The 576,716-nt window shown below is 33.8% G+C and overlaps 5 protein-coding genes and 1 long non-coding RNA gene across 7 annotated transcripts in view; 5 read left to right on the top strand and 1 right to left on the bottom strand.

The window, feature by feature from the left end:
* The first annotated feature begins 138,869 nt into the window (after positions 1-138,869).
* On the top strand, positions 138,870-140,468 carry LOC129235134 (fez family zinc finger protein 1-like). The gene is made up of 2 exons (XM_054868825.1): positions 138,870-139,745; positions 139,800-140,468. Exons 1-2 carry the CDS (start codon positions 138,870-138,872, stop codon positions 140,466-140,468), a joined length of 1,545 nt encoding a protein of 514 aa, XP_054724800.1.
* A 79,547-nt stretch (positions 140,469-220,015) lies between these two features.
* On the top strand, positions 220,016-240,037 carry LOC129216916 (GDP-fucose protein O-fucosyltransferase 2-like). Its single transcript, XM_054851134.1, has 7 exons — positions 220,016-220,227; positions 223,509-223,771; positions 227,446-227,695; positions 230,031-230,097; positions 230,221-230,518; positions 234,660-234,783; positions 239,875-240,037. Exons 1-7 carry the CDS (start codon positions 220,085-220,087, stop codon positions 240,029-240,031), a joined length of 1,302 nt encoding a protein of 433 aa, XP_054707109.1. The 5' UTR covers positions 220,016-220,084; the 3' UTR covers positions 240,032-240,037.
* Positions 240,038-262,363: 22,326 nt separating this feature from the next.
* On the top strand, positions 262,364-343,715 carry LOC129235131 (rapamycin-insensitive companion of mTOR-like). The gene is made up of 30 exons (XM_054868820.1): positions 262,364-262,368; positions 263,445-263,764; positions 264,654-264,823; positions 270,017-270,081; positions 272,790-272,857; positions 275,474-275,556; positions 276,043-276,130; positions 276,242-276,332; positions 280,061-280,127; positions 280,651-280,731; positions 283,193-283,290; positions 290,317-290,458; positions 291,441-291,539; positions 298,659-298,841; positions 300,726-300,785; positions 302,056-302,204; positions 302,973-303,099; positions 303,962-304,126; positions 307,673-307,828; positions 310,865-310,974; positions 313,137-313,317; positions 317,670-317,776; positions 320,635-321,630; positions 324,119-324,257; positions 327,911-327,968; positions 328,802-328,909; positions 334,216-334,308; positions 336,502-336,613; positions 336,768-336,906; positions 343,560-343,715. The coding sequence occupies exons 1-30, from the start codon at positions 262,364-262,366 to the stop codon at positions 343,626-343,628; spliced, it is 4,329 nt and encodes a 1,442-aa protein (XP_054724795.1). The 3' UTR covers positions 343,629-343,715.
* A 4,769-nt stretch (positions 343,716-348,484) lies between these two features.
* Positions 348,485-375,496, bottom strand: LOC129217787 (uncharacterized). Of its 2 annotated transcripts, XR_008580254.1 has the most exons (4): positions 375,235-375,496; positions 357,256-357,481; positions 351,788-351,880; positions 348,485-348,636 (listed from the first exon to the last, which is right to left on the bottom strand). It is a non-coding gene; the product is annotated as an uncharacterized LOC129217787 (long non-coding RNA). The 2 variants fall into 2 exon arrangements; XR_008580255.1 differs by lacking the exon at positions 351,788-351,880.
* Positions 375,497-375,608: 112 nt separating this feature from the next.
* Positions 375,609-549,192, top strand: LOC129217786 (leucine-rich repeat protein soc-2 homolog). The gene is made up of 15 exons (XM_054852127.1): positions 375,609-376,922; positions 457,140-457,262; positions 514,716-514,847; positions 515,552-515,620; positions 520,719-520,934; positions 523,999-524,094; positions 525,084-525,204; positions 531,487-531,595; positions 535,081-535,174; positions 537,759-537,863; positions 539,006-539,120; positions 540,859-541,071; positions 541,875-542,012; positions 543,530-543,699; positions 549,024-549,192. The coding sequence occupies exons 1-15, from the start codon at positions 376,824-376,826 to the stop codon at positions 549,069-549,071; spliced, it is 1,848 nt and encodes a 615-aa protein (XP_054708102.1). The 5' UTR covers positions 375,609-376,823; the 3' UTR covers positions 549,072-549,192.
* Positions 549,193-574,657: 25,465 nt separating this feature from the next.
* Positions 574,658-576,716, top strand: part of LOC129217164 (alpha-ketoglutarate dehydrogenase component 4-like) — a 14,712-nt gene continuing 12,653 nt past the window's right edge. Inside the window, exon 1 of the mRNA XM_054851427.1 lies at positions 574,658-574,790. Within this exon, the coding sequence (XP_054707402.1) occupies positions 574,761-574,790 (30 nt within the window). The 5' untranslated portion in view covers positions 574,658-574,760. The remainder of the gene's footprint in view (positions 574,791-576,716) is intronic.

Here is a 576,716-nt window from a genome sequence, read left to right as displayed (position 1 = left end):
CAATCGTGATTGCTCAAAAAAAGTAAAATTTCCCATTAATGGGTAGAGAAGAGCAGTTCATGGATCAAAATTTAAATTGAGACCTCTTTGTATTTTTTTTTTTTTTTTAAATCCCAAAACTTCAGTCATCTTTATAGTACATTAACCAGCATTTACAGTGAAAGAAATAGTATTTAAAGAATTTCTACATTATAGATAGTTTTTAACGAATGTTGTCAAAAGACTAAAAACAAACAAAAAACTTTTCACTTCTAAAATTTTTAAATGATGCATTTTTTGGCATAACAGTTCATTTGATAACTATTTATGCAGATAGTGATGTATTATTTATATATTCTCCGTATACACTCATTTTTTATTTTTATGCTGAAAACATTTCATAATCAATTCTGAATAGGTAGGGGAATGTGGGGCAAAGTGAAATGGTTAAGATGACTGAGTTTTTCCCAAAATGAACAAATCGGAAATTTGTTTTGAAAATTACAGTCCATAAAGAAAGAACATTGTATTTTATAATAAAACTTGCGATGAAACAGTATTTTTTATTTTTGGCAATAAATTTGAGTCTTTGAGTCTTCAAAAAAAAAAAAAAAAAAAAAAAAGTGGAAAATTTTCTCTTTTTTTTGCATATAGCAAAGTGAAAAATAAAATATTTTTCTAATGAAATATTTTCTATTTGAGTATAAAACATATTTTTGATCAAAAGAATCAGTAAATAAAATGTTGAATGAATGAATGCAAAGCTAATAAAACAATAAACGAATAATTAATTGAATAAATCAATTAATACACGAAGAAAAATAAATGAACGAGTAAAAAAATGAATCAATAATAAAATTAGTGAATGAATGAATAAGCAAGTGAATTACTAAATGAAGGAATGCAAATGAATTAATTAATAAATGAAAACGCAACTGATTTATATTGAATGAGTAAATGAAACGAACTATTTCACTTTGCCCCATCCAATTTGTCCCGTATGCACTCGACTAATTATAAAAAAATTTTCAAATACAGAAAAGCATAATATTAACTAAATTATTGCTGCATCGAATATTAGGAGGCCTCAATTAGCATTTAAAATGTTAATAACAATAACTTTATCATTTTATAGTTACAAAAATAATTTTAGACTTGCAACAAAATACAGTAGCCCCTCATTATATCGCGCCTCGTTATATCGCTCATTCGGATATATCGCTCTTTTCTTCTGTCTCCCGAAATATTAAAACCTAAAATAAGGAAAAAAACTTTGCTTTAAGTTTGAAACCATTTCTTAAAACATACGGTATTGCTCAGAGAAGGTCTCTTTCTTCTTTATTTTCTCAATGAACAAAACGAAACTATTCTTCTGAATTCGCTGGAAAAGCAGCAGCCATTCCTGTCATCCAAATGTACATACCCGCGCAGTATATTTCCGTTTAAGATAGTCTAGAAACTACTTGACATCTTCTTTTGAATTGATGCAGGCCCTTTACAATGAGTGAGAGACATCAAGGAAGTGTGATACTAGTACATTCGTGAACTACATCGAAGCCATTAGAAAATCATGTCAAGAAGAACGAATTCTAATTTACTTGTATACTGGAATTATAACTATTTTTAATGACCTGCAATATATCGCGCTTTCGGATATATCGCTCTTTTTCTTTGTCCCCCGAAAAGCGCGATATAACGAGGAGTTACTAGTACAATATGAGTATTTTCTAAAAATTGCCTGTATTACCAATCTCTTTCATTTTCGGCGGTATTTTTTTCCTGTCTGGACTGTAATAGACTACAAATGGTACTATATAGCTAAAATAATGCCAGATATGTTGAGCTAAAAGCAGAGAAAAAAATATTCCACAATTTCACTTTGCACCACTATTTCACTTTGCCATATGTTCCCCTACTCTAGAACCCTTTTTTATAGCCATTGCATAACAAAGCTTCTACGATAGTGAATGGGAAAATTTAACGGATGTATTTAACGCAGGCTTTCCGTTTTTAAATATGGGTCACTATAGATAGATAAAATTTAAATTTATCATTTATTTTTACTTCGTTTTAATATTAATAGTTCAAACATATCAATTTTATCGTATAAACTAGTAAATTGCTGAATGCAAATAGTAGATGTTTACTTGATTATGTGTGTAATATAAAACATATTTTAAAATTTTTGAACGCTTTTTTTTTCTGAAAAGAGGCTTTTAAAACCAAGTGGATATGATACAACGTATTGTAAACTTTGGTTAATGTCATTTTATCAGTTTATACTTTTTTTTCTTATGTATTTGCTCTACTTGAATAGAATATTCTTACTGCTTTAGATAATTTCATCATGTTTTTTGGACCTAACTTGCGTTAATTGTTTACCTAAAGATAAAAATAAATTCAAATAATCATAGATGAAAGAAACAAATGTTAGCGAACGCTTTCTAATATAATATAAAAAAGCAAAAAAAAAAAAAAAAATTCCCCATATATCAGTGTCTGTGTTCTTTTGAAAAGTAGAAAACAGAATGTAAAATTTGTTACTATCAACAAATCTTACATTTCTTTCTTAAAATCAGTTTACGTTATTTGACAACATAATATTTCGCCAAAAAGTATGTGTATCTTTCTGGGGGGAAAAAAGAAAAAGCCTTAACTTGAAAATAAACTATTGATTTCACTCTTGATCTGTGTTAATATGTTTGGTGAACTACTGTTCTCAAAATGATAACTTTAGTCTTTTAAGAGGTATAAGTCGAAACGATTTCCATCGCAAAATTTCCTCTCCGGCAGCCTCTTGCTGTTACGTATACAAATATTTTCTTCGGGTAAAAAATCTAAAAACACCTGAAAATGACTGTAACGGAAAAAAATTATTAAAGCCATTTTTATGAATTTAAATGTTACTAAATCTCCCCCCCCCTATAAAAAAAAGAAAAAATATGTAATTGCATTTGCACTTATGTGGCTGTATATATCCGGGCTCTAATTGTAACCCCTTTTTTACATCAAATAAAGTATTCTTATCTTCTTTTTTTTTTTTTTCAAAGCTGGGGTTCACTGTTTATTTTAAGTTGAAGTTTTAGTCCGAGTTCCTTTAGTTTTGTCCGAGTGATAATTCGAAACTGAAAATTTGACTTCCTTTGTTTCAGTGACAGTATGTACCCCCAAAATTAATTTCTGGATACGCCACTGCGCCTGAAGAACAGAAATTAGAAATACAAATACAATAAATGTTACAATTGAAAAGTGTAACATTTATAATATAAATATATAGGGGAGGGGTCCCAAAGCGGATAGGTCACCCAAAGCGGGTAGACCTTCGTATGCTGCCGCATGGTGTTCAAGCTGCGACGTATGCGTATGTTATATCTTTACCCGAAAACCGAGCTTCAATCAGTCACAGCGAAGCAACAGTGAAGCGACATGGCGTACCAGGCTTAAAAATAAGAAAAATGATACATTTCTTAAAAAAACTAAAGGTTTGTAACTTGTGATTAGACGAAGATAAGCTTATACTTTTAATTGTCAATAATTTTAAGTTATGCTGACACCATCCACCTATAAACTGCGATGGTCATTCGTTTTTTTTTTTTTTTTTAATTTAGGTTCTAATTGTTGAAATAAAAAACATGCTTTTGGGCAAAGCGGATAGGGCAAAGTGGGTATAAGATTTAATGATATATTTATTTGTAATTTCTTGACATATGTGCTGACTTAATTTTTTTATTTAAATAGGATAAGTATGATTTTAAAAACTTATTTTTTTATCATGGCAATTAGTTAGTCTACTAATTTAATCAGTTATTTCTTTATGTTTTATAAACAAATGTGTTGACTGAGATATCCAATTTAAATTGGATAAGTTTAACTTTTTTATAATGGTAGTTAGGTAGTCTATTAATTTTATCATTTACAACTTCATATTTGAATGGCAACTGTACCAAATCAAAATTAGTTAATCTTACCCGCTTTACCCTAAAGGCTTACCCGCTTTAGGCCCCCTGATAGGGCAAAGCGGTTTTTTCAAGTGTTTGGAATGTTTGATAATAAATAAATATTGGGTTTGAAATAATGCAAAAATCACTACTTATTTTGAAGTTCAAGAACCCTACTGGGATATAAAACCTAAATTGTTGCGACAAAAATCCAAAAACTACAGCTTTCGAGCATTCTTCGTAAACCTGCCTTCGTAAGCTTTGGGCCACCCTCCCCCTATCCTATGCGTAAAAATCACAAACCCGTGCAAAATGAGCTAAGTAGATAACTCTGCAGATATACGCAGGGCCGCATTTGGAAGTGTGGAGGCCCCGGGAGAACGAAGGAGTGGATACCCCTAATCAGGGTTCGAAAAGATCATCATATTTTCGAAAATATCCGATACTTTGATATATATCCGAACATTTTGATATATATGTATGTATCCGATATTTTCGACCCGTGAAAGTTAGGATATTTTGTAAACATTTTATTGTGGGGGCCCCTTTGTTGTGGAGGCCCCGGGGCAGTAGCCCCCCCCCCTGCCCTCTCTTAAATCCGGCCCTGTATATACGTACTTATATACTATATCCAGATATGACAAAACCCCTTGACTTCCCTGAGATACCGGGTTGATAATGAAAATATTAATTTCTGAGGTGAACCTTTTGCTAAATTATTCGAATGCAGCCAGACCAAGCAAATGACGCGCTAGTGAGAGTGAACAATCTATAAATCGGGCATCGAAACTAAAAGTTAAACAAATGTTACGAAAAGAAGGATAGTGGGTAAACCTGGTTCAAATAACACTCCCGCGCGCGCAAAAAAAAAAAAAAAAAAAAAAAAAAAAAAAAAAAAAAAAATTAAAAAAAAAAAAAAAAAGGAAAAAAGCTGGATTTTTTCCCTTCTTTCTCTCTCTTTCTCCCACCCCCTCCTCCTGTGTGAGCCGTTGTTTTAGTCGGGCCGCGTTGACCCACTTAAAGCCTCCCCTGAACTCGGTGTCTAAATTTGCTGCACCTCGAAATAGTGCTTTAAAGCGAGGGGAGCGAGCGAAAAGGGTTTCTTTTTCCCTTCCGCCATCTTGGGTAACGGGGGAACGGTTTTTACCTGGCGCGCTCAGTCGCGAACCGAAGATAAGAGGGATAGGGTGCAGTCCATGCTGCGGTTACTCAGGGAGTGGAAGGGATGGTGCCCAGCAAAGGAGTGCCGACAGGTAATTCCTTTGTTCTGTTTTTGTTTGTGCCACGTGATCCTTACATCTTGCGCATGCAGGGCTTGTTACCGCACAGGCCAGTTCCTGGGGAACCATTATTAGGGAGGGTCAAAAACACTTTTTTTCTGCTAGAGTCAAAGACACCCCCCCCCCTTTTTATAGACTTGCTAATAGTATTCTGCCGTGTGCAGGTAAACGGCAGTATCTGCAGAAATGAGTTTTGAAATATTTGAAGAAACGCGTTTTGGATTCAATATCAATAATAGGGAAATGTTGGAATTAGACGTCTTTTTCGTGCCTTTTTTTCAGCGGAAACCAAGCAAGCGAGCTTGTCCAATAAAGATAACGTACAATAGATGACAAAAATGCCAAAAATATTAAAAATGAAAGATTTGCAGTTACTGCCCTTTACCTGCACACGGCAGTATTATGCGTTAAAATTTTAGCTTCTTACTCAACTTTTAAGACCCTTCAATTCAATGACCCTACAATTTAACATTAGCCGTAGCGTAGAAAATGTCACAAATTTAGAAACATTTAATTTTCCCAGCTGTTTTTTTTTTTTTTTTTTTGTATTTTTTTTTTTTTTTTGCAGTGTATATTCATATTACTAGGGTATATTATAATATGTAGCATTGTTTTTTCAGTTCAATGTATTTTTTAACCCCCCCCCCATACTTATGAAGTTTGGGGGAGGGGGTTGAGCACCCCTTTTCAGATGAAATAGGAAGCTAAAATTTTTGAACCAACCTAGGCAAAAGGACCCCAATTTTTTTTAAAAACTTATTCGTATATAGCATAAACTCATGCATTTTTTTCAAATAAAAAAGTTATGATTCATTAATTGAAAAAAGAAATCTCTTTCGATTCCTTAATCGTATTTCTCTTACTTAGTTGGTTTATTTGAATACTAGTGGTACCCGCACGGCTTTGCCCGTAATAGAAAAATTAAAAGGTCTTTCGGTTCGCCTGTATATTCACAAATAATGTATGGTGAATTTTCTCGCCAATTGGCTTCTGCGGACCATGTTACGGTTCCATGTTATGATAATTTCGTAATTTACTCGTCCATCTTATGATATTTTTGTTCTTAAAATTGGAATAGAAAAAGAACCGCATCGAATTTTTGAAAAATCGCTTCAAGGTGCACACCCCCATGGTACAAACTAACTTTGCCAAATTTCATGAAAATCGACTGAACGGTCTAAGTGCTATGCGCGTCTCAGAGATCCAGACATCCTCCGGACAGAGAGACACTTTCAACTTTATTATTAGTAAAGATAAAGACAAAAAGCTTTATTTCTTGAGAATTTCAGGAAAATTAAGCAATTGTAACTTTTTCATACACAAATAAATGGAGAACGAGAACGGCATTAAGTGGTGGTAATTATTAAAATCGGGTAACAAAATTCAAAAGTGCCGGATGTGATTTGTCATAGCTGCCAGCTCTTACGATTCGTTTGGGAGATTCCCGAATTTTTATGCCTTCTTCCGGAGCTCCTAAGTGGAGTAACTATCCCAAATTTATAATGACTTAATTCTCCAAGAAATGAATTTTTCAGTGATTTGAAATTCAGGAAAAACCCTTGCGTTAAAATAATTGGATGTCGAAAACAAAACTTTTCCTTGCAAAAGTGTAAAAGCTGTATATATGGTCGATCATTTTTGAAACATGTTTATTTCTTTTTCCTTCTATTTAATACTTTTATTTCCAAAACGAAGCGGTAAAACGCTCGCGATTTTCTTTGATCTTCCTAAATTTTGACCTGCTGCAAAGAATTTTTAACATATCTTATAAGAAAAAAGAAACTTATGCTTCTTTTAGAACATTTTCTTTTTCAAACTTAAGAGTAAAAATAATAATTTTAGTTTCCGAATTTCGTGTTCAGCCGGATTTTCAAACGCCGAATTTCGGTTAATATACCGGTGCAATTCAAGAAAATCTTAATTATATATTTAAAATCATATTAACACTGTAACTTTTGTATTCAAACTTATTAATGAGAAGTCTCCCCAGTTTTACCCGTAAATCTCCTTAATTTTCATTTTTTTTTTTTTTTTTTTTGGCATGTGTGAGAATGACTCTCAAGCAAAATTTCTCAAACCTCACACAATATGTTTGATCTTTAAGTAAATGTATTGGTATTTAATGTGTTGTGCTGCGTAAAAGGATTTCTTTTAAATATTCTTAGAAGATCCGTAATATTCTGAAGAAATTACAGTAAGTGAATCATCAACGTTATAAAACTTTTTTTTATTTTTTGAATATTGCAGACATATGTTTCGAATTCAGCAAGGATCTGTTTTATCAAACCATACTTACAGTTGTTAGCTTCAAAACTTTCGAAATCTGAAGAGAACATTGAAGTTCACAGCATTATTTGCCGATAATATCCCTTTCTTGTAACGTCGAAACACGTGTCTGTATTAGTTCTGATATCTTTGTTTTAATAATGTTGATTATTTTTTTATTAGTTTTTTCTTGGTAATCCTTGCCATTCTTATTTAAGAAGATTTCCACTGGGAAAAAGGGGGGGGGGATATTTTTAGCTTTTTCTGAAAAAACTAACTTTGTTTCAAACTTTCTTTTTGCTAGCGAAATATCGTTTCGGAGTTCGATGAGGCGTATCTTAAAATGAGGCTTGTTTGAATTTTTAGGTAAAGAAATAGTTTTTAATTTTAAGTAGAAATTCAGTGTTTAGAATTTGTTAAAATAAATCCTAGTTGATTCAATTTATTTTAATTCTAGTTTGAGCTTTAACTCTTTTGTACGATTTTTTTTCTCTGGTCGCAGTGCTTGGTTCGGTTGAACCCCCCTTCCTTTCATTTCATTTCATGATTTTTTTCTACTTTCCTTTAAAAAAAAAAAAAAAAAAATCTGCCTTCGCACGTGCCACGCTTTCTTTTACATAGTTGCCAAAAAGGGGGGAAGAAGAAGAAGAAGAAATGCGACCTAACTTCCGAATGTACCCTTTTAATTGAACACATCTTGACTCGGAGTGCTTTTGAATAACTCTACCTTGTACGTTGGGGTAGTGTAAAGTGATAATAAGAATATGTACTTTTGCACACCCAAATGACTTTTTCCTTTGTTGATAAAAACCACAAGACCTGTTGTGAAACTAATGAAAACCTTTCGTGAGCAGTAAGTTAATACAACAGAACAGACTGAAAGGGTTGGGAAGTACTTGAAGATAAAAAGAGCCAACGCGCTGGTAGATACTGATGGGAAGGTCGTAACTCACGTCCCTGACCGCAACTGTACTATACCTGCACCCTCGTTCTTCAATTGGTAACAATAGATATCAGCCCAAAGGTATCAAAGAGTTATGACACTAAACAACTCCATTCTTGCAGAGAACATCAAAACCGAACAAACAATGAATCTGAGTATCAAAAGTTTTGTAAATTATTTGAGTGCATCAGCAAGTTTAATAACTTGCTGATGTAAGCAAAAGCTGATGTGAAGTAGGAAATGGAAATTGCTGACACTTGTCCGCAAACTTTTCCTGTTCTCCATGATAAGAATCGCTGATGCGGCTAACATGAAAAGTTTTCCTTTGTTGATCCAAATAGATTTGGAATTTTGAAATACTACGGATATGGAGATATGAAATACCGCTATATCTATACATATAATAAAATAAGATGTTTGTGTGTGTGTGTGTGGCGCGCATCCCGGGAAAACGGTAAGGCCTAGAAAGATGAAATTTGGTATACAGGTGCAGTTTTTGCTGAAGTTGTGCACCTCGGGCTTCGATTTTTGATATTTTTAATAGAAAAAAAGTTATTTAATGTTTTATGCGTTTTTTTGCACTTTTTAGTGCTTTTTACCTCACAGACCCCGAACCAATCGCACCACACAAATATTTTTTGTACTATAGTGTAGGAAATTTAATTTTAAATATGATGAATAAAAAAATTTTGAAGATAGAGCAATTTTTGTATTTTTTATAAATTTTTGAAGAAACCTTTATTTCGCATTTTTTTCTGGGTTTAGTTTTTTTCGAAACCCATCCTCCAAAAAGTATTGAGCCCTCATTTCCAAAATTTTAGTTGGTAATAGTAAAAACATTTCGCCCCCTTCAGAAGAAAAAAGTTTTTAAAAATACCCAAAAGTTTTTTTTTTTTTACAATTTTTTAAATCCAGAACACGACGCGACCTGTAAGCATTGCCGGCTGAGTTCCGCACTTCCTCATCACGTGACCTAACTGAAATCGTTTGCTTTCTCTTCACTTTTTTTTTTTTTAACGTTCAGAGAAATTTTATATCTTTATTTTTCCAACTTTTTTTTTTTTCTGGACTGTTTGCTATATTTATTTTTGGTCAAATATTTTTGCGCATTTTAATTCAATAAAAGCGGTGATTTTTTTTTTATGTTTTGCAAGCGCTGCTTTTTGCACACTACAGGGAACATAGAGCCTTTTTTTTGCGTGTAATTTTAAGTAAATAAATAAAGCCCACGGTTTTTTGCATGATTTTTGTAGGGATTGGTGGTTATGTTTGATAGATAGAGAGATGATATTAAGTGGGCAATTTTTTTTTTTTTTTACATAGAAAGGATTGTTAATTACTATCAGAGGTAGATATGCATGGATCGTATAGATAGATAGTTAGAGAGAACGAAAGGTGGACATATATAGAGGTGGATACAGTAGATGGACAGTAAGAAATAGAGGAACTTCAACGGGGAATCAATAGCCCCCCACCCACACACAAACACACACCATGACTTTGAAAAAACAATGCTTTCACATAAAAGTGGAAATGCTTTTTGTTATTTTCCGACAAAATTTGCATGAAGAGTATGATGCCCTTTGTGCCTCCCCTCCCTCCCCCCCCCTTAAAAATATGCCAAAGGACATAACGGGAGGTAGATCTAGAAAATACTTTATTCAACACAAAATTTATTTAAGCAGCCGCCGATCAATCTTGGCGTAAAACGGCGAATGATAATATTGATGTATAGAGAAAAAGATTGATTAATACCATCGACAATTTTTTTTTTTTTAAGTAACCGCCGAAAAAGTCAACATTGGCGTAAAAAGGCGAATGATAATATTGATATATAGTGAAAAACATTGATTAATACCGTCGCTGCGGCAACCCTGGCGCAAAAGGCGAATTGCGTAAAAAGGCGGACCAGCTGGTCGCCGAAGGCGTCTAGTACATATAATAAAATAAGATGTTTGTGTGTGTGTGGCGCGCATCCCGGGAAAACGGTAAGGCCTAGAAAGATGAAATTCGGTATACAGGTGTAGTTTTTGCTGAAGTTGTGCACCTCGGGCTTCGATTTTTGATATTTTAATTAGAAAAAAAGTTATTTAATGTTTTATGTGATTTTTAGCATTTTTTAGTACTTTTAACCTCACAGACCCCGAACCAATCGCGCCAGACAAATATTTTTGATACTATAGTGTCGGAAATTTAATTTTAAATATGATGAACAAAAAAATTTTTGAAGATAGAGCAATTTTTGTATTTTTTATGAATTTTTGAAAAAACCTTTAATTTGCATGTTTTCCTGGGTTTTATTTTTTTCTAATATCATCCTGCGAGAAGTATTAAAGCCTCATTTCTGAAATTTAAGTTGGTAATAGTAAAACCATTTCGCCCTCTTCAGAAGAAAAAAGTTCTTAAAAATACGCAATAGTTTTTTTTTACAATATTTTTAATGCTGAACACATCATGTCCTTTCACGCATCAGTCGAAAAAAGCGTTCTTCAATCTTTTATGCCTGTGACGTCACTACTTGGGTTTCGATTCGATATTTACGATGGCATCTTAATCGCAAGCAATGTTAATCTTTTTTTTACTATATAGCTTACTTCATTTTCTGACGTGATGACCACGCGTTTTTTCGGCAGCGCTTGCTTTTTTTTTTCCTTTTTTTTTGTTTTATTTAGGGATTGCATTTATTTCTTTTTTCATCCCCCCCCCTCAAGCTGGACCTTTCGCTGTATCTATATTACGTTACATTTCATAGTTGTGCGCATTAATTCAATAAAAACAGCGAGATTTTTTTTTATCTTTATCAAACGCTACCTTTTGCACACTACGGGGAATTTCAGCTTTTTTTTTTTTTTTTGCTCTACTTAAATGAAAAAAAGCGGTTTTATGAGTGTTCTTTGTTTTTATTAGGAAATGGGTGAGGAGGTCAAAAAAATAGAGATGGATAAGAAAATGTAGAGAGATTGTAAAGGTAGATAGCCGCCTAAGGCGGCAATCTTGGCGTAAAAAGGTAAATGACAAGTTAGCCAAACAGCCGCCGTAGGTGGCTGCTTGCACATTTGGTGTCAATGCCCCCCTCCCTCCCCCACATACACCATGACTTTGAAAAAACAATGCTTCCACATAAAAATGGAAGTGCTTTTTGTTTTATTATTCGACAAAATTTGCATGAAGAGTACGTCGTTTGTGTCTCCCCTCCCCCTCCTTTAAAAATATTCCAAACGACGAAACTGGAGACAGATCTAGAAAATATTTTATTAAAATTATTAATGATATAGATAGATATAGATTGATTGACACCGCCACGAAATTAATTTAAGCAGCCGCCGATGGCGGCAACATTGGCGTAAAAAAACGAATGATAATACTGATTTATAGAGAAAAACATTGATTAATGTCGTCGCTAAATTGTTTAAGCAGCCGCCGAAGGCGGCACCCCTGGCGTAAAAAGGTGGACCAGCTGGTCGCCGCAGGCGGCTAGTCTATATATATAAAAATGGAGTTTGGTAAATTTGTTCCCTAAGATCTCAGAAACTACCCGGCAGATTTGGCTGAAACTTTCACCGTTTGTTCAGTTTGGTACTGGAAAGGTTTATAGATCAGTTCGAAAAACATCCGATTGATCCCTTTTTATTCTAATTTTTGTCCCAATATTCGCATAAATGCCCCAATATGGGAGTGGAAAAAAACGTGCACATACTAACATTATATGTCCATCGAAAGCGTCAACTTTTCTGCTGAAGATAGCATTTGTTCGAAGTTTCTAAATTGTATAAAAAACGAGTTATGAGCTTTTTTGTTCCCTGTTCGAAGGCTTTCATCAACCCAAGTTATTATTTAGTGTGTCATCTCAACTCCCAAGAACTGTTGTATTGTTGAATATTTTTGCGTTTCGTCTGACTTTTTGAGGCTTTTCTCAAGTCAAATCTTAAAGTAACGTTTTTCCACAAATTTATCTAAAAATAAATGGATTTGGCTGATCATTTTACTTTTAAACGGAACTTATGTAATTAATGGTTTATTATTATTATTTATGCTGATTGGACACTTGCTCGCCAGTATTTTTTTCAGAAAGATTTCAGTAGTTGATGCATTTGGCAGTTTTTTCCACTGTCGCTGTTTTTGAGCCCAAAGACTATGTAATAATGTTTCTCAGCTTTCACCATATAAACAAAATATCGCCAATCAAAGATACTTAAAAAAAAAAACACTGTGTAAAATAATTCAACAACTAAATTAGGCAAATCCATAAACCGCACAAAAACTTCCATTAATTTTTCTTTTTGCACGATTTCAAACAATCGCCAAATTTTACTACTTATTTTGGAAACATTTCGGATAAAACCGCTTAGCGCCATTTTTTTTTTCTTTTTTGACCAAAAGTATCTCAGCATCTGGCAACAATACTTCTATAATAAAAATTAGTAAGAAGGGGGAGTATTATCGAAAGTGTCCCAAAATGATTCTCGCAAATTTGGTAAGATTTTAAACCGCACCAAGTGTTCACAAAAATTGAAATTTCCCAAAATAACTAAAGCAAGTGTAAGGGGAACACGGGCGGCTACATTTTTTAAAACAGTTCGTACATCAATAGCCATACAGAGAAGGTTTTAGATTTAAAAAAAAAAAGTACTAACAGATAAATCTTTTTAAACATGTAAAGTTTAATTTCATATTTCGGAAATTCTTCAAATTTGTACATGCTTAAATGTCGTGCTTTCGTTTCTAATTGAATACTATTTTGTTCTTTATACTTATTGCTATTTTAGTTTAATGAGTAAGGAAGAAGCTCGATTTTTAATCACGTCAAAAAGGTTTGTTTTAAATTCTTTCGCTTAAAACAGAAAACAAGGGCAAGTAACGATTGTTTCTCATAATTATTACTGACCCAGGCAACGCCGGGTATTTTTGCTAGTTAATTATAAATGTTCAGGAGAGAGAGATCCCCTATTATAAGTTTAAAATGAATCATAATTCTGCTAAATAAGACGTCATAGCAATTTTCGGCTATATTGATGATTTAAAAAGAAAAGAAAAAAAAAGCACAATGCTCTGAAGATTTATTAAACATTTTAAGTTCAATGCATGTGTATCTGTTATAAGAAGCTTTTACCGAAAGCTTCATTAAAAATTTAGCAGAAATCTTTAAAATTCCAGAAAATAAGGACATTTCTCTTTTTGAAAAAACAAAAATGTATTTTTCTGTAGGTGACCGACAACGACAGCGGCACATAAAAGTTGAAAGACAACAAAACAATAATTGGTTTAAAATCTGATTAAAATGACATTTTTTTTGTTACAATACAGGCTCAAAGCCAGGGGCGGACTGGCCCGCCGGCCCATCGACCCGCGGGCCGATGCGCCCTCCTGCCTATGCACCCTTGCGCCCTCAAGCCTGAACAACTTTATTTATTTATTTTTAAATTTTATTTTATTTTTTTATTTTTTGGTGTAACATTCCTTATTTTTTAAATTAAAAAAAAAAACTATCTTTTTTTTTTTTTACTTTTTGCTGTTACTTCTTTAATTTTTTTTTTTTTTTGCTCTCACAAAACCTGTGCGACTTCACTCCGCTTTTTTTTTCTTTTCTTTTAACTCATCATCACGTATAATCCCCCCCCCTTTTTTTGCACCTTTTTTTTGCGCCCTTTGGGGGTGTCAAGGTTGGCACCCTCTTGCGGGATCCAGTCCGCCCCTGCTCAAAGCTAGTTTATACAACTGGTGTGTGGTGTCGCCCAAACGACATAATCAATAGTAGCGCATCCTTATTAATGCTTCACAACTTAGAATAAAAATATTAATTTTTAACTGAACACTATTAATTTTGATATGCCACTATTACCGCTTTGCTTACCATAAGCTGATAAGAAACAGGGTCGCCGAGAGCCGGCCCTTGTCAGTTTGATCACCAGGTCCCCTCTCCACCCCCATGAAGCTAAAAATATTTATACCACTCTGATTCCGATCCCCCCCCCCCCAAAAAAAAAGGATTGGGCTCCTAGTTTCCGACTAGGCTGGCAAGGCCTCTTGCCGGCCCTGATTCGAAAAATTTAAAAATTTAACGGTATTGAAAGTTTTATTTAGAAACTCAAAACAAATATTTTATTTCACAAATTTCAAAATTCGGAATGTGTGGTTTAAATTTTTGTTTCCAATTAAATTTTCTGTTTTCAAGTTTTAGACATAAATTCTTGCTGATATTATTCATAGAGATTTTCTTTTAACCAATCAACAATCTGGAAAATGTACTTTTGCTGTATTTTTTCTTCCATGCACTTCTGACAGGAAAGTGAGATTTCGTCTCTAGTAATCTGCAATATGTTTCATTTCTCAAGTGTTCAACGTTCCTTGAGATTCTTATAAAAAATTTTTGTTGTTATTTATACTGGTCGGCAGTTGAAAGTTTAGAAACGGTTAAATTTATTTCACCTTCAGAATTGTAATCTGTTTGTAATTGATGTATTAATTTTCAAAACTTTTATCTATTCGAAACATTTAAAGATTATTTGGTTTGAAAGGAAAAGAATTAATTAATTAAAGAAAAAAAGGTGTTAAAAAAGATTACCGCATTTAAAATTTTAAAGCAGGATTTAAGAAACTATAACACATTTTTCCTTAGGATGCAAAAAGTCACTTAGTTAATGAGAGGTGTAAAATACGGGTATATAACGAGGATCATTCCATTATGTCATTTTACTTAACCTCCTTTTCCACTTTAGTCTATCGCTAAAACTGTTTCAGCCAACGGCTAAAGTTTTAAAGTTAGAAAACAGGAGGCTCCAAAATATTTATAACCTTTATAATAATTATAACTTTTACAATAATTATAATATGTTTATAAATATTTCTAACTTTTATAACCAGAGGTGCCCATCCCCCCCCCCAAGTTCAATGGCGCAAATCCCCCCCCCCCCCGTTTTTCTCAACCCTCTTTCCCTTTTTTATTTTTAATTCTCTCTCTTTTTTTTTTTTTTGAGCAATCACGATTGCTTATTGTTCTCACTTGACTGTTTTGAATTCCTATCATTTTATTTTCCCACCAGCACCCTCTGCCAGCACCACCGTCGCGTCGACCGGCCTCACGATGCTGCTCCTCTTGCGAAAACCGTCTCCCGCATACACACACATACACACACTCATGCCTGCGCACAGACACAAACACACACTCCTACACACACACACACACTCAAGCCTGCACACAGACACAAACGCATATGCCTACATACACACACACGAACGCCTACACAAACACATACACACACTCATGCCTGCGCACAGACACAAACACACACTCCTACACACATACATATACACACACACTCAAGCCTGCACACAGACACAAACACATATGCCTACATACACACACACGAACGCCTACACAAACACATACACACACTCCTACACACACACACACATACATACACACACTCATGCATGCACACAGACACAAACACATATGCCTACATACACACACACGAACGCCTACACAAACACATACACACACTCATGCCTGCGCACAGACACAAACACACACTCCTACACACACACACACATACATACACACACTCATGCATGCACACAGACACAAACACATATGCCTACATACACACACACGAACGCCTACACAAACACATACACACACTCATGCCTGCGCACAGACACAAACACACACTCCTACACACACACACACACACATACATACACACACTCATGCATGCACACAGACACAAACACATATGCCTACATACACACACACGAACGCCTATACAAACACGCGCGTACACACACAGCACTTCATACACAACATGCACACACATGCATACATACACACACACCCACCCACACACATGCACACATACACACACGCACCTACACATATGCGCCTACACAAACACACACACATGCGCCTACACAAACACACACGCGCATTCATACACACACACGCTCGTGATTGCGAAAAACATAATTTGAATTCAAGACGCCAAAAATTCAAATTAATATAATTTTATATATATATTTTTATTTATTTTCTTTCATATTATTTTTATTTATATTTTATATATTATTTATTTATTTATTTATCTTTTATTTATTATTATTATTTTATAAGAAAAGTTCTGTACTACACAATAACATACACACACACACCAACTAAATAAATAAATGAAACAAAATGTAAACGGAATGAAATAAAATAAAATAAAGAATTTGATTTAAAAATAAATCAATAAATAAATTTAAATAAATAAATTAAAAAAATTAATCCCTCCCCCCTTTCAAATTATGTTGGCGAAACTTGCGCCATATGAGCACCCCTACCCCCTGTGGGCACCCCTGTTTATAACCTTCCTTTTAAAATCCCTTACAACTTCTTTCGCTAGAAGGTAAAAAAAAAAAAAAAAAGAAGAGAAAAAGAAACTTATATAATGTACTAGCTGTACCCGACGCGCGTTGCTACGCCAACAAAAACATACATCATTATACTGATTTTCATGACAATCGGTTGAACGGGGCAGAAGTTGCTACTCTGCAGTGCCACCTGGTGGCGAGTGGCTTCAATGAGCATATTATACCTCTTCTCTGTGGAAAAATACATATATATATAGCAATTTTCATAATAATCGGTCCAGGTATCAAGTAAAGCCGTGACTATACTCAAATTTTGTACTCACGCAGTTTGCAAGATCAATCAATCGCTAAAAATATCAAATAGAAAAAGTTTTAAATCCCCCCGTTGCATGAAAAGCCATAAAACAATAAAGAAAGAATTTATTTCTTCAAACTCAAGAAAAATGGCAACAGCTAACTTCTTATCAATGAGATCTTTCACGCGAATTAATTTCTGCAGCCGATCATTTTATTCGTATTTATCCAATGGATTGTGACTTAAATTGGAATAAAAAAGGAACTATCGATCGGATTTTTTTTCGAACTGGTCTATAAACATTCCCAGTACCAAAAATAACAAACGGTGAAAGTTTCAGCCAAATCTGCCGGGTAGTTTTTGAGTTCATGGATGACATACAGACAAACATTCATTTATATATATATATATAGATAAGAGGTTTAAAACGAGTGTATGGAGTAAACGTGGAAAAGAGCTTAATTTACTGGGACATTTTAATTTTCTTTTTTATGTTTGCAACAAACGTTGTCAATTTGGATTTGATGCCAAACATAAAATTGTAATAAACAAAGTAACAAAAAGAAAAAGTGATAAATAAATGTAATAAATTAATTTTTAAAACATTGGAAGAGAAAATTTGAAATTTCAAAGGAGGAGATGCGTTGATATGTAACTATTAAAATCCTTAAAACGTGCATTTGAAACAGGCAGAATGAAAAAAAAAATAATAAAATGTTTACGTTATCTTTGTGTGTGGAAAAACAATAGGGATATAATTAATGATTGACGCAAATCAAATTATTAAAAAAAAAAAGAAAACTTACTGCACTCATTTTATCCGTCTCATTAAACATGACATAAATCAAAACCCTACTCAGAATGGTTTTACTACTCGTGTTGTTTACATCCGACTAATACAAATCATTTTTCTTTCTCCCCCCCCCCCCCCCCCCCCCCCATCCGTAAGCACAGGTGAATAACGTTCGCCTCTTTTCTGATCTTGATCACGGCAGTGAAAAAAAACTTCTGCCTGCAGTAGCTATAGCTTTTCGTCCAAAGCAGCACGCACGAGAGAATTTAAAAGTGGAAAGAAAAGCAGAAAGAAACAAAGGAAGAGCTTTCGTGACTGTAGTATGTAGCATTAATAGGAATACTTTTGCACAGGTGGTCCTACGTTCTATTAATGGATGTAAAAATGGCCACTAGATTTAGAATTCAAAGTGTTTAAGTGAAATTGAAACCACCACAATACTACACACAATGAAACCACCAAGTAATCAGCTTTTTCATATTTGAGTTTTCAAGATTTGAGTAATTTCCTCTTAGGCTCTGCGTTCGATGGGGTTGTTTCCTTCAGTCAAAAGTACTACTTTTAGTCACTGAAATTGATAGAATAAGCAATAATAATAATAATAATAATAATAATAATAATAAATTAATTTGAATTTTGTCATTTTGAATTCAAAATATGTTTTTCGCAATCACGAGTGTGTGCGTGTATGTAGGCGTGTGTGCTTGTGTGTAGAGGGTATGTGTATGTGTGTGTAGGCATGTGTGTTTGTGTCTGTGTGCAGGCATGAGTGTTGGTAGTTGTGTGTATGAGTGTTTGTGTGCGTGGGGGCGGGGTATGTGTATGTGTGTAGGCATATGTGTTTGTGTCTGTGTGCAGGCATGAATGTGTGGGTAGTTATATGTGTGTGTGTTTGTGTATGTGTATGTAGGTGTATGTGTGTGTGTAGTTGTGTATGTGTGTGTGTGTAGTTGTGTACGTATGCGCGTGTGTGTAGCATATGGATGCAACCTGGAGACGCTTTCGCTATAAGAGCAGCATCGTAAGGAGCCGGTCGACGGTGATGGTGCGGAGGATGGTGGTGGGAAAATAAAATGATAGCACGGCCAAAAACAGTCAAATGAAAGCAATAAGCAATCGTGATTGCTCAAAAAAAAAAAAAAAAAAAAAAACTTTTATTTTCCCAACAGTTATTTTTTATTTATTTTAAATGTCCGATTTTGGAAATAAGGCATGGTCTTCATGATGTCACAAGTGATGATCTTTGGTGCGCTACTTCATTGCTACGCTAAATGTTTACGCTTTGCTGTCAACCACGCTGCCAGATTATGATAATTTGCGCTGTGCGCTAATGGCATCAGTGAATGCCATTTCATCACTTGTGATGTCATGTGCAGAAGCGTAAAAAATGAATTTCAATCTGCGTACCAATTAAAATAATTGTTAAAAAATATTAAACTGTGTCAAATTATTTAAAAAAGGGTTAAATTCTATGTTTTTGAGCATGCTCTTTCAGGAAAAAAAAACACACTTTTAAAATTTCGGAAACAACCTCCCATTACGCGGATTTCCTACAACTCCTGACTTTTTTGTGCAAATTCATTTGTAATTGGATCCCCTCCCCCTCAACAACCCTACATTTTTGCTTTTGAAACTACCAAATTTTTGAATTACATACTTTAAAGTCTTCTTTATTCTCTGTTGTTCTTCAGTTTCTAATTTAGCATTTTTCTTGTGTTCAGAATCACTTGCCTGTTTTCTTCGGGCACTCTTTTTCAATGGCTTCCAAAGACTTAATAATAACAAAGAATCAAGTTTTAAATATAATAAGAATAGAGGTGGAAACATACGGGTTAATTATTCAACGGAAACCGCAATTAAATAAACTTTAGTATGCTGAAGGTAAATAAACTTTAGTATGCTGAAGGAATTTTAGTCCAATCTCGTTGCGACTAGTCGTCATACGCAATGACGCCATTTGTTATTACCCTATCAATACCCGGTAAGAGATTTTAATTTTTATTTTCAATGTAGATAGATTTCTTTACCTAATTTATTTCCATACTTGAAAAAATCTATTTTTCTTGAGACGTGCGAAAGGGAATTAATTCCATTTAATAATAAGAAAAAGATGTTTTTTGAGAAAGTAAAAAATACTGATATTATACTTTCAAGGGCTGTAAAAAGAATGTGATTAAAGTAAAATTTGGCAACTTACTTGGTTTTTAAAGGTTTAATATGCTCTAAAAATTTGAGTAATTTATAAAATGTTTATCCAATGCACAGTTTTGTCAAATATGTTATCCCAATTGCAAAAAGTATTACTTTAAAGCTGTATCTTTAATAGAAAAAAAAAAATCCTTACGGATTCTAATGACATGAAAACACAAAAAAACCATCATCGAGAAAAAGCAATTTAAAGTTTTTCTTTTGCATAACTTTTTAAATATTTGAACTTAAGCAATGAAACTTTTCCCCTGTGTTCAGAATAGTTTTTAGTTTTGAAATAAGCAATAAATGTTTTTTTTTGATCGTTTCATCATTTTTGAAGTACTGTAACCCCTTGAAATAAAACCAATGGCTCTGGGGGTGTTTTCGACCCCCCCCCTTCCTTCGCTGCGGTACTGTATCAGTTTGAGTATACTCATTCATCCACACCGATTCTAAAAATAAATTGATACCGTCAGAACCTGATAGTGCCTAAAGGGTTCGAAACTGCCTACTTCTAATTTTCGCATTCGAGGGGTACTTCTCGAAGAATAGAAGCAGATTACCACACACGATTTTTGTTCTGCGCGTCTCCCCTTTACCTCCAGCGTAATTCCTTGATGGCAGTTTTGCAACAAAACCTTCTAAGTGCTCGTTTAAGTCTTTGTGGCGGCACGTCTTTGGAGTACCTGGAATGGCTTCTTCTCCGGGGCGAGTGGTTTGGTCGAGAGCTATTCTTCAAGTTGACGACCATGGCGCGTAATTTACGGTTAGTGACCGATTTCTTGGCGTCAGCCTTTACAATGCCCTCACAACACCTGAGCTATTGGTTCTCTGGCATCAACTTTGCTGTAAATCGTATTCGTTTTACCCTTTTAAAGTGACGCTAACGAGTTTTTTTTTTTTTTTTTTTTAAAGTAGCGGCAGGTAGCACAAGCACTGATGGTGGTGGGGGTTGTGCAACCGCATTGTCCCTCCACTCCTCATGAAAAAATGAGTTGTTATTGAATAGCAGGTCTAAAATATTTAATTGCATGCTAGCTTAGTTTATATCATTAAATATGAATCGTCCTGCCTACAGGGATGTTCTGAACTAAAATGTTTGGGAGAGGGAAAATTGCTGAATAAAATTTATACAAATACAAATACAAAAGTGACGACCAGCAACAGGCTCTGGGCCCAGCTAGACTGGTCCTAGTCAATTTACAATCCCCAGTGAAGATCAATGGCCCTCTTAAAACTATCTACTCCCTTGCTCATTACCACCTCTTCCGGTAAACTGTTCCAAGGTTCCGCTACCCTGCTAAAATAATTTTTTTTTTTTTCTAACATCCATGCTAGCCTGAGATTTAAATAGCTTAAAACAATGACCCCTTGTCCTGTTTTCAGTGCTAAACTTCAGCCCCGTAACATCTTTCATTTTAATAAATTTAAACAACTGAATCATGTCCCCTCGGTCTCTTCTTTGCTCGAGACTGTACATTTTTAGCCTTCTAAGCCTTGAATCATAGTCTAAGCGAGAAAGTCCATTTATTAGCCTTGTAGCCCGCCTTTGAACCCTTTCCAATACATTAATGTCTTTCTTAAGATAAGGAGACCAAAACTGAACAGCATACTCCAAATGAGGTCTTACCAAACTTCTATATAAGGGCAGAAGAACTGTACCGAACGATAAAATACAAGGATGTACGACATGCATCATACATACATAACATCTAATGAGAAGGAGCATCAGGTATCGTTAAAAACCAATTTGAAGATTTAAAAAAAAAGAAACTAGTATGTTGTGGCTATCACGAAACTTTCTTTTATATCTTTTCTTATAATTCTGTTCCCTCTCCATGCTTGTCAAGGCAGCAATATTCCCAATAAAAACAAAATTACACACGCCAAAACTTGACGACCATCCCAATTCCCGATTTATCTCAAAAGTAAAGCAAAGAATGAAAATTAAAAATTATTTTAAAAGCCTTGCTTAAAATAATTACAAACATTTATTTGTTAATAAACACAAGATGACAACAGTTAAAAATTACAAATCATCGCGATTACCTGGTTATTTTCCAACAATTAAAATCACGCGAAATACGCAGACGACAGTCTATTACGATTTATCTTTCTTATTGTTGGAATTATAAAGCTATTTTAATTCACACAAATGTAAACCCCCCGCCCCCCCACGGAACGATTGGTGCCAAAATCGAACCAACGCCTGTTTACAAATGGATTCACATTTATTCCAAATTTCATCCAGAACGTAGCATTACTTCTTTAGACATGGCACTCACAATGATAAAAAAAGAACGTTCAATTGCTCCACACCCTTTTCAGCTATTGACACCAAAATAGAATCAGCTCTCATACCCTCTAAGAGCTACTTGTCGATAAATTTTTGTTTGATTCCGTTCATTATTTCTTGAGATACGGCAGTCACAATTGACAACAAAAAATGTTTTATAGTTCAACCCCCGTTTGAGGTATTACATCAAAATTGAATTAGCACCTGTACCTGTTAGGGGCAACATATGGACCAAATTTTGTTTGATTCCGCCGGTTACTTCCTGGGGAATAGCAGGCACTTATAACTCAAAAAACGTCCCATTGCTCCACCTCCCTTGGAGGAATTCGCGCCAAAAAACAATGGGCACAAGTTCACATAGGGGCACATACCTGTACCAAATTTCGTTTAATTTCATGCGTTTTATTTTCCAAAAATGGTCGAAATGTACTCAGCACACCTCAAAACGTTCGAATCCTGTCAATATTCGGAAATTCGAAAATTTGCACTAATCCAATACTTTCTTCTATATATTAAATATAGAAGGAAGTAAAAAAGTATCTGTTTTTTTTTTTTTTTTTTTTTTTTTTTGTCCACTAACTTTGCCAAATCGTCAGTAAAATTTACCGGATAACGAAATTTTTCGGAAGGTCAGTGACCTCCTATCCTTTCTGAGTGCAACTTACTGCATTGGAAGTCGAAAATACGACTCAAAAATTTAGTTCATCTTATTTTTGCGCTTTGTATCTTGAATAAAAATTTAATCGTGGAAAATGGAGAAAAAGGCAATTCGAAATTTAAACACATCGCGTTTGATTGTTGTTCTTTTCTTTTTAATTCAAAATTTTAAAAATTCTTGAAGAGGTTAAAAAATAAAGATAATGCTGATATTTTCTTTCCCTCCTATGTTCCATCTCATCCTCAGAAAGTTAGTTTTCATAGTTTCTAGTGTTTTCGTTGTAATTCATTACTCAAAAATTAATTTCATTCGCCTAGAAAATGTCAAGGAGTATTTTAAAATGGATAATAAAAAAATAATAAAAATTGGGAAAATAAAATAAAATAAATAAATAAATAAATAAAAATAAAACCTCCAGAAATTTCTGTTTCTGTAGCACACACTTATGTTGATTATAAGCCCTCTTATTTTTTTTTTAAAGAGACATTCGAAATATGAATATTCGAAAGCATTTTACATTAAAGATCTTGCCTGAAGTAACGCATTTATTTTACATTAATTATGAATGCTCATCGAAGAATTGATTAGATATTTGGATGAATTCAGTCTATCTGAATTGGACGCATTGTGCATTCTGATATTGCTACATAATGCATGAATGAATCGCTGTTTTTCAAAAGACTTATGGTGCTAATGCCAGTATCAATCGGTCAGCATAAAATATAATTTGGAAAGATAAATATAAGTTTGTATTTTCACAAAACGTTGTTATATTTAGTTCGTTACATGCAATATATCGACATCCCGGTTATGACATCCAGATACTGCCGTTTCATCCTCATTATGAACTCATCAGTAAGGAGTAATCAATAGCCGAGCTGGAGGCAGATGTTCTCTTATTGAAACACAGCTTATCCACAAACTGGTAGCTAAAGTTAATTTTAATCACAAATTTTGCTGTGTCTGGATGTCATAACCGGGCTGTCGGTATCTTGCATGTAAGTTCTATCCCAGCCCTGGCTTATGGGTGGTAACGAACTGTTTTTTAGCTAAGCTTTTACTTTCATTTTCGAGTTGAACGACGTTATTGCTTGCGAACCCTCGCTGTTCTGCTAACTTAACTCTTGCTACCAGTTTGATGGTAATCTCAACTTTAATGAGAGAACATCTGCCTCCTGCTCGGTTATTGATTATTTCAGACTGATGATTCTACATCAAGAACGAAACTGTAGTCTTTGGATATCATAACTGGGCTGACGGTGTTTAATGCATTATTTTACTTCTGTAAAACGACGTTGAAACAAGTTATGATTTGAAGGATGAAATCCTTGGAAAAATTTAAATTCGGAGATTTTTACCATAAAAATAGTTGTTATATATATATTTAAAAAAAAAGCAAAATTTTGCTTTAATTTTGTCATTCCAAGTAAGTCATAATAAAAATAATGCAATTAACATAACAGTTCTTTAATGATGTACAACAGTTTATTCGTGTAAAAAGATCCACAACAACTTGCGTAATTTTTTCTCAAATTTTTATTGGCCTGCTGGTCGGAGAAACGCTGTTGTCGGCTCCTGTGGGAAAATCTTATCTAAAAGAAACACCGCCAAAAAGCATTGCTGGTTTCTCGCAAAAGGCTAGAAGGGGCAAACTAATATAGCAGGTATCTATTGTGTGAGGATAAAATTTAGAAGAGAAAAAAAAAAGGTTCACCAAAACAAGCAAACAAAAGCTGATTACTGCCATTGCGATTGTCATCACATGCGTCCCATTATTCCCAACTTTGCAGAGTCAGTTCCTAATGTTCCTAATCGGCTGTTTACAAAGAACTGGTCGGTAAAGGCTATCCAAGAAATTTACAATTTACAGAAAGAGGGAGGGAGTTTTTTCTTAACTCTTCTTGATCCTTCCAGCGGTCATGGCGGTTTCAGACAAAAGCAAGGATTTTCCTGAGGGGGTGGGGAACGCGTTTGCAAGGGGATGTGCCATCTCCTCTAGCCACCCTACCTTTTGAAATTATGTGGGTTGAAGACCTACCTGGTCGAGTGTTTTTTAGTTTGTCACGTAAGAAGTCGCAACAGGTTCTGCGTGTGTGTGTTCCTCTCAGCGGTGGTGGTGTACCATAACGATTGCATAAGATTTGGATTTACTTTTTGGTTCTCTGTTGGAAAGTTCTGGGAAAGAGGTTGACATTGAAGGACATCTGGTGAGTGAGGTTTTTCTGAATTTTTCTATAAGTCAGATGGTTTCTAGGGTGATTCAAAAATACATGTAAAAAAAAAGTTTCTACTAGATAATGGGACACCCCTCAATATTTTTAGACTTGTGGATGGTAATACACTGGAAGAATTTTAGCTACCTATTTCAACTGAAAGAGGTTGCTCAATCCTCGCTCCCAAACTTCATAAGTACAGGAGGGGGGCTAAAAAATAACTTTGAACTGAAAAAACAATGCTGCATATTATAATATACACGAGTAAAATGCATATACATTGCAATAAAATAATTATTTACAAAAAAAAAAAAAAACAGCTTAGGAAATTAAATGTTTCTAAATTTATATCATTTTCTATGCTACGGTTAACGTTAAATTAAAGGGTCATTGAGCACCCTCTTAAACTTTGTGTAAGAAGCTAAAACTTTTACAGCATAATACCACAGTTGGCTCTCTGTTTAACGACACTCTATTTAACGACATTCTCTATTTAACGACGACTTTTCACGGTCCCAGATGGTTCACTATAGTGTTAAGAGAATTCTATTTAAGGACGATTTCTACTTAAAGCCTATTTTTTGTGGTCCCTTGAAAGTCGTTAAACGGAGAGCCAACTGTAATAGTAAGTCTACGAAAAATAGGGGCTGTTCTGGAATCTAGCTGTAAAAAGTTTTTTTAAACCACCCTAATGATCCCTCACCTCCTCCGAAAAATGTTTTGCTCTCAAGCACTTCAAAACTCACATTCAAATAAAATGCAGTCAGTTTGAACTTCCCCTAAATTGAAACTTGCATTTTGATTTAAAAAAAAATAAGCTTAGAGAATGGAAAATGATAAGTTTTAAAATAACCTGGAAAGCATCCTTCCTCAAAAATCACGTAAAATCAAATGCACTTACTTGCATAAAATTGGATAAATGTTCAAAAAGGATGTTTTATTGGTTCCATACATCATGTTGGATTAAGCTTTGTTCAATGTCATTTTAAAATACATTAACCAGTTTTAGAACGGCCAAAAGTGAATGTACTGTTTGAATTTTCTTTAAAGGCGGTTGAATTTGAATAGACCCGTCTTTTAAGTTGTAGAAAATTAAACTGCACCCACTCCCTGACTTAGAGAAATGTAATGAATTAAGGGGAGAGTCGGGAGAAATTGAACACCTGCATTCATATGCCGGAATCAAATGAGAAAAATTATTTCTAGTCTGTCCAGTGGATGCAATCGATTTGATTATGAAGCTGTTATGTCTACTAGAGAAACTAGAAATAATTTTTAACATGTCATTTCGGCACATAAATGCAGCTGTCCGATTACTCCCAAAGTCCCATTCCTCTCGACTCCCCGTGCACAAATGTGAACGTATTTTATTTTTTTTAAATAGAATTTATAAACTGTCCGAAACATTGTTTGCAGTTATTACGGATTTTAGTTCTGCATACCAGAGAACAATTTGTGCCTTCTTTTGCGCTGACGCCATTTCCCCCTTTGTCCGCTTATAAAAAGCGCAGGTGCGTCATACGGAAGGGGAAAAAATAAAAGAAATAAAAATGTTGTCAAACTAAAAACGAGGACAATATTGACCAAACTGCCTAATTTGGTCGATATTGCCCTCGTAGCAGTTGATCTTTTGTTTAAATCGACTGTTTTAAATTGGTTATTTGATTCGGACACCTTATACACAAGGGCGCCCATATGCAAAATTTTAAGGGGGGGGGGGGGCTCAAAAATTTTCCCCATGGTTTAGCAGAATATTTCCCCCATGGAAACCAATTTCAGTACAGATTAGAAATATTAAAGTTTGACATTTTTAATATCTTATTCATTAATGTCTGGAACAGAAATTTTTATACATTTTACAAAGAAAAAAAGCACCAAAAGCAAGGAAGTTCTTATTTCTAGGGGGGGCTTGAGACTCCCTTGCCCCCCCCCCATATGGGCGCCCTTGCTTATACGTGATATTTTAGTGACAGAAAGAAGAAATTAAAAAGCAATGCATTATATACTGTTAACTGCACATTCAATACTATTTTAACTGTAAGAAAAGAAATAAAATGTATAAATTTAAGAGAAGACTTAAAGCATTTTTGAGAAAAGTAGTTATCAAAAATTCTGTTAACGAAAAAAACGGCATTATCTCTTTATAGTAAATATAAAAAAATTTTGAAAAAAAAAAATAGAACCGACTTCAAAATTGCTCTAAAAAGTGAAAAATAATTTTATTCTTTAAACACCATCGATAATACTTTTAAACATAATTTTTGAAGTTGGCGCAAAAACGATAAATAAGATCATTCACAGCCATAACTCAACTACAAGTATAAATTTAACCACGTCTAGTTTCTTCACTACCACATGCATTACGCATTGATGACAGCATATTTGAGTAACGATATAAATGTTTCGTTCCTAAGTTTGGATGATATTTTGATAAAAATATGAACGAAGCATGGTTACAATGGATTTTACTTTTTGTTTTTGCGCCAACTTCAAAAATTATGTTTAAAAGTATTATCGATGGTGTTTAAAGAATAAAATTATTTTTCACTTTTTAGAGCAATTTTGAAGTCGGTTCTATTTTTTTTTCAAAATTTTTTTATTTCATTCTTTTCATTCTTTTTAGTGTAAATGTAGATATTTCTGTAAAAGTAAGAAGTTACCTAGTAAGAAGTGCGGCTCTATATCACTGTATTGCTTTAGAAAAGCCTTTATTCAAAATTATCATTACAATTACTATTAATGTTACAGTTATATGGCACCAAACTTTTATAACAATGAGTTTTATATTGTCGCGTAGATGAAGATAGCAAAGACAATGTGAAAGCCAAATGAAGCGAATACTCGTTAGTCTCAACTCGAGATCTTTATTCAGAACCACGAATGAACGTTACATCTCCTTATATACAACTTGAGAAAGTGCTGGAACTTTCCAGACTTGGAAAGATACAGAAATTAATAGAACATTCGAGAAAATACGGAAAACAGTAGAAACGAAATTTTAGTAAAATTCACTTTGTCCTAGTCGGGATTTGAACCCAGGTTGCTCCTGTGGGAGACGAGAATTCTACCACTGAGCCACCGTTATCCACGGATGACAAGTGCGAACTTTGCTACAATATCATTTTAATCATTTAATAGGGAAATTTACTGTTTTTTGCCCATAACTATTATTCTAAAGAACAAATATGGTCAAACAAAGTAATGGGACCTAAGTTGAGCCATCCTCTATCCATTAAAAAAAGAATCATCAAAATCGGTTCACTAGGTGAGACGTTATGAGTGGACAAACAAAAAAAAAAACATACATACGGTATGAACTGATAACCGCCTCCTTTTTGAAGTCGGTTAAAAAGTAAGGTTTCAAAGAAATTCTGGAAGAAAGTCTGTGGCGGACGTTCGTCCAGGAGACCCCATAGCACCTACAGAGTTGAAATTTTATACAAAATTACTTCGAGCCCCGGGGATGTGCACCCGGGGTTTTATTTTTTTAAATTCGAATTAGTTTTTTTTTTAAATTATTTTTTAAGCTCAAATTTCGCGTAAATTGCCTATTATTGCCTATTAAAGGGGTGAAAAATTACTTGCACATCATATTAATATTGCATATCTTTAGAAAGGGTGGAATTTTCCGCGTTCTACGCAATTTGTTTCAATGCTCTAACTTAAATACAGCGGGAGTTATTTGCATTTTTAGCTCGACCTTCTTTTAGGCTTAACTAAAATTTAGGCACTACTTTCTTCATTAAATCTATCAGTAAAAAGCGAAGGAATTGTCCTACAGTTTTCTTTTTAACACCACTGAGAAGAGCGGTTTTTTTTTACTCCAGATCTAACTCGACCCGTGGTCAAAAAACTAAACTTCTATCTCCAAAGGAAAAAAAGTTACAAGCTGTTAAAAATCAATTTAGAATAATCTCATTGCCATTAAAATTATTGACGTTTTATTTGGCGCTGCCATAGTTACGTCTTTTCGATTCGCATGTTTCTTCTTTCTGATTCACAAACTTTAAGGGTTTCGATTTTAACGGAAAATCTTAGGCTCAACTCAATTCAAGCCCCAAGCTAAAGAGCAAATTATATTACTAGAGACCACGAATATGAAAGCGACTTTTCAAACGTACAAAACTGCAGTATTTCAATGGTCATGAGCCCCTGAGCCCTTACGGCTCTGCAAGTTGGTACAAGTTATTTTGAAACCCGGGGAAAGGATGCTTTTTGATCTAAAGGGAGCTCATAATGCGTTTTCAATCTGTTTCTTTCTAACTGACGATTTATATCTTTGCGAATCAAATATGATTGCGAAGCAATCTTCGGAGGTTGGTGAGCGTCAGCGAGCAAGGGGCAGAGCCCCCTAGTCTATAAAAGAAAGACTTCTGTTACAAATTTATTAACCTTTCATTGTATTCTTCTGTCAGAATTTAAAATAATACTGAACCAAGTCTTAGGAATACAGTAGAACTCCGATTTTACGTAGTCTGTCGGACTAGTGATAAATATCGCACTAAGTGGAAAAATGTAAAATCGAGGGGGGTTGGGAATGGGGATAAAATATAAAAGTATCGTTTAAGTTTGATACTTTCTCAATGGAAGAAATTCCGTCTCTTGTTCTGTATTTTTGGATACATCTTCATTCATAGCACGTCTTGTAACTAACTTTTTTTTTTGCAAACTTGCTTCTTAGATTGAAAACGAAAATAAAATTTGTTTTAAAGTTTTATGCTTTGACAATAAAAACAATAAATCGGAGCAGAAACAATGACAGAATGGCTTCAAACAGCTAAGAGACATATTTATCGTGAAAATAAAGACCCAGCCCAGGGAAAAGTTTATATGAGTCCTGCAGAGGAAATTCGATTTGATCTGATTTTAGAATAACGTATTGAGTGGACTTTTTAAAAGTGTGACGTAAATTCCGGAATATTTTAACACTACTGGTACAGCAATTTTCATGGACCAGCAGAATATGACTCTGAAAGTGGTATAACGTATGAAACGGACAATAAAATCGGAGTTCCACCGCAATAATGTTTCTCAAATTTAAATTTGGGAGAAGATAGAACTGAATTTAGAGAGAATGATTGCTCCATATAGCAGATTGTGTAAATAGATCAACTATGGAATGCAGAGCCTGATTACCGCAGGGGCATGCGGGGCACAGGCCCCTCCTCTTAGATGTCAGGGGACCCAAAATCCCCTTTACTTATCATGCTAATCAAAAATAAATAATGATTTCACTCAGAATCTAGAGTACAATAATATCATCGATATTTTTGCAAATGCCAAGACAAGGAAAAATTCTCTTATTTGTTGATAAAAATTCCCCTTAAAAATTTGATCTTTTTTCTCAAATCTCAATACCACTCCAAGTTTAGTCTGTATTTACTATTGAAAGTTATATCATAAATAACTTTGGTATTTACGTTAAACTGGCAAACTTTAATCACATCTTATATAATTATCGTATACTACATCTCTTCTACTTTTTACATGTTGTGATATTAGGCACCACCAAATTGAGCATTGTTGTGTTAATACACAAGTATCGAAATATTTTATAGCTACAGAATAAGCGGGAATAGGGGGGAGGGTGGCGGCAACAAAATAAATTTCTTGCCCAGTGTCTTCAAAAATCTTAGGGAGCCCAGAAACAAAAATGTGCCCCATGTCCAATATCAGAATGATCGGGCTCTGATGGAATGTGCATTGACAAAATACTGTAGAAAGAGAAGCTTTTTATCGGCAAATTACTGTGCAAGAGTAATCCTATCCAAAGAGATCAATAACTAAATAGCGCACCTCGGAAACAGAAGTAACGCAATTCTAAAATTTAAAAATTGTACTAATTATTGCATTAAAAATCTTAGTTTAATCCACTCTCTTTTGCGACACAACTCGTAAAGTTAGTTGACCCCCCCTCCCTAGCCCACGGTTGCTGTGGAACTGAAAAACATCCAGAAGACGAGTTAACCTGAGTGCGGAGGAAAAGTAAAAATTTGATGAGAGCGTGTTTCGTTCATTTCAATGTGACTCGGCTTAATTTAGAGGTTTATTACACTCATTTGCGAGAGCTGGTGCCCATGAAAACTAATAGTCCAAGAGCCCATGATAGCCAGACATACGTCATAGTATAAAGGCCCAAAATTTTCCTGCGTAGGCGCACTGGAGCAGGTATGAAGGGTTCGCTATTAGTTAAGCTGACTCGCACTGACTTTCGTGGGCAAGAGGTAGCAAAGAAGCGAAAAAATGGTGAACAAAAACATCATAGTATAAAGCGTGATTTTTTAATATTTTATTAGGGGTACTATTACGAGTTAAACCTTACAAAGCCAGACACTTAGCACGCTGGCTTTGCGCAGCCAGACACTTCAAAGCAGGGAAAAAATGGTGCACAAAAACATCATAGTATAAAGCGAGGTTTTTTTATATTTTGTAAGGGGTGCTACTAGGAGTTATGCCTTACAATGCCAGACACTTCGCACGCTGGCCTTGCGCAGCCAGACACTTCAAAGTTGGGAAAAATCGTGTCCAAAAACATCATAGTATAAAGCGCGATTTTTTTATATTTTGTAAGGGGTGCTATTGGGAGTTACGCCTTACAATGCCAGGCACTTCGCACGCTGGCCTTGCGCAGCCAGACACTTAAAATAAATGGTGTCTAAAAACATCATAATATAAAGCGTGATTTTTTTTTATAAAGCGTGATTTTTTTAAGCGTGATATTTTGTAAGGCGTAACTCCTAGTAGCACCCCTTACAAAATATAAAAAAATCACGCTTTATACTATGATGGTTTTGTGCACCATTTTTTCCCTGCTTTGAAGTGTCTGGCTGCGCAAGGCCAGCGTGCGAAGTGTCTGGCATTGTAAGGCGTAACTCCTAGTAGCACCCCTTACAATATATAAAAAAATCGCGCTTTATACTATGATGTTTTTGTGCACCATTTTTTCCCTGCTTTGAAGTGTCTGGCTGCGCAAAGCCAGCGTGCTAAGTGTCTGGCTTTGTAAGGGTTAACTCGTAATAGTACCCCTAATAAAATATTAAAAAATCACGCGTTATACTATGATGTTTTGTTCACCATTTTTTCGCGCCTTTGCTACCTCTTGCCCGCCAAAGCCAGCGCGAGTCAGCTTAACTAATAGCGAACCCTTCATACCTGCTCCAGTGCGCTTACGCAGTAAAATTTTGGGCCTTTATACTATGACGTATGTCTGGCACCCATGGGCTCTTACTCTATAACAGATACGTCTATTTCAGCCGGTAAACCGGATATTCATCTTTCCGTCTCAGGGGTCCCCCCCCCCCCAAGCTCAATGGCGCAAAATCCTCCCCAAAAATTTTCCTGACTCTCTTGTTTTTAAATTAGGTTAAACATAACACTTTTTAGAGTCACAAATTTCCATTCAAATTCACATAATTTTCTGAAATAATTAAAATAATGTCTGAAAGAAATTCAAGAATTAAGAGTTGCTTGAGGAAAATAAAGTTACAACAAATGCGAAAACAAACTGCTTACATTTACAACTACAAGTACAAGCAATCAATAAATTTAGGATCTCACGAAGTTTTGCTGTTTGCTTGGAACTTTTTTTGAGTGTTGCAGCTACCAGATTCGTTGTATTTGCTGATGCTTGTGTCAGTGAAATTTTTGAGTTAGGTAAAAATCCCAGTAAAGATAATGATAATATTGAATTTCTCAGGGTTGTCGTGAGAGCAAAAAACTAAGAGGGAAGGTATGTGTTTTAGCAAGTGCTCATCCTACCTTCTCCCCTAATATATTTTAAAATAGAGAGATAGAGTGGATTCAACTTTTGCTTTGAGAGAGAGTCTTTACAAGATCTAAGCGATAAGAACCCTGTCAATAAGTTTTATATCAAGTCAGAAACAAAAGTTTATTGGGGGTTTTGCCCCCGAATTTTTTTTCGAAATTGTAGTTCCAAACGATCTGTGATAATATTCAGTAAGTTACCGCCCTATAGCCAGGGCTAAGGCAGAAATACATGAAATACACCGCCAGCTCAGTCAATTCCAGCCGAGGACTGCAGTTTCGTGCTTATTAGCACTCATCAGCCCGGCCAGGTATATTCAGTACTGAATATACCTGCCTTGCCTGCAATATTCGAGTTGTACCGAACCATTGTTTCGGTCACTCGTCTGGTCAGTTCTAATTCTATATTAGCTACCAGTTTGTTTGGCACTCTTGGCTTCCTTTAGAGGTTTTCTGCCTCCAGCTCGGTCACTTTCCTAAGCCGGGCTGATGAGTGCTAATAAGCACGAAATTGCAGTCCTCGGCTGGAATTGACTGAGCTGGCGGTGTATTTCATGGATCTGTGATAATGTTTAGGGTGAGGACAGGCTTGGTGGCTCTCCCGCGGAAATATTTTGAAATTGAAGTTCTAGAAATACACTTGCAGATTGTTTTGTTTATGTCAGAAAAAAGGAGTTCAGTGGCTGTGGCCTTGAATTTTTTAAAAATTGTAGTTCTAAAAACGCAGTTTTAGGCCATCTTTCGTAATGTTAGAGAGAGGAAAGTTTTCGTGTCCTTCTCGCGGCAACTTTTCGAAATTGAAACACCAAAAACGCTGTTTTAGACTATGTTTGGTAATATTAGCGAGGGGAGGGGACAGAACTTTTTTGAAATTGTACTTCTAAAAACGCTGTATTAGACGATGTTTGGCAGAGGGGCTTGAAGCTCTCCCACGGCAATTTTTCGAAATTGATGCATTTAAAAAACGCAACTGTGGATTGTCTTCGGTTATGTTTGAAACTTTTTTGAAATGAAATTATTAAAAACGTGATTGTAGGCAGTCATTGGCAACGTTAGATGGCAGCCACAGTCAATGTTTCAAAACTGAAGCTCCTAAAACGCAAGTTTCGCTGACCTTCAATGATGTTAGGGGGGGGGGGAGCTTTCGGAAGCTCTCCCACGGAACTTGGTTCTAACACGTAGTTTTTGATGGTCATCTGCAATGTTCGGTTTCAAGAGCCCTTTGCTGCAATTTTTGGAAATAAAAATCCAATAGCACTGTTTTAGACAATCTTCAGTAAGGATAGGGAGAAGGGACTTCACGGACGTTTTTTCCCTTGGAAGTTTTGTCCCTCGGATGCTTTGGACCTGGTTGTTTTGTCCATGAATGTTTTCGATTTGGACGTTATGTCCGGCATTCCACTGCCTCATTTGACGGGTGCAAAACTTTCTTGGCCATTTCCATTCCATTCCATTTGTCGAAACAAGAAGCTCAACGAGTATAGGATCCTATCTCAATTCGTGATTGTGAAAAACATAATTTGAATTCAAGGCATCAAAATTCAAACAATTTTCGTATTCAAGGATCTAATCTTTTAATTCCGAAAAGCAGATACTAAAGAAAAGATGTTCTGCATGTATTTTTTCCCCAACCACTTTCCTCCGCGCCGTATCGCAATCGCACAACGCCAGCAGCTACTTGTGGAAGATTTATGACACAGTATTACGTTTTGTGCGTATCGAAACCTTTTCGTTCGGAGCGGGTTAAAAAAGCATTTGGGCTCGTCCTCTCCCTTTCAGAACAAGACAAACTGCGTTTCCGCGTTTTGTCCGTTGTGGAGTGACTTCTGTCCGCGGACCTAATTGGCGGGGAGTTAACGGCCGCCCCTCGGACAGCGCGTTGCGCCATTGTGCCGCGCAAGATGGATGCGGTGTTATGTGACCGCGCGACGCCCCCTGTCCCAACACATAATACGCCCAGGGGTCGGAAGAGGTAACCAAAAGGCCACAAAGGGGTCACGATTAGGAGCCTTTCACGGGATCCTAAATAGATCGTGTCGCCATTGTCCCGGAACACGCTGTTGACTCGCCAGAGAGGGTTAGGAGCCGTGTTGCACAAACATTTCGGTATTCGCCAATTGTCGTCGCCAAATAAATCTCTTCTGCCGCCGGTCGTAAATTTCGAGGACCACTCTACGGAGTCCGGCACTGAGGCATAGACACCAGTGGCGCAGCCAGAAAATTTTCCTAGGGGGGGTTTTCAAAATCAAAAATTGTTGCTTTCTTTCCCATTTATTTACAATGCGTAATTATTCAACATTAAATAGTTTCTATAGATTAGTAGTTATCCACTTAATGTACTTGCTTAAAAACAATTAATAATTCGTATTGACATCACTATGAAATGAAGAAAGTGAGAAAAAGCACAGAATATTTATCATTAGTTTTACTTTAATCTTATATTAATTTTTTGCTTGTTTTTCACGAGATTATTTAAAACCTCCTCCTCAAATTCATTCATGTCTTTATGAATGTCAAATGCTAGCTAATAACGGTTTCGATCTTTCGATGAGAATTGGTATAGAGCCTCAGATAATCCGGTGCGGTAGGCTGTAGGCTTCCTCTCTCTAGATTTATACCAGTGGGAACGTGGCGTGCTCATCATGCATGCATAACTTTTATATTTAAGAATTAAAAAGTAATTTCTGACTGCTCCCCGATCATTAGAAGCAGTAATATATTTTGTTGAAACCTATTCCGCTTGGAAAAGCTCAAATACTCTGCTTTTTTCCCTTGATTTTAACGGAGGAAATGAATATGCTTGTGTTCTGGGAGGGGTTTTAACCCCCAAACCCCTCCCGTGGCTGCGCCACTGATGACACCTAAGAAATCTGACTGGCCTGGAAGTCACGTCAGTTTTTGTATGCCTGCGAACCCTTTGAGGGCCATGAGACATATATGTCAACTAATTTCAAAAAAAAAAAAAAAAAAAATAATAATAATAAAAAAATTAATTATCGAATATATGGATATTTTATCAATTAGATTTTTGCTCTTGTTATTGAGACATCAAAACCTAAATATTATCGAAACTAAATAAATAAATGAATTGTTCAAATGATGTATTCTTTTTTTATTTTTTAAACATCGCAAATGAAATACATCGGCATTTATACTGTCCTGCTTCTACTTTTCTTCTAAATTACTTGTTAACTGATGGCAACTTGTTATTTGACCAACAAGTATGAACCAAATATTTATGCTTTAGCAATAAACGAATCAGATTCTGGAAAATAATTGTAGTTTAGGAACTGTAATGGATCCAAATCTGTTACGGTCCCATCAATTTAAACAAAATCTACTGGACCAATTTTCCCAAAATTTGATAGTATACGTTATTACGTCGCCATTTGATAAAAAATTTCATGCTCTGCCTCAAAGCTTATGCTCCTTAACTAGTTAAATGATGTCAGAATTTTTAATAACTAAAAAATGACTTTCATTGAAGTCTGAAAATATTTTACTCTCATAAAGCAACTTTAATTGCGTGAAATAAAGTGACAAAAGGTATACAGAGGTCTGTGTCGCCATTATAGACCAAGTGGTGCAAAATATTAGCTTGACTACTATAGGCACACTGACTAACTGACTGAAAATATATTGATATGAAAAACGGCTTGAAATAAACGTTGAACAAAGGAAAAAAAAATAAAGAAAGAAGTAAATTAACCTACTTGCAGTATGCCAGGCAGCCCGGTTATCACACACAGAGTCATCTCTGGCTTATGGGCGGTAACTTACTGTGGACCTCTTAGGACATCCGATAGCAACTAAAGAAAAACTGCATTTTGCATTAATTCTGGACTGCACGACTGCGCCGACGCATAAAAAATTTCACTTAAATAATATAAGAAATTATAACTGAAAAAATATATAGCACTTTTTAGGAACGTAAGAAATAAAATTATGCCTTTGAAAAATAGAAAGGCTAAAAAGAACGTTAATAAAGCACAAAATTTGTACATAATTTCATTCACGTCTTTCGGGGATCAGAGGGAAAAGGACCGACTCCAGCTCTGACTCCGACTTTGCAATTTCAGAGCTTTCGATTCCAATCCCTTTACCCCAAAACCAATCCGATTCCGACTCTGACTCTGTAGCACTGCCAATGTAGCGAATTCGAAGGGAAAACGACCGACTCCGACTCTGGAAATTTAAGTCTTCGACTCCGACTCCTTTACCCCAAAATCAGTCCGACTCTGACTCTGTAGCCCATCCCTAGTTACCATTACTTTACTGCAGAAGACGTGAACCTATAAATGAAAGTATTTGTCAAAGTACTTTCTTCCATATCATAATTATTTTTACTTAACTTTCGATTTAAAACAAAAAACGGTAAATTAATATCGATTATGAGAATCAAGCAAGTTTTAAAACTATTTGCCATGTTTTGAATTTTTTTAGTTGTTAATATATCATTCAGTTACTTAAACTTTGAAAATAATTTAAATATTTTTTTCGTATAATCATCATATCGTGATAAAACGAATGCAATAAAACTGCAATACCTTCGCCAAGATTCAAACCGTCGCCAAGTTAGTCTCCATCCCACCCTTTCACAACCTTCCTCTATCTCTCACCGTTCTCTTTCTTCTCCCAACTTTTGCAGATGTCATCACATTTCTCCCCGTCTTCCCGCTCCGACTAACCTGCTCTATGGACGAATCCGTTCCTTTTGGGGTTACGTCCACCCACTCTGTTCGAAAAAGCGCGCACAAAGGATTGCGGGGAGGCCTTAAAAAAACAGGATGCAAAAAAGTATCAATCTGATGAGAGCGGACCAACAATAAATAACAAGTCGGATCGGTGGTGGCGGGAAGAAGGGGGTGACGTGGTTTGTGTGTTTACGTCGTCCGGGCTAATTCACTCTGCCGTAAATGATTCCAGATGTCGGGTTGGTTAGTTAGGGACGGTTTTTTTTTTTTTTTTGGTAATGCCAATTGTCGGGGGGCCGCCGGGCGGAAGCGAAATCTGTTTTTAGTGTATGACACAGCTTTGACTAACAGATGGAATTATATCTATTAATAGTTAAGACTATTATCCACGGAAGAAGTCTAGAGGAAGAAAGATGAATTTGAGGAACGAAAGATGAGAATTATTCTAGGACTAGAGAAAGTCGCCCGTCAAGGTATGTGACGGATGAAAATTGCTTCTACTCTTCTACATTTGAACGAAGCAATTGCCTGTTTGGTGATATTTTGATAGTTGAAATTCTAACCCTAACTCCAGTGGATTAACCCTAAACTCCAGTGGATAGCGTTAATTTTCAACAATTCTTTCGTTTCTTCATTCTCTTAAAATGACAGTCTTACAAGTAAAACAGTTAAGTTACCGGATCGAATTCAGTCTTGACACAATAAAGCCTTTCCCACCATGTTAAACATTAAAAGAACATATTATCAAATGATCATGCCGTGGCGCGAGTTCATCTCGCGGGTTACTCGATCATTCGATCATTGGGCATTGGCTATTATATATATATATATATATATATATATATATATATATATATATATATATATATATATATATATATATATATATATATGAGGATTGTGTCGACTTGGGTTATGTCAAATATTTTGGGGCAGATTTTTGCCACGAACTCAGATGGAGACAGAGAACGGGATCTAAAATTTATGCTTATATACTAGTTAGACATTATTATTACAAAATGTTTTGCTGGAAAATAGTTCAACTTTCTCCAAACTTTTTACATGTGAGCAGTTAAAGAATTTAAAATCCTGAAATTTTATTGTAAAAAGTGCTCTCGTCCATGTTTCCAGTATTTTTTTTTTTTTACCGTAAAAGCCTATTACATGATAAAATTTTACGGTAAAAAAGTAAAATATCAGTCACTTAGCATCCAGATCGTTAACTTTCCGAGTGTAATTTGCTGTAAAACTTTATCTCCGAACTGTAAGCATTCTAGTTTACGGTTACTTTGCAGGAACCGGAAAGTAAGGTCGGTTTTTTTTTCCAAACAAATAATTTTCTAAGAAGTTTTACCATCTACTATGCAAATTTTAAATTCCTGATGGATAAAAATCAGTTGATTTTGAAGCAAAATATCTGGAAATGACATCTTGGACACAAACTAAATAAATATTCAAGATTTTGTCTCATTGGAAATGTTTTAGCAATCGCAATCAAGAAAATAAGATGTTGCAATTTGTGGCGAGAAATCACAACCACCTGAACACATCATGGACTGCTTGGGTCTTACCAAAGAAGACTTATATGCAAGGGCACCCATATAGGGGGGCAAGGGGGGATCAAGCCCCCCCCCCTTTGAAAAGAGAAATTCCTTGCTTTTAGTGCTTTTTTCTCTGCAAAAATGCATGAAAATTTCTTTTTCAGTCATTAATGAATAAGTTATTAAAAATGTCAAATTTTAATATGTCTAATCTGTACTGATATCGGTTTCCACGGGGGAAAATATTTTGCTAAACTATGGGAAAAATTTTTGAGCCCCCTTAAAATTTTGCATGTGGGCGCCCTTGCTTATATGCCTCCTCTCTTCTTGTCCTTGATTTCTTAAGGGTCAATGATTTACTGGATCTTGTTTGAACTCCATCAGACAACCAGAGGATTAGAAACAACAAAAACAACAGGAGTGACCCTGAAACATGGTAATGCAAGACCACACTTCTCAAAACAAAACACTTAAAAAATTACTGAGCTGCGGTGAGCTGCTTCACCCACAATACTCACCTGACATCGCACCATCTGATTTTCCTTTATTCCAATCCCTACTTGAAAATTTGTCCGGTATCCAAAATACCATCGGCAGATATTTTTCTATGTATCCGGGATTGAAAGTGTGGACCGTACACGGCAAAAGGTTGTTGATAACAAGGGTAAATTACAACGTTGATTAAAAGTAAAAACTTTATAAAAAAAATATTAAAAAAAAAAAACAACACTACTTTCCGGTCCCCCTAATCCTTTATTTTGAAAGTTTAACTCAATTTTTGACAGCATATGCAGGATCCGTCTGCAGGCTGAATATTAACGGCATGTTGCTGCCCCCCTCCCGTAATCAAAGGAAAATACTCATGTTTTTTCTTCCAATTTCATCCTTTTTAATTAAAAAAAAATTCATAATCTGGGTAGAGAAGTTTAAAATAATTTTTATGTGCTGTTTAAATATCATAAGTATTAAGAAATTAATTTCATGTGTAATAAACATAAAAAAGGTCGAAGCTTCTGTGATTATCTCCACTTACCTTCTAAGCAAGAAAGGCTGAACGGGCGTATTTAAAAATTAACTTTTGGCAATAATTTTGTTTCTAAATATTTGTTTCGCATTCCTTTGATAATTATATTCTTTTGATCCTATTAATTGATGGTTTAATTATTCATTCATATTTAACCGAACGCAGATTGTTCTCAATTATGTTGTTAATAACATGCACATAAGTAATAATTCTCAATTATGTAGCAGATGATTATACCAAAGAAATAAATATTTCGAGCAAAAATAAAATGTCCTCTTCTTTTGCTAACGAGAGTAGAATGGGGTGGTTTCCTTTAGTCAAAAGTGCTACTTTTAGTCATTGAAATGGATGAGCAAAAAAAATTACATGGACCCAGAAAATACTTTCATTTTCCCAACAGTTTTTTTTAATTAATTTTTTAAAATGTCCGATTTTTCAAACAAGGCATGGTGTTTATGACGTCACAAATGATGCAATTTGGCGCATCTTTCTACTACGTTTCCACGTTATGATAATCAAGCAGCGAATTAAAATTGCGCTCTACGCTTGCTATCAACCATATCGTTACCAATACACGTGAGTAAAGATGCGAATTAAATATTTTGTTCTGCAAATGGCAACATTGAATGGCATTTCATCATTTGTGATGTCACACGACAGAAGTGTAAAAAATAAAAGCGCACCAATTTAAGTAATTTTTTTAAAATATCAAACTTAAATAAATTATTTAAAAAATGGTCAGATCCTATGTTTTTAAGCATGCTCTTTCAGAAAAAAATTCTTTTAAAATTTTGGAAACGATCCCATTGTTTGCTTTTGGTGTACAGTTAAAATTGTTACCCAATATATTTTTTAAAAGTTTGTATGATCAGTATAATTTATTCAAAAACGGCTATTTCGGATGGGGAAAGGCACTATGATAATGAGACATTGTTAGTTTGAAAATTGCCCCCTTTCGTTACTATTTTAGGATTGGTTTACAGATTTTTTTTTGAGCAATCACGATTGCTTATTGCTTTCATTTGACTGTCTTTGGCGTTGTGGTTCCTCTTTCAGCTTGGACCAGGGCTGCAGCACCACCGTCCACCGGCGGTGGCGCGGCTGGTCCTAACCACTGTCCCCCGAAATCTACTTTTGCTGGGCGGTGGCGTCCATGTCCCACACACACGAACGCCTACACACACACACACACACACGAACGCCTACACACACACACACACACACGAACGCCTACACACACACACACGAACGCCTACACACACACACGAACGCCTACACACACACACGAACGCCTACACAGACACACACACGAACGCCTGCACAGACACACACACGAACGCCTACACAGACACACACACGAACGCCTGCACAGACACACACACGAACGCCTACACACACACGAACACCTACACGCACACGCACGTACACAACACTCACTCACACACATGCATACATACACTTACGCACCCACACACATGCGCCTACACAAACACACACGCTCGTGATTGCGAAAAACATAATTTGAATTCAAGATGCCAAAAATTCAAATTATTTTTTTTTTTAATGTGTCAATAATCACCGGTAAACCAAGCAATTAGTAGGTGCTGGGGGTCATAGATGGTGTCAAATGTTAAATATTATGTGTTAAGTAATAGCCCTTTTGATACGCAATTAAAAGGCATCACAAATAAAAGCGCTTCTTTGGTCCCGTGTGGTACCCCTCCAAGAATGTCGAAATGTGGAAATTAAGCTGGATGCGGGGCTCTGCTAAGAGACTCGGGTCTTGTTTTTTACTTCCTTTTACAAAAAAGGAAGTATTGCATTCGCGAAAAAAATTTCACTCAAAATTCGGCCTTAATTTCCATTTTGCTCTCCCCCCGAATTAATGTTGAGTTTTTTTTTTTTTTTCCAACCCGATCACACGCGGATAAGTGCCTAAGAACGTATAAACATTCGAAATATCCGTTTTGACATTCCCCGAGTTAATTACAACGACTTTTCTCGTGACGTCCGTATGTACGTATGTATGTATGTGCGTATGTATGTCGCATAACTCAAGAACGGTATGTCCTAGAAAGTTGAAGGTGTGTAGACTCCTAGTGGGGTCTAGTTATGCACCTCCCCTTTTGGTTGCTTTCGAGTGTTTTTAAGGGGGTCTTTTGTAGGGCTTGGATGGTCCGATGCCGATTGTTGGCCGATTGTTCAAGGATGGCCGATGGCCGATGGCCGATAGTTTTCCTCCAAATGGCCGATTGCCGATGGCCGATGGCCGATGCCGTTGGCCGATGGCAAAAAAAATAAAAAAAATAAAACAGAAATGAATTGATAAAATTATCAGGGATTTAAAGGATCTTTGATTCATTTCACTTTACTTCCTTTCTACGAATAAGGAATTGTAATCACAAAAAAAAGTCAGATTTTGACCTAAATTTCTATTTTACGATCACCCAATTTAAACTTCACAAGATTTTTCGGCACATTTGTACATGCATATGTACCTAAGAACATATAGATGATCGAAATATCCATTTTGAACGTCTCCTCAGTTAATTATCGCAAATTCTCTTGTGATCTCTTAATGCGCGTAAACTTGCGTCACTCAAAAATGTTATGAAATAGTAAGTTGAAAACTCATACGTACGTAGTATGATCTAAAAGTTCGAGCACAAGTTGTATAAAACCTTACCCTGAATAGTTCACATTACCGAAGCACATCTATCTACAAAATAGTCACCTCGAACGACTATGCACTTCTGCCAACGTTCGTATAGCTTTTAGAAGCACTCCTGAAAGACATTTTTCGCAACCTCCTGTAAGGCCCCTTGTGCTGCTGCTTTAACTTCATCTTGGGGAAGAAGGCGACTTTGCACGGTTCGACTGGTCAATACTCTGATATGTCAAACAAATAACATAACGTTTCGTCGGACTTAGCTCCGTGTGACTTTTACCTGTTCCCAGCAAAAAAACATTTGCATGGACGCCGCTTTCTTCCGTCAGGAGAAGATAAAGCTGCATTATAGAAGGCTCATAGAAAAATGGCTTCCAGGAGTGTTTCCAAAAGTTATATGAACACTGGCAGAAGTACATAGTCCCTCAAGGTAACCCTTTGAAGGTGGATGTGTTTCGGTAATGTGAACTATTCTGGGTAAGGTTTTATACAGCTTGTCCCCGAGCTTTTAGATCGTACTACGTACAATCTTTATAGGGTGTAACTATGCTTCTCCTTTTTTGACTGCTGTATGATGAAAGAGAAAGAACAACAGCCAAAAAAAAAAGAAAGAAAGGAAGAAAAACAAAGAGATTGTTTAATAACCAATTGATTTGTTTGTTTTTTAATTGAATATTTACTAAGATTTCAGTAATATTGTACTACTGTACGGATTTAGGTACATTAAACATAGTTGAAAAACATTAAATTATGTTGCTTAATCATTAAAAAAAACAATAAAACTATGAAACCGTCAACAAATTACGCAATTAAAGTGGAAAGATTGCGCGTAGACATTTTTTACTCATCAAATTAACAAAAAATGTAACAGATAAATTGCAATATTAAATCATAATGGGAATATTTTTATACTTATTTAAAATTTATGAATAGAAAAGTTCGCATTTTTCATAAAAGCTATAACAGTGACATAAATTTTGCTGACAAAAATAGCCATGAAGAGAGCGATGTTTTTAAAACGCAGCTACAATAAACAAACTCAATATTTACATCAAGTTAATAACTGAATACATATACTACTTGATCTGATGTTTGCACACATAATATTGAACAATTCGATTGTTTAATCTTTTATGAAGCTTTACAAATAAGTTCAAATTAAACTTTTCAATTTAACAATAATTTTCTGAAATTTAAAAAATTGCATAATAGAAAATCCTTGAAACTTTTCTATAAAAAACGAAAATAACTTATTCATTGATTTTATATAAATACAAAAAAATAGTTACTGACAACAAAAAAAATCGATCGCTATTAATGATGAAAAGATGGCGCGTTACGAAATATAGGTGAAACAAGTATGAGAAATACGCGAAATGACATTTCTTGACCAAAATAAATAATTGCTAAATATTAAGAAATGCTTGAAACCTCGAGAGAGGATTAGGGGGGGGGGGGGGTCACTCTCTGATTTTGGAGTAATTCACACTTCGGCCCCAACCTCGACTTAAATTTTTTAGTAAAGAACTGATAAAACCAACGCCTTTGAAGAGTTTCTGAATCTATTTCAGCACTTCCGAAGAAAAAATTCAAAAGTCCCTTTGATTTCCGAATTATGTCACCATTCAAAACGTCTTTAATCAATTTCTTACATTAATGCTCTAAATTCTTTCTAAACAATAGATAAAGTTTGAAAAAAAAAAAAAAACTCTAATTTTATGTATGGTGTTACTTTTAAACAACTCAGAAGTACAACTAGAGTTGATTTCAGAAATTGAGGGAGTAGGAGGAGGAGCCCGCAAGTGTTCTCCGAAATTCAAAAAATAGTCGTAAAAAATAGAGTTCAAAATAATCATAAACATTGAGCGGAAAAACCCTTTCAAAACTTGCACCCGAGTTTGTTTTGACGTGCAGTGGCGGATTTAAAATATAGCAAATGTTGCAATTGCGCGAGAGGCACCATAACCATAGCGGCACCGTAGGATTTACAAAACTGCGTATGATAAAGGTTTTACAACTTGTGTGATAGAGAAATAGGGCCCCATAATGTATTTCAACGGGCCTCAAACTTGTAACTCCGCCGAAGCGATACAGAAAAGACTGCATTACTGTGATTTATATTACAAATATCGAAAAATTAAAAATTACCGTCGGCTCAACGGGAATGTAAAAAAATGACACAAAAACCGGTTTCACCATCTCATATTTGTTTCCATAGTCTCCAATTCGGCAATATACCACCAAATTATCGTCAGAATACCCGATCGAAAACAAAAAGGAAAGTGCACAACTAGAACGTACGCACAACCCACATGCGAAAATTTATCCTTCTACAGCTTAGCGTTTTTGAGTTATGACTTATGAGAGATACATACATACATCCAGCTGCAAGAAACAAAGCATTAATTAACTTGTTTGGTACCTGAATGCAGTATTAAAAACTCTTTCAAAGAGGACTAAAATAGAAATTCATACTGAAATTTAAGTAACCAATTTTATATGAAAAAAATAACTCCCTTTACTTTGTAATAAAGAGTAAAACATCAAAGGTCCTTTTTTTTCCGAAAACATCGGCCAATTCCATCGGCTTTTCGATGTTTTTTAAGGCCGATGGGCCGATGTTTCCTGCAAGTTAGCATCGGCCGCCGATGCCGATGCCGATGGCTAAATTGTTGAACCATCGGCGCCGATGCATCGGCCAGGCCGATGCATCGGTCGAGTCCTAGTCTTTTGCCCCTTTTTGCGGGGAAATCATTGTTAATTTCCATGTATACTCAAGTAGTGTTATAATTTGGCGGACACTTGGCAATATATCGCCAGTCTTTTGGTCGCCAAGTTCGTCGCCAACTTGGCGACAAATTTTTGCGATTTTTTTTTTAAATCTGGTTTCAATTTGGCCACTGGTGGTGATATTTAGAGAGTTTTAAACTATTGAATTATATTGAAATTGCCACTAATGGGAAAATGACATTAAAATTGGAGTAAAAGGAAGTCATGTGATGCACACATCGGCTCGTTCTTTCTTTAAATCAGGCCTTTTGTGCATAAATGCATTACTTTCTGCGTGCTTAACAAAAAAATGTTACCATTCATCTTTGTTTCTCTTTTCTAAAACAAGTTCTTAAAGTTAAGCAAGGAAGCATTTCCTATATAGTAAATTTGCATCCCTCAGTTAGCAGCGGGGGGAGGGTTTCCAGGGCAACCTGAGCCCCAAACTCTTACCGGAACCACGCGAAGCAGTCATGACCGGACTCACGATAGATTCGGCCGGAGTTCGATTTGTTTGCGAGCTAATTCGGTCACGGACCCCAGAACGGGGTTCTGGCATTTTTTTTTTTTTTTTACACTTGTGACTATAAATGAAGTTGTGGCTTAGAATTGACTTTTCTCAATATTTTTCGTTTAGAATACATGATGTTTGTAAGCTAATATGTAATGTCCGTGCACTACAGGAAACATTATTATCATGATAATCTTATTTATTTATTCCTTTTATCTTTTATATTTCTTCCTTCCTTTTTTATTTCCTTTTTCAAAAAAGGAAGTAATATGTATTCGCAAAAAAATTTTCACTCAAAAATCGGCCTTAATTTCCATTTTTCTCATCCTCGAGTGAATGTTGAGTTTTTTTTTTCGACCCGATCACACGTGGATATATGCCTAGGAACGTACAGAAACCCGAAATATCCATTTTGACGACCCCTGAGTTAATTACAACGAATTTTCTCGTGACGTCCGTATGTACGTACGTATGTGTGTATGTGCGTATGTATCTCGCATAACTCAAAAACGGTATGTTCTAGAAGGTTGAAATTTAGTACGTAGACTCCTAGTGGGGTCTAGTTGTGCCTCTTCCCTTTTGGTTGCATTCGGATGTTTTTAAGGGGGTCTTTTGTCCTTTTTTGGGTGGAAATCATTGTTAAATTCGATGTAAACTCAAATTGTGTTATAATTTGTCAGACACTGTTTTGTCGCCAACTTGGCGACAAATGTGGCGATTTTTTCTTTTTTAAAATTTGGTTTTAATTTGTCCATTGTTGGTTACATTTTTTAGAGTAAACAATTGAATCACATTAAAAATTGCCAATAATGGGGAAATGACACTAAATTGGAGTAAAAAGAAGTCATGTGATGCACACATCAGCTCGCGTTTTTCGTAAAAATACTAACAGCCGAAATTAGAACTAAAAGTTTTAAATTAATAACTGAAAAAGAAAAAAGTATCTAACGTTCAACGAAATGTACCGAATGTAGAAGCGATTATATCTATCGTTCAACTGGACCGAAGTAATAACCGACGACATTAATGAAAAGTTTGCAGTTTGAATTGTCCGGTACTTTTATGTGGGGAAAAAAGAGTTGGAAAAATGTCGTTTATTTTCTATTTTTGGTCACTACTGCACACAGTACGTGCACACATGTGCTGCATATGCAGCACAGGATCATATCCTCCACGTCCTAAAAGTTGAAACCTGGCCTCATTGGGCTACAATTTACTTTTCTAGGTTTTCAAATCGCAGCAGAAACGACGACGATACTCAGCGACATTTTTCTTTTTGAATTCGTCAACTACATAAATTAGGCTTCAAGAACAATAAAAAATTTGGGGGATATCTTTTTTTTTAGTACACCCACGTTATTGTAGTTGATTACTCTATTTTTCTAAAATTATAATTTTCCGTTTGACATGAACTTCAGCACCCTGACTCAATGTCATATGGAAAGAACACTCATAAACCGAAACATTCAATAAAAGCTATTCCATAGTACATCTCTGCACAACACAGTATAAAATGAAGAAGTCTCCAAAAAGCGTCTGTGTGTTTGAACGCGCAAAGCTCGAGATTTACGCAACGGATTTCGCTGAAATTTTTAATGTTTGTTTCTTTAAGCTCGGAAAAGATTTGCAGGCCAGTTCGAAAAAAATTCTGATTTTTTTTTTTTTTTTTTATAATTCTAATTCAGGTTCAATTTTACATGTATTCCCGAACATGCGGGGGGGGGGGGGGGGAGAGATTACCTGCACATATTAATATTATATATCGTCGGACTTTGGGCACTACTATCTTCATTGAAACTAATAATAAAAAGTGAACAAATTGTCTCACAATTTTCTTTTTGACAGTATTGGAAAGTGACTTTTTTTTTAAAAATCCAGATCTAACTCCATAGAGTCGAAGATTCAACCTTTTATCTCAATGAAAAAAAAAAGAAAAAAAAAAAGTTAGCGAATTAAGTGAAGTTCGAAAATATCTTCTCCATTTAAGTTATAACCGTCCCATGGTTACGCTTTTCGAATCCTTCGTTTCTTCTTAATTTAATTTCTTAAAAGTGTTTTATTTTGTAGCGATCTACAACCCTGCTACGTTAATTATAATAGGGTGTATAATTAACGTAGCAGGGTTGTAGATCGCTACAAAATAAAACACTTATTGTGTTAATTATAATAGGGGCCCTTAGAGGGAATGGGGGGGGGGGGGTGCTAATAGGGGGAAAAAGAACTTTCCTTTATGTCAGAGTTTGAAGGGAAATTTAAATTGCTCTAAGACCTTTTTATTTATGTTTATAGCACGAGCAGAGCCGTGCGGGTACAGCTAGTAAAGTAATAATCATAAATTAAATTATATGTGTAGGATTCCACGTCTATGTAGAGATAATTCATTTTTATTTATCTGGGAGAAATGTGCTATCAATTAATACTCTGGTTACTCCGTAGCTAGCAAATAAATAAAATTCTAGTTGGAAAATTATAATTATAAATAAACTAAGGAAGCAAACATTCCTAGTAAACGCTGTTTTATAATTTTGTAAATTTTGTACATTTTTTTGGAGTAATCACGATTGCTTATTGTTCTCATTTGACTGTTTTGATGTCCTATCATTTTATTTTCCCACCGCCACCCTCGGCAGCATCACCGTCGACCGGGTCCTCACGATGCTGCTCCTATAGCGAAAACCGTCTCCAGGTTGCGTCCATGTCCTACACACACGCGCATACATACACAACTACACACACACATGCACACACACAAACACATACACACACATACACATACACACACGCATACATACAGACACCTACACATACACACACACAACTACCCACACATTCATGCCTGCACACAGACACAAACACATATGCCTACACACACATACACTTACCCCCCACACACACATTCATACACACAACTACCCACACACTTATGCCAGCACACAGACACAAACACACAAATACCCCTACACACAACACACATACCCCTACACACAGCACACATACCCCTACACACAACACACATACCCCTACACACAACACACATACCCCTCCACACAACACACATACCCCCACACACAAACACACACGCCTACATACACACACTAGTGATTGCGAAAAACATAATTTAAATTCAAGATGTCAAAATTCAAATTAATTTTTTTTTGTTATTATTATTTTTTTTATATATAAATGTCAACTAATAGTGCAGTGTCACCTGCTGGTGGTTTTGCCTTCTTTACTAATAATAAAGCTGAAAGTTTGGATGTCTGTCTCTCTGTCTGTGACGCGCATATAGCGCCTTCACCGTTCGGCAGATTTTCATGAAGTTTGGCACAAAATTAGTTTGTAGCATAGGGATGTGCAGTGCACCTCGGAGCGATTTTTCGAAAATTTGATTTTGTTCTTTTTCTATTCCAATTTAAGGTCCATTTTTCACATAAATTTGATAAGGTGGGAAGGGGGGGGGAGGGAAATATTTCATTCACATTTTAAAGTTTTAGGTCATTTGAAAGCTCGGAATTTTCTGCTAAAGATGAAGTTGGTTTGAAGTTTCTACGAGCATTAGGGGAGCTGCTGGAATCGTTTAGAGAAAACCAGAATCCGGGGCTTATCCTAAGCAAGCCAAACTATTCCAAATGATTAGCTAGAGAAAAAAAATAATAAAGATATATGGAAATTATTTTCGAAGTAAAATTAAAATTTGTATGTTACAATGGTTTTGTCTTTTACTCCCTTTGAATGTATCGTTACCTTTTTTTAAAAACATTTTTAAAAGCGTGCTTATTTTGGCGATCAATCCTTTTCTTTTATTGAAAACTAGTGGTACCCGCACGGCTTTGCCCGTAATAGAAAAATTAAAAGATCTTTTGGTTCGCCTGTATATTTTCAAATAATGTATGGTGAATGTTCTCGCCAATTGGCTTGTACACATGTTACAGTTCCACGTTATAATATTTTCGTATCTCGCCAATTGGCTTGTGTCCATGTTACGGTTCCACGTTATGATAATTTCGTAATTTACTCGTCCATCTTATGATGATTTTGTTCTTAAAATTGGAATAGAAAAAGAACCACATCGAATTTTCGAAAAATCGCTTCAAGGTGCACACCCCTATGTTACAAACTAACTTTGTGCCAAATTTCATGAAAACCGGCCGAACGGTCTAGGCGCTATGTGCGTCACAAAGATCCTGACAGACAGACCGAGATTCTGACAGACAGAGAGACTTTCAGCTTTATTATTAGTAAAGATAAAGATTAAAGATAAAGATGATTTAAATTAAAATATTTTTACTGTTAAGAAAAAGTCGTCTGCTTTTATTTTCTTAGTTTTTATGGAAATACGGTCAGCAAATTATTAAAATATTGAATTACAACCTTTGTCCTACAGTGTTTAGTTTTGAAAAAATGTCTTATTTTGCGTTTTAAGCAAGAAAGGGAAGCTTCCTTCTCCCTTTGAAAATATTTCTAAGGCTTCTGCTGGTTTCTTTAAGCTACATGCTAAGTTTTCAAATCTACCAAAAACATGAAGAGATCTCGAAAAAAAAAAAAAAAATCTAACGCGTAGTAGACCTTAAAGCTGTAAATATACAGGCGAACCAAATGACCTTTTAATATTCTTACGGGCAAAGCCGTGCGAGTATCGCTAGTCTTTACTAATAATAAAGCTCTTTCTGTCTGGATGTCAGGAGGATGTCTGGATGTCAGGAGGATGTCTGGATATCCGGAGGATGTTTGGATGTCTGGATTTCTGTAACGCGCATAGCGCCTAGACCGTTCCGCCGATTTTCATGAAATTTGGCACAAAGTTAGTTTGTAGCATAGGGGTGTGCTCCTCGAACCGATTTTTCGAAAATTCAGTTTTGTTCCAATTTTAAGAACAAAACTGTCATAAGATGGACGAGTAAATTACGAAATTATCATAACGTGGAACCGTAACATGGGCACAAGCCAATTGGTGAGAAAATTCACCATACATTATTTGTAAATATACAGGCGAACCAAAAGACGATTTAATTTTTCTATCACGGGCAAAGCCGTGCGGGTATCGCTAGTATGTAATAAAATTAACCGCAGCGTATTGTCAAATCTTGGTATCGTATCGTTCGCATCACCTCTTCAATCACAGATTTTCTTTTTCACCGACAGTTTCACAAGTCTGCATCTTCATCTCTCCGAATCATTAATTTCATCCGAAAAGTCCGTCGTACGAAAACAAATCCATCAATCCCAAAACAATGAGCGAGGCCAATTCTGTCACGTGACCCAGCATATTTTGGGGGGAATGGTGGAAAAAAGCGCATACTGTGCACGTCACTCAGTCAATAAGTGGATAGGTAGCCGTGGTCATGGCAACGCATTGGCGTGCTACCCTGAGGTAAAGAGGCCCCCGATTAGGGAAAGACCCTCGTTAAATATTCATACAGGGAAATCCTATCTACCGTAGGTGTTCTACCCCAGAGGGCGCCTTAAAAGGGTTCCGAGTGCTTTGCTCCTATCCCCGACCTCTTGCAGTCAAATAATTTATCCGAATTATGGTAAAATTTATTGACTGGAGGAGTGTTTCTTACTTGGCTATCTTTCTATACCTGCAACCGAAGAAAATCATTTGTTTTGGAAGTTGGAAACTTTAATTTAAGTTAGCCGTAACCCTCAATTGCTGAGGTGGGATGTATGTGTAACTCCAACATTATATCTGTACCCCAGAGCCAGGTGGACCTAAGTCACATGATCGCTACTTTACAGGAGAGAGAGCGGAAAAATATTTGTAAATGGGACTTGCGCCTTTTAACACCGGCGAATAACAACATTTTTTTTTTTTAGAATTACGTTCACATGGCTCGATACGACAATACGGAATAGGATTCTCTTCTATACAATGCACTAATAAACGGAAAAATCGCTATTTTTGGATTTACGTCAGTTTGGCTCTGAGCCTGAAGTACAGATATTTCTTGCGCGCTCCACAAAATTTAACAAATTAAGATAGAAAAATTCCCACTGAGTTTAGTGTTATTTAATTAGTCGCTCCCGTTTATAACGAAGTCAAAAGGACCAAACAGAAATATCGTTACAGCCGTGAGTTTGTAGTCAAAAGTTAAATAATGCATAGTAAAACGTTCTGCGGCATTGAAACTATTACGTTTTTGCCGTGAATGTGCTACGTACAACTTTGCCGTTAACCGGCACGACTATATATACTGTCTGACCACGGATTGTATGGAACGACAAACATCCGTTTTACAGCCGGAAATGGACGAATCTATTATTTTTTAGCGATGCCAGCTTTTTCAGAAGCAGAGTGTCATTCAAATGAGCGGAATACAAGCATCAAATTTTTACTTTTCCCCCTTATTCACATAGATTCGTCAGATCTGGACGTTTGAAAATTTCATGCAATCCGTGGTTGGACAGTAACTATAACTAAACTGCGAGTGATGTACATATGAAGCAATATATGTAAACTTTACAAAACTTTTGAATGAAAAAGTCCCAATTCTTCTGGGGCACGAGTCTAGAAACCTTCCTCCAATGGTGGAAACCCCGCTGACCATCATCCCTTGTAAAGAACTCTGTAGTCATATCTATACCTACCACATAGTCAGACTAGCTAAGTCCAAAAATTACGATTTTCCGTTTTTAGTGCATGTATGTATAATCCAACTTCGCATCAAGCCATATGAACGTAATTCTTAAAAAAGAAATCTTTTGCAATTATTTACAAGTGTTAAAAAAGCGCAAGGCCCATCCTTTGTATTCTCTAGGCAGACGTTTTCCTCTCTCTCCTGTAAAGTAGTGATTATGTGACTTACGTTTGTCTGGCTCTGAGGTACAGTACAGATATATATCGTCACATTCTCCTGTATTTTGAAGATCCATCAGCAATATTTCTATCGTGTTTAAAGATCTGAAAAAAAGAAAAAGTTTCTTTTTGTAAGACGACAACGACACTATCCACTTAAGTCTTTTAACCTCTGTACTAAGGTCGACGAGGGACCATGTCAGCCTAGTTGGAAACTAGGTGCCCGGCTCTTGAGGGGGCCAGGTTCAAAATCGGAGTATTATAAGTTTTATATGTTTTAAAGGGGTAGGGGGGGTGCTTTACTCAGTTTTTATTGGACCGTCCAGCCTTTATTTTACTTTATGTAACTAGCATAGGTTACTGTTTCTACTCTATTAACGTTGCGAAAGATGAAAGTGAAAAATGTGAAAAATTTGTTTTTGTATTTTTAAAATAGCCATTATGTTACACCAACCAGAAATTTACACCCTAATATATATATTTTTTTGTAAAAGTTTCAAATTTCTTCCATCGTGGACTGTTCTTAATACAATTTATCTCCTTTTTCAGGCTAATAACTGTCGGATGTAGAATCAAAGGCTGTAATACTGGGTTGAAGGTGAGCAAAACTAATTTGTTTTATTCAACTATGAAATTTCTCTGGAATTACTTGAAAATCGAATTTAATAGATCACAGTGTTTGGAAAAGTTGGAGAACACTTTAATTTAACAATAAATCGATAACAGTTGATTATTATTACGATATGTTATTTAATTTTGATTCTCAAACCCTAACTCATATCCAGGAGAAAATCCAACATCCAGCATTTCGCATCCAGACCCTGGAAGTCATTTGAATGTTTATGGAATTTTTCGAAGTTTAAGGCCGAAGAACCTAATTTTAGGCCTTGCATATGTGCTCATGCAAATAATTTTGCTGCTTAATAGGGGGGGGGGGGTATGACCCCCTATCCTCCCTTGGCTACGCCACTGATTGGAGCTCTACTGTAGTTTAATTCCTGAGAGCCTGAGCCTTTTTATGATATAAAAAACCAGGCACTTCCGTTGCACAGACTGATGGTGACTCCTCAATGGGCATTTTTGAGCGCGCCAAATGAGAGGGGTGGGGTGCATGCAGACGACTATTTTCGAAGCAGGTGATGGAGACTTAGCAGGTGAGGCGGAAAGGAAACCTCCTCGGGGGTCGACCTTGGTCCCCGACACACCTCGCCCACTGTAAAACAGCGACAAACCAGCATTTGAGCTTCTAGCAATTTACTTGTCACGTTCGATGCTCCGTTCGTGTATTTATAAGGACAGCTCTTGTCTGGTGGGCGCATCAAGTGCAAATAGAGATACGAGAGATTGACGGAGATCCCTCCTTCGTTTGTGCAGGAGTCGTTCGAGGGGTTGTAATGCCTGCATCTTCACGTGGTCATGCTCCCGTAGGAGACTGTACAGAGATTGTAATGATGAGGAGGATAGGAACAATGAACAAAAATTCAGAGAACTGGGTTATAATTTTAATTTGAAGATCCCTCCTTCGTTTGTGTAGGAGTCATTCGAGGGGTTGTAACGCCTGCATGTTCACGTGGTCATGCTCCTGTAGGAGACTGTACAGAGATTGTAATGATGAGGAGGATAAGAACAATTAGCAAAAATTCAGAGAACTGGGTTGTGATTTTAGTTTGAACATCCCTCCTTCGTTTGTGCAGGAGTAGTTCGAGGGGTTGAAACGCCTACATGTTCACGTGGTCATGCTCCTGTAGGAGACTGTACAGAGATTGTAATGATGAGGAGGATAAGAACAATTAGCGAAAACTCAGGGAACTGGCTTATGCAGGAGTTGTTCGAGGGATTGTAACGCCTGCATGATCACGTGGTCATGCTCCTGTAGGAGACTGTACGGAAAGTGTAATGATGAGGAGGATAAGGCCAATTAGTAAAAATTCTGAGAACTGGGTTATGGTTTTAGTTTGAAATTAGCATATCTTTATCTTTACTAATAATAAAGTTGAATGTCCCTCTGTCTGTCAGGATCTCTGTGACGCGCATAGCGCCTAGACCGTTCGGCCGATTTTCATGAAATTTGGCACAAAGTTAGTTTGTACCATGGGGGTGTGCACCTTGAAGCGATATTTCGAAAATTCGATGTGGTTCTTTTTCCAATCCAATTTTAAGAACAAAAATATCATAAGATGGACGAGTAAATTACGAAATTATCATAACGTGGAACCGTAACATGGGCACAAGCCAACTGGCGAGAAAATTCACCATACATTATTTGTAAATATACAGGCGAACCAAAAGACCTTTTAATTTTCTATTACGGGCAAAGCCGTGCGGGTACCACTAGTTTGAAGTAAAGTTGTCCCCTGACGCACACACAAAAATGGGCACATGTGAACATTTTTTTCATTTCTCTATTTTTCCGAAAATGTTATAGATTTCTCAGAGAAAATGTGTCTTCATGATTGAGTAGTCTTCTCTTGATATTGTAGAATTGTTTGACATTAAAAAAAAAAAAAAAAAAAAAAGTTTCTTTTTTTCTGTGGAATTTTTTTAAGAATGTCCTCAGTTGTTCACATAGGCTTTTATGGGTGGGGGGAGGGGGAAGAGAACAAGATTAAAAACACAGAACAATCATCATACTTCGAAGGAAAATTCTTGAATGAAACATTTACATAAATGGCAACTACTTTGAAGGATTTTTAATTGATACTGTGTCAGTTTAAATTGTTCAATAAAGTGTCAATGAGCAAATATATATTTTTTTTTTAGGGACAATAACCTTGCCAACCTTTCTCACAGTCAAATTTTAAAGTTTCTTAACATGTTCTGATCACTGAATAGACAAGAAAGAAACCGGCAAGACTACATTGTAAAAGAAATGTTTTATCATATAAAGATTGTTTTTATCGAAATTCATTGCTTTCAAGCATTATACAGATCATGATAATGTATTTAAAATGATTTTAAACGTAAGTTATTAATTGAATTAAAATATTTAGCATTTTTTTCTGTCCTTTTTACTGTTCTATGACCCTAAATTGTTTACCAATTGTTAAAGACAAAAATATATGAATAAAGAAATAAAAGTAATAATTTTTCAAACTAATTAATCTTAAATTTGAAAATTGAGAATAGAAAAATGGGGTCGTTTCCAAAATTTTAATAAATATTTTTTCTGAAAGAGAATGCTTAAAAACATAGGATCTGTAATATTTATTTTTGAAATAATTTGACTAAGTTCAATATTTAAAAAAAATATTTTTATCGGTGCGCTTTCATTGTTTACGATTCTGCCGATTACATCACAAGTGATGAAATGCCATTCACTGGTGCCATTCACGGAGCGAAATATTTAAATCGCTTCTGTACTCCATGTGTTGGTAACGACATGGTTGATAGCAAGCGTAGAGCGCAATATCTAATTAGCTTCTTGATTATCATAACGTGGAAACGCGGTAGACAGATGCGCCAAAGTGCATCATTTGCGACATCATTAAGACCGTGCTATATTTTCAAAATCGGACTTTAAAAAAAAATTAATTGAAAATTAAACGTTGGAAAATGCAAGTTTTCTCTCGCTCTATGTTTTTTTTTTTTTTTTTTGCTTATTCAATCAATTTCAGCGACTAAAAGTAGTACTTTTGACTGAAGAAAACAACCCCATTATGAATGTTTACACATTTTTAAAAAGCTTATAACGTCCTACACTAATATTAATAGCATGGAGAGGATATGGGAACTGTTCATATCTGACCCAGACGTTGTGCACACAAATGCCCCATCATCTATCTTGTGTCGAAAGTAACGAATGTATGCAAAAGTAACGAATTCTTAATTCAATAAAAAAAAAATTAACAACGCCGTAAATTTACATGAATATTCGTACAATGGTTCGCGATAATGGGGTCGTTTAAAAATTTTAAGAGTATTCTTTTCTGAAAGAGCATGTTTAAAAATACAGGATCTGACCATTTTTTTAGTAATTTGTTCAAGTTTAATATTTTTAAAAAATTACTTAAAACGGTGCGCTTTCATTGTTTACACTTCTGTCGTGTGACATCACAAATGATGAAATGCCATTCAATGTCGGAAATGTTGCTATTCACGGAGAAAAATATTTAATTCGCATCTTTACTCACGTGTATTGGCAACGATAGGGTTGATAGCAAGCGTAGAGCGCAATTTAATTCGCTTCTTGATTATCATAACGTGGAAATGCGGTAGAAATATGCGCCAAATTGCATCATTTGTGCCGTCATAAAGACCACACCTTGTTTTCAAAATCGGACATTTTAAAAAATTAATTAAAAAATAACTGTTGGGAAAATGAAAGTATATTCTGGGTCCATGTTACTTTTTTTTCACTCATTCTATCAATTTCAATAGCTGAAAGTAATACTTTTGACTGAAGGAAGCAACCCCATTAAGTTCAACTTATTAGTTAATTCAAACTGTGCTTTCCCGTGAAGAAAGAAGTGATAAAATTACATACTACAGCAGCTGTTAAAACAAAAAAGTTGTCACCATAGAAACACAAAGTCGCTCATTGCTCTATAAGTTTTGTGAAATGTGAGGACTAGTACTGCCACCCAAGAGCGGATCCAGAAAATGTTCAAGGAGGGGGCGATTGTTTTTTACTGTTCACACTTTGGAACTTTAAAACTTTCGAAGGAGTGTACTGAACCCCATCGCTCACCCTTATGTAAACAAAGGCGTCCTATAGTGGTGTTTTTTTCAAAACATATCCAGGGTGAGCGTTTGAACCTATCCCTAATTATCATCTAAGATCGTCTAAAATTGAGATTTTAGAACTTCAATTAAAAAAAATCCTATTGAAAGTTCTAGTCCCTATCCCCAGAGTAACAAGAGATGGGCTACGATTGCGTTTTCAAAACTTCAATTCCGGAATAGCTCCCTTTCTTCTAAGACCATCGAAAATTACGTAAAATTGCGTTTTTGGAACTTTAATGTCGAAAATATACTTGAAGAAAGTACTATAGTTCCTCGGCTCAAGGAGGGGGCGATCGCCCCCATCGCCCCTCCCTTGTATCCGCCCTTGCTGCCACCATTTGAGTTCATTTAAGTTCACATGTGCCACCCTTTTCCTACCTAGATTTCAGGGGAAAAAATTTATCAAAAAAAGCTAAAAACCATTATTAGCATAAAACCGAAAGATACCATGTACGATATTCAAAAATTCAAATAAACAAATCGCATTTTTATCCATGGGACAGTTAACTATAATCAAATTACAGCCCAACTAAATATCACTTTATTTATTTGAAATTATTTTTATTTTAATTATTATAAATGAAAAAAGCTCTTTTACTAAGGTATTTGAACTTAAGGAGAGCAAAGTACCATAAAATGGATTGTGGTCAAAATTCAAAAATAAAACTTGTATGAAACTCTATCGCAATTATGGCAGATATTTGCATTTTATGTAAATGAATATGCAGTTAAAAGATTTTCGGAATAGTATTCATAACTTACACGGTGTTTCTTGAAAACATGACACGTGACAAAAAAAAAAGGGTTAGATCCTGAACATTGAAATCTGATTTAAAGGTAAAAAATCGAATAAAATAAAATAAAGAAAACGAAAAGAAAAAGAAAAAGAAAAAAAGCTCTTTCCATTCGTCGCGATCTTTAAAGTCGCTGTTAATTCGGCTGTACTGAAAGGGTTGAGCTGCCGCAGTAAAAACTCTTTTACAGAAAAAGACTTCGAGCGCCGGTGTCTTCCTTCTTCTGAAGGGCGTGACTTTTTTAAGGAAGAAATTTTCCCCATCCATGTCATGATGCTTATCATGTTAGACACCATGACAAAGTGGGGTTGTTGAGTTATAAGTTTTTAAAAGAAATGACATAAAACTCGTTCTAAAAGTTCTAGCTGAAAACCGAATTGCTTTTGAAATAAAAGAAACGAAGGTTTTATACCAGTTATTTCCTCTAGCTCTTTCTTCTTTCAATAATTATTTTCATAACAACAGCAATATTAATAATAATAATGATGATGATAATAATAATAATAATCATAATCATAATCATAATCATAATTATTACAATTACTGAATTAGCCATTATTTTATCTGCCTTCCAGCAGATTTTTTTTTTTTTTTTTGCATTAAAAAAATAAGTACTAAAGAAGGTTTAACATGAAATACACCGCCAACTCAGTCATTTCCAGCCGAGGACTGCAGTTTCGTGCTTATTAGCACTCATCAGTCCGGGATAGGAAAGTGACTGAGCTGGAGATGGAAAAGCTCTTATGGAAGCCAAGAGGGCCAAACAAACTGGTAGCTAATGTAGAATTAGCACAGACCAGCCGAGTGACCGAAGCAATGGTACGGTTCAACTCGAAAATTGATGGCAAGTCATGGTATATTCAGTAAATTACCGCCCATTAGCCAGGGCTAAAGCAGAAATACATGAAATATACCGTGTATTTGACGTATTTCTGCTTTAGCCCTGGCTAATGGGTGGTAATTTACTAAGGTTTAACATGTCTGAAAAATTTGCTAACATATTTTAAAATAAATGAAATGTGGATACTGCTTTTTGTAAATTTATCGTCTACCGTGTTTGCATTTAATTTTGCTATTTATTAATAATGTATATAATTCTTAGTATTGTTTTATTTATTTATCGTCTGCGCTACCTATTGTTTTTTTGTAATGGCAACCGCAAAAGAAATACAGTTGAATTATTATGATGGAATGTTAGTGTCTTTTCTCGCCCTTTGTTGGCGGAGAGTATAATTTATATGTAATTATGTAAATTAAAAGAGTTTTCTTTTATTAAAAAAGTGAAAAATTTGATTTACCTATTGAAATGCAGAAATACATTTATTTATCAAATTTCCTAAGAAGTGAAAAGAAGAAACTTTTTTTGTGGCACCGGCAAGATAAGTGATTCATTTTGTTAATTTATAAGATCTTTTAAAAGATAATTGAACGTTCTGAGAAGTTTTACAACTGATATTTTATTTACTTGTATTTTGCTGCATAAGGACATTTTCTCATGTTTCATGAAAATATTATTTGCGAGTATTTAATTTGCTTAATAGAATATTTTCCTGGAAATATTTTGATGAGTACTTATTGGTGATTACATTTTAATTTTTGAATTGATTTGCTGATTTTGATATTGGTTTATGCAATATCTATCATTTTGTTTGAATTAAGAATTTATTATTTAATTCGCTTACTATTGATTATATTGATAGAAGAGGCTGATAGCCTCAGCGTCTAGGGGAAGAATTAAAGTTTCTTTAACTAGGTTTGAAAATACATTTAATATTATGGATACGAAAAATGAAATTTTAAGACGTATTCAAAGGTCAGACACTTTATTTACAGAAGTTGAAAAACAGGATGCATTTTTAGATGACAAAGATTGTGAAATCACAGAACTTGAGGAAAATGGGGAAAATAGTTTAAGTTAAGAGCTCAGTATCAAATTAAAAGTGAAAGTTTTCATGTTTCGTCTTAGGTAGGAGAAGCACAAAATAATAATCGTGTTTCTTTTTCTGTAATTGCAGAATGCTGAAAAAAAAAAAGTATAAATCAGTGGTTCCCAACCTTTTTGGGCTCATCGTCATCGTCCCCCTCCCCCCTGTTTAGAGGTTGGCTGGCGTTTATTTCGCTCCCCCCTCCCCCTCCTTCTTCCTTGAAAAAAAAATGGGTACAAGTGAACATCGATGTTATTAAAAATAAAAATGCCTATTTTTCATTTGAAGTACTAATATATTTCTTTTTTTTTTACGTTTTTTTTTTTTTTTTTTTTTTTTTTTGAGCAATCACGATTGCTTATTGCTTTTATTTGACTGTTTTGATGTCCTATCATTTTATTTTCCCGCCAGCACCCTTTGCAGCACCACCGTCGTCGCCTCACGATGCTGCTCCTCTAGCGAAAACCGTCTCCAGGTTGCGTCAATATCCTACACTTACACGCATACATACACGCACGTACACACACACACACATATACACACAACACACACACATACATACACAAACACATACACACACTTAAACACATACACACGCTTAAACACATACATACCCACGCATACATACAGACACCTACACACAACTACCCACACACTCATGCCTGCACACAGACACAAACACATATGCCTACACGCACATACACCTACCCCTACACACAAACACACATACCTCCCCACACACATAAACACACACGCCTATACACACACACACACACTCGTGATTGCGAAAAACATAATTTGAATTCAAAAGGTCAAAATTCAAATTAATTTTTTTTTCTTTCTTGTCCAAAACTAACTTATATGTATTTGAAAGAAATACTTAACTAAGAACATTAGCGTACTTTTCAAAAACAGGAATATATATTTTAAGAACCTTTATTTTTTTCAAATTAGAATCTGATTGAACTAAAAACATTGACACTTAAAATTCAAAAACATATATATTGAATAATGTTGGTACAAAAAAAAAATAGCTCAAATGTCAGAATCCCTAAAAAAATGCACTAAATGCCATGGAATGCATCTTTTGTTTAAATGTGTGAAAATTAAAAGCACGGATGCAACTGGGAGAAAGAGTTTTTTGTTTTCCATTAATGCTATTTAAATTTGCACAAAGTAAAAGACTGCCCGAATTCACATTTAAAATGTATGCTATGTCAAGCAACACACAATACATTATGAAAATACATTATGATGCATGAAAATATTAAGAGAAATACTGCTAATGTTTCTGATTTTTCTATTGAGAACTGGGTATTTAAAGCTTCCGTGGAAGAAAATGGCATGAAAGTTATCGGTTGATGGATTGAATCAAAATGAAGTGAATTCTAAACGCTTTGTTTTTCATACAATATATGCAAACAATTTTATTTTTAGCATGAATTATTACTAAGATGAAGGTTATTATTTTCATCCTAAAGTTTTTTATAGTAAAAATACTTTTGTTTGGAAACTAAATTACTCAAACTAAATTTAAACTGACTTAACGTTGCCAAAGTCCGGGCGGTTTTGATGCAATATATTTAAAGCTCTCTACTTTTCACGCAAAAGAAAGGCGATTTTTTAAAAAGAGATTATTGAGATGTAAATACTTTGTCATGTAAGTGTTGATGTAAGTACTTTTCACACAAAAGAAAGACAATTTTTTCATAAAGAGGTTATTGGGATGTAAGTACTTTGTCCAATTTAAGTTTTTGATATTGTTTTTTAATTTTATTTTAATATTTATTTATTTATTTATTTTGAATTTGGAGCAAAGAATGTAGTTTTTTGATTGAAGGGATGTATTAAATATTTTATATAATCCCTAAAATTAATTTTTTTCGTAGCATAGCTGAACACTTTTTACTTTCTTTGTTCGCATTTTACCTCATGAAATATCAAGCTTTACACCAGGAGAAGTTTTTGATGAGGTTCGGCGATAAATTTTAATACATTTCTAAAAATAAAAGTGCTTGTGATTTTAAAAAAAACTAAAAAATGTATATAACAATTTTTGATTATTGATTCTCGTAACTGATTTAAAATCGAAATTAAAGCACCACTTGTTTTACTAATAATGTTAAATTTGCACGGATAATAATTTTTATCCGTGGGGGGGGGGGAGTATATTTAATTTTCATAGGATCTTCACTGTTTTCAGACGAGAATCATCGAGTTATTTTTTTAAATGCTTCCACAAATCGTATTTACTGCAAAAAAAAAAAAAAAAAAAAATGTTGTGAAACTTTCTGCTGATTAAAAATAGCAGAATCAAGATCTTGATCGCCTTCTCATCAGATTTCACTCAGTAGCACAATTGCTGTGTGAGGTACTTATTCAAAAGAACCTGTGAATTTTAAAATTTCGCCAAACTCGCCATTTATCTTTTATGTTCACTTTAATCGAACTGACTTCAGAATGCTTCAACATGAAGAAAGTAACAGCAAAGAAAAATTAAAAACGCTTCCAATCAACAAGTTTATCAGGCAACCTGTTGCCATGGTGACGGCAACGGAGGGAAATTTCAGGGCTGATAAGAAGGTATTTTAGGAAATTTCCGACATCATTCCCTACTCCCAACTCTCTTAGAATTGTCTCCTCTCAACTCATCTCTATCGAGGCCGAAATTTCTCCAGGGTTGCGCTTCTTTCGGATTGGACACGCGGGTTCGAAGAGAATGACGGACTAGCGTTTCATTCGAGTCAGGTAATTGTGCTTGTTATTGGTCAAAGAACATTATCAATACTTTTTGAATGCATGACTCATGATTGTCCACAAAAATAATTTACTATTCTGGGTCATACTAATTTAAATTAAATCATTTTTTTAATTTTATTTTATTACTTTTACAGAATTTGAGCTTTTGAAGAAAATTAACTTATAATGAAATGCTCATTTATTTTCATCAACAATAGTATCCAAAGACTAGCATTCACTGATAATTTTTCATTGTTCACCAATGAAACCTTTTATAAATGTATGCAATTATATGTCTTTTGTTCATCAAAAAAATATTTACCTTTCTTGATCATATTAGTTTTAACGGAATCAGTTTGTACAGTTAGTTCTATATTTTTTTCAGAATTTGAATCAACAATGAAAATTAATTTACTATAAAATACTTACATGTTCATTTTACTCGAACATACTGTTAAAAAAAAAAAAAAACACTCATCGACTTCTGGTTTTCCCATCAAAAGAAACTCTTACGATTATCTTTATTCATCCAAAAATAATTTACTATTCTTGATATCATTATAACCATGATATCGTTTTCTTTATAACCTTTTCAGAATTGGAAGCAATAAAGGAAATTCATTTACTATTAAATGCCCATTTATTTTAAATGAAAATATGAGTATTATTTAGAGTACAGCATTCACTGAAAATTCTTGATTGCCTATCAAAGAGAACTTCTTTGATCATTTGACTTATTATTCATCTAAAATAACTTTATTATTCTTGATCATATTAATTTTAATTAATCATTTTTTAAATTTCGTTTATTACTTTTCCAGAATTTGATCTATGAAGAAAATTAATTTATTATAAAATGCACATTTATTTTGATAAAAAAATATTATAGCATTCATTGAGAATTCTTGACTGTCTTTCAAAAAGAACCCTTATGATAATTTATCTTATTATTCAGCTAAAACTTTTTCCTATTCTTGATCATACTAATTTTAATTAAATCATTTTTTAATATACATTTTTAGAGTTTTTATTAGTGAAAAAAATGTCCATCAATTAGAATTCCTATAAAATATGCGCCTTTATGCCTTTTATTAACCTAAAAATTCATTTCACCATTCTTGATAACGTTCAGAATAATTAAATCATTTTCCAAATTTTGCTTTATAACTTCGTTAGACTTAAAATATTGATTAAAATTCAATTATAATTAAATATTCATTAATTTCAATAAAAAAATGTTGTTCTAATATTTACATTCACTGTGGGTTCTTGAGTGTCCATCAAAGAGAACTCTTATAATTATCAAAAAATCTCTATTAAACAACTTATTTCGATCAAAGCAGTAATTTGATTGCTTTCTGTCTTTTTTTTTTTTACTATTTGAAGTTCGCAGCAAAAAATATTAGTAAGCCGTTCGAAGACGGGTTAAGCAAAGAATGGAATGCCTCCTAGAAACTCTTTAATTGTTACTTAAAAGCTTTAGTTATTTTGCCTGAAATGTAAGAATTTGTAATCAAATTACATGAAATGGCTATGATAATAATCTTGGAAGGGTTAATGATAATAAAAATTGACTAACAAACTCAAACTCAAAAAAAAAAAAAAAATTTCTTCGATACAGGAAAGAATGTACCTATTTCGATAATTTTTCAAGCATTTAAAATTACAAAATTCATAAATCACGATGTTTTTAATTCGAAAACTCTTTTTGAAGAATTAATCACATCATCTTTGATTCAATCAGTATTCAGTCCATAGTCCATACGACCCAGTGAAAATATGCCCTCCGTTATGGATGGACTGGAAAATAACGTTTTGTATATTTTTTTCAAATTGTAAAATGCGAAAATATGCCCCTCGGTTATGGATGTATTAGAAAACGATATTAAATATATTTCTTACTAAGCTTAATTGCGTGTGTAAAATATGCTCTCTCTCTCTCTCTCGTATGGCTGTTCTGGAAAATAATATAAAAAGTGCCTTTTTTCCCCAAATTGTACTTTTATGAACACAGATCTGCTATGAAGTTTCTGGAAAATAACGTTTAGTATTCTTTTTTTCAAAACTGCACCTTGTAAAAATATGAACTCAGTTAAGCATTGTCTCGTATAGTAATATTTAGTATATTTCTTACATAACTCGTGAAAAATAAGATTTCTCTTATAGATGTCCTTAAAAGTTAGAATTAGGATATTTTTCCGAGAGTGCATTTTGATAAAGATGCCATTTTATGGATTTTATGGAAAGTAATATGTAGTATATTTTTTCCAAACTATACCATGTGAAAATATGCTCAGTTATGAATGTCCTGTAAAATAATATTTGATATATTTTTTACAAAACTGCACTTTGTATTAATTTGCCTTTTGTTATGGATGTTATAATAGAAAAGAATATTTTGTACATTTTTTTTTCAAAACCACCTCATGCAAAATATATCCTCTCTTATAAATGTCCAGGAAAATAATACTTGGTACTTTTTTTTTCAAAACTACTTCGTAAAAAATGCCTTCTCTTACGAATGTCCTAAAAAATAATATTTAGTAAAATATTTTTTGAAAACTGCACTCTGTACATTTTTTTTAAACGCGATTTTCTCAATATTAAAAACTCATGTTCCTTTTTCTATAAAACTACTATACAGACTACTTTTAAATTTTCACCACATTTTATTTACATGTTTTTAGTTATACTAAAGTGAAATTTTAACTTTAAGACTCATACGTTTTCTTAACAGCTGTTTTTATAGTCAAAAAGGTTGTATTTTTCATTTAAAACCGAGTATTGGTTAAAATTGAATAAATTATGAAACAAACAGAACTACCGTAAAATTTTGCTCTAGTAGACTCTTAGATAGCTCTTGAAAACACTGAAAATTGAAAATCACTATCAATAAAATTTTTTGAGGAAAAAAAAAAAGTTTCTCAGTTTACATTATACGTATACAAGGTACCAACTCCCCTCAAGCAAATATCTGGTCCAAAAATTAACTCACTGAAAATTCTTGATTGTCCTACAAAATTAACTCTTAAAAATGCAATTTTGGGTGGTATACATTTTGATTGGCTTTGGTATACTTTTCCAAAGATTTAAATTACGCTATGAAAAAAAAACCCTATAAAATAATATTTGTTTCTAAAACTACCTTAGGATATTTTTGCAGTGGATGTTCTGGAGAAAAATAATATTTGTTTTTTTTATTCACTATTGAAAAACCCGTTATTAGTGCAGGATCGACCGTTGAAAACTCGGAAGTCCTCGCTGACACGAGGCCCTTAGAGGCGGCCCCTAACGAGGCCCTCCCGCCGACAGATATCACCGTAAACACAGCCACTCACCCAGATTAACAAGAGATACCGAATCGGGGTGACAAACTCTCGCATCCACAGCCCAGAGGAAGTTTGTGTTATCGTCGAGCATTATCTTTATTTGTAAGCTGTGAAGGGGAAGGGGTTCTAACGTTCTCCAGAAGATTTTAAAAAAATTAACCCGTCAATGGATTGAAGCAAGATATTCCCCCATGTTTCCCCCAGATAAGCAGTACACATCCATAAACATCTCCTTCTTTCGGATGACCTCTCAAAATGTATACCCCATTAGGATCCATTTCCGATTATACGACGCGACGTAAGATGTTGCATTTGGATTATCAATATAAATGTCTCGTTAACAGATATGTGGGGTGTTTCTAAATACACTGCAGGAATAGATTCTCTGTACAGTAAAAAGGGCCAGAAATGGTGAAATGGGTATTGAGGCGTTAGAGCGCAAGTAAAAATCTAACTTAAGTTTACTTGAGGGTGCATTATAAGAACGAAGAAAACACCATCAATAAAGTTATTTAATTGCACATTAAATGTCCAAAAAATGTAATGCTATTGGGAAATAAATTAAACAAATTACTCGTAATTTCCACTAACATGGATAGGGAATGATTAGTATTTTACTTTAAAAGTCAAAACACTTTTTTCCTCCTGGAAACAATGCTTGTTTATATGTATTTTGTTTTTCAGAAAGTACTGAGATAAAAAAAATGCACCCTCTCCCTTCTCACCAAAAAAAAAAAAAATAAATAAATAAATAAATTCATATATATATATATATATATATATATATATATATATATATATATATATATATATATATATATATATATATATGATGTATTATAGGTTTACGTACTCACAACTTCTGAACATCACAGCAGCATTTATGAACGTTGTTAAAATTCCTATCATTGCTTTTATTTAAATTCTTATATAATTATCAAAAAATGTTCTTCCGCCTTAGATCCTGGCTATTGAGATTTGTCTGATTTCTCAGAATGTGGATTCAGTTTGCATTCTGTACTTTGCCCAATTTCAGCATGACTTTTACTAATTGTTTGGTTTATACCTTGATATTTTCTTGATTGTTACAGGTTTATTTTTTGTATGAACGATATTTTTTAATTTATTTTTTTTTAAACTTGTAATTTTTAACTGTTTTTCCCATTTTCAAAAGAGTTTTATGATGCTTATGATTGGTCAATCCGTCTTCATAAGTTCTCTACCGTAGACTGACGGTTTAAAAGGGGTATTTTGTATGAATTACTTTCAGCTTCCCCTTTGTCTCACTTCATTGTGACTGCTTCATGTGAAATCCATAACAATTTCAACTTCAAAAGGTATTTTTACAACCCGAAGCACGTGTATGCAGTGATTTTTGCAATTTGCTTCACAACGCTGCTGCAATTTGAACAGAATCAACAGAAAAATTTGGGAGATAAGCATGATACTGATATAAAATTTAAAAATGTTTTTTTAAACTCAGGAATATTGCTATAATATAGGTCCACACTAAAAAGTATGAAATTAAATAAGTAATGGAAAGTGGGGCAACGTAAGTTAGTTAAGATGACTAAGCTTTTTCAAAATGAACAAACTGTAAACTTGTTTTGAAAATTACAGTACACAAAGAAAAACCATTGTATTTTATAATAAAACTTTCATTGAAACAATATTTTTTATTTCGGCAGTAAATTTGTGCCTTCAAAAAAAGGTGGAAAATTATTTGTCCTTTTTTTTTTTCTTTCATGGAGCAAAGTGAAAAATGAAGTATAATTCTAATGAAATTTTTTTCATTTGATAATAAAAAATATTTTTGATCGAATGAATCAATAAATAAAAGGTTTAATGAATAAATGAAAAGATACTGAAACTATAAAAGAAAAATTAAATAAATTAATAAATTGATTAATGAAGAAAAACAAATAAGTGAGTAAACGAGTGTATGAATAAGAAAATAAGTGAATGAATAAATAAATAAGTGAATTACTAAACGAAAGAAGATAAATGAATTAATTAACAAATGAATACGTAAGGGATTTAGTAAATGATTGAGTGAATAAACGAAATGAACTATTTCACTTTGTTGAACACCCGCATGTAGTTGACGAATTGCACAAAATATTTAAAATACAAATTATTTTTAAAATAACGAAATAAATTCTTCACCGAATATTAGAAGGTCTCAATAAAAATTAAAAATGTTAATAACAAATACCTTATTATTTTATGATACAAAATTTTTTTTTTTACTTACAACAAAATATTACAATATGAGCACCTATCAATTTTTAAAAATTGACTGTAGTATCATATGCTTTAATCTTTTGCGGTGTTTTTTTCCTGACTGGAATATGCTATTTGTGTTACCATATAGTTGAAGTATTGCCAAATAGGTGGCTCTAAAAGCAGGGTAAATATTTCACCCTTTCACTTGCCCCATATTCCCCTATATGGTTTCGAGATCCCAAAACTCAAGAATTGCAGTTAATTTTAATATCTTTATATTTCGGTTGATTCTAAAGCAGCCTGTGAAATTTAAGTTAACAATTCAGAGAAGAAGAAATATAGGCGGTATAGTAAAAGCTAATAGTACAAAGTTGTGTCTATTTCTTCTCCCAAACGTTTGATTTAAAATTTATTGGCAGCTTCAGAACTAACCGAAGAGAAATATATTAAGATTAACTGTGCAATGTTTCAGTGCTGTAATCTAGAAACCAAATGCTTATTTTAATGCATACTTTTGGGTGCAAACCAAGCTTGTGGAACTACTTTTTTAAATTAAAAGAAAATGTATGTTTTATTTTTAGGTTTTTTTCGTTTTGATATTTATTTGAACTGAAACTCTTTGAAGATTAAAACATATTCACTTGTTATCCATTCCTATTTAAAAAAGAAAAGGCTGAACAAAGTATTCATTTTCGTTGTGATTCAAATATACTGTGTGTAAGGAGAGAATAGCTTATGATTCACTTTATCCCACTATTTCACTTTATCCTACATTCTCCTAATATTCTACAACATTTATTTGCAGCTTTACTCAATGTTAAATGGAAAAAAAAAGTTACAAAAATGTATAAAGCTATTATTTCATTCCCCTTTTTATCCTGCTTGAAGCCAATAAATAAATCGTGCGTCACATTTTTTTTTCTTTTTTTTTTCAATTCTTGAGTAAATAGTTGGATACTCTGCGATCACTGGTATAGATTTCAGCGTAGGGAATTTTCCACGAGGCTACCGCTCCGGCGAGACAAAGAAAGTTGTTTTTTCCGTCGCGAATCTTACCTGTTGAAGCGTGGGAAGAGGAAAAGGAGAAAAAATTGGGGCGGGAAGCAAAAGAAAAGGAGATTTCGAAGGAAAGACGCAACATCTGGCCCACTTCCCCACATCTTGGATCTGGCGGCCAAAAACTTTCACTGGCCAAAGGATCTCCCCTGCTGGCAAAAAAAATGTGTTTGCGTCGACGATTTCTTTTTTATTTATCAGTGAAAGCTCCGGAGAGGACCACAGGTGGGAGGGTATCAATGGGTGACCTTGGAAGGGGTTTTTACCTGGTTTTACCCCACGAGACAATGGCCGGGATGACTGCTCGGCGTTGCCAACTTGGCCTTGAACCTATAAGTTGTTTTTCGGCGAGATGGCCGGAAATCTTGCTCTCGGGCTTCGGCTGCAAATGGATGATGCCCACTTCACGAAATCTCGCCCTATATAATCTTCACCCTTGTCCTAATCCATAAATAAGTCACCCGCAGCCATTCCTTTGCTTTCTGCGTGTGAAGGAAAACGGAAATAATATTGATATAGCGAACATTGGTACCGATCTTGATTCTTTTTAATGTTTATAAGTGGGGTCAAACTATTTCTTTGAGAGAGTAATTTTTTTTCCTTAAAACTTTTGCAGCTTGTTGAGCTTCAAATGATTAATGACGTACCACGAAGTGATGACTTCTTTAAGAAATAAATAAATCCATTTATGCTGAAACGTAAGAGTTTTAACCAACACTAAAAAAAAAAAAAACACATTTATTTTGCAAAATTGTATGCTATTTTGAACCTGTTCTTTATCTTTTTAAACTGTTTTCTTAAGTTTTCTTTTTTCCTTTCTCAATGAAAACAATGACTGCCATAGCTAGAACTGCCAAATGTAAGGAATTTAAAAAACTCAATCACTTCTGACCTCATGAAAGATTAAAATACGAGCATAAATGTTCTTCAAATCGAATGTGCAAAAGTTATTGATAAATTAAGTAAAAAGTGCTAACACGTTCCCTTTTAAAACTTGTGTCCAAATCACTCTTTAGCATTATCCGTTAGAAATATTGTTTTAGTGTGTTTTGATAGAATTATATTTTGATGGAAATATTTTTAATAACTGAAGACTTAAAACTTTTGTGGGTATAACTATTTTTTTCACTTTTAAGTTTTTATCAATTTAAAATTATTTGTTTCAAAAGGTCCACCCAGTGAAACATTTCGTGATAATTCATTTCTTATACCTACTCTATTATTAAATAATGTGGATGACGTCAGAGACTATTGAATAATGGGAAATAAATTAGAGAATATATACGGAAGAAGAAAAGGAGTACAGAAAAATACGAAGGAAATTGAGGGTACTGGATAAAACAGAAGAAATTGGAGAATACTGAATAATATGGAAAATGTTAGAGATTATTGAACAATACGGAAGAATTAAGAGATGATTGAGTGATATCTTTTAGAAGAAGCAATGTCTCAATTTCGTGTAACGAATTTGCGAGTTCATTGCGTATGTCGTGCACTTATCGCCCAAAGTAACCTGCAATTGTCGTGTATCTGCAACTGCGATAGGAAGAGCGATTCGGGAATGTTTGTTGAACTAAAGGTGAGCAGGCATGGAAAGGAGGTCAGTAAGAGAGACTCGCAAACATCGGATAAGAAACATGGGAGACTTTGACCTTTATTATGGTAACTAGATTTCGAGCTGGTTACTAACGAGGGGTGAAGAAGTTTATGGTTTTGAGGGGGATTGAATGTTTGTGTAGTGTCGAAATGGTGCTGTTTCTGCTGGAACTGCTTGGGTTAGAAAACTGGAGAGAAGTATCATTTCAGACCCGAAAATTTCCGATTTGGAGATGATTTGCTGTTGCTTAAAGTTGTAAAAAAAATGTTAATAATCTGAAGGAGAGAGTGGGAGGGAGAGAGATCAGAAAGAGTCATTTTTGGACTGATCTAAATCCTTTCAGAAACACATGCTCAAACCTCAAGACATTTTTGTCGTATTTGACGAAAATTTCATGCTTCACGAGTGATGGCTACGTGAAATATTATCTGAGTAAACTTTTCCTCAAATTGACGAAAATTTTGTGAGGTTTTAGCATCTGATCCAGTTAGCAAAGTATTGTCGTAAATGGCGAAATATGTCCTAAGATGGAAGAAGTTTCAAACATGAGCGATTAATTTCTGAGAGGGAGAGAATAATGATGTTTGGAGGAAGCAGTAAAACCGTGAAAATCAAAATCTGAAGAAAAGGGCAAGATAAACTATACAAAACCAAAAATAATTCAATGGTTAGGTTGCATGGAGAATGGATCATAATCGGTTTTCTTAAAAGATTTTTAAAGATCATTGCCAAGGTCAACGAAAACAAAGACCTAGGAAGAAATGGTAAGACAAGGTTGAAAGGAACCCAAAAGCAATAAAATAACAATTTGGAGAATTACTTTACGAGATAGATTACTTTGCAGTGGAATCTTTATGGAGGTTCCACATGAATAGTGTTGCCAAAGAATAAGTTAGTTATGAAATGCTTGAATTATAAGTTAGAGAAATTGAACGCGTAGTTATAATTGACGTAGGTTATCAAGTGCTTTCTCATACCTTCATGAAATACTTTTTTAGGTTGAAGCAACTCAAGAAAACTACCTTAAGTTTTTTGTGAAAACTATACCAAATCTGACATTTTTTTATTTACGGTGACATGTATTCTTACTTACGGTAACTTTTCATTTATTATTAAATTCAACAAGAAAAGAGCATATTAAAACTACATCTTTGCTCAGAATTCTAAAGTTCCGTGTACAGTTAGTTTTGCTTTAAAGTTTGGAGATGATCAGTTAATATAGAATTCAGATGATATAGAATTTGTTGTAGGACTCAAAGAAGCCGAAAAACACGCATTCAACTTCAGTTTGAGAACGGAACAGCACCACTTTCACTTTTCTTGCTCATGTATATTCTGTGTGCACAGAACCTCTCACAATCTCCTCCTCTTTATCTTTTGACTTATCTTTTAAGACGGAAAATTATGTTTATGACAGTACTTTTCTTTTAAAATATAAAAGAATTTTGTTAGTCGGGAGCAAACTATAGTCATTCTTTAGACCTAAAATAAAGTACGAGAAGAAAATAGAATGCCTAAGTTTGTGGAAAACAACATGCGTAACCGCATAAGACATGAATGCTTACCTCTGAGGCAGCCGGTTTTGATTCATTTAAAAAAAAAAAAAAAAAAAACCACCGTAAAACCAATTTGAAATGAAAATTTCTGTTCGAAACTGTATCTTGACGTTTTCGTAACTATTTGCCAACGTACGGAATTCGAAGCTTACATTTGCAATTAAGATTCTACAAACGTGACCCTCAAAATTTTTCATTTCAAAGGATCATAATGCAATTATCTTTCCACATTGCTTTAGTCAATTGATTTCATCAGTTATTCTTTATCCAAACCCAGCAAAAAAAAAAAATCTGATTTTAATCTATGCTTAAAATTTTTGTTATAACTCCACCTTTCGGTAATTTCCTTGCATGTCGACATAAAACAGTTTCTCCATGTTCCATAATCTAGTGCATTTGGTTCTTTTAAATATTTTGTGACTGGGTAGTTAGTCTAGATCAGTTTTTTTTTTTGCAGTTTCGGTACATATAGGGCTAGGAAAACAGTTTCTACTTCTCTGCGCGATGGATTTTTGTTCTTGAATCAGCAAGCACAACACAGCTTGCAACAGCAGCAGCACATTGAAGTACTTCCGTTATCGCTCTAGTAATAATATTTATTTCACACAAAGGAATTCTCACGTGATTTCATTTGTCTTGTGTGCATCTATTGAAAAGGTATTTGAATATTTACAGATTGGCTCAGTCTCCGTGCCAGGAATAAGGTCGCAAACTTATCACGATGGCTCTTTGACCCACTTGATAGCCGGAGAAAGTTCGATGCTCTTATATTTGTACATGGGAAATGACGGAGAACCTGCCTGTTATTGTCGTTCTCGCAAAAAAACAGAAAAGAAGGGGTACTTATTCGTCGGAAGAATGTTTACAGATAAGGTCACAAATCCCTGATTTATGAAAAACACTTTATGTGCACATGTACCGAACATATGAAAGAGGTGTATTTTTAGCTTAAACAAACTGCAAAGTTCTTGAACCATTTTTTGAGTCTGTTTAAAGTTTCGACCTTTAACCAGTTGTAATTGATAAATCTTCTTTACTAATAATAAAGCTGAAAGTCTGTCTGGAGGATGTCCGGACCTCTGTGACGCGCATAGCGCCTAGACCGTTTGGCCGATTTTCATGAAATTTGGCACAAAGTTAGTTTGTAGCATGGGGGTGTGCACCTCGAAGCGATTTTTTTGAAAATTCGATTTTGTTCTTTTTCAATTTCAATTTTAAGAACACTTTCCGGAGAAAAATTATCATAAGATGGACGAGTAAATTACAAAATTATCATGACGCGGAATGGGAGAGCGAATGAACATAGCCAATTGGCGAGAAATTCATCATGTATTATTTGTAAATATACAGGTGAACCAAATGACCTCATAATTTTCTACTACGGGCAAAGCCGTGCGGGTACCACTAGTACAGTATAAAAAAAGCTGTCTTTCCGTTGCTCAAGAAAGGTTCATATTCAATTATGACCTAAAGATAAGGAAGTAGTCTAAAAACTTTTAAATTGAATTAGTTTTTTTTTTCTTTATGAATTTTTTGGAAAAGTCAGTGTGAAAGGAGGTTTGATACAAAAGTATTCCATATTTACAAATCGTAAATTTTTGTTACACTCTGCTTAAAGAAAAAAACTATCACATTCTACTTCTCCGCAAAAGATAAAGTTAAATGATAATTGTTTTTAAAATTAGTTTTTCTCCACCTATGACGACACCTGTATTACGATAAAAGCTAATTTACCTAGAGCCCATATTTTATAATTTTCTCGCCAAAAAAATGGAACAATTTTTCGTAAGAGTGCGACATATTAAATTTTGCAAAACATTTAAAACGAATTTTTCTTAGTTAATTTAAGTTATCCTCGAAAACGATGTAAAAAGATAAATACCTTTTTTATTATTAATATTACTTAATACTTGAATTTGTAAAATATTTATAAAATATTACGAAAACATTTTGAAGGAACTATAATAATTCTTAGTTTCAGATCGCATAAAGAATTTAAAACTTGTGGTAAGGAATCTTTCAAACTGATTATGAAATTTTTTTAAAGCTATTTGGCGTGTATTAAAGTTTTGATCAAAAAAAAAAAAAAAAAAAAACTTGACTACCTATCTTTTAGTTTTAAAAGAAATAAAAACTATTGTTAGTTTTTAAAATTGTGAATTGAATCCAAGTGAAATTTGGATGATGATTTTGTTTCAATAGAGCTGTGAAAGATAGCAGTCGGATATTCTCCAACAAAACAGAAATTGTGGGACTTAAGAAGTGATATAACTTTTCAAACATTGTTCCTATAATTTTGATCTCTTCAAATTTAAATCCAAGTAAATTTCAAAAAAAAAAAAAAAATCTTCAAACTATTCAAATTTTAAATTATTCACTTGCGAACATTGAAAAAAAGGTTCAAATATAAATTTCAAAATAAAATATTTTTAAAAAAGATAAAAATTAAACATTAAAACAACAACAACAACAACAATAATAATGATAAAAATAATAATAATGTATTTCAAATGATATTAATTATTATTATTATAACATCATTAGTGATTAATATTATTTGAAACATATTATTGTTATAAAAAATGAAATTTAATTGCTTCAAATCGAAAAAAAAATCTTATAGAAAGAATCTAATAAAATTTCAAATTCAAGTTATTCAAGTTTAATTGCTTAAAATTGCTCAAATTTAAAAAATGCAAAATGATTGCGTAAAAAACTGTCTTGAAAACATTTTGCCTAAGACTTTTTTTTTTTAAATCAACTGAAGCATACGAGCAGCTCCGGTGAGCCTGTAGATGTTGTTTTTCCGCCAATGGATAACCCTTCAGGCACAGTCAACTTTACGCTCATGCGTTGGGTGCGACCACTGGATGCGATTCGCGGATCACGTTTTCGACCACAGGAAAGATTGCCTTTTTAAAACGTCTCTTGATGGTTTTGGTGGTTAGTGATTATCAGTCATCTTCTTTACTAATAATAAAGCTGAAACTCTCTGTCCGGATCTCTCTGTCTGTCTGTCAGGATCTCTCTGTCCGGAGGATGTCTGGATGTCTGGATGTCTAGATCTCCGTGACGCGCATAGCGCATAGACCGTTCGGCCGATTTTCATGAAATTTGGCACAAAGTTAGTTCGTAACATGAGGGTGTGCACCTCGAAGCGATTTTTCGAAAATTCGATGTGGTTCTTTTTCTATTCCAATTTTAAGAACAAAACTATCATAGGATGGACGAGTAAATTACGAAATTATCATAGCGCGGAACCGTAACATGGGCACAAGCCAATTGGCGAGATACGAAATTATCATAACGTGGAACCGTAACAGGGGTACAAGCCAACTGGCGAGAAAATTCACCATACATTATTTGTAAATATACAGGCGAACCAAAAGACCTTTTAATTTCAATTACGGGCAAAGCCGTGCGGGTACCACTAGTATTTTGATAAAGCCTTTAGAGAAAATAGACTTTATTGAAAATTGAAGACCTCGGATCAAGAAGGGAATAACTCCCCTTTTTCCCGTTTTACGTTTTACATTGAAATATATGAAGAGTTATATTGTTTCTCATTCTATACAAATACGAGGCATCTTCAACCATTATTTGTAAAGCATATTGAAGGAAAACAGCTGTAGCAGGAAAACCTTGGAGGAGAAAATGAAGAAAAACATTACTTATTTCGATGTATTATTTTAAAACTAATGTGCTCTTTATCACTAAATTCGCGTTGTTTCACTATTAGAACCAAATATTATTTATGTCTTTAAAAAAGAAATTTTAAAGTATTTTGTGATTCCCAAGAGTTTATTTTAACAAAGTGGAGCTCTCACCTTCTTGCACTGTCCTGTTACAAGACAGATATTGTTCCGGTTACTTTAATTGCTTCAAATAAACAAATATTTTGCAAATATTTTGCTTAAAACATTTCCAAAAATACACATATTACAAAAAAAAAATCAACTGTAGTTATGCTCAATCTACTCATACTGGTGGGACATTTTAGGCATATATTTGCAGTTTATTGCCTGAATTCATGTTTTAAAGTATTTCTGATTTTTAATTCGTGAAGGACGCTTGAAGAGGTGTGTAAAATATAGGTAGAATCCATGTCAATTCAACAAGGACTGTAACATGATTGTCCCCATTTTTTTTTTTGAATTTAACATATGTTAAAATTCATAAAAAAAAATAAATACTTTTTTTTTGTTTTTCCCAAAAAAATTCCTAGACCGAGTACAGGTCGCCAAAGATGGCGGTCCTGTCATGATTTCTCACTTGGTATTTTCGCCAAAATCCTTAAAATACATTATCTCAGGAACGGTAGAACATATTTTGTTGCGGTTTGTTTTATTTAAAAGGATTTTTTTTTTCGTTTAAAAAAATGCAACATTTTAAAATATGTGCTTTAGTTTTTTTCCCATGGACTTTTGAAAAAAAAAAAATTTTAAATAATGTTTTTGATATTTCTCAAATGTGTCAATTTTGAAAAATTTCATTTTTTTACAGTTTATTAGTACCATTGAGCACTACGTTCCCTGAAAAGGAGAGCTTCCATTTTTTTTGTTTAACAGATTTTAGAGGCATTTGAAAAAATGAGGGTTTTTATTACGTAATTGCAGACCTGTAAATACAAAAAAAAAAAAAATTTCGCAATAAGTGGCCAGAAAGCACTTTTAATTAAGTTATGTAGAGAAATTTTCATTTTGATTCGCCATTTTATTCAGGATATGAAATTTAGTGAGAACATTTGGCTTAACGACTCTTTCGGCGCTATGCTGAAAGGTTGCGTGGGGAAATGCAGCGAATCGGCGGGAGACCGCGTTCTAGTTTTCATCTTATAATAAAGCTCTAAGTCTCTCTGTCTGGATGTCTGGATATCCGTAGGATGTCTGGATGTCTAGATCTCTGTGACGCGCATAGTACCTAGACCATTCGGCCGATTTTCATGGAATTTGGCACAAAGTTAGTTTGTAGCATGGGGCTGTGCACCTCGAAGCGATTTTTCGAAAATTCGATTTTGTTCCTTTTCTATTTCAATTTTAAGAACATTTTCCGGAGCAAAATTATCATAAGATGAACGAGTAAACTACGAAATTATCATGACGTGAAATGGGAGAGTGAATTAACATAGTCAATTGGCGAGAAATTCGTCATCCATTATTTGTAAATATACAGTCGAACCGAATGGCCTTTTAATTTTCAACTACGGGTAAAGCCGTGCGAGTACCACTAGAAAAAAATAAAACTACTGGATAAGGTAGAGACTCAAAATGAAAATTTCGCTATATAAACTAATTGAAAGTGTTTTCTTGCCACTTGCTGTGAAATTTTTTTTTGAATTTTCAGTTCTGCAATTATGTAAAGAGTTCCTTAAAAACCCTCATTTTTTCAAATTTCTCTACAATCTGTTAAACAAAAAAGTGGAAGCTCTCCTTTTCAGGGAACGTAGTGCTCAATGGTACTAATAAACTGTAAAAAAAATGAAAATTTTTGAAATTGACATATATGAGAAAAATTAAAAACACTATTTTAAACTTTTTTTTTTTTCAAAAGACTGGAAAAAAATAAAGCACATATTTCAAAATGTAGCATATGTTTTTAAACAAGAAAAAATACCCTTTTAAATAAAACAAACCGCAACAAAATGTATTCCACCGTTCCTGAGATAATGTACTTTAAAGATTTTGACACAAATCCCAAGTGAGAAATTATGACAGGACCGTCATCTTTAGCGGCCTGTATCTCGGCCCAGAAATATTTTTGGGCAAAACAAAAAAAAAAAAAAAAAAAAAGGAAAATTAATTTGAATTTTGACATCTTGAATTCAAATTATGTTTTTCGCAATCACTAGTGTGTGTATGTAGGCGTGTGTGTTTGTGTGTGGGGGTATGTGTGTTTGTGTGTAGGGGTATGTGTATGTGTGTGTAGGCATGTGTGTTTGTCTGTGTGCTGGCATAGGTGTGTGGGTAGTTGTGTATATGAATGTGTGTATGTGTGGGTGGGGGGGGGGTATGTGTATGTGTGTGTAGGCATATGTGTTTGTGTCAGTGTGCAGGCATGAATGTGTGGGTAGTTGTGTGTATGTGTGTGTATGTGTTTGTGTGTGTAATGTATGCGCGTGTGTGCAGGACATGGATGCAACCTGGAGACGGCTTTCGCTATAGGAGCAGCATCGTGAGGAGCCGGTCGACGGTGATGGTGCGGAGGGTGGCGGTGGGAAAATAAAAAGATAGGACATCAAAACAGTCAAATGAGAACAATAAGCAATCGTGATTGCTCAAAAAAAAACGTATTTCTTAATTTTTTTTATAAATTTTAACATTATGTTAAATTCAAAAAAGAAATCCGAGACCATCATGTTACAGCCCTTGTTGAATTGACATGGATTCTACCCATATCTACTTTCAAGAATATTGTATCTTAAACAGGTGGAGCATTTATGAATGTCTTCTCTCTCGCCTCGAAATAATTGCACATTTATAAAATATTTCATTCCCGTTACGAATGAAAATTGTTGTGAAGATATATGTTGCGGGAGTTATAACTGTGCCTACCTGCACGCGTCGCCCATCAAATAATGATTAGAAGCTATCACATCGAAGAAGCTCTTCAGGGTTAACGATTTCAAATCAAAAATATTCTTCCGATGATAATGAAAGACCGGAAAATAGTAGCATCCCGGTTCATTACCATTTCGTAAGATGCGTTTCAGTTTTGCAAAACAAGTTCGAATTCCGTTTAATTCGGTGGAAGACAGGAAATGGGAGCCATTTCCTGGCGCATGAAAGATGGTTGGTGACAAGCCTTGTATATGTGATGAGGGAACTACTTCGCAGTAGCAGACTTCATTACAGCCGAAAAGGGGCCCCTTTCCTCAGGTGGGCAAAGGACTTGACATTCGATAGCAATTTGATGCATTAGATGTCAAACTTTGCGACGGGGGGTGGTCGTATACACTCGGGAAAAGAGTGTGGTGACAGACGAGAGTGAAAGTCTTACATCAGTTGTCTGTTTAAAATGCGCGAGAGGGGGGTCGGGTGGGAGAATTAAACGGTGTTACCTTTTGCGAGCATATTGGAAAGTTTTTGAAATCGTACTTTTAAAATTGGAGCACATTGAAGCAGCCTAAATGTTTGTGGTAAGAGATACAAATACAAATACAAAAGTGACGACCAGCAACAGGCTCTGGGTCCAGCTAGACTGGTCCTAGTCAATTTACAATCCCTAGTGAAGATCAATGGTCCTCTTAAAACTATCTACTCCCTTACTCATTACCACCTCTTCCGGTAAGCTGTTCCAAGGTTCCACTACCCTGCTAAAATAATAATTTTTCCGAATATCCAAGTTAGCCTGAGATTTAAATAGCTTAAAACAATGACCCCTTGTCGTGTTTTCAGTGCTAAACTTCAGCCCCGTAACATCTTTCATTTTAATAAATTTAAACAACTGAATCATGTCCCCTCGGTCTCTTCTTTGCTCAAGACTATACATTTTTAGCCTTCTAAACCTGGAATCATAGTCTAAATGAGAAAGTTCATTTATTATCCTTGTAGCCCTCCTTTGAACCCTTTCCAACACATTAATATCTTTCTTAAGAAAAGGAGACCAAAACTGAACAGCATACTCCAAATGAGGTCTTACCAAACTTCTGTATAAGGGCAGATTGATATCCCTGGTAGGTGCTGTTATACAGCATGATTAAGAAAAACAATGGTGACAGGGAACACTAAAAAAAATCCGTAAAATTTACAGAAAAAAACTGTCAGCCAGGACGCCAGTTTTCTTCCGTTTATTTTACAGAAATCTTCCGTATTTTTATTATTTATTCAAGCTGATTTATTATTTTATGAAGATTAAAAAATGATACTATACTTTCATAAATCCATTTCAATATTTACTATACTACTACGAAATACATGTATACAAAGGTACATTTCCGAATATGCCTTTGTAACAGATGACAAAAAAACATAATAATAAAATATTGATTAGGATGCAATGAAATGGAAGTTGCAAACGATTTAAGACTTACTCGCTTTAAATAAATATAAGATCAAAAACTCGAGCACGAGAACCAAAATCCAAACACGCGCTCGAAATTTCGAAGATTCGAAGAAAAACAAAGTATAACCGGTTACAGATTCAAAAAAACAGAGAAATCCTGTATTTTATTACGAACAGTTTTTTTCCGTAAAAAATACGGATAACTTCTTCAAAATTTACAGTTTTTTTTTTACAGTGAACAATCAACGATGAAAGTTATTTTAAAAAGGGAATGTTTGTGAAGTATTTACAGATGATTCAATTCTAACGAGCTGCATGGATGCCTCTCATACAGCTGCAACAACGTGTCGCTTAAAAGGGGAAAAAAAGCTTCTCCATCTCTGCCTGCCATAAAATGCACAGGTGATGCCCTAGACGAAATTATCCTTTTCTTTCAAGGCCTGGTCCGACACGATAGAGTTGGCCTTCGAGCGCGTCTTATTTCTTCCTCGCTCCCAATGAATATGCGATGGGGCACAAATATTTCACCACCTGTCTGGATATGTGGGGCAGTACGTCACTCCTCTGCTGCAGAATTTGCATTTTTAACCTCGCCGTGCACTCCTTTTAACTCTAGCAGCTGTTTGCATACGATGCGAGGCAATATTTTCCTCCGGTCTATCCTTAGGAACAGATATGAATCGTTGTAAATGCCAATCGATTGATTTTAAGACAAGGGTTTGCTTTGTCCGCAGATGTGCGGCAAAAGAGCTGCTTCTAAATACAACATGTCTCTTTTTATGCAGGGGTAGAAATTGAGAAAAATAAATTAGTGGTCTGATGGAACAGTAAATACGGAATTTCACTGGTCCGTACACGCTTTTAGTGGATCATTTTTGCTTCCTGGTTTTAAATAATGAAAAATTAAAGAAAAAAGTCAAAAATATGTAAAACAAAGTTAACATGACAAATTGAGTCAGTTAGCAATTCTCAAAGACATAGACATGTCTGAGCGACTAAGGGAGAGAAGGAAAGAACAGACATTTTTTTTTTTTTTTTGGCTCACCAAAATACTGGTGGTAAAGCAATTAAGCCAATAAACTATTATCTGTGTTGTTGGGAGGAAGTCTATATGGAGACACAAACAATATGTCAAATGCTGTTGTTCCTTATTCTATTTTGTCTTGCAAAGAAACCTTTAATATTGTAACTTAAGGTGCAAACCTTATCTTAACAGTTTCATAAAGTAATGATGCTTAAGATTTTTTAAAGAAAAACAGGAATAATATTTCACTGGTCCCATTGACCACTAAAATTTATATTCTGTTAGTCCAATGGATACTTTTGTAATCTCGGATCAGCAGAGACTGTTGATTTCGAGCAGTATATTTTTCTGGATATATCCTAGTTCATTGTAAATTAACCATGTAATTTTTCAAATGCTGTAACCAGGGCTTTATTACTGAAAAGACTCAGAAAGATTGAGCTTCCGGTCAGAATTTTCAAGGGGCACAAAAATGACTGAAAACTACTTAAAAATTCGTTTGCTTTCAAATGGTTTTCAATGGTAGCTTAAACTACAGAAGTGGTTCAATAAAACATTTTGAGAGAGTTTTTAAAAGTGAGAACAAATAAGATCAATTTTGATAAAATGTCATCCATACGAGCTATTTTTAGATAGGGATTCGGCCCAACTTTGTTACAATGTACTTCAATCACATTAAAATAACTCTTCGAAGCAATAAACTATTCAAGAACTAATCATAGAACTTCAGGAAAACCATATAATAATGAAAAAGAATTCTGTATGTTAATGGGCAAGAGTCACTTTTGAAAAAAGCAGTTAGGCATGAAGCATTAGTAAGTGTGTTTAGAATTTCGGAAGTTTTTATCATAAAATTTTCAATGATACCTTGAGGATAAGGGGCAAGGTGCGGGGGGGGGGGGGGATTAATTAATAGTATTTTTCTAATTCATGTGGTGTTTTCTTTTCTTATTATTTTTTTAGCATCAAAAACTTAGGTTTTATTCAATCTCTTCAGAATTAAAATCATATACATTAAAATCCCGATTTTAGGTTTCTCAAGAGACTGGGTTGATAAAAAATAAAAAAAAATAAAATAAAATAAAAAAAACCGTAAAATGTAGGAAATAACATACAAAGCAAAAATCAAATAGAAAACAAACTGAAGGTAGGAAAAAGACTCTTTCAAAAGTTATATTATCTACTAGCTGCGTGCCCGGCGTTGCACGGGCTACTTAAAAAATGAAAGAGATGTCCAATTGATGTTTTTGTATTACTTTATCAGTTTCTAAAGCGCTAAGGAGTAAATAAATACGCGTAATGCAAGGTTTGCAAAACACCAGTAGAGCATATTTTTGGCAAAAATCTCTTTAACGTTAATCATAGTTATCAATGATACAAGTTATGAGGATTTTCAATTAGCACAAAAGATGAAAATATATGCATTATCAACTATAATCTGTGCTCACGTTAAATTGAATTATATCTGATAGAATATATCTGAAATATTTATGTACAATTACAATCAGCTTTTTACATAAAATGACACACACTTTTTGGTTGATTACGTGAAACTAAAGCACCAAGACTTACTAAATACCAATAAGCATTAATTTAATATCAAGTCATCAGATTCCAATTAAGCTTTAGTTAAAATCCTTAAAAACAATATTTTTTGTTCAACTCTGTTTCACTTAAAGAAATCAAAACAGTCTTAATTTAACGTGTTCTTTTAACGATACAAACTGCATTTCAAAAATAGAAACAGGAAGGAAAAAGAGAGTTATTACAATTCGAAAACTCACCCATGTGACGGGGAAAAGTCCAACAAAATAAACATAATTAATCGCACATCCTAAATGTACCAAAATATGAGGCCGGTGAATGATAAACTTACACTACAATCAATAAACATTACTAAAGAAACATTTTTCATATTCTGAAAAGAATTAAGAACTTGAATGTAAAAATTTAAAAAAAAAACACAGACGATAAAATAAATGCTATGTGCGAATAGAGCAACCAGTTTTAAACTAATTTAAAATGAAATTCTAGATGGAAACATTATTTTAAGATTTGGACAGCAGCCAAAAAAATCCCTTTTAAAACTTTTTTAGAATTTTATTTGCTCACCCATATGAAAAATGGCAACAGGAAAGAAATAAAAATTCCCGAATAACGTTATGTTAATTAACGTTTTATATAATATATCCGCTAATTAAAGTCGTACAATTACGAGATTTGTCCTATTGTTTTCTTTGGAAAATTTCGAATTGATAGGTATCTCGTTCGACTTTCGATTCGCAGCGGTTCTCGAGAAGATCGATCTTCAGACAGACAGACAGACGGACGCGAACAGATTTTAATATTATAGTGGATACTTTAACAAACGAACATTATCATGCATTTCATTTTAAGATAATTTAAACACATTTAGTTGCGAAACCTGGCGTTTAGGGTGAAAATAGCCCATAATGGTGGATTGGTTTTTAGTCATTGAGTTCAAAATGAAGGCAACATCTTCCAGAATTGAAATACTTAGCAAGTTTTTGCCTGGCTTTAATGAGTTTCACTATCTGTAACCCCGAAATAACAGAATGGCCACTTACTTGCCTATTGCTTGGAAAATCAAAAAAAAAGTATGGTTTGATAACTTTGCTTTTTCTGGCGACTAGCAACCAGAAAAAGTTTCAAATCTCGATCTTTACCACTTGGTACAAAATAAATCTTTTCCTTCGTTTTCTCTCCTTTTCCCTCGGAACGAGGTATGCAAATACCGAACCCTTTTTTGTGTACGAACTCACGGTAGTGAAGCAGGCTGACAGGTGGACAAACATCGTGACGGAAAATAAGATCGCACTTTAAGATGTGCATCCGGTGATCCAGATTCGACTCGGATTTTTTCGACGGTGCGTGTCTCCGATTTCTCGATCTGTTTGTGTCAAATGCGATTTATGAGGGAAAGGTTTTGAAAAAAATGAAACAGGTGGTGATAAATTGGTAAAATTGATCAAAAAGTTAAATGAATGGTCAAAAACAAGTTAAGTTAAATGTTGGTATCTTTTGAAGATTTCTTGTACTTGAATTTAAGGAAGTGGTGAGTAACATTTCCCTTACGAGCAGAAATCTTCTGGATTTTTGCAATCTACAAACGAAGTGAAGAACAGTCAATTGAGGTATATATTTCTGGGTTTGGAAAAGCTCCACCTTTTTGCATTCAAATTATACTTTAAATAAGTATAATCCAAAAAATTATAGAAAGCTTCGTTGAAAAATACTACCTGCAGATGTAGTTGTGCAAGATATCTACAGTCGGGGCAAAGGTAATTAATTTTTTGAAGTTCAAAATATTCCACGACATTTTGCTTATATTTCATTAAAAAATATTTTATTGCGGTTTGCCTCTCCAAAATGCAAGAATACCTCTCAAAAATGTATAGAAATATTTATTTTTAAGGGGTTACAGTATCTCAAAAATTATGAAACGATCAAAAAAAATTTTATTTGCTTATTTCAAAACTAATAACTATTCTGAACACAATGGAAAAGTTTCATTGTTTTCGTTCAAATATTTAAAAAGTTATGAGTGGTTTTAGGCCATGCTCGCTATGTTTTCCTATGCAAAAGAAAAACTTTAAATTGCTTTTTCTCAATGATGTTTTTTTTTTGTGTGTGCGTGTGTGTGTGTGTGTGTGTGTGTGTGTGTGTGTTTTCATGTCATTAGAATCCCTAAGGATTTTTTTCTGTTAAAGATAGACATAAGGCTGCTCACACACACACAAAAAAAAAAAAAAAAGAATTCCCGTCACAAATTCATTAGTTTCAATTTTTTTCAAGCTATAACATGTTTTTCATGTAATTGTTTTTTGCTGTATTATGAGAGGTTTAATCCCTCTCACAAATGCATAGAAACGTTTCTTTTTTAAGAGACGTAGTTTTGTTGCAAAGGTTTTTCACTATATTGTGCGAGGTTAAATGCCTCTCACAAAAGTAAGAATACCTCTTACAAAGATTAGAATGCCTCTCACAAACGCATGAATATTTTATTTTTTAAACTATAACACTTTTTCTGTGTGAGTGCTTTTGCTATACAGTAAATGGTCAAATGTCTTTCACAAAGGTAAGAATGCCCCTCACAAATGCATGAAAATATTTCAAAAGTTATTCTATTTTTGCGACATATTGTTTTTGCATGATAACCTGAATGAATATATACAATTCAATGTACAATAATATTAAAGGCTTTTCTATGTGCAAGAAATATTAAACATTCTCCTATTATTAGCTTTATTGAAAGACACTAAGTATTAAAATGATTATTTATTTTGCTTCAGTCTGTCGCCCGTTCCCCCGCCCTGATTCCTTTTAAGTTGCGTAACGTTAATTTGTATGCGCATTTACATATTGTAATTACTATTATTATTACAACTTGTAGTGTTTCTACTTATGTGAAAAGTATGGAAATATATTTAAAATTGTACTTCGCTGTCATTATTGGTTGGCTAAGCTACGGCGATGACTAGATTTCTTGAAATAAAGTGGTCAATGGTTGAATTACCTTTGGAGGTTTTCTACTGGTGTCTTACATCGAATACTTGTCATTTCGGAAAGCTGACTAAACGTCTAGAATCTCCGGAGTGAATACTTAATACTTGATCTCCCAACAATACACGTACTAATTCAAAGCTCTTGCTGAGGAAACTCATATTTAACATTTCGTATTCTGAACTAGATTAAAATGCGAGAAAACTCACCCTCAGTCACTGAGCTGTAGAGAAATCTGGAACGAGGACTGGGAGAACGAACCGCGTCACTCCCTTTTAAGCCATCAAGGCAAAAACTCGAACTTTCAACTGCGCGAAACAGTAAAAAGAACGAAACTTAAATAGCTGTGGAACTCTTGATTTTCAACCGCAAAATGTACGAATATCTTTTAATACCTCTGAAAACTATATTGTTTCTCATCGGCAGTACTGACAGCGATTTTTTACCTTGGTGGTTCGAGTCATCAAGGCTTCATACGCCCTCGTTTTGAGAGATTCCTTGTTAAAGCATGACAAATCCTCAGTGCCATTTTTCTTTATTTTGTCATTGCACCATCTGAATTAACAGCAAATACAAAATCGTTGGAAAAATTTAATTGTAAAAACGAAAACAAAATCAATATAATAAGGATTGTCTCGTGTTTATGATTTTCTTTCTTCATTGGTATCTTCACTAAAAGACTCTCGATGATTGTGAAAGAATGAAAGTTTTTGGCACTCCACGTGATGTGACAGTGCCAGAGCAACCTTTGTACTTGCTTTTGACCGATATTCGTTTAGGAAACACCAAGATAACGCAGCGAGCGGAGGGGTATGATATCGATGTTCTCGAACTTGTACCTTGGCTGCATCGAGTTCAAGACCACAAAACGAAAAGCATGACCCAGTTCATATAATATTTAAAGGGTGGTGCATTGTAAGATCTTCCTTTGTCATTTAATGACTTAGGACCAATATTTTCCGACGTGGTGCTTCTGCGCCACCACCAGCATTTTGATTCCTTCATAGAGCAATCCAAGAATGAGGAATTGTTTTGACTCTCAGTGATTTGGCACTGAGTGATTTTCTTTCCTTCTTTCATTTGAGTCAGCGAGAAACAGAGGGGTGTAAGTAGACATCTTCAAGTTTTGAGTAAAACGCGTTTAAAGATAAGGTCCTAGGAAAGCTTTTTTTTTAAAAAGTTTTTCTAAATCATGCTGCATAACAGCACCTACCAGGGTACCAGGGCTACTAATACCCTCTTTTGCCCGAAGACAGGAGAGGTTCACCTACCATTTGCATTTGTTCCTTCCAAATTTTTAATTTTGCCACTTACATCTCTTTGCTTCTCACTGCCTCATTTAATCTTCACATGTTGTTTAAAATCTTTTTTGAACCAAGTTTATTGTCTTTTCGGATTAGGTCATGATGTCACGTCGAAAAGCATTTTTGTTTTGAGTAGGTACTAACAAATATTTCAACAGGAGTCACCAGACCCTAAGAATCGGGAACTTGATTCATAAAAAGTCAGGAAACACGTGAACATGAAAAAGACTATTATTTAAATTAAATCAAGGATACAAAATTAAAATGCATTAAGTTTACACAGTGAAAACTTTATGAACCAAAATTAATACTCGACGTTAAATCCCGGTTATCACAAATTTGCCATTTCAACTGCGCTTGCGCACGGACTTAGCTGATTTCAAAAATCTTGCTAAAATTAATTACAAACATTTTAAGTTTGGTAATAAATATGAGATGGCAACAGATAAAAATTAGAAATCACAAAGTTTTCTTTGATTTAGTTTTTAGGCCTCGGTAAAGATTGAATTTTGCGTCTTAATTATTAATGGATTCGGTGTCTGATTTGTCTGTCCCTTTTCAAGACCAAATTTTTAACCTCAGAAGAGCGTACTAGAATTGCAGCATCACTTCTAATACAAAGCCGAACCCTCAACCTAAATAAAAATGTATAATAATAAGTTATTTACGCCTAACGAAAAATATCCGCAAAAGACGGATTTCTGTACTCATATTCCAATCATTTTTGAAGTACGCAACGTATTTTACATTTATGGTAAATAAATATTTCCAAACTAATACATATTGAAGTGTCACTTTTCTATTAAGATTATCAGTTATTCATATCCGTAGTTTCATATAATATATCACGAAATCGCTTATAATATATCACGAAAATATTCTAACGCATTCATTAATTTGGTTGGACTCTCACTCAGCCTAAATATAAACAAGCAACACGAAATCTTAAAACAGAAAGCCCAAAAAGCTAAGTCCGTGCACAAGCGCAGTTGAAATGGCAAATTTGTGATAACCGGGACTTAACGTCGAGTAAATTAATGCAACCAAAATTAAATGAAAGAAGCAAAACTCAAAAATAGGAAGCTTATAGCAAAATCACTGTTTCCAAACGCTTAACTATAGTTAAAATAGATGTCCCTGAACTTCAATTTAAACCACTTTTTATGCGGCAGCATTTTCGAATACAAAACGCTGTAAGAGGTCGTATATAAGCTTATTTTTTTGTTATCTATATTTCTTTTTGAGCTTGTTCAAAAATTTTACTCAAAGAAAAAATATGCAATAAAAATGTCAGGGAAGTGAGAGAAGACAAAGTTAATTCAGAAAAACGAGAGTCCACACCGTGCACAAATTGAGTACTACTTCAGAGTGAACTATCTGATTAGGTTGTGCACTCCAACTTCAATTTTCAACTTTATTATTCAGGAAAAGGGGTTAACGAGTTGAATTTGGATTAAAATGTACAAAATTTTGTACCTACATGAAGGCAAAAACGAATAAAAGTTATATTTTGGTAAATTTATTTTCCCCCCATTATTTTAATTCACTTTTGAGGCACTTATTTGAGTCACTTGACAATTGTACAGACTGTTCATTTTGAAGGCAAAAGAGCAGCGGAAACAAAATAACATCATTAATCTTAGAAATGGACCTTTACTCCCCCCAACATTACTAAGTCATAGTCGTTGTATACTTTCCTCAGCATCTGTTCGGCAATATCCCATAAAAGTGTGAAGTTTTACCCCGATCATTTTATCCATAACCATAACCAACAACTCTGACCTAGTTCCGCGGAAATATATTTCATACCTCGTCATTTCCAATCCATTCCTATTATCTCCCATGCCCTTATTTTGCTCCTCAGTACAATGGGCAAGAACCTGGCGGAGATCGGAACTGCAGGTAAACAACTGGCCCTCCTCAAGTCTCACCCGAAAAAAAAAAAAAAAAAAATCCCACCCCCTTAACGTAAGCCTTCCGTAAGGTTATGGCCAGCCTGCTGCTGTGCTGCTAAAATGTAAACAAGTCGATAACAACTGGTAATAAGCGATGTTTTCGAGGGTTCTAGTGACCCACTTAGAATTTCGGTTATGAGAAAAAGAGGGTTCCCGTCTTCCTTTCATTTATTTACTTTTTAACCCTAAAAAGGGTACACAAAAAGGTTTCATCCCATTTCTCAGTGTTTTTTTTCCTTTGGGAAAGCAGCGAACTTCTTGTAGTTTTTGGAACTTATGTAAACAAATTTTTAGCCTTGAAGGAAACGTCAGTTTTTGTGTAATTTTTGTCAAGCTTTACATTTGGCGGTTTTCTGAGCTTCAACAGAATTCTGGCGAAGGTAGATTACAATCTTCGCAAGGAACACAATGTTTAAAAGCCAAATTTCTGACGGTATGGCTGGAATAATTACGGAATGACTAGGGAATAATTGGAATGATTGAAATCATTGTGGAGTATTTTGAATGATTATGGATTGATTTTAATAATTAATTGAATGACTAAACTAATTACAGAATGACTGGGATCATTATGGAACGAATGAATTGATTATAGAGTGATTGGAATGATTATGGTGCGATTATATTACGGTTACGAATGATTGTAATGATTTTGGAAACGTTCAATGAATTAGGGAATATGAATGGTAGTAAAGTATAGGTTACAATACTCACATTTAGATATATTCCTATATTGATATCATTTGATATCGATACTTTTAATTATATGCTATTGGTTTCGATATTGTTATTGAACGGTATGTAGATGGTAAAGGAGAAAAATCGGAAAAAAATAACGCTCTTAAAAAGCTTCTCCTCAACACGTCTTTGAGAGTTAAAACAAAAATAAACTACATTCTAATACGTCTTAAAATGTTAATTAGTTTGGTTAAACATTAGAGGTGACAGGAATTTGTGATTGCTCCATCTTATGCCTGGACATTGTTCACTATTTGTTGTTATTTGTATCATATTTGTCTCGTCTCTATATTTCTAATGTCACTACTGCACTAGTCTCGGTATTTCTTGATATAACTATTTTATTTATTATTTATATATTTTACGGTAATTCGCCGTGATTCTAATTAAATATATATGCGTCTGTGAGAAACTAAGGGATGTAAGTAGACGTTTTAAGTTTTGAGTAAAACGCACTTAAAGCTCTGATCCTAGGTAGGCTTTAATAGATTTTTTTTTTCTAAACCATGCTGTATAACCGTATCTATACCTGGACTATTTGTACTATCTCTTGTAGCAAAATAGAAGATAGGTCCTCCTACAATTTGCTCGGGTTATCTCCAAATTTTTAATTTTGACATTTACATCCTTTTGCTTTTCACTGCCTCATATGAGTTATTTTTAAAAAAGGATAAAAGTACGGATAAAAAAATGGTAATAGTTGCTAATTTTAACTCTTTCGATCACTTTTATTTGTATTCCCATTTACGTTGAAAAATTTTGTTAGTGTTCAATTTAAAGATTTCATCTTGTTTCACGATTGAATACTAGATGTATAAAACAAACTCTTTCAAATTTAAAAGAATGGAACAGTTATCAAGTAAGCAAACTTGCGCTATTTTGATTGGATACTTTTCTCCTTTGATGTGATTCAATCTAAATTTATTTCTTACTTACTCGCAATGATGGTTTTGGGGGATGGAACACATCCCCCCCCCCCACCAAAAAAAAAAAAAAGCTGGAAGTGTCTTTTTTAACCGCAGAAAAGAGATAAAACTAACTATTCGGTTTTTTTTTCGAGGTTACGACAATTTTAATAATTGCGAAAAAGTTGATCAAAAATACTTTTAATGAATCGAATAGAAAATTTTTATTCGACCTTTTTTTTTCACATCGACCCATAAAAAATAAAAGGGAAAATTTTCAACTTTTTTTTTAAAGTACAAATTTACTGTTAAAATAAAAAATAAGTTTTCAATGCAAATTTCATTACAAAATGCATTGTTCTTTTTCTATGTTTCCAAGCAAATTTCCAATTTGTTCATTTTGATAAGGGTAAGTTATTTTTATTTCACTTTTGCCCCACATTTCCCTATTTAACAACTTAGTTAATTATAACAAAATAGCAAATGTATACAGCTTCTTACTCCGTTCTATTAATGAATTCAAGGCAAGCTGTTTTAACTTTTCAATGATAAAATATTTTAATTCTTGACTTTTAATTCTTTTCTTATTTAATTGTCTCGCCACTATAATCTCTGTACATGCAATATTCGTTAACAAATCTTCTTTACTAATAATAAAGCTGTAAGTCTTTCTGTCCGGAGGATGTCTGTAGGATCGTCTGTGACGCGCATAGCGCCTAGACCGTTCGGCCGATTTTCATGAAATTTGGCACAAAGTTAGTATGTAGCATGGGGGTGTGCACCTCGAAGCGATTTTTCGAAAATTCGATTTTGTTCTTTTTCTATTCCAATTTTAAGCCCATTTTTCACAGAAATTTAATAAAATGGGAAAGAATCTTTATCTTTATCTTCTTCTTTACTAATAATAAAGCTGAAAGTCTCTCTGTCCGGAGGATGTCTGGATGTCTGTAGGATGTCTGTGACGCGCATAGCGCCTAAACCGTTCGGCCGATTTTCATGAAATTTGGCACAAAGTTAGTATGTAGCATGGGGATGTGCACCTCAAAGCGATTTTTCGAAAATTCGATTTGGTTCTTTTTCTATTCCAATTTTAAGGAAAAAAATATCATAAGATGGACGAGTAAATTACGAAATTATCATAACGTGGAACCGTAACATGGGCACAAGCCAATTGGCGAGATACGAAATTATCATAACGTGGAACCGTAAGATGGGCACAAGCCAACTGGTGAGAAAATTCACCATACATTATTTGTAAATATACAGGCGAACCAAAAGACCTTTTGATTTTTCTATTACGGGCAAAGCCGTGCGGGTATCACTAGTAAATAAATAAAACTCTAAAATCTGTAACCTCTCTGGTCTCCATGAGCAATACAGATTTGATCGAATAGATACTATAGAGTCCTTTCCCTCTAATGGTAACCCTTGGCTGGCTGAGCCTTGATGACAGAGTAGAGGGGGTTGCGCTCCACCGAGTGTGTTGATCGGGCGTCTTGAATGTTGACAAAAGGGGAGAGCCGGGGCAGAAAGCAGCTCGGGGGAAAACAGGGAGGATGATATACGAATATGAAAAGACATACAACCCATTCTCGCGATATTTACCGCAAAGTAGGAGCTTGTTTGTCGGTTTTTTGCTGCGTAAAAGATGAATGAATATTGCCCTTCTCGAAATCGAATAACATCTCCGACAGAAGCCGCTGCCGCTTGTTCGAAACGTTTTGGAGTGTCCCTAATATATATAAGAAATACATTACTCAAACTCAGGCTATCAATCTGTTTTCTTTTTATTGCATCCATCTGCAAAATGTTAATCTTTATCTTTACTAATAATAAAGCTGAAAGTCTCTCTGTCCGGAGGATGTCTGGATGTCTGGATGTCTGTAGGATATCTGTAGGATGTCTGTAGGATGTCTGTGACGCGCATAGCGCCTAGACCGTTCGGCCGATTTTCATGAAATTTGGCACAAAGTTAGTATGTAGCATGGGGGTGTGCACCTCGAAGCGATTTTTCGAAAATTCGATTTTGTTCTTTTTCTATTCCAATTTTAAGAAAAAAAAATATCATAAGATGGACGAATAAATTACGAAATTATCATAACGTGGAACCGTAACGTGGGCACAAGCCAATTGGCGAGAAAATTCACTACACATCATTTGTAAATATACAGGCGAACCAAAAGACCTTTTAATTTGCTATTACGGGCGAAGCCGTGCGGGTACCACTAGTTAATAATAAGGCTGAAAGTCTCTCTGTCTGGATATCTCTCTCTGTCTGTCAGGACCTCTGTGACGCGCATAGCGCCTAGACCGTTCGGCTGATTTTCATGAAATTTGGCACAGAATTAGTTTGTAGCATGGGAGTGTGCACCTCGAAGTGATTTTTCGAAAATTCGATTTTGTTCTTTTTCTATTTCAATTTTAAGAACATTTTCCCGAGCAAAATTATCATGAGATGTACGAGTAAATTATCAAGTTATCATAACGTGGAACCTTAATATGGGCAAGCGAATTGGCGAGAAATTCATCATAAGTTATTTGTAAATATACAGGCGAACCAAAAGACCTTTTAATTTTCTACTACGGGCAAAGCCACGCGGGTGCCACTAGTAATATATAACGCAAATGAATCTCTAATCAAGAAAGTATCGAGTTCTTGGCAGCTATCTTATTTTGCAAAAAATTTGTCATTATTAGTATTATTATTTTTAATATTTATACCAAGACTCATAACAATCTGATGGGTCATGAAGAAAAGCTAGCACTATGATTTGTTAAAAAAGAGCTTTGACTTTGTTAAAAAAGGCTGGATCTATTATTTGTTAAGAAAAAGCTGGAACTATGATTTGCTAAGGAAAAGCTGGAAGATTTGTTTAAAAAACACTGAAACTGTATGACTTTAAGATTCGACGAAAAACAAATTGCTTGTTTTTTAGTGAAACAAGTAGTTTGGTAACTGAAGGACTTACACATCTCTTTCAACTCAGTTAAAAGGAAAATGGAGAATAAGTCAAATATGTGTAGAGGTGAAGTATAAATCCAGGCGGAGTTAGGTACAGAGGATTTTCAAAGCAAGAGTAAGCGTAATGCATAGATTTATGAAATTCACGGAATTAAATATGAATAGTGATTCCGGCATTAGATACATTGTTAAAGGATTATCGGCAATGGGAAAAGGGCCAGGCGTCGGCCTCAGTGGAAGGGAGAAATTGGATTCTGGCGTTAGGCAGAAGGGGTGGGAGATGCAGAGTTCCAATTTGGTTCCCCTCTTATTAAGCGCGGCACGAATTTGTGTCAGTGGTGCAAATCAACTGCGGAGGAACTTCAAATTCATACTAGGGCGTACCAAAGCTTTTTAATTCCCGATACCAAAGACTTTTCTCGTATTGTGTGCGTTCACATTTAAACAGTGGCGCTCAGCCTACGGGCCGAGGACCAAACGTGATGGGCAGTGAAGATGGTCCGCGTGGCCCTTGTTGTGTTAATTAGTGCGAATCGAAAACTATATTCTGGAACCCTCCAAAAAAACAAGCGGTCATTTTCATTTGGCATTAAAAACGACTGTTGCAAATCTAGAGCCAAATAATCATAGATTAGGTTACTAAAAAAAAGGTAACTTCGTAATAATAAAAATAACAAATCATTTATCATCAAATGTCCCAAAACAATGGCAAAAATTGTAAAAATACCATACTATTTAAGTAGCAGTAAAATTTATTCGTGACAGAAATTAAAGGAAGTACGCATTTTCAAGTGTACAAAGCGCGTTCAAGCGTACAAAGTTTCAAGCGCGTAAAAATATAAAATAAATAAAAAAGTCAAACATTTGTGAAATCCAAAAGCAGAAATCTATTTTTGTTTTCCATCATATTGGTGCATTTACAAGTTTAAAATTGATTTAACAGCATCTTCAGTGAGTATTTTCTTGGTTACTGGCCACTACAGAATTTCAAAATGTTCTTGTACTATTTTAGAAGATTAAATTAGGCACATTGCCAAATAGCAGCACGATTCTTTTGAGGGTTAAGAAGGGTAATTTGAATGAGGGGATGATTTCAATTTGTGAACAACGCTGGAGGCATAAAAGTTCAGGACTTTGAAGCTAATTGTTTAGAGGTTAAAGAGTTTTTAAAGCATTTAGCAGGAGGAAAACCAAATTCAGGATTTAAAAAAAATAGTGTGAAAAGTTTTAAAAGCACTTAAGTTTAAAAGCGGTCAGGATGCCGATTTTCCAGGACGTCAGATTACCAAAAGCACCTTATTCAAGGTTTTTAAAGGGGAAACAATTGATGTCCTAGGATGTCTGATTAACTAAAAGCACTTAACGAACATGCCGGTGTTGTAAGGGGAAAAAAAGGAATTTTAAAATTTCAAAAAGCATTTTTTCTTAGAATGTCCGGCAACCTAAAGCACCTTACGAATGTTCCGGGGTTTTAAAAGGGGGAAAATGTGATTAAAATTCCTGAAAACACTTTTTTTTTCAGTATCTCTGATTAACTAAAAGCACCTTAAGAATGTTCCGGTGTTTTAAGGAGAAGAAAAAAGTGTTTCAAGCTCCTGAAAGCACTTTTTCCTAGGATGTCTGATTAACTAAAAGCACTTAACGAACATGCCGGTGTTGTAAGGGGAAAAAAAGGAATTTTAAAATTTCAAAAAGCATTTTTTCTTAGAATGTCCGGCAACCTAAAGCACCTTACGAATGTTCAGGGGTTTTAAAAGGGGGAAAATGTGATTAAAATTCCTGAAAACACTTTTTTTTTTTCAGTATCTCTGATTAACTAAAAGCACCTTAAGAGTGTTCCGGTGTTTTAAGGAGAAAAAAAAGTGTTTCAAGCTCCTGAAAGCACTTTTTCCCTTGATGTCTGATTACCAAAAGCACCTCACGAATCCCGTGTTCATTATTTCCACCAAACGAGTCTCCCCTTTCGCTCAGCTTCATCTTCACACACCCTACCTCGACAGCCAGCAACCCTACCGTGTTAAAAAAGGCCCGAAGGGGTAATACATCAGATGAGGTAGGCGGATAATCGCTCATGGGGTTAATTTGTAACTTCCTGGCGTCAGGAAAAAACCCTTTACCGCTAAACATATAATGGGAGCTTCAATTTCAAGCGTCACTGAGCATCTCACCCCTACCGCCTCTGAACCCAGAGGTGGGTTCCAAAGGATTAATCCCGAACCCCTTCATCACTTTGCTTTCATCCTCCCTTGCCTGTTATCACACGGATCACTTGTTGCTTTGCTTTTGTCAACCCCTTCCCCCTTACTTTTTTTAGGATCTCTTTTTATTAGAGCATGGGTTTTTTCCCCCACTCTAGGTATGTCTGACAATTTAATTATGTCATTGTGTCAATAAAAGTGTCGGAACCCTCAGCTGTTTAATTTGCAGTCCTGCACTTGTGCTTCTGGCTGATGTCTGGTGGAATTTTATTTTCGAGCCATGTTTCCCACCCATTGAGATTTGGAAAGCGTAACGGAATGATTAAAGCTTTTTATTAAACTGCTTTAAGAGTTTAGCGTTATCTTCTTCTTTCAAATCGAAACAAATTGTTAAAATGTTTTTGTTTGATACTTGTAAATTTTACGGAGCATTATTCATGTCAATTGCAAATCTTTTGTACAGATGAAAAATAATTCTACTACAGTTTTTTTCTCTCTTTTTTTTTTTTCTTTCTTTTTTGTTTTTAAGTTATAAAAACTACAATGCTAACAAAGAGTCAAATTTGTATTTTTCGCTTGTAATTCTTAAAATTTTATGCTTCATTCACAGAAAATTTATTAATCATGAAAGTGAAAAATTACTTTTTTTTTAACCTGTTTTTCTTTCATAAATGCTCCGTTTCTAAATTTCCAGGCAGGAGTAATAAGCGATTAAAAGTAATCCTTGTGAGTCTTAATAATACAGATTAAACTCATGATAATAAAAATGATGAACTCACATCCCTTTCATATCCTATTCTTTTTGAAAGAGTAAGACGTACTTGGAACTCATAAAAATTTGAATTATGTTGTAAAATATAGTTTTAAATTCAAAAAAATATTCTTGTTCTTCTTACGAGAGTGACAGTTGACTTCATCCATTAGAAATTAAAAATTGAATTCTGAAGAAAACGAAAAAAGTTTTAAATTCAAAAGAAAAATAATAATATCATAAATCTTCTAAGAAAAAGTTAGAAATACAATTTTGTTATGAACTGCAGGGACTAAATATGTGTCATTTGTGGAACACGGACAAGACAAATAGCACAAGCTGTCAAATACAAACAAAAAACGTATTTTCTGCTAGTGATTTAATGCGCGCATCGACCATCATGAGGAAAAAGTACTTTCGTCTATTGAAACTTTTGATCATCACGTTGTCCTCCATTATTTGTTAAAATTCTCATAACCGAATTCATTGATTTCCCATTTATTTACAACGCAATCTACTCTCAGTTTTTTTTCGGACGAGGCCCTAATTTCCCACTTGGCTCATTTGACTCTTGATGTCGTTGAAAGGAGGGAAAAAAAATGAACAAAAAGCTGGCCAGCAGCTCTTTGTGTCTTGTGGTTTAACCACCATCAGAGTTGGAACGCGCATTCTGCAAATGAGTTATGTGGGGTGTTTTTTCCTCTCTCTCTCTCTCTTTATTTTTTATTTTTTATCAGGGGTGGGGTGAGGCTGGATAAATCCAGGATCTCCCCTACACCCACGATTTTTCTATATCGTACCCCCCTGGCCTGATTGATGAGAAGGCCAGCAGTGCGTCATGCCAGACTAAAAAAGGAGAACCGAGCCCTGAGTTTGGATGGGGGAATGGAGGAAAAAAAAGGCAGACCCTCGCTGATTATCGTTTAAGGAGACTTCGAGAAACAAACATTAAATGGTTCGACTAGAAGGGAGGGAGGAAGAATAATTGGGGTGGTGTCTAGGATGGCTGAAACACGACCATTGCTTCCTTGAACAATTTTCCAATGTGATTTTAGTAGCTACTTTGAATTACACTTTCAGTTTTCCTAAAACTTTAAATTGTGTTCGTTTCATGCTCGTAGTGGCTTTTCAAGGTGTTTTACATTGTGTTTACCATCTACAGAGCATTGATCCATCACTTCCTTGAACAAGTTTCCAATCTGATGACACTAGCTGGTTTGGATTATACCATCAGTTTTCCTAAAACTTTAAACTGTGTTTGTTTGTTTCATGCTCGTAGTGGTTTTTCACGGTGTTTTACATTGTGTTTACCATCTACAGAGCATTGATCCATCACTTCCTTGAACAAGTTTCCAATATGATGACACTAGCCGGTTTGGATTCCACCATCAGTTTTCCTAAAACTTTAAACTGTGTTTGTTTGTTTCATGCTCGTAGTGGTTTTTCACGGTGTTTTACATTGTGTTTACCATCTACAGAGCATTGATCCATCACTTCCTTGAACAAGTTCCCAATCTGATGACACTAGCTGGTTTGGATTATACCATCAGTTTTCCTAAAACTTTAAACTGTGTTTGTTTGTTTCATGCTCGTAGTGGTTTTTCATGGTGTTTTACATTGTGTTTACCATCTACAGAGCATTGATCCATCACTTCCTTGAACAAGTTCCCAATCTGATGACACTAGCCGGTTTGGATTCCATCATCAGTTTTCCTAAAACTTTTCAACTGTTTTTGTTCAATGCAAGTATATAGTGAGGTTTCACTGCTTTTATTATCTACTAGTGGTACCCTCACGGCTTTGTCCGTAGTTAGAAAATTAAAAGGTCTTATGGTTCACCTGTAGATTTACAAATAATGGATGGTGAATTTTTCGCCAATTGGCTTGCCCATGTTACGGTTCCATTTTATGATAACTTGGTAATTTACTCGTCCATCTTATGATAATTTTGCTCGGGGAAATGTTCTTAAAATTGGAATAGAAAAGGAACAAAATCGAATTTTTGAAAACTTGCTTCGAGGTACACACCCCCGTGCTACAAACTAACTTTGTGCCAAATTTCATGAAAATCGGCCGATCGATCTAGGCGCTATGCGCGTCACAAAAATCCAGACATCCAGACAGAGAGACTTTCAGCTTTATTATTAGAAACCAGTGGTACCCGCACGACTTTGCCCGTAGTAGAAAATTAAAAGGTCATTTGTTTCGCCTGTATATTTACAAATAATGGATGACGATTTTCTCGCCAATTGGCTATGTTCATTCGCTCTCCCATTCCACGTCATGATAATTTCGTAATTTACTCGTCCATCTTATGATAATTTTGTTCCGGAAAATGTTCTTAAAATTGAAATAGAAAAGGAATAAAATCGAATTTTCAAAAAATCGCTTCGAGGTGCACATCCCCATGCTACAAACTAACTTTGCAAAATTTCATGAAAATCGGCTGAAAGGTCTAGGCGCTATGCGCGTCACAGACATCCTACAGACATCCAGACAGAGAGACTTCCCGCTTTATTATTAGTAAAAGATAAAGAAGACTAGTGGTATACCCGCAGGGCTTTGCCCGTAATAGAAAATTAAAAGGTCTTTTGGTTCACCTGTATATTTACAAATAATGTATGGTGAATGTTCTCACCAATTGGCTTGTGCCCATCTTACGGTTCCACGTTATGATAATTTCGTAATTTACTCGACCATCTTATGATATTTTTGTTCTTAAAATTGGAGTAGAAAAAGAACCACATCGAATTTTCGAAAAATCGCTTCGAGATGCACACCCCCATGCTACAAACTAACTTTGTGCCAAATTTCATGAAAATCGCTTGAACGGTTTAGGCGTTATGCGCGTCACAGACATCCAGACAGACATACTTTCAGCTTTATTATTAGTAAAGATAAAGATAAAGACAACTATATATAAATATATAATAATGGTGTTTACTATATACAAATCCTTGGCACTTCAATGAACAATTTTTTAATGTGATTCTGGTAACTAATTTGAATTCCACCATCGTTTTTTCTAAAAATTTTAAACTGTTTTTGTTAAAAGCGAGTTGAGATTTTTCATAGTATTTATCATTGCCACGTATACGGTGTTTATCTTCTACAAAGTACTGATCCATTGCTTTCTTGAACAATTTTACAATGCGATCGTGGCAGCTTTCCTAAATCTTTTCAACTGTTTTTGTTTAAAGCTGGTAGTATTTTATCATTGTGTTTATCCTCTATAAACAGCTACATGGTGAACAATGTTGCAGCATGATTGTAGTATTTGTGGTCTGAATTACACTTGAAGTTTTCTTTAAAAAAATTTATTTATCTATTTTTTAATGCTAGGGTTTTTTATGGTGTTTATCATACCAGTTACGGGGAGTTTACCATAAATAAAGCACTAGTATATTGGTCCTGTAATAGTTTTCCAATGTGATTGTAGTAGCTAGTTTGAATTCCACTTTCATTTTCCTAAAACTTTAAAATTGTTTTTGTTTAACATTAATGAGTTTTTACGATGCTGGTGCTTATCGTCTACGAATACATGGTGTTAATAAATCACTGATTAATTGCTTCTCTGACCAATAAGTCCATGGAAGCTAGTTTGAATTTCACTTTCTGCTTTCCTAAAAGTTTTCAACTTAAAAAAAAAAAAAAAAGTGTTTTTTTTTTTTTTTTTAATGATGTTTTACCATTTTAAGCGAGATTTTAATAAGAAACATTAAAGTTAGTATACTTTTTTTTTGTCGTTCAAAATATTTCTCGTTTCTTCTCCCACTCCGAAAAAAGATATAACTTATTGGGTTTTTTTTTATTTACTCATTTAATTAGTTTCTTTACCTCCTCAGAAAAGTAAAGCAGTTAAAATGTCGAATTGTAAGGTTGTTTTAGTTTGGGATTTTTTTTGTGTGTGTGATTCGTGTAATTTTAACTTCGTTCGGTTAAATATATGTTTTATTTATTTTTTTTATCTTACTTTTTTTAATCTTTAATTTAGTATGTTATGTATGACATAAAGTTTTCGTTATTCATTGATGTTAGGAAGAAAGTTTGACTGTTGAGATAAGGCAGTTATTGGCATCATTAAGATAATTTTGTTATTTTCATTTCAACCACATTAAAAGTCTTTTTTTCACCTGTCTCACGTTTAACTAAAATCGAGTTTGTGAAAACAGCATGTATTCTGTAAAAATCCGAAACCTTGAAAATGTCGACATCAACCGGTGAATGTCAACACTCCCGCAGCAAAGGTATCGGCGAAAGACCGAATATTTTTGGTGACTCACCGGCTAAGTCGACATTTTCCGATTTCGGTCTTTTATGGAGAAATACATACATATTATTAGCAATATTTAACCAAGTAGATAAGGAAAATTTGAATCAAAATCCCCAAACCCAATTCTATATTGCTAATAATTTACCGTCTACCAGTATCAAAGTGCTGCCTAAGGTGCTTATTGAGCTGAGTTTAGAAGTTGAATTCAATTTAATTTGTTTGAATTGTCTAGGTTAAAAGTACTGTTTATGTAAATGTTTCTTTATATATATATATATATATATATATATATATATATATATATATATATATATATATATATATATATATATATATATTTATTTATTTATATTTATATATATATATGTGTGTGTGTGTGTGTATGTATAAATGTATGTGCACATTTTGTCTTTGGTTGTATTGTAAGTAAGAATAAGAATATAAGTCCTTTATTTTCGGTTTTCAATGCTTTCAGTTATGTACTTTTCCTGTGAAAAAGATTGTTTTACAATAATGTATATCGAGAGTAAAGTTAAGTTCAGTAACTAAACATCTGAAATATTTTTTCAAAATTATATCAGTATATTTTTGTTATTTACTTAAGCTTGTTTTTTTTATTTTTTTATTCTATAAATACCGCCACCCCTTTTCAAGACGAATCCCTTAATCTTCCCCAATGCTAATTAAAAGTTATGATAAATGTTTGGTGTATGATCAGAACGGGTAAATTTTGGTTTTAATCTTGGAGTAACTTCTCTTGGATCTTTTGATGCAGGAGTGCTTCACCTAGTTCACCAAAGATGCAAAGAATGAGGGGAGAGAGGGGGGAGCTATACACCGTGCTACTGGTCTATCGATTTTTCAGATGAGGGTTTTACAGTTGTCCAGTGTAGCAGGGGAATGTGTCACCTTTCGAATCTTCCATGCATAAATAGAAGAAAAAGGGGGACAACCGATAAATCAAAACCGGTAGGTGGGGAGTATGAGGGAATCTCGACAACCCGACCACCCCTATTGGTCCGAAACGCCGGCTCAAGAAGGAAAGCCATTGGAGGAGAGAGCCTGCGAGCGGGCTTCTGATTGGCTGCGAGGGGGTCGTGGATAGGTGGCCTCTATTTTTTTTTTGCCTTTCTGTGGCTCTCGGGTTTTTAGTTTTCGATTTTTTTTTCCTCCTCACCGCGTAGATCGGAGAACGTGGAGCTTTAAACAGTAGAGAACGCACAGAGCTGGAAGGAGGGGGTGATCCTAGTTAGTGCAAGGAAAGGCGAGAGACGCGACGCGCGAGAAGCCTGAAGGAGAAACAGAAAGGAGAAACTAAAACGAATAGAGAAAGCAACAACGGAGAGAGAGCTTTTGCATTACGAAACTGGACACGGAAAGTGATTTAATAAGTGTTGGCCGCGCGTCGCCGAAGTGCAAGGAGTGAGTGGGTTTGTAGTTTGTTTCGTTTCTTGAGATACCTGCTGTTGAAGAGAGAGAGAGACACGAGGAAAGATGCAGGGCAGTGGTGCACGTGTCGATTCGGAATGGGGAAGTGATGACGGACTGGATTGATATGGCGTCCGAGCGAGCAGCTGAGTTAGGAGTGGAGAAGAAGGTAGGTGGGATTTGTTGACGTTTGTTTGTTTACCCTAAGATGTTTCACCTAGTCGGCCGCAATAGTCAACTAGGTAATGGATGACAAGGTTGACAATGAGGTTAATTGAACCGTTTATTTTAGAAAAAAGTTCCAGACAGGCATGTGGTTTTTCAATATTTTTACTGAATTCAGGAGTTTTAAGAGAGCAAATTATTGCATGCAGAAAAATGAAGGAGCGTTGCAGGCTAAATATATAATCTGCTGTCTGACCAAGGATTGTATGGAAAGACAAACATCCATTTTACAGCTGGAAATGGACGAATCTATTATTTTTAAGCGATGTCAGCTTTTGGAGAAGCAGAGTCTTATTCAAATGAGATGAATACGTGCATCAAACTTTTAATTTTCCCCCTCATTCAGATGGATTCGTCTTATCTGGACGTTAAAAAATTCCATACAATCCGTGGTTAGACAGTACCAGTTCATTTCATGCATCGAATGAAAATATCAGCTATATACGGACAAAAACCCATCGGTGAACTTACAGGTAGTAATACAACATACTAATTGACGCTCTGTTTGTTCACACGCATGCAATTTTAGTATTTTTAATCCTATTTTGGTCACATGCCTGCAGTCAAGTGCCGAAATTTAAAGCTTCAGAAAAGCATTTTTACCATTGTATTAAAATATTTTGGTATGAATAGTAAGATTTTAGACTGAAAGGGATACATGTGAAGGCATATCTCTTTCAGTTAAAATACTTGTAATTCCCAATTGAGTAATTTAACATGATGATATAAATGTTTTCCTGATCTTTGAAATTTTGGTGTTTAACTGATTTCTGAAATAAACGATTTAATTATAATCATTTAGGGAAACTTTTAGCCATGTGGGTTGAATTTGCACCCCGTCCTGTTTTGAGTAATTTGACTTCAAAAGAAACAGTACAGTGTTAAAAAGACCTGGTAATACTGCACCAAAAGATGATGCCAATTTCCTGGCTCCCTTAGTTTTACCGTATTTTGGAGCAATATACGCAAGTTTTGGTGCTTCCTTTTTTGTGTCGCACCAAAATACATATATACATAGTAAAATTTGAAACCATTGTTTGTAGCCAGCCAATTGGCACCATCTTTTAGGGCAGCACACCACAGAGTTTTTAAAAGTGAATTGAAAATCTGGAGAAGATTCAATGCTGCGCTCTGTTGGCATGTTGACAAGGTTATAATATCAGTTTTCTACTTTTTATCTTTTCAAAATTCGGTGACATCATTGCAACACAGCTCATTGTTTGCATACAATAATTCGAAACTAATTGGATGGTCTTATGCCAGAATGAACTATGTGAATTTCTTAAAGTTTCTACTTTTAATATGTCAATTTGTTGCAAATGTTGCTTTCTGTCCTAAATTAATTAAATATAAACAGGTCAAGTATTACTTAGTATTGCTTTCCTAGTTTATAAAATACAAATATGTTTTATGTGCATTTTTCTATACTAATTTTTTGAACCTTCTCATCGAAAAATACGAGTATACATTATGGATGGTGGTTCACTCTGACATAAGAATATCCAACCGTTTGGATTCTACTCTTAAATGCTGATTTGAAGTTGTTGAAATCTCTCGTAACCTACATTCTAATAAATAATGTGAATTGATTTTTTGAAGGGAAAAGAAGGGGGAGGAAGCAGTTTTTAAACATTTAGGAGTCTTGTTTTTCTGATTCAAAGGTGGACAACTTTTGTTGAAATAATTTCTTTTTCAGCACGTTTTTCATATGGTTCAAAGTTACGATCAGTAGCACGATCACTATAAGCCAGGTTACTAATTGCGGTAAAACATCTATTTAACTTTGTTTAGCTATGAAATTCTTTAGAAGTTTTCCTTCAGTTTTACGCCATCAGATGTACTAACAGAAGTTCAAATATGAGTGGAAAAATTAAATATAATGGAGCTGTGTGTGTGTGTGTGTGTGTGAATTAAAGTTGCTCTTAATGACTGTATCAGTGAGCCTTTTATGTATAATTTTGAAATTTAGGGCGTAATGCTTGTATGAATGTGAGAAATACATGAGCTTAATTCTCTCCGAATGTTTGTAGTTCATTGATGAACAAACTTTTTTTTTTAAATAAGGGGGGGGGGCATCTCCTTTTCTCTAAAAGGCAGTCACAACATTTAACCTTTAAGAATCGTTTTTTTTAAAATAATTATTAATTTAAAAGATTTTTTTTCTTACAGTAAGAGTACCTGTTAGAGTACGTAAACAAGCCACACGTTGGCTAGCATTCAAAACATTTTGCAACTTAAAATTTTGCACAACTTTTAGCATCTCCTTTAAATTTAATCAGGAAACAACTAGCTTTAATTTGAAAAACATTGCGTAATTAATTTTGTTACTGTACCAAAAAACTTTCCTTTTTCTTTTAATATAAATGAAAGATTAGAAAATAACTACAAAACAAGAAGTTAAAGTTGCTGTTTCAAAGTTTTATTAATAAACAAATGAATTATTTCGTAGAAGGAAATTCGTGCTAGTAAATATTTTTTGGCGATGATTAATACACTGTAAAAAAAATTCGGAAACGTTTCTGAGTATATCGTGCAGCTGCGGTTCATGAAATTTTCGAAAACGTTTCTGAGTATTTCGGAATTCTCTTTCTGAAATGTCCGGAAACGTGTCTGAGTATTTCGGAATCCTCTTTCCGTAATTTTCAGAAACGTTTCTGAGTATTTCGGAATCCTCTTTCCGTAATTTCCAGAAATGTTTCTGAGTATTCTGTGCAGCTGTGGTTCATGAAAGTTTCGAAAACGTTTCCGAGTATTTCGGAATTCTCCAAACAATTTTCAAAAACGTTTCCGAGAATTTCGGAATCCTTTTTCCGTGATTTTTTCTAAAATATAATTCTTTATTATAGTATTGCATACCATATCAGTTTCAATTCTTTCATATCTAAGAGCAATAATACAAGCAATTTTAGAATCATTCGTGGATTTTTTTTTTTTTTTTTTTGGAATTTCTAATGACAAATAGCATGGTTAACAGCATAACATATGCACAGTTATAAATTTTTGAAAAATTATGAAATAATCTACTAGTTTCATTCCTAATCACAAAATCGTCGGGGAATTGGAGTGGGGGTACCTTCTGAAAAGTGGGGATTGTTTGTTAAACAATCTTAAACTTCAGTTTTTCTCTCAATATTTTCAAGACAAAACTATCAACATATTGTATTTTTAATGCAGAATTTAAAAACATATCTTGTATCAAACTTGATAGTTTTTATCTTTGGATAAAATTTGACAGGACTTACCTACCCTTCGCGTTCCGGAATTCGTTCACCTCAAGTCAATTTCTCTGACGAACAAAGTGTACCGAAAAGTACCAACAGAGAAATTGATGAATTTAAATATGACACCAAGTCCCTCTGCTGGAACCATTCGGGTTGATTCTTCTGTTCTTGCCCTTTTCCAGCTCATCACAAATATAAATACTTACTCAAAATAGGTTACTGATTTTATTTTTATAGTGTGCGCAAAATGCATTATATATTTTATTTATTAAAACATTGAACTCTATTACATGATTTTTCCATTTCATATATACGAGAATACCCCCCCCCCCCCCCACCATAAGGGTGATGGTGCACCCATAAAATGCTATGAAGCGCCCCCCCCCCTTGAAAAAGCAACATCATATACATTATAAATCAAAGTATCATATACATTATAAATCAAAGTATCATATAAATTATAAGTCAAATACTTTAATATGGTGTAAAAATACAAAATTATTTTATTGAGTCTTTTTTTTTTTTTGCTTTTGGTAAAATTGAGGCTCGTAAAACGAAAAAAATGAAGACACTTTTAAATACATATATGTATTTATTTGTTAAATAAATTAATACACATTTAACTAATTTAAAGCGTTTCGCTAATGCAAATATTTAAAGAGATATCGTCATTTAGATAATACTGAAGCACTATGTTCCTAATTACAAGAGATGGTTTTTTTTTTTTTTACTTCATACAATCTAGCTACACTGTTTACAGGAGAATGAAAACATGCAACCTTAAAGACGAACTATCAAACCTGACAATTTGCATATTATAACATTTAATTCATAATGCTTGATACTTAAATGTTCAGCCAAATATTAACTGAGATTTCCACATAAAAACAAAGTACACAATAACACTTATTTAAATTTTTTTATAATCTTCAATTCATAAATTTTATAGAATAAAACTAGACACACTTGCACTTTAAATATGTGTTCTATGTAATGTAAAATATTTTCAAATTGCAATAGTTCACAACGAAAAAATTATACTGAAGAAAATAGTTTTTTTTAACGAGATTTATATGAACTAAATCTCTTTAAAGTAATAGAGTTGCAAAGCGACTTACCTATTCGTCGGTGGTGGTCTTTTGCAGGCTTTGGTCACCAAAAAGGTGATTTTTATGACAGAATAAAATTCTGCCAACAAAAATTACCCATTTGGTAGAAAGAAGAAAAGTATCCAAGAAAAATTACCAACACAAGTTATGCGACGCAATGAAGTTACATGGCGTCCTCTCGGCAATTATTTGGTTTTTAATTTCAGTTTGTATTCCTTCCGCGAGCATGCGTCGAGAATTTGCACTTCGTACTTAAAAATAAGTGACATAGCTTCAAATTCAATCTCATGACGATACATAAGCAAGAAAATATAAGACTTTAACATTATCTTCAGTGAATTCATGCGAGGAACAAAACTTCTACTAATCCCCTTGATGAGTGTTACTTCGCATACATGAGTCAGCAGTTGTTTTCATTGCGTGCTTTCGAAAGTTTCAGTTTAGATTTGCTGCTGAACTATAAAATTGCCGTGTCACCTGCGCATGCGTCGACTCTTACTTTCTTGCTAAACGGGAAACGTTTTTGATTATAGCAGAAAACTGCGGAGGGCGTACGAATCTGTGTATTACGGAAAACTTTTTTGTATATTCAGAGAGTTTTCCGAGATTTTTTACAGTGTACTTTCGCATAATACTCTGCTCCATCTTACTTAAATTTTACCAGTTCTTTCTTTTCATTCTGTTCTTATAATAACACCTCATTTAGTTTATCAGCTTGATGACTTCAGATTTTTTTTTTTTTTTTTTTTTTTTCAGTTTTCTTGAATTTTAAATAGTAATAAATCTTACACTTTTACTCACTTGCACATTTAAGAGGGCAAAGCATTCCTTTTCCAGATATATTTTGCCTAGACACATGAAATGAGTCAATTTGTTTGTAACATTGCACTCCAGGAAACGCCATTTAAAAAATTTCGTTACAACAATTTCTTCAAATTAAAATGAACTAGTTTAAAATTTGAATGGCAATCAGGATTTTTTAAAATCCTTGTATAATATCAGTTTTTACGTACTTTGGTTGAGCCGTTGCTTTATAAATGAGTTTACTTCCTTTAAAGACATTTTGTTTCATTGTTTTCTTGCTTTGTACACCTTAAGGGGGGGGGGGGATGTTATCTGAAATATTTTTTTTGAATATCGCTCAGAATGTAATTACATTTCGTTTTAATGCTAATAAATGCACATTAAATTCAATTTATATTGTAAAAGAGCATTCATTCAGAATTTTGAAAGTAGTTTTACTGTTTATAAAATCTCGTATCAAGATTATTTCAATTATTTCAAACAAGCCTTAAATTGGTGTCGATTAGTACGTTACTTGTATTTGTTGCATGTGTGGTAAATTAAATGTACAGTTAAGAACATTTTAGCTCACTTCTATGCCAGCATTGTTTCGTTGAAATGATTAGATAGCATAATTTTGGGATGATATTACAGCTATTTAGGGTAACTTTGAACTACACGTTAGAGTATCAGTTTTTTATTATTTTTATTTTATAAAATGTAGGCAACACAGCTCAAAGAATAACCCAATCATTTTGAAGGGAATGTTTGGCAACTAGTCTGAAATGCTCATCTGATGCAATGTGATAAAAGATGGAAATCTTGTGATGCTGTGAAATAGAAATGTGAAGTTTTTAAACATTTAGAAATTAGATTTTCTGGTTCAAAATTGTATTACTTTTATTGAAATAATTTATTTTGCATCACATTTTTGACTCGTTTTTTAAACATTCAGGAATTTCGATTTTAAGATTCAAGGTTGCATTGCTTTTATCAAAATATAATTTATTTTACAGGAAATTTTTGAATCGGTTTAAAATTGCCTTAAGAAACAGAATAATTTTGAACCAAGTTTATTACTCCTTTGAAAAATATTCAAAAATGTTTGTTAACTATAAATGTAATATAGTTCTTTCATTTGTACAATTGTCTATTTTTTTCAATAGATACAGTACTGTTAAAATATGGTAAGGTTGCAGTTAAAAATAGAGAAAGTTTTAGTTGCCTGAAGAGCCATATTCACAATGATTTAATGAAATTGTTAATACTCTAACTACCAAAGCTGTATAAGAAAAGGAGCGGAAATCTACTAACTGTTTTAATAGAAATAGTTATCTGCTGCAATTGTTACTTTATCGTACAAATTATTTGATGATTGAGAGATGTTTTCTACAGAATTGCTAGGATTATTTGAATTAGCTTTATCAAATTGCGTTCAATGTTTAAGAGGAGTATGAATGTTACTTCGGAGAAACGTGTGCATTAATACAAGGACGCTGCGAGGGTTTATTTTTCCAGATCTTTCAGTTTTAAACCAAATTGTCAGTCCCGAAAGGTCTTTATTTTTTCCTTAAATTGCAATCGGAGTAATTATTTTTCCAGTCAAAGATTTTCCATATTCAAAGCAACTGAGTCTCCAACTAATAACATTAAAAACATAACGAAGTCTATTGTTAAATAATGAGGCTATTTCGCAATGAAGGTGTCTTAAATTACTAATCATAGATTTATTCAAAACAACTAGAAGTCTCCAACTAGCGGCATTAAAAATATAACAAAGTATAAACAGGCAAAAAAATTAGGTTATTTAGTAATGAATTTGTTTAAAATGGCTAGTCATAGATTTTTTATGTTCAAAAACTGACACTGAGTCTACACCTAACAACATTAAATACATAACGAAGTATATTGCTAAGTAACAAGTTTATTTAGCGATGAAATTGCCTAAACTTGCTAGTGATGGTCTAAGCAACTGAGCCATCAAATAAAACGTTAAAAACTTAATGAAGTACGTCGGAAAAAAAATGGTTACTTAGCAATGAAATTGCCTAAATTTTCTAATCAAAGTCATCATATTCAAAACAACTAAGTCTCCAACAAACATCGTCAAAATGTAACGAAATACATTGGTAAAAACCTAGCTTATTTAGCAATGAAATTGCCTAAATTTTCTAATCAAAGTCATCATATTCAAAACAACTAAGTCTCCAACAAACATTGTCAAAATGTAACGAAATACATTGGTAAAAACCTAATTTATTTAGCAATGAAACCGTCTAAAGTTGCTAATCATATCCAATACTCACAACATCTGTGTCTACTGATGACAAAATTACATACAAAATGAAATATTTTGTTAAATAATGAGGTTATTTAGCATTGAAATTGCTAAAATTTTTAGTCATAAATTTTCCTCATTCAAAGCAACTGAATCCTCAACAATGTTAAAAAAAATTACAAAATACCTTGCTAAATAATGAGATTATTTAGCTATGAAATTGTCTGAAATTTCTAGTAATAAATTTCCCATATGCAAAACAGCTGAGTTTTTAGCTAAAAACATCAAATACGCATAACAAAAAACTTATTTAGCATTACAATTTCATAAAGTTATGTTTTAAGTACACAGCACTAATGGCCTAATTTTTAAATCTAAAAGCTTTGGTTTTGAAGTAGCAGTCCTTTCAAAAGAATCAAAAAAATTGTATGGGATAAAGATGCCAAAATAGCGAACCTTGTTTGACTTAAGAAGTTTTTCTTTTTCCAGTTATTGATAACTAGTGGTACCCGCACGGCTTTGCCCGTAATAGAAAATTTAAAAGGTCTTTTGGTTCGCCTGTATATTTACAAATGTATGGTGAATTTTCTCGCCAATTGGCTTGTACCCATGTTACGGTTCCACGTTGTGATAATTTCGTATCTCGCCAACTGGCTTGTGCCCATGTTACGGGTTCCACGTTATGATAATTTCTTAAATTATTCGCGCATCTTATAATATTTTTGTTCTTAAAATTGTAAAAGAAGAAGAACCACATCGAATTTTCGAAAAATCGCTTTGAGGTGCACACCCCCATGCTACAAACTAACTTTGTGCCAAATTTCATGAAAATCGGCCAAACGGTCTAGGCGCTATGCTCGTCACAGACATCCTACAGACATCCAGACATCCTCCGGACAGAGAGACTTTCAGCTTTATTATTAATAGTGGAACCCGCACGGCTTTGCCCGTAATAGAAAAATTAAAAAGTCTTTTGGTTCGCCTGTATATTTACAAATAATGTATGGTGAATTTTCTCGCCAATTGGCTTGTACCCGCGTTACAGTTCCACGTTATGATAATTTCGTATTTTATCATAGTTTTTTTCTTAAAATTGGAATAGAAAAAGAACCACATCGAATTTTCGAAAAATCGCTTCGAGGTGCACACCCCCATGCTACAAACTAACTTTGTGCCAAATTTCATGAAAATCGGTCCAACGGTCTAGGCGCTATGCGCGTCACAGACATCCTACAGACATCCTCCAGACATCCAGACATCCTCCGGACAGAGAGACTTTCAGCTTTATTATTAGTAAAGAAGAAGATAAAGAATAATGTATGGTGAATTTTCTCGCCAATTGGCTTGTACCGACGTTACAGTTCCACGTTATGATAATTTCGTATCTCGCCAATTGGCTTGTGCCCATGTTACGGTTCCACGTTACGATAATTTCGTAATTTATGATAGTTTTTTTTTCTTAAAATTGGAATAAAAAAAGAACCACATCGAATTTTCGAAAAATCGCTTCGAGGTGCACACCCCCATGCTACATACTAACTTTGTGCCAAATTTCATGAAAATCGGCCGAACGGTTTAGGCGCTATGCGCGTCACAGACATCCTACAGACATCCAGAGAGACATCCAGAGAGACATCCTACAGACATCCTCCGGACAGAGAGACTTTCTGCTTTATTATTAGTAAAGATTACTCGTGACTGCAGACTAAGAATTATTTGTAATTCTTTCTAAAAGATGTTTTCCGAGAAAAATAACTTCATTCACTGCTTGAGTTTGAAACTTTCTTTTATACCAGTTTTACATTTTAAGGAATCATTGCTAAGCCCTACTTTGCGATTTTTTTTTTAAACATATTGCCTCAAAAACCTTCTGCTCATGAAAGTTATAGCTCTCTGCTCAGAAATGGAAGGAAACAAAAATCTTTCAGAAACTTTTATATTCCGAAAATTTTAATTGTCTTTATTGCTCTGAGCATCAATGTGCATTGTTAACTTTTCAGGTTATGTTTAACTACCTTTTGAACCTCATTTAAAACCGTTACAATTTGGAGGAAGTTGGTGCTAGTATTTAAGGAGCCATAAGAATTATGCGTATTTGTTAAAAAACAGTTTCGTGAAATACTGATGTAGACACAATTCTGGATACGAAGATTAACTACGCAGAAATTTTTTCTCTTTTTGCTTGCTTCAAAATCAACTTCAGTACATTAAAAAAAAAAAAGAAAAGAAAAAAGAAAAAAAAAAAACTTTCAATTGAGTTTAACAAATAAATAAGCATTTTTGGAAGAAACCATACAAAACATACATAATTACTATTTAAAAAAGGCACAATAATTTATGCACAGTGTAAGAACTGGAAATTCTTTCTTTTTTTCTGTGATAAAGAAATATTACTAACAACTGAAGAAAAAAAATATAAGCGTATGAATAAAAGCAACATATTTGTATTTAAATTAGGTTCTGTAGAGAAGTTCTATTACATACGAGTGAAGAACAAAAAATATTCAGGGGAAAAAACATGAACCCTCCTTCCTTCCAAGACACACTTGAATGAATAGGAAATCTATGTTAAGGAGGAACAATAAGAGACGGAAATTTTGAAGCATAAATTCGTAACACATCTTAAGCGATCAAATCTCGTTGTGCTTTCAATTAGCTGTATTTTTATGATCAGGTTAATATGTTTTAGAGATCCTTAATGCATTGAATTCTAGTAAAATGTTGGGGAAGAGTGGGTATGGTTAGACATGACAATTTAATTGCATTATTTATCATTAAAAAGCACAGAAATTAAATTCTTTCAAATGATACAATATTCGTCTCTGTAATGGGTATTGTAAAAGTGGATCTAGAAAAAACTACAAATTCATAGAAACGAGAAAAAAAAAAAAAAAAAACACGAAATGCAACTTTATTTCACTATTCCCCTATGGTAAATGGGAACAATGAGACACTTTTTTTTTTTTTTTTGAATTAGCGAATTTTGAAACAATCAAAATTTACCTAGAAAATATGCATAATTGTTGCCGTTTGGTTTTGGTATGAACTATTACCCTTGGCAAGGTAAATTTCATGTCGTCTTGACACATAGTAGTGACATTTATCACGTATTTTTTTTTTTTGGATAAATTGATTTAGATGATTCTGGATTAGAAAATTGACTCAAAGCGTCATCTCGTGATGTAGCATTAAATAAGGACCGAATGCTTTTACTGCTGCCTTTGTCTAATCCTAGTACAGCAGCTTCTTTCCTATTTGTTTCAGAATATCTCCAAAATACTTATCGGACTTCCTTTTTTCCTAGGTATGTTGAACTTTTAAAATATGGGAAAATATTACCGCATCTAGCATATTGCAATGAAGCAATGAAAAAATATATATATATATAAATATATATAATAGAATGAGTACGAAGTGGAAATTTTATGTGATATTATCTTTACTAATAATAAAGCTGAAAGTCTCTCTGTCTGTCAGGATCTCTGTGACGCGCATAGCGCCTAGACCGTTCGGCCGATTTTCATGAAATTTGGCACAAAGTTAATTTGTAGCATGGGGGTGTGCACCTGGAAGCTATTTTTTGAAAATTCGACGTGGTTCTTTTTCTATTCCAATTTTAAGAACAAAATTATCATAAGATGGACGAGTAAATCACGAAATTGTTATAACGTGGAACCGTAACATGGACACAAGCCAATTGGCGAGATACGAAATTATCATAACGTGGAACCGTAACATGGGTACAAGCCAGTTGGCGAGAAAATTCACCATAAATCATTTGTAAATATACAGGCGAACCAAAAGACCTTTTAATTTTTCTATTATGGGCAAAGCCGTGCGGATATCACTAGTATAGCAATAAAAGTCATAATTTCAATCAAGAGTCCTTATTTTGTTGATGCAGGACTTTCAAAGTTATTCAACCATTATTTGCATCAACTAGGCTAGGGGTAATTAAATTTAATTCAACGTATAATTTCTCTACTCTTAATATAAAAGTGCGGTGTGAGCAGTGAGCAACGAATTAATAGTGTCTCACTATACCTTTCGTTGCAAAATATAAACTCAATAGATGCCATTCTCAGACAAAGAAAATTAACAATATCATTCTACTGATAAAACGAGCTTTAGTTAATTGGCTGATGCAAGATTAATAACACCAGTATGTAAAGTTTATTTATAAGTTATTGTTTAAACTGTGCAGCAAACAATGGAGATATTTTACTTAAATGGATTGAAACTTTGATGACATAGTTATTTTTCTTTCATGATACTTGAAAGCAAACGTTTTTCTATAATAATATCGTTCACAGTATGTTGACCTGACTTTTCAAAAGTTTTAACTGGCTGGAAATGTCCAAAGAGAAAATATATTGCAGTTGTTGCACATTGTACCCATTCCTCCACAACTATTTGTGAATAGTTTTGCTTTAATCTCCTTTTTTCCCATTTTTTTTTTATTGTATGCATATGTGTAAAATTTTTCACTGAAAAACTATTTTGTGGAAATACAGCCCTGATACACATAAAAGTAATAAAATGTTACAGTTGCAGGTTTGTTCGTTTATTGTTTACCTATTTTTTCTCCATTCATTAGGCTTTGAAGGGATAATCTGAAATCATAACAGTTATTTTAATGCATTTATTTCAGAAAGTATATGGTTCTCATCTTAGGGGCATGCACAATTTATGCCAATAATATTTGTCAACTAGAAATTCCTAATATAATGTTAGTTAACTGTATTTGTCTAACTGATACACAATGTTTTATTACTTACTTCGAACACTTCAGCTAATCACTTTAAATTGTTGACATTAATTCATTACGATGTTAAAATTAATCCTTTTGTTTCGCTACGAACTTCATTTTATTAAATTGTCACCTGTTTGCAGCTATGTTTTGCAGTTCTTCATGCTTCCTTTTTCTTTAGTTTTATCGTAATACGATACTATCTCTTTGTTAATATTAGTCAAGTATTTCAAATTAATGTAATTTATTCCAAAAAAACTCTATGCTATAAAAAAATTAATTGAAGTTTCACCTTGACCAAAAAAAAAAAAAAAAAAATTTTTAGTACTAACTAAATCAATGAACAACATCAAAACTTCATTTTTAAGAACACTTCCAGTTTTTTCTTTTGTATTAATTACACCACTTTAATGATTTTCGAAACATTGACTGAGACTTCCTCTCATTAAAGTTTGTAGCACATAGTAAACAGTTTGTAATGGGGTTGTTTCCTTCAGTCAAAAGTACTACTTTTACTCATTGAAATTGATAGAATAAGCAAAAAAGAAAAAAAAAATAAATAAATAAAATAATAATAATAATAACAACAATAATAACATAGACCCAGAAAATATTTTTATTTTCCCAACAGTTGTTTTTTAATTAATTTTTTTAAATATCCGATTTTTCAAACAAGGCGTGGTCTTGATGACTTTACAAATGATGCATTTTGGCGTATTTTTCTACCACGGTTCCATGTTATGATAATCATCAAGCGAATTCAAAATTATGCTCTACGCTTGCTATCAACCATGTCGTTCCCAATACACGTGAGTAAAGATGCGAATTAAATATTTTGGTCTGTGAATGGCAACATTGAATGGCATTTCATCATTTGTGATGTTATCGGGCAGAAACATAAACAACGAAAACGCACCGATTTAAGTAATTTTTTTTTTAATATAAAACTTAAACAAATTATTTAAAAATGGGCATATCCCATGTTTTTAAGCATACTCTTTCAGAAAAAAATACTTTTAAAATTTCGGAAACAACCCCATTGCTACTTCTCAATATTTTGTTGTTGCATTATAACATTTAAACACATTTTTTAAACCCATTTTAACACATTATGTAAAACCAATGAAAAACAAACACGTGTCAAGTGATTTTTAAGTTATTTTCAGAAGACTTTTTTATATTTACTTCACTTTTATGAAAGTTAGCCAGCTGCGATGCATCGACATTCGTATGTATATTTTTCTCGAAGCTAAAAATGAACAAAACCAGAGCTCATAGCCTATTTTACAAAGCATGGGGAAGTGTTTGATATTTTTTATATCAAATTTCAAACATCCAAACCGAACATATTTCAATGCAAACAATATGTGAATGTTGATACGCTTTAAAACTCTTTAAATGAAATGGATTTTGAAAAAAAAAAAGGAAAGAATTAGTATCCTAAATTTTTGGTAACATGGTTGCTAACTCTAAGTAGCTCATTTGTTTCTAATTTAAATGAACATGTTCTCTGCTTTCTGAAAGATTCATCCTTTCTTTTCAATGCATCATTTTTCAAAGCTTCATATTTTACTTGAATGTTATGATCAAGCTCTGTGCCTATTTTGCTCGTGCCTAAAATTCAGTAGAAGTGTCTATTTGTAACGGAAGAAATTGAATCATTTTAAATTTTCTGTTGTACACCAGGGTGGCGACAGATCAGGGAAATCAGGGAAAATTCAGGGAACTTTATTAATCAGGGAAAAGTCAGGGAAATATCAGGGAATTTTGAAAAAATAACAAAAAATCAGGGAAAATTGATTTTATGAAGGAAAAAATTTTTTTTTTGCTTTACAAAATTAAGTATTTTAATTCCCTACGCATTTTCCGCAAATTATCTGCTCAAAAAAAAGTAAAATTAATGAGGTGTGATTATGCACTGCCGCATATTTGTGCATTTTTTTTTCTTCAACGTCAAAGTATTGAATCTTACTTATTCCTCACAGGATGAACTTCCTAAGATTGTTTCTGTGTCTGTTAGGTTGTTTATTTTACTTAGCTTAAAATTTCCTTTTACGCTTTCAATGCTACGTAAAATAAACAACCATACAGGCAAAGAGGAAGCCTTCATTAATGCCTTAGCTCCTTTGCCTTTATTCCATTGACTCGAAGTAATTAGCATACTGTAATCAGAATTTCAAGAAGAAATCTTTGGTTTTTGAATTAATACTATAAAAGCTTAAAAATTATTACTTCTTCCTGTTTTTAGTTTGATTGATAAAATTGAACTTTCAATAAAAAAAACTTTGTTTTTTGCCGTTATATTATTTGTTATCACCGCAGATTATAAAGGTTTTCTTTTCTTCGGACTTAAGTGATTATTTTATTTTATAACCAAGTTGTATTCTTCTTTTATATATTTTGAAATTAACTAATTGCTTTTTTATTTCTTTTTTTCCCCCTTGCATTTCAAAGTTTGTTACAAAAGCGATGTAAGATTTTTTTTTTCATTACATACTGAAATCATTTGAAATAGAGTTAACTAAGTAACTTAAGTAAATATCTTTATTTTTTATTGTTAAAATGCTGTATTCATTCATTAAAATCTATGTTCTTGGTTAGTGAAAAGCTCCATATGAATGGATGTCAAATGGTTTCATCTGTTTTGCATAAATATGTCAATTAGTTATATAAGAATAACTACATTACTTCTATTATTTCACTTTTGCTTGTTACTCTTGCAACAATTATTATACTGTTTGAAAATTTAGTTCAAAATAATTTCAATTACTTTTTAGTTCTATCATAAATACACATATGTTTTTAAGAGTGATTTTAATAGTTTCTTAAAATTCTTATGCTAAGTGGTTTCTGGAAGTAAAGTTTTTTTTTTTAATTCTCTATAATCTTTCCATTGTAAAAAAATTTAATATACTATTTTGTAGGGTTTTTTTTCCCCAAAAAAATGACTTGATATGTTTTTTTTAACCATTTTATTAAAAAAGTAGCATTTTTTAAAAATATACCTTTAGTTCAACAACTTTACACAACTTAAAACGTTTAAAATACTGCATTTTATACAAACATACTATGGATTTCAAGTAGGGCAAAGAAAGAAAACCATTATCATTGGTAACGTAAATCAGGGAAATTTGGTGAACTTAATCAGGGAAATCAGGGAAAAGTCAGGGAACTTTTTTTCACAGTTCCTGTCGCCACCCTAACACACTAAGTATAATTTCTAGTGCAAAATTTCAGCTAAACGTTGTTCATTTCTAGTGTCTTAGCATTAAAAAGTTTTAATTTGAACCGCTTTAATGACTTTAAATATATGCAGTAATTCTTGCATGCTGAAAAATAATTTAATTTTTTCATCGTATATTTAAAAAAAAAGCGTTTTGACTTACGTCAGAAATTCAGATTTAATATCTTGATTAAGAGATAAACTGATAACATGCATTCGTTTCAAATGTGGATTTAATTTTAAATTACTGTTATGTAATATTTAGTTGTGCAATAAGTGAGAGGGAACACTGGTATTCGTTTTTATTTAGAACGAGCTTAATTGTAAGTATTTTTCCCATCAATGAATTTTCAATGATTAAACTCTAAAGCACATGAAAAACTCCAAGCTTGCTTGGTAATTTTGCTCGAGTATAGTTAGATTCTGTTAAAAAAAAATACTTTCTTTAAAAAAAATCAATAACTGAAAATGTTTTGTGTGCTTTCATTAAAAATATTACACAAGATAAGAATGTATGATTATTCTTTTCAAAAATCCTCAAAATTCGGTACTACTTTTGCAATATTGAAAAAAAAAAAAAAAAAAAAAAAAAACTAAAGGGCCATTCTACGAAAAAGTCAACCTTTTTTCCCGCACGTGATAGTTCACATCTTTCAGCTTTATCTTTACTAATAATAAAGCTCAAAGTTTTGTCCTGATATCTGGATCTCTGTCGGGATCTCTGTGACTCGCATAGCGCCTAAACCGTTCGGCCGATTTTTAAAAAACTTGGTACAAAATTAGTTTGTAGCATGAGGGTGTGCACTTCGAAGCGATTTTTCGAAAATTCGATTTTGTTCTTTTTCTATTCCAATTTTAAGAACATTTTACCGAGCATATTATCATGACATGGACGAGTAAATTATCATATTGTCATAACGTGGAACCGTAACATGAATAAATAAACATAGCAAATTGGCGAGAAATTCATCATCCATTATTTGAAAATATATAGTCGAGCCAAATGACCTTTTAATTTTCTACTGCGGGCAAAGCTGTGCGGGTACCGCTAGTTAAAAACTATAAAGTAAATTTTAAAGGGCAATGACGAATTTTTTTTTTTTCGAAATAAATCCCACATAAGTTTGTAATTTGTTAATCAGAAAAAAAATGTTCATTAATATTTTAAACTATTACTTTTGATAAATTTTATGAGGCGTCACGTGTGGGAAAAAATAACCGTTTTCAGTGGAATGACCCTAAATGATTGATGACCTTACAAACTATTTGACACTTTTTGGAATGGAATATTCCATGTACCCTGTAATGCAATAAGATATTAATCAGTTACATGAGGCTATTAAAATCATGTGTTGTACTGGAAATAACATTCATTTTTCAATAGCAGTGATTTTGTCGTCATTTTGATCTTTCCCTGCTTTTGAAGTAGAAGTAGAAAAGTGGAGCGAAGTGGCGTAGTGAAATGGTAAAATATTTTACTGTTTGCAGCGCCACCTCTCCGGCAATATTTCAACAATGTTATTAAAAAAAGTTGTTAATTCCATACAGAAAATAATCACCTCTGAAGGTCAAGGAACATGATAACGCAAATGTGTTACTGATTTTGTAATATTTTGTAGCATATTTAAAAAAAATAATAAAATAATAAATAAATAAATAAAAAATAAATAAAAAATAAATTTAAAAAAAACGTTTTTTGAAATGATAGAGTTCGTGTCATTAGAGAATTCTAAGTATTAACTGAGACCTAGTAATTTTTAGTGCAGTATTTATTTACTCAATATTATGCAGGTTTGATTTTTAGTGTGTAGCACAGAGCTTTTGAAGTACATAAGGGGCAAAGAGAAATAGATAATTATTTTATTTATTCATTCGTTTTTTAATTCTTTTGTATATTCATAGATTTATTCACTCACTAATTTATTCATAATTCATTAATTTATCCGTACATTTATTTAGTCATTCATTCATTTATTAATTACCTCATGCATTTATTCCTTCATTATTTAATTCATTTATTTCTCTATTCGTTCAACAAAAATATTTTTCATAATTAAATAGAAAAAAAATCATCAGAGAAATATTTTAACTATCACTTCACTCCGTGTATGGGGCGAAGTGATCATATTCCACTTTTATTTGCAATTACGAATTGACTGCCGAAAAGGAAAAATAATCTTTCAATAAAAACTCTTCGATAAAATATATTATTATTCGTTCTTTATGTAGGTACTTTAATTTTCAAAACAAATTAAGAATGTAATTTATCTTAACTATTTCACTTTGTTCCGTATTCCACTGTATTTGTTCTGATGATGTCTACTGAAACAAGGTACAAAGAAATACCGTAAAAATTAAAGAATTAAAAGAAATGGCACAAATGCACACATTTGCAAAAAAAAAAAAAAAATGTAGACACGTGTTTCCGGGTTGGGGCTTCAGCGTAGCCGTTCTTCAATGCAAAAAGATCTTATGGATTTTATCTGATGTCTTTGCCTCCATAAACTTTTGGAATTGAAGAAGAGGTACCTAAAAGCCTTGAAACACGTGTGTGCAATGTTTTGCAAATACGTGCATTTTGAACATTAATGATATTTTTTTCATCCACTGCAATATTTTAGTGAATAATTTCACTCTAACAATTGCATAAAATTTCGAAGCTCTTTGCTTCTCTAATAACATTAGTAAATCGAAAAGCATTTATCATAACACTGCTTCGTTTTGTGTTTGATAGTCAAAGCATAAAGTTCCAGTAAACCTGTCTACATTCTATAAAAACCTGTTTAATTTTTTTCCTTAAAAAAAAGTCTCTTTCCCCCCCCTAAAAACTCGTCCAGTTCCATTCCTGTCTAATTAATCACATTCATTGTATAAAAAAAAGCGTAGAAGCAACATAATAATTTTTCATTAAAAAAATATTGCTTGTTAAAATTGATCAGAAGAATAATTGATTGTTTAGCAAACAATTTACAAACGAAATTCGATGCGTTATTGTTATGTTATAGTGTGAAAGACAATTACTGCTGAATATTGTACCACATTCGAGTTTTTACTATTGTTTTAACATTGTTATAACATTTTTTCATGTAAGTTGTTCATTTAAATACGTATCTGAAAATTTATTTTCAATTTTAACAGTACGCGTAAAACTGTTTAATAAAAACGTAGTCATGGGCATTGAGCAGAGCAGAGCACCTTTGTTTTTGCAGAGCAGTATTTTTCTAATAAACATGGCAAAGTAAGAAGAAACCCAGTAATTTTGTTTTCTCAAACACCTTAGTACGAAGGCAATTTAAAAAAAAAACATATATATAACTCCCACCCCCTAGATGTAAATTTTGCTTATAAAGCAAAATGAAACGAGTAAAGATCGGCATAAAGGCTCAGACTTCTTTTGAGAAAAATACGAAGTCTAAAATCTATGAGATTTAAACATAAAAATGGCAAAAACCATTTAACTACAAGTGTGTATTTTTATTTTTACATTAATATAGGCGGCGAATAACATTTGGACAAAAACTACTGAATGAGATTTTAGCATAAATTAGTGCACAGTTATTTTCTTTTATATTTTCTGCTCGGCAAAAAAAAAAAAAAAACAGCAAAAGAATGATAAGAATTTCAAATACTTGCATTCAACTAACTGATAAGGATTTCAAATACTTGCATACCCATTTCGATGGAGGCGTTTTAGTAAACAATTACTTGACAGTAATATAAATGTCCCCCCCCCCCTTTTCGTTGAAACATTTTTCACGCATTTAATCAAAAGCTTTCATACATCCAAAAAAAAAAAAAAAAATCCGATGAAATTTTGCGGTGTAATTTTTTCAAGTGCTGATCCACTTTTCATTTTGGAATCTAAATGTGTTGTAAAGGTCCCCCCCCCCCTTCCCCTCTCTGTATCGGAAGTTTTGTAAAAGTTTCTCTCTTTTTATGTATGGCTGGATTTTTAACATAAACGCGAGTAGCATGGAGAGGGGGGAATGAAGACTTCATTTAAAGGCAGAAGAATAGTGAGATGGGGAAAGAAAAAAAAATGGTGTGGCTTTTACCGTTAACTATCGGCCAACACTTATCGACGCCTATAGAACAGCTGTAGTGAAGTAGAATCGCCATACTTATATATCATGGCAGCCGTCAACTTGCACGCGTTCGATTTGGTTTTATTTCTAATACGAGCGCAATACAATGATTTCTATTTTTTGGCGACTACAATTACCTCATTTTTTATTGGCTTCTGACGTGACCTTACAATCCAGAAAAATATTTAAAATAATGCTTCTTCGCACATTGTAAATGCTGCGACTGTGACAGCAAAACGCCCCGATTCAGTGGCCTAAATTTAGAAGGCCGACTTTTCCACTTTCAGAAGAGTATTGGAGTTAGAGGGAGCGCTTAGCTTACTCTTTCTTATACATTCATTTGAAAAGGAAATAAATAAATAAATAAAACTGAAATTCGTTTCTGACATTTTAAAAAATCTTGCGGTCGAGAATATCAGTGTTCACTTCATGTTTCTAAAAGTTGCAATGCTACATAGTTTACTTTTTCATACTTTTTATTCGTTTTAGTTTGTTAATACACTCAAACCTGTTTTTTTTCCAGTCTTTTTTTATGCGATTTTTGTATATGTGTGTGTGCGTGTGTGTGTGTGGTTTTTTTTTTTTTTTTGAGCAATCACGATTGCTTATTGCTTTTATTTGACTGTTTTTGACGTCCTCTATCATTTTATTTTCCCACCGCCACCCTCCGCACCATCACCGTCAACCGGCTCCTCACGATGCTGCTCCTATAGCGAAAGCCGTCTCCAGGTTGCATCCATGTCCTACACACAAGCATAATACAGACTCCTACACATACACACACGCATACATACAGACACCTACACATACACACACACACAAAAACATACACACAACTACCCACACATTCATGCCTGCACACAGACACAAACACATATGCGTACACACACATACACATACCCCCCCACACACACATTCATACACACAACTACCCACACACTTATGCCAGCACACAGACTCAAACACACATGCCTACACACACAGACACATACCCCCTACACACACATACACATACCCCCTACACACACATACACATACCCCCTACACACATACACATACCCTCTACACACAATCACACATAGCCCCCACACACAAACACACACGCCTACATACACACACTCGTGATTGCGAAAAACATAATTTGAATTCAAGATGTCAAAATTCAAATTAATTTTTCTCTTTTTTTTTTTTTTTTTTGTGTGTGTGTGGTACATGAAAATTTCAATCAGATTGGGACTCAATTGACGAAATTATTAAAAAACGAGTGCAAGGTAGTATCTTCAAGTGACGACAGGGGCATCTTGATGGGAGGTATCTGTGACCTCCCAAAAATGTCGTTATTCAGGAAATTTTGTCTGACTTTTTGCCAAAATTGTCATCACTTGGTTTGTTTCGATTTCGTTTAAAGAAGCAATTCCTAGTTGTTTCGTAATTTTTGGGTAATTTTCTATGTGAGATTTTTTTATGCGGTCCCTTTCCACCGCATAAAAAAATATTTTTAACTGCGTTGCGAAAACAACTTTTTATATCTACTAGTGAAGTTTCGAACAATTTTTTTTTATGCGGTCCCTATCTACCGCATAAAAGCAGGTTTGGGTGTAAACATAATTTTATCCATTTTGAAGATTTCGTAGGAATCAACTAATGTTTATCGTCTGTAGCATTCAGTGTTTAAAATTAATTTGTTTTTCTTATTTCAATTGTAATTTCTTTAGTTTTTTTTATTATCGTTTATAAACATTATTAGTTGATTCTATTCTCAGAAATATGAACGTATGCGAAACTGATTGGAAACAAATGTTCTCAAGGCAAGTTGAATTGAATGAATTTTTTCTTGATACCTAATTTACTTTTTGGCGGTTTTTGTACACTTAAAAGAACCTTTTGGGGGAATCGTCACAACTCGGAACATGCCAAATTAGTGATACATTTCCCATCCAGCATTCATTTAGAGTTTTTTACAGTGTGATTGAACTTTTGGGTTTCATTCGCCGACAAATTTCTATCAACTATAAAAGAAATGAGGGGGGGGGGGAGCCATCCAACATCCAGCCCCTGGTATTCATTTGAGTTTTAAAGGCTTGAATTCAAATTATGTTTCTTGCAATCACTAATTCCGATAGGATCCCACTCGTTGGATTTCTCAATTATACAAATGGAATGGATTGGAAATGGAGAAGAAATTCGCATCCGTTATATTATGACTGGAGATTTTCTAGATTAAGTTTTACGAGGCATATCTACAAAAAAAAAAAGGCAATTAGGATGCGAGCATAAAGATATAGATATTATGGCCAATTTGCACTAGCACACTTATCATAAAGATTATATTTACAGCATATACCGTTATTGTATTTTTATTTCTTATCAATCCTAATTGATAGGAATTAGTAATCTAGAAATTTTATGTTTTGATGAAGATTTGCGAAAAGTTCATTTAGGTGTTTTCTTGAAAAAAAAGCTATTTTACATTTTTTTTTCAAAAAATCAGTTTTTTAATGTAAAATCTGCTTGAGTTAAGCCTTGAATGAACGCAGATGATTTACAACTATAGTGACGAAAATAAATCTCTCAAATTAGTATTAGAAACATTGATAGACTTCTCGTCTTCATTGTAATCTGAAAAATCAAAGGAACATCAAAAACGGCGAATTAGGGACAAAAAGCAATTTGTCAATGCTCCAAAAATTTAACGAATGGACTACTGTCAAGTAAGAACAATAACCGATTCCTGATTGCTCTGAAATTGACATACTAGTTTGAATTAATTGAATTGAATGAATATGTTTTTTATCAGAGCAATTTTTCTAACTGCGCTAGAGATGACTCCTCCCTCCTTTTTTTTTCTTTTCCTATTTTCAAATGCCTTTAGATTGCTAAGCTATTCTCGAATGTCGGTCTCAAGTTGTCGAAATTCTCGTCCTACATTGTAATATTATATGCACTATATAATAAATTACAGAACTATTTTGATTCTGTTAAATACAAATGTGTAGATTTTAAACAGTTAGAAATTTTATTTTCACGGTTTGAAGTTGCACTACTGCTATTAAATAATTAAATTTCACTTTGTTCAAAATAAACCAAAGTGACAGGATAGCCTAACCCCAGGTTCATAATTCATCTTAAATGGTTTTATATTTGTTATTTAATTTTAGCTAATAGGGAAGTTGCAACCTATTAAATGTTCATATTTTGGCTATTGGACATTGTTCATTGACCCTCAAAACTAAAAAATTCACCATCGCCGAATTTTGAAACACCGTGGTTGATTTTTAATGAATTTTTAAAAATCCACGCGCAAAAGTGCGCTCTTCTGAAACGTCACTAGCCTACGTCACAGGGCGCGAATGGGCAGCCTTCCGCCGAAGATCCCTTGTTTTCGCTAGGGGCATTTTGATCGCGTTGATATTTTTATTTTTTAGAAATTCAATAATCCTTTTGAACACACTATGGAGACCGGATTCGTTAAAACACAATCTGAATAATCTTCCTCATGTAAATCAATGATGATATTTGAATATTTTCGAGAGGATGAGAGGTTTAATGTTCCAGAAACGCGAGGAGATAAGCCTTTTACGTTTCGTCTTCGAAGTCGAATGCGTGACCTTCGGCTTCTCCCCTATCGGAAGAGGGCATGACGTCACTTCCTATGCCATTTGACGTCACAAGCGCTTGAACTTTAAAAATTAATTTAAAAAAAACTACTTATCGTATAGCAAAAATGTTTTCACCAATGATGTTCATACACGTTACTCTATCATATAAAAATAAAATTGAAAAATCGAAAACTTCCCTATTGTGCTTCAGAAGTTATTATACTAATAGCTATACAACAGCACTACTAAAAATACCACATTTTTTTCAAAATTTTTTGAACTTATTACGAAAATCAGTGTGAAAATGTGCATAGATTCTTATAAAAAAAATCAGTGTGAAAATGCGCACCGATACTTATTCAGGCAGTTGAACATAAAAGATCAACTCTATTCCACACGAATTTTGTCTCAACTTATTATTATTATCATTTTAAGCCTCAAAATGTCTTCCTTGTAGCTCTTACTCTTCGTTTGAAAATGTGCTCTCATTTTTTAGACTTAAGGGGTTACAGTACCTTTCAAACATTTTTTTTTGAGCAATCACGATTGCTTATTGTTCTCACTTGACTGTTTTGAATTCCTATCATTTTATTTTCCCGGCAGCACCCTCTGCCAGCCGTCGCTTCAACCGGCCTCACGATGCTGCTCCTCTTGCGAAAACCATCTTCAGGTAGCGTCCATATCCTACACACACGCATACACACACTCTTACACACACACATACACACACTCATGCCTGCACGCAGACACAAACACATATGCTTACATACACACACACACACGAACGCCTACACACACACGCTCGCGTACACACACAACACTGCATACACAACACGCACACACATGCATACATACACACATATACACGCACCCACATACATGCGCCTACACAAACACACGCGCATTCATACACACACACACGCTCGTGATTGCGAAAAACATAATTTGAATTCAAGATGCCAAAAATTCAAATTAATACATTTTTTTTCAATTTAAGTTAATTCTATTTTTTCTTGCAACCATAACATGCTTACTTATTTGGTTGTCAATAATTTATTTTAAAAATTTTAAAATATTGCCTAGTTTTTTTAAAAATTCAAAAAATTTCGGAAAATTTCATTTTTTTTAAATCCCTAAGGCTTTTTTGTTTTTAGACTAACATAAAAAAATTCTTTTTGCTAAGCGATCACAATCATCATCTCTAAAAATCTGTGCATTCATTTGCTTTTGTGTGTATTAGAAAATTTTCTGTGATTAATTATGTAAAAAATCGTAATTTTTTTCAAAAAAATTTGGTCTTTAAACATGTTCTAAACATTGTGGAGTAATTTATAAAATGCTTATCCAATGCACAGTTTTGTTAAATATATTACCCTAATTGCAAAAAGTATTACTTTAAAGCTGTATTTTTAATAGAAAAAAATCCTTCGGGATTCTTATGATATGAAAACACACACACACACAAAAAAAAAAAAAAAAAAAGATCATCGAGAAAAATCAATTTAAAGTTTTTCTTTTGCATAAGAACACATAGCGAGCATGGCCTAAAACCACTCATAACTTTTTAAATATTTGAACTAAAGCAATGAAACTTTTCCCCTGCGTTTGTACTAGTGTTTAGTTTTGAAATAAGTAATAAAATTTTTTTTTGATCGTTTGATCATTTTTGAGGTACTGTAACCCCTTTATACAATATTTACTACTGCAGTCGAATTCGTTCAAAACGAGCATGAAGGGACTGCGATATTCACTCGTTATAACGGAGTGCTCGTAGAAAACGGTTTTCCGCAAACATCTTTCGCATTTATTTGTTTTGGTTGTTTTTTATTTCGGGAAAGTCCCAAAGAAGTTGATTAATTTGCTTTGAACTAGTCTTAGTGTCTCATTCTTGTGTTATTGTTTTTTTTTTTTTTTTTTTTGAGCAATCACGATTGCTTATTGCTTTTATTTGACTGTTTTGATGTGCTATGATTTTATTTTCCCACCAGCATCCTCTGCAGCACCATCGTCGACCGGCCGCCTCAGGATGCTGCTCCTTTAGCGAGCAAAGTCTCCAGGTTGCGTCAATATCCAACACTTACACGCATACATACACGCACGTACACACACACACGCATACATACGCCTACACACACATACACAAACACATACACACATACATACGCCTACACACATACATAAACACATACACACACACACACCTACACGCAACTACCCACTCACTCATGCCTGCACACAGACACAAACACATATGCCTACACACATACACAAACACATACACAAACACATACACACACACCTACACACAACTACCCACACACTCATGCCTGCACACAGACACAAACACATATGCCTACACACACATACACATTCCCCCCCCCCCACACACAAACACTCATACACGCAACTACCCACACTCATACCTGCACGCAGACACAAACACACATGCCTACACACATACACATACCCCCTACACATAAACACACATACCCCCACACACACGCCTACATACACACACACACACACTCGTGATTACGAAAGACATAATTTGAATTCAAGATGTCAAAATTCAAATTATTATTTTTTCTTTTTTTTTTTTATTTGAGGAACATTCATAGCAAAAGTAACATCATCATTTACACTCCTGGTTTAGAGAATAGTTTTTCTGCAGATCTAAAGCTATAAAATTTATAGAGAATAGTAGAGCTTCAAATTTTTCCATCCGTCATTATCATCGCCCCCCCCCCCCCTGCATTTTTTATTTTTTTCCTGCATTGTCTTAAATGTGAGTTTTAGTATCCTCGGAAGTAATAACATTGGTGTCAATAAGTATAGATCTCAAATGCTTCTCGGCGTCACAAATTTTGAAAAATGGTCCGTCATCACTTGTTTCAGAATCTCTGATCCATCCTTAACTTTCGGTTAATTTTGGAATGTTTAAAGAATTTTTCCAAGAAATGATAAGCTGAGCTGAAAGCGAATAGAAATTTAGGAATTTCAAAAATATTGCTCGCTTTAAACAGGGTTTGTTCGTTAAAAGCGAGTTATGCTCCCTTAGATGTAACATTGTATCAACCAAATATTTCTGACTTCCTCCTTAAATCCGAGTTCTCGTTAAATCAGGGCTCGTTATAAGCAAGTTAGACTAAAATGTTCAATTTTTCAACTTGAGTTTGAAACAGATGTTATTCTTAACACATAGTTGTTAATCATCACTTCAATATCTAACACTCACAAAAAAAAGAGAACAACTCTGTGATCTGGTTGCTTTTTATCATCAAAAGTAGACGAGCAAAAATTGAAGCAATTGATTCAATTGATTGCTTGCTGACATCATTGTCTTCTTATTTCTCGGAATTGTTGAAATATTTGACGCATTCATTTTTGGAATTCGGAAGAAAAAGAATTTTATCCGCAAATTCTTCGTTTATCTAGAAAACATCAACTTCAAGATAAAATAAAATTGTTTTATCGTGAAGATCACATGTGGTGAAGGGATCGGTTTTTCTAAGTGTGTTGTGTGTGCAGTAACTGAATCCGTTGTATTTTCAAAGTTAATTCCATATTGCTGAATTGAACCGGCACCTAAATCAAAATTCTGCTGTTTTGAATTATAATATAATCTATGTTTGCGAAATATATTACTAGGGTGAAAACACCGATGAAGGTGGGGCGATACTTTTTGTTTTTGCAGTTCCAGTTATCATGATTAAGAAAAAATATTGTAATATTGAGAGTAAAATGAAATTCAGGTTTCTGGGATCAGAATCATTTGGGGGGTGGGAGCGTTTCAAAGCTTAAACTAAACTTTTTGGCTATATTGAGCATTCACGATTGTTTATTGCTTTCATTTGACCGTTTTTGCCGTCCTTTGATTTTATTTTCCCACCGCCACCCTCTGCACCATCACCGTCGACCGGCTCCTCACGATGCTGCTCCTCTAGCGAAAGCCGACTCCAGGTTGCATCCATGTCCTACACACACGTGCATACATACACAACTACACACATACACACACGCATACATACAGACACCTACACATACACACACAAAAAAACATACACACACACCTACCCACACATTCATGCCTGCACACAGACACAAACACATATGCCTACACACATACACATACCCCCCCCCACACACATATTCATACACCCTTATGCCAGCACACAGACACAAACACACATGCCTACACACACATACACATACTCCCTACACACAAACACACATACCCCCCACACACAAACACACATGCCTACATGTACACACTCGTGATTGCGAAATACATAATTTGTATTCAAGATGTCAAAATTCAAATTAATTTTTCTTTTTTTTTTTGTAATTTTTTTCAAAAATCGGGAAAATGTTTGCATACACGGAATGGCTCCTATTATGAAACTAGAAAATCGCCCGTCAAGGTATGACGGGTGAAAATTGCTTCCACATTTCAAGGAAGGACTGTTTGGTGATATTGAGACAGATAAAATTTCAACTCTTAACTCCAGTGGATGAATCCTAAACTCCAGTAGATAGCATTCATTGTTGACCACTTTTTTTGGTGTCTTCACTCTCCTAAAATTCGTCTTATCAGTAAAGCAGTTAATTTACCGGATCCAGTTCAGCCTTGTCAAAATAAAGCATTCCCCTGCATGCCAAACATTGATGGAAAATATTATCAAATTATAATGCTACTAGTGGTACCCGCACGGCTTTGCCTAGAAAAATTAATAGATCATTTGGTTCGCCTGTATATTTACAAATAATGTGTGGTGAATTTTCTCGCCAGTTGGCTTGTACCTATGTTACGGTTCCACGTTATGATAATTTCGTATCTCGCCAATTGGCTTGCGCCCATGTTACGGTTACACGTTATGATAATTTCGTAATTTACTCGTCCATCTTACGATAATTTTGTTCTTAAAATTGGAATAGAAAAAGAACCACATCGAATTTTCGAAAAATCGCTTCGAGGTGCACACCCCCATGCTACAAACTAACTTTGTGCCAAATTTCATGAAAATCGGCCGAACGGTCTAGGCGCTAAGCGCGTCACAGAGATCCTGACAGACAGAGATCCGGACAGAGAGAAAGATCCTGACAGACATCGAGAGAGAATGCGGACAGAGAGACTTTCAGCTTTATTATTAGTAAAGATGATGCGAATTTCGTTGTTGGTGACGCCAGTATTAATTGATCAGTCATTTTAGCTGTTATATATATGAGGATATCACAAAAATAAGCTTAGGCTCTGAAACAGAGCTGAACTTGGATTTCCAAAAAAAAAGTTTTTTGCCATTTATATTTGTTATTGAGCTGAAATGTAAAAAAACCACGATTACAATTGCGAACGAAATTCACGAAATTCTGCAGCATATGTCTTTAAATAGAAATGGGGGCGTAAGAAATTCCCTGCACAGCATTTCTCTACCTTTGACGTGAATGTTTTCAATATTTGTTTTGCTCACATTTCCTCGAACCACTTCAAAACTGTGTCAGAAGACAAAAGAGAAAATGAATGAAACAAAAAAAATAAGAACGAAGATCAAAAAAAGAAGGAAAAAAAGAACTGTTAGAGAGGCCCAAAAAAAAAAAAAAAATCATCCCCTCTCTCGAAGTCAGTGGTTGATTCGTTACACTCGTCCAACTGTTTGATCAGCAGATTCTCTGCAGACACGTGCGTCACAATCGGGCACGTTAACCCCAAACCTCTAACCACCTGTTCCTAAACTTGGCCCCTTATCGCTCGATTGGCATTCCCGGAAGTAACGGTATTGGCTGACTTTCTGCGGGTGATATTGAAAAATTTTTTGAAGGTTATGTAAGGAGCAAGAGAGAACGTAAAGCAGTCGAACGCTAGAAAAGCTTTCATTTTTGGAGAATTCCCCCTGTCCAAGGGCCTTACTTAGAAAATTTAGGAGTGTGAACACAACAAACCTGTGGGCCCCCCTTAAATTGCATAATCGAAGAGCGTGTTGAATCGCACATCTTTTTGTCCCCATTGCAGATCTTTCCCATCTCCCCAGGAGCAAAGGCGTACCCTCCCCCCCCCACCCCCCTAGGGACAAAAATACTGTGGCGCAGTCTGCACCACTATTTTTTTTTTTTTTTTTTTTGAGGCTGACCATATTGCCCCCCCCCCCTCCGTTGTGACTCCCTTGACATTTGCATGGCTGCCCCGCATAGTCATCTAATCTTAAAAGGAGGTTTTGAAGTTCCTTACTTTTATTATCAATGTATTTGAAATTTACATGAATAAAGTTACAAAAGATTTTAACATTAAATTAGCAGAAATAAAATAAACGCTGTACTAACATGGAGTGACATGTGAGCGGTCTCATTTTACGCTACATAATTGTCTCGCGATGGGGTTAGTTTTTCACTGAACTCATAAACCTTGTTGTAACAGAGCCAGCAATAACAATTAAATTTTTAAACATCCACTTGAATAAAAATTCCATAGAAAAATTTTAAAGTTCAAAACAGTTGAAAACATTTATATGTGTAAAAAAAAAAGTTTGTAATTTTTGGGGGCACCTCCAGTTCTAAGCCGGGTTTCATCGACTTACACTTAAAACAGGCCCACGCCCGTCCCCATCCACGCACCAGGTTTTGAATCAAAATGGAACTTAAAAAAAAAAAAAAAATGTTGGAATACAGTAGAGTATTAGAAATTCGAGCTAGTTGGGACCATAGGTGAATCGGAATTTTGAAAATATACGAGAAAATACCGTTTAAGAAAATATTACGCCATTTGATCAAATAGAATGGTTACACAATATGTACGTTGGAGCATGTGGGACAAGTGAAATACTTTAGGCAATTGGAAATTTGTTTCGATAATTATGGAACATAAAGGATGAACAATGTATTTACGATGAATCTCGAATCGAAACATTATTTTTTACTTTTGGCAGTAAATTTGTACCTTAAGAAAAAAGTGAAATTTTTTCACCATTTTATTCCACTTTTCTAATGAAATATCTTCTACGTATTTGATTACTATTTTTTTTGTGGGGGGGGGGGGGGTAAATGAATGAGTAAATAAATGAATAATTGAATAGAAAGAGGAAGCGAATAAATAACTAAATTAATTAACGTGTGCGAAAAAATAAATGAGTGAATAAAATAGTGAAGGAGTAAAAAAATAAGTGAATAAATTAATTAATAAATGAATACTTAAATGATTTAATAAATAATTGAATAATAAAACGAAATTAACTACTTCGCTTGCCCCAAACACTTCGCCCCGCATGCACTTGACTAAATGAACAAAACATTTAAAATAAAACTAAACTTAATATTAAGTAAATAAGTACTGCACCAAACATTAGTAAGTCTCAATGAAGGGGTGATTGTGAGTTCATCAAAAAATACCTGAAAGTTTCAAAGCGAGAACGGGGGGGGGGGGTAATCTTTGGCCCCTATTACTTAAGTGCACCTTTGCCATAGTATTAAATAGTTCTGAGTCAAAATATTGTGTGTACATTTGATTACATTTTTAATGGGTTACAAAGTTACTTTTGAGCTGGTGTTATAAAAATTATCTTGACATTTGTCCATCTTAAGGCTCTTGCAGGTATATTTGATGAGTATTATATAATTTTAACAAAATTGCGGAGGTAGGGAGGTAAAAGCATAACAAAAAAAAAAACAATTCCGGTATTTTCAGACATAAAAATACCGGAAATACGTCAGAAAATACCGGAAATTCGGTAAAATACCTTAACACAATCACCCCTGATATCAATAACAAGATATTTATTATTTTCTAATAACAAAAATAAGTTTGGACTTGCAGCAAAACTTTTCAATATGAGTATCGATTTTTGAAAATTTCTTGTATTATTATCATATGCTCTCACTTTCAGAGGTTAATTTTTCTCGACTAGCATCGACTGCATGTGCTATTACATAGTTAAAATATTACCGGTTAAGTAGCACAAAAACAAAAAACAAAAAAAATAATAATAATAAAAAATAATTTGAATTTTGACATCTTGAATTTAAATTATGTTTTTCGCAATCACGAGTGTGTGTATGTAGGCGTGTGTGTTTGTGTGTAGGGATATGTGTATGTGTGTAGGCATGTGTGTTTGTGTCTGTGTGCTGGCATAAGTGTGTGGGTAGTTGTGTGTATGAATGTGTGTGTAGGGGGGGTATGTGTACTTGTGTAGGTATATGTGTTTGTGTCTGTGTGCTGGCATAAGTGTGTGGGTAGTTGTGTGTATGAATGTGTGTGTAGTTGGGGGGGTATGTGTACTTGTGTAGGTATATGTGTTTCTGTCTGTGTGCTGGCATGAATGTGTGTGTGTCTGTGTTTTTTTGTGTGTGTATGTATGTTTTTTTGTGTGTGTGTTTGTGTAGGTGTCTATGTTTGTGTTTGTGTATGTGTGTAAGTATAGGTGTTATGTGTGTGTAGGTGCGTGTGTGAGTGTAGTTGTGTATGTGTGCGCGTGTGTGTAGGACATGGATGCAACCTGGAGACTGCTTTCGCTGTAGGTGCAGCATCGTGAGGAGCCCGCCTGTCCACGGTGATGGTGCAGAGGGTGGCGGTGGGAAAATGAAATGATAGGACATCAAAACAGTCAAATGAAAGCAATAAGCAATCGTGATTGCTCAAAAAAAAAAACAAGGTAGGGGAATATGGGTCAAAGTGAAATGGTTAAGATAACTTACTTTTTTCAAAATTAACGGTACATAAAGAAGTACCAATAACATTACTATTTATTTTTGACAGTAAATTCGTACCTACAAAAAAAGGTGGAAATTTTTCACTTTTTTTCATGGGGCAAAGTGAAAAATAAAATATATTTCTAAAGAAATTTTCTCTATTTGATTAGTAAAGATATTTTTGACCAAATGAAGGAGCACATAAAAGAAAGAATGAATAATTGAAAAGGAAATGAAGGAATAAATGAATAAATAAATTAGTAAGTTAATAAGTGAGAAAAAATAAATCAGTTGGTAAAATAGTGAATGAACAAGAAAATAAGTGAATGAATGAACAAATAAGAAAATTATTAAATGAAGGAATGTAAATGAAAGAATTAATAAATGAATACATAAGTGAATTGATAAAAAATTGAATACGCAAATGAAAGGAATTATTTCACATTGCCCTATCCATTTTGCCTCGCATGCACAAAGCAGATAAAATATAAATGAGCTTAAATATTAAAGAAATAAACACTACACCGAATATTAGTAGGTCTCAATTAATATTTAAATTATTAATAACAAGAACTTTATGATTTAATAATAACAAAAATAGTTTTTGACTTAAAATATTACAATACGAGTATCAATTTGTGAAAATTACTTGTATCATCATATTTTTTTATTTCCAGAGGTAATTTTTTTCTTGACTGGAATAGACTACATGCGTTATTACATGGTTAGAAAATTACCAGATAGGTGGCGCTAAAAGCAGAGTAAATATTTCACCATTTCACTTTGCTCTATATTCCCTAACATAACCTATGCATAAAGTTACAATACATAATTAATTACATTTTACATCGTAAAACTGCATTGAAACTTTCATGTGTGCTAAAAAAAATAATAATAATAATAATTTGAATTCTGAAATTTTGAATTCAAATTATGTTTTTCGCAATCACGTTGCGACACGACCCTACTCATTGGAGTTATTGTTTCTAGAAACGGCTCCTGTCCCCCAAGCCTACCCCTTCTCCTGGGCAGTTACGTGTGTATATTGGTGTGTGAAGGCGTGTGTGAGTAGACCTGTGTATATGCACGTAGGCGTGTGTGTGAGTTTGTATGTGTGAGAGTGTGCATATGTATGAGCGTGCGTGTTTGTAGGACATGGACACCACCGACCAGGAGCAGCGGATTCCGGGGGACAGTGCTCAGGACCAGAGGCCGGTGGGTGGTGGTGCTGCAAAGGCCCCTGGTCCATGCTGAAAAAGGAACCAAACGCCAAGGACGGTGAAATGAGAACAATAAGCAATCGTGATTACTCAAAAAAACTTCATGCAAAAACGTTTAAAACAAAATGAAAGTTTTTTTTTGTATAGTAATTTTTTTTAGTTACATTGCAATGAATTATTAGTGATTTTTAAATATTTTCATAAATTATTTATTACTATCACTTAAAAATTTATTTTAAGGGTCAGCTACGTACATTGTCGCTCTTCTAACTTTGTGGGAAAAAAAAACATTAAAAAAAATGTGGATTTAGGTACAGAACTAGATCATTTCGTATAAATTACCTTCTACTAAAGAATGGAAGGAAGGTTTATTAAACATCTCATCCCCTCATTTATCCCCTAATGTGTTAAACAAAACCATACAAGGTGTTCTAGAGCTATATTCTTCTATGAAGTAGAATGCCAAATTGTCATTATTTATTCTTCTTTTCGATTTTATTTCTTTTTTCCTTCTTTTTTGCTGCAAAATTTGAATATTTTAATGTATTATGCATTGTCTAAATTAAAAAATAGCATCATTCGTGAAATATATAAATTGAATTTTTCATACTTGCTATTAGCAAAATTTCAATCGCTGAGAAAATCTCTCGTTTATGAGTAAAACGCAAGGTGAAAATAAGATACTGTCTCAAAGTTCCCCAGACGAGTTTTGTATTTTATTATTATTATTATTTTTTTTTTTTGAAGAAGAAGAATAAGATAATTAGCAGACGATGTGTTTTAATTTAAAAAAAGAGAACATTTTAACATACGGTTATCAACAAGGACACTATATTTCACTCGTGAATTTTCCTTAGAACGTTTATACGAATAAAAAATTTTCCACAAATTATTCAATTTTTAAAATGAATAAAAGTTGTCAAGAAAAAGCAAGAACAAACATGTTCAATTTTCTATGACATATTTTTTTTATACAATTCCGATAAAAAAAAGCACTTTAAAATAAAAATTTCCACAAACCTATGAGAAGTTATAATTCCGCGACATTTTGACCATAAAAAGGAATTCGAAATGGACATTCTTCAAAAGAATGACGCTGCTTCTTTTCGTAACTTTAATAACGTCAACTTTTTTTTTAACCTTTTTATCACCCAAAAATAATTATCAAGATGGAATTTGCTCAGCAAGAAAGCCTTTTACAGCCTTCCTTTTTCCAATTTAATGAGTCATGCATACATGCTCCATCTCTCAGTAAACGTCAAGAATTATTTACACACCTAGACAAGAAAATCTCGCTCAAAAATGCTATAAAATACTACTCGCTCTCGCTGGGATAATCTTGGTTTGACTTGCGTTACATTAAAATAAACCAGCATAAACAGAAACTAAATTGGAACCTTGTGTAGAAAGGCTGAAATGATGGCCACTTTAGTGGTTTAAGACTCGAACAATTTCTAGTGTTCCGATTTTAGTGTCTCTAAAGCTGAATAAGACTATTTAATGAAAACTGTATTCTTTCAACAATTTATTTCGCATTCAACTAAAGTGGTTCAATGCGGTAAGATCATGCATTTTGTTCTCCATGGCTTACGTTATTTTTTTATTAATTATTTATTTATTTTTAAATTTCATTTCTACCTTTTACAAACAATTTCGTGTTTTCCAACCCTTAAAAACGTTAACACTTTCTGGTATTTTTCTTTATACATGAGGTTTACTTAAAAATTAAATGAAGCATCTTCTAGTTCAATAAACTTTTTCGTGAGTTTCAATTCTCTAATTATTTAGTCCCTCGTCAAAGACTTTTTCACTGTAACCTATTATTTCGTCGCAAAACCACCTCATTATATTTAAAATTAGCAGAAAGGAAAGACCTGCAGCAAATACCGTGTGTGTCAGGCAATCGCTCGTTCCTGCTATAAATTTAATTATCCTGTTTGGGGGGGGGGGCATGACGGGCATTAAAATTCCATTTGTGTTCATTGATTGATTTTATTTGAAAATATCAATTCAGAGAAATGTACACAATATAAACTATACATAGATTTTTAGAATTTTATAGGAAATAGCTTTCCCACGTGCACTAAAAGGTAACACAAATCATAGATAAGCTCATTATTCATTTTATTATAACGAAACAGTGACTAAAATTATGCAGTTATGAAATCACACTTCTATACAAGACTGAGTAATTATGATATATTCTGTGAAACAATTTTTTGTTGTCGTGAAACAAAGACGGACAATGGTTCATGATCTGGCAGGGCATTTTCTTATCTTTTTGCCTAAACCTTTCCTTTTCCGTAATTAGGCATCCTCCATTCTATATATTTTGACATTCTGAATTTTAAAAATGCAAATAAGTTTATGATTGAACACGACTGTCATCGTTTTTAAAATAGGGAAAAAAGTTTCTCATAGGCGTAAAAGGGTTAAATATCATCAGAATTAATAAAACAGGAAGAAACGAAAAGCCGGGAAACAACAAGTAAGAAGTGAAAATTAATTGTTTGTCTCAATGTAATTCATATTACATTCCACGAGTTAACAGAAACAAATCATCCATGATATCAAGCTATTATCTTCGGAAATGAATCATTTCTTAAAAAATAACATTTTCTGTTCCAGCTTTAACGTAATTTATTTCCCATTCTCTTAATATATGAAGCACAAAAACTAATGGTTTTTCTTTTTTCCACAGGTGAGTTGTGAGCGGCTGGCTGGAAAGTGACGATGAGCGAAGGATCGGAGGGGGATGGAGGTTGTGACAACATCCCTACCTCCAGAGATGCCGACAGCACAGTGTCCAACGGGATGGTGGAGAGCCAGCCGCGCAGGATTCTGTCGGACAGGTGTCCTGCGATGGGAGTTGCATTGGCCCCATCTGGGGTGGAAGTGGCGAGCAGCGCCCTCTCGATGACGGAACACAGTGGACTGCCCATGGGAGGTACGACCCTTGCCAACGCATTGCTTGGAATAACACCGGAAATTAACCAAAGGACTTCGAACGGCAGTTCTGGCAGCAATGGTGATTCGATGTTGGGAAGCATTCATTCCACCAACTTAAACAACGGAAAAGGAGTAAAACTGGAAAACAATCAGAACAGAGGAAAGGACTTCGTGTGCAACATTTGTAATCGGAAATTCGGGTATAAACATGTTCTACAGAACCACGAGCGCACTCATACGGGAGAAAAACCGTTCGAATGCAAAGAATGTCACAAACGATTCACGAGGGACCATCATTTAAAGACGCACATGCGTCTTCATACTGGGGAGAAGCCTTACCACTGTAGCCACTGTGAAAGGCAATTTGTTCAGGTCGCAAATCTCAGACGACATTTGAGAGTTCACACGGGGGAGCGACCTTATGCATGCAAGCAATGCAGTTCCCGGTTCTCTGACAGTAATCAGTTGAAGGCTCACCTTCTCATTCACGAAGGCGTGAAGCCGTTCATATGCGAAAAGTGCCACGGCAGATTCCGTCGGCGGCATCACTTGGTGCATCACAAGTGCCCGAAAGACGAGGCCAACATCGGCAAGCCTCGAAGAGGTCGCCGTCCTAAGGCGTACGACCAGCTCTCCCCCAATCTGCCCCTTCTCGCGCCCGTCAAACAGGAACTGCTGTCCCCTAATCTACCTCTTCTGGCTCCTGTGAAGCAGGAACGGATACCCCTTCTCGCTCCAATCAAACAGGAAAGGTTGTCCACATCCATGAACGATCTCCGGCTCGGCCACAACCACACAAGGTCTCCGCCCCCGTCGGTGGCCATGACTTCGGTCATCACCAAGAACACTTCTCCACCCCTACCTCTGCTCTCTCCTCCTGCAGCCCACATGCAGCAACAGGCGAGGAGGAACCACATCCACGCGTTGCAGCAACTCGGCTTGGCAGCGCAGAGCACGAACGGCCATTTCCATGATTCGGTTCAGACGGGTCCCTTGGACATGACCGTGTCCGCTGTGCCCAGTAACTCTGTGTCAGTCATAGTGCCTCGCATACCTCAGCAGCAGCGTCCTTCCTATCACAACAGCCACTCCCTGATGGACGGGGTGCTAGACCTGTCCAACTCTCGGAGTGACTCGGAAGCTGAACCCATCGAAGAGGAGGTGGACGAAGAAGACGACTGCATCGACGAAGGGATGGATTCGGACAGCGAGGAGGACGAGCGCCACCGCCAGCACCTCCGCCTCCTCGCTTATCCGTGGAAGGACGACGATCTTCGTCGTCATCACCACCATCATCCAGATGACTTGCGAAGGGGGAACGGTGAAAGGTTCGACAGTGACGGGGAAAACGGCAATCTGGCACTGCAGCTCACCACTTCCTAGAAGTATTCTTTTTTTCCGAGTTCATTTCCTCGAAATCAGGGATTTTTAGTTTTATTTTAGATCATCATTGTGTATTTTTAACAAGAAGCTACCTCACAAAGGTGGTGGGTCTATCTGAATGACTGCTGTCGGCCCCATCATTTTTTTTCCGTTTGCCAAGATATCTTGGGTTTGATATTGTTGGGTGTAACGCTGCGGCCCCAACGCACAAAAAATTATTCCCATATTTTATACATTTGTCCAAATGTTTGTTCAAAGAGCTTTAAATGCCTCAAAGGCGGAACACCAGAAAAGTTGACAGGATTCCAGGTAAGATTTTATAATGCTTTTACAAGAAAAGAGAGGACTTTTTTCAACTAAATGTATACACACATTTAAACAGGAGGGTTTTCATTGACATTTATTGAAAGATGATAGAACGAATAAAAAGGTAAACATATCTTGGCACAACGGAAAAGTTAAAATTCTCCATGAGCTCTAAAACTCTTTACCTCAAGCATATGCTCACGTTATGAAATAGATGTGAAGATATATTTTGTAATTATGGACGTATTGAATGCTCAGGTATGCGACGTTTGTTCTAATCAAGCTCAAAGGCTTTAGTTTAGTGGTGATAGAGGAATCAAAAATCGCATGTCAAAACAAGCACCAATGTGTGCATCAGTCAGTTATGTTCCTATGAAATAATCAAAATCTAATGTAATGTATAAATATTAGTGGGTAATTTGACTTCCGGAAATGGTTGGAAGCATAAAGCCTGGGCGAGTTAGAAAAACGTCGAAAATGCTTTTGGTGGGGCAGGCAGTCAGCGATTTCTGGACATGTTGTTTAGACCACCCAAGGAGAGAATCATTTATATATAAAAATGCAAATATAGATATATATATATACAAATATTTATTTTGTGCTTCATTGCTTTACAGTGATGAGCTCGTCCATAAGACAGAAATTGATATTCTCTCAGGTGGTTGACGGTGAAGGAAAAAGGTGATTCCAACAGATTTCTGAGATGACAAATTCGCTTTAAGCATGCTGCAATAGACTAGGGTAACATGTCGAGTGGAAATCTGAAAGATGACATTGATTTAGTACAAACAAGAATGTTTAATGCAGCACGCTATCAATATAATTGCACCAGCATTTTGGATTCCGCACATAATCTATAATATTTCTAAGAATCTAAGAATAATCCTTTTCCATGATGTACAAAACATAAGAAAAACTCAGAATGCGTAAAATCTTCTTTTTCTTTTTCAATTAACATCTTTAGAAAATAATTTTATAAACTTAAGAAATAGATAATAAGCATTGAATGGAATAATATTTTTAATATCTAATTATATATTAAGGTATATTATGAAAATTGTTCAATAAAAAAGTGATATAAATCGGAAAATCTTTAAGTGTTCGAGATTTTACACCGTCGCGATTTTAAAATTTGAAAAATTGCCAAACTTAAATTTTTTCCGTTTTAAATTATATACTTATATGAAAATCAGAAATCCTAATCTATTCAATCTTGACAACAAATTGAAATAAATATTCCAAATTCATTTCAAAATGTAAAGCGTTACTTTAAATAATGCTAAGTATGGTGACTTTATAAACAAAGTTAAAGTTGCTGCAGAAACAGGAATCCTTTCTTTACAACAGAACGATTTTTCGGAGATTGCAATTGATTAGTTGAGCTATCACCTGAGAAATATGGGTAAATTATTTAAGTCTTAAATTATTAACAGAGCATTTAAACTAGTTCCTGAATTTTTTTCGTCTCAAAGCGGGTCATCTCAAATCTGAAACTTCTCGAAGAAGCTCCCTGGAGTCCAGAAAGCTTCCAGAGAGGATTTAGTTTTGATGCTTAAGGCCCGATTTTGTTGTTGTTGTACATATGATATAGTTTTCTCATTTGATATTACGTCTGTGACAAAGATGGCAACTGAATTCTGTTTCGTTTGTAACATAAAAGTATTATATAACCAGCTCAGGAGTTATGCTGGTTCAGCTTTCAGTTTCCATCTTTCGACTAAACGTTCAATAGAAATTTTCTGGTTAAAATTTCATGCACGATTTAGTAGCCAAGATTGATCAGAAAGAATGACATCTTTAACTTCCTTTCAAACTTCTGACTCGTTCCGCTGGCTTTGAAGTCTCTGGCCCTTATTCCGTCACCCTCACGGAATCATTCCGTTTCGGAATGACGTCATATAACTCCTCCCTCAAACTGTCACCGAATAGAAATTCTACAAATGGAGACGGGTAGAGGGGGGAATTCTGACGTCAATCCGAAGCGGAATGCTACCGATTTTATCTGGCATTGGGCCCTCTGTTCTAAATTTCTAACTAAAACTCGTTCCATAATCAGTTTGCCATAATGCTCTCTATATAACTAAAAATATTCAACTCTCTTAGCACCGAATATCTATCGTGAGACTAGTTTTATCATGAATTTCGTCGCATAATTAAAGTTGCTTTCATAACAATGTTTTTCAATCTACTAATTATTATTAATTAATTCTTTGGGCGGTGTCTACTTAAAAAAATCTTATAATCATTTTTGTACCGATGGGACTTGAAAGTTCCATAAAGGAATGTTTCGAATAGCAGGTGAATTTACAATAAGAAACCAATGGAAGTCTTAAAGCCTTTTAATTTATTTCGTTTTTTATCAAGAACTAGATAGCAGCAGGAATTTGGCAAAGACTCACAAATTAATTTAGCTTTAAGACATTGTTTGAATAACTAACGAACTAATTTGCTGCTAAAGGGTTGAACTAGAAACGGTCATACTCACCAATCTAATTGAACCTCTGTCAGATACCATAACCGTCGGCCGAAGCCTTCCTCAACCAATCAGAAAGCTGCAATCGCGGTTCGGGTGTCTGACTGAGCTTCAACGCGGCCATTAGACGCTACAGAATTTTGTCATTAAATAAGGACTGCAAATAATCGCATCGATGTAATGAAGCAAATCGAATACAGCAAAGGCCCAAATTTACAATGAGTCGTATCGGATTGGTTTACTATAGTGCATTCAGGGAGAAGAGATAGCGAAAGTGAACAAAGAGAGTTGTTGTTTGGCTCCATCATTTGCCACTTTCATGAATTACTCGTTGAATTTCTGTCCATGAACATTTCGCTTGACTGATTGGCACTGTTTTCAATCATCGCAGCGCCAAGCAGACAACGATATAGCCAAGTGCCACGTTGCTGTGTTGACTTCCCCCATCACTTCTCGCTGAATGCGCTACAGTACAGTCAATGGAAAAGGAAATATCAACTGCAAAAATGCACAATTTAGAACAGAGGATTTTTTTAATGCAGAATACTACTTCCATTTTTACAATCTTGGCTACTAAGTCAAGACTTATATGTCAATATTTTGTGAAAGTGACTGACATGTTCATGTTAACCACTAACGTTTGTTCACCAAATACGAATCTTCTATTTGGGCTTTTTGAACTTTTTGTGTTGTGAATGTTGATATATTTAAAGTCAATATTTTCTAGTTCCTAAATAAGCTATATAAACTAAAATGTGCTTATTTTTTCAGAGCGCAACATAGCTATATTATACTGAGGTTGTAGGACAACGTAGTTTAGTGTGGGGAAATATATTTCTTTATTATATTTAAAGCGTTTTATATTGTTTATTTATTTTTTCTTTAAATATTTACATTTTTTTTATTGATGTTACCCCCATTTTCCAATAGCTTTAAGGGTGTTAATCGAAGTATGGTGGACATCACTTATCCATAAATTGGGGCTTATTTCACTTAATTCATACTGTAGCTAAAACAGCACATCTGATACCATGTACAAGACCAACTGATTGGGAAAATAATATTTAAGACCAACATAAAGGCATTGCGCATATAATAGGGAGAGTAAAAGATATAAAAGGCAGCGTAAGAGTTTTTTAAAAAAAAGTAAGCTTTAAGGAAACCATGGTTTAGTAAGGATAAATATATTTTATTAAATGCATACCTTTATAACTTTGATATTGTATAACGCTTATGAATTACAAACAGTATTGAATCCTACATTTTGAACTTTACACTTTCAATGTATGCCGATGATTTTTTTTGCTTTCCCTAATATATGTTATGTTTTCCCATTCCCTATCCTATATCTCTGGGCTTTTTTTTGCTGTTCTGGGAGCAGGTCCGTCCTCATGACCAACAGTGCCCATGAGAAAATATAATTTAGTTACAGATTAGTGCAGTAAAAATTGTAAGAGAGTGCTGAAAACAATAAAACTTGGCAAAGATTGAAAGCGATTTTTTTTTCGATTGATTTATACAATAGATATTTTCTGTCGTATGCATTTCATTTTCATTAAGATAGCAATAAAAAAGAAGGGGGGAAAACAATTTTAGAACTTCTCTTTTTTTTTCCGCATACGATGTACAGTTACAGTTTATAGTTTTCTAAATAGTCTAATTTAGTTCTTTTAAGTTTTTTTATAATCTTATCAAAAAAAAAAGAGTACGTAGGGTTTTTTTTTTTTTTTCAAGTACTTTGTGGTTGGGTATTTACCACACTTTATGATGAATGGTTGTATTTATTTGAATCACAAACTCAATTTAAATTTTAATTCCAACCAAATTGGGTTTATTTCATCTTTAATATTTTTCTCTTAAAATTATAAATGACATTTAATGACAGATTTCTCAAGCAGTTGGTCTTGTACTATATAACAGCTAATGCATACCTTCGGTAACATCAATACCGTTTTTAAGTTGATGTTCATTAATTTTTATCATCATCATGAACAGCTTTTCTCGAGGTTTCACTAATACTAACTTGTAGTGTTTTGATGAAGTAACTTTCTAAAATTGTGATTTTATCTTGTACCTGATTAGCTAGTCGCCAAAAGAGTGTCATGTATCCCTATTCTGGTCACCATCGATATACATAAACCTCTGAACTGATGTCACTTTCTACCGAAAATTACGTCATTGTAGGAAACATTCATACTGAGGTTTTCTTTAATCGTGGCGTCATTTTTTTTATCGCACTTTGGCGCAGTAATTCGGAATAAAACTTCCAGGTTTCTATTTTCGATTTTGCAATGAGTGAATTATTTCATAAATGAGTTCCTTTCAATACCTTAATACATTTGAAATAGCATTATTGGGTCACCTCAAGCATGCGTAAATATTGAGGACTAGAGTGTTATCCAGAAACATGTCATAAAATAAAAATAATCAATAAATGAACCAAATAAATAAATAAATATTCTACATACATTTAAATAATTGATATATACGATACATGGAACATATATGTGGTACAAACATTTTAAAAGTTTGTCTTGAGCATTCGGAAGTTTTTCGAGGTTAGGATAAATATGTTACAATAATAAATAGTCAAAACTCTAAAGTAATCAATTGACAATGACATGTTGCTCAAATTCTAAACGAAAATCTTAACAGTTCAAAGTAGAATTCAAATACGTATGTTCCAGAACATGATAGAAAACTGTACAAGAATTTTTAAGGTTTTTCTTCTTGGAACAATAGAACAACATATTTTCACGAGCTTACTTTTCTGAATTAAATAGACATTAAATTTGTTCAAAAATGTAGCTCTACTTCCCTCTTTCCCTCAAAAAAAAAAAAAAAAAAAAAAAGAAGAAGAAGAAGAAGAAGAAAGAAGGGGGAAAAAAAACTTTATTGCTTTTACTTTTAGATTATTTTTGCATTTAGCTTCAAAACTAAAGCTTATGTCAAAAAAGCAATATTACAGCAATTTTTGAAATGATTTCATGTAAATTAAAGTTCTGACATTAAGAATAAATCTAAATACATCTCCCGACAAATTTATTATTTATCTGTTACTATTAGTGCCCCTTTTTTTCGACATAAAAATAAGTTACTTGAAAAAAAAAAAAAAGAGAGAAATTATTTGGTTCTGATTTTTTACAAGTTCTATTTAAGGGCTTCTAAAAAACCCGTCATACCTTTTGAGAAGAAATATTTTTTAAATTCCAAAATAAATAAATAAATAAAATTGTGGAAAAAGTAAGCTCAGAGATTTTAAAATCATGTTAGGCTACTATACAACGTTACTTTGATATTTATAAAACTAGAAAATCTTCCGTCAAGGTAGACGAGTGAAATTGCTTCTACATTTGAACGAAGCAATTGCCTGTTTGGTGAACCTGGTTCTATAGTTGACATTTTAACCCTACTTCAATGGCTTAACCCTAAACTCCAGTAGATAGCGTTCATTGTTGACCACTTTTTCGTTTATCTCCTAAAGTGACAGTTAGTTACTGGATCCAGTTCAGCCTCGCCAAAATAAAGCATTTCCCTGCATGTCAAACATTGCCAAAAATATTATCAAATTATAAATAACTTACGGAATTTTTGGTGCTTCAACAACGAAATAATGCCGTCACACACGCTATGGCACGAGTTTCCGTGTTGGTGACGTCAGAGCGTTACTCGATCAATGATTTTGGCTATTACATATATGAGGATACATTTTATTATTGAATTCTTTGCCAAAGGTTCTCATTTCTGCAAATGATGGTTGCAAAATCGGACGATCCCCGTCAGATGAAATCACTTCGGGCGATTAAAATCATAAGAAATGCTGGAAGAAATTTTGCTCAAGCGTTTTTGCCACAATTTAAGCCAGGGTAACTGCATATATACTCAGCGTTTTAAATCCCATGGAAAGGTTAAGGAATTGCAATCGACAGTTTTTTTCATTATTTAATAAATCAGAGTTGGTTTCAAGTGTGGTATGTGGATGAAGTTTATTTCCAACAAAAAGAAGTTTCTAAATAGAATAAATGCTTATAACATTTGAATTAGAGTGTTAAGTTCCGTAAGATTTTAACTCGCATTAAACTGAGATCATTTCTTTCAAAAATAAACAAAAATCAAAAATTTTGTATTTGGAAAAAAAAAGCAACGAAAAAAAACTTTTTCTTTTCAGGTCTGAAAAAAAAAAGACAAAGTAAACTGAAATAGATCACAAACAGTATAAAAGTCTTTTGAAGCAAATAGCATTCACAACATGTATACCTGCTGATAATTGTTGAACTGTTGGTGACTAGTGGTGAATCAATGAATCGTTCTTCATTTTATGTCTCGTCGATAGTTCTTGGTGAAGGCTTAGAAAAGAGTGAACAATTGGCGCTTACTCTTCAACCAGGCTTCTGTATCGGTGGGCACTAGGCAAAAAATTTCCGTAAAAACGTATTTTGATTTCTTATAAAAGTATTTAGGAAAATATATCATTAATTTAAGTACTTACTAATTAGTTGTAATATAAAAATTCGCTTTAACAAACCTTGCGAAACCGGACGTCGTTTATAACGGACAAAGACAGTCTTCAATTTTTTATTTACCCTTGTTGAAGAAGGAATGTTTATTCGGTACTTTATGTCAGATACATGTCTTTATTCCCCGACCTTTTTTTTTTACTGCGTGACAACTGCTTCTGTTTTCTAAGTTTAGAACTGCCTGTTATGTCTGTTGTTGGCAATAATTAGTCTGCTCTTTCCACCTGACTACAGTTCTTTTCAAATCACGCTAAATTTATAGAAGGCATCCATATAAAAGCACTAAAAAGCGGCAACAGGTATAAAACATCGCTTAAGATAGTTCAATAAAACCTGTCTCGAAAATTGTTTTTGCCGTCAATTCCCTTCTCATTGACTTCCTCCAGCCATGTCTCTAACGGATTCAGAGTCTTTATAACTATCATTAAGAAAAATGCAATAAAATTTTCTCGTCGAATTAACACCAACTTCCGATTTGAAGACCGGAAACTAAATCTCGAGTTTTTTTTCCCTTCTAGACAAAAAAAAAAAAAGGAACGGTACAAAAAAGAAAAAAAAGTGCGTGATTACCTTCTTCATGCTCATTTCCCCTCTGGCGCTATCCCCAAAAACAGTCGGTCCAGGGTGACTGAATTAGTAATAAGGTGGTCCCTGTCGGTGTGCGGAATGTGTTTTACATCCGTTGTCATGGTTACGGGGCACAAAAGAACACAGGGATGGGAGAGAGTCCTGCTCTATTTTTTAAAATGATCCTCAGCAGAAAAGGGGGATTTTTGTGTCCGAGGGAAGGATGGTCATTTTTTTTACCCACGTACCTTAAGACATCATTTAAAAATATATCGATTTTTTACAACAAAAATGCAGATTTTAAAGCAAAGAACGCAAGCGGGATTGAAATAACTTACATACCCGAACGATTTTTCGGGACATTGTTACTTTATTTTACTGTTACAACAACAAATTTAAAGCAAAGAACGCAAGCGGGATTGAAATAACTTACATACCCGAACGATTTTTCGGGACATTGTTACTTTATTTTACTGTTCTGAACAGGTTGGGGATGGGGGTTTGGCAAACGATATATTTTATTATATGTCTCACTATTAATAGCTTTCTAATAGGAGTATTTTTCATCAGATTTTTTATTCTAAAACTAAAATATAGTTTATACACATCAGGAAAATATTTTACTTACTCTATTAATGGAAGAAAGTTCTTCCCGTTTATCAAAATTAATTACTGATGTTTCTTCTAATTTAAGATCGGTTTTCGAGATTTCGTGTGGTTTAATTTGTATTTTATCTTACAAGTGCAAACATCCTCCTCTATAAAGGCACTCTCAATATTACTTTCTTTCCTCTCCTTTCCTTTCTTTTTTTCTCCCTTTAATAACTTGGTACTGAAAAAACATTTGAAAACATGGAAGTATTAATAACAGGGTGCTTTTAGCATTAATTCAGAAAATTTCCTTAATTCAGTTCAGAATATTTTATTCCTAAGTAAGTTATACAGGGTTTTCAGAAAAAAGAAAACTGACGGATTAAACTCATTCTTCAGATATTCAAATGAGCTAAATACACTCGTTTCAACGTCAAGAATAGATAGTTACCGAATTTTATTTTAAATCTTATGCCACTAAAATTTTAGCCAGTTTCGTAAAAACAAAATATGCAACTAAAACGTAAAACTAAAATGCATGGAGAGAGAAAGAGAAGCATTTGTTTTGCATGGTTCTGTGGTAAAAAGCAGAAAGTATGTAATAATAGGGTCCACACTCATAATTTGTTTAGGGAAATATGGCCATTTTAAAGCTCTTAAAATACAGGAATGGTGCCATTCTCTTTTGGTATTTTTTATTGTATAAACTATTTGAAACTAGTTGTGATTTGATGAATAACAATCACTTTTTCTTTCGTTAACAAATATTTGAAAGCGTGGGCACTTTGTGGTACTCTTCGAGCCACAAACCTCCGTTCTCTCCCTGCAGAACCTATTTTGGGAACCCCTGCCGTAAGGAATGTAAAGTTTTGTTTTAACCCTTTCATGGGTAACTGATTTCTCGTATGGGAAGTAATCTTCTTAAGGCTTAAAGGGGGTTAAAGGATTAAATGAGGTTTCAAAGGATTTTTTTAAAGGTGAATTAACAACACAACAACTTTCTTCCATATAATTAAAAAAAAAGGAATAGTTGGAAAATTTTTATGTTTATCCAGTAATTGAACGTTTTTACCCCACCCACTAAAAAAAAAAAAAAGTCTGAAACAGAACCAAAAAAGTTCACCCAGTTTTTCTTCGTTTATTTTTCAATAATAGCAAACATGTATAAAAAGTGTTTTTAGTGTCGTGCACCAAAATTCACAGCTTTTAACAATATTAAGAATATTTCTCATCATAAAATTGTTCATTTACGGGTCAAACAACGCATAACAAAGTCACAGAAATTGCACTGTAAAGCCACATTTTAATTATTAATCGATAACGAAACACGTTTCAAATCACAATTAAAACTAACAGCTCATCAATCGTATACAGTGCTAATGCTTCAAGTGCCTGATGGTTCATTGCAGCCCTAGTTTCAGGACATCACTTTTTGGAAGAAGCCATCTTCGGTTCATTCAATTACCACGTTCTCCCCAGTCCGAAAATCTCTTAATAGCGTTTGTTTTGAAAAACTCTTATCGATCAATAAACCCCACTCAGAGGGAGAAAGCATTTCACTTCTTTTCCCTCCCGAACGCAAGTGGGGTAAAATGTACAAATTCCCAATACTCTTTTTCGTGGAAGTGATGGGGAGGACTTTTGGAATATGATGGTGGGAGGAGGGGATGGGGATGAAAAATATGGACAGCATCCACTGGGAGATTTCGAAGAAGCAGCAGCTTAGAAACGTACATCCAAAAAGCTAGCAACTCCCTTATGCTCGAAGGTGAAATGGTCTGAGCCGCTGGACATGCATGTACAATGACTTCTAAAACTGTCACCGCTTCTCTGGGATATTACTTATCTTCTCCCAAGTGTTCTGGAGCAGGTTTCGGCCATTAGCTTTGCTCATATTTTTTTAAAAATATCGCTGATTACCAAGAAAAAAAAATGAATTCTCTCTGGAATCCCATCATGATGTTAGGAAGAACCCAGAGTTGGAGCGAAACAAATGGCTTAATCATAGGTCCAGCTTGTTTAAATTATTTCACTTTTAGAACCTTTGGGATATTTCTTTCCATTCATTTTCTCGGAGGCTATTTTACATTATTCAATTGAAAGTACTCGTACCTCGAAGCAGTGGCGTAGGAAAGGGAATGATCCCTGAGTGCTGATTCCCCCCCCCCCACCAACCTCTTGAAGTTCAAAAATTAAAATCCGATGATGAAAATTCAAGTTAATTCTCACATGTTTAAAAGACGTGTCTCGTCATCTGATCAATTAATGATTGTCTATGTAAAATTAAAACCACATTCTGACTGTTTCTATTTGTATGTGTTTAAGTCAGAGATTGTATTTAAAGTCTGTTCGCCCCAGAATTTCTTGCTGCTCCTCTGCCTCAAAGAATTTGCAGCAGGGTATAGGATATTTCTACTTTTTTGTTCGAAAATTTAAAAACCAAAAGAATTTTTTTTAAAGACGATAATGAATTTTATTCTACCGAAAAGTAGAGGTCACCATCCACTACGTCAGTTTTTCAAGTTTGGGAGAACGCGAATGTCACATTTGAACGGAAACGAAACAAGGGCCCACCTGCTCCCGAAATTTGAAGTTTTGTCAGTTCGTTCTTTTGTTTCCAAGCATTGTATCCTTCTTGATTATTGCAAATTAGCAATTTAGTGCAAACGAAAGCTTTAAATTCCAATTTAGTTATTTTGACAATAAAAAAAAATACACATTTGACACACATGTCCAAATTTTCTCGACAAGCTTTCTTTTCCACCATTGAACTTTTAAGAGCTTGCATTTGTTTCTGTTTTCTTTCAAATTCCACTTTATTCTTTCACTTTTTCCATGCAGAACTATTCTTCGTGCCACAAAACATTTTATCCGTCCCCCCTCCCTCCCGCTCTTTAAACGCAAACCGAAGAAGAAAAAAAGGCAATCCTCTTTAGACTCAACAAATGCAGAAACGCTACAAGAACAAGAACAAGCAAACAAAACAAAATAATATCTTATTTTGTTGCAAAGAGCTCCAAAATAATTTATTTCATAGAACTGTCTAGACGTTCTCTTTCCCCTACCCTGAATCATCACCCCAAAAAGGTAAGGGTTAGAAACTTGAACCATAAATTGCGTTGCCTCCAATTAGCAGAAACGCACTCCCCACTGAACGCAAAGATTCTAGACGCATTTTTAGGATTTAGACGTATGCCCTTTACGTCTGCAGGTTGCCCTCCTTAACACGATTTACGAAACCTTTTTTTTTTTTTTAATCTCGTGTACGTTTAAGACTAATTTATTATTCCTATATGAATAAAAATTCAGAACGTTGACTTGTAACAACTAATAGCGCTAGAATTTTTTTTTACGTCAAGAAGAATCTAATTCGAAATATTGCAGAAATAGTTCAATTATCAGAGAAAAAAGAGAAAGGGAAGGGTGTAGATAAATATTGCATATTTGTGAGATCTGATAATAGATTACAGCGAGTAATTTTGATTTACTTACCACTCATTTTCCTTTCGAGACATTTTGCTCAATGCATTAAATATTTCTGTGTCATGTGACATTTCATACATGAAACAAAACATTTTTCAAATCGATTTTTAGTAAACATGATGGTGTTATCATCTCGCCACTTGTTTATTTATTCCGAATTTTCTAAATGCCAAACTAAAATAAATATGAATTTAGACCCAAAAAATCACTAATTACCATGTTTTAAAAAAGCTCTTCTGAAAAAAAAAATGCATTATTCATTTCTTCATATGGCATGAATAAAATTCGAAAATTCAAGTTTTTCAAAAAAAAAAGGGGGGGGGAGAAAAAGATCACGGAATGAAAACAAAATAACGAATCGAAGTAAAATCCTTTAATTAATAACTAAAATTATCAAGCATCTTATAAGCATAGTAAACTCAAGAAATTATAAACATTTAATTCAAAACAGCTAACATCGCACTGAACAACTTTTTTCAGTTAAGGCACAGATAAAAGCTTGACCTAGATTCTTGTTGCGATTAAGTAGACATTAGTTATTGTATGGCTACAAAGAGCTGGATTTAGCTTATTTTTGGCGAAAGTCTGATAGAACACGTGCCCACATTCCACATCCTATCAACCTGTTAAAAAATATATAGATTTTTTTTAAACAACCTCAAATTTAGACTATTAAAAACCATCTTATGTCAGAAAAAAAAAAGGACAGTTAAAGTTTAAGTACTAATCCATTTATTTCACAAAGTAAAATTGAAACTGCGATGTGTCATGCGCTCCTATTCACTTGACAGACGACCAGAATGCAGCCAATTACCAGGAATTCCAAAAAGTAGGAAATATTTTTCCTTTAAATCTCCGTCGCTACCCTACCAACTTCAAATCTTCAAAATGTATAGGATAAACAACAACACCCGTCGTTTGAACTTCTGGCCCCCTTTTCCTCGATCTTCCCCCCCCCCTTTACAGCAACCCCTCTGCGTCAGGGAGTTTTTTTAACCTCCTTTTTTTTCACCGAAAAGGGCCTCTTGCACCCCCTTTTCTTTTCTTTTTTTTATTTTTTAGCCAACTGAACTCAGGTAAACAACTGCATAAGTTTAGTCAACCTGTTATTGTCGAAGAAGCCAGTAACAGACAGATAGGGAAGGAAAGAAAAAAAATGAAGGGGCACTAAAAAGGGAAAAATAATAACAATAAAAAAATCTTTAATTTTTTTATGCCTCCTTTTTTCGGTGGGGGATATTTCGGCATACCTGGAGGGGCTGTTTACGCCCGGTTGAGGTCACGGGTTGTTGTTCGCTGACCTTGCCGAGTTCCGGACCGGGCTGGTTGATGCGATATTCATGCTTCTCTCTCTCTCTGCCCTGTTTGTCTACTCATTCGGGCGATGCCCGTTGTTTGCGGCACGTGAATTAGGCAGGAGGGTAAAATAGGGGAATTCTTTCTCTCTAAAATCTTTGCTCCCAAAGTTGGTCAAGGATAGATGATGATGGACTATAAGAAGGATTTAGGAGGAAAGTTTTATGCCGGGGGGATTGCTTTGAACTTACAACATCGTCGATGGTGCTTAACCAAGTTCTTCGGCATTCAATTTAAGTGCGTTAATCTAATTATCCTTATTAAGGGAATAATTTACGACTAGGAGAAAAAAAAAGTCCACACAGTACGTAATAATGACCATCATTAAAGCAAGCAGTTGCGGAAAACTCATTGAAAGTTAACAAAAATATCACGACAAGGAGTAAAATTTGACAAGTGTAATCCAACTCTTTTAATACTCCATATTAAGCAGCATTAATACTACATGTCAAAGAATTATTATATAACTAGTGGTACCCGCACGGCTTTGCCCGTAATAGAAAAATTAAAAGGTCTTTTGGTTCGCCTGTATATTTACAAATAATGTATGGTAAATTTTCTCGCCAATTGGCTTGTGCCCATGTTACGGTTCCACGTTATGATAATTTCGTATCTCGCCAATTGGCTTGTGCCCATGTTACGGTTCCGCGCTATGATAATTTCGTAATTTACTCGTCCATCCTTTGATAGTTTTGATCTTAAAATTGGAATAGAAAAAGAACCACATCGAATTTTCGAAAAATCGATTCGAGGTGCACACCCTCATGCTACAAACTAACTTTGTGCCAAATTTCATGAAAATCGGCCGAAAGGTCTAGGCGCTATGCGCTTCACAGAGATCCAGACAGAGAGACTTTCAGCTTTATTATTAGTAAAGAAGAATATGCTTAATACGACTCGCGGTTGAATGTCGCAAAATTTAAAATGTCACGGATAATAAAAAAAATATCTCATTTTAAAACATTTCAGATTTTTTACGCTGCTTAATTTTATGTCTTCTTAAAATCATTGATGGCTATATGAACAAGCTCTTCTCGGGTTTTTTTTCTTCACTTTCCTTCATTTTTTAAAAAATAATTCAACCTAACATAGATAAAACGTACAAAGCAAGAATGTACTTTTACTTTCAAAATTTAAAGGATTGAATTCGTTTATTTTGATACCAAGAAATAAAATCAAAACAAATGTCTAAAATTCATTCTTCACAATTAAATGTTTTCTTTCATTCGCGTTTTTTAAAAAAGTTATCTATTTTTTATTATCAGGTAATATACTGAGCTTCTTAGTATTACATGTATCATAAATTCTCCCCGAGTTACTAACAGGGCGCGGTTCAATTTTAATTTTTAAAAAAAATGTTTTAAGACATTTTTATTCTTGTCCAAACATCTTAAATGTAAATTAAAATGAATGAGAAATGAATTCAGAACTAAATGAGCTTACTTTCCCATATGCCAGCATCGGTTTTTTAATCTTAATCTCTGTCTCTCTCCTTGCGGTAACAGACACACACTTCCCTTTCCCCCATCTCATACGTCTGCGGTCAGACTTAAAACAATTTTTTAAAATATATCAAATTCATTTATTGTGGCTTCTTTCTGCGTTTAGAGATATTTTGTCTTAATTCATAATATTATTTTCGTTTATCTTTCCTTAAAACTTTTGCATGAAAGTAGGTTAACGACTAATCAATTGTATTGTTGGTTCAGCTGGAATTCTATTCAAGCTTCGTTCAAAAAATTAACTTCATGCGGCATATGGGCACGAGTGTTTTTTGAGCAATCACGATTGCTTATTGCTTTCATTTGACTGTTTTTGGCGTCCTATCATTTTATTTTCCCACCGCCACCCTCCGCACCATCACCGTCGACCGGCTCCTCACGCTACTGCTCCTATAGCGAAAGCCGTCTCCAGGTTGCATTCATGTCCTACACACACGCGCATACATACACAACCACACACACACACATACACACACACAAACACATACACACAACTACCCACACATTCATGCCTGCACACAGACACAAACACATATGCCTACACACACATACACATACCCCCTACTTACAAACACACATACCCCCACATACAAACACACACGCCAACATACACACACTCGTGATTGCGAAAAACATAATTTGAATTCAAAATGTCAAAATTCAATTTTTTTTTTTTCCATTAAGGACGAAAGTAGTTCAAGTTTGAGAGTTGACTCCGTTCGCTTATTGCTTCAAAAAGAAAAATCTCGGTGTCTGGTCATCGTGGCATTTTGTTGCATGACTCTATCAAACGGACGGAGATTTGCTTAATTCTGAGGTCGCACCGCAGCCCGAGGGCAAAAAGAATAAAAGAAACGGTGGGTCTTATCTTATGGCCGAGACAGGTTTCACTTTGGGCAACCTCCGAAACTATTCGAAGCGTGCACTGTCTAAACAAACAACAAGTGCCTCGGGGGGTACTTCTTGGTTATATCACTCAGGGGGTTGCATAACGACCGAAAGGGGGGTGCGAGAGCTGACCCTAATCTTGGCCACCTGAGGTCGATGCCCTGACACCTGGCTCCATCCAGGGATCGGATAGGGGTCTGTCTCAAGTGGGTTCGGTTCGAAACGGGGGTCGCCAGAGATAAGTCTGTCAGAAATGTCTACGAGGAAGAGTAACTGTAACCCCCTGCTTGTTTATTATGACGCAGTTACATAATCGGGGTTGCATTCGAAAACTGCCTCCTATAACCGACGAAAAACTCTCTCTCGTATTTTGGCCGTTGGCAGATGTTTAGCTAAATGGTAATCCGTTTATAATGAGTTTAAAATTGAAGAGTAAAAAGCAGCGACACATGCTCGCACTAATGCTCCCTTAGATTTGCCCTGCCTTTAAAGTTCACATTGTGGAGAGAAACAAACCGATGAAACATTGAATACAAGATCAGTATTTTTATTGATTGATTTTACAGATTTTTTTTTTCTAAGTTACTCGAGAACGAGAGAGAAAGAGCAAATCATATCGCATTATTGAACATAATTTCAAAAAACAAAAAAGTAACCAATCAAATTGAGATCCATCGATTGAAGGAACATAATATTCCGTTTAATCTTCGTCCAAGCCCCTTCGTCCACTCCTTGATTTTCACACAAAAAAAAAAAAAAAAAAAAAAAAAAAAAAAAAAACTGCTATAAAATAGTTGGCTATTCAGAAAATTGCGAAAACACATGTAACTTGTATCTTTACGCATAAAATCCATAAAGATTTTAAAAACATTTTAGTCACAATAAAATACACAGCAACACAACAGTAACTTCAAAAAAGTACAAATGGGGCGGGGGGGGGGGGGGTCTGCTACAGATCGATTCAGTTTCAACAAGAAAGCTAGAAGATTTTTTTTTTAGCTTGTTATTTAACTCTGTTCTTTCTGGAGCTCCCCACCCCTCCCCCTTTTTTTTCCACCATAGTATTACGCAACTTTGCTATTCACACCTGATATACCAAAGTAGATAACCCCTTCGGTTAATCCCCCGTTACTAATCAATAGTAGTACGTGAAAATATTAAAAATGGCATGAAAATATAAATGGCTATTAAAAAATCATCCGTTAATCGCCAGCCGATCGTCACCTCAAAATATTAAAGATCTTAAAATTCATAAGAGGCATTAATTGGTAAAATCCTTTCCACCAAATCAAAATAAATAAATAATAAATAAAAATACATTGCTCACATTATTAAATGTATTTAATCTGTTATTTAAAAAATATTTGAAAAAAGTGTCTACAAAAGAATTTCTGTAATATTACTCGCCAGATAAAAGCTGCAAAACCAAACAAACGCTAAAATGTAATTCTTGCATCACTACATGCCGATTGACACAGTATGTTTCACAGTTCATGGTAAACCAATCTCGTACAACATTGATACAAAAAATCAGTCAACTAACAGTTATCAAATTAAAAAGTGATTTATCCACAAAACAAAAGAAGCATCAAATAAAACGTTCCCGAAGCAAAATAACAGCATTAGCAGGAAATCGTTTTCGACGCCTTGTACCATCAAGCAACCATATCCTCTTTCCAGAAACGTGTTTCACTTAATAGCCTGTACATAATCGCGTTAATTAAGATAGATACATAAAACTCGAGCAATTCCGTGCAGAGCCGCACTTTTCCTTCAAAGATGGCAGTAACAACCCTTGCAAAGTGCCCATTGTGCAACCTTAACACGTGAAGCGCTGCGAAGTCACGCACCACCCTGAGACACGATACTTTTTTACCCCGATAGCTACAATTTAACTCTCTTAATTGACACGGCGCACGCGATAAATCCTTCTTCCACAAAAAAGTGCGATTGCTGTTTGATTATTTGCATTACGTCTCGCCCCTTTGCGCACGACACCGTTTCTTGACTTCTGGGAAAGTGGCATTTAATACCCACACGGATGTGACCAAACCCTGGGGGAATTATCGATTAGGCTTTTTACTTAAAAGCGAGTAAATCGCTTTTCTAGTATTATACAACACATTGTAAGGGGCAAAATTAGTGGTTTTCACTGGTCACAGGGCTACTAAAATAGCGATAAAAAATCTGTCCATCGTTATTCAAGCAATAAATCAATAACTCAAAAGTGTGCAAATAGCATTAACTAATTGTTAAAATATTTTTCATGAAAACCAAGAGGTAAATCTTGTGAACTAATTTATTAAAAATATAAATTACTTACACTAATTAATGTATTGAAGATAGTTAATTTGAACAAATTAAAAATATATATTTCGCCAAGCCTTTTGACTTAAAAAAAAAACCACTATTCCAAAAAAGTGGCTATATTGAAATTGTTACTACCGGTCATTAGCAACTAGAGAATTTTTCTAGTCATTCTGCTCAAAACATCGCACTAATTAACACATAGGCGTCTGATTATTATTATTTTTTTTTTTTTTTGGCTTTTATTTCTCTAATTACGAGGAAAATGCTTTAAAAAATCCCATTTTAATTGAAGTAGAACTATGGTTAAAAACCCATTTGACAACATTGGGATTTTACTGAAAAAACAGCAAATAACTTAGACAAATACACCGAAACAATTATAATATAAATTTGTCTCGGGGGTCAGGGTGCCCCTTTGCATTTCACTCTTACAACAAGAGTTTGAGAATCAGGTTCTTTCCGAGGCCGCCACTGCTTTTCAATTCAGATTGGCTTCCGGAAATTAAAATTTTCTTTCCGTTTGGAAGTGAGTGTATTAAATATCTGACACAGATAACAATAACAGGCGTTTGTTTTCCTTTCTGACACAGCTAAAGAGTTCATCTAGTTCATTTTCGCAATGGAATGGTCAGGGGGGGGGGTAACTCTCCCTCCTTCGAAGCACCCCCTAAATGAGGATGACCGACAACGCATCCGCAGAAGCACGTGGCCCCACCACGCGGCAAGGAGTTCCTGATTGGCGGAAATTTGAGAGGGAGACGCAATCGATTTTCGATGTTGGAGGATTCACCCCACCCCTTCCTCTCTGTCGAGTAAAATAAAATTTCAGCATCCATCGATTTTGAGCCGATTTTTCATTAAAAACATTGTTTGATTGAAAAATGTAACTATGTAATGAAATAAGGTCTCTTTTTTTTGGGGGGGGGGGGGGGGTTACACGATTATTCATTGCTTTTACTCGTGCATCATTGACAGCAGGATGAAATATTTTCCTATGGTGCATTTAAATCGAAATAACTCACGTCTGAAACGAATCAATGTGCAACAAAATAACAGTAAGGAAGCGATGACGAAAATACTCAAATTAGCTATTAATTACAGACACGTGTTTCGAGCTGGCAGGGAACCCCTTTTTAATGCAGGAAAATGATCTTCTGAACATAAAGTCATTTGATAAATGTAACGAGGTGGAGCAGTAGACAGTTTAAATAGTAAATAAAAGGGTGGAATTAGCAAAAACAACCGAAAGAAAATGAAACCAAGGGCCGAAACTTATTATATAATTCCTGAGCTGTGGTTGGGGGGAGGGTGGAGGGGCGCCGTTTCTCGAAATATTTTATGTATCATTTTGAAACTAATGCCAATTTAAGGTAAATTGATTCCAAACATCCTTTTTTAAAAAAAGTCTGCTTTTTAAATCAAAACTAAGCTAAGTAATCTAAGCTGATATTTTTGATCGTACAAAAATGCATCATCTATAACCTCTATCTTATAAAAAGACGTTCCCATAGCTAGTTTTTCCAAACTACATCACTGCATAATTCCCGCAAAGAAAAAACCCTTACGAAATTAATTTCTGAAAACATCCTATAAACAGTCAATTTCATCCCTGTAAATGAAACCACAAATTGATTTTTAAAAAAATCAAAAAAAAAAAAAAAAAAAAATCAATGAAATCCGAAACAATAATCTTAATTTGTGCTTTGTCGATTTTGTTTCCCAATTGTTATTTCACGTCTGATTTAGCAGTCATACTTTCCGTACATGTCGTTTCACTGCCGAAGCCCAACTCGTTAGGCACAGCCAACTAACAGAAAATATGCGACAGACATGCGACGCAGTTCATTTTTGGGCAAAACAAAGTTGATCAATTAATGGCTTTTGCTATCTATCTGAAAACAAAATTGGTTTTAATTTTCCCGATAAATTGCCATTAGCAATGACAAAAGCAAATGCAGGTACAATTACACTAAGAAGGAGTATGACATGCAATAAGGAGTACTTAACTATGACTAAGGAACAAATTGCTTACTTGTTAATAAACTCCCGATCGCCTAAAGATAATAAATGATTTCACAGAGTTTAAATAACACGAAGGCATTAAATGTTTTTCATTTGGAAAACAAGAATAATTTTCAAAATTGAGTCTACATATTTTAACTTTGCTTTTGTTCATACGAAATAAAAAATAAGTTATTGTTTTACTACTCCAAAATCTGAAAACTAGATTAGCTTCGACATTTAGAAACTTTCGCAAAATAAAAATAAATACCTCCACCACTCTAACATAATGATAATAATTTTTAAAAAATAATTAAAAAATAATTAAAAAAATATGTAAAAGATGAACCTAAATAGGTATTAATTCCAATTATTAGCTCAAAAGTTCTGATGTTAATAATTAATTGCATTGCTTTATCTCATATTTTTTATTATTAGCCATTGGTCTTGGTCGAAAATACAGGTAAAATAGCTAATTCATGCCAAATAATGAGATAAGCTCGTAGAATAATCACATTTTCTAACTGCTAGTTCAAAAACGTTCTCGTTTTTGTAAAAGTAAAACTATAGTGTAAGGAAAACGCTGGATTCGAAAAACATCTTGTTCAATTGGACAATAACAGCACATCAATATTAATGGTTCCTGAGGGTTTCCGTGTCCATTTTTCTCATTTCCTTTCTTCGCGAAGAATTATTCTTTAACATTGGACAGTGGAAAAGTCCCACGGGTAACCTAGCAACGCGATATAAACTAACGCCCACACACACACCCGCTCGTTAAAATGAATGATACAAGCAAAAATGTTAAAAAGCGACTAAAAATTGAATTACCCAAATGACAGAGTAATACAAACATATAAACATTATTTTAAGGTTAATTTATATAAATGATGCAGATCAGAAAACTTATTGCCTTTTTTCCTCACCATAGTGACAATAAAGGATGTATTGGTCATTCTTAAAAAGTTTTTCATTTTCACGTATTCAATCTAATTGAAATATGGGTAAAATTATGTGTTTGCTCTTAGTGCGAATATTTTATTTTCATGTAAAAAAGTTTTCAATCGACTAATTTTTTAAATAAATTGCTATGTTTTTCTCGATTTGATCTGCAAGTAGGTACAGAGAAAGATTAATAAAATGATTGAAACGTATCTCGATCTTTAGCACTTTACTATAAAAACTATCTAGTTTCTTTTGATAAATATACCGAAAATAAGATCACAAAATTATTACTAATTATGAGGAAAAAATAAAGTATCGCTATTAGTTCGAATGCATATCTTCAAGAGCTTACATCTTTAAAAAAATCGGATTTTATTTTTTCTATCATTTTTTATTTTCTCTTCACTATTCCTAATGGTTTTGCAAATTTTTAAATCGATTTCAAAACGGAAAAAGGTATTCAAACGGCTTTTTTTTTTTTTTTTTCGGTCCACCCGAAATTCCCCATAGATAAATCGATTTTCGATTTTTTTTTTAAACTGATGAGGGATGGAAAACTCACTTTCGAAAGAATTTATAAACGACAATGGGGTCGTTTCCAAAAGTTTTAAAATATTTTTTTCTGAAAGAGCATGCTTAAAAACATAGGACCATTTTTAAAATAATTTATTTAAGTTTAATATTTCTAAAAAATTACTTAAATCGTTGCGCTTTCATTGTTTACACTTCTGTCGTGTGACATCACAAATGATGAAATGCCATTCAATGTTGCCATTCACAGAACAAAATATTTAATTCGCATCTTTACTCACGTGTATTGGCAACGATATGGTTGATAGCAAGAGTAGAGCGCAATTTTAATTCGCTGCTTGATTATCATAAAGTGGAAACGTAATAGGAAGATGCGGCAAAGTGCATCATTTGTGACGTCATAAAGACCACGCCTTGTTTAAAAAATCGGACATTTTAAAAAATTAATTTAAAAAAAACTGTTGGGAAAATAAAAGTATTTTCTGGGTCCATGTAATTTTTTTTGCTCATTCTATACATTTCAATAACTAAAAGTAGTACTTTTGACTGAAGGAAACCACCCCATTATATTTTGGTCAGTTTTGTTTAAAGTTTTTTATTATTTTTTTTATCATTTATATATTATACATATATATATTATGCATAGTTTCAAGTCTGAACTTATACAAGTATAGATTTGTGAATTTTGGGCTTTGGAAATTGTTCAAATGACAAGAGTTTTTGGGACTTTCTAACAGTTTTAAGGATTCATTGATTCACCCAAGATCACTTTCTATAGTCAAACACATCCACATTCATGAGTTACTGGAAAAGGTTAATCGGTGCAGTCAGATACGTTGTGAGCTAACTGGCAGAAAGCGGGATTCCGAGCTAACTGATAACTTGCTCATGTGTTCAATTGTGATGTCATATTTTTAATTTTTTTAAATCACCACACTGTCCTTTTCATCATGCACAATCATCTCACCTGCAAACTCTCGATTTCATAAGAGTCGCCCAAGTTTGATCTGCTTATTGGAGTAGCTATGGAAATGTTCTAACTTTTTGATAGTTTTAAAACTTGAATTAAATATGCGTACTACGGACAAAAATTTCGAAATTATTATAAACATATTCAAGATAACTTACTTAAATGAAAAAAAAAGCATGTTTAGAAGGAAAAAAAAAAAGAATGGAAGTATAGAGTTTTAAATTTTAAGGGGTCACTGGAAAAATGGCCAAAGTTCAATCAGATAATAAAAAAAAATGCAAGTTTACTTGCTAATAAAATGATAATTTCAAAAAGAAAACAATTAAAGAAAAATAATTTTCTGATAAGAGTGTTCAATTACAAATATTAAAATTAACATTTGTGTTGTAAAATGAATAAATACAAAAATTTCTTCAAAAGGTGGAATCAGGTCATTTTCCCAGTAAACCCTTCATTTAGTTTTTTTTTTTTTTTTTTTTTTTCAGCTGTATTATTTATTGAAATTATTGAAGTTTCATTTAAAGAAGCATATTCCTTTTTCTTTTATTAGTAAATGTTTTATATTTACTCGATAAATTGGATAAAGAATTTCAATAACATTTACACTTTAATTCAGTGAGAGACAAGATTTAATCAATTTTGTCGCTATTGTGTTAAGATGAAAAAAAAAAACCCCTCATATTTCACGTATCTGTATGTACGATTTTATAATTTGTCATAACTATCAACATATGTCATGTGTGCAAATCTAACTCTGCTTTGAAAGAGTAGATATATGATACTGATATATCATTCATAATTGTGCCATTTTCATGTCAGATGTTATAAAACAAGGTTAATGTTTCACAATATCAAGATCTTAATAATGAACTTTTATACGATTCATACTGTGAAATGATTCATTAAATGTTGTGTCAAACTATCAGGGCAAAATCTCAGGCTTCTAGAAAGGACTCAGGAATAAATTTGCATCGGCCATTTTCAAAATTTCCACGAGTAAAAAGTGGATAAAATATGTCATAAAGTTTTTAAAATAAATATATATTAACACATTTTGAAAACTTTCACAGAAGAAACAAAGCTAGCATTGTATTTTAATTTCACATCTTCAGTAAAAATATTTCAAATTTAGTATACATTACTTTAACGTATGAAACAAATTGCTAAAGTAATCATGAAATATTTTAAGTGTTTAAAAGCGAAGTTGAGAGAGCAAAAATTGCAAATTGGTTGTTAAATTCAATAAGGCAAGTTAAGGCATCAATAATAATTTATTGTTGAAATGAGTCAAATGGTAAACATTAAAAATCTATGATGATCTAAAATGAAGGAGAAAAATGCTGCAATATTAAAAAAATAATAATAACAAAAATTTATAACTCTTTGATTGAATCTACAAAGATTGGTTGCTGGAAAACTCAATTTTTCAAAATGAAAAACAGTTTAAGATAACGAATAAGCAAATAACCATTGTAAAATTCAAAACCATTGTATGTTGAAAAATTAATTAAAAAAAGCCTTAAATAACAGCAATATATTTAAAATAATTAAAGCAGGAGTACATATGTTTACTCCTTTAAAAAAAAGGCCTTTTTAACTAAAGCCACAAACAAACATTTGAATATGCATAGTGCAAAGCTTCATTAATTATGCCCGTCATAATACTTTTTTCACTTTTGCCAAAACAAAATATAATTTGTTGTTTGATATTTCAACCAGCTCGAGCCATATGAAGTCAAATTAATACTATGTACAATGTCATATCGCTGTAATACTGACTAATCTTATGTGGATGGTCCTAATTGTTTTGGACCGGTCCTAATTGTTTTGGACCTTTCCAACAATAACAATTTTGTTCAATCTAAATGCAAAATTTTATCACAAATTTCAACTAAACTTATGTGGATGGTTTTATTTCTTTTAGACCTTTCTATCAATAACAATTTCGTTCTATCTAAATGAAAAATTTTACAATAAATTTCAACATTAAAAATATTGCGCAATATGCATATGCAGTATTTTTATAATGTATTACCTTCCAGTATTTTCAATGTAAATGTTTGATAAAATGTAACATTTTCTAAATTTTAAGAAAACTTTTAATGTTTACTACAACTGAATGGTATATACTCATAGGTGTAATAAATAGTATACCAAATTTCATTAGAAACGTCACATATTGCATTTAAGTGTTCAGGGAGGAGCCTAATGATATGCATGCTACCGCGTAAGCAAACATGTTTCATAAATTAATAAACGAGGCATTTAACATTTCTGTTAAAAATTCTAATTTTGAGCAAAAGGTTAAATCAAATTATGAAATTTTCTTGATTTTTAATTATGGCAGCAACGATTATTACTAAGCAAGCAACTAAAAAGTACAAACGCAAAACATGTGCAGTTAAAGAATTTGATAGAAACAAACGTCCTATTAGTAAAAATTGCTCCTCTTTGGAAAATTAAGCAGCAATATGATTTTTAAACAATTCTTAGCTACATTCCTCTTTTTAAGACAACATTATATGTTTATGATGTTTTTAAATTCGTGTGTCTTATGTACCTTGCAGTTATTTGTTAGCTTTCTGATACAGCTCTACAATACATAGTTTTGTACCTGCATTAATTTGTGCTCTTTTTTTTTTTGTGACAAAAACTGTTGTTCAGTTTCAACTATGTTTAATTGAATTCACTAACGTTTTGTAGGTGAAACACACCTCCTAACTTTTCGTTGTTGTTGTTTTTTAGAAGAAATTTTGCTCTTTGAGCAAAATAAATATTTGTTGTAAAATAGCCAATTGAAATACAGTTCAACACATATTTAGTTATTCCTTAGTTTGTCTTGTGTGTTTACAAACAAAAGACAAACCTTTATCTCCCCAATTCATCACTCCTATTTCTTTCAAAAATACAGTAGAAGACCGTTATAACGCCGACCTGTATAACGCAATTCTCTATAAACCGCACTACTTTTCAGAAGTAAACAATAGGTTTTGAAGTTTAAAAAATCCCTCTGTTTTGCTTTGCAAACATAAAAACTGTTAGGCAAATTAAATTTTGAAAGTTTTTCATCTTTCCATCTTATTTCAAAGCTTTTAAATTGAAAATTAGTAATAGTAAACAGAAAATACCAGATGGCTCTTGAAAATGCAGCTGTGATGCAAACCATGAAACTAGCAGAAGTGCAGGATTTTGATTGTGAAACATATTTATTTGTGAATAACTGATTGCAGATAAAACTCATTCTGAAGTGCTAATACATAGATATATTCTGAATATTAGTTTCAAAATTTGTGAAATGATCTATATGACGCCAAAACCTGTATAACGCAAAAGCTCTGGTCCCAAGGTGTGCGTTATAACGGTCTTCTACTGTATATAAAACTGACACACACATAACCATTGTATGCATTTAATTTAAATTAATGTTCATATGAATGTGATTTAAATTGGTCTTTATTTGAGGACATACAAACATAGTGGACCAAGTCTATTTTTCATTTTAAATGAGTTGAACACAAAAGGTGTAGCAATGCCACTGCCATTGTAAGCCAAGTCTGAGTAAGTAAGCCAATTTAAATTAATGTTCATATGAATGTGATTTAAATTGGTCTTTATTTGAGGACACACAAACATAGTAGACCAAGTCTATTTTGCATTTTAAATGAGTTGAACACAAAAGGTGTAGCAATGCCACTGCCATTGTAAGCCAAGTCTGTAGTTCTCATACTATACATAACTGCCTATGTCACAGAAGCAGGAGACTTTGCTGCACATAACTGAGAATGTGCAATTTCTATCTTTTAAAATCAAAAATAGGCTTAGTCAACTACAATTGTCAGCCTCTCATTTAATGGTTAGTGCTTTGTTCTTACCCTACCACAGGCTTTACCAAATATGACATTATTTATACCTGTTTCTTTCTATGAATGACATTAAATCGGGGTTCTACAGTAAAACAACTTACAAGTGACAAGTGGTTAGCAAATTTCAACAGTATGTTGATATAAATGTAAAAGTAATACAGTAGAAGACCGTTATAACGCCGACCTATATAATGCAATTCTCTATAAACCGCACAACTTTTCAGAAGTAAACAATAGGTTTTGAAGTTTAAGAAATCCCTCTGTTTTGCCTTGCAAACATAAAAATTATTAGGCAAATTAAATTTTGAGACAGTTTTTCATCTTTCCATCTTAATTCAAAGCTTTTAAATTGAAAATGAGTACTCATAGTAAACAGAAAATACCAGATTGCTCTTGAAAATGCAGCTGTTATGCAAACCCTGAAGCTAGCAGAAGTGCAGGATAATGCACTTTCTTTTAATTGAAACATATTTATTTGTGAATGATTAATTGTAATATTAGTGCTTTAATACTCATTGCAGATAAAACTCATTCTGAAGAGCTAATATATAGATTTATTCTGAATATTGGTTTCAAAATTTGTGAAATGATCTGTATAACGCAAAAACCTGTATAACGCAAAAGTTCTGGTCCCAAGGTGTGCGTCATAACGGTCTTCTACTGTAATCACTCAAGGTATATCTTTCTCTGTAAAATGTTTTCTTGATTAGTAACCTTGTGAAAAAGCGTTTTTGTCGTCTTTTAATTTATTTTTCCATGTTGTGACACAGTGTTGAAAGATATTACTTCAATGCAAATGAATTGTAACAAAACTCATTATTTTATAATGAAAAGAATCACTCACCAATCATATATCTTCCCAATTTGATGAAGTCGAAACATGGTAATTTGAGTAATAAGTTTATTTTAAAAGTCTTCATTTTCAGAAATTATTAGAAAATTTCAGAGATTTTTAACATTAAAGTCACAAAGAAGGGGGGAGCGGGGCACAGAATCACTTATGAAAATCACAATATTAACTTTTGCAAGGGAGAATTATTAACATCCATCCTAAATTCAAATAAAGCAAATTCAGAATAAAGTAGCTGGCAGATTGGTTTATATTTTATGTTTTAGTGCAATTTAAAAATCGTGCTTCATAAATTTGCAACAGCATCTAAGTTTAATTTAACAACCAATTGAGATACAATTATGCAATGTTTTGAATCAAAATGTATCTCAAGATCTTTAGCAAGAAGCTAAGAATCTTGGGACACATTGGTGCAACTGTGGGTGATGCCGATAGTTTCTGAAAATACACCATTACTTCATCGGATAAATACTTAAGAGGAGCGATTGTCTTTTGATAACTCTAAGTTATGTGAAATACACCACCAGCTCAGTCATTTCCAGCCGAGGACTGCAGTTTCGTGCTTATTAGCACTCATCAGCCCGGCATAGGAAAGTGACTGAGCTGGAGATGGAAAACCTCTTAAGGAAGCCAAGAGTGCGAAACAAACTGGTAGCTAATATAGAATTAGCAGACCAGACGAGTGACCGAAGCAATGGTTAATGAGCACGAAACTGCAGTCCTCGGCTGGAAATGACTGAGCTGGTGGTGTATTTCACGTATTTCTGCTTTAGCCCTGGTTAATGGGCGGTAATTTACTGAATATGAACTCTAAGTTAGCTTAACAGCAAAAAGGAAAAATTTCATGATACATTAGCTTTACTAGTGCCGCTGGAAAAAAAGTTTTTAAAAAAATCAAGTAAGAGACCAAATATCAACCGTCATTTAAAATTTTGTAAAGTGTATTATTTAAAAAGACATCAGATTTCTCACCAAATAATTCAATGTTGAAATTCCCAATACATGACATCAATTTTTGCATTAGACAATTTATATGAACTGTGATGGAAATATTTTCTTAGTATTAAAATTTAACATTATAATACCTAATGATGCATACGTGTGCTCAAAGTGCCTTTTAGCACATAGCCATCAGAAATACAGCATTTGTATAGATAAATAAAACCTAAACTAAAGCACCTTGTTATAGATGTATTAGAAAAAAAGAGCAAATGTATTATTTTTAAGTATATAACGTAGAAATATAGTAATAAAAGAAATATTTACTATGAAATGCATCAACAATAAAAATTTCAGAGTTTGATAATTTTAATTTCTAACATTTAAACAAAAATAGTTATCAGCAAAGGAGGAATAAATAAATTAAAAAAAAAAAAATACTTTCAAGAGATGATATTAATCAAAAAGTAAATAATTCATAGTAAAATATAAATAAATAAGTAAAATTTGAACAAAACAATTCTTAAAGTGTATGACACAAAATTGAAAATAACAAATATTTTTATAGATTGACTGCATGAAACTGCAATATAGTTTAACTGTGTGGGTATAATCACAGAGTAATCAATTTATTAAGTATAAAAATATATATTATTGATAAGAAAATATTCTGCTTTATTTTAAGAACTCAGAAATACTTTAATAATTCAGTTATAAATTGATTCAAAAAACAGAAGGAAAAAAATCTCCATTCTTGGAAGAAAAAAAAACTTATTCAAACATAAAATTAATAAAACAAATTTTTAAACAATACACCTAAAAAAATATGATCTTTGATTTTGAAAACGTATTAGCAATAATAATAGTTATTGTAAAATTTAATTCCGATTGAATATTCAATTTTCTCTAATATTTTTATTATGGTTATTATGAAAAGGAAGAAGCCAACACCTCACTGTTTTTTAATTTCATTATTTAGCAAAAGAACATAAAAATTTTACAGTACAAAAATACAAGAACAGAAATGCAATATCAATACAAAAAAAATCTTACCTATTTCCTAGATGTGTTACAGATGTGTACTTGAAACTAATTTCTATTGTACAATGTACAATATTTTGTTTTTGTTGTTGTTGTTAGAGTATATTGATTAATAAGAATTGAGATGAATTGTAAAACAACTTTCTTTCCGTATGAATGGAAAATAGTAGCATCATTAGCTGTACATTTCTTGTGTTAAGAAAATACTGAAAGATCTAAGATGAACTTCAATCCAAATGTTATTTTTAATCAAATTTTGTACAAATATATGTGTCTTGTAAAAAAACTTTGTGGATTTGAAACATATTAAAATATTACTTAAATAAAAAATCTTCAGTGCATTCAAAAGCAGTCTTTGTGTGTGTTTACTGTTGATGTTCATGAACACTATTTTTTCCCTCTGAAATGTTTTTATACAATACACAATAGTCTTTCAAAATAATTTAAAATATTGAATAAAAGTTTTAATTTAAAAATGAACTTTTAAAATAAAAGAAACTTCAAATTCTTAGCAATAATGATATTAAACTACACAATAGCAAGCCGCTATTAATATCTAATGCATGTTTCTTTTTTAACTTTCAGAGAGGTTTCTTTTAAAAAATTTTACATTAGAAACAAATTAAACCAAGCAATTATGTGCTTTTTATTTTAAATGCTAGCAGTTTTCCAAAAAAAGTAACCTACCAATAATTTATTATTATCTCATCTCTATTCATGGAAAAGATAGACAAGATGTAAATAAAGAAATATGCCATTGGGGGCGTCAACTATGTATTTGGCATGGACAAATAGAACTTAATTGGCGTGAAGAAGATGGGGAATATTGGTTCACATTTTGCAGATAATTTACAAACTAGATGCTCAAAAAATAGGTTTCTACCAAAACAAGCAAACAACGCTTGAGACGTTCTACAAATTTTAAAGAACATTTGCTAACTTTTTTAATATCAAAATTTGTAAAATAAAAACAGTTAAATATTAGCCAATTCGAAATTTCCCAAAAACTATGCTGAATTCCTCAAAAATGTACTTCAAAGACATTAAAAGACCTTTTTCACAATTATTCTATTATGGGATTGATCAAAATTTTGTATGAAAAACTGAAATAAAAAGGTGTAAAGGTCCTTTTATTTACTGGATTTGTTGCCAGTTTTACAGAATAAGTTAAAAGACAATTTTAGGAGATGCAAATTTTAGAAGGTAATGAATAATGAAAACAACCCAAATTTAAATAACTTGCAGCAGGTCCGGGCTTTCTAAACATTTTACCATGAACATTCCTTGATTTTAATACTCTATTGCCATTCTAAACATCCTTAGTCAACTTTTTAGATCAGTTGGATAGACAAATGAAAAGCACAGGGAAGAAAAGAAATGTCAAGCTTTAAAATGTTTGAGAAAATCAGGTTTGAAAGTAATCCCTTGTTTTTCTTTATTGAACTGTAAACTTTTGGATGATTTTTTGCCTTGATCTTTCTCCTTTTTTTTATGTTTAAGTAGAGCAACAACTTCTATTCTACTAACACTCAGTGCTACCATACTGAATTACACTTACACAAGGGGGAAAAAATAATTTAAATGTTGCCTTTCTTTCCATGCAAACACAAATTTGGTTTCAGTTATCATGATTTTGATTTTAAGCCTTACTAAAGCATTGTAACAAAGGGAAAGCAGTTACTTGAATTGTGAATATGTAAAATGAAATTGCACAGTAAAACTGGGAAATTACAAAACTTTTTAATTGTTCTCAAAGTATGATCTACAGAAACTGGTTTTGTGATTTACGCAAAAATTTATTGCACAGTACCACTAAAAAATTCATATTAGTAAAACATCACAATGGGTGCATAACCATATGTCATACAGTGATAAATGAGTGCCCACTACTTTTCAGTGATGTAAAAAAAATATTAAAATAAAATGATGACTATGGTGGGGAGGTGGGGATACATATAAATATAATGAATTCATGAAAAGAGCCCCAAGAGCTATTTGATTAGGCAAAGTTATGGACAGCTTTTCGTTTCACTAGTCAAGTGGGTTTAGCTTTTCAAGGTGGCAGAGAATTCATAAAAAATACATATAAATACTGGAAAATAATCTCATTCTATTTGTAGACAACACAGGGGGATTGATTTAGATGTCTCAACAAGGGTCTGATTAAGGCACAGCATGGTCCTATGTGCAGGGGCGCCAACTTGCAAAAATTATGGAGGGGGAGGGGGGGGGGTAAACATCACCAGGGTCTAAGGGCTCTCCCACGTAAAAGTTTTGGAATTCTGAACCTTGAAAATGTCATTTTACATATTTTCTAGCGCATATAATTTATACAAACCACTAACACATGATATGGCGTTTTAAGGGTAAAAGAATCTAAAAACTAGAATATACATTTTCTGGTTCATTTCGACCATGTCACATGTTTTAAGGAACTTTTTACAGTTTTATTTTGTGATGAGCCGTGCAGTGGACATGCATTGCTTGTGGCTGAAAATCTGAAACCAACTTTTGAAGACCACCAAACTTCCCCTTCATATATGTCACACCATCATAGCAGACCTCTTGAATACCGAAAAGGTAAGTCTAAGCAAGCTCATTTTCAGCCCTTCCTTAACCCCCACCCCTAACTAGCCGACTATGAATAAAGACCTTCAAAGCATACCTCCAATGTCACAAAATATTGTTCAAGCATGAAAAATGTCACAGCATTCAACATGAATCCTAGTGGGGAAACAAGATGGTACACAGTGGTCTAACTTAAGGGTGGCAAAATTGTTATCAACAAAAGCTGGAAAAATAAAAGTGGGAACAAAATGCGACTAAAACTTAAGAGCAAACAATACTCTAACCCCTAACTAGCCATCTAGCAGAGAAGAGTAAGCTGGAAAAATAAAAGTGGGAACAAAATGCGACTAAAACTTAAGAGCAAACAATACTCTAACCCCTAACTAGCCATCTAGCAGAGAAGAGTAAGCTGGAAAAATAAAAGTGGGAACAAAATGCGACTAAAACTTAAGAGTAAACAATACTCTAACCCCTAACTAGCCATCTAGCACAGAAGAGTAAGCTGGAAAAATAAAAGTGGGAACAAAATGCGACTAAAACTGAAGAGCAAACAATACTCTAACCCCTAACTAGCCATCTAGCACAGAAGAGTAAGCTGGAAAAATAAAAGTGGGAACAAAATGCGACTAAAACTTAAGAGCAAACAATACTCTAACCCCAACTAGCCATCTAGCACAGAAGAGTTGGGTTTGGAACTAGCAGTTGCTAGTCACTTAAAAATTCCATTTCGACAACAGCACATTTTAACCCAACCGTCACTTTTGATGTTTAACTTTTTATGAAATAATAGCTATAATTTTAATGATTAAGCCGATTGTCCTGTACCTCTTTTTTTTTTTGCTGAGGGGTAAGAAAACATTCATTTGTAGAGTACACACGCATACATCTAAATTAAACTGTCAATTTCTCAAACTGTTTTTTGTAGAAATTGATTTTCAAAAATTGTTTTATATTCGTTTATTTATTCATAATTTATCAGCTGTGATGCTCAGAATAACATCTAAATAACTATCATAACATTTAGCAGATGATTGCTCGGCATAAGCATAATGAACTATTTAAAATTAAAAAACTAATAATATTCTGGAAACTAAAACTAAAAAAGGAATGTGCCATTGATTCCCAATGAATTCCACCGACTTCGAATTAATGCACAGGAAGCTTAACCACCAACTACTCCAATATCATCAGCGCTGTCCATCGGCAAAGAAACACTGCCATCCCAAGGGGATAAATCAGGATTTTTTTTAATTTTAAAATTTACATTATACTTTATTTTGAATAAAAATAAATACTTCCAGTAACACTGGGCATAGTCAAGAGATTTGTTGAACATTTGGAACTTCTCAAGAGTTTTTAATAACTAGAATCTTGATGATGCAATTTGCAAACATATTAAATGGCAAAGCAGCTATTTATTTCCGAGTACCTTTGTAGAATTTAATATTGAGGACATTACTGCCCTGCTATAAGCGCAAAAGTCGTATCTGCAGCTGAGTTCAAAATGAGAAATTGCCGTTTAAAGTTTGGTGCCTCCATGTATTTGATTTGGATGCAATTGTTTGATTTTTTTAGAAAAATATTTCCCATTGACAAATGACCATAAAAAATTGTATTTGGGTGAAATATGTGACAAAGAAGCACCTGGTGACCATAACTCAAATTTGATGAAAAGTGCAGATACTACTTTTGTGCTTAGAATGGCAGATTACAGGACACAGCTCATTCAATTTTTTATAATAGTATGTATTTTTCAGCTTAAAATATGGATGCCTGCATATAGAGAGACTTTTAAAACATTATTTAAGGACTAGCTGCGTCGCCCGGCTTTGCACGATGTATCTCGAAAATAATAGTTATGTAAAGTGACGCATGCTCAAATATAAGGCTTGAACAAAAAAAATCAGTAAAATTTTGCGGCAGATTGCGGGAAAATAAACAAAAAGTAAACATTTTGAATCCTCTGATTGCAGGAAAAGCCTCAAAACAAAAAGCAAAATTTTATTTGCTTATATTCGAGAAAAAAATGGCAACAGATCTTTCAATTAATGATTTTCTTCACGCTACAACTACAAATTTTACTAAAAGCATTATTACGGAAAGTTGAGATGAAGCACTGAATAATAATTTGAATGGAGGAAAGCCTTTGAAAAAAGGGAATTTTATTTTGAAACCTAAGAGTCATAATTAATAGTTTTTAATTGATATCTCCACTAATTATTATCAGAGGATTTATCTTAAATAGCCAAACATGAAGACGGGAAGATTACGAATCCATCGATACCTGGCCCGGTGGTCAGTTCATTGGCATTCGGGAGAAGTTACTTGGACATACATACATAGATACATACACTCAGTTTTAATTATATAAGATAATACTGTTATTTTGCAATTTCAGCATGCAAATAGGACATTCTAACTAAAATTTCAAAAGATTTCCTTAAAGCCCTCAAGCAATACTCACCGGGACAGTCCAATAAATGCATTGCAAGCAGATCTAAAAAATTTATTCATTGCACTGAGAGTGTCGAGTTCCCAGCATATTTGTGTGAACACAACAGCAATGTAATGTACAAAAATACTGTATAAAAATATTGAAGATGCATGAATATCATTATGTCAGATCATTATAGTTTTCATACAAAATATCACAGTAACTGATGAACTATTTCTAAAATGTTTTCATTCCAAAGACACAAAACATCTTTTTGAACTTATTGAATGACTTCTTTTCAGAAGGTGACAGATTTGAAACCTGAAAAGAAAAAAAGGTTAATAATACTTACAAAACAAAGAACATTGTACACTTATATAAATATAATTAAACACTGCTGCATAACTGTATACTTTAAATAAAGATTATAAAATATATTTCACCAAGCTATCATCCTACAAAAGACAGTCTATATAAAACTTTTGACTAATTATGTTCAGAGTGGAGAAAAAAATCATACATTTATGTGTTAAAGAGTAGAACCCTGATTAACATTTTTTTGTGGGACTGACGAGAAAAAAAATGTAACAGGCGGGAAAACGTTATGCACGGGTTGACCAAATTTTCCTCAAATGCTACAGAATAGATTTTAAGAAATTTGATTAATATAGTACAACTATTTTACAATATTAAGTAACTTACCACCCTATAGCCAGGGGCTAAGGCAGAAGGTGGTGTATTTCATGTAGTTTACAATATATTTATATTACTAAAATTAATTTTATAAATGATCAGGCAAAATAGAATTCTTACAAATTACCGGGATTTAAAATTTGTGATAACATTCGATGCCACTTATTTTTTATTTTAGCCTTCGGTGATTGAGAGGACTCAACCACTGAGATGCTTTATAAATGTTGTTCCCAAAAATCATATTTGGTTCAGTAGGTCGTTTTTTAGCCGTTTCGTCCTTTCGCAGCAAAATATAGTGAAAGTTTTTAATATGTCTTCCATATCTTTACTTTCGCTGCTTGATGACTCCATTAAGTCTACTACTTCTGGAGCAGCTGAGGTGTTGAGATATGAACCACAACACGTCAAAATAGAAATCAAAATCAGAAAAATCACCAATATTCACCTCCTATTTAGAAGTTCCATCCAATGTTAATGAGAATTCACATTTCATGAAACAATGAACGATGCAGTTGTGTTACAGTTTTTACTAGAGGATGCAAAATGCAGTACCTCTAACATATTAATCTTTCTTCCCAAAGTGTTTTTAATGGTTGAATGGAAAGAAGTTACGAGAAATGGTTTAAATCATGTTTCTGATTTCAAACGAAACATAATGTGGACTTTGTCATAAACAAATGAACAAAACGAAGCTGGTATTATTTAGGTAAGACATTAAAAGCGGGATAACGGTGAATAGAGAAACATAAATATGCAGGAAGAATCGACACTAACAGCGTTGAATAAATTCGGGACCAACAAATGAACAAAATGAAATTGGCATTATTTGGGTAAAACATTAAAAGTGGGAATACGATGAATAGAGAAACATAATATGCAGGAAGAATTGACACTAACAGCATTGAATAAATTCGGGACCAACAAATGAACAAAATGAAGTTGGCATTATTTGGGTAAAACATTAAAAGTGGGAATACGATGAATAGAGAAACGAAATATACAGGAAGAATCGACACTAACAACATTGAAGAAACTCGGGACCAACAAATGAACAAAATGAAGTCGGTGTTATTTGGGTAAAACCTTAAAAGTGGGAATACGATGAATAGAGAAAGGTTATATGCAGGAAGAATTGACACTAACAGCGTTGAATAAATTCGGGACCAACAAATGAACAAAATGAAGTTGGCAGTATTTGGGTAAAACATTAAAAGTGGGAATACGATGAATAGAGAAACGAAATATACAGGAAGAATTGACACTAACAACATTGAAGAAACTCGGGACCAACAAATGAACAAAATGAAGTCGGTATTATTTGGGTAAAACCTTAAAAGTGGGGATACGATGAATAGAGAAACGTAAAAATGCAGGAAGAATTGACACTAACAGCGTTGAATAAATTCGGGACCAACAAATGAACAAATGAAGCTCGCATTATTTGGGTAAAACCTTAAAAGTGGGAATACGATGAATAGAGAAATGTAATATACAGGAAGAATCGACACTAACAACATTGAAGAAACTCGGGACCAACAAATGAACAAAATGAAGTCGGTATTATTTGGGTAAAACCTTAAAAGTGGGGATACGATGAATAGAGAAACGTAAAAATGCAGGAAGAATTGACACTAACAGCGTTGAATAAATTCGGGTCCAACAAATGAACAAAATGAAGTTGGCATTATTTGGGTAAAACATTAAAAGTGGGAATACGATGAATAGAGAAACGTAATATACAGGAAGAATCGACACTAACAACATTGAAGAAACTCGGGACCAACAAATGAACAAAATGAAGTTGGTATTATTTGCGTAAAACATTAAAAGCAGGATAACGGTGAATAGAGAATCGTAAATATGCAGGAAGAATCGACACTAACAGCATTGAAGAAATTCGGGACCAACAAATGAACAAATGAAGCTCGCATTATTTGGGTAAAACCTTAAAAGTGGGAATACGATGAATAGAGAAACGTAATATACAGGAAGAATCGACACTAACAACATTGAAGAAACTCGATACCAACAAATGAACAAAATGAAGTTGGTATTATTTGGGTAAAACCTTAAAAGTGGGAATACGATGAGTAGAGAAACGTAAAATGCAGGAAGAATTGACACTAACAGCATTGAAGAAATTCGGGACCAACAAATGAACAAAATGAAGCTCGCATTATTTGGGTAAAACCTTAAAAGTAGGAATACAGTGAATAGAGAAACGTAATATACAGGAAGAATCAACACTAACAACATTGAAGAAACTCGGGACCAACAAATGAACAAAATGAAGTTTGTATTATTTGGGTAAAACCTTAAAAGCAGGATAACGGTGAATAGAGAATCGTAAAATGCAGGAAGAATTGACACTAACAGCGTTGAATAAATTCGGGACCAACAAATGAACAAAATGAAGCTCGCATTATTTGGGTAAAACCTTAAAAGTGGGAATACGATGAATAGAGAAACGTAATATACAGGAAGAATTGACACTAACAGCATTGAAGAAACTCGGGATCAACAAATGAACAAAATGAAGTCGGTATTATTTGGGTAAAACCTTAAAAGTGGGAATACGATGAATAGAGAAACGTAAAAATGCAGGAAGAATTGACACTAACAGCGTTGAATAAATTCGGGACCAATCAATGAACAAAATGAAGTTGGTATTATTTGGGTAAAACATTAAAAGTGGGAATACGATGAATAGAGAAATGTGATATGCAGGAAGAATTGATACTAACAGCATTGAAGAATGTAAGAAAGGAGGCTTTCATGGCTGGTGTCAATAATGTTGTAAGATTTCGGGCTGTTGTGCCGTGGTCTGAGTGTTGTTACTCCAAACGTTTTGGCCGCATCTGCGGTGGCCATCTTCAGTGTTACTGTGGTCGAAGCTTCCAGGGAAGCGACTTCCAAGCAACTGATGCAGATATCGAAGTGTTGTCACTATTTATGTGGGAAAAGCTAGCTCTCCCTTTGTTCTAGGCGAGGATTGGGTGTGAGCATTCGTCCTTGTTTCTGGTTGGCTGAAACTTGAGCTCTCTTCATTTTGGTTGGGGATGGGCTGCTGGGCGTCCATTTCCAATTCTGGTTGGCTAGAACTATAGTAAAACCCCTTCTAACGGGCACCCCTCAAAGGCAGACACCCCTCTTATGCGGACAATTTTTAATACCCCAGTTCCAATGCAAATAACATTATTAAACCCCTGTCCTGCGGACCCCCCTCTATTGTGGACGAAAACAATTGTCCCGTTAGTGTCCGCATTAGAGGGATTTTACTGTATATCTAGGCATAATCCGTCTAAGTGTTGCATGCCAGGGATTGTTGATCTTAATTTCTTCTTCCTTTTTGTTAAACTTGTTGGAATGTTTGAAAATTTCGATCGCTTTTCTGTTTAATCTGGTGTAAGAGTGGGAAGTCCTTGAAAGTACTTTTGTTTCTTTGAATTTAAGGACTTCCCACTATTACGCCAGATTAAACAGAGAAGTGATCAAAATTTTCAAACATCCCAACAATGATGAAAATGAAGTTGGCATTATTTGTGTAAATAAAGTGGGAATACAATTAATAGAGAAACGTAATATACAGTTGGCGCCGCTTAATGTGATCACGGTTAATGTTATCATTCGCTTAATGTTATCAGAATCACCAAGTCCCGGAACACTTGTATATTAACATGTGTTAACAAAATCTGATATTGTGATCAGTGTCTTCATTTATTGTTATCACTTTTTCATAAACTTTGACTTTATTCCCTTATTTTGTTCCTCAATCAACAGAAATGCAAAGGCAAACGCTGACAAGTAGCTTCCAGGAAAATAAGTTCCCTTTTTACCAGTAAAGCAGAAGAATTTTTAAAAACTTCACTCTAAACGGTCAAACATTTTATCCATGGAGAAAAAGTGCAATGATTTAACACTTTTTTTTATGGAAAACATTTAAAACACTTTGACAAATTAACCATGACAGGGTTCATACACTTCTGGTTAAAAAAAGTTCCCTGACTTTTCCAGGTTTTCCAGGTTGTTTTTTAGAAAATTCCAGGTTATTCGCTTCATTCAAAATTTAAGTTTAAACAGTAATATTTTCAAAATAATTAAAATTGTTTAAAGTAGCAATGTAGAAGAACTGAAACTTCTCCCCTTAGATTATAAAGAAAAAAACTTGGATTTTTTTTTCCTCTGTTTTCTCTGTCAAAATTATAAGCTTTTTAAAAATATTTTGTTCAAAATTGTTTTAATATGTTTACTATTTGTTGAAAACAGAGTACTTTCAACTTATTTTAGGGTTTCTTTCATGTCACGTGTAATATTATAGCGTTTTGCTGTAGTCCTGCAGCAACCTTTTAGCATCCGCTTTTGGTTTACAATACTTTTTATTTTCTTATTAGTAGGTTACACAAAACATATTGAGCAAAATGCAAAGCTAAATTTCAGTATAAATATGATTAACTTGTTGCGTCGATCGGCATACCATGTAATGCATAGTAACAAAAATCAACATCCGCCGATCATAGGCCAATGCCAATAATCTTTTTTTTTTTTTTTCACACATTAAAGGACGCTTACCTTAAAATTTCAAGTTTTCTTTTCCAGAAAGTAATAGTTAATTTTCAAAAATTCATAACATTTTGAACATTTTAATGTTATTTTCAATAGTTCACATTGGTATAAACATCCAATTCTGTTTCTGGAAGTTTAAGTCTACTTCCATAGTGCAAACGATCAAATATGGCGACAAAGTGAAAAATTTAAAATAATAAGTAGATTTTTGGATTTGTAGTATAAAAGTAGTAATAAAAAATTAATAATCCTTAAAAAACTACAATAAAAGCAAAATAGTCAGTATTTAGCACATAAGAGTCTAAATCAATTAAAACAAAAAAATGTTAAAAAGAGAGAAGTTTTTTCTAGAAGATAATTACAAATTATCCAGAAAAAAAGGCACAATTTGTGTTGTTTTCAATAGTTTGCATTGCAATTAACATCCAATGCCGTTTTCGGGAACTTAGGCACTTAAAAAGTCTTGTGAAATTCCATCTTGATAATGACCAAATATGGCGGCTATGCCCAAAAATAAGAAATAACTTTTTTAATTTGTCGCACGAAGACAATTAAAAAATAATTAAATCTTCATGAAACTACAATTCATTGAAAAGTTTTTATCACATTTGCGTCCAAGGCAGTGAGGATAAGATTAAGTTTTAAGAACAAAATTTTCCATTTCTCAAGAAAATTATTTTAAATAATAATAATAATAGAAAAACAATTTGCAGATCATTTTTGTTATTTTCATCAGTTTTCAATTAAAGAAAACATCCAATTCTGCTTTGTTTTTAGAAACTTAGGCATTTTAGGATCGTATCTACTTCTATCTTGTGAATGACCAAAGATGGCGACTACGTTTCACACGTAGCTAAAATGATTTTCCGATCAAAAAAAAAAAAAAAAACGATTTTCCTCGATCGACCCTCCCATCTACAGGTTGTGCTTCCGAAGCAGTAAATTGTCTTCTCTCCTGTTGAGTTTGTGCATAATTCTTGTTCACCTGATTTTTTTTCCTTAGGAACTACTGAGAGCCAAAAATGGCGGCTGCTGAAGATTTTTTGGGTCGCCACTTTTTTCATTGCTTTAAAATTGTTGCAATTTTTTAAAAATACATCGATAAAAATTAAGATCAGATCTCATAAAACAAAATTCCCTGGGAAAAAATTGGGAAAAGAAAAATTTTGGGGACACATTTGGAAAATTCCCTGACATTTTTGACTATGTCATTTTCAATGATAATTCCAGGTTTTCCCAGAGCGTACGAACCCTGAAACGAGCAGAATGTTGTGGCAACCCATCTAAAACTTTAGGCAGTAGAAAGAAATGCGTTCCCCTCACTGACTCCATGTAAGAAAATCTTCACTCTTTTGGCGCATTTTTCGTTGTGAAAAAAAAACGTTCCTTTTTCGATTGCAGTTTTTAAGTGCCAGCGTCGGTTCAGATAAAAATTTACAATTTTTTTCGTGAAATCACAATAAAAACGAAGACTAGATCTCATGGTACTTAATTCCTTGGGGAAAAAAATGGAAAAAAAAATTTTGGAGGACAAAATTTGAAAACTCCCTGACTTTTCCCTGACATTTTTGACAGTGTCATTTTCCCTGACAATTCCCGGTTTTCCCGGAATTCCCGGAGCGTACGAACCCTGCATGATGAGTCACAACAGTAGAACCAAACATTATTACTTTGTAAGTTACAAAAACCGAAAAAAAAAAAAAAAAAAACGTGACAGTATTGAAAACAAAGTGAATCTAAATGAAAATTTAAACAACAAGTAAAACCGTGACGGAAAAGAACTTGAATATGCTTTGAAACTGTGGCTTACAAATTTCAGAGAAAAGAATGCGTCCTTCGTGCTTCCTGGATTCTTTTTGGTTATTGTTATCAGTTGGTTATTGTTATCAAATTATATTTGTCCCAAAGTGATCACATTAAGCAGCGCCTACTGTACATGAAGAATTGACACTAACAGCATTGAAGAAATTCAGGACCAACGCGAAAAACTTTAAATGCAGGAGATGTTAAATCGAGATTCTACTGCATTAGAAATTTAAATTATGTATACATACAGAACTGAAGTATCAAATCATGATCCCAATTTTTAAAACTTCTACAGCAATTAAAAAATATTTTTACCCTTCAAAACAGAAAAGTTCATTACACATTAAATTTTTAGAGAATTAAAATATTTCATTGAGAAAATTTAGCACAAATAACACATAATTTATCTTATTTATATTTTTAATGGCTTTTATTTATTTTTATTTTCTTAAAACATAGATAAAGTTGCCTTCCAGTCATTTGATGATATGAAAAATTCTCCTGATCTGAATTCCGTTTCTTGATGTTTGAATTAAAAAATTTTGTTAAGAGACCAAATTTTTTCCCTTAACAATAACTGAATAATAAGATAGTAACAGATAGTAAGAAACTCTTGGCCAAAGTTCCTCTTGGTGCTTTAAGACGCGTTTCCCTTAGTTACTAAGGCCTAGAAAAAAGTTAATTACTAACAAAGAATTTATTTAATATCAAAGACACACAGCAGTATATAAATTAAAGTTTATGTTACAAAAGAGTACTGAAATAGGGCAGATAAAAATCACAGGAAGCAAAGTATTTGGCCTTTAAAACAAGGAAAGCATTATAATTAAATAATCATAAAATGAATAAATTATGCTTAATTCCTGCAAATAAATATTTTCACAACAATTAAAATTTTGCACTTCCTTAATCAAATTATTCTCACAAAGAAAAACTAGAATATTCTCTTTGTATTGTAATTTGTCGACAAAGCTGCTTTTTTTGTTCAACTGAAATAATTTTGCAATTCTCACAAATATATATATTCACAATTAAAATTTTTAAAGGGGAAAAATAAGTGCTTCTACTGGCTTCACATTCATACTATTTCTTTTTAGGAGTTTACTTAAACCTCTAATACTAAATATAACTTTACCATGAGCAGAAGAACCATGGCAGAAGAACTAAAGAAGTTCTTCTGCCCTTATATAGAAGTTTGGTAAGACCTCATTTGGAGTATGCTGTTCAGGTTTTGTCTCCTTATCTTAAGAAAGACATTAACGTATTGGAAAGGGTTCAAAGGCGGACTACAAGGCTAATAAATGGACTTTCTCACTTAGACTATGATTCCAGGCTTAGAAGGCTAAAAATGTACAGTCTTTAGCAAAGAAGAGACCGAGGGGACATGATTCAGTTGTTTAAATTTATTAAAATGAAAGATGTTACGGGGCTGAAGTTTAGCACTGAAAACAGGACAAGGGGTCATTGTTTTAAGCTATTTAAATCTCAGGCTAACATGGTTGTTAGGAAAAATTATTTTAGCAGGGTAGTGGGACCTTGGAACAGCTTACTGGAAGAGGTGGTAATGAGCAAAGGAGTGGACAGTTTTAAGAGGGCCATTGATCTTCACTGGGGATTGTAAATTGACTAGGACCAGTCTAGCTGGGCCCAGAGCCTGTTGCTGGTCGTCACTTTTGTATTTGTATTTGATTACTGTGTGAATAATATTTATGGCAAACAGTAGTTCTAACAAGGTATATTAGAATTGTTCATTAAGAGGCAGATGCATGTTTCTAAACTACCCTCTGTATCAACATAATGGTAGAAAAAATATATGCATATCTTAACCAGTTCATGTATTGATAATTTTTAACGTACATTACACAAGAGTAATAATAAAACTACAATGCATTAAAAGATGTTTTACTCACATTTGGGCTCTTTAGAACCGACATGTTAACGTTTGAAGAAGAATGTTGCGATGTTCTTAAAAAAGGCGATTGTGCTTGCTTCATAACCGGTTTTCTCTTAATATTCAGCTTGGACTTATTCTGGGTTGACAGTTGACACATTCTGAAAAAATATTTTACTTGAAAAAGGACTTTTTTTAAAAAAAAATGCTATAAGCACATCCCAAACATATTAATGTATTGAGAAAACATATTGTAACAATTACTGGTTGCTAGAGGCTTTCAATCCATTGTTGTAGGCGTGACCTTTTTTACGCATATATAGGGGAATGTGGGGCAAAATCGAAGTGGTTTGGGGTTTTATTTTAAGAATCTCTAATTTTCATCCCCTGAATATCAATAAGTAAATGGAAAATTTTTTAAAAATTCAAATCAAATATTATTTTTTAAACAATTATACTCTATTTTTTTGTTTCATATAACACGATTTCCATACAATACGGTACATATTGCCCTCATCTATGTTATGTACATTCATAATTAGTTTTTTTAAAAAATGAAGTAATAATTTAATTAAATAAAGGAAAAAGTCTTTTATAACATAGTTTCGATATAGCACAGTCGGAATTAATCGTGTAATACGAGCTACACCTATACATTGACACATAAAATAAAACTCACTTGACAGCATTTTGAACGGTTTTTACCCAGCATTGAGCATTTTCTGGAGTATCAGTCAAAAACAAATAAGATATATCACCAGAAGTTACCTATTTGAAAAAAAACAGTAAAGTCTTATAACCTTTAAATGCCTAGTTTTTAAAAAATAATTTCTGGCTTTTACTTATTGTTTAGTTTATATTTTAATCTCATTTACATAACTAAAAACCATATTTGAATCGATTATTTCAGAAAGGGTGTAAGTCTTACAGGAATCCATTGGACTTACGCCCTTTCTGAAATAATCAGTTCATTTATGTAAAAAGTATTTTGTGAAAAAAGAAAGAACAAAGAAAACAATAAACGCATAGTCCAATATCTTTAAATACTGATAAATAATTTTAAAATATCTTACTGCTCAAGTAGTAAATTTTTTATTACTCACAGAAGAGCTAGAAGTAGACATTCTAACGACAAAACTTAACAAAGTGCACATGCAGCAAAAGGTAAAAACAAAACTCTCTTCATTTTTCATCAACACTAAACCTGTTATCCACGAGTTCAAAAATGCATTTTAAAGTGATAAAACAAAAAAATGTTAAATACCCAAGACAGAGTAAATTTATCAGGCAGACAGTGTAGCCAATTTAGCATTTTCAATGCTAGATTTAGCATTAATACCTGAGATTAAGCATTTCTAGCATTTGGCAGGAAAATTAGCAGTGAAACAAAACTTTCAAGCATTTTTAAAAATATTTATTTCAATCTGATCCAACAAATTCATAAAATATACAGAACTACACAAAAAACTGCTCCGGTAGAATCAAAATTATCACTTTTTCCAAGAGTGGGAACAATATGAAATGCATTGCAATGCTCAGAATGAGCAATTTATCTTATAAACTTGAGAAAGGCTCGGGGAATTGATGGCTAGCAGTCAAATTCAAACATATTTTGTTACTTATATCTGAAGAAAGGCATGAAACTTTTCAGTTGGCATATACAAAGAGCTGCTTAATTGCCCCACATTGATAAGGTAAGCTAAATAAAACATAAGGTATTACAAATTACATTATCATAACAAGAAAACTGTGCATAAGTATAAAAAAAATACATGTTAAAAAAATTATAACTCCCCTGCTAGACGTTTTCATTTAGGTATTCAAAGAAAATTATCAACTAAGAGTCAATGCAATGCCATACATTTTGTTAAACAGACTAATATTGCAACTATGGAGAGATTTCTGTCTGAGGTACGTAATGAAAGATTGTTGGGGAGGTGGACCTACAAAGAAATTGAAACTTTTGGCCCAAATTTGAATGCATAAGTAAGACTATTCAGTAGCGTGAATATCATGAAGCACAAATGCACATGAAGATGAGCACTAAATGCACATCTTCATGCTTACAGGGTTTGTACTCAATTTCAGAAATAAAATGAAGGAGTTTTGGAGGAGTAAAACAAGATTTCGAAGGAGTACTAATGGGCTGGCATTAAATGATGCTGCACTTTTTTTATTTGATCCCCTTCCCTCTTTATGACAAAGTGTCACACTTCGCCTAACTCCTCTTCTTGTCACATGTCATATTTTTTATAAACATGATTTTACATTAACTGTGTGATGCCACTTTTCTTCACCCTCTCTCTTCTTCCTTGTTACAATTTCAGAACCAGTCTCCCCCGCAAGGCTTGACATCAGTAGTGGATGACATTTTTTTCCAATATCATAACTGAGATTTACTAAACAATTGTTTTTTTTTAACACAATCACCTAATGTAGTACATCTACTTATTTTAAATATTTAAATAATAATTAGATAACCTGACTTCTGCTGCTAAGAGTGTGGTGGAGGGAAAAACAATTATCATATGTGTTGAAAAAATAACCAAGCACAATTTAAGCATGTTTTACTTCACTTATTAAATGTCTTAGTCATCTAATAATAGTTTTACCTTCAACTTTTATGACATAACTATGATCAGTTTGTAAAATACATCTTTAAGAAAAAAATAAATGTATGAAATTACTACATTAAAATCGCCCTCGTGGTGACGAAGAAAGTTGTCGATCGAAGTATTTTATGTTACTGTCATAGAGGAAGATTATGTAGTCTTGAACTAAGAAAGAAGGAGTTTTGAAGGAGTTCAAACCAAAATGAAGGAGTTTGAAGGGCCCTTCAAAAAAATTTCCTAAATGAAGGAGTATTGGAGGAGTTTCGAAGGAGCGTACGAACCCTGCGCTTTCAGAAATTTCTGCAGTGCGATACAACTAAATAATGCAAAACAAATGCAGAAAAAACTCAATTATCAAAGAGATCTTCAACGAAATTGTAGCATTGCACTCATTATGACCGACAGCGCTGCAGTCTGGGATTTACTGCAGTCTGGGAGCAGTCTTCAAGGATGTGTGCAGTCTGATATCTTAAGTTATGGTTATGATACAATACTGATTTGTAGTAAATAAGAACTAATATTAATTTTTGTTTCAAAAATCCCGACTTTGATTGCAGACCTCATATTAAGATGAACTTTGCTGGCCAGAACACACATAAAATTCAAATATATTATTTTTCCCCAGATGAGATGGGAAACATGGGAAAGGAAAAATAATCACAACTACTAAATTTTGTAAGGGACAAAAACAGAATAAAGAGAGAAAATTGAAACCATAGACTAATAATAAGAGTAGACCGAGCTTTCTTAGACTTGCTGATGAAAAAATTGGTTAATGGATACATCATGTGACTAGTGGAAGGCTTGGCGAAAACTTTGGTAACATGGTTGCCAGATGGCAACATTATCTATAGTTTGGCACTCGACGTATTTTAAGACTTAATGTGTTTTCGTTATAATTTTTTTCCAGATGCAGAGATTGAACTGTTTTTCTTTTAGTTATGCATTACTTTGACATTAGTAATTAGTTTTTGATCACAGTTTTCAGTAACTTTTATTTCATTTGGAACTGCTACGTCAGCATTGGAGTGAACGTAATGGCGTAAACGTTTTGCGTTAACGCGAAAATGTACTAATCGATATCTGAAATTGAAATTGTAGGTAAAAATAGTACTATCTAAACGAAAAACTCACTATATTAACAAAATATTTACAATTTAGAATAACAAGTTTACAAATCGGACTCCATAAAAGATCATTCTTCCGTGTTCCATCAAGTCGATTCATTTTATTTCTCTCGGGCGTTGATCGTCTGCTACGATAAACGCGCGCTGTTGCTAGGATATCCACCAGTCACATGGTTTGGTTTAAGAGCAGCAAAAGGGTTGCCATAGCTCGGTCTATTCTTATTATTAGTCTATGATTGAAACTCTTTTAAAAGCCTTTCTAATGTATTAAAACAAATTAAAGGTATTTTATTTGCAATATAGAAACTGGCAACAAATAAAAGTCACAAATTAATGAGCTTTTTCCCTTGTGGATTAACAACAGCATTGTTACCAAGTGTGTTAATTCTGTATCTCAGAGCCAGACTGACGAAAGTCCAAAAACTCCGATTGTTCGTTTATCAGTGCGCTGTATGTAGAAATCTGTTCTGCATCAAGCCATGTGAATGTAATTCTGTTTAAAAAAATCCTTTTAAATTTTTTACCAGGATTAAAAGAGCATGCACCACAAAAAAGTTTTTCCCTTCTCTTGTAAAATTACTATAATGTGACTTATGTCCTTCTGGCTCTGAGGTACAGAATTAAGGATTGTATAAAATACCTTCTGCCTATCAACAGAAGTCCAACCTTCTTAGGCAATGGCAACAATCTTCTTTGGATAGTGCATATATTGCCTGCTACCCAAATGATGTTACCATTAGGCACTCAATCCAGGACATCAAAATCTTTGAAAAAACTCTTAATATGACTCTGAAAGGCATTGTTGTTACGGCCAGGGCTTTGAAACTAACAGGGGTAGAAGTGATCAACTTGTAATATATAGGACATTTTCCACGAAAAATCTAGGACAAATGTAGGACACATTTTGTGAATAACTTTGCTGTGATAAAATAAACAATACATAGTTTATTATCAAATTATTCTTGCATTAATTATTATCATTTCAGTTAATCATACTGCTTACAGTTAAAAAACTCAAATTAAAAATTATAACTTATATCTAGAATTATATCTACATTAACTTATTTCTAGTGATTTTCCCATCAATTTTTCTGAGGTATACTCTCAGTAATACATTACGCACAATTTGTGTATGTGATCATATACATAGTATGTCATTAATATGAAAATTTATGAAGCTTGAGGGTATACGCTATGTGTCTAAAAAATGTTTGACCCTATGGGAACACCACTGCTTATATTTAGAGTTTCATGTTCTTGAAAAAAACTGTTTACTTATGTATGAAAAATATTTAAATATTTTTAAAAAAAATTTAAATAATGTGATATCTATTTACTTTCAGTTACAATTGTTTATTATTTATATTTTTGAATAGCAATTTTTGAATAGTTAAATAATTAACATTTATGTAGATTCAAATGTCAGTTTGCTTAGAAAATTTTCTGTTAGTACTACTTAGGGCAAAATACAGACAAGATACTTTTCAGATGGTGACATAGTTTTGGAAGATTCCTTTCCAATTAAAGCACGCCATTTTTTTTTTTAATTTTCAGAAAAGCCTGCTTTTTAATAACAAATTCTGCTAAAAATATAGTGTTACAATAATTTAAAACTAACTTCTGCAAGAAATTCAAATTTTGAATCCACAGAGAGTTAACTCATCTTTCTTTTTTTTACATAGCTACCTATATTTAAGTATTTCAAAAAGATACTTTTTTTTTTGTACATACATGTTGGAGACTTTTTTTTTTTGTACATTTTGTTGTTAGCGCCAATTTATTAACAAAATGCTTCATCAATAGCTTGGAAAGCTTGTCACAATATGAATCACTGAAGCTTTCTCTTAATAGCTTTTAAACATTTTCAAAAATACTCTGCACTTATACCAACATTTTAACAGACAGGTGTTGGCAGAAATTTACAATTTTTTTTTGTATACAATTATCTTGTTTTTAAGCATTCTTGAATTATCTTTTGTCAGGCCTTTAAAAAAAAAAAAAAAGTGCGAATCAAGTGACCCTTTTTCAACGGTCATTTTCTAAAAATATATGCAAAAAACTAGGAGAATGTAGGAAATATAGGACACTTTTTATGACTTTTTTTTAATGATATAGAAAATATAGGATATATAGGCCTACTTCTACCCCTGAACTAACTAAAAACACCAGAAAATCTAATTTTTGTATATTCTCAACCGACAGAAAGCGTCGTGCAACCTTTGACCCAGTAATTAAACTAAACGATTTTGCCATTGAACGGGTCAACCATCCAAAATATCTGGAAGTCATACTTGATCCTTTTAATATCAGTGCTAGAAAGGGGGAAAATGCTTTTCCTGACATCACCAAGCCTTAAAAATCTGATCAGAGCAAGAAATAAATTGAACACTTGATTTTGAGCATTATCCTTTATATTATTGAGGAAATTTTAATAAATTTGTCAAATCATCTTATATTCAGGGCCGGATTTGGAAGTGTGGAGGCCCCGGGGTAACAAAGGAGTGGAGGCTCCTAATCAGGGTTTGAAAAGATCATCATATTTTCAAAAATATCCAATACTTGGATATATATCCAAATATTTTGATATATATATGTATATACAGTCGACTCCTGCTACAACGCGATTCGACTTACGCGAAATGGCTATAACGCGAGTTTTTCACGAGCAGTGAATTTTAGAGCAAAAGCGAATTTCTCGCTCACAACACGAAAATATTTAAAGGTAATTGTGGTGCTGTCTACTTCATTATTGACTACTAAATATTGACTTCGTGAATGCACTTTCATCCTTTTAGTGCCACTGACTGCTCAAGTTCCCACACACCGCACGGTAAAGATTCTTGATACGCCTGAACAACTAAAAAGTGAATCGAAAGTAGCTCAACAACTAGGTATGAGTGAACCTTCTATACGTGCAGTAGTGTCTAAGCAAAATGCAAACAGTATGAAATGGGAAGCTGCTCTTATATTGTAGATTATAGAGACCCTGAAAGAGGGGTGCAACCATAGAACGGAAACGTTATAAAAGTAAATGCGAAGCTACTCTATTTGAAAATACATTAGAATAACGATCTGATTGTGCAGCATAAAAAAATCATCTTCAATTTTTAAGTTATAAATGTAACTATAATTGTATCTACTGTACAGTACTACTATAGTGCAGCACTTTATTATTGCTACATACTGTACGAATCGTATCGATTTGGTTTATGTCGCCCCATTGATCATAGAATGTTGGTGCGATGCACAAAATCAATGTCGAATAACGCAGCTTTTTTAAAAAATACAGTAAAAATTCAGCTTTTTAAGTAAAAAACGGTAATATATAATTAATAAATGGTATAAAACAGTTTGAAAGGTGCTTAAAAATGTCTAAAATAACCAGGGTTGGCAAAAACCCGGGGGTTTTTAAAAAAGCCCATGGACCCAGGGTTTTTTGGGTTTTTTTTAAGAAAACCCAAAAAAAAAACCCAACTAAAGCTGGGTTTTTTAAAAGAAATGTGGGTTTTTTTGTCTTTTTTTAGGGAAAATGTGGGGGTACTTGTAGCATATTGTAGCGTAATGTATAGACAAAGTGCAAAAATTGTCTTCGGGTAAAAAAAGCTGGAAAACTAGTTAAAATTCAGCGTTTTCTGAAGAAAAGTATAAAAGACGAAGAAACCCAAGAGTGGTGAAGTTTCAGTTTTTAGTTTCCATCATTACCAACTGTTAAGGCAAAGTTATTTCTTGAGTGATAAAATCTACTATTCGTTTTTTTTTTTTTTTTGCATTTTACTTTATTTATACCTGCCAACTCTACTGGTTTTTCCGGGAGGTTCCTTAGTTTTGAGAATTTCTCTCGATTGTGCCTGTCATAAAAGGAAGTTACATTTAATTGTACTTTGATGGATAGTAAAAAAGTTCGTCTTTCCCTAAAATAACACTGAAAAATGTGATATTGCAGTGTGTCTTTATCATCTACTGGATTTTTTCCCAGTAAATGTTGGCAGGTATGCTTTATTGTATTTCATTTTGTTATGCAAAACTACTGTAGAACCTCAAGTAGTTTAAATCCTTTCTTACTGAATTCTAGCTTGATCCAAACATTTCTTTGAATTTTATAATGCCTGTTTTTCTATTTCTGTGTACAGAGTAACAACTTTTTCGTAAGATAATGAAAATACACATTACATCCAGATATACATGTACAGAATAGGATGTACATATTTATGTACATCCTATTCTATTTTCTGTCTGACCGTTAGTAAACCTGTTAATTTCTAAAAATATACTTTGTTTATTGGAGATTAGTGATGTGTTGGTTTGCAGAAAATAATTCACATGAAAGCCTTTTAGCTAGAGCAGTTTCCTCTGTACAATCTACAAATATTGAGAAAATTACACGTGACAGGACAGTCAAGATAATTTGAGTTATTTAATGACCAGTTAAAGAATGAAGTTAAATATATTTATTTAAAATCTTTAAAGTATTTTTTAATGTCGTTAAAGTTCAAAATTCATTTTTATGTCCATTGTCTGTGGTGAAGACCAAATAAAAAAAAGTTTAAATTGTAAAAGTATTTAAATAATTTAATTTATTTAAAAATTCTCAGAAAATTAAAAAAACCCCAAAAGTGGGCTAAATAATGGGTTTTTTTAAATGGTTTTTTTCAAAAAAACCCATTGGGTCTAACCCAATTGGGTCCAATCCGGCCAACCCTGAAAATAACTGGGTATGATGTTAATAAAAAATCATATACAATGACTTTTTCCACAACGTGAAATTTCGACTTATGCGAAGAGTCTTGGAACACATCCTCGCCTAAATCGGGATCCGAGTGTATCCGGTATTTTCGACCCGTGAAAGTTAGGATATTTCGTAAAAATACTATTGCGGGGGCCCCTTTGTTGTAGAGGCCCCGGGGCAATAGCCCCGCCTGCCCTCCCCTAAATCTGGCCCTGCTTATATTTTCATATAATACAAATAAATGACTTGTTTCATTTGCAGGAAAATATACATTGGAACACTACTGACCAGAAACACAGAAACACTTCTATATTTATAACATGTACATATAATGTAAATTAATTTGACACTAATTTTTATGATACTTTTAAAAGAAATCAAAATATACTTTAAATAAAAACATACCCTGAATAGTACTTTTCCCAACACAAACTCGACTGAACATGTACAAAGAGGCAGCACTGAGCAACATTTGAGTGAATTTTTAGCATCCCAATCAAATGATTTTGAAATCAAACGACAGCAAAGGAGCACATCAGAAAATAAGAACACCACCCTGTTCTTTAACTTACTTCCATGAGATTTTACCTGAAAGAACATGCAAGAAAAATTGTTGAGAAATGTTTATTTTAAAAATATCTTTTCTCTTTTTTTGATATCATACAATAAAACAGACATAATATTCAGTTTTTAGCATATTTTTTGAAAAATTTATATAGTCAATCAAATTTGATCTTATTTGCATATTCTATGGATTTTCGTTACAATAGGTTATCTAAATGGAGGAGGAAACGTTCTTATAAAACAAAAAGCCATGTTATTACATAATCAACGAATTTCTCAAAAAGTACCATAAGAACCGAGTTTATACACTTTTTCAGCAATACTAATTTCAATATTTAAATAAAACAGAAATAATAATTTGTGTAACAATATTATTTTTGTTGCCAATAAATAAATGCAAAGTTTTTCTTTGAATGAAATTTTGGAGTTGGTTTGAATCCTATAAACCACCTTCTTGCATAGAGTCTTGGCTTCTAGTGTTGATACAAGAATCTTGTACAACTTTTTCAAGAACCATATGGAATAAAATGCAAGACAAAGAGTCACCTTGTCTAAGCCCTCTCCCTGCAAAAAAATCGCTACTTCAATGGAATCAAAATAAAAAGCGAAAATATGCAAGATAGAAAATCAATTTCTTAAACTATATGATTCAATTTTGCCAACAAAACAAGTCCTTCCCTCCTAAAAAAGAAAGTTTCCAAGGCCAAAACAAATCTGAGGCAACCTGCAGCAGCGCCATACTAATTCTACTAATGAACCTGACAGAATCTAATTGGAGCAGAAAAATAGAAGTATTGGATATAAAAAAAAGTATGAACACTTTTCTATGCTAAGCAAATACCTAATGCTATATTTATAAATATTAATAGGGGAACAAAAAGTTTTCCCAAGTTTAATTTTTCTCCAAAACATAAATTTTTTTCAGACTGTATTTGAGTCATATTTGAAGGAATATTGCATGAGGGCAACTTAGCAATCTGATATGTTATTCAGAAAAAATGTGTTTGATATGCTTAATCAAACTCACTTGCTGATTTATTTTACATAAAAAGCTTAACTGGTTATAACAAAACCAAAATCAATTTTATAGTTCCCAGTTTTTAAAACCCAGTGAAAAATTCTTGCGCAACATCAAAATTTCATGAAAAAGCAATTAAAAAAAAAAAAAATATTTCGAGAATTCTCTCCTAAACCTACTTGAGACAAATTCTGCACCCTTGAATTTTAACTGCAAAACTACACTGGTCTCAAAAAGTTAAGGTACAACCGGTTTTTTGCATCTAATTTGCAAATGAATGAATATGGAAACAAAAATTTAGGAGGATATGAGTATTAAATGTTTTTTTTATTGAATGTATATTAGAAATTTGTATAAGTGTATTGCAAAAATGATTTTTAACAAAAAAAAAGCAATCTTTGCGGGAAAAGTCCATTTTTGAAGAAAATAACCTTTACAGTGTTATGTAGTAAAGTGTCATAGAAACAATACAGAAATGGGGTCTACTAAGGAATGTGTCCCCCTAACTTGAATTCTTTGGCGGCATAGATTTTCCATTCTGTTTATTAAGTTTTCGGACACTGGAATAGGAAGCAAAGACCCGACACAGAGTAAGCCTTGCTCCAGCTCATGTAACGACCTTGGAGGAGGATTTAAAGCATTAACCTGTCCACCAAGTTAGTTCCAAAGATGTTCTATGGGATTTAGGTCTGAAGATCCAGCTGGTCATTCCATTTGTTCTAAACAGTGATCCTCGAGATACTCTTCAACAATCCGAGCTCGGTGAGGTCATGCATTATAATTCATCAGAATGAAGTCATTACCAATAGCACCAGCATATGGGCGGAGGTATGGATCAAGGATATCATCGCGATATCTCAGACCAGTCAGACTTCCTCAATGGAACATACGCAGGTCGTCAGTGTAACCGCCGAGCGAGATCCCTGCCCAAACCCTGATTCCACCATCTCTATAACAGCAGTCTTTCAATAGTTTTGGATTGATCGTATCTAGTGCACTGTTCCATCGAGATCAGTAGAAGCCCTGAATCACTCTCCAATGTAAATCTGGACTTGTCTGTGAACAACACAGAAGTCCATTGCTGCTGGGTCCTGGAAACATGTTCTCTTGCCGAGCATAAGAGGGTCCTTTGCTATGATCCATTCAGGGGATCACAAACAACTGTACATCTTACATAGAGATCTGCATTGTGAAGACGATCTCACACCAGCAGTTCTTCTCCCTGATGCTACAAAGTGGTCTACAACGAGCTATGGCACAGTAATGGTTCTTCTCCTTCGAGTCGAAAGAACTAGAAAACGGTCTTCTGCAGGTGTTGTAGCTTGTGGTCGGCCTGGAACAGGTCTTCTGGACACACAATCTTTGGATTGGTATCAATCTCAAAGTCGTTAAACAACACTACGAGACACATCATGACGTCTAGCAGCATCAGCCTGCGACAATCCCCTTTCCATCCAACTGCCCTCCACACTGACAAAATGGGTAAACGACGTCTCTGAGACATTTTCTAAACTATCAGGGTTGTTTGGTTTAAACCATTTTTTTTTTTTTAAACCATGCGGTTTTTTTTTTTTTAAAAGACAAAAAAAAATCCATTTTACAGGTTTACATTGATTTTCCCACACATATTGAAAAATGTAAAATTCCATTCATGCTAAGTTGCAGAGATAAATACTAAAATTGCAAAGTTGCTTCTTCAAAATGTATTACAAGCTTTAATCAAAAAAAAATATTAATATATTTTTTATTTCATATATGTGCCATAAAGCAGATTTCAGTCAACTTCCATCATTATGCTTAATTTGCATGATAAGTTAATATTTACTAAGGATTGAATCTTTTATTGTAGATGCAATCTATTATATTGCTCACTCCTGTTGCAGGGGTGTGACATTTTTGCCCATTTATATGCACTTTCCTGGAATTTTAACTTTGACTTGTAAGGTAATCAACAGTCTAACTTAATTGTTTGCACCTAAAAATTAAGATTTGTTCTGCAGGTGAACACAAATAATATTTTTTGAATCAAATTTAAAAAAAAAATTTATACTTCATATTAAAAGACAAATTTTTAAATTCCCAGAACAAAATGCAAATGTATGTGTAAAAATTGATTGAGAAATATATAAATCTTCACATATAAACTACTCTCCATTGGTGGTTTTTTTTTTTTTTTTTTGGATTCTGTGTGCTCAAAAGATTTTGATTGGCTATACACCTATGCTGCTTTATGACTATTGGGTGCAGATAATTCTTAGTTTTTTCCCCCCCTTTTATTCATTGGAATTGGGATTTTGGTATTTGCTTTGCCTTAGCTAACCTGTGCAGTTTACAAAAGTTACTTACTCATATTGTTTTAAAAAGAATGTCTATGCATACTAATATGTTAATCAAGTCAAACATTTCAATCAATATTTCCCCGCAGAAAGTTATTTTAGTTATTTAATTTAGTTACAAGATTTTGTTCTAATCTCTTTAATTAATCAAGAAATTAGGTATAATGTGACTATTGAATAACTGTTAATTACATGGAACCTTAATTACCTTCCAAAAATTAATTGTTTTTCTCGCAAATAGTATTTAAACCAAAAAAAAAACCGGTTTAAAAAAAAAAAAACCTGGTTTAAACCAAAAAACCATTTTTTTTTGGTTTTTTTTGAAAAAAAAAAACGTTTTTTTTACCAACCCTGAACTCTATTCACTATTGTCACCGAAACTGCCAACAAGAGTTGAAAATCCACACAACTTACACACAAAAGTATGAGAGCTTGGTATTTGCATTATTTTTTCTCACTTATAAAAACATGTTCTTTTCTATAAAATAAAAGTTTTCTATTAAAAAAAGTATAAATAAAAGGCAACCTTTTTTTTTTTATAAATGGTTTTAAAGTTCGTTATTAGCATTCATGCAAACTATGCATTTTATTGTTACTGCCATTTTTTTTACTGTGAGCTTCAAAAAACATGTTGTACCTTAACTTTTTGAGGCCAGTTTATTACAAATAACTGCTTAGTAGTTCACTACCTCAAAACTTTACATCAAACACTTTTTTCGGAAATAATAAAAAAAATTAGACATTAAAGAAACAATTTTTGAAAGCTTGCGGTATTTTATAGTTAGATTAAAATTAAACATATTATTTATTTTGACAAAACTTACCTCAAACAAAATACCTTCTTTCAATAGAGTTCTTTGAAGATTAAGAATCTTTGGTTGGCGTTTAACCAAAAGTCTTTGGATCTGAAGCGATTTCAACATATTCTGCTTCAAAGATATTTCAGAACCAATAGTCTCAGAGAGCTTGTTTATGTCAAATAAAATACCTGAAAAAAAATCTTCATCAGGATTTTTAAAAAATCTTAAAGATAAAAACAATTAAGTACTTTTCCGTAAAGGTACGTCACTTGGTTTGCCGACTTGTTCACTTTCTACCTTGGCGACAACAGAAAAATTGCTTAAAGGGATTAACAATCCTAGAATTTAGAAATTAAAGTTGTTGAAGGTCGCCAACTACGAAATTTAAAGTTTGCAATAGCGATAAATAACTGAAAATTGCCAGAAATAAGCTAGTATGTTGTGGCCATCACGAAACTTTCTTCTATATCTTTCTTGTGAATTCTGATCCCTCCCTATGCTTGAAGAGAATGCAATATTCCCAGCAACAGCAAAAAAAAAATATGCACACAAAAACTTGACGACCGTCCGAATTCCTGAATTCTCGCAAAAGCAAAGCAAAGAACGACTTGAAAGTTATTTTCAAAGCCTTAAATCAGATGTTTTATTTGTTAACAAACATAAGATGGCAACAGTTAAAAATTTTAAATCTTTGCGATAACATTTCCGATTATTTCCCAAAAATTAAAATCATGTGAAATAAGCAGACGACAGTATTACAATTTATCTTTCTTATTGTTGCGTTTATAAAGCTATTTTTATTTACAAAAAAAAAAAAAAATCAGCCCCCCAAGGAGCGATTGGCGCCAAAATTGAAACAACGCCTATTTACAAATAGATTCACATTTATTCCAAATTTCATCCAGAATGTGATATTACTTCTTGAGATAGGGCACTCACAATGAAAAAAAAAACATTCGATTGCTCCACCCCCTTTACAGCTTTTGACACCAAAATAAAATCAGCTATTATACCCTCTGGGGGCTACTTGTCGATAAATTTTTCTTTCATTCCGTTCATTATTTCTTGAGATACAGCAGTCACAATTGACAACAAAAATGTTCTACAGCTCAACCCCCATTTGAGCTATTGACACCAAAATTGAATCAGCACCTGTACCTGTTAGGGGCAACATATGGACCAAATTTTGTTTGATTCCGCCAGTTACTTGCTGGGGAATAGTGTGCACTTATAACTCAAAAAACGTCCCATTGCTCCACACCCCTTGTAGGAATTCGCGCCAAAAACCAATGGGCACAAGTTCACATAGCGGCACATATGTGTACCACATTTCGTTCGATTTCATGTGGTAGTTTTTGATGTAGAGCGGCCACAAAAAACTGGTCACACACAGACGTGACATACACAGGGACACACACACACAGACAGACATTTTCCAAAAATGGTCGAAATGGACTCAGGACACCTCAAAACGTTCGAATCCGTCAAAATTCGAAATTCGAAAATTTGCACGAATCCAATACTTTCTTCTATATATTAGATATAGAAGAAAGTAAAAACATGCCACATGACGAGATTTAACGGGAAAGTACCAACAATTATAAACAATTTTTATTCCAAAAATTCACTTATGCGTAGGAATAAGAACAGCAATATTTCTTTGCATACCTTCATAAATATTTTCCCTTGGCATAGCATCAGATAGATCTATCATCAAAGATTTATATCTGTTAAAAATACAATTATGACAAAGATTACTTCAATTTACGTACAATAATGCCACCTAATTCAAAGAATATGAGCAATGAAAAACTACAATACAGTGAAGCACCGTTGATACGTTTTTGAAGGGAATGCATGAAAAAACGTACAAATGAAAAAACGTATAATAGGTATAGGTAAATGTGTATTAGACTTTGCAGGGACAAATTTTAAAAACGTATAATTGATAAAAACGTATAAAAGAGAAACGTACAAACGGTGCTTCACTGTATCTCAAAAACTGAAAATGATTTCAATATTATTCTAAAAATAAATGAATGAATGAAATGATAGAAACGGGGGCTCAACCAAACCAAGCACTGCGATAAAAGGTCTGTTGTATTAGTTCCCAAAGAGGTCTTAAAGCAGACGAGTAGCTGAAGCAAAATTCTTCAAACAGCTAAAAGGAATACATGAAATAGACCGCCAGCTCAGTCATTTCCAGCCGAGGACTGCATTTTGTGCTTATTAGCACTCATCAGCCCGGCATAGGAAAGTGACCGAGCTGGAGATGGAAAACCTCTTAAGGAAGCCAAGAGTGCGAAACAAACTGATAGTTTGAGTTGAACCAAACCATTGCTTCGGTCACTCGGCTGGTCTGTACTAATTCTACATTAGCTACCAGTTTGTTTGGCCCTCTTGGCTTCCATAAGAGGTTTTCCATCTCCAGCTCAGTCACTTTCCTATGCCGAGCTGATGAGTGCTAATAAGCATGAAACGGCAGTCCTCGGCTGGAAATGATTGAGCTGGCGGTGTATTTCATGCATGTCTGCTTTAACCCTGGCTAATGGGCGGTAGTTTACTGAACTAAAAGGAATGTTATGAATATCCCAAGGTTTGATCAAATGACGACTAAGGTGTTCAAACCTAGGCAAAAAACATTTTGTAATCCCGTGAAAATAATTGCAATCCAAAGTTTCCTTGTGAAAGAATCAACCCCTGGAAGTTGGATCATTACTGACAACCATTAACAAAAAAGGGGGGGGGGGAACCTAGCAAGGGCGCCCATACAAGGAGGCAAGGGAGGGCTCGAGGCCCCCCCCCCCCTTTGAAATTAGAACTTTCTTGCTTTTAGTACTTTTTTCTTTGCAAAAATGTAAAAACATTTCTTCTCCAGTCATTAATGAATAAGTTATTAATGATAGTTATTAATGACTCTAATCTGTCCTGACATCAGTTTCTATGAGGAAAACATCCAGCTGAACCATGGAGAAAATATTTGAGCCCCCCCTTGCAACTTTGCATATGGGTGCCCATGAAACCTAGCAAAAAGTCAAAATGTATAAAAGAAAAATATACCTTTGCACATAATCCAATTGAGACTTAAATCAAAGTGGATAATAGAGACTCAATTAAATTTTTCATTAATATTTACCTGATAATTAAAAATATTTAAAATAATGCTCAAACAAAACATGAAAAAGTTTAGTAATAGATAACATCAAAAACCATAGAATGTGTTCTGGTGTAAAGAGTTCACCTGAATATGAATCAAGTTGAACTATTTTATGTAACGATTTTCATCAACAAAGTTCTAGTTTAATATGAGTTTTAACAATTTACTTTTTTCACATTTTTTTTTTTTCAAATTTCTATTATTATGATAGCATAGCTATATCGATAGTACTCATAAGTTAAAAATTTAAAAAATAAGAATTTGTTAGTCAATAGTTATGACTGCTGTTTGATAGTTCAAAACAATGCATTAATTCAAAACAGCATTTTACTAAAACTACAAACTTAAGGGAAATTCCACGGAAAAGGGTAATTTTTTTCGCACATGTGACGCTTATATGTTTCATTTAAAATAATAATTTAAAAGGGTAATGATAAAAATTTCATTGCTTAACAAATTAGAAACAAATGCGTAATTCCTTACGCAAAAGACAGACCATCAAAGTTCCACCAAACAATTACTTCATTCAAATATTGAAGCAATTTTCACCCGTCATACCTTGATGGGCGATTTTCTAGTATATATATAAACTAGCTGTACCCGACGCGCGTTGCTACGCCAACAAAAAAATACATCATTATACTGATTTTCATGACAATCGGTTGAACGGGGCAGAAGTTGCTACTCTGCAGTGCCACCTGGTGGCGAGTGGCTTCAATGAGCATATTATGCGCCTTCTCCGTGGAAAAATACATATATATAGCAATTTTCATAATAATCGGTCCAGGTATCAAGTGAAGCCGTGACTATACTCAAATTTTGTACTCACGCAGTTTGCAAGATCAATCAATCGCTAAAAATATCAAATAGAAAAAGTTTTAAATCCCCCCGTTGCATGAAAAGCCATAAAACAATAAAGAAAGAATTTATTTGTTCAAACTCAAGAAAAATGGCAACAGCTAACTTCTTATCAATGAGATCTTTCACGCGAATTAATTTCTGCAGCCGACAATTTTATTCGTATTTATCCAATGGATTGTGACTTACATTGGAATAAAAAAGGAACTATCGATCGGATTTTTTCGAACTGGTCTATAAACATTCCCAGTATCAAAAATAACAAACGGTGAAAGTTTCAGCCAAATCTGCCGGGTAGTTTTCGAGTTCATGGATGACATACAGACAAACATTCATTTTTATATATATAGATGTGTAACAAGAGAGAGAGTAATTTTTCACTTTGCTTACCTATTGATTTGAAAAATTGGTTCATGTATAAGATCATAAAATGATATTTTTATCTCTTCATAAATGTAAGAGAATTCCTAAAGTGAATATCAAAAGAGAACAGTTTTAACAATGTAGTTCAAACACAAACTATAAAGAACATGAGTAATAGATCTCATAAATCAAACCAGCGTAATATTCTTTTTTGATGAAGGATTAAATAAAAAACAGCATAGGGTAGCGACACCAGTAACACACAAGGGTCCAGTAAAAGAGTCATAAGTTTGGATTTAAATAATAAGAATTTCAGGCGGGTACAACAGATGTTGCTGGGACCAGTGGCGTAGCTAGACCCGACTTTCGGGGGGGGTTACTTCTTTTATATATATATATATATATATATATATATGTATGTATAATCGCTTGGAATTTTTTCCTTTTCTTCCTTTTTTTTCTTTCTCTTCTCTCTTCTTTCTCTTTTTTTTTTGAGACTAACTTTTCGGGGGGGGGGGGGGGTTTGTCCCCAAACCCCCCCCCCCCCCCCTTAGCTACGCCCCTGGCTGGGACCCATGAATACGGCCATATTCATGATAGTGATCATCAGGGTAAGTTTTATGAGTCAGTTGGTTCACTCATTGCCAGAAGTTAAGCATGGGGAGGAAAAGTACTGTTTTGATTGACATGAAATGCGACATTAAAGTAGCAAATATGTTTATGCAATGAGCAAAACGAAGACTTACATACAGAGGTGAAAATAATAGTACATTTTCACAAATTAAAAGATGACGTCATAATAGGGTCATTTACAAAATAATGTTTGAATTAAAACAAACAACAAAAACTGACTTTAATAGAGCATGTGAGCAACCCTCATCTGCATACAAAGTTTACAGCTTGGAACCGTAAAAAATATATAATAATTGTATAAAATGATAAATCGCAATAGAGTCGAGTAATTGCCATTCCATCTGTAAAGCAGTTTCCAACTCCATGAGAGTTACTACAAGTGAAAAATGTGTACACACAGCACGGCCGAGGGCATCTCAAAGATTTTCAGTGGGATAACGGTCAGGAAAGTACCTCAGCCAGTCCAAATAGAGGCTCACAAAAGTGTTTGTACACCTCGAAATTTTGTAGTAAAACCAAAATAACGCAAAACTGAATTCGAATATGAAGTCCAATTTTTTTCACACCATTCCTATGCCATTCTGAATAAAACCCAGCAGTTTTTTTCAAAATATTGCCAGATTCTATTTTTGAAGTTTGTCAAAAAACGAAGAGACAGAGAAAGAATACGCCACAAAAGTCATCGCACACTGAAATATTTTCAAATAAATTCATGATTAAAATTATCATATGTGGTTTTTTTTTATTGTTTTTGCATTGTAATGACACCGTAAAGTCATCTGCCTTTAATTTTTTGTTTATTTATTCCCTAATATTCTGCTTATTATTTTTAAATGGCAGGTACGCGTAGAAAACAACAAACATGATTCGAAATTTGATTTTTTTCCCTCACAGTAGCCATAAATTGGTTTGAAATGTCTCTAAATTAGTTAGTTTGTACCATTCCATAGTGAAGTGCTTGATAAAATGCTTTAAAGACAAGAATCGGATCGAAAAGAAGGTAAGAAAAGGTCAACTGGCAAAGTTAACAAAGTGTGATCGGAGGTTTACAGTTAAAGAAAATATAAAAAATACACATTTGAGTGCTGAAAAAGTTTCTGCAGAATTGAATGAAACATTTTACGTTTAGTTTTCACGTAAAATTGTTCGCCAAGTTCTCTGATTAGCTGGAATAAAGGGGACCTCTTCCTGCAGAAATTCTCTTGTTCCTGCGAAAAACAGTAAGCTTACGCTTTCCGTCGTAAGATCAATGATAAATAAGCTCAAAATGTTTTGGAACAACGTCTTACTTATAGATGAAAATAAATTTAATATTTTGGGTTAATTTGTTGCATAATTGTCAAGAGAAGAGAAAATGAGGAATTTAATATTAAGAACTTAGTTGGATCAGTTAATCAGGACGGTGAAGGTGTCCTTGTGTGAGGGTGCATAACAGCATCAGGACTTGGAAATTTGGAATTTTTTGATGCAATAATAAACCATACTGTTCATTTAAATATCTTAAAAAATAATTTAAAACTATTATCCCAAAATTTGGTAATCGGAAACAACTTTGTTTTTTATCAAGATAACGATAAGAAGCACATGTTTGCGTTTGGCGCCTCAAAAATTGTCCTTAAGCTTGGAAATATCTCCTCAATCGCCAGATTTAAATTTAATGGAACATATTTGGAGATATCTGGTAGCTAGATTACGAAAATACACCATTGAAATGAAAAGCGAACTAGAAGCAGTAAGACTTGAAGTGCAGCTGTACAATTACTTAGAAATTGCTCAAAAAAAGAAAGAAAAAACAATGAAATCTATTCTCAGACGTTTAAAAGCTGTTGTTGATACTGCATGATATTCTACTAAATAATAACTTTGTAAAAAGTTAGATTTTTTACCAATTTTTTGACATTTTTTCAAAGTGTACAAAGACTTTTGTGAAATAAAATTTCCGGCAATTTTTGGTTTTTGATTTTTTAAAAATTATGTTTTAATGTTTTATTAAAAATTTTCATGTAGTTTTGTGAAACATAGATCATTGATCTTATAATAAAATTCCTATTCCGAAATATTAATTCTAACCAATGGATAATGGCCAATTTCATTGAAAGTCGTAGGTGTACGAACACTTTTGGGAGCCACAGTATGTGCAATAGCCACAGTATGTGCCCTCACTCTCCAGGTAGTCAGCGATGGCAGTTCTATGGGGATGCTCCTTATTGTTAATTCAAACGAAAGCAGGACCCACTGCTACAACGTACAATCTCACAGTGGGGTCTAGGACTTCATTCCGATACTGTATAGCAGTCATAGAACCCCATCTGTAGTTATGTTGGTCGTTTCGATAACCCAACGAAATCACTGCCCAGACCATGATACTTCCACCTCGGAATGTGTGATATTCTGCGATGTTTTGGAGCCGATAACAATAACCTTGTTCTCTTTAGACTATTACACTCCTGTCATCAGGTTGCAGAGCAAATCTTGACTCATCTGTGAACATAACATTGCCCCAATCAGAAACAGTCAAACTGACACGTTGGCGGCACCACTTTAATCACGCCTCTCTGGATTGGACGGAGAGTGGAACACAAACTTGTGGTACGTAGGTATACAGCCTTAATCATATGTAGCCTTCAGCGCACAGTAGTGGCAGATATCGTCTTACTGATGGCCACTGCAACCGTATATTTCACAAGCATGGAGGTCGCTCTTCGGTTCTGCTTGGCTACAACAGCAATGTATCGATCTACTGTGGGGTTCGTAACCCTTGGGCTGCCGGTCACAGGTCTTCGGACAATTTTTTGGCACGTTAGAAGTTATTTCCATAATCATGAAATGATGGAGTTATGGATGCCAAAGAAACAAGCAACATTTTGATTGATTGTATTCAGGGTTCGTACAGAATTTCAGAAATAAAATGAAGGAGTTTTGAAGGAGTAAAACGGGGTTTTGAAGGAGTACTAATGGGCTGTCTCTCATTATAGATAATGTCACACTTTTTTCAGCATATTTGACCCCCTTCCCCCTTTATCACTTAGTGTCACACTTCACCTTAACTCCTCCTCTTGTCACACACTTGTCACGCATCATATTTCCTACAAACAATAAAACAATAACTGTTTGATGTCACATTTTGTCACCCTCTCTCTTCCTCTTGTCACAATTTAATGCACCTGTCTTCTCCTCAAGGCATGACATCACTTGTGAAAGACCCTTTTTACAATATCATAATTGCTGTTTACTAAACAATTATTTTTTTGACACAGTCACTTAATATGGTACATCTGCTTATGTAGTTTTAAAGATTGAAATAATAATTAAACAACCTGACTTCTGCTGCTGAGAGTGTGGTGGAGAGAAAAGCACAGCCAAGCACCATTTAAGCATGTTTTACTTCATTTATGAAACACCTTCATCATCTAATACTATTTTCACCTTCAACTTTTATGACTGAACTATGATCAGTTAGTAAATGACATCTATATAAAAAATAAATAAATGCACGAAATGACTACATTAAAATCGCCCTTGTGACGAAGTTAGTTGTCGATCAAAGTATTATAAGTTACTGTCATAGTGGAAGATTATGCAGTCTTGAACTAAAAAAGAAGGAGTTTTGAAGGAGTTAAAACCAAAATGAAGGAGTTTGAAGGGCCCTTCAGGAAAATTTCCTAAATGAAGGAGCATTGGAGGAGTTTTGAAGGAGCGTACGAACCCTGGTATTGCTCCAATGTCTCCAACAGCACGACATTGATCAGAATCTTCCGTTTGTCTTCTGAATGTCATATAAACACATCTGTCTTGAAAACAAACTGTTCGAAAGTTCTAAACACCTTTTATCGGCACTTTCAAGCAACTCATGTGACCCTTCACAATGATACCTCCTTATACGAATGCCTTTTTTTGCATATTTCTCGGCCCGAAACCGTGATTGGCTGTTCTCTAACTTATTTGCATATTTCTATCTACCTCTGCAGCAAGTTGCAGCCTCTTCAATTTGGATTGGTTTCCAGAAATTTACATTTTCCTCTCCCTGCTTAACTTTTGGCAGTGAGTGTATTTAAAAGGCAGTAGGGGAAGGTAATGGACAGTCACCATAAGGTCTGCTTGTGTTTTATGCTCATTTGAATTTAGTAAGGTTTTAAATCTAAAATTAAAGAACTTTTGCACATTTTGAAAAAAAAGAGGGCAGGGGGAATTCTGTCTGTTACTCATCCTCTCCTCATTCTACCTGTTACTGGGTATCACCAGAATTGTCGGTGTCTGTTACTGGGCGTCACCCCTTTTGTCGAAATTCAGCAAATAAAAATAGAGTAAACTAATTCAAAGGATCTAGAAGCATCCAAACGTTAGATGAGATGAAGTTGCATGGGAGAAAAATAATTTTAAAAGTCTAACTACATTAAAAGGCTAAGAAAACTGAATTAACCCGTGAGCGATGTTTTTTAAGCATGTCTGTTACTAGTGCCGTTACCCTATAATTACTAACAATTTGTGAAATCTTTACTAATAATAAAGCAGAACGTCTCTCTGTCCGGAGGATGTCTGGATGTCTGTAGGATGTCTGTGACGCGCATAGCGCCTAAACCGTTCGGCCGATTTTCATGAAATTTGGCACAAAGTTAGTATGTAGCATGGGGGTGTGCACCTCGAAGCGATTTTTCGAAAATTCGATGTGGTTCTTTTTTTATTCCAATTTTAATAAAAAAAACTATCATAAATTACGAAATTATCATAACGTGGAACCGTAACATGGGCACAAGCCAATTGGCGAGATACGAAATTATCATAACGTGGAATCGTAACATGGGTACAAGCCAATTGGCGAGAAATTTCACCATACATTATTTGTAAATATACAGGCGAACCAAAAGACCTTTAATTCTTCTATTACGGGCGAAGCCGTGCGGGTGCCACTAGTTATAAATAAATGTTGTTAGCTCAAACTAAATACACTGGTACAGTAAAGGAGGATTTTAGGGTAAAAGCGCCCCCCTCCCTCCAGGCTATATTTTCACCACATTTCTTGGTGAACTAGGAGGGTGGCGATTTTTCGGGGTGGTTTAACGAGGTTGAACTTGTTTGAATGACTTTTTGGCAGTGCTAAGGGAATCAGAGAAAAAGTGACCCAATTTTGGAATTTTAAAGCACTCCACTCCAACTCTTTTATGGCAAATTTCCTCTGATTCCCCCTTTATAGCTGTGGCAGAGCTTTAGACTCTGAAAGAAAATGAGATTGAAATTCCTGGAATTGTAAAGCTCCTAATTCCTGATTTCATTCCCCAAAAATCAGTCCAACTCCGACTGAACAACTCTGTGTTTTATTAATTAAAATTAAAACTGAAAATTCATTAAACTAGTTATGAGTTGTTATTCACTCGAGGCACTTATAAAAGCTCAGCAGTAACTTTATTTTTTTTTTTTTTGGCAGGGTTTTTCCATGTATGACTATGTATATTCTTCAGAATATATGATACCAGCACTTTTTTGGTACAAATAAAGCGTCATTGCTTTCTACAGCTGTTGGATGCTCTAGAGCTGAATCCAAGAGTTGTTTGAATGCAATTCTAGATTACTAACTTTTGAAAAAGAAATGGCATGCGACAACAGTTAAATTTTTCAAATTATTTTTTTCATTATTCAATAATATTTGCAAAAGCGGAAAGAATGTTTTCAGCTTCAGATACTAAAGGACAAAAGGCAAGTCTAACTGGATAAAACATTGAACATTTTCAATATATTGAAATATTATTAGTGCAGAACTTAGATATTTTTTAGAACACATTTTGTTAGGGCATGCAGTGAGAAGAAAAGGGATGGAAGTGAACCTTTTAAAATTTTGAGAAACACACGTTTAAAGTTCAAATCCTAGTAAGACTTTCAATGAAATTTTTTTCTAAATCCTGCTGTATAGCAACACCAACCAGAGTTACTAGCACCATATCGTGCCCTAAAACAAAGAAGAGGTTTACCTACCATTTGCACTGATTATCTTCAAATTTTAAATTTTGACACTTACACCCCTTTGCTTCTCACTGCCTTATATAATCCGAGATCACACGTAAAAACATAGATGCAGTGATGTACTATTTATACGTTTTTTGAAGGGACTGTATAAAAAAGCGTACAAACGAAAAAACGTATACTAGGTATAGGTTAATGTGTACAGTAGAGAACCAATTATCCGGGAAGTTCGGGACCATCGCTATCCCGGATATCTGAATTTTCCGATTTTCTGAATCGCTAAAAACCTCTGTTTGCCGATTGTTTATAAAACTTAAATTACTATACTAAATAGTAATACATATTAAAATAAGAAGAAAACAGTTCAGAAATGCTTGTAAATACTATCAAAATATTAAAAACTACTAGTGAAAGAATAATTTAAACACCAAAAAACTTCAAGTTATTCATAAGACCGAAGACCCTCACATTCAACCTGAAAAAGAAAAAAACCCACCGCTTTTCGATGTTTTAAAAGGAAAAAAAATGAAGGGAAGGGCTAGAAACAAGTTTTTGAACGGAAATATGCGAGTTTCCTGCTATTCAGCATGAAAAAATTCGTTTTCATGAACGCATTTTTTTTAAAAATTTTTTATAAAGATGATTACGGTGGTTATTGATAACTATTGCTTTTTGCAATATCAGTAGGAGTTTGATTTATGAGTTCTTACAGCCTTATTACAGTCATGTGTTTAACGATTTCTGATTCCACGATTAACTATTCGGAAAATTCGCGAATCTGGTTTTCGGCGTTTCCCGAAATTTCGCTACATCACCGACGCTCTAAACGGCTATAATTTTAAAGGCCATTCAATAAAATATTGCATTAGAATTCGACAATATTCATTCCTTCATTTCTTTAATTTTCAGTTAGAATAAAACACAAAAATTTCCTTCTTAAGAGTGTACTTCTTAATTTAAGAGAATATTTCGGAAATTTTGCCCCGCGCAAGGTTAACCCTTTGAAGGTCGTTTTCGTAAACATTTCCCCCAATTCTACGTAAGTAATATGGTATTGATTAAGAAGCAGTTCATATTCCTTTAGGTATTTCAAAAAAAAAAAAAAAAAAAAAAAAAACTTAGCATTTCAAAAATTGCCGTAAATGAGTATTTTTAAAAAATGGCGGAAAAACCTGCAAACAGTTGCTGGTTTTCTGGTTTCCCGGTTTTTCGGTTCCCGGATAAAAGGTTCCGCACTGTATTAGATTTTGCAGGGACCAATTTTAAAAATGTATAATTGATAAAAACGTATAAAAGAGAAACGTATAAATGGTGCTTCACTGTATATACATTCAAAAAAGAAAAAAAAAAAACATTTTTATTAGAATCTGAAAAGTAGAATATTATTGGGAATAAAAATTTTAAACAAAACTCTAAACAGAGCAAAATATGACTAAAAACCAAACTTTATACCTGCAATGTACTTAAGTGGAGTTCCACTAATGCTGAATATCTTCTGTATATTTTCAACAGGGGTCGTAAAGGAGACAAACTTTCTGCAACTGTACGCTTGCCATCACATAAATCTTGGTGCATGATTTCATGAGCATGCAACAGTTCAGTCACCACATTATTCATGTCATCAATACAAGCCAGAGCTTCCCCCAGGGTAGGATGCGCAAATAACTAAAAATGTAAAGCCTATTTTAGAATATGAAGTGGTGCTGGCCGACGTAAGAATTTCTACATTGTGATGCATCGCCAGCCAACCTTACATCTCGATGTTATGATGCATTGTGCTTTTTTTTTTTTAAGGAACTTTAGTTATAACTGCTTGTTTAAATTTTACAAAATGTATTCAAAAGGAAAATATATAAATACTACAAACAGATTCTAGTATCAGCAAGAAATCATCAAACGAAGAAGAAAAAGAAAACAACAACTTGCGTTGAAAGTTCAAGATTGCGGTAAATATTACAGATATGTGTTTCGAGATTACAATGAACCTAATTTTTCAATGCAAAAGCTGTGAACTTTTGGAAGCAATCTCATCTTCTTGCATTTAAAAAGCCTTGCCAAGCATTATGTTCAATCTTAATCTATCAGAGAATATATAGTGGGTTTTAAGAATACCTCAAGAATTAACCGAGTTCAAAGGAAGCTATTCATAAGACTTTTACATTTTAGAACATTGTACACTAACATAAAAAAAAACAATCCACTCTGGAGCAAATAATCGTTTACAGCATTTTAAAATTCATATTGTATTGAAAAGTGCTTTGTCTCATTTCTTCAAAAATCGAATTTTCCGATTATTTGTTTGTTTTGCGATTGTAAAAGAACTATTGCATCTACAGACTTTGTTTTTGGCTTAAATGAAAGCGAATTAAATGCACCATAACAGTATATACATGTTTTTTCGATTTAAGTGGGAATTCATGTCCATATTTGGCATGAAATGTGATCGAAGCATTTTTTTTTCATTTTTCGCCAAAAATGGCCTGTTTTTGAAGTATGTACGATATCTTGAAAATATTTGTCGTACAGATGACCCTTATTTATAACCGATTTCAAAAAGGTGGCAGTAATCAGTTCATACCGAATGTATGGGTTTTTTTCCTTTGGTTTGCTTGTTTGTTAGCTCATAGAGCCTCACCTAGTGAACCTTTAGTTGATGATTCTTTTTTAATCGATAGGGAGTGGTCTAACTTAGGTTACTTACATGTAGTGATGGCAATACTGAGATAACGGTATACCAAATACCAGTATTTCAAGCTAATTTGCAATTTCGTAATACCGATATTTGCTGAAGTAAAATACCGGTATTTTCTGTATTAGCTGAAAATAATAAATATTTTTTTAATAAAAGAGTTTTCAGTTTATTTATTAGATATCTACTGTTGATTTAGATGAGCATTTTTTTATTTTTTTTTTGGCCAAAATTAACCAGCACCAAATTCAATCTATTGATGTAAAAATTAGGCTTCAAAAGCACGAATTCATAGACTACCTGTAAACAAAAGTACGTTTTTGTGCACCAGGTTTTTATTTTTACTACTTCCTCGATCATTCACTTGCCCTTTATCCAATTTAAAGTATAACTACTAATGTATTTGTGCTGTGAGGAATTTAAACAAATTGATAAGAGCTTGCAGCAATACTTTATGATACATTTTTTTAAATATTTGTCAAAACTGTACTGAATTTCAAGAAAAACCTTTTCTCTTAAGTAAAACAAATGGTAATTTGTCGTCCCCAGTATTGGTGTGCTGCAGTGTCTCGCTATATAGCTGTATAAAAACTTGGCAGGATAATATTTAGCATTTATAAATTGCTTAAAAATTTGCATGGAGTAATGGCATAGTGAGCTGGAAAATATTTCCAGAGAGTTACATATTTATAAAGAAATTTTAAAAGAAAACAAAAATGAAAAAGTAACTATTAAAAGAATCAGGTTTCGTTAAATTCATCGTAAATTTCCTACTAAATTGCAAACATACTACTCTAATTAAGGGGAACTCGTTGAAAATAATACAGTGAAGCACCCTTTATATGTTTCTCTTTTATACGTTTTTATCAATTATACGTTTTTTAAATTGGTCCCTGTAGAGTCTAATACACATTAACCTATACCTATTATATATTTTTTCATCTGTATGCTTTTTCATACAGTCCCTTAAAAAACATATAAACGGTGCTCCACTGTATTAATATTTGAAAAGAACCATCTCTCGAAGAGAAATTACAAATAGATATTAAAAAGTAATAACATAATAATAATGATATACACTCAGTACAAAAGAAAAAAACATGTATCCAAAAACAGCACACAAGAGGCTGAATTTTTTTGGAAATGAAAGACTTTGAGGCGATTACAGGAGCTGTATCGAACATTATTAACAGTAAACCACTGGCAAGCTTGAATCCAGGAAAAATATTTTTAGCAGCTGGAAATTTTTTCACAAAGTGAGTTTCTGGCTTAGTGACAATTCAAAAAGATGCATTGTTCCTTAATAATATTGAATTTTTATTATAATAATAGATGTTCCTGCATTTTATAATTATTTGTACACAATAGGTTTTCGTAATAAATGCACTTTTTGTACAAAATCATGAAACACAGCAACAAAACAAGATGTTTTTGATTCTTTTTTGAGGAATTTCTAATATTGGTATTAATACCAGTATTCCGGTATTCAATTTTTAAAATACCGACTACCGGTATTGCATTTTTGGTCCGGTAATTGCATTCAATACTCACATTATTTCCCTATAAAGTGGTTAAATATGAAACTCATTATTTAAGGAGAGGAAAAAGAACCAAGGTTCTTCAATAGCATTCAAATACATAATAACAACATTATAATGGCATAAGCCCAAGTAGCATCAACTCATCGTATTTTGTTCGGTCGATCATCGACTCCCCCTAAACTCATCGCGTAACGCACGCCGATATCATTGCAATCAGAATCCAAGAACCGGTTTTCGATGACCTGTTTTTCCATCGAAAAACAAAATCGTAACGATCAAAATTTCATCGGAAAAAGAGATCGTAACGATCAAATTTTCCGAGCGAAATTTTATCGAGAAACAAAATCATAACGATCAAATTTTCTGATGAAAATTTGCTGAGCTACATTTCATCTGAAAAAGAGATCTTAACAATCAAATTTTCTGATGAAAATTTGCCGAGTTACATTTCATCGAAAAAAAAGCAGGTTGTTTAAATTTTCCGATAAAAATTTTCCCAATCTAAAATTTTTGAAAACCTCCCAACTGTCAAAGTAGGATAAGTTTTATTATTCGAATATCCGACTATTGTTCAAACGTAAGGCTATACGGATCAACATTCAGGGTTGAGAACCAGAAGAAAAATGACTTAGACTTCGACTCCGACTCCTGGATTTTGGAAGGGTATTTACTCCGAGTTGCTGCAAAATCAATTCAACTTCAATTCCACGATTCCAACCCGGATTACCTCACTGGAATTGCGAACAAAATGAGACTCCGACTCTTGAATGCTTTCTCTCTATTTCCAAAACAATTCCACTCCGTTCAATTTGACTCCCAAAATTACCGACTCCGACTCGGTTTGCGGGCAAAATGATCGACTCTGACTCTTAACTAGCTGGTGCCACAAGCATATTCATTGAATAAAATTCTCACTTTCCGTTCAGATATCTGTCGTGGCCTTGGTCCCCGATAGATGGCGCCACGAATGATTTTCCATTTAACACATTATTTTCTACTTGGAAAGAAGATTACTTGTCTAGTGGTTAGCATATGAAGCTCGTATTCCAGAGGCCTAGGGTTCGATTCCCGGCCAAAGCAACTTAGGTTAAACTCATGAATCACGTTCATCAAAATTAAGAAATTAGAAATTAAATAAACAAGTTATTAAAAACATATTAAATACTTGTCCCAAATGACGTCATCCGAAAATGCCATACCCTTAAACTTTTCAAGATGGCGGAAGGGTCACATAATCATCCAAGATGGCGTACGCCCTTCCCACTGTTAAATTGTTTTCCTCCTGCTTGTCCCTTTATCGCGGCTGTTACTACTTCTCATCGTATTTTCATCCTAAATTCATCGCCTCGGAACAGCACTGCTCGTATATTGCTCCAAATCTCATCAGTATAAGGAGCAAAACTCATCGGATTTCGATGATCAGATTCTACTATTGCCGATGAGACATATTGGAGCAATTTCCGATGAAAACTCATCGGAATCTGATCGTCGTCTGATAAAAGTTTGATCGAATTTCGATGAATAGTCGATGAGTTGATGCTACTCGGGAGTGTTTCGTCTTTAATTTTGACTGGTTTTCCTGACAAATGCGTACAAAAAACAGTTGCACATCATTTTATCTATTGTTTTTGCGTTGACTTCAAAAATTATGTTTAAAAGTAGTATCGATGTTGTTCAAGGAATGAATTATTATTTACAACTTAGTGCAATTTCCAGCTGCAGTTTTAAAGTCTTTTTTTTTCTTCTTTTGTCAAAAATATTTTTTGATATGATTAAAAACAAAATAAACGTAATACATACTTGTTGAAGTTCTTTTAAGTTTTCAATACTTAGTTGTATGCTCTGAAGTAAATTAAGAACTGTCTGGCCATGTTTTGTCACATCACATGAACTATCAGGCATATCATTTTCCTTCAGATTTTCAAGGTTTGCATGCACCGCTGTTAGCACTAAAAATTGAGAAAGATATAACTATAGAAAAACAAATTTGAAGTAACTTAAATAGATTCTTTATTATGGATAAAAGAAATTTTCATGAAACACTTTGAAAATCTTAAGGACTTCCTTCAAAATTTTCGACTTTTTGGAAAAAATATATGTTATACATAATTTAATGCTAAACAATTTGATACCTTATTTATTACCATATGCAAAAAACTTTTCAAGTTATCGTAAAAATGCGTAACCATTCCCCATAGAGATTTATGTTAACAGTAGCTGTTTAAGCCTCTTTTTCAAAGGTGCTGGTTTGGCTGTTTTTTTTTTTTTTTTTTTTTTTGCGTGCATGATATCTCAAAAAGTTTCTTATATATTTCCGTAAAACTTTTAATGCATGTTTTTCTGGATTATTTTTATGATCTGAACCTAAATTTTCATTATTTTTTTTTTAAATATTTATTTTTTTCCCTTCATTTTATAAGTTAATATCACAATTTTCCAAAATTTTGGCCGAAGACATTTTTTTTAGATATTAACTTTCTCATTTTTAGTTAAAATTTAGGTTCAGATCATAAAAATAAACCAGACAAACATGCATGAAAAGTTTTACGGAGATACATAAGAAACTTTCTGAGACATAACGCAAGCAAAACAAGAAACCAGCACCTGATAAAAATAGGCTTAAACAGCTGCTGTTAACATAAATCACTATGGGGAAAGTTTATGCATTTTTACGATAAATTGAACAGTTCTTTGCATATGGTAATAAATTAGGTATCAAATTGTTCAGAATTAAATTATGCATAGCATATATTTTTCCATAAAGTCAAAAATTTTGCAGGTTAAGGGTCCTTAGACCCCTTAATTGTCAGAAAAGCATTTCTATATAAAAGGTTAAATATGCAAGAAAAAAAAAAAAACAAGGAAATTAAATTCAATTAAATGAATAATAATCAACCAGCAACAGGACCTTGGCACAAATTAGGTTATTGTACATGAATGAACACAAGAAATTTAATAGTAAAAGCAAGGTATAAAGGTGAGAAGGTTGACTTACACGCAAGATTAAGCAGCTAAATAGATTTTTCAAATGGAATGACATTTTAATGTTTTTGCAATTTCAGTTCAACACTTTTAATTAAAAACCAAAGAAATATATTTCTGCCTGAACTAGTGATGTAACATGTATAGATGTGTTTAACATGTATAGCCTGGAGCAAAGGAGAGTCAGAGGGGACATGATTCAGTTATTTAAATTTATCAAAATGAAAGATGTAAATGGATTAAATTTTTGCGGGGAAAGCAGGACAAGGGGTCATTGTTTTAAGCTATTTAAATCTCAGGCTAACTTGGAAATCAGGAAAAACTACTACTTTAGCAGGGTCGTGGGCACTTGGAATAGCTTACCGGAAGAGGCGGTAATGAGCAAGGGAGTGGATAGCTTTAAGAGGGCCATTGATCTTCATTGGGGACTAATTAATTGGCTAGGACCAGCCTAGCTGGGCCCAGAGCCTGTTGCTGGTCGTCACATTTGTATTTGTATTTGTATTTGTAAAATACCCAGGTATTTATTTTTAGGGTAATATACCCAAAATGGGTACATTTACCTGGATATTTATTTCAAAAATTTATATTCAACTAAAATACTTTCCTGTATGTATTCCACTATGTATATATATAACCAACCATATACAAAGCAATATAAATTTTTCCTCCAAATTTGTATTTTGATCACATATTTAAAGAATTATTGTGTGAAACAACTTAGCAATATAATACAATATTTACATTAAATGTGTTGGATATGCCTAATCAATGTTGATAACCAAATTTTAGCTATAAAGAGCCATTCTACAAAATGTAAAAAGCTTCAACTGGTTACAAAAAAAAAAAAAAAAGCAAACATTTTTTAAGGTCCTAGTCTTTTATAACCCACTTGCTTGGGTCACTGGAGACATTTTATATGATTGGTTCCAGAGCTATTTCCAGAAATAAAGTTATTAAACTCACACAGTTCAGAACTCACTGGAAGAAGAGTTTTCAGGAGTGACAAAGGAGGCCAAAACCAGCAGGATACCAACCTCGGTGATGCACAAAAACGTCCACATTGAAAATTTTGAGCCATTTCTAGACAATAGAAATGATCTTTCTGATTTGTTAGTGAAGGAAGATTCTATCATGGAAATGACGTAAGTGATCATGGATGCGTTAATGCTTTGCAAATAATTACAGAGAAAAATCTTTAATGACTGCCAAAAGACTATCATAGCCAGCTCCTCTTTATAAACAGAACACGAAATTAATTTATGTTTTCTGTATGCATGTTGTGCATAAAAGTCGATATAAGTACACATAAAAATTACTATACAACCAGTCACCACTAACTAGAATGAAGTATTTTGCTATCTACGGAACCAAACCCCTATTTTAACACTATTATTTGGTCCTAATTTATGCAGCATTTCCGTGAAACGTAACCCCGCATAAAATGAAGGTCTACTGTACATATATATACACTGCACAAAACAATTGAGGGAGCACATGGTTTTAACAAAATTACGCAAAGATGTTGTTTGGTACAGCGAGAACAAAACAAAAAAGGAAGAGGAAAAGAAAATGCGCTGTTCGGCTTCACGGCTGATTATCATTTTTTCTCTATATAATTACCGTGAAATTTATTCTTTATATGGGGCTAAAACTTTTCCCTCCATGGTTTTTGTCCCTAATTTAATTTACATAATTTACTTTATAAGGTTGTGGCAACAGTCTAAAAAATACTTCGACTTTGATTGATTTTCGAATTGATGTGTTGTGTTCTGTGTGCGAGTTGTGGTGCTTTGTTCTTGTCCGAGTGTGAAACTTCTTGAGTTGTGTTTTGAGTTTCTTTGTGCGAATTCTTCTGAATTCATTCATTACAGTCCACTATTAAAACGAATTTTTGTGAACCTTGAACAAAGTCATATTTTTGTGTGAATTCTTTGCTTCATTTATGACTCGTATTCATCAGATGTATACAGGTGTGATTGTGGGTTCATCAAAAAATACCTGAAAGTTTCAAAGCTAGAACGGGGGGGGGGGGGGGTAATCTTTGGCCCCTATTACTTAAGTGCACCTATGCCATAGCATTTAATAGTTCAATAATCGGTGTCAAAATAGTGTGTGTACATTTGATTAAAATTTTAATGGGTTACAAAGTTACTTTTGAGCTGGTGTTATACAAAATTATCTTGATATTTGTCCATCTTAAGAGATAGGTGTCCATCTTGAGGCTCTTGCAAGTATATTTGATGAGTATTATATAATTTTTAAAAAATTGCGCAGGTAGGGAGATAAAAGCATAACAAAAAAACATAATTCTGGTATTTTCGGACATAAAAATACCGGAAATACGTCTGTAAATACCGGAAATTCGGTAAAATACCGGAACACAATCACCCCTGGATGTATACTAATAAGTAACATAAAATGAATAATACATAAATTAAAGCCTACCAGGAAACGGAAGAAGAAAACTTTAGATGTAAATCAGTATTCATGACAAGAAAAACCAGAAAAAGGAGATAAGGGCAAAAATCGGGATGCTGCTGAAACGTCTCTTTTATTGCCATAACTGTGAAGTTCGATAGTGCAGTATTTTTTCTTGAGACAAGGTTACTTGAGAATGTCTCAACAACATGATTTACCCGAATCCATGACATGGCGTGTTATAGGCAGAATGGAATCCGGGCAAATATAATGTAGTGTCTTGGACGCAGTTGGAATCTCCAGAAGCGTTGTTGCAAGGCTGTGGAATTGATTCCAAGAGACAGGAAATGTTAGACGTCAACCAGGGCAAGGTCGGCCACATGCCACTAAAGCAACTGATGACCGGTATACATGGTGCAATCCAAAAGTAATGAGGCTTACTTTATACTGACGCATGCACACCCTGCAGCTCAGGGGTGCAGAAAATGTTTTTAACACCAACATTTCCCCCAATCTGTATGAACATTTCCCCAAAATTTTACAATATGCTATATGTTTCAGATAAAAATTAATTCCTATTACTATAGGTAGAGATAGTTTTGGGGGGAAAAAAAAGCAATTGCATTGTTAAAACTAATAGAATGAACTAGTAGCCTTAGAACTCGGTATCTAAAAAGCAAATTAAGTAAAAGCATGTAAGTTTTAGTTAAAATATCATATCTACATTTATTTTAAATGTAAATTATTATCCAACAAATAGTTGATGAAAATATAAAGAGTGGTGATGCAAAAGAAAATGCATTCAAAAGACACTTGCAGAAAAAAAAATTGGATTTTTCTTTTTTTTAAAAAATTGAATCTGCAAAATTTCCCCCAGATGGTTCAAATTTCCCCCGATCCTAGATCGCCGGATCGGACATATTCTACACCCGTGCTGCAGCTCACTCCGCTTTACAGCAACGGTGGTGGGGGTTGTTGGTTTTACAGCGAATCGCAGGTCAGTTGCCTCCCAGCTTTCGAAACAGCACCATCAGCCTTAACAGTAACCCCTATATGGTGAGTGGAATGGAAAGTTCATCAGAACAATGCAAAGGCATCAAATTATGCATCCGGTTTCCTTCCCAAACATTCTCAACACTTCAACAGGCACTTGGCACTGAGTGTCTGTCCTATTTACAAGAAGAAAAATCGCGCAAGGCTTTTCGAAAGGCCGGGAAGTGGTGACTGACGAAACCATGTCTGGACGCTCGTTCTCCTTTATGCACGATTCTTTGGATTCTGCCTTTTTATCTCTGGCAGAGCTGCAGACTCTGAAAGAAAATGAGATTCTGATACCTGGAATTGTAAAGCTTCCAATTTCTGACTTCATTTACCCAAATTCAGTCCAACTCTGACTGCACAACTCGGTTTTTCATTAATTAAAATTAAAACTAAAAAAGGAGACAAATCCTAAAATGCATGTATTAATTAAATTCATATACTTTTCATCAAGCTAGTTATGAGTTGTTACTCAGTCGAGGCACCAATAGAAACTCAGCACCAACTTCGTTTTTTTTCCTTTTTTTTGGGGGGGTGGGGGGCAGAGTTTTTTTATGTATGACTATGTATATTCTTCAGAATATATGATACAAGCACTTTTTTGTTGCAAATAAAGCGTAATTGCTTCCTAGAGCTCTTGGATGCTCTAGAGTTGTATCCGAAAGTTGTTTGGATGCAACTATAGAGTACTTTACCTTCAATTATAAAATTCAAAATGGGCCTGCATTAGAAGTATGCCCCAAAATTTCTAAATCGAGCTCGGGGAACTACTTTGATATACCCTCCCCCCCCAAATCGGAAATTTGGCGACTTCCAAAAATTGTTGCCATAAAACTTTTTTAAAAAACTCAAAAAATGGTACAAAATACAAGAAAATACTAAATTTGGCAACAACAAAAACCTAAAAGCTGAAAAAACCTAAATTGGCAACACCAAAATTAGAAACAGCAACCCTAAAAAGTACGTAGGGAGGGCCAGATTTGGCGTATAATTTTTGGGGGGGATATATCAAAGTTATACCGAGCTCGGAAGCCACAAGAAAAAAAAAAGTCTTTCTGGCACACCTTTTAGTCTCCTTCGAGTTGACAAAAAGTTCTTCTTCAGTTTGGACTTAGGATTAGACGAGCGTTCAGTTTCCTCCATTTTATAGTTGCTCTTCATCCCTTTATATTATTAAAAATTAAGCATGTGACTATCATAAAACGAAAATTACAAATGTGGAAGAAGTATTAATAGTAATTCCTAAGTAAAATAAGAACTAATGTTGCAAAAAGTAATCAACTTCGAAGTTTATAATAAAACACAACACTGTTTACCGAAAACTTGTCAATTTGAATTTTGTGTCAAATTTTAAGATACGGTCATGGTTTTAAACCACGAAGGCATATCTGAACAAAAAAAAAAAAAGCTAAACACGCAAATCAGAGTTTTACGCCATTACTTTCATAAGGTATTTATTACTATATTAATGTTTTTATTCAGCAACCCATTTAATATTTCCTCAATGCATTGCCGCTTTAGGAAACAAGGGACTGTCTTGCAGGTACACTAGCGTCACCTAACAGTCAGGCTGAATAGCTAATGGTGGGTTAGTATTCCGGTCGGCTGAATAGCTACAGCCCTTAAAATCCGGAAGTTCAGTTCGGCCAAATTATTGATATGTTTATATTTTTCTTTCGCATCAAATGTGTTGATTCAATCCTGTTCAATGCACCGTACACTTGTGTTCCTTTTTTTACTGGCTTTCAAAGGTATTCTATCTCAAAGCGACAGCTGTTCTGCGAATGGCAAGAAGAGCAAACTTTGTGACAGTTCTTCACAAAATGAATGGAGCCCGCAAAAAACTAACAAGTAAATTGCTGGTTCTGTCTGAATTCTTTTTATTCTTTTTTATTTAAATGAAGTATGCATAACTTATATATGAAGAAAATTTCGAAACCATTTTCATTAAAAGTTTACGACGTATTCTATTCATCAAAAAAAAAAAAAGTCTATAATAAATAGGAGAAGAAAGTTGATTAGAAAGCTGGTAACCTTTATTTTTCATAAGACAAGCAGTCTAAAATGGAAAAAAACCTACGAATGTCTCGAAATTTTTTTCGATATATAGAGACTTTTTCGATATATAGAAACAATTTTTCTATGTAATGAACATAGAAGTTTGCTGGGATTTCGATATATAGAAAATTTTAATATGTGGAAGTTAGATATATGGAGGTCCGACTGTACGTTCAGACGCTGTGAAAAAAAAGTCGGAATTCGTTTAGAGGTGATTAAAAGCAAAATTTATGTTTATATTTCAGTGATTAATTTTTTGTGTAGACAATACTTCTTTTTCTTTGAACAAGGAAGTAAAAAATACTCCTCCTCATGTCTATTGAAAACTAAAATTTTAATCAGGTAGAATTTTCTGAATAATCTGAGTTTTCAGTAATCCGAGGTGGCATGAGCCCCAATTACCTCGGATTTTCGAGACTCTACTGTAATTTGTTTTAATTCCAACTTGAATAATCATTCCTTTTATTTATTTTTTTAATTTTAAAAAATCCTTTTTTTTTTTTGTAAAATATTTGACACAAAGTCTTTTGAATTATGTGTAATTAAACTTCTGCTGAAATTTTGTTTAAAAAAACTATTCTATGGACATGGAGGTCTATACTACTATTCCAATGAGCTAAAAACTCATCATGTGTGTATGGGTGGTTCTTCTTAAAACATAACTGGTACTTGGTAATCGACCCAGTAGTGAAAGGCTGAGTACTCGGCCAAAGTGCTACTCGGTACATCTCTAATACGGTGCCTAAAAAAATGTTTGAGAGTGTATGGGGAAATCCCATGGGAAACCCCTGCTCTTGAATGCTAGACAGTAGGAGTGAATAACTTGCCACCAGTAGATCAACTAGGCTATTTTAAGGCTGTGTGTAGCCTTTGTTAATCAATATGTACAGTCGAATCCTGTTTTGATGCAGTTGATAGAACCAGAAAAACCGTTTTGATGTACCAAAATATTTATCACCCTTTGGCCTTTGCTAATATAATATATATATCCAATTTTTATTTTAAAAATATCATGATATTTTGATATTTTCAATATTTATTTTTTCAACTATGGTATTTTCAATATAAAAAGTATATTAATCATAATAATATTGTTGATTTATTATTAAAAATAACTAAAAAGTTATGTAGTATATTTTTATGATGTAGAATACATCATTAATATAACAAAGTATTATAATATTCCTTTTCCCCTTGTATTTTATGTTCATAAAATTATAAGTAATGTAACAATTTTAATTCATATTAAAAGTGCCTAATTAAATATTAAACATTGCTCAAAAATAAAGAAAATGTCTTATGACTGTGCACCCATTAATGCATATTACAAGGGCGCCCATAAAGGGGAGCAAGTGGGGGCTCGAGGCCCCCCCCCCCTTAGAAACTAGAACTTCCTTGCTTTTAATACTTTTTTCTTTGCAAAAATGTAAAAACATTTCTTCTCCAACACATTAATGAATAAGTTATTAAAAATGTCACATATTAATGACTCTAATCTGTCCTGAAATCGGTTTCCATGGGGAAAATATCCTGCTATACCACGGTTAAAATATCTAAGCCCCCCCCCTCCCCCTGCAATTTTGTATATGTGCGCCCATGGCATATTATTTATTTCTGAATCCATATAAAGTAGCTAACAGAAGAAAAATGAGTAAAACAGCTAAATTAGCTCCATTGAAATTGATAGAAATGTAAAATGAAATATTAGATATAAATAATGAAAAAAGCATTATGTAATTTTAAGTCTACATATTGTAATTATAATGTAAAAATATAGAATAGGAAAATAAAGAATGATTTGAGGATGTACAGTGAAGCACCGTTTATACGTTTCTCTTTCATACGTTTTTAAAATGGGTCCCTGCAGAGTCTAATACACATTAACCTATACCTATTATACGTTTTTTCATTTGTACGCTTTTTTCATACAGTCCCTTCAAAAACGTATAAACGGTGCTTCACTGTATTTACTATTTTGAAGACTTTAGTTTGTGCTGATTGAAAATATCGGATGTATATCAAAATATCCGATACATCTATTGTTTTTGAAAATATCATGATATTTTCAAACCCTAGGTCTAAGACTCTTGGCTACTTTGGATTTTTTGCTGAAACGGGAGTTGGCTGTGTATTAGTACTTGAATTATAATTTTAAACCTGTAAAATGTGGATTAAGACTGTCCAAACTTAAAATGTTTAAATTGTTATTATTGAAACAATTTCTTAAAGTTCAAAATAACATATAGACTAAGGGTTTTATTTGAAAATCGTGAATTAAAAAACAATTTATAAGGAAGACATTTATTTAAAATAAGAATCTGTTGCTTTTCTTAAATTTATTGCAAATATAATACAATCTTTTCAAAATAAAATGTCGGTTCAATGTACGTCATAAAATCATGTAATATTTTTATTTTTTTAAATACTGTATGAATTCCTGCACATGCTATTATTTTTTACAGTACAGTAAAACCTGTAAAGTTGACCACCTGTTTAAGTTGACAACTAAATTATGGCACCGCAGGTGGTCAACTTACACATGTTTCACTGTAATTCCTAGATTAAGAATCACTTTATTTAGTTACTGACATTAAAATAATGCATCTTTGTGGAGTGACCCTCAAAAGCCTTCTAATATACAGTGAAATCTCATTACAGCAAATACGAAAATACAATGAAATATCCATTTCAGCAAAATAAGTGTTCAGTCTTATTTTTATTGCCATCACATTGTTTGAATTCGCTTACAGCAAGCAAATTTTGTGGTCACTTGAAGTTCTTATGATTTAACTGAATTTTTTCGGGTTGGTCAAAATGATTAGCGATATCTTTAAGTATATAGCAACTCTAGAATTTAGAAATTGAAGTTGTTGAATGTTCTCAAGAAAGAAATTTTCGTTTTAAATAGCAATAAATTACTCAAAATCACCCAAAATAAAAAAATGTCAAAAGATGTATTGACTTTTAATAAAAAAGCCCCAAAGCCGCATTATTAAAAATATATTGTTTCCATTATCTTATTGCTTAAAATTGGTTTGAATTCTTGTTTTTATTACTATTGTTCTTTTTTTTAGATACTTATTGTATGATGTAAATCCTGGAGAAGGTTTTAATTTAAGGAGAGATGTGTATATGCGAGTTGCTACCGTTGTAAAGATATTGAATCAACAAGACAAGCTAAATCATTGGACATTAGTTTTGCCACCTTGGGGACCTTTATATCATTGGAAAACAAAGAATATTGGTTTTCAAGCTCAGTTACAGTGGTCAAGATTTTTTGATGTTCCTAGTCTTGCAAAATATGTTCCAGTTGTAGAATTAGAAGACTTCTTAAATGGTAAGTGTTTGGAAAAGAGCTGGTTATTTTATAGTTGGGCTTTGTTGATGATTTAAATTTCATTAAACCAATGCTATACATTTCTGGTACCATGTCAATGCATTTTAGCATTGAGCAGAAAATCAGCCATTTTGAGTTGCATTGAATAAGAAGAACAAAAGAAAAAAGAAAACCAGTGAAACCTTTATATATTTTGAAAAACTTGTGTAAACAAAAATCTTTCTATTTCTCTCCCCCCCTCCCCCCCTTTAAAAAAAAAGAAATTCAAAGGCGTGTCAGATTTCTGAAGTGATCAATCGAGATGCCGGAATTATCTCGCCTCCCCCCTCCCCCATCATTGCAGGCATTAAAAAAGGTAGTGTTACAAATTCTGTAAATAGTAATTATTTTTATGATTAATTTGTTGTAATCTGGCTAAATTTGGCGTTTATTCCATTATTCTTCATCTAAAAATTATTGTAGTAACTTAACCTGTAAATAGTTTCTTGTAATGAATATACAACCCCCTTACATTCGAATGAAGTATAGGGTTCCTCCATTTCTGCATGCTAAGATTTGTGAATGGAATAAAAAGAAGATATGAGAAATTTGTAGAACTTTGTAGGATTTTCTAGATATTTCTTCGCTCTGCATAAAACAGCGGGCATCTTGTGAATGGGGGAGTTGGTTCGCTTTCTAACTATAGAGTTTCGTTTCTTGTTGAGCCGCGCTGTGTTATTGCGCATTTGGATGCAAATACTTGTTTTGCCGTTGAGTTTCTGGTGTTATTTGATATTTGCTTAATTGCTGATGATTGATTTAGCAGTTGTAACTACATTTCCTGTACATAGCTGTAAATAAATCTCCTGTGCTTTTCTCAAGAACTGTGTCATCATTTAAAGAAAGTTTGAAGTTGCACCGGACTTGTAACAGAAGGTGCACACTCTTGGCTGGTTTTTAGATAGTAGTCCATTCTCCATACTATGAACAGATGGTTATTAATTATGGACCTAAATCATGGTAATAATGAATGACACAAGCAGATAAATTTAAACACATGTATTTCTTACATGTTAATATTTATCAGTTACTTAAGTAAGAACTAAGAAGTAACACTTTGAATGAGGAATAAAAATTTGAACAATATTTACATGTACTTTTTGTTGGCTAGGACTTTTTAAAAGTATTTTTTGGCTTTAATCTTGTTGTAAAAATCTTCACAACCTAAACCGATCTTTATTTTACAGGTCAGTATTACAAATAAAAAAGAAATTGCCCAAAATATCCTTCACAGTTCATTATTTTTCGACTATTTTGGCCATCTATAATCAAATTTGTCTTTTACCTGGACATGAAGTAAATTGGCCGGGACACTGGGTTTTTGTCTAAAAACCAGTGCTAGTAGTCCCAGTCTATCAGAGACGTGTGGCATATTAACTCATTTATAGACACAAACATTTTTGAAACATCTAACAGTAATAATGCCAATGTAACTAAAGCTTATCATATGAGAAACGCATGCAATGCTTCCCTTTTTTATCTGGAATTAATACACAACTACTACTTTTCATATCCATTTTGGCATGTTCAAGAAAGAAAAAAAAAACTAAAACTTATCATATAAGAAATGCATGCAATGCTTCCCTTTTTTATCTGGAATTAATACATAACTACTACTTTTCATATCCATTTTGACATGTTCAAAAAAAAAAAAAAAATACGTTATATGTGGGACTTTGTTAAGCAGATATCTCAGGTAGGAATTTTTACCCTCTTCCACTGATACAGCTGCTGCAAAAGCCCTTTTTCCACATCAGTGAACTTTCCTCTTTGAGGGGTTTTTATTTATTTAATTAATTAATTATTTTTTTTTTTATTATTATTATTTGATGCAGTAGAGCACTATTTTGGTAATTTTTTCAATGATTTTGCACTTATAAGTTACCATGTGTGAAGTTTAAAGTGGTCTGTTAAGTTTTTTCTCAGTATTAGGTTTTTTAGTTTCAATTTCTTGCAGCTATACTTAGCATTTGAAACCATGGAACACTAAGAAATAGAAGTACCTGCCATACTACAAGCAGTATAATGCCAGTATTTCTTTATTTTTAAAACTGAAATTATTGCTGATGTTAGCAATTCTTATTTAAGCTCTGGAATGATTAAAATCAACTAAACTTATTGTTAATAGCAATGTTTTATTTATTTTATTTGTGTGTGTGTTACATTTGAAGGGTATTCAATGCTTTTCAATTAAAGATCAGTTTTTATTTGAATATCTGGCAAAAAAATCTAGGTGAAATTAACATTTTCTGATCTGTAGTCGTGTTCAGTTTTTTTTACACCTCAAACAGAGTTAAATTTGTATTTGATTTTAGGTATTTTGGTTGAATTATGATCATTAGCACAACCTGAATTCACCTTCTGGGAAGAGAAGTTAAAACAGCTCTTATACATGTGTATAAAAATACTGTAATTGTGTTAGGCTTGGCAAAAATGTGTGAAAATGAAAGACTAGAATTTACCTCCCCTTGCTGCGCTTCAAGTTGTGTGTCTTGTTAAATAGTTAAAACCTTAAAAGCAAAACCAGTGTGAGTTTTTTTCCCTTAATTTTTATTTGTACACCAATTTGTTCAGCATTTGTAGTATTAGCTAAAAAAGCGTTTCATTCAAAGAATATTGACTTAACATTTAGATCTTAGGCTTTTACTGGGTGTCTTTACATCTAGAAGCTCACACCTTTGAATTGAAAAAGGGGTTCCTTGAAACCTCGAAACACGTGTATTCTGAAATCTGTTTATTTGTGCTAAACAACGTTGGATATTTCCTGTTATTTCTCGGCACAAAGGTATTTATTTATTGCTTAATTTAGATCCCTGTTTCAATGATGCAGTAAATATTCCTATATATATATATATAGATATAGATATATAGTTAAAATATAAGTTAGTATATATATATAGTTCAAAATAAAAAATAATAATTAAAAAAAAGCATTTTAAAGGTATGTGTATTGTTAAATTTTAGTAAAGATTTATTTGCATTTACATGAACTAAGCTCACTATTTTAGTCACTTTAGGCAAAAAGATATTTTTACCAAAATGATTTTAACTTTTTCTATCTTCAGCAAAATGCACCAACACTAATTGGCGCTATTATTTAGAGATTAAAAGCAAGAAACTGCCCAACAAGAGAGCTATGTGAGATGGATGTCAAATTTTCTCTTCATTGCCTCTGGGCTGACATAGTGACAAGATTTACAGACATATATTGGAAAATTAATTTTCTTGAGGAGTATTCACATAGAGTTGCATTGTTTTTGCAAGAAATATGTTAAAGGACACACATTTATATTTCGTAAAAAATCAAGTGCACTTTCATTTCAACCAAATATCTTCATCATGGTAATCTTTCAAGACACGCCGCTTTTTATAAAAATTCTCAGTGTCTATCATTAGTTTTGTTCAAGTCAAAAATATGTATATTTCCAGCATATGCAAAAGTTTTTTCATTTTCTGTGAAGAACTTATTTGATTGCAATCTTACAACACATCCTGACTCTTTGTTTACCTTTTCTTAAATCGTTGACAGACAGGAATCATGAATAATGTCTCTTTAAAACATGTAATAACTAATTTTCAAAACATAATTAGAAAATAATAAGTAAAAATTAGAGTTGGTATGTTTTTTAATCTAGATTATGGTTCTAGTGTGGATGCTCTGTACTATTTGCAAAATTATGCCGAAGGCTGGACTGATGTTGGCTGGGAAGAAAAATACCATTTTCGAGATTGCGTGGAGTCTCCCCCTTACAAGCACACTGTAGAGGGTAATTTTATTGGATGGTTTTGGGGTTATGATGATATTTCTGCAAAGAAGTTTCACTGCTTATCCATTCAAGGTTACAGCAGTACTTTAGCAAAGTTCTTGATGTCCAGGAATGAAAGGTAAGTGGCAAATGTCATTTCCTTTAGTTTATTATATTATTTATTATTATTTTTATATTAAAATCAAATTACTGTTAAAATTACATTTTATGATAAATAACTGTCTTCCAATATATTTATTTCTATTGTTATTATGTACAGTAAATCCCTCTAATGTGGACACAATTTTTTGTCCACAATAAAGGGGGGTGTCCATTAGGAGGGGTAGAAATGATGCTAATAAGCCATGTAGTTTTTGTTTGTTTGCATGACTTTTTTGTTTTATTCCTTTTAAATTGATTTTCAAAGTGATGTGGACATTCTGACCCACTTAGAAAGAAATGAGAATTCAAGAATCATTACTAAATGGTAGGAATTAATGCAAATTTCGTAGTTCGTAGTTGTAAGCAGCGGTTTCCTCGATGTTGAATTCGATACTTATCAATTCATGATGGAACTACATTTTCATTGTGGCCATAAGAACACTATAAATATTTCATGTAACAAAACCTTTGTTTTCCATTGTTATCAAAAGAGAAAAATGATACTTCTTTGTCTTGTTTGGCTAGCGCTAATTGTTTTACATTTGTAGCTGAGTTATTTCTTAAATTGCCGAACCGGTTAATTTTAATTTTTTCTGTTTTGTATGTTTCTAATTTCTGAATTATGATTTAATTCTGTCATGCATCATCAATAAAATTCTCAATTATACATGGTGATAGTTTTCTTTATAATTGATCTTTCATTATTTCTTTAAACTTATTAAATTCTGTAATCTTTCTACAATTGATAAATAATAAAAATGGTTTACAACTGACATGCGAAATCTTACCAAGGGTTCTTTGCTATCCCAATACTAAAACTATAACCCTAAACTATAATCGCACTATTTTGGTGATGAAAATTCTCAGCATTAAACATTTTTCTCATTTCGTTCTATGATAATATATTCAAGAAAATATTTTGCATATTGTCCATTCCAACTAAATGTTGCAGTAAAATAAGGTTAGTTAAATTAATTATTTTTTAACTAGGCAGAGATGAAAGCTCTGATTCTTCTGCTGATATCATCAAATCCTTTTTTCGAGCTTAAGATGAAAAAAAAACCATAGTCTTACAAATTTACACAAAACAATAAAAAAAGTTAACTTGTATAATGTTATCCTCTTTCAAAAAAAAAAAAAAAAACATCGAATAGAGGAGCATATTTATTGCTAATTTCATGCAATGCATTAATAAATACTCATAACAAACTGCCTATGTTTACCAACAGACACACGTGGAATGCAATGTTTTACCTTTTTCCGTAATTTTGTAAATCACCGCAAGGTAGCGTATTTGAGTGCTGGTGTTGCGAATAAGAATACAGTAAAAGAAGCAAAATTTTAATGTTCTTGTTTCAAAATAAAAGCAAAAATCACAATCACGACCCTAAATTTGTTACAAAAATCGTAATTTCGAAAACTGTGCATTAAAAAATTTGCGAACTAAAAACATACAAATCTCTTACTCGATTTTGTAAAATATACATTTCTGATGATCGTTAACTCGTTCAACTACTTTATTTCTCCTTTAAAAAAGGTTATTTTAAAGTTTTGCACTACTTTTTAAGCAACTAGTTTCCAAAAACATTGTTTATTTTCACAAGTCAAAACAAAAATGATTCTTCCAAAATGAATAAAAAGCAGTGCAATTGCATAAATTTCTTTTGTAATACATATGAACAAAAAAAAACCAAAAAAAAACTGCCCTTGCATCAAAAGGAGTCTAGACATTTTCAAACAAATACACCATGGAGACCTTTTTTTAAAATCATTGTGTTTTATTATCTTTCTTTTTTTTTTAGATAAGAAAACCTGTGCATGGAGGGGGAAACTAAACATCTGTAAAGGCTTTCTAAGTGAAGCAGAAAATGTTATCTTTTTTTTTTTTTTTTTTGGTGGGAGTGACAAATGAAGATGATCCGGGTGAGGGGGGGGGGGGGTAAATTCAGGGGGGTTATAAAATGATTTCACTTTCCACAAAAAAACGTGGGGGGGGGCTATAATTGATAGGAGGGTTACTTTTGGGATTTTAGGGTATGTTACAAAATTCACCTGATTTAAATCAATGATTTATTTTTTTTTAAATCACTTTATTTAAATCATGATTTAAATCAAGGAACTCTGCAGCAAAATGATAGCATAAATGATCAAACTGTCTATAGCAATATTTTTTTAGGTCCCAACAGTATCGATTTAGACAGGTTTTACTGCACTGTGGGAGCAAGAGACCCAGTAGAAATTTAGATTTAGCTAAGAAGCCTCTCATATCAAATATTTTTGAAATCAATAGTTATCTTTTTGAAATCTTTTAGTGCCATTATGATTGATCGTGCTGAAGTTATTCTACATGATACATTTGGTGATGCCGAATACTGGTTGGTGAGTAGTTGAGTTATCCACATAATCATATTTACTGAGATGATGAATGAATGACTAAATATTTTTGTTTATATTGAAAAGTATTCATTTTATGATTCATTAAGGCTTCTTTTTACTTTAAAGGTTAGGAGGAGCATGGTTTTTTCTAAAAAACTTACAGAATTAGGTGATGTGTTCAGAAAATTCTACTTAAATTCATCTGACAAAGTAGACAAAACTGAAAAAAAATCTGTTTCTAATCGTGCCCATCGCACTGCTGTTGGTGGTCCGTATGTTGCTGTGCATTTACGAAGGCGAGATTTTGTGTCTGCTAGACCAAAAGAAGTTCCATCAATGAAATGGGCATCTGAGCAAATTTTGAAGTATCTGAAAATGTACAAATTGCAGAAGGTTTTTGTGGCTTCCGATGCATCTGAATCTGGTTAGTATTTAGAATGTATGCAGTAATTATTGTAATAAATACCGGCATATCTAATTGTGGAAGGGAGATGGGAATAATTTTTAGTGTCTAGTCATCTGCTGTTTCCGAAATATTTTAGTTATATAAAGTTAGTGATGTGAGTCAAGAATATTCTCTGAGAAAGAAATTATTCTTAGAATATTCTCCTGCTGTTGAAATTAGGAGAATAATCAAGAACATTTTTCTTATTTTTTAAAGTAACCGAAAAGCGTTATATATGCAATTAGCAGTACCCGCACTGCGATGCCCGCGCTAAGAACTTGAAGAAAGTCCGTTGAATAAAAAAAAACCATGACCCCCCCCCTCCCCCACTGAAGTGAAATGATCATTTTTCTTTGACTAAAATGCATACACACCTTTTTAAAAAAATCTATTAAGGTTTGTTTGGAATTTAAAACTACTCAATAAAATATTAAATTAGATTTACTGTTGCTTTAAAACTTAAAATAATCCTCGTGTTAACTTTCATTTATATGTGCTAATGGGGGTACCACAGTACCCTTGGTGACCCCCAAGCGTACGCCTATGCATCTGTCTAACTGAAAAAGAAAAGAACTTCCCCGATAGTGACATTCAAAAATTGTGGTCAGAAAAAAGAGAAGGTAGTATATTTCATTTGGTTAAAAACAAATCAAACGCTACTTAGGATTTCAAAGCAATTCTTTAAAACGTTAAATTACACATACATTTAAAACTTCAAATAATCCTCCAACTTCTGCTATCGCCTAACTCCCCAAGCACCATGCTACTGGAACCCAACATTTTCGCAAGTGAAGCAGATGTTTTTTTTTCCTATTAAAAAATTTTCGCCAAAAAATCAAAAAATAAATAAATTATCAAGTTACATTAACAGCACTTTTCAAAAGTAAATAGTTCCGCAAATCTATTGTGTATCGCCAAACTTGCCGTTTGACCCTGCTATGTTAACCCAGCCGATTAGCAAGTGAAAAGAACTATGATCAATTAGCGATCCGAACAAAGAAAGAAAAAATCCCTTGATTAGAAGGAATCCCCCCCTTTCCCCTCTGACATACAAAAATCATTTTCTTTTTCTAAAATGCTTAAACACCCTTTAAAATCCTAAAAACATTTACTTGCAATTCAAATATTTTGCCAAATAGACTAAAATGACACTAACAGTAGCTTTCAAATTGTAAAATAATCTCGCAACTCTTATTATTTATCGCCAAGCGACCGCGCTACAGTAACCCACCCAATTAGCAAGCGAAGCGAACTCCGACCGATTAGCGATCCAATCTTTCTAACGAAAACGTTTAAACGAAATTTCCCTAGCAGAAAAACTGTTAACATTTTAGTCAAGTTTTCTTTTAGATAAGTAAAATAAAAAAAAAAGAAATAACCCACCCACTTATTTCTTCAAAATACATTTTTGCCCCATGCAGATCAGGTTCGGACAAATTGCTTTGATGTAAACAAACGAACAACATTGAATCGGTAGTGACGTCATTTGGGCGATTCACTCATTTGAACTGGATTGGGTTTTGATTAGTTCCTGCAGGTGATAACCGTGAAATGTTTTCTAAAGTTTTCGTGTATGGCAACTGCTTGTTATTTTGCATAAGCGATTAAAATTTTGAATGTTGGTTGTTTCACCATGTGTTTTCACGTCTATGTAATGCTGCAGGTTTCGGAGCTCTCTCTCTCCCTTAGTTTTTTTTGTGTGTGATGTCTGCACGTTAATGTCATCCAGTCCAGTTCAACAAAAATGGGGTAATTATATTGAATGTCCTATCCCGTGAAGATGCATCTTTTCTAAAGTAATTCGAAATAAGTAGTTAGCCATTTTTGATGAGATGTTGTTCCTGTTAGTATAATGCTATATTTTTAATGTTCCTGTTGAAATGGATTCAATGTAAGTTAAATACAGTGTCTAAGTTTTTGCTCATTCAATATCTTTACTAATAATAAAGCAGAAAGTCTCTCTGTCCGGAGGATGTCTGGATGTCTGTAGGATGTCCGTAGGATGTCTGTGACGCGCATAGCGCCTAAACCGTTCGGCCGATTCTCATGAAATTTGGCACAAAGTTAGTATGTAGCATGGGGGTGTGCACCTCGAAGCGATTTTTCGAAAATTCGATGTGGTTCTTTTTTTATTCCAATTTTAAGAAAAAAAACTATCATAAATTACGAAATTATCATAACGTGGAACCGTAACATGGGCACAAGCCAATTGGCGAGATACGAAATTATCATCTTCTTTATCTTTACTAATAATAAAGCAGAAAGTCTCTCTGTCCGGAGGATGTCTAGATGTCTGGATGTCTGTAGGATGTCTGTAGGATATCTGTAGGATGTCTGTGACGCGCATAGCGCCTAAACCGTTTGGCCGATTTTCATGAAATTTGGCACAAAGTTAGTATGTAGCATGGGGGTGTGCACCTCGAAGCGATTTTTCGAAAATTCGATGTGGTTCTTTTTTTATTCCAATTTTAAGAAAAAAACTATCATAAATTACGAAATCATCATAACTTGGAACCGTAACATGGGCACAAGCCAATTGGCGAGATACGAAATTATCATAGCGTGGAACTGTAACGTCGGTACAAGCCAATTGGCGAGAAAATTCACCACACATTATTTGTAAATATACAAGCGAACCAAAAGACCTTTAATTTTTCTATTACGGGCAAAGCCGTGCAGGTGCCACTAGTGCTAAAATAAAAAGGATATTTTTTTTCTTCCTTTACTTTGTTCGTCATGTGCTTATTTCAACTGCTACTCTGCTAAATATTTCCGAGGTCTGCATGCTTCCTTCAGGCCTATAAAAACAACATAATTAAAAACCAAGTTACATCTAGGAAAAAAAGGAAATCCCGTACCCTGTAAAATGTTAGACATGAAAGACTTTTTTTAAAATATGCTTACATTGTCATGATGTTTGCTCCGTCTTTTCTAATTTCTATTTTAATCGAACGTTTGCATTTATTTATGACTCGATATATTCATTTAGCAAATAATTTTAATCGCGTTAAAGGATCATCAAAAGTCTGTGGCAAATTAGTTTAATTGGGTCTTTTATTTGACAGATTTTTTTACTTTAAATCGCTTGGTTTAATTATTTGAAAAGTAACTAATTAGTCTTGTTTCTAAGCTTGTTTCTTGTTCAAAGAAGAAAAAAAAAGAAGTACATTGACAAAATAATGCATGGTTTTGCCAAATAAGTAGTTTCTATGGTTTTAAAAGTTTTTTTTCTGAAAGACCATGCTTAAAACCATAGGATCTAACCATTTTAAAATATTTTGACAAAGTTAAATATTCTTTAACAATTATTTCAAACAATGCAATTCCATTTTTTATGCTTCTGCACATAACATCACGAGTGATGCAATACCGATCACTGATGCCATTAGCGCAGAATGCAATATTTAATTTGCTCCTTTACTCACATGTACTAGCAACGATATGGTTGATAGCAAGTGTAAAGCGCACTATTTATTTCACTACTGAAATATCATATGCTGGAAACACGGTAGACAGCAATCTCAAATATTCAGCGCCAGTGGAGATGCAACAAAGTACATCAGTTGTGATTCACAAGGACTACGCCTTGGAAATTTAAAAAAAAATAATGAAAAGTTAAGTGTTGGGAAAATTAAGGTTTTATCTCGCTCCATGTTGTTTTTTGCTTATTCCAACAATGTGACTAAAGTACAGTGATTAAAAGTAATACTTTTGACTGAAGGAAACAACCCCATTGATCAGAAGAGGGACAGACCCAGCGCCCTCCTGAAAAGTTCTGGGGGGAAACACTAGAATGCTACTTTTCATTTATGAGAATTTTATATAAATGTTGCACTTAGACTTGTATGGTCCTAGGATTTGGAGTTGAACCATTCCAAATACCCACCAAGTACTTGAGTATGCTTGTTTAATGTTTAAAAGTCTTGTAGTCATTCTCCAGCAAGCATAGGTGCTGAGTTTTTGGATGCTTTCCCACCTCTTCAGTACAAAACCTAAGTTGTGGAAGTGACCTTGAGTTGTTCCTCTTTTTTTGTCGATATTTTTCTTTTATTAAAGTTTATTATTCATATATAATTTTATCATAAAGACAGCATTTTGTTTCCTCTTTCTTTCTTCTTAGAATTTCTCGAGTTGAAAAGTTACATTCCCGATGCTATACAATTTGTTCCTACCCTAAATGTACATAGGGACATTTTAGATGGTGGTGTTGCTATTGTGGATCAATGGATTTGTGCTCATGGAAGGTTTGTCCTTTTCATAAATATTAAATGTAGTTTTTTGTATTTAAACTTGTTTTAGCAAAAATGTTCTAAACTCAAAGTTCTTCTTTTAGGATGCCAAGGATTAAAAAGTTCAGAATCAGATTGCATGCAATCTTTAAAAAAAACTTGCTGTGTGTTTTCCACTATAGTATTCTATCCCATGAATGTAAATAATTTGTTGGTTAGAAAGTTCAGAATTGGATTGCAGCCGAGCTTAAATAACTTGCTGTGTATTTTCCACTATCGTATTCTGTCCCATAAATGTAAATAATTTGTTGGTTAGCAATATTTTAATTCTTTTTGGGTTGTGAATAAATGGAAATTGGCTACTTGAATAAAAAATATCCATTCATTTCTCAGTCTGTCATGACTTGAATATTATTGTTGTTAGCTTATTTTTTTTATTAAATTCTTGTTCTAATTATTCCTCTAAACATAAAAGACAAGTCAAAAGGTAATATAGGAGCAATTTTCTAGACAGTTGTTATTTTGCACTCCTGACTTTTCAATTTCGCAACTTTTCACAAAGGGTGAAGTTTGTTGGCAATTTTGGGAAAAGCAAGATACGTATTTTTTTAAACTGTAAAAATACACAAAATGTCTTCAGTTATTTTGGAGGTTGTGAGAGTTTAAATTTGTAAATTTGACAAATTTTATGAATACAAATTATTTTCTTAGTCTTCCTTGATTTTGGTTCATGAATCAATTTGTCTAAAATGCAAACAAATGTACTAAAAATGATTAAGTACTGAAACATTTTGAAACTGCTAATCAACTATTTTTTTAAATGCATTTCAATTTAAACTTACCGATGCACCATTTGAAAGATTAACTTCCAACAAATCGGGCATCTAAATATTTGTATGATTTTATTCTTAGTATATCTTTATTCTCCACATGTCTATAACTTTTACACTGGGTGGTAGTGACATTTTAACATTTCACCTGACAAGACATAAAATGTGACTACCTTTAGTAGAGTAAAAATAGGAGTCGGACACAAACATCCAAAAAAAAAAGTTTAAACCAGTTGCAAATTGTTTATTACCCTCCCAATAAGAGCAGGTAAAAAGTCCCACCCAATTGTACATCGGGTTTCAGAAAATGGGGGGCATCTAAAAATTGCTGTTTTGGGTATTTTTTCAGAATTTTTAGAGTGCATTTCAAGTTTAAATATTATGTTATACTAAATTTAAAGCATAAAATTAAATGTTTTTACCACCCAAAAGGGATGACACAACCCACTAATAACCCCTCCCCGTAAAACGAAGCATTACCCCCCTACATACATTTCAAGTGGAAATATTTTTTCATGCAAATTTAAAGTTAGAAATCAAATGTGTCCATCCTCCGAGAGCAACAGCACACCTCCTTACAAAGCTGCCCCCCCCCAAATAAAATGACACCTCAATTCCCACCCCTCCCCTCCTTTCAAGTAGAAGTATTATGCAAATAATTAATAATTTCATGCAAATTTAAAATGCATTAAATCAGGACTGTCCACCCCCAAGAACAGTGACTTACCTCCCAAAAAGGAAATAATATACTTTATAATAATATAAAGGAATAATATAAAAGGAAATAAGATTACCCCCCCCCCACCCCTCCGCCTCCCCCTCTCCCTCTCTGGTGGCACATTTGATTAAATGGTCAGAAAAATTATGCCAAACTGTTTTTTCCCATAAACTTTGCTTTTTTCGCTATATTTAAAATTGAAGTTTTTAGCTTACGTGATGTATACATGCGTGCCTCAAATATGTCATCAGATTAAGGCTATAACTCTTCATCAGAACTGGAGTTTTTAAATGATTTCTCCCCTAAGCTTTTAACAAAACTCTTTGTTATCAAGATCTTTTATGGTATCTAGATCATTATTGTTGCAACTATGTCTTACACAGTTTGTGCATATACTTCAGTCCACTTTCACACTTTTCAAACATTCACTATATCTAATGAATCTCTCAAAGCAAGTACAAGATATGAGTCACAGAAAGTCTTCTAGTGCAGAAGGCATGGCTGTTATGATAGGACGCAGATGATATATCTGTAGTTGTTTCTCCTTCTTTGAATCTATCTTCTATCCATCAAAAATGACAGTAGCTTTCCCTTACAAGTGGCATATACACTGCATTGCTGGCACATTTCCTTGAAGCTTGCAGATCATTACCAAAAAAAAAAAAAAAAACATGATGGAGAAGGTATCTTCCATCTGTTACATATATGACACCAGCTGTTTGTTTTGTGATGGTGAATGGGTGGATGGATCTTTTACTTCAAGTACAGTAAAATCCCTCTAATGCGGACACTAACGGGACAAATTTTTTTGTCCGCAGTAGAGAGGTGTCCGCAGGGCAGGGGTTTAATAATGTTATTTGCATTGGAACTGGGGAATTAAAAATTGTCCGCATAAGAGGGGTGTCCGTTAGGAGGGGTTTTACTGTAATAACACTATAACGATACAGGATTTCTTTCCTTATGAATCCAGATTCATCGAATACTGATTGAGGATCAGCTGATAACTTGTACTGGAAGTTTTTAGCAATTTGTTATTGCATTTTTACTGTACATACCATTCGGTGTAAAAGATGGTTTGAGTTGACACATTTTTACAGATAGTTACTACTCTCATATCAGAAGCTTGAGGCTTAACTGCATATTTCCTTTACAAAGAAATGCCACTAAATTTTTTGCCTTCAATATCCTTTTATGTTACTACCGCAATGTTAAAGGCATCATCACAACTCACCTTATTATCAGTGACCGACCAGTATCAGCGAGCAATACCACTGCAATACTTCTGGTGACTTTAGAAACGGATTGTGATCTCTAAACTGAGAGACAAAAAAGTGTAAATATTTAGCATTCTACTGTTGTATTGCTCACTGCTCTCATCAAGACTTGTTCGATTGTTCAGTTTATACAGGTTCTGGACCACTAAAATTTGTCACTGCGTTGGATTGTTGGGTAGCCTGAGGTAACACCTTTATCAAATTTTTTTATGGCATAATGAACTCAAAAGTTTCAGACATTGTTGCTAGTATATGTGCGCATATTTAGCATAATTCACATAATGGGCTACTGCGTAAAAGAGACACAGCTTGGTGTTTGCAAACGAGAACTCTCACAGACTTAGAGGGCGCAGAATTGCAGCACTGTCCGTCTCACTACTGGCGATTTCGGTTTATCCCCCTTTACGGAGATGGCAAAAGATCGTAAAAAAGTTGAAGTAAATTAATTAAGAAGAAGGAGGGAAACCTCAGCCAATTTGTACTTTTTTTTTTTTGGGCTGCACAGCAATTTAGTTTTAGATATCACTCCAGCACTCTAAACAGTTAAATAACTCCAGTCACAACTAAATTGGTTACTGAGATCGCTTAGATCATTTTAGGTTTAGTCGTCTGATATTACTGTATTATTGTGTGGCATTTTGTACTTAAGAAAAGTTAAAAACCAGTGAAATTTTTCCGTTAACTTCTCTGCAATTGTCGATTTAAGAATGAAAATTACACTCCCCCCCCCCCCCCAAAGTGATGGCACACCCCTCAAGTATTAACTATTACCCATCTTAAATAAAAAATCTCAAAAAAGATAGAAATACCACTTGAAAAAACTACCTTAAAAATTCCAATGACGGCAATCTTTGCGATGGACCCCAGCCCCCTAGGGGGAGACTCCAGTTAATTAGCCTTTTTGTCTATTACAGTTTATTATTTTACTGTTATAGAATGGTTTCTGCGATTTTTGAGTAATTTTGTTAAAGAAATTATTTTTTTAAAGAGGATTATTTTGCCCCCCCCCCCCCTTTCCCCCCAAACCCGACCCTCAGAATGCTGGAACTTTTTACCTTTTCTTGCTGGAAGGGTTAGAAGTAATTTGCAAAAGGTTTAAACTTTTTTTTTTAATGTTTGGGTTGGGCCATTTTTTACCCTAATTTTACTGTACTACTTTTTACATGTTTTGTGCAAAGGTTCACCTTTTATAAGCATTAAAAGAAATTGCACAATAATGTTAAAAGTAACTCATTATAAGTAATAAGGATAGTTATGACAGACATATCTTTTTCTCAACTTGATATTAATACACCTAATGAAAAAACTTTAAAATTTCCACTCCCTAAATTCTTATTTTACTAACAAAGATGCCAGTTGCACCTAGTGAGCATGAAAGCCTGTAAAAACTGTGGGATGGCAATGACACAAAATGCTGGGGACAAGTTTCAAGGGACGTATTAATGTATGCAATCAAGCAGAAAAGAAAGTTGTTTTCAAATTTTTAGATACTTGAAGCATTGTAAAAATCTATTTTAGACACCTTTTAGTTTTTTGTACTTTCTTGGTAGACCATTAGAGACAGAAAATCTGATTAGGGCCTAGGAGTTGGTAATTTACCTTTTAGTACTTATATTAAGCCTCCACATGAATAAGTGTTATGTAGCCCTGTTAAATGCCTGTTATATTGTTCTTTAGAAGGTGACAAATTAATAATAAAAATGTAAGAAGTAGAAAGACTTTTCTAAGGTTTCTGTGAGCCTGGGATAATTGAACTTAAGGTTATATATTTCCTGAATGGACATTACCATATCCCGCTTAGGAAATTTTTCAAAATTAACAGTTTAAATATTTTTGTTTGGATCCTCAAACGAAATTCAGATTCCTTAAAATTCCTTTTGACTTTGAAAAATGAGAATGCATTCTGCAATGAGAAATTAACTAAAATTAAAGAGTTTTAATAGCTTGTAAAAAAGAGTGAACTTCTAGATGGTTAAAAGGAGCTTTTAAAGAAAGATAGAAGAAAGAAAAGAAAAAGAAAGAAAGTAAGAAGACTAGAAGTAAAGAAAGCTCTAAGCCTTTTTGTTCATTTTTCTGATTTTTTTTTTTTTAATTTTTTTCATTTGCTGCTTTTCTTTTCTCCATTACCGCAGTTACCTTAATTTTGCATTCCTACTGGTTCTTAAGTTTCAGGCTTTTAAACTACTTTAATTCTTTTTTACAAAAAGTGAACATTTTTATTGTAAAATTTGTTTATCCAAGAAAAAAAGTACTTACATTCTTCTGTCTTCCCACTTATTTCCAGGTTTTTCATTGGCACGTTTGAGTCTACTTTTTCTTTTCGTATTCAAGAGGAGCGTGAATTATTAGGTTTTAAAGCTGAAACAACCTTTAACAGATTATGTGGAGACAATCAAACCTCATGCCAACAACCTTCAAAATGGACGATTGTATATAAATAAAGTTATTGTTTTTATTTAAATCACTTATGTGAATGTTGAGTTTCTTTTAATAATTCATTCTAAGCATTTTTCATGTGCAGAGACCAACAACTTTCGGGCGCCAGGTCGCTCAGGTAATTTGAAAAAATACCTCTAGTTCCTTCAAAAGGGCGGAAAAAGAGTAAAAACTTAGATTTTTCAATGATTAATATTTTTTATTTGAGTCATTCTACGTCAGCTGACCTGGTTTTTCAAATTGTCCCCATTTGACCATACCTCCGAATTGGATGAAATTTTATAGAGGTGTAAAATGCCTTTGAAACTAACCTATAAAATTTTCTGATTCCAAGATCCAAATTCTGAAGATCTAGGATCTCCCAATAAAGTGATCCAAAATGGCAGATAAGCTTTTTGTGACAAATTGTCATGTTTACTCTAAGGTTGCAAAACCTTTAATCACACTGGAAGTCTGAAATGCGGGGAGCTTTAAGTACGTATAGCTGTTGAAACATATAAGTATTTTTGTATGTTTGATCTCATTAGATTTTGGGTAGGAAGCAAGTGAACTTGTAGAAAAGAGCGGTGGGGAAATGTTTTCCTGCATTTTAAGTTGTCATAAAATCTGAACAAAAATAGTTCAAAGTCTTGTACTTCGTGAGTCTACCATCAAACAATTTGTTTTCCAGGGCCCCACCCCCTTAAATATTGTGAAGCCCCCAAAAAATAAGAAAAATACCCCTCAACCCCCCCCCCTCAAAATGTCAATGGCAATGTCTGTACCATGACCCCCTTTAGGTGGGCACTAGGGTGGGTCAAAAAAAAATTTTTTGAAATGTTAAGAGGCAGGCGATTAAAAAGGTGCTCAATGGTCTCAAACTAACATGTGCGAAATTTTATTCCATTCTGATAAGTCTTTTTGCCTCCGGGTTGAGTTGGAAGTTTGGATTTCCTTACCCAAATAGGATTTGTTCTATGGAAGATTGCAATACTAATAAATGTTACTTTGTTTAAAGAAATAAGTGATGAAAAATTCAATTTGCACCTGGTTTAAATTCACACTTGCCATTTTAGGTGTTAGAATTGGCTGAAATGTGTGAATTACAGTGGTGTGAAAATTATTAGAATAATTATGATTTTTTTCAGTTTTTCTTGAATAGTTTTGTATATACTTGCAATAATTCATGAAGGAATTTTTTTTTTTTTTTTTTTTTTGCTTTTCAAACATTTTTTCACTCCTTTAGAGTAAGTAGTTTTAGAGACATTACTTTGTTAAATGTTGGCATTTTTAAAGTAGAAAAACATTTGATCTAAAGTAATGAAATTGTTTGCATTGCATAAAGAATGTATTTGATTAACAATTAAATTTGAAAACTGTCTGCTTTGATAGTATTTTATATTCTTCCCTTGGGTTGGCATCAGTATTATTTTATTTTTAAAGCAATTATTTCGTAGGTTTAATTAGTTTATAATCAGCAGCTTTTTTTTTTTTTTTTTGCTAAGAACTATTGCGTGATCATGAATGCACGAGTAAAGCAGGCAGGAGTAAAGCAAGTGATATTTTTCCTAGAAAACTAGCTGCTATAAAGTGTATCAGCCAAGAAAATCACCATACACAACAAGAAATTGCTAGAAAACTAAAAATTTTGCACGCATCTGTGTGTAGAATAAAATGATCTTCAAAATTCAAACGTAAATATATAAATTCCAGAGTAGGAAAACGCAGTAGGAAAGTTAATTTATTGCAAAAAAAAAAAAAAAGAAATTAATTCATATTGCCAAAACAAACAGAAAAACAACTGATCATGAAGTAAAAATCTCTCTATAAGCATATGGAGTAAATCTATGTGATTCTTCTATTCGTAGAAAGCTCATCTCAATTGAACTCTGTGCTGGTTGTTCTCGTAAAGAGGGCAAAAATCACATTTGATATGATGTGGCAAAAAGACTTGCTTTGCCAAAATATTGTGCATAAACAATTTGTAAGTAATTGGAGCAAAGTGAGAAACATTAACTTTCCTTTAATTTATCAGTTAAGTTCAAGCTGGTCAGTTTTTTTTCCTTAAATTAAATTTATTGCATACTGCCTAAAGATTTATAACTGTTTATAAATATGGTGATAACTTTCTCTATGAGAATATTCCCCAAAAATTACACGAATTAAGGTACTTTTTACCTTTTAGGTATAGTTTTTTGATAATTCAATGCTTAAAATACCAAAAGAAAGTCAGTATGATAGGAGAAGCACTGGAAAAGTATTTTCTCCGAGTCACATTACACAAACGGTTAAAACCCCCACCCAATGCATGGATTGGAGCGTAATTTCCGTTGCTGGTGCTGGATGTTAAAGCATCGCAGAAGGCATGAGGACCCAATAGCAGCATGAAAAAGTGCTTCAACAAAGGTTTTATGGTTAAAAGTTTGGTTTTTACATGGAGACTTAATGCATGATAGAGTTCTGTGTTATAAAGATTTATCTGTAAAAAATTTTGAATGAAAAAAAAATGTAAAAACACTTCGACGGCATGGGAACATTCCAGATATGAGCCCAATAGAGAATATTTGAATCATTGTACAGAAAAAATTAAAGAAATAGAACTTCACAAATGAACATTGTCTGACAGAAGGGCTCATTCAAATTTGGCACCATGACGAGAAAATACAAATTAATTGCCAAAAACTTATAAAAGGATGCCCCCTCAATATTAAATGTATCAATATTTTTAAAATAAAGTATTATTTCTTTGATATAACAAGGTTTTACACTATAAATTTCACAATTATTTTAATAATTTTCACACCTCTGTAGATCCTATATGCTCCCTATCTATTGTGCAAAGTAAATGAGTAAGATATGCTAAAAATCTACCTCTTGAAATGCAGCAGCAATTTTTTGAAATCTTACCCGAAAATAACTGAGAAAATAATCAATCATTTTATCAAGCTGGTAAGTTGCTATTTGACACTTCATCTTGTAAATGCAAAGATATTAACGACTACATCTGTATGGGGAAAAAAACTTGAGAGAGGGAGAGAAATTGCAGCTTCTCAGCCTCAAGAAGAAAATGAAGACAGTTTTATTAGTATCATTACTTCATCGCATCTTTTTTAGCGGATACGGACAGTGAGGATCAATTCAAGGGACCTTTACAAGCTTCAAACTACAAATACAAAAGTGACGACCAGCAACCGGCTCTGTGCCCCGCTAGACTGGTCCTAGTCAATTTACAATCCCCAGTGAAGATCAATGGCCCTCTTAAAACTATCTTGCTCATTACCACCTCTTCCGGCAAACTGTTCCAAGGTTCCACTACCCTGCTAAAATAATAATTTTTTCTAACATCCATGTTAGCCTGAGATTTAAATAGCTTAAAACATTGACCCCTTGTCCTGTTTTCAGTGCTAAACTTCAGATACCACAGATCAACCGATAAATTTACTAGTTGTATGTACGTATATGCGCATGTCATCCTTAAACCTCATGAACGACAGAGAACTGACCATCGAACCAGGTATCGCTAGATTCGTAATTTTTTGGACATCATCATGTTTCGTCATTTTTCTTTTCTACGACTTTACTTACAACTGTTGTACCAATAAAAAATTTCTTTTATTGCTATGCTAATTGTGTAAGTAGAGTATTCAGGCTAATTTATTTCTTCAGCAGGATAGACTGCACATGGTAATATAAATTTTGTTTTTTTAGAATAATGCGGGTGAAATCGGGATGACATCCCCAAAACTTGGAAATGTATTGAAAATTCACAAATCATTGAAATTTTTGGAAACAACGGGGAATTACTTCTCATTACTTTCATTTATTATAGGGTGAAACTGGCACCAGTTGCGTAAAAAATTTATTTATTCGTCAAAAATGCACTTTTGGGCCGTGGTAGCCTGATCGGTAAGGCATTGGACTCGGGGCCGGAGGGTCTCGGGTTCGATCCCCGCTGGTCGAAGACCCACCGTCGTCATTAAAGGGGACTGGGCGACGTTAAATATGCTCGTGGTCTCAATGTCCTCCAAGTGAAACGATACCTCTGGGGGTGCTAGCACCAGGTAGCTATTAGCTCTTGGACTAGTTCTAAATTCTCATTAACTGTTCGATCCGGTGATGGTGCTGCCATCTATCGGTAGATAAAATAATGGAGGCAAGGCACTTAGTATGCAGTCCTCGACATAAATACAGTTGTAGTCAGTTGTGACTCTGAATAGGAATAGAATAGGAAAAATGCACTTGGGGCTGTGGATCGGATTCGGGGCCGGAGCGTTCTGAGTTCGAACCTCGATGGTCGAAGATCCACCGTCGTCATTAAAGAGGACTGGGCGACGTTAAATATGCTCGTGGTCTCAATGTCCTCCAAGTGAAACGATACATCGGGGGGGGGGGGGGGAGTGCTAGCATGATGGTGCTGCCATCTATCGGTATAAAAAAATAATAGAGGCAAGGCACTTAGTATGCAGTCCGTGACATAAATACAGTTGTAGTCAGTTGGGACTCGGAATCGGAAAATGCACTTTTTTTCCCCTCGATTGCCTGTACACCTGCTCGACTTGGAGCCAGTTTAATTTTTGGAGCCAGAAAAGAATTTCGGAGGGGGATATAGTTAGTGTTATTCCTTTTTCTATGGTCTTTTAGACCGTAGAAGATTTCTGAGTTTCGATACGCCTTTGGGTGCTGCGGTCTATTTAAATTTTCCTCTGCTAGGTACTTTGATTTCCAGTTAATATTCACGATTGCTTTGCCCCGTTAAAAGAAATACTATTCAATTACTGGAACTGGACTTCTCTGATCATTCCGACTTAAAATGAGGAAAATAAAAAGAAATAACTTTGTACCAAATGAATGGTTTGCCTTTCGCGTGCAGAATTTTTAAGATGAAAACTTTCAAAAAACGTCTTTTAGAAATTGAATCGGCTTTGAAGTCAGCGAACAGCCCTGACGTCACGTAAAAAAGGCTTTTGATGAGAGCAGCGAAGCCAGTAGCACTCCAGCTACACGAGGGAGGGGAGGGGGGAAGTAGGTCAGTGAAGAAAGTTGAAGTTGCTTCTTGCAACTAATCTTTGTCTGTACTATGATAGTAAATAAATCATGGTGTAGATCGTTTGAGAAAATGAAATGTGTTTTCTGTTGTGGGATGTCTGCTTTTGAATAATGGCTGTTCCCCATGGCATAAAACAACAAAATAGAATTGGCAGTAGATTTCCAAGAAGTAATTAACACTCTTTTATATTTAAATGCACCTGTGTTTAGATTGCCAAAAATCTGAAGTGAAAGATATTAAGTGACTTTTGCTTTTTTATTTCTACCCATACCCCCCTCCTTCCCCTTTACTTCATTATATTCAACCTTAAAACACATAAACCTCATCTTTTATCATCAAAGTCATGACCTATTTGTTTTCATATTGTTTATTTTTATGCATATTATTTTAAAAGGGAATCTCTTTCGCAACCACATGAGTTTATGATGCAATAATATTAGAGGTAATATATTAAAACGTGAGTCGGATTATGAGGTTTTTTGAGGAGGATATAGTTAATTGTTTAAAAGTATGATCTTTCTGGATGTAGTAGCTTGTCGTTAAATATTTTGTTCGAGAGGAAAAAGGGAGTATCTAGAGGCAACATTTTGCTCTAAAATGCCTTATTTCAATGATAATTTTTAGCAAAATTTGCACTTGCGATTTTCGATGTGGTCAGGGATAGAACTGCCATGTAGTCTTTAAGAAAACTGCCAGAAGCTCCAAAAACTCAATTTAAGAATTCTCATGTACTTTTAACTTTTTAAAATTAAACATCTGTTACAATTTATGATGATACTATAGTCAAAAATAGGGTCTTTATCCGAAATTTTTATGGGCAAACATTTTTATAAAATGTCACTCAAAAAATCCGTACGATCTCATGTAGTCTTGGGGAATTTGAGTCCTCTAAAACCAATTGTCTAAGATGGTCGACAGCAAAATCTTTTGTATTGAAAGAAATATGAGATTATAATGAAAAATTCTTGGCAGACCCTCAGAGGGATTTGAGCTGCATTTCAGAGGATGGGGCTTCACATCACTGAAAGAAATTCTAGTTTTCAACATCATGACTAAAAGGGCAAAATTTTTAAAATCTTTGGTGTTTTTTTAATCATGCAAATGCATTTAAGTTCTACTGTGCTATCCATAGCAAGAGTGCTGTAACATTTAACAAGAATAGCTTTTCTTCAGAGTTGTAAGTTGACCCAAAAAAACATTTCTGAAGCATCTGCCTTTTTACCCTGTAATAATGTAGGAACCGCGTAATTGCACTCACTCCAATTTCAGACCTAATTTAAAGCTTTCTCTCCTGTTCTAGTCTTTTGAGGTACTCTGCGTCGGCAATGTGTGGGAATTCAAATTCTAAAAATTCAACTGTAAGCCTTTCTGTATCTTGGTTTGGAATTCCTTGGCAAATATTTTTCGAACTTGAAGTGTAAAAAAGGCAATTTTAGGTGATCATGGGTGATTAGAGAAGGAGAGATTCGGGCCCCGTGAGATTTTTCACATTTATAGTCGTAAAGATACAAGATTTTAAATCACCACAGCTAAATGGAAAAGCAAAAGTTGCAAATTGCAGTTCTTAAACGGAATTGTGAAAGTAAACTGTATGAAATCTTACCAAGAATTTCATTGTTGTTTAAAACCTGCCTCAAATGTGCTTGAGCAAATTTGTGCATTAAAAATTTATACAATATCATTTTTTCTTTTTTAAATGTTCATTTCTCTTGTAAAGCATGAGCTGTGAAACAGAAACGACATTTTTTCAATACACATGCAGAAACACATGCAAATTGTTAAATGTCCCGTTTTGAGGAAAAAAGAAATGATCACCTTATCCATACCCAACCCTCATTAGAGCTGCTTTAAGGTGACTAGACTTGGGCTACACAGGGAAAGGGTTAAAAATTAGTTTTAGAAAAAAGTGGTTACTAAACATATTTGGCAATCAACTAAATTTCATTTTGATGTCGAAATTTCAAAAACCTATGTTTCAAATATGAATTTTATCCTATATCAAATCTTTTCTCATTGTGAGTGTTTTTTAAACTGACTTGACGAATTGGAAACAAAAACATTTCTTTACTTTTGACCTTTTTTTTTTTTTTTTTTTTGTAGCTTCTGAGATATAATATATATATATATATATATTAAATATCTAGATTTTTCATTTTGATTTCTGATCTAATGTGTCATTGTGCTTCTAAATTTTTGTTCTTATTTACAACATTAGTTAAAATTCCAAAATTACTACATTCTAAGTTAAATAGAAAGTTGGATGCATGTGTGCATTATGCAATCTATATTAACCATTCGACTACGGTTATGTACAATGCGTATTGTAGTTCATACTAGGTGCCTAACGACAGTGAAATATGCACTGTACGTAGTGTCCTTTCTTCACTGACACAAAAAAAAGTCATATCATTACAAGAGCGTTAAAGTTTTTTAGGTCTTCTATTGGAGATATGTTCTTCCCCACATGCAATCCCATGGACATTTTGAACCAATATCATATCAGAATTGTTCACTGCAAGTAGAAACAGCGAGAGAACTAGTTCTCATGGAAATGAACCAGGGTTGGCAAGTTTCTGCCAAGGTGGTTAAAACCACTGGTAAAAACCAGTTAAAAACGGCATGGCAAAAACCACTTTCTGCCACATTTGCGGCAGAAACTGGCAAAAACTCACAAAATGAAAAAAAAAATTAAATTATTGACATGCAATAGGAAGTGCATGGGAAAAATAATTATTAACCAAAGCACAATTTAATTACAATATTACCACAATTTAAAATCAAATATTACATTGTTTGGACCCTGCTGTTGTTTCTTAGAAAAGGTAGTTTCTAAAATCTAAACAGTTTCTCAATCTAATATGTACAAATGAGAAACTTTAGAATATTCCTGAAAAAGAAGAGCTAGCAGGCAATGCATGAAGGAACAAGCAATGTTTGTGAAACTTTCATCTATTGTTTTTTTTTTAAACTGGTCCCCCATGTAGTAACTGGGGTAGTGGGAGAAGTTCGACTGGAAAAATAAGTTTCGAGCAATAGGGCCAATTTGTTTTGCAAAGCTGTGACATTAGGTACAAAATCAATGTTAATATTGGCAAGTAAAATTCTGGCACTTTCTTCTTGAAGCACGCGATAATTTCGATCACAAACAATTTAGATGAAGCATATAAGTGAGCAAATTAAAATCAGAAATGCCTTTTAATTCTGTACGTCACTCCTCTTTCCTGAGCACCTATATGATTTTTTGTCCTTTGTTAGATTAATCCAATCATTACGAGCATCTGCAGTTCTCGAACTAAATCAAGGGCATTAGCATAAGATTTTATTTTTTTAAATGATGAAATGAAGTTTAATTTTTTAGTTTACCTAAACGAATATCATTTAGCAATCACTTAAGTAATTAAAGATGCTTTTAAGTTTTTGCCAGGTTCTGCCGGTTTTTACCGGTTATAACCAGTTTCTGCCACTGGCACGGCAAAAACTAGTTTCTGCCGGCAGAAAGCCAACCCTGAAATGAACCAATAGCGTACCAGAAACATTCATTCCAAGTAAGAAGGGCGATAGAACTAATTATCAAGGAGGATAGTTATTGTATACAGTAGTTGTGCTTTCGCTAGTAAGTTTAAAATTTTTAGACCATGTGAGTGTTTTTGTTTTGAGTTTTTATAAGACTGAATGAAATGTTAATGACAAAAATTAAAGTTGAGTAACATAGAGTGCTGCGACCATCAGTTTATCATTTTGGACTTAGTATCTTTGTCACTCCCTTACTTTCTTTTGCTTTCCTGCAAAACCCGCTTGTAGGAATCTGTCCACTTCTTTCACTAACATATTCAAGTAATTAATTTAAATTATATGTATTACTTTTGATTTTAACATTTTTAAAAATATTTTTCAGGAGGAAGAAGGGACAGTGAAGAAGAGAATGTTTTTTTGGATCTTAATAGAGGTATTTTGATTGTTTATTGTTAAGAGAAAATTCTTTAAAAATGACTTTTTTTTCAGCATCTTAATAAACTAAAAATTTGCTCAACTAAAACATTACGCTTACATGTATGAATTAGAATGAACTAGTGTATATGTAGTTAGTAATACAAAACCTCTATAACTCCACACCTCAAGAAAAACAAGCCATCGACTTACATGAATGTGGATTAACTGGTTTTATTTTTCAGCCAGTTTCTTTTCAATTTATTGGCACCAGGATATAGTGCCACTAATAAAAGCTCGAGCAAAGCTGTTTTGCAATTTCTGCATCTTTTTCTCTCTCTCTCTCTTCCTGTCCCCCCCCCCCCCTTTTAAAAAATACATGTACAAAAAGATGAATTGAAAAACAAATTGAATTATTTTTCTCAAGAGATGCACTTAACGACAGAATTTCTCCCACATGAAAAAATATTGTCAGGTTTAGGAGAGGGAGTCAAACCCCCATACCCCCTCCCCTTTTTTTCCACTCCTGATTAAGGGTGCTCTTAGTACAAATCTGAGCCAAATTTCTATAATAATCACATTTAGTTAAAGTTATTGTCTATAGACAAGCTGCTTGATCCAATTATTTTGTTACTTGTACTTTATTTAAATTGTTTTTAATGTAGAAAGCTGTATTTTATTGTTTTCTTTTATAGATGTCGGAGAAATCACTCAAGAAATCTTGTATAATATTGTTAGCCGAGATGTCAACAGCAGTAAAAAGCTTGGTTACCTCAATGGTTTTGTAAAGCTCTGTTTAAAGCAGAACAACATTCCTGATTATGGCATCTCTTACAGAGACATTTTTTGCTGGTAAATGTTTCAACTTGTGTTGTAATTAAAGATGAAAACAGTCAGAAAAAAACCGGAAAATTTCCGAAAAAAAAGGAAAAAAAACGTTTTTTTTTTCTGAAAAGGTTTATTTCCACTCCGGAAAAATTAAAAAAATGAAATTTTTCAACTTTTCAGACTGAAGTTTTCAGCAAAAAGTGATTAGAAATTGCTCACTCTTAAATTCTGATGCAATTTTCTCCCCCCCCCCCCACCTCCTCCTTGTATGTTAAAATCTCATCAAAAACAATCCTGTTGTAAAAATTTCCCTGCCAAGAAAACCTTAAACTTTTCTGCACAAAAAAGAACCCCTTCATCCTAAACCCCAAAACCCTCAGCCTTGAAAAGTTATATCTAGTTTGCCCGCCAAGTATCTGCCAAACCATCATCCTCCGTGGTCTCCTCTTTCATCACACCTACTTCCGTTAGAACCTCTTCCCACCTTCAACTCCTCAGAAATATGGATAGATCCTTTAAATTGTTTATCCTGTTTGACGGGAAGCTTTTCAAAGTGGTTGCTTGGTGAGCAAAAAGCTTCCCGCCAAACTGGATCAACAATTTAAAGGATCTATCCATATTTCTGAGGAGTTGAAGGTGGGAAGAGGTTCTAACGGAAGTAGGTGTGATGAAAGAGGAGAACACGGAGGATGATAGTTTGGCAGATACTTGGCGGGCAAACTAGATATCAAAACTTTTCAAGGCTGAGGGTTTTGGGGTTTAGGATGAAGGGGTTCTTTTTTGTGCAGAAAAGTTCAAGGTTTTCTTGGCGGGGAAATTTTTACAACAAGGTTGTTTTTGATGAGATGTCACATCTTTTTGCAGTGATATTATTACTTTGTCTGTATTGTTATAATTGAGAACTTCAAGTCAAAAAGAGTTCAATTGAAACAACGCTGTTTTGTGTTTTTAAGGAACAATAATTTTAAGCCGAATTTTACATCAAGTTATTTTCTGACCATTTAGATTCTATGTTCGTTTTGCGAGAATTGGGTGGTTTAAATTTTATTGCAATCCTTGTATCCTCTCTGTTGCAAAAAAACTTCTTGGATAATAAAATACTATATTTTAAATTATATTGTTTTAGAGTATTTCACGACTACGCAGAAAATTCTATTAGTTTCTTTATTTCACGGATTATTCAACATTTTTATGAAGGTTTTTTAAATGTTTTACAGCATGCGGGCTATTTTAATCTAGCTTTTCACTTTTTGTTTGATTACATTTTTTCTTAAATTGTGGATTATTTTACATTTTATGGGATAATTTTAATTGTTTGGAGATTGATCTTTCTTTTGATGGAAGTCTTTGTCTTGTTTAATGCCTAGTCTTATTTAATAGTTCATTAAAAAGACAAAACAACGCATGTTATTACCAAGCAAAAAAAAAAAAAAAAAAAACTAAGCCATTAAATATTTTAAATTTGAATGTGTCAGAAGATCTATTCAACTGTACTGGACGTCAAATGGCGGATATACTAAATTTGCCACAGCAACTGCGTATGATGCACGTGGACTTAGCTCATTAAAAGTCTTGCGAAAATTAATTGCAAAAATTTTGTCTGTTAACAAATATCCACACACGTATTTCATATATTTTCAATTCGTAATCTGTTGTTTGTGAAAAATGCATTAATTTAGAAAATAAGCAAACCAATAAAAAAAAGGGCTATTTTTTGCTTTTAGTTATAAAGTTAGATGTATCATATTCATATGCGTTATTGTTTCATATAATATGTTACGCAAAATATTCTAATGGTTTAACCCCAGTTTCGAACCGACATTTAAAATTCCTCCCCCCTAAATATATCAAAACTGAAAAACAGGGGGAAGGAAATTTCGTATCGGCAAAACTTGGGGATGGGGGATGGCATTCTAATTTCATTCATTAATTTGTTTCTCTACTAAAATATAAACAAACAACATGGAATCTTATGAGCAAAGTCCGCGCGCATGCACAATTGCTGTGGCAAATTTGTGATATCCACGATTTAACGTCTAGTTGCAACTGTTAGATCTGTTTTAGTCTTAGATCTGTTCTAACCTTGCAATTGCAGTCACAGCTTAACAAACCCTACGAGCTGAGAGTAAGTACATAAAAATTTAGGGGAAATTAGTGATTTTCAAACTTTCATTACTCCAGCCCATTATGTCCCTGGGGGTTGAATTTTTGTATATGTACTCAATGGCCCCCCCAAGAATATGTATAAAAAAATCATTACTATAGCCCCCCCCCCCCCCGGGGGGCTGTAACAGAACCTTGGAAAGGTACAGTTTGGGGCGTAAAAGACGAGGGGGAGGGGCAGGGGGTCAAATGGTACAAAAGGCACATCAGTAGGGCACAAGGAATGTGTGTGCGAAATTTCAGCTTGATTCATCTTTTCGTATGGGCTGTAGCCCTGTCAAAGAAAGCGAAAACTTTTTTGAACAGCGATTTTCTAACTTGAATTCCTCCTCCCCCTGATGGTCCTGGAGATTGTATTTCGGTTTATGTCGTCAGTGGCCACTAGAGATTGAGTATACCAAAAATCAACTCCGGGGGTCTTTATGGGGCTGAGATACAGTGGGGTGAAAAACCTGAAAACCCCAACTTGTTCTGTCGTGTAAACTGTTCCTTAGTCGCGTTTATTTTCTTTCATCTTTCTTGGTGGCGGATTTGCTTTCGTTGGCTGCCGACGTTTGATTTCCTTGGCGGCCGGGACGCTCCCGCGTCCCGTGATACTATCTAACTTTGATAATGCAAGTTGTTGTATGATAATATAATTTCCATATAGATCAAAAAAGATTTAATACTTTTTGCAAAAAAAAATTAAAAAGGCAAGCAATTTTCCATGTAACTTTATTAAAAATAAATAAATTAACAAAACACAAAAAATAATAATATGAAAAAACCTTTAGCAATCAATAAATTAAATTGGTTTCAAACTGGTCGCTTTTTGAAGTAATACAGAGGGGCAACTGCTTATTGAAATTTTCATTCAAGGGCCGCAAATCCTTCAATCAATCCTATTCCCTATAAAGCAATTGGTTTAGACTCCAAACTTATGTTAATTTTAGGGTAGATCTTTGACTCTAAAAGAGGCCATACAGTGTAATAAATGGGATTGAGGTCTAGCACCCGCACTAAAGTTGATGTCATGTCAAAAACAATGCGCCTTTTTTTGCACCATTCTTGTCTTTTTTGCCGTATAAACTAGTATGGAGTCAAATTGAAATGTCCAGTCTACATTGCTGTGCTGAAGTGTTCTTTGGTCCACAGAAGCATAACAGCTTCTAGAATGTCTTTCTGGTACACTTTTTGATTCATTTATGGCCCTCATCCATAAAAAATAGAGATTTTTTTGTCGCTTCTGCTGATTTTATAACAGACAAAACCCAACTTTGGATTTTGGTGATGTTCAACATCTAAGGTGCTTGGAGTGTCTACAAACCAAATCCTAATTAATGTGGGTGTTATGAGCTGGTTGAACGGTAAATTAGTGAAAGGCATCTCTTCTATCACGGACTTGCGGCACGTCTCAAACGTTTCTAGCATCTTTGGAGTCATACAAATGCTTGAACTTTTTGGAACTCCTAAAACTTCTGTTTGAGCTGTTTTTGCCCTTAGTCACACTTATCGGTCACAAATTTCCCATCTTACAAATGACGTCTCCCGTGGAAACCCAAGGATTTCATTGAACTCATTTTTGGATGACCTGAAATGTTCACTGTTCGTTTTTGTAAACTTTTTGAACATCGACTATCATTTCCAAGCCACTTGATGCAGCATACCGCATCAAATACTGTTTGCTGAGGCACAGCAAGGAAACAAACTGTTGTTCTACTTGGTTAAACAACTTTCAAATAGCAGGTCTTTTGCTTAAAATTAAAAAAAAAAACTAAAAACAATACATAAACTAGGAGATATATTGCAAATTATTTTCTAAAAAGTGAGATACAAAAATAAGACACTCATTAAAATGAAATTACTTTACTTCCATTCAATGGCGCAATCTTTGTTTGAGGGTTTTTTTTTTTTTTTTTTTTTTTGACGCATCCTCTGTATGCTGCCGTGCTAAGCACAAAAGTGGAATCTGTAGTTGAGCTCAAGCTGAGATATTGTGTTTTAAAGTTTGGCTCTTCCATATAGTTCATTCAGATGGTTTTTTTTTTCAGTAGTATTAAAAAATTATAAAAAAAAGTTCTTGATCAAATGACTCAAAAAACATTTTATTTATTAAGTAAAATACAAAACAGAGGAAAAAATAATAACTCAGTTTTATTCAAAAGTGCAGGTGTGACTACTTTTACTACTATGCTACTGTGCTTAGCACGGCCGGATGAATGAACTGAAACTCCAGTTTAAGTTTTGGTTCAGCTTTAGAAACCATTATGCAATTTTGGTTTGCGGTTTTTGTTGGAAAGACAAAGAAAAACCCATTTCGTTTTGATTTGAACTTAGACTGGATTGGAAAAAATCAAAACTCAATAGCTTTCATTTTCAGACAGTAATTATGTTTCAAAGTCAAAAATTACAATTATTATTCCAAGTTTCAAAGACAATCTAAAATAGAAAATGTCATTGTTATGATTAGGTGCACCTTACCCAATATTATTGGTTGAACAACCACATGACTTATTTCTGGTGTTTTACCACCAAGAGAGTCTCTCAGTTATAAAACAAAAAGTTTTTTTTTCTTATTAAACCTTCCTTTATGTCTATTTCTATCAAGCAGAAAAAGGTGTATGGGTTGTATATTTTTTTAAATGCTTAACCCTTTATAAGTTCCAAGAAACACAGAGCTATTAAGAACAGGGTTCGTACGCTCCGGGAAAACCTGGAATTGTCAGGGAAAATGAAACAGTTAAAAATGTCAGGGAATTTTCCAAATTTGCCCCCCAAATTTTTTTTCCAATTTTTTTCCCAGGGAATTTTGTTTCATGAGATCTAATCTTCCTTTTTATCTATTTTTCCTAAATTTTAAAAATTTTGAGGCAAAATGAAACTGGCAATTAAAAGTAAATTAAATTCAACTTTCGCAGCCACCATTTTTGACCCTCAATAGTTCTCAAGAAAATAATTCCTCGGGTGAATAAGAATTATGCGCAAACTCAACAGGGAAGAGGGCAATTTACTGCTTCCGAAGCACAAGCCTGAAAATGGCTTTGGGGGTGGGGGGTGGGGGGTGGATCTGGGAAAATCGTTTTTTTTTAATCGGAAAATCTTTTAAGCTACATGTGAAACGTAGTCGACATGTTTGGTCACTCACAAGATAGACGTAGACACGATCCTTAAATGCCAAAGTTTCCAAAAGAAAAGCATAATTGGATGTTTTCTTTAACTGCAAATTAATGAAGGTATCACAAAATGTGCTGAAAATTGTTTTATTATTATTATTTTAAATAATTTTCTTGAGAAATGAAAAATGTTATTCTTAAAACTTAATTTTATCTTCATTTCATTGGATGCAATTTGTGCTAAAAACTTTTCAACTGAATTGTAGTTTCATGAAGATTTATTATTTTTAAATTGTTTTCATGCTATAAATTCAAAAAATTACTTCTTATTTTTGGGCGCAGCCGCCATATTTGGCATGAATTGTTTTGCTGACGATGTAAAAGTTATGGGGATTGTCGAAAATGAAGAACAAGTAAAACAGCTGCAAGAGGATTTAGATCATATTACTAAGTGGGCAGATAAATGGGGTATGGCAGTTAATGTAGGGAAATGTCAAGTGCTACACTTAGGTCATGGAAATAAGCGTATGAGATATCGTTTACAGGGTTCAGTCATAAATCAGGCAGAAAATGTAATGGATCTGGGTGTCTTTATAAATCAGGACTTCAAGTTTAGTCAACAGTGCAGTATTGCTAGTAACAAAGCCAACAAAATGCTTGGGTTCATCAATAGATCTATTTCAAACAAATCTAAGAAAGTTCTTCTGCCTTTATATAGGAGTTTAGTAAGACCTCATTTGGAGTATGCTGTGCAATTCTGGTCGCCTTATCTGAAGAAAGATATTTTTGTATTGGAAAGGGTTCAAAGAAGGGTAACTAAATTAGTAAGGGGACTCTCAGATTTAGATTATGATACCAGACTTAATAGGCTTAACATGTATAGCCTGGAGCAAAGGAGAGTCAGTTATTTAAATTTATCAAAATGAAAGATGTAAATGGATTAAATTTTTGCGGGGAAAGCAGGACGAGGGGTCATTGTTTTAAGCTATTTAAATCTCAGGCTAACTTGGAAATCAGGAAAAACTACTACTTTAGCTGGGTCGTGGGCACTTGGAATAGCTTACCGGAAGAGGCGGTAATGAGCAAGGGAGTGGATAGCTTTAAGAGGGCCATTGATCTTCATTGGGGACTAATTAATTGACTAGGACCAGCCTAGCTGGGCCCAGTGCCTGTTGCTGGTCGTCACATTTGTATTTGTATTTGTATTCCCAAGGTGGAAATACACAAGACTTTTTAAGTGCTGAAGTTCCCGAAAAAGGCATTGGATGCTTATTGCTATGCAAACTATTGAAAATAATGCAAAATGTGCCTTTTTTTCGGATAATTCATAATTATTTTCTTGAAAAATGCGAAAATTTATCTTCAGAACATTTTTTAAAAATTCTAATTGCTTTAGATCCTTATGGGCTAAAAACTGACTATTTTGACTTAACTGTAGTTTTTTAAGGATTATTAATTATTTATAACTACTTTTATGGTACAAATTCAAAAATCTACTTATTATCTTAAGTTTTTCACTTAGTCGCCATATTTGGTTGTTTGCATGATGGAAGTAGACGTAAACTTCCAAAAACAGAATTGGATGTTTATCTCTATGTAAACTATTGAAAGTAACATAAAATGTGCAACAAATTATGAATTTTTAAAAACTAATTATTTTTAGAAAAGAAAAATTTTAATGGAAGCATTCTTTAATAAGCAAAAGAGAAAAAAAAAGATTATTGGCATTGGCCTATAATCGGCGGATTTTTGTTATTATGCATTTTCTGGTATGGTGATCGATGCAACAAGTTAATTATATTTATACTGAAAAATAGTTTTGTATTTTGCTCAATATGTTTTGTGTTTCATACTAATAAGAAAATAAAAAGGAGTATTGTGAACCAAAAGACCAAAAGCGAGTGCTAAAAGATTGCTGCTCCACTACAGCAAAACGCTAATATTACTCATGACACAGGACATCGAGAAAACGCTAAAATAAGTTGGAAGCACTTTGTTTTCAACAATTAGTAAATCAATTAAAACAATTTTGAACAAAGTGTTTAAAAAAACTTAAAATTTAGGAAAGAAAAAAAAAGATTTTTTTTTAAATCTAAGGAGAAAAGTTTCAGTTCTTCCGCATTGCTACTTTAAACAATTTTAATTATTTTTAAAATATTGCTATTTAAACTTAATTTTGAATGGAGCGAGTAACCTGGAATTTTTTAAAAAACAACCTGGAAAAGTCAGGGAATTTTTTTTAACCACAAATGTATGAACCCTGTAAGAAACCCTATTTTTATTCATAAAAAAAATCAAACTTTCCAATTTTTTCCGAAAAAAACGTTTTTTTTTTTTTTTTTTGCCACCACCTCAACATTTCCGGAAATTTTACATCTCTTGTTGTAATGCAAGGGTTTTAGAAGTAAACCTTTAAGAAGTTAACCTTTTTGCAGGGGCAAATTGAAAACTCAATGTTATATAGCACAAATTGCAAAACATATTTTATGAACATGTTTCATGGGTGGTGTGCAAAAAATGTATTTCTTTCAATTCCAAAGCATGAGTTTGCAATATGTTTTGTAATTTGGGTTGTACAGCTTTTGTTTCTCGTAAAATACATTTGCAACAAGGTTTGTATGCATCCTGAAATTCCCGAAAAATTGCTGAAATTCATTTTATTCTTCAAAAAACCCTTAACATCCGTTTTGCCTGTTCGAATTTTTTCAGGGGGAGAGGCAGAGTTTATACTGAATGCAAATTCTATCGAAAAACAACTACCCTTATATTAGTCCTGGATCTGACAGCACTTCTGTAGGAAAGTTTGAGTAGGGAGAATTTTTTTCCAAAAATGCTTAGTAGATGTCCTAGAAAGTATTTTGGACTCGGGTGGACATCCGCCACCTGGTCACTTCTCCTGCTATGACGTCAGCAAAGATGGCGGCATCTCGATCACATAAATGCTCATATTTATTTTAATACTTGACTTTTTTGCGTAATTCTTGCACATTTTTATACTAATTTATATTAACTAGTTTACTTTTCAGTTACAGTGCTAAAGTTTTCCCGAAAACGTAGTTTAAAAAAAATTTATTTTATTGTTTTTTATTTATTTTCCTTTTTAAAATTCATTCTTTAAAATTTTTTTTTCAACTGTCAATCTTTGAATAACCGTATAAAATTACACTCAGAAACTATTTATGTAAAAAAATGTTTTTTTTGCCATTTTCACCTGGTGTGACTAATCAATCAGAATGTTCATTAGTCGCTCCACTTAAGCGTGCCACTATAGGCGACGCAGAGATAACATTCGAGCGCGTTGTCATTCTTCGAAGTAGTAAGTTGGCAGCCATTGAATTATATGATGTGTTATGAGTGAAACTGAGAGTAGTGTTTGAGATGATGAAACGCTGTTAATCTAAATGATTCTTTTGTTCGAGATTTATCGAAATAAAATTGAGATATGGATATTATTAAATTGTCGAGAGTGTCAAAAGACAGCATAGGAGATCTTAAACCAGTTGGAAAGACTTGCATTATATGTAATAAAAGCAACAATAGTGTGAAAAGTACAGAAAATGGTCGTGAAAAAATAAGAGCCATTGCGAAATGACGTAGTTACTAAGCGTTTGAACGCGTTAAGTGAGGAAGAGTTGTTGTACTACCATATGAATAATGCATGCTATAAGCAATACTGTCATAAGAAACCTCTTTTACAGCTTCAAAATGAGAAGGAAAATCAAAAGGTGAAGATGGCAAGTTACTGATAAATTATTTACCAGTAACCTGTGACAAAGGTGTCTACGCTATTGCACGCGAAGTGCAACTTAGCAATCCAGATAAATTTTCAAATATTGTACTGGTGTTGGGTGCATTCCATATGGCTAAAATTGTGCTATGTTGTTTAGGTAAATATCTTCGAGGAAGTGGAATATCCAATGTGTTTATTGAATGTTCAGTCTTTGGAGTAAATGGGCTACAATCGGTTTTACATGGAAAGAATTATGTGAGAGGTGTCAAGGGGATGTTTATGTTGGGAGAAACCATGTTCAGATTGTAGGTGAAATCTTTTTTGAAGAACGTTCCATTGAGTCCTGCGCTACAGAGTTTGAAAACTTACAGAACATTCAGCAGAATATTTCTTTGACTTGGGGGAAAAAATCAGATCATATAGATGTAGATGGTAATGTGGAAAAACTCTTCTCGGACTTAGAGAGATTTGTCAGCCGAGGAAGGAAAATGTCAGAGCAATTTTTGTACTGGGACAATTTTCTGAAACTTGTCCAACTTCTCAGAAATTTGATTCGTTCAGATAGACAAGGTCTTTGGGAATTACATTTAAATACAGTGCAGAAACTTCAACCAGTATTTGCCGTATTCGACTGTGTCAACTATCAGCAATGGTTTTCTCTGTATTTAGAAGACATGAGGAGACTAACCAAGACAGCCCCAGAGGTGCATGACATGTTCATGAAGAGGAACAAAGGTAATCCGTTTTATATGCATATGCTTCCTAACCCATTGCACAATCTGTTAACAAAAGCACTGGTTTCCCAAGATACAAATAAAAAAATATTAAAATTATTTAAGACCGGCGAAGAGATGTATTGTACATTGCAGAAAACACGATACGAGGACAAAACAGTAAGAATATCAAGCACCTTCCATAAAGTCATGTTGCCACCATTTCATTGCACCAAAGCGCAAATTTTAGGTGCTACAAGGAAAGTTATTAAAAAGAAATCGAACAAGTCATCTCACCGAATGATACAAATAGTTCAGGCTCGTTCGTATGACATGCAAGAGCTCTTTCGTAATGAGCTATCTGAAAAATGTTCATTGTTCAATAACCAAGGGCTAATGGTAAAATAACAAAAACGTGCGTTGTTAAAAGAGCTGGAAACATGGTAGCACCAGTGATGATACCTGGTTCAAGTCTGACGATAAAACCTGTTTTATAGTTGACGTCATGAACTCTGTATGAAAGTTTGGAGCTATTTCAGCTTTTTCGTCATACATCGGGAGCATCACCAAGAACTGTGGAAGAGTACATTACATTTTTGACAGTTATCGCAAATTTTCTCCTAAAAAATCTGAAAGGGTGCAAAGACAAGGTAGCAGCATCGTTATAGATGTGGTCAAAATCTCAGAAGATATATTCCATTGCCTGTCCGACTCAGCAGCTTTTGGGGATCTTTAAGAAACAAACTGATGTTGCAAAAGTTCATTGCCGATACAGTGACAGCTTCTTTGACTCAAACACCACATAATACCAACCACACTTTTAGAGCCTTTCGTGGTGATGAAGAGGATGATGTAATATTTAACTGTACATCTGTGCAAAATGGAAAACAGATAAATAACCCAGAATTAAATTGTCTGACAGTAGAGGAAGCTGAATTCAGAATGTCGATTCCTTCAAAACATGCATCCCTGTGTGTGTTCACTAAAATCATTATTGCTAGCGCCAACACTGATATAATGGTGTTAACTTTGTTTCACTATCTTACTCTTCAACGATTTGGTGTTCAGGAACTTTAGGTGCGTACTGGAGTTGGTGATTTTACACGATTCTTATCTCTTAATGATATTCACTGAAAAAAGGTGAAAACTTATGTTCGTTGTTTCCTGCCATCCACGCACTATCTGGATCAGATTATACAAGTAAATTTCGTACCAAAAAATCTGCTCTTCATTGTGCAGCTGTAGAGTATTTGGAGAGTTTTGGTGCATCATCTGACTGGATTTATATAGAGCAAAGCCTTAAATCTGCAGAAAAATACTTAGTGCAAGTACTGCAGAAAGGGTCATTCTGTAAATCTTTAGATGAACTTAGGTTATGGCTGTATCATCATGCGAAAAATATTGACACTGATAACTTGCCGCCTACTAGCAGAAGTGCTAAGAGCCACTTATTAAAATCATATTTTTACACATACCTACAACGACATTGTATTGACGATGTTGCTGTTGACTTAGATCCTTGTGAATTTGGTTTTGCAGTGGTAGATGATGATTTGATGCCAGAAAAGAACTCACAGAGATTTCCAACCGATTTTATTGGAGCATGTAATTGCTTGAAATGTGCCAAATCTTCCTATACTTGTAGAGCAAATGAAATAACCTGTTGCTCTTTCTGTAAGTGTAATAGTACGGGTTTGCAACAAGGGCGTCCATATAGGGGGCAAGGGGGTTTGCCCCCCCTTTAAAATTAGAACTTCCTTGCTTTTGGCACTTTTTGCTTTGCAAAAATGTAAAAACATTTATTCTCCAGCCATTAATGAATAAGTTATTAAAAATGAAATATTTTAATGACTCTAATCTGTCCTAAAATCGGTTTCCATGGAGAAAATACCCTCCTAACCCATGGGGAAAATATCTGAGTCCCCCCCCCTACTATTTTGTATATGGGCGCCCTTGGTTTGCAACCAACTTGTAACAACCCCTTTTAAATATAATTTTATTAAGTGCAACAAAAAAATACAAAAAATAGTTATTAATAGCAGCAGTAAAAATACATTGCTATTCGCCTTAAAAACACTAATAGTAACTTACTGGCCAAATTTTCATTTTTGTTGGTTAAGTATTAACATAAATTTGGGCTTATATGGGGACGAAAGCGCAGGCCCGCCATCTTTGATGACGTCATAGCTAAAAAATGTACGAAATGGCAGATATCCACATAAGCTCTAAATACTTTTTAGGACACCTAATAAACATTTTTGAAGCAAAATTCTCCGTATTCAATCTTCCATCGAAGTACTAAGCATTTATGAGAGCGAGCGGCCGCCATCTTTGCTGACGTCATAGCAGGAGAAGTGACCAGGTGGCGGATGTCCACCCGAGTCCAAAATACTTTCTAGGACACCTACTAAACATTTTTGAAAAGAAACTCTCCCTACTCGAACTTTCCTACAGAAGTGCTGTCAGATCCTGGACTATATGATAGAACAACTTATATGTTAGAAACATTATTTCCTCCAAGTTTGGGGACAGGGGCAGTAGTGCACTGATCTCCCCAAATGACAGGCCTGCGTAACTCCTCCTGATTTTTTGCTTATAATTCTTTACTTTCTCACTTGACGCCTGCATTTTTTAAAATTAGCAATAAAAAATATTTAGCAAAAGTTTCAAGAATATACAGTTTTTATGACAAAGTATTTTTATTTCTGTGTCTTTTTTCTCAAATATTTTAAATAAATCTGCATTAAAATTATTCAACAATGATCCAAATGTCTCTCAGTCTTAACATAACAACTAGTAAGAGACGAACACTTTTATCTTTGCAAGGAGTCTGGTATTCCAAAGTTAACTTTAGCTTGATGAAGTTCTGCAGAAATATGACTTCCCTTTTTTGTTGCAAAATTTTATTATCGTCTATGTGGACTATATTTGATTTTCTTGTTTTTCACGTAAATATGAGTATTTATTAGAGTGGATAATCAGGAGCTCAATCTATCAGCATTTGTTGTCATAAAATTATTTGATTTTGAATGTTTAAATTCTTTTGTAATTTCTTCATATGGGGCTATCTTTATACTACACTAATATTTCCTCTATGTTGCCAATTTCATGTTAATCTGTCTCTTAGTTTCATTCACCAAAATCTAACCTCGCAAAACTGTTAAACAGATCATTGCATATGTAATTTTCTGTAAGTCTTTTAAAATATCACTGTTAACCTTACCATATATTTATTTTTTAATGAAAAAAGAAATTCTCTATAGTAATTTGTTCATAAATGTATATTTCTATGTTCCTATGTTTAACACTAGAACGACTGACATTTTCTGTATACCTAGAAAGACTGAAGGGGCCATTGTGGCCCCTACCCATTTTTGGAGTGAATTCTTTTACAAATTCTTCCTGAGGGAGTCCACATGCCTGATACACCTTCTTTCATGACTAAATAAAAACTTAGTACTTAATTATTTTTAGTTTTTCTCTCTATACTGGGCAAAAGGCTGAATTAGTTTTCCTTTCTAAGAGCAATGGCCACCGTTAGGATGGTAAGCAGTCGGTACTGTTTATAGCATTTGGATATCCAATCGGCTGCATAAAGAGGAAGTTGCAGGTTAAACTAGAGTGAATGGCATTTTTTTAATGCTACAACAATTAGGAGAAAGGAAAAAAAAAATTTTTAACTGTCAAAATGCTTAGGGGCCACTGTGGCCCCTCCCGTCTTTCTAGGTATAAAGATCAATATTAACAGTACTATGAGGCGAATGATTAAATGATTAAACAAGCATTCAAATAGTGTCATATAATGAAAAGTCAGAAAATTCCATTAAGTTCCGTTAGATATTATCCGAGTTATTAAACAACAAACTACACGAGGGGCCACACAGGCCCCTCCGTCTTTCTAGTGTTAAATAACCACTCATAGGCTAATATTGTTTTCAGCCTTCGCGTATCTTTCTTCCACGAAACTTGTGAGGTACGAGCCAGTGGCCTGAGGGTTTGTCGTTACCTCCTCCAAAACAAGGAAGCCCTAGAAGCCTTCTTAAATGGACAAATGCATTATCTCGTCTCTCGCTCCCTCGATATTTTGCTTGACAATCGAATAGAGAGGATCCAAGCTCTACGATTGATGCGAAAAGTGATGAGTTTGGATCCATGCAAATTTCCTCGTGCCTTTACGAACTGTCTTGTAGCTGTCGCCAATGAGGGATCTCAAGAGCGGGACATGTTGCGACCTTGCCTAGCAACTTTAGCCCAACTTAGTGAGTATTTTCTGTTGGATTTTTCTAGTATAGAACTTTGAGGGGTTCATGAGCAATTTTCATAGGAATTGAAAGTAAATTAGAAATACATAGATAATTTAAGTTAATAGCAATAAAGTATGTATGTATATATATATATTTTTTTTCAAAAGAAGTTGTGTTTCTTCACCTGTTATTGCTTCAACTTCTATTTCAATTTAATTAAAGTTATTCTCAAAATATTGTCCTGATTTCGATTGATTAAAGATTTTGTACAGATGTCAAATTGTATTGCCTATATTCAGTGAATTACCGCCCAATAGCCAGGACTAAAGCAGAAATACATGAAATGCACCACGAGCTCAGTCATTTCCAGCCGAGGACTGCAGTTTCTGCTGGAAATGACTGAGCTGGCGGTGTATTTCATGTGTATTGCCTATGTTTCAAAAATTATCCCAGATAATAAAGAATTTAAAAGGGGTACCAATCCCCTCTTGAGCTAGTGATTTTTAACACATATTGTAAATCCACATTTGGTTGTTTATCTATAGTTTAGGACTTTTATGACCCCATACCTCAGAGGTAGATTCTGGCTACACTATGGCTGCCTTTTGTTTACCTTGACTATTAGCTTGGAAAGTATCTTTTTCAAAGTTGAAGTTAAGTTAAATACAATTTAATGTTCGGAATGGAGAAAAACAGACATTGGCTTGCAAAGTTCTATGAAAACAACAATACCTTTTATAACTCGGCTCATTTGGTAGTTTTGGGCAATCAGTTTTTTAATTGCTATAAATTTGGAGTGTAGGCTTTTTTGGAATGAAATTGCTTTTGTAATACATGTGATATTTTCAATGGATTTATACTGTAGTGTTTTGTAACATATGTTTTCTGTGTTTGTCACCATTAGCAATACTAAACCCATCTGCAAGCATTGAAGCAAGGGGTGTGAATGCCTTGCTGCAGAATGTAGCGGAAAATTCTCATGCTCAAACTGCTGAAGCTGTGCTTGGTGCCATATTTTTCTTAATAAATCATCCTTCGACTCGAAGTTTGTTGAGAGATGACTTTAGTTTGCAGGTAAATTACTCTACATTTGCTGTATTTTCGTAATATTTATTTTTTTCGTAAAAATTGTGATAATTTAATATTTTATTTGCTATTTTTAAGCATAGAAATGTGAGATCTATCATCCCTGTTTTACTTGGAAAAAATAAATAAATAAAAATAAAAACTAAAATAGTGAAAGAAAGGTATCAAATGTATGCATGAGGCAAGGGCAATGCTGTAGGGGGCGGGGTATATCTCAAGCAATCATTATCATTCTTTCGGATGTTTATTTATATTTTCTATTTTGAAACACTTTTCATGGACAATAAGCAGGGTTTAAGCTGAGCGAAAAAGCTAAAACTAGGGGAAATGCTTTAGCAAAATGCTAAAACAACGAACGTTAATGAATAAGTAATTCTCACTGCTTCAATGTGCTTCATCTCTGGTTGAAAGCTAAATTCAAAATTCAGCCACGACATTTTTAAAGAAATAAATTCAGTGTAAAGGAATAAATACACAGTAGGTTTCTTTTTAATTTGAAATAAAAAAAAAATAGGAGTGTTATACTTAGCAATAAGACAAAGTATTGTTGAACTTAATAGTAGTTCAAACAGTTTAATTAAGATTTATAGTATGATTGTGCTAAATATCACCATGCTCTCAGATCATTTTTTTTTCTCCTTTTTGAGCAAAAAGGGGAGAAACTGCTTCACTTTATTTTCGTAATTTAGATAATATTTTCGCATTTTGCGAAAAATGCGATTGTAGCGGAAACCCCGACAATAATTTTTTTAGTATGAAGTTCCATGTTTAATCCCTTTATTTATTTAAAAACTTACCCTTAATTCTTTTATTTATTTAATACTGAAACCCATTCCATTTAAATTTTCAGTCGTGAGAATTTTTACAGCTTTCACACCTGACATAAGGGTCATAAATTGGCTCTGAAAATTTATTTGTAAAATAATTAAAATGAAAGGTTTGAATTTCTAATTCTGATTAACAGTCTTTCTTAGCTCAAAGTTTGAAATTTTTTTCTGTAAAATAGTAAATGTTCAAATTCAAAAGGTCAATTAATAATTGTTGAAGGTTAATATGCAATCTGGGGCCAACACAGTTGATCCCATAGCTTGTTTGTGGTTGATTATTTTGTATTTATGCTTATATTTATTCATGTCATTTCTTTAATATTCCAAAGTAAAATTATTTACTTGTTAATCTTAATGTATAAAAATCTTTTGTGCGGACGTTTGTCACAATAAGGCTTTTAAACGGCTGGACCGATTTTGATCAAATTTTTTGTGTGTAATTAAGGGTTGGCAAGCATGGTTTTGAAGCGCGATGGATCGAATCAGAAACGTTTTTGTTAATTAAATAATTAATTTAAACATTGGATGTTTATATCTCCCAAATGATTAATATTTATTTTAACCTATTGTTGAGCGAGTATTGAAATAAATATTTAATCCGTTGCCAAACAACAATAAGAAAGCCAGATCTGCTTTTTGTAATGAAATTACCTACTGTGATATGTCAATTGAGAACAGATAAAACGTCAAGAGAGAGAGAGTAAAGCCTTCATTTCTTGAAAGCAACTATTTTAGGTCCTGTGATATATTTTAAAGTAAAGTACTGGAAGGTTCACGCAAAACGTGTGTTCTGACGTCGTAGTTGTACCATGTGACCGGATCGGTGCTTCAGGTTTTCCTAACCAAATGATCAGAAAGTACCGTACCCAGCAACATTTGTTTCTTGGCTCAAATCCATCTGAATTTTGGCACCAATGTCAAGAATACTTTAAGGATTATCAAACTAATCAGTACATTATTAAAGGAAAAGATGATCTAATTTAAAGACGAAACAAATTTTATTTTCGTCCAGATAAATTACGACAGGGTAGTTCTGTACACAAAAGATACGTGCAGTGGAAGATCTATATCTTTGCTGGAAAGAACATAATAGGCAAGAAATGAAGTTTTTAAAAGTTTTCGTTCAAAAGATCGGACCGCTAATCGGTCGGAGTGAGCTTCGCTCACTGATCGGCTGGATCACAGTAACGTGGTGGCTTGGCGACTTTGGCTATAAACAATAGAGTTGCGTGATCATTTCTTTACATTTTAAAACTACTGTTAATGTAATTTATTGTATTTTTTCCGCGAAATATTTCAAACTTCAAAGAATTGTTTTTTGTTTTTAAAGAGTGTTTAGTCATAGTTGAAGAATTTGTGCATTTTACATCGGGAGGCAGGGGGGGGGGCGGAGGGATGAGTAATCTTTGCTCATTCAGAGAACTGTTTTTACCTTTATCATTTTTTTAAACGATACCCTTTCGATTGTTTTATTCTTTTTCATATGGGCGAATGTTGCAGCGGGATTTTCCGTTTGTTCTAGATGTGTAGTTAGTTTTTTACATTTAATATCTGAGGACGCTTTTTATGCTTTGAGTATGGCTGAAGGAACAAATCATCAAGTATGGGAGAAAGAATATAGTTAATAAAACAACTGCTCAGTATGCATTAGATAAATCAAGTTGTAATAAATATACGCATTCTGACATCAAGCAGCTTAAAACATATTCTTTTTACTTATTTTTTTCAACAAAACGGTTCAAACACTAGACAGTTTATTGAATTTTTTTAACTTTTCAATTTACAAAGTTTGAACAGAACAACGTCTGTCGGGTCCTCTAGCTATTTTATAAATACCTTATTTGAATTACATTAGACTCCCACTACAACACGATTCGACTTAGGTGAAATGGCTATAACGCGAGTTTTTCAAGAGCAACGAATTTTTAGAGCTGACGTGAATACCTCTCCCACAACGCTAAAGTTTTTGGCTGAATAATTTCGACAGAAAGCAGAAGATTAATTCACCACTTTTTCTTGTTCTTTCTCTTCTCCTGACGAGTTTCCTGAAGTCTATGCAGTGTCAGAGGGAGACTGATAACAAGCTGATTGCGCAGCATAAATCCTTATCATCTTCATATTTTAAGTTATAAATTTACTTACTGTATCTACAGTACCGTACAATTATAGTGCTGCATTTATTATTTTGCTACGTACTTGACGTGCCGTGCAGTTATATTTTTTTCTCTTCCTCCCATTGATCATTGGTTTTGTGCATCGTAATTACAATTTTTGTTGAATGATACAGTTTTTTTAAGAAATACAGTAAAACTTCACTTGTTTATTTAAGAAATGATAATACATAGCTTAGAAATGGTAAACTTGTATAACAGTTTGAGAGAGTTTTACAAATGCCTTAAATAACCAGGCATGTTTACAAAAAGTTCATATGCATACAGTTTTCCACTACGCGGAATTTCGACTTACTAGAGGGGTCTCGGAACGCATTCCTCGCGTAAGTCGAGACTTGACTGTATACATTTTTTTTTTGTCTGTGATGACTAGAATTTGGAAAAAATAGCTTCTGTTGGAACTGCTCCTAAGTAACCAATAATAGTCTTCTGCTTCAGATAAGATTTCCCCTTCACAGATTACAAGGCAGTTAAATCTACACCATCCTTCCTTTACACTTCATCCATTCTGTGTAGTCATTTTAGTTTTCTGTCGCTCACTTGCCATTCTCAATATCGCAGACAAAATTGGAATGTTTTGTTTAGTTAAATTTCTTAATACTATTTTAAAAATTTTGCTAACAATTGACAATATCTTTTTTGTTTTTCCTTGTATGAGTAAGGACAATATAATATGTAAATCTATGTTATGCATTTACAAATTGTTTTGTGCTGGTATACTTTAAATTGAAAAACGGTATCGACAGAAAGCTAGCAGTATATGAAAGTTTGATAGAACACAGTCTTTTCTCCTGTATTTTAATTATCAAGTTACAATATAAATTTCAATTTGTTTCATAAAAAATGTAAGGAAAAATATTACTTTTGTAGTTATACCGTAATTTTGGGTAGATAAGCTGCGACTTATATGTGTTTTAAAATTGAAATTTAACATCTGCAGCATATCTGCCAGGGCGGCGTATCTGAAGATATTTTCTCCCATACTTCTATCTTAGTGCTTTTCATGTTCGCCCAATCGAGCGGCAATGTTAAAATTCATTAAAAAACGCTAGTAGAGCTCTCAAATTGCACCATGAAACAGGTTTTACATTACATTTAATTTCTCACACCCTTAAACCTCCGTTAGTTTGCACCGATTTTACCGCTGTTGGCTGTTGTTGTTCTTTCCAGTGTTGCCAGATTCGTGATTGTAACATACGTTTCACAAGGCTGAAAAATGGAGGAATAGCTAGTTTGTCTGAGTTAGAGTCACTACAGTCTGAGTAATGTTTTAAAATGTCTCAATGATGATAAATTTAAAAAAAAAGAGAATCAATTCATAAAGGGTAAACAATTTGCTGCTAAGTATAATACAATGATTTGAAAACTTCTCATCCAACCAAATGTAGATGTCATCTGGCAAACTAGTTTTTTGTGTAACCGTAGCATTTTCTGACCCTTTTTTTTTACACGAAGTTTATTCCTTTTATATCTGTCAACAAATGCAGTTGCTTGTTACAGTTTTGTTCTAACTATAATAAATAATCGCATCCATACATATGTATATATAGAGATATATATAGAGGGGTGGGGCGCCATGTTTCGATACATTCTTCTGCGGCGTATACGATGGGGCGACTTATCCGATGAACTTTCGTTTTTAGTTTGTAAATTATTGCATGTTCGGCGTATATGATAGGGCGGCTTATCTACCAGAAATTAGGGTACTTCCTTTCTCAGGCTAGGCTTGCACCAAGAATTCAGAGTTGCTTGTGTTTAGGAAAAATATATGCATTTTTTATAGAAAAATGAGACAAAATGTATGCTATTTTGTAATTGTTTTACTCATTCATGATTGTTTTTATTTTGTTTACTGAATGATTTCTAAAATTTGTATGGAACTGAATTTGCCTTCTTTGCAATTTATTTTTGCTGAAAGAAATCGGTTTAGAAACAATTCCCTTATCTCTTAATATTAAATTTCAGCAAATGGTAATGTTTCAGGGACTGCAAGAGGAAGGCCGATTCTTAAGACGGATTAAAAAATATAATTTTGCTGAATGGTTATTATAACTAGGATAAAAGCATTTACTCAAAAAGAAATGATGACAGCATGTTTAGTTATGTATTAAATACAGGAATTAATTTAATACAGCTGTGTTTTACATATATTTAAGTTAAATATTAATTTATTTTTCTTTTAGAATTTGTTAGCTCCTTTTACTGACTGCCATTATCGTTTTCCTTGTGGCAAAGAAGGTTCTGCAAGGTAATATTTCTTTTAATTCTTAGTTGTTTTTTGAGATCCTTATTTATTTCAATTTGGGGAAAGGAAAGAGCTTTTGTATGAAAATTTTAAATAGTACTGATATCACTGCTCTAAATTTTCACATTAGTGAAGTAAATTTGGTTAAAATATTTTATTTATGTTCATTTTGTAGTTGTTTTGATACTTAAAAAATACATATTTTTGTAAAATGTAGTCAAATAGTTTTACAAATAACACTCATTGGAAAATGTCCATTTAAACATGCATTTAGTGAACTGTAACGTTAATATAGTGTTGACTTTTTTGATAAGTTTCATATTTGTGAATACATCTTGTGCTTTATTAGCTTACAGATTCTAAATACAGTCAAACCCTGATTTAACAAATTCATCAGGACCGAAACTTTTATATGTTAAATCGGGGTTATTTGTAATACCGAGGTGAAGAAAAAAAAGGCACTTACCTTATCTAGAAGCCCTAATAAGTAACTGCACAAAAGTATCCATAGTTAGAATCTGTACACTTTTTATTCAGGACTCTGCGATTTATTACAAACTAATTAATTTGAAATTTTAAAGTACAGAAAAATAGATGTTTTACAATTTCCTTGATACTTGACTTGAAATAGTCCTCTTTCGACTTTATGGAGAAAAGAAAATGCTGTGTCATTTACAGCCTGCTGTATGAGGTATGATTTTTCAGTTTCCAGGCCATGTAAAGCATTAGAAGAAGTAACAGTTTTAATGGGAGTTGCATTATCGCTTTCAGCATCAGAATCGCTATTCATTGGTTGCTCTTTCGCCCGTCAAAAATTGTTGATTCCAAGAGAAGTCTTTTTCTGCTTCAGACAAGATGGGCATATAATTTGTCAAACAATCCAATTTTTCCTAACTCAAATTAACAGAAAAATAAATAAATAAATAAAATGAATGAATAAATAAAATCCAGCTGTTGAAATAATTCGTATATTCGGGGTTTATTGTTCGGTAAATAGAAGTTTTTGCCTTCATTTTAGTCGGGGGAAAAAGAAAAATTTGCTATCTGCGAAATTTGTTAAATAGAGGTTAAATTAAGCCGAGGTCTGACTGTAGTTCAAAAAATATTTTAAAAATATTGCCTAAAATGCATCTTGAAAAAGGTAAAAACTGCTTTTTATAAAAACCAAGCTTTTTGCTTTTTACTGTCATCTCTGGCAACAACGCGTAATTTTATGACTTTTAGCAAAGTTTGAGCAATTCTATATAAGTTATTATTAATCATTCTAATGCATGTCAAATATACATGAACTAGTCAGGAATATGTATATATATATATATATATATATATATATATATATATATATATATATATATAATGATCAAAATTGATGTAAAAAATTCTACATTTAAACAGCGCAATGTTGCAGCTAAAGTAGTTAAATGTTTTGAAAATATAGTAAAGTATGTAGTTTCACATGCACGGGTAGCACAGAAATAAGTGTATGTAACAACGAAGATAAACAACAATAACAACAATGAAAATGAACATGGAACGTTAAAAAATAAACTAGGAACATTGAAAACAAGAATTAATGAAATCATGGGTATTAAATTGCTGCTACGTTTACGAAGAGCTGGAGCAGCTGGCATATTAAATATTCTGCAAGGTTTCTGTGCGGGTCAGTATTATACATGCAGCAAAATTAATTAGAAGTAAAAGTATATGTATTTGAATTAACGAACTTATATGTGTAGCAACTTATAAGGCTTAATAAAGTAAGCAGGAAAATTATAAAACGTTATATATGCTTATTGTTTGGATAAAATGCTATAAATTTTACATATATAAATAGTATGCTTATTAGTAATATGCTGTCATGTATTACCAACCCCCCAGCTCTGACCTGCAAAATAAAAGAGAAAAATTACATACCACATGATTTCAAATATTTCGTCGACAACAATGTCTATGTCTAGGTATCCATTTTCCAGAGACGAAAATCCGATGCCACGCCAATCGAACAGGTCACTGGGGCAGGGCATCCAAAAAGCACCTTCCTGTCGAAAGGATTTCAGCGCTCTTTATCATTGATGATAAAGACATTGTTGTCGACGAAATATTTGAAATCATGTGGTATGTAATTTTTCTCTTTTATTTTGCAGGTCAGAGCTGGGGGGTTGGTAATACATGACAGCATATTACTAATAAGCATACTATTTATATATGTAAAATTTATAGCATTTTATCCAAACAATAAGCATATATAACGTTTTATAATTTTCCTGCTTACTTTATTAAGCCTTATAAGTTGCTACACATATAAGTTCGTTAATTCAAATACATATACTTTTACTTCTAATTAATTTTGCTGCATGTATAATACTGACCCGCACAGAAACCTTGCAGAATATTTAATATGCCAGCTGCTCCAGCTCTTCGTAAACGTAGCAGCAATTTAATACCCATGATTTCATTAATTCTTGTTTTCAATGTTCCTAATTTATTTTTTAACGTTCCATGTTCATTTTCGTTGTTGTTATTGTTGTTTATCTTCGTTGTTACATACACTTATTTCTGTGCTACCCGTGCATGTGAAACTACATACTTTACTATATATATATATATATATATATATATATATATATATATATATATATATATATATATATATATATTTTAAATAAATGCAGTCACATATTTAATTTAATCATATAGTTTTTATTTTTCAGTGAAGACAAAGATCCTAATTTAACTGCAAGTAAAACAGCAATAGTCTGCACTTTGTTGTCTTGGCCAGGTATTGTGTTTTTCTTGTTAAATATTGAGTAACTATGATTTTTTTTTTTTAAATTTGACATATTTAACTTTCTGAAAAGCATAAACTGTAAAATAAACTTTGTATTTAAGTTTTATGAAATACTGACTCAAATATTTCGAATTGATTTCCATTTATCTTTTGAAATGAGTTATGGAGTATTTAATTGCATTTCTGATGCATTATAATAGTTATATTTCCACATGCTTGAAGAAATTTTATAGAAAGTATTAATTTATGTGCCTTAGCATGACTGTTTCAGTTTTTTTTATTCTATAGTAATTTAAGGGAATAGTGAAATCAGAATATTTCAAAAATGCATTTGAGTATGGTTTTCAATATCTATATTGTCAGACTCCGAGCTTGAAATTCGCAGTTGTTAGTTCTATGCCACACTTATACATTTCATTGGAAATCATAGTTTTGCATGCAGGAGCCATTTTTAACACTTAAGTTTTTATAAAAATACAGTAGAAGACCGTTATTACGCTGACTTATATAACGCAATTCTCTATAAACCGCTTATCTTTTTAGAAACAATAAGTTTTGAAGTTTAAAAAATCCTTCTGTTTTGTTGCAAACAAAAAAATTGTTAGGCAAATTAAATTTTGAAAGATTTTTATCTTTCCATGTTAATTCAAAGATTTTAAATTGACAATTAGTACTCATACTAAACAGAAAATACCAGATGGCTCTTGAAAATGCAGCTGTTATGCAAACCATGAAGCTAGCAGAAGTGAAGGATAATGCACTTTCTTTTGATTGTGGAACATATTTATTTGTGAATAACTAATGAGTATATGGTGCTTTAATACTCATTGCAGATAAAACTCATTCTGAAGTGCTAATATATAGATATATTCTGAATATTAGTTTCAAAATTTGTGAAATGATCTATATTACGCAAAAACCTGTATAATGCAAAAGCTCTAGTCCCAAGGTGTGCGTTATAATGGTCTTCTACAGTAAACAGTTGTGATTAAAATTTTGAATAGTTAAGCCAATTTCTTGTAATTTACTTCACTAAGTACTAATGAAAATGGGCATGTGCATAATTGCCAATTTTGCGAAAGAAAATGGGTTTTTATTAACTTAGAAATAGATTTTCATTCACTTCATTTAATTATTCATAATTTTGTCAGTAAAGCTCGGATGTTTTAGACACTTGTACAAAATGCATTACTATCATAGCTATTTAACAATTGGTTTCTCTGCTTAAACAGTATGCATAATTTCAAAATGATACTTATGCAGAATTTTTTGGCAACAAAAACAAAAAAGCTTTAATTGAAGTAAACCCAACCTGACAGCGTCGTAATGCTGTGATTAGGATCTGTGTAACCTTCACAATGTTGCTATGTTAGGTTTGCCCCATCTATAGGTACCAATGACACCTAACTTTCATACCTAACTTCAAACCCTGATCAGGCTTTTTGATAAAGAGCACCTTTTTGATAAAAAAACAAAGCTCTCATAAGATTACTAAAAAAACTACTGAGAAATAAAATTGATGCTAATGCTCATGTAACAGGTTACATAGGCTGATCTAATTATAGTAGAATACCTTTATAACGCCAACCTGTATAACGCAATTCTCTATAAATAATAAACCTGGGATAAATCCTTTTTATCCCAGGTTTCAAAAGGAAAGGATTCACTGTCAAATCTTTGCAGTAAAATACAACACAATTACAAAATAAACACCAGCAGCAGATACAAGATAAGCTGGTCCTAGTAAATGTCTCAGTCTACCACCAAAGGTTAAAGGACTCTTAAATTATTCAACCCATCAAGAAACAGACTGTTTTTAGTAAAGTATGCCAAATGGTCACAATTCGATTGAAATACAGTAGAATACCTTTATAACGCCGACCTGTATAACGCAATTCTCTATAAACCGCACAACTTTCCAGAAGTAAACAATAAGTTTTGAAGTTAAAAAAAATAGCCCTGTTTTGCCTTGCAAACATAAAAATTGTTAGGAAAATTATATTTTGAATCTGTTTTTCATCTTTTCATCTCAATTCAAAGCTTTTAAATGAAAATTAGCATTCACAGTAAAATGAAAATACCAGATGGTTCTTGAAAATGCAGCTGTTATGCAAACCATGAAGCTAGCAGATTTCACTTTCTTGTAATAAAGAAGCATATTTATTTGTGAATGACTCATTGTATAATTAGTGCTTTAATACTCCCTACAGATAAAACTCATTCTGAAATGCTAATATATAGATATAATTTGAATATTAAATTAAAAATTTGTGAAATGGCCTATATAACGCCAAAACCTGTATAACGCAAAAGCTCTGGTCCCAAGGTGTAGGTTATAATGTTCTTCTACTATATTTCAAAGAAATAATATTCCCCATAAAAGCAGAGGTTCCACCTGAAGTTACTGAAATTTTTTTGTACATAATATTTTTATACACACTCTGTGTATGACAGGAGGAGGGCATAAAATAGTTACCCCTAGCCAACTGTAACAATTATTCTGCCCGTGAGCAAATAACTTTGTGAAAAGCATTCTCTTGTTTGCCTCAAATTTTGTAGTTCCCTGTTTTGTGCGAATGCATTTATTTTATTCATTTGTAATTTTAGGTTTGATGTACTTATGCAGAGCTGATAGCATTCATTTGCAGTCTTTAATAGAAATGTTGTACTTGCCTTATCCAGATTTACGAGTGAGAATTCCGTTTTTTTAAATCGTTTTAGTATCTCATTAAAACTTGTTTAGTAGCATTTGGAATATTGTAGCTTTTCTTAGGTAAAAATGTACTCCATGTATTTGTTTGTTTATTAATTCTTATTATTCATTTATTTTTTTCATTATTTCTCTTTGAATTACTTTTATTTCCTGAGACTCAAATATTGCTGAAAGAATATTTTTTTTTTTAAACAATTTATTCAGGAAATGAATAAGTAAGGCTTTTGATAGAACCAAACATTTGTTTTATTTATTTCTTTCATCTATGATTTAAAATTAAAACTGATTGTTTTGATATTCATAACTATTTCTAATAATCTTGCTACATATTAAAGCTACTAATCATTTTTTGTGTGTGCGATGTTTTTTGTTTTGGCACTTTCCCTTTGTATTAGAAATAACTGATAATTTTTCTTTCAGTTTTTATTCTGCTACTTAAAAACTTGCTCTTATGTATTTCCAGAGACACATTTTGGACCTCCTTTACCAATTATTTGATATATCAGTACCTGAATGGACAGATGACTTTAATATTGCAATTGCTTCTGCAGGTATGTTACAACCTTTAGGGTTTTATTTGTTTTAATGTGCACTAAACATTTTTAAAAATATTTTTTATATTTAGAATGACTATCTTTACATAGGTTAATTGAATATTTTAGATCCTTCAGCAGTAAAATCTTCTTGGCAACTTTATGAAGGTTATGTTGTGGCTGAGGGAATAGATGTGCTTCCTTATTCATCAAAAGATAGGTGGTTATATTTTATGTATATTCAGAAGAAAAAAATTATTATTATTTATGTATACAAGAGACTCCTGACTATCCACAGAATAGGGTGGCACGCTAATCGCGGATAAGCAGTTCCACTGATAATTTGCGAATTAGATAAAAGTGATGCTGGTGTATGCAATAGCTTAAAAAGATCAATAACACTCGCATACATATAAACTACAACTAAAACAATAACTGCCTACATAAAATGCATGCAAAAGCTAAAAAATGATCACTCATTATTGCGACACACATACGTGAGCAAATTATGCAAGAAGATTAATTAAAACAGATCAAGCTAGGTTACACCAAAATTACATAGAGCAGAAGCAATTTTCAAGACTGATCCGGTCGCTTGGTTACGCACCTTAGTATAGATCTAAAAATCAGTAAGTTGAGCAGATCTAAAGATCAGTAAGTAGTGTAGATTTAAAGCATATAGATTAAAAAATCGGGTTTCAACCGGTCAAGTTTTGGTGACCTCAAAAGGTTTGATATCTTTGGAAGAGAGGGGGAGAAAAGAAATAAGAATGTCTAAAATTAGATTTTGCACTTGTTAAGTTAGGAACACAACTTCCGTATATGTGACTAATTTCATTGGTTATTTGTTTATTAACCAAGGAAATAACTTTTTTTCAACTTGTTGTACAATGAGGACTTTTTCTTCATAGTATGATTAAGTACTTGAACTAGTGCGCCCAATGGGAGGTTACAGGAGGTCGCTGTGACCTCCCAAAAATGTCCTTATTTGGCAAATTTTGTCTGAAGATTCGGCAAATTTGGAAACAGCATAGCAAAATTACGCTTTGATTTTTTAAAAAATATAATGTTGCTTTGTTTCTGTTAAGCAAATATCTGCGTTGGCAAGTTCAGGGTGTCCCTGTGCTCTTATATCATCATAACCATTGCAATATTTCATGACACCCAGTTAATAGGTTATATTAATTCTAAGCAAAGGCTAGCAAAACTTTGCGCAGATTGTTAAGTTTTTTTAATTTTTTTAAAAACATTTTTTAGTTTATTATTTAGTTTTATAGTTTTGGCATGACATAAGCTATTTAAACTGCAAAATAAATTCAGAACAAATTGTGGAAGAAAGAGTAAAATAACTTTGTTGCTTCTGAGTTCCAAGTTGAAAAGTTTATGCCTGTAAACAACCTAATGAGCAACAACTGTGGTAAAAGGGGGTCTCCAACATTTTGTTACACAAAATTACAGATTACTGCAGACAGATGTTTCGGGGTTTCAAGGAACCCTCTTTTCAATGCAAAATCGTAAGCTTTTGGATGTAAAGACATCCAGTTGCAAAACTTTGTTCAGATCCAAGTTAACACTTTCAGAAAAATATAGGATTTTTGAACAGCAAAACTAATTTAGAAACAAATTTATTAGGGGGAAAAAATTAAGAGGATTCATTCATTTAAATTACATACCTCATTTCAAATTAAGATTCTTTCACATGTTTCAGAGCTTCTTGTAAATTAGTGAGTACTGAGTATTGCTAAAGGTTTTATTTGAGCTGAAAGAATTAAATTAATTATGAATCTATAAAAGAAGTTAATTTACTCATAATAGCTTAAAATAAGGGTGAAATGTTTGAATTATTGCTTCAAAAAATCCCAAAACTATAACAAAACTGCAATTTTAATTTACAATGGCAATCTATTGTGAATGCCATTAAAGATGAGGAAGTACAGTAGAACACTGCTAATGAGCTCCCTTTGGAACAAAAAAACACCCTTTTCCCGGGTTTCAAAATAACTTGTATCAACTTGCGGAGTCGTAAGGGGCTAGGGGGCTCCTGAGCATTGCTAAACTGCAGTTTTCTACATTGTAAAAGTTGCTTACATATTCGTGGTCTCTAGTAGTATATTTCGCTCTTTAGCTTGGGGCTTGAATTGAGTTGAGTGATTTTCTGTTAAAATCGAAAACCTTAAAGTTTGTGAATAAGAACGAAAAAAAATGCGAATCGAAAAGACGTAACTTAGGCAACGCCAAATAAAACATCAATAATTTTAAGGGAGATGAGATTATTCAAAAATGATTTTTAACGGTTTGTAACTTATTTTCCTTTGAAGATAGAATCTTATTTTTTCGACTTTAGGTCAAGTTAGATCTGGAGTAAAAAAAGCCCCTCTTTCTAGTGGTGTTAAAAAGAGAACTGTGGGACGAATCCTTCACTTTTCACTGATAGGTTTAATAAAGAAAGTGGTGCCTAAATTTTGGCTAAGCCTAAAAAAATTCAAGTTAAAAACGCAAATAACTCCTGCCGTATTTAAGTTAGAGCATTGAAACAAATTGTGTAGAACGCGGAAAATTCTACACTTTCTAATGTTATATAATATTAATATGTGCAAGTAATTTTTCACCCCTTTAATCTGCAATAATAGACAATTTACACGAAATTTGAGCTTAAAAAATTAATTACAAAAAAACTAATTCGAATTTTAAAAAACAAAACCCTCCTACCGTATTTAAGTTAGAGCATTGAAACAAATTGCGTAGAACGCGGAAAATTCTACACTTTCTAACGATGTATAAAATAAGTTTCAGAGAATTTTTAAGAAATGGCGTCACTGGTATTAAATTTAAACGGACAATGTTGCAACTAACTTCATTTTATAACCTCATGGTTAGGCTTTTATTTTCATTATGTGACATTTTGCAGAAGTGGAAAGGACATAGTTTTTGTGTGCTCTGAATATGTCAACTTCTGTGCCAACAAAACACAATTTGCGGGAAAGTTTACTTTTCTGCTTCCACTTGAAGAAAAGTGCAACTGAAGGCAATCGAATGCTGCAAACAGCTTACGGGAAACATGCTTCATCGATTTCCACATGTGAGTTTTGGTATTGACATTTTAGAAGTGGTGATTTTGATATTAATGACAAAGAGCACGATAGACAGCCACAAGCGTTTGAAGATGCTGAATCGGATGCTATATTGGACAAAGACTGGTGCCAAACAACTTTACTGAACTCAATTTTTGAATTTCAGCCGAGCCTGTGGGAAAACTGGCCACAATATAAGGAGAGACACGACAAGGTAATTTTGCAACATGATAACGCTCGACCACATATTACGCAGCCAGTCAAAATATACCTCAATAACCTAAAATGGGCAATTCTACCCCACCTGCTATGTAGCCCAGACATTGTCCCTTCAGACTGCTATTTGTTTTCATCAATGACACATGATCTTGAGGATCAGCAAATCTGCTCTTTTGAAGAAGTCCAAAATTAGATCGATTCATGGATTGCATCAAAAGACTCATCCTTTTTTTGAGTAGGCATCTGAAAATTGCCAGAATGCAAATAATGGACAATGCTTAGAAAACTGAACATGAAACCATTTTTTTCCCTATAAAGCGTCAAACTTGAAAAAAAAAAAGTTTAGAACTTATTTGTACATCAGATATATTTTGAATATAGATGTGATTGGTTGAACTATTGCATTAGTTTTTTCAATGTGCCCAAAAATACATGCTGAAAAAGTTTTTTTTTCCACTAAATTGTTTCAGGTAACATTTTCAATCAAAATTTTTTGAAAATAAAATTAGTTCATATTAACTGAAATATTGATTAAGCAGGGTTCTACTGTACTTCATCATTCTTATATTTTGTTTTCAACTGCTCCTATTGCCTTTTTTTTTAAATTTCAGATGCATATACTTTTTTGTGCAATATTAATTAAAGATTTAATTTTTAGGATGAATTTAGTGTATAATTACCATTCACTGCTTGTGCTTGTCCTGGTTCATTGTGGAATTATAGAAGTAAGTTTCAACTTGATATTAAAAGTAATACATTATTTATTTCAATGAGGGAAGAAGAAATTTTGCTTAAGTCAAAATTGTTGATGCAAAATTTTGTTTTCTGTTATTATAATTGGAACTAGAACAGTAATTTAAGAGATGTTTTATAGTGTATAATTTATAAAATTAAGTCAAACTATATTCAATGTGTTCCTTGCTCACATCATCAATTTCGCTACCTTTTTTTTTTTTTTTTGACCCATAGATTGGTTTAGGTTAAAAGAAAAAAAAAAAGAAAGAAATCGTTGACTAGTCCTTTTTTTGTGTGAAGCAAACTTAAATAGATGTCAAAAAACTTCTACGTATGTTAATTTTTACGCTAACTTGCAACATTATCTAAATGCAAATGACTTTAGTATGTATATCACTAAACTTTATATCACTAAAATAGAAAATGTTTTTCACTTCTACATTTTATGTTCTATGTTGAAAATTTTATTTTAATCCTTAAGATGATTGTTATATTCAATGATCTCTTTTTCAGGCACTTTCTAAAGTTATTGTTACCAGTGAAATTAATTTAGCTGTGAGAGCAACAGTATTCCTTGGTGAATTTATTTATATGGTAATGGTTTTTTTTTTTAAATTGTCTGTGCTGATATATTTTTTAATGTGCATGTTTTATGGATAAAATGACTGTTTAACTTCTAAACTGCGACATTAAATTTTGCACTGAAATGTATTTATGAACCTTAATTTTTTATGCTAACTGCAATTTTATATCAATTTAAAATCTCCTTTTATAATTAGCTAAATGTTTAAATTTGATCCATGTTCATTGTTTCTGGTGTCTAATCCTATATTTCTTAGTAACATTCAGGTACTACTTAAGTTCTGTTGTTTTAATATTTTTGTATGTTGTATTTGCCGTTTGTAAAACTCATAGTTAAAAAGTGCTGCAAACATTTGTGCCTCTTACAAAGTAAAACTTTAAGATCATTATTTAGAATCTATGTATGTTCTGAATAAATTATGAAAATAAGAGAGAAATCATAACTTAGTTTTGAAATTAATTGTTATTATTATTTGTACGATAGAATTTTTTCAGTAACTGTGAAGTAGCTCAATTTTAGAAGTCCATTGCAAATTTATTTTTACAAAATGGCATGCTTTTGTTGTTTTTAAACTTTAATGTTAATGCAGATTCATCAAGGTTTTAGATACTATATTCTTATCAACTATACAAATCCAATATGCTTATATAGTATAAATATGTGTAATACCGTATATGTATTTTATGACAATTGCTTTTTCTCTGCAGTTATTATCTGCATTCAGTTTTGCTAAATTCGATTGTTGAATTCAAAATCATCACTGCAATGATATTTTTTTAAAATTTAATTACAAAATTAGCTTATTTTATATTGTTTCTTTCATATCTAAGTCTGAAATTTTATTCCTTTTTTAGGAATAATGATAATAAACATAAAAATGTTGAATAGTTAAAGAAAAAGAAGAATTTTCATGTATTAGACTCCAAACTCTCGACATTTTACAAGAGAAAGATGACGTGATGCCTTATCAAAATATAGCAGATATTTTGCAGATTTCTGCAAAATTTTCCCTTTTAGTTTGAAGATACCTGCAGAAATTCTACAGAATTACTCAAGTATTGGAATCAAAAATTATGCCAACCCTGTAATCTGCACACTTTTGCTTAGACAACCCTGTATTACAGTCTGCCCACGCATTATATGAAATCGGCAAACGTCCAGTTAAGACGAGTCTATCCGAATGAGGGAGGAAAAGTAAAAACTTGATGCACATGCTCTGTTGATTTCAATGTGACTCTGCTTAATTTTGAGGCTAATATACATCTGTAAAAGCTGACATCCTGAAAAGTACTAGATGCGTCCATTTCCACCTGCAAACTGGATGTTTGCCTTTCCATCTAATTGATGGTCAGACTGTAGTATTTTAATCTACACTTTAAAAGTATAACTTATTGGGGAACTCGATGGCAGTTGGTGTACCTAGGTCAAGTTTTAGACCATATGGTGAACTCTCAATAGAAGGAGACCCTTCCCCTAAAAAAGGAGAAGCAGTTCTCCTAAACATTTCAGTGCGCAGACCCTGTCACACCCGACCCCCCACCCCTCCTATGAAGCACAAAAACTTTGTCTAAATACAGTCGAGTCCCGACTTACGCGAGAGATGCGTTCCAAGACTCCTCGCGTAAGTCAAAATTTGACGTTGTAGAAAAATATATGTATACAAATTTTTTAGAAGCATACAAAATTCTCTTAGACACTTATAAACACCCCTCAACCCCATCTTTAAGACATTCCTCTACCATACTTATAATTAAATCTTTTCTTATTATTAAAAACTGTACTTTTACTGTACTTAAAAAAATAAAAAAGCTGCTTCATTCAACGTAAAAAAACTGTTAAGATGCACAATGATCAATGGCAGGGAAAGACATAAAATAAAACTACGTACGTAAGGTACGTACATCACTTATACTTATTGTCGTGCTACCGTCGACGTGCTTTTTAGTTGTTCAAGCATATCGATTATCTTGAACTTCTTTTTTTTTTGCCAGAAACTTTCTTTTTCTTCACATCTTTACAAACTTTAGATGAAACAGTTCACTAAGGTGCCATTTTATTTCATCAGCCTTAATATTTAGAAAGAAAAAAGAAAGAAAGACGCCGAGTGGTTATTTGATGCACTAACAAAGCAATGCATGGACTAGTATGGTGAAGGGGTGGGGGGCGCTATCAGTGGCAATACGAGGAAAAAATACATTCATGAAATCAATATTTAGGACCCAATAACGAAACAGATACTTCCTTCCAAAAAAAATTCGTATTGCGGACGAGGAATTCGCGTTCGCAATAAAATTCGTTACCCTGGAAAAACTCGCGTTATAGTCATTTCGCGCAAGTCGAATCGCGTTGTAGCAGGAGTCGACTGTATATATCTGTGTAATTATATATGTATGTAAGTGTGTTTGTAAGTATTATCCTCTCTCTTCACAAAACATTTCTCACTACTCCACTGATGGAGACATCTTTTTATAGGCCAATCAGTCCCTTCCAATTGATTGTGGTCATTTGTCTAACTGTCTACCAACTTTAATTGCTTCTGCATCTTGTTTTTCTTCATCAGCCGAGCAAAAGTAAGTCTCATTTTTACTCTTGTGTTTTCAACTATTCTTGAAACAACTTGAATCTTTTCAATGAGTCATATATTTTCTTAATAAGTTAATTTTGATGTTTCAACTGTTAAAATGTTACCTAAATTGAAATTAATTATGAAATTTCGTATTCTTATTGCTTTGTGTTACATTCTTTTGGTGTAAAAAAATATCATACTCTTACGGATAATGATAGAAAGAATGGTCAATGCAAAATATATCATTTCTAAAAGAGATGAAAATTATTTGAGTTATCAAATATTTAAGATCTTGAGTTAATTTGCAAGATTAAATTTAAAATGTATATTTCTACTAGTAATTGAAAAAGCCAATGTTATTAAAGTATACAATTAACAAAATGTTGCTTGCATCTGATGATGCAGAAGGGTCATTCTTCAAAAAGTGTAACTTTTCAGCCACACGCCTTTTACAGTAAAAACTTTAATGAACAATTAATTTAACAATGTTTTTTAATTTCATCAAAAATATAACTATTTAAACCTGCCAACAATTTTTAATAATAACTTTTATTTTAGTATATTTTTGGTTCACAACATGTGAATTCTCACCTCCGTGGTATGTCACACACCTTGTGTGACTGTTCATGTTGCCTAACTTCTTTAATTAAAAGATATACTTATTTATTTGTTATTCTTATCACAACAAATAAAATGTCTCAAATACACAAGTGTCTCAAAAACTAATACTACTTCACAAATGTCTCAAATACTAATTGTTTAAGTATATTTAATTTTTTTTATATTGTGTTTTAGTTCGTTTTAGTAAAACAAGGAGTCATGTCACACAATAAATTCTCACCTCCGTTACCTAAACACAAAATGCCATTCCTCATTAACACGTAGCAGTAATGACATCAAATTTTATTTTCCATGATACAAGGGAAACCCTTGTTTATTTTCAGTCACAGTTGAAGTTGTGAGATTTTTGTCGAAAAGCAAGAAGATGTGGATTTTGCTTTAAAAATTTAGTGTGGTTATTCTGACTTCTCACCTCCGTGAACTTGAATTTCAGGGATGTAAATCAATGTAAAAAAATGAGTGAAAATGTTTTCATATACTTAAGATGTGCAAATTGTAACAACGAAGAAAAAAAATTCCCTCAAAAATGTATCTATTACTAGTGTTCACTCTAGAGGAAAAAAGGGCAGGGTGCTGGTCTTTGAAAAGGGCAGTTTTTTAATAAAAAGGGCACTATTTCAATGTGGTGACCCCCCTCCCTCCACCAAAGAGCAATGATGCGCCCTCTCAAAAAGTACTGAACCCCCCGTCCTCGTCGTACCCCCCCCCCCCCCCCCCGAAAAAAAGAAGAGAAATAACAATTTAAAACATCTTGCAAAAATTCAAAGTGTAGTCTGCACCATGATTCCCCCTCCAACCCCCGAATATCCAGCCCTGACTTCATAATTTAATGTCGTAATTTTGTCCAGAAAATGCACTTGTCTTTAGAACAGGGTTCGCTTGACCCCCCAAATGCCAACTAAGCACATTTTCCCCACTCCTAAGGATTACTTAGCTAACGCTGAAATTTGGCTTTAGGGGCTTAGTTTTACAACCTCCTTTTGGGTCACAGTTTTGACTACCTATTCCATAAGAGGCATTTTTAAGATATTAAGAGGCCACTCTAGGCATTCAAAATCCTTTGAATTTCAGTGTAAGAGCAGTTTAATTATCTCCCTTCCTACCTAGAAAACTTCTTTGTATTTTGCATTATGCGATGAAGTATTTTAGTCAAGATGATGTAAATTAATCAAGATGATGTTTTAAAAAATATTAAACATAAACATTAAATCAAAATGCTATGTGCTCATTTGTTTGAATTTAATACTTTTGCAAAAAAATCGATGATAATCAATAAGCAAATAATGATTAAAATTATTTTTGCTGTAATTAATAGACAAGAATAAAAGCAAAAATAAATAATTTTTAGTATTTAAAATGAAAAATAAAAAATGCTAATTTCCGGTCGCACATGTTAAAACACATCTCAGTTGTTAAAATAATTTAAATATTTACAAGATGCAACGGACTGAAATCTCAAACACTGGAAGTAATTGAAGCACGTGTTTTATGTTCGCATTTTTCCAAAAATAATTTTATAATTTAGTGAAATAAAACATAATATAAGCAAATCTTGGGTAGCATGTGTCAAAACAACTTCCGGTTGGCAAATATATTAAAAATATTTACAAGATGCAAAAGGATTGAAATTTTAAAGATGAGAAGCGAGTTTCTGTGAAATGCAAGTTTAATGTTGGCATGGTTTCAAAAATAAAGTATTTTTTCAAAATAAAACCTAAAATAAGCAAATGTATGTGAGCATGTGTTGAAATAATTTCCGACTGTCAAAAATATTAAAATATTCACAAGATGCAAATGGATTAACATGTCAAACGCGGTGTACGATTTTCCGCGATGCACATGTTAAATATATCGACACATGTAAAGAAAATAGAAAATAGCATTGAAGAAATGTTTTTTTTTTAATGTGCACAACTCAACGAATGCCAAAAGGGATTCGTGCACTAGATCAGCTTTCAAATTTTTTTCAATCACTTGAAAATGAACTTTTTCTTTAGTCCCTTTTCAAGGTTTATCAAGAGCATACAAACCCTGCTTCTGCTCTAGTTTGCAGGAAAAAAAGAAAAAAAAACGGACTGAAACATCACTAATCTTCATATTTTTTCTGCTGGCATCTCATTCTCCCCCCCCCCCCACAACTCTTTTAATTTCCTTTTAACAGAAGGCACGCCTCGCGTCGTTTGTGTTCACACTCTTTCCAACAAGTACGCCTTCTACTTTTCCTGGAACAGGCACCCCTGATCCTACAGTAGGAAATACTATGAAGTCAGGGGTGATTGTGGTCCGGTATTTTACCGAATTTCCGGTATTTTCGGACGTATTTCCGGTATTTTCATGTCTGAAAATACCGGAATTATGTTCTTTTTTCTTTATGCTTTTATCTCCCTACCTCCGCAATTTATTTTAAATTATATAATACTCATCAAATATACCTGCAAGAGCCTTAAGATGGACAACTATCCCTAAAGATGGACAAATGTCAAGATAATTTGTATAACACCAGTTCAAAAGTAATTTTGTAATCCATCAAAAATTTAATTAAATGTGCACGCAATATTTTGACCCAGAACTATTTAAAACTATGGCAAAGGTGCACTTAAGTAATAGGGGCCAAAGATTACCTCCCCCCCCCCCCCCCCCCCGTTCTCGCTTTGAAACTTTCAGGTATTTTTTGATAAACTCATAATCACCCCTGTATGAAGTATTCAAAACCCTCCATCTCTCATTGTTGATGATTCTCAGAAGAAACAAGGCTTGAATGAAATAACCTCTCCCTCCCCCTTCTCGGATCACCAGACTGCTTCTCCACCCCCTTTTAATTCCTCCTTGGAAGAACATTGTTTTGTACCCAACTGATAATTGTGTCTGAATTCTGAGAATCTTATCCACTCTCTTTGCCTAGGTGTTTACTTCTATATTAATTTATGTATCCATTTTCAGGGTGAAATTCTGGGAACAATGACAATACATGGACATTTTTATGGCCAATCGCTGGACAAATAAAATTGCCCCAATATTGTGGGGTCCTATAGGATGCTTGAGGTATCTTTTTAAAATCACACGGAGAATTGCTATTTTTGAAAAGGGCAGGGCATATTTTGCGGATTAAAAGATGGGCGGGGCGCATTCTGAAGATATAAATAAGGGCAGGGAGCTGTGCCCTTCAAAAACAGCCTAGCGGGAACACTATCTATTACGCCTATATTGATGGAAAATTCCTCACCTCCGTGACAGACTTTATCAATGTCATTATGTCTGATGTGAAAATAAATGATGGAGGGGAAATGCATAATAGGTATTCTACCAAAATTACAAATTGCCAGTATATCCTTAAATTTACTAATTACTATTTTTTAACATTTGAAACTACTAACTAAGCCATACTTTAATTAAGAGAGCTTAATATTACATTCCCCCTAATCATTAAAATAGTTGATTGTTTGCGCAATTAACAAAATTACTAGTTTGATATTAAATTGGCCTTGATTTTTAAATATTAAAAGTTTTTCTTTTTTTTTATTTCCATGAACAAGGCATCTTTTTATTTTTTTTATTTATGAGTAAAATAATTGGAACTTAGCTGGGCCATTGTTTATGGTTACTTCTAGTAGGTAACACTTTCATGTATGAATGAAACGAGCTGATGTGTGCATCACATGACTTCCTTTTACTCCAATTTAATGTCATTTCCTCATCGTTGGCAGTTTTAATGTGATTCAATAGTTTACTCTCTAAATATCACCAACAGTGAGCAAATTGAAACCAGATTAAAAAAAAAAAATTTAAATCGCCAAGTTGGCGACAAAACTTGGCAACCAAAAGACTGGCCAAGTGTCCTACAAATTATAACACCACTTGAGTTTACATCGAAATTAACAATGATTTCCCCCAAAAAGGGGCAAAAGACCCCCTTAGGAGCATCTGAATGAAACCAAAAAGGGAGGTGCACAACTAGACCCCACTAGGAGTCTTTGTACGAAATTTCAACTTTCTAGGACATTCCGTTCTTGAGTTATGCGACATACATACACACATACATACGTACATATAGACGTCACGAGAAAACTCGTAATTAACTCGGGGATCGTCAAAATGGATATTTCGGGTGTCTGTACGTTCTTAGGCATATATCCACGTGTGGTCGGGTTGAAAAATAAACTCGAAATTCATTCGGGGGTGAGCAAAATGGATATTAAGACCGATTTTTGGGTGAAATTTTTTTTCGCGAATACAATACTTCCTTTTTACTTTCTTCTATATCTAATGTATAGAAGAAAGTATTGGATTCGTGCAAATTTTCGAATTTCGAATTTTGACGGATTCGAACGTTTTGAGGTGTGCTGAGTCCATTTCGCCTATTTTTGGAAAATGTCTGTCTGTCTGTGTGTGTGTATGTGTGTGTGTCACGTCTGTGTGTGACCAGTTTTTTGTGACCGCTCTACAGCAAAAACTAACGCATGAAATCGAACAAAATTTGGTACACATATGTGCCGCTATGTGAACTTGTGCCCATTGGTTTTTGGCGCGTATCCCTCCAAAGGGGTTGGAGCAATGGGACGTTTTTTGAGTTACGCGTGCTTGCTATTCCTCAGGAAATAACTGGCGGAATCAAACAAAATTTGGTCCATATGTTGCCATTAACAGGAACAGGTGCTGATTAAATTTTGGTGTCAATAACTCAAACGGAGGTTGAGCTAAAGAACGTTTTTTGTCGTCAATTGTGACTGCTGTATCTCAAGAAATAATGAATGGAATGAAAGAAAAATTTATCGGCAAGTAGCCCTTAGTGGGTATAAGAGCTGATTTTATTTTGGTGTCAACAGCTAAAAAGGGGGTAGCGCAATCGCTCGTTCTTCTTTTCCATTGTGAGTGCCCTATCTCAAGAAGTAATGCTGCGTCCTGGTTGAAATTTGGAATATATGTGAATCCATACGTAAACAGGCATTGGTTCAATTTTGACGCCAATCGCTCCAAAAGGTGTTGATTTTTTTTTTTTTTTGCGAATAAAAATAGCTTTATTAATGCTATATAAGAAAGATAAATCGTAACAGATTGTCGTCTGCGTATTTCTCGTGATTTTAATTGTATGGAAATGATCGGAAATATTATCTCAATGATTTAAAATTTTTAACTGTTGCCATCTTATGTTTGTTAATAAATAAAATATTTGTAATTAATTGAAGCAAGGCTTTTAAAATAACTTTCATTTTTCGCTTTTTGCTTTGCTTTTGCAATAATTCAGACATTGGGATGGTCGTCAAGTTTTTTCATGTGAAATTTTGTTTTTGTTGGGAATATTGCTTCCTCATCAAGCATGGGGAGGGATCAGAAAAAGGAAAAATATAGAAGAAAGTTTCGTGATGGCCACAACATACTAGTTTGTAAAAGGAAGTAAAAAAAGGAAAAAAGGTTTCAAAACTGAAAAATTTTTGTGTTCAAAAGTTACGTTTTCTGGAGAATGACCCAGAAAGTTTTAAATTTGCATTGTTGCAATAATAAAAAAAAAAAACCTTTTGTGACCCCCTTTGTGTAGAAAGATCATAACTTTTACTATGTCAAAAATGAAGCTTTTGTTTGCTACATCTTTAAAACACATGCAAGCATTATTTTTGCAATATTGTGTTTCTGTAACATATTTTTTTTTCCTTCACAAAGATGAATACGTTTTCTTCAAATCTCTTAAGTTGTTTGAAATTTAAGTGCAGGACAATAATAACAGTCAGATGTTTGTAGTTAGTGGATTTTATTTAGAAAAATGACTTCTTATCTCTACTGTGAAGGAACTGTATAGAGTCAATACTTCATATTTTTCACCTCTGCAAACCTGAAAATTTGTTTAAGGTTTAAATGTGTAGTTTTAACGTTTAATCAGGGGTGATTGTGTTCCGGTATTTTACCGAATTTCCGGTATTTTCAGACGTATTTCCGGTATTTTTATGTCCGAAAATACCGGAATTATGTGTTTTTTTTAATGCTTTTATCTCCCTACCTCCGCAATCTTTTAAAATTATATAATACTCATCAAATATACCTGCAAGAGCCTTAAGATGGACACCTATCCCTTAAGATGAACAAATGTAAAGATAATTTGTATAACACCAGCTCAAAAGTAACTTTGTAACCCATTAAAAATTTAACCAAATGTACACACAACATTTTGACTCAGAACTATTTAATACATTTAATACTATGGCAAAGGTGCTCTTAAGTAATAGGGGCCAAAGATTACATCCCCCCTCCCCCCGTTCTCGCTTTAAAACTTTCAGGTATTTTTTGATGAACTCACAATCACCCCTGGTTTAATTTAAATAATCATTATTCATTCATTTAAAGTTTAATTTTTAGCTGTTTTAGAGCTTTGGTTTTTTTACTTTAATAAACATTTAAAAACTACTTATTACGATTTCAGCCAAGCAGCTGCTGCCCTTACTTGTCTGTGTCGGATTCACGAGCTGAAAAAAAGAGGTGCTGTACCCAACAGCCTAGTTTTAAGTAACATCCTGCATGTTTGTGATCCTGACAGGGAGAAAAAAGGCTTCTTTTCCAGCACTGTTAGTCGAATAAAGCTATGGAAGTATCTGAAACAAGTACGAAGCAAGTTTGAATCATATCTTTTTTTTTTTTTAATTTCCATTGTTGTTTGGTGCAATCAGATAAACCAAATAGTATGGCCCTACCTGAAAAGTAACTTCAAATGCCTACAATTTTATCAGTAGAAACAATGTAATGCAATGCTACATTGGGAATATAAAGCTATATTTTGTGAAATTATAAAAATTTTCCAAATGAAAATAAGGTCAACTAATTTTGTATAATGTTCAGATGATATTGAAACATTGTAATTCACAAACAAATGATCAAACCTTTCTTACATCCTCCAACATGGGAAAAATAACTACTCCTGTGTCATGAGGCAATGCATAATAATCCCAGCCTGTTTCACTAAAGTATTAGGTTCATTAAATGACAGTTTAAAAAAAAAGTAAGTTTTGTGTGATAGTGCCAGAATGAGATTTAATTTCATTAAGACACATGTAGAAAAAGAAATCCCACATCCTTTGCAAATAAATAAATAAATAATTGAATTAAATTAATACCTTAGGTAGAAATTTGTTTCTTGTAGCAATACTTTAGCATTATGTTAATACAGTTAATACTATACAATGTTTAAAATATTTTGCCTTGATATATCTTCCCTGTTGGAAATAATAGTTATAGTCATATGTTTCAAGAGTTTGCATTACTTAAAGTAAAAGGCTAAATACTTCATTTTAATGAAGATAGCTTGAACACAGAAATTGCTTCAAGGTATGTAAACTGTTTTTGCCAAGTTGATATGTGCTGATCTAAGTTTGACTATATTTATGTAATTGGGCAATGATTTAAATTCAAACAAACTAAATAATGTGCAGATTAATTATTATTATTATTATTATTATTTTGAAATCAATTAATATCAGCTATTTGGTTTAAGGCAAAAACCAAAAAAGTCTTCTTGCTGATTGCATTCATTTTTTTTTTTCCTTTTTACAGGAAATGATTGACAGTATTGATCAAGCCTTAAAAGATACTCAAGTGCTCACCAAAGATTACAACAGTTGGGATTGGGATCTCATTGACTGCATTCTTAAAGTAATTTATTTTTTGATGTCTTTTTTTTTTTTTTTATATAAGTCGGTTAAAAAATGTAAGGTGTATTCAAAATGTAAAAATGTCTAACAAAAGTATTATTTCTTAGAATCCTATAAATATCTCTCTACATTTATGTATTTTATGTGTTTTGAGAAAAAGGACATTTATGCTTGAATTTTAATTTTTGAGAAATTTTGAATGATGTTCTTTGAAAATGATGAAAAGAAAAAAGGAAAAAAAATCATTTGTTGCGAAATGCTTTACAAAAAAAAAAAAAATCTTGTACAAGGGCATTTGAACCAAATGGATCATTATCACATTGTACTTATTAGGTACTTAATCTTATATTATTCCAAACCTTTTTTCAAGGCTCAATTTTTGTGGATATCTTATGGTTTTTTGATTTATTCAGTTAAATCTATAAGGTCTATTTATCTACATCATACACTCTAGAACAGGGGCGGACTGGGAAGGAAATTCGGCCCTGGCAACTGTCAAATCAACTGGCCCTTGGGGAGGGGGGGAGAGTACTACAGGGAATCTGAAAAACGTGCATTCTTATGCGAGTAAACACCGTAAATACGCAATGCAATCTAATTTTGTAGTTTTGCGATTACAATTTACAAATTTTTATTAATTATATCATTATATGACTAACATTAAATGCCTGATAAAAAGAAAATTAATTCATTTGATGTTATGTCCCTTTCAATTGATTAAACATGAGAGGGAAAACGTATTTCAAGAAAAGCAATGTTTTCTCTCCCTCCTTTTTTTTAATTTTTTTTGGAACCGTTTTATAGTTTGCAACTAAATTTAAAACAAATGATTAAAAAGCGTTTTGAACAAAATGAAGAAAAAAATGTTAAAGGCATAGGTATCGAAGAATATAAAATTATCATTTTTTTCCTTTCTTCTCATTCAATAGATCAAGTCCGCCTCTGTTAAGACTTTTTGACCATTTAACTTTCAATGCAAACCCCCTAAATGACCGGCTAAGGTGCAATGATGTCCCATATTACTTACCCTCTGTCCACAACCCGGAAAAAGGGTCCTACATACATGGTATTATTACTTATATATTCAAAATAAATTGATATAACATGAAAAAAAAAGTTGAATTAGCATGCTTTTTAAGTTCTAATTTGCAATGAACTAGTGGCAAAAGCAGAAGTTTACAATATACATGCTCACGATACGAACCGTAACTAGTATCAGTGGGTAACAAGAGAATTTTTGCATCACATATTTTCCAAAATAAGTAATTTTTCACCGGAAGTAAAATAAAACAAACTGAAGATTAAATCTATTTTTTTTTTTAATTTATGCTACAACACTCTCCAATTCGAATAACCCAGCAAATGACATGTTTTAAATAGTATTAAGAACAAATCTCGATAATTTCTGCTGATCTGCAAGGAATCTGTTGAACGTCGAATATAAAATGACTTCGACTTTTAATTATAAACTTAAATAGATAGATTATTTTTTGTAAGTCTTCAGCTCTATATCAGAATTCCTCCTTTTTATAATAATGAGAAAAAAGCTTTTTATATTCAGTATATAAGGACTACAAGCTACAAAGCAGCTTTTTCAGAACTAAAAAGTAAGCTTATAATGAGCTTAATTCAATAAAAAAAGTTAAACATTGTAATAATCTTACTTGAATGTTCATGGAATGGTTTACAACAATTCAAGTTAGCATTTTATTCAGTTTTTAATGAGTTTTCACGTGAAGAAGACAGTGATGCAATTTGAAATTATGTATAACACTCCGCTAAAACAAAGAATTTATCACCGCAAAATACAAAATGGCTCATTGCTCATTGCTCTAAGTTTGGCTGAGAGGTATTACCAGTGAGTATTAGTGAGACCATTACTTGAGAGTTTTTCGAGATTTTAAGCTTCAAGTTATCCTAGTAATAAAACATACTAGTTACTCATGTGACGTTCTTTCCCTGATATATGCTGTGCCCGCAAGTCTTTTTTTTTTCTTCAAATTTTGTGCTTCGCTAATATTGTTTAATCTATTATATTTCTTATTACAAATTGCTCAATTTGTTCCAACTATTAGTAGTTTTGTTTCTTTTTTCCTGTATATATTTTTTTATTAGAATAAAATTAAATAAAACGCTAGATATGAGATGACAGAGTTTGAAAGGGTGCTATTGGACAAGTAAAACCAATTTTTTATGCAGGGACGCTCCGAACTTAAATTTTTGGAAGAGGGAAAATTCTGAATTTGCCGAATGGAATTTCTAATTTTGCCGATTGATAAAATACAGGTATGCACCAATGGGTACGTACATCTAATGAAAAGGGACATTCGGACATTTTAAAATTGCAATTTTGCAATTATGTGTCGAAATTTCCGAATCATCGGACAAAATTTGCAGAAAAATTATTTTTTCGGGAGGTCACAGCGACCTTCCGTGACCTCTCATCGGGGCGCCCTTGATTTAATAGCGTTCTTTTTTGCATTATTTTATTATAGTATGCATCTGGAAAACACTTAATAATGCGGTTGATATCAGAATTCTTGTTATTAAACTTTTTTGTTTACTTTAAAAATTGCTCTTCTTTCCAGGTCATTTGCATTTAATAAAATACTAGAAAATCGCCCGTCAAGGTATGACGGGTAAAAACTGCTTCTACATTTGAACAAAGCCATTGCCTGTTTTTGATATGTTTTGATAGTTGAAATTTTGATCTTAACTCCAGTGGATGAACCCTAAACTCCAATAGATAGTTGACGGCTTTTTCGTTTCTTCATTCCTCTGAAATGACAGTCTTACCCGTAAAACAGTTAAGTGACCGGACCGAGTTCACCCTTGTCACGATAAAGCCTTTCCCTGCATGTAAAACATTACCAAAACATATTATTAAATTATCGCGCGTTACTCGATCATCGGCTAGTATATATATGAGGACATACATCAAAAATACCAAGACAAAAATCAAGTTTGAGAGTTGTAATAAAATGTAAAAAATATTTTCAATTCTAATGACTATTTCTAAAAGCTTGGTTCGCACTAAAACAAAATAAGTATATGGTTTCTTGATTGCAACACTCAAATTATTAATGTTAATTTAAGCAGCCAATGCAATTTAAACTAAAAATTGAGAGGGGAAGTAAAATATAGGAGTAGTATAGTAAAAGTTATTCGTACAGAGCTGTAGTACACCACCTATTTCTTCTCTCAAATTTTTAATTTTAATTTTATTGACTGCTTTAGAATTAACATGAACATAAAGATATTAAAATAAACTTAATTTTTGAGTGTTGGGGGGGGGGGGCAATCAAGAAGGCATATACTTGTTTTATTTATACTTTTTAGTGCGAACCAAGGTTTTAAAATTGTCTTTAGAATTCAAATTTTTTTTTTTAATTTTATTTTAAGATTTTTTCGTTTTGCAATTTAATTGAGGTGTGACGTTTTGAAATTTAAAAATACTTACTTGTTACCTATCCTTCCTTGAAAAAAAAATATTGACTTCTGTTTTAATTTAAATGTACACATAAAGAGATAAGTTTTTTTTACTATTTTTCTTTTTTTCAACATTGCTGATTTGTTTGCTATGTTTTTGGCAACAAAATAAGAACCAGAAGCAAAACGCAGGGAGAAAGTAAACTGAAAAATAGTCTTTAAAAAATAGCAGATTTTTAACACATTGATTGACTTTGATGTTTTAAGCGTATTTAAAATATTGTATAGGAGGCAAAAATATTTTGAAACTAAGTCGAAAGTTTCTCATTTGATTTTGCTCACTTTATTTCTAAAAAACCCTAATATTTTCTAAAGAAAAATTCGGCAGCCTTTGGACCTACAAATTGAATTTGCTTCTTTTTTCTTCAAGAATGAGAAAATTTGTAATATTCAACAAATTTGTAATACATCGTTAAAATTGTAAAAACAAATGCCTTACCTGCCTGTTCTGCTAATGTCTTTAGCATCAGTCTTCGGCTCTCTTTCTAAATACAGCTCTTAATGTTTTTTTTATAGCATATCTTAAAATTGATTTAAAACCGTAACATGATGAATTAAAAAATATCCTGGGAATCAAATGAAAAAAGTCAAAACTAGCGGAACAAAGTTAGTGTTGTGAGCTAAAGAAGATATTCTTTACAGAATGATTCACAACATTCAAAAAAGACTTCGCCAAATTTATCGGCAGTTGACGAGGGCATGTAGTGGCTCCAATTCCATTGGAGCAGTGTAACCAGAGCTGCAGTGCAACACCCCTAGGCTGGTGGGGTGCACAAGCTCTGAGAGAGAAAGACGTTGACAGTTTTATGACGTTTAATTGTAGAAAAAGAATATTTTAGCATTTCTGCTGTTTTGTATTCGTGTGTACTTCTCACAGCTCTGAGAGAGGGAGATTCTTAGATAAGATACAACAAGTACGGGTCACTGGTCACTTTAAAATGAGTCTTTTTACAAAAAAACATTGTAATAAAAGTAATCTATCTTGTGTTTCAGATGAATGGGAGGTAATTGGAATAAGGCGATTTTTATTGCTTTAATGATTCAAGTGAACGTCAAGTTGAAAATGTAAGTTACGAGACGATAGGATCACCCAACCCCACTCCATTTTAGTTGTTTCTTATTTACTGCTTTCTTTCTTGTTAAGAGGAGGGTCTCTTCGATTAACACCGTTACTGAAAGAGAAAGTTTTTAAGTGTTCGATTGTACTTAAAAACTATTCATGAAAAGCGGCAGGGAAACAGCCCTGAAGCGAAGCACTGGAGGCCACACACAGATGTGAAAGACTTTAAATATTGAATCAGAGATTTTCTCATTTCTGACACTAAAAAGAGGTTCTAGTTTTATTAAAATAGTAAGCTGCACTTACTTTGTAAAAATAAAACAAGTGTCAGTGGGAAATTCTCGACCAGCTCTTTGCCGTACAGGAAGGACCAGGAACAAGCCACCGTGAGCTTAGCCAAGACCCAGAGGAAATGACATGCAAACTCCTCCCCCCCCCCCCACACACACACAACCTTTACTTAAATAGCAGCAAAGAGAGCGATAGGGGATAAAAACACTCTTTTAAAAAAAACATTAAACTCTCTCTCTCTCTCTATGCATACAAACACACACACATATATGTATGAAGATGTGTTATAAGGAGACCCCAGCCACAGAATTTTTCCTTCACTAAACTTTCTCTTCGTGAAACTTTACTCTAAACCTTGTTTCGCAGGACCGACGAGAGACCATGTCAGCCTATACGTAAACTAGGGACCCGGCCCTTAGAAAGGGTCCGGATCAAAATTGGAGTAGTACAAGCAAGGCCCGCGTAAGATACCAGGGGGTCCGAGGCCATATGCTTTTCCGGGGCCCCTGTGCAGTCAACCCTTTTAATTTTAGCCATTGGCGAAAACAGGTTTAACTATTGTTTTTAAAAACATCAGCCATTTGGGGGCCCCTAAAAAATGGGGGCCCTAGGCCACGGTCTAGTCGGCTTATTCAGTAATCAGGCCCTGAGTTCAAGTTTGATAAGTTTTCTGCGGGAGGGGGGCCCATCAGTGACTAAACGGACAAAGGCCCGCTTTGGCCCTCGGCAGCCCTGTGTTTCCGACAAGGCTGACATGTCCTCTAGTCGATCCCAATTTTCATGGAAAGTTTTTCGTCATACCACAATGCTCTAAAACCTTTTCCCGAGCTATCGGTATCCCTCTGTGGGGCCATGGCACAAAAATTTCGCACTTGCAACCTGATCTTTTCGGTGGCCCTAGGAGGAACCGGCTCTTCTGGCATTTGCCCAAATGCCCACATAGCCAGTCCGCCCCTGCTCTAGAATTAGGCTTTTTGATGGTTTTTTTTTTGTTTTGTGATTCATGATCAATGTCACACATAGTCCACCAGAAGTAATTTTTGTCTTTTCTTCTCTCATTGCACTACCCCCCCCCCTCTAAATGTTGCCAAATGTACCTCTAAGCTCAGGAAGGAGTGCAAACAGCAGGGGGGGGGGGTACAATATGTCATCATTCTTAGCAGCCAATTGGAGATATCTTTGTTTAGTGGCATGCTGGATAGCCCCAGAGATCAATGTGAATGAATCTGTAATTACTGTGAATTTCAGAAATTAACTTTAAAATAATGGGAAATAATTGCTTCTAATTCAGTTAGCAATGCTTCAGTAGTAAGGAATAACATCATAGCAAATATGTAAAACATTTCCAAAAAAAAAAAAAAAAAAAACCATTGGAATGAAAATACATGTTTCATTAAATTTGTTGCTCTTTAAATTTATTCAATAAACTAGAGGGCTCCATCCCTGCTTGCTGATGCTCACCAACCAACAAATATTGCTTCAAAGTCTTACCTGGCTCACGAAAATTTAAATTTTCTGCTAGGAAGAATCAGATTAAAATACATTTTATGATTAAAACAAAGTAAAACTCTTGCTCCTTCTTACAAAGTAAATATAATTTAATTTTGAACAATAATCCACCTCCCACCCGAAGAAAAAAGAACTTGATGAAAATATGCATAGCAAAGTTATTATAAAATGCTTCAAGAGCACTCCTCCCTCGAATCTCAACTATACAAATTTCACACCTACAGGTGCTAAAGAACTCTTGAGCATAGCAAAGAGGCCTTTTTGTCCATTTGATAAGGCATTTTCAAATCTGTAGTCTCCAGTAATATTTTGTTATTTAACTCCTTGCTTATGTGGATTTAAGCTTAGGGTTTTAACTAAATTAGAACCACTTATAAAACCTGTTCTAAATATTAAAGAAAATTAGAACAAATTCCATATTCTGCTGAAAAAGCTCTTTTGAGCAACATAAAATGTTAAGGGGTGTGCAAAACCTTTCATGCCCTTAATAGCATATCATGTGAAAGTGTAGCTTTAAAAAAAATGAATTTAAAAAAAAACTAATTTAAAATTTGAAAAAAAAATGCTCCAAGGTTAAAAAACTTTTGTTCTAAATTTCAAGGCTGTAAGTTCTATGATGTTTCTTAGACACTGGCTCGCACACGCATTGTTTCAAAATTTATATAGAGAAGTTGATAATTTCTTTGGGAAAGAAAATCCCGCAAAGGCATGTTATACTTCTACATAATATCATTTTCTTAATTTGTAAACCCCTCCTCTTTCTTTTTTCAGAACCCTAATGATTCTTTGAAGAAATTAGATGACACTATATATCGGATTTTTCTGAAAAAGTTGTTGCATTTCTTTAAACCCAGTAGTAAAGAATTTTCAGAAATGGAATTGGATAAAGAAAATGGTCGTCAAATCTGTATAACTGGGTGTCATTTCTTAGAATTACTTTTAGATCTTGATGAGGTATGTTTTTTTTTTCTCTGTATATATGACTTTAAAAAAAACCTTATTCTAAATATGATATATTTTGGTCTTGTTCAAATAGGGCGTTTGGTTAACTCCAGCTCACAAGGCGATCTTATATGAAAGCACTCTAAGGACACTAACCTTTGATGCCATCAGAGGTCATGAGATCAACCATCCTAATTAACCGGTCACACAGTAACTCTACTCAAACACAACTTAGTACATACTTCGAATAAAAAATTCATTTTTGATTTGTAACTTTTTTATTTCCCTTTTACATAGCTTATTTTAAATGATTTCGAGCTTGAATGTACAGTAGCTTCAAGAAAATTTGCATAACTATATACAGTGAAGCACTGTTTACACGTTTTTGAAGGGACTGTATGAAAAAGCATATAAAGGCAAAAATGTATTATAGTTATACATTAATACGTATTGGACTCTGCAGGGACCAATTTAAAAAATGTATAATTGATAAAAACGTTTAAAAAAGAAACGAAACGATGCTTCACTGTATATACAGAGTAGATTCTCAATCCTCCAGAACAGATGAGGAGTTTCACGTAACAGAAATCCCAAGTAAACCATCACTTATATGATAGAGTAGAATACCTTTATAACGCCGACCTATATAATGCAATTCTCTATAAACCGCACAACTTTTCAGAAGTAAACAGTTGGTTTTTAAGTTTAAAAACCAATTGTTTGTGTCGCCTTGCTAACGTAAAAATTGTTAGGAAAATTAAATTTTGAAACAGTTTTTCATCTTTCCAGCTTAATTAAAAGCTTTTAAATGAAAATCAATATTCAAGTAAAGAGAAAATATCAGATAGCTCTTTAAAATGCAGCTGTTATGCAAACTATGAAGCTGGCAGAAGTGCAGGATAATTCACTTTCTTTTAATTGTAAAGCATATTTATTTGTGAATGATTAATTGTATAATTAGTGTTTTAATACTCATTGCAGATAGAACTAATTCTGAAGTGCCAATATATATATATATATATATATATATATATATATATATATATATATATATATATTTTCTGAATATTAGTTTCAAAATTTGTGAAATGACCTATATAACGCCAAAACCTATATAACACAAAAGCTCTGGTCCCAAGGTGTGCGTTATAACGGTCTTCTACTGTATTGATAAAAAAAGGACAAAAGGTAAGCATTTAGCTAGTTAATTTCTGCTTAAAATACCACAGGAAATTAATATATTTATTTATTTCTTTCAATATCAAAACACAAATAGTTCTGTATAGATTTCTTTTCTATACACTTAACGCCTTGGTGTATAAAATAAAAAACGAAGTGCTGCTTCAATGTGAAATTCTCATCTTTAGAACTTTCAGTTCTGGAAATACGTGACATGATTCATCATTATTCAGTGCTATTGATTCAATTTGATCAATGGTCAACAAATCAAACTTTCATTGTGAATGATAGGTATTTTTTCCACTGTTGAAACTGCTTTCCACTGTTAGTGCAGTTTGACCCATTGACAGAGCAATTTGTCTTATTGTGCTTTATGCAGAGCAATGGGTGCCCTTGTCATTAATTTCTACTCCTCTCATTTTATCGTAGTTGCAAAAAATTGAATTATAAACTAGAAAGGTAAAAGCTCTAATGTAGAAGGAACTTTACTGATACCTTCATTCAGAAACTAAACGAAAATCATTGTTGTCATACAAACAGATTTTGAAATTGTTATTGTGTGTTTGCATAGTATAGTGATGAAGTGAAGAAATGACAATATATTGAAAAGACTTGCTACGTTTGATTAATGAGGGGTTGGAGTGGGTGTGAACCTCTGAAAGAATTCTTTGTTAATAACAAAACATGGAGTATTTCTGATCATTTATTTATTTCTAGACAAAGACACAAGAATACCTGGATGATTTTTTGAACGATCTCAACACATGCTTTGTTCAGGTAAAAACCATTTTTATTTACTAAAATAAGCATCAAAATATTTTTGTGTAAGGCGCTGTCCAAATTTGACCCTCCTCTTCCCATTTATCATAAAGTATCACAGTTCACCTTACCCCACCCCCATCTTGTCACATGTAACATATTTATTGCGCATATTGTTATAAAAAATGTGCCATGTCTCACTTCTTACTCTCTTCCTTCTCTATATCATAAACTATTCCCAATTTCCAGAACTCCTCCCTCCTCCTCACATATTTTTTATTGCAAAACTTTCAGTTGAAATTTTTTTAAAACAGTTATTGGTGGGAGTCAAATATGGCTCACCATTGTGGCTAATGTTTTATTTGTTAAATAATAAATCCTGATGACTAATAATTAATATAAAATTAAGATTAATAATTGAAAGAAACAAAAATATGCAATATAAGGAGTGGGACAAATTTTTTCCATGTAAAGCTATAAATTTAAATAAATGTCCTTGCTTTTGTTTTATCCAAAATTAACTTAGCTGTTGTGAGAGATTTATATTCCAGTCAGGCAGGTCACAAAAAATTGAATAGTAGCAATTTTATAGCAAGCCCAGAATATTAGCTAGATCTGTGAATGCAAATGTTCAATCATTCCCATTGTGGGAGTTTTTAAAAAGTAATTATTCATTTTTTTTTTAAAGTTATATATTACTTATTTTTCTGATTCTTTTGAATTTATGAAACTGAAGTGATTGCTTATAGGGATATTATAAATCATGTATATTAAGAGTGAAATGGTTCCTTGTGTGTTTAATTTACCGTTTCAATTTTTCCGGAAGTTATATTTATTTTGCAAAAAACAGGTTCTGATACTTTTAATTTATTTGTTTATTTATTAAAGTTTGTCCGAGCCTTGTGCATTTAAGCTATAAATGTAGAGCTTTTTTAGTCATTAAATACATTAAGAATTTGGTTTTATTGTATGATGTTCTTTTTAAATTTTTTGGCTGCTCATAGTATATCATGTATCAAATTAAAGACTGCAGCATGGAAACTAACATTTTTGGTTGTTTTCTAAAACAGCGATAAAAGTGATTGAGTTTCTTACATGAATGAAATCAAGTAATGAATTACAATAAAAAGCAAAAGAAAGGAAAGCAAAAATAAATGTAGTGTATATATTGACAATGCATATTTTATTTATGTTGTATATATTTCAATTATATTTTTGCTGCTATTAGTATTAATCTTTATTATTTTATGTTTTATTCTTTTCTAATCCATCTTATTTTAATTTACAGTTAACCAAAGACAATGATAGATCAAATTCTATTTTAAGTCCTATTAAAGTTCTGAATACTTATAGCCAAATGTATTTCCTATTTATTGGAAAGCTGTCTAGTACTCATAAAGGCTGTAAATTTTTGAACAGGTGCAACACTTTTCAAAAGTGAGTTCTTGAATATTAATTTTTGAAAATTTTTAAAGCTATTTATACTTTATTATTGTAGTTTTAAAGCATATTTCATCTAGCTCAAATGACATTGCATTGATTAGGTTGGAAGAAAAGTTCTGTCGTATTTTAAAGAAAGGAAAATTCTGTCGTATTTTAAAGAAAATATTTGAGGTGGCACTACCAATTGCTGAAACAGGGAAAAACCATCAACTCGGATCTGTACTGCAATCTGCTGAATAAAATGAATGCAGCTATCAAAGAAAAAAGGCTAGCATTGGTGTCCAGAAAAGGAATAGTGTTCCACCACGATAATGCTCGACCACATACTACAATGTTGACACAACAAAAACTCAATGCGTTAAGATGGGAAGTCCTTAGTCGCCCATTACTTGACATTGCACCATCTGATTATTACCTGTTCAGATCTCTGCAAAATTATCTAATGGGGAAAAAAAATTGAGTCTTTTGAAAGTGTTTCTAAGGCAGTTGTTGACTATTTTACTCCAAGGATGAGAACTTTTACAAAATGGGAATTCACAGGTTACCTGAAAGATGGCAACGAGTTGTAACAACCAACCAAGCATATATAATTAATATTAAACACATATTTTATAAATTAATTCAAATATTTTCTTTAAAATACGATAGAACTTTCCTTTCTTTAAAATACGACAGAACTTTCCCTCCAACCCAATAGTTGTGTAAATTTAAATATTGCTCATCATTTATTTACTTGAATGTTCTTTTTTTTTTTTGCCACAGCCTCTTTCATCTTGTGAGTAAAACTACGCAAGACATCTACATAAAATTAACTGTGTCAGCTCTTGATTACACAAAGGAAGGTTTCTCCAGGGCCATTCTTACTCAAGTATTAGCAAAGACAGAAGAAGTATGTTAGTTTCACTCAATTTACATTTGAATTGCGTGAGTTTGGGCAATCTTTTATTTAATTTCATAAATTCAACCTGAGAGCATCCTATTGTCTAGAAACAACTGAGATAGTTGTTCCTTGAAAGAATGTAGTGTCATCCTAAGTATAAATCATTTTGCTATAATAAGACAGCTAAAAAACTTAAGTTGTATGATTTTAATTTCATCATAATTCTTCTTTAAGCTATTTTTGTTGATTACTGAACTTTATAGTGGCATATTGAAAACTTAATATCTAAAAAAGTAAGTTTAGTTAATTTCCATATATGTAGCAGTGAGAAGCAAAGGGATGTAAGTGGACTTTTTAAAGTTTTGAGAAAAATGCATATGGTGTTCAAATCCTTGGTAGGTTTTAATTAAAAAAATTTTTCTACATCCTGCTACACAGCAGCACTCATTATGGATACTAGTTCTATCTCCTAGTTCTTTGCCCCCCAAACAGAGGAGAGGTTCTCCTACCATTTGTACAGGTTATCTTGAAATTTCTAATTTTGGCACTTACATCTCTTTGCCTCACATGCGCCTCTTGATTGTTTTTCTATCATTGGGAGAGAAATCACTTTTCTTTTCTAGCTTTTCACATGTATGCGTACCATTTGACAGGGTACCCACAAGGTAAGAGAGGTTGGTTACGATGCAGACTGAACCATTTAAATTTTTTGAGAGTATTTTTGGGTGTGTTGTGTATTGTTCATGGGGTGGAGCTCCATAGCTTTTGGCACTGCTCCCTGTAGGGAAGGAGATGAGTTCCTATGCATTTTTGATGCTAAATAATAAGTGTCAATGCATTATGGCATTACAGCTTGAATTTTATTTTTTAGGCTACTCGTTTATACGCTACAAACTTCCTTCTCATCCTTCTCCGAGCCAAGTTAGCTGATTACCGTAAGTGGGCCATCGAAGTATTAGTGACCCAGTTGTACGATGTCAGCAAAATTGTCTCATCTGCTGCAATAGATATTCTAGATGAAGCATGCCAAATTAAGGTAGGAGTTTTGATTTACTCAACAGTCATTAAAAATGCTTTTATTTGTTTATTTCTCTTTGGTTATTGTATGTTGTACTCCCTTATTTTCCCTCAGATTTTTGAGCAATCACGATTGCTTATTGCTTTCATTTGACTGTTTTTGGCGTCCTATCATTTTACAGTGACTTTTCACTTGTACGCGACCAAAAGGGACAACGAAATTTTCGCGCACAAGTGAGATTCGCGCATAAGTGAAAAACCCCAAAAATAAGCTTAAATACAGTAAGTTATCAACAGTTATAGTAATACTAATAATGCACTACTGATACTAATGAATAAATACGCACATAGTTTCCATTTATGCATTGTAATTTAATAAAAATGTAAAATTTGAAGTTGCCCGTTTTGTCATTTTTTATACACTGTACAGTATGTAAGCGAATTCCACAAAACCTAAAAACTGTTGCGTGATCAGTGTCATAGTCTGTGAGGATACAAAAGATCCTCGATAGGCTATGTCAATGCTTTCCGCTTCACCACGACTTTTAGGAAGGTCAACATTTTCGCATGTAACCCATTCTCCCCTCTCGATATCAATCACAAGACTAACTGCACCCCCAATCGCACACTTGCGCAAAAAAAACGCGTTCTTGGAAACATTTTGAACATTGGAATAAAGGTGTGTGAAAGCATTCCAAGAGACATCAAGAAGGGTACAAATCTTCCCATAAGCAAAGCGTGAATAGGCGATTTAACTAAAACTTGAAAAATTTAAATCTCGCATAAGTGAAAGGTGCATTTTAGGTTTCGCGTATAAATGTAATGAGCAAGAGAATGCTCAAGACTAATAACCTCCAAATGCAATAACCTAATTAAATGTATGACTAGAAATGCATGATTAAAAAATAGTTGAAGACAACTTAAAAATAAAAACCAAATTTATTTGGTAAATTTAGTAAAGTTAGTTAAATAAAATTAAAAACATTTGAAACAACGCGAACTAGAGCTGAGCTATATCAATCTATTATCTATCTATTAAAGAAATAACCCCGCATCGTTGCTTAAAAGCAAACGGGCGCTCGAGTCAACTAGCCAGAGAGAAAGCACCGAAGAAGTCTATTTTCTACTCGAAACATTTCCTTTTATCCTAAGTGAACTCATTTGCATGCGGACGCCAAATCACCTTCTGATACACGCCAGCATAGCACCTGGCCAATGAGCATCGGGCACGTGCCGATCTGTTACGATGCATCGCCGATTACGTAAAGGTTGTGACGTCATAGATCGGCGACTGCACGTGCGAGATACGTCTTCAGGCGTCCGCATTAGAAGAAAGAAAAACATCGTTGAAAATTTCTCAATGATTAGGCAAGTGACTGATATTATGGTGAGATAAGTGGAGAGATGAATTAATTAAGACTTGTTAATTATTATATAAGGGGCGCTAGGCCAACAAAATGAACAAGAGTTAACATTGTTTTCCTATATCGCTGGCCAGGCCCGTGAGAAAAACACGCATAAGTGAAAAACGCGTATAACATAGGTCGCGTATAAGCGAGAGATCACTGTATTTTCCCACCATCACCGTCAACCGGCTCCTCACGATGCTGCTCCTCTAGCGAAAGCTGTCTCCAGGTTGCATCCATGTCCTACACACGCGCATACATACCCAACTACACACGCACACATACACACATACACCTATACACGCATACATACAGACACATACACACAGGCATACCCACACATTCACGCCTGCACACAGACACAAACACATATGCCTATACACACATACACATACCCCCTTCCCCACACACATTCATACACACAACTACCCACACACTTATGCCAGCACACAGACACAAACACACATGCCTACACACACATACACATACCCCCTGCACACAAACACACATACCCCCCACACAAACACACAAGCCTACATACACACACTTGTGATTGCGAAAAACATAATTTGAATTCAAGATGTCAAAATTCATATTAATTTTTCTTTTTTTTTCTTTTACTTCATTTTCAATTTTTTTTTAAATCAGAATGCTGATTTACTTCTACTTATATTTTAGTGTCATATTAAATAGAGTTAATAAACAAGGAAATGAAAGCTATTGTTGTAGCAGCATGGACAGTTGATGTGATCCTTTGAAAAATTTGTTACTAAATAATTGCGTTAAGATGATTATAATTGTGACTGAATAAAAAAAAAGAAAAAAAAAGAGAAAATATTGTTGGCAATATGCTTTACCCAGGACAATCAGTGGAGACCCACTTCGTCCATGTACTGTAAGCTTAAAATTTTTAAAGAATCAACTTATTTTGAAATGAACCCAAACTTTATGGGAACATTCCTATGGCCCTTGCTCTCCCCCTCTTGCTTGAGTGGGGGGCAAAGTCAAAACGTTCTGTGCAGGTATTTTGTTCTGCTCAATCTTCACTTTGAATAATGCTTTCTCCTGAATGCTACTGAGCACTTAAGAACTACTGCACTTTCACCATGCTTGATTATCACCAATTAGAAATTTTTGAAATTTCTACTATTGCTGGCTCTTATGTCATCTGGTGTGTTAAGATATTTGTAACAGTGCTTCATTATTTTATACACTTGAATAATGCTTTCTCCTGAATGCTACTGAGCACTTAAGAACTACTGCACTTTCACCATGCTTGATTATCACCAATTAGAAATTTTTGAAATTTCTACTATTGCTGGCGCTTATGTCATCTGGTGTGTTAAGATATTTGTAACAGTGCTTCATTATTTTATTCAAACAATCCAAAAATTTCGATACATGATGCGCAGCTTCCACTGAATTTCCCTTTCTTTGCGTATTTAAGTAATAAGAATTTGGTTTAATGCTTTATTAAGTGTCTCAGTATTTTATTGAAAAGTTGTACTTCAAGCTATGTAGATTAATGCTTTTTGCTATTTCAAAAGAATCATTAAGTGAGTGATTATATATTGATGTATTAGTTCAAATATAACTTTTGATATTAAAATGTTTACTCAGTAGGAAAGTGACTAAAATTAATGTAAGTCATATACACTTTCAAATCAGTGTATGAAATTGAAATAATTTTAAATACTCTACAATTCACCTTCATTTAAGTTCTCTATTAATTAAGATTAATTGGTCAAATTCAACTAGAGTTATGTGTACTATAGATGTGATAATTGAAAGTTATTAGTTCCCCAGAGTAAGATAAAGGTGACATTGTGAAGCTAAAAACTCTCTTAGTTGGTTTAACTCATGCATATTTGTTTACACAATTAAATTGGTGATTCCGTACGTACAGTTAGTTTAAACTTACAATGTAGTTTAAGGTGAACTGTTTTGGAATTTGAGTTTTTCATTATTTTTTGAAGCATTTGGTACTTTAGTTTAAAATTTTCTTTAATGGTATTGTTATAGATTTGTAGATTTCAATTTATTTTACAATAATTTTGTTGCATTAAATTTTGCATAAAATGAATGACATAATGCAGCTGTTGATTTATAACTTTTCCCCCCAATTTTAATTTTAAAATTTTGCTCCATTTCTAATTTAGGAAAACTTAGAAGCCCTTATATCTTTACGACCTTCTCTGCTACATATGGGAGATAAAGGCTTGCTGTTGTTGATAAGGTTTTTATCTATTCCAACAGGGTTCAAGTTTTTACAGGAATCGAATTTTCTTCAAAATGAACTGGAACGTTGGGCTCAGGTATTTTCTTATTTGAAATAGTGTTTATGTTAGTTTTGCTTCATTTCCAGTATAAATTTTAAGCATATTTTAATTCAACTTTAAATATAATGACTTTAAAATTTAACGACACTTCCACATGGCATGCTCCAATCCTTGCGGGGTTTCTCTGCATCAATCGCAGGAAAAAATGTATTATTATGTAAAACATGCAAGGTAAAATATAAAAGGTAATTTGATTCTACAAAATCTTAGCTACTTGATTTTAAAAGGATTTGGGCTTTTACCATATAAATTTTTGTTGTCACAATTTCACTGTAGCTTCTGTAAGCATAGGTTAACAGTATAAAATTTTTTCTCTGCAAACTTTTCACCATAGAAACTGTGATAGTTAAAATTTAGGAAACTTAAAGTAGTACTACTAAATACAGTGTACTTTTAATTCAATGATACCCGATTTAACAATTTCTTCAATTTAATGAAACATTACACTGGTCCAGATTTAACTGCATCAAATGTATATTTTCCTCAATTTTCCGATATCATTGATTTAAGGAAAACTTTTTTCAATCCCGTGACTATCGTTAACTCGGGGACATATCGTAATTGATAACAGTTTAACATTTTTTAATAAAATAATAAACAAAATGTTGGAAAGGAACAAATTCCTTTTTTTTTTTTTTTTGGCAAATTTAATACTTTTTCAACTCTATTGTTTATTTTTATATTTCAGCCTCATAATATTCGTACATTTATTTTTAGTAAAAAAATATTTTTTTATGTTTCTCACAATATAACTTAGTACTGCTTTCCTGACCTAGTTTGAGGAAATATGGCCAGGGATATCTGTAAACATTTAATTTTCCCTACAAGTATTATAAACATTTCACAGAGCTACACTAAACTTTCAAGTAGCGCATCTATTTTATACTGAAATATAATGAAAACAAAATGTCGAAATTGTTGTGGAAAAAAAAGTCATCAGCTCTAAATTTAGAAACAATTGAATATTTACATTAAATACTGTAAAAAGTTCTTTCTTCTAAATGTTGCAGTGTAAGGAGTAAACATTTACCTCTGTTCAGAAGCCAGTTGTGTGACTAACACTTTGAAAAAAGTTTTCCTTGTAATCATAAAATACATCATGTACTATGTTTTTTGTAATTTGTTTTTTCCAATGTTATTCTCTGAATTTTTAACTAAATTTTAAGAAGGGAGTTGCATAAATAATAGACATGTACAATATGAAATTTTTTTTAATTTATTGGCTCAAGAACTAGTGAATAGAATTGGAACAGTAATAAAATAATATTTTTCAAGTCATATGTAAAAAATATTCAAGTATGGTTGCAATTTAAGAAATCATGCAGTTATCTCAAAAGTTGGTTATTTTTGCCTACTTTCATCTAACTATTGTATTATTATTATTATTTTATTTAATTTATATATTTATTTTTTTAGTTGGCAGCTTGCATTAAGCTGCAATTAAAAAAGAGCTTCCAATGATAGTTTGCCAAAGGATATTTTTCACTACAATGCATGGAAAAAAAAAACACTTTGGAATTGTTTGAAATAATTATTTTCTGTTTTGTTTTCCCAAGTATTTCCTTTTTTTAATTAGTAATGAAATCCATATAAAATTTTGTTGTTTAGTGCTTATAACAATAATAAAATAAAATAAATCTTCCATTTTATTCCAACTTTACCCACAAATAGCTTTAATAAATGCCCACATAAAAGAGCTCGATTGTCCAAAAAGGAAGATGGATGTTTAAGGTGATGGTAATGACAAATATTATACTTATTATATTTATTTATTTTTTTGAATTAAATATTTTCAATGTGCAGTAAATTTTGAAAAAAATCCTCTTAGCGAAGATAGTCGGGTTTTTGAATGAACCCAGTTTGGCGAATCCTGGTTGAAAGAAAATGCACAAAAGTTCATTTTATAGCAATTTAAATTAAGCTTTGTGAAGCTCTAATCCAAATTAGATACACTACGCATAGACCAAATACCAACTTAGAAAGATTAATTTTAAAATTATTTGTATTAATCAGATTGAAACACATAGAAAATTACAGAAACGTTGAATTTTTTTTTTTTTTTTTGAGAATTTTGTCTCTTGGAATAGCAGCCCTAAAATAATAGTTCAAAATCAGGAGAAGGAAGATTTGAGTGCAAAATTAATAATCTCTGAAAAAAAGTTAAAAGAATTCATCAGAATGTTTAATATTTTTGCCTATAAATATAATTAAAATAGGAACATTTCCTGATGTGTATGCAATTTTCCTTTCTTTTTTTACTTCTAGAAAACACTATTTTTATTTGACTCCAAACAAGCTATGAATAAAAATTTATAAATGAATTACTTTTTTTTCCAGTGCTTTCATGTACTAACAGGAAAACTAATTAATATTGTGCAGCATTGGCCCATTAATTAACCTTTGCAGCATTTTTTTTCTTAGTGTTGCCTACAAGTAACTGCAGGACTTGTAGAGGTTGTAAATAATTTACTATTTTGTAAAAACATAACTTGGAAAATAGCATTCCTAAACTTGCTAAGGAAGTCGGTGGATTTTTTATTTATTTTTATTTTTAGATTTCAATTTTGTAACTCCTGGTTTGCCCACTGGATAACATAATTTTTTCTCCAGTACTAAAGAAGTAAAATTTTCACAGCTCTGGCATTTTTACATGTATACATGTTTTTATGTGAATATATGTTTTTGTTGATGAAATACTAAATTCAAAAAGAAATGTCATAATATTATGAAATTGTGCAAAGAATAATGAGTGGGGGTGTTAGCAAAGTACAAACAAATGCATACAAAGGAATGAAGGTCATTTGAAGATTGCAAAAAAAAAGTACTCTTCCATCTTCATATACTTTACTCTTGTGAGTTTTAGTGAATGAATCTAGTGATTGGTTTGAATGGTATTGATTGATGGATTTATTGACTGCTGCATTCTATACATTATAAATGTTTAAAACACGTATTTTTGAAAAAATATTTTAGTGTTTGATATTATGATAGTTATTAAAAAATTATTTGCAGGTATATAATTTAAAATACGTAAAAGTTGTTGAAGATTTATTGAATGAGGCGTTTACTCATCACAGAAGAAGTGAGAGTGGAACGTATGGAAGACGAAGTTCTGACATTTGGTACATAATTTTGTGAAATATTTTTAGCATATTTTACAGCAAGAAAAATTCAAAGGTTGTTATCTTCAATAACTAAAGAAAATTGATTTGTTTGAAATCTGAAAATCAAAATCTTTCATGCGGTTGCAAAACTTCCAGCTTCTTTTCTAGAAAGCTATGAAAGGATAATGTGAGGTTTGTGTCACGAGTAGGGGAATATGGGGCAAAGTGGAATGGTAAAACATTTGCTCTGAGCACCACATAACTAGTAATATTTTTACTATGAAGTAACACATGTAGTCTATTTTTGTCAGGAATAAAAATTTCCTCTGAAAATCAAAGAATATGATAATGCAAGCATTTTTCAAAAATTGATACTCATGTTGTAATATTTTGTTGTAAGTCGAAAGTTATTTTTGTTATTAAACAACAAAGTTCTTTTTAAAGTAAGACAAACAACTTTTGTCGGATGTCTTTTCATCCAAGGGCTCATTATTTTTTGCATTGAAAAAGGCGTTCCCTGTAACGCCGAAAAACGTGTCTACTGTAATTGGCAAATTTGTGCTTTTTCTAACGTTGTTTGTCTTACTTTACTGTTCAGCACAAAGGTATTTATTTATCTTAAAGTTCTTTTTATTAACATTTTAAATATTAATTGAGACCTACTAATATTCAACACTGCATTTATTTATTTTTTAATATTAAGCTTATTTGTATTTTAAATGCTTTTACAGTATGCCAAGTGCTTGCGAGGCAAAGTGAAATAGGTCATTTCATTTACTTATTCAATCTTTTATCAAATTACTCTTAAGTATTCATTTATTATTTATTTCATTCATTCATTCCTTCATTCTATGGTTCCCCCTTTTTTTTCATTCATTTTACCTATTTTCTTTTTCATTCACACTTTTGTTAACTGTTTTTTTCCCCTCATTTATTAACTTATTATATTTTTTATTGTTTCATTTATTCATTTTTTCTTTTATTCACGCATTTATTTGATCAAAAATATCTAATAATGGAAGAAAAAAAAACTATTTCTTCAAATAATATTTTATTTTTCACTTTGCCCTATGAAAAAAAGAAGTGAAAATTTTCCACCTTTTTTCGGAGGTACAAATTTACTGCCAAAAATAAAAAATTAAGGTTTCAATACATTTTTTATGAAATATATTGTTCTTTCTTTTGTGTACCGTAATTTTCAGAAAAAAAATTCCAACTTGTTTAGTTCAAAAAAATGAAGTTATCTAAACTATTTCACTTTGCCCCACATTCCCCGACTTGTCAAGTGGCACCTAGTGTTTATTTGCACGCAAGAGATAACTTGATGGGAAGAGCAACACAAACTTTATTTTTATACAAAGTATACAAGGTTTTATAGTAAAGTGCCATTTTAGAATTTTCAATTGAAATAACCCATAGCATGCTTATTACATGACACTTGCGTTGAAATTTCTTTCAATGATGCACTTAACCTGCGGTTGAAAGGTAAAGGGCAGAGTTTTCAAATATTTCATTTTTGAATATTTTGCATTTTTGTCATCTGTTTTACTTTAGCTTTATTACACAAGCTTGCTTATTTGGTTTCTGCTGAAACTAAAGCGCGAAAAAAACTTCAAATCAAAACGTTTCCCTATCATTAATATGGAATCCAAAGCGAGTCCCTTTCCAACATCTCAGAAACACATTTCTGCTGATACTTCACACTCCAGGGTCCCCTATACCTACTTTGTGGTTTAAGCAGTTGGATGGGACCCTGAAGACAGCTCTGATTTTCTGATCCAGACCAGAAGCCGAGCAATCTCGGGTCCAGCACCCCCAAAGGTATCGTGTCACTTGGAGGACTTTGTGAACACAAACATATTTAACATCCCCCAGTCACCATTAACGAAGAGGGTGGATCTTCCACCGGCTAGGATCGGACCCGGGACCCTGCATTCACTTAGTCCGCTACCTTACCGATCAGGCCACAATAACCTTTTTCTGCAGATACTACGCTTTACCTTGCCACACCAGTGTTACTCAATCATGTTTCAAGGTGAAATAAATATTCATAAAAGACCCATTAACTATTGTCAATTACAAGTTTTTTATTGGTTTCAGTTGCATTTATAATATTAGGATGTATATAAATTTAATATGCATTAAGAATGAAACTTCATTTTGAAATTTCTTATTTACAGCCACGCAGTTAGAAATGTTTATTTACCACCCCACATTTATGGAGAACTTGTGCAGCATCCAGAGGGTTTTGAAGTACTAGAAAAGCAAGATGTTTTATCTAACTTGTACCAGACTGTTCAGAATCCTGATTTCTCATCTGATTTGTCTATTTTGAAATTAAAAGCTTCTTTATGGGCTCTGGTAAGGTGTTTTGTATTTTAATTTTTTTCATTTCTCTTTGCTTATTTTGCACACTCTTAAATTTCAAAAGTTTTGGTTACTTGGTTCTTAGACTGACACATAAGAAAAAACTGACTCTGGAACGAGATTAAAATAGATGTCAAATCGCACAGCTAGTGCAACGCTGCCATATTTGCAAAAAATGCTTTTTGAGATTAATCAATTTAAATGTAATGCTCCTTAGCTTAAATTCTTTTAGTAACAGGCTGACTCATCTCAAAAACGAGGTTAAAAATTCTTTTTTGTTTGTGGTTGTCTTGCATTTTAATAGAACTAATAAAAATGCACTAGACATGTATATTAGGGTGGGCCGAAATAAGCCGAAAATTTTTTTTTTTTCGAAATCAATTTTTGGATAGCGCGCAAAAGTTGCGTAGTGAGCTAGTTAGCACTCACAAAAAATTTCTTGGTTATTAAAAAATATCTAGCCGGCGCTATTTGACACTGAAAAATTGAAAAAAAAGAAAAAAATGAATTTTTGTCGAAATTTAAAAAAAAACTAAATTCCAAATATTTTGCTGGAATGCACCGAAAATGTTATATAATGAGCCAGTTCGAGCCCATAAAATGTTTCATTGATTTTAATGAGCATTTAACCGCTCCCTTCCGACATCAAAAATTGAAGAAAAATGAAAAAATATTGAATTTCATTAAAAACCAATGTGAAAATTATTTTTCAAAATTAAATCATAGACTAATTAATTAAATAGCACTATTAATCATAGTAATTATTTTCACACAATAGTACCATAAATTTTCTAGAATTACATATAGAGATAATAAAATTTTGAAAAAGAAATCTTTAAATTTGATTCAATAATACCTCATGCATAATGAATATTATTTTTTTTAATAATATTGTCCCTTGTTATCAAATGATGGAAGTTCTTTCCTAGCTTGAAGTTTGGCACGAATATATCCATCTCGTGCAGTTTCACCACGAACTTTTATTGCAGCTTCGGTTATTAGTTTCACACAACGTTGCACAGCTTGCGTGTGACAGGGAAATTTCTAGAAAGTGAACTCTGTAGGCTGTTCTTTGCACATTTCTTTCAATTGTTGGTCTTTTAGATGCATTGTAAGAGGTGGTTCTGTTACAACACAGTTTTCCCAATCAACAAAATCAACAAAATCAACGGCTTCAAAATTGAGTTTAGGACGCTTAAAAAATCGTACACCATCCGAGCTCTTCGTCTTCTTATTTCCAGAGTTCAGAATGCACCTAACAGATATTCCCGAATGTATTTTCTTGAGTCAAACAACATTGTCAACAGTAGCTGTTCAGGATGAGCAAAATATGCATTATTTGAGAGAACTTTGAAAATTATCTCCTTAACGTTGTCTGGAAATTGCCTTGCAAGAGAAATCATTTCCCAAAAATGTTGGGCACCATACTGGCAGTTCAGTTTCATTTTTATTTCAAACCACGTTGGAGCATAAACTAACATTACATACTTTACAAGCATTGTAAGATTTTCTGATGGAGTTGGAGTGCCTATATACAAGCATAACAAAAGGTTTGCAGTTGTCAGCCATCGCGCATGACTAAGTTTGCCTGGGCTACTGTCAGCCACTCTAGAAGGACAACTACCATCTTTTACTGCAAGACAGATTCTATACAAATATTGTTGATCAGTACTTTAATTTTTTATATCTTCCATGTCCAAAATCAGAAGTTGCAGTCAATTTTATCAAATTTGACCACCGAATTTTTTTTACAATCTCTAAGAAGTTGTCCGATAGCTCCAGAATATGAATGTGGCCCCTTTGTGCAACCGTCCTATTCCGTAATAAGATGTCTCAGTGGCAACTCATTAGTATGCAGCAGACATATGTTCCAATGTAAAGGACTTTTGAGATATGTCTCAAGTAAACGAATTACTCCACCTTTCCATCCCGTATTTACATTTGTTCCGTCGCATATAATAACCGATAGTTAAGCAAGCTCATATTATACTTTTTTGCAAAGCCTATTATACCTTGCGAAATTTCTTTTGCACTTTCACCAACTGTTAGTGATAAATGACCGATATACTTGCTACCTGGTTCTTCTATCATTGCTACATGTGCTTCAGATGCTAATTTTCGATGGCCAGATGTCTTTTGAAGGGTGTCATCTTTGAGGCCGTCAAAATACAAACTCTTTATAGCTGCCCCTTTAACTGCTCTTAAATCCCTTTCTCTTAGCTCGCTCCTTTTTTTATCAACTTCCCTCCTTACTTTGTTTTTATCGACTAAATACTTTTTTTTTTGTTAAGGAGAAACTAGTAGAAATCAGCGAGAACTGCTGTAGCATTTTTAGCCACTGCTCTATTTGAAGTGCCAGTTAGAGCTGCTAAAGCTGTATGAGGCATAGAAAGTATCATTTCACTTGTCGTTGTTGATGGCGCATCAGTTCGCTTGCGTTTTCTTCAAAGCGGATAATTCAATTTAAAATCCACTTGTGCTGGGTAATGATATGTCTTTCTCATCCAAAGCAACACTTGTTTCAATTTTCTGGCATCTTTTTTCTCTTTTCGTAAAATAGTTATAAAATAATCTTAGGAGTAATAGAAGCAGTTGAGTGCCGTTTATTTTCCAGGAGAAACAATTGGAACCGAAGATTTAAAAATTAGCATCTTATGTAACTATTTTTTATTTGAGTGTGTGCATTTTTTTAAATTGGCGTACAAATGTCGCATAAAATTGATTGAATTTTCATTGTTTTTTCTAAGTAACGTACTGCGTAACATTTCAGTATTTACTTATTTCAAAACTACTTTATTATTTTTTTTTTTTCATTTTCCCCATGTTTTAGTCTTAAAGGAGCGTTGCTAAATATTCTACGAAATGTATAAAACTCTTTGAGGATTTCAATTAATACACTGACAGATACTTCTGTTTGCTGAAACTAGCTTCCAACTTTTTTTTTTGCCTCCCCCCCCCCCCCCACTTTTTTTTCGAAAAAAGTGCATTTTTGGCCTTTTTTTCAGTTTTTCAAGGTCAAATAGCGCCGGCTAAATATTAAACAAATTTAGCGAAATTTTTAGTGGGTAATAACAGGCCCATATAGCAACTTTTCCGCACTATCCAAAAACAGATTTCCAAAAAAAGTTTTTTCGGCCCACCCTAATGTATATATGACATGTATGTAACTCAAAGTCAACAATTTTTGACTTGTGGCAGTGTTGTATTAGGTGTGCAAAATTGTCATTATTTTGAAGGAGTCATCATGACTCAGATATTTTAAGAACGTCAACAAAGAAGATATGAATATAAAAAGCACATGCAAGAATATTTCAGATTTGTCGTCAAGAAGAAATTTATATTGTAGAAATGGTATATTCAAACAAAAATAATTTAATAATGTGTTATTTTTATTCTTATGCTATTAAGATTGCATGAGAAGGGGGGGGGGGGCGCATAAAAATATTCTTTCCACCTACTACCACTCATTTCCATTTGCAAATAAGTATGTATTATGAGTCAGCGCTTTTCAATGTAGGAAACCCTTTTTCTTCCCTTTTTGCCTAAAAATAGGTTTTTATGTAAAAACTTTTAAATTGCAAAAAGAAAAATCTATTCGTTTCTATTTCAAGCAAGTTATACTGTACCTTCTTGATGCTTTACATCAATAGAATGGATGATTAGGATGCTGTTACAAATGCTTTGGAGGAAAAAAAATCCCCTCAAGCACTTGCCTACTAAAGTTCAGTCTAAGTTACAATAAATATAATGTGTTTGATAAAATGTATTTGTTAAATGAAAAAACTATAGCAAAAACGTAAATTGATTATAAAAAAAGAAATGTCTATTTATATGCTGCCTTTTGTATTTTTTAGAAACTGTAAATGTATTAATGACAGAAATCAATAATGTATTAAATTCAACTGGTTATTTGTAATTTAAAATTGTTTACTTTAAATGCTTACTTTTAAAAACAAATTATGATGATGATTAGGATGCTGTTACAAATGCTTTGGGAAAAAAAAATCCCCTCAAGCACTTGCCTACTAAAGTTCAGTCTAAGTTACAATAAATATAATGTATTTGATAAAATGTATTTGTTAAATGAAAAAACTCTAGCAAAAACGTAAATTGATTATTAAAAAAAATGTCTATTTATATGCTGCCTTTTGTATTTTTTAGAAACTGTAAATGTATTAATGACAGAAATCAGTAATGTATTAAATTCAACTTTTTATTTATAATTTCAAATTGTTTACTTTAAATGCTTACTTTTAAAAACAAATGTGGTAATATAATATTCTTAATTATAGTTTTAAATCATGCAGAAATAACATATTAATTATGCTTATTTTCTTAATATACAGGGTCATGTGGGCTCTCATAACATTGGATTGTCTTCACTTTTAAAAGAAAACACATTATATTACATAATATATTTAGCAGCAAATGCTCCTGTTCTTTCTGTTAGAGGGTATGTTGTTTCATTTCATTTAATATGGCTTCTTATTTTACATAACTATATCATATTTTGCTTAAATATGTCAGTTAATAATGTCAGATTAAATTAATGTATGGTACAATTTCAAAAAGCTTAGCTTTAACTAACATAAATTTAAATATAAAACCGAAAAAAGTACAGTATTTCTCTTTTTATATTTACATTCAGGGCTCAAAAATAAGTGATCGACTGGTCTCAGACCATAAAAACATCCATTGGACCAGTATACTTTAAATTTTAGTGATCCACAGGACAGCATATTTTTGTTCTTATTTTCCTTTCAAAAATGTTAAGCGTAAAAATTTTTTTTAAAAACTATCCCGAGAAAGTTTGCATTTTTATTAACAAGTACCTGGACAACCGTGCCCCGCTCAGCTTTAAAAGAATTTTTTTTGTCAACTGATGTTTTTCTAAAGTTTGATACTTTTTCAAATATACTTGAAAAGCCTCAGGTTAACGAAAAATTAAGATTCTCGCCAGCCGTAGGATATGCTTCCGAGAAACAAGAAATATACATGTAAACGCTTCATCAGCGTTATAATCATTACAGCTATAAAAAGCCTACTACTGAATATAGGCCTTCTCTTCCCCACAGACATATACCTAGGGAAGCTCTGAGCTGGTTGCATATAAATATATAACGCACGGTATTGCCAAAAAAGTAGTTTTTTTAGACCAAACATGGCGAATATAAATATGAAAAAATGGATTGAAAATGCGCCGCAACCTTCTTATAACTCTAAAGTACCAAACAAAGAAGATTCTGATTGCAATTAAGTCAACATTTTGCTTTAAATTATCTGTTACCTTTTTGTTCCCACTATACAATTTTCCTGTCATTAATTAAAAGATTTTGAACTTGGAGCCAATTTGACTATGGTGAAATCGGTTTTTAACCCAAAACTTCCTTCCATACTAAGTTGCGATTCACGGTTTTATAGCAATCAAGATTTTCATTTGGAATAAGTACTTTTAGTGTAGTTGGTCACTTTATGCCAGAAAATGCTACATACAGCATGCTATTCATAAAAACTGATGATACACAAACCACTCCCACAAATTATAAGAACAAAATATAAACATTCTTAATAAAATATAAACAGCCTCAAGACATATGTTTTTTTGAAACAAAATTTAGATGTGTGATTTAAAAAAAAAAAACATATAAAACTATTTGAAATGTAAAAAAGAAAATAAGTAAAAAAAAAGAAAAGAAAAAACCTTACATTGACTTATACAGTGCTTTTGAATTTGTTTTTAGCCAAGTGTGATTGAAATTAGCCGAAGTGGCCAATATCAGCCAAGCCTGGCAACCCTAAGCAAATTTAAAATTTTAAAGCGAGAGGAGACAAATTTTTATTGTTATGGTTGCAAATCATCTGTCTGATGAACTTAGAATGCAAAACTACAATTGAATCCAAAATTTCATCCAAATTGTTAGAGCCGTTTCTGAGATAAGAAATATATATATATGTGTGTGTGTGTGTGTGTGTATATATATATATATATATATATATATATATATATATATATATATATAACCTGCGTATAACAATGATTTTTTTCTAACAAAATCTGTCTACAACGATATTTTTTTCTCTCTAGTAAGCTCATTTGAACAACCTGATTTTTTTTCTTGTGCCTCAAAAAACGACTCCATAATGTCTGGAATATGAGATAAGAAAAGAACGGATTATTTCTAATGTTTGTCTACCATTTTGTAGCTGAGGGATCATAGGAAGGGGAAAAAAGCAAGGATTGAAATATGTACAGCTGTTTATTTCTTTTCGAAATGGCGCCAGGAACAAGGGAGCTTCCTACTAAAGAGGAAAAAAAATCTCCCTCAGTGTTGAATCATTATCATTTTATTATTTATTTTATTCTTAGAAGATAGATTGTATGTGATTTGGAATGTTTTTAGCAAAATTTGTTTTTGACATTATTTGCATAAAAAAGCATTAAAAAAAGTAATCAACACGTTTTTTCGTAAAAAAGAAAAAAAAATCTATTAATTTCTTACATAATAAACTGATGTTCATAATATCTTTGATACATAGTTTTATACCTTTTACTTTGCAAAACTTTCATTTTAAATTCTATCTAAGACTAAAACTATAGTTTTTGAATTTGAAATTTTTTTATTCAAACTATCTACAACGATAATCTGTCTATAACGATATTTTTTCTCGGTCCCCAGAATGTAAGCATAGACAGGTTTATATATATATATATATATATATATATATATATATATATATATATATATATATATATATTTAGTCACAAGAATTGCTCGTTTAAAGATATAAGATGTTTAACTCTCCTTTGTACAGAAAAGTATGTTGAGAATTTTTTGCAGTATTACAAGACATTGTATTGGCCACCCTATTTGCCTTCTCCCAAAGCAACGACAGAGATACAATTTCATAAACTCAATTTCCTGGCCAGTACTGATGTAAATATGCCCTTGTTGCTTCTTGCTATTGTACAATCACTCAGACATGTCAACAAACAAAATTTTGATTCAGTTTATGTTTTATGTTATTTAATAAATATGTTTCATATATTTTTGTTATTTTTCTTAAGTTTGTGACCAAAAATAATTTTGTAGTTACTGGTCCCTTTTACCAGTATTTATTTTTCTAAATTTCTAACTTTGTTTGAATTTATCTTTTAATATTTAGTCGGTAAAATTTAATAATTTAACTTTTCAAAGAGACTGAAAAACTTGTTCACATAATTTTAGGTAGCCTTGAAGTATATATTAAAAATATGTTCAAAATATTTATGTATTTATTTCGCATTATTTATTTCTTTGTTTTTTATTTTAGAACGTGTTTTTTTGTTCTTGGTTTGTTGTGTTCTTCATCTGAAGGAGCTACTGCTGTGGAAGAATATGGATGGGAAGCAGTTAAGAGAAATCACGAAGAAAAATGGCCTCTGATTAGAGAAGAATTTTTGATTGACAATAATCAGTTTTCTAGAAAATACACCTGGTCTTTCAGCAGCATGAGTGGCGATTGGCTTTTCAACGGTTTTCCCAGCAGCTTGTCGTTCGCCGCTCGCAACTCCCCGCGTGACTTTTCTCCGAGTGGCAGTCAGAGCTCTTGCAACTCCTGCTTAGAAGTCATGCAGAATCCCTACCGTAACCAAAGTTTTGCGGAACTTCCATCCGGATACAACAGTGAATTCTCGCCAGGGTTTGATGATTCCCGCCCCCGCTCTTCCTCGGATTGCCAACCTGAGAGAAATGATGGGGGACTCTTCCAAATCGCAGAATCATCAAGTTGGGATGTCTTGAGCTCTGAATCCTTCTCACCTCCTAGCAATTTCAACCCGCGTGGAAAACGCAGAAGCATCAGCACCTCTGAGGTTGATACCAATTTATCAAACTTTCAATCTCTTGTGGGTGAAGGGAACCCTGAGGGTGATGATCGTGGACGAAATACCATCAGTGTTCCCAGCACATCACGTGATTCCGCTTCACATTCCGTGACTCGACCAACCACCTTACGACCCGTTTCTAGTAACTCTTCTATCAACAGCTCATGCAGATCCTCAGACTGTGATGCTCGACCATCTCTGTTGAAGCAACTTTCATGTGGACAGAGCTCACGCCTGCAGAGTCCCACAACTCCTGATAATTCATCATCTTTGTTGGTTACTAGCGCTAGAGACGCTCTTGGATATGCTACATTTAAGCATATTCAAAGGCGTCGTGTGAACTCATTAAGTTTTCATGAGTCATCATCAAGCAATGTAGATTCATCGTTACGCCACATTAAATCACAGAGCTTGGATGCTGATGCTGCCAAACCATTCAATGTGTAATGCTCAAATGATATATTTTTTTAATATATGAGATACAGCAAAACCCCTCCTAACGGACACCCCTCAAAGCGGACACGTTTTTATTCCCCAGTTCCAATGCAAATAGCATTATTAAACCCCTGTCCTGCGGACACCTCTCTGTTGCGGACAAAAAAATTTGTTCTGTTAGTCTCCGCTTTAGAGGGATTTTACTGTATTTAGTTTAACATCAGCTCTATTAATTTTAAAAAATTGGTATATTTCTGTTACAGGTGGGAAGACTTGTTTACTTTCTACCTTGGTAAAAATAGAAAGATAATGTTTGCCACTGCCATGCTTATTATACATTTTAATGGAATTTTGGATGTCTATTAACGACTCTGTAATTTGTCAAAATTATTTTGTATTTTAATGGCTTGGCTTAAATATTTGGTGGATTATTTTTGCTCATAGCGTGATCTGTTTAAAAGTTCATTAATAGGCCAAAATAACATACAGTATCACCAAATAAGTAGTTTCTGTATAGGTTTAACCAAACATGGCAGCTAAGAAAAATGAAAAATAATTGCTATGATTTGAAATACGCCAAGCAATGGGGCCAAGTACCCATAATGGAAAAATACCTAAAAGTTTTACTGAAGAGACTTAAAAACATTTCATGCTCTGCCTACTTGATTTTTCGAAAGAAGTTCATTTCAATGACCTTTGGTGTATGACTTTGTTTTCTTTTTAAAAATAATCGTATTGACCATTTATCTAGATAATAATTTGGCTCAAGCTGGTTTTGAAATGAATGAGTCTTTTTTCATTGCATTGTGAATTTAACTTAATTTGTTTTTGTGCTAAACTTAATTTCAATGTTTCGATTTTCTTTTTTTCCTTTACATCATGTTCAATACAGCTTTTTGAATTTTGTGATAAGTAAGAGAGAGAGAGGAAGTAGATTTTTTAGTTATAAAACTAATATATTTGTAGAACTGCTTTCGTAATTATGAAAACCTACATATTTCTATCAATTATGTTCTTTTCTAAAATAAAGCATAAATGAACAAAAAATATCAGTTTAATTCAATATTGAAATTTAAACTTAAGGCTTTGGAATTAGCGGAAGGTATTTAAAAAAAAATGTTGTGACCTAAGCTATGCCATTTACCATTAGTGATCTTGTAAATACGACTAATATAACTTCTAGTTTTTCAAGTTGTAGTCTTAAAAGGTAAATATCATTTAACTTGTTAAGTATGTAAGTTCTAGTAATACCACTCTCCAGTTTAATAAAAAATATGTCACAAATTTAAATAATGGATTCTCTAAAGATTGTTTTTATTTAAAAACAAACAGAATCTCCAATAAAATGTTGTTTTATATTCCCCTTGTTTTAAAAAATACAATGAAGTTCTACAAGACAAAGAGGTTTCTCAACTTAACTGAACAAATTTGTTTGATTAATTTGCTACTTATTATTGTAAAGAGACTTATTTGACCTAACTTGATAACTAATTACTTTTTGAATTTCTCTTTGCAAATAAGCTAGTTTGAAGTGTTATTAAAAACTGCTCTTTTTCTGACAAAATATTTGAATGAGTCAAATGAAAGTGGAAAGTATTGCAGAATAGACGAGCCCTTAATAATAACCTGCTGTTCAGATACGCAGCTCACACCAGGCTTTATTTTTGACTACCCAGCTTTAATTTTGCTCTAATTAGAATAGGCTTTTTGCCATCATCAGTAGAACTATATGCCGAAAACATTAATGAAATTGTGCAGACTGTCGTCACGAGTCATGGTTATATTTAATATGACTATCATAGATTTAAAAAAAAAAGCATCCTTATTTTGGATTATAAAAAAGATCTAATCTTTATTTGAAATATGTTGACAGTCCCCTTTTTGAAGGGATCTGTATTCCATATTTGCAGATAAAAAGGGGAAAAAAAATGTTTAAGTTTTGCACTGTAACTTGAACTAACTATTGATTTCTCATAAGTTTTTGTGCCCAAAGTTTCAACAAAAAAGCATGACAAAGGTGTTTAGTTTTAAAATTAATAAATTAAAATAAAATAGCTTTGGTAGGGTCATTACATTTCTGGGGCTTAATATCTTAACTTTTTTTTAATAGTGATTAAAGTTTTAAACTGAAAATGTATGAACTCTAAATACTGGGGTAAAAGTATATACTGCCATGCTAAGCCCAAAAGTGGTTTCTGCAGCTGAGCTCAAAATGAGAAATTGCTTTTTAAAGTTTCACAACTCCATATAGTCAATTCAGTTGCCACTTTTTCGGAACTTTTTTAAAAAGATTTCCCTGTTTGTAAATGAACATAAAACAGAGTATTTAGGTAAAATATGTTACGAAAAACCACCTACTGACAATAACTTATTTTTAATAAAAGGTTCAGATGTACATGCTTAGCATGGCAGTATACTTCAGTTTTAAAAGTAATATTAGATTTTAGTTACTTCTGAATTTAATCATGTTAAACGATTACTTCCTTATGTTTCTAGTGCCTCCAACGACATGCTATTTGCAGAAACTGATGATGATTCTTTAGGATCGAGGCACCCTAGTCAAGATTCCGAAACTCTGTCGAGCGAGCGTTACATTGGATTGTGTCTTCCTTCTAACCTCGATTTAATTTTTAATGTAAGTATTATCCTTTTATATATTGCTATTTGATTTCATTAGCAAAGTTAGACTTATAAGTTAACTATCCTTGTTGTCATTCAAATTATCTGAAAGTAAAATCAGGGTTCGTACTCAATTTCAGAAATAAAATGAAGGATTTTTGGAGGAGTTTTGAAGGAGTAAAATGAGATTTTGAAGGAGTGCTAATGGGCTCTCCTTAAAGGGTGTTGCACTTTCATTCGTCGTATTTGACCCTCTTCCCCTTCGTCACAAAATGTCACACTTCATCTTACTACTCCTCGTCACATGTCATAACATAGTGTTGTAAAAACTGTGTGATGTCACTTTTTATCACTCTTTCTTTTACACCTGTCACAATTTCATGAACCCGGCTCCCCCTTTGTCACAAAATGTCACACTTCACCTTACTACTCCTTGTCACATGTCATAACAGTGTTGTAACAACTGTGTGATGTCACTTTTTATCATTCTTTCTCTTACCCTTGTCACAATTTCATGAACCCGGCTCCCCCTCAAGTTATGACATCCAACATGAATGACCCTTTTTACATTGTCAGAACTGCGATTTACTAAACAATTGTTTTCTTTAACACAATTGCTTAATATAGTACATCTACTTATGTATTTTTAAATATTTAAGCAATAATTAGACAAACTGACTTTTGCTGCTGAGAGTGTGGTGGAGGGAAAAGCAATAGTTATAAAACTTGAAAAAATAGCCAAGCAAAATTTAAGCATGTTTCACTTCACTTATGAAATGTCTTAGTCATCTAATAATATTTTCACCTTCAACTTTTATGACTCCTATGCTCTATTTGTAAATCACATCTTTATGAAAAAAAATAAATATACGAAATTACTACATCAAAATCGTAAATATACCTTTGCCCTAGTGACGATGTTAAGTTGTCGATTGAAGTATTTTAAGTCACTGTCATATAGAAAAATTATGTAGTCTTGAACAAAAAAAGAAGGAGTTTTGAAGGAGATAAAACCAAAATGAAGGAGTTTGAAGGGCCCTTTAGGAAAATTTCCTGAATGAAGGAGTATTGGAGGAGTTTTGAAGGAGCGTACGAACCCTGTAAAATGCTGATCATTAGAGAAGTTTTTTTAGTCCGCTAGCATTGATTTAGTTTTAACAAAAAATAAGTAGTTTTGTAAAGTTGAATATTTTCATTTTGTCTTCTCATTTCCCTTAGGTTAGAAAATAAGATTGAGAGTACTTTACCCCCTTTGCAATTGCAACATGTTAAATACACTGCTGTCAGCAATAATGCTTCACTTAATGCACTTTATTGTCATGATAAGTTAATCAATGAGGATTAAGTTTTAAGATATTAAAGTTTCTTCTGTGTGTTCGGAAACATAATTAGTACCTGAGCTACCTTTTGATTGAGCAAATTTTAATTACATGGGATGTTTTTAAAGTAGTTTTTGAAAAAAAAAAAAGTATAGATAGAGCAAAGAATTTTATCGCACAAAAATCTTACACTATTTTTCAACATTGCTCCCGTGATTTTCCAAGCATTTGTCACAGCATGGTACAGATTTTTGTATATCTATTCGTAGAAAGTTCCTGCTGGGGTAACACAGGGTGGCGACAGAAACTGTGAAAAAAATTCCTTGACTTTTCCCTGATTTCCCTGATTAAGTTCACCAAATTTCCCTGATTTACGTTACCAATGATAATGGTTTTCTTTCTTTGCTCTACTTGAAATCCATTGTATGTATGTATAAAATGCAGTATTTTAAACGTTTTAAGTTGTGTAAAGTTGTTGAACTAAAGATGTATTTTAAAAAGATGCTGCTTTTTTAATAAAATGGTTTTTAAAAAAAACATATCGTCAATTTTTTTTTTGGGGGGGGGGGAACCCCTGCAAGACAGTATATTAAATTTTTTTACATGGAATGATTATAGAAAATTAAAAAAAAAAAACTTTACTTCCTGAAACCACTTAGCATAAAAATTTTAAGAAACTATTAAAATCACTCTTAAAAACATATGTGTATTTATGATAGAACTAAAAAGTAATTGAAATTATTTTGAGCTAAATTTTCAAACTGTGTAATAATTGTTGCAAGAATAACAAGCAATAGTGAAAGAATAGAAGTAATGTCGTTATTCTTAGATAACTAATTGACATGATTTATGCAAAACAAATGAAACCATTTGACATCCATTCATAGGGAGTTTTTCTCTAATCAATAACATAGGTTTTAATGAATGAATACAGCATTTTAACAATAAAAAAAAATATAGATATTTATTAAAGTACACAAGTTAACTCTATTTCAAATGATTTCAGTATGTAACAGAAAAAATGAGCTGTTACATACTGAACAGCTTGCTTTTGTAACAAACAACTTTGAAATGCAAGAAAAAAAAAAAGAAAAAAAAAGCAATTAGTTAATTTCAAAATATATTAAAGAAGAATACAACCTGGTTATAAAATAAAAGAATCACTTTAGTCTGAAGAAAAGAAAACCTTTATAATATGCGGTTACAACAAGTAGTATAATGGCAAAAAAACAAAAGTTTTTTTACTGAAAGTTCAATTTTAGCAATTAAATTAAAAACGCGAAGAAGTAATAACTTTTAAGCTTTTTATCAGTATTAATTCAAAAACCAAAGATTTCTTCTTGAAATCGTGATTACAGTACGCTAGTTACTTCAAGACAATGGAATAAAGGAAAAGGAGCTAAGGCATTAATGAAGGCTTCTTCTTTGCCTGTATGGTAGTTTATTTTACGTAGCATTGAAAGCATAAAAAGAAATTTCAAGCTAGGTAAAATAAACAACCTAACAGACACAGAAGCAATCTTAGGCAGTTCATCCTGTGGTTAATAAGTAAGATTCAATACTTTGACGTTGAGGAAAAAAGATGCACAAATATGCGGCAGTGTATAATCGCACCTCATTAATTTTACTTTTTTTGAACATATAATTGGTGGAAAATGCATAGGGAATTAGAGTACTTAATTTCGTAAAGCAAAAAAAAAAAAATTTCTTCATAAAATCAATTTTCCCTGATTTTTTGTTATTTTTTCCAAATTCCCTGACTTTTCCCTGATCTGTCGCCACCCTGTAACATGTTTTCTGATTGACTGAAAAGAAAGACTTCAGATGCCAAAACAAATGAAAGTTGCTGCGAGCAAGGTCGGGGCAGTGCGGAGAATGTTCAAAAACGTTCCGGCCAAAGCCCTGTAAGAGCCCTCAGGGTTGACTACACAGGAGGCAACTTTCTACGAATAGGTACTGAAAATTTGTACCACGCTATGACAAATGCATCGAAAATCACAGGAGCAATGTCGAAAAATAGCATGAGGGTGGTAGATTTTTGTGTAATAAATTTCTTTGCTTTTCTGTACTTGTTCTTTTTTTATTTCAAAATGGTACTTACTTCAAAAAAATCCCTCGTATATTCTAAAATTGTACTGCTATAACCCTTTTTTTAGAAGTATTTCTTACTTTTCATAAATTTGTTGTTGCAAATTTTTTTGCAAAAGTATCGATCGTATTTTTCAAACAACTCTTGGGAAAACATAAAAGCATGTCTTTAAAAGTAATGAGTTATTTTTTCTTCCTTTTTAAAAAAAAGATGGTGTTCTCATCATTATAAATCAGTTATTAACTTTCGTTTTTCCCCTAGGTGCCAAATTCAAGTAGTAAGACGTCAGAAAACAGATTAGATGCTGAAAACCTAGCTGGTAATTTTATAGACTCTACACTGCAAATTTGATTAAAATTGAAACTCACCACAATTTAAAATGTTTCAGAGCATAAGCAAATCTATAGTTCTGAGAGTAGTTCTTTCTCTCAAGTTTTTATGTTGCGGATAAACTCAATTATCTCCATATCTTTGTGTGGGGGTTTCCATTTTCTTAGGCCATAATTTGGCAGTATTTTTTTGGTGTGGGGGGGGGGGGGAGCAGGACACCATTAGTATATTATTTACCTTAAACTAGTTTTTGTGTTTTTGAAATATCAATGTCATTCTCTCAATTTATGTTCAATTTTCTATTAAAGTATTTATTTAATTAAAGAAATAATAAGTACTTTTAAAAAATAATGAAAGCTGTTTGGAGTATGAAATGTTGGTTTCTGAGGTTTATATAGGCTCATTATGCAGGGGAAAATGTTTAACACAAAGCTTAAGGAACTAAAATAATTTTTCACGTTAAAAGAATTGCGTGTTAAAAGATGTTCGGACTGCTATATCACTTCGCATTAACGGATTTTTAAATGTTAAGCGTTTTCGTGTTATACATGTTTCACTGCATATTTTTATGGAAATTTGAATACTTCAATGCTTAAGAATTCATTGCGATTAAATTTTACTCCTCAAAATTATTCTTTTTTTTAAATTTTAAAATGCTTCTCTAAGTATTCTATTACTTGCAAGCGATTTCTAATAGTATGCTCTTGTAATTCAGTAACTTTAGTGCAAGTTAATAAATAGCAATATGGAATTAAAACTTGAGTGACTGCATTTGATTTCATTTCCTGGTATAATTCTGCATTTTTATGAAAAATGTTTTAGCCTCTCAGAGTCCTATTGATAGGGTGTTTGAGTTCCATGCGGAGGATAACTGCTTGTGTCGACATTCATCCCAAAATATGAGGTGTCTACATCAGACTACTATCGATGGTAAGTCACTTGTTTACATATAAGTACACTCAAACCTCGTTAACATGAACTCGACGGGGACGCCAAAATGTTTCGTGTCAACCGAATTTCGTATTAACAGATTTCGACGTTTACCCGATTTTGTGTAAGCAGACAAGTTTTTTTTTTTTTTTTTGTGTCTCAGAAAATATAGGAACCAAAGTACCTTTGTACAAAAATGTACACACAAGTATCAAAATCATATATCTTTGAACGAGCAATTCTTGTGGGTATATATATATTTCTTATCTCGGAAACGGCTCTAACGATTTGGATGAAATTTTGGATTTAATTGTAGTTTTGCATTCTAAGTTCATCTACGTCAGTGTTTTTTCTGTAAAAACGCGATTTTTTACAAAAAACAGTTTTTTAATATAAAGTCAAATTGAGTTAAGACTAGAAGTAAACTGTGAGTTGACGCATCAGGCAGACGATTTGCAACCATAACAATGAAAATTTGTCTCTTCTCGCTTTGAAATTTTAAACTTGCTTAGGGTTGCCAGGCTTGGCTGACATTAGCCACTTTGGCTCATTTCAATCACACTTGGCTAAAAACAAATTCAAAAGCACTATGTAAGTCGATGTAAGGCTTTTTTTTTTTTAAAGCAAAACTATTGCTGGACCGTCTTATTTTATTTATTTATATTCTTTTTTAAACTTCAAATAGTTTTATATGTTTTTTTTTTAAATCACGCATCTAAATTTTATTTTGAAAAAATATATGTCTAGAGACTGTATATTTTGTTGTTATAATTTGTTGGAGTGACTTGTGGATCATCAGTTTTTATGGATAGCATGCTGCATGTAGCATTTTCTGGTGTTAAGTGACCAACTACACTAAAAGTACTTATTCCAAATGAAAATCTCGATTGAGATAAAATCTTGAATCGTGACATAGTATGGAAGGAAGTTTTGGGTTAAAAACCGATTTACACACAGTAAAATTGGCTCCAAGTTCAAAGTCTTTTAATTAATGACAGGAAAATTGTACAGTGGAAACAAAATGTAGAGGAGGCCGGGGTAATAAGAGACAGGGATAATAAAGACACAGTGAAAAAATCACAAAAAAAAAAAAATATTCTTAGACAACTTTAAAAATATATGTAATATAAAGAACCATATGTATACTTTATTACAATACACTTATTTAAAAGTTTATAACATGTTTTGATTTTTTTTTCATGCAATGAAAAAAACCTTCACGTTGATCTTACCTTAAAAGTTCGCGATATTTTGTAGGTGAAGTGTTTGGGAGTCATTAATGTGTAAACTTCTGACCAGTACTATTTTTTGAAATTTTGAAAGTCTCATTTACTTACAGGTTGTGGGCCAGTCTCTTACTAACCCATTTTTATTTTTTTGTAGGGGTAATAAGAGACAGGTGTCTCTTATTACCCCATACTAACAAATTCGTTTGTTTTAGGTAAAATACGATGAGTTTGATGGTTAGTCTAAGTTTTGCAAGTTCATAGATTTTTTTTATTTTTATTTTAACATAGCCTAAATCTAAATTCAGCTATACTCATCAGAGTAGACCATATTTAGATGTTATAAATGTATGATTTTATGCATAGAATGTCTGTAAGTTACTGATAAATCACTACTACTTCATTAGATAATAAATAGCTAAAGTTCATTTATACTTAGGGACTAGAAAAAAACTTCTAATAACACAAACTTTAAAGACACGTTTTTACATATTTTCGACTATACTTTAGAGAAGTTTTTAAATATTTTCTGATCACTTTAAATTAGATTGATGGTTTTGATCGATCCCTAAGGTTATGTTCATTAATTAGAACTATCATTAAGTCTAATATTATGTCATTTAGGACCTAGAACTATAAGAAATGAATTTCACAAACACATTTGTAAACATTAACTTTTGAGAAAAAAATATTTTTTTAACGGATGAAAATATCAAAAATTTAAAAATATTGGCGGATTCAGAATTGTTTGCAGATGTCTCTCATTACTCCACAGGATTTTACCTTGCTATATTTGAAGAGTGGCAGCCTTAGTTTCTTATTACCCCACATGGGGTTATTAGAGATAAGGATTTATTGACATTTTTTAAACCAAAATATTTAAGTTAAATAATCGCCTAAAAAATCAAGAGGAGTCCATTTAATGCAGTTAATATGAGATGGTTGTTTCAAGTTTTTTGGAATATTAGTTTACATTTTATTTTATTTTATTTTTGTTTCTTATTACCCCTTTTGTCTCTTATTACCCCAGCCTCCCCTAACAGATAGTTTAAAGCAAAAAGTTGATTTAGCTGCATTCAAGATCTTCTTTGTTTGGTACTTTAGTGTTATAAGAAGCTAGCGGCGCATTTTCAATCATTTTTTCATAATTATTGTCGCCATGTAGTTTGGTCTTAGAAACTACTTTTTTGGCAATACCATGCGTTAAATACTTGAGTTTAACCTTGAAAAAAATTGTGATTTGACACATAAGGCAGACGATTTGCAACCATAACAATGATTAGCAACCAGCTCAGAGTTTCCCTAGGTGGATGACTGTGGGGGAGAGGAGGCCAATATTCAGTAGTAGGCTTCTTATAGCTGAAATGATTATAATGCTGATGAAGTGTTAACATGTATATCTCTCGTTTCTCGAAAGCATCGAGAACCTTAATATTTCGTTGACGTGATGCTTTTAAAGTATATTTGTAAAAGTATCGAACCTTAGAAAAACACAAGTTGACAAAAAATAATTTTTTTTAATGCCGAGCGAGGCTCGGTCATCCAGGTACTCTATAGTTTAAGTAAGAAACACAAGTAATTTGAAACAGACAAAGGCTATTCGGATCATTTCTCTATGACAGTGCATTTTCAAACATCTGATTTTTTCTTGATCACAAGACTGGATTCTCGTTGCAGTATTGACGGGTAAAAAAAGCAAACACTTTATTACTTTTTAACCGATTTCAAAAAGGAGGCGGTTATCAATTCATACCGTATGTATGTTTTTTTTTGTTTGTCCACTCATAGCGTCTCACCTAGTGAACCGATTTTGATGATTCTTTTTTTAATGGATAGGGGATGGCTCAACTTAGGCCCCATTACTTTGTTTGACCATATTTGTTCTTTAGAAAAAAAGTTATGGGCAAAAAACAGTAAATTTCCCTATTAAATGATTAAAATGATTTTGTAGCGAAGTTCGCACTTTTCATCCGTGGATAACGGTGGCTCAGTGGTAGAATTCTCGCCTCCCACAGGAGCGACCCGGGTTCAAATCCCGACTAGGACAAAGTGAATTTTACTAAAATTTCGTTTCTACTGTTTCCCGTATTTTCTCGAATTTTCTATTGATTTCTGTATCTTTCCAAGTCGGGAAAGTTCCAGCACTTTCTCAAGTTGTATCTAAGGAGATGTAACGTTCATTCGTGGTTCTGAATAAAGATCTCGAGTTGAGACTAACGAGTATTCGCTTCATTTGGCTTTCACATTGTCTTCGCTATCTTCATCTACGCGACAATATGAAACTCATTGTTATAAAAGTTTGGTGCTATATAACAGTAGGTAATAGTAATTGTAATGATAATTTTGAATAAAGGCTTTTCTAAAGCAATACAGTGATATAGAGCCGAACTTCTTACTAGGTAACTTCTTACTTTTACTGAAATATCTGCATTTACACTAAAAAGAATGAAATAAAAAAATTTTGAAAAAAAATAGAACCGACTTCAAAATTGCTCTAAAAAGTGAAAAATAATTTTATTCTTTAAACACCATCGATAATACTTTTAAACATAATTTTTGAAGTTGGCGCAAAAACAAAAAGTAAAATCCATTGTAACCATGCTTCGTTCATATTTTTATCAAAAAAGCATCCTAAGTTAGGAACGAAACATTTAAATCAAACTCAAATATGCTGTCATCAATGCGTAATGCATGTGGTAGTGAAGAAACTGGACCTGGTTAAATTTATACTTGTAGTTGAGTTATGGCTGTGAATGATTTTATCTATCGTTTTTGCGCCAACTTCAAAAATTATGTTTAAAAGTATTATCGATGGTGTTTAAAGAATAAAATTATTTTTCACTTTTTAGAGCAATTTTGAAGTCGGTTCTATTTTTTTTTCCAAAATTTTTTTATAGACCTTAAATCTCAACATGGGCAGAACAGGTGTCCAGGATTAGACCTTTTTTTTTCCACAATGAAATTTTAAATCTAGGTTTGTCAGCCACTTGGTGAAGATTTCACTGTGCATCCAAGCTTTTTTACAGTAAGTGCGTACTTTCTTGAAGAAACGTGGTTTTCCCACCCAAGGAGAGGAATTTTTTTCCGCTTCCGAAAGTGATTTCATGAGGAAGTATGGAGATTTTCTTTTTCTTCAAAACCTTAAAATTGTATTTGTCTTATGCGGGATTTCGTCTAAATCTTCTTCATGTTGAGCGATTGATTTAACACTAATTTGTAGCTTTATCTGATGGGCAATAGCCTTTATTTTGCGCTAAGCGAGTTCGTGTTAACAAGGTTCAACTGTACTAATGTGTGCAAAACAAAATTGTAAGTTATGAAGAGAAATTTGTAAACTTAAATGAACTTACCAGGAAATTGTGCAATAGTGTAATAATGAAAAAAAAAAGTTGTAAACAAAAAATAGTAAAACATGTTTCTGGATGCATAAATCATTTGCCCCAGTATCCCCATTATCAAAATTTGGGGTCTTAAAACCTGCTAACATTTTAAGAAAAGTCCAAATTTAGCGAGTTCCTGTGAGTGATAGACGACATCCTTTCATATGCTTTGCAGATGAATGTCCTGTCATATGCAGATGGTTAAGATCCCTGGTATCTTCTACTTATTGCCAAGTCTTTAAATTAGGCACTTTTCTTAGGACCTTCTTTAAGACTTGGTATCTCGATAACAGAGGCACGAGGGCAAATAACTTTTGTGTCAGAAAAAAAGCAAAAAAATAAAATAAAATAGATAAATAAATAAATAAATAAATATGCTCATTTAAATGCTACCTATTTAACCTTTTATCGTTTTGACACTATTTGTATGGTTTCTAGGTTAAAATGCATTGCAATTCAGCTTAAGGCAAAATGAACTACCATTATTTGCCTTTGATTCTAAAATCTCTTATTTCAAAGTAGTATGACTGGTGTACTTGGAACTTGTTTTGTATCTTGATATTCATCTTGGAAAGAAACATGTTAATCGATAATTAATTAGCACTTAAGCAATTTTTTCATAGTTCTTGAAATCCAATTTTGACTTTTTTTGATTTCAAAAGATTAATTCTTTTTTTTTTTTTTTCTTAAATTCTTGCAGAAGAGTCAGAAGAAGCATCCTCACAATCTTTGAACTCTACAGAGCGTAGTTTAGTGAGAGCTTTTTCTTTAGATAGGTCTAATTCTATGAAAGGTGAGTATTCTTTCGCAAACATGAACTTGTCATAACTTGTATGTGCGCCTTCATAGTCATATTTCTTGTATTGTAATGTTTTGACATCTATCAGCTAGCAACTTAATGAATAAAAGTTTAATAGCTGAGTACAAGTAAATAGTTTGTAGTAAAAGGGAAACAAAGTCAAAAGTGTTAAATGCTTTACATAAAAATTTTTTTTTTAAATCCTGTAAATTCGATGCATGTTAAGCTAATACATAAAAAGAATGAGCAGTAAGTTTTACCACCCCTAAGGTTGAGGCAGAGTACATGCAAAATACCAACCTCCTCAAAATATTCCCAGTTATTACTTCCAAAGACTGCAGTTTCCTCCTAAAATTTTACCTTCATTTTGGAGTTGAACTGCACCATTACATGTGAACTCTTGCTGGTGTGCTGGATTTATTTTGGCTACCAGTTTGTTGGTAACCTTCCAGGAGAGAACACCTCCCTCTAGTCCGGTTATCGACTATTCCAGACAGCCAATTCCATAACAAGGACAAAACTGCAATCTCTGGATGTCATTACCGAGCTGTCAGCATTTTGCATTAAAAGAATATTTATAATGAATTTTAGTTTTTCTTTCAATTCATGAAAATATTGTGAATCAAAGTAATGTTTTTTACTTCCTTTTACAAAAAAGGAAGTATTGTATTCGCGAAAAAATTTTCACTCAAAAATCGCCCTTAATTTCCATTTTGCTCACCCCCAAATGAATGTTGAGTTTTTTTTTCGATTCGACCACATGCGGAAAAGTGCCTAAGAATGTATAGACACGCGAAATATCCATTTTGACCATCACCGAGGTAATTACAACGACTTTTCTCGTGACGTCTGTATGTATGTGCGTATGTGCGTATGTATCTCGCATAACTCAAAAATGGTATGCCCTAGAAAGTTGAAATTTGGTACATAGACTCGTAGTGGGGTCTAGTTGTGCACCTCCCCTTTTGGTTGCTTTCGGATGTTCCTAAGGGGGTCTTTTGCACCTTTTTGGGGGGAAATCATTGTTAATTTCGATGTAAACTCAAGTGGCGTTATAATTTGTCGGACACTTGGCGATATATCGCCAGTCTTTTGGTCGCCAAGTTTTGTCGCCAACTTGGCGACAAATTTGGCGGAGTTTTTTTTTTTGGTTTCAATTTGGCCATTGTTGGTGATATTTAGAGAATAAATATTGAATCACATTAAAATAGCGAATAATGGGGAAATGACATTAAATTGGAGTAAAAGGAAGTCATGTGATGCACACATCAGCTCGTTTCTTGCTAAAATTAGGTGGGAAACCTGTAATAGCAATAGACTTTTTACATTATGATTCTAAAAAAAAATATTTGCTTCCCTCATTAATTAATATATTTTTATTTATGCAATGATTTTGCTGAAAATAATAGATGTAAAGTCATGATTATTCTTTTAAAGGAAGTAAGTTAATCTAAAACCTTCAAAATTTTGAAACCTATGATACCAAGTGGGATGGATTTGAAGGTATTCTCTATATTTCATTCACCGGAAAGATAAGATAGACTAGATGTAAACAAAGAATTGCACCATTTGGCGAGCTTAATCACATACATGGCAAGAACAATTTGGTGCCAAGCAGGCAGCGAATGCGAATCCTAGCATAGTAAACTCCTGATTATCCGTGGAATAGGGTGGCACGGTAACCGCGGATAAGCGAAACCGCGGATAATCCGAATAATAGGTAAAAAACGATACTATGCAATAGGTAAAAAATATTAATGATACTCACATATTCCTTCAAATTATAACTAAAACCATTGCTACATTGCATCTACTAACATTGAATATAAAAAAATATATGCAAAATATAAAAGCAAACAACAACACAATCACAAGTTTTTTTTAAAAAAAATGTGAAAGGACCCGCAGATAACCTAAGCAGCGGATAGTCTGACCGCCGATAATCGGGAGTTTACTGTAGTTAACTTTTTTTACTCAAAAGAGAATCCCCAAAAGAAGCATAGCAGAAAACCTTCTGGAAACTTTTTTGTTTACTTCCAGTCTATATGTTCTGTGAACAGTTTTGTGTGTTGAAGACTTAACTGAGCTTTCCCATTTATATAGAGCACACACAGTCGCAAATAAAGTTCACATTTTTTGAAATACAAAACTTGAATTCTTATACTTTTTTCAATGTGTTCAATACAGGTGCACCAAGATCAAAAGAAGATCAACTTTTAATTAGGAAGGAAGCAATGCGCTATGTTATAAACTTGTCTAGTTCTGTTGCAGTGAATGCTTCTGAACAAGGTCTTTTAAAGTAAGGATTTTTTTTTTTAAATCTCTGTAACATCCACCTAAGCATTTTAATGTAACAAAATATTTTTCACTTTAAAATTTCAATTGTAAATTAACCAATGTATGATTTTTGCTACTCTAATATTTGTACATTCATATATACATTTCATTTTTAGTTTAAAACAAAAATTTCCAAGTGCTTTTCAAGATATTTGTTTGTATTCAGAAATAAATTATTACATGGCAAATTACAATTTCCGTATGCCTGCAAGGAGGTTCATGCATGAACTGTTTTTAGATGTCACATTTGAAGAAGTAAGTGATTTCCTCATTTCTTAAAAATTTGCAGTCAAAATACAACTTGTGATTCATTATTTAACTTGAAAATAATCAAAAAAAAATATTTATATATTCATCTAGTTATTGTGCCTTGTACAGTAGAAGATTGTTATAACGCACACCTTGGGACCAGAGCTTTTGCGTTATACAGGTTTTTGTGTTATATAGATCATTTCACAAATTTTGAAACTAATATTCAGAATATATCTATATATTAGCACTTCAGAATGAGTTTTATCTGCAATGAGTATTAAAGTACCAATATTACAATTAGTTATTCACAAATAAATATGCTTCACAATCAAAATCCTGCACTTCTGCTAGCTTCATGGTTGGCATAACAGCTACATTTTCAAGAGCCATCTGGTATTTTCTGTTTACTATGAGTACTCATTTTCAATTTAAAAGCTTTGAAATAAAATGGAAAGAGGAAAAACTTTCAAAATTTAATTTACCTAACAATTTTTATGTTTGCAAAGCAAAACAGAAGGATTTTTTAAACTTCAAAACCTATTGTTTACTTCTGAAAAGTAGTGTGGTTTATAGAGAATTGCGTTATACAGATCGGCGTTATAACGGTCTTCTACTGTATTAGCAAAATGGGCGCTTCAATTCAATAGTACTATTATTGAAAGTGATTTTTTAAAAAAAAGTTTAATAAAGCACAAAATTTGCAACTACAATAAAATCTTATTAAAACAAATACCAGTGCAAGGAAATATCTGTTTCAACAAAATAAGTATTCAGTACTGTTTTAACTTCCATTACATTGCTTGAATTCATTAAAATGAAATTCTCTTTACAACGAACAAAATTTACAGTCCCTTGAAATATGTTGTAACAAGATTAATATTGCAAATTATTGATTACAAGCATATTTTGTGGTTTATTAACATTGAATTTATAATTTTTATTTTTAGCACAAATGAATTTTTATATTTTGTAGCAGTATTATTCATTATTATTATTATTTTTTTTTTGTAAAGAATACAATAAACAAATAAAAATAGTACTAAGTATTTTTTAAGATTTTGGAATTTTAAAGACATTTCGTGATCTTAGCATGGCACAGCATACTAAAAATGTAGCATTCCATGGACAGTGGCCGGATCTATGGGAGATAATCAGGACCCTTGCCCTGGCAATTTTCAGAAGGTGACAAATTCACCCTATTTTTTTTTTTTTTTTTTTTTTGAAACTTGACAAAAGAAGATAGGTAAGGGCAGCAGTTTCAATAATACACCTTGGAAACATCACCAGCACTGTTCATGGAATAAAACTGATCAGTGTACATTCTAAAAGCTCATTTTCCAAATTTCATATCTAATTTAAAACATGTAGTTAAAACACACTGTTGAATATTGTTATTCATGTCAATATAGTTATAACGGTAAATTCAGTTCTCTTAAAAAAAAATTAAAACATATACAAGATTAGTTTTTTTTTCTTTGACTTTTAATTTCTAATTTTTTCAAATTTAATCCTAAATTGTTCATTTCTCTTTTTTGCCCACTTACAGTAAAACCCCCGAAAGTAACCCCCACTATTTTCAAAACAAAACTTGTTAATTTCAGAAGGGGGAATTACAATCGAGATTTTTTTGAAGAAGTAGCCAAAATAATTGTTTTTAGTAGTATTAATTTTAGAGCACAGAAAAGAAATAAGTAAATAACAGTTAATTTTTATGAAGAGTGAGAAATTAATTAATAAAAACCTGTCATAATTTTCTAGTAGTAATAAATTGCATGTGGGTGCCATTTTTTTTCAAAAGAAAGGATTTTGCATCTTAAGTTGGCAAAACCCCTATAATTTATTGCTTGAAATATCATCATGTACTGAAAGGTTACAGCAAAATCTTAATGTTCTTGTTTCAGAATAGAAGCAAAAATCGCAATCACGGCCGCAAATTTGTTACGAAGATCGTAATTTCGAAAACTGAGCTTTACAAAGGTCGCGAACGTAAACACATACAAATCTCTTTTTGATTTTGTAAAATATATATTTCTGATGATCGTTAACTCGTTCAACTACTTTATTTCTCCGTTAATCAAGGTTATTTTTAAGTTTTACACTACTTTTTAAGCAACTCATTTCCAAAATGGCGGCGTCGTGTTGAAGATTGTTCATTTTCATAAGTCGGAACAAAAATGCTCCTTCCAAAATGAATAAAGAGCAGTACATTCGTATAAATTTTATTTTGTAATACATTAGAAAAAAAAAGGTGCCCTTGCATCAAAAGGAGTCGAGACATTGGCTAGGGGGGCAAGTGCCCCCTACTGAAGCCCAGAACAGGTCCGTGTACCTGATCCCGAAGTGATGATGAACCTACCGCCTCCCTCCCCAATATATATAGGCATGTTATCCTAGTTTACTAAATTGAGTAAGTAAAATAGGATTACATGCCCAAAAAAATAAGGTTTTAAGGTTTTCGAGAAAGAGCGGACATATTGCATTTCCAATCAATTTCGCGAATTTTCCGGGGGAAATACCCCAATCACCGAACAACATCGAAAATCGCTTAAAATTACGTTTTTAGAGCCTTAATTTTGAAAAAGTACTGGCCTTAATATTACAAAATATGGCCTTACAATCTCATTTTTAAGATTTGAATCTCAGAAAATATTCGGGCAAGGGTCCCTATACTGCCTTCCTCCAAAATCATAAGCACAGGGTTCGTACGGGTCATGGAAATCCTGGAAAGTCATGGGAAAAAAATAAGCAAATTTCAGACCTGGAAAAGTCATGGAAAATTGAAATTTTCATTGAAAGTCATGGAAATTTATTTCAAGTCATGGAAAAATGTCCTGGACAAAGAGAAAGTAACAGTAACTAAAAGAGCATTAGAAATCTTAAGTGATTTAACCCTGTAACGCATAAAAGCTATTAAAAGTGGAAAACTGAACGATCCCAAAATCACATCTGAATTTTAAAATCTCATTGCATCCACTTCTGTCGCAGCCGCTTGACTTTTTTTGAGATGTGATTTTTCTGCTTGGACATCACTGATTTCGAATAAATTGTTATTTTCAACACTTCTTACGTTTCATATTCTGTAGTAGCGAACTTGCACGTTCTTGGTTTTGCCACGCCCAGTCAAAAAAGGCAATTTAATTGCATCCGAGTTAGGTTCCATCACTTGTAAGAACTTTATTAAATTTATCAGAGTTGATCTTAATTTATTGAAGATTTTAGAAAATAAAGAACTTTAGTCAGGCGATAGAATACAGAAAAAGAGGAATTCTAATACTCAAAAAGAGCAGTGCCCAACGTACGGCCCGCAAAACTAATCTATGCAACCCACTGCTACGCTCAATGTCAGGAATCTAACTTGTTCTGGAATTTCTGAACCTATTAATTTATATGCATTTGAAAATGTGCAAATAAGTAAACAAAACAAGTATACTTTTAAATGAGAAGATTGAAAAAACCATTCAGTAATGAATCAAAAAAGATCAGGTTTAGAAACTTAAGGAACTAAACTATGCGGCTTTATTTTAAAGAACCAAAATACTTTCAAGTTACGTGGATGATTAAATGTTCTGTTGACACTAAAAGGCAACTTTTGAAGCAAATTTATTGAAACTTAGTGATGACTCACTCATTCAACCTTTGTCGCATTCAATATCATTCTGCCTGTTTATATAAAAAAAAAAAGTTACATATTTAAGCATCATCATATTCGTTTCACTGCATTTTTACGTTACTTAAATTTATATGATGAAGACAAATAAGAATAGTTTAGTTTTTTAATTGTACACTTATATTTTTTCCATTACAAGTAAGTGCTTCAATGAGGCTGTGGCATTCATGTAGACGTTTTGTTAATGCTCATTTCCAAAAACTAGCAAGTTTGAGATTAAATAGTGCTATTCTCTTTGTGTAACAAGGTCATGAAAACTTTCATTGAAGTCATGAAAAAGTCTTGGAAAAGTCATGGAATTCTTTCATCCAAACAGAGTATGAACCCTGAAGCATTTAGGTTTTTTAAACTACACTTACAACCATTTTAACTGGAATAGCCCCTAAATATAAAACATTGCTTTAGTTTTTAGCACCACAATTTTGAAAACTTTACCAGGGAAGAGCTTCAGAACCTTCTTCCCGTAAAATGCTCAACGTTTGTCTAAAATTGCCTTTTTGAAATTTCAATGTCGAAAGCAGGGGGGAGGAGAAATTGAATTCAACCTATTAAAAAAGAAATCGATTGGGGACAGTCCTTGAGCTCCATCCGTCACCCTAACGCTGATAAATATGGCCTATAATCACATTTTTAAAGCTTCAATTTCTAGAAATTCCGCTGAAACCCCTGTACCTTTTGTTCCCAGAACATCAACGAAGAAAGTCTAAAATTGCATTTTTTTAAGCTACAAATACAGCATTGGAATAAAATGCGAACTAGAAACAGTAAGACTTGAAGTGCAGTTGGACACTTACAAAGGAATTGCACAAAAAAAGAAAAAGCAATGAAATCTATTCCTAGATCTTTAAAAGCTGTTGCTGATACTGTATGATACTCTACTAAATAATAACTTAGTAAAAAGTTAGATTATTTACTAATTTTTTGATATTTTTTCAAAGTGTACGAAGACTTAACGTGAGATAACATTTCTGGCACTTTTTGATTATTTATTTCTTAAAAATCAAGTTTTATTATGTTATTAACAATTTTTATGTAGTTTTGTAGAAAATAGATCATAGATCTCATAATTAAATACTCATTCCAAAATATTAATTTTAACCAATGGATAGGGGCATATTTCATTGAAAATGGCAAGTGTACAGACACTTTTGATAGCCACTGTAGATCTTTTTGTATGTGTAATGAAATTTGAACAAAACCCTGAGACTTAAAATTGGACTGTATCTTAGTTTTTATTACAGCAGTTATTACAAGAAATCATATGTCTGCTAAAAATTTCATTTCTCCTACACAAGAAGCCACACAAATAGTGCAATAATGGAATAGGTAGCCATTGAAACAGCATATAAGACATTTTTTGACACAAAAATTTTATTTCAAGGAAAGTACCAAATTTAAAGACCTTGCGAAAAATTGAAGGCACCATGCTATTTCAGTGTTTGCATTCGGAAGGACATCTGCCTGCAATGTGTGAACTAGCATTTTTTTTCTCACTACCTATTTTTATGAACTTTTTTTATCAGCATTGATTTTGTGATCTTTTAAAATGCACATTCTGATTTTTGTTAAAGAAAATAAGAGCAATTTTAACATTAGTATCAAAAGTTCAAATGTCAGTTACTATTATTTCTAACGTTTTTTTTTTGGGGGGGGGGGGGGAGGGGGATCCTAAGAGGTAGAGAAAATACCATTGTATCTCAACTCGATAGGCTTTGTACTATGCACAACTCAGGAAATCATCATCACCACCAAAACTGATGCTAAAAGATTGCGTAAATGCAATTTGGTGAAAAACAGCTAAACATGAGTTAAAATACTACGAAAAAGTTGTTACCTAAGCAATTGTTCATATAAATCATCTTAGCATTTTATTTTCTGAGTAAACTGTATTTTAAACAGAAAAACAAGTTCTCTATTTTAAAGTGTTCGTGAAACTTTCGATTTTTTAATATTGTTTCTCGAATGAGCCGATTTTTCAAAGTTAGTTTTGTGAAGCTGCTGATTTTATAAGTCGATTTTTGTGAAAGTGCAGATTTTAAAATAAGATTTTTGCGAAGGTACCGAAAAATGGTAGAAAAATCAGTACTTACTAAAACTTGCTAAACGTGGCGACTTTTCTTGAAATTCTTCCAGACTTGAAGACCTCATATTTTGATAACAGGAACACCTGAAGCATCCAAAAAGATATTTTGCCGTGGTCTTTTTTCCACTTCATTATTACACTATTGGTTGGTTAGCAAATATATTTTAAACTAGTGGTACCCGTACGGCTTTGCCCGTAATAGAAAAATTAAAAGGTCTTTTGGTTCGCCTGTCTATTTACAAATAATGTATGGTGAATTTTCTCGCCAATTGGCTTGTACCCATGTTACGGTTCCATGTTATGATAATTTCGTAATTTACTCGTCCATCTTATGATAGTTTTGTTCTTAAAATTGGAATAGAAAAAGAACCACATCGGATTTTTGAAAAAAATCGCTTTGAGGTGCCCACCCCCATGTTACAAACTAACTTTGTACCAAATTTCATGAAAATCGGCAGAACGGTCTAGGCGCTATGCTCGTCACAGAGATACAGACATCTTACAGACATCCTCCGTACAGAGAGACTTTCAGCTTTATTATTAGTAAAGAATACAGTTGGTTCTCTGTTTAACAATGCTCTACTTGATGACTAGCTCTATTTAAAGATTTTTTGGCCGCTTGAAAATTGTAAATAAAGAGCCAACTGTACTTGTTTAGGTCACTGAAAACTTTCAAGTGTTAGAACAATACTATACTTTTAGATGAATACTTACAAAATTAAATATTTTCATCACCTGTATATTTCATTTTAGCAATTATATGTTAACTTTTCTCTTCAATTTCTCTCATTGATTTTTTAGAAACATTTTAAGTATTTTAAAAATAAATGCTATTTGTATGCAGAAGAAAGTAGTTATAGAATATTTTAGTTTTATGCTTATTTGAAAATTTACAAATTGTTTCAGCTACAATTAGAAGCAGAATCTGTCGTTGGCATCATCAGTATTCCCCAAATTGGTGGAAGTGAAGCTTGACCATTCCATGTGTTTATGTACAGTAAAAACTAAATCAATGAAACCTAGTCTTCCCAATCCGTATTGTATAAGAATGTGCACATTTTATGCACATGTATATATGAAATAACTATTTATGTACAATTGATTTGTTCCTTCTGGGTGTCCAGCTGGCAAGATTTAACTTATCTGTTGTATTCTATTTATGAAAATTTTATTTGAGTAAAGATGAAAACACGTATTGGTCCAGGTTTTTATCTTTAGGTCCGCAATTTGTGAAAAAAGGTTATTTCTGTGAACTCTTAATTTCTATAAAAAAAGAAACATTTTTAGACATTTCCTCTTTTTTAAAAATTTAATGAAAAAATGAAAATGTATTTTTTAGCAATCACAGATCTAAGATAAAACTTCTTTGGCCCTAAATATTTTGCTGGGGATGATTTGGAAGTTGAATTTTTATTTTCTCTTTTTTTTTTTTTTATGTATACTAATGTTTTGTTTTAGGTAAGGAGTTGACTAAGCTAACAAGTTAGAAAGAGTGGTTTTTCACAAATAAATTTTTTTGAAAAGGCCGCAAATTCAACCCATGACTGGACAGAGCTATGAAACATCAAAATTATTCAACTCTAAAATCGTTCAAATATAAATTTTACTAAGATTTTAAGTCGAAAGCGCAATTTTATTGCTGAATTAAATCGTTACAAATTACACAAAGTTTTAGTTTCTTAATAAAATTTTTAAACAATTCTTACAAAGTATACTAAGTTGATACTAGAGCTTTTTTACTGAAAAAATAAGAAATTTCAATTTTGTACATGTTCTGGTACTTTTTTTAAAAAATCAATTTAAAATGCATTTTTTAACACTGACAATAGGGAAGTTTTTGATTTTTCAATTTTATTTTTATATGATAAAGTAACATGTATGAACATTATAGGTGAAAAAATTTTTGCGATACGATAAGTAGTTTTTTTAAAATTAATTCTTAAAGTTCAAGCGCTTGTGACGTCAAATGGCATAGGAAGTGACTTCATGCGCTCTTCCGATAGGGGAGAAGCCGAAGGTCACGCATTCGACTTCGAAGACGAAACGTAAAAGGCTTATCTCCTCGCATTTCTGGAACATTAAACCTCTCATCCCTCTCGGAAATATTCGAATATCATCATTGATGTTGCATGAGGAAGATTATTTAGATTGTGCTTTAACGAATCCGGTCTCCATAGTGTGTTCAAAAGGATTATTGAATTTCTAAAAAATAAAAATATCAGCGCGCTCAAAATGTCCCTAGCCAAATATGAATATTTAATAGGTTGCAACTTCCCTATTTTGTATACATACGTAAATTTGAAACGTTATGTTTCATGCTGATCAACATTTTTGAAGCAGATTATTATTTATTAGATTAATGAGTTATATGAATCATCTGAAGGGTTTGTTGTAAAAAGTAAAAATATCTATAATTTACAAAATTCCCTTCTGAAGCATAACTTAAAGTTTTAAGCATGCATATTTTAAAGAGAAATTTTTTCTATTCTGGTTGCAAATGTAAAGTTTGGAAATTATCTGGATCCTTGGTAATTATCTGGAAAATTCTTAATTAAAATTACCTAGATGAGAAAAGGATGAGTCTTATTTCTTCAGTACAATTTTTCAGTTAATTTAAACCAATTTCCTTTTTATTCCCCTCTAATTCAATTTTGATTTTTATAAAACCATGTCTGTTTCATTTGCATGTAAATTTGAACACAACCAAAAAAAGGCATGTTAACTTCCTGGATGCATTCGATGAGGTTGTCAAGATGTATGTATCTTGAAAACGGTAGAAGATCTAAATTATGTGTACATAAATTATGTCGTCAAGTTGTGCACCTTCTGATTGCAACAAGTTATTTTAAAAGGGATGTTTATACGTTTTTCTGTCAAATTAATTTTATTTCAAGTCATTTTACATAACAACCTGTTATTTCTAATCAATTCCTCTCTTGTATTTGAATATTTCATGCCACTTAAGGGAGTGGTTAACACAGACATCTCAATGCTTTTATATTATTTACTGCACGTAGTAAATAAGTCTTCAATAGGGGACAAGTTTTATATTAAGATTTTAATGAAAGTCATTTAGCTACTAAATATGCAACTTAAATTTATACCTGAAGCACCTGAGATTAAACGGAACTTGCAACTTTTTTTTTACTTGGAGCTTTATAAACTTCAGAAAAGAATCAAGTCCAATTTCTATTGCAGATGTTTTTTTATAAAAACCTGTTTATCAATTTTTGGAAATGGGAATAAAAAAGGGAAATTAAAGGAACTTTTTTTAGTAATAAAATAATTTTAGAATTAGTGTAATAGGATTAAAATGATCTGTATTCATACTAACATGTTTATTGTTGTAAATTTGGAAGAATTTTACATCAATTTTACCCCAAACTTTAGGTAGTTTTTGCAATTTGTTTTTTTTTTAGATTACAAAAATTCCCTATGGTTCCATGATTTCAGATTCTATGATCAAGTTAATTTTCTGAATAGCTGGCTCATGCCCATGTAATCGAAAAAGAAACATGAAAATAGAATGTCAACAAATGACATTTTATATTTTTTGAAAAGTAGAAAATTTAAGAGTTATAGAACAGTTGTGTGAAAGTAAAAATAAGGCATGTAAGCAGTTAAAAAAAAACTAAAGCCATAAAACTAAACCAAAGATTTTTAAGACTGTACTGTCCAACCACGGATTGCATGGAATTTTCAAACATCCAGATAAGACGAATCTATGTGAAAAAGGGGGAAAAGTAAAAATGTGATGTGCATATTCCACTCATTTCAATGAGACTCTGCTTCTGTAAAAGCTGACATTGGTAAAAAATAATAGATTCGTCCATTTTTGTCTGTAAAACGGATGTTTGTCTTTCCATACACTCCATGGTCAGACAGTACAAACATTGAGTAATCTTTCAGTAAGTTACCGCCCTAAGGCCAGGGCTAAGGCAGAAGTACATAAAATACACCGCCAGCTCAGTCATTCCATCCGAGGACTGCAGTTTTGTGCTAATTAGCACTCATCAGCCTGGAATTTCCACCTCCAGCTCAGTTACTTCCTATTCTGGGCTGATGAGTGCTAACTAGCACGAAACTGCAGTCCTAGGATAGAATGACTGAGCTGGTGGTGTATTTTATGTATTGAGTAATCTGATTTTCACAATGTTACCTATCCGTGCTAATTCTTGGTTGCTGGATGCCCAACACTACTGAATGTTCCCATGCCTTTTTACTGGTCAAGATACTATGTGCCCCTAAAGCTTTCATATGCAAAAAGAGAAATGGCTACTTGAAAAGGCCTCTCAGGTATAATGAATTTATAACTGCCGGTGTGACATGGAGAAGACTTGGCAATGTGCCAAATAAGGATCCATTATGACTTGTTAAGACTGTATACTACACATTTAAAACATATGTTCCTGAAACTGTACATAGTATTATCAGAAGTTTGCATTGATTTTAAATTGTTATGTGTAAGTATCAAGTTGGATTGTTACCTAATCATTACAAATGTTTTATAAAAGAGAAGTTTATTTTTTGATATCATTTGTTACAGAATAAAAGTTTCAAACTCTGCTGTTGGTATTTCGTTTAAAGTGTCACAAACATAAACCTGGTACAGATACAGGGAGTGGGTCATTCAAACTTGCACTCACTAACAATACATATACACTGCATAATTTTATTAGTTCTAAGTCGATGAGAAATAAAAACAAAAAATATAGTTAAGATTCTTAAGTACAGAGCTCCTACTCTTCCAGCATGTATAAAAAGTATCTTTCTCATGCAGATTTCTATATATATTGCCAATTCACATATCATATTAAAATATTCATACAGTTAACTTTAGCACTAGAAAGACTAGCAGCGGTCATTTGGACCGCCATACTTAAAATATTGGAAATTTCTTCTTTTCGGGATTTTTAATCATGGAAAGGATTTATTTCTATATGTCAAAGTCTAGTCATTTTAAACCAAACGTTCCTAATAAGAAAAATATGCCTGTTTCAACACTCAAAGTTATGATTGGAAGCATGATAATGATAAGAAATTATCTTCATGACTTGAGCCGCACTTTTATTCGTTGATTTTTTGTCATTAATTGATCGGTATTGTCTATCTTCTCAAATAAAGATTTACCAAATACACCTTTGTTCATGCAAAATAAAAATGGCGGATGCCATTGCTAAATCTGTTTACATCTGACTGCGAGCTTCTATTGGTTGTTGGATAACTTTGTCAGAAACGTAATAAATTCAATATTTTTCAGCTCTTTATTACGCCGTGTTTACGCTGTGCGAAAATGTAAAGACCCGGATGTAGGTAAGATTTTATGTTTCTGCCTTCGGTTTCTGTCCATTTTTTGCCTATGTGGAGCCCACACTTAAGTCTATAGGCTGAACTAAATTTATTTCACATATGACCCACACTGCAAATGGGGAGGCATTAAAACTTAAGAAATCAAACCAAATTATCAGAACTTTGATCTAGATATGCATTGATACTAAAGATCAAGAGTAGCAGTCGTCACTAGCCATGTGGATGATTGAAAATATTAACAACATTTGCCACTTTCCCAAACCCACTTGTTATTACTAAATATTCATGCCGTTAATTGGTTAACCTTTTTATATTTCAGTGTCAATTTAAAAGCTGATTTGTTGTTTAGTTCCATTTTTTATGTTTACACGGATAAAACAAAACAATTCTTAATATTTAATTAATATTCTTCAGACTCTTCTTCAACAATTTGAAAAATTTCAATTCAGAAATGAATAAAATTTTTTATACTCATGACTTTAACAAAAGAATAATTCACAAAAAAAGGTAAGTATTGAACACTTTATTCATTTAAAATTCGTACACATGCAACACAAGCTTACTTACTTATATATGAACATTCAAAATAATTGCTACACATTTCCATGGAATTCTTCCAAAAGCATATGGAGAAATACTTTTATATTTTGAAACTGCATGCTTCACCTGTCAACTAGAAGACATAAATCGATTAAATAACGGAAAACTTAAATGGCAGAGATATGGGATGCATGATACCATATTCACACTGCCATGAACCATTCTATGAAAAGCAAATACAGTTAACCCGTTTATCGTGGTTAATTCGTTCCAGATTTTACCGCGATAACTGAATTTCTGGGAAGTAGGATACTGAATTTATAAACCGAATATTGTCTTAACTAGAGCACATGAAACTTATTTTACGACAACTTAAATAGGTTTCTAACATAGTTAGAGCCCCTTAGACATGAAACTGCATTCTTTGCCACCATTATATTTGTATAACTTAATCTATTGCACAAAATTCGACGAAATATATATCACATTGTTAATTATTGAGAAATAAACTACACACACACACATGAAGTTCTTACAATCTACTAATCTATGAAAATAGCTCAACTTGTTCGATGATGAATTAATTGCCAGTTAGTGACCGTATAAACCCCCGTTCTTCCTCTCTACATTTATCCTCATTAAAGGTATTAAGTATACACCGTATACAACTTGCAAAGCTAGTACATTATGGAACACCATCTATAGATGCATTTACATCCCCTAGTAATAATACAGTGATTTATACTTTCCAGTTAGTGTTTAACGTTTAAAATGAAATAGCGATTCCCTTAACCCATTAAGCGCCGCTATATGAACCACATTGAAATTACTTAAGTTTTCATGTGTTTTGATATTCAATACACATCTCTAATCATATGTAGCTGAAATTTTGCAAAAATATTTATTAGGTTAGGAGATATGGTATGGTCCCAAAATGGGAGACTTGGCGTTTAATGGGGACAACATACATATCCCTGCCACTATGTTGATACTTGAATAATTTCTGGCTAAATCCAATTAGAAAGCCCTAAAATCGTTTTTATGTAATTAATATGGCTAGGTATTGGTACTTTATATACATATTTTACATATTCAAGCTTTAAAATGTAAAACTTTTAAGTTTTCATGACACCCAAAGCTATACATTTTGGGCCCCCTTGCAACAAAAGCCGTGGAGGCCAGCCGTAGAGGCTAGCAGCGTATATTTGCAACATTAATAAGTATTAGTATGCTAGTTATTTTTAATTTCTTGAGCCGTTGGGGCCCTTAAGAACGTCTCCCCCTCCCCTACGACCTTACATCACTCCGCGTCTGGTTTTCATTCGTGTTGAATTCCTTTTTCTTATACATTTTTGTACAAAATGGAACTTTTCCCACACATTTTACTACCTTTTAGCAAAAAGCCTTAGGATTTTCATACACAAAAAGAGAAGAGGTAGCTTTTTTCTATTAACCATGTAGGGGGATCGAGCAATGGTAAATGACAAGGACATGAAGCACTATATAAAATGTATCTAAATTTAAATGGAACTAAGATATTTTTGGGCTCCCTGATGGTGTAATTGTGTTATTATAGGCAAGGGTTTTTTTGCAGTTAACATTTCGGTTGCTGCACAACATGTTTGATGACATGATTTATTCATTATCATAATGTTTTTAGAGATAAATGTCTAGCATGCTTCACATTGAGGAATTATCAAAGGTCATAGTTTCTCCGATTTCATCCAACAAATTATGATAAATGGTAAAAATATAAAGTGAGACAGTTATCGCATTATATCTGTGATCTAAACGATTTCGATTAAAGTTTTTTTTTCTTAACTATCTGAAAAGAATTTGGCGATTCACAAACAAGTGATCCTGCACTCATCTTCTTGTTTTAAGCTAAAATACAGTAAAATCCCTCTAATACGGACACTATCGGGACAAATTTTTTTGTCCGCAGTAGAGAGGTGTCCGCAGAACAGGGGTTTAATAATTTTATTTGCATTAGAACTGGGGAATTAAAAATTGTCCGCATAAGAGGGGTGTCCGCCTTTGAGGGGTGTCCGTTAGGAGGGGTTTCACTGTATATTATTTTAATAGTGTTTGAAGCTCGTAGAAAAGTCAAAAATTCTTACTACATTTTTGATTTCAAAAAAAAAAAAAAAATAGTGAAGAAATTTCTCTATTGAAATTCAACCTCCCTAATTGAAGGGGGAGCGCCCTCAAGGGGGAGAGGAGCATGGATCTGACTGAGCTATAAAATTATTTTATGGTGGGGGGAGGAATAGTTTTAAAGGGAATTTGAACTTCTTTTACGGAAATCTCTTTCGTGATCTGTAGAAATTCAGAGAGATGCGTCATCCTCCTTAGGGAGTATTGGCACCCCTGTTTCTCCAGAACTTTCTTCTAAACGAATGAAATGTTACTTGCTTTGATAAAAGCACCTGCTCTTGACCTTGAACAATAAAAGAGTGTTTACAATGAGAAACTACAAAGGGGGCTGTGGCTTCAACAGGAAAAAAAGGGAGAATTCATTCATGCAAAATGGGTGAAGACGATTTCTACTGGGCATGACTTGCTCTGCTAATCAGAACACGCCAAGTCTCCCATTTTGGGACTTCAGTAAATAAAGTCCTCTAAAACTTTTTTAAATTATTGTTCTTCGGCCCTGTTTGTTGTGATTTGAAAAAAGGTCTATTGAACTTCATATTCCATGTTCCTAATTTCCTGCATTTGCATTTATTATTTTTAGGGAATTTTTTCCCCGTGTAATGCAAAAACAAGAATTTTTTGCAAAATTTAAAAATTTTTCAAAAAAGAATTTACATTCCAAACCTTTTTGAAAAAATTACCAGTGAAGTTTGGTTCTCTATCATTCATTTTAAAAAATTTCAAAATGATATCTTAATTACTTGATGAAGAAAAAAATCTTAATTGAAGGTTCCCAAAATGGGAGACTTGGCGCTTAATGGGTTAACTTTCTCCGGTGATTTTATACCTCCATTCCCTCAACTAGTACAACTACACGCCTCAGAAGAGCTCAGCTTACTTAAAAAGACATACATTGTTATTCTTTTGTAGGAAAAAGTTTACACCAGCACATGCAAAAGGCTAGTTACTGAATTTGAAAGAAAAAAAAATAAATTGAAAAAAACGCCGCAAAGTAGCGAGGGATGACTGTAGATCAATGTACTTATGAAGAAAAAAATCTGTTAAATTTGACTTAAATTAACAATTAAAGAGGAACAAAAAGCATGAACTGATAGAAATTTTAAACCTTTGTTTTATGAGATATTTACAAATGATTCTACTGAAATTTATAATGAATATTGATAAAATAACAAATGATAGAAGACCACTGCAGATAATTTTATACAACCCACATTCAAAACCTAAAAAAAATTACATCATGAGTTTTTGAAAAGGAAATAAATAGAACATTAAATGTACATGAAATTGTAGCATGTGACAATCGATATCATAGACTAATAATAAGAGTAGACCGAGCTTTCTCAGACTTGCTGATGAAGAAATTGGTTCATGAATACATCATGTGACTGGTGGAAGGCTTGGCGAAAACTTTGGCAGCATGGTTGCTGGATGGCAACATTATCTATAGTTTGGCACTCGACATGTATTTTAAGACGTAATGTGTTTGCATTATAATTTTTTTTTTCCAGGTGCAGAGATTGAATTGTTTTTCTTTTAGTTATGCATTATTTTGACGTTAGTAATTAGTTTTTGGTCACAGTTTTCAGTAACTTTTATTTAATTCGGAACTGCTACGTCAGCGTTGGAGTGAACCTAATGACGTAAACGTTTTGCGTTAACGCAAAAATGTAATAATCGGTATCTTAAATTGAAATTAGGTAAAAAATCTTACTGTTTGCCGATTTTTTTTTGGCGCTTGCATCTTTAATTGCTCAGAGAGTTATTGAAATTGACTATAGAAAATGCACAGTACTATCTAAACGAAAAACTCACTATATTAACAAAATATTTACAACTAAGAATAACAAATTTACAAATCGGACTCCATAAAATATCATTCTTCCGTGTTGCATCAATTCTATTTATTTTATTTCTCGCAATCGTTGATCGTCTGCTACGATCAACGCCCGCTGTTGCTAGGATATCCACCAGTCACATGGTTTGGTTTATGAGCAGCAAAAGGGTTGCCATAGCTCGGTCTACTCTTATTATTAGTCTATGATTGATATCAAATTTCTGAATTATTAAAATTTACTTTTGGGCTTTTGAAAATTATATTTTTAATAGTGCTTGAGATTCTATGAACATTTTAACATTAAATTTCAACAACTTTTGTATTCAGACTTTTTCAAATTTAAAAATTATTTTTATCAGTTCTATTCTTAGTTTCAAATTTTCTTTGAGTTAATCAGAAATATTATGATGATGATGTTATAAGAAAACTTTGAAAAATTGAAACAAAAATAAAATCTTGCACTGTAAATATCAGCAAATTTAATAGTTGAACAATATGTTTAGTTCTTTTAAGAAATGTCCGGAAATAAAACAGAAAAATGATCTATTCATTAAATGGTTTAACTAATCAATATCGAAAAGAATTTAGGAGGGGGGGGGGGGGGACTTTTCATCTCCGAATTTTCTATGGGACCAATGAACTTTTATTCTTGATTTCCTTTCAAAATTTTTAAGTTATCATTTTTGAAACCCATTAAGAAAAAATTCACACCTTTATTTGCAATGTTTGAGGTTTTTTCTGAAAGAAAAGAGTGATTAAGGAATTAAAATTGTTTTTGCCACCCTATTGCAATCCTCCTAAAACAACTGTACAGATATGTAGGATCATGTGATCATGGTATTTCCTCATGTAATAAATAGGCAATTCTCCAAAATCCTATCAATATGTCCTTGTAGCCTAACACAAAAATTGTTTAAACCAGAAAGTATTTTCATTTTTTTACTAGTTAGAAATATTTTATCTGATGTTATTCTGCTCTTATTAAAACAATAACTCATTTAGATTTTTATACAAAATTTTTTAAATAACCAGAAGGTCACTTTTGGCGTGTCCCCAGCCGTTTTCCAAATGGATTTAAATTATTTTAAGCACTTAAAGGTGTAAAATAGCATTCTTTAAATAAATTTAATTATTTAAATCATCAAGGTACATCGTTTTAAACTTTGCCCTTAGGTTTTCATGTCATTCTCCTGTCCTAGGAATTAATTCAATTATAATCGATGAAAAAAAAGGAATTCTGTTTTGCTGTGCTACAACGCTGTTTATTATCACCATTTTGTAAGACTCCTTGAGTATTAAGTTCGTGTGATTTGTCTGCAGTTCTTACTAAAACTTTGAAGTTCAAAAACGGATAAGTACAGGGGTCTGGCCAGAGGATATTTGGGTCCGTTAACGGACCTTTCACAAAAATCCGATCAACCAAAACGGACCTTTCACAAAATCCTCATCAACCAAAACAGACCCTTCACAAAATTCTGATAAACAAGAACGGATCTTTCACAAATTGTTTAGTGAAAGAGCAAATCTGAAAGAAAAATAACGCTTATTAAACCTTTAAACCGATAATTTTTGGAACCTTTTTTAAAGTCAAATTAGAAGGATCAGCTTATACAAAATGTGCTAATTTTACAAAGAAAAAAAAATCGGCACCCTTTAGATGCTTCCATTTTCTTTTATGTGTCAAAAATTAAAATGCTGAATCGATGGTTTATTTTTTTTTTTTTGCTTCAACTGTGTCCACAGATATTAATGATATGTTTATCATAGCACTCTAAAATGCAGTTTCGAAATAATTTTACCAAAAATATTTCTTTTACAAGCCGTTTTAATACTTTTGATACATTCACTTTGAGAATAGCGATCTCTTTGCATCTGCTATGGGAATCCGATTTTTTGAATGTTTGATGTTTAGTACGCTTTGTTAAGTGGTAAACAAATAAAATCTCTTTTTATTTTTGTTAAAATCACGGAATTTATAAGTTTTAAAAGAAATTCTGTGCTTTTTAAGAGTGTCTTGGGTCAAAAAATTAAATGCTGAACCCTTGAGGTTTTTTTTTTTTTTTTTACAATTATTTTAAATGCTGTACAGAAATGTTTCTAGTATAATTTAACATAATGTAGAATGGTAGATAGATATTGCTACTTGAGAGAACGATGCCCCCCCCCCCCCCGCCAAATACTAGAAAAACACCCCAGAATGATATTCTTAACATAGAAAAGGAAAACACTCAACTTTAAATTTAAATGATGCAGTTTGTGCCCTCTCTAAATTCTAAAAATTCGTTTTAACAAAAAAAAACCTTTTTTTTTGCGAAATTATTCGTTTTTTCACAAAATTAATTCACTTTTCACAATATTATTTGATTTTTCACAAAAAACGAACCCTGTGAAAAATCCTGGACAGACCCCTGATATAACATTTTTTGCTGTCATTCTCCAGGACAAAGTTTCTGTGTTAAATAAAAGAAAAATAATAATTCCACTCATACATAATGTGTAGTTGAATTAAGACTTTAGAATCAAAAAATAACATTAGTTACCTTAGTTATAATCCTGGGCTTACGCAACAGGCAAATTGTATGGAAAATACTCCTGTCCTAAAAAAAGTCACACTCCTGGTGTAAAAAAAAAATCAATCACTCTTCTAGCATTATTTCTCAAGCATTGGTAATTCATCTTGTAAAATAGAAGGATTTATTTCCAATACATTAGTAGGAGAATAAGATCGACTAAAAACAATAAAGTTAAATTTGGCAAACCATAAATAAAAAATATATCAGTGGAATAATTCTTTTTTTTTTTGTTGTTGTTGTTCAGAGGAATCGTTCCAAAAGAGATTTATTGGTTAGACATTTCTTTATCTAAATGTTGATTGAATAGGTAAGTGAAGTTGCTATAAGTTTCGTTGTTGCTTTAAATTAAAAGTAAAATATATGTTATTGATATTGCTGATTCCCTTTTTGTTTTATGTTTGTACAGTAAACTCCCGATTATCGGCGGTCGGATTAACTGCTGCTCGGATTATCCGTGGGTCTTTTCACATTCCCCCCCAAAATTATGATCGTGTGATTGTTCGCTTTTAGATTTTACATTTTTTTATAATCAATGTCAGTAGATGCAACGTAGCAATGTTTTCAGTTAGAATTTAAATGCATGCGCGAGTGTTATTAATATTAATATATATATATATATATATATATATATATATATATATATATTTTTTTTTTTTGCCATCGTATACACTAAGTATTGTTTTTTACTTATTATTCGGATTATCCGCGGTTTCGCTTATCCGCAGTTACCATGCCACCCTATTCCGCGGATAATCGGGAGTTTACTGTATTTCCTGAACTATAAAACAATTCATGGGTAACTTTTCTTTTTGTAAATTTTATCATAGTGTATGGCTAACTTAAAATTTTAATGTAGCAATCTATTTTTTCGTTGAAATGAATGTCCATTATTCGAAGTGTAAGCTATTCATATTCAGAGTGAATAATAGGAGAAAACTATGTGGGACTTGGGGAAAATGGGGGCACCCGTTAAGGGAGGTTTTACATAAATTTTGTTTTGTCATTTAATAACCATACTTTTTGATTGATGCTTCAATTATTTCTTTATTACTATAGTTACAATTTAGATAACCGATGAAAAAATTCATTTTGTAACTCTCCCGGTGCTGCTTGTTAGTCTCTTGCTGTATGAAAATTTGATCTCCTCTTTTGGGGGTGTAACTTATTTAGAGAAAAATAGAGGGAACTTATTTTAACTAAGTTCCCAAAGAGTAAATATAATTATTTTCAGCAATTTTTTTTTTCTTTCAAAAATATGATTAGAAAATGTCAGGTTTTCGGAAAATCACCCATATATTCATGGTATTTCCTCGCATAACCATAAAACTGCTTGGGAATTTCTTCATGGAATCAACGGATGATGGGTTTTTCCATTGCCAGCTGCGGATATAGTCACGTGATGTCGATATAGTCACATGATATGGCACAAGGCAGAATCCAGTAAGACGTGGACGGTCGGTCGCCAAATGAAATTTTGTGTTTGTGTTCTATGTTATCTATTTTGTTGATTAAACAGTTTACGTTAACCGTGGCTTAGAGTCATTTCCCCATAGATAAGTTTTTGCAGGTTTAATTCTTTTACCAGAATTGGTGAATAGAAAGATGTTTGTTGTTTTATTTTCTTTCCCAGTCACTCAGACATTTATATTGAAATCTGTCAATTGACTCCATTTCTGCAAAGGAAAGGTAAATGTTATTTGCAGAAATTAATTTTTTAGACATCTGAAGTTACGCATTATGGATTCCAAACTAATAAGAAAATGTTGGAATTTGACATTTTTTTTCGTGCTTCAGAAGAAACTAAGCAGTTTGGTATTTTGTATAGAATGTAATTTATACAAAATAAATCATTTTAAGCACAAGTGCAAAAATAATTATTTTTAAATTAATAAAACACTATTTCAATCTTTGAGTATAAAGTATCTTTAGTTTCCCATATTAACATGTTTGTCATGCTAAAACAGCAAAATTTAAGCTTGAAAACTTTCAGCTGGGAAAAGCAGAGCAAAGGAATTTCTTCGTAGAGCTGCGGAATTCCGCCTTTTTTGCGGAGCAACTTCGCAAAATGTAGAGCAGTTGGCAACCCTGTTATTGTTCTCTTTAAATAGAAAATTCAGAATCAAAATGTCATCCAGACTATCACCCAATTTTAACTAGAAGTCAAAAACTTTATTTATTAATAACTCACCATATCACTATGCCTGGACATAAGACCTCAACCAGGTAAGAAGACACATCCCATGTGGTTGGTGGTTTGTCTAGTCCACTGTTTCACCAGATGACCCAGATTCCATTCCATGCATGGTTCCCGAGAACCACTACGTTTTCTATACTGTATGGTAATCCTAAGACTTCATGCTGAAAGATTGGGAGTTGTGAGGGTCAATCAGTCCAGATCCTTAGCTTTTCCAATCCTAGGAAGATAATATTTATAAATTACTAGCTGTACCCGACGCGCGTTGCTACGCCAACAAAAAAATACATTATACTGATTTTCATGACAATCGGTTGAACGGGGCAGAAGTTGCTACTCTGCAGTGCCACCTGGTGGCGAGTGGCTTCAATGAGCATATTATGCACCTTCTCCGTGGAAAAATACATATATATATAGCAATTTTCATAATAATCGGTCCAGGTATCAAGTGAAGCCGTGACTATACTCAAATTTTGTACTCACGCAGTTTGCAAGATCAATCAACCGCTAAAAATATCAAATAGAAAAAGTTTTAAATCCCCCCGTTGCATGAAAAGCCATAAAACAATAAAGAAAGAATTTATTTGTTCAAACTCAAGAAAAATGGCAAAATTTCTGCAGCCGATAATTTTATTCGTATTTATCCAATGGATTGTGACTTAAATTGGAATAAAAAAGGAACTATCGATCGGATTTTTTTCGAACTGGTCTATAAACATTCCCAATACCAAAAATAACAAACGTTGAAAGTTTCACCCAAATCTGCCGGGTAGTTTTTGAGTTCATGGATGACATACTAACATTCATTTTTATATATATAGAAGATTGTTATGAGTTGAGTCTGGATTATATGCATTAAAAAATCATTAAAATTATATACAATAAAAAAATATGCATTTCTGGTTTTTTCACTTATGTGGACTAACTGCTACATCTGATATGACTGGGTTTTCTATTTTTGCATTATGCGCAGCCATGGGAGAGGTTTTGGAATTAAAACCATCCCCAGAACTCTTAACACATTAATTTTTCCCTTCACAAATAAAAGGAAAATACAGTATTTAAATTTTCCAAATGATAAGATTTTTACAAAATAGCTTACTGATCAGGAAACCCAATCACAATTCAATTTTCAACACTAAAAGGAGATCATGGTCACTCAGTATTTTCAGCGCTGAACAAATACTTTCAAGGAAAACCAGGTGTTATGTCTTTCTCCTGAAGTTTGAGTGCTACCTTGATGAGCTACAGAATAGTTCTCTCTAACTTAAGCGTAATTCAGACAACGTCCGCACATTACGTTAAGCGGGCAGATGTATGTTTTCCGAAAAGAGAGAAGCATTCATGTATTGCGAACGCCAGTAACGCACATGTCTGTACTCTCACCCAATAAAGAGAGCATGCTCATCTCGTGAAGACCAATGAAATACGACTCCCAACTCTATGGAAGTCAGATATCTAGCTTCTCGTCATGTTGACAGGTCCCGTACAATACCGCTTGCTATCATGGTTTTAGTTAGCAACTGGTTTTAGGGGGAAAAGCGTCGGTGACATGCTGTACGGGCGACATGTGAATGTTGCTTTAAACAGGGGTGATTGTGAGTTCATCAAAAAATACCTGAAAGTTTCAAAGCGAGAACGGGGGAGGGGGGAATCTTTGGCCCCTATTACTTAAGTGCACCTTTGCCATAGTATTAAATATTTTTGGGTCAAAATATTGTGTGTACATTTGATTAAATTTTTAATGGGTAACGAAGTTACTTTTGAGCTGGTGTTATACAAATTATCTTGACATTTGTCCATCTTAAGGGATAGGTGTCCATCTTAAGGCTCTTGCAGATATATTTGATGAATATTATATAATTTAAAATAAATTGCGGAGGTAGGGAGATAAAAGCATTAAAAAAAAACATAATTCCGGTATTTTTGGACATAAAAATACCGGAAATACGTCTGAAAATACCGGAAATTCGGTAAAATACCGGAACACAATCACCCCTGCAACTGGTTTTAGGGGGGAAAAGCTTCGGTGACATGCTGTACGGGCGACATGTGAATGTTGCTTTAAAGGAAAGAAATTGAGGTGCTAAAAATTAAACTGATTACATAAAATTATCAATCTGCCTTAACACTTCCATTTTTAAGAAAAAAAAGAAAAACTAGTTTACATGACAAGCGCAAGAAACCTTGTCACACCAGATTTTCTGTGGCTCCTTCCGAATTCTCTTCAAAAGATCAAAACCATTATTAGCTTGCATTTGATAAAGTGACTTAACTGTTGCTTGATTTTGACCTGTACTTTTACTTTGCAAGATTTTTAAATGGCTATTTCAGTAAAAAATGTTTCTTCCCCAACTGTTCCCAGATTAAGTTCACCAAATTTCCCTGATTTACACACCAATGATAGTGTTTTCCTTTCCTAGCCCTACCCGAAAACCAATTAAATAAAATGCAGTGTTTAAAACATTTTAAGCTGTTAATTAAAAATATATTTGGAAAAGATGCTCCTTTTTTTTAATAAAAATAGCATATTAAATTATCTTCAGAGAAATTATTATAGGGAATCTAAAACAAATACTTTACTTCCAGTAACAGTTAACATAAGAGTTCCAAGAAAATATTAAAGCCACTCTTAAAGACGTATTGTTTATTTGGAGTAAGAGTGCCACAATACGAAGAAATGAAATTTTACGGAGAAGTGTTTGAAATTTAACTCCCTTCAGGAAATTTGCTGCAAGAAAGGTAAATTTGCTGTGCTCTCCAGTGGTTAATATGAGAACAAAAAAACTGTCATTATTTTCCAAAGAAAATATTGTTACAAATTCTGTAAATAGTAATTATTGTAGTAACGTAACCTGTAAATAGTTTCCCGTAATGAATATACAGCCCCTATACATTCGGCTGAAGTATACAATCCCCCTATTTTTTGTTTTTCATTGATGAAATCAGATAACGGTCTACGAATTTCGAGAAGGATTTCGAATGTGTGGAAACTTTTTGATGTTTATAAAAGCGTCCCGCATGATAAAAAGTCGAGTTTCGATTGAGAATTCGAACTGAGAGTGTATTAGCTCTGTTTATTGCGAGGCATTTCGCTGTGTTGTTTTCGTATTTGGAAGTAAATACATGTGTAACCGTTGAGTTTACAGTGTTGAGTGATACTTGTTTAATTGCTGATGATTAATTTAGCAGTTGTTGATGCTCTTTCCTGTACGTAGTGTAAATAAATTTCCTGTATTTTTAATCAAGAACGTCCTTTCAAGAAAATTGGAAGCAGCACCGGATTCGTTACAATATCATTAGAAGCCTTTTTAAGCGAAAATGAAAAGAAAAAATTTCGTATTGTGGCACTCTTCTTCCAAACGAGCAATATCTAATCATGATAAAACTAAAGTTTATATGGAAATAATTTTGAATTGGATATTCAAGCAGTATAATTGTTCCTGCAAGAATAACAAGTAATAGTACTCTACAGGGTACAGGGTTGTCACTCAATTTTGGGAGAAAAATTCCCTGGGTTTTCCCTGTATGCAACACTACAAACAAGCGTACACTGATATTTAAAAAAGAAAATTAACTGAGAAAATAACATGGAGATTGTATATATATTTAACTTTTAATACAAGAAAAAAAAACTTTTCGTAACCATTCATTACTTGGATCTATAAAGATAAAAGTGAAAAGTTCAGCAAAACAATGAATATTGATGACTAATGTCATGCTCTCAAAATTAAATTAGCATAAAATTCAGGATGCATGTCAAATTAAATAATAAATAACTTTTGCATGAATGATAGACATTTTAATATTTACTTAAACAAAAACAAGAAAAAAAAGGGAAAGTACCTTTTTATTATTTATTTCGGTAGTTTATATATTTGAGCATTAATTTTACATTTTCAATTTAAAAATTCCCTGCGTTTTCCAGGTTTTTGAGAAATTTTTCAAAATTCCCTGTATTTTCTGTTTTTTTTTGTTGATTTTTGAATTCCCTGTATTTTTCCTGTTTCTTCAGTTTTCCCTGTGGCGTGGCAACCCTGTAGTAGTAAAAGTATAGAAGCAATGTTGTTTTATTTTCTTAAATAATTAAGACATATTATGCAAAACAAATTGAAACCCTTTAGCAACCAGTCATACCGAGCATCTAAATCATCAGGACTCTAATCAGGAACTTAAGTTTTAATGAATGAATACAGCATTTTAACCATTAAAAATTAATAAAAACTGCACACAACTCAATTTTAAATGATTTCCTTTGTAAAAAAAAAAAAATCTTAGATACTTTTGTAACAAACATTGAAATGCAAAAAATAATAATTAAATTCAAAATATTATAAAACTTGGTTTTAAAAGAGTTTGAAAAAAAAAAAAAAAAACAAACTTCGTATAATCTGAGGGGACAGTGAATAATACGATGGCAAAAAAACAAAGTTGATTTTCATTTGACATTTAATTTTAACAATTGAATAAAAAACTCCAAGTAATAACTTTTAAGATTTTGTGAGTATTAATTTAAAAAACAAAGATTTTTCTCTTGAAGTTGTGATTATAATATGCTAATTACTTCAAGACAATGAGTAAAGGCAAGAGTGCTAAGTCATTAATGACGACTTCCTCTTTGCCTGTAGGGTTGTTTATTCTACGTAGCATGGAACGCATGGAGGGAAAATTCAAGCTAAGTAAAAAAAAAACTTTACACACAGAAGCAATTTTGGGAAGTTCATCCTATGGTTAATAAGTTAAGATTCAATACTTTGATCTTGAGGAAAAGAGATGCACAAATAAATCAGTGTATAATCACACGTTTTACTTTAAAACAAACCTGAGGAAAATGTGTAGGGAATTAAGAAACTTAATTTTGCTAAGATTTTTTTTTTTCATTTAATCAATTTGCCAAATTTTTGTTATTTTTAAAAAATTCCCTGATAAATAAAATTCTCCGACTTTTCCCTGATTTGTCGCTAGGGTTGCCAGCAGGGCTGCGGAGTCGGAAGGAAAATGGCCGACTCCGACCCCGACTCCTGGATTTTGAAACGCCCGACTCCGACTCCAACTCCGACTCCGGATTTTTTTAATTGTATTTTTCAATTCCCTCTCTCCCTTCAGGAGAAGGGGGGAAACCTTTAAACAGAGATTAAAATATTAATTCCTTTTTATGAAAATTTCGCATTTTTTTTTGTAAACCCAAGATGCATACAACGTTAGAAATTAAATTTAAAAATCAAATTTTCCAACAGTTACGAGTTTAAAAATGAAATGACTTAAAAATTCCTTTAAAAAATTGAAAAGGACTACCTTGCCCCCTTTAATATTTAACAAATAGATATTGATCAAATAGTGTGTTTTCAATTTTTGAAAGCTGTAATTTGAGAGGAAAAAAGCTTTTTTTTCTCTAAGTCCAAGTTCTTGAGAGGGTGTGGTTTGCCCCGGGTGACACCCATGTGGTAGGTGACACCTAAAGTTAATTTCAGAGTTTATAAAAGGTATAAATACTTTAATTCTGAAAATTCTCCCGATTATATTTTAAATTATATTTCGTCAATAAAATTTCAACGAAAATAGGGCACATATACGTCAGGAGCAAATTTTACACAAAATGCAGCGGTATACAGATTTATACGAATAGTTTTTACTATACCTATATTTCTTCTTCGCTAAATTTTTAATTTTAATTTTATTGGCTGCTTTAGAATTAACCTTAATGTGAAGATTTTAAGATTAACTGCAATTATTTAGTATTGTAATCAAGAAATCATTTATACTTATTTTGCTCCAAATTTTTTAGTGAGAACCAAACTTATAGAAATAGTCTTAATAAAGAAAAAAAACATTAGATTATTTCATCGGATCTTTTGTATTCGTGTTTTCGCGCCAGAACTTATTTGAATTTGTCGATCACTCTCAAAAGTTTCCACCTGAGGTAAGGGCTCCGACTTGCTAAATTGTTACGTCCCTTTTACTATTTTATAACTGAGATCGAACAAAGCACTATATTTTTATTTTTATTTGAAATTGATTACTTGAAAATGTTAGGCGATAAAACTGTTTGCTGACAGTTGCTATATATTAGTTAAGTTAAAAAACAAGCAAACTAGGGGACGGCTACAGAAAGTTCGATAAGCACTCAAGCTAGCTGATTGCCATTGTAGCAGTTATTTTTTCATTAGTAACTTTTTATACATGTAATCGAATCAATTGCTAGTAGTCAGTTTTTAAAAAATGCAATGAGAGTCAGTAAAAATGAAAGACAAAAAGAAGCCCGGAGTCGGAGTCGACATGTTTTCTAACGACTCCGACTCCTTTACCCCAAAACTAGTCCGACTCCGACTCCACAGCCCTGGTTGCCAGACGTCCGATTTTAAGGGACAGCCCCGTATTTTGAAAAATTGTTCCACCTCCCAGGGAACTTCCATACGGGACGGCTTAGGTCCCGTATTCTAGCTAATAACAATATTTTATAATATGAGACAGTATTTTAACACTAGAAAGACCGAGGCGGTCATTTTGACCGCAAAAGATTTTCAAACGCTCATATTTGCTGCATTTAATTTTCAAACTCGTTTCCCTTTATTGACCTTTTCTAACTATTAACTAAGATCTGTCAAAAGTAATTTTATTTCTTTAAACTCATTATTACAGTCACCATAAGTGTTTATACCTATAAAGACTGACTGTGGTCATTTTGACCACTCATCAAACTGCTATTGCTTCCGGTTTTGTTTACTTTTCTCTTAACAGATATGTGCACTGTGGATTTTTTGTTAGTTACCAGGGTGAGTAACATTCTTTTATAATTAGTGGCTTTGAGTAGCATCTGTGGGTCAGGTGCTGTTTGAACTGTTAGGAAAATGCCTAACACCTGTTGGTCACGTGCTTTTTTTCTGCTGTTATAGCAGGGGGACAAAGTTGAGAACGGTGACTTTGACTTTAAAGAACATGTGACAAGACAAATGAAATTCTTTTGGTTTTGAAAAGAAGTTGATTTAGAACCGGTGGATTCTAAAAACTTGTGCTGGAATTATTTTGTGCACTAAAACATGTGTTTTGCTTGAAACATAGGAGTTGTTTCCTTCGATATTCTTGAAGGTTTCAGTCTCATAATTCTTTTTATGATTAGAAAATGAATTCTTGTAACTGTTGCAGGATTTGTCTGAAATTGATTGTGGTTCGAATGAACAGTCTGAGTCATCTGAAGAGGAGTACATTCTTAGCAATGAAAATAATATTCTTTCATCAGTTGATTGAGCAGGGGTCTGTCCAGGATTTTGTACAAGGCTCGTTTTTTGTGAAAAATCAAATAATTTTCTGAAAAATGAATTAATTTTGTGAAAAATCAAAAAATTTCGCAAAAAAAAAAAAAAAAAAAATTGTTTTTTTTTTGTTAAAACGAAATTTCAGAACTTAGAGATGGTACAAACTGCATCAATTAAACTTAAAGTTGAGTGTTTTCCTCTTCTACGTCGAGAAAATAATTCTGTATTTTTTTTCTGATATTTGGCGGGGGGGGGGGGGGGGGGGGGGCATCGCTCTTTCAAGTATCAATATTTATCTACCATTCTACATTACGTTAAATTATACTAGATATATTTCTTTCTGTACAGTACTTAAAATAATTGTAACAAAAATATAAAATAAAATTCAGAATAGGGTTCAGCATTCAACTTTTTGACCCAAGACACTCTTAAAAAGCACAGAATTTTGTTTAGAACTTATAAATTTCGTGATTTTAACAAAAATAAAAAGATATTTCAATTGTTTACCTCTTAACAAAGTGTAATAATCATCAAAAATTCGAAAAATCGGATTCCCATAGCGGATGCAAAGAGATCGCAATTCTCAAAGTGAAGGCATCAAAAGTATAAAAACGGCTTGTAAAAGAACTATTTTTGATAAAATTATTTTAAAATTGCATTTTAGAGTCCTATGATAAACATATCATTAATATCTGTGGACACAGTTGACCCAAAAAATAAAATAAAATAAACCATTTATTCAGCATTTTAATTTTTGACTCATAACAGAAAATGGAATTTTGCTTTAAAAACTTGAAATGAGAGTTCTAACAGAAATAAAGAGACTTTTCATTTATTTGAATCCTAATAAAGCGAAGTTAGCTTGAAAAAGAACAAAATATGATTCTCATATCAGATGTTAAAAGATTGCATTTTTCAAAATGTAGACATCTAAAGAAAAAAAAAACTGTAATTAAAAGAGTTGATTTAAAGTTAATCATCCTTGTTAGCATCGAAAAATCAAAACCCATATAATTTTCTCCCAAAATAACAATTAAACATCGCACCACCGCACCACCGTAAAAACGCAAATATTGCTGGCAAAATGATGAGAATATTTTCTAATCAAGTCACTATAAAGGTTCAACGCCAGACGCTAAGTGATGATAATTTTGAAGTTGGTAACCCTATCTGAAGCAATCATATTTTTTCCTCACCCTTACTATCCCTTTGCAGTTCTAAGTTCATTTCGCAGATATATATTATTATTGTTTATTAAATCATGAGGGGAGAAAAGTGCTTACCAATGCCTTTTCAGAAAAGTTTACAACAACACCGCTGCTAATTAGCTGTGATAAAACAAACAACCATTATATTTATTTGGCAGTAGCAATTATTTATCGCTTGCAGGAGCATCCCAAGAGTGCCGATTTTTTTTTTTTTTTTTTTTTTCAAAATTCGCCGATTTTGTATAAGCTGATCCCTCTAATTTGACTTAAAAAAAGGTTCCAAAAATTATCGGTTTATACACAGAAATATGCGTTACTTTGCTTTCAGATTTGCTCTTTCAATAAACAATTCGTGACAGATCCGATCTTGTTTATCAGAATTTTGTGAAAGGTCCGTTTTGTTTGATCGGGATTTTGTGAAAGGTCCGTTTTGGTTGATCGGATTTTTGTGAAGGGTCCGTTAACGGACCCAAATATCCTCTGGCCAGACCCCTGTTGAGATAATTTTTTGGAACCTAGAATTGCACAAAAAAGATTCTGATAAAGTTTTTACCACAGGGACAAAACGAAAACGATGTCTAATGAAACAATAACAAAAATAAACTACAAATATTTGTTTGGATTGCTTTTTGGATCATGTACAGGAAGACGATTGTTTGTAAATATTATAAAAAAGAGTCATTTAAGTATGAAATGATATTTAAGCATTTCAGAAATGAATCGCATGAATAGTTAAAAATACTTGTTGACATGCTTAGAAAATTCTCTATTTTGTACAATTTTAATCTTTTGCAATATCAATTACTTACTGTATATGTGCTTTTCACTTGATAGAACCTAAAATTAAATCTAAAAAAAGCTGCCTCAGAAGTTATATTATGATTAAATTATTAAATCAATTTATAACGCATAAAACAAATCTTTTTTATGATTGATAATCCCGAAAATAAATAATTTTCAATTTTTTAAGTTAAGTATAGCGGTCAAAATGACCGCTGTTAGTCTTTCTAGGTATATGGAAAACGTCATCTTTCTAGTGTTAAGGTAAAAAAATAAAGTAAAACAAAAAATGTGACTAAACTAATTAGCATCTGTTCCTATCAACATCGATCTGTATACTGAACTTTGTTCTATTGCTTGATTTACTCTTTAAGTTAAAGTTCCTCCAAAAGTGTATACCGTATTTTTCGGAGTAAGTGCCACACCTAGTGTAAGAGTTGCATAAAAATATTTTCTCAAGGAAATTTTTTTTTACTGTATGCACCGCACCCGGTATAAGCGCTGCACCCGCCATAAGTGCCGAATCCAATGTTAAACAGCTTAAAAGCACAATTAGTAGTAAAGAAATCTGGAATGAGATATGCAAATGAAATATTTTAAATTAACGAAACTATATGTACTTTACTGTAAATATAATTTTCTTTTACCTTGGGAGGAGACATTTGTTAGTTATTCAGAGTGAGGGACACGAACCCTTCTCTTCAATGCCTCGCCAATGTCTAACCCTTATTATATATTTATTGCCCAAATAGCACAAAAATATTGATCGACGTAGGTACGACATAGCTCGACGTTCCAATATCGAACAATAATGAATAAGGTTCTTGAAACATATAGACTATATCAAAGCAGAGGTCGAAATTAGCATCAGCTACTTAGGTGCCATTGGCAACCAATATTTTTTTCTTAGGTGCCGTTATGCTTTACTTGGTTGCAATTTGCAAATGCGTTCAATAACATGCTGAAATTTATACTAAACTATAATATGCATGAAAACAAGCTGATATATATGTACAATGCATTAAAATAATGCATTTTGAAATCACCTGCTAAGTTTATACAAGTACCACAATTACTATTAACTTAATTTAGTGACAAAAAAACCAAAAGAAAAATCTAGATTTTAAAAGTATTAAAAATATTGACAAGATGCAAAAGGATTGCAATCTCGAACACGATACGCAATTTTCCACAAAGTACAAGTTTAGTGTTGGAATGATTTCGAAAATAAATTTATTCATTAAAAAGAAAAACAAACGCAGAAAATAAGTTAATCTGAAGTGGCATGCGACTAATTCAGGGTGGCGACAGATCAGGGAAATCAGGGAGATCAGGGAAAAGTCAGGGAACTTTATTAATCAGGGAGAAATCAGGGAAATATCAGGGAATTTTGAAAAAATAACAAAAAATCAGGGAAAATTAATTTTATAAAGACTTTTTTTTTGCATTACAAAATTAAGTACTCTATTTCCCTACGCATTTTCCGCCAATTTTCTGTTCAATAACAGTAAAATTAATGAGGTGCGATTATACACTGCCGCATATTGGTGCATCTTTTTTCCTCAACGTCAAAGTATTGAATCTTACTTATTAACCACAGGATAAACTTTGTAAGATTGCTTTAGTGTCTGTTAGGTTGTTTATTTTACTTAGCTTGAAAATTCCTTTCATGCTACATAAAATAAACAACGAGAACAACGCGATTTTAATTTAATTGCTGAAATTGAACTTTCAGTAAAAAAAACTTTGTTTTTTGCCATTATACTATTTGTTGTCGCCGCAGATTATAAAGGTTTTCTTTTCTTCAGACTTAAATGATTCTTTTAATTTATAACCAAGTTGTAGTCTTCTTTTATATATTTTGAAATTAAGAAATTGCTTTTTTTTTCTGTTTTTCTTTTTTTTCCTTGCATTTCAAAGTTGTTTGTTACAAAAGCAATCTACGATTTTTTTTCGTTACATACTAAAATCATTTGAAATAGAGTTAACTTGTGTACTTAAGTAAATATCTTTATTTTTTATTGTTAAAATGCTGTATTCATTCATTAAAACCTATGTTCTTGATTAGAGAAAAGCTCCCTTTAAATGGATGTCAAATGGTTTCATTTTTTTTTTTTTTTTTTTTTTTTGCATAAATATGTCAATTAGTTGTATAAAAATAACTACATTACTTCTATTCTCTCACTATTACTTGTTATTCTTGCAACAATTATTGTACTGTTTGAAAATTTAGTTCAAAATAAATTCAATTACTTTTTAGTTCTATCATAAATACACATATGTTTTTAAGAGTGATTTTAATAGTTTCTTATAATTCTTATGCTAAGTGGTGCCTGGGAGTAAAATATTTTTTTTTTAAATTTTCTATAATCTTTCCATGTAAAAAAATTTAATATGCTGTTTTGTAGGTTTTTTTTTCCAAAAAAATTAACTTGATATGTTTTTTTAACCATTTTATTAAAAAAGTAGCATCTTTTTAAAATATATCTTTAGTTCAACAATTTTACACAGCTTAAAACTTTTAAAATACTGCATTTTATACAAACATACAATGGATTTCAAGTAGAGCAAAGAAAGAAAGCCATTATCATTGGTAACGTAAATCAGGGAAATTTCATTAACATAATCAGGGAAAAGTCAGGGAACTTTTTTTCACCGTTCCTGTCGCCACCCTGTAATTGTCATAAAATATTAATATATTTACAAGATGCAAAACGATTGAAAGGTCAAAAGCGAGAATACACTTCCCGCAAAGCACGTGCTCATTGTCGGCATGTTTTGAAAAAAATAATATATTATAAAATAAAATAAAAAAGAAAATAAGCTAACCTAAAGGTAGCATATGTAAAAACAAATTCTAGATTTTAAAAGTATTAAAACATTGACAAGATGCAAAAGGATTGCAATCTCGAACACGATACGCAATTTTCCACTAAGTAAAAACAAGTTTAGTGTTGGAATGATTTTGAAAATTTTTTATTTATTTAAAAGAAAAACAAACGCAGAAAATAAGTTAATCTGAGTGTCATGCGACTAATTGTCAAAATATTAATATATTTACTTACAAGATGCAAAAGGATTGAAAGGTCCAAAACGAAAATAAATTTCTCACAAAGCACGTGCTCATTGTCCGTTGCAGCGTTGAAAGTTGCAGCGTTGACACTTTTCCATGTACATTTAGAAGTCGCATCTACTTCGTCATTATTTTTTTCTATTTCGACTTCATCGGCAATCCTTGGCCGTTTATTTCCGCTAGTATTTAGTGGCGTAAAATATGACTTTAATTTACGTTTACTCATATTTTCAACAAATAAAAAATAATGGTAGCGATGATTAAAAAAAGAAAGAAAAAAAGATGAGCGAAATCCTGTGCGAAAAAAAGGAATCCTCGTGCTCGCCGTGCGTTCGTGTTACGACGGGGGGTCGAACGTGAAACATGAAAAAGATCAGACTACCTGCTCAAACAACCCTGAGATGAGTCCGGTTTTGGAGGGGTGGGGGCAATCGGGGGTAAACAACACTAAGGGAACAAAGGGGAGAAAAGATTACTCCAGAAAAAGGAGGAATGGAGGGGTGTGCTTGCAATGACACTGGCTGCTACAGTTCGCGGGCGAAGGTGGTGGGGGGGGGGGAATTGATCAAGCTTTTCCGATTGAAGGCGATACTTCCAGGAAATTTTCCGCGATCGCAACGCACGCAGATGTTTTTGAAGACAAATCTTCCGAAAGTGAAAGCTTAGTAGGGGGGAAAGCTAGGCGTCACAGTGACGACTACGTTTCAAATCGCGGTCGTCAAAATGAAATTTACAGTTGTAAAATACGACTAACGACCGCTAATTTCGAGCACTGTATCAAAGTATATTTTGTCGCCAACTTCCCCAAAGCAGAATACTTGACGATGTTCTGAAATGTAAAATCATTTGACCAAAACTGATCTGCCAAGTCCTTCAAGCGTTGTATACACAAGAAACCGTGACTTTTTTCACAAATCAGGAGCCCTAAATCAAAATTGTTCCATACAGGAGTTTTTATTTTCTTTTTTCTTAAAGCTTCAACGTTTGCTTTGCATTTCTGTGGAACCTAAACCGATCAAGATTCTCCAAAAATATTTTAAACTTTTTCTTAAAATGCATAGAAAGAGCAAAGATACAAAACTTTATAAAAATTCAAACCTAGGTGTCAAACCACGTTTTTTTTTATTCATCTTACATGGCATGAAGGAGCAATTAAAATAATGTTAATAAATAAATGAATTACTAAAATAATAAATAAAATGAGTCGAATTACGGTAGCATATAACAAAACACTTCAAAATTTCCTAAATAATTAAAATATTTTCAGGATGCAAAAAAATTGAAGTCCCAAACAAGGCACGCAATTTTCGGCGATGGAAGTGTTTCAATGTTAGCATGTTTCAAAACTATACGTTTATGGAGGAAATTGCAGTGGATGAAGGTCAATTTGGAAAAATGATAAGAGGTAACCAAAAATGCTAGACAAATCGGAATCTTTTCAGATTTAGAATATGAAATTTCTGCAGAAAATCTACAGAAACTGCCGATTTGCTACAAATATATTTCTAACCCAAGATCCAATTTTGCACAAATTCTGCAGCTTGCTTATCGAATTCAACATTTTTCCCGAGCTATCCACCGAATTATCATAATTTCTGAGAATTTTAGATTTTCTTCTAATTTAAAGAAATCTGCAGAACTTGTGCAAACTTCTGTCTTAAGTTGGAAGATATTTGCAGAAAATCTGCAGTTTCTGCAGACATTTCACAGAAATCTAGAATTTCTGCAGAAAATTTCTCTGAGTTTTCCTCTCACATTTGAACAGAATTGTTCTGCAGCTCAGACATCTAATCTGTGACGTACCTCGCAAATTTAGTAGCACTCTGCTTAGGGGGCCAACTTGATTTAAAAAGTCATTTTTACTGCTTATTTCAACGTTTAAAATCTATTATTCATTATTAAAAGCATTTATATAGTAACGCTGTTATTTACATAGAAATTAGAAACAAAATATAAAATTGCAAACACCGGGAAAACTTTTTAGCAGCAGGATGATGTAACACCATAACTAGTAATTGCCTCAACCACAAAAATATCAACCCCCCTCCCCCCTTTCATTCTAAGAATCCTGTCCCGTATTTACTGATCTTACATCTGGAAACTCTGTCTAACGTTAAAATGATTCTTTCTTTGGATTTTCTATAGAGATTTCCGAACAATTTATTGATATATCTTGAGGGCTTTAAATGATCTTGTGAAAAATTAAAATGAAAATAATTAAAAATTAGTGTCCCCCCTTTTTCTTTTAGTCCCCATTGCATCAATACAAATTAAATATTTTTACGCAAGTAATATATACCGTGTTACCATGCCTCAGCTAGCATATTGGAGATAAGCAAGGATGATCAACATGACCGGAAATTTGAATTTCCTCGTATGCACCCAGTTGCGGATACAGCCAGTGGGCAACCGGGCATTTGCCCGGTGGGCTGGTCATGCTTTGGGCCGATCAACTAACAGCAATGTATTTCGGGCCTGTCTACTAACAGCAAAATGTAAATTTTGCGCGCGTGTTTAGAATAACGCAAATTCGCAAAACACAGTCTCAGCTCCTCTTTACGCATGGGCTAAAGCTTGCGGGTGGAGGGAGGCAGGGCCATCACCAAGAGGGGGAGGGGGAATTTCTAAAACGGGGCTGTCCAGGGCCTGATTACCACACAGGCTGCCTAGGCCTGGGGCCCCATGTCCCTATGGGGCTCCACATTTTTCAAAGAATTATGCATAGCATTGCAACGGTATGAAAAATACATGAATTTCCTTGTGTGCACCGGATATTTCAAGGTTCATTTTGCATTAAAAAAAAATCTTCACTTAGTCAAGAATGTAAACATTTAAAGTTAAACATGAAGTGAGGTTATAAAATTAGCACATGTTTGTGACAAATGCAGGTCTTGAACTTAGTTTGAAATGATCATAATAATGGTGATTGATTTATGCTTTCTTTCATAAATTATTTTAAATTTAGTTTGGAGACAAATTTATCCTATTCATTGAATCCTAGCTGTATCAAATTCTGTTTATGAGTGTAAGATATTTTAATACCAGGAGTAGGGGGAGGTGGGGTACGCTGGACCGGTCTCAATTATTTTAGTACTATTAATACTTTTTATTTTATTTTATGACCAATAAATAGCACCTGTAGTCCTGCAAATCCTATAATGAAATCATATGGTACAGCTATATTGAATACATTTTGTTAAAGAAAGTGTTATTTCAGTAGTCCTGTGTAATTTTCAAAAAACTAACTTTATTTTTTTTAATGGTTTTCATCAAGATTTGTGGGGAAAAAATTGAACTCCTTTCTTAAAGTAAGTTCCTTTAGTTCATAATAATTGCATTTTTTTTTCATTTTTGTGAAAAAGAAAAAAAATATGACATCACTTTTTCAGACCAAGAAAGGTTGGTCCACTCTTGCATGTTGGACCGGACCAACTTACCCCACATAATTTAAAAACCTTTTTTTTCTCTTAAATCTTGATAAGTATAACAATATTTTATTTTTCTTTTGATTTTTAAAAAATAAGTGTGCACTAATGGTGAATGCTAATTGCTGCTTTTAAATAAAGTTAATTTATCAAAAAATCAATTTAATATGTCATAATGATTTTTAAACTTAATATTTTTCACTCTACACACACAGAATAAGGTACAGTAAAACCCCTCTAATGCAGACACTAACGGGACAATTTTTTTTGTCCATAATAGAGGGGTGTCCGCAGAAGGATAGGGGTTTAATAATGTTATTTGCATTATAATCGGGGAATTAAAAAATGTTCGTATAAGAGGGGTGTCCGCACTTGAGGGTAACTGTAGTTACAAAGTTTAATAGTATTTATCACTAAAATTGTAACAAATGTTGTTTAAGTTATGCAGTCCAATGTGCCACACTACACCAGTTAAAAAGCGGACCAACGTGCCCCACCTCCCTTTACTACTGTTTTTTTTTAAACTGTTTTGCTTCAAATTAATTTTTTTTTATAAAATTATTTGTAGTCAATTTAGTTTTTTCTTATCAGAATAATAACATTGTTCATTAATATCTAAACAAAATTGTAACTCTTCATTAAAAATCATATACAAACTATTTTTTTTTGTTAACCATATTTATTATACACTAAATTATACATATTTTTCTAACCTTGCTCTTGTTTCTTTGACTGATGCAAGGTAGTATAGTGTATGAATAATTTCCAAGGCAAAGAAACTGTTTGGTTAAATATATTGAATAATATTTTCACATTAGAAATTAAAAGAAAAAGGAAGCAATCTCTTTAAAAAATGACTCTGTAAGGAAGATTACCTACTCATTACTATTTTAAGTTAAAGCTGTTTTTCTGTTAAAGGTAATTTAATGTTTATACAATATTTAATCTTAACACTTTAGCTTTTAGGTTAATTTGTTGGATAATACACTCCATTGAGCCCCAGGAGGCGGACTGAAGTACCCTGGGCACGAGGCAGGTTGGTTCATTTTTAAGGGAACTGTTAAAAACTTGATGTTAAAAAAGTTAAGGCATTGAACATTTTCAAAAAATATCTGAGGTTTAGAAATATATAATGAAACTGGTGATGAAAAATCAAACTTTTAATTTAATTTTTTGATGGGACAAAAAATAAAAAGAGGACCAATGTGTCAGACTCCCCGTATACATGTTTTCAAGTACAGGACATTTAATTTTTAACAGCATTTTTTAAAAAATATTTTTAAAGAAAATGTATACATAGTTGCTTATGACTTACGAAAAAAGATTGTAGGATGCAGTAAAACTAAATATGATTTAATATATTTTGATCTTTTTATGCATCTTTGTTTACATGCAGAAATTTGCATAGTTGGTTGCAAAGCATTTTGTTCTAGGATGCAGAAAACGAATCTCAAATGATTTGTATATTGAACTAGACTGCTTAATATGTCTTGGTGGTTTTGTGCATTTTGTTTACAGGCAGAAAATTTACGCAGTTAGTTCTAAATTAGATTACTCCTGGGTGCAAAAAAAAAAAACTAACGATAATAAGAAAAACAAGACTTTGTAGCAAATGCAAAAAAAAAAAAAAAAAAAAAACGATTCACATTCACTAGACATGTAACATATAGAATAGTCAAATACTTTTACAAACTACAATATAATTATTCACATAAATGAAATTGCTCAAACATCTTTTCCGATTATTAAAAATCCTGCAAAGAGCTGACGTTTAAGAGAAAATTTTGTTGAAATCCCCACCCCTAGAAAAGTTAAAAATAAGACTCATTTAATCAGATTCAGGGAGCTCGCCAGAAAATAGGTCACTGGAGCACGTGCAATTTTCTGAAACTTTCAAAACACTTTTCTTCAAAAAGTTTCATAAGAGATGTGCCTCAATACTACTTGGTTTTCGAAAAGATGCAATAACAAATGAGAAAGGAACGGCTTTCACTTCACCCGATTTTAATTGTTTTTAGAAGGTCCTAATGCAAAATCTTCTTAAGGGGAGACGGTATAATAGAACCAACCCATAGGCGACTCCATTTCGTAACTCTACATCGGACCTTGTAAATTGTTTCGACATAAGAAATAGCTAGATCTCAAATCTATTTACAATCAATTTGTTTTCCACAATCAACTGATTACAGGTTGATAAAAAATGAGAGTACGGATATTTTTTTTTAAACACTTACTGACTCCCATCAGCGGGGTAGATAAGATCACGTGAAACTGCACGTCATCTCTCGGCATCAAAATATTCAGCTCGAGCGGGCTGTTCGTCGAGGATGGAATTTTTGAATTCTTCACAGGTACGATTGTAACTATTCTTCTTCAAACCTTCCATTTCTGTTGAATACAGAAAACTGCCGAGTTTTTTGCCCCCTGTCACCTTCATTCCTTCGGATGCTTCCTCCCCCACTTCGAATGTTGTCCCATACAACTACAGAACGCATCACCTGCATCCAACAAAACCCGGGAAAATCCTGGGCGTGACGTCACAACCCGGAGCCCGGTGTTCCCCACGCATTACTACTGCGCAGAACGTGTAAGATTGAAAGCTCTGTATGCTCTGTGCTGTCCATAGGATGCACTTTTAAAATTAATTTCGCAGTTTAAATTTTGAGCTCCAAGTTGTGCAGCACAGGAATACTCCATGAAAGTCTGAGGAATACGACGTGGAAGATTTTAACCCGATGGCATACGCAGAAAAAAATTGTGCAACGATTTTCTGCAAGCCCTCTGCTAGATCGCAACTTGCAAGCTCTGTGCTGTGGAGTGTTCGCTCTAACTTCGCTTTCAGGTGTAGCGCTCCTCCAAGTCTTCGAGTCCACTATTTTTCTTCGGGACCTTTCAGATAAGCATGCAACTTGGTAGCCTTTCAATTTTTTTTTCTTTTGCATTCCGTTTGAAATACAGGGTGCACTGAAAAAAAATTCCAAAAATATTCTTCCGCTCAAAATTAGCATGGATAATGTGTCAGAACTTCACCGAAAGACGTAGTTATTTACTGTTTACAAAAATGCAATTAATCGAAAGTGCAGATTTGCAAGTGTAGAGATTCGTGGATTTTTTGCATTCTATGCAATCCATTTTTTAAGTGCGGAAGTTGGAATTTGAGAGAAAAAAACAAACAATAATAGTCTAAATTTTGGCAAAGTGAAAAATTGTTTTTGAAAGAATTGTTAAACGCTTATGAACAGTGGTAAATAGTATGCAGTGGAGAAGTTCCGCAAAATAAAGCTTAGCATTTGCAATTTCTTTTGTGATTTTTACTTTCCGCTGAGTGAACGTGAAGAGCTGCTATCGTCGTGTTCAAAACTTCCGTCAAAGTTTTTGCAGTCTCGTTCACAGTGCGTGCAATAATACCACTCGCATTTTAGCATTGAGATTACGCTGCAGGCGAAAGATAATTTTTTTTAAACTGAATGGAAACAATAACTTAATAGTTAAAAAAATTGGATGTTATATACAAAAACTTTATTTCTCGGATTCGAGCTTTTATTAGAATGCTCTAATCTAAAAGAGCAAAAAAAAAAAAAAAGTTATTTCCGGAGGAAAAGTTTTGATTCGAAGAAACTTATCGTCGTCTGCTAGAGGCCGAACCGGCGACGGAAAGGGGAAACTGCTGCTGGTGTGTTCGAAAGTGAATGAGTAGTAGCTCAGCTGAGAAAGGGAGGCGCACACCCACACGTCGTCGCAGATGTCGCAGCAGCGGCTGAACACGTGAGGCGGCGTGACAGAGCATTTACCCGTTTGTGTTTCGTTCCGTTTTCGAACTGGGATGGCCGAATGCCCGCTGCAAGAGCCCGAGGATTTCGCCGACCAGCCTTCGACGAGCGGTAGCAGCTTCGCCGGATCAAGGGACAGCCGCGACTCGAAGGTGAGTAGCAGAGGGCTCTATTTTCTTCCATCTCGCCGGCGTTCTATTTGAGCACGTGCTAGCCGCGAGGCGCACACACTTGATTCTCTTCTCCCCGTGGGCTCGTTTGCAGGATTTTGCGTTTTAGGCTTACTGGGTTTGGGGCCGAAAGTGGAATTAAATTGGGATGCCGATGAGATTTTTCGCAAAAAGATTAAGCTCCTTAATCTATCATGATAAAGGCAGGAAATATCAAGATCAGATAACTATTCAAATTCTTGAAAATTATTCACTTTTGTTTTGTTGCTGCTGTTGTAATTGGTCAAAATGCAAAAATGTGTAATAATAAACCCTGAACTTGATCTCTCAATAATTATTTCCTTAGAACAATTTCTATAAAAATATAAAAGAAAAGGTGTAAAAATCGTTTGCTTTAAAGAAAAAGGGGTTTTGTTGATTCGCACTTCAAATAAACTAAAGGAGGAGCTTGCAAGTCTTACCAATGTCTGTTGAAAGAGGAAAACTAAGACCCACCCACTTATATCTGTCCAATATGATATCTGCTTTCTCTGCCCAAAATTGAAATATTTTACCTCTTTGCGTAATTTCTTAGGTCACCGCAAGGTGGCGTATATAAGCTGTAGAACTGTGAATGTCTTCATGCAATTATACAATAGTACGATGAAGATAGACAAGAAATTTTTGTGACATAAAGAAAGACATCGCATCCTGGGCTGGGGTGGGGAAGATTTTTTTTTCCTTCCCTACTTAATCTCATCGAAAAATCACAGCACGAGCATAAAAGAATCTTCCATTCTGAATTGCCTGATTGAAAATTATTTTTTTTAGTAAAATTGTTAAGCTTTATCGTTAAAACATTTGAATCATCATTTCTATCAATAAAGCTCAAAATGCAAGAATTTCAAACAAAATCCCATTAGATCTCTTTTGAGTGCTCAAAAACTTGGTTTAATCCAGACTTAGGTAATGAATGTTCATTTGGCGCTCTTGAGTCAGAGAAAAACACCTTGAATTAGCCTTAAAAGCAAAGCAGTTATCTAAAAATGAACAGAAAAGCTGCAATGTATGCCAATTTTCAATCCCAAAAAATATAGTATTCAGGGGCACTCCGAGCTGAAAATTCTAGTTCGGGAGGAAATGGCAGGTTCTTTAAAATTGGTATACAAATCGTCTGCTGCAAGAAAAATGAGAGGGGAGGGGAGAATATTCGCAATTCAAATGAATTATTGGAGGCGCCGCATATCTAGCTAATGTAAAGTAAGAAAAACAACGTTAAAAAAAAGCACAAATTTGCCAATTACAGCAGACACGTGTTTCGGCGTTACAGGAACGCCTTCTTCAATGCAAAAAGTTATGAGCTATGTCTTTTCATCCATAAGCTCATTACTTTTTGCATTGAAAAAGGCGTTCCCTGTAACGCCGAAACACGTGCCTGCTGTAATTGGCAAATTTGTGCTTTTTTTTAACGTTGTTTTTCTTACTTTACTGTTCAGCACAAAGGTATTTATTTATCTTATCTAGCTAATGGTTTTTGAAAGAGGTAAAAAACAAATAAATCCAGTAATTTGTTACTTGCTTTTAAGCTTATTTAATGACAGTAAATTTTCTTCGTGTTTATGAGTTTTTTCTTTTGTAATCTTTATCACAAACTGTCTGAAACCTGCGTTTTACTCCAGAGGGGGAACGGGTTGTTTTACTTCTTTGACTGGTTGTTTGAATCACCGCAAGGGGGTCGCACTCAAGCTCTAGAACCGCGAGTTAATATCTTCTTACAATCACACAGGTAGTACAAGGACAGGCAGGAAAAATTTAAGACATAAAGAAAAAAAAATACATCCAGGGCCCCTTCAGAAAGAATCCCCACGGCGCTTTCTCAAAATTCTGTGTCGTAAAAGTGGCCAATTCATAAAACTTCGTATCCTTTCACTAATTTTAATTTGTAAAACAGTTCTTTCATCATATTTAAGCTGAATGTATTCGCCCAAAAGCAAACTATCAGTAAAAAAAAACCTCCAGCTTCCAAGTCATAATACCCATTGAAGTCTTTAGAGGCCAAAAGGGTTTCAGATTAGATTTGTGATAGCTAAACATGCTGTATACGATATGACAGAATTTTTTCACAAAAATATATGAAAGAAAAATGCAAAAAAAAAAAAAAATCTTTTCAAGAAAAAAAAAAAAAAAAAAATGCGGACTTAAAAACCTGGACCGACCCCTGATCAACTTCAAGAGACAAAGCTTATTTGCTCAGTTCAAATTATTCCGAAAACAGCAAAAACCACACCTATTTATATGTAAACTAGCTGCGTTGCCCGGTCCACTTTGAAAATAAAAATTGTGTCAAGTGACGTATATTCAACAATCAGGCGTAAAAAATAAGTAAAAAAAAACATCATGATTTCCTTTCTAAACAATGACGACAGTTATTAAAATACTTTTAAGAAATTAAATCGAGAAAGATGGATTTAAAATACGTAACCATGGAAACACAAAATAAAATAAGTTTAAGGAATTAAAATGCGAAAGAAAATGTTCACAATTTGAATGGAATCGAGATTTCTGAAACTTGATTTAAAAAGGCTTGTAACTTTTTTTTTCCTTTCGAGGTAAAAGCTTATTTTTTCGACCATAGGTCGAGTTAATTCTGGAGTAAAAAAGGTCGCTTTTTCCAATGGCGTCAAAAAGAAAGCTGTGGGACAACTCCTTCACTTTTTATTGATCTATTTAATGAAGAAAGTAGTACCTAAATTTCAGCTAAGCCTAAAAAAATTCGAGCTAAAAACGTAAATAACTCCCGCCGCAATTAAGTTAGAGCGTTGGAACAAATTGCGTAGAACGCGGAAAATTCTTCCCTTTCCAACGATATATAATATTAATATATGCAAGTAATTTTTCACCCTCATATTTGAGAATTTATGTGAAAATTGGACGTAAATTGGAATAAAAAAAGAACTATTCATCGAATTTTATTCGAACTGGTCTGCAAACCTTCTCAGGACTTAAAGGAACAAACTGTGAAAATTTCAGCGTAATCGGCCGGGTAGTTCTCGAGTTTTGCGAGTTCAAACACACAGACGCTTTTCGGGGACTTCATTTTATACTATGTAGAGATGCAGTGATTTCCTTAAGCTCATAGGGGCTAGTTGATCTCACCCTGACCTGCCTAAATGATGGGCCCTGAAATCAGCATTCATACAATCGTAAGGAAGGCTCTTGCATCAACTTCCCTCAAAAAGCGTGCCTTTACAAGAAGGAGAAAACATTTTAACGCCGACACCCCTTTGATAATTTTGTATTTACGTCGATTACATGAACTCAAATCAATGGCTGAAACTTACAAATGATGCAAGAACTAATTGATGATTTTTTTTATTGCGTCGAGGAAGGCAGTTTTACTTAAAGTTGGCTTTTTTCGGAAGAAGTAACAAAGCTGAAAAGAATGTTTTACAGGCTTTAAACGTCGCGAAAGAGGAAGCATTTTTTCGGCACTTTAATTGTTATTTCCTTTCCAAATTCAGCTTTGATGTGATATCCTTCGAAATATTAAGATGAGCGGGGCCCGATCAAGCTGTCGTGGGGCCCTGGATATTATTCTGCCGTGGGAAAGTAAAGTGCAGTGATTCAAATTTTTGAGCAATCACGATTGCTTATTGCTTTCATTTGACTGTTTTGATGTGCTATCATTTTATTTTCCCACCAGCACCGTCTGCAGCATCACCGTCGACCGGCTCCTCATGATGCTGCTCCTATAGCGAAAACCGTCTCCAGGTTGCGTTCATATCCTACACACACACAAACATATACACCTACACACATACACACACAAAAACATACACACATACATACAGACACCTACACATAAACACACCCACAAACACAAACACATACACACGCATACATACACATACACACAAGTGCCCACATATTCATGCATGCACACAGACACAAACACATATGCCTACACACACGTACACATACCCCGCACCCACGCACACAAACACTCATACACACAACTACCCACACACTCATGCCTGCACACAGACGCAAACACACATGCCTACACACACATACACATACCCAATACACACAAACACACACACACCCCACACACAGCACACACGCCTACATACACACGCACACTCGTGATTGCAAAAAAACATAATTTGAATTCAAGATGTCAAACTTCAAATTAATTTTTTTAACTTTTTTTCTTTTTGCATTTTTGTCATTCGTTGTATTTAAGCTTTATTGTACAAGCTTTCTTATTTGGTTTCCTCTTAAAATAAAGCACTGAAAACCGTTAAACTCCAACATTTCCGCATTATTAGTCGCCCCAAAAGGCGTTTCTTCAAATATCTCAAAACATCATTTCTGCAGATGTTGCGCTTTACCTTCCCAAAGCAGTTGTTCATAGTAAGTAAACTAAATGCTGCAGTGGCCCAACAAAGGGGAGTTTTTGGGGGTGAAAACACCCCCCAAAGGCATTGATTTTAACATAAATGCAAATTATAATACAGTATAGTTTCAGCGTAAAAGGGTTGTTTTGATTAAAAAAAAAAAAAAAAAACCTTCAGAAGGTATTTTTGATCAAAAAATCCTCTCCAGAAGCCATTTTTGACCAAAAAACCTCTTTAGAAGGTATTTCTGGCTGCGCTAGTGAATTGCTGAAATGTACAGTTTATTCTATGCTATTTACGAAGGTGAATCAAAAAACGTTTTTTGTTGCTTCACTTTGTTGTTGATCCCTTTAATGCATGGGTGATATCATTTTTATTGAAACTTATCACCTGAAGCATACCTTTTACGTGACAAAAGTTATTGATCAATTGGTTCCTTATTTCTCAAGAAATTTGTAAATTGGTGAATTTTTGCAAAGGTTGCAGATTTTTTGTCCGCCACTGAAAAATATAACCTTGAAAGAAAAAAAAAAGGGAGGGCGTGGCGCCAGGGGCCTGGGACCAGTTGCCCCATACGTTAATCTGAGCCTGGAGGATGAGCAGTGTCGAATGTCACAATTAGAATAAAAGAACTCGCTTGCAACGAGCCCTGACTTAACGAAAACCCAGCTTTAATTAGGAAATCCGAAATATTTGGTTAAATCGGTGTTATTTCAATGGGAGCATAACCCCCTTTTTATGAGCAAACCTCGTGTAAAGCGAGCAATATTTTTGAGATTCATAAGGTTTAAATTAATTTACAGTTACCGTCGGCATATCCTTTCTTGAAAAAATTCCTTACCATTCCAATTTTAGCCGAAAATTTAGTACCGTATAGTGGGGCTACTTGGACCCGAAATTTCATACTTTTTGCGAGTTTTGCACTGAATGCTTTGTTAAACCCATAGTGAACGGATAACCTTGTTTTTACCACTTTTCAGACGTTCTGCTACCACCTTAAGCCTTTTTTAAACAACAGTTTTAACTCTTTAATATATATATATATATATATATATATATATATATATATATAAATTTTTTTTAATTGGGTTCAAGTAACCCTGCGCTGGGGCTACTTGGACCCACTCAGCAAATCTATTAGAAAAAGCTATAAAACAGGTGATGGTATCAAGAAGGACCAATGATTTTGAAAAATAAACCCAAAACGTACATTCTAGTAAGCAAAATATTTATATAAATTGCAGATTATTTAAATAAATTAATATAAAATCAACGTATACATAAAAACATTTTTTGGCAAACATAATTTCTCAAATAGAAACAATCTAACTACAGCTAAAACCAATCGAAATGCTCGTTATTTAAACATTAGAAAGAATGAAACCCCTCAATTTAATGGCTTGGGTGGATTTTTTTTCTCTGATATTATTTAATACCTGCTCTTCCTAGCTACTAAATACTGCAGAATGCCCAGGCTTGTTTTGTGAACGATCTTTTAATTTCCTTCTTAGAGTTGATATACTTTAGTCAAAATGGGCTGATGCCGCTCTCTAAGAAATTTCTCCGGAATTAGTTGAATCTGTGCACTTTTACTAACTTATATTAGTTACTGTTTTAATTATATAACTATAACCTTAAAACACTATTATTTTATTAAGAAATAGAATGCAAACATAAAACTATCTTGACTTTGATGATATCAGATGTTTCCATAAACTAACATGTGAAAGTTTGCAGACACAAAAAACAACTTTTTAGACAACTTGCAATCATAACCTCAATCAGAAAAAGGTCGGAATAGAAGAAACTTTGTTTTATGCTCTAGCGTCTACCTAGTACTGCTACTTGTCATGGAGAAAGTTTTTTAAGTCTATACATTGAGTTATATAGGACCAGGACGGATTTTAAACACTTTTTTCTCATGGGTTCAAGCATTGAGAAGGAATAGATGGAGAGAGTGCAACCCTACTATCCCGATACGGCAACAGTACCATGTGACTTGGGGAGCAATTTCGAGTTGACCGTAACCGCTGAAGAAGTTTTCATTATAGCTGAAGCCATGCATGATAACAACCTTTAACTGTAGAAGGGAAAAATTAGATTAATAGTAATAGTGCAGTATTCTAGCATTGTAAACTGTGAGGAGAAAGCCCCACCAGGAGGTCCAGTGACTTTTCCCTAGCATGTACGAATGTTTTTTACTTCTAAATAAAGAAAAAATAACATTTATATGCATTCAACGAGTACATATTCCACAGTTGCCTATAATTTTTTAATTTTTGTACTTATTTTACCTATAAAAGTTATAAAACATTGTATATCTTGAGTGTAATTAACATTTTAGTTCCATAAAAACACTTTTTACTTAACTAGTAATTATTTTAACGGCTCTTAAGCATTTTGTATACAGTTGCTTTGTTGGCGAGTATCTTCTCGCCAAGCTCCTGTGAACAGCAGATGCGCAAGAATAAAGATTTGCTATTTTCATGCTTCAATTTAAATACTAGTATGCCTGCGTATGAAATCATTTCAAAACATTGATTACAATACATATGAATCCATAAATTTTCAGTCAATAACAGAACACTTTAAACTATTTGTACATGCCCGTCATTTCAGGGAATAAACATCAAAATACATGAAAAATGCTATTACATTGTATTTTAAAATCCGGAAAGAAGTGGGGAGAGGGAGTTTGAATGATAGGCCTGTATTTGTATCCTTTATTTATTTATTTATTATTATGCGGTAAAGGAGTTGGAGCCAGAGTTGCTCTGATTTGTAGCCCCGACTTCATAATAAGCGCCGTCTGAAAAATATTTAATGCCAAAAGAGCGAATGCGTGCCAAAACGCGACAAGCTTCCCAGCCAAACATGTCACCTGACCTGGGAAACATTGGGTCCCAAGCTTATTTCACTTCTCAATGGGTTCAAGTAACCACTGGAGGCTCAAGTAGCCCCGCTTTACGATAATGAGTCCAAATCCTGCCCCGAGAACCACACGAATAGTGTAAAAATGAAAAAAGATTTAATAGGTAGCAATCGAAAGAGCAGATAGAGACATTTTTTGACGCAAAAATAATTTGCCCTCGACCGCCTGTTATCGAGATATAAGATATAAGGTTCTGAAATCTACCGAAATTTCAAGAAAAGCTCCAAATTTAAAAACTTGGCGCGAAATGTATCTCGCAGTTTCATCGTTTGTATCCGTCTACAGTTCGTGTGAAAAGCCACATTTACATGAGACTTTTGTACCTCGCATTTCGCTGCTGCAACTCCAATAAATAAATAAATAAATAAATAAACGGCTGGAAAGCACCATTCACAAAAAAAGATTGTACCCTGTATTCGAAAAAGCGGTTTTACCCAGCATCCTTAGTGGCTGTACCCAGGTAGTAAACAAGGAAGTGCACTCTGGTTTGCTAGCAAGAGGAAGTGGCTGTACCCAGGTAGTAAACTAGGAAGTGCACTCTGGTTTGCTAGCAAGAGAAAGTGGCTGTACCCAGGTAGTAAACAAGGAAGTGCACTCTGGTTTGCTAGCAAGAGGAAGTGGTTGTACCCAAATAGTAAACAAGGAAGTGCACTCTGGTTTGCTAGCAAGAGGAAGGATGATCCACATTTACGCGGGAAATAACCGGAATGTTGGTCTAAGCAGGTTTTTTCCGGGGTAGAAAAAGTGCATGTAAACGTGGCTAAAGATGTTCATTATTGATTGACAGGGCCTAATTATAGCACAGGCCAACTAGACCTGGGCCTGGGGCCCCATCTCTTAAGGGGCCTCAAATTTCCTAGAGAATTATGCATAATAATTAAAAATAATAGCTTATTAATCGCAAAAAACTTCATTAAAGGAAAATTTTTATCCATTCTGCTATTAACGAATTTACCATGTCACAACTATGAGGGGGCCTGAAGGGATTCATAAATGCATATGGTTAATGATTTACGTAATTCTGGGATAGACAAAGAGGCCCCAAAAATGAATTCCGACAGGGACCAAACCTGTAACCACCATATCCCGTTATAGAGTCTTGGGGGCCTCCAAATTATTGTGGTCCTAGGGCCTCACTTTTAGTTTGTCGTGCCCTGTTGATTGAAACTCGCTAAATTTGGTGACTTTTTTCAAAACTTCGGCAGACTTTAAGACCTCATTATTTCGATAACGGGGACGCGTGGGCAACTAGTTTATGCGCCTAGAAACATGTTTTACAACGCTCTTTAGATTGCTACTTATTATTATTATTTTTATTATTACACTATCGTGCGGTTTCCTGGTGAGAACAAGAGATGACGAGTGGTCCCTTTTTTAGCCTACTTTCCCAGTAAAAGTCAGAAAAAGAAGCAAAAAGCATGAAAGAAGGCTTAATGCATCTTAAAAATATCGTGAAAAACAAAAAAAAAAGTCAAAAATAAATTAAATAATTAAATAAATATTGAAAAATTAAAAATTGGAAAGTAGGGTATTGAGATGGGGGAAAATGTCTGTCGGTCTGTCTGTCTGTCCCCCCCCGCCCCTACTAACTTTTGAAGGAATAGTTCGATTCGAAAAAACTTTTTTTTTGTTCGAAAGATCTCGGCGAGGACACCTCATTCCCATATTTCACTTTTTGATTTGAACTATTTTTTGTTCAATTTTGAACAGTTCAAAAAAACTTAACATTAGCGCCTACGGGGAAATTCAAGGAAATTCCGAACTGTGAGGCGAATTTGCTTCAAACAAATTTTGTAGGAAAAAGCTTTTGATGAAAAACTTGTATATAAAATATCTTTTTGATTTGAACAATTTTCCGTTCAATTTTGAACAGTTCAAATCCCTTAACATTAGCGCCTACGGGGAAACTGAACTTGAAGGCGGATTTACTTCAAACAAATTTTGTTGGAAATAGCTCTTGACGCCAAACTCCAGACTTCGACTCCGAGAATTTAGTGGCACTTGACTCCGACTCCGAGTCCTGTACCCGACAATTAATCGGACTCCGACTCCCCGACTTCGACTCTGACTTCGCAGCTTTGGCAAAAATTTATACACGGAGGACAAATGACTGACTCCGATTCTTAGCTATTTGACTCCGACTCCTTTACCCCAAAATGAGATTGACTCCGACTCCGCAGCTATGGTTTTGACTGTGAAATAATTATTCTTGATCTGACTTGTTTTTATTTTTACGCTAAAGATTTAATTTAGGTATTCAGTTTTCGGCGAATAAACTCGAAGTCATTTCTGTTTCTACATAAAGATATGCGCAGACGATTTTTTTTTTTTTTTTTTTTTGACAATGAAAATTATTTCTTTAAGTTGACATTTTATTGTTTTTATTTATTTTGGTAAGCGCATTAATTCATTTAAAAAATTGTTTTTGGCAAGAGGGGGAAAAGAAACGATTTTTTTTTTTTTTTTTGATATGATGAATTTATTTTAATGAGCTTATTAAATTTAATTATTATTTTTTCGTTTTGAAAGCTGTTAAAGATTTTTTAATGGAAAAAAGTGTATTAGCTGCTTTGTTTAAAAGTTGCTGTTTTTTTTTTTTTTTGAAAAAATTTGCGATTTTAGCTATTTTTGAGAATATTGATCAGGTACTAGAAAGTAGTATGGGTATACGAGAAAGTAGGCTCGTCTAGTTCTAGACAGAACTTCTTGTTTAAAATTTAATTTGAGTAGAGAAGCATTTGAGAAGTGCATATTTGTTGACGTCAATGTGATCACTTCCGAGAATAATGTAGCTCAAATTCCAGCTAAACCAGATGAGGAAAATAATTAGTGTGACGACGATTAAAAATACGTCCAGAATTTGTTGCTGAACTACCCTCAACATCCATGGCTTTTCATGTGCAGACACACTTCCGGGTGCACCCCTGGCTCTGGTGTTTTTCAGGCCAGAAGACTGAGACAATAAGTCACTTCAAAGCAAATTAACCAACTTGTTTGCAACTGTGCAGATTTTTTTTTTATTATTTTATTATTATTTTTTTATTTTTTAAGCAAGTTTTTAATTTTTGTGATTTTTTTTTCCTTCACAACCCGTTTTTTTTTTCGAGCACTAGGTTGTAACGAGCAAATACCGCAGTCCCTTCGCTCTGTATTTTTTTTTTTTTTTCTTTTCTCACCATTAGCGTTTTTGAAGGGCCTTTTAGTCAACTTTTCACATATTAAAAATTAATCTCATGTGCATTTAAAATAGTCATGAGAACGTTCGGAAAACTGGCATAGAGCTGAAAATATGTACAGACTTCAATACATCTTTATAAATGAAACATTATAAAGATTTTATGCAAGGTTTTAAGGTCAAAATAGGCAAAAAAAAAAAAAAAAAAAAAAAAAAATTGCATAGAGCTGAGAATTGATACTGAACTTAAATACATCAAAAGAAATATCAAAAGTTTCCATAACACTTGAGCTAAAATGTTTAAGCTAGGTCAAAGGTTAAAATATCGTTTTTTCCCACATAAGTCTTAAATGGTAAGTGTGTTTTATCACAAAAAACGCATACAAAGTATGTAAATTATGCAATTATATGCAAAAGAGGATTTTTTTTATGTCGACGTGAACTATTTTTGGAACCGAATAACGAGAAAATCTGGGGGGAAATATTAGATTATTTATCATTTAACGGATATAAAAAATGCCACTGTAAATCTTTGCAAACGATTTTTCGCAAAGCTTCCCTTCCTACTTTATATTACGAGCTTCGTTTTCGCTACAAATTATTATTTTTCAACGAAGAAAAGAATATTTTCCATTTAAAGCAAGTTGAAAAGCATGTACAAACACTTTGTAACAAAAAATAAATAAAAAAATCGACGCAACAGGAAGGAGTTATAAAGATACGAAATTTAACATACGTGAGGACGACATTGATATATGAAAGTGATTACAAAAAAAAAAAAATAATAATAATAATAATTTGAATTTTGACATCTTGAATTCAAATTATGTTTTTCGCAATCACGAGTGTGTGGGAGGGAATATGTGTGTATGGGGTATGTGTGTGTAGGCATGTGTGGTTGTGTCTGTGTGCAGGCATGAAAGTGTGGGTAGTTTTGTGTGTGTGTGTGTGTAGGTTTTTGTGTGTGTATATGTGTAAGTGTCTGTATGTATGTGTGTGTGTGTTTGTGTGTGTGTAGTTGTGTATGTATGCGCGTGTGTGTAGGACATGGATGCAACCTGGAGACGGCTTTCGCTATAGGAGCAGCAGCGTGAGGAGCCCGCCTGTCCACGGTGATGGTGCAGAGGGTGGTGGTGGGAAAAATCAAAGGACCTCAAAAACAGTCAAATAAAAGCAATAAGCAATCGTGATTGCTCAAAAAAGCGAAATGATCATTCATAATAGAAAAAATATCAAATTTTGTAGGTTTTAGTATCCAGTTGGGCCACCTGTAGCATAAATACCCGAGGAGATACTGGCAAGGAATTAAGTCAGAATTAGAAGTATATTATATTATACAATGTACTGCGTCATCTCGTTCCACAGTTACTGTAAAGCGGTGGCTTCTGTTTCGTATTCTGTTTCGGGAGGGATCCAAACACTTACAGTAAAGAGACAATCACATTAACTTTTTTTCATAAAATCTGTACCCCACAGCCAGACTAACGCAAGGCACACTCAATGGCGTAGCTAGTTTCTGCCTTCCCCTATTTGCCGCCATTTCGCTGAAACATAGGAAATTATTGAACTTGAAACTGAAAACGTTATTTAATGGGGGAAAAAAAAATAATAAAATAATTTGAATTTTGACCTCTTGAATTCAAATTATGTTTTTCGCAATCACGAGTGTGTGTGTGTATGTAGGCATGTCTGTTTATGTGTGTGTGGGGGGGTATGTGTGTTTGTGTGTAGGGGTATGTGTATGTGTGTAGGCATTTGTGTCTGTGTCGTGTGCAGGTATGAGTGTGTGGGTAGTCGTGTGTATGAGTGTTTGTGTGTGGTGGGGAATGTGTATGTGTGTGTAGGCATTTGTGTTTGTGTCTGTGTGCAGGCATGAGTGTGATGACTGTGTGGGTAGTTGTGTGTAGGCATGAGTTGGCATGTGTGTTTGTGTCTGTGTGCAGGTATAAGTGTGTGAGTAGTTGTGTGTATGAGTGTTTGTGTGTGGTGGGGAATGTGTATGTGTGTGTAGGCAGATGTGTCTGTGTGCAGGCATGAGTGTGATGAGTGTGTGGGTAGTTGTGTGTAGGCATGAGTATGATGAGTGTGTGTTTGTGTACGTGTGTTTAGGTGTATGTATTTGTGTGCGCGCGTGTGTGTGTGTGTAGTTGTGTATGTATGCGTGTAAGTGTAGGATACTGACGCAACCTGGAGACGGTTTTCGCTATAGGAGCAGCATCGTGAGGAGCCGGTCGACGGTGATGCTGTAGAGGGTGCTGGCGGGAAAATAAAATGATAGCACATCAAAACAGTCAAGTGAGAGCAATAAGCAATCGTGATTGTTCAAAAAAAAAAAAAAAAAAAAAAATCCGTTTTCTTCCTACAAAAAAAGAGAGGGTCAGGTCCCTCATCCGAAGAAATGTTCTTAATTTATGTCAAAAATCGCAATTAAAGGGGGTTTGGGGGGGGGGGGGCTCTCGAATCTTCGTCGTAACAAAAGGCAGTTTTAGCTTTTATTTAGGAGGTCGGGGGCTTCTCCAGAATATTTTCCAATATTAAAGTTTCCCAAATAACAATTTTAGTAGGCGGCGCTAAGGGAATTAGGAAGGTTCAGGGGCTCGATACGAAAGCATTTCGACTTTGAACTCTCAGAAGCAGGCTCAGTTGTAGGCTCTCTTCTTAGATATTGTTATTTAAGGAGGGAATGCTCGGAGCTCCCATTCGTAGTATTTTTTAAATTGAAATCAATTTTAGGCTATCTTTTTGGCTACGTAAAGGCAATGGGGAAATTTTGGGAAACTCTTAGAATATGTTTTAACCCCGAAGGAAGAATGAATCTCAAAAACGCAATGGGGTTGTTTCATTCAGTCAAAAGTACTACTTTTAGTCATTGAAATGGATCATAGAATGAGAAAAAAAAATAACATGGGAACAGAAAATACTTGCATTTTCCCAGCAGTTTTTTTTTTTTTAATTAATGTTTTAAATGTCCGATTTTTCAAACAAGGCGTGGTCTTTATGACGTCACAAATGATGCAATTTGGCTCATCTTTCTACTACGTTTCCACGTTATGATAATCAAGCAGCGAATTAAAATTGCACTCTACGCTTGCTATCAACCATATCGTTGCCAATACACGTGAGTAAAGATGAGAATTAAATATCTAGTTCTGTGAGTGGCAACACAGAATGGCATTTCATCATTTGTGATGTCATCGCCAAGAAATGTAAACAATAAAAGCTCACCGATTTAAGTAATTTTTAAAAAATATTAAACTTAAATAAATTATTTAAAAAATGGTCAGATCCTATGTTTTTAAACATGCTCTTTCAGAAAAAAAACTTTTTAAAATTTTGGAAACGACCCCATTGCAGGATATCTTCGTGGATCTTAGGGGGTGGGGTGGAGCTTAGTGATATAATGTCACCAAAATTGCTCTGAAGTCGGGTACGCGATCCTGGAATTCGTTCAAAAGGCACGTGCTGGAACTTTAGGATTTGTTTGGTAACGTTGAAAGAAAGAAGGGTGGAGGAGGTTCGTTCCTGATATTGAAATGCGTTGTAGGCTATTTTTCAGAAGGAAAGTTCCAGACGCTCCTCTGGAAATAAAACCAAATTTTAAGCTATCTGTAGTAACGTTTGACAGAATGATAGGGGTTTGGAGGGAGGGTCATTCGCTGGAGATTTTTCGAAATTGAACTTTTAGAAACGCAATAATAGGCTTCCTTTGGAGACGTTGGATAAGATGAGGTTTTGGATATCTTTCTAGGAAAATTTTCAAAATTAAAGTTTTAAAAGCAAAATTTTCGGCTATCTTTGAACAGCTTAGGTAAATAAGGTGTTTTAAGAATCCTCCTCAGAAAAGTTTAGAAATTGAAGTTCTAAAAACTCATTTTAGGCTATCTTTGTTCATGTTGTAAGGGAAGATATAGGGTTTACTGTTCGAAATCCCTTCTCAGAAATTTTTTGATGTTAAAGCTAGGAGCACAATGTAAGCTACATGTTGAAAGAGGGTGTGTATGCTTTCATTCGGTAATTTTTCCGAAATTGAAGGTCTAAAATTGTACGATTGGACTATGTTTGGAGACGATAAGGAAAGGAAGATTTGGCAGCTTCGACTGGAACTTTTTTGCCATTTAAAACGTATTTTAAAGCTATCTTCGTTGATAATAGGGAAAGAAGTGGGAGACTCGAGAGCTCTCCCGTCTAGAAACATTTTAAATCTTATCTTTGGTTAAAAAAGGGAAGATTAAAAGTTCCTAGCGGCAAACAGTTTGAAATTGAACTCTCCTTCCCAAAAATCGCCCTTTTAGGTCATGTTGATCAAGTTAGGAGAAAAACCATTTAAACGGCTCTCTGTCCCGAAAATTTTAAAAATTGAAGTTTTAAAACTGCAATTTTCACTTATCTTTGGTGACGTTAAGAAGGGGTGTGGGGATAGGGGGCTCTCTTCTAGAAGTTTTCGAAATTAAAGGCCAAAAAACACCCCCACAAAATTTGCCTATCTTTGATCACCTCTAGCCTCTAGGGTTAGCCTCTCAGTCCTCTTTAGGATCTCTATACTTTGGTTCCGCACTTAAATTTGACGCGTGTAGAAGTTGCTATCCGGGACCGTGACCCATTTTGCCACCCTGTAAAAAAATCCGGAAACGTTTCTTAGTGTATCGGGCAGCTGTTTTTCGTGAAATTTTCAAAACCGTTTCTGAGTATTTCGGAATTCTCTTTCTGTAATTTCCAGAAATGTTTCTGAGTACTTCGGAATCCTCTTACCTTAATTTTCAGAAACTTTTTTGAGTATTTCGGAATCCTTTTACTATAATTTCCAGAAATATTTCAGAGTATTTAGGAATCCTCTTTCTGTAATTTTCAAAAACGTTTCTGAATATATTGTGTAGCTGCGGTTCATGAAATTTTCAAAAACGTTTCCGAGTATTGCGGAATCCTCTTTGTAATTTTCGAAAACATTTTTGAATGTTTTGGAATCCTTTTTCTGGGATTTTATTTTACATCTGGATTATTATTTGTGTACTATAACAATTTTAATTGGTTCTTTTACATCAAACAGCAACAGCTATTATACTTACAATTATAAAATAATTGCTTTTTTTTTTTTTTTGCATTTTGTGTAACACTTTGCACGATTTTAATTTGCAAATGTCAAATCGTGGGGGGGGGGGGGGGATTTCATGGTGAATACTGAAAGAACTAATTGAAGTTAATACAGTTAACATTACCAGTTAAGCTTTATCAAATATTAAATTCAATATTTCACTATTGAAATTCTAATGACAGCGTGATTAACAGTAAAACAAAAATGCCAATTTTTAATTCATTGAAATTAAATTCGAAAACAAGGGTTGCAAGGAAATTAATAAAAAAAAAAAAACTTAGATATCAGCACTATTATGTCTAGAGACATATCTTGAAAAAAATTTTACCTCAGAGTGTTGAATTCTTCGAACTTGGAGAGTTAATTACGTAAAATTTTACAAAAAAAGTCAATATTATAATTAATCAAAGGGAAAATTTCACTTAGCTTAAAATTAGGTTTCTTGTTACAGAACGTGTATAATTGATGCTTGGGACATGCCTAATATTTTTTTAAATCTATGCAAACAAGTAGTAAAACAGGTGCACTGCAACTAAAATAAGTCGTACCAATGAAGCTCTGCTGAGATAAATAATATTTCATGTCTAATATAAATTATATATATAAATCAAAGTATTATATAAATTATAAATCAAATATTTTAATAACGTGTAAAAATACAAAATTATTTTTTTTATTAAGTCTCCTTTTTTTTTCGCTTTTCATAAATTTAACTAATTTAAAGCGTATCGCTAATGCAAATATTAAAAGAGATATCAGCATTTAGATAATATTGAAGCACTATGTTCCTCATTACAAGAGATGTTTTTTTTTTCTTCATACAATCTAGCTACCCTGTTTACAAGAGAATGAAAACACGCTACCTTAAAAATGAACTATCAAATCTGAAAATTTGCATATTATAACATTCAATTCATAATGTTTGATACATAAATGTTCAGCCAAATATTAGCTGAGATTGACTCATAAAAACAAAGTACACAATAACACTTATTTTGGATTTATTATGTTCTTCAATTCAAAACTTCAAAGAATAAAACTAGACACACTTGCACTTTAAATATGTGTTCTATATAATGTAAAACATTTTCAAACCGCTACAGTTCATAACAAAAAAAATGATACCGAGGAAAATAGTCTCTCTCTCTCTCTCTCTTAACGAGATTAATCATACTTTTAAGTAATAGAGTTGCAAAGCGACTTACTTATTCGTCGGTGGTGGTCTTTTGCAGGCTTTGGTCACCAAAAAGGTCATTCTTATGATCTTATGACAGAATAAAATTCTACCTACAAAAATGACCCATTTGGTAGAAAGAGAAGTATCCAAGAAAAAAGTAAATTACCTACACAATTAATGCGACGTGACGAATTTACATGGAGTCCGCTCGACAGTTATTTGGTTTTAATTTCAGTTTGTATTCCTTCCGCGAGCATGCGTCGAGAAGTCGCATTTCCTACCTAAAAATAAGTAAGAACCATTACATAGCTTCAGCTTTAATCTCATGACGATAAATTAGCAAAAAAATATAAGACTTTAAAATTATCTTTCAGTGAATTCATGCGAGGAACAAATATTCTACTAATGACCTTGGTGAGTGTTACTTCGCGCATACGTCAGCACTTCCTCTTACTTTTCTAAAGAGAAGAAAAAACTTATTGCTTTAGATCAGAAAAATGCATTTGACGAGAGGATTTTGTTTATTTCAGAAAAATTTTCTCTCAGACAAAAAAAAAAAAAATTACTGATTTTTTTTTCTTGTGCAATAAGATTCTTAATTTTCATTGCGTGCATTCAATTCGAGTTTCAGTTTGGATTTGGTGCGAGACTGCAATTGCCGCGTGAGCTGCGCAGGCGTCAACACTTACTTTCTTGTTAAACGGGAAAGGTATTTGATAAGAGCAGAAAACTGCTGATGGCAGTAGGATTCTGAATATACAAAATAGCTTTTCGTAATAAACAAAAAGCTTTCCGAGATTATTTACAGTGTAGATCTGGCACTGATGGGCAGCCCGATTCGGATACCTATGGTAACCTTCTCATCAAAAATACCTTTGACCCTTGACTGCCGCCCTTTAGTCTGTAACTTAAGGTAAAAGGAGAGAAAAATACGGAATTATGCTCTCTTATGCTCATAAGAACACATATTTTGTGTCGTAGTACTTTTACTCTCGTAATCATGACAAAACCTTACATTTCAAAGGAGGTTTTTTTTTTTTTTTTTGCCTCTATTAATAGATTTAAAGTATGCTTCCCTCTTTGGATTTTCTTTTTCACATCAAAGGTGTTAAAATTGCCACTCTCAAAAGTGTGCCACTCGGGACACCCCGCCCCTTCCGCCCCACCCTAGTTACGCCACTGGGCATACTATACTGCTACTTTGCAGGAGAGCGAAAAAAACTTTCGTCTGGTGCATACAAAGGACGGGACTCGCGCTCTTTTATGCTGTGACAAATAACTATAAAGGATTTTTTTTAAAGAATTACGTTGTGATGACTCGATGCGGGATAAGATTCTAAAGGAGCAATAACCTGGTTGCCATTTTTGGACTTACGTTAGTTTGGCTCTAAGGTACGGATATTAGGTGTAACCATGTTTCGTACACGGTAACACTCTATAACATCACCCAAACTGATGATGCAGTGCGCTGTTAAAAAGCAAGGGCACTAACAGTGTGTCCACAACAGGGTTTCCATGTGTCGTCATTGCCGAAATTGAGTCTGAATTCGTTATACCGATGCGACTTCTCCAGTTGTTTGCTATTTTGATTCAATGTGTGGGGTCGGTCTAGAAATTCTTTCCCAGACCACACTCATCGTGAGAAAAACATGTTACGCGGGTGTTTTATATCTGTCACCAGTATGGGAGCTGGATAAGTATAAGACCACACGTAAATACGGTATTTGCTCCCCTTTTCTGAGAAATGTTCGAAATTAGATCTTCAGAATAGCTGAATTCTATCCGAAGCTGGACATTTGTTGTGCACATAAACTTTCTCCGTTTGGTGTGATTATGATGTCTGTGACACTATAGGGAACATTTTTCAACCACCTTGTCTACATCGTCTGACTGTTGTAAACAGGAGTGCATTCCCCGCCAAACGAATCCCCGTATATAAGAGAAAGTAAATAGGTCAAAGGGGGAGACACTCGTTGAGCAAAGATGCTGGTGAGTCGTGGAGTGGCTCACGCAGTTCAAAATATCTTTGTAACATTAAATAATCTGTAATTTGTAATATAGCTGTAAATATTGATGTCATTAAGCGTCTCTAAAAGACCATGCATTCTCTTGTCGTCTTTACACAAGAAGTGGAAACGGTACATCGTCTCTGAAAACGATCTGGATCATTCGGCTGCAATCCAATCCCGTCAAGAGCAACACTACTCGAAACGGAGGCGATAGTGTGAAAGCCCTTGTCCCTCCTGCTTTTGTTTTCGGCGGCATACTGCCCCTGCAGATAGGGTGATACTATTGGGCGTGATACTAAATATCGCTATTTCAAGTATAGTAGCCTCGTATGAAATACTTAGTTACCGGCCTCCTTTACTGATGACGAAACAGAAAGCTCTGATGATCTAACTCAGGTTTCAAACAAGAAGAGAAGACGACCAATCCCATATATCTATTGACTAGTCTCGACTAATAATCTATTGACTAGTTTTCAGTACAGTTTCAGGAAAGGTAAATCTTGTGCAACTAATTTATTACATTTCTATGACAAAGTTACCATGGCTTTGGACAATAAGAAGCCTGTAGATGTTGTTTACATTGATTTTCAAAAAGCTTTCGATAAGGTACCGCATGTTGCTCTACTTAGCAAATTAGCTGATATAGGAATAGGAGGGAAAACTTTCATTTGGGTAAAAAATTGGCTGACCGGAAGGAAACAAAGAGTAGTTGTAAGGGGAAATTATTCTAATTGGAGTGAGGTCTTAAGCGGGGTTCCTCAAGGATCAGTGTTAGAGCCTGTTTTGTTCATTGTCTTTATGAACGATATTCACAAAAATATTTCTGGGAACATGAATTGTTTTGCTGATGATGTCAAAGTTATGGGGACTGTAGAAAATGAAGAACAAGCAAATCAGCTGCAAGAGGATCTAGATCATATTACGGAGTGGGCTGATAAATGGGGTATGGCTGTTAATGTTGGGAAATGTCAAGTGCTACATTTAGGGCATGGAAATAAGTGTACAAGTTATTATTTGCAAGGTTCAGTCATTAGTCAGGCAGACAAAGTTACTGATCTGGGGGTCCTAATAAGTCAGGATTTAAAGTTTAGCCAACAGTGCAGCATTGCAAGCAACAAAGCCAATAAGATGCTTGGGTTTATCAATAGATCTATTTCAAATAAATCTAAAGAAGTTCTTCTGCCCTTATATAGGAGTTTAGTAAGACCTCATTTGGAGTATGCTGTTCAGTTTTGGTCTCCTTATCTTAAGAAAGACATTAATGTATTGGAAAGGGTTCAAAGGCGGGCTACAAGGCTAATAAGTGGACTTTCCCACTTAGATTATGATTCCAGGCTTAGAAGGCTAAAAATGTACAGTCTTGAGCAAAGAAGAGACCGAGGGGACATGATTCAGCTGTTTAAATTTATTAAAACGAAAGATGTTACGGGGCTAAAGTTTAGCACTGAAAACAGGACAAGGGGTCATTGTTTTAAGCTATTTAAATCTCAGGCTAACATGGATATTAGGAAAAATTATTATTTTAGCAGGGTAGTGGAACCTTGGAACAGCTTACCGGAAGAGATGGTAATGAGCAAAGGAGTAGACAGTTTTAAGAGGGCCATTGATCTTCACTGGGGATTGTAAATTGACTAGGACCAGTCTAGCTGGGCCCAGAGCCTGTTGCTGGTCGTCACTTTTGTATTTGTATTTGTATATTATGCCAGTTAAAATTTACATTCAAGTTCGGAGAAACTCGCTCAGAGCTGAAAATTGGAACGGACTATAAAAACATGATTGTAAATGAAATGTCGAAAGTGCCCATCGATATCACTGGAGCTAAAAATGTTATACAAGATTAAAGGTCAAAATAGGCAAAACTGTGTTTGAAGAATCAAACAATTCTCATCGAGCTGAAAACTGTAACAGACAAAAAAAACATGATTATACGTAAATGAAATGTTATATAAGCAACTTTCATTCCCATTTGAGCTGAACAAAAAATATGCAAAATCAAAGGTCAAAATAGGCAAAAAATGTCGAGCAAAATCATAAAAAATTCGCATGGAGCTGAAAATTGGAACTAACTGTAAAAACATGATAATAAATGAAACGTTAAAAGTCCCTGTCGACCCACTTGAGCAAAAATTTTATGCGAGCCATAAATGTAATAAATGTACGAAAAAGTACAGTCGAGTCCTGACTTACGCGAGGGATGCGTTCCAAGACTCCTCGCGTAAGTTGAAATTTCGCGTTGTGGAAAAATATATGCATACAATTTTTTTTAAGCATACCAAATACTTTTAGACACTTATAAACACCCCTCAAACTGCTCTAAAGCATTCTTTAACCATTACAGTTTCTTCTATAAAGAACTGAACTTTTACTGTATTTATAAAATAAAAAAACTGCTATTCAACATGAAATACTTAAGATGCACAAAATGAATGACCAATGGGAGTAAAAGATATAAAATAAAACAACACGGTACGCACTGCATGCAGTAAAGTTAAAATGATGCGCAAAATAGTACTGTACAGTAGATACAGTAGCAATATTTACGAGTTAAAAAATGAGGATACTAGTGATGATTTATGCTCCAAGATCAGATCGTTATTCTTATCTATTACATTTTAAAATACGCTTCATCTTTTATTTTAAAAGTTTCAATTTGTGGCTACATCTCCTCTACCTGATCTTTTTATTAATCCACAATGCAAGAGCGCTCGTAGCTTCCATTTTCATAATTTTTACTTTGCTAGACTGCTCTGCAAGCTTCAATATTAAAACTAAGTTCTAAACCTTTACGGACATCTTTTTGTTTTGACTTTTAATTGTACATATGGAAGATTCATTCGTACTTATTGTCGCGCTACCTTCGACGTTTTGTAATTGTTGAAGCATATCAAGAAGCTTAGCCTTTTTAAAAAATTTTTATCAGAAACTTTCTTTTGCTTCACATTTTCAAACTTTAGATGAAGGTGACACTAAGGTGCCATTATGGTTATTTGATGCACTAGACTAGTTTGGCGTGGGAACTTTGGCTGTCAGTGATGCTCAAAGGGACGTAATAACATTCACGAAATCAATATTTAGTAGCCAAAAACGAAGCTGATACTTCCTTCTAAAAAAATTCACGTTGTGGGCGAAAAATTCGCGTTAGCTCTAAAATTTGTTACTCATGCAAAATTCGCGTTATAGCCATTTCGCGTAAGTCGGATCGCGTTGTAGCGGGAGTCGACTGTAATCAAATTTCATTAAAAAAATTAGCATAGAGCTAAAAAATAAGTACAGATCTTAAATACATGATTAATAAAGGAAAAGCCATAATTCTCTATCGACCCCACTTGAGGTAAAATTTATGCAAAGAAAAAGTAGTTCAAAATAGGCAAAAAAGTTCGTTTGGAGCTGAGAGTTGGAACAGACAGCTATTTGAATAATTCGGAATATTTCAAATTCACCACCGATCCGATATTAGAACTATATTCTGTTGAGAGCCTAGCCTAGCAGTTCCCAAACTTTTTAGGTCACGGAACCCTTAGTGCTTTGGTTTTACCTCAAGGAACCCTATCATGTTTTTATGCTGGCAAAACGGTGATACAATGGCTCTTACTACTGTTCAATTTAGAGCAGCATCTTTTATCCCCGAAAGTTTATCTTTTTCTGAAATTACAATGGGAAATAATAAATTTATGCAACTCGCGGCGGAACCCTTCTCATCCTTCGGCGGAACCCAAGAGTTCCGCGGAACACACTTTGAGAATCACTGGCCTAACCGCTCACTGTCACCTATTCTTCTTTAATTTTAGCTCAAAATTAAATTTCCAGCACTCGTTCCTACTAAAGATGAGTTCGGGCTCATTTTTGAGAGCCCGGGCCCGCCCGAGCCCGAAAATTTGTAACCGAGCCCGAATGATGTTGTCTCGGAACAAAATTTGAACCCGCCCGAGGCTGAAGGAAACTTTCTTGTATCAAAAACTGAGCCTTCTACAGTCTGACATGATCTCTCTGTTAATGAAAAATGTTACTTCAAATGTTCTTCATTAGCAGAAGTTTCTAAATTCTTTTAAAATGCTCCACTTCAAATGCATTACTGTATGACATATTGCAATAGTAATCCGCAAAAAAAAAAAAAAAAAAAAAATTTGAATTTTGACATCTTGAATTCAAATTATGTTTTTCGCAATCACGAGTGTGTGTATGTAGGCGTGTGTGTTTGTGTGTGTGTGTGGGGGGGGGGGTGTTTGTGTGTACGGGGTATGTGTGTTTGTGTCTGTGTGCTGGCATAAGTGTGGGGCTGGGGTATGTGTATGTGTGTGTGGGGAGGTATGTGTATAAGTGTGTAGGCATATGTGTTTGTGTCTGTGTGAAGGCAGGAATGTGTGGGTAGTTGTGTGTATGTGTGTGTATGTATGCGTATGTGTATGTCGGCATATGTGTTTGTGTCTGTGTGCAGGCATGAATGTGTGGGTAGTTGTGTGTATGTGTGTGTATGTATGCGTGTGTGTTTGTGTGTGTATGTGTTTGTGTGTGTTTGTGTATATGTGTGTAGGTGTATGTGTGTATGTGCGCGTGTGTATGTGCGCGTGTGTATGTGCGCGTGTGTGTGTAGTTGTGTATGTATGCGCGTGTGTGTAGGACATGGATGCAACCGCTTTCGCTATAGGTGCAGCATCGTGAGGAGCCCGCCTGTCCACGGTGATGGTGCAGAGGGTGGCGGTGGGAAAAATCAAAGGAACGTCAAAAACAGTCGAATGAAAGCAATAAGCAATCGTGATTGCTCAAAAAAAAAAAAAAAAAAACACTATAAATAAGCGTTAATTAATTTTTTTGGTGAGGAAGAGGGGTAAATTTGATCTTGATTGAACTGATTTAAATGTTCCTTTCATGTTCTCACAGTAGGAAAATGTTTATTTGCTTTGAATTTGTATGGAGATTGGCGATTGAATATCAGTGCTTGAGCCCGAGCCCGAAACTATTTTCGGTTTTAGAGCCCGAGCCCGCTTCGGGCGCGGGCTCGGGCTGTCGGGCCCGGGCTGAGCCCGTCTCATCTCTAGTTCCTACCTCGCTCGAATTTCATTCCTATCAGCACCGATTTTAGGATGTCGGCTCCCCGCGTACAAGGACCTTATGTGCCGCCCCTCTGGAGCAGTTTCCACATTTTGATTAATAATTAACGTCTTTATCCACCTTCCTTCAAATTTCTGTTCGAAGTTCTAATTTTTTAAAAAGACGGTAACGTCGAAATATAAAGATGAATTTATTAAAAATAAAAGTTTTGTAATAAGAATCTCTTTCCGGTGCCAATTATTGCTTTGAAAAAAGTAATAGATACCAAAAATAACACGTTTTAAACGCAAAAATAAAAATAAACAACAAAAATTAGAACTATGGGGTCGTTTCCAAAAACATTTTCAAAGTATTTTTTTCTGAAAGAGCATGCTTAAAAACATAGGATCTGACCATTTTTAGATAATTTGTTTAAGTTTAATATTTCAAAAAAAAAAAAAAAAAAATTGCTTAAATCGGTGCGCTTTCATTGTTTACGCTTCTGCCGGATGACATCACAAATGATGAAATGCCATTCAGTGTTGCCATTCACAGAACAAAATATTTAGTTCGCATCTTTACTCACGTGTATTGGCAACGATATGGTTGATAGCAAGCGTAGAGCGCAATTAAATTCGCTTCTTGATTTAATAATTCGCTTCTTGATTATCATAACGTGGAAACACTATAGAAAGATGCGCCAAAGAGCATCATTTGTGACGTCATCAAGACCACACCTTGTTTGAAAAATCGGACATTTAAAAAAATTAATTAAAAAATAACTTGGGAAAATGAAAGTATTTTCTGGGTCCATGGCTATTATTATTATTATTATTATTTTTTTTTGTGCTTATTCTATCAATTTCAGTGACAAAAAGTACTGCTTTTGACTGAAGGAAACAACCCCATTCTGAAAAATAACAGTCAAGTATGTATTAAAATGTCAGAGACTCGAAAGGGCAAATGAAATGCCATTAATAATTTTAATTGTTCCCCAGTCCTTGAAAATTCATACTAATATTATAAAGATGGAGGGCGGATTTTTGTGTGTTTATATGTTCGAGGTAATCTCTGGAACCATTGCAGCTATTTGAAAAATTCTTTCACTATGTGAAAGGTGCATTCTTACTGAGTGACATAGGCTATAAATTATGCATATATGTACTTATACTTTCATAGTTTTGTTATATTTCTACACAACCTTAGAGCTGGTTATAAACTGTAAAAAAAATTGTGTAACCTTACTTTTTAAAATCGGTAACAGCTTAACTGCCTCTACTGCTCAAGAGTAACTAATCTGATATAACTGGTGTAAAGTTACACATCGTTTGCGGAAGGTTACATCATGGTAATGTAACTAAAGCGTAACGTCTCACCAATTTCTGCATGAGGTTACACTAGAATTTTCTGTATGCTTACAGATTAGATGGTCTAAACTATTCAGACATACTAAATGATCAAGTAATAATTCCTTTCGATATGTTTTAAATTGAAAGTATAAACATATATTAACATGTTACAATACTTGAAATTTCGGTACAACAGTATATCGTCGCCTCAGAGCAATACTAAGACATCTAATTCCAAGAACAACGCTAAGATATCCTACTGTTGCTCTGAGGCGACGATATTTAAAAAAAAAAAAAACTATCCCCTTCTTCACAGCTCTTGCTTTTAATTCTTCGTTTATTCATTACTAGTGGTACCCGCACGGCTTTGTCCGTAATAGAAAAATCAAAAAGTCTTTTGGTTCGCCTGTATATTAACAAATAATGTATGGTGAATTTTCTCGCCAATCGGCTTGTGCCCATGTTACGGTTCCACGTTATGATAATTTCGTAATTTACTCGTCCATCTTATGATACTTTTGTTCTTAAAATTGGAATAGAAAAAGAACCACATCGAATTTTCGAAAAATCGCTTCGAGGTGCACACCCCCATCCTACATACTAACTTTGTGCCAAATTTCATGAAAATCGGCCGAACGGTTTAGGCGCTATGCGCGTCACAGACATACAGACATCCTCCGGACAGAGAGACTTTCAGCTTTATTATTAGTAACTAGTGGCACCCGCACGGCTTCGCCCGTAATAGAAAAATTAAAGGTCTTTTGGTTCGCTTGTATATTTACAAATAATGTATGGTGAATTTTCTCGCCAATTGGCTTGTACCGACGTTACAGTTCCACGTTATGATAATTTCGTATCTCGCCAATTGGCTTGTGCCCATGTTACGGTTCCACGTTATGATAATTTCGTAATTTATGATAGTTTTTTTCTTAAAATTGGAAAAAAAAAAGAACCACATCGAATTTTCGAAAAATCGCTTCGAGGTGCACACCCCCATGCTACAAACTAACTTTGTGCCAAATTTCATGAAAATCGGCCGAACGGTCTACGCGCTATGCGCGTCACAGACATCCAGACAGAGAGACTTTCAGCTTTATTATTAGTAAAGACTAGCAAAAATACCCGGCGTTGCCTGGGTCAGTAATAATTATGAGAAACAATCGTTACTTGCACTTGTTTTCTGCTTTAAGTGAAAGAATTTAAAACACACCTTTTGGACATGATTACAAATCCAGCTTCTTCCTAACCCATAAAAGTAAAATAGCAAAGGGTATAAAGAGAAAAATAGTATTCATTTTGAAACGAAAGCACGAAATTTAAGCATATACAAAATTGAAGAATGGGGTCGTTTCCAAAATTATAAAAGTATTTTTTTTCTAAAAGAGCATGCTCAAAAACATAGGCTCTGACCATTTTTTTTTAAATTGTTTAAGTTTAATATTAAAAAAAAAATACTTAAATTGGTGCGCTTTCATGGTTTACGCTCCTGCCGATGATATCACAAATGATGAAATGCCATTCAGTGTTGCCATTCACAGAGCAAAATATTTAATTCGCATCTTTACTCACGTGTATTGGCAACGATATAGTTGATAGCAAGCGTAGAGCGCAATTTTAATTCGCTTATTGATTATCATAACGTGGAAACGCGGTAGAAAGATGCGCCAAAGAGCATCATTTGTGACGTCATCAAGACCACGCCGTGTTTGAAAGATCAGACATTTTAAAAAATTAATTAAAAAATAACTGTTGGGAAAATGAAAGTATTTTCTGGGTCCATGTTATTATTTTTCTTTTGCTTATTCTATCAATTTCAGTGATAAAAAGTAGTATTTTTGACTGAAGGAAACAACCCAATTTCCGAAATATGAAATTAAATTTCACATGTTTCAGAAGATTTATCAGTTAATACTTATTTTTTTTAAATCTTGGAGTCGTACCTTCTCTGTATGTCTATTGAAGTAAGAACTGTTTTAAAAAAAATGTATCCGTAATCCCTTTATACTTGCTTTAGTTACTTTGGGAAATTTCAATTTTTGTGGGTTCTTTGTGTGATTTTAAATCTTACCGAATTTGCAGGAATCGTTTTGAGATACGTTGGATAATGCTCCCCCTCATTACTTTGTAAAACGGTATATGTTACTAATTTTCGTTAAAGAAATATTGTCACCAGATGCTGAGATACTTTTGGTCACCATAAAATGTCGCTAAACAGTTTCATCCGAAATGTTTCCAAACTAAGTAGTAAAATTTGGTGATTGTTTGAATTTAAATGGAAAATAATCAGCCAAATCCATTTGCCAATCTTGTGGAAAAACTCTTCTTTAAGATTTAACTTGAGAAAAGCCTCGAACAGTCAGACGAAACGCAAAAATATTCAACAATACAACAATTCAAGCTATCAACTGGGAGTTGAGATGATACACTAAATAATGAATTTGGTTGATGAAAGCCTTCGAACATGGAACAAAAAAGCTCATAACTCGTTTTTTATACAACTTAGAATTTTCTAACAGATGCCATCTTCAGCAGAAAAATTAGTGCTTTCGATGGATACATAATTTTGATATGTACACGTATTTTTTCACCCCCATATTGGGTCTTTTATGCGATAATTGGGAATAAAATTGGAATAAAAAAGGAACTATCAATCGGATTTTTTTCGAACTGGTCTACAAACCTCCCCAGTACCAAAAAGAACAAACGGTGAAAGTTTCAGCCAAATCTGCCGGGTAGTTTCTGAGATCTTAGGGAACAAATTTACCAAACTCCATTTTTATATATATAGATAAAGAAGATAAAGATAAAGATAAAGAAGATAAAGATAAAGAAGATGGCATAGGAATGATGTGAAAAAATATTGGATTGAATATTCGGATTCAGATTAGCATTATTGTGGTTTTACTAAAAAATTTCAAAGTGTACGAACACTTTTATGATCCACTGTATAGTAACTTTTATTTTGCTTGTATGTAAAGTAAACGGTCGTGTGTTTTAGTCAATTTCAGATTAGCAATGTTTTGACTTTCTTCTATATCTAATATATAGAAGAAAGTATTGTATTCGTGCAAATTTTCGAATTTTGACGGATTCGAACGTTTTGAGGTGTGCTGAGTCCATTTCGACTATTTTTGGAAAATGTCTGTCTGTCTGTGTGTGTGTGTGTGTCACGTCTGTGTGTGACCAGTTTTTTGTGGCCGCTCTACAGCAAAAACTACCGCATGAAATCGAACGAAATTTGGTACACATATGTGCCCCTATGTGAACTTGTGCCCATTGGTTTTTGGCGCGAATTCCTCCAAGGGGGGTGGAGCAATAAGACGTTTTTTGAGTTACGCGTGCTTGCTATTCCTCAAGAAGTAACTGGCGGAATCAAACAAAATTTGGTCCATATGTTGCCATTAACAGGAACAATTCAATTTTGGTGTCAGTAACTCAAACGGGGGTTGAGCTATAGAACGTTTTTTGTCGTCAATTGTGACTGCAGTATCTCAAGAAATAATGAACGGAATGAAAGAAAAATTTATCGGCAAGTAGCCCTTAGTGGGTATAAGAGCTGATTTTATTTTGGTGTCAACAGCTAAAAAGGGGATAGCGCAATCGCCCGTTCTTCTTTTCCATTGTGAGTGCCCTATCTCAAGAAGTAATGCTACGTTCTGGTTGAAATTTGGAATATATGTGAATCCATATGTAAACAGGCTTTGGTTCAATTTTGACGCCAATCGCTCCAAGAGGTGTTGATTTTTTTTTTTTTTTTTTTGCGAACAAAAATAGCTTTATTAATACAACAATAAGAAAGATAAATCGTAATAGATTGTCGTCTGCGCATTTCTCGTGATTTTAATTATATGGAAATGATCGGAAATATTATCTCAATGATTTAAAAATTTTAACTGTTGCCTTCTTATGTTGGTTAACAAATAAAATATTTGTAATTAATTCAATCAAGGCATTTAAAATAACTTTCAATTTTCGCTTTTTGTTTTGCTTTTGCAATAATTCAGACATTGGGATGGTCGTCAAATTTTTGCATGTGTAATTTTGTTTTTGTTGGGAATATTGCTTCCTCGTCAAGCATGGGGAGGGATCAGAAAAAAAAGAAAAATATAGAAGGAAGTTTCGTGATGACCACAACATACTAGTTTGTATTTGCTGCTACTTATAATATAATTTTTGAAATGCTTTGATTTTTATTTTGAAAAAAAATTAAGGTTTCTTTCTTTCTTTTAGTAAATGTGTAAATTATGTTTATTGTACATTCTCCTAGTGGTTTGAAACAAATTCTACTAAAAGTTGAAGCTGTTTAGAAAAAAAAAAGGATGAATACATTGCTATAAACGGAACTGATAAATGTTTACTGTCATTTGGTTCAAGAACGTACATTACTTATATTTATTAACGAATTGCAAATTTGATTGGTTTTATTGAATTTATGTGAAATGGTGGGGGGAGAACTAAAATTTTTGGGAAGAGGAGAATTCTGAACATGCCGAATGATACCCCAATTTTACCGAATGATAAAATTCGAGTATTCACACATATATACACTGGTGTCCAAAAGTTAAGCATAATTCATAAAATGCGAGAAAAATCTGTAAATTTTCGTAAAAGTATACAAGGTTACTTATGCACTGTAAAAAAAATCCGGAAACGTTTCTGAGTATATCGTGCAGCTGTGGTTCATGAAATTTTCAAAAACGTTTCTGAGTATTTCGGAATTATCTCTCTGTAATGTCCAGAAACGTGTCTGAGTATTTCGGAATCCTCTTTCAATGTTTCTGAGTATTTTGGAATACTCTTTCTGTAATTTTCAGAAACGTTTCTGAGTATTTCGGAATCCTCTTTCCGTAATTTCCAGAAATGTTTCTGAGTATTCTGTGCAGCTGTGGTTCATGAAAGTTTCGAAAACGTTTCCGAGTATTTCAGAACTCTCCAAACAATTTTCAAAAACGTTTCCGAGAATTTCAGAATCCTTTTTCCATGATTTTTTCTAAAATATAATTCTTTACTATAGTATTGCATACCATATCAGTTTCAGTTCTTTCATATTTAACAGCAATGAAACAAGCAATTTTAGAATCATTCGTGGATTTTTTTTTTTTTTCTGAATTTCTAATGACAAATAGCATGGTTAACAGAATAACATATGCACATTTATAATTTTTTGAAAATTTATGAACTAATATAGTAGTGCAAATCACAAAATCGTCAGGGGAGGGGAGGGGGGTACTTTCTCAAAAGTGGGATTGTTTGTTAAACAATCTTAAACTTCAGTTTTGCTCACAATATTTTCAAGACAAAATTATCAACATATTGTATTTTTAATGCAGAACTTAAAAACATATCTTGTATCAAACTTGATAGCTTTTATTTTCGGATAATATTTGACAGAACTTACCTTCCCTTCGCGTCAAGTCTATTTCCATGACGAACAAAGTGAACCGAAAAGTGCAACAGAGAAATTGGTGAATTTAAATATGACACCAAGTCCTCCTGTTGGAACCATTCGGGTTGATTCTTCTGTTCTTGCCCTTTTCCAGTTCATCACAAATATAAATACTTAATCAAAATAGGTTACTGATTTTATTTTTACAATGTGCGCAAAATGCATTATATATTTTATTTATTAAAACATTGAATTCTATTGCATGATTACTCCATTTCATATATACGAGATTCCCCCCCACCCCACACCATAAGAGTGACGGTGAACCCATAAAATGTTATAAAGCGCCCCCCTTTTTTAAAAAAAAAGCAATCCCTGAAAATGTCAATGGCAGTCTGCGTGGTGAACGCCCCTCGTCTTCTCCTTATATGTACTTTGTATATTAATAACGTAGTATTTAAAAAATGATCAACTTTTAAAACAATGACATGAAATAATATTTCTTTTTATTTCGGCTTGTAAATGCAGCTGTTCCATTTTTGCCACTGACTCATTCCTCCTGACTATCCTATATTAAACTAGTATATCCACGAAGGAAATGTTATTTAGCGAACAACTAATGTCAAGGAATTTTTTATTGTCATCCACATTTAACAAAATGAATAAGCACATGAATTAATTGCATAACTATGCTGCTTACTAATAGATAACTGGGCCATTTTCTAATGGTATAAATATTTTTAAATAAATGAATAAATTATAATAAAAAAAGATAAATAATACTGGCACATTTTTTGTGAAGCATATTACAATACTAGAAAACATTTGCATTACCATATTTTTAATGAATTAAACAATTGATTTTTTTTTTTTTTTTTTTTTTTTTGAACCAATGTATGTATATCCAAGTATTTCGAAATAACTTTTCTGTGATTGCTTTTCAAATATAAATCTTATTTCTTTTGCGTAATTAATCAGTTTCAATTGGTTACAACAAATAGTACACCGCGCACATAGGTATGTAGAATAACTTTAAATTAATTCGATAAACCCAAAAACAGTTACAATTGGAGCCTCATCAAATGCAAATCAACAAAAATATAAATATATATAACAACATGCTTTAAAATATTCATTAATACTTACAAGTGAACATGAGCGGAAGAAAATCTAAGTAGTCCATTACAACTGGATAGGTAATCCAAATTGTTTCGTTTCATTAAGTATAAAAACGGGTGTTGAAACTATTCACGCTTGAACACACAATATATGTCTAATAATGGTCGCACCGGAAATTGTAAAGAAGCAATTATTAACTAACTTAAAAGCTGCGTGCATCGTCTAAAAAATCAAGTGTAGCCGAAAATGCAAAGGCCTAAAATTAGTTTCGACACAATTTGCTACTCTCTAGACATGAAATAACAAGTAATCCAATGCTAAACAGTTGCTGACTGCAGCAACCATAGATAAGGAAAAAAATAACCTCTCGTTATTTCCGACTCACTGACGCCAGTGTTGGAATGATAAAATACGTTTCGAAGCACTGCGCCTCACTTCCGCTTCTAGATTTTTTGAAATAACAGAAAGCTTTCTGAATAATGAGGAGTTCGCTATTGGATGAAGGATTCTTATTATTTCGGAAACGTTTCCGATATACCCAGAAACGTTTCCGAAATTTGTTACAGTGTGGAGATTCATTGGTTGAAGAAGAAACAATATGTTTATGCAAAATAGTATAGTCGATGGTGTCATGCGCGAATTAGGTGCGCGTTTCGGAATGTGGATAAAACAGCTCGCACGCTTTAGAGAGTTCAGGCGCGTTTCATGCAATTGCTGTACCAAGAAACATTGGATCTGGTGAAACAGAACTAATAATGACACAAAGACGCCAATTGGACATGTTTGCGAAAGGAAGAATCGTTGGAATGCTAGAATCTGCACGATCACAAATTGAAATGTCTCGTATTCTTAATGTGCCTCAGTGTGTAATCTCGAGACTGTGGCAGAGGTTTTCAAATACGGGAGATGTTACCCGCCGACTAGTACCAGGTTGACCAAGAGTCACAACCGCAAGCCAAGATCGTTTTCTGGCAATTTCTGCACGACGTCATAGGGACAGCTGTGCCAGAGAACTGGGTTCGGCGCTCAGTGCCGTCACAGGAATAACAATTTCGAGTCAAACTGTTTACAGGAGACTCAATCATGTCGGTCTGTATGCCAGGACCGACTGTATGCCAGGAGAGGAATGCATAAGCAGTATGCATTCGTCTCACATCAGCGCATAAACGCGTTCGTTTAAACTGGAGCTTGCAACATCGGCATTGGAGTCTGGGACAGTGGGCTAATGTGATGTTCAGTGATGAGTCCCGCTTTACTCTACAGCGTGATTTTCGTCAGGTAACAATCTAGAGAGAAAAGAGGACTCGTTTCCAACCGCAAAACATAAGAGAAAGGCATCACTTTGGCGTCAGCAGGACTAATGGTGTGGGCGGGCATTATGTTGGATGGCCGCACCGACCTCCATATTTTTGAGACAGGTTCAGTCACTGGTCAAAGATACAGAGACGAGGTTCTTGAGCCTTATGTTCGCTTGTTTCGAGGTGCTATTGGTCCTGAGTTCATATTCATGGACGATAACGCGCCATGTCACCGAACAGCTGTGGTCGATGACTTCCTCGAATCAAAAAATATCCAGCGAATGACGTGGCCTGCGAACTCCCCTGATCTGAACCCTATCGAGCATGTCTGGGATGTGCTCGGGAGACAACTTGCAGCATGTTCGCCCCCGCCAAGCTCCGCTCCGGAGCTAAAAAGAGCTCTCCAGCATGCTTGGAACTGTTTACGCCAACAACTCATCCACCACCTCATAGAAAGTATGAGTAATCGTTGTGCAGCGTGCCTGGCAGTCAGAGGTGGCCATACACACTATTGAACTTCAGCATCATCTTTTAAAGAAAAATTTTTGTGCAAAGAGTAAACTCCTCATATGCCTAATTTTCATTTAAACCATTTTTTGGGATGATAAAAGTAAATATTACCGTTTTTTTGAGTAGTTTCCTTATTTTGTAACCGTGTTGCACTCGCATATCACGTTCCCCCCTATTTCGATGTATATTTCTCACATTACTCACATAAATAACAATTATGCTTAACTTTTGGACACCAATGTACAGGGTGTTCCGTTTTAACCTGCAAGACCTTTATTTTCGCAACCGTTAGACCTAGATGTACATTTCCAATTGCAAAAATGTTCAAAATCAGATTCAGGGTTAAGATATTGAAAGTTTGAAATGAAAATAAAAATGAGTCAAAAAATACAAAATTTAACTTTTTATACGGGCCCCAGGTCCAGAAACTTATATTTAGACAACATTTTGGCATTCGAGTGATTTCATACCAACTCAACCAAAATAAAAAAAAGTTGGTTGCATGACCGACTCTGATTTTCTTTAAATTTGGTACACAGATTAATGATATAGAGGCATGAAAAAGTCCAAATTTTTAGGTTGCTGCTCCTTTTATTTTTTGAGATACGGGTCTTCAAAGTTTGTCCACCCGCTCAAAATGCAAGGAAACTGATGTTATTTAGTTTTTTTCCCTTAAAAATTCTACTCATTCAATATAGAAATGTTTGGTATCTATGAAAACTAGTCACTCCAGGCATTCAGAAAAATAAATATTACAATGTTTAAAATGAAAACGGTTAAGGTACAGTACTCTTAGAAGTTGCCACCACAAAAATTTGATTTTGCCGATTTCGCTGAATATGAGACATTGATTCCAAAAAAAGGGAAACAAAGCCAATGGTTTGCTCACTTTCTGCTAGTGTACCGGTGTTCCCTATAAATAATTACACAATAAATTATTTGGATTTCACATTCCTTCTTGGAAATATTTAAGCTGAAAGACAACCCATAAGGCAAAAACACTCAATTTTGACCACCTTGGCGGCCAGTTTTCTTCTAAAGGAAGAGCATAAGGAACATTTTTTTAAAAAAATAAGCTACTGATAGTTAGCTGTTCACAGGAAAATAGTTTACTTTTGGTTATCTTTACTAATAATAAAGCTGGAAGTCTGAATGTCCGGAGGATGTCTGGATATCTGTGACGCGCATAGCGCCTAGACCGTTATGCCGACTTTCATGAAATTTGGCACAAAGTTAGTTTGTAGCATGGGGGTGTGCACTTCGAAGCGATTTTTCGAAAATTCGATGTGGTTCTTTTTTATTCCAATTTCAAGAACAAAACTATCATAAAATGGTCGAGTAAATTACGAAATTATCATAACGTGGAACCGTAACATGGGCACAAGCCAATTGGCGAGATACGAAATTATCATAACGTGAAACCGTAACATGGGTACAAGCCAATTGGCGAGAAAATTCACCATACATTATTTGTAAATATATAGGCGAACCAAAAGACTTTAATTTTTCTATTACGGGCAAAGCCGTGCGGGTACCACTAGTTATTTGCATAAAGAGATATCCCACTTATAGCATATGCATGTTTTCCTCGAATACCATATGCTTGTGATCGTCCCCTTAGACTTAAAAATAATAAAAAGAGATGTAGGAAATAAATTGATCTTACAAAACTTTTAATTTTTAAAAATTCAAATTAGTAACTAACAAAGGGTTTTAATTTTCATCCTATACAGCCCCTTGTCTCTCCCTAAACTGCATAAAAGAAAATATAGTTACTGCCAAGATTGTTACTCTTCTTTAATTTGATAGTTATTTTCATTTTATATGATGATTAAATCTATCGAGTTAAAGTCTTTTAGTCTTGAAATGCAATGTTCATTGGTTTAAAATTCAAACAAGCAAAAGGAAATGGAAATAAAGGGGGATCCCCCTTAAAACTAGGGGATTTCCCTTTTACTTATTTGTTATATAATGATTGGTTTAAAAGAAAGAATTAGAACTAGGGGATTTCCCTTTATTGTTTATATTTTAAATGATGATTGGTTCAAAAGAAAGGGGAATGCCCTTATTCTCGATGCTTTATTGGTTGGTAGAATATAGAATGCTTCATGGGATCTGTGAACAAGTATTTTAGTCCGTTAACTAGTAATTGTCAGTTCTTATCGAAGCATGTTTCACATTAGTTTTGAAAAGATCAGTGTGGGATTAAATAGGTTATTCTAGTTTTTATTTTTCAGGAATTGTATTACATCTATAACTTTTTTATTTTATATTGTAAATATTTGAATATTGATAAAGTGAAATGGAAATGGATGTTAAAATTAAAAACTCTTTATCACCATGTTCAATTGGTAGCCAGTTGAATGATAGTTGCCATAAAATATTCTATACAAAACGAAAAGGTATCATTTTATTTGCTTCATATTCACGTGATATGCAAGAAATTCTGAAGTTAAGAACTAAGTGTAAGGACTTACAGACTGTGTGAGCAAGTATATACGACCAAATACTCTCATTTATTTGGACAAACGTGCTGTGATCTATTAGAACGTAAGTGCTCTTCCAAGAAATCTTTACGTTCTATTACAATTGAAAGAGCTCGAAATTCAAATGGAAAACTAATTCCTGGAAGAAAACTATGTCGTCAATGTGAACGAATGCTAGAAGCATCCATAGAAGTTGCAAGTAATGAAGAGGACCGATCTGACTTATATATACTTATAGAAGGAAAAGATGCATTGAATGAAAGTTTTGATATTCTTGGAGAGAGTCTTATAAAGAAGAAAAAACTTAGTGCTAAAAAATTTTTGTTATATGGAAAAAAGAAAGCAGAAAAGGTTAGCACAGCAGTTAAAACAATGATAGCTTCTGTTTTAGATATTGATGAAGTTGATCTTTCTGAAAATAAATGTAATAATTGCAAATTTCAGTACGAAGATAGTGTCGACTTAAATGAAATTCTCTCTGCGCTAAAGCAAAAATTTGAAGCTGAATCTATAACTATAAGTGAAAAACTGCAAATTCTCACTATTATCCCACAAAGCTGGATCATTGAAAAATCGTGCAAGTTTTTTGACACAACTAAGCTCATAGTAAAGAAAGCCAGAGAAAAGAGAAAGGTCCACTAGGAGTACCAGGCCCTAAGAAAGCTGCTTCTACAATACCTGAGCATATAAAAAAGATGCAATAGAATTTTAGGAAAGTCCTGATGTTAGCAGAATCTGTCCTGGTAAAAACGATTATATATCTGTGCGACAGCCTGGACAAAGTAAAGAAGCAAAACAGAAGCATCTCATTTTGTGCAATCTTAAAGAAGCGTACGCACTGTTTAAAAAGGAATACCCCAATTACAAGATTGGATTTTCAAAATTTGCTGATCTACGACCAAAGTGATGTGTGTTAGCTGGTAGTAGTGGAACACACTCGATCTGTGTCTGTGTGATTCACCAAAATATGAAGTTAATGATGGCTTCTCTGAAACGATGAAATATCAGTGATATCAATCAATCACTGATATTTTGTCTCATTATGTGTGTGACATTACCAATGAAGAATGCGTGCTAGGACTTTGTTCACAGTGCCCACTCCGAACCAAATTTGAAGAATTTTTAGACATATTAATGAACGATTATGATGAAGAATCTGAGGTGACCTTTCAGCAGTGGATAACTACAGACCGGTCAACACTCATTTCAATTACGTTGTCTGTATCTGAATTTTTAATTGAAAATTAAAGCTTTGGCAAAACATCAGTACATTGCAAAATCTCAATCAGAATATTTGAAAACAAGAAAATCAGATCTAAAGCCAGATGAGTGCATTTTATTGCTTGATTTTTCTGAAAATTTTACTTTTATCGTACAGTATACAATACATGTGTATCACTGGGAAAACACTCAAGCTATTCTGCATCCTTTTGTAGCGTATGTTCGGTCAAATGATGGCACAAAAGTAGTTAGCATGTGCATTATCAGTGACTGTTTGAAACATGATACGGTGGCAGTAGCTACATTTCAAAGGCTTGTACATCCATACTTAACATCATTACACTCAAACATAAAGAAAATAATTTATTTCAGTGACGGTAGCTCAGCGCAATACAAAAACAAGAAAAACTTTTTAAATTTATGCTACCACAAAGATGATTTCGAATTAGATGCCGAGTGGCATTTTTTTTGCCACCTCCCCATAGCAAAAGCCCGTGTGATGCCATTGGAGGCACAGTTAAAAGATCTGTTTACCGTGCTAGCTTGCAACATCCTGTTAAGGATCATATAAAGGGTGTCCCAAAATTAATGCAAGATTTGAATTTGCCGCCATTTTTGCAATAAATGGTTGACAACCCTGAAAAAAGAACAATTTGACAGCTGAGAGTTTAGCGTAATCAAAAATGGAGCGTTATACAATAACGCGCTTTCATTATTGAACAATTGTTTCAAAAATAATGAAAGTTGAGGCTGGTTAAGCAGTTACTGTTATTGGCGCTCGGTATCGCAACACGGTAATGCACGGGTGGTTGTGGGCTTGTTGACATAGACCTTTGAATTCAAATAACCCCATAAGAAGAAATTTAAAAATGTTAAATCATACGATCTAGGGCGCCAATTCTGATCACCGAAATGAGAGAGTACGCGACTAGGAAATGCCTTATGCAGTAATTGAAATGTTTCACTCTCTCTAGCTGTATGGTACAATAACACCCCATTTTTACTAACCATAAACTCTCAACTGTCAAATTGTTCTTTTTTCATGGCTGCCAACAATTTATGAAAAAAATGATTTCAAATTCAAATCTTGCGTTAATTTTGGGACACCCTTTACTTTCTCCACAAGATTTGTTTCGCTATTGTGAAGGCAATTTTAAAATGATCAAATTTTCCTTCGCATCTAATGAAAATGTAGCAAACACAAGAGAATTCCTTTCTGAAAGACTAGCTTTTGCCGCCACAATTGAGGGTACAAGAGAATACCATAAATTTATTCCGATTTGTAAATCTATGCGTTTGGTATCTATTGTGTCTGCAAACAGATCTAATCAGGTTAAAGTATCTGCTGTAGGGGGGAAAAACCAGGAACTTACGCTTGCAGCTAAATAAAATTATGTATGTATCAATTTTCAATATTATGCTAATTTCAACTTATATTGCTTATGAGATAAATACTTATAATTGCTGGTTTTAAACTGTTTTTTAAAAAAATTATTTCGTACTTTCTTATTATGAATGCAAATTGTTCAGTTTTGGAAAAAAAGTCTACTTTCTGTTTTTATCAAATGTCTAATGTTGTTATAAAATGCAGTATTTTTTTTTTTAAATATTTTTTTTTAATGCAGTAATATGTTAATTTTTTTGAATTCTTCTAGATGTAGAACAAGAAAAAATGCGTTCTTTTTCTTATTTTATTATTGTAAAGTCTGAGGGGACGAACACAAGCATATGGTATTTGAGGAAGACATGCATATGCTATCAGCGGGATATCTATTTATGCAAATAATAACCAAAAGTAAACTTTTTTCCTGTGAATAGTTAACATATCAGTAGCTTATTTTAAAAAAAATAACAAGTTTCTAGTGCTCTCCCTTTAGGAGAAAAATAGCTGCCAATATGGTCAAAATTGCTTTTTTTTGCCTTATGGGTTGTCTTTCAACTTGAATATTTCTAAGAAGGAGTGTGAAATCCAAATAATTTATTGTGTAGTCATTTATAGGGAACACCAGTAAACTACCAGAAAGTGAGCAAACCATTGGTTTGTTTCCCCTTTTTACTTCCTTTTACAAAAAAGGAAGTATTGTATTCGCGAAAAAAATTTCACTCAAAAATCGCCCTTAATTTCCATTTTGCTCACCCCCAAATGAATGTTGAGTTTTTTTTTCGATTCGACCACATGCGGAAAAGTGCCTAAGAATGTATAGACACGCGAAATATCCATTTTGACCATCACCGAGGTAATTACAACGACTTTTCTCGTGACGTCTGTATGTATGTGCGTATGTGCGTATGTATCTCGCATAACTCAAAAATGGTATGTCCTAGAAAGTTGAAATTTGGTACATAGACTCGTAGTGGGGTCTAGTTGTGCACCTCCTATTTTGGTTGCATTCGGGTGTTTCTAAAGGGGTCTTTTGCACCTTTTTGGGGGGAAATCATTGTTAATTTCGATGCAAACTCAAGTGGTGTTATAATTTGGCGGTCACTTGGCGATATATCGCCAGTCTTTTGGTTGCCAAGTTTTGTCGCCAACTTGGCGAAAAATTTGGCGATTTTTTTTTTTTTTTTTTAAATCTGCTTTCAATGTGGCCATTGCTAGTGATATTTAAAGAGTTAGAGAGAGAATCCCATTAAAATTGCAATAATAGGGAAATAGCATTAAATTGGTGTAAAAGGAAGTCATGTGATGCACACATCAGCTCGTTTGGAATCAATGTTGCAGTTTCAGCGAAATCGGCAAAATCAAATTTTTGTGGTAGCAACTTCTAAAATCCGGAAAGTACTGTACCTTATCCGTTTTCATTTTAATATAATATTTTTTTCTGAATGCCTGGGGTGACTAGTTTTTATAGATATCAAACACTTCTATATTGCTTGAGTAGAATTTTTAAGGAAAAAAAAAACTAAATAACATCAATTTCTTGGCATTTTGAGCGGGTGGACAAACTTCGAGGACCCGTATCTCAAAAAATAAAAGGAGCAGGAACCTAAAAATTTGGACTTTTTCATGCCTCTATATCATCAATCTGTGTACCAAATTTAAAGAAAATCCGAGTCGGTCATGCAACCCCCATTGGTTGAGTTGGTATGGAATCAATTGCGTTTTAAAACTTGCGAAAATATTCGTGCAATAGTCCCCATGCCGCCTTTCTTTAATATCACAAGCAATGGGTTTTTTTAAACGACACTTACAAAAAATTTAAGTGGAATAGCCCCTGAATGTAAAGCATTGCTTAAATTTTTTAATCCATAATTTTGAACAATTTTCCCGGGAAATGCTCCAGATCCTCCTATCCATAAAATCTTCAAAGTTCTCATAAAATTGCGGTTTCGAAATTTCAGTTCTGAAAACTTGCAGAGAGAGAAGGCATTGATTTCAATCTATTGAAAAATAATCGATCGGAATCAGTCTCTGAACTCTCTCCCTTACCCTAACGTCAGTAAAAAATGCCCTATAATCGCGTTTTTCAGGCTAAAATTGCGTTTATAAAATAAAAGTTTAAAAATTTTGTTTTTTCAATGTGCCCCCTCAAAAAAATTTCTGGTTGCGTTACTGCACGCAGGGGCAGAATTCAAGCAAATTTGGTGAGAATAGACAAAAAAGAAGTCCCTTTTGCTTGATTCAAAACAGTTATATTCTGAGAAATTGTATCTGTTTCAATGATACACAAAGGAAAAGAATGTTTTGACTTAGAGGAATATTTTCATGCCCTAGGATAAAATAGAGAATCATTGCAATGATTCTCTATTTTGTATGTCTCTGACTGTGTATCTATGACACCCGAAATGAGGGGGCGCCGCCAGGCCCCAGTAATTTTATACAATCGGGGCATTTTATATTATTTCTTGTGAAATGTCGTCGGGTTCTCCACCGAAACGTGGGGCGCCTTCTCATTTCGTGGCCCCTCCTTGGGACGGCCCTGCCTCTGTCGGGTGAGAAAAGGTTGGGCACTACTGCTATAACTAATATTTTTATAAATCAATGCGTTTAGAAATTTCTTCAATCTTCCACGAGAGATGAATGTCTTCAAAAACTTAGAACAAGAAATCAGTTGGCCATCTCGAGTCTTAGGACGTTTCTACGCCGCTCAGTTTCGTAATACATGCAGAAACTCTTCAGATTCGAAATGGCAGACTATCTAAAAGAAGAGGTGCCAATGAGGAAGGGGGGGGAGTAAAGTTTAATAAAAAGAAAATAAAAAAAAACATAAAATCCGGGGGGGGGGGGGGATGTCGTCGTCCACTCTGTTCTTGGGATTCGAAGCGAGTGCAGCGCCATCTCTTCCTCCCGATCGATAGCTCAACCTTGACATTGCCCTCACCCCCTTCCCTCCGCAAATCGACTCTTCCCGATAGCTAAGGATTTGCCGGCGAGACATTGTCCACCGCCAGGACGGGTCCTTGCCCTTTGCGGGATGGGGGCAAAGTGAATGCGTGGGGCCCCTTTGAAACAGAAATTTGGAACTGAACTTAGAAATCCAATGAAGAAGTAGTTATTTTGTTGTGTGAAAGGCATTCATACAACTTGCGTGTTGCCGCAAAGGTTTTTTAAAATGTGGATAGTTTTTAAAAAAAGTTTAAAATTCTGTTCTCCTTTTTTTCTTTTTACGGTTTATTTTTTGTTTGCAAGCTGCGAGGTCTTTTTACTTATTGATAATACCAAATGTTATTTTTCTCGCTCGAATTTCTGAAAAGTGATGAGTTCATCATATTCCAATTTTCCCGAGCCTAAATAAAGCTAGGGGCTACGGTCCAATGTTCGCTGTTAAACACAGCAGCTGCAAGCAGTGGTGTAGCCGGGGGGGGGGGGGGCAAAAGAGGCACTCGCCCCGGGCGGCACTGTGCTAGGGGCGGCAAATTCTGTACCACTACATCAACATCAAAAGTTTTTTTTTTTTTTTTTTGCGGCCCCCCAAAAAGTTTTAGAAGTGATTGAAAACTTAGGATTCTTTGTTTTACGAATGGTGTTATCTCAATAAAATTATTCAACTTCTAAAATTTATGAAAAGATGACTGTTCTCCATCGGTAGTTTCTGAGCCAATAACTATTAGGTATGTACGCTCACACATTTTATAAATATTTTTCTTTTCCCTTAAAACAAGCATGTGCAACTGAAACTTCTTGTAAAAAATGTATTTTTCTTTCAAATAAATAGTTTTTCCCATGAGCACACTTCTTTCTTTGGCTGTAGTCTTTGGTTCTACAATGATTTCAAATAGGGAAAACCACTTGGGCCAAAGTAACCCAAACGTAAGGGTTATGTTGCTGCTAATGAAAAACTATTAAAAAGGGTAATAATATTGTGAAAAATTCAAAAATTAAATTATGAGAACTCTAAATGTGTAAAATGTTTCCACAGCTTGAAAATATGAATATTTACTAAATTACAGTAACCCCCTCGTTACATCGCGCCTCGTTATATCGCTGATTCGGATATATTGCGCTTTTCCTTTGTCTCCCCAAAAATATGTTTAATTAAAAAATGTTGCTTTTTATTTAAACTCATCGCATTTTTTTTTTTTTTTTTGAAAAATATTTCTGATCAAATATATTTTTTTTAATAATAATAATAAAAAAAACTTGCATGATTTCCATGTACTTAGTTCAATACAGCTTCAGCTGCAACCTTTCGATTCATATTCCACCATAAACCAATAAAAATATTTTTGTATTTTTTTTTGAAAAGAAAAATTGGTAGACTAATTTCTTTTTGATTTTACAAAAAAGAATCGTCCTAGTTCAATACTAAACTAAAGTTTTTGTTGGGGCACATGTCATCAAATTTTATGTTAAAACGTTAAAATTGCGTTACTTTTCATAGCCTCGGTTATATCGCGTTTTCGGATATATCGCGCTTTTTTGTTGTCTCCCGACAAGCGCGATATAACGAGGGATTACTGTATTGAGGAAAAATGAGAAAAGTTCCAAAATGTTTGCCTGAGTAGCCCGCATTTACGGTACCAAACAGTAATAGTTTATTCCAAGTTTGCTTTTGTATGTTATTTTCAAAATAAATAAATGAAACGGGATATTTCGATAATTGGGATATTAGCATGATCGTCAAATTCTTGGCGTGAATAGTTTTATTTTGGTTACCGTGTTGCTTTGTGGTAACCTTATGCGAATATATATTGCCCTCCTTTTTACTTTCTTCTATATCTAATATATAGAAGAAAGTATTGGATTCGTGCAAATTTTCGAATTTCGAATTTTGACGGATTCGAACGTTTTGAGGTGTGCTCAGTCCATTTCGACCATTTTTGGAAAATGTCTGTCTGTCTGTGTGTGTGTATGTATGTGTGTGTGTGTGTGTGTGTGTGTGTGTGTGTGTGTATGTATGTGTGTCACGTCTGTGTGTGACCAGTTTTTTGTGGCCGCTCTACAACGAAAACTACCGCATGAAATCGAACGAAATTTAGTACATATATGTGCCCCTATGTGAACTTGTGCCCATTAGTTTTTGGCGCGAATTCCTCCAAGGGGGGTGGAGCAATGGGACGTTTTTCGAGTTACGCGTGCTTGCTATTCCTCAGGAAGTAACTGGCGGAATCAAACAAAATTTGGTCCATATGTTGGTACTAACAGGAACAGGTGCTGATTCAATTTTGGTGTCAATAACTCAAACGGGGGTTGAGCTATAGAACGTTTTTTGTCGTCAATTGTGACTGCTGTATCTCAAGAAATAATGAACGGAATGAAAGAAAAATTTATCGGCAAGTAGCCCTTAGTGGGTATAAGAACTGATTTTATTTTTGTGTCAACAGCTAAAAAGGGGGTAGCGCAATCACCCGTTCTTTTTTTCCATTTTGAGTGCCCTATCTCAAGAAGTAATGCTACGTTCTGGTTGAAATTTGGAATATATGTGAATCCATATGTAAACAGGCTTTGATTCAATTTTGACGCCGATCGCTCCAAGAGGTGTTGATTTTTTTTTTTTTTTTTTTTTTTTTTTTTTTTGCGAATAAAAAATATTTTTATTAATGCAACAATAAGAAAGATAAATCGTTATAGATTGTCGTCTACGTATTTCTCGTGATTTTAATTGTATGGAAATGATAGGAAATATGATCTCAATGATTTAAAATTTTTAACTGTTGCCATCTTATGTTTGTTAACAAATAAAATATTTGTAATTAATTCAAGCAAGGCTTTTGAAATAACTTTCAATTTTCGCTCTTTGCTTTGCTTTTGCAATAATTCAGACATTGGGATGGTCGTCAAGTTTTTGCATGTGTAATTTTGTTTTTGTTGGGAATATTGCTTCCTCGTCAAGCATGGGGAGGGATCAGAAAAAAAAAAAGAAAAATATAGAAGAAAGTTTCGTGATGGCCACAACATACTAGTTGTTTACGTATGCAAAGGAAAAACATTTCTCAGGCTGACATTGATGCCAGAAACTTGGCGCCAATGGATAAAGATCACCAATTCCCTAATTACCGAAAACTTCCCGTATGAAATGATGCATCAAAAGTCAGTTCATACTCAAAACTTCTGAACGAACAATATTTCTTGTAAAAAGTCTACTATTATTGAGTCAGTTGTCTTGACCTTTGCCTTAAGAAATAGAAAATTTCAAACAGTCAAATGAAAGAACCTTACGTGCTGCATTAAAAATTGTCCATTCGAAAACACTGAACGTTGCAATAATCGAACAAGTTTATAAAAAGTTAGTCTTTGTGATTTGTTTATGGTTGGCTGTGCATAAATGATGTCACACTTTGTTTCAACATTTTTGACCCGTCGTCACAAAGTTTTACACTTCACCATACCCCCCCTCCTCTCTTTGGCACATGCCATGTTGTTTTTCATAAACACTTATTAAACGAGTTGATGTGTGCATCACATGACTTCCTTTTACTCCAATTTAATGTCATTTCCCCATTATTGGCAATTTTGATGTGATTCAATTGCTTACTCTCTAAATATCACCAACAGTGGCCAAATTGAAACCAAACTAAAAAAAAACCGCCACATTTGTCGCCAAGTTGGCGATAAAACTTGGCGACCAAAAGACTGGTGATATATAACCAAGTTCCGACAAATTATAACACCACTTGAGTTTACATCGAAATTAACAATGATTTCCCCCCAAAAAGGGGCAAAAGACCCCTTTAAAAACATCCGAATGCAACCAAAAGGGAAGGTGTACAAATAGGCCCCACTAGGAGTCTACGTACCAAATTTCAACTTTCTAGGACATACCGTTTTTGAGTTATGCGAGATACATACACTACGCACATACATGCGGACGTCACGAGAAATTCTGTAATTAACTCGGGGGTCGTCAAAATGGATATTTCTGATGTCTGTAGGTTCCTAGGCATATATTCACGTGTGGTCGGGTCGAAAAAAAAAAAAACCTCAACATTCATTCGGGGGTGAGAAAAATAGAAATTAAGGCCAATTTTTGAGTGAAATTTTTTTTGCGAATACAATACTTCCTTTTTTGTAAAAGGAAGTAAAAAAGGCGTGATGTCACAATTCTCCCCATTGTATGCAGGACCCAATACAGGCTGATTTTGCTACCGTTTTTCGGTACCTTCACAAAAATCTTATTTTGAAATCGGCACTTTCACAAAAATCAAGTAATAAAATCAGTAGCTTCACAAAAACATCGAAAATTTCACAAATGTTCGCATTTTAAAATATAAAATTTGTTTTTCTATTTAAAACAAAATATACTCATAAAATAAAATTATAAGCAGGTTTATATGAACAACCGCTTAAATAGAAACCTTTTTGTAGTATTTTAACTAATTTTTAGCTGTTTCACACCAAAGTGTATTTATGCAGTATTATCGCAATCTTTAAACATCTATTTTGAGGAACCGTTTTTCTCAATTTCCTATATTGTACACAGTACATAGACCATTAAGCTGAAATTACGATGGTATTTTTCGTACTTCTTAGGTTTTCAGCTCTCTCCCCCCCCCCCCCCCCCCCCAAAAAAAAAAAAACGAAACCTGTTACAAATAATAATAGATGACATTTACACTTTTCGAACTAAAATTTCACTTGTTCCACTACTTCTTTTACAAAAATTAGGATGCGTCTAAAATTTCACAAAAACAATGCTGATAAAAAAAACTTTCACAAAAATAGAATGATGCAATACTTTCACAAAAATAGGTAGCGAGAAAAAAATCCTGGATTGGCCCCTGGTATGCCCCGCTTGTCATTTCTTTCCTTCCTCTTGTCACAAATTGTTATTATTTCATGAAACCCATTGAAAGCGTGACTTCATTCTTAGACAGCCTTCGGCTTTGTGATAACTAGCAAATTGATATTTCCCGACTATTTGTTTACGAATGCAAAGGAAAAACATTTTTTCGCTCTGGCATCGATTCCAGAAATGGTCCCCAATGGTTTCCCAATGGGCTGGATTAGTGAATAACCGAGCTGGGGAGGATAATATCATCTCATTGAAATTAAGAGTTTAGAGCAGGAATTATAAATGGAGGGAGCAAGTCCAATCATTGGCTTAACAAAAGCTGAGGCTACGACTCCAAGACACGTGACTGAACAACGACAAATGGTTGACACGTTTTGAGGGAAACTAGCGAAGGAGATTTGATTTCTTCCAATGCTTTGCTTTAAAATCTATCACGTGACTTGGGATCTGTGGTTCACGTAAGAAAATCTTCACTCCCTCCATTTTATCTATTCTCAATGGGTGAGAGTGCCAACAAATCTATATATATATATTTTTATATATATATATATATATAAATGAATGTTTGTCTGTATGTCATCCATGAACTCAAAAACTGCCCGGCAGATTTGGTTGAAACTTTCACCGTTTGTTATTTTTGGTACTGGGAATGTTTATAGACCAGTTCAAAAAAAATCCGATCGATAGTTCCTTTTTTATTCCAATTTAAGTCACAATCCATTGGATAAACACGAATAAAATTGTCGGCTGCAGAAATTAATTCGCGTAAATAAATTCTTTCTTTATTGTTTTATGGCTTTTCATGCAACGGGGGGATTTAAAACTTTTTCTATTTGATATTTTTAGCGATTGATTGATCTTGCAAACTGCGTGAGTACAAAATTTGAGTATAGTCACGGCTTCACTTGTTACCTGGACCGATTATTATGAAAATTGCTATATATATGTATTTTTCCACGGAGAAGGTGCATAATATGCTCATTGAAGCCACTCGCCACCAGGTGGCACTGCAGAGTAGCAACTTCTGCCCCGTTCAACCGATTGTCATGAAAATCAGTATAATGATGTATTTTTTTGTTGGCGTAGCAACGCGCGTCGGGTACAGCTAGTTGGTAGATAAAGTAGATTTATCTCACCAGCGAGTGTCTACATTATGGTGTGTTTCGTCTCGTGAATTGAAGGCAAAGCTTGAATATGTAGCTCAGTAAGTTTCCGCCTCTAAGGCAGAACTGCATGCAATATACCAGATTTTTCACTCCAGGGTCCTCCGTACCTACCACTATTTGAGGTTTTACCAGTTGAATGGGACCCTGAAGAGAGCTCTTGATTTTTTGATCCAGACCAGAAGCCGAGCGATCCCTGGTCCAGCACCCCCAGAGGTATCGTTTCACTTGGCGGACTTTGTGACCTCGAACATATTTAACGTCCCCCAGTCACCATTACTGAAGACGGTGGGTCTTCGATCCGGCCAGGATCGAACACGGGACTCTTCGGTCACAAGGCCGAGCAATATACCAGACATCACTCGGAGGGTCCCTTGTTCCTATTACAATGTGACCAACCATAGCCCGGATATCACATCCACAGACTGCAGTTTTGTTCTTATTAGAACTCATCAGTATGGAATAGTGAATGACCGAGCTGGAGGCAGATTTCATCTTATTGAAGCTGAGAGTGCCAACAAACTGGTAGATAAAGTTCCTATTCTATTCCTATTCAGAGTCACAACTGACTACAACTGTATTTATGTCGAGGACTGCATACTAAATGCCTTGCCTCCATTATTTTATATACCGATAGATGGCAGCACCATCACCGGATCGAACAGTTAATGAGAATTTAGAACTAGTTCAGGAGCTAATAGCTACCTAGTACTAGCACCCCCAGAGGTATCGTTTCACTTGGAGGACATTGAGAACACGAGCATATTTAACATCGCCCAGTCCCCTTTAATGACGACGGTGGGTCTTCGACCATCGAGGTTCGAACCCAAGACCCTCCGGCCACGAATCCGACACTCTACCGATCGGGCTACCACGGCCCTAAAAGATAAAGTTAATTTACCTTATCAGTGAGTGTCCGCAGCGTGGTGCGGTTCGTCTCGTGAATTGGAGGCAAAGCTTGGGTACTTAGCAGGAAGTAACAGTCCCTAAGCCAGAGCTAAGGCAGCACTTCATGCAATATACCGACTGTCTGGTATATTATTGTGTCTATGTTGAAGCCAAATTTGCATATTACAAAAGAGAAGAATTCGATTCTGACTTTTTATTAATACGTTGGGATAATGGAGGAAGTATATAATAAGAGTAAATATTTGGAACTTTCGTTATCCACCGTGGTAATGAAACAAAGTCATTTACGGGAAGTCATCATAATGAGTCAAGTACACATTTGAGAATTCTTTGCCTCTGAAGTCAGGTGTGTAATGCGATTTCTCTTCTTGATCTCAAATATTAATCGATTAAAACTCAACGTCAATTAAATTATTTTATCTTTTATGTCTAAATCAAAGAGATAAATGCGTATTATGATGTTCTTTCCTATTGAAATTGGATGTTTCTGGCTTTTAAGCGAAATGTAGCCACTTGCTTGTAAAGGGTGTCCCAAAATTAACGCAAGATTTGAATTTGCCGCCATTTTTGCAATAAATTGTGGGCATTCAAGAACAATTTGGCAGCTGAGGGTCTAGGGTTATTACAAATAGAGCGTTTTCAATTCTATAATGCGTTTTCATTATCGAACAATTATTTGAAAAATAATGAAAGTTTGGGCGGGTCAAGCAGTTTACTGTTATTGGCGCTCGATATCGCAATTAGGTAATGCACAGGTGGTTGTGGGATTGCTGACATAGACGTTTGACTTCAAATAACCCCATAGGAAGAAATCTAATGATGTGAAATCACACGATCCAGGGTACAGTTCATATCACCGAAACGAGAGAGTACACGAATAGGAAATTCCTTATGCAGTGATTGAATTGTTTCGCTGGCTGTATAATAGCATAACACTCCATTTTTACTAACCCCAAACTCCCAGCTGTCGAATTGTTCTTTTTCCGTGGCTGCCAACAATTCACAGCGAAAATTGTGGCAAATTCAAATCTTGCATTAATTTTGGGACACCCTTTGTTTCACATGTTTCTCGAAGCGCGAACAATATTCGAGTTGTGAAATTCTCGGGAGGGAAATTCAATCGATTGAGGCCAATCTTCCGATTTTTCACGTCTCTCTCTCAATCCTCTTGCCGTGTAATCAAATGGAGATCTACCGATTATAGAATATGTAACCTGTTAAAATTATTTTTAAAAAAATATAAAAAAACTTCCCGTTATCTCCTTCCTCACGCTTAAAAAAAAACCTCGAGTTTTGCCGTCTTTGCAAAAAATTTTTATCGTCTCCTATCGTTCCTATTTACCTAGCTCAAGGGCGGATCCAGGCTCCGGTTAAGGGGGGGGGGGGTCACCAAACGTGTACCCACAAACAACGGTATCTTGGTGGGGGGGGGGGGGTTACGACATGCTCGTCAAAAAAAGGGGGCTTTCTTCGGTCTAAATCATAGTTTTACCATATTTCGTTATGTATGAAGAATCTGAAAACGTTGGTATTGAAATCTTGTGCTTGTTTCTTACTTACAACAAATCGTTGTTGCATTATTAGCATATATAAAACAAAAAATACAGTATGCTTCTAAGAAAACTATGTATATTCTAAATGTTGCAATTTTTAAACTTTGTTTAAATGATTTTTCTAATTTGACCTGATTTTTCTAATTTGAACTAGGAGCAGCAGCAGTCATTTATGTTGGTCAACGCACTAGATTATACTAAAATGAAAATGAAAAAATTATAAAACGAACAAGAATTTCAAATTGTACAAATACCATACTGAATAGTCAGTAGCAGATTTTAGAGGAAGTCCAAGGGGTTTCAGGCCCCTCCCAAAGGAATAAATTAATGCAACTATTTCATTTAATTTTTTAATTGACTTCTCTTTTACATAAATAAAAACTTTCAGTCATGAAAAAGAACACAAAACACACAAAGCATATTTGATTAAAAGTATTTTGTTTGCTAAGGAAGTACAATAGACTCTCTCTATTCTGAACACTCATTGGACCGAACGAAAGTCTTCAGTTTAAGAGGGTGTTCAGTATAGGGGGAGACGGAAGTAATGCATACGTGATTCCCGGGACCATCAAAACGTGTTCAAAAGAGTCAACTGTACTTCAGGAGTCAGAGGCCAGAGCGGCAGAATACATTTAATTCATCGAAGAACCTAATACCGCGTTTCTTCTGTTAATTCCTCTTTGAGGGAATCAACTATTAACATTTTAAAATAATGTGTAGCCTAGAAGAGTCATTTCTATCCAAGAAGCTATTTTGGAAACAATAGATTTATTTTTTAGCTCATAAAAAATGTAGAATGAAAAAAATCGCATGGTGGTTTCTTGGCTAAGCCATATAATATTAAGAGAAACGGCATTTAGTATCAAAATGGTATGTCATCTGTATCAGGGCATTAAGAATAAATCGACAACTACTTTGAAAGAAATAATTTCTACATAAAATAAAATATAATACAATACTACTAATGTATATATTCTATAAACTAAATACGATAAAACTTACACGTTATGAAGGTATGATTTTCTTAGTTACATAAAATTTTATAGTTAACACATAAATTAATTTATAAAAACTCAAATGAAGTATGGGTATATAAAAACCTTACCCTCGTGTTATAATCATTATGACAATGTTTCTAATTGAAACCACTTATTTTATAGCATCTCGGTGAAATTATACAGGGTTTTTAGTATGGGAATGTGGTTTAGTATGGGAAAGTGAAATAGTTAACATGACTGAGCTTTTTCAAAATGAACAAATTGGAAATTTATTTTGAAAATTACAGTACATAAAGAAAAACATTGTATTTTATAACAAAACTTGCATTGAAATCTCATTTTTGATTTTTGGCATTAAAATTGTTTCTTCAAATAAAAAAGTGGAAAATGTTTTTTTTTTTCCCATGGGGCAAAGAGAAAATTGAAATATTTTTCGAATGAAATATGTTCTATTCGACTGTGAAAAATATTTTTGATCAAATTACTAAGTAAATAAAACGCGGGTGATTTATTAGATGATTGAATGAGTGACTTTGACTAATTGTGAGAAATATTAAAAACACAAGTAAGCTAAATACTAACTAAATAAATACTGCACCGAATATTGGAAGGTCCCAATTCATCATTCGATAGTATCAAAATAATTTTTGAGTACAACAAAATATTACAATTTGAGTATCATTTTTTAAAAATTGCTTGTATTATCATACGATTAGATTTTCGGAGGTAATTTTTTCTTGACTGGAATAGACTACACGTGACACATCTTACTACATAATTAAAATATTACTAGTTAAGTAGCGCTAAAAACGGAGTAGATATTTCACCATTTCACTTTGCCCTGCTATTTCACTTCGTCCTATTCCCCTACTAAATTGGCATGAAATGTTAAACATATTTTACCTCCACATCAAAAGTGTGTTAGTGTGTAATATTTACGCATTAAAAAGTAGTTTAATTAACCTTAAGGGATCCTAAAAAACATTTGAAAATAAATTCATGAAAACTTTGTTATGAAAAATAACATTGGTGAAGGTGAGCGCTTTTCAATTTCCGGGGTCACCTCCAAACATTATTTTAGTATTTCTGAACGGTTTTCTTCCACACATTTTCTCACAAGACAAAGTTTAACTTCCTTTTCGATTTCTTTGCGAATCTAGTGATTATGTGGTCAATGTTTACATCAATGTCTCTGTGGATATTTAAGAGAGAAAGTCCCACAAGGCGTCCCTCACACATTGAGGCTCTTAACCAGGTTTTTAAACTCCGCATTGTCGAGAAGGTTCGCTCACTTGTGGCAATACTAACTGGCAATGTAGCTATGAGTCGAAGAAGGCTTACTTTTTTTTTTTAAAGCAAAGCCTCTACATTGTCTCTTTTCTTAGAGGTACCAGGTATTTTGTGTTAAGATATGCATTGCAGTCTATATATAACTTCAATATGCTGCTTCAAACTGCTTAAAGCCAGAGCTCTCAGCACGAAAATCTTTCTAATTTAAATACAAAAACGCTTCCCCCACCCCCTATTTCTGCGCTTGGATATAATTTAAATTTGTACACAAATTGGGTGATCCTCAATTTCTCCTTCGAAAAAAATCTGTAACTGGAAGATTAAAAAGGATCTGGTGGGTAATGTTTGTTCTGGTTAAGGCGGTGGGGTCATGACCCCCCCCTGGATCCACAATTAACCCCCCTCCCCCTTAATTTTGCGCTTGGATATAATTTAAATTAGTACACAAACTGGGTGATCCTCAATTTCTCTTTCGAAAAAAATCTGTAACTGGAAGATTAAAAAGGATGCAGGGCTCATAGTCTTCCTATATCTCCTATATTTTCTATATTTTCACAATTCGTCAGATATTCTCCTATAATTCCTATATTTTCTCACTAACTCCTATATTTTCTTCATTGGGTGTTAAATTCTACCCAAAAATGCGAAAACTTCTGATCAATTTTTCTTCTTTCTCTCCTGCACTGTGCATTCTTACATCTACAATGTTGGCATTTGTACTAAACTTCTGTTCGATTATTCTTATGAAATATACAAAATAGATGGTTTTACTTGAAACTTTAAACTTGTGTTCAATTAATTCCTTTTCTTTCAATGAGTTTACTTTGTAATTTTAATAGTATAACATGTTAACTTTAAGTGTACTGCTGGAAAGGTTTTGAAAGCTTTCAATTTTGTCACATGTAATCTTACATGTAGTTGAAATGACCGGCTGTAGCTCAAACGATTGGGGGTTTTCGAAAATGGTACGTACAGATTTTGGTACTAATTCAAATTTGGGTACTTCAAATTTTTCAAAGCTTGTAGCTCGCTGAAAAATGTAACTATCTCAGTGAAAAAAGTGTCATTTTATAGGATTTTGTCTGCTTTTTTCAAATGTGTACTTATTTTCTATGTATATTTTCCGAAGATTTCAGAATTCGTTCTTCTCAGAATTTTTTTTTTCTATCTACTACGTTACGGTTACAAATTGGAGAGGATAATAGATGGATCTATGCTCCACTTAGGCTCTCTAACACCCCCTTTCGTTTGACAGATTAGGTAAAATTCATTCTTTATTCATGTGTGCGCATATAAATACACACATTAACTGTAAGTTATGGATAATGCCGTTACAGTGAGCGCCAGGTAATTGAATCAGTCACTTTAATGAATCAATTCCTCAAAAGTGAAATGAAATCCAGGTTTAACATTAAAAAATTGCAGAATATTTGAATCAAACTTGCCGCTTAAATAAATCAAGCCTATGAGATTGACCATTTCCCAAAAACGTGATGCATTAGCGCAGTCTTTTTTTCTTTGCCTTTGTTTAGAAAAATTAGTTTCTATTTCTGTAAATAGTGAAACAATGGGGAGGCAGAGTGTTGCACACTTTTTGTAACGATTTTCTCATGATATGTCCAACAAAACCAGTGAGACGAGAGAAACATGGAGTTGAATGGACTTTTCAACTTTTCATCGTTAGTGTTAGCATTGAAGCAATGAGGTACCAATATTGAGAACTATAGGTAGATTTATGACATTGAAAAAAACGAATGTCAAATTAATTATTACCTAGTTTTAGCAATCAATAAGAGATGTATTTTCTAAAGTACGTAAGCTAAAATCTGAATTTTATAACTACTTTTTCATACTGTTTTAGGAAAAAATTCTTTAAATAATCAGAGAATGGATCATTTGGCGGTACACTTCTTATGATATCTCGTTTGACCGAAAATTTAATAAAGTTCTCTGAAATTGTATGGTGAATTCCACGTTTAAAAAAAAAAAAGAAAATAAAAAAACACGCACAAACAATTTTGCTTAGTTGAATCAAAGTTGCCTTAAATGAGCAGGATTAATATAAGTAACCATGGATACAAAAATTCATTTGCTCTCACTTCTGTGACTGTTTTCATTGCTATGACTTCATGGAATTGTATTGATACTGGCTCTCTGTTTTTTATATTTTTTTAGGGCTCTAAACATACTAGATGCTATACGTTTTTGAAATTCCTATTGTTTTTCTATCAAACCCCTATATTTTTCCTTTTAAATTCCTATATATTTTGCTATCAAACTCCTATATATTTTGCTATCTAACTCCTATATTTTTCCTGTTAAACTCCTATATATTTTTTCTCGCTTGCTATGAGCCCTGAGGGTGGTGGTGTAATCTGGTGGGTAATGTTTGGTTTAGTTAAGGGGGGTGGGGTCATGACCCTCATGATCCCTCCCCCCTCTTGGACCCACGTTTTTCCCCTCCGTAAATTTTGCGCTTGGATATAATTAAATTTTTTATACAAACTGGGTGATTCTCAATTTCTCCTTCGAAAAAATCTGTAACTGGAAGAATAAAAAGGATCTGGTGGGTAATGTTTGGTCTGGTTAAGGGGAGTAGGCTCATGATCCCCATGACCCCCCCCCCCTCTTGGATCCACACTTGCCCCTCCCCCCCCCCCCTTAATTTTGCATTTGGAGATAATTTAAATTTGTTCATAAAGTGGGTGATCCTCAATTTCTCTTTCGAAAAAATCTGTAACAGGAAGATTAAAAAGGCCCTGTTGTGTAATGTTTGGTCTGGCTAAGTGGGGGGGGGGGGTCATGACCCCCATGACCCCCCCCCCTTGGATCCGCGCTTGACTAGCTTCAACGGGATTTTGTCGTAAGTTTTTTACAATTCTTTCTTTTGGTTTCATTCTTTGCATTCCTTCTGTTCTTCAATTTATTATGTCTGAACTCAATAGATTTTGCAACCTATACGTATCATGAAACTGAAATATTTAGACCATTTGTCCTTTCTTTGGGAATGCAAAAGAAGACGTGTCATTCCGAATTTTATTTCTACGCATGTGTTTCCGGTTTCCATGTCTATTTACTTTGCTTCCTTCCATTTTTGTTCATTTGTCGTTCGGTCTACATTGTGTGGACTTTTCGTTCTTCTTTTATGCACTGATGAAGTGGCTTGCATATGACAGCCGCGAAACAGCAGTTTGCTGAGTTTTTAACTCTATTTTATTATACTTTATTTGTACTTTATGCACGTTGTTGTCTTTTTTACTCATTCCATAGTACAAAGTTTTCGACTGCTTTTTTACAAAGAAAATGATGTCAAGATTTTTGGAAAAAGAGAGGGAAAACTTTATAAACTAATGTTTGAATTGGAAGAAACTGCCTTTTTGGGAACATTTTGTAGAAAAATAGAAAGTTTGGAAATTTGACATGAAAGGATGGCGCATCAAAATCTTCATCAAGTAAGAAGAATTCTAAAAGAAAATGAAATAAAATTCCTTGATGAAGAAAAAATTTTCTGCGAATCATGTATTTTTGGAAAACAACATACCTTGCCATTTACAAGAAGTAGAAACATTGGTAAAGTTCCGGCTGAAGTCATCCATGCTTTGACGTATGCTGTTCAATGGAAGAACCATCTATTGGTGGATTGATTGATTGATTCCGAGTCACAACTGACTACAACTGTATTTATGTCGAGGACTGCATACTAAGTGCCTTGCCTCCATTATTTTTTATGCCGATAGAATGGCAGCACCATCACCGGATTGAACAGTTAATGAGAATTTAGAACTAGACCAGGAGCTAATAGCTACCTGGTGCTAGCACCCCCAGAGGTATCGTTTCACTTGGAGGACATTGAGACCACGAGCATATTTAACGTCGCCCAGTCCCCTTGAATGACGACGGTGGATCTTCGACGATCGAGGTTCGAACTCAGGACCCTCCGGCCCTGAATCCGACACTCTACCGATCGGGCTACCGCGGCCCATCTATTGGTGGATCTAGATATTTTTTACTACTTAAAGATGAGTTTAACCATTATAGATCAGTTTATTTTTTAAAAAATAAATCTGAAGTAAAGAATAAGATTTTAAAAAAAAATGTACTACTTGCTGAAAAATAGAGTAAGGAAATAGAGTAAAAATTTTAAGAACAGATCAAGGGTTGGAAGCATTAAATGCAGATATAGCTTCATTTTTAGAAGAAAGAGGAATTAGACACCAGAAATCCTGTACATACACTCCACAACAAAATGGAGAAATAGAAAGAGAGAATAGAACAGTTGTAGAATTAGCTAGAAGTATGCTTTGTGCGAAAGATATGAAGAAAGAATTCTGGGCTGAAACTAAATTCTGCAACGTATGTTCTAAATCATACAGGAACAAGTAATATTAAAGGGAAAACGCCTAATGAATTATGGTTTAACAGGAAAACTGATTTGAACAAATTACAAGTGTTTGGAACAGATGTATTTGATTTAATTCCTAAACAACATAGAAGAAAATGGGATGCAAAAAGTAAGAAAGGAATTTTTGTTGGCTATGAAGAAAATGTAAAGGGATATAGAGTTTATTTTCCAAATACTGGAAAAGTAAAAATAACCAGAAATGTTACAGTAAAACCTGTAAAGTTGACCACCTTTGTAAGTTGACCACCTGTCTAAGTTGACCGCTATTTTCATGCACAGAATTAGATCTTGTCACATAATTCAACCTCTATAAGTTGACCACCTGCTTAAGTTAACCACTAAAGTAGTGCACCGCAAGTGGTCAACTTACACAGGTTTCACTATTTTTAAACGAACTTTGAAACTGACAAATTTTCAACTCTTAAAGAACCGAGCTCAAAGAATGCTAATATTATATCAGAAAGAGTTGATGAAATATCTGAAGACACAAACACATTTGAAGAAAGAGAAACTTCATGTGTAGATGTAACAACAGTTTCACATGAAGAAACAACCAATTTAAATGAAAATGAGACAAACGACAGTAACCAAGAAAATTTTGAAAATAGAGACAGTGAAGTTGTAGAACAAACGGAAGGAGGAAGACCAAAACGCGATAGAAAACTGCCTGCCTGGTTAGAAGATTATGATCTTTCTGACTCTTATTTTCTTTGTGATGAAACAATTGAGTCATCATCTTCAGATTGGAATGAATCAATTAAAAATGAAATCAAAGCTCATATTTTGAATGGAACATGGGAAATCGCTGGGAAAGAAAATGATTTCAATGTAAAAATTATTTTAAAGGAAAAACTAAATCCTGACGGATCTTTAGAAAGGAAGAAATCTTACTTAGTGGCAAGAGGATTTGCTCAACGACCAAATGAAGAATTTTTTGCTGCCTTTGCGCCTGTTTCAAAACTTAGCTCAATTAGACTTCTGTTGGGGATCGCTGCTGAAGAAAATTTAACGTTCTCACAACTAGATGCATCAACAGCATTTTTAAATGGAAAGTTGGAAGAGAAAGTTTACATGGAGAAACCTTACATGTCTTGAAAAATTCCTTCAAGAAATACTTTTGGAAGAAACTGAAAATGAGACCAGTGAACTTTTCTTAAAAATTCAAAAAATGTTAAGTGACATAAAGAAAAACTCTAAACAAAAAGTTTGCTTATTAAAGAAGGCATTATATGGACTTAAACAAGCTGGAAGACAATGGTTCAAAACAATTAATGCGAAGTTAATGGAACTAGGATTTTCATCATCCACAGCTGATCCATGCTTATACTCAATGAAGAAAGGGGAAGATAGAATTCTTTTAGCCGTGTACGTTGATGATATAGTTTTTGCGACAAATAACAATGAAGCTGTAAACGATCTAAAGAAAAGTCTAATGGAAAGTTTTAGAATAAAAGATCTAGGAGACTTAAAATATTGCTTAGGAATGGAATTTGAACAATCTCATGATAAAATTATAGTCAAACAACGAAAATACATCAAAGAAATTCTGGAAAAATTTCATATAAGTGACTGCAAAGCGGTTTCAAATCCAATTAATCCTGGTATCAAATTAGAAAAGGCACACTCTGAAGAAAAGAATAACATTCCATACCAAAATTTGAGAGGTTCACTCATGTATCTTTCTATTGCCACAAGGCCAGACATTTCTTATGCCGTAAAGTATTTAAGTCAGTTTAATACATGTTGCAACACGCAACACTGGAAAAAGAGTTTTAAGGTATCTCCAAGGCACTAAAGACTATGATCTAATATTTAAGAAAACTAAACGGAATGTAACTGGATTTACTGATGCAGACTGGGCTTCGTGTACATTAGATCGCCGTTCCTACACAGGATATTGTTTTATATACGCTGGAGCTGCAATTAGTTGGGAATCAGGAAAGCAGAAAACGGTTGCTTTATCAACAGCAGAAGCTGATTACATGGCATTGACTGAAGCTGCAAAAGAAGCTTTACATTTAAAGCAACTTGCAAATGACATGTATATTCCTCATCCAAGCATTCAAATATTCAATGACAATCAAGCAGCTCAGAAGCTTGCATCAAACCCAATCATAAGTTCAAGATCAAAGCACATTTCTTTCTTTCTTTCTTTCTTTTGGTGCTTAATTGCACAGGTTTATTTTGATGAGGACTACAATCTGAGTGCCTTGCCTCCCTTACGCATGATATATTTTTTATTAGACATATAAACAACACATGAAAGAATTTACATCACAAAGACGGGAAAGTACAACCAGAGCGAGGGTGGGAGTCAAACCCATCGCCTCAAGTGTGCCAAAGTCAAGCAGTCACTTAGACCGCTCGGCCACTGAGGCCCCAAAAGCACATTTCTGTCAAAGAACATTTCGTCCGAGATATTGTTGCCGAAAATGAAATTCAGATAGCTTATAAAAAAAATCTGAAGACATGCTGGCAGACCTATTAACTAAAGCTCTTAATGGTCATAGAATTAAAATATTGTGCCAAGGACTTGAACTTATAAGCTTATGTTCGTGAGGGGGAGTGTTGTTTATTTCACTTAACATAAGCCTTGACTAAATTTAGTTTCATTGTTTTGTGCCACAGCGGCAACAATACTTGAATATATTGGTACAATAGTTTATTACAAAATTATGAATGTATCTTGTAGTCTTGTCTGTGAAATATTACTTTATGTTATTAGTTACAGATATTGCTGCAAGTTTATGAAGCACGTTTTTGAAATTGCATTAAAGCATGAATTAAAATGCAAACCAATCCGCCAGCTACTTTATTCGGTCCCATTGCGAGATTGGTGAAAACTATTCTCGTGAAGCGATCATGTTATCATAACCCCGCTCATCATTGCACCCCTATATCCCATAATTCCGGCTTCAATTTCATCTCCTTTTTACCATAGACGGGGCCTCTCTATGTATATTTCTTTACTCTATGAGTACATAGCATTTATTCTTTACTTTTTCGTTTCTTCATTCTTCTAAAATGACAGTCTTACGAGTAAAACAGTTCAGTTACCAGATCCAGTTCAGCCTTGTCAAAATAAAGCATTTCCTCGCAATTCAAGCATTGCCGAAAAATATAATCAAATTATCCTGCCGTGGCGCTAGTTTCATTGTTGATGACGTCAGCGTTATTCGATCATTCGCTATTATATATATGAGGATTTATATTTCTAAAGTATAGTTTTTTTCAAAAGATCTTGGCAAAGATACCTCATTCCCATGTTTCGCTTTTTGATTTGAACAATTTTTCGTTTTTGTTGTTGCTGTCTTATTCCTCCTGGTCTAGCCGCTTGGTCTTTGCCACGAGTCCAAAAACCTTCAAAAAGTCTAACACCAGAATAGGACTAGAATAAATGTCCTCCCTGATAAGGCCCGCGCAGTTCAACAGATGTTTGGAGAGGCCTGTTGTAAGTTGCATTTGGGACACATCAAATATAATTTTTTGCCCCTTATCAAAAGTTCGTTCAATTTTGAACAGTTAAAAAAAAAAAAAAAAAAAAAAAAAAAAAAAAAAAACGTAACATTAACTTCTACAGGGAAATTTAAGGCAAATATAAATCCCGCCCGCACTAAGTGGCTAGTTTTCTTCGAACAAACTTTGTTGGAAAAAAACTCTTGATGAAGAACATGTATGGAAAATATCTTTTTGATTTGAGCAATTTTCCTTTCAATTTTGAACATTTCAAATCCCTTAACATAAGCGTCTACGGGGAACCTTAAAGTGAATATAAATCCCAAACTTAAAGGCGGATTTGCGATGAACAAACTTTGTTGGAAATAACTCTTGATGAACAACTCCCGAGTCCCGACTCCTAGAATTTTTCGGCCGTCAACTCCGACTCTGACTCCTATATCATAAAATTATTCGGACTCTTGCTCTGACACCGTAGCTTTGGCAAAAAATTTAGGCACGGAAGGAAAAATGACTGACTCCCACTCTTGGAATTTTAAAGTCTTCGACTCCGACTTATTAATCCCAAAACATGCCCGACACCGACTCCGCAAACATTGGCAGGGTTATGGACTTTGAGGGAAAATAATCGACTCCAAATCTTTGAATTTTAAGCTTTCTACTCCCGTCTCTGACTCCTTTACCCCAAAATCGGATTGACTCAGACTCCGCAACCTAGTTCTTACTGTGAAATAATTATTGTCGATTTGATTTGTTTTATGCTCACTCTGAAGTTTTAATTTATGCTTTCAGTTTTTGGCGGAGAAATTCGCTATCCTTTATGTTTCTACAGAAAAATATGCGCGGGCGAGTTTTTTTTTTTTTTTTTTTTTTTTTCGACAGTGAAAATTATTTTTTTAAGTTGACAGTTTATTGTTTTTAAAAGTCCATTTTTTAATTTTTTAAATTATTTTTGGCAACGGGGGAAAAACAAACTTCTTTTTTTTTTTTTTGATGTGATGTATTTATTTTAAAGAGCTTATTATACTTTATTTGTTCGTTTATTTTTTACGTGTCTGTTTCTTTAGATGAGCGATGCATATGTTGTTTTTAGAAATCAGCTTAAAATGTTGATAAAGTGTGTTGACATAATTTGCAGTCTCGACTAATTTATAGAATACTAGGAGTACCCGCACGGCTCTGCTCGTGCTCTAAAACTAAATAAAAAAAACTCTTAGAGCAAGTGTAAATTTCTCTAACCACTCCGAAATAAAAAGAAAGATCCTGTTTCGTTAGTTAAAATGTGCACATATAATTTTGTCTGAGCTCCAAACATAGTCCATAAAGTAATTTTAAGAAAAGAAAATTAATTTGAATTTTGACATCTTGAATTCAAATTATGTTTTTCGCAATCACGAGTGTTTGTATGTAGGCGTGTGTGTTTGCGTATGGGGGTATGTGTATGTGTGTGTAAGGCATGTGTGTTTGTATCTGTGTGCTGGCATAAGTGTGTGGGTAGTTTTGTGTATGAATATGTGTGTGGGGGGTATGTGTATGAGTGGGTAGGCATATGTGTTTTTGTCTGTGTGCAGGCATGAATGTGTGGGTAGTTGTGTGTGTGTATGTTTTTTGTGTGTGTAGGTGTCTGTATGTATGCGTATGTGGGTGTATGTGTTTGTGTGTGTGTATGTGTGCGTGTGTGTAGAACATGGATGCAACCTGGAGACCGTTTTCGCTATATTAGCAGCATCGTGAGGACCCGGTCGACGGTGATGGTGCGGAGGGTGACGGTGGGAAAATAAAATGATAGGACATCCAAAACAGTCAAGTGAGAACAATAAGCAATCATGATTGCTCAAAAAATCCTGATATAAAGATTACCCCTGTCCGTCGAAATTCTCTCGAAAGAATTTTTTTTCATTAATTTATTGGAATGATTTTGTAAACTATATCACTCATTATGTCTCATTCATTATGCGTTGGGGGCCTTCGTGGCTTTGTGGTAGAAACTTCGCTTCCAATGCCGGTAAACGTGGGTCCGATAACCTCGGGTGCTCTGAGTGGTGTATTTCCTTTCTTTACGCTGAAAATCGGCGAGCAAGTTTGCAATTGCGGCAAGTTTTAGTCCTCAAGAAACAATTTCCAAAACATGTGCCCACTCCAATTATACAGTTACTTGCTAAGTTTAAATCCAGGATCAAAGAAAGTAAAAAATAGTTTTCAAATGAATTGAAGAACACGGGGCAATCCAACTTCCATGAGGAACTGCTGTGGAACTTGTTATCCGTTGAGATCTGAATCTTGTCGGTGACACCGTCTATCCAGAACCTCATTTCGATCGAACTTGGCTACTTTTCACATTCATATTTTGTTTGGATATCATTAAGTTTTGAAAGCTAAATCATAGTAATGTTCTTCTTTACAATTAAATGTAAAAGCGCGTACAAATACAACTTCCATCCCCTCCTGCTTTTCCGATGGACTGGTTTCTTTTCATTAGTAATTTCGAAAATATTTCGATAACTGGGGATTTGGCGCTATCGTCAATTATGGGCTATAATCGTTTGCTTCTGTCATTATCAGCAAGGCCATGGCCGAAGTACATTAGTTCTTGGTCTTTGGCGTCCACAAATTTGGCGATAATAGGGAAAATTGCTAAGTCTCCTAGTTTTCAAACTCTTCCCGCAATTTCTACATTGTTCAGGGGAATTATCATAACGTAGATCGTAAAACGTGCAGAATTGGCGAAAACATTTCCCCACTGCTTAATAATTCCGTGGCGCCAAATTTCTGGACCTTTAAAAAATTAAAATGAAGCGAAGCTAAAAGACGTAACCATGGTAATGCAAAACAAAACATTAGCAATTTTAATGGAGATTAGATTTATTCGAAGTTTATTTTTAACGGCTTGTAACTTTTTTTCCTTTGGAGATAGAAGGTTATTTTTTTGACCATAGGTCGAGATATTTCTGGAGTAAAAAATGTCGCATTTTCCAACGGTGTCAAAAAGAAAACTGTGGGACAATTCCTTCACTTTTTATTGATAAATTTAATGAAGAAAGTATTGCCAAAATTTCAGCTAAGCCTAAAAAAGTTCGAGCTAAAAACGCAAATTACTCCCGTCGTAATGAAGTTAGAGCATTGAAATAAATTGCTTAGAACGCGAAAAATTCTACCCTTTTCAACGATATAAAATATTAATATGTGCAAGTAATTTTTCACCCCTTTAATAGCCAATAATAGGCAATTTACGTGAAATTTGGGCCTAAATTGGAATTAAAAACAACTATTTATCGTTTTTTTTCGAACTATAGCCTATGTCACTCAGTAAGAAAGCACCTTTCATATAGTGAAAGAATTTTTCAAATAGGTGCAGGGGTTCCGGAGATTACCTCGAAAATATAAACACACAAAAATCCGCCCTCTCTCTTTATAATATTAGTAAAGATTAATTATGTTCCAGAAAGCCGATGTTGGTATACGGGAAAGTAGGCTAGTTTAGTTCTTTACGGAACTTCTTGTTTTTTCTGAAAACGACGAAAAACCATTTTATTAAAAAAAAAAATGTTAGCTGTATACTTTAAGAGGTGCTATTACTTTATATTTGTTCTTGTTTTACCTTATATTTGTGTGTGTGTGTGTGTAGGATATGGACATAACCTGGAGACGGTTTTCGCTAGAGGAGCAGTATCGGGAGGAGTCGGTCGACGGTGGTGCTGCAGAGGGAGGCGGGGGGGGGAAATAAAATCATAGGAACATCAAAACCATCAAGTGAGAACAATAAGCAATGTGATTGCTCCAAAAAAAAAAATTGAACTTTGACATCTTGAATTCAAATAATGTTTTTCGCAATCACGAGTGTGTGTATGTAGGCGTGTGTGTGGGGGGGGGGGTATGTTTGTGTGTGGGGGTATGTGTATGTGTGTGTAGGCATGTGTGTTTGTGTGGGGGGGGGGTATGTGCATGTGTGGGTAGTTGTATGTGTAGGTTTGTGTTTGTATGTGTTTGTGTGTGTAGGTGTATGTGTGTGTGTGCTGGAGCATGTGTAAGTGTAGGCAAGTAAGTGACGCAACCTGGAGACGGTTTTCGCTGGAGGAGCAGCATCGTGAGGCGGCAGGCCGAAGGTGTTGCTGCAGAGGGTGGTGGGGGGGAAAATAAAATCATAGGAATTCAAAACATATCCAGTGAGAACAATAAGCAATCGTGATTGCTCAAAAAGAAAAAAAAGAAAGAAAGGTATGGGGTGTAAAAATACGCAATCAGTAAACTCAGGAAACACACTTCGCAAAAATACTTATTTTTCACAGGAAGCTGGTTGGAAACTCGTAAAATTCCGAAACGTTACTGGAAATTATCGGTTGCGTTTCAGAATTTTCTTACAGTGTGCTGGTGTGGTGTATGTGAGGCAGACGCCCTCTTTACTTGTACAAAGCTCCATCAGTTCTCATTGGGGGTTGTTCATAAATGATGTCACAGGTTGATGGGGTGGGGGGGAGGTTCGTAAAAATTCGACGAGGGATGGTGGGATAACTGTAAATGTGACATCACGCATGTTGGTTCAAATAAGAACATTTTTTTCTACAATATGTTTACGTAATTTAGTATGATTTGTGAAGAGTTTAGCGGGGTAAGGTGAATTGTGATGCTTGTGGCAAAAAGGGGGAAAGGGGATAGAATATGTTGAAAATGGTGCGACACATCATTAATGGACATCTTAGTTGTCTCTCGTACAGCAAACGAAGTGTTAGTCATCTTCTTTGAGTGCTCTGTTATTGGTTAAATACAATGAGTAGGGCCTTGCCGTCATTTGCAAAGAAAATATACAAAACTTAACCTTAGGTTTTGTTTTCTGTCTACTGTCATACATTCCTATTCCTATTCAGAGTCACAACTGACTACAACTGTATTTATGTCGAGGACTGCATACTAAGTGCCTTGCCTCCATTATTTTATATACCGGTAGATGGCAGCACCATCACCGGATCGAATAGTTAATAAGAATTTAGAACTAGTCCAGGAGCTAATAGCTACCTGGTGCTAGCACCCCATAGGTATCGTTTCACTTGGAGGACATTGAGACCACGAGCATATTTAACGTCGCCCAGACCCCTTTAATGACGACGGTGGGTCTTCGACCATCGAGGTTCGAACCCAGGACCCTCCGGCCCCGAATCCGACACTCTACCACGGCCCACTGTCATCCATTTGTTTCCCAATCCGTATGCACGGATGACGGCAGAGGCCTAGCAAGAAATCCTTCTTAGGAGGGTGGTCCAGTCTGAAAATAGCTAACGCTTTTTCTTTCAATGGCTAATATATTTTAATGGCGCAGCCTGCGCCATGACCTCCCCCCTCCCCCTAGTTGGTCACCACTAGCGAACTTACTTAACTTAGTTACTTGAAAATGTAAATAGGGGCAGTGAGAGTTTCATTTTACTTGTTGTTGTTGTTGCTTATCCCACTTGGTTAGACAGAAACATCAGACCAAGTCAGTGGCGCACACAAGGGAGGGGTCGAGGGGGTCCGGACCCCTCCCATAGGCCTTGCTTTTTTTCCCCGATTGATTACGATCTTACATATCTTGTACGTAGAATAATCTCAAGCAAAAGTAACAATAATTTCAGCTCTAATAAGTTGAAAACTAAAATGATCATGTTGAAATATTTTTTTAAATATTGTGCACTTTTCCCATAACCAATTAATTTCCTATAAGAAGCAGAATGGTGATTATAAATGTATACACTGTAATAATGGTTTTTTACTTTCTTCTATATCTAATATATAGAAGAAAGTATTGGATTCGTGAAAATTTTCGAATTTCGAATTTTGACGGATTCGAACGTTTTGAGGTGTGCTGAGTTCATTTCGACTATTTTTGGAAAATGTCTGTCTGTCTGTGTGTGTGTATGTATGTATGTGTGTGTGTATGTATGTGTGTCACGTCTGTGTGTGACCAGTTTTTTGTGGCCGCTCTACAGCAAAAACTACCGAATGAAATCGAACGAAATTTAGTACACATATGTGCCCCTATGTGAACTTGTGCCCATTAGTTTTTGGCGCGAATTCCTCCAAGGGGGGTGGAGCAATGGGACGTTTTTCGAGTTACGCGGGCTTGCTATTCCTCAGGAAGTAACTGGCGGAATCAAACAAAATTTGATCCATATGTTGGTATTAACAGGAACAGGTGCTGATTCAATTTTGGTGTCAATAACTCAAACGGGGGTTGAGCTATAGAACGTTTTTTGTCGTCAATTGTGACTGCTGTATCTCAAGAAATAATGAACGGAATGAAAGAAAAATTTATCGGCAAGTAGCCCTTAGTGGGTATAAGAACTGATTTTATTTTTGTGTCAGCAGCTAAAAAGGGGGTAGCGCAATCACCCGTTCTTTTTTTCCATTTTGAGTGCCCTATCTCAAGAAGTAATGCTACGTTCTGGTTGAAATTTGGAATATATGTGAATCCATATGTAAACAGGCTTTGGTTCTATTTTGACGCCGATCGCTCCAAGAGGTGTTGATTTTTTTTTTTTTTTTTTTTTTTTTGCGAATAAAAATAGCTTTATTAATGCAACAATAAGAAAGATAAATCGTAATAGATTGTCGTCTGCGTATTTCTCGTGATTTTAATTGTATGGAAATGATCGGAAATATTATCTCAATGATTTAAAATTTTTAACTGTTGCCATCTTATGTTTGTTAACAAATAAAATATTTGTAATTAATTCAAGCAAGGCTTTTAAAATAACTTTCAATTTTCGCTCTTTGCTTTGCTTTTGCAATAATTCAGACATTGGGATGGTCGTCAAGTTTTTGCATGTGTAATTTTGTTTTTGTTGGGAATATTGCTTCCTCGTCAAGCATGGGGAGGGATCAGAAAAAAAAAAAAAGAAAAATATAGAAGAAAGTTTCGTGATGGCCACAACATACTAGTTTAATTACGAGAAAAGAAAAAGCGTAAAAAATTTTGCTTTCTGGTTATTTATTTAAGTATATTTCAGTAAATAAGGCTAATTATTTATTGAATAGTTTATTTTTTACTGCTTTTCGTTCTTGGGAATCGATAAAATCAAGTCAATATATTTGACGGCGTATTGGAGTATGATATGAGAATGAGGTTTTCAACCTTGGACCCTCCCCTTGCAAAATTCCTGTGTGCGCCACTGGACCAAGTCTATGAGCCCGTGCGCTCTCAAACCTTCCAAAGCAGTTACAGGATTGGAGTAGAGCAGAACCTCTTCACAACTGATGCAGGCAAAGATAGGGGCAGTAGTGGCAGGGCCTGATTAACGCACGGTCCGGCGGGTCCGCGGACCTGGGCACCACAAATTTAGGAGCACCAAAATAGCCTAGCCTAAATTCACTTACTTTTACTTCATTTTTTTTTTCTTTCTTTTTTTTTTTTTTTTTTTTTTTTTTTTTTTAAGCTCATTTGTCTTTTACTCAACTTTAAGGGAGAGGAGGCTCAAAAATTTTTAAAAATCAGCCTAAAACCTCATAAAGTTAAAAATATTTCGCGTAAAGAAGTCGTTGCTCCTTAGCTCTGGAATTTCAAAATAATTACTCGGATGACATAGATGAACATTTTCCAGAAGAATTAACACACTTTCAAATTTTTGCAAAAGGTAACCCTTCTCCTGGAGAATGTTTAACAAGGATAAGATCACTAAACATTACATACATTTCCGAATGTGAATTCAGCCCTGCAGCTTCTTCTTACCTTGCCTATCAGCAGCTGTTCCAGTGAACGTTCCTTTTCATTTTTGAAAAGAATCAAAAATCATTTGAGAAGCTGTGTTTCTCAATTTTATATTGTTCTCTCAATTTACGTATCAATTCTCATAATTTACAGACGTTTTCCTTATTGACCATTGAAAATTATCAAACATAAATTCCAATTATTTGATCGACACATTTGCTTCTGTTAAAGCCAGAAAGAAGCCTTTTTAAAGCTTGATGTCAGAATTAATAAGATTTTTTTTTTTTTTTTGCAGTTTTAAATTGTTTTTTTAACATTTTTTCGTCTTAAGGTAAGGCAATTTTAACTGTGATTAGTATGGTGACTATCAAGTGTTTGGTATTCAAATCCCAGTTTTCCTTTCAAATAGTAATGTTCCTTTAAAATGTATTTTCTAGTATATTAGGTTTCTAGTATGAAACATTGACTTTAAAATTGTGTGGTTTTTCTCATAAGGGGGGGGGGGGGGAGCACCAACTTCTACTCAGGACCTGGGCACCAGTTTGGCTTGATCGGGCCCTGAGTAGTGGCTTGACTCATATTGCATTTGGGACATTGAGGAAAAACTTTGAGACCAGCCATATGTCGCTGTGTTCGAGTGTATCCTGGCCAGTCCTGGCTTCATAGCCTGGCCAGTACCATTTGACCTTCTCTGCTGTTTGCCGTAAGTCAGGGCTGACCAACAGGTGGTCCGCGGGCCGCATGCGGCCCGCCAACACACATTGTTTCGCAGCGCCAACGTCTTATTCAGCATATTTCTTTTTCGACATTTTATGGTATCAAGAAGCATCCGAAACTACCCTTCTTGGTCAAGCCGGGGTCCCCAAAATTTCCTCTTGATCGCTCTTTTACTCCGTTTATTGTATTGGGAGAAAAAGGTACAGGACATCTACAAGTCAAGATCAAGCAGTCCTACCTTGCACGCTGGTGTTCAAACGAATTCCTAGAAATAGTATTGCCTCGCGCTGGCAGAGGGAGACAGGGAGGGAAGAGAGAAACATTTCAGATAAGCAAAACCTGACTGCAATTGGTCAAAAATAAAAAAAAAACCTCAATGACTCTACGGACTGAAAATAACTTCCATGTTTGGGAGCATATATTTTTGCGAAAGTGCTTTTCCGGCGATGAACTTTATCAAGAATCGCCACAGGAGCTCTCTCTTCGACAGTTCATTGTTGGATTTTCTTCGGCTGGCAACGAAAAACATCGATATTGACATTCCTGCCCTTGTAAAGAAGGCCGATTGGCCTCAGTTTTTCCATTAAAATGCAAAGGAATATTTTTATAATCCTTCTGTTTCATTGTTTTATAATTAATAATTAAACTATTAATTGTTATTTCATAAGAGGTAAGACGTTATTGTTCAACTTTTTCAAAGTGCGGCCCGCCTGGTGATCAGTGACCGAAATTCTGGCCCGTGAGCTCTTTGCAGTTGGACAGCCCTGCCCTAAGTACAGCAGCACCGGGGCGGGTTGCTTTGTACCCCTCATGCGTAGGAACCCGTCTCCATGCGGAGCAGATGTTTTGCTTGACTCGGGTTGCAATTTCTTGTAGGCAGTCATACAAGCAACAAAATTTATTGGAAAATGAAAATCAAAAGCCTTTAAACCGATGAAAGCAACTTTAGTTTTCACTTAAAGAATTTAATTCTGAACTTCAAGGGAAGGTTCTCGGCCCCCTTTTCCTACTCCGCTGATGCACGGATGTGTCATTTTTATGCAAGAATCGAAATTAGTGGTCAGCTCCCGCTGGTCTGGGACCACAAAATCATCGATCCGACTAGCAGATTATAAATCTTAATGGTTCATGATGGGACCCAGAGCCGTATCCAAGGGGAGGGTTTTAGGGGTTAAACCCCTCCCCATTGTGAAAAAAAATATGACAAATGAAGAAAATGATTGACTTAAATTAATTTTAATGTGAAAATCTATGTTTAGCGTTTTTTTTTTTCTCTCTGTCTCTCTCTCTGAAGTGTTTCTGTAATTTAACTCAGTGTTTAGTAATATAATTTGCAACTACAATAAGCTCGTTTTTGTTTAGTTTACGAGTAATTACGTATTAAGCATTATTTCAGAGCATAAAATCTGATATTCATTCTACATAATAAAAGAATTCGTGGAGTTTTTAATACTTGTTGCAATTAACTGCATAGCAAACAGATTTAATTAAAAATAAACAAACAAGGTTCAATTAAAGCAAACCTGTAAAATGAAGGAATGTCACTTGTGCAGCCAGAATTATCCTTCTAGGGGAAGAGGGGGGCGTTCAGCAGTACTTACAGGTGAATAAACGTCATACTGGGATCGAAAATTTGTCGTAAAACTAAAGTTTGTGGGGGTTAACACCCCCCCCCCCCTTTTATGAAAATCTGGACACGGGCCTGATGGGACCGAAATTTCGTTCCTGCTAACCTTTCAAAAATTTTAAGTTATCGTTTTTGAAACCGTTGAGAGAAACTTCACACCTTCATTTGCAATGTTTAAGGTTTTTTTTGCAAGAGAAGATTGATAAAGAAATTTCTGCAGAATTGAAACATAGTTTTTCGCCGCCCTACTGCCTTCCTCCCAAACAACTACAGTGGACTTTCTCTATTCTCTGAACACTCATTGGACCGAACAAAAGTGTTCAGATTATGGGGGTGTTCATTATAGAGGGTGACTGGATAAAGCGTGTACATGTATTTAATTGCATTATTGGACTATGTTCAGTACTTTGCCCAGTCAGCAATACCAGTTACTGAGATATAGGTGCTGAATTTAGGATTGGTGACTAGTTCAATGTCTAATTCAACTCAGTAGGACCTAAACTCTTGCATTAATTTACGTCTTTTTCAGTTAAAAAAGTTGAACGTAACATTCAACAATAAAATATTTCACTGCAGCTACCGGTACAATACCTGAAATGAAAAAAAAAAAATACAAAAAGAAAATTAATTTGAATTCTGAAATTTTGAATTCAAATTATGTTTTTCGCAATCACGAACTGAGACAGGACCCTACTCATTGGAGTTATTGTTTCTAGAAACGGCTCCTATCCCCCCCCCCCCCCAAGACTGCCTCTCCTCCTGGGCGGTTACGTGTGCATAGCTGTGTGTGTGTGTGCGTAGACCTGTGTATATGCACGTAGGCGTGTGTGAGTGTTTGTGTGTGAAGTCGTGTGTGTGTATGTGTGTGAACGTGCATGTGTGTAGGACATGGACGCCTCCGACCAGGAGATCGGATAGCTCAAAACCGGAGCAGCCGCGCCGCGCCGCCAGCAGAGGACGGTGGGCGGTGGTGCTGGTGTTCCTGGTCCAAGTTGAAAAAGGCACGGACGCCAAAAACGGTCAAATGAGAACAATAAGCAATCGTGATTGCTCAAAAAAATTAATCTGTTTTTGCACTGTGTATTCCCATGCAAGGTATGTGTTATCATCCAAGTGAAAATGTTTACGGGTGATTTTCAGCCGCATTTTGCTTGAAGGTAATCATACTTTAAAGGACTTGGATACATCTTGATACAACGATTGGATTCTTGAAATATAGTTCAGTAGCAGAAACTTCAGGCTTACATTGCTCTGCTATATTTCATGTGATACAGTAATATCCAGAAAAAATAATTTTTCTTTTTCCTCTCTCCATCAATCATTGTGATAAAATCGGGAATGTATTTCAGGCTTTCCACCTTGTTTCATAGAAATTATTCCGGAGTACCGATTGTGAGCATGTTCAGCATGTAGAAATTATAACTGAAGGGCAGTGGCGTAGCGAGAAAAAATCCTTAGGGGGGGGGTTAATTTTTTCTGTAGGTTAAAGTATATATATATATATATATATATATATATATATATATATATATATATATATATATATATATATATATATATATATATATATATATATATATATATATATATTCATGTATATATATGTATGTATGTATGTGTATATATATATATATGTATATATATGTATGTATGTATGTATGTATGTGTATATATATATATATATATATATATATATATAATTCTTTATCAATTAAACAACAATTGACATTATAAACGAATCTTCAGGTTCGACTGAAAAATGATTTTTTTGGGCTCTTGGGGTTTTTTGACCCCCTATCCCCCCCCATAGCTACGCCACTGCTGAAGGGGGTTAAGAATAGTTTTCATAATACTGGGGTGTTGAGAGTACAGAGAGGTCAGCCTATGTTAAGTCTAAGGAGTTTCGCCGGGACCATCACAATGTGTTGAGAATATGGGGTCAGTGGCGCACACAGGAATTTTGCAAGGGGAGGGTCCACGGTCATAAGTCCCATTCCTATATCATACCCCAATACGCCGTCAAACATATTGACTTGACACAATCAGTTATCCAACGTTTTGAAGCACAAAAGTGGGATAACTGATTGTTTTAATTTTCAGCACAAAGGTATTTATTTGTTACTAGCCGCCTGCGGCGACCAGCTGGTCCGCCTTTTTACGCCATTCGCCTTTTTGCGCCAGAGTTGCCGCCTTCGGCGGCTGCTTAGACAATTTAGCAACGGTATTAATCAATGTTTTTCTCTTTTTTCTCAATATTATCATTCGCCTTTTTACACCGATGTTGCCGCCTTCGGCGGCTGCTTAAACAAATTTCGTGGCGGTATCAATCAATCTATATCTATGTATATCATTAGTAGTTTGAATAAAATATTTTCTAGATCTATCTCCAGTTCCGTCGTTTGGAATATTTTTAAAGGAGGGGGAGACACGAACGACGTACTCTTCATGCAAATTTTGTCGAAAAATAACAAAAAGCACTTCCACTTTTATGTGAAAGCATTGTTTTTTCAAAGTCATGGTGTGTGTGGGGGGGGGGGGCACTGACACCCAGTTGAAATTCCTTAAATGACGGGCATGCCTTTTTCTTGCTGTCCATCTGCTATATCGAACTCTATATTTGTCTATCTATCAATCTATACGATCTGCGCATGTCTACCTCCTGACAGTACAATCTTTTTTTATTTATATAAGTATTAAGTCGAAAGCAAAAACATTTTTTGTCCACTCAACCTCTATCTATCTCTGTATCTACCTAACCTAACCGCCAATTCGTAACAGAAACGAAGATCATGCAAAAAATCGCGGGCTTTATTTATTTAATCAAAGTAGCCCTCAAAAATAAAGGCACTATGTTCCCCGTAAGTGTTCAAAAAGTAGCTCTTGCAAAAAAAAAAAAAAAAAGGTGAAGAGAAGGCAAACGATTTCAGTTGGATCACGTGATGAGGTAAGCTCGGAATCAGCCGGCGAGCGAACAGCTCGCGTTGTGTTCTGCCAATAAAAAAATTGTAAAAAAAAAACTATTGCGTATTTTTCAAAACTTTTTTCTTCTGAAGGGGGCGGAATGTTTTTACTATTACCGACTAAAATTTTAGAATTGAGGGTTCAATACTTGTCGCAGGATGGGTTTCGAAAAAAACTAAACCCAGAAAAAAATGTAAAATAAAGGTTTTTTCAAAAATCTATAAAAAATACAAAAATTGCTCTATCTTCAAAATTTTTTTATTTATCATATTTAAAATTAAATTTCCTACACAATAGTACAAAAAATATCCGTCTGGCGCGATTGGTTCGGGATCTGTGAGGTCAAAAGTACTAAAAAGTGCTAAAAATAACATAAAACATTAAATAACTTTTTTTCTAATAAAAATATCAAAAATCGAAGCCCGAGGTGCACATTTTCAGCAAAAACTGCACCTGTGTACCTAATTTCATCTTTCTAGGCCTTACCGTTTTCCCAGGATGCGCGCCACAAACACACACACACACACACACACAAACATCTTGTTTTATTATATGTATAGAAGAAGAAGATATTGACTTGATTTTGTCTATTCACGAGAACGAAACACAGCAAAAAATAAACTAATGAATAAATAAAAAAAAAAGCAAAATAGTTTACGCTTTTCCGTTTCTCATAATTGAAAAATTGATTCACTTTTATAGAATCTCATTTTAATCTGTAATTACAAAACTAAAAACATAGTTATTACAGTGTATTCATTTATAATCACCATCCTGCTTCTTATAGGCATTTCGTTATAGGAAAAGTGCACAATATTAAAAAAAATCTTTTAACCTTTGTTTGAAATTATTCTAGATATTAAATACATAGAATCGTAATCAATCGGGGAAAAAAAAGCAAGACCTATGGGAGGGGTCCGGACCCCCTGGACCCCTCTCTTGTGTGCGCCACTGTATGGGGTGTACACATTAGAGAGTGTTCAGATAGAGAGAGTGTATTGTACACAGATATGATTTTGCTGGTTTAAATTTTGTACCGCAGTTGGTGAACAAAAAAACTGCCCGTTGTTTCCTTCTCTTCCCAGTCGCACATCAGACGTGTCTGTTGAAAACTGCCCATTTGTCATATTAACATTGTTTTAGGGGCATTCCAAGGTATTTTTGATATTTATGTAGAGTCCGTAACGTGACCTTTTTTGCCATAACTTTTTAATTTACTGTTTGATTAGCATATTATTTTATTTTGATCTTGTCCTACCAACACACCCAGCTCAAATTAAAATAATTTGCAAATCATGCGGTAAATTAAAAAGTTATGGCAAAAAAAGGTCACGTTACGGACTCTACATAATGTCAAAAATACTGTGGAATGCCCCTTTAATGTTTTTGTCTTTTTTATTTAATTTTTCATTCTTGAAAACCAGGGCGCAAGAATGGACCACTAAAAGTAAATACGAACGCTGTGATATTTTATAGTTATTGGTCCGTTGGACTAGTGACTTATTTTTAAAAATCTCTACCCCTGTTTTTACGTCTATATTTGCACTTTAATATCGGCTTTTAGTTTTTACTAGTGGTATCCGCACGGCTTTGCCCGTAATAGAAAATTAAAAGGTCTTTTCGTTCGCCTGTATATTTACAAATAATATATGGTGAATTTTCTCGCCAATTGGCTTGTACCCATGTTACGGTTCCACGTTATGATAATTTCGTATCTCGCCAATTGGCTTGTGCCCATGTTACGGTTCCACGTTATGATAATCTCGTAATTTACTCGTCCATCTTATGATATTTTTGTTCTTAAAATTGGATTGGAAAAAGAACCACATCGAATTTTCGAAAAATCGCTTCGAGGTGCACACCCCCATGGTACAAACTAACTTTGTGCCAAATTTCATGAAAATCGGCCGAACGGTCTAGGCGCTATGAGCGTCACAGAGGTCCTGACAGACAGAGGGACATTCAGCTTTATTATTAGTAATAATACTAATAATAATAAAGAAGATAAAGATACATTTGAATATAAGGAAGGAACCTTTATGCATTTGAAACTGATTTGTGCAAAAGGGGGGGGGGTAGTCAGTGGCGTAACCATGGGGGGATAGGGGGGTTTGAACCCCCCCATGAGCCCCAAAAATTTATATATATATATATATATATATATATATATATATATATATATATATGTGTGTGTGTGCTGTATAAACTCGAGGGCATAGCTTTATTTTAAACTTCAGAAAAAACTACCCCCCCCCCCCCCAAGGATTTTTTCTTGCTACGCCACTGGGGGTAGTTACGCGTGCATCCGGGCTCAGGTTGCCTTGCACGTCTTAAGGCATGACATGAGAGAAAAGAAAAACTTGATATTGGAAAAAAAAATGAATTACTATTCTAAAATTTTATTGTTTCAAATTTCTTAATGTATTGAACAGAAAGTGCTTCCGATCCTGGTCTATTGGTGTTTCACTCGAGGAAGGGGGGGGGGGGGGTAGCCGGTTGCCCTCTGACTTTGGAAAATTAATTTATTGTCATGTAAGTGAGCGTGGTTTTTGTTTCAGGTATTTGCGTTGGGTAAGTACCCCTCCCCCCTCTCCCGGAGGAGAGATTCAAAATGACGGGCCTGTCGCGATCTTCAGTCGGCTGCTCCAGTTTTTCCGAAAGTGACGTATGTCAACTCGAATTGCGTCTTCGATACCAAATCGATGAAGATGGCGCCACCGAAATTAGCCACTGTCACCAAAATATATCAGATTTTGGATGTATAGTTATTCATTTACTAGTCTTCATAAGTTTCGAAAACTGCGAACGCGTAGCACTAATCTCTCGGTCAACGCACTTGTTGGACCGCTTCCAAGGCCTCGGAGAGACTCCTTCCAACCCAGATGGCCCCCGGGATTCTCGTGACGTCAGGAAGATGCATTCTTATGTAAGAAAGGTGGAGTTTATGGGCCGACGTCACGGAAAGTAGTCCCGCCCTTTTGCGTTTAATTGGCTCGATCGTTTCAGATGTGGCCAATGAGGAGCGAAGTAGAAACTGTGATTCCTGATGCATACCGTGAGCTATGTGTAGTACAATTTCTTCATGCCAATTGGTTTAATCAAATTGCTCGTATTTTGCTACGGAATCCCATAAGTGTTGATGCAATCCCACTCAAACATTTCAAATGATTTTAATTTTACTAATTCTGTTCATGTTGGCAAAAAATATTTAGCAAATATTTTCGTGTTTAAGTCGCATTAGCATATTTTGGTAGTTAGTATAAATTGGAAAAAAAAAATACAATCGCTCTATTTTTTTTTCATTCTTCTTTTTTAAAAGTGTATATTTTGGTGGTTAATAACGGGGGGGGGGGACAATTTTTCTAATTTTTTTCGTCCATAGTATTTATTCGTCCATGGCGATATTTTTATGTTTTTTTGTTAAACTGGCCATTTTAACGTAATTTTTTAAAGTGCTTATAAAAATAATAGTTATAAGTATGTAGGATGGTCAACTGTTTAGAAAATCTGAAAATCAGTACAACAGTTTTTAATTTTGTATCTTAAAAACAAATGCATAAAATAAAAGCTTAACTGTTTCAAAGAAACGATTTTAAATGTAAATGAATACAGTGCAAACTTCAAAAACTTTTTGAACAGGTTTTGAACACGGAGACTTGCTCCTCTTTTTAGGACACTTTGAAGCATTATTTTTGGAATAGTTTTCAAAATATTGGGGTTTTCGGAAAGTAATTTCGTTTTTTTCCCGACAGTACAGTACTTTATACCTAGGCCTTTCAAATGGTCATAAATGCTTCAATTAAAAAAATTAAAAAATCTTTTAACGAATCATTCCATTTCAATTCAGGCAGGCAAGATGAACCAGTCATATGACCATCACCGAATTTTTTTATTTTTTTTTTATTTTTTTTTTACTAGAGCAGTTACAACTAAGGGGCATATGAAATATCCCAAAAGGATTTGGCAAGAAAAATTTTTTTTCTTCAGTTACAGCCTAAAATTCTGCACAAAGTCGGCCATTTTAGAAAAAAAAAACCCCCAGCAAAACACTCGATTTGAGTTGGGCACTATATCAATAATATTTAAACTATTTGAATAATAATAATTATTTTTTTTAAATAAATAAGGGCCCATTTTTCATCTAAACATCGTTTTTGAAAATTTAGTTGGGTTTAATGATTTAAAATAAAAAATTGTGATAAAAAACCTGCATTTTTACCGAATTTATGATTTTTTTTGCTCATGCAGAACAAGTTTTTTTTTTTTTACTAAATGAAGATGGCAGTCTAAAGTCCTTATATGATAGTTTCATAACATATTTTATTATTTTTCTCAGACGCATACAGCCTTATAAATAAAATTTGAAAATTTTCAGAAATTAACGATTTTTGAAGTGAAATTTCTCAAAAAAACCCCATTTTTTTAAAAATCTAAAAACTGTCTCATTTAAACTCCTTTTAATGTTTAGCAAGTGGATATACTCCACATTCCGCGTTTTTTCTCATAAAATGTTTTAGGACTTTTTGAAAGTGATCATATCGCCCATGGCATGCATGTGAAATGAAAATATCTAATAATTTCCTTCACTGAAATTCTGATGTATTAATGTCTAGTAGTTGCAATAACAATGCGCTTTATTTTATCAGTAACGACTAAAATCTTCTTGACTTTTGATAAATATGTGTGAAACGAACTGGGCCGTCTCCGGGGGGGGGGGGGTTCTACACCCCCAGTTTTTTAGAAATGGGACTGCCAATTTCATTTTAGCGATACAACAAACGAAGAAAAGGGGAAAATCTTCGTTGTTTTAAAAAATTAAAATAGTAATTATAAATGAACAATTGAAGCAATAGTGACAAAAAGTATTTTTTCTGTAAAATTTGAATAGAAAGTGTAATTATAAAATACAACTTAGCAATATCCATAATTCTCTTTTATTAAGATTATCTAAATAAGGGCCGCGGAAATGTACGCTTCAAAAATGTTTTAGCTAATACTGATTAACTTTACTTCTATTAATTATCTATCAAATGGAGTAAAAATAACTTTCGGGGAGATTGAAATTCTTGAGTAAGATTTCTGCAATGCTGCGAAACGATACATAAGAGAATTTCCCAGAGATTGCTAGAAATTTCGGCATTACCATGGGGCTCTATGTGACAAATGAACATCTTCACTTCCATTTCATAAATTCCCCTTGTTTCTTTCGTGTTGTTCCATCGCCTATTTTCGTTAAATCAGAACGATCATCGAATGAAAATTAAGATCATGAAATTTCTCCAAAAATCTTCATCCGAAAGTTTTCCAATGGGGTTGTTTCCTTCAGTCAAAAGTAGTTCTTTTTGTCACTGAAATTAATAGAATAATAAAAAAAAAAATATGGACCCAGAAAATACTTTCATTTTCCCAACAGCTATTTTTTAATTATTTTTTTTAATGTTCGATTTTTGAAACAAGGCGTGGTCTTGATGACGTCGCAAATGATGCACTTTGTCGCATCTTTCTACCGCGTTTCCACGTTATGATAATCAAGAAGCGAATTAAAATTGCGCTGTACGCTTGCTATCAACGATATCGTTGCCAATACACGTGAGTAAAGACGCGAGTTAAATATTTTCTCTGTGAATGGCAACACAGCATGCCTTTTCATCATTTGTGATGTCACCGGACAGAAGCATAAACATTGAAAGCGCACCGATTTAAGTATTTTTTTTTTTTAATATTGAACTTAAACAAATTATTTAAAAAATGGACGGATCCTTGTTTTTAAGCATGCTCTTTCAGAAAAAAAAAATACTTTTAAAATTTTAAAAACGACCCCATTGGCGACTCCATCATTGGCAGCACATCTCGCGTTTGGCGCAGTCGTAGTTTCCTCCAAAACTGTCGATGGAATAATACATTATGCTCTTCCATTTTGTGTTGAAATTGTACTTTCACCTCACCAAAGGAAGCATTACTTACAATAAATAAGTAAATAAATAAATAAAAAATAATAATCTAATGGTACTTTGATGATATTTCTTTCCTGGGAATTATTGAATTTTGTATCAAAGTTTGTTGGAATTGGTATGGGAGGGCAGCAGGCCCGTGTCCAGATTTTCATAAAGGGAGGGGTTTTAATCTTACCTAGGGGGGGGGGGGAGAATTCAATCCCTCACAACCTTTAGTTTTACTACAAATTGTCGATCCCAGTATGGCGTTTATGCACCTGTTAGTCCTGATGTACCCCCCCCCCCTTCCCCTAGAAGAATAATTCTGGCTGCTCAAGTGACCAAAGAATTCCTTCATTTTACAGGTTCACTTTTATCAAACCTTGTTTGTTTGTTTCTTTTTAATTAAATCTGTAAACTATGCGGTTTATTGCAACAAGTATTAAAAACTCTCTACGAATTCTTTTTATGCAAGAGAATACATACCAGATTTTATGTTCTGAAATAATGCTTAGAACGAGCTTATTGTAGATGCAAATTACATTACTAAACACCATCACTAATACATCTTCATAGCTGCAACACATGCCAAATTCATCATTACCTCCTTACAATAAGCAATATTAATGCTTTGTATTGGCACGGTTCTACCACCACAGTTTTTTCAAATTATTATTTCAGTCGGCAAAGCTTTAACAGTTGTAAATTACTTAACATTTGAATCTTATGCAAAATTTTTTAAGTTATAAGAGAAAGAAATGCAAGCGTTTAGGTCCAACTGAGTTGAATAAGAGGGAAAAAAATACAGAATTACTGAGTTAAAATTACAGAAAAACTTCAGAGAGAAAGGGGGGGGGGACGTTAAACGCAGGCTTTCACATTAAAGTTGATTTAAGTCGATCGTTTTCTTCATTTGACATACTTTTTTTTTTCAATAGGAGGGGTTTAACCCCTAAAACCCTCCCCTTGGACACGGCTCTGGAGGGCAGAATTGTATGGCTGTGCGACAACACATTTCAATTTGTGAAGAAAGATAAAACTTAGTCAAATTTTCAACATTTTCTTTTGAAATATGGTTAAAATCTGAACTAAATAAAAATATTGAAGTGATAAAATTAATAAGCGACTATAAAAATGCGAAAATAATCTTCAAAAAATTAACTATTCTTTTTCTTTTTCCCCAGAAGGAACACACGTCTTGCTGTCACGTGGAGTGTTGCGGAAGAGGAGGCGGCGCGGGGGACAACAACGAGCACCACGAGCACCCTCCGGCGGCCGAGATCGAAATGAGGGAAAGAATATTTCCGGTACATAAATAACCTCCTAAAGTACCCTCCTCCCCTATAGTTCATTCACCGAGAATTGATAGAGGAAGTAAAGTGGGTTGCTGTTTGGCCACAACATATGCCTCTGTTCATAGACTAATAATAAGAGTAGACCGAGCTATGGCAACCCTTTTGCTGCTCATAAACCAAACCATGTGATTGGTGGATATCCTAGCAACAGCGGGCGTTAATCGTAGCAGACGATCAACGCCAGCGCGAAATAAAATAAATAGAATTGATGGAACACGGAAGAATGATCTTTTATGGAGTCCGATTTGTAAATTTGTTATTCTAAGTTGTAAATATTTTGTTAATGTAGTGAGTTTTTCGTTTAGATCGTATTGTGCATTTTCTTTAGTTAATTTCAATAACTCTCTAAGCAATTAAAAATGCAAGCGCCCAAAAAGAATCGGCAAACGGTAAGATTTTTACCTAAAATTTCAATTCAAGATACCGATTAGTACATTTTTGCGTTTACGCCATTACGTTCACGCCAACGCTGACGTAGCAGCTCCAAATGAAATAAAAGTTACTGAAAACTGTGATCAAAAACTAATGCCAAAATAATGCATAGCTAAAAGAAAAACAATTCAATCTCTGCACCTGGAAAAAAAATTATAACGAAATTACATTACGTCTTAAAATGCATATCGAGTGTCAAACTATAGATAATGTTGCCATCTAGCAACCATGCCGCGAAAGTTTTCGCCAAGCCTTCCACCAGTCACATGATGTATCCATGAACAATTTTTTTTCATCAGCAAGTCTGGGAAAGCTCGGTCTACTCTTATTATTAGTCTATACCTCTGTTATTAATTACTCACTGGATTGGCGGTTTTTCTCAGGTACATTTTGCTTATCTGTTTGGTGCTGCTTCCGTAATGCCATCGCCAATCAGATAACGGTATCGCCAAGTATCCTGTTGCTTTGTATACTTCCACTGTCAGTTCTCGCTGAATTCAATATAGTTGTGGACAAACTTTGAGTTTAGTTACAAAATCGTTCGCAATTTCGGGATTTTGGTGTTCCTTGTTCTAAACCATTCCCAGATTTAAAGAACAAATTATTTCAAAACTTTCATGTATTGAATCTACAAAGAAAACTGCTGAGCTTTCATTGTAGGGGAATGTGGGGCAAAGTGAAATATTAGGAAGTAGGGAAATGGAGAAATATATACAGTCTGAGTAAAAATTTTAAGACCAGTACATTTTTTTTTTTTTGAGAAATTGGACATGTCTTTAACTGAGGATTAAAACATAATTTGAGTGATAATTATTAACCTTAAATACAAGCAAAAAAAACGACAAAACAATCATTTGTAATTATTTTATCATCAGCAAATACTACAGATCAATATTTGAGCCTGAAGGAGCCGAGTAAAATCTTTAAGGGCAACATAGAAAAAAGCACAGGAAGAAAGAAATACAAGCATTTAGAATCTTATGTGCAGGAGCCATTTCTTCGAATTACTTCAAATATTCTTGTTTGCATAAATGAAACTAGTTTTTGACAAAGTTCGAGATCTGTTTGATACCATTCGTCTTCGATAGTATATTTCAGCTCTATTGATGAAGTAAAATGTCTCCCATTTGCATAAACTCTTCTTACTAACTACCAAACGGCACGAACTTGAGGGTCACAGATCTGGATAAAATTTTGGATTTAGGTTAATTCCCACTACATATGAACCCAGGTGAAGCGGTTTGACTGCATAGGTCCTAGTTCGCTAGTAATTGGGGTCCAAAGTTTCTAGTTTGACTCCAGAAAAGCAATGGTTTTCCTTTGAAATAAACCTTTTCTTGCTCTTTTCTCGATATTGCATTGCAGTATCGCATAACTGAATGCATTCACAGTATAAAATAAATTTCACTGCCCCTACGTTGTATTAGCAAGAGATGCGACAGATGTTAGGAGAGCAAATACTGTGCCAAGTTTAAAATTCCAAAGAAAACGCTATCGCAGTTTCGGAGCCAAACAAGCAAATTTAGAACCACCTTGTTACCGAACTAAAGCCTATGCACTCAAACTATTTTACTTGGGCTCATATCTAGTGCGAATTGACCTAAATCCAGAATTTTATACAGATTCGTGAGCCTCAAGATTTTGCCGTCTGAACCACACTAATTGGCAGGACTCCAGAGAATTGCAATGGAGTTTTATTGAAATTGGAAACTTTGAGACAATATCTACCCTTCCAAGACATTCGGCGTCTCTTTTCTGTACAACAAAGGAGGGGGAGGGGAGATTTATTCTGTGTTATGAATGCATTTAATTGGCTCATACTGCAATGCAAATGCCAGAAAACAGTTTAAAAAAAATTAATTTCAAAGGAAAAACCATTGCTTCTCTGGACTCAAATAACAACTTTGGACACCCGTTGCAGGTCAAACCGCTTCACATGGGTTCATATCTAGTGGGAATTAACCTAAACCCATAATTTCGTTTAGATCTGTGACCCTCAAGTTCGTGCCATTTGGTAGTAAGTCGCCAAATAAGTACTCGATTGGTTTGAGATCTAGAACTTAGCTGGCTATTTCAAAGTTTCAACATTGTTGATTTTTAACCAATTATGTGTACTGTTACTCGAATGGGTAGTGGCATTGTCTTCGAGATATTTCCGATTTTCTCCAGCAATTAATTCAGCTTTTGATAAAAGATGACTTGGGAGGACATTTTGATATGCTTGCGAATACATCTTACCCGAAACAAACGCAATTGAGCCCATACCATTGTAAGAAAATTACCCCCAAGTCATGACAGAGCCTCCACCCAATTGGTGCTTGGAGAATTTTCTTTTTCTTTTCGTAAATCATGCCAATAGTACTTCCATCCGTCTGGTCCATCCAAGTTCCACTTCTTTTCATCAGAAAAAAATATTTGTATTCATTGGTTATCCCAGGTCATGACTTTTTGGCTGAAGTTCAAACGCTCTATTTTGTGCCTATTCAGTAACTGGCTTAGCCAATTTTGCTACGTAAACAAAACTTTCACACCTTCTAAATCTCTACATAGTATAAAATGAAGTGTCCAAAAAGCTTCTGTGTGTTTGAACTCGCAAGACTCGAGAACTACCCGGCCGATTTCGCTGAAATTTTCACAATTTGTTCCTTTAGGTCCTGAGGTTTGCAGACCAGTTCGAAAACTAGTATGTTGTGGCCATCACGAAACTTTCTTCTATATTTTTCTTTTTTTTTCTGATCCCTCCCCATGCTTGACGAGGAAGCAATATTCCCAACAAAAACAAAATTACACATGCAAAAACTTGACGACTATCCCAATGTCTGAATTATTGCAAAAGCAAAGCAAAGAGCGAAAATTGAAAGTTATTTTAAAAACCTTGCTTGAATTAATTACAAATATTTTATTTGTTAACAAACATAAGATGGCAACAGTTAAAAATTTTAAATCATTGAGATAATATTTCCTATCATTTCCATACAATTAAAATCACGAGAAATACGCAGACGACAATCTATTACGATTTATCTTTCTTATTGTTGCATTAATAAAAATATTTTTATTCGCAAAAAAAAAAAAAAAAAAATCAACACCTCTTGGAGCGATCGGCGTCAAAATTGAACCAAAGCCTGTTTACAAATGGATTCACATATATTCCAAATTTCAACCAGAACGTAGCATTACTTCTTGAGATAGGGCACTCAAAATGGAAAAAAAGAACGGGTGATTGCGCTACCCCCTTTTTAGCTGTTGACACAAAAATAAAATCAGTTCTTATACCCACTAAGGGCTACTTGCCGATAAATTTTTCTTTCATTCCGTTCATTATTTCTTGAGATACAGCAGTCACAATTGACGACAAAAAACGTTCTATAGCTCAACCCCCGTTTGAGTTATTGACACCAAAATTGAATCAGCACCTGTTCCTGTTAATACCAACATATGGACCAAATTTTGTTTGATTCCGCCAGTTACTTCCTGAGGAATAGCAAGCACGCGTAACTCGAAAAACGTCCCATTGCTCCACCCCCCTTGGAGGAATTCGCGCCAAAAACTAATGGGCACAAGTTCACATAGGGGCACATATGTGTACTAAATTTCGTTCGATTTCATGCGGTAGTTTTTGTTGTAGAGCGGCCACAAAAAACTGGTCACACACAGACGTGACACACATACATACACACACACACACATACATACACACACATACACACACACACACACACACACAGACAGACAGACATTTTCCAAAAATGGTCGAAATGAACTCAGCACACCTCAAAACGTTCGAATCCGTCAAAATTCGAAATTCGAAAATTTGCACGAATCCAATACTTTCTTCTATATATTAGATATAGAAGAAAGTAAAAAAATCGATGAACAGTTCTTTTTTTATTCCAATTTAGGCCCAATTTTCACATAAATTCCCGAATATGGGGGTTAAAAATTACTTGCAATTAGTAATATTATATATCGTTGAAAAGGGAAGAATTTTCCGCGTTCTACGCAATTTGTTCCAACGCTCTAACTTAATTGCGGCGGGAGTTATTTTTTTTTTTAGCTTGAATTTGTTTAGGCTTAGCTGAAATTTAGGCACTACTTTCTTCATTAAATTTATCAATAAAAAGTGAATGAATTGTCCTACAGTTTTCGTTTTGACACCATTGAAAAGAGCTACCTTTTTTACTCCAGATCTAACTCGACCTATGGTCAGAAGTTTAATTCTCTATCTCCATTAGAAAAAAAGTTACAAGCGAATTAAATAAAGTTCAAAAATCTGTTCTCTATTCAAGTTTTTAACCATTTTATTTTGCGTTTCCACGGTAACGCTTTTCGAATCCATTGTTTCTATCTTTCTTATTTTTAATTCTGAAACTTATTTTATTTAGTGTTTCCATAGTTACGCTTTTTAAATCCATCTTTCTCATTTTATTTTAATTTCTTAAAAGTATTTTAATATCTGTCGTCATTGTTTGGAGTTGAAATTTAGCATGATGATTTTTTTTTCTTTTATTTATGCCTGATTGTTGAATATACGTCACTTGACACAATTTTTGTTTTCAAAATAGACCGGGCAAAGTCGGGCAAGGCAGCTAGTGTGTTATATATCGTTTTTTGACAAACATTTAAGCCTGTCGCCTGAATAAGTTTCCTGGTTGAGTACTTCCTAGTTGATGTAAGTTTGCAAACACTTCTTTCCTCACGCGAAGACTTCCACCAGACTCTAGATCTTCCACCGAGATTTTTTTACCATAATTGTCTTTCAATCTCAATAAATTATCGACCACAGTCTTTGATCTTCCTATTTTTTTTCGCAATAGTACGGCTACTCATCCCCGTTGGAGAAAAAGCTTCAATGTGCCCTCTTTCACGATCAGTTAACTTCTTACCTTTCGACATCTTCACAAAGTTCACCAAAACTTCGAAGAAATTAATAAGAAAACTATAAGTTGAAGGGTTTCCACAATCTCATGAACTGCTGTGATATGTATTCCAGTAAATCTACATTTAGTATTTAAGAAATACTGGTGGCCTTAAAGAAAAGCATACTTTAAAAAACTTAAATATTGAATTATTTCTTTCAAATGAACATTAATGATTACTAGTTCAACAATATTAAAATCCCTTTAACTTCATTTTCCCGTATTCTCAATTTTTTTTACTGGCCTTAAAGTTTTTACTCCAGGCTGTACTTTGTTTTTAGCTCTACCTATCTGGTAATATTTGAACGATGTCGTTTCACATGTCGTCTGTTCTAGGAAAAGTTGTCTCCGAAGATCAAAGCATAATGATAATACAAGCATTTTTTAAAAATAGATACTCATATTGTAATATTTTGTTGTAAGTCAAAAACTAATAGCTTTTATTCTTGTTTGTTTGTTTTAAAATGATGAAGTTCTTATTTACGCTTTAAATATTTTTTGAGACCTACTAAAGTATTCAGTGCAGTATTTATTGATTAATTTTTAATCTTATTTTTATTTTAAATGTTTTGTACAATTAGTCAAGTGCACGCGAGCCAAAGTGAAAGAGTTCATTTCGTTTCCTTATTCAATCATTTATTAAATCAATTACGTAATCATTTACTAATTCATTTATTTGCATTCTTCATGTAATAATTCACTTATCTATATTCATTCACTATTTTATACGCTTATTTTTTTGTGATATATATATATATATATATATATATATATATATATATATATATATATATATATATATATATATATATATATATATATATATATATATATATATATTTATTTATTTATTTATTGGTTCAATATTTCATTATCTAATCACTTATTCATTCATTCTTTTATTTACCCGTTCATTTCATCAAAAATATTTCTAATAAACAAATAGAGAATTGTTCATTATGGGAAAAAAGCATTTTTTACTTTGCCCCAATCAAATAAGAACTATCATAATATACATTGAAAAAAAAAGTGAAATTATACGCTATTTTTTAAGGTACAAATTTATTGCTAAAAAAAATATACATTGTTCTTTCTTAGTGTTCTGTAATGGGGTCGTTTCCAAAATTTTAAAAGTATTTTTTTTCTGAAAGAGCATGCATAAAAACATAGGATCCGACCATTTTAAAATAATTTATTCAAGTTTAATATTTTAAAAAAATTACTTAAATCGGTGCGCTTTCATTGTTTACACTTCTGTCGTGGGACATCACAAATGATGAAATGCCATTCCGTGTTGCCATTCACAGAATAAAATATTTAATTCTCATCTTTACTCACGTTTATTGGCAACGATATGGTTGATAGCAAGCGTAGAGCGTAATTTTGATTCGCTGCTTGATTATCATAACGTGGAAACGTAGTAGAAAGATACGCCAAATTGCATAATTTGGGACGTCATAAAGACCACGCCTTGTTTGAAAAATCGGACATTTTAAAAAATTAATTAAAAAAAAAACTGTTGGGAAAATGAAAGTATTTTCTGGGTCCATGTATTTTTTTTTGCTCATTCTATCCATTTCAATGACTAAAAGTAGTACTTTTGACTGAAGGAAACCACCCCATTCTTCTTTTTTTTTTCCTTCAAATTTCCAATTTAAGAAATAAATAAATACCTTTGTGCGGAGACGCAACAGGAAATACCCAATGTTTTGTAGCACAAATATACAGATTACTGCATGCACGTGTTTCAGTGTTTCCAGGAACCCCATTTTCAATTCAAAGTTGTGAGTTTTGGATGTAAGGACATTTGGTAAAAACTAGGCTTTTGAAAGGTGTTCCTGGAAACCCCGAAACACGTGTATTTAGTATCTGTATATTTGTGCTACAAAAACGTTAAATATTTCCTGCTGAATTTTCAATTTGTTCATTTTGAAACCGGAAAGTTTTCTTAGCTATTTCATTTCACCCGTCATTCTTCTTCTGAGTCAGGGGTGGATCCAAAAATTTTTGTATGGGGGGGGGGGGGTCAAGTTTCAGTGGCCGGTAAAGTGAAAGGAAAAATAAGTATAACTAGAACTTTCTTCAAAATACTTTGCAAAATCTATACATGTATTCTAATAAAAATTGTTATCGTGAAAAATAATTATAAAATTGTTCGCATAAATGAAAATGATACATTTTAATGTGTCGAGAAAATTTTCGTTTCAATGAAAACAAGAAAGGCACAACATTGTTGCATTAAAATTTGATGCAGCAAAGTTAAAGGAAGTGCAGCATTTCAGACATACGTTTCAAAGTTCGTATTGTAAACGTGCCCTGATTAACGCATGGGCCTACTGGGCCTAGACTGAGCCCCCGAGATTTAGGACCCTATCGTTTTTCAAAGTTACATTACATGTAATAGAATTTGCATTGATTAGACTTCAAAAGACAAGTGTCTAACAAGACTAAGTAAAAAGGGATTAACATTGATCACCTACACTAAATTTTCTAGGACTGAAAATTGACATTCAACAATAATAATAATAAGTAAAGGAAAAATAAAATAATCATAATAATAATGCATAACTAAAAGAAAAGCAGTTCAATCTCTGCACCTGGAAAAAAATTATAATAAAAAGACATTACGTCTTAAAATACATGTCGAGTGCCAAACTACAGATAATGTTGCCATCTAGCAACCATGCTGCTAAATTTTTTGCCAAGCCTCCCACCAGTCACATGATGTATCCATGAACCAATTTTTTCATCAGCAAGTCTGGGAAAGCTCGGTCTACTCTTATTATTAGTCTATGGAGAAAATTGAAATATTTTCAGTTTTTTAAACACGGTTAAAAGTTAACTAGAATATAAAATAAAAATTAATTTGAATTTTGACATTTTGAATTCAAATTATGTATTTCGCAATCACGAGTGTGTGTATTTAGGCGTGTGTGTTTGTGTGTGGGGGTATGTGTGTTTGTGTGTGGGGTATGTGTGTTTGTGTGTAGGTGTATGTGAATGTGTGTGTAGGCATGTGTGTTTGTGACTGTGTGCTGGCATAAGTGTGTGGGCAGTTGTGTGTATGAGTGTTTGTGTGTGTAGGCATATGTGTTTGTGTCTGTGTGTTTGTGACTGTGTGCTGGCATAAGTGTGTGGGCAGTATGAGTGTTTGTGTGTGTAGGGATATGTGTTTGTGTCTGTGTGCAGGCATGAATGTGTGGGTAGTTGTGTGTATGTGTGTGTGAATGTTTTTGTGTTTGTGTAGGTGTCTGTATGTATGCGTGTGTGTATGTGTACGTATGTGTACGTGTGTGTGTGTAGTTGTGTATGTATGCGCGTGTGTGTAGGACATGGATGCAACCTGGAGACGGCTTTCGCTACAGGAGCAGCATCGTGAGGACCCGGTCGACGGTGATGGTGCGGAGGGTGGCGGTGGGAAAAATCAAAGGACCTCAAAAACAGTCAAATGAGAACAATAAGCAATCGTGATTGCTCAATAAAGAAAATGTTTCTCATCACAGGGGGGTCCGCTGACCCTTTGACCCTCCCCTGAATCCGCCCTTGCTTTAAAACTAGAGTAGCGATGACAGATTGTTTTTTCTGCATTAACACTCTGCTGGCAGAAAAACAGCTTTTACGGTATCCATTTCTGTCATTGAATTTTTACAAAGGACGTGGAGACAAAATCAGTCTCACTTTCCTAGGGCTCTTAAAGGATCCCCTTTTCCTTAAAAGTGACCCCCACCCAGGGGCGGACTGGCCACGTGTGAGATGTGGAAAATTCCACATGGGCCGTCCTTAACTCGGGCCGTTTTCTGTGCATTCAATGTGTACGTGCCGTTTTCCTCAATTTTATTTAAAAAAAAAAGTTTTTAGCTAGGCCGGCCGTTCTTGTGTCGAGGGCTGCAGCCAGAACTGCTCTTTTTTGGGTGGGGGGGGGGCGGAGGGAGAGGAGGACAGCCGCTCCTTTTCCAACGGTCACTCTCAGGCTGTTACTCTGTTTAACTAGGGATCCGGACAAAACGTCCAAATCCAAAACGTCCACGGACATAACGTCCAGGTCCAAAACGTCCGATGGACAAAATGTCCGAAGGACAGAACGTCCGACGGACATAACGTCCAGCGGACATAACGTCCAACAGACATAATGTCCGACGGACAAAAGGTCCAAGGACAGAACGTCCACATTTTTGGACAGCTAGGACATAACGTCCAGTTTTCTGAGCAGGCTGGACAAAACGTCCGGATTTTAAAGTTTTTCCTTTGTCTCAACTAATTTTGTTGAATATATTTGTGTTTGTGTGATATGTGATGCAATCACCAGCAAAAAAAGAGTTTTTTAATATAGAATGAGTCTGAATAGATCCCCCCCCCCACACACACACTGACATGATGGAAAAATAAAATTTAAGTATTAGGGTCCCCCTTTTTTAAAATAAAATATGCTTTACGGCAAATGCAGCGTGGAGACGACCCCCGTATTTTCACGTGATTTTTCCGCTTTTAGGCAGATGTGGGTGAGAATTCGGAATTTTTGCCGCGGGCTAGCGGGGATAGTTGCGGATGCCTCATGAAGCTTTTTCACGGGCACAGGTCACTTGAAGGTCAGTGATTGGAGTAGTAGAGAAAATTTTGCGAATGGGAGGGTTCTTTAACAGCTGATTCCGCGCAGAGACAGTAAACAAACCCCTTTCAGTGCTTGCGGCGGGCGTTCGCTCATTTGATTATCTTCCTTTTTCTTCTGTCTACTTGTATTTATTTCTTTTTTTTCTTCCATTGTTTTTTCTGTTAAGTTGTTATTCATTTATTTTCTTGATAGTTTGTTGCCATTATTGTTTTAATTTTTTAATTCGCTTTTTAGTATTCCATACTTTTTTATTACTTTTTGTTATGGATTTTATTTATCACGATGTCTAAAGATTGTAATATTCTACGTAGAATTTTTTTCCTGTACGTACGTTCATTTTACATTGAGATTTTTTTTTTTTTAAATTAAATTGACTGGCGCAAACTATAAAGTCGAACATAACTATTGAAAAAAATAAATAAATGACTAACCACCACTTTGAGGAAATGCCCCCTCCCCAGGTGGTTCAAAAATACATGTAAAAAGAAAGTTTCTGTTAAATAACGAGACACCCCTCAATATTTTTAGCTTTGTGGATATCAACCTACTGGAAGACTTTTAGCTTCCTATTTCAACTGAAAGCAGGTGCTCAACCGCCTCCCCCAAACTTAATATATATGGGAAGGATGGTTTAAAAAATGCTTTGAACTGAAAAAACAATGCTACATATTATAATATGCAGTAGTAATATGCATATACATAGCATTAAAATAATTATTTACAAAAAAAAAAAAAAAAAACAGCTGGGGAAGTTTTATATTTCTAAACTTGTAGCTTTTTCTATACTGTGGCAAATGTTAAATGAAGGGGTCATTGAGCACTCTTTAAAACTGGAGTTAGAAGCTAAAATTTTTACTTTTTTTTTACCTTTTTTTTTCATTTTCAATTATTTCAATCAAATTAATTATAATACATATACATTTATCGCTTTAATAACACAGTGAAAAAAAAAAGAGGTCAAACATTTTATATTCAGGTGTAACATTTTCAGCTTAAGTTTTTAAAAAAAATAGCACTTCAAATCTTTTTAGTTTTAGTGCATATTTTAGGTACTTTCAAGTGGTTATATAACCCAGGATGTAAGTTCACTAAAAAAAGTTAAACAAAAAAGTTTCATTCTAGTCAAAATCTTGAGGGGGGCTCCTTTGCACCCCCTCTGTGTTTGTCACTGCACCACAGTTTATGCTGTACTACATTTTTTCTGATACAACTTTAAAATCTACACATGTTTCCTTCATTTTAACTGAAAATGCCATTAGTACTTAGGGCAATATGTTAGTGCTATGTAATAGAGTAGTTTTTAAATTAGTTTTGAATAGCCAATATTTAATCTCACCTAAATTGTTGGATGTTTAGATATAAATATATCTTTAATCATTTCCCTTAGAGTAAAAACCTATAAAACCTTCCATGTTTGCATTCATATATAAAAACACAGAAAATAATTTAATTCTGATAGCATATATCATTAAATTTGGTGCTAAACCAGACTATCTATCATCACATTTATTGTCTTCATAACAGGGTTTGAACTGTGAATTATATATGATTTTAACGGTATGTGATATAGAAGCAAAAGGGAAAAATAAGAAACTTAAAACATATGATTGCACAGGAACTGGATGATGGGAAAATTCTCATTTGATATTTGAAAACAGATTTAATAATTTCCTTAGGAACACTAACTCCATAAATAAATGTTTTATGTGGCAAAATCTTTCCTTACTAGTGAAATGAAATGACTAAATAATGCTATTCCAAGGCACAACCAGAAATTTAGACATTTAAAAGAAGTACCAATCATTTACTTAGAGACGCAAAGTGAAAAAACAATCCGAAACACATCTGTTAAAGAAATTTAGTTTGAACTTATGAAAATATTGATAGAGTTAGCCATGTTATACTGTATTTTGAAAGAAACTCTTCATATGCCACCAAAACTTGACCACGGAGAGATGGCGGGTGCTCATGAAGCAGAAACGTCATTTGTGTCATTTGAAATAGGTTGTTTCTTGTTATTTCGCAATAGATAGGATCAGTGGGAACGCCTCTCACTATTTGGCACTTTCTAACTGAATCTACTTAGGGGAAACTAGGGAGACTTGACCCAATTTTTGGTTTTTCCCTTTTTTTTTTTTTTTTTTTTTTGTAGAATAGTTAGAACGAAATAAAAAACACACATGAATAGTTTGCCATTCTGCACATTATTATCATTATTATGGCTAAAAATAATAGCATAATTGCAAGTAGAAATGGTACAAAAAAAGAAAATTATATTCATCAAGTTTGCAAGAAGAGTCATAGGTATTGAAATCAAGAACGCAAGTTTGATGATGCTTTATGTTTTAATTAGTGATTCTTGAGGAGAATATACAAAATGTTTCACTCTATAGTTGAAGTGTTACATATATTTTCTTTATGATTATTAATCTTACTCCATATCAGCAGGAGAGCTGAAGTCGAATTAAAAACTTGATCAGATCAGACCTAAGCAATATTTCAGTTATTTTACTAAGTAACAACTCATTGGGCTCAAAGATTATTAGTATTTTAGTTATTTGTCAAATAAAAACAATTGTTTAGACCAAAATATTATATATTATAGTTATTCATTAAAAAAAAAAAAACATGCCTTCATATTTACAATATTAGAGTCATTGCATGAATAAAAGCAAATCATTAGACCTAAAAGACAATATTTTATCTAAGATTCAAAAATAAAATTTCATTGAAAGAACATCAAATTAAACAAAAATATCAAATTGGTCTTCGGGTCAAGACTCCCTACTTAGTTTGGGTCAAAGCTCCTTAGTTAGCTTTCTTTTGTTTACCTTAATTTTTTAGCAACTTAGATCTAAGTTATATAAAAGTACTCTATATAAAGAGATAGCCAGAAAAGAGACTAAAGCATGCATACTTTTAAAATTCATTTCCCTCAAAACTAGAGGTTAAAATCTAAAAAGTTCCAAAATCTTCAAACTTTACTATTAAGGTGCAGTATCATTTAACACTGACTTTCTTAAAAACCACTGACAATTTCGAAATGGTTTCGCTCTGCAAAAAACTGTTGCGTGACTACTCAACCAATAATATGACTAAAATTTTCCCTAAATATCTTTTTCACGGCAAAAATCATCATGGGTCAAGTCTCCGTATGGGTCAAACATCCCTAGTTCCCACTATTACAAATGATGATATTTTCGCTTCAAGGTTTTCCGCCATCTCTCCGTGATCAAGCTGGTACCAGTAAACGTCTCTTTTGGTTACTGTCGCCAAGTTATTTTGGGATAGAATGCAACTGAACTTATTTGAATTTGAACTCCTGAGAATTTATAAAACTAATATTAGTTTACTTAACAATATAGCTAAATCTGGTTGTAAATTTCAGTAAGACAAAATCAACATCATGAACTCTTTCTTACTTACTGACAATGTAATGTCAACACTTCCTATCACATGCAGTTAAAATTTCTTGGAAAATTGAAACTTTAAAATAGACAACAAAACCTCTTGAAAAAATCAGTGTAAAATTACTGATGGTGATTTGATTTAAACGCAAGGGAAGTTCAGAAGCTGGTTTTTGGGGGCCGAAAGGGATAAATTAATTGAGCTAGCTCACAAAAGATTTTTGAATTCCTATATAACAGGGGGCGGCAAGTAATTTTAATTGAGATTCGGATACTTTTGAAAATTTTTCATTGAGGTGCATTAAAAACAAATGCGTTACAATTCATTTATTTTAATTTTCACTCCCAAATTAATATTAAATACAATCAATAGGTTCATTTGTGTTCAAAATCAATGGGAGAATTTATGGTACCAAGATTTTGCACGCAAAAAAAGTTTGTTTATGCAGACAGAGAGTGTTTAAGGTGGGTGCCGTAAATTTTGAGCAATATTAGTTATCCAAAAGTTTCCCAAATGTATGTAAACCTTACATGATGATAGTCCAGTAAATGGCTCAAATCAGTCAACTAATAAGTTAAAAATCATGATGAACTAAAACTTAGAAAACTTACAGTTGGTGCAAACGTAACCTGGCTACGTAAATTGTGATTAGGAGATGCGATGCCTTCACAATGCTACCAGGTTAAGTTTGCTCCAACAGTAGTATATTTAACAAAATGGTGAGGGTGATTCTCAAAGGTATTCATTGTTATCCTCAGTAGAATATTTTTAAAAGTAATTTAAATACCCAAAGGTATTGTTATCTGAAGACTTTTGCGGAAGTTATTCTTCCAAAATAGTTTTGACGGTACAATTTTTGACCGATCGCGTTCCGGATCTGCACCGCGGTTCGCCAGTTGCCGACCACTGCTCTATAACATAAATAAAAATTGATAACAGTTATTTTTGAATCTATAACGCGTAATGGGATAAAAGAAGTTCTAAGCTTTTCGTTTCATTACATTTTCCAAATTCAGAGTTTAGGATCTTAATTTTTAAGAAAGTCAAACATTGAAATTGAAATAACGAGAACGGGGGGGGGGAGAGAGAGAGAGAGAGAGAGACGGAAATCTATCAAGCGCCAGTCGAACAAACTTGGAAGAATTTATTAAAAATCTTTCTTGAAATTGTTCAGGAACATTTATCTATCTCAACCTGGAGTGCGTGAACAATTAAAAAAATATAATGAAAAAGTAACACTAATTACAATTTCTCGACTCGATCTGTCCCCTTTGCTCCTTTTGAAGTCATTTTGATATCAATACGAATGTATTAATTACACAGGTCAACAAAAAAAGTTTTTTTCTTTGGTGCCCTGAGTTTGAGAACTCTGTTTGGGGTTCTGAATCGAAAGATGAAATTAGTTTTTCTCTAGCAGCTCTACTTTTTTAGATAAGTGCTGCTGTTTTACCCAAAATGTGCATTTTTAACTCCATTTTGCGCACTTCTAAAGCAAATGTAGGCTTCTTAAACAAGGATTGCTTCTGGCATATTTACCCTATTGTCGGCCTGCAGTTTAGTAACTTAAAGGAAAATCCACCAGATGCTGTAAAAGCTAAACAAGTTCAGTAATATCGCTTCAACAAGTTAAAGCCAATTTGTAAGTTCTTGGTTTGCATATATTCGCTTCGCGCGATGTGTGATGAGCTGGATCTTCGTATACAATATTTTTCAGGGCCCGAAAAATATAGCGGGTGACCGGAAATACATTTTTTGGGAGATCGTCTGAAGTCAAACCTTATAAACATAAACGGGGAACCACAATTTCAGGGGTGTTGAGATATTTTGCCACTCGTTCAAAATATGTGTTGGGTGACAGAGTATCCCACGCTTAAGTACATGTAAAAAAAGTAAATAAATAAAGGAGAAAAATTAAGGTAAAAATTTCTTATGTAAGACTACAACAATTTTAGTCATTTTGAGGTTCTTAAAAATTAGGTATCCATGTCCAAGAGCCTAATTGCACTGTTTGATAATCAATCTCTATTATTTGTACAATGCAAATAGGAATGAAAAATCTGTGTTTTATTTGATCTATATGTGTAACTTAAACTCGTTTTATGTATATTTAAATGCTATATCTTGGAAATTTGAGCTTCTGGGCATAGTCTGATGTCATATTTGAACTCAGAGTACCAAATTTCTGCAAAATCTGTTACAAAAACCTTAGCACCATAATCACTGTTCCCCTGTATTATTGATCTTTTAAAGCAAATGATATAATGAATAAGTATTGAGGTATAGCAATTGTTTTTCTGAAATGTATTAAATGATATTTTCACATTAGAAATTAATGACAAAAAGAGCAATATTTTGCAATTTTGAAAACTCCTCCCAGAAAATTCTTCGGGGTGCGCCACTGCGCTGACCGACGCAAAAACAAGGTAGAGATATTAAAAAAAGATGTTGTGGCGACTTGTAAATTATTTCGATATTACCTCGTTTTTTTTTTTTTTTTTAGGTTTCATAGTATTTATCCCCATACTCTTTAAATCTGGATTCCCAGAACATATTTAAATACTTAAAGTCAAAATAACCAGCAAGAATGGACATTGAAATTGATTTGAGGAGTACTTTGTAACAGTTACAATCTAATGTTAAATAACTTATTTACTTGCACTTATAGTTCTTTGGTTATTTGATTTCAGCTACTCTAATAATAGTGATATTAAAAGTTTAAAAATGATTATTAATAACAAATTTTGTGCACGAACTTATCTATGTTTTCATTTAGTATGTAGCTTCAGTTTTGAATTCCAATTTTATCAACCATACACTGTAGAGGTGTGTGCGTGGAGGAAGAATGGGGGGGGGGGGGTGCGACCTTCATCAGTGTTCAAAAGGGGGCACAAATGGTTGAGAACTCCTGTACTACGGAACCTTCAAAATATTTTTCATTCCATTGAAAATTTGTTTACGTTATATCGGAGCGATTAGTCTGTCGTAATAAAAACAGGGTTTGAGCTATAGAAAAAAAAAAGGAGGAAGAGAGGGTCAACGATATTTTCTTGAGACCGTCTGACGTTTTCTAGAACCTAGGCAATTTCTGAGTGCCGAAAACAAATGTTTTCAAGCATTTTTACACTTTTTAGAGGCTGTGCCTTTAGCATTATTGCAACAGGCATATAAAAAAAAATCGACTTAGCGCAAATGAAAGACTTTGCATTCTCCGGAAAAACGGCAGTTTTATATCTACATATCTTATTCGAGTTGAAGCAAATCATCTGAATCATCATTATCCATCACCAAACAGCTTAGATTCATCAGTATTAGTTGGTTTCGATCAGGGGTCGATGGTGCCAAATTGATGCTAAAAGTCCTGGTAAAAGTTGGTGCCCCTACACACGAAAATCCGTATATTTTCACTTGTTATGTACAATCAAACACATAAATACTAATTCGTACACTAACCCAAACTAAAATGTATACTAAAATCGATACGAGATATGCTGATATACTGAATACACTGAAGAAAAAAAACTCTGAAACAAGGAAAGAAAAAAATAAAATTACCTTATTTTAGTGCCCTTAAAACTGATATTATAATAGTTACCAGCTTCATGTGAGCGCAATTATTATCCTTTCGTCATATTAGGCTTAAAGAAGACACAATTGGCGTAAAAAGCAGTACTAAAATAAATAGAAGTATGGGACTTCAGGGCCGCCGAGAGATTTGGTCGACTTGGCCTCTGCTCCCATACAATGCACTTATTCATACTACTTCAATTTCGGACCAGGCCCTAGTTTTTGACTAGGCTGACACGGCCTCTCGTCAGGCCTAATTCTATATTTAATAGGTATGATAAAGAAATTAACGTTTCAAAATAAGAGTACACTTACTTGCATATTAGATGTTGTAGAATTTTATAAGAAAGCAACTGCAAACTATTTGCGTGAGCTAATGAAAACACGTTTCTTCTCACAATAAAAAGTATTAGAAAATTAACAATGATAATAGATATGGAGATACTAATCGCGAGATTTTACTTCTATTCTAATCAGAGATATTTCGTGTAAAACTGCTGCTGTAGAAAATGTTATCAAAATTTTAAAATTTAGTTGATTCAATCAACTAAGTACTAAAATTAAGAGTTAAAAATAGTTATAAAACGCTAAAATGCACAAACTTGCAACTGTAGACATGTGTTTCGGAATTAAAAGGACCTTCCTTTTTATTGTGAAATAAATGAGCTCATGGATGAAAACGCACATCTAACAAACACAAAAGCACACATTTATTTTCTATTTCTTAATATTAAGAATGTTTGTTTGTGTGCGTGTTTGAAGAATGTTTAACTGTATGGTTACGAAAATGAAAAATAACGTTCTATTGCACAAAACTGTCAGATTACTGCAGTACGGCATACACGTGTTTCCGCTTTACAAGGAACGCTTTTTCAATGCAAAAGAATTGAGCTTATGGATGAAAAGATATCCGACAAAAGCGGCTGATAACTGTTTGCAACAGGCGGTAAGATTTCACTTGGTAACCATGCATCAAAAACATAAGCAATAAAATCATATTACTTATACTTGTACAATCACGATAGTCGTGATTGCTTTTGCTTTGCATTAAAAAACGTTTTGCGTGAGATTTATTGTAAATTTAAATTTCTTTAGGGAGTCTTCTCATTTAGCAGATTTTTTTTACATGTGTCATGTGCTATAGTAACCGAATTACAGCTTTCTCTTGTAAGCATAATGAATTAATATAAGTTATAGAAACTTTAAAGTTAGAGATCAAGAAGTTTTGATTCCTTTTTTAATGCTTATCATTAGTGGAGATAAGAATTAGTTCTCTTAGCGTTGAAGATATCATTAAAACTAGAAAAAAAAATATGTCAGGAGGAAAAATTTAAATAAAATTAATACATATTTCTTCAGAGTCTTTTAGATTGCAGTAAAAAAAAGAATCTTAGCGCAATAAAAGGAAGCAGATTAAAGCATATAAAATTACTATTATTGCTATTTGGTTGAAAATTGTTATTGTTGTAACAGTTCTGGATTAAAATTTCTAGGGGCCAAACTTTTGGTTCTTTAGTGTTAGAAATCTCATTAGATCGCTTAGAAATAAATACCAGCATCTCGTAGCATTTTGATAGTGTGTACAGTAAATACCTTCTCCAAACAGTGAATCAATAAGTATTTTAAGAGATGTAGGCAGCGTAATCATAACAGTAACAATTAGAAACAGTGAAGAAGAGCAAAATTAACGTAAAATTTGCAAGTAAAAGATAGAAGCACAGTTAATTCCTGTGAATTATGAAGGAAAATAGGTGCATAACACAAATAAACGCCATATAGCATAGGAAGTTGCAGTCAGAATTAAAAAAACCTCCTATAAGAAGTAGCAAAAATATTTGAAAATTGTTATTCTGATCTGTATCACATTATGTATGATATACATTTCTTTCATATGCCCCAAATTCCTCAGTTATGAAATATTTGTACTTTCTACAAAAATTTAAATTAAACACAAAAATCGTACTTTTTCATACTGTGCTTTGGGAGAGAAGATTTCGTATCACACAAAATAAATAGTACTAAAATCATTCTTCTGGCTGTTAAAAAATTCACTTGCGAAATTTCCCATAATTTATGATATACTTATATGTATTCCCAGAGAAAAGAAAGATTAGTTGGAAATTCAAGATGGTTGTCAATTCATTATAGCAAGATATGAAAGATCCCAATTTCATGTTTTCAATCTATAGAAAATAATATATGCATTGATATAAAGTTGAATTCCAAGAATTAAACAAAGTAATTTGATTGTCTTTTTGGTCTCTTTTCTTATCTGAAAGTTGAGGTTTTGAAAATCAAAAATTTTCTGACACTTTACAACAGATGATCAAGGATCAACGTGAGAAAAACGCGAATACAGTAATATACTCAAGCTTCCGAACTCTGAGAAACAAGGACAATAAAAGAACACTTCACATATGGAATTGGTGTAAATGTCAATAGACATGTCTTGGGGCGACCGCCAAAATCAAAGGAAGTAGCAAATATCCGTTTCCCTCCCCCTCTCGCCTCTCATTACCTTGCTCAAACCTTTTTCTTGTAAATTGGTCTTTGTATAGGGTGGAGAGGCAGGAAGTATGTAAAAGAGATAATGGCGTCGATTAATAAAGGTAGATGCACTGCAGCCAACTTTTTTCTTTTCCCGTACTTGATATTTTTCAGTGACATTTTATTTTAATGATATAACAAAAACGGTTTTTAACGTTTTTAAGTGTTTTACTTCTTTAAAAATCAAAATCAAAAGTTATTCATAAAATCAAGCCTAGGTAAACAATAAAATTTGTAAGGGTTGGTTGAAGTAAGTGGGACCTCTTTTTAGAACAATTCGTTTTTGAAACCTTATACAAATATTTTGAAGCAATAATAATAATAACTTCCTGACTTGTTTTTCATTTTGGACATTGGTAATAATCAAAAGTTCATTATTATTTTCTAAAAAGGGCTTTAAATTTTCTTAACGATTACATTTTTTGAAGAATCACATAGGTTTCTCACTTACCTCATAATAATGGGGTAAGTGGGTCACCCCACTTTTATTTAAATTTAAATCAAGCACATCTAAAAAAAAGTGGTAAGGGGGGGGGGTTGTAAATTTAACCATTTATGAGATATTTACTACCATTTAAAAACCTGTATGATGGAGAATTATAAAACGAAAAACAAAACAGTTATATCTATGAAATTTATTGAAAGCATATAGGAATATAATTAACTTTTACATAAAAAGTGTGTTAAATGAACATAATACAGTTGATTGAGATTAGTTTTTGTAAATTAGTCAAAAAAATTACAAGTAAAAAAAGAAATTGGAGACACTAAATGGCGATGTCTATTTAAAGTTGGATAAGCGTGAACCATTATCACCTCATCCTCAGTAATAATTCCAACGTCATTTGCATCAGGCCAATAAAAAGTTTCACTATTTTTATCCGTTGTACCGTTGTTGTAAATTCAGCATTTTTTTTTTCTTTGCATAATCAACTCCCAACATTAGAGCTATATAATACTTTATGATTTTCTTTGATGGAAGCTTCATGAAATAAATGTTCATTACCTGTAGCAGTTTTTGTAGCTAAACTATCACTTCCTACTAGGTCTTCATAGTTACCTATTATTTCATAAATATACTTAATTTCATCAGAAATGCTTTTGGTATCAAAATTGCCACTATTACGGGAGAACGCACTTACCCCACAGTGAGGGGACCAACTTACCCATTAAAAGAAAAATTACGGGGTAAGTGGGACCCCTCCTCTCAAATACTTATTAAAAATATTTGACGCAAAAATTCATTATATAGAATGCACTTTAGGTTAAATTATGTATATGAAAGTATAATGATCAAAACAATTACAAAAAGGAACATGGAAACACTTTGAAAAATGTAGCTTAAACTCCCTAAAATATATATTTTTACGAAACGTTTTTTGACATATAGGTTCTATGACTTAGAAAAAAGTTTCATGAATCCTAAATATATGTAAAATCAATCGTACCATGCAGCGTAAATATATGTAAAATCAATCACTGTGATGAAATGTGACATGGTAAGTGTAAAAAAATATAAAAGGCATTTCTATATTTGTTTTAGGGTACCCACTTATTCCAACCAACCCTACATTTTTCAACAAATGAATAAATACAGCGTTAATAAAGGTATCACCCGTTTCTTCACAACTGAAAATCTTTATTATAATTCTAATGATCAAAACTAAATCTTAGTCTCATTAAATCGCGGAAAAGATTTTTCTTCGCGGATTCACTACAATAAAAGTAAGCTTAAACATCAATCCACTTTTTTCTTTTTTACATCTCAATAACTCCCCTTATATAACTCTTAGGACTTTTACAAGAGAAGTCATACAAAAATTAAAATAAAATTTGAACTGTGATATGGCGCTTTAAGTTTTAATGCGGAACTTTTGAAAATTGAAATTTGGAGCTTCCTCCTTTTTGCATCAAGCCCTTTAATTGCAATTTCAAGCCATCTCAGCTGACTTTCGAGCTCTGGTGATCTCACACGAAATTTGTTTGAAGTTAACATCTTACGCTACTCACTGTTTAAATTTTGCAGGCGTGGTACGCAAACCTAAAAGGAACCTTTGCTTCTCACTGCCTCATATACTTGTGATAAACATGTATCATAAAGTAAGGTGTCGTCAAATTTTGCCTGGTTGCAATTAAAAGTAAATATCAAAAGTATCTATCATTTCAAATGTAATAGTAATGTAAGCATATTGATCAGCTTGGAGTAATATAGAACTTGTTAAAGAGTTTACAATTTTAAAATTCTTTTACTCTTCTTGATATTTACGTCTTTCTGTAGTGCGATATGAAATTACTTGATTTTTTAAAAAAGTTAGCTGCAGATTTGGTAACCCATGCGCCTATGCCTTAATCTGATAAGGTAGGGAAAGGGCGGGAGGGGGGGGGGGGGTGCTTAGGACTGCAGAGTAAAATTTTCTTGCTACCTGTCCCTGATGTCTTTCTAGACTGGCAGAGAGGTAGGGTACATATATTAAGGGAAAAAAGGTTTAAAAAAATTAAAAAAAAGCTCTTTTTAGAAACATCGAGTTTATTTTATTTATTTATTTTGTCAAGTTCAAACTTATTGAAATAGTCCTTTTTCACCCCCTGAAATTCTAATGAGAACTTCAGGCCGTGTAAAGAGTTTCAAAGCGAGAGAAGTGTCATTTTTTCCCCTTTATCTTTTTTCGCCCATTCATTGCTGCTATTGGTTACAACCAAGAATATATGGGTGGGATTGTTCAGGAGTTAACCCCTGAGAACGCTTGGTTTTGAACCATATTATTAATCTCATTATAGAATTATATTTGGGTGGAGGGACTGTTTTACCACCCCCTCTCCTTTCCCCAGTAAGTTAAATTCTGGCTGCGCTAGTGGCAATATTCAATCATTTAACAGCTACTTTCGAATCAAACCTTTTTAACAGTTCATTAAACGGCCTATTTCAAAAACTAAAAAGTTGTGCTTAAATATCTTTTTCTATCATATAACATCCATCAGGTTTTATGTGACGAAATAATCTTTATATATTAATAGGTGAGCCGTTTGTTTCGATACCGATTTCTCTTCTGTGTTTGTGAACCGATTTCCTTCATTCTTTTTTTGTTCGGCAGCTATTGCCGAGTTTTAGTGTCATCAACAAAAATTTTTTGAAATCGAACGGTAATTAACGTTATTAATAAAAAAAAACGCATTTTCGTCCTAAATGGCTCTTTCTACGCGAACTCATGGTCTAATTTCTTCGAATTTGATATGGTTGGAAAGGTCTTTAAAAAACACTCCTAACGAAAAAATTGTCAGGGCGCCCAAGGTCCAATTACCTAAATCCGCTAGAAAAAAGTTATAAGCGTTTTTTAGTTAGCGAAACTCAAAAATTGTAATTTTATCTATTTTCCATTGCTGAAATTTATTGTTGGAAGCGTGAAATATTAAGTTTTAATTCATTTTTTAAACCGCTTTTTCTACACAAAAAACGCATTTCTATGCTTCGAGCTTGGTATGGATGGAAAGCTCGCGAAAAATGCTTTAAAACACGTTTTACCCGCTAAACCGCGCGAAAATCGAAATCCGCTATGTTGGCTAGAAACAGCGCTAGAAGCAATTAAAAGTTAATGAAAATTCATTTTTATTTGCTTTTTCACGCGACATAGTTAGCGTGAAGAAATTGCTGGATAATATTGTGGTATTGCCAATTCTTGCTTGAGCATAAAGAAATGAAATACTTGCATTTGTTTTTATTATTGAGGCTTTTTGGGTAACATTTTGATTATGTTTTCTCGATTTTAATATTTAAATAAATCATTTTCTGGAGTGAGGGAAGATTCTCAGTTTCAATAAAATCGACTTCTGGGGAAAAAACACACATACACACAGCTCCCAATAACACCTGCAGTTGCTATCCCTACAAACAGATCTCAAGGTGAAACTTTTGATAAAATTGGCGTATTATTACGACTTCCAGTGCTTTTGCATGAACGGAGTTTCGCGGTATCATTTCATTCAGGAAAACTTCCAAAATTGTGAAATTGGCGAACTTTATCCAGTGTTGGTACCAATGCCACGGCGAGAAATATATTTATTTTGCATTCGTAAAAAAAGCGTAGAGAAATGTCTATTTGCAAGGAGCTGACTACTAATGAATCCCCCCCCCCTCCCTACACAAGGGGGAAGAAATGAATTACAGGAGAGACATCAAGCCTTTTTTTTTGATAAGATCGTTTATGAAAGCAGTGTGACATGTGGTAATGGGAAGAGGGGGTATGGTGAAGTGTGAAACTTTGTGACAAAGGAGAGAGGGATCAAAAATTTTGAAAAGTGCATTAGCCAGTTATCCCCTTTGTGCATTAGCCAGTTATCCCCTAATCCGTAAACAAATCACAAAACACGATTTTTTAAGATAAAATTGCTCTATTTTTGCAACGTCCAGTGTTTTTGAATGGACAATTTTTAAAGTAGCAAATAGGATTCGTTCTCTTTACTGTTTTAAATGTTATATTTCTAATGGCAGAGATCAAAGCAACTCAATAATATTAAAGTTTTAAAAATAAATATTGTTCATCCTGAAGTTTGACGTATAATCTGAGTTTTGCAGCATCATTTCATTCGGGAAGATTTCGGTAATTGGGAAATTCGCTCTCTTCATGTATTGGCGTCAAGTTTTTGCCACCAATTGCAGCGCGAGAAATGTTTTTTCTTTGCATACGAAAACAAAGAGTAGGGAAATGTATGTTTGCTTACGGTTACCACAAAATAGGGGCAGTCCACGAATGAAGTCCCGCTTTCAGGTGGAGTTCACGAAACAGTAACAGTTTGTGTCAAGGGAGAGGAAAGAAATGATATGAGGAACATACAGTGGGGAGAATGTGACAACAAGCCTTTTTTTAATAGGAATGTTATGAAGAACAGCGTGACATGTGAAAAAAGGAAGATAGGGTATGGTGAAGTGCGAAACTTTGTGACAAAGGGGGAGTGTGTCGAAAATGTTGAAAAGTCTGACATCAATTTTGCACCGCCCTTAAACACAAACAAATTACAAAGACGATCTTTTTTTTCAAAATGAACTATTATTGCGACATCCAGTGTTTTCGAATGGACAGTTGCCACGAGTAGAGTTCGTTCATTTGTTACTTGGAAATTTATATTTCTAATGACGAAGAAGCAACTTACTCAATAATAGTAGACGTTTTATAAGTAATATTTTTCATACATAAGTTTTACGCATAAACTGAGTTTTGAGGCTTCATTTCATACGGGAAGATTTCGAAAATTGGATAATTGGCGATTTTTATCCATTGGCGTCAAATTTGTTGTTTCCAATGCCAGGGCGAAAATGTTTTTCCTTTGCATACGTAAACAAAGAGTAGAAAAATATATATTTGAATAGGTTTAGCACAAGGCAACATGGTATCTAAAATAAAATTGTTCAAGCCAAGAATTTGACGACCACACAAATTTCTCAATGGGGTTGTTTCCTACAGTCAAAAATACTACTTTTAGTCACTGAAATTGATAGAATAAGAAAAAAAAAAAAAAGCCAGAAAAAACTTTTCACAACATTTTTTTTTTAATTAATTTTTTGAATGTCCGATTCTGGAAATAAGGCGCTGTGTTTATGACGTTACAAGTAATGTACTTTGGCGTGCTGCTTCATTGTCGCCCTAAATGTTTACGCTTTTCTGTCAACCAAGTTTCCAGATTATAATAATTTGCGTTGTGCGCTAATGGCATCAGTTAATGGCATTTCATCGCTTTTAATGCAATGTGCAGAAGCGTAAAAAGTGAGTTTTAATCTGCGCACCAATTAAAATATTTGTTAAAAATATTAATTTGTTTACAAACTATTTAAAAAACTGCTAAAACCCATGTTTTTAAGCATGCTCTTTCAAAGAAAACTTTTAAAATTTCAGAAATGACAACACATTACCGAAATATCCCCTTTCATCCTTTATTTTGAGATTAACAGACAAAAAGTAAAACTGGAATAAATTACTACTGTTTGGTATTGTATATACATACAAAAATTGTACGTTTCCCCTGATATGCAGTAGAGTAAGAGTAAGAGTAGAAATAAAAATGTTGGAAATAGTTAAATTCATTCAAGTTTTCTCAAATATTCATTTATGAATATGGTCGAGTTTTGACCACTGTGCGAACACTAGTACATAATAAACTAACCAGAAAGGAACTTATTGAAGTTTAAAGAGTCAAATTATACACTATGCATTTTCGTCGTAACGGCCTCTTTTTTTTACTTTCTTTTTTCTTTCTTTCTTTTCTTTTCTTTTCTTTTTTTTTTTTTTTTTTTTTTGAGAAATACCAGACTCATCATAACCTGAAGTATTTCATGTAACTATTTCCTCGTGGATCCTTTATATTGTCAGACCTGTCAGTGGTTTTTCAAAACATAATTTCTGTCGGTAAAGGTAGAACAATATTAAATTACTGTAAAGTTTCATGCATTTTACTATCCCCCCCTTCCTCCAATGGGAAAAGTTTAACCTGTAAAACTGTCCCATTGAACCCCGTCTCGTGAATTTAAAATGTTTGTTATTGCAATAATTGATCTTATTGTACTCCATCAGGTTTAGGGATTGCAATACCTGACCGAAAATTCAATTTTTAAATCGTAATGCCGGTATATGAAATTTCTCAAACAATTCTTGAAAGCATATTGTTTTGTTTTCCACACTTCATAATTGTGTACAAAAATTATATTATTTACGAAAACGTATTGTGGAAAACATAAAATGAAGGAACAAATGTCATAATAAAAAATCGATAATAGTGAAAATCACAATGCATTTATTGAACTTTCTAAGCATGGAACTTATTTTAGTGCTCAACTTTCCTATAGTTAAAAGTACTCTTTCTGAATTCATGCAGGTCGGTGGTACATCTCCTCTAATTATCTAGAAGTCCTTTATCTTCAAATAATTTGGTCTCTTGCTTATCCATTTGCGTGTGTGTGTGTTTTTTTGTATTGTGTGCATTATTATTATTATTGTTATTTACATTTATCTTTATGGCTAGTTGTACTTTCTTTGCGAGAGACGGTACATTTCCAATATTAACATCATTTTCTCTTGAGAAGGAGAGGATTGTGTTTGCTTTTGAAATTTACGATAAACATGACTAAATTTGATCTTGTTTTTTTCACTTATTCGTTTTCGCTTTCTTTTCAAAATTCTTTACAATTATAATTGTGCAAATATATGAAAGTATGTTTCAGCTGATTAGGTTTTACCTGTATGCAAATTTTCAAGCACTATTCTATAATTTCTAAATATTATCTTTCAAGTATAAAGTCAAATAGGGAGACAGGACAACAATACTGATGATGGTGACAACAAATTACCTATTTGTTTTGCTAACAAGACAAAGTTTTTGTCAAAATTTAGTACAGTTGAAACAATTTTTTTGTAAAAAAAAAATAAAGTATTACTGCAATTGATAGTTGAAATAAATTTTTCACAGAACATATGCATTCAAAATTACACTCGAAATTTAACTTTCACAGAAGGGAAAGTGATTGATCAGGGAAATGGAAAAAATACAAACATGGTGCACAAAAGCGCACGAAAATACGATTCAGCTCAACATATAGTAATGACAGTATCATTTTGCAATTTTTCCGCTATTTGTGTTAAATGATATTCTATTAGTTCATGCTTTTGAAACCAAATGTTTACATCAATTGATTGATTTTGGTTGTTGTATCATGAACAAAGAAATATACGTTTAAAATATAAAGTAGATATATTTAATAAGTTGAAAATTCTTTAATTGAAGCTATTGATTATTTTCAGCTAATACCGAAAATACCAGTATTTTACCTCGGCAAATACTCGTATTGCGAAATTGTAAAGTTGCTCTTTATACCGGTATTCGGTATACCGGTAATGCAATCACTAATCAGATTCATTACAAGTATAGCGCAGCCTGAACTACCTCCTGAAGGTTTTCTTTTTTGATAAAAACTGTCTGAGAGAGAAAGAGAGAATATATGTATAAAATACTGAATTAAGTTTTACAATATTGTTAAGGTAGGCGAACAACCTAAATATTTTTTTCTTTAATATTCATTGTAACTTTTCTAAACCTTAACGCAACTTAAAAAACGCGGTTATGAGAAAATCAAGAAAGAAAAAGTAAATTTCAGTTATAAGCAGTGCATTTGAGTTTAGTAAATTTCTTCTAGTTTTCTCAATAATTCAACGTTTACCAATTTAAAAAACAATTGCGGATTTAGAAAGAACTCTCTAAAACACTGGGGGCTCTCTAAATTTTTCAAAATCTCAAAATCGATAATTTTTGAAAATAAGGGTGGTCGCCCACCTCGTAACCAAGGCATCTAACGGAGAGATGACCCCCCCCCCCCACACAGACACACACATCCTTCTCGCTGCACCTACAAAGAGGAGATTTGAAGTTTTACATAACAATAGCTTTTTAAGCATTTTTTATATAATTCAAAATTACAACTCGAGCGGGAAAAAAGGAAAGGAGATGAAAATAGAAATTGTAAGGAGGATAGAAGGGAAAATATTAAGAAAAAAAAACTGCAAATGATTAAAGGAATTATTTTTACATTGGTTTCCTATTCCGTTAGCGGAAAAAATGTTTTATTTTCGATTACATAAAGTGAAGATTTATGAATTAAACAAACTGTTTGAATAAATTTTCATCTATCTTTCTTTATGTTCAGTATCAGTTTTATTTGAAAGGTTTGTCTGTATTCCGATAAAGAAGGATAGGGGAAAGAACATAGCGATTAGCCATATGGAAGTGCTTGCCACCTGTTTTGACAGGCTTGCGGCGACCGCCAAAAAGCCGCATATTCCCCCCTCCCCCTTTCTTCTAAACAAATCACAATAAACCGGTCTCAACCCAGACGGGGTGTTGAGAGAAACATGTACCCTCAAGATTTGTTATCGAAATTGAAAATTGGTGGAATGTTTTTTAAATTATTCTTCAGACCGGATAAAATGGCCAAAAATTCATTGTCCTGCAGTGGCGTACTAAGAAATTAATTTTGTGAAGTGCATATATTCTTCTTGTAACAAAATATGGCATTTTTAGAATTACCACTCGCTGAATATAATTTTTTACTACCGTATTATAATTTTTTTCTGTTTAAAACTGACTAAGGATTTTTTAAAATTAAATTATAAAAAAAACAAATATGAATTATTTAGAAATAATAAAGCTACCACAAGATCAAAATTTGCACTAGCCAAAGTTTGGGAAATCAATCATTCAATAATTGATAATACAGTCACAATATGAAAAGATCAAAGCAGTGAATGTCTCGAAAATAAAAATTATATACACATTTGGTTTTATAAATTTGCATCTATTCGCATTTTTTGTTTTACAAAATTATTAAGATTTCTTCAACCACGTAGAGACACATTTCCATGTAGTTTTATCCTAATATAAATAATAGCGGATGATCGAGTAACTCGCGTGTTTCAACAATGAAACTCGCGCCATGGCATGATAATTTGATAATACGTTTTGGTGATGTTTAACATGCAAGCAAAGACTAAATGGTCAACAATGAACTCTATCTACTGGAGTTTTGATTTAATCCACTGGAGTTGGGTTTAAAACTTCAACTGTCAAAATATCACCAAACAGGCAATTGCTGAGCTAAAATGTAGAAGCAAATTTTCACCCATCATACCTTGACGGGCGATTTTCTAGTAATATTATAACAAACCTTCCGTTCACGCTTCTCAAAAGTACTAAAAATTATATATTTTTTTTTAAATAAAATTACGTTGTTGGAAACGATTTTTCAGCAGTGCATTAGGTTAGATCTTAAAAGCCGCGATTTTTTTTTCTGTTTTTTTGCAGGCCAGTTTGAATAATGCATTAAATTATTTAGAGGTAAATTAACGGAATCAAAGCTTGAAAGATAACCGAAAAGAACGATTTCTCGAAACTTAACAAAATGTGTTTACAATTACCGTATAAATTCCAAAATTTTTAAACATTATTGTACACATCGACTTAACTTTTTATTTGAAATAAAAAATGTATCATTAATGCAAAAACTAAGACTTTTGTCTCTACTAGCAGTATACTTTGACTTTCAATAGCTTGTAAAAGGAATTGATGTTGGTTTACACCACTGGTTAACCCACTGTCTCCCATAAGAGCAATTTCCACATTTTGTTTGTATGACCATTTACTGCTCCTAGGACTTTAATTATGTCCTTTATCTGAAAGTTATCCTCCTTACTCTGTTAAATCTTCCAGATTATTTCCAAGATATTCATCAGAAGAAAATTCCAACAATGGAAATAATATTATTGACTCATTTGTAACAAAGTCTTCTAAGATTTTGTTTTTAATTCAATTCAACTCAACACTGATTTTTTGGTGTAATTTCTACTTTAGCAGAAACTTAATTTTACATATCATTCACCATCAACATCAGTCTTTTTGTTGATATACTGACAACTATCCAATGAAGTTAAACACCACAAGTCCTAATAAATATTGCAAGTGATTTGAAAATTTATTTGAATTTGATTCAGAAATGTTGAATTATTGATGAAAATTCAAGTAGCGATTTCAGAAACAGATAATTGTAAGAAACTCTGGAAGCTTGCAGTGCAGACATCTGAGCTTTCAAATATATACAAACTATGAAAAGGTGCATTGGACATTGTCCTTCTCCTTTTGAATTTAATATAAATTGAGTTTTGGATGTTCGGAGCTTGAGGAAATATACGACTTAAGACCATATATGGTAGAATTGCTCCCTGTGACAATAGCTTATAAATGTAATTATACTAAGCTGGATCAACAAAAAAAGATGTTTATAAGTTCCAGAAATTCATTACAATCTCCTTATCTTTGGTTTATTTTGTTTTAGGTATTTGTTTGCATAGTCGATGGGGTCTTTAACGTTATGCTTTCTACTAGTTTTGCAATAATCTTTAATGAAGTTCCCGGCTCACACTTCACTAAAAAAAAAAAAAAAAATCCTAATATTTTTGAAACTTTTAAGCAGCGCATTCTTCAGGAGAGGATGTAATTCCTATGCATGCTTTTAAGAATAAACTAATTATCTATACTCTATGATTTGATGTTTGCTAGCACGTGGAAGAAGTTTCTTTAGTTTATTGGGATCAGTGTTTGGACTGGTGCGACTAAAAATCATTGGACAAATGCTGCCATATCAACATTACCAATCTTAAATAGCTTCAGTCTCACTTTTTTCTGTAGGAACTGCGTAAAATTAATAAATTTCTTTCCCAGCAGCTCAATAAATGATCAAGTTCTTCAGTAAGATTATAGATTAATTTTCTATCATAGTTACAATTTATTAAATTTTCTATATTTTTAGCACAATTAAGTGAGCTTTACTGCTACCGCCTAATAATTACATTGTTTGAAAGCAAGTAAGAGCCAAGTCTAGCCTTAAGAATTAAAACCAAGTCTTCAATTCTAATCCAAATTATTCATGATTTCTAAAAACTAAGTTTCAGAAAATATATTTCGAACATTTTTTAAAGGTAGTTAATGTATTCTGTGATAGCAACACAAAACGATTCATCTGTTTATTTTTTCCCCTTTTATTTATAGTTTTACGTAGTCTAGTAATGCCTTACATAATTTAAATAGAAAACTGAAGTAGTAATGAATGTATTTTTATGATTTTATCATTAAATTAAATTTCCATGTGTTGTATATATGAATGCATGCATATGCATCAAATATTTCCCCATCGTTGAGCTATCTCTAAACATTGCTAGAACCAAATTGCCAAAACTTGTCTGTTTTTTTTTTTTTTTTCACAAAAAAGAACCAAATTAGGGGTGAGAAGGTTTCAAAAATAAGCTCCACCCTGCAGTACAGTGTTGAAAGGTTATTTGGCTAAGAAAGCTTGGCTAAGGAAGCTTTGGGTTAAGGAAAATTGGTTAAGGAAGTTGGCTGAAAATTTTAGTTAATTATATTCTGAAAAATATCTAAATTGCACTCTTGTAAAGTTGTTACAGCAATTAATCTCATTTGTATTGTTAATAAGTTCTTCCTCATGGCTAATTACTCCACAGTCAAAATACACATACTATAATCTGCCAAATCTTAAAATCAAGTCTCTCTCAGCGTTTCAAATTGATTTATATTTACGTGGTACAGAAATGAGGTCATTCTCCGTTCTTTACGATGTACAGTAATAGCATTCGAAAAATTATTGAAAAGCATTATGTTAAAATAAAGGAGAGGAAGAAAAAGGGATCATAATTTTTTTTCTTTCAAATTTTAAAACACCTACAACCAGTGGGGCCAACGCCAAAAACTGCTGTGATACTCAAACATGTCCCAAAATGTTTGTGATATGCTGGGTAATACCGCACTCTTTACTCCTGAAGAAAAAACACCTGATATTAATATATATATATATATTTATATATATATATATATATATCCTTTTCTATCATGTATTTCTCATTCAAAAATATATGAAGCACTTTTTCATGAAGATCTCAATTCAAAATTTACCACGTTTCCCAACCCCTCCCCTCATTTTGATTTTGAACAGTTCCACTGAGTTTCAAAATTCGGTGTTACCGTCTTTAATATAATGAAAAAATCTTGAGGGTGCAGCATGTATTTCTTTGTTGCAACCTTTGAGTATGCCATCCTATACCATTGCTATAATATACCGACTTTTTATTTTCTTTCGTAGTTAAGTTATATTTCTTTCTGTTGCCAACTCTTTTCGGAAATCTTATTTTGCATGGGTATAATTAAACTGCTTTAGACACATTTATGTGAGGAAAATAGAATAACTCTACTCTTAAGAATTTTTGACTACTGGAAGGGGCAATATTTATTTTGAAGAAATTTCTTTCCATAATTAGTCCAATTTTTCTTCTCCTTATAAAATGCAAAATATCAAAATATTTTCTTCAGTTAAAAGAATCGAAAAACACCTGAAAAAGGCAGTAATGTACATCTTATTAAGAAAAAGTCGTATTTATGGATTTATCTGCAACTAACGTCCCTAAAAGAAGAAAAAAGATACAATTACTTATGAACTTTTATGGTTGCAAATAACCCAGGCTGTAACTGTAGCCCCCCCCCCCCTTTTTTTCCAATGTATTCATAATTTCAATCATTTTTTACAAAGACGGATTCCTTTGATTCTGACAAAGTAAAAGTTTTAATCCTCATGGTACTTTTCTCACTTTTCTCAAATGATATTTATTTTCAACTTGATTAAAATTGCATTAAAATTCGAACCACTTCGGGTCCATTTGACCCAAAACGATGTTCAATTTACCATATCGCGAAACTTTTTTATTGTGGAAGAAAATCCTTTTGTAACTTTTAATCATTTTAAGTCAACTACGATTTGCCAAATTTAAAAATCCGTAACTTAAATATTTTTAAAATTATTAGCACATATACCTGAACCATGGAGTGGGTCAATTTGACCAATAGAATTTTTGTGCACAAATAAAAAAATGCATTTTTATAGAAAGAACTGCTGAAAACTACTTCCTAATCCAGGCACGTCATCTAAAAGACCCCTCTGGTTTTGAAAAATTAATGTAATTGGATACAGTGGGTGTGGTTTTGCTGCTTTTTGGTATAAATTTGTATCGGGTATAAAGGGGTACCCCCCCCCCCCCCCGCCTCGAAATGTTCGAAATGACGGGCCTGTCCTCATCTTCGCATTCTTGATAATGGATTCCACCAGAAGTCAAAGTAATTATAATTGGTATGAAACACAAACTACTATTGTATGCAATTGAAAAACTAGTGAAGAGTTCGAAGACATTTTGAAGTAACCGTAAAGCGAGGCTAATTGAGCCTCCAAGGGCTACCTGAACGCATGAGAAAAAGTGTTTAAAATCCTTCCTGATCCTTATAACTCTATGTATAGAATTAAAAAAAACTTTATCCATGACAGGTAGCAGTACTAGGTAGAGGCTGGATTATGAAACAAAGTTTCTGCTATTCCTAGCTTTTTCTGATTGAGGTTATGATAGCAAGTTGTCTAAACAGTTGTTTTTTGTGTGTCTGCAAACTTTCACATCTAAGTTCATGGAAACATCTGGTATCATCAAGGTCAAGATAGTTTTATGTTTGCATTCTATTTCTTAATAAAATAACAGTGTTTTAAGGTTGTAGCTATATAATTAATAACAGTAACTAATATAAGTTAGTAAAAGTGCACTGGTTGCCTTAAAATGGGGCTACTCGAACCCAGCGTTCAAACAACCTCAAACCACATTTCGTCACTAAATTATGTAAGTAAGGTTTGTAATCTTTTAAAATAAAGAAGTTAGTTACTATTTATACCCGTTTTTTTTTTTTTTTTTTTTTGCAAATCTAAGGATACAAAGGGTCCGAAAGTAAAAGAGAACCCTTTGAAGTAGGAAATAATCCTGATTATTAAGAGGAAAAATTACAATTGTGTCCAGCTTCAACTAATTCCGGAGAAATGTCTTAGAGAATGGCATCAGCCCATTTTGACTTCAGTACATCAACTCTTAAAAGGAAATTAAAATATCTTTCGCAAAACAAGCCTGGGCATCCTGTAGTGTTTGGTAGCTTGGAAGAGCAGTTATTAAAAAATATCAAAGAAAACAAAATCATCCAAGCCAGTCAATTGAGAGGTTTTCATTCTTTGCAACGTTTAAATAAAGAGCATTTCAATTAATTTTAGCTGTAGTTGGATATTGTTTCTATTTGAGAAATTATGTTTGCCTAAAAATATGTTTTTTATGTAAATGTTGATTTTATATTAACTTATATAAATAATTTGCAATTTATATAAATAGTTTGCTCGCTAGAATATACGTTTTGAGTTTATTTTTCAAAATCATTGGTCTTTCTTGATACCAGCACCTGTTTTATAGCTTTTTCTAATGGATTTGCTGAGTGGGACCAAGTAGCCCTAGCACGAGGCTACTTGAACCCAATTTTCAAAAATAGAAAAAAAATATCGAGTTAAAATTGTTGTTTAAAAAAGGCTTAAGGTGGTAGCAGAACGTCTGAAAGTGGTAAAAACAAGGTTATCAGTTCAGATTATGGGTTTAACAAAGCATTCAGTGTAAAACTCGCAAAAAATATGAAATTTCGGGTCCAAGTAGCCCCATTTTACGGTACTTTTGTTCTCTCTTATATATATATATATATATATATATATATATAATCTCATTTAAAGTCCCACTCGTAAGTGGCACACTAGCAAGTGTATGAAACAAAAACAACAAGAAACATATAAGAATAATAACAGTATAAATTGAAAAACTATGCGAAGTTGAACAATATGAACTTTAGAATTTTAGAATGGGCAGTAACTGCTACGTTATCAAAGAGCTGGAGCAGTTGGCATAATATATCTCTATAGAAACCTGCAAATTAATATATTATGCCAACTGATACTATGCGAAGTTGAACAATATGAACTTTAGAATTTTAGAATGGGCAGTAACTGCTACGTTATCAAAGAGCTGGAGCAGTTGGCATAATATATCTCTATAGAAACCTGCAAATTAATATATTATAACTTGTTGTTTTTGTTTCATACACTTGCTAGTGTGCCACTTACGAGTGAGACTTTAAATGAGATATATATAATATACATTTAACACTTTAGCTGCATTTGCGCTGTCTAAATGTATAATATTTTATTTTAAGTTCTAAGAATATTATATATATATATATATATATATATATATATATATATATATATATATATATATATATATATATATGTCATCATTGTCTTACATGAATATGCCAATAAGTACGCTCATTTCTTTCTTACTGAAAAAAGCGTTCCTTGTAACGCCGAAACACGTGTCTGCAGTAACCTGAAATTTGCATTTTGACGTTGATATTTCCAATTTTACTATTCCTTACGTATTTCCATATGAATTCTTCGATCAAGTTTTCTAGCAACTGAAGGACTATTGTTGATATAATTGAGCTTAATATGTGGTGTTGGGTCTCTAATTTCTATCGAAATATCACTTTGATTTTCTTCCTCTATAGTTAGTATCTATTTGAGAGACATTTAAAAATAAGACCCCCCCCCCTTCTTCCCCAACTTTATAATTTGGACATTATTTTAAAGAATCAAAACGCCGCTGTCTTAACTGTTCATGAAACTTTTGAATATTAAAAACAGTTATCAAAAAATGATTTGAAATGTGCTCATTGCTATACGGATGGTAATTATCTTATAAAAAATATATTTTTCCAATAAAATATACACATTTGCAAGGATATTTTCAAAAGGAAACGGCAATAACCTTTAAAGTCAAATTATAAAGTTGGAGAAGAAGGGGGTGGGGGCTAATTTTTAAATGTCTCTCAAATAGATACTAACTATGGAGGAAGAAAATCAAAGTGTTATTTCGATAGAAATTAGAGACCCAACACCACATACTAAGCGCAATTATATCAACAATAGTCCTTCAGTTGCTTGAAAACTTGATCGAAGAATTCATACGGAAAAACGTAAGGAATAGTAAAATAGGAAATATCAACGTCGAAAAGCAAATTTCAGGTTACTGCAGACACGTGTTTCGGAGTTACAAGGAATGCTTTTTTCAGTAAGAAAGAAATGAGCATACTTATTGGCATATTCATGTAAGACAATGAATTATAACATTAGAAGAAAAGTATGCTTAAAAATCATCTTTATATACACTTCGAATAGGTCGTGAAAAAAGGACTTGAATTGGATAACTCGCGGTCAAATTACTGGGAACTATCTGTTCTTCCATAATAAAATGTCAAGAGACCAAGTCCTTGAAATGTGAGATTTTTACACTTCGATACGCAATCGTTGCAGGTTTTATGTAATATGTATTACACCTTGCTGTATTCAATGTCTGGGTTTTATGTATTGAAGTAAATGGATTTAGCTGGTTAAAATTCATTCAAAATTTAGATGTAAGAAAATGACGCGTAAAGTTCGTTCTCTCTCGACCAAAAAAAAAACAAAAAGTTGACCGAAATAGAGTGCAAACAAAAATGAAGGACAACAGCAAGTTAAACGTAGAAAATGCAGAACACTCATTTATTAAGTTTTATACGCAATGCATCTAGTAAGTTGAATTATAAATATAGTCAGTAAAACTATGAAAGATATGGGGGCTATGGGGGGGGGGAAGAGATAACGGCCCTAGAAAGAAAGAAGTATACAATTTTGTGATGTAATTCAGGATCTAGGTGAGTGTCGCGTGCTCCATTACTCACTTTTTCACAACATTAATGTGAGAGCTAACGCTGCTTTTTAATATTCATGATGCAAAATTAAATTAATATTTGTTTATTTTATTTTTATTTTAGCGGTATACCCTCAAGCCCCTTTGAAATTCTTCTACGCACCCTTTGGATGCACCTCCCCCCTCCCCCCCAGATTGAGAACAACTGGTAAAGAATGGCACCTGTCTTGGAAGCATTTAAGAAAAGGTTTCTTGGATCTTCGAAACTCGTGCACGCCTTTTTTTTTTCATTTCAATTAAATTGTCTTTAACGTTGAATACAGTATATCTCTAATAACAAGGCGTTTGGTCTTGGAAGAGTATTTCTGCCCGGGGGAGTTTCTTCTTTTAGAGAATCTGCGCTCTGTAGTCGATTATTTTAAAGTTGAAATGTTGAGAGTTATACCATAATACTGGAAGCAATTAGCAGAAAATTAATGCAGTAAAAACTGCCCGTAGCTGTAATATTATGTAAAAGACGTGCCACTTTATAAAAAACTGGTTCATTGAAAAAAAAGAAAAAAGAACTTTTCGTTTTAAAGCAGACAAAACGAAAATGAAAAATCTACTTAAATAAGTTCATTTGAACATCTTTCGCACTAGAAAATCTTAGGTTAGATATGATTTAAAAAATAATCATTTATAAAGTTGCGCAACGGTTATAGTATCTAAGGGTTTAAAGATAAATAATACTGCAATGTATGCAGAAACAAAAAGAAAAAAAAAAAAAAAAACAGGTGCAAAGAATTTCCGATTCGAAAGACATCACCAAAGAAAGAAAGTAAAAGAAAGAAAGAATGTGAAACCACACAGTACTGCATTTTTAACGTGATAAGAAAGCAGATGAGATTATAAATATATAAATTATCATAGACACTACGTAAGCCGCAAACTACTAATCACTAAGTGAATAAAACTCTATGCCAAAGTGAAACATTATAAACAATCTCGATCGCTTAAAAAATAGCTAAATAGTTTGGTTTTGAATGAATAAATATTTTATTAAAAAAAAAAAAATATTTTGTTTCTTTGAGTCTAACAAAGGTGAGTCACAATATTTAAACAAAATCATAATTGATTTGAAAAAAAAAAAAGAGATACAAAAAAAGGAGGAAGGAAAAAGAATGAAAGAAAACGAAATAAATTATTGGGTTGTTTCCGAAATTTGAAAAGTATTTTTTCTGCATGCTAAAAAACATAAGATTTGACCATTTTTTAAATAATTTGACAAAGTTAATATTTTTTAAAATATACTTTAATTGGTTCAATTTCATTTTCTTCGCTTCTGCACATGACATCACAAATGATGAAATGCAATTCACCGATGCCATTAGAGCAGAGCGCAATATTTAACTAGCATCTTTACTCACATGTACTTGAAACGGTATGGTTGATAGCAAGCGTAGAGCGCAGTATTCAATTCGCTTCTGAATTATCATAACCTGGAAACGCGGTAGACAGCAAGCGTAAGCATTCCGTGCCAGCGGAGATGCGCCAAAGTACATAATTGTGACGTCATAAAAAACCACGCCTATTTTCAAAATTGGACTGTTTAAAAAAAATAGTTAAAAATTAAGCGGTGGGAAATTGAAAGTTTTTTCTCTCTCCATGTTAGATGTCTTTTTTTTTTTTTTGCATATTCTATTAATTTCAGTGACTAAAAGTAATATTTTTGTCTGAAGAAAACAACCCTATTAAAGTAAAGATAAAGATTAAAGTTATTTCAAAATGTTAAAAATTAGTTTTATAAATATTTTAAGAAAATACGTAAGATATTTTTAAAACCATCTTATAAATATTTAATTATTTAATTTAAACCATGTGTCTGTTTAAATTATTAAAGGTTTTTCTTCAATCTCTTTCTCAAAGCATTAAATAATTTAATTTGTTTACATGAGGCCAGACTCATTAAAAAAAGGAAGCAAAAAAAAAAAAGAGAAAATAATAATGATAATCCAGTTTTCCAGTAAAAAAATATACAAAAGTCGTCATTAAAATGTCGCATTTCCATCTGAGGGAAAGAACGCGGAACGCGCAACAGTTTCGGAATCGTTTCACGCTCATTCTCAAATCCATACCTTCCTTACTACACTCCCAACAAGAAGAGAGCAGAAATCTTCCCCCCTCCCCCATTAAGCCTTCAGCCCACTCGCCTGGGGGACGATCTAGGCTAGGAAATCTTTCCACTAACCGAGAAAAGGTGACATCCCGCGATCCGCGCAGGCAGTTTTCCCGCCCAAAAATAATGCCTCCTAATAAAGGATACACCATTCCGGCGACAAAACATTCTCCATACAGAAGATAAGGGGTCGGCTAAGATTATAATTTGTTACTCAGAAACGAGTAGTAGTTCGAAGATTTAAAAAAGGTGGGGGGTGGGGGGGGGTGCTTATAAACTACTTTTGATTATAACCATCCAGTGTGTAATAAAAAGTACTTTTAAAACTATGATTTTATTACTTTTAATACATGAGACATTTAGTAGACAAATTTTAATCAGCTCTATTTATGAATATACTTTATAATCCAAAATGTTAGAAGCAGCCCCCCACCTCGCACGCACACACACACACACACACACACACAAGAGAACAGAGTTTGACGGAATAATGAACGATGTTATGAATATTATTTGAGTATAACCTATTGTTCAATGCCAATCCTATTATTAATTAAATTTTAGAAATAAACTTCTAAAACTGGACGTTATGTCCTAGCTGTCCAAAAATGTGGACGTTCTGTCCCTGGACCTTTTGTCCCTCGGACATTGTGTCCGTTGGACGTTATGTCCGCTGGACGTTATGTCCGTCGGACGTTATGTCCTTCGGATGTTTTGTCCGTTGGACGTTTTGGTCATGGACGTTATGTCCATGGACGTTTTGGATTTGGACGTTATGTCCGGCATTCGTTTAACTATTACCGTATCTTGTTACTTCGGGAAAACGAAACAATGTCTTTGTTGGGTGGTCTTCGTCCGAAGCGAAGCCTTCAGGGTCCATGGGTGTCTCTCGTATCTGTTCGGGATTGATGTTTCCTGGAATTCTGGTAAGGAGTTTTATTGGGGGTGGGGATCTTTTTTTGTGGCCATCTGAGACGATCTGAGACTGTCTGGGAAAAGATTACATTGAAACTTTTTCAAATGAAATAAGAGAAAGGCGCCATCCTAAGAATGGAATGAATAGGAGCAAAACGGCGTGCTAAAAAGCTTTTTTTTTTCCCTTTTCATCCTTCGTTTTTTTTTCTTCTGTTTCCCAGCACTTTGCAATAGATAGATCCACGACTTTCTCAACCAATTAGATAATTTTGAGAACTCCACAATTTTGTCTCCGAGGAAAAAAACGAGTCATTTGTTATACACCGTGTTGACTGCTCAATGGGATTGCATGTGTTTTAAATTCAAGGGTGACAAAAAATTTTTTTAGGTAAGTTTAATATTTTTAATCATCATGTGTTTTTTAATTTTTTTTGTCATCAGCACTTTAAATAATAAGAACTTGAACTGTCAGTTATAATTATAACAAATTGACGGTGTTACACAAAAATGGGTCAACCCACCAAGCAGTACTTATGAGTAAATTGAGTTCTAAACTGAACTTCATAGATGGCATATTAATAGAAATCGTCTTTGTAGTGTATCAGTTTATCTGCCAATCTATGTGAATAACTCATTATTTTTTTGAAAATTTTTGTTGGATAACTCATTTTTGTATAACACCGTCCAATTCATCTATTTTCGTTTAGCAAAGATAAAATTTATAAAAGTACAAACAGTATAAATATTTAAAGCAGTGATTTCCAATATTTTTTATCCGTCGCCCCCTTACCTTTTTCCTTGAAAAGATCAAATTTTACAGGAACGTAAAATCGATATTAGGTATTTTTTCATACAGTGAAACCTGTGTAAGTTGACCACTCGAGGTGAAGTACTTTGGTGGTCAACTTATAAAGGGCAGTAATGATTTTTTGAAATATTTTTTGTCATTTCTCGCACCGTGTATTCATTTTTCGAGGAATTCACCCTTATTACTCTTTCTGTTCAACTAACTTTCATTGTTTAACATTATTGAAAGTGAAACCATAATTAAAAATACTGTTCAAATAGTTTTATTATTTTTTCCTTGTTTTAAACTATATTAGACGCCGTAGTTTTAGAAATTCCATATGTGCCTGCTAATTTTCTCTGGCTTTCTCCTTTTTGAATTCATTTTAATATTTCATACTTTTTATTAATTTCAAGTTCAAAACTTTCTTTTTGAAGCCTCTTTATGTAACACTTACAGCCCAAAGAGCAACAAGATCGACTCTCTCAGTTCATAAAGGCAAAATTAAAATGTCCTATATCTTAATCCCTTGAACTCGAAATAAGCCAGAAGGGCTCTTTAGCAAGCCCATATCTGCGTACCCGCAGTGCGGGGGGGGGGGGGGGCTCACTTCCTCAAGGGGGCTGACGGCCCTAGAAATTGAAGGAAAAAAACTAGCATTGAGACTTATTAACTTTACAAATAGACACTGTGCCACTAGGGAGATGCCCTACCCATTTAGTTGCAGAGGGCCCAAAATGTACAGATACGGGTCTTAGCGCAATTCCAGAATTGCCACAACCTATTGCAACTGAAAGAAAACACTTCGTACTTTTCTACTGACACCAATTTTTTTGAACAAAGTACAAAAAACTATCTCAAATAGAACAAAAAATGAAAAACAAGTTTGGAGAATAAAGAGCAGCATAAGCTTTATGCTGCTGTTTAGTTAGTAAATTGCTAGTCCGTCATCAAAGCATTAAAAACATTCTTGGAAAGCTATCAAATAATAATACAATAATAATAAATTAATAAATAATAAAATAAAATAATTTACTGAAAAAAGTTTAAAAAAAAAAAAAACCAAGTGATAAACTTACAAAGGTTTTTTTTTACAATGCTCCAAACCAAATTTGGCGTACATTAGTGGTCAAGTTACAGAAGTTTTCCTTCATTATATAAGATAGGACTAATTCCGTTCCTGACAAAAGAGGTCAACATAGACAGGTGGTCAACTTTACAGGTTTTACTGTACTTAATTTTAATTTAAAGCCTGAATACTGTACGAATTTTATCCAATTATTGTTACACACATTTTTTATGTTTTTTTTTTCAAGAGTAGTTAATTTTTGAAGGGAGATAATAAACCAAGATTATTAATGTACTTCTCAAAGACAGCAGAACATTTTTCTCTCCCCCCCCCCCTTTTTTTCGGTATGAAATTTAGGATTTGGAAGAATTAAAAACTTGTGCAGTTTAAATTTGAAGAAAAAAAAAAGAAGAAGAGAGAGAAGGGTTTGTTCCGGTATCCAGAACCTGCCCTGAGTACAATTCGTATGGTTGTCCAAGATATGAGGATGTGCATGGCCTTCCTGAACTTAATTCATTTCTTTTTTACACTCATGATTTTTTGTTTAACCCTTTCTCAAGAAAATTTAGAAGCTCTCATGTTGATGTCTGTAGAGAAGGACGTTTTAAATCAAATAGATTCAGAGGATACCATTGATGCTGTTGCTCAACAAAGTAGACTTTTTTTTGTAAGAAAGATTAATGTTGTAGAAATGTGTTTTTTTTCTCCCGATTTCTTTTATTTTTATCTTTAGTACCAAGTAGTCTTTAACGGATATTCATAATCTATTACTTTTAAGGACAAAAATATAAGTTACATGCTTTGAAAGAAATGTTTTGATAAAATTAAAAAGGAATGTTGAAAAATTTAAGTAATTATTATGTCTTAAATACTGTAAAATTTTGTTTCCCTATCTTTTAAAGGGATACACTTAGTTATAGAAGGAAAAAAAATAGGTTCTTTAACCATATTTTAAGTATTTAATAATATTTCATCAAATAATCTTTATTTTTGAAGTTTTTTTCCTGTTAACTGATTTGTAATGTTTGTTTATAGATTTTTCTTTCTTAGCTAGATTGATAAGTGTGATTGCTTTAAGTGTTTTTGCCCATTTTAATCATAAATAATGTATCTATTTTTACTTATATTTTTAATGTTACAATCTTAAAAGCAAATCTAAAATTTCCGAATCTGAAATGCAGTATTCCCAGAAACTTAGTTTTTAATTTATTAGTAGCACTACCATATTGCAACTAGTACGAAAAGTACATTTTTAAAAATCTTATCATCATATACTTTTCAATTTTAATGTTATTATTCAGTGTCAAATTGATAAATGCAATGTTTAAATTCGTTAAATAGCATACTTTCAAATTTCGGATAAAATTTTTCCGGATAAAATGATAAGATTTAGCACTAATTTGAAATTTACAAAGTTATTATTAGATTTTTCAGTTTGACGAAATTAGGGCCTTGTATGAAAACATTTTCACTGATTCTTGAAGAGTAATATTAATTTTGTCATTTTTAGTTTATTACTCTTGAGTAACTTTTTTCAAATATTATTTCGTTTTCATTAATTTCGTTTAATTTATATCATTAAAAAGGTTTAAGTCGGACCATTTCTGTGTTGTGCTTTCTTTCGTTACTCGATTATTATTTATTTTCAGCAAACATGCAAACTCGTACAATAAAAGTATAAATAGTTATATTTTTGGTTTAAGCGGTTAAGTTTCACTTTGTTGAACATCTTCGTAGGTTAAACTCTAGTTGAACATATTTACTTACGAAAAAGAATACGCACATCTTATTGCTTTTCCCAATACATTTCTTCGTTTTCACTTTAAATCTTGGAAGCTGATAAATAAATTGTTCTTACTTGAAAACGTTGTGTCAGTGGAATATTATTATTAAAGGCAAGTTAATATGTAGCATAGGCCACACATATACCATAAAGCACAAGCGCTGCCAGAACTTGCTTTCTGTGGAGAGGGGAGGGGAGTTTGGTCATAACCATCTTTACATGCATATAAATTACCGTATTAAAATTATTGGCAATATAAATCTACGTTAAAACCAAGGGCCTTGGGAGGAGACCGCAATCCCCCCACCCCAAGTGTGTATCCCATGATTTTCACTTTAGTTCTTAGAACCTAACAAATAAATCCCACCAAAAACATTCTGTAAAAAACTAGCCAAGTCTCGATGGAGCTGCTTGTTTATCTTTAAAAAGTAGTGAAATCTAGACAAAGTCATGACAAGTCTAAGGTTCCTTACTGCGATTTCTTTATTATTATAGTTAATGTTGTGACTTGGCCGTTAAACATTCTTTATACGTTAGTGGGTACAAGTCAATTTTGTTTACACGTTTTCCAAGTGGCAATTTTCCCTCGTCAATGGGTAGCGGTTCTGGCGACAGACTGGTGCAATGGTGTCATGGAGCACCTGGTTTTGTACCCTTGTGTACCCTTTAACGGCCAAGTCACACAACATTAACTATAATAATAAAGAAATCGCAGTAAGGAACCTTAGACTTGTCATGACTTTGTCTAGATTTCATTACTTTTTAGAGATAAACAAGCAGCTCCATCGAGACTTGGCTAGTTTTTTACAGAATGGTTTTGGTGGGATTTCACTTCTTTTTGTAGAAACATTTAATTTGTGTAATGTTCGAGTAGACTAAAGTTAGGCTAGATTAAGTTAGAAGATGGTGTCCCACTACGCTGGACTTTTGCAATGACAGTCGATTTTTTTATGTACCAATAGTAGAAGGGGGCATTACCATATCTCTAATACACCTAAGGGTTCTTCATTAGATACTTCAGCTTTCAATTTTTGACATCAAATGAAGCGGCCCGCCAAGTTGAATATTTTTTATAAAGGTTGTATGTCGATCTCTAATAGTTTGGTTGGGCTCTTGTGTTTTCTAATCAGGGTCACTCCAGATCTTCAATTAGCCTAGTTTTTATAGTTTTCCCTTTATGTGGCCATCAAACCCTAACTCTGTACCAAATTTCACCTCTCTGAGTTTATGGGAAGTACTAGTTCTATTTTGATGATCATGAGTGAGTGAGTGAGTGTCATAAATGCGAAACTTTGCTTTCGCTTAACTTCGGAACTAAATGACCTACAGACTTGAAATTTCGGATTTTAAGTATGTGATTATAGCTTACTGGATGACGAAAATTTCTGCGTTCTAGTCTCATCAGAAGGTTCTCAAATAGGGGCCTGAAAATGCGGCGAAATGGTTCCAGTAAAGGATGGTACGGCAGTGTTTGCTTCGCGCTCGACTTGGCGGGGGCACTGCCGCACCCCCAAATTTCACTCACTAGATAACATTTTGAGAGATACCTTTGAAAATCAGTTTTCTCACTGAGACAAATGGCGAATTTTTCGGGCGACATTTTTTTTTTTTTTTTTTTTTTTTTTTTTTTTGTAGATTAATTCGGGCTTATCCGATATTTCCGATCAGTTCTCACTGTCTCATGATCTGTGATGTATTCATTCTGAACGGATATATTACGTTTGGTTTACATGAAAATTTTCATTAGTTTGAATACGTACAATACAATTTTAAGAAAAGACTTTAAAAAAAAAAAGAGTTTTTTCTGAAGGGTAAATAGTACCGCTTATGGCCATATGAGGTAGTGAGAAGCAAGGGATGCAAGAGGAAAATTTGAAAATTTGGAGGTAACCAGTACAAATGGTAGGTGGACCCCTCCTCTGTCTTGGGGCAAGAGATAGTACCAGCAGCCCTGGTAGGTGCCGCTGTACAGCATGATTTAGAAAAAATTCAATGAAAGCCTACCGTAATCTTTATACGAATTTTACTCAAAACTTGAAAATGTCTGCTTACACCCCTTTGCTTCTCACTGCCTCAAATGTATTACGTTTTGTTTTAAATAAGATTTTTATTCACTTTTACATAAACGAAATACTCATAAATGCGGATTTTCAAAGAAGCCACGCAGTTTTCACAGTGGTTTTTTTATTGCGTAGAGCAATTTAAGCTTGCAAATATTTTTGAGAAAGTTAGATCCTTGAAATATCATCTGTATATTATGGGAGTTTGCTGTATGCTTAGTTTAAATCAATCTGCCCACTAGTTTGCTTGAAATGAAAAGTTAAATAAGGATTTCTGAAAAAAAAAAAAAAATTCTAGGTATTTCAGCGGGATTGAGAAGGGTGAGGGCTGCTGGAGGAACCTTTTTTTTTTGAAAAAACACACTAGAAACTTTTTAGGTTTGGAAAACTACAGCCAAACGTTTTTGGATGGGGCCGGCATGAATTTTTTTTTCCACATTAAAAGTTTAGGGCCAGTCCGCCCCTGCCCCCACCCCCCTTTTTTTCGTTTAATTTTTAAATGTAGTCACTCAGCCCCTATTCTTTTACTCTTTCCAAAAATTGTCTGAATTTTAGATATACGTAATCTCTTTCATTCATTTGTATGCATTGTTGTTTTCTTGTAGATTTTTGATTGCGCACTTTTAACATAAGTGTCCGCTTATCTATAATGAAACAATGGGGTCGTTTCCAAAATTTTAAAAGCATTTTTTTTCTGAAAGAGCATGATTAAAAACATAGGATCTGACCATTTTTTAAATAATTTATTTAAGTTAAATATTTTTGAAAAAATTACTTAAATCGTTGCGCTTTCATTGTTTACACTTCTGTCGTGTGACATCAAAAATGATGAAATGCCATTCAATGTTGCCATTCACAGAGAAAAATATTTAATTCGCATCTTTAGTCACGTGCATTGGCAACGATATGGTCGATAGCAAGCGTAGAGCGTAATTTTGATTCGCTGCTTGATTATCATAACGTGGAAACGTAGTAGAAAGATGCGCCAAATTGCATCATTTGTGACGTATTCAAGACCATGCCTTGTTTGAAAAAGCGGACAATTTAAAAAATTAATTAAAAAAAAACTGTTAGGAAAATGAAAGTATTTTCTGGGTCCATGTTTTTTTTTTTTTTTTTTTTTTTTTTGCTCATTCTATCCATTTTAATGACTAAAAGTAGTACTTTTGACTGAAGGAAACCACCCCATTTCCATACACGTTTTTAGTTTATCGTTACATTAAAATTTCCTCACCGACATAGACAAGAATTTTAAGGTTCGTCCGCATTATGATTATGTTTGTTCTTATCTGACATGTTAATAATTTTTTCATTTTAGCAAGAAAATACAAAAGTAACCTTTTGAAGTTTGCTTTAGTTTGGCTGTCATAGCTTGAGCAGGTGCGGATACAGGATTTAATTTTTTTTTTTTTTGGGGGGGGGGGGGTCACTTTTGGCCAGAAGTGGTAATGGACACAAGAAAAAATTTTCTGAAGGCTATCTGAAATTTTTCGAAAGCTATAAAGAATTCTCCCCCCCCCCCCCGCAAAAATTCGAACTTGCATACAAAAATCATTGAAATAACCATTTTTAAAGTTTTTTTTTTTTTTTTTAATAATTTTTTTAGTTTTAGAAGGTGTTGTCAGCTCTAAATTTTTCGGAAACGACAACCCCAGATTTTCGAAAATTTCGGATCAAAACACCCCTCGGTTATACTTAAGAATGTAGTCTCACGTACGGCAATTTTCTTGAACTGAGGTTCAATTTAATTAAAATAATAATAATAAATCACTTGGTTTGACCTCTGGGATTCATCTTGTAAAAGCCGTGAAGGAATAGTATGATATTTCTTGTTCTAACGGTGAACTTTGAATTTGTGCAGAAAAAAAGCTTTAATCCTGTTAAAATTTGCATAGCGACTTTGAATAAAATTGCATCTCAGATAAGAGTTGAAAAACGTGTAGGGCTTGTTGATACTTGTAGTGGAACCCGAAAGTTATATATCTGGGCCTAAAGTGAAGGATTGTTTAGCGTAAAAATTGTGATTAAATATTAACTAACTGACGTAACTAAAAAGTTATTTCACATTAATTATAATAAAGTAAACATTAAGATAAAAACTTCTTACGACGGTCACTGTTCTTTTTTATATTTTATGTACTGATATCTCCATAAAGAAGTTTCATTTCATTCGTATACCTGATTATGACACATCTATCTTGTACGCAGGCATGGATAAATACTCACCAACTGATTCTTTTCCGATTGTAGAAAAATCGGAGGTGGACGATGACGTCGCAGTTTCATGAGTACAGGAACTCAGGATATGTTTCCATCGGATTTGACTTCATCAGTTTTTTTTTAACTTTGCAAAAAAAGACAACAATGTTTTGTCACCCGAAAACTTCATTGTTTTTGTTATAGGTAGTCCTTTTCTAACAAAATGCGATTTTTTTCTGTTCAGTTTCCGTTTAATACAAGGGGCTAATTTACGGGAACCCTCGTATAGTGAGGTTTCGCGCTAACACGAAACTAAAATTTTACATTTCTGGCTATAATATATAAATATATAAATATTATTTTCGTTCAGTGGCGGATGGGGCCGGCGGGCAGCCGGGCAAATGCTCGGTGAACCGCCTCTGTTTGAGCCGCATTGAATTTTTCAATTGAATAGTACAAGAAAAAAAAAGTCTATGATTTTTCTTTTCCTTTCCTTTTTTTTCTTCCTTAAAAAAAAAGAATCAATTTAAATAATCTCTGAAAATCACAATAATCCGGTATATTTCTAAACCACTTATAAGAAAGTTGCTGCAATAAAAGCAATGGTTTTACCGTGTGTGTGTGTTAATTCAGCGGCTTTTAAGATATTTTTGTTGCATAACTGTCCCCAGTACCTTCTAAGGCAGCTGCCGTAATATTCTCTATGGGACAATGAACACGTAAAGGCAGGGGAGGCGCAGAACCGAGGCTGCCAAATTTACTTTAGTTCTGAACTAAAAAAAGAAAAGAAAAGAAAACGTTCTCAGTATTTAAAAAAAATAGTAGTAATAAAGTACCAAGTGGCAAAAAGAATTTTTTCAGCAAATTTTTAAAAGAAAATGCAACTCTTGAATATTAAACAATTAAGCATTTGAATATTATTTAGGAACATCCACAGTACTTTATTATAAGTTACCTAACTAACGGCAATTGAAATTTTTTAAGACATTTCGACAAATTTCGAACTTTTTTTTACGAAAAAAGTATTCAGTACATCATAGTACAAACCTATGACAACTTACAACTTCATACAATAAATGAATTGATAAATAATCATGTCAGTTTCATAGGGGCCGCCGGCGCCGAAGCATGTTTTAAATAGAGAAAAGGTAAAAATGCAGTAGGGAGATTTAAAATATTGTAATGAATACTAAGTGTTTGAATGTACAAAACGAAGGTAAGCCAAAACTTTATCAAGAGATTCTAACTGGAGGCAGGATATTTAAAATAAAATAAAGTTGGGAAAAGACGACCTACGTTGTCACGGAGAAGTACCATATCAGTCCAAAATGTTAAAAGATCATTTTAACGAATCCCAAACGCTTTAATTTCAATTAAATACAAACATCAGGTTGGAAATTAAAAATTTCACTATGGAAAAACCAAAGAACAAAAATGGTCTTGGAAAAGAAATACTCAGGGGTGTTGTACTTCCACAACATTTGTATCAATAATTTTATAAAAGAAGATAGGGACTTAATCAAGAATGCAGAGTCCTCGAGCCTTGCACCCTTCCTTTTACACCACCATCACCAAGGTAACTTAAAAACGCGTTTTAAAACTTTTATTTTAAAAAAGTGCAGGGGAAGAGTTTCCAAATCGGAACCCAGTCACTTCTCCTATCTCCTACCGTTATCAAAGATGGCCTGCAATTCGTATTTAGGACTTCAAATTCGAAATGCTTCCCAGGAGAGTGATCACTCAAATCCTGCTGAAACGCTTCCACTCTATCTTTAAAGATCATTTAAAATTTTGTTTTTAGGACTTCCAGTTACAAAATTTGCAGAGGTCATCGAACCTTTCCTCTCATATGTATCACCAAAGATGGTCTGAAACTTCTTTTTTAGGGCTTCAATTCCGAAAAGAATTCTGGGAAGATCCCCAGAACCCTTGATAACATCAGCGAATATCATCTACAACTGCGTCTTAGAATTCAAATTTCGAAAAAGTTACCTAAGGGGGATTACCGAAAAGCTTCCCACTAACATTACCAAAGATCGTCAAAAACTGCGTTTTAAAAGCTAATTTTGAAAGTTTTCGTTGGAGCGTGCGCAACATGCTCGCCAGCATCACTTAAGGTCGCCTTAAATTTCGTTTTGGGGGATTCGATTCCGAACTATCTTCCGAAAACTCCTCCCCCTCACGTCATTGAAAGTCAACGAAAGTAACATTTTTTAAGCTTCAATTTCAAAGAATTGTTGGTCCCTTTACGACCTGCAATCCCTTTCAATGAAGACCTACAATCCCTTTCTTTAGATTTCAATTTCGAAAAATATCTTGGAGAGCCTCCTCGAACCTCCTTTATACCTAACATTACCTAAGATCATCCAGAATACATTTTTAAGACAACAAATTTTAAAAAAATCCAGCGGGGGTGGGAGGGGCACCGGGTTTTTGCTCTCATTAACATTGTCAAATATATAGTAAAGGCGTTTATTAAAATTATACATTCTGTTTTCACGCGATATTGCGAGAAAAGTTCTTCCTCTTCAATCGTTATTGCACATAAGACCTTCGGATACTTAAGGTGGGGGGGGGTCAATTTATCGGGGTAATAAACTTGTTGAAGAAGTTTAGCTTTAAAAAAATCGCCCTCCTCCAAAGAGCGTCAATCGTCATCTAGATTGGCATTTTAGGAACTTCAATTGAGATATTTTGCCTAGAAAGAATTCCCGAATACCCCCCCCCCCCCACACACACACAGTATTTCCAAACAGCTTACACATACGCTTTAAAGATCAGATTTTGAAAAAGTTCTGAAGGAATTCTTCAAATACCCCCTCCCGCAAACATCGAACAAGGTCATCTAAAAATAGTCTAACAATACGTATTTAAAGCTATAATTTCGAACATTTTCCGAGGGAGAGCCCCCGAACCCTTCCCCTTTATCATCTGCATTAATATGAGACTTTTTGCTATGCAGGTGTTCATATTATTAATTCTTTTTCTCGCATTCGTAAACGCAATTCTCCTCATTTCAGTCCTCAAATTCTAATGGTGAATCCCACCTAAAACTAGGAGCTGTATGCGCCCTCTCTTTTACATCTGAAAAAAAATAGGGGAGGGGGAATAGCTCTCGTTTTCAAGGAGCAAGTCTTAAGGGGCCGGCTGGCCTGTAAATGCCAGGATCGGTTCATGCTGCCCCATCCGCCACTGTTATCGTCCATTAAATTTGTTGCATAAAAAGCGATCGGGCGGCGGACACTTCTTTGTTACTTTTCTGTTAACTGGCGCCTGAAGTCAGCGCCGTAGAGCGACTGTCTCAAACAAAGCTCTATAACAATAGTAAGTGACATGTAGTGCCACAAAGAAAAGGAATTCAAAAATTATTTAATTTTTCTTATGGTTTCGCAGTCATTTTCACTAGTCAAATGCAATGAACCTTATAACGATTACAAAAGAAATTTCGCAGATTCTGTGTGGGGGGGGTCATGATCCACGTGACCCCTCCTGTATCCACCCCTTCATGTAACGCCCAAAAAATATTGAATGTAAAAAAAAAACTATGGTTTTGATCAGGGAAACATTCAAATCCTACCGCGGTTTTTTTTTTTTGGGGGGGGGGGGTCATGACCCCCATGACTCCCCCTTTCTTTTGTATCCGCCACTAAGCTTGAGCTCTTCTGAGTGAAGTTTTAAACTTTTCTATTTGTAAAACAGGGGTGAGTAAAGCTGGTTTGCTTCGCGAAGAGCGTACTGCGTTAGTTATTGGCATTGTTTTCGCAAAATAAATCTCCTTATTGCCCGAGAAGTAATGAACTCTCTCAAGGACAGGTGTTGTCTCACCCAGAGAGTGCAGTTTTGTTCTTGTTAGAACTCATCAGTATGGAATTGTGAATGACCGAGCTGGAGGCAGATGTCATCCCATTGAATCTGAGAGCGCCAACAAACTGGTAGATAAAGCAAATTTATCTCATCAGCGAGTGTCCGCAGTATGGTGCGGTTCGACTCGTTAATTGAATGCAAAGCTCGGGTATTTAGCATTAAGTCACCGCCCCTAACCCCCAGGGATAAAGCCCCCCCCCCACCAGAACTACATGCAATATGCCAGACAGCAAGGTTATCACATCCTGAGATTGCAGGCTGTCTATGCATGAAAAATATTACCTGTTGTTCGTGGGCATATTGTGAAAATATTGAAAGAGAAGGAAACAGTACCTACATGCGCTACGTTATTTCTCAATTAATGTGAAAAACTGTCTAAAATATTTAAATAAATGAGATAATTGAAATAATAAATAAAAAAATATCACTCAAATGGAAAAATTAAGCTAATTTATAGATCGTATGTATCTACATTGTTGAATTTTATCTAATCTTTGGGCACCCCTCCCCCGCCCCCATCCAAGGATAAAAACTCAAGTGAAAGCTCTTATACACAATTATTGATACAACAAAATGCAAAACTACACGTACAATATAGAGTTGATATGGTGTACTATGTTAGTATACTATAGTGTAGTAGTGTAGAAAAGTTGTTTTTCTTACGTTGACACTACATTGGCTAAAAAAACCCTTTTACAGAATCAGTTTTTTTTTCAAATTACCTATTTATTTATTTTTTGAAGGGTTTATATTTGGAATTTAGTGACAAAATTGGTCTCAGTGTTCATTATTTTCGATTTTAGTGCTTCTAACGAAACATATTTTCTCGAATTTAAATTATTCCCGAAGCAGTTTCTTTTCAAACTTCCGTACATTCATGAGCAGCTTTCGTCGTAGTTAAAAGTATAGGCGAACGAAGACAGGTTGTTTTCTCTGCATTGATACTACGCTAGTAGAAAAATTATTTTTACAGATTTTTTTTTTTTTTTTGAACAATCACGAATATTATCAATATTTGACAGTAATTGATATTCCTTTGATTTTACAGAAAACCATAACGACGAGAAGAAGTCTAGCTCGTTAATAGTTATATTTATTTAGGGACACTATTTTTCGTCGTCATGGTTACAAATCGTCTGCGTTCATTCAAGGCTTATCTCGAGCAGATTTCACATTTAAAATATGAAAGGGTGAGGGGGTGTAAAATCATGGTTTTTTTTTTCAGGAAAAACATCCACATAGATGAACTATAGCAAACTTCATCTAAATGCAATATTTCCATATTACTAATTCCCAGCATTTAAGGTTGATAAGAAATAAAAATACTACAATGGAATACGCTGTAAATATAATCTTTGTGATATGTGTACGGATGCAAATTGGTTATTATATCTTTTTCTTTATCACCGCACCCTAATAACCATTTCGTTTTTACGGATATGCCTCCGTATTAACTAAGCTAGAAAATCACCAGTCATGATATGACGGATGAGAAATTCTTCTTCATTCCCATGCCATTCCATTCGTAGAAACTAGAAACCCGATGAGTAGGGTCCTATCGCAATTCGTGGTTGCGATACACCTACCGTATTACCCTGCCGGGAAAAAGCGTGGTTGAGCAGCATGCCGGGAAATTCGAATTTTTCGGCATGCCGGATAATTTAAGGTTTATTTTGCAACAAAACAAAAGTAAATTTTCCCATTCAGTTCCAATCAGAAAGCAAACCACTGCAAGGAAAAAATAATAATAAATCCTGAAATTAACCTTCTTTCAAAAAAAAAAAAAAAGTGTACTGCATATAATATGTGCTTGTTATTTATGGTAGGTCATTATTAATGGATTTAATTGTATACCAATAAAGTAATGCAGTGGTTTTGGGGCGGTAACCTATTGCTTAAATGTTTGCGTACTTAGTTTTAATTTGAATTTTATAAAAATTTTCGTTATTCAACAATATTTTTCTTGTTAAAATTACAAATGGCATTGTTTTACAAAATTAAACTGTGTATTAATACTAGAATTCTTATTCATTTTTAAACTGAACGTACATTTTTTATAGTATTAATTTTTTTTAATAACCTCGATTTTTCCGGCATGCCGGAAAGGACCAGGCAAGTGTTATTGAAAATCTAGTGACCCCCGAATTTTGCGGCATGCCGGATAATGCGGTAGTTCGGCTTGCCAGATTACTGAAATGATCAACCTGGATACCGGAATGCCCCCTCCCCCGTCGGCGTCGCGAGTGTTCAAAAGGGTACACACCCAGGCCTCGATCTATACATTTTGCACCCCCCCCCCCCCCTGCAGCAAAATCTGTAGGACCCTTCCCCAGAGGCCAGCCGTGTATATTTGCAACGAAAATAGGTCTTAGTGCCAGCTTTTTTTTTTTTTTAAATTTCTTGGACCGTTGGGCTTCTTAAGGACGTGGGCCCCTCGCACCGCGGGATCTGCAGGTACGTAGATCCGGGTTTTAAGAGTATTTTGCAGGGCAGTTTTATTAAATTTTCGCTACTTATATACGGCCATTATGATTGATTTTTCTTTAAATGATACCCAATTTAGAAATTTTTGATACCTAGCTAAGATTTTCAAATGAATTTATTTAGAGAATGTTTTCTATTTTCATTTTGTGTGTGAGTTCTCTTAAATATCTTGTACTTGAAAAAAAAAATGTTATACTAAAAGTTTTAGAGCAGAATCTTTTATTTAAGGTTGAAATTGCTCTCAATTCTTCCTACACTGATACTTCTTGGCGATTGCTTTAAGTATTATTGCATAATTCGTTCTGCCTTAGCCCTGGCTTACGAGCGGTAATTTAATGCTAAACGAAATGTGGTTTTCGTTATGGTTGTTTTTTCTGTATTGATATCACACTAGTAGGAAAACAACTTTTACAGATTTTTCAATGAATTAATTAATCATTTAATATAGTTTTTTTAATCTGTTGAAATTTTTAAGTGATGGAAAAAATATTCAATACATTATATACAAAATTAACAATAAATTATGTACAAAACTCTATATTTTTTACGACTTAGGTGGTTTTTTCTGCATTGACAGTACGTTAAAGAAAGTTAATTTCTGAAGAATTAATTTATATTTTCCCTAAAAGTTTATATAGTTGGAACTTGGCGACAAAATTGATCGCACTAAAAATTATAATAATAATTAAAAAATGTTTATTTGTACGTATTGCGAGTGTGACGTATGCAAAACTTTTTTTTTTTTTTTAAGTTGATACTGTATGTTGAAATAACAATACCTAATGGTTACTTAAAAATCAAAAGCCAAGTTTTAAAGTTATTGAATTAAAGGGCAAATATATACGCAAAATTGCCATACCAGTTACAATGGGTTGACCAAAAACCGAAGCGAAAGTACACTTGACGAAATTTTGAGGTACATTTCCGATTTTAAAGGCATGAAATACCCTTGTACGGTCTGACCACCGATTAGATCGAAAGGCAAACATCCGGTTTAAAGGCGGAAATGGACGCGTCTATTAGTTTTCAGGGATGTTAGCTTTTTCAGGTATATGTTAGCCTCTAAATTAAGCAGATTCACATTCAAATGAGCGGAACACGCGCATCAAATTTTTACTTTCCCCCCTCATTCAGTTCCGACTCGTCTTAACTGGGCGTTTGCCAATGGGGTGGTTTCCTTCAGTCAAAAGTAGTACTTTTAGTCACTGAAATTGATAGAATAAGCAAAGTAAATAAATAAATAAAATAAAATAACTTGGACCCAGAAATACTTTTATTTTATCCAACCGTTATTTTTTAATTATTTTTTTTTAAATGTCCGATTTTTCAAACAAGGCGTGGTCTTGATGATGCACTTTGCCGCGTCTTTCACCACGTTTCCACGTAATGATAATCAAGCAGCGAATTAAAATTGCGCTCTACGCTTGCTATCAACCATATCGTTGCCAATACACGTGAATAAAGATGCGAATTAAATATTTTGCCCAGTGAACGGCAACAATAAATGGCATTTCATCATTTGTGACGTCACACGACAGAAGCGTAAACAATAAAAACGCGCCGATTTAAGCATTTTTTTAAAAATATTAAACTTAAACAAATTATTTAAAAAATGGTCAGATCCTATGTTTTTAAGAATGCTCTTTCAGAAAAAAAAATAATTTTACTATTTTGGAAATGAAACTATTCCATTAATCCGTGGGCAGACTGTAGGTTATAAGATTGTTAGAAATATCTCTGGTCACGCGTTCTTAACTATATTAGCTTTTGGTATGCTGGCTCTTTCGTTAGTTGGTTTGATCAATGCCCCCGTTATACTAAATGCCTATCGCTTCCTCGCTTCTAACATATAGCAGAAACGAACTCAAAAGTGTTCGGAGATCACTGTGCCTTCTATCGAAGTAATTAGAAACTAAAAGCGGATAAATTAATATTGGTTAATTCCTAAATTTAGATTTAAATATTAATCCATTAACAATTTGATTTGAATTATTTGGATTCATTGCCATAGCAACGTCTGCGTTGGTTTGACAAACTTTCTAATGGGTTACGAAAAACAAAAACGAAAGACAGTAATTATGAAGTTAATTTTTAATATAGTTAACAAAACAATTTCAAGGCTAACTTTATGCGATCATGGATTCGTGAATTTTGGACTTCCGAAACTTCTTTACTTTCAATAAAGCTGAAAGTCTCTCTGTCTGGATCTCTGTGACGCTCATAGCGCATAGACCGTTCCGCCGATTTTCATGAAATTTGGCACAGAATTAGTTTATAGCATGAAGGTGGGCACCTCGAAGCGATTTTTCGAAAATTCAATTTTGTTCTTTTTCTATTTCAATTTCAAGAACATTTTACCAAGCAAATTATCACAACGTGGAAAAGTAAATTACCAAATTATCACAACGTGGAACCGTAGCATGGGCAAGCAAATGAACAAAGCAAATCGGCGAGAAATTCATCATCCATTATTTGTAAATATACAGGTGAACCAAGAGAAATTTTAATTTTCTACTACGGGCAAAGCCGTGCCTGTACCACTAGTTTTGAATAAAACAGGATTCCGAGGCTTTTTTCGATTTAAGTCATCAATTTAACATGATTTTCAAAAGCACTTTTTCACCATATGCTTGTATCATAGACTAATAATAAGAGTAGACCGAGCTTTCTCAGACTTGCTGATTAAAAAATTGGTTCATGGATACATCATGTGACTGGTGGGAGGCTTGGCGAAAACTTTGCCAGCATAGTTGCTAGATGGCAACATTATCTATAGTTTGGCACTCGACATATATTTTAAGACGTAATGTGTTTTCATTACAATTTTTTTTCCAGGTGCAGAGATTGAACTGTTTTTCTTTTAGTTATGCATTATTTTGACATTAGTAATTAGTTTTTGATCACAGTTTTCAGTAACTTTTATTTAATTTGGAACTGCTACGTCAGCGTTGGCGTGAACGTAATGGCGTAAACGTTTTGCGTTAACGCAAAAATGTACTAATCGGTATCTTAAAAATTGGAATTGTAGGTAAAAATCTTACCGTTTGCCGATTCTTTTTGGGCGCTTGCATCTTTAATTGCTTAGAGAGTTATTGAAATTGACTAAAGAAAATGCACAGTACTATCTAAACGAAAAATTCACTCTATTAACAAAATATTTACAACTTAGAATAACAAATTTACAAATCGGACTCCATAAAAGATCATTCTTCCGTGTTCCATCAATTCTATTTATTTTATTTCTCGCTCGCGTTGATCGTCTGCTACGATCAACGCCCGCTGTTGCTAGGATATCCATCAGTCACATGGTTTGGTTTATGAGCAGCAAAAGGGTTGCCATTGCTCGGTCTATTCTTATTATTAGTCTATGGCTTGTATAAATACAACTTCTCGCGTCAAGAGCTTCTTTGACCTGTTTCAGGAGAAAAAGCCGAGCACTGGCTCACTGGGAGGCACCAGCGACGCGGCTCGTCCGAAGCACGTCAAGGTCCACACTCCCGGTAAGAAGAGTGCGAAGCCCACTGTCAAAAAGAAGTCCATCCAAGCTGATCTCGTGAGTCCCGTTCTTTTCTCACCAGTAAACTCTCGATTATCCGCGGAATAGGGTGGCACGGCAACCCCGGATAAGCGAAAACAGCCATTAAGTTCAGGATTTATATTCGCCTTAGCCTTAAATTCCTCTGTCGGCGCTAATGTTCAGTTTTTTTGAACTGTTCAAAATTGAACGAAAAATTGTTGAAATCGAAGAGTGAAATACGGAAATGAGGTGTCCTCGTCGAGATCTTTCGAACAAGAAAAAGTTGTTCGAATCGAACTATCGTCTAAAAGTTATTGGAGAGTAAAGGGGGTGGGGGTAGCAGAAAGACCGACAGACACACATTTTCCCCACTTTTAAACCCTATTTTCCAAAATTATTGTTATTTTTTTTTTTTTACTTTGCGAAATTTTTACCGATACATTAAGCCACCTTTTATATCTTTATTCATTTTTTTAAAAAACTTTTACGGGAAAGTCGGCTAAAAAGGAATAACAGTAATCATAATGTTTTCGAAGCTTTCCCTGATTCAAGTCATCAGTCTAAAAGCGCTTTAAAAATATTTTTCACCATATAGTTATTTTTATACTTATTATCGCGTTCTGCTAATAAGTAAAATTATTCACCAACAAGTTTCGATTATTATTTGTTACTTATCAACACTTTGCTTCAAGCCGACATGTGGAAAAAGAATTTCTTCTGACCGTTTGGTTTATTTCCAGGATGTTCCGAGGGAAGTGCTAAAATGCAAAGAAGAGTGTTCTGAACGGCTGGATCTCAGCAAATCAAATGTAAGTAGTATTTGGCAGAAGAATGTTGGTTTATAAGATAACGTAAAAATGAGAAAAAATTGCTGTGGTTTTTTTTAAGTTTATTTTATTTTAAAATTTAAATATCATTATTACATTGTGTTGTTATGGTATATAATATATTAATGTCAGTTATATGTAGATTATGCGTAAGAGGTCTTTTTCGTATTTTTAAAAATCTTTTTTGAGCAATCAGGATTGCTTATTTTCCGCAATTTGCTCAAAGCTTGACGTTTATCCCAAAATCCATTGCCTTTTTCGACTGGCAGATTGCGACCACGTGATCCATTGCAACTTGGCCTATGCAATTTATTATCTGAAATTTCATGTTATCGTCTGATTTTTTTGCATGTACATATAGGGTTTTTTAATTGATTTTTTTTCCATTTTTTTTTCATTTATATATTCGTTGATTTATTTGTGCAGACGATAAATCTCATCTTATTGATTTTTTTGTGAATATGCCTCGTACATTACCTAATCTATATAATAATATAAAGCAGTAGAATTTGTTTGAACGCGCTAATCTCTGGAGATACTGGTTCGAATTGAAAAATTCTTTTTGTGTTGGATAGTCCATTCATTGAGGAAGGCTATAGGCTATATAACATCACCCTATGACTAAAAGGAGTGGAGCAGCAATAAAAAATATTATGAAAACTAGAAAATTTGTATTACAATATAAAATGCTCGGAACGCAAAACATGCGTAGCCACGGTGGCGCGACCTGAAAGTGCGGCCTTTGTGATCCAGTGAGTGTAGGTTCGAGTCAGCCATAAGTAGTGATGTAAAATACCCAGGTATTTATTTTTAGGGGTAAATACCCAGGGTATACCCGGGTAAATACCCAAAATGGGTATTTACCCGGGTATTTATTTCAAAAACTTATATTCAATTAAAATAATTTTCTGTATGTATTCCACTATGTATATATATGAACAACCATATACAAAACAATAAATTTTTGCTCAAAAGTTGTATTTTGATCACATATTTAAAGAACAATTGTGTGAAACAATTTAGCAATCTAATATGATATCCACATTGGATGTGTCGGATATACCTAATCAATGTTGTTAGCCAAATTTCAGATATAAAAAGCCATTCTACAAAAAGTAAAAAGCTTAACTGGTTACAAAAAAAGCAAACATCAATTTTTTAAGGTCCTTGTCTTTTATAACCCAGTAATATGTCCCAGCATGACATCAAAATATAACAAAATGTCGCTCAATTTATTATTACTGCTTATTTTCCTATATCTTTTGCAGAAATTTCCTCCAAACCTAGTTCAAGTGCTCAGGCGTACTCTGCATATATAATGGCAAGTAACAAAAAAGGAATTAAACAATTGAAAAGGGGGGAGGAATAAAAAATATATAAACAAAGCCAAAGACAAAGAAAAGCTGCTTTGAGGTTGAACTCATCAGCATTGGAAACCTCAAAGTTTTTTTCGTACCAGGACAACAAAGCAACACAAATGGATAGTTAAGCAAATGCATTACAAATTCAAAAAATGCATACTTTGAAGCGGCAGCCAAATTTTGAAAAGATAAAAAATGGGGAGAGAATGTAATGAATATGTATACAAATGCCTGGTGTGGAAATAATCATTTACCACCGGCAAAGACAAACTCAGGAAAACTATATCAAAATTCTCTTTTAAATTTTCCTGTCATCCTATTTAAGTTTTAAAATAGTTCATTTTAAATTCTGACAGTTTTTTTTTTTTTTTTTTTTTTGATAAGATTCCGCTAAGCCTTTAATTAAAAAAATTATAATACATAAATTTTTATATTTTTATAATCTTCCATTTTATGGTATATGTTTTAAAAAGAAATTCATCACCTTTTGATACCCCCCATTTTTCTTTTTCTTTTTTTTTTTTTTTTTTTGCAAAATGCGCAATTACTAAAGGATTTATTTACCCTGCCTTCGGATAAATACCCAAAAAAATATTTACCTTCTCACCCTACACCACTAATTGCGTGTATTAAAAATAGTTTGAATCATGAAGTACTGGGGAGCAAGTGCAAATGAGCAAGGCAACAGAAAACAATATTTTGATTTGTTTTTGCTTATTAATGTGAAAACTGTTTCCATATTTGCCCATTATCACCTAAACATCAATAAAATAAATAAATAATATCATAGTCTTAATAACTTCTCAGTTTATTCTTCCAAACATCCCTCCTGCTTCCTTTTTTTTTTTTTTTTCATTTTGGATATGACTAACCAAGATTGTAATTTTGAAATCCTGGAGTTCATCATTGAATTGCTTATACTCCTCCAATTATGACATTGAAAAGAAAGATTCTTTTCGCACGATATGTTTCTTTCATAATTTCATCAAGTCTTTCAATAAAAAATATTATAAACTGTGTAATACATATGTATGTTTCAGTTTTACCAATTATTTCATATTTAGATTTTTTTTTTAAAAATCCCATTCACTTTTTGCATTTTTTTGTAAAATACCCAGTTTTGGGGTATTTATCCAGGCCTTGGGTAAATATCCGGGTAAATACCCAAAAAATATTTACCTACCCACTGCGTATTTACCCGATCCACATCACTAGCCATAAGTCAAATCTCGAGGGCACTTTTTGGAGAACATCCTAAATATATATATATATATAACGTATTATTCTCTTATTTTTCTTATTAATTATTTAATTTAAAAAAGCTGAACAGTTTGTTTGCTTGAACGTGCTCATATAAGGAACTACTGGTTTGAATTGAAAAAAATATTTTTGTGTTGAATAGTCCATTTATTAAGGAAGGCTGTAGACTATATAACATTATACACTATGACTAATAGGAGTATGCATCAGCAATAAAAAAGGTTATGAAAACGGGAAAATTTATTTCTATACTAATATTATATAAAGCTGAAGTGTTTGTCTGTTTGAACGCGCTAATCTCGGGAACTACTGGTACGAATTGAAAAATTCTTTTTGTGTTGACTAGTACAATTATTGAGAAAGGATATAGGCTATTTCTTTAAGCCAGATTGACCGAAATATTTGTTATTGCAAATTAAATGTTTAATTATTTGTTTAGTTCTATAAATTCCTAATAGATGGCGGAGTAAGTTTAGTTCAATGAATTTCTAATAGATGGTGGGGTAAGTTAACTCTTTGAGAGGGCGCTGACCGACAGTGTCGATAGCTGCGAGGAACCATGTCCATGCTGCGCTGTTGTGATAAGCGAACGGATTTTATAATGCGTTTTTTTTTCCCTCGATGTTAAGGTACATAATTTGTTTTTGTAGGATTTTTCTTTTGGACTTTGTTTTTCTTGTTTCTTCAACGTTTGTTTTTGTTCTTATAGTTGAAGATAGTTGCTTATCTAAGTAAATGATTTGATTTGTCGTATTGTTCAATTGTGATGTCTCTTTATAACGTTTTTATTATAGCATATTGGCGAAACACTTTAAATTGCAGGGGGGAAAATCGCTTCAGTCGCTAAAGGGCAGGGTTAAGGTAGCGTGATTGCTTGGCGCGTTAAGCGATGAACCATGTAGTTGAAGGATTATTTTGAGTTTTAAAGCGACTGTGAATCTTTTTATGTGTTTTGGCGAATACTTTTAAATTCCAGAGAGACTTTAATAGGTCTTTTGAAAAGGTGTGTACGCATTTTAGTTGAAGAAAAATGATCATTTAGCATCAGAAGGGGGGGGGGGCGTGGATTTTTTTTGTTCAACGGACTTTTTTTTAACTTCTTAGCACTGGCATCGCCGTGCGTGTACTGCTAGTTACATATAATGCTTTTTTTTCGGTAAGTTTTTTCGGATTGGAAATTTGTACGTAAGGTTCTATTCTTTAGCTTTAAAGTCTAAGATATGGTAATTATGAAGAATATTTTTTCAAATAATTTTTATTTATTACTTTTCTTTGTGACTGGATGTTCTTTTTGTTCGTAATTTTCTAAATATTTCACGGTAAACTCTTTGGTATTTTGACTATGTATGATTACTCTTTGACTTAAAAATCTCTTAAACTAAGGATATGAAAATGTATTCATTCATCATCTGTTTTTCATTTTTATTTTGTGTCAATTAAAGTAAATATTGTTTTAACTTGTTTTTAATATTACAATTTTTTTAAACTATATTTTGTTTAATATTGAAATTTCTCGCATTTCTTGCTGCATAGTTCATCTACTTTTTGATTATTTCTTCATGTATTATGTCATTCCTATTATAATATCACAGTTCATTATTGTTCATTTTGTAAGATATTTAGTATGAATAAAAACCGATAGAATGTGTTTGGAAATTCCATGTTGCATAGAATTCGAATTATAACGTTTTTTAATGCAGATTTTACTAATGGCTAAGCCTTTATTCACGCGATTGATAACCGAATTCATTGTTGGCCGACAAGGAAATAAAACGCAATGATTTAAAATTTTTATCTGTTGCCAGTTTCTATTTAATCTTTATCTTCTTTATCTTCTTTACTAATAATAAAGCAGAAAGTCTCTCTGTCCGGAGGATGTCTGGATGTCTGTAGGATGTCTGTGACGCGCATAGCGCCTAAACCGTTCGGCCGATTTTCATGAAATTTGGCACAAAGTTAGTATGTAGCATGGGGGTGTGCACCTCGAAGCGATTTTTCGAAAATTCGATGTGGTTCTTTTTTTATTCCAATTTTAAGAAAAAAACTATCATAAATTACGAAATTATCATAACGTGGAACCGTAACATGGGCACAAGCCGATTGGCGAGATACGAAATTATCATAACGTGTAACCGTAACATGAGTACAAGCCAATTGACGAGAAAATTCACCATACATTATTTGTAAATACAGGCGAACCAAAAGACCTTTTAATTTTTCTATTACGGGCGAAGCCGTGCGGATACCACTAGTAGCAAATAAAATACTTGACATTGATTTCTAATAATATAAGGCTTTGAAATGGATTTTCAATTTTCCCTCTTGATTTTATAGTTGCGACTCAGTCGAGATTTTTTGATATTTTCAATTTTATCGCTGCTTGTTTAGTTATCCTCTTGAAATATGCTCTAAAATTCGAAAAAGCGTTCTGACGAACTCCTCCGCTGTCTCTCCTCCAGATCACGTCCCTGCCCGTGAGCGTGCGCGACCTGGTGCACCTGACCGAGCTGTACCTGTACGGCAACAAGCTCGCCTCGCTGCCCGCCGAGCTGGGCTGCCTCGTCCGGCTCAAGACGCTGGCCCTGAGCGAGAACGCGCTCACCGGACTGCCGGACGCGCTCGCGGCGCTCAAGCAGCTGCGCGTGCTGGACCTCAGGCACAACAAACTCAACGAAGTGAGTGGCCTCCTTCTTCTTTTGTTCCGGAAGTGTTGCGGAGATGAAAGTTTCTTCCATTTATTTTTTCTTTTATCAATTGGGGGGGGGGGGTACTTTTATATCTTTTTACTAATAATAAGGCTGAAAGTCTCTCTGTCTGGATATCTGGATCTATGTCAGTCTGGATCTCTCTGACGGTCATAGCACCTAGACCGTTCTGCCGATTTTCATGAAATTTGGCACAAAGTTAGCTTGTAGCATGGGAATGTGCACCTAGAAGCGATTTTTCGAAAATTCGATTTCGTTCGTTTTCTGTTCCAATTTCAAGAACAAAATTATCATAAGATGGACGAGTAAATTACGAAATTATCATAACGTGGAACCGTAACATGGGTACAAGCCAGTTGGCGAGAAAATTCACCATACATTATTTGTAAATATACAGGCGAACCAAAAGACCTTTTAATTTTTCTATTACGGGCAAAGCCGTGCGGGTACCACTAGTTACTAATAATAAGATCTGAAAGTCTCTCTGTCTGGATATCTGGATCTATGTCAGTCTGGATGTCTGGATCTCTGTGACGCGCATAGCGCCCAGACCGTTCTGCCGATTTTCATGAAATTTGGCACAAAGTTAGTTTGTAGCATGGGGGTGTGCACCTCGAAGCGATTTTTCAAAAATTCGATTTTGTTCTTTTTCTATTCCAATTTTAAGAACATTTTACCGAGCAAATTATCAAAACGTGGAAGAGTAAATTACGAAATTATCATAACGTGGAACCGTAACATGGGCGAGCAAATGAACATACCAAAGGGGCGAGAAATTTGTCATCTATTATTTGTAAATATACAGGCGAACCAAATGACCTATAAATTTTCAACTACGGGCAAAGCCGTGCAGGTACCACTAGTGTTTCTATAAATTTTGTCATTAGGGCTGTGGGGTCAATCGGGAAATGATAGACTCCGTCTCTTTTACCTCAAAATCAACCATCATGCAACACCATGACTCTGGCTCCGCAGCCCTGATTGTTCATAGCTCGACCTTTTTGAGCAATCACGATTGCTTGTTGCTTTTATTTGACTGTTTTGATGTCCTATCATTTTATTTTCCCGCCAGCACCGTCTGCAGCATCACCGTCGACCGGGTCCTCACGATGCTGCTCCTATAGCGAAAGTCGTCTCCAGGTTGCATCCATGTCCTACACACACACGCATACATACACAACTACACACACATACACCTACACACACACAAACACATACACACAACTACTCACACATTCATGCCTGCACACAGGCACAAACACATGTGCCTACATACACATACCCCCCACACACACATTCATACACACAACTACCCACACACTTATGTCAGCACACAGACACAAACACACATGCCTACACACACATACCCCTACACACAGACACATACCCCCCACACACAAACACACATACCCCCCACACACAAACACACTCGTGATTGCAAAAAACATAATTTGAATTCAAGATGTCAAAATTCAAATTATTATTTTTTTTTTTGTATATGATTAGTTTAACATTTCACTAATATACATAGTACTGTTTGTAAAAGTATCGTCACAATGGTGAGACACCAATTGCCGCCAATTTGATGGTTGCAGCTAAATTTTCTGATACATTTAGGCAATTTCTTGGTGAATCATCGAACTTTATTTTTAACGGTGTGATTTGAGTACACGTATCCCTTATAAACTAGAAGTTCCACCCAGAACTAAGCTAGCCTACTTTCCCGTATATCAACATCGACCTTTGGATATCTGCCCAATATTTACTTAATTAGCTAAGATTGTAAATTATGGCAAATATATCTTTCTAAAATGTAAAGCTGATTTCTAGAAACAAAATATGCTACTCTCATCTCATAAAATATATATTAAAAAAATAAGTAAATGAACAAATAAAGTGGTAGCTCCTTTTAAGCAATGCAGCGAATACATATATTTTCTATATTTATGTATATAATTTTTATTGTTTACAAAATAAATTTAAAAAAAAAGCACATCACAATAAGTGCTCCCCCCCCCAAAAAAAAAAAAATCGTCTGCACACTTTCTGTTAAAAGATAACGCACTCTGAATTTTCTTTTATTTACCGTTCCCGAAAATTAGAATAAATAAATATAGACTTTAGAAAATAAATAAATAATGAAAAATCCTCTTAAGTAAATAATTTTCATCTGTAATAAAATCGTCTGTACACTTCTTTCTGTTAAAAAATAATGAATTCCGAGTTTTGTTATATTTCCTGTTTCAAACAGTAAAGTAAATATATAAATTAAAATTTTAGAATGAGAATGAAAAAACAAATCATCTCAAATAACTTAACTTCATAGTCAAAACCAGGGCTACAGATCTGTAGTCAGACTGATTTTGGGTTAAAGGAGTCGGAGTCGGTCATTCTTCCTCCGAGTCTGTATTTTGGCCAAGGCTGCGGATCCAAAGTCGGAGTGGGACTGATTTTGGGGTACAGAAGTCGCAGTTGGGAGTTGGTCATTCCACCACCGACTCCGTAGCCCCGGTAAAAATATTTGCTCTAAGAATTAATTTTATTTTGATTGAATCATATTTATCTCTAACTTGCGTCAATGTTAAATCTATAAGATATGGTATTTCGATTTTTAAGAATTTTTAATTTTCAAAGTTTATACGAAGAAGTCATTAAATAAATTATTTTGACTCTAGAAAGATTTTCCTAAAATTGTTTGCAATCGTCATTCCTAACAGTCAAAAATATTGAATCGCATTTTGAAAGCCGTTTTACTTAACCGTTACACTTAAACTACTTAAGTATCAATTTGTTTAATTAGTTTTTGTCATCGTTCACCAATTTACGATACAGTTTCTCTCTTAGAAACCCCCGTTTCGATGCGACATTTTGAATGCTCTATGGAATATAAGAATTCTGACTACGTTCGTCTTTAACTGTAAAACATTTTGTAATATCTTGTTTTTCACTATCCAAGCTTTAAACTATTTTAATTGCTTTCTCGAATGCCTTGTATTATTAAAATCAGCACAAAGTTTTGTGTGTTTTTTTGCAGATTCCAGATGTTATTTACGAAATGACGTCTTTAACTACATTGTACCTGAGATTTAACAGAATTAGAGAAGTTGGAGAAGACATTGCCAATCTTCAGGTAAAGTTGAGGCTCTTGCGATTGCAGCTAACTCAATTCCATCCACCTCTGAGAAGTTGAGCTATGGCCTTGAACAAGTCCATTTCTTTCAAAGGAGAGCAATCAGTAAGAAGAGGAATTGTTTGGCGCAGAGTTGGGCTACTATAGTCCAACAGCGGATTGCATGGAATTTTCAAACGTCCAGATAAGACGAATCTATATGAATAAGGCAGAAATTAAAATTTGATGCGCGTATTCCGCTCATTTGAATGAGACTCTGCTTCTGCAAAAGCTGATATCGGTAAAAAAAAAAAAAAAAAATAGATTCGTCCATTTCCGGCTGTAAAACGGATGTTTGTCTTTCCATACAATCCGTGGTCAGACAGTATTTCAGCCCTTTTATTGGCGAGAAAATCCTGCACCGCTTGCTACTTCTTACCTGTTCCTATTCCTATTCAGAGTCACAACTGACTACAACTGTATTTATGTCGAGGACTGCATACTAAGTGCCTTGCCTCCATTATTTTATATACCGATAGATGGCAGCACCATCACCGGATCGAACAGTTAATGAGAATTTAGAACTAGTTCAGGAGCTAATAGCTACCTGGTGCTAGCACCCCCAGAGGTATCGTTTCACTTGGAGGACATTGAGACCACGAGCATATTTAACGTCGCCCAGTCCCCTTTAATGACGACGGTGGGTCTTCGACCATCGAGGTTCGAACTCAGGACCCTCCGGTCTCGAACCCGACACTCTACCGATCGGGCTACCACGGCCCCTACTTCTTACCTGAATAGTAATATTGTTCACCAAATGGGCACTGCCAACTAAATCCGCAAGTTCCTAAGCCGTCTTTCCTCACCCCTACTTCAACTAATGGAATCGTTGAATCGGTCGGGCACCGGAGCTCAACTTGCCAGCGAGGTGGATAGTATTTGGTCTGCTTTTAGTTTCTTTGCAGTCATAATCTTCACGTGTTGTATTGTAAGTATCTTCTCTTTTCTAGAATCTGACCATGTTGAGCTTACGCGAAAACAAGATTCGGGAACTCCCCAGGGGAATCGGAAAACTTCGCAACTTAACCACTCTTGACGCCTCCAACAACCACCTAAAACATTTACCGCCAGGTGAGGCCGTTTTAGAACGAAGTAGTTCTATATTGTTTTTTCTCTGCTATAAATCCGTTTGTGCCATAGAGTAAAGAAATTACATAGAGAGGCCACCCTGCTGTACCGAGAAATTGAAGCCGGAAGTTGCACCACTGTATCCCTAGATCCTTAGCTTCTTGCTAAATCTCTTGAGATACATTTTGATTCAAAACATTCCATTATTGAATTTCAATCATAGAGTAAAGAAATATGCATAGAGAGGCCTCGTCTATGGTAAAAAGGAGTTGAAATTGAAGCCAGAATTATGGGATACAGCGGTGCAATGATGAGCGGGGTTATGATAACATGATCGCTTCGCGAAAATAGTTTTTACCAATCTCGCAATGAGACCGTATAAAGTAGCTGGCGGATTAGTCTGCATTTTAATTCGTGTTTTAATGCAATTTCGAAAACGTGCTTCATAAACTTGCAACGATATCTAAGATTAAATTAACAACCAAAGAGATTCAGTAATGGAGTGTTTTGAATCAAGATGTATCTCAAGAAGCTAAGGATCTTGGGATACAGAGGTGCAACTTCCGGCTTCAATTTCTTAGTATAGCGGGGCCTCGCTATGTAATTTCTTTACTCTATGATTTCAATTGGTTGTTAAGTTAAACTTAGATAGTTGCAAGTTTATGAAGCGCGTTTTTGAAATTGCATTAAAAAATGAATTAAAATGCCAACCAATCCGCCAGCTACTTTATTCGGTCCCTTTGCGAGATTGGTGAAAATTACTCTCGCAAAGCGATCATGTTATCATAACCCCGCCCATCATTGCACCGCTGTATCCCATAATTCCGACTCCAATTTGATCTCATTTTTACCAAAGACGGGGCCTCCCGATATGTAAATTTCTTTACTCTAATGGTTTGTGCAAGATTTCTGAAATGCTGTCTATTGCCTGTTGATTCCTTACTAACCTTGTAATTTGAGTTCATTTAAGCTTTTTTTCTTCTTTCTTTCTAATGAGACTGCCTTAGACACACAACCTTTTTGCAGACACCTAGTGAGATACACCTATGCTGCCGTACTAAGTGCAAAAGTTGTATCAATCTGCTGTTAAGTTGAAAATGAGATACAGTCGACGCTCGTTATAACAATCTTTGTCGTCCAAACAAAATCGGTCGCTATAACGAGATGTCGTTATAACGTATTGCATGTTATTTAGTCATTTTTATTTGAATGCACGAATGGTTTCTCATAGTTACGCTTCTTTTTAAAAAGAGAATCAACAAAATATTAATGTGATTTTAAAAAATTGTTAGTTTCTCTTTTTATAAAATTATTATGCTGCAATTGCAGAAAGTTTACGCTTGTTTGAGTTTTTTAAAAAACATATAATTCGTAATGTCTACCATTTATGTGCGGTTTTCATCACTTCTTTAACCCTATACCAACAAATAATTCTCTTCAATGGAAATATTTTATCTTTAAAAACATAAAATGTTTAAGTATTAGTTTTTGAACAGTTAGTCCTGAGGATAGTCAAAAAATTGAAGCTTAGTTTTGGACGTTATATTAGAATGAACGGTTCAGTTCGGTCGCTCTCATTAACATTGCATCTATGGAAAAGGAATGGGACTTCATTCATCGGTCACTATAACGGAAGGGTCGCAGTTATAGGAGGTCGTTCTATAGAGCGTTGACTGTATTGCCTTTTAAAGTTTTGTGCCTCCATGTATTTGATTCAGATGCAACCTTTTTGAAATTTTTTGAAAAATATATCCCACTGACAAATAACTATAAAACATTGTATTTATGTGAAATATGTGACAAAGAACCCCCTGGTGACCCTTACTCAATTTTCATTAAAGTGCAGATACGACTTTTGTGCTCAGCACGGCAGTGCAGAGCATCCACTCTTTCAAGTGGTACCACAATCGGCGGATGCTTTTCAGAACGAGAATTTTGATGCGCAATTTTTATATCGGCATGCAGCCGAGAACGGTTGAGAATCGTTTTAAAAAATATAATTAAAGATTAACTACCCAAAAGGGAAAAAAATGAATTATTTTGAAGAATAGTAGAAAAAGCAGAAAATTTAGCTGATGTTTAAAACTTGGACACAGTATTAGAATGAAAATGAAACAAAAATGTAAATCATATCGGAAAGAAAAAAGAAAAACACTTTGTCACTAAGTGTTAAAAAAAAATACTTCACAATTAATAATAGCGATGAAAAAGTATTCAACCATGAGTGAAAAAAAGTTTGAAATCAATAAATATATTTTTATGATGTAATATAGTGGAAGGTTGCCGTCAATGAACCACATAACAGTTTTCGATTTTTTTAGAAATTAAATCCAACTCAAATTTCACTTTAATTATAAGAACTATTTCTCAGTATGTTTCTCTTTTAATAATAATATTCACTTTCATTATAAATATACATAGTTAAGAATGAAAATTAAAAATAATATTTTAGAATGTGGTCCGTTCATTGCTACCGGTTGCTATGGATGGACCATCGAGTTTCCATCGAAGAACCACGTTCGAAACCAATGCGTAACTTACAAATATTTATGACAGGCGATCAATAAACATTACAAATAACAATACAATAAGTTATAGAAAAATAGATTTATTTTCTAATATGTTTTATTTTCGGATTTAAGGAACATAAAAAAAAAAAAAAAAAAAAAAAAAAAACACACAGCTGTTGTCATCACACCTCGTTCACCACTTGATATTTTCTCAACCTGTGCAACACTGATCTTATTTCAAACTCTTTTGAACTGTTGAGACTTTTGTTAAATTGATTTTGAAAATTTTCGTTCGACGCTAGATTGTACTTGCTCCTTAAAAGGTTAGAGAATATTTTTGACCATTTTATTACTGAAACCAGAAGCTTAAGCCTCAAACTATTAGAGAATAGCAGTCCTAACAGACTTTTTGTCTTAATTAAATCTGTGGGACAGGTTATTTTTCTCAGCCTCTTGAAATGCCAATTCCCCCAATTTTTCAGAAGTAATTCCAAAAACTTCTTCTCTAGTTTTAAAATACGATTCACTAATCATATTCCCATTTCGGAGGGTTAATCTCCTAAATTTTTAATAAGTGACTAAGGTAATATCAAACTGGTTTTTAACCTCCATGCGACTGTTTAAAGTAGCTTTCAAGACTCTATATTGTCGGCAGGCTTCGTTAAGGTCCATGCCACCATTTCCGTAAGCTACTGTAGCACGTTACATGCTCTCACTTGTCCACTGGTCGTATTTTACTAATTTTTGCATTTTTTGGATCAGCAAAAGTATTTGAAAATGTATATGTTTTAAATTTTTAATCTATATATATAAAAATGAATGTTTGTCTGTATGTCATCCATGAACTCAAAAACTACCCGGCAGATTTGGCTGAAACTTTCACCGTTTGTCATTTTTGGTACTGGGAATGTTTATAGACCAGTTCGAAAAAAATCCGATCGATAGTTCCTTTTTTATTCCAGTTTGAGTCACAATCCATTGGATAAATACGAATAAAATGATCGGCTGCAGAAATTAATTCGCGTGAAAGATCTCATTGATAAGAAGTTAACTGTTGCCATTTTTCTTGAGTTTGAACAAATAAATTCTTTCTTTATTGTTTTATGGCTTTTCATGCAACGGGGGGATTTAAAACTTTTTCTATTTGATATTTTTATCGATTGATTGATCTTGCAAACTGCATGAGTACAAAATTTGAGTATAGTCACGGCTTCACTTTGATACCTGGACCGATTATTATGAAAATTGCTATATATATATATATATATATATATATATATATATATATATATATATATATATATATATATATATATGTGTGTGTGTGTGTGTGTGTATTTTTCCACGGAGAAGGTGCATAATATGCTCATTGAAGCCACTCGCCACCAGGTGGCACTGCAGAGTAGCAACTTCTGCCCCGTTCAACCGATTGTCATGAAAGTCAGTATAATGATGTATTATTTTGTTGGCGTAGCAACGCACGTCGGGTACAGCTAGTCAATTTTATAAAAGACAATGCCGTGAAATTATAATAAAATATAAAAGTTTTCATGAATTACTGTGAATATTTTTTTTCATTGTCATATTTATTTTGAAACAACTGAGCAATTTTCAAAAGTAACTGAGCTGAAGTTACAACAATATTTGAAAATTTCCATGAATGAACCACTTTGTCAGGTGGTCCATTCGTGAAAACTCCATGTGGTCCAATGATAGCAACTGTGTCATTTTGAATATTCTTATAGATGTTACTGCTGTGACGAACTATGATGAAACATGAAGTATGGGGAATTGTACTTAAAAAAGCACTCTTTTTAGCCAATGTTCACGTTTAATTGATCAGTGATATTCAAAGCATGTTATAACTAAATGATCAATTATTAGTAAGTTGATGGTAGAAATATTTTCTGACCGATTAACAATATGATTAAATAATTTTAACTATTTGACGACTCTGCAGTGGACTGTAATCAGACAAAGGAAGGTACTAAAACTGATTACGCGTCTGCTCAAACTCTGGTACGGGAAATATCTTCGCGGTCTAGTCATGGAACCGGTTCATTGACGGCAACCTTTCACTACTATTAGAACTTTAAAAAAAATAATAATTTAAATTCTTCATTTTGAATTTAAGTTATGTGTTTCGCAATCACGAGTTGCGACAAGACCCTACTTTGTTTCCAGAAACGGCTCCTGTCCCCCCCCCCCCAAGCCAACCCCTCCTCCTGGGCAGTTGTGTCTGTCCGCATATGTGTGTGTAGAGGCGTGCGTGCGTGTGTAGTGTAGGCTTGTGTGTGTGCATAGACCTGTGTGTGTGCACATCGGCGTGTATGTGTAGTGTGCAAAGGCGCGTGTGTGTATGGGTGTGAACATGCGTGGTATAGGATATAGACGGCCCCGCCCAGGAGAAGCGGATTCTGGGGGACAGTACCAGAGGATCCACACCTGCAGAGATCCCTGGTCTGAGCTGAAAAAGGAACAAACTTCAAGGACGGTCAAATAAAAACAATTAGCAATCGTGATTGCTCAAAAAAAAAAAAACAATTTTGCTATTCTTTATTCTTAAAATGTTGTTCTATGTTAGTTCAGTTTCTTAAAGTGGTATTAAATCTTTGAATATACTATTTGTTCGTCAAGCGAGTAGCAGTGGCGGCTCGTGCCTTGAAAAAGTGAGGGGACCAGATCATGGTTGCACTCGCAGCCCCCCCCCCCCCTCGGTTTTTGAAAAACTTTCTGGAGATAATTATTTGTGTTAAATAAATAAAATCAAATTCATTTTAAACACAAGAAAAGCTACAAAATACTTAATCTAATACGTAAATGACGAACGATATTAATAACATTCAAGCTGCGTAAAATAAACAACATTCAGGCAGGGTAACGGATTCTTCGGTCTCGGCGAATTCTGCTGTAAATATTGAGGTTCAATGCGTTGGTGTTGAGAGAAAAAAACACACACACACACAGAGAGAGAGAGAGAGAGAGATAATCCGCGGCAGCGTATAAACCGCACTTCATTAATTTTACTATTTAACAGACAATCCGCGGATTATACGCAGAAAAATACGGTACAATCCATTGTTTTAAATTTCAAGCACGTACCGTTTGACCACGGATTGTATGTAATCTGGCAATCTGCCAAGTAAAGACGATTCCATCTGATTCAATCTAGCAGGGAAGATGGGAAAATAGCAATGGGATATTGATACACGCGTTTTATAATGTCACTAGTGCCTTATTCATTTATTGCATTCTCAGAAATAAAGTAAGGGGAAACAAAGATAGTCACCATGAAAACAACAAAAAGAAAAAAAAAATATTTTCATTTCGTTCAGGAACGAAAAAGCAAAATGGTAAGCTTAAAACTTTGTTGTGAATAAATAAATCAATTAACTTTTGCCGTGAGAATAGAGATCGAATCTACTTTAGTTTTAAAAAATGTTGCTGCGAGCAAATTTTCATTTTTACAAAACTAAAGCTAAATAATAGAGATGCAAAAGTGCACATCTGAAACAAACCAATCAACACCCCTATAAACTAATAGATACGTCCATTTCTGCCTATAAACCGGATATTAGCCTTTCCATGTAATCGATGGTCAAACTGTACGCAAAAAAAAAAAAGGATAATAAATATTTAAAAAAATTATAAATTATTGTCTGGAAATAGTGAGGGGGCCGGGGCAACTCTTGCCCCTCCCACGAGCCGCCACTGGCGAGTAGTAATCACATCAAAACACACAATCATTGTATTTTTTTCGTTATATTCCTTTAAGAAATCGGAGAATGTATCCAGTTATCGACACTCGACGTCCAACACAACGAGTTGATGGATATTCCTGAAACGATAGGTGGCTTGCAGTTCTTATCCAGGCTTGGGCTTAAGTAAGTTAAACAGTAAACATATATTATATAAATGAAAAATTATCATATAAGCTTTGTGCTACAATATGTTGCACAAAGCATGAATTAATTGCCTTTCCTGTTTCTTTGGTGTCTCGCACTCTTTTTGTCTCCTGGCTTCTGATTGGTTGTCTCTTGCCTTGCTTTGAGCCCGGAGCGTACATGCTGTTCGCTGATTGGTTGTTTGTTGTCATGTTCCTGTATTCTTATTGGTTGGCTCTCTTTGGTATAAATACCGGTGTCCACCTGGTTTTTTGTCAGTTCTCTCGCAACTTCTGGTTGTGTTGGTGAGCTTTTTGCACTGATGAAGAGGCTCCATTGTAGCCTTGAAATAGCTATATGCTGCATTTTCTCGAATATTTGTGCTTTATTTACGTTGTTTTTTCACCTTAATCATACATTATATAGTACTAGCACGGCCAGAATTGATCACTGTTAGAATTATTAGTTTTCATTATGTTCGGAAGTACATTTGTGTGTGTTCCAAATTATATTTTCACGTTCATCTTCATTAGGGTGGTTCGAAAAAAAATCGATTTTTTTTTTATTTCGGAATCGTGTTACCTCTCAAAATTTGCAGTTTGGTATCCTCAATTGGGGAACTTTACTAATAATAAAGCTGAAAGTCTCTCTGTCCGGAGGATATCTGTAGGATGTCTGGGTCTCTGTGACGCGCATAGCGCATAGACCGTACGGCCGATTTTCATAAAATTTAACACAAAGTTAGTTTGTAGCATGGGGGTGTGCACCTCGAAGCGATTTTTCGAAAATTCGATGTGGTTCTTTTTCTATTCCAATTTTAAGAATAAAATTATCATAAGATAGACGAGTAAATTACGAAATTATCATAACCTTAACATGGGCACAAGCCAATTGGCGAGATACGAAATTATCATAACGTGGAACCGTAACATGGATACAAGCCAATTGGCGAGAAAATTCACCATACATTATTTGTAAATAAACAGGCGAACCAAAGGACCTTTTAATTTTTCTATTACGGACAAAGCCGTGCGGATACCACTTGTAAGTAATAAAATAATTCTAAGTTGACATCTTCAGTTCGCGCATAAGGCTGAAAGTTTGAAAAATATGTTAAAAATTGAATTTTTCAAAAAATAATAAAATTGTTTTTTTTATAACGCAACAGCCATAAATTGCCGGTATAGAGCGTAGTTTGAACCTAAAAAAAATATTTTATAGCTTTTGCATAAGATCTTTCGTTCGCGCATATGCCTTAGATTGGGCTGAAATCTCTGCGATTCCGAAATAAAAAAAATCGATTTTTTTTTCGAACTACCCTAATCTTCACATATATAATAGCCAATTAACTGATCGAGTAACGCTCCTGACGTCACCAACAATGAAATTCGTGCCGTAGCGTGCTAATTTGATAGTACTTTTTTGGTAATGTTTGACATGCAGGGAAAGGCTTTATTGTGACAAGGCTGAACTGGATCCGGCAACTTAACTGTTTTACTGGTAAGACTGTCATTTTAAGAGAATGAAGAAACGAAAAAGTGGTCAACAATGAACGCTACCTACTGGAGTTTGGAGTTTATCCCATAGACTAATAATAAGAGTAGACCGAGCTATGGCAACCCTTTTGCTGCTCATAAACCAAACCATGTGACTGGTGGAAATCCTAGCAACAACGGGCGTTGATCGTAGCAAGCGATCGAGAGAAATAAAATAAATAGAATTGATGGAACACGGAAGAGTGATCTTTTATGGAGTCCGATTTGTAAATTTGTTATTCTAAGTTGTAAATTTTTGGTAATATAGTGAGTTTTTCGTTTAGATCGTATTGTGCATTTTCTTTATTCAATTTCAATAACTCTGTTAGCAATTAAAGATGCAAGGGGCCAAAAATAATCGGCAAACGGTAAGATTTTTACCTAAAATTTCAATTTAAGATACCGATCAGTACATTTTTGTGTTAACGCAAAACGTTTAAGTCATTACGTTCACGCCAACGCTGACGTAGCAGTTCCAAATGAAATAAAAGTTACTGAAAACTGATCAAAAACTAATGCCAAAATTATGCATAACTAAAAGAAAAACAGTTCAATCTCTGCACCTGGAAAAAAAATTATAATGAAATTACATTACGTCTTAAAATACATGTCGAGTGCCAAACTATAGATAATGTTGCCATCTGGGAACCATGCCGCCAAAGTTTTCGCCAAGCCTTCCACTAGTCACATGATGTATCCATGAACCAATTTTTTCATCAGCAAGTCTGGGAAAGCTCGGTCTACTCTTATTATTAGTCTATGGTTTATCCACTTCTACTGGAGTTAGGGTAAAATGTCAACTATCAAAATATCTCCAAACAGGCAATGGCTTCGTTCAAATGTAGAAACAATTTTCACCTGTCATTCTTTGACGGGTGATTTTCTTATTTTTAAAATGAAAAGTATCGCTGCTATCAACGAACTATTCAACGAACAACGTCGCAGATTACGCAAATTAGCAGTGAAAAAAAAAGTAAGGAAACTTTTTTGGTAGAAGAACTGCCATCTATGTTTGTAGCCGTCGCTATGAAGATGGTAGCAAAAGATATACAATTATGTTTTTGTTTTAAGTGTATTCAATGAAATCTTAAAGTACTGGCTATATTTATGAACATAGATAGTTAATAATCATACATTCCGAAATATTAGTCCACAAAGATTTTAACTATGAAAATGGTATAATTTAAGAATGAATAATTCAAACGATATTGATAAGACTAAATTAAAAAAAGTTTTCTTTCCTGTCCCGATTCTTTTGTAAGGATTCAGTTTTGCTATTGTGAATTTGGTGAAACATCTGTTTTGTATAAGAAATGCGAGAGAGAGGAAGAAAATGTTACCCCGGTTACAACCGGTATACAAGTAAGTTACAACTTTAATTGAGCTCTGACTGAATTGCGAAAACGAGTTCAACTTTTTTGTGCTTCAGTTCATTTCTCTACTGAAGCTCTTTCGTTTATTTCCATGGTTGTAAAAAATGCTGTGAAATATTTAAAGTTTTTTTTAATTTTAACGCCCCCTTTCTCTCTCTCTCTCTCTCTCTCTGTCACTTTGGTGTAACTTCCTAGTCGGGATTTTGACCCTTAGGCTTTATTTTTACTTTTGTTATGTGACATGTACAGTTTTTACTTTTTTTTATATCTAATAGAAGCAAGTATTGGTTTCGTGCAAATTTTCGAATTTCGAAGGATCCGAACATTTTAAGGTGTGCCGAATCCATTTCGACCATTTGTGAAAAAATTATGCATGTCTGTGTGTTCGTCCATGTGTGTGCGCGCCCTGTATGGCTTGACCTGTTTTTTTTTTTTTTTTTTTGTGGCCGCTCTACAGCAAAAACTACCGCATAATATCGAACGAAGTTTTCGGATATGTTTTCTTTCTGTTGTATATTCGTCAATCTTTTATCTTTCACTCTAACTACCATAGCATTTCATACGTATTTCTCAACAGATACAACCAGCTGACTGACGTGCCGAAGTCGCTGAGCAATTGCATCAACATGACCGAATTCAACGTAGAAAGCAACATGATGTCACAATTGCCAGTGAGTTTTTCGACGCTTTGTTTTTCGCCAGTAGCACAATTGAATGGTCGCACAGTGGGGTTGTTTCCTTCACTCAAAAAAACTACTTTTAGTCACTGAAATTCATAGAATAAACAAAAAAAATAAAATAAAATAACATGGACCCAGAAAATGCTTTCATTTTCAAAACAATTATTTTTTAATTAAATTTTTAAGAAGTCCGATTTGTCAAGGCGTGGTCTTGATGGCGTCACAAATGTTGCACTTTGGCGCATCTTTCCACCACGTTTCCACGTTATGATAATCAAGAAGCGAATTAAATATTGTGCTCTACGCTTGCTTTAAACCATATCGTTGCCAATACACGTGAGTAAAGATGTGAATTAAATATTTTGCTCTGTGAATGGCATTTCATCATTTATGATGTCATCGGCAGAAGCGTAAACAATAAAAGCGCACCGATTAAAGTATTTTTTTAAAAATATTAAACTTAAACAAATTATTCAAAAAAATGGTCAGATCCTATGTTTTTAGGCATGCTCTTTGAAAGAAAAATACTTTTAAGAGTTTGGAAACGATCCCATTGAATGTTAATGGTACAACGTTGAATGTTATAAAATACGAATTTTATAGGAGAGCGTTTTTTCTGAGAGCGCAGTTAGATTTGAAAAAGCTGTCAAGGAAGTGCTCCCATCTAACGTTGCCCCACTGTAATAATCGTTTTCCTCCAGGGGATGACGATTAACCCAAATTCGTTTTTTAACAAACAAACCAACACTATTACACCGGAAAATCGATTTTGAAACAAGCAAATAATAATAATAATAATAATAATAATAATAATAATTTGAATTTTGACATCTAGAATTCAAATTATGTTTTTCGCAATCACTAGTGTGTGTGTGTGTGTGTATGTAGGCGTGTGTGTTTGTGTCTGTGTGCAGGCATGGGTGTGTGTATGTATATTTGTGTGTGTGTGTAGGTGTGTGAGTGTGTAGGTGATGTTTGTAGGTATGCGGGTGTGTGTGGTGAGTGTGTGTGTGTTTGTAGGAGTGTGCGTATTTGTGTAGGTGTGTGAGTTTGTAGGTATGCGTGTGTGTGTATGTGTGTGCTTGTAGGAGTGTGTGTGTGTGTAGGTGTGTGTGTGGTGGTGTTTGTGTGTGTAGGTGTGTGTGTGTGGTGGGTGTGTGTGTGTGTATGTATGTGTGTAGGTGTGTGTATGTATGTGTGTAGGTGTGTGTATGTATGCGCGTGTGTGTAGGATATGGACGCAACCTGGAGACTGTTTTCCCTATAGGAGCAGCATCGTGAGGCCGGTCGACGGTGGTGCTGCAGAGAGAGGCGGGGGGGGGGAATAAAATCGGCGTAACGCCAAGGACAGTCAAGGGAGAACAACAAGCAATGTGATTGCTCAAAAAAAGTCACATCAATCTACCTTGCAATTGAAAACTATAGCTGAAAAATAAATGCTGTAAAAGTTGTTTTTTTGCCAGCGTAGTGTCAATGCTGGGAAAACAACTTCTGCTTGCTAAAGTACTTATTACTTTTTTAGTTGATATCTAAATTATTAAGGACGGTGCAAGTTTCATCTTACCCTCTCGTTAAAAATCAACTGCATTTACAAGTGAGAAAAACTTTGACTATTATTGATTTTACCATTCAAGTTGAATAAATTGAAGAGCAAATAGTAGTTAGCTAAGGAAGCAGTGCTCTGCTTTAGTTGGTTTTTATTTGTTACTTTCATTTCTACTAAATCACAAAGATGACTAAAAAGGACTAAGTCACTACGAGATTTGCTAGTTATTCCAGCAGTTTCAGAATGGGGTCGTTTCCAAACTTTTAGAGCATGCTTAAAAACATAGGATCTGACCATTTTTTAAATAATTTGTTTAAGTTTAATATTATAAAAAAATTACTTAAATCGGTGCGCTTTTTTTGTTTACATTTCTTGCCGATGACTTCACAAATGATGAAGTGCCATTCTGTGTTGCCATTCACGGAGCAAAATATTTAATTTGCATCTTTGCTCACGTGTATTGGCAACAATATGGTTGATAGCAAGCGTAGAGCGCAAATTTAATTCGCTTCTTGATTATCATAACGTGGAATCGCGGTAGAAAGATGCGGCAAAGTACATCATTTGTGACGTCATCAAGACCACGCCTTGTTTCAAAAATCGGACATTTAAAAAAATTAATTAAAAAATAGCTGTTGGGAAAATGAAAGTGTTTTCTGGGTCCATGTTGTTATTTATTTTTATTTATTTTTATTTTTATCTTATTTATATATTTATTTTTTTATTGCTTATCCTATCAATTTCAGTGACAAAAAGTACTACTTTTGACTGAAGGAAACAACCCCATTATCTCAATTTGTAAGAACAGAGCACATGACCAAAATGTTTGCCGCGACACTTCTAGTTTTTTTTTTTAATTATTACTTTTTTCTTTTTTTTAAAGAAAACTATTATATTGGTTGACTTTATTCAAATATCTGTGATTTTCTTTCCCTCATCATGAAGCCCTCGACTTCATTTTGTAAACTGCGAGATCCACTGAAACACAGTCTGAATCTGATGTGAAGTGTTGTTTTCCGTCTCTTGCAGGAAGGTCTGCTGTCGAGTCTTGTGAACCTGACGACCCTCACCATTTCCAGGAACAGTTTCACTTCCTACCCAGTCGGTGGGCCATCCCAGTTTTGCAACATACACGTAATTCAACTCGTTTTTCATTCCTTGTTCTTAGAAGATATTTCCAGGATTATGTTATCAAAGAAAAGTCAAATAATAAAACACTGTTCACTAATTTATGAATAAGTGATTAACTTATTACAATAATGTTTCTATAGTGAAAGTATTAAATAATGGAAGGGAACGGTGAACATCCGTTCTTTTGCAACTGTCATTTTTCACTATTTTTTCAAGTTTAAAATCTTTTCGTGATTGTTTTTTAATTAATTATTTTTTATGCGTTAGTTATATTGACTTTGAGCAAGTATAGTGCATAACGAATAAATACCTTTATGCTGAAAATTAAAATTATCAGTTATACAATGTTTTGAAGCACAAAAAATGCAAAATACTGCAAAAATGTGTTTTGGTGTTACACGGAACACCTTTTTCAATGCAAAGAAGTGTGAGCCTCTGGATGAAAATTCATCCGTTTTCATCCAGAAGCTCACACTTCTTTGCATTGAAAAAGGTGTTCCTTGTAACACCGAAAAATGTGTCTGCAGTATTTTGCATTTTTTTGTGCTTCAAAACGTTGTATAACTGGTTATTTTAAGTATAGTGCAAGTTGGCGAGGGTCACAGACTCGGTACCTGCCGGTCGAAGATCCTTCGTGCATGCTAATGGTGACTTAGTGCACGTTAATTCTGTCCTGTGGTTCAAAAATCGTCTGAGTTCTCTTCTTCTGGGGGTGCTGGAACAGGGATTTACTATTTTTTTTTTTTTAAATCGAAGTTGTTTTCTACTGAAGTTATATTAAGTTTAAGCCTCCACCGAGCACTGCAACAGCTGCACTGTTTGTCCTTACAGTAATCAACTGAGCACGAAAATGCATTTTCCTTATCAGAATCCGATCAACATTGTGATACAAATCAAAGCGTATTCTTTTCATCAAGCAAAGCCAAAGTTGGTTTGTACTCGTTTATAATTTATTATTAATTATCTCTATTACAACATGGGTGCAAAAAATAAATTTGTCAAAAGCAGCCCCCCCCCCCCCTCTTTTTTTTTTTGCAATGTTTTAGAAATAAAAGATTTTCTTCATCCTGACAGATTTTTGATTATGTTCCAGAATCCAAGGTTTCACCCAAGATATAAAAGACTAATGCAAGTTTTCATTTCAGGCCATCAATATGGAACACAACACGATCAACAAAATACCATTTGGTATTTTTTCTAGAGCCAAAAATTTGACGAAGCTGAATATGAAAGAAAATCAGTTAACCTCTTTGCCCTTAGGTAAGGCACTGATTATTAACATAAAACTTTTTAAAGAGAAAAATAGTTATAGTAAGTAAGGCACTGATTATTAGCAGAAAACTTTTTAAAGAGTAAAATAGTTATAGTAAGAAAAAAAAGTGTAAAGCCTATTTAAAATGTATTGGATTGTGTCAAACATAATGGTCGATTTACCCGATGATAATATTAGGCAGTTTATGTGATACATATTGTACTACTTTTTACATTTTTTATGCAGTGCAGAATGTATCCTCATCAGTGAATACGAAATGAGTTGCAGCAGAATTGTGGGGCGACAGAAAATTTTATGACAACTGTTCATCCTCAGACTTAAAAAGAAGCACCGAAACTGCGCAACAAACTTGTTTTACTCTCATACAAAATTCTGATTACTGTGTGATTACCAGGGGCGGGCGCAGAAATTTTGGAGCCCATCACAAATGACTTTTACGGGCCCCCTCTATATTGTTAAGCCCTACGTCCATACGTATATTTCATTCCTCATTTAAAAAACCTCGGGCCCTCTTCAGGTTGAAGCCCGAGCCAACAGGTGTCCTCCCCCCCCCTAGTGCGCGCCCCTGGTGATAACTTTCGAAGGGCAGTTTATTTTAAATTTTTACCCCGTGTACAAACGAAGAATGATGTAGCTGCCAACTGCAGAAAAATACCATCCGAAGTTGTCTAGAAAAACAATCACTTGTGAATCATCCAGGTGTGCTACCATGGGCAGGTAAAGGGCAGTAACTGCACATTTTTTTTTTTTTTTTTGCATTTTTGTCATTTATTGTACGTTGTACAAATTTGCTTATTGTGTTTCCGCTGAAAGAAAAGGCGCGAAAATTACGTCTAATTCCAACATTTCCCTTTTGTTAGTATTGAATCCACAACACATTTCTTAAAATATCTCGAAAACTCATTTCAGCAGATACTGCCGTTTACCTGCACACGGCAGTGTAGTACTCTTCTTACCGAATGCGTCTGTAAAGAAATAATTGCTTTTGAAATAATAGCTTACCCCAATTCTTCATATTTACTAGATTTGCCACCAACAGGCTTGCCTGTTGGTAACAAATCTAGTAACCAACAGAACCTAAAGCGTGCCAATAAGTGTCGCTGTACGCTGTAACTGCAATAGGAGAGTCCCTTTAAATAGTGCTGCAAAGGTTGGGCGATAATTTCTATCGTTGAAACGTTTTCAACATGTATACCATTAAACGACGAGTGTTACCTGGTGCTGGTATTGGCATTTCAGTTTAGGCTACAGCCCTAAGGCACCAAAGCGAAGCTTCCAAAAGCAGCATAATTTTCTTACAGGCCCTGAACCGAAAACTATCCGTAGGCTCTTCGCCAAATGACAGGCAACATGGCCGATGAGCTGGTGGGTAATATTGGACCCAAGCAAACAGTAATAACACTTTCAGCACCACCTGTTGGCACTTTTTAGTACTAAATTCTAAAATTCTGTATGATTTTTACGGGTTTAGCTATAAACATACTGTTTGTTTCGTTCCAAAATCGTCCTTTGTTTTCGAGATATTTAATTTTGAAATCAGGGAGTCCTTCGCTGGACACCCTGTAAAATGAAGTGCATTATTTCCCTTGTTTCCGAATATATTTCACCACCACAATCGCTTAACATTTATGAAACAATCCAATATAAAAAAAACTACAGTTCTGGGCAAAAAAGAGCCAGCTTTTTGTATCTCTGAACTTACAAGACTTAACCAATTTATTACAGATGTCGGTTCGTGGGCCAATATGGTGGAATTGAACCTCGGCACAAACCAACTGACTGTCATTCCAGATGACATCCAGTTCCTGCAGAAGTTGGAAATCTTGATCCTCAGTAACAATGCGTTGAAGAAGCTACCGTCGACCATCGGCAATTTGAGGAAGCTGACCATACTGGACCTGGAAGAAAATAAAATTGAGACACTGCCAGATGATATATGTTAGTTGGGTTGCCTGAATACTTAATCCTTCCCAATTTTATTTTTCATTTCGCCCTCTTATGTTTTAGCAAACTGCAAGCAAGCATCTTTACGTTATCGAACAAATGGTAGAGTATGTGGCATAAGCAGGAGCACCCGGATAGGAGGTCTAGAAGGTCACTGTGATTGTGACTTTCCGAAAAATTCCTCATTCGGCAAATTTTGCCTGACGATTGAAGAGATAATTGCCATTTTTAAATACCCGAATGTTTCTCTACATTAGATGCACTCATGTATGCATATACCAGTATTTTACCATTCGGCAAAATTTGGAGTTCCATTCGGTAAATTGAGAATTTCCACCCTCCGAAAGATTTAAGTTCGAAAACCCCTGGTCGTAAGCAAATTGATTTATTGACCTACAGTAAGGTGACATTTATCTTTCTCCGAAGTAAATCGTTTGCTTGTTTAAAGAATTTAGTTGAGTATCACTCCAAGTCATTCGAACTTAGATATCTATGATTGTGTGATGACACTTCAGAGTAATTCGATATTTTTAAAACAGCGAAGTGGCTCAGTAGAGCAACCTGAAAAAGTTTACAAATTTGTTTTACTATACTTTTTCCGAATTTACAGATGTGCCATGTACCAGTAATTCCTATTTTTAAATCGCCAACCCAAAACGGAACTTTAAATTCCATTCCCGACTTAAAAGCAAAATATAATTTCATGCCAAATTCCAATATCATTGATTCAAATATTTTTCCATTTTAAGCCTTCAGTGTAAAGGGTAACAACAGTATGATTATATTTATATTTCTAGGTAATCTGACAAACTTACAAAGACTAATAGTTCAAAGCAACCGTCTTCAAAGACTGCCCAGCAAGATTGGCCGACTTGCAAGTTTAACGTTATTGAGCGCTGGAGAGAACTATCTGGACAGCATACCAGAAGGCATTGGTAAAGTTGTTAGTTCAATATAGCGTATATAAATATTCTAAGGAGTAGAAATGTGTGTGTGTGTGTGTGTGTGTGTTTTTTTTCATTGCTGTGACCTCTCTGATTCAGTGAAAAGATGGCCAACATGATAGAATTTGCACTTTAAAGTTACAATGCATATACTTAAAATACACCGCCAGCTGAGTTATTCCATCCGAGGACTGCAGTTTCGTGCTTTTTAGCACTCATCAGTCCGGAATAGGAATCACATGAGCTGGAGGCGAAAAATCTCTTAAGGGAGCCAAGAGAGCCAAACAAACTGGTTGCTAATGCAGAATTAGCAAACCAGATGAGCGACCGCAGCAATGGTGCGGTTCAACCGCACTATAACTTTCTAACTTTCACCGGCTTTAGGGCGGTAACTTACTACAAAATACCTTAGCTTTGCCATCAATCTTTGAGTTGAACCGCACCGTTGCTGCGGTCGCTCATCTGGTTTGCTAATTCTGCATTAGCTACCAGTTTGTTTGGCTCTCTTGGCTCCCTTAAGAGATTTTTCGCCTCCAGCTCATGTGATTCCTATTCCGGGCTGATCAGTGCTAAAAAGCACGAAACTGCAGTCATCGGATGGAATAACTGAGCTGGCGGTGTATTTTAAGTATTTCTGCCTTAGCCCTGGCTTTAGGGCGGTAACTTACTACAAAATACAATGCATATACTTAAAAAATGATACGAAAAAGTCTAGCATGTGACCGATTGATTTCAATTATGAGCACTCTTTTGCTTCAGGTTCAACTTACCATTAGGTCTAATTTCAGTTTAAAATGAACATCGAAAGCCTACAGAAGCCCGAATAATTGTAAAACTAATAAGCGATTTACATGGCGCAAATATCTTACCTATGCATAAAACTCCGCAGTGTTGATTGATTCCCCCCCCCCCCCCCCCCCGAATCATGTCGTCCATTAAATGGCGTCTTTTTTTATCTCTCTATATATTTTTTAAAAAGCGTCAAAGAAATTGGTTTAATTCTGTTTGTGGCGAACCTCGGTCGAGATCGCAGTTGTTGGAACTGTTAGAGGAGATCATCATTCAACCATGATGTGGATCTGGTTAACGGAATTTCCCTACTAGCGCAACATGTCACGGCAAAGGAATAGTGACGTCACTGCGAGTCATAGGGGTCGCAAGTGCGACGTCTCACCGGTAGTCACGTTTTAAACACCACTAACACAATTAATTTGCGACATTTTGAAGCCGTCACTGCATTACTTTGTGACGTAACCAAGAACTGACGTTCGTTAGTAGTTGCAACCTGTTGATGACTTTACAGTGACGATTTGTGACCATCACTTGACCATTATGCAATATTCACATACGGGTTACATTTTAGTCTATTAGTGTTTTCAATTCTTATGCATTTCCAATTGTTAAATTCTCGATATATTTTTTAAGTTTCAACTGTTTAATAATATTTACTCAGAATTCAACTTGGTTCAGTTTTCTAACAGAGTTTTTTTTTTTTTTTTTTCCATCAGGTCAACTCCAGAATTTGGAATCTTTATACATCAACGACAATCCCAATCTACACAATTTGCCGTCGGAGCTTGCTCTATGCACCAATCTGCAAATCATGAGCATAGAGAACTGCCCACTCTCTGAATTGCCACCTGACATCACGATTGGAGGACCCTCCATGGTTATACATGTAAGTCAGCACTTGTTCGATTTTCCGTTTTCATTTGGTACTCTTTTTTGAGCGATCATGAATTGCTAACTGTTCCTCACTTGATTGAAATCGACAATCGACTTCAAATATGCCTAACACTCTTGACTTTACACAATCCTCTTCAGATATCCAGCACACAACTTCCAAAATCCAGCCCCTGGCATTCTTTTGAATTTTAATGTCTTGAATTCAAATTATGTTTTCTGCAGTCCCGAATCGCGTAAGGAGCCGCTTGTAGAAAGAAGAATCCCAACAAGTAGGGTCCTATCGCAATTCGTGATTGCCCAAAACATAGTTTGAATTCAATATGTCAAAATCCAAATGAATGTCAGGGGCTGAATGCTTTATATTGGGAGAATCCCTGAAACTTCCCATTTCTTGAACTTTCAAAGATAGTTTGAAATTACGTTTATAAAACTTCAAATTCTGAGCATTTACAAGAGGAGCCCCGACCCCCAACGTCACTTAAGATAACTTAAAATTGACTTCAATTTCCAAAAATATTCGGGAAAAACTGTACCTCAGAATCTGACTAATCTAAGTCCAAAAATTGCGATTTTCCATTTATTAATGCATTATGTATGTAGAATCCTATTCCGCATCAAGTCATATGAACCGTAATAGTAGAAAAAATCGTAATAATTTACCAGTGTTAAAAGAGCGCGAGTCCCAGGGATGCCCATCTGGGGGGGGGGGAGAGGGGATTCATGGCGCAGACTGCTCCTGCTCCATTGAAATTTTTAGAGGGGTTGTTTTGAGGGGTATTTTTCTCATTTGGGGGTCTCTTGGTTTTGGGGGGTCTCCGCGATATTGAGGGGAGTGCGCCCTTGCCCTTAGGGAGGGTGAGCACAACTGGTGAGTCCAATCCTTTGTATGCACCAAGCGACCGTTTCCCGCTCTCATGTAAATTAGCGATTTTGTGACTTGCGTTAGTCTGGCGTTGAGGTACAGAAAACACTCAACCCCTTCTTTTCCCTAAAATTTCGAGTTTTCACGTCAATTTAGTGGATAATTTCTCTTTGGGGAGGCTCCGGTACCCCTCACCCGTAAAATCTCGGAAAGTTGAACGGAAATAGTCTGTGACGTTTCGAAGGGGGTTTTTTTTGTTTTTTTTTTTTTTTTTTTTTTTAACCGGGCATTATATACAGTAGAACCTCGTTTATTCGTCTCCCGATAGTCCGGATCAAAATTGTAGAGTTTAAAAAAAAATTATATTTACTTAAATAATAATTTTAAATTATGATTGCAAGAACGAAACAATAAATACGCCAAACATTCGGTTTGTGTTTTGATTAAACGTACAACTCGTGCATAGAACGTACATTAAAGTATAGTACTAATTTAACAAACAATATGGCGTACTCTTGGAGCCTCAGTCCGACACCACTTCAGCTGAACTACAAACGATAAAGTATTTGCTGGAAACGATACTACGTGGTTTTGTTACAAAGCATTGCTTTTTGCCGTAAGAAAATATAAGTCTGGTAATTTAAGAATGCGTTTTGCTTGTTATCCGTTTATCCGGATTACCTTTGGTCTCAGTTAGTCCAGATAAACGAGGTTGCAATGTATCATACGATCATACGAGGGCTATTCAGAAAGTAAAGAACGTTTTGGAATTCGGGGGGGGGGGGGATAAGCACAAGGAAAAAATATACAGGGTGTTCTGTTTTGACCTAGACGACCTTTATTTTCGCAACCGTTAGTCTTAGATGTATACCTCCAGTTGCAAACATGTTCAAAATCAGATGCAGAGTTAAAATATTGCAAGTTTGAAGTGAAAATGAAAATGAATCAAAAAATACAAAATTTTACTTTTTATACTGGCCCTAGGTCCCCTAACTTATGTTTAGGATAATAATCTCCATTGAAAAATAATTCCAACACAAAACGTTTGACTTTAGTATGGTCAATATTCATCGAGATATGAAACGCAGCGTTTTGTGACTAACACCACGTTTCACTCGCCGTCAAAACCACTTTTTGGGGGAAAATATAGCGGTTAACAAGGGTTTTTAAAAATTGTATGTGTGCATCGTGGTTTTTCAAATTTTTCCAAGTTTTGCAATGTGTTTTTGCATATCACGGCATGAAATTTGCATTTATTTTTGAATAGCAATGAAAAATATGAATACCTTGTTTTTCTTACTTTGACGACTTATCATTCTTCTGAAAGGGCGATAAGTTCCAATCTCATCTTCTGTATGGTCCCATAAAACTTAGAAATGGAATGTCTCCTTGAGTTTTGGTCGCACAAATGTCAAGTGTTTTGTGTCAATAATAGTTTTTAATGGAGATTATTTCTCTAAACATTAGTTAGGAGACCTGGGGCCCGTATAAAAAGTAAAATTTTGTATTTTTTGACTCAATTTTATTTTTGTTTCAAACTTTCAATATCTTAACTCTGCATCTGATTTTGAACATTTTTACAATTGGATGTATACATCTAGGACTAACGAATGCGAAAATAAAGGTCTTGCAGGTTAAAACGTAACACCCTGTATAAATAAGTAAGAGTGACTAAAATTCTTCTTTTCTACATTGTCACCATAAAAATTGAGTAACTTACCATAACGCTGTCGCTGAACAAGCTTTGACATTTTTTCGTCGTAAAGTTCTGCTGCCAGCAATCTCAGTGACGCGCACTATTGTCCGTTCTTCATGAGAAGGCACTTCGCCCCGCCTCCTCGAACGCGGAGTTCCTTATTTTAAGGGGGGGGGGTATCTATAAGCAATCCACGCGCTTCTAAATGAGACAACCAGACAGCCTTAACTCGTGCGTGCATTTTAATGTATAAAGAAGTCTTAGTGTCCTTTACATCACTTGCTTCACTTTTCTGTTGTCATTTTAGTTATTCTTACATTTAAATATCTGCTGCTTTGACAGCAAAATGTTATGATCCGAATATACTGCTGCCGAAAACAGCGAAATAGAATCATCGGATACTCCTCGCCGAAGATATAATCGTCATAGAAGCTCCTCGTCGTAGTCAAAGAGCTGTGTTGCTAGCCCGTTTCTCATTCTTGGAACAGCGAAATAGAATCATCGGATACCACGTGACGAAGAAGTCAGGTGTCTTCTTGTGGAAAACGGACAATAGAAACTCCTCATCGTTGTCAAAGAGCTGTATTACTAGCTAGTTTCTCATTCTTGGAAACTAGTGAAACCAGGCGCGTGCACAGAAATTTTGGGATCCGTCAACATTGTTCACCTCTATTTTTCACGTCTAGTTTTAAAAATATTGGGCCCCCTTCAGACTCAGGCCAGCAGGTGTCCCTTCTCCCCCCCCCCCCGTGCACGCCCCTGAGTGAAACCACTATGTGTAAGATCGCGACTATATAGGGCGGATGGGAGGAAATCTCTCATCATCAACCTCTCTTCATCGTGAACGTTAGTTCGGTTAATTTTTGAACTTCCGGACGGAACTTTCTTTCATTACGTTTTTTCCGTGCATTCCATACACTAGCCAGTAAATTCCCACAAGTTTTAGTTTTTTTTTTTTTTTTTTTTTTTTGCTCACAAAAACCGAATCACAGACCGCACCTCACAACTCGCGAGTTTTTCAATCGTAACGTGCATTTAAAATTCGAATATCCAAAAAAAAAAAAAACGGGCAGAGCGGGGATGATCCTGTTGTGATGGCTGGAAGCCGACTGAGGTGCTGAGCAGGCAGACGCCAAAATACAGCCAGCTCTAAATAACTCGCAATCTCAAGGGACCGGTTAAAACATTTGAGTAATCGGTAGTTTGAGACATCGTAAGTTCTTAATTTTCCAACCTGCTGAAGAATAATTTTTATTATTTTTTTTCAGGATTTGTGAATAATAGAGTATCACACTTATAGTTTGGATGATTTTTTTTTTCTTTTTTTGCACTGCATAAAAATATTTTTACAGAGAATCAGTTTTGTTAGGATACGTCAATAAAGGAAGTTTTTTTTTAATTGCTTACATTTTTATCGCAGCCAAAAACGTTATTAAATTTATATATCGTAGGTCCAATTTCTTTTCTTTTAATTTCAGTTCGTATTGCTTTTGAGCGTCCTAAAAGCCTGACTATTTGAGTCACGCAGAAAATAAAAGATATTTTTTTATTTTTTGCCAAAGTTTAAAGTCTCTCTAAGATAAACCAGCTATAAAATTTTAGGTCGTCAGCCACGGGAAGAAGAAACTCAATCGACTACTTCCAACGTAATCTTACATTACTGTGTGCAATAAAGAGCATTATTATTTTATATTATATCTGCCCCTTACACAAGCTCATAAGCAAAGCAATGTATTAAAGGAAAAAAAATACTTTTTTTTTCTTATTTGAGCTGCATTTTTAGGCATAAAATGGAACAAAACTCTCTTTAAAACTTGACGTAAAAGGATTACATTCGAGTTACCGAGGCAAATTGGTACTGAAAACAATGAATTATTTTGGGACCGAATAAAAACTTTAAGATAAAGGAATATTCGAGTTATGAGGCTTCGAGTTAGCGAGAGTCGACTGTATACTTCATAGGCTGTCTCCTGGTGACGTGAGGCAGAAGAGGCAGAAACGTTCTTCTTTACTTTCTAAATAGCCCTCATCAGGGCCCAACAAAGACTTTTAAATGTACTGGGCACGAACTTCCATTGGTGCCCCCTCCCCCCAACTTATACTAAATATTAATAAAATATTTCGATACTTCACGCTAAATGTGGTAATATTTTACATTGCATTACAAATTACGAAAACAAAAAATATGTGATGTCGTCAAACTTTTGTCTGGTAGCAATAGGACATAAATTTCAAAGATATCTCTTATATGTCATAAAATGCTATAAAATATAACATTAGGCCTGGAGTGGCTTTGGGATTTGTGAAAGAGGTTCTAATTTTAAGTGGATTTTTTTTTTTCTTAACTTAATATGTGTGTGTGTGTGTGTGCTTGTGTTATGGTGCGATTTGAATTTGCTCCATTTTTTGAAAGCTTTAGATTTGCAACTCCCCAAATGTTGGTGCCCAGGGCGGTCATTCCAAGCTCGTCAGCTTGCGAGATCGAGATTTTCGCTCACGTGATCGGTTGTGACGCAAAAATGTTGCAAAGTAGTATTCTAATCTACTCGAACCTTGTCGCAAGCTAAGTTTGAGTAGATTAGAATACTATTTTGCGACATTTCTACGTCACAACCGATCACGTGAGCGAAAATCTCGATCTCGCAAGCTGACGAGCTTGGAATGACCGCCCTGGACCCGTGCCCCATGTGCCCATGCCTATGGCTCTGGCCCTCTTACTTTGTTTCTTTGCTTTTACAAACTCAGTTTTCCTTTGCAGTGGTTGAAAATGGAGGCTCGGATCAAGTGCGAGAGGCCCTTTTCGTAAGCCGCAAGAGAACAGAACAGGTATTGTTTTGCCCACTTCGTTTGGAAATCAGTGGCCATTCGTAAAAGAATGGAAGTTCTTGCATAAAAGTTGGAAGTCGTCGCAATATTGCTCGACTACGACTGCAAAGGTGGAATCGTTCGCACGTCTTTAGCAGACAGTGGGAGGAATGGTGACTGTGTGCATGTTTTGTGCATCCAAAAAAAAAAAATGTTAGATGTGTTGTGATGTACACTGTGACGGTGGGATGACGGAAGTTTTTTTGCGTTTGTGTTGATGTATATTTTCTCGCATGTTGCGCTTGTGTATTGTACCGAAGAGTATGTGCCAATGAAAAGTGTAAAAACAAAAAAAATGGCATTCTATATTCTTGTATTTTGATGTTTTTGCTGCTGGCTGGCTGAAAATTTAAAACAAAAGCTGAGAGCAAGAAATGCCAAGTTGTTTGTTATTTGTTAATTTTAGTAGGCAGGAATGTCATAGTTAAAGTTACGATTTCGGAGTGCTGTAAAACGAAGCGACTGCTGAGAACGACTTGAAAGTAACTTGCACGTGAGTGAAGCTATGGAATTTCGTTTGGCAAAGTTGAGAAGTAATTTCCCTGTGTTGTTCAACCTACTATCCGTGAGCCACGAAGCTGATTCGTGTGGCCTGATGTTTTGTTTACCATTACAAATCGAAAACAACGACTAGTCACATTGTCACGAATGTTCAGCCAAATATTCAGTTCTCAAAATTCTAGAAGTTTTATGTCCTTTAACTCTTTAGCTATTTTTCTTCTTCGGCGCCTTATTTCCAATTTAAGCAATCGTTTGGCGCAGTATAACCTACTAAAGTTCTTGCGCCAAAAAACCCAATCTAACCAACCAAATGTTCAGAAAATACGTTCTGGAAATCAAATGCAAGCTTCGTATTTATAGAAAAAGAGTCAAGTAAAAATAATTCTTAGCTTGTTGTTTTCTTTCATTTTTCGTGTTTCGCCATTCATTTTTGACAAATCAACGTTTTCGCCAGGTTTCTGCCAGGTGATTATTTCGCATTCCTAAAAGTTATAATTTTGCATAAGTTCTAGAGTTTCTTTTCAGAGTTTTTATTTAGTCCCTAGCGGCACCCGCACGGCTTTGCCCGTAGTAGAAAAATTAAAAGGTCATTTGGTTCGCTTGTTTATTTATCGATGACGAATTTCTCGCCAATTTGCTATGTTAATTTGCTCGCCCATGTTATGGTAATTTACTCGTCCATGTTATGATAATTTGCTTGGTAAAATGGACTTAAAATTGGAATAGAAAATGAACAAAATCAAATTTTCAAAAATCGCTTCACCCCTATGCTACGAACTAATTTTGTGCCAAATTTCATGAAAATCGGCCGAACAGTCTAGGCCAGCGGTTCCCAACCTTTTTAGTTGTGCGGCCCACCAATTTCGTAGAAAACACCACTGAGGCCCACTAAGTACTATATATTATTTGGCAGCCATAATTTACCTTCTGAAGGGGGGGGGGGGCATCTGCTCATAACTGTCCTGAAGTGTAAATAATATACCGTATTAGGATTAAAAGTGAGTTAAAAAGAAGGAGTTCTGAAGAGTCCTTTTCCCCTCATGTTGCACCACTGATGTAAATATACTGTAAAGAACAATTTTTCAAAATATTTTTTAAGAAAGAAAATAACTTTTTAACATTCACTTAGTTGGCATAGCTGTAAGAAAACTCGAAAACAAGTCATCTAAGTTAAAGCTCCATCGAAGACGCTGCTTTTTCTCCACCAGAGAGTTGATATCTGGTTTGAACATGGATAGTTTTAGTCTCAAATAACTCGTAACATTCAATGCATTTCTATATGATTTTTTTTTTTTTTTAACTGCAATCAAAAGTCTCAATCAAATAGGTATGTTGTCGAAAAGCCCCTCAAGTGTCTCAATACACTGGTTAGCCATGCCATAGTTCAACAAAGGAAGAGCATTTCTAACTTGAAGTTTGAAGCTAATACTAGTTTCTTTGGGTAATTTTCTTTGAAGGAGTTTCTGATTCATTAGATTTCATCTTCTATTGTAGGGGAAAGTTCCTAAGAAATATGAAAAATCTTAATCTTCAAGTTCCTTATTGGCTATTAGTTATTGGCTTTTGAGTGACGATACATTTAAAAAGTGAAATTTTCGCAAAGGACGGAAATTGAGACCCCAAGATTTATTTTGGTTCTGATTCTCGACCAGTGTCCACGGCCCAGTCACATGCTGTTCGCGGCCCATTGGTTGGGAACCGCTGGTCTAGGCGCTATGTTCGTAACAGACATCCAGATATCCAGACATACAGACTTTCAGCTTAATTATTAGTAACTAGCGGTACCCGCACGGCTTTGCCTGTAGTAGAAAATTAAAAGGCGAAGGTAATTAATTATACAGGCGAATCAAATTTATATTTGGTTCGCCTGCATAATTACAAATAATGAATGATGAATTTCTCGCCAATTTGCTTATGTTGATTTGCTCGCCCATGGTCGCATATGGTAGTTTGCTCGTCCACGTTGTGGTAATTTGCTAGTCCATGTTATGGTAATTTGTTCGTCCACGTTATTATAATTTGCAACGTAAAATGCTCTTAAAATTGGAATAGAAAAAGAATAAAATCAAATTTCCGAAAAATCGCTTCTAGGTGCACACCCCCATGCTACAAACTAATTTTGTGCCAAATTTCATGAAAATCGGCCGAACGGTCTAGTCACGTCACAGACATCCCAACAGAAATCCACTTTCAGCTTTATTATTAGTAAAGATAAAGAAAGGAGAAGATTAGTTTAGTTATCATCATGCAAAAAGATCATTAATGAAACTGCATTAAAGATATGTACTAGTATTAAAAAATTACAATTATAAAAAAATGGTAATAAACCTTTTTTTTTTTCTTTTTTTTTAAGAAGGTAAAATGAAAATAAGTAAAAGAAATACTTAAGTCAAATATGATTTAAGTAGTAATCATGCATAATTACAGTACTTAAGTGTTCAAAGCTGAATAATAAAGTAATAACGTCCAAATAACCAGTGGGAAAGAAATCATCTGAGAAAAAAAGTATAAATGAATAAAAGAATCATTCAGGTTTGATTTATTGTCTACCAAAAATAATAACAGTATTTTTTAAGAAAGAAGAAAAAATAAAACTGTATTTGTACATGCGTAAAAAAAAGCAGACAATAATTTATTGAAGCCCAGAGGATAAATATCATTGGTCACGTCGTAGCGAATCACGTGGCCGCTATCTACCAAGCACAAAGACAATAAAATGAGGAACGTCAGTGCGCAGCGAAATGAAATAATCAATTCTAAGCAAGCTCCTTCGTTGCTCAAAAAATGCGGCCCGTATGACCCAACTCACAAATTTTGAGTTATTCCTTTATTTTGCCAAAATAATTCCGATCACTTTCTGTACATAGACGAGAAATTTCAAGTCATTCTTAGCAGTATTTTATTCGTTGAAATTGTACCTTTAATTATAGTAATCCTGTTACATTGTGAAATTTTAATTACTTGTTGACACTTAGAAGTGCACTAAGTCACAAAGCATGAATCACTAAATTCCATTTATTTATTTATTTTAAAGATTTTTTTTTTTTTTTTTTTGAGTTTTATATCAGTTTTAATAAGATTCATTTTTTTTAAACTTGATTTCAAGGGAGGAATCTTACGATTGCATTAAAATCACGTTCATTTGTTCATTATAAATTTCATTCCATTTAAACATATATTTAAAAACCTGTACATAATTTTTACATAAAGCACTATATATCGTCATGAGTTGCTGATGATGTTGTTATTGTGAGGAGCTTATAAACAATGTATTTAATTTTTCGAGTGTTAGCGTTTTTCTTGTGATTAATATTTGCTAAAGATTTATGATGTAATGAAAGTTGATTCATCTAAATATTTTTCATTTATGCATTTTTACAACAAAGTTTGTAACACATTTCAATCTGAAATCATACTATGTTTTAACTTGTGTTTTAAAAAATGTAACTAGTCTGATATAGAAAATAAATTAGTATAATGTGGCCGTAAGGAGTTGGCACTTGGCCACGCCTCGTTTCCAAAGAGTGCATTTTGCAAAATTCGGTTGCAATAAATAACTCAAAGCTTGTCGTTGTCGTTTTTACCTCTTCGCTAACTAAAAGCAGTTATTGCCGCAACCTAAAATCACATAATAAAAAAATATATGAGACACATTTTTTTTATTCAACTCATTCAAAAAATCTTAATTATTAATCATCAGTGTTATGCATGTTATTCTGCATAATTCGCAGTTCTAGAGTTTGGATGCGCCGCCTTGCGTTGACTTAAGAAATTAGCCTAAGATGTAAGACATTGCAATTTAGCGTGGAAAAGGCAGATATCTGATTGAACAATTTTCAGTGGGTCTGTCTTTGTTTTACTTCTCTCAGCAACCATTGGTCAGAGACTGCAGTGTCTCGTACTATTTGTTTGAATTACGAATAATAGACACATCAGCTAACGATAAATTCAAGATTAAGTTGCATTCATATCGCCAAAATGTCGTTGAATTCCTAAATATGGCAAACGTTATTATTACTCTACCAGTTTTAAGAAATAGACTCGTTTCTCCTTACGTCATTCGCAACTCCAATAAATTATAGGGGGCGCTGCAGCCACTGTCTAATGTCGGATGAAAAAGGTGAAACAAACAGATGCAGTAACTTATAACTTGCTTTAAAGCTTAATGAATGACAGTAATTTTTCATCCTGTTTATGGGAAACTTTCTTTTCTATTCCTCCGAAATTACATTACACCACAAACTGTCTGAAGCCTGCAATTTTCCCCAAAGAAAACACGTGGAACGGAATGTTTCATGTTTATCTTTAGTATTGTAATTCACTGCAAGGTAGCGTATTCGAGCTATGGAGTTGCGAATAGATGATTGGCAGGTGCCAACTCGTTCGTCCCGGTCGCACTATAATCTTCGATCTTAAGTGTCATAGATGAGAAGATATAATCTGTTTTAAAATAACAGGTAACCCGTGAAGAACTTTGTTCCATGTTTTTTAAAAGTGTGTTGTTCAAGAGCACGAAAAATGGGATTCCGTTTCAAATATAGAAATACAAATTAAAAAAATATATAAATAAATAAATAAAAACGTTTAAAAGTTTGTGGAAATAATTTTACATCAAACAGTATAACTATTTTGTTCTTTTTCTAAAGCATTAATTGAAAATCGCGTAGCCCTATGCATGGCCGCACTTAATTCTTATAGGCCATGACAATCACTGAAATTTATGGCAACAAAGAGGACGCTACAAGCAGTCCCTGTTTTTCATTCTTACAAAAAGTACCCAATCCATTTCCAATCAAAAATAAACGAACTTTGAAACGTTGCCATTTTTTGGTGAATACACAGGATTGGGTTCAGCGCCTCTTGCGGTCAAAATGGGCGGCATGCCATTGATTGGTCGATACACAGGATTGAGTTCAGCGCCTCTTGAGGTCAAAATGGGCGACATATGAAGTTTGTGTTTTTCAAGAATTTCAAGAGTAGATCATCTTAGGCTACTAGTCGGTTTAACACTGAGAAGTCATAAATTGTCTAGGCCCGTAAAGTGTAAGCGAATCAAATGCGGCCATGCTCTTTGAATCCAATCAAAAAAAAATTTTATGCAGAGAAAAAAAATTGGGTCACCTGTATCAACGCTATTATTGAAATCTGACAGTGCCAAGATCACTTTTGGAACAAATTCATTTTTTTATGAATAAACGGATGAATGTTCGTTTTAATGCTATATTATTAACTGTATTAATGACACTACTCATAAGCAAGAATACTTAGCCGAAAATCAACCAATTAACGCATCAGAAATAACGATCCTCGTTCTTTTTTGTGTGCATATAAAAATTTAATCCCTTGTTTTATTAATAGTACAGGGTGTTTTAAAATGAATAGCAGGGTTTTAACATGTTATAATATTTATTACACCAAACTTACAGCCACAAGTGATATATCAAATGAAAGAGAAACTCAAACAGTTTTTAACATAATAGCCTACAAGTGTTCAATGTGAGCACCATTCGTCACTCGGCACACGTCAAGACGATATGCGAGTTCTTCCCAAACTTTGATGAGTATCTCATTAGTAATTGCTGCAACAGCTGTTTCAATCCTGTTCCTTAATTCGGGAGGGTCGGCTGGCAGTGGAGGCATATACACACGGTCCTTAATAAACCCTCGAAGATAGAAATCACACGGCGTTAGGTCGGGTGACCGTGGAGGCCATGGGAAACAAGCCCTGTCATTAGGCCCCTTACGGCCAATCCAGCGGTCGGGTACAGTTAGGTTAAACCAATCGCGTACCTCATTATGCCAGTGAGGCGGCGCACCATCTTGCTGAAAGATGAAGTTTTCTGGTTCATCTTGTATCAGTTGAGGGAAGAGCCATAGCTGTAAAGTATCCAGATAAGAAGTACAGTTACAGATAAGAAGTACCAGTTAGCATGCGCACTGATGCCAACAAACAAAACTGTTTGAGTTTCTCTTTCATTTGATATATCATTTGTGGCTGTAAGTTTGGTGTAATAAATATTATAACATGTTAAAACCCCGCTATTCATTTTGAAACACCCTGTATATTTCTTTCAAAGAACATTTTTGTTCTGAAAACTGCATCTATGACTACTTAAGACTCCTTTATGACTGTTTCAAACTACTGATTGTCTGTTATTTGTGTAATTCTAATGAAAATACTGTATTTTTCAATTCAAATTGACAAAATATTATCAAGTCAATGAAATATGATGCCAATTGCAAAATGTGTTTCAAATTCTTAAAAGAAAATATGTTAAATTCATATATGTTTTTCAAGAAATATATCTCAGTAAGTATATCCTTGAAAAGAAAAAAAAAAGTCTTTTTGTATGATTTTTTTTTCTACAATAAACGAAAGGCTCAGTTGGAGACTCATTGCTGCATAATTTATTACAGAATCGTCATGATTTTTTGATTGTGAAAAATCTTCTTGAATCAACTGGATGTTCCATGGTTTTAGTTACATACTTCCAAATGTCGTGATCAAAATTTGAAATTGTGCGTCAACTTTTATTTGCATGAACCGTTTCAGTTATTTGAACACTTTTGTATCATTCCAATGTAGTTTTTTAATTCTGAATAAAAATTTTATGTAGCACTAAACATTTGTGTTATTGATTATTTAAGGAACTATCTTCGAAACGTGTTGAGTATCGGGAAATATGCGTAATTAGAGAAAGAGCAGTGAAGTAGAGTACGGAAAACTCGGGCATTCGGTAATCGAATTCAGAAATCTAAGCCGCACGCTGCAATACAAAATAAATGAATAAACCCGAGCAAAAACAGGTTGCTCTCCCATTCTCACTACCCGGCATTTTCAGACTCGGTCACTTTTCGGTCAGCCATTCAATCGAGTTTTCGGGACTCAACTGTATTTTCATCTTAGCTTCGCAAATGTTTTTTTTCTTTAACTCTAAGCTTATCTAAGCTATTGTAACACTCACAATAAGACTTATAAATCATCTTAAAGTATTACTACACGTGACACTCACTTTGTAAACATATTTCATTTTCAGGCTTAAACTATTTTACATTAAATAGTATAGTTTTATCCGAGCATTATTTATATACATTTTTGTCCCCCCCCCCCGAACTACCGACAGGACGGGTGTCGACAGGGGGGGGGGAATATGGTGCAAGTTGCTGCTATTTTATTTATTTATTTAGTTTGTGTGTGTATGTTATTGGCGTTGCACAGAACTTGTCTTACATAATAATATTTTTATATATAATTATTTTTCTTATAAAATAATAATAATAATTAAAATATATAAATAAAAGAAAATATTTTTAAAAAATAAACAAAATTTTAAAAAAAGAGCTAAAAACAAAAAAGGGAAAGAAGGTTGGGGTTTGGGGGGGGGGGCACCCCTGGTGAGGCAAATACACTGATTGTACGAAAAACGAAAACCTTTATAAAGTAAGAAACAGCAACTCCAAAAAGCACAAATTGCAGACACGTTGTTTCGGAGCGACAAGGAACGCCTTTTTCAATGCAAAAGAAATGAGCTTATAGATGAAAAGACATCCACGAAGAGCCAGATAAGCAAACAGCCTCAAAGGCAGGGCTGTGGAGTAGGAGTCGAACTGATTTTGGGGTAAAAGAGTCGGAGCAGTGGCGGATCCACATGGGAGGGGCTACCGGGTCCCCCTAAAAGGTTCGAAAATTCAAAAAATTTCCGGGGGCGGGGAGACCACTGCCCCCCCCCCCCGTCACAAAAATCACCTCCAGTTGGATTTTTAGAACTTGAATTCCAAAAATTTCCCAAGGAAGAGTCCTCTCTCCCTCTCGTCATCGTTACAACATCTAAAATGTTCCACTCTTGAAGCTTTAATTTCAAAAAACTGCCCCCCCCTAGAAGGATTCTTTGAACCTATATCTTCTCCTAACGTTAGCAAAGTCGGATTATACAATAGCATTTTTAAGACTAAAGTTTCAAAAAATTTCCCTTGGGAAGACCACATAATTTTTCTCCCTAACTTCGAGAAATGACGTTGAAAATTACATTTATGGAACTTCAATACGAACGCATTTCCGGGGGAGAGTTCTGAACCCCATGCTTTCGGCTAATGTCATGAAAAAGGCCTTAAGTTTCGTTTTTTAATCTTCAACTCTGTAAATTTTCCGGGAATAACGTCTATCCCATACCATCATTTAGGATTGTTAGATTGTAAAGGGAGAGTTCTTCTCAACTACATCGCTTCTTTTAACTCTGGCAAAGCGTTTTTAAGACTCCTTTTTTTAACGATTTCCGTTGGAAGGCCCCTGACAATTTCCGAATTCAGTCAAAAATTACATTTTTGAACTTCAATTTTTAAAACTTCCGGATCAAAATTCTGAAACCTGTTTCTTCTCCTAAGCAGGGCTGCGGAGTCGTAGGGAAATCGACCGACTCCGACCCCGACTCCTCCTTTTTTCCGTTATAGAAAGGGGAGAAAAAAATCCTAAACAGATATTGAAATATCGATTCCTTTTAAGAAATTTTCCCGCCGTACTTTATTGTAAACTAGCTTACTTCCCGGCGTTGCCCGGGTGATTTTCAGTGCAACGCATCTTTTGGATAATCAAATGAATGAATTCCATCTAAATGAGCGTAAAAAATTACATTCACACCGCTTTCTAGGTTCAAATCTTCAAAATACTTTAAATAACACAGAAAATCAAGCATTTGCGAAAAAGTAACATCAACTTAAAGCAAAAAAAAAAAAAAATGAGGAATATTGTTTGGGCTGTGTAAGTGTCCACTGAGGTTGAATCAGACGGGCGGTACATCCAATGTCTTAATGCAAAGACAAATGATTGTCTTTTGCATATCTTGTGAGACAACTTTTTACGTAATACTTCGAAAGAAAAACGTTGTTCCGCCTTTGTAGGTTTTGCTTTCCCCAAGACTTAAAAAAATGCAACAGTACTTTTCACGTACATTTTATTCGAAAATAAATCATTGAATGTTTCCTTAGAAAGAGTCGTGAGCTTATCAAAAAAAAAAAAAAAAAAGTCAATCTCTATTATCATGCACAAATATATACAAAATAGTCTTCTCGGACACAGTTACAATATTTTCAGATTAATTTAAAATCATCCTCTATGTCCAAAAGCTAAACAGATAACCCACCGTACAGAAAATAAAGAATTCAATCTGTGTTGTTAATAGACGATAACACTCCGTTTTACGGATTTTTTGGCGGTGTTTTTCAAATGAAATTATCAAGTGATAGGTTATTTTGTATGTTTTCAGGCAAGCACATTTCGCAGGAAAAGGTTTGCTTACTATAAAAAAGACTTTACGAAATGTGTCTGCTCACTCTTTCCATGGTGATTTAGTGCCATGCCATAGAGTAAAATTGGATAAGTGTAACTTGCCTAAAAAGACGCACGTCAGCTACATTTTATTTTCTTATATTGACGTCAAATTTCTATTTTCGTAGGTAAAAATGTTAGTTAGACAGAAATATTAATGTCTTGTAACGATTTGAAATTTGTCAAGATTTAAGTTCTAGTTCAAATTTTTAAAACCTAATACTTGCCGTAAATGTTATACATGATATCTCACACTGATGCAGGTAGAGGGAGCACGTATTTAAGTTTTGTTGCTTTAGACAGAGTATTCTTTAGAGAACATTAAAATTTTAATTTATAAAGAGACAGTGGTCGTGAGAAGTGGGAATGGGTCCACTGACTACATTACAGTTATTATTTTAATTTATGTAAAACAATAAAACTGGAAGTAGGTGGACGTGACTTTATTGAATGAGCTATTTAAAAACCGTTAATTAAACTGCGTTATAGAGAAAGAAGATTTTGATCACTATCCATGTTAGATTTTTTTTTTTTTAATTATTTGCAGGCCATGAAATTAAAAAAAAAAACGTCTTCTTTGTACTTACAACTGCATAATAGACAAATCTTTTGTTTATATTTTACAGAATCTTGTTGCATATTTTGTTCCCCTTATCCACAGCTTAAAAGCAAAAGAAATGTATTTCCCATTTTGAAACGTAGTCTAAAAATTTAAAACTTAAATCATTCAAACTTTTCTGATCCATAAATTTAACTCAAAACTTTCTCCTAAATATTGTTCTAAGTCCCCCTCCCAGCAGCAAGAAGTATTGCATTTGTGAGTGAAACCAACCAGGGAAGTAACATAAAGCTATCTATATCGAAAATAGTTACATCTCAAATGCATTTACAGCACTTAATCGACTGCTCTTATGACTTGTTGTTCGTGATAGAAAATGGAAGTCTCACTAAAGGTTGCAATCTGTTGAAGTTAAAAAAAAGTCCATTGTGGTTCACGTGAGATACAAAGTGTTTAATTTTATCCCTGTACTGTTAAAGAGAATTTAACCTATTACAGTTATAATTTTCCATTCATCTCTTACAGCACTTCTTCAATGACGGTTGAAATGCTTAGTGGTATAGCTACAAACTTCCAATATTTTTCGATTGTTTACAATAGCAGTTATCGATTTGAGCTTTGTAATTGGGAATGTAGCTTTGTTCAGCTTATTTCACGATGAAGAAAAAACTTCATATTGTGGCGCAATATTTCATCATGCCTTTTTCAGTAGTAATCTCTGTATCAAAAGTTGCATCATACCCGCTAACAGATTTAAAATCATTGCTAGTCGGCGAAGATGCTTCATCAGGTGTATTATTACTCCAGCGTTAAGGTAATATAAAATTTCAAATGAACAAATTTGTTTGTATAAAAAACGTAGCAATTTTTTGCAGTTTAAAACAGTTAAAATTTAAATTGATATTTATTTGCATTTTTTCCAAACTTAAAACTCCAACACTCCCAAACTATATGAATTCCGCCGAAATATATTTCCGTGTGGTTTTGCGGATAAAAAAGGTTGACAACCTTTAATTTTAGCACACATTGACAATCCTAGTATGGTAGTTTATGTGCATGTAAGAAACGTCATGACCATCCTCCTTCCCCCTTGAAAACAAAAGCAAAATCCAGATACGCTACTACGCACAAATATGATTTTTTTTTTTTTTTGCAATTTATTTGAGAAATTAGTATTTTTTACCCCTGTTCTTTGTTAGAGTTCAGCGATTAAACTTAGTTGAACCGAATTATGTAAAGATCCGACGTAAATCATGGAATAGTATAAAGAACATATGCATATTGGTTTTAAGGACCATCCAACATTAAATTGTTGAAGCTTGTACATGGATAATGAATGAATTATTGATACCGAACTAATTTTGGTATTTTCTGGGCTGTTCATGTGAAAAATACTGATCTGTAATTTCATTCTACCATTAATGCTATGGAATTACCAAAGCAAGTAGAACCGTCGAAGACCATAATGCATTCCTGCTTTTCAGGATGCTATTCAAAAAATGCTTTACCACAGCATTTCTATTCCGTTTGGCTTACTTGCCACACATGCTTTGCGCTTGTCGCTAATCGACTTACAGCCGCTGTTAAGTATACTTTTTGTGTTGATTGCACTTAAAATATCTCCTGGTGGTTATATGTTGCTGAGCATTTTCACTTATTTGAACCAAGGTTCACAAACTTAACGATTACAATTAATCTTTGAAGAGGGGACATCTTTTACAGGCTTTTCATTCAGTCCAAACTCATAACAATATGAAAATTCGTTATGTCGAAAACAGCCCTTTTATGATTAAAAATATAAACTTTAACCTCTTTGGATCTTTTTTAATTTCCAAAAATCAGCCTATATGAATTCTTGAGCAATAATTTACCTCTGTGCCAAATTTGGAAGAAATCCGACTAAAACTGGATTTGTATAAGGAACATACACACACACCCACAAACATACCATTTTTTATATATATAGATACATGTAAGGAAAGCCTTGATCACATCCCTCCCCTTTGAAAGATAAATTCCGAATGCGCTATTGTGCATTACGATGATTATTTTGCAATTTATTTGCTTTATTAGTACTTTTATCCCTGTTCTTTCACAGCCTGGAACGACTTCTATTAAACCGAATTAGGTTATCGGTTATAGTTGAACCGAATTACTTTAAGATTCGACGTAAATCAAGGAATGGTATAAAGAAAATTTATATGTTGCAAATTAGTTTCATAAGGATCATAGAACATTAAATTAAATTTCTGTTGCAAGGATGAAATATATGTGGTTTTAATAAAAGTAGCCTAATTCTGAAACAGTCGAAGATCGTACGACAAAATATTGAATGCGATATTACCTTACTCACGTTTGTATTTTCTCTGATATTAACGGGAAAATCATTGATCAAAAATTACACGTAACCTTACTGTTGTGGATTTTATAATTAAACAATATTTAAAAATTATATTTTAACGGTGGCATTCAAATTAAGTAGCACCATGAGTAGCATCCATGGACCCCTGGGGCTTCGTAGGTCGCAGTTTAAGAAACGACGTACAGCATCAATTCTTACATCTACGGCTTTCTCGCCAAACATGCTTTAATAACGCTCATCGCTAAACGGCATTGACGGCCATCGTTCAGGATACGTTTTGTGTTGATTGCATTTAAAATAGCTTCTGGTGGTTATATTTGAACCAAGGTTCACAAATTTGACGATTAAAGTTAATCTTTGAAGAAACTTCACCTAGGGCAGTTTTTTACGGGCTTTACATAAAATTGCGTTTTCAGAGCGACAATTTCAAAAATTTTCCGGGGAAGGGAACCCCGGACCCCCCTAACTTCTGTCTGAACTCACACAGATCATTGCAGTTGAACAAGAGTGCTTGCATTTATGAAACAGAGGTGAAACAAATTTTGAAAAATTAACTGAGTTTTCAAAAATAACCTAGACATTAGGAGACTGCGTTTACACTTGAATATATTAGCCGGTATAACTAATGAAAAAACAACAGGTCATTAAAAAAACATGCGTAAATTACCTTTTTACGAAAATGCTGTGCGTGTTTGCATTTATTTTTTCCGTTTTTCAAAGCCAAAAAATATGTGTCAGGCTTGTCGAGTTTTCGGGGCTCTTATGTTGATTATATGATTTTAAAATGCTTAAAAAAATTTAAAACTCACTATTTTTCATCTCAAAATTAGAAAATTTCCCCTGGTTTACCCCCCCCCCCCAATCTATTATTTCAAATGTCGGCGTCTCTGGGAGTGCCCTTCCATTCAAGTCAAGTGTCCTTCCTACCTTAAAATATCAATGCCTAGCTACGGCACTGCACGGCTCCCCATAAAATAGCACAAAAAAATCTCTTACTAAGACAAGTGATATGATTTAGAAGTTGAACCAGAAAATTTGTAAACCAATTTTTAGATTCTTTTACTTCGAAAACGCCGTGTCACATACTGTTTGTTTGTTAAAATTATACACACCAGAAAGTATGGCATTTTCAAGGTACAAAAATCTGATCTTTATTTGGGGTGAGGGGACCTCCGAGGGATTACATACAGGGCCGTCCCAAGAGGGGGGCGAACGGGGCAATCGCCCCGGGCGCCACGAAATGAGGGGGCGCCGCAAGGTGCCCCTTGTTTCGACGGAATACGACGACATTCACACGAAATGAGGAGCGCCTTGCGGCGCCCCCTCATTTTGTGTATCATAGATACACAATCAAAAACACACAAAATACAGAATCACTGCAATGATTCTCTATTTTTTCCTAGGGCACGAAAATATTTCTCTTTCTGTCCCCAAAACATTAGTTTCCTTTGTATCATTGAAGCAGATACAATTCCTGAGAATATAACTATTTAGAGTCAAACAAAAGGCACTTCTCCTTTGTCTAGTTCTCACCAAATTAGCTTGAATTCTGCCCTTGCGTCCAGTAACGTAACCAGAAAAAAAGTTTTAAGGGTGCACATTGAAAAAAACAAAAAACAGAAGAAAAAAAATGTTTTTTGATCAAATAGGAAACAGTTAAAAGGTGTCCGGTCAAAATTTTGAAACTTTTAGTTTTATAAACGCAATTTTAGCCTTAAAAACGCGATTATACGTCAGGTTTATTGACGTTAGGGTAAGGGAGAGAGCTTAGGGATTATTTTTTTAAATAGATTGAAATCAATTCCTACTCTCCCTGCAAGTTTTCGAAATTGAAGTTTCAAAAACGCAACTTTAGACAAAATTTGAAGATTTTATGGATAGGCAGGGGCGGCAAATAAGGGGTGCGAGAGGGGGCGGTTGCACCCCCCAATTTTTCACTAAGAATAATATAAAATGGTAAAATTCAATTTAGATAACTTAGAAAATCATTTGCCTGAATTTTCAGAACAGAAAAAACTGATGGAGGATAAGTGTTTGCCTTAACTAAAGAAGTAATCTCTTCATATGGGTTAAATATTTCAAAATTGAGTAATCTATGTTATGATGGTGCATCTTGTATGAGATACCCGTACAGTGTAGCAATTTTTACGCGTAAATTCCATGTCATTTTACATAAATTTTAATGCTCATATTATAACTTAATGTTCAGCTAGTAAGTGTTTATTGATCCCATGTACTAGAAACACATTTTAGCAACTCGGTGTATCATATGCTTTCATGGAAACTTTTTGTAAAGATATGCTATTTTTGAAAAACATCTCACATCAAAAAATACTTTCACATCAACAACTGTATCTTGAGGCTCTTTACTTGACAATCTCTGAGTGACACAAGATGGTCTTCAAGAGTTATAAAAGCCCCCTGGAAGAATTACTGGAAAGCGACCTTTTCATTGATAAAAAATTTGATGTCATTTTAACATGTATGCCTTTGTCTGAATTTTTTGTTTACTTTATTTATACTGCGGAGCGTTTTTTTGATAAATGCTACACTCTATTATAAAAATTTTAATTCAATAATCTTAATTCTTGAATTGACAATTGAAACTCTTAGTAATTTTCGCATTAATGCATACTTGAACCAGGTGTGGAACTTTGTGACAGAACTTTTCGTAACAGTTTTTAATGTATGCCAATGTGGAAGAGGTGACAAAACCCAGATGAAGTTTTAGTCAAAATATTAAATCAATATTTTGAATAAACTGATCTATTCAGTTTCTCAAGAAATTGAGACAGGATTTAATGAGATATATTTATTATTGGTCTTAACTTCAATATTATGTAGGTCGGTTATAGAAAGCGAAAAAGAAAATATTACACTTATAAGTAATAGCATGAGGGAAGAGGAATTGTTTCGTGAATTGTGACTATACTTTTTAACGACACAAAATAAATACTAGCCTATTTAAAAAGCTTTCTTGGTTATTTTAAAGAGAGGAATCTAAAGCAAATGTGCTTTTTTTGACATAACTTTCTTGCTTCCATTGTTTTTTGACTGTTTTAATCAGGTCAGTCATTTAAAAGATGATTTTTGTGATTAAATTGAAAAACCGACGTAAATAAAGCACAAATTTACACGAAAATACAGCATATAGCTATTTCAAGGTTACAATAATGGAGCCTCTTCATCGGTGTAAAAAACTACGCACACAACCTGAAAGTTGTAGGAGAACTGAACGTCAATCAATTTTGACTTTCGTGTCTCAGGAGGTTAGAGAATTGCCTTCGAAGCGCAATGAGGCAAAGCAAGACCTTCCTCTTTAGCTATACTGGCAATAAATTAAGTCATTGGATATTGATTAACGATAGTTACAAAATTTTCTGTTTTTCCTGACTCCAAAAATAGCAGATTAAAACTTTACTAAAAAATAAAAACTAGTACCGAGATATTTTGTGAGATAACTTATAACAAAATTAATTCAAAGCTTCGGTCGAAAAAATTTTAATTGTTCTTTACAAACCTAATTATTCTTACCATTAAAACCATTTAATTGTCAGTTCTTGTTAACCAATATGTATTTTATACCGTTTTGAGGAAATTCATGTTCAAGAAACTCGACCCCCCAAACGAAATGCTGAAATGCCCCCCCCCCCCCCCCCCCCCCTGTGGATAGGAGGATCTGGAGCATTTCCCAGGAAAATTGTTCAAAATTATGGTGCAAAAAATTTAAGCAATGTTTCACATTCAGGGACTATTCAACTTAATTTTTTTAAAAGTGTTGTTTAAAAAACCCATTGCTTGTCATATTAAAGAAAGGCGGCATGAGGATCCTTGCACGAAAATTTTCCTTAACTCACGTCTTAAAACGCAATTTGTAAGGCCATATTTTGTAATATTAGGGCCAGTGATTTTTCGAAATTAGAGCTCCAAAAACGCAATTCTGAGCGATTTTCGATGATTTTGAGTATTTGTGGGCTTTCCCCTAAAACCAGGGCCCGATCAAGCCAAACTGGTGCCCAGGTCCTAAGTAGATGTTGGTGCCCCCCCCCCCCCCCCCATGAGAAAATCTGCGCAATTTTAAAGTCAATGTTTCATACTAGAAACCTAATTACTAGAAACTACATTTTAAAAGAACATTACTACATTTGAAAGGAAATCTGGGATTTGAATACCAAACACTTGATAGTCACCAAACTAATCACAGTTAAAATTGCCTCTTAAGGCAAAAAAGAGTTAAAAAACAATCTAAAACTGCAAAAAAAAATCTTACTAATTCTGACATCAAGCTTTAAAAAAGCTTCTTTCTGGCTTTAACAGAAGCAAATGTGTCGATCAAATAATTGAAATCTATGTTTGATGTCACAGAATTTTCAATGGTCAATGAGGAAAACGCCTGTAAATTATCCTGAGAAACGCAGCTTCTCAAATGATTTTTTATTCTTTTCAAAAATGAAAATTAACGTTCACTGGAACAGCTGCTGATAGGCAAGGTAAGAGAAGAAGCTGCAGGGGTGAATCCACATTCGGAAATGTATGTGTAATGTTTAGTGATCTTATCCTTTTAAAACATTCTCCAGGAGAAGGTTACCTTTTGCAAAAATTTGAAAGTGTGTTAATACTTCTGGAAAATGTTCATCTATGTCATCCGAGAAATTATTTTGAAATTCCAGAGCTAAGGGACAACGACTTCTTTACGCGAAATGTTTTTAACTTTATGAGGTTTTGAGCTTATTTTTAAAAAAAATTGAGCCTCCTCTCCCTTAAAGTTGAGAGAAAGTAAAATGATCTTTAAAAAAAAAAGGAAGTAAGTAACTGAATTTAGGCTAGGCTATTTTGGTGCCCCTAAATTTGTGGTGCCCAGGTCCGCGGACCCGCCGGACCGTGCGTTAATCAGGCCCTGCCTAAAACTTGTAAATATTTGATGAAAAAAATAACATCTTTGTTTATAATATATATGGAAGCTGGTAGTAAGTTGGTACAAGTAAAACCAAAAAAAAAAAAAAAAACTCTTGAAAAGAATCATTGAATGAATCCAGATCGAAATTTAATTTTGATGAAATTTACTTCGATAAATACATTTTCTATTTATAATCAGCAAATTATTTATTCGTGTTCTTGGTTTGATCAATATGAATAACTAATTCAGTTTTAATTGTTTGGTTTTTATCTAGTGGGATAACATTTTACAAGATAAATATTTGGTTTTTTAACATTTCCATTGTTTGAAAAGTTTTTGGTTCATTAACGTTTCACAAATATTAGAAACAGATTTATTGCTTGTGTTTTAATTAGTATGTATTACGAATAGCTCTCTGATTGTTCTGTTCATTAAAATGTAAAAAATTCAAGTATGTATTATGCACTGATGTTATAACTAACTTGATTTTTCTGTGTGTATGGGGGGGGGGGGGGCGACAGAAAACCTTCGCCCCGGGCGCCATCAGCTCTTCGGACGGCCCTGATTACATAATCCCCTAAACCCCTGGTGATGTCCGCCCCCCCCCCCCCCCAATAATTTTTGCAAGTCGGCGCCCCTGTTAAGTTGGTACAAGTAAAACCAAAAAACTCTTGAAAAGAATCACTGGATGAGTCCAGATCGAAATTTAATTTTGATGTAATTTACTTCGATAAATACATTTTCTATTTATAATCAGCATATTATTTATTCATGTTCTTCGTTTGATCAATATGAGTAGCTGATTCAGTTTTATTTCTTTGTTTCTTATTTAGTGGGATAACATTTCACTACATAAATATTTGGATTTTTAAACGTTTCCATTTTTCGAAAAGTTTTTGGGGTATTTATGTTTCACAAATATTTTAAGCAGATTCATTGCTTGTGTTTTAATTTGCATTATGCATTGCCCTCTGATTGTTCTGTTCATTAATACATCAAAAATTCAAGTATGACCCATTCACGCGTATTATGCACTGACGTTATAACTAACTTGATTTTTCTGTGTGTATAAGGGGGGGGGGGGGAGAGGGAGTGCCAGGAAACTTTCGCCCTGGGCGGCCCTGGTTTTACCTATCAACTAAATGGAATTCCTTGATAAGTTGCAATGAGAATGCCGTAGGTAAGTAAACTTCCGTAAATTTTGATTATTAGTCGTCTATCTATAAAATATAGCTTCCACAGTGTGAGATTCACTTTTTTCTTATTTATCAACAGCGATTTTAATTCAATATATTGATTTGGGAACTGCTTTGCTACATTCAGCACAGCCTCGTAATACTTATGACTTGCTTCTATAGCGCCAGTTGCAGATACAGTGAGAAATATTAGGTAAGAGGTATGAATAAAAATATAGAAGAGATATGTAATCAATCTCAAATTTTCAGTTGAGCGATCAGTAAATAATAGTTCATAATAATTATAAAACAAAAGCATAGTGGAAATCAAAACATTGATAAAAATAGGCAAGGAGAGAACATCGTCAAGAAAAAACAGCTTTGAAACAATGAAATTATGTTGCAAAATGCACAATCTGCAGCTTTTCAAGCCACCATTTCTTTCACGCAATAGTGAAATTCTGTTGTTACTAACATTTTGAAACACGAAGCACAATAAGGAGTAGAATACTAATATGTTCCCAATGACTACTGTGCAATTTACTCCTGATACTAATATTTTAATCGTTCCGATTGCTTTGTAGGTAACGAAACTCATTTTCCATCTACTAAGAGTGTCTGAGTCTTCGTCTCCTGAGGTATGGCTTCTTTCATTCCTTACCAATGACATACTGCTTAGAACACCTCCGAATACGATGGTGCAGACGGCATAGCTAATTGCTTTTCGTTTGACTTTCATTAGGTCTTTCGAATTTAAAAATTGCATCATTGATTGTATTTGATTAAGTAACTCTGTTATTCTTTTTGTTTTTAAGAACAATATCATTCTTATTGTGACCACCAGGACAGAACTCCATGAAAATATCACCGAGGCCCTCCCATAGTCTCCGACCAAAATGGAGAAAATGTCGATTGTAAAATTGAACATGGTCAAAGAGAACCAAATGAGTTTCAGTAAAAGCATTGTTGAGCGTTTTTTCAACGAGTCTCTTTTGGACTTTGAAGAATACATTTCTACACCACAGAGAGTTAACAATGTCAAATTAACGGAAAGTGCTTTAGCAATGGAGACTGGAGCAGAAGTCAATGTATTTGCTTTGAGAAATCGAAATCTAGTTTCTTCCATTGTCATACGTTCCGTAATTCTTTCAACTTTTTCTTTTCTGTGTGACATCGTTTCCTTTTTGATTGGGCAAATTAAACCCTTTTTTAAAGTTATAAGTTCACAGACGAATTAGAAAGAAAGAATTAAAGAATAATTCACATATGTATAGCATCACATCCATAATTTAAATTTTCAAAACGAATACATTATCTCTTTTCATTTTACTCAGTTTAAGCGAATTGTCTTCAGAAAAAAACACTGTTACAAAAAAAAAAAAATTACCTGACGAAGATGATGAAAAAATAAAAAACAATTATTCACACATGATGAAATGACGTAATAAGAAAAGTAGGAAGAATAAGATTTTCATAAGAACTTGTGAAATATGAGCTAATCCTTCAATGTGTGCTTAAAATATTTGTTGAAAGAAAAGGTTAACATAGATAATGGGCATAACAATGGAAATTTTAGTCACTTTGCAGTCGTGAATTATCTGCCCAATAGTTCGGATGAACTTTCGCAATTATGATTTGCAATATTTTCTCGTTGCATCAAAGTATTGCTTTTAATTTTCAATGATCAAATAATCTTTAGTCTTAAAATTTGTACGATATCGTAAAAGTTAACTGGGTCTTTGCTTTCAGCCTTCAAAAATCAATGTGCAGTCCTGTAATTTGTACAACATCCTAAAAGTAAACTGATGTTTAGTGGTTACTTTCAGTATTCAAAAACCAAACCATATCTTTAATCCTGCAATTTGTACAACATCATTAAAAGTTAACTGGTTGTTAAGTGATTACTTACAGTCTTCAAAAACCACCCTATATCTTTAACCCTGCAATTTGTGCAACATTATAAAAGTTCGCTGGATGTTAACTATCTTTAATTTTACTCTTCAAAAGTCAGACAGTCTTTAAATCTGTAATTTGTTCAATATCATAAAAGTTAAGCTGGTTATTCCAATAATTAAAAAGAAATCAGTCATAAGATGAAATAAATCGTGCAATATTTTCCAGTAGATTGTTTTATCATTATTTCACAAGTTTGAATAAAAAATAAATAAATTTTAAATTTAAGTAACACAGAACTAAGCTCACGAAGGCTCACATAGAACTTAACTGAATTCTACTTCGACTGAGTACTGTTGTTGAGGAAATGCGAAAATCCTAGCAACATTTCATTAATCAAAAAAAGAAATCAATTCATTGGCACAGATCGTAGCTGTTTTTGATTACATAAAAGCTTTCTAAAGATCATATTTGATCTTTAAATCAATATTAAAGCAATTGTATTGGTGACTTCACTAGCTGAAAATTGGAATCAACATTATCTAAGACTGAATTTTGTAAGGGGGATTTCTTTTTAGTATTGTATTGATTTCTATTTAGTAACAAAACTACAAAGAGTTTGTTTACATTCTTTCTAATTACCTAATGATTTTTGGTATTTGAGAAATAACGTATGGTATTATATAGTAAAACTTATTCAATGTATTATATCCAGAGAGAATTTATTGTTTTACTAGGATAATTATTATTTTTACCATATATAAATCTAACTTGAAAAAATATAAAATTTGTTTAGCGATTTTATGTAATTTCTCTCAATAATTAATGTGAGGATATACATTTATTTACCGTTGCTCTTTCAAAATAATAAAATAATAGTTTAAAAACTCAAAAAAAAAAAAAAAAACACGCTTTTCTAGCAATTAGTATGATAAGATAATTGGTCATACAATTAACTTTAATGTAAAAAAACCGTGGGGTGCTGTCTATTTACATTTTTGCAAGAATAACAAATGGAAGAAATTCAAGAAAACTGATGTGAAGCACCCCACGCTTTTTTTTACATTAAAGTCAATTGTTTGGTCAGTTATTTTATAGGGCTCGACCGATGGCATTTTTTTGGCCGATGTGCCGATGCCGATTGTTCAAAGATGGCCGGTGGCCGATGGCTGATTGTTTTCCTCCAAATGGTCGATTGTCGATTGCCGAAGGCCAATGGCAAAAAAAAAAAAAAAAAAAAAAATTAATAAATAAAAATAAATTGATAACATTGTCAGGGATTTAAAGGATCATTGATTCATTTCACTTTACTTCCTTGCTCCGAATAAGGAATTGTAATCACAAAAAAAAAAAAAAAATCATATTTCGACCTAAATTTCTATTTTACGATCATCCAATTTAAACTTCACAAGTTTTTTCGGCACATCTGTACATGCATATGTACCTAAGAACATATAGATGACCAAACTGTCCATTTTGAACGCCTCCTTAGTTAATTATCGCAAATTCTCTTGTGATATATTCATGTGCGTAAACTTGCGTCACTCAAAAACGTTATGAAATAGTAATTTGAAAACTCATACGTGTGTAGTATGATCTAAAAGTTCGAGGACAAGTTGTATAAATTCTTACCCTGAATAGTTCACATTACCGAAGTACATATCTACAAAATAGTCACCTTGAACGACTATGCACTTCTGCCAACGTTCGTATAGCTTTTAGAAGGACTCCTAACAAGACATTTATCGCAACCTCTTGTAAGGCCTCTTGCGCTGCTGCTTTAACTTCATCGTGGGGAAGAAGTAGACTTTCATGTTGAGGATGCACAGTTCGATTGGTCAATACTCTGATATGACAAACAAATAACATAACGTTTCGTCGGACTTAGCTCCGTGTGACTTTTACCTGTTCCCAGCAAAACAAAACACTTGCATGGACGCCGCTTTCTTCCGTCAGGAGAAGATAAAGCTGCATCACAGAAGGTAGCGAAAAAAATGGCTTCCAGGAGTGTTTCCAAAAGTTATATGAACACTGGAAGAAGTACATAGTCCCTCAAGGTGACCTTTTGAAGGTGGATGTGCTTCGGTAATGTGAATTATTCTGGGTAAGGTTTTATACAGCTTGTCCCCCGAACTTTTGGATCGTACTATGTACAACCTGTATAGGGTGTAAATATGCTTCTCCTTTTTTGACTGCTGTATGATAGAAGACAAAGAAGAACAGTCAAAAAAAAAAAAAAAAAAAGAAAGAAAGAAGAAAGGAAGAAAAACAAACAGACTGTTTAATAAACAAATTTTTTTCTTTTTTTTTTTTTTTTTTGTTAAATTGAATATATAACTAAGATTTCAGTAATATTGTAATAATGGATTTAGGTACACTAAACACAGTTAAAAAACATTAAACTATGTTGTTTAATCATTCAAAAAAAATTAAGAATAAAACTATGAAACCGTCAACAAATTACGCAATTAAAGTGGAAAGATTGCACGTATACATTTTTTAGTCATCAAATTAAACAAAAAAAGGTAATAGATAAATTACAATATTAAATCATAACAGGAATATTTCTGTACTTATTTAAAATTTATGAACAGAAAAGTTTGTATTTTTCATAAAAGCTATAACAGTGACATAAATTTTGCGGAAAAAAGAAATAGCCATGAAAAGAGCGAGGTTCTTAAAACGCAGCCACAATAAACAAACTCAATATTTACACCCAAGTTAATAACTGAATACATATACTACTTGATTTGATGTTTGCACACGTAATATTGAACAATTTGATTGCTTAATCTATTATGAAGCACTACAAACAAGTTCAAATGAAATTTTTCAATTTAACAATCATTTTCTGAAATTAAAAAAAAAAATGCATGATAGAAAATCCTTGAAACTTTTCTATAACATATTATTAAAAATATGATGAAAACGAAAATAACTTATTCATTGATTTTATATAAATACATAAAAATAGTTACTTACAACAGAGAAAAAAAATCGATCACTATTAATGATGCAAAAAAGATGGCTCATTACGAAATATAGGTGAAAACAAGTATAAGAAATACGCAAAATGACATTTCTTGACCAAAATTAATAATCGCTAACTATTTAAGAAATGCTTGAAACGACGAGGGTGGGTTAGGGGGTCACCCTTTGATTTTGGAGTAACACACAACATTAAACTTCGGCCCCAACTTTGGCCTTATTTGTTTAATACAGAACCGCTACCACCAACGCCTCGGAAGAGTTTCTGAATCTACTTCAGCACTTCTGAAGAAAAAATTCAAAAGTCCCTTTGATTTCCGAATTATGTCACCATTCAAAACGTCTTTAATCAATTTCTTACATTAATGCTCTAAATTCTTCCTAAACAATAGATAAAGCTTGAAAAAAGTCTCTAATTTTATGAATGGTGTTAGTTTTAAACAACTCAGAAGTACAAACTGGAGTTTAATTTCAGAAATTAAGGGAGTGGGAGGAGGGGGCACGCAAGTGTTCTCGGAAATACAAAAAATAGTCGTAAAAAGTAGTTCAAAATAATCATAAACATTGAGCAGAAAAACTTTCACCCGAGTTTGTTTTGACGTGCAGTGGCGGATTTAAAATGTAGCAAATGTTGCAATTGCGCGAAAGGCCCCAATAAATATAGGGGAACCGTAGGAGTTACAAAAATGCTTATGATAAATGTTTTACAACTTCTGTGATAGAGAAATAGAGCCCCAAAATGTATTTCGACGGGCCCCAAACTTGTAGTTCCGCCGAAGCGATACAGAAAAGACTGCATTACTGTGATTCATATTACAAATATCGAAAAATTAAAAAAACAAAATGAAACAAAAACCGGTTTCGCCATCTCATATTTGTTTCCATAGTCTCCAATTCGGCCAATATATCACCAAATGATCGTCAGTCTGAGACGCTATATAAGTTTTGCATTGAAATAAGTAATTAATAGCCACAAAAAATGAGTAAATAGGCTTTTTAGAACACCCGACCGAAAACAAAAAGGGAAGTGCACAACTGGAACGTCTTCTGTTAATGCAGCATTACCCTCACAACTAAATTCCTGTTGCTACGTTTCTGTCTCTGCATAAACTCTGTAGAGCACACATTTATAATGATTTTACGCATCATATTCAATTTTTTCGTCAAACTCTAATTCTCAGACAGTTCTAGTTTATTGATCGCGCGATATGGCCCAGCTTTTTCACAAAAGCCTAGTTTTATGTTTTTCATTTTAAATTTGTTTTTTTCCCTACATATTTCATTTTATCTATTTTAAAATTTAGATTTTTTGCATTTGATTTTTATGGGGAATTCGTGTTGTTAGGCGCTTGAATGATTAGTTTCTTTATCACCTAAAAGGGGGGGGGGGGGACCTTGCGAACCGAAATTTGGCTGTGCCCACTTGTCGGGCAAGCTTGTTCCCCCGTCGGAGATTTCCTAGCGCCACCACTGTATGGGATGCTTCCCTACCAGTCAGCCGCAGCCACCTCAGTCTCATTTCAGCAGCATCAGACATTACAGCAAACATTTATGGTGCTCTGACTTTTAATGCATCGTTTTTTTTTTGGGGGGGGGGGGTTAATGGGCAGAGGCACCCCCCCCCCAAAAAAAAGAGAAAACTATCCCTAAAAATTTCAGTGGCGCAGTCTGCGCCACTGTACCACCGGGGGTACCACCTATGTAGGTACCCCTGGTGATTCCCGTGCTCATGCCTCTGCCGTTCAGAATGTGCGATTGAAGAGGAAAGGCTTACTAGCTATATCTCTCAGTTTCTAACGCTTCTTCGTTGAATGTATAATGTAATATAAAGCAAAATTAAAAATAGTGTTTTTGATAGTGGCATCTTGTTAAATGTCCTTAAGCAATTTTTCGTCTGTTCGAATTTGGCAATAGTAAACATTTTAAAAGATTAATGATGTCTGTTGGTGCAAGATCTTGGCAGGTAAAGAGGGTTGTTTGCAAATCGTATAATAATCGAAAGCATAAGTTTCTTATTCTGTATCTTTTTTCCCTTGCAAAACGCACCTTTTTCTAACCTCTCATAATTTGTGTTCTTACTGTAAGATGAAGTTATACACTATGCCGGTGTTATGTATTTATCACTTTTCGCTTCTTCGTTTGTATTATAGACGTTTCTTATGCATATAATTTTATAGGCTAATTTTGTTCGGTTAGAGGTGCTTAATTTTGACTAAACAATGAATCCCATGTGACACATGCCAGATTTAGCCAGCAACTGACTCAGTGGGCCAGTAAGATTTGTTGGTTCATAAACGGAATGACTGTTCCACTTAATTTAAAATGTAGTTTAAGGGGATATTTCGATAATTGGGAATCTGGCGAGGTCGTCTCATTTTTGGGGTAAATAATTTTATTTTGCTAACCTGCTGATTTATAGTAACCCTATGCTAATAGATGTTTCCGGTCTCTTTGTTTAGATTTGCAAAGAAAAATACTTCTCGCGCAGGCACTGGAGCAAAAAATTTATGCCAACGAAGAAAGATCGCCAGATTCCCAATTAGCGAATTACTATCCCCTAATTTAACATGAAATATGGTTCTGCATAAATGAACAACCATTTTATTTGCAATGGGTTTTTTGTATTTCACAAAACCTTCATAATGTTATTAGTTAGCAAAAGTATTTTTATCAGAATAATGCACCTAAATTTAATGAAAAAATTACTGTACATGTAACAATAAAATTTTAACAAGTAATATGAAATTTCTTAATTGATGGTGACTGTCCACTAGTCCAACAGACTGCTGAATTCTATTTCATGGTGGTCTGAAGCAGTTTTCACTGGTCTCGGACCAGTGGACCACCGATGATCTCGAAAACTGCAGAAAATGCCGCTGTTGATTTTATATTAAAGAATTTCTATTATGGTCATTTGAAAGGAAAATACTATAAATCAGGGTTGGCCGGATTGGACCCAATTGGGTTGGACCCAATGGTTTTTTTTGAAAAAACCCATTTAAAAAAACCCATTATTTAGCCCACTTTTGGGTTTTTTAAAATTTTCTGAGAAGTTTCTTAAAAAAATTAATTGATTTAAATACTTTTACAATTTAAATTTCTTTTTTATTTGTTCTGCACCACAGACAATGGACATAAAAAATGAATTTTAAACTTTAATAGTATTTAACTCTTAACGGCATTAAAAAAATACTTCAAAGATTAAAAAATATATATTTAACTTTTTTCTTTAACTGGTCAATAAATAACTCAAATTATCTTGACTACGTCCTGTCACTTCTGATTTTCTCAATAGTTATAGATTGTACAGAGGAAACTACTCTAGCAAAAAGGCTTTCATGTGGATTATTTTCGGAAACCCAACATGTCACAAATCTCGAATAAACTAGGTATATTTTTTAGAAATTAACAGGTTTTACAAACAGTCGGACAGAAAACGGAATAGGATGTACAGTATTTTCCTTATCTTACAAAAAAGTTTAATATTTCTTACTCTGTACACAGAAATAGAAAAACAGGCAACATAAAATTTAAAGAAATGTCTTGATTAAGCTGGAATTCAGTAAAAAGGGATTTAAACTACTTGAGGTTCTACAGTAGTTTTATATAACAGAATGAAATACAATAAAGTAAAATGCAAAAAAAAAAAATGTAGCAATTAAAAACGAACAATAGATTTTATCACTAGAGAAGTAACTTTGCCTTAACTGTTGGTAATCATGAAAACTAAGAAATCTGAAACTTCACCATTCTTGGGTTTTGTCGTCTTTTATACTTTTCTTCAGAAAATGCTGAATTTTAACTAGTTTTCCAGCTTTTTTTACTCCAAGACAATTTTTGCGCTTTGTCCATATACTTACACTACAATATGCTAAAAGTACCCCACATT

This window comes from Uloborus diversus, chromosome 2 (genome assembly GCF_026930045.1).
Source record: "Uloborus diversus isolate 005 chromosome 2, Udiv.v.3.1, whole genome shotgun sequence".
In the NCBI taxonomy this organism is placed as follows: Eukaryota; Metazoa; Arthropoda; class Arachnida; order Araneae; family Uloboridae; genus Uloborus; species Uloborus diversus.
The sequence above is the reverse complement of the archived record's forward strand: the minus strand, read 5'-3'. Positions and strand labels throughout refer to the sequence as shown.

Bases quoted from the DNA above. Each gene is read 5' to 3' on its own strand.
- LOC129216916 (XM_054851134.1), top strand. From the start codon at position 220,085: ATGCACCGTACACTTGTGTTCCTTTTTTTACTGGCTTTCAAAGGTATT. The intron at 227,696-230,030 runs GTAAGTGGCAAA...GAAATCTTTTAG, and splicing joins TTGATGTCCAGGAATGAAAG to TGCCATTATGATTGATCGTG. The intron at 230,519-234,659 runs GTTAGTATTTAG...CTTTCTTCTTAG, and splicing joins TTCCGATGCATCTGAATCTG to AATTTCTCGAGTTGAAAAGT.
- LOC129217786 (XM_054852127.1), top strand. From the start codon at position 376,824: ATGGCCGAATGCCCGCTGCAAGAGCCCGAGGATTTCGCCGACCAGCCT. The intron at 515,621-520,718 runs GTAAGTAGTATT...TCTCTCCTCCAG, and splicing joins TGGATCTCAGCAAATCAAAT to ATCACGTCCCTGCCCGTGAG. The intron at 535,175-537,758 runs GTGAGTTTTTCG...CGTCTCTTGCAG, and splicing joins ACATGATGTCACAATTGCCA to GAAGGTCTGCTGTCGAGTCT.
- LOC129235131 (XM_054868820.1), top strand. The intron at 336,614-336,767 runs GTAAGGATTTTT...TTTCATTTTTAG, and splicing joins TCTGAACAAGGTCTTTTAAA to TTTAAAACAAAAATTTCCAA. The intron at 336,907-343,559 runs GTAAGTGATTTC...AAATTGTTTCAG, and splicing joins TAGATGTCACATTTGAAGAA to CTACAATTAGAAGCAGAATC.
- LOC129235134 (XM_054868825.1), top strand. From the start codon at position 138,870: ATGAGCGAAGGATCGGAGGGGGATGGAGGTTGTGACAACATCCCTACC. The intron at 139,746-139,799 runs GTCAAACAGGAA...CCTGTGAAGCAG, and splicing joins ATCTGCCCCTTCTCGCGCCC to GAACGGATACCCCTTCTCGC.